Raw genomic sequence first — 576,716 nt, forward strand, 5'->3', positions numbered from 1 at the left:
AGCAGGGCTCTGTACACCGAGGACAAGCAGGACTCTGTGTACTGAGGACAAGCAGGGCTCTGTACACTGAGGACAAGCAGGGCTCTGTTCATCGAGGACAAGCAGGGCTCTGTGTACTGAGGACAAGCAGGGCTCTGTACACTGAGGACAAGCAGGGCTCTGTTCATCGAGGACAAGCAGGGCTCTGTACACTGAGGACAAGCAGGGCTCTGTGCACTGAGGACAAGCAGGGCTCTGTTCACCGAGGACAAGCAGGGCTCTGTACACTGTGGCTCTGTGACATGCTACGGGCTCACACAGCAGGATGATTGACAAGCCATGAGCCTGCACAGATCCCTGCTTGTCCTACCTATACTTGCTGCGCACAGGCAATAGCTGCAGGGACAGTATTTTTTCACCCAAAAATATAAAAAATTTTTAACCAATGTATATAACAGATATACATATAATAGTATTATCTACATTATATAAAAAGGCTATGCTAATGAGAGGTACACTTTAACACTTTTCATAATCTAATCATGCAAATCTCCATCAGTTGCCCTATTTTGTTCTGGATTTACTTATTTAGGTAAATGCACCCCTCTGTGTATTGAAGTTACTATTTCAGTACCTCTTTAAGGCAAATAGGCTGCCCCCTTACATGAGAGTCCAGCTTTTTAACCAAGAACTAGCAATACAGGAATACAAGGTGATATTTATTGATGCCTCCATTAGCCTTATATATATGACCATGTTACTGTAGGCAATTGGAGGCTTTGGATTCCCATTCTAGTGATTATTGAGGGTCCCAGATTTTTTTTTTTTTTTATAATCCCATTAATGATTTACATGTGAAACCACAGCTTCCAACATGACCTGGACAATGGTATACTGGAAGCCATCCGTTCACAAACAAGAATGAAAGAACACATCACATGGCTGACAATGAATCCAATACTGATCAGAAACAGTCACAAACAGAATAAACCACAGCATTCAGTGACTCAAACAATCATGACCATGTAACTCATTTCTGAAGAGTTTGTTGTCTGCAAATTTTGGCTTTCTCAGGCAATAAAAAGAAAACTCTATTTGCCTCCTAAATATAATGCTACACTTTTATGTGCCTCCTAAATATAATGCTGCACCTCTGTTTGTTCCTGAATATAATGCTGCACCTCTATGTGCCTCCTGAATATAATGCTGCTCCTCTCTGTGCCTCCTGAATATAATGCTGCACCTCTCTGTGCCTCCTGAATATAATGCTGCACCTCTGTTTGCCTTTTGAATATAATGCTGCACCTCTCTGTGCCTCCTGAATATAATGCTGCACCTCTCTGTGCCTCCTGAATGTAATGCTGCACTTCTTTGTGCCTCCTGAATATAATGCTGCACCTCTATTTGTCTACTGAATATAATGCTGCACATCTCTGTGCCTCCTAAATATAATGCTGCATATTTGTGCCTCCTGAATATAACTGTGTCCCACACTGTCCCCCCACAACATAGCAGTCTCACAAACTTCCGATGAAAATCTAATGCTGTTCCCCACCATGTCTCTGAATCAAATGAGACCAGTGTTGTCCCTGGCTATAATGTTGTCTTATACCAGTACCCCTCTATACAATGCTGTCCCACACCACTTCCTGAATATATAGATGTTCCACACTGTACACACTGTCCTCTTGTGCCCCCCTATTTTCTGATAGATTCTATGCTCTTGTGAGCAGGGTCCTTGCTCCTTCTGTGTCCCTTTATTTCCTCATATATTGTAAGCTCTTGTGATCGGGATCCTCACTCCTCTTGTCTCCTATTTCCCCATAGATTGTAAGCTCCTGTGATCTTGTTCTCATAGATTGTAAAATCTTGTGATCAGGGTCCTCACCCCTCTTGTGTCCCCCTTTTCCCTCACATATTGTAAGGTCTTGTTAGTAGGCCCCTCACTCCTCTTGTGTCCCCCTTTTCCCTCAAATATTGTAGGCTCTTGGGATCAGGATCCTCACTCCTCTTGTGTCCCCATATTTCCTCATAGACTGTAAGCTCTAGTGAGCAGCCTGCCGCTGTGAATTGTTGATTTGTTTGTTAGTCTGTACTGTAATGTCTGATCTTGTTGTTACATATACTTTCTATATTTTGTGAGTTGCTGCAGAATATGTTGGTGCTATATAAGTAAAGGTTATCATTATTATTAAATTCATTGCCTCCAGCTTGTTCATATATTCAGATAATTACGGTACATTCGGTCTGCCTCCCCATCATCATCTTTGTCTTTCCATTAAGCTCCATCTATCAGATTTCCTTCTATATTTATCTATTCTCCTTGTATTGCAATCTCTTCTCCTGGTCGACCCTTACATCCTGCCTCCCTCCTCCTCCATCTCTCTCTGCCCCACTATACTCTCTTCCTGCCTTTCATGTTCTTCTCACAAGAGGACGATTGTGCTGAGCTGACAGACATTCACGAGAGGCAGAGAAGCCTCCAATTCAAGTCTCTCTATCTTACAGCACTCACTTTGCCTCCTCTCCCATAATCCTCTGGGAAAAGGGTCTGTTCATGAGGGTCATCAGAAGAAGCTTTACACCAGAGTATTGTCTGTAGCACTGTCCGTCCATTATGTCTCTGCTCTAGTTTCTGCAGACCGTGATCCAGGCCCAGACCGGCAGGACAGTATCTGCTCTGTAAATGCCATTCGTTGTCCCATATGTCACAGCACAAGAAAGTTAATATTTATGCAATACATTGTAAATATCTATCTATCTATCTTATTTATATATCAATCCATCTTATATCTATCTATCTATCTATCTATCTGTCCATCCATCCATCTGTGGTGAGCCACGGGGTGTGATGTGAGGCGTAGGGGCAAATGGTGTTGCCCAGGCGTAAATGGTATTAAACCCTTCGTGTTCGTGATGCCAGGGCGTGGTTTGCCTATGTAACCACCCAAAGGTAGTACTGCTAGTCCTAGGTTAGGCAGGGGCAAATAACAGTCCAAGGCCAGGTTAAGGTAAACGGTAGCTTTTACTGAGGTAGACAGATGGTACAGTCTATACAGTTTGCCCGGGATCCCAGAGAGGTGACCAGTAACACAGGGTACCTAGCAGCTTGCTGGGACTTGCAGTGACTTGAGAGACTATAGGTGCAGGCCACGCTGACTATAATTGACTTGACTTGACTGAAGATGATGACAGCAGATAAAGATCACTTGACTTACTAACTTGTGACTGCAATTTAGGTTGAGGCCTCCAGATGTGCTGGACACTGACCCTGAGACGTCTGGACTGGACTTGACCTCAGCAGAAAGTGAAACACAAGAGAGATATTGTAGTACCTCCCCCTCTTATAAAGAGGGGACTGAGCAAGTTACCTGGTCACCTGGTGCTCTCTGGGTAACATACATGTGACTTAAACATGTGACAAACATTATCATGTGACCCACAATCATGTGACCCACTTTAAAGGTCCTTTACACTTAATATACAACCTATTCACATTATGGGGGAACACTGCAGGAGAACCCTGAGGACGTACAGGGACTCAACCTGACAGGACTGTAGGAACATATCCCATATGGGACATCACACATCCATCCATCCATCTCATATCTATCTGTCTATCTATCTCCTATCTATCTATCTAAACTCCAAAGAAAAGAGCAGCACTCCTCAGGTAATGCACGGGTGCCCACTGTAACTTGGTCCTGGCTTCAGACCTCCAGCGATACAGCAACAAATACACAGTGGCAACCCCAATACAGTGAAAAAGTGGGTGTCTTTACATAATGTGATGCGACATTTCGGCTTGCTCACCAAGCCATTTTCAAGGGCTTGAAAATGGCTTGATGAGCAAACCGAAATGTCGCATCACATTATGTGAATAAAGACACCCACTTTTTCACTTTATTGGAGTTGCCACTGTGTATTTGTTGCTGTATCTATCTACCTTGCTCTCTCCATCCATTGATATGTGTATATGTATCCCAACATTTCTATCTAAATGCATCCATTTTTATCCATCTATATTTTTCTATCCACATGCAGAGCCTATAATCTATGGGACTCACAGACCCACCCTGCTACCTACCATGAGAAATGTATATGACAATAAAGTTATTGAAAAAAGTGCCACCCTGCCACCCACCCGACTTATCTCCACCACGGTGCATAGGACCCATTTTCCTGTACAAACTTAGGGTCAGGTGTGCCACCCTATGTCCCCTCCTCCCAGCAGGTACCACCCAGTGGTCACCTTGGATGAAGCCAACATGAGTGAAGTCAAAGGGGCAGCTAGAGGCCTTTAAACAGAACAGAACCCTGTGTCGACCCCCCTGGCAGGGCCAGTGTGCAGATCCTTGAACAAGATTATATTTGATATAATTTAAATTTCCAAAAACCAACACATTGTGAAATGAAATACTCTACAATCTAGTGACAGCCCATCATTCCAGGAACCATGAATAATATTTTCCGGTATAGTGTTTCAATAAGACTGAACACAAGTCGGATCTGCTTTGTCAGAACAAAATAGCGGATGAGCCATCCCGGGGCATTTACCTCCAGAGGTCACATTGATAAGTCATCTTTTTATGGGCTAGGAAGCAGGGGGCTTCTTTCTTGGCTTCAAGAGAGCAGGGCATCTCAGATATCTAAATCCACCAATACAAGAAGCAATTCCATTCTTTCAGGCTTCAGAATTACAGGGCTTAATCTAGGCGACTATAGCCTTGTCAATAGGAGGACACTATTTATGGGTGGAGAATGATGCAGAGTTTCTGAATCAATGGTTGTGGTCTCAGACAATGTGAATGCGTACGCCTTAAATAGCCTGGACAGCCCCCTGTGCACCAAGTTATTGTTTAATTATGAAAATGGGAAAATAAAATAAATAATATAAATAAAATTAGTAGTAAAAATAAAATGTGATTAATTATAAGCCAATTATAAGCCGTCCCCGTGCATTGACTAATTAAACCCACAACGAGTCCTGTGCTGCTCTTAAGCCACTTTGGCTGACATATAATTATACACAATGAGCCTTGTATGCCAAGTAATTTCCATAACAGCTAATATGCAAATATGGCTCCGATTTCTCAGAATCCACTGAAGACTTCTTTAGAGAATGTGGTTTATTTTCCTTATATAATCTCATAACTTTACCTCCTGGGGGTTCCGTTTCAGACCCTTTTGTAGAGTCCCTGGCAGAGCAGTAAACCTTAACACTGTTACCACAATACTAGACACAGGCTATGGACAAGATCTGCGCTGTTTCTAATCTTAGATGAAGAAGTCAGAACATTACATTGCTGTATTTATTGTATTTAGCGTTATGTGACACATAAAGATGACCGAATGGATTCGGAATTAATTGAATGTGTTCCAGATTTGTCTATATCAGATGTTAACTGAGTAGTGAGGCATATCGCTTCTCGGCCTTTTTGCTAAGATCAAGTGTAGTATCTGTTCTTATCAGTTTAAGCCGGTGAGCGGATGCACCGGTTTTGGACTGGTGGGGATGGGTGCTGCATGGAGGGGACAGGTGTAACGGGGTGTCCCGGGGCTGGTTCTGAGGAATCAGCTCAACGACTGCCCTGATGTGACCTGTCTCCCTCCGGGTCTCGCCATGAGGCTGAGAGGGCCTAGAGCCGAGGTACTTTAGTGCCTCAGAAAGTGGTGACCCCGAGGTGCCGAAACTCACTGGATGTATTGGCTCACTGAGTTGAAGCACGGGCACCATGAACTCTTCACCTTGTGGCACTCACCTCTTGATTCCCGGCCTTCTGGCTAGGATCAGAGAAATTTTTATAGATCCGGGCAGTGTACCATTCACTTATTTCTTTTTTTTTTGTCACTTTTTGCGTGTTGTGTGTCCACTGGATTGTTAGGATGCGGTAGCCCTTCTGGGTGTCCCTCCTAGCGTTCTAGGGGAGGTGTGTGTAACTATTAGGTTCCGCACCTCCCTGCAAAAATCCTGGGTACTCCTGCATGGGTAGGGTACTGACCATTTATGACTCTGCGGGCAGATACCTTGGCTAACGCCAAAGGGGATGCCGGGAGCATTTGTGGTCCCTTAGTAGCTTCGATCAAAAGGGACATAGAACCTGGAACCTTGCAGGTACCTTTTGGTCCAGAGGCAAAGGGTAAGGTTTGTTGGGGGGCCTCTCTCCTATCGGAGAAGGGCTTGCAATAGACCGCATCCTTTGTGCAAGTTTTTTTAGTGTAACACGTTTCCACTTTGTCTTGCACTTTGGGTGATTCGAGAGCACGTTCCTCGGCTCTTAGAAAAAAAGAAAAAGTGAGGCATATATACTATGCCCTGCTGCTCAGTTGAGTGTATAGGAGCAGAAGCGCTGAAACAGCAGATCTGACAAACCATAGTGCAGAGAGTAAAATAATGGAGAGGCTGAAAGTTGTAGTTTTGCAACATCTGAAAGGCCACAGTTTGGAGACCACTACTTTAGAGAGACAGTTTCTCCTGCAGTGTCTGCAGACACCTGCAAAGCCGTCTATCCGAGTGCAACGTTACTGTAGGAAAGCAATTCCTCATCCCTGTGTATTTTTTGCTGTCTTTTTTCTTTTCTTGCAATACAGTACATTCTCCATAAATCATGGTGTAATTAAAACAAAAATACTAATAGTGCGCACCCTGCTCACCCTACATTTCATTTTCAGATTGAATAGTAGGTCAAATAGCTATAAAATAATCAATGAGATGGTATTTCACTTCACTTGGCTTCCATGACTCTAAATCACTGTGGGCAGCTTGCTATGCAATATTGTCTGGTAACATCAATGGCAAAGACAATTACCGTATTTATCGGGGTATACCACGCACCGGCCTATAACACGCACCCTCATTTTACCAAGGATATTTGGGTAAAAAAAGTTTTTTACCCAAATATCCATGGTAAAATGAGGGTGCGTGTGTGCGCGTGTATACCCCGATACATCCCCAGGAAAGGCAGGGGGAGAGAGGCTGTCGCTGCCCGCTTCTCTCCCCCTGCCTTTCCTGGGGTCTAGAGCCCTGCTGCCGGCCCTTCTCTCCCCCTGGCTATCGCCGCCGCTGCCCGTTCTGTCCCCCTGACTATCGGTACCGGCGCCCCATTGCCGGCGCCGGTAGCCAGGGGGAGAGAAGCGGCGCCGACAGCCAGGGGGAGAGAAGGGGCAGCGGCACCCATTGCCGGCGCTGCTGCCCCGTTGACTCCCCCCATCCCCGGTGGCATAATTACCTGGGTCGTATCCGAGCTGCTGCAGGCCTCCGGCGTGCGTCCCCTGCGTCGTTGCTATGCACGGCGCGGCGCACTGACGTCATGCGCCGCGCCGTGCAGCACAGAGCAACGACGAAGGGGACGCACGCCGGAGGCCTGCAGCAGCGCGGACCCGACCCAGGTAATTATGCCACCGGGGATGGGGGGAGGCAACGGGGCAGCGGCGCCGGCAATGGGTGCCGCTGCCCCTTCTCTCCCCTGGCTATCGGCGCCGGTACCGATAGTCAGGGGGACAGAACGGGCAGCGGCGCCGATAGCCAGGGGGTGAGAAGGGCCGGAAGCAGGGCTCTAGACCCCAGGGAAGGCAGGGGGAGAGAAGCGGGCAGCGACGGCCTCTCCCCCCTCTGCCTTTCCTGGGGCGGTATCGGCGTATAACACGCACATACGCCGATAAATACGGTACATGGAAGGATGGGAGCAAGAGGAAAATGGAGTGGATCCTTAGTGCTGATCTCTCTCTTGGTTTGTTTCCTTAGGGAGTTAGGTAAGTTCTATATGGTCATAATTAGAGATGAGTAAACTTTTGAAAAATTCGATTAGGCCGATTTGCCAAATTGTTCGAAAGAATTTGGTTCGATCCCAATTTATTCACGGCGAATCTATATTAACCCCTTAAGGACTGAGCGTTTTTTCCATTTTTGCACTTTCGTTTTTTCCTCCTTACCTTTAAAAAATCATAACCATTTAAATTTTGCACCAAAAAATTAATATGATGGCTTATTTTTTGTGCCACCAATTTTACTTTGTAATGACATCAGTCATTTTACCCAAAAATCTACAGTGAAACGGAAAAGAAGTCATTGTGCGACCAAGTTGTAGAAAAAACACCATTTTGTAACTTTAGGGGGCTTCCGTTTCTACGCAGTACATTTTTCTGTAAAAATGTCAACTTATCTTTATTTTGTAGGTCCATATGATTAAAATGATACCCTACTTATATAGGTTTCATTTTGTCATACTTCTGGAAAAAATTGTAACTACATGCAGGAAAATGTATTCGTTTAAAATTGTCATCTTCTGTCCCCTATAACTTTTTTATTTTTCCGCGTATGGGGCGGTATGGGGCTAATTTTTGCGCCGCGATCTGAAGTTTTTAGCGGTACCATTTTTGTATTGATCAGACTTTTTGGTCGAATTTTTTTGCGCATACACCATTGACTGTGCGGTTTAATTAACAATATATTTTTATAATTTGGACATTTCCGCACGTGGCAATGCCACATATGTTTAGTTTTATTTTTATTTACACAGGTTTTTTTTATGGGAAAAGGGAGGTGATTCAAACTTTTATTAGGGAAGGGGTTAAAAGATCTTTATTCACTTTTTTTATTTGCAATGTTATAGCTCCCATAGGGGGCTATAACACTGCACACACTGATCTTTTACATTGATCTATGGTTTCTCATAGGAAATCATTGATCAATGATCCTGCCGCTTGACTGCTCATGCCTGGATCTTAGGCACTGGGCAGACGTTCGGCGATCGGACAGCGAGGAGAAAGGTAGAGGACCCTCCTGCTGTCCTACAGCTGTTCGGGATGCCGCGACTTCGCCACGCCGATCCCAAACAGCCCCCTGAGCTAACCGGCAATGTTTTAGTTTAACTTTAGACATGGCGATCAACTTTGAACGCCACATCTATAGGGTTAATAGCGCGCGGCACCGCGATCAGTGCCGCGCACTATTAGCCATGGGTCCCGGCCGTCGTTAGACGACGGTCGGGTCAGAACCGCTATGACGCTGTGGCCTCGCGTTGTAGAATGGGAGCAGACTCAGGGCGTACAGGTACACCCTTAGTCCTTAAGGAGTTAAAGGGGTAGTCCAGTGGTGAAAAACTTATCCCCTATCCTAAGGATAGGGAATAAGTTTGAGATCGCGGGGGGTCCGACCGCTGGGGCCCCCTGCGATCTCTCTGTACGGGGCCCCGGCTCTCCGCCGAGATAGCGGGTGTCGACCCCCGCACGAGGCGGCGGCCGACACACCCCCTCAATACATCTCAATGGCAGAGCCGGAGATTGCCGAAGGCAGCGCTTCGGCTCTGCCATAGAGTTGTATTGAGGGGGCGTGTCGGCCGCCGCCTCGTGCGGAGGTCGACACGCCCCCTTCCAGCGGGTGTCGGGGCTCCGTACAGGAGATCGTGGGGGGCCCCAGCGGTCGGACCCCCCGCGATCTGCAACTTATCCCCTATCCTTAGGATAGGGGATAAGTTGCTCACCACTGAATCACCACTGGACTACTCCTTTAAAAACGGCTATTTCTGGCCTACAGAGAGCCTCAATAGGGGTGTAGAACACTTTGCTCTGTTCTAACACGCATATGGAGTGTGCTGGGGTAGTTAAATAATACTGTTATTCAGAATGACATTCAGATTACAGAGATCGCTTTTAGAATCACTGCCGCAGAGCGGCACAATGACAGAGCCTTGAGGTGGCATCAGAATGAGGAGACCATATAGTGGCTGAATGACACAGCTTGGATGAGGCTGAAGCATGAGGAGATATATAGTGGCTGAATGACACAGCGTGGAGGTGTTGGCAGCGTGAGGAGACCATATAGTGGCTGAATGATACAGTGTGAAAGTGTTGGCAGCATGAGGAGACCATATAATGGATGAATGACACAGCCTAGAGCTAGCAGCAGCATAGACAATGTTGAAATCTCAATTAAGCATGTATGTAAGCTAGTGCTAACATCCAAAAATGTAAGGCTCAAGCCCAGCAGCATACGTAAGCCAAGTAGTTCCTGAAAGACACAGTCAAGAGTAGGCAGCATGTTACGCCGAGCGCTCCGGCCCCTGCTCCTCCCCGGAGCGCTCGCGGCGTTCCTCTCGCTGCAGCGCCCCGGTCAGACCTGCTGACCGGGAGCGCTGCACTGACACTGCCGGCGGGGATGCGATTCGCATAGCGGGACGCGCCCGCTCGCGAATCGCATCCCAAGTCACTCACCTGTCCCGGTCCCCGGCTGTCACGTCCTGGCACGCGCGGCTCCGCTCCTTAGGGCGCGCGCGCCAGCTCTCTAACATTTAAAGGGCCAGTGCACCAATAATTGGTGCCTGGCCCAATCAGTCTGATTAGCTACCACCTGTGCACCTGTCTATATAATCTCACTTCCCCTTCCCTTCCTTGCCGGATCTTGTTGCCTTGTGCCAGAGAAAGCGTTTATAGTGTTTGCCTTACCAGTGTTCCTGACCTCTTGCTATCGCCATTGACTACGAACCTTGCCGCCTGCCCCGACCTTCTGCTACGTCTGACCTTGCCTCTGTCTAGTCCTTCTGTCCCACGCCTTCTCAGCAGTCAGCGAGGTTGAGCCATTGCCGGTGGATACGACCTGGTTGCTACCGCTGCAGCAAGACTATCCCGCTTTGCGGCGGGCTCTGGTGTATACCAGTAGCAACCTAGAACCGGTCCACCGACACGGTCCACGCCAATCCCTCGCTGACACAGAGGATCCACATCCAGCCTGCCGAATCCTAACACAGCAGCAGTACTCAAGAGGATTTCTTAACCCCTAAGATTAAAAGATCAATGTTGAAATCCCTATTGCAGAGGTATGTTAGCTCGTGTTATCATCAAATAATTTAAGGCCCAAGCCCAGCAGCACTAAGCACAGTAGTTCCTGAAATACATAGCCTGAAGCAGGCATCAGCATGAGTTTACAAGAGGGCTTCACAAACCCTAACATTAAAATGTTAATGTTGAAATCTGTATATAAGATGTATGTTAGCTAGTGCTAACATAAAAAAAATTTAGGCACAGGCCCAGCAGCATTACTAAACCATATAGTTGCTGAAACACACAGCCAGGATCAGGCAGCAGCAGAAGTACACAAGAAGGCTTAATAACCCCTAACATTAGAAGGTGAATATTGAAATCTGTATAGATGTATGTTAGCTAGTGCTAACATAAAAAAAAAAATTGGCACATGCCCAGCAGCAACAGTAAGTTAAGTAGTTCCTAAAACACACAGCCTGGATCAGGCAGGAGGATGCGTACATAAGAGGGCTTCACAACCCCTAACATTAAAAGATCAATGTTGAAATCCCTATTGAGCATGTATGTTTGCTAGTGCTACCATAAAAAAATTGTAGTTAATATCCAAGACAGTCCCAGCAGCATCAGAAAACAATATATTGGCTGAATGACACAGCCTGGAGGTGGCCGAAGCATAAGGAGACCACATAGTGGCTGAATGGCACAGCCTGGAGTTGGCAGAAGCATAAGGAGACAAAATAGAGGCTGAAGGAAACAGCCTGGAGGTGGCAGCAGCAGCATCAGGAGTCCTGAGAGAGTAGTGTGGTGGGTGGGAATACCAGTACCCGGTGATGTAGGTGGCTGGAATGTTTGTAACTGGGGAGCAGTGCCTTAAATCTGTTTGGCACTATCCATATTTGGGAAGTGTTGGTGTAGCACCATGGTCAATCTCCTCTGATGCATCTGGCATTGGTGGCTGGAAATCCTGGCTGATCCATCTTCACAAAGGTCAGTCTCTCCACATTTTTCGTGGACAGACGAGTCCTTGGAGTGACTATGGCAAACTCTGCTAGTTTCGGCCATAAATCAAGTTTGGCTGCCCAGAAGTCCAGCGGATCTTCAAGGTTTGTTGGCATGGTCATGTCAAGATATGCCATCACCTGCTCGTTCAGGTCCTGCTCCATGTCTACCTACTGCTGATGAGTTGCTTCACTATGCGGGTGAAGAAAGGTAGTCATCAGCAACTGTAGACTCAGGCGGCTGCTGATGGAGTTGGTACTGCTCCTGCCACCCCACCCCTCCCCAGCAGCCATGGCAGTGGAAAGTGAGCACAGAGGGCCCCCCGAGTAAGACCTGTGAGTGGATGGACGATGGCGCCGATAGGCATTGGCCAACTGACTTCGTAGAATGTCTCTGTAGTAGGTAGGTTTGTCCTCCCTCTTAGTGGGTGTAAAAAATGCCCCATTTTGTGCAGGTAGCAAGGGTCCAATAAGGTGGAGAGCCAGAAGTCATCCCGCTGCCGAATAGAGACAATATGGTGGTCACTATGCAAGCAACTGAGCATGCATCGTGCCATTTGTGCAGGTGACTCGGAGGGACTCCCTGCCACCATCTCCACTGCATACTGCCATGGTGTGTCTGGGTCCTCTGTCTCGCCTTATTCATAACCCTCTAGCTCCTCTAGTTGTCCATGCTCCTCCTCTCCTGTCAGATGACTAGAAACACCGCCCATCTCATGAAACCTAAACTGTGCTCCACGGTGCCCCTCATTCTCCTCCTCCTCCAGTTCAGCCCCTACAGGGCTCATGTGGCCGTGAGATGTCGGTGCAACGTCTCCATTGCCCTGACCAGCCATCGTTTCCAACACTTGTTGTAGGAAATGAAGCAGTGGAGGAATGACGTAGTTCCTCCCGTAATCCTGGCGACTTACGTATAATGTGACTTCCTCAAAGGGCCTGAGCAAACGGCAGGCGTCACGTATGAGCTGCCACTGGTTCACATTAAAGTTACACAGGGGAGTACCCCTATCCGCTTGGATCATCAAGAAATCGGTGATGGCTTTTCTCTGTTCGTACAGTCGGTCCAACATATGGAGGGGGGAATTCCAACATGTGGCAACGTCACAAATCAGACTATGTTGTGGGATACCATTCTGACGCTGCAGCTCAAGGAGGGTGTGCTTTGCAGTGTACGAGTGGCTGAAGTGCATGCAAAGTTTCCTTCTCATTGTTAGGATGTCTTGCAAATGAGGGGAACAGGAACTGCTTCACAACCAGATTGAACGTGTGTGCCGTGCAGGGCGCATGGCTCAGCCTTCCCAGTCGCAGCGCATGCAAGATGTTCTTCCCGTTGTCAGTCACCATGGTTCCCATTCCCAGTTTTCGTGGAGTAAGCCATGCTCCGATTTCTTTACGAATGACATTTAGTAGTTCCTCCCCTGTGTGACTCTTTTTGCCAAGGCAAACCATGTGAAGAACAGCCTGACACCGCCGTGCCCTGCACACATGGTATGCTGAAGGGCCACTGAGACTTGTCTGGGCAGTGGAGGATGAGGAGGCTGAGTCGCACACTGTCACAGGACCAATGGGCTGAGAGCGTGGAGGAGGAAGTGGCGTGACCTGTCCAACTTGGGGTTGTGGCTGTGCAGGAACCACATTCACCCAGTGAGCCGTAAAGAACATGTATTGTCCCTGACCGTAGTTACAGCTCCAGACGTCGGCACTGCCGTGCACTTTGGTACACACCGGCAGGCTCAAGGACTGGACCACCTTCTCTTTCACAAAATTGTGCAGGGCTGGTACTGCCTTCTTCGCAAAGAAATGACAGCTTGGCACTCTCAACCTCGACTCGGCACAAGCCATCAGTTCTCTGAAAGGTGCAGAGTCCACTACTTAAAAAGGGAGGGACTGCAGCACCAGCAACTTGGACAGGAGCACATTCAGCTTCTGCGCAGTTGGATGAGTGGGTGCATACTGTTGTCTCTTGGAAATGGCTTCGCAAATGAAATTGTTGGCAGAATGGCTGACTAAAAGTTGGAGGAGCAGGAGCATCTGGAGCAATAGAAGGAGGGTATGACACACAGCTCCCTTCAGCTGAGTTGGTGGAGTCTTGGCTGACTGAAAGAGGGAGCGGCGTGCCACTGGGTGATGCAGCAGGCTGAACCACTTTATCGGAGCCACGGTTCTCCCAGCCCACTTTATGGTGGCGAAGCATATTTTCACGCAGGGCCATGGTGCCAACATTGATCTTGCATGTGGCTATGTGAACCATCTCCGGATGCTTGATAGAAAAAACTCCCACACCACTGAGTAGCTGATTTTCCCACCAACAGTCCGCACTAATTGACTACTACTGCCGCCGTCTACAGGTACCCCTGTTCCACTACCTCCCGTGAAGGTAGGCTGCCGCGAAGCAGGTGGTCTACCCCAGGCACGTTTGGCTCCAGAGTTTCCACTTCTGCCACCACACTGACTGCCAACCATGCTACTGCCTTGCTGACTCAACTGTTGCTTCACGGCAACCTGCAACTCTCTTCTCCTGATGATGATGAAGCCCCTTCTGCACCCGGATCCCAATTGCAATCGGTATTATCATCAACAAGTGTCTGCACATCACTGATGTCCTCCTCAGGTTCCTCAACAGTGTTCTCTTCAGGACCCTGAAACCTGGCAACACCGCCTCCCATGCCACTCTCCTCATCACTACTTGCCCGCCTAGCGGAGGAAGCGGCTGATCTCTCCTCCACTTCTTGGCTGGGCAGTAGCTGCTGACTGTCCTCTATTAGATCGTCCTCAGTAAATAGTGGAGCTGAACTCACAGCATAAGATACTTCTGTAGGAGAGGGAACAGCATAGGACAGAGGCAATGGGAGGACAGGGACTGCTCCCGGGCCATGCCAACTGAAGGTTGTGTCTGAGGAACCCCCCGACTGTTGACTGGGGGTGTCAGATGTCACTTGTGATGAAATGGATGACCGTGTTAACCAATCGACGGCGGCAGATGGGTTGCTGGTCGAGACACGACCGCTAGCTGATAACGGGAGCTCAGACCTCTCGCTGCAACTCCTGCTGCCACTCGTCCCTAGTCTGCTACGACCTCTGCCTGAAGGATTTTGGCCTCTGACACTCCTCTGTGCACGTCCTGGCACTTTTCTGCCTGACATACTTAGTGCGTATATGAGGGGAGTACAATACGCTTCACTACGCTTAAAACAGTATTTATCTAGAACAGCAGTAGGTGTGCACTTTTGGCTGGCCTTTCACAGTATCTAGGCCCTTGACAAATTAACAGGAACAAAATAATACACTACTTAGATGTAGGTATGTGGTATGCACTGATTGATGAGTGCAGAAAAATGCTCTACAGTACACTTAAAAAAGTATCACCAGCCAGTAACACCAGCCGATGAGTACTTTTGCCTGGACTTTCACAATATGTAGGCCCGTGACAGATTAACAAGTACAAAATAGTACGCGACTTAGATGTACATATGCTCTATGCACTTATGAGGGCAGAAAAATGCGCTACAATACGCCTAAAAACTCTGTATTTTTGGCTGTCCTTTCACAGTATGTAGGCCCTTGACAGATTAACAGGTAAAAAATTGTATACTACTTAGATGTATGAATACGGTAATCACTTATGAGGGCAGAAAAATGTGCTACAGTACCCTTAAAAAATATATATTTTTGTAAAACACCAGCAGTACACAACAGTGCTGCAGCCAAAAAAAGCTGTGTACTAAACACAAAATTGCACTCTGTCAAAGACTATTAGGAATGGACTGCTGGGTATTATACTGTCTACAGACTAGTATAACCAGTAGATGATTTTTTGTGGAACAAAGACACTGAATTGCGCTGAAAAATTATTCCTGCCTCCTCTGCTATGGTTTATGAAGTTGAGACAGCTTGTTGAAATGTATGAGGCAACACACAACTCTCTACCTCTCTCTCTGTAATACAATGCTGAAGAAAGTGACTGGGAGGTTAATGGCTGCAGCTGCAGTAAAAATCCTTTTCAGTGAAAAAAACAATGCTCTCCGTCCATGAGAACACTGATGTGATTAGGAGGATGTTAAACGCTGCTGGACTGCGCTTTTCTCTGCTGTAACACACACACAGGCTGAACGTCCTATCTCTCTGCAGTGTAATGAATGAAGTGGCTGGCCGCAATATAGCTGCCGATTATATAGGGCTGTGACATCACAGGGGTGACTGGCTGCTAATAGGCTTCATCCTGCATGTGATTCAGGGTCATACCGCCTATTTCCCTTCCCGCCTTGCCTTCCCAGCATCCCTTGCCCCATGTACTGACATATGGATACGCCATTTTAGATGCCCTGGAGCCTGGAACGCTGTAAAATGGAGTTTAATGAAGCGATTCACAGGATAGAATCACGGTGATATTCACATTGGTTGCAAATCGAATATTTCCTTAAATTAGTAACAAATTTGGGTTCATCAGCTTCAATTTGCTCATCTCTAGTCATAATAGATAAATAGATACAGCAATTGGAAGAATACCGCCACACTCACAAGTTGGAGTGTTGAAAAACTGGCTTTATTCCATAACAAACAGGCAACATTTCGGCTGCGCAATTACAGCCTTTCTCAAGCAATTACCATATGGAAATGGTGTCATATATATGTGAACAAAAGCTTGTAGCCAAAGCAGTGATTGGTTTATTAACTATAGATAACATCCGTGCATAAGACATGTGATCATACAAAATATCCAATAGGAGCAGTGGAAGAGATGTGCATAATGATCCGCAACATCCAAAGACATTATTCTGCAAATTAATATTTCTACATACAGCTGAGTGATTGCTTTAGTAATATTTATATAACTGTGTTATATTTGTTATGTATTGTTCTTTGGCCATGTTGTTTTCTTTGGCCAATCTTTCCTTTGTTGTAAATTTCTCAAAAAAAAATCCAATAAAAATTATTTAAACTATAATGCTATAGTACATAGATATATGCATACACTATTAATTAAAACTTACAGTAGAGGCGGAGCAGAGAGAGAGGAAAGCGTGCAGACGCCAGCAGGTGCCATAAATGGAGGCCGGTGCCGAACTGCCCTTGCGCGCATGTGAAATGACGGAACTGCGCTTGCACGCATGTGAAACTACAGAGCACTGAGGGAGCCAAAACAGCCTGGGCAGTAAGCGTGACAGCGCACGTGTAATAAGAAATACGGCTGCAGTGGAAGGAGGGGCCATATTCGAATTCACAATATTTCACGAATATATTGACGATAAATCATCCTATATTTGCAAAATTCGCTATGTTCATTAAATTTTTTTTCCATGCGATAATTCGCATGGGAAATTTGCATAAAAATTGCCATTAAAATTGGAATAAAAACTTGCATGTGAAAAAACAAAAAATGAAAATTTGCATGGAAAATTTGCATAAAATTTGCATTAAAATTTGCATGTGAAAAAATATATATATTCGTCATTGCAAATATATAGCACTATATACAAAATATTCTCGATAAAAATTTGCATTACGAATATTGGTGCTCAACACTATTTGGAATACAAAAAGTGGGTCAAAAGAAGAAAAATATTGAAAGTTCTGCTGTAAAGTATTGCGCTGGACATCAGTTTTATGATAGTTCATAAAAATGGCATGAATTTGCTTAAAATCTAAATAAAAAAAAGAAAATTGCCAACATCTGTTTAGAAAATGTGTGTACAGTTCCTGTGGTTAAAAGGCTTTGTCCATTTGTAAACAATACGTCTATACTGTTGTGTCATACCCATTCAGTCACGTGACATATCATGTGACCACATAATCCATTGGCATTGGCGATGTGCTTACATCTGCACAAGCTTATACAGTGACCACGGCATATATAAGTGTGTACAAGGTCACCAACCTGGTCAAGAACACCTTTGGTGATGTCCTTCTAGAGTTCTTCTTGTCCCCATTATTTGAAATGTTTAGGTTAACCATTTTGCCTTTAATTGCTGTGTGCCTATATGTTTTTGTGCTTGCTGTGGTTTCTGTGTGGTTGGCAACATGGTGACAGAGAATTCCAGCCTCATGCACGATTAAATGGGGATAGCATGGAAAGCCCACTGTGTGACTAGCATTGGTTTCCTGTCAGACATTTGTTCTGTATGTTCTACATTGAAGTTTTGAGAAAAAGTTGTTGAGTGTCAGCAATGTTCCTCTAAAAAGAAAAACATGTGGAGTATCGCTAGTATCCAATGAAGAGGGGAATGGGTTAGGCAACCGCTTATCAATACAGATTTGTAAATTACTTCTATTAAAAAAAATCTTAATCCTTCCAGTACTTTTTAGGGGCTATATACTACAGAAGAAAAGCTTTTCTTTTTGGATTTCTCTGATGTCCCGACCACAGTGCTCTCTGCTGACCTCTGCTGTCCATTTTAGGAACTGTCCAGAGCAGCATATGTTTGCTATGGGGATTTTCTCCTGCTCTGGACAGTTCCAAAAATGGACAGCAGAGGTCAGCAGAGAGCACTGTGGTTGTGACATCAGAGAAATCCAAAAAGAAAAGCATTTCTTCTGTATTATACAGCCCCTAAAAAGTACTGGAAGGATTAAGATTTTTTTTTTTAATAGAAGTAATTTACAAATCTGTTTAACTTTCTGGCACCAGTTGATTTAAAAAAAAAAAAAAAAAAGGTTTCCACGGGAGTACCCCTTTAATGACCACAATGCAACGCATTTCGCTGCGCATGTGCAGCGAAATGCGTTGCATTGTGGTCATTTAAGTGTTCATTCGGACAATCCTGTGACCTGCTATTATTTTTCCGATCAGCGCCGAACAGTTCCTGGACCATCCTGAAGTCCTGGTCCACGACTTTGAGAGAACAGTCTCTGTGTGAAGCTAGACGTAAAGAGCTGGATCAGTTTTGAAGTGGGAAGGTTCGGGGATTTAGTCCTGGCCTATGAGACTGCTGCATGGGCCCTGAGAGAAAAGTGAACCACGTAATAATTCCCCTCAGTGAGAGGACAGTGGCAGTAAGAACACCTCGTGTAACCAGAGGAACATCTGTGGCCAAAGGGCTTCCGGAGCAGGAGGTGGACAAGTGGTGTGATGTGGAGTACCACAAGCCTTCTGTAACCATTGCAGCCGTTATGTGAGCATCTAACTCTAAGCAAGTACTGGCAAACATCATGAAGTTGTACATACATTTATTGAAACCATCAAGCTTGAAGTGCCTCCATCCATACAGTAATGAAACAATCAAGCTATTGCTGGGCCATTACATTAGTGAGAAAGTTACCGCTGGAGCCCAAGCCACATTACCAAGAGCATTGCAAACATCTCCGTCACATGGATGGGTTTACCCCACTTCATACCGTAGACCCTCTTACACACATTGTTCACATATGCGCACTGCCTTTAGGGGCAGCCCACTGGAAATTTTTTTTTTTAAATCAAATGGTGTCAGAAAGTTAAACAGATTTGTAAAGGACTTTTATTAAAAAATCTTTATACTTCCATTACTTATCAGCTGCTGTATGATCCACAGGAAGTTCTTTTCTTTTTGAATTTCCTTTCTGTCTGACCACAGTGCTCTCTGCTGACACCTCTGTCCATGTCAGGAACTGTCCAGAGCAGGATAGGTTTTCTATGGGGATTTGCTCCTACTCTGGACAGTTCCTAAAATGGACAGAGGTGTCAGCAGAGAGCATTGTGGTCTGGCAGAAAGGAAATTCAAAACGAAAAGAACTTCCCGTGGATCATACAGCATCTGATAAGTACTGTAAGGATTAAGATTTTTTTAACAGAAGTCATTTACAAATCTGTTTAACTTTCTGGCACAAGTTGATTTAAAAAAATATTTTTTTTTCCCAGTGGAGTAACCCTTTAAATTGTAGTGACTGACTGGTGGCAAATTTCTATCTAATTTACTGTTGAGTCTTATTTTAATTTAATTTATGCGTTTTTGCGTATGAAGTAAGAATGAGCGCAGTACAATTTTATTTTTTCACCCCAAGTCAATGAATGGCTGCCGGCACTCGTGGTCTTGTTCCTTTAGATCTCGGCATATGCTTACACTATAACGTTCCTCTGCATAAGGCTACATATCAGGAAACAATTATATTGTGCCGAGGTTCAGGGTTCACCGTCTTCAAAGCTGCGGCTTCTCATGCACCGTGATGTATACATTCTGTCATAGGCTGATCAGCCTTTTAACTGCAGGATATATACAGTACAGTGATTTATCACCAAGGATCCCATAGGAGACTTTACAAAACATAGTATTTTATGTTTTTTAGGGAAAAATTCTAAAGTATCCTTTCTGTGAATTCTGTCCTGTATAGTTCCTCTGGTATTCCTCTTGGAAATGTAAAACAACCTGACAACTGGGCGTTATGGCACAGCCGAAATTCCTCGCAACCAAAACTGAGGACAAAAGTGCATCAGTTGACATCAAATGTTTAGGATCTGGCGTTCATTATTGTGCATGCTGGACAGGGGAACACAGTAAAATGCGTTCCCCTGTCTGTCACCCATGCTGCGGGTTTCACCGTCCGGCATCCAAATTGAGATGCCATATGAATGTGAAATGAATTTGGATCAATGCTACAATCAGTTACCCTCTAGTGCTTTGGGAGATCTCCATTTATAACTAGAGAAATGTATCATTTATGCATTCCTCACTTCACTTTTCACCAAATTTATCATATTGTCGAATGATCTGTTATGAATTTGCCGACGTTTTCACTTTCCTGCGCTGTGGATGTCCACACCACCCATCTTGTAGAGTCAGATTGCACAATTTTTTTTTATAATACAATAAGTATATTTTAAAACCTTACCAAACCAACATCTATCAGAACGCAACACTGACAAGCAAGGTGCAAATGGCCAAAAATGGTGCAACTACATAATAAATAAGATGGCCATAAAAACATGGAGTACTCCAAAATATAGGCACAGGAACAATGATACATCCCCCCCCCCCCCCCCCCAGTGTCCTTTGGTGCTGTCACAGTGACCTGGACCAGAATAAACTGGTTCCAATCCTCTAATGAGATAGGGTTGGACTTCGGTTTGCAGTGACTGGTTCTAGCCTAGGAAAGAGAGTTTAAAGGGGTACTCAAACGGGCTGTCTGACGAAGGGTCCATTCCGGACCGGAAACGCGTAACGTTTGTGCTAATAAATTATTCTCTTGGACAATAATCTTGGGTCCTTACTTATCTACTGCATCTGATCAGCGCCTGAGAACTTGAATTTTACTTTTCCAAGCATTTTCTACCGGATCAGTGCCCCTGATTCCGGACAAGCTGTGGCTGCAGATCGGAGCTTTATAAAATCAGATGTCTACGGAGGTGTTGTGCTCTCAGCACAACCCTATATGGTGAGTAAAATCGCTTATCATAGCATTGTGATTTATCCTTGACATATTACACTAGGGGCGCGTATCCCCTTTTTTTCTTTTTCTTTTTTTTTCTCCCTGTGCCTAATATGGTGGAAACCATCTGAAGAGCTTGCTTGGGTGGGTGAGGAATGCTACTAGAGCTCACATGTTCTTATGTGCATACAACATTTAAGAGCAAATGATGTCCTATAGGTCATGCCTGAAATACAAATAAGGAGAGCACAGGGATAAAGCAATGTAAGTAGCAAAATCCATTAAACCAGCAATATGTAGAAAGTAACTCCTTTTAAAAACTGCGGTCTCTGGGGACAATTTGAGGTACATGTAAACATAAGCGGACACTAGAAAATAAAAGGCAGAGTGCATGCGGTTTCTAAGAAGCTTTTCGAGAGTCTCATGTAAGGAGCGTGCTGGAGGTAAAGAGATAATACATTCTCATAAATATACTGTTTGGGGAAACCATGTCTGACTGCATCGTGCCAGCTGTAAAGGGAGAATAGAATACACATGAACATTTGGCCGTGCAGAACATTCATTTGTAAGTCTGGGGAGATAATTGTTGGTCAAATGAACATTTAGCTGACACTTAGTGAAGGTGTATGGCAGCCTTTTTTGGGACAACACGGCCATAAATGCCACATGGCACATGGGGAGTACTGGTATATACTTCACCAATTGTCTGCAATCTAAAATACAGTGATCCCTCAACTTACAATGGCCTCAACATACAATAGTTTCAACATACAATGGTCTTTTCTGGACCATTGTAACTTGAAACCAGACTCAACATACAATGCTACAGTCCAGATCTGTGAAATGTGTCAATACCCGGAAGAAATCACCAATCAGAATGGACATTTTACTGGTAAAACCCCTGTATTACTGAAGTGTATGCACTGACTGGTGTCTGGTAGCGCTCCCTACAGTACAGGGAGGTATTACATGTTCTGTACTACTCTATACCTGTACCAGGGTTACCTGCTCCTTTGGACACCAGGTGAGGGCGGCTCCATGTTGCTTTTTTAGGACATTGTGTATTCTGTACAAAACCCTGAAGAAGCTCCTGTCCTCTACATAGACCAGCATTTGCCAACCAGGGTGCCTCCAGCTGTTGCAAAACTACAACTCCCAGCATGCCCGGACAGCCTTCGGCTCTCCGGGCATGCTGGGAGTTGTAGTTTTGCAAAAGCTGAAGGCACCCTGGTTGGGAAACACTGACATAGACAGTGATTACAGCTCCCAGCAGATCTTTATTACATTTATGTGTAAGGATTTGCTTTATATACAGCTCCCAGCAGCTCTTTCTTACTTTTATATGTAAGGATTTGCTTTATATACAGCTCCCAGCAGATCTTTCTTACTTTTATATGTAAGGAATTGCTTTATCTGTATTAGTTATCTACTTATTTTTCTTTAATCCTCACCTTTTTCCTATTTTTGGATGACATTTTGGTGGCTTCAGAACCAATTACCAGATTCCCATAGAGTTATGGTCTCAACATACAATGGTATCAACATACAATGGTCGTCCTGGAACCAATTAATATTGTAACTTGAGGGACCGCTGTATAGGAGCTGGGATTTAGTTGCGCGGGCCTAGGCAACTACCAATTTCTGTGGGACCAGCCAACTTTGTAACGTATATAAGAGGGCTTTCCAGCTTTTGTCAGGGGAGAAAAGGATCGGACATGTTGGGTACCTTATTGCTTTGGATAACCCTACTTGTTAGAATGGTCACTTTCTATACTTATGTAAGTGTTTTAATTTCCCTGCAGCACCTCCACAGGCAAGATGAAGCATTACACAGTGTAAAGTACAGTATAATGTAAGACAAGTCCTCCAGAGAGAGACAGTCTTTGTAGTTGCTCTCCCCATTGGCCAAGAAATGAAGATTCTGGATACAGGACTCCCTCCGCCCTTTATTTTCTCAGTATTCCCAAATTGAGTATCTGAAAATCTGTATTCTAAAGTAGACACCCTTTAATGTGATATATTCAATTCCTGTCAGGTGGACAATCCCTTTAAGACTGAGGTTTATCACCTTTTAAGATCAATTTCTACCTCCGTCTTCCTACAAACATCTGCTCAGCACAGCTCTCAAACGTTTTAGCCCTGGAACAATGCACATTAACAGCCGTGGGGGGAAATGAGGTTTCTGCGTGACACCTTTATGTTTAAATTTCCCAATTGAGTCTTAGGTCTTCTGCAAAACTGTTACAAATCTGTATCCTATAACAGTGGAAATTGTAGAGTTGAGCATTGGGAGAATCTGATTTCATTTACCAGTTTCTGTTTCTCTAAGGAGGTTAAGTTACAATTTCTTCCTTTCTCTCTCTCTCCTGTAACCTTTATTCTGCATTCAAATAATTACCTTTAACAGCTTGGAAAATGCAGTAGGTTTGCATTGTAGGTGGTTTTTAAAGCCTTGGGGGGATAAAACTGCGACTTTGTTACGAAATGTTACTCGTTAGGATTAATTAGCGCAGAAAGTGTTGTACGATTCACAGCCGCGGTCGGAGAAATTTTGGTCCCTTGAGTTAAACAGGAGCAGTCTTCTAAAAGGGATTACAAGGAGTCTTTTAAGTTAAAGAGATTCTGTGATCAAAATTCTATATTTACATGTGAAGAAGCTCCCCTGCTGGAGTAGACACATTCTCTACCTTTTTTTTTGAAAAAATCAGGTGATAAAGATTTTCTTATTCCTTAATATAATATTGTCTGTTCAGTACATGTGAAATTTTATCTTAGAGGGATATTGATGGCCTTTCCTTAGACATCAGTACAGTGACCCCCCGACCTACGATGGCCCCGACATACGATCATTTAAACATGCGATGGCCCCTTAGAAGGCAGCATCAACATACAATGCTTTTGTATGTCGGGGCCATCGCATAAATGGCTATCCGGCAGCGCAGACTGCTTCAGCTACCACCGGATAGCCGTTTACGGTGCCCCGTGTGGTCCGCTGACGATCACTTACCTGTCCTCGGGGCTCCGGCGCGTCCTCTTCAGGATCCCCTGCATCGTCGGCGCTCTCCATCGTCGTCGTCCTGTCATCCAATAGGAGCAGCGTGTGTAGCGACGTGATGGCGGCAACAGAGAGCGAGGATGCCGGGGAAGCAGTGGCCTTGCCTGAGTGTCGGGGCCACCCCGGGGATGCGGGGCAGCGATGGAAGGCGACATCCAGGTCAGCGGTGACGAGCCCTGACAGTCCGAAGCGGCGAGGACACGTGAGTATAACCTCCAATACCAGTGGTCTTCAACCTGCGGACCTCCAGATGTTGCAAAACTACAACTCCCAGCATGCCCGGACAGCCGTTGGCTGTCCGGGCATGCTGGGTGTTGTAGTTTTGCAACATCTGGAGGTCCGCAGGTTGTAGACCACTGTCCTATACTTTACATTGCACGATCCGACATACGATGGTTTCAACAAACGATGGTCCATTTGGAACGGATTACCATCGTATGTTGAGGGACCACTGTATTTGATCTGTGGAGGTCCAACTCTGAGACAAGGAGGAGTAACACTAAACTTGCCTGTATCTCACTAAACTTACCTGTATCTCACCATCCCGTTGCCCTCATCTTTTTCTTTTGTACTGTGCCCGTTTCATGCCTGTGCACAGCACCACCACTCAAGCCATCTCCAGTGGTGACAAACTGCTCCTGCCCTTCTGACATTCTCCTATGTCCACTGTCCTGTGTTTTTAAGGGACCCCCAGTTCCTGATCTGGGCAAAGGTGTTTGGGCTCTTTGACCCATTTATTGTTATTGTTCATTGTATTCTGATCACATCCTTTGTCTTCTGCCCATCCTGACCGCCCACATGGACAACATCTGTATGAACTCTGCCTTCCCTGATCCTATAATAAAGAGAAAAAGGAAGACCAAAAGCTGTGTAGACCCAATGTATGGACAGACAAACAGCTGTTAACTGCTCACCTGGAACATCTGGAGTATACATATTTCACCGTTACATCAAGGGTAGAAGCTGTAATAGGCATAGCTGCCTTGCCAAAGGGTTAGAGTTGAGACTTGGAGATGACTAGTCCTGTGAAATGGCAAAAAGGCAAACAAAAGGACCCTTCAAAGGTATTACACTTCCCATAATAATACTTTTGAGCATAAGATCTGCGAAAAACAATAAACTTTATTTCAATATGCCCAAATAACGCTTTTTAGGAATTCTCTCTCTTCATCAGATAGAAACATAGACATAGATGCATAGAATGTGTCGGCAGATAAGAACCAGTTGGCCAATCTAGTCTGCCCAATATTCAGAATATTATGTATAGTCCACGGCCTTATATGAAGGATAGCCTTAGGCCTGTATATGGTTTTACAAGTATTCCACCAGCCCAGGCTCGTGCCTGTTGATCACAATTTCAGTCTTCTGCTTTGGTACCATGAATCGATGTCTTCTGCCCAACTTTGCGGTAGCTTTTGTTAACAGAGACCTCTCCAGGGGTAGTGACCTGGATACCATACAATGTACAAAAGAGAAAGGATCAGCTCACCAATATCTCCAACTTCACAAGGATACCAGCCCAACCTCCTTCGTGGAAGTTCGCAAGCAGGCACTGGAGCCGAGTCCCCACAAAGGGAACTCAATAGGAACAAAGGTGAACTTTCGGCTCCCAACAGGAATAAACCCAAGGTTTATTCAAAGATCATTAAAATCCAAGTGGAACAAGACAAAATTATAAAAATAAAATACAAACGAAATGTACCAACATGTTTCGACTTGTTAACAAGTCTTAGTCACGGCCATGACTAAGACTTGCTAACAAGTCGAAACGCGTTGGTGCGTTTTGTTTGTATTTTATTTTTTATCATTTTGTCTTGTTACACTTGGATTTTAACGATGTTTGAATAAAACTTGGATGTTTTCCTGTTGGGAGCCAGAAGTTCCCCTTTGTTCCTGAAGTGACTTGGAGATTTCCAGTCCAGACTAGTGTTGGGCGCGAATATTTGCATTTCGGATTTTTATAGCGAATATCGCAAATTTGCGAATTCACGAATATTGCGAATATATTTGCTATATATTCGAAATTGCGAATATTCACATTTTCCCGCATATGTGAATATTCGCATATTCCTTCTTTTCACTTGTGGGCCAATTAGAATGATGCAAATACACTTGTCAGAGGTTATCAACAACATCCCTAGCAACTAATAGTAAAGTTGCCCACCCCCTCACTGTTTTCTTCTTCCAATACGCGAATATGCCAATGTTCACATATGGGAATATAACGAATATGCGAAATTCGCGAATATAGGACAAATATTCGTCTACCTATTCACGGAATATCGCAAATTCGAATGTGGGCAATGCCGCTCATCACTAGTCCAGACACCCTTGCAAGGTAAAAGGTAAAGAACTCTTAATCTCCCTGTTATAGCCAAGTGCCAAATGTATAGCAACTTATACCATGAAGCAAGAAACAGGAGTATAGTTGAGGACATTTCTGCTTCTGCTTGGTGGGACTGCATTAGTAGACATTGTCTAAAAGCATTTTATTAAAGGGGTTGTCTAGTTTAGAAAACCTTGTTCAGACCCTCATCTATTAGCCAGAATGAAGAACAGCTACAGACCGTGGCGTGACCATGCATTCCTAAAACTGCCAAGTGATGGGTCATTTCTTTTTTACTTTCTATCTACTATTTCAACTGAAAAAAAAAAACCAATGTATAAGCACAATATCTGTAATCTCTACTTGTGAAAAGACAAGCACAGAGATAACAATGTGGTTTGACGTAAGGGCCACTGGTCTACTTAAAGCAATGCATGGCTTTTATTAATGGATAATAGCTTAATAATTTATATCCTATGCTTCTCTGTGAGTCCAAAATGGCACTTTTACTGGAGGGATATAATGGGGCTTCGACAATATATACTGTAATGCAATGGTTTTGTTTACACAGAGCAGAATAGAAGCCCTTATAATAAATTATAAAACTCAGCTGAATACTCAGGGATAATGCATATGTCATGTACAGATGTAGCAGAGCTGAGATTTTCCATGCCTGAATGCTAAGTTTGTCATTTGGAACAACTCGTGATGATACAACAATGTGCTATCTGGGGTTTTCAGAAGTGTGACTTAAATCTCCCGAGCCCCAGCGCCAAATCTGTAACAGGGTCCTCCAACTTTCACATCATTTTTCATATTGGGCTCCTCCTATGGAACAGAAGGTCTTATATTCCCCTCAGTTTCCAGGACACAGGCTCAATCGCATTCTCTTTAACCCCTATAGTTACACCCCTGATACATTCAGCTCTGCTACATCTGTGCAGTTGTGGTGTCCCAGCACCAAAGGCTGTCATGTGGACTAAAGATTGCCTCGTGGCATCCCTACTGTCCTTGTGTTGGGTCCACTACTCCATAGTTTGACATATTATATTGTGATATATTTCTATGTTATGTTATGTATTAATTTATGCACTGTATCTTTAAGGGATGGTGGCAGAGTGACCAGGTGACCCTGACACCCCAATGGAGGACCCCCAAACCTAGCTCTTATGTAGTGTAGGGGGGAGGAGCTGTTTAGTTGAGTTCAGTTGGAGTGTGAGTCCAGTCAGAGTGAAGTAGAGTGTGCTCCAGCTAGTAAGCTGAGGTACTGTGAGGAGAAGCCTAGAGAGAAGACTACAAAATTCCACAGCCACACCAATCTTAGGAAAAAAAAACAGCGCACAGGTGAATGTCAAAGCCTGGCAGTAAGCAAAGCTCTTGGGAAAATCTCTTCTTCAGTCAGGCTGGGTTCACACTACGTTTTGTCCCATACGGGAGCGCATACGGCAGGGGGGAGCTAAAAGCTTGCGCTCCCGTATGTCACCGTATGCGCTCCCGTATGTCATTCATTTCAATGAGCCGACCGGAGTGAAACGTTCCATCCGGTCGGCTCATTTTTGCGCCATATGCGCTTTTACAACCGGACCTAAAACCGTGGTTGACCACAGTTTTAGGTCCGGTTGTAAAAGCGCATACGGCGCAAAAATGAGCCGACCAGACTGAACGTTTCACTCCGGTCGGCTCATTGAAATGAATGACATACGGGAGCGCATACGGTGACATACGGGAGCGCGAGCTTTTAGCTCCCCCCTGCCGTATGCGCTCCCGTATGGGACAAAACGTAGTGTGAACCCAGCCTCAGTCAGTCAAGTAAGTCAGTGTGTGCTGCTAATAATCTTAAAGCTACATTCAACAGCAACTACAACTCCCAGCAAGGCAACAGGCTTCCCGGGTTCCACTCTGCCCATCCCTCTGCACAAAGTCTATACTGTTCAAGATCTGCTATCTTCAGCTACAGTAAAGATAGTGATCCGTAACCTGTCATCGTTGTATTCATTACCCTGTGCCTGGTCCAGGAGAAGCTATCTCAACCTTGGACTGTATAGGTTAACGCTGCCCTGGCATCACAGATGTTAGACTCACCGCAGTCAACGGTAACTCGAGAGGTAGTAGATCCGCTGGACCACGGTAGTCTGGAGCTAGAGAGGTAGTAGATCCACTGGACCTGTGTGGTAGATGACGTGGGCCGTGCAAGGGAGCAGGGTCTAAGGTGCCGCTGGTTTTCACCAGAGCCCGCCGCAAAGTGGGATGGACTTGCTGCGGCAGGCGGCACCCAGGTCGCTACCCCTGGCATGACTCGACCACACAGGCGGCTGAGGTGAAGCGAGGCACAGAAGGGATGAGACAGGACGTAGTCAGGATGGCAGGAGGTCAGGGCAGGCGGCACAGGAGCGTAGTCATGTAGGTAGAAGAACGTCAATAGGCAGGCGGCTAGGAACACAGTCGGGTCACGGACTGCAAGGTCTGGTACACAGCAAGGAACACAGAATAATGCTTTCTCTAAGGCACTGAGTCAAATAAAGATCCGGCAGGGGTATGAGGGAGTGCTTGAACTTATAACAGAGGTACAGGTGTGGAGGCTAATTACGGGTGCACTGGCCCTTTAAATTTTAGGAGGCGGGAGCTGAGGAACCGAGGCAGAGGACGGAGGTGAGTGATGGGCTGGTACTCGCATGCGGGCGCGTCCCGCGATGCAAATCCCAGCCCCGTCGGCTGCTGAGATGAACGGGGACATGTGCTCACGGCCGGTGTGTCCGGTGTGCCCCTCCCCCCCTTTGGTCTCCCCCTCTTCTTGTGGGACAAAAATTTCTTGAGGAGATTATAGTCCAAGATGTTCTCCTCGGGTTCCCGGGATCTCTCCTCAGGTCCAAAAACCCTCTAATCGACCCCAAAAAATTTCTTCCACGTACCGTTTTACTGTCCAGGATCTCTTTAATAGTGTTGCTCACGAATATTCGCATTGCGAATATTCGTTGCAAATATAGCATATTTGAGTATTCGCGAATATTTAAAATATCGCGACTAATATTTGCAAACTCGAATATTCTTTTTTTCCAACTTTTTTAAACCCAGATCACATTATAGTGATCTCCATCGACGGATAAATGCATTGCTGGTATGATTAGAGACCCTGGGGTGAGAATCTGAGGCAATTAGTTTGTGCATGCGAATATTCGTATTGCGAATATTCGTATTGCGAATATTCGCGAATATTTTCCACGCCCTTCTTATGCCTCTGAGCCAATGAGAGTTCTGCAACCACAGTGGTCAGAGGTTAGCAACCTCCCTAGCAACCAATAGAAACTTGCTGGCACGACCAGTATATAAGATCACTCCCAGCAGTATTTCCTTGCAGATTCACATGGTGGTTTTGAGAGTGGAGCGGCTTCTGTCATTTTTCCAGCATCCTTTGAGCTTTGAGCTTTGTGCTTCATAGTACTACCTTAGACCCAACTGCTTTTTTAAAAGCACATATTTATGTTTTTTGTCTAGGTTAGTGTAGATTAGTGTTAGATTTCTGTGTAGTTAGTTTACGTGTACATTTCTTTAAGGTAGGTTAATTTAGTGTGTGTTTAGTTTGTGTGTTTTGTGTTTAAAAAAAAAAAAGAAAAAAAATTAGGTTTAGTTTTGTTTAGTCATATATTAGTTTGTGTAAGTAGAGTTATTTTATAGTTTATATTAGTTTAGTATTTGTTTTCATCGTCCGTGTCAGCGTCTGTCTGTTAGCTTAAAAAAAAAAATAAAGTTTAGTTTTAGCTGTTAGTTTAGTTTTAGTTCCAGTTTAGTAGTTGTTGTCTGTGTCCTTGGCTTTGTCTTTGTGAAAAAAAAAACAAAAAAAGTTAGTTGTAGTTTACATATAGTGTAGTATTTGTTGTCATCGTCCGTGTCTGCGTCGGTTAGTGTAAAAAAATAAAAAAGTTTTAGCTGTAGTAGTTTAGTTTAGTAGCTGTCTGTGTCCTTGTCCACGTCTTTGCCATTGTGAAAAAAAAATTACTGTAGTGGAGTAGTGTTTGTCTGCATCTTTGTCTGCGTGCTTGTCTTTGTTTTAAAAAAAAAAACTTAAAATTAATATTCTCACATTCCCCCCCCCCCCAATAAAGTCCCCCCCCCCCCCCCCATCAACAAGTATGAGCAACATACGTGGCCGTGGCAGCAGGGGTAGGGGAGTTACTCCCAGTGCTGGGTCGCTGCCAGCACGGGGTAGCTCTCGCGCCCCTACAAGAGGATCAGGTGGAAGGGGAGTCCGCCTGATCCGCGATTTTTTTCCTCGGGCAGCCGCCCGATATTAGCATCTCAGGCTCCAATAGTGGTGGAGTTTATGGGGCACAGCAGTGCCACGGAGTCCTCAGTCCTGACTCCAAGCAGCCCCCACAGCAGCACCACCAGTACACCGGTGCCTTCAGGATCCGCCCCCAGCCCCCAAGAGTCAAGCCTCTTACTGTTTGACAGCGACAGTGAGAGGAATATCTTGGGGGAGGCCCTGCATCAGGCAGACATCCAGTTATGTCCTGATGCTCGGAACCTTTTGGAAGGGATGATGGAGGAGGAGGATGGGATACCTGCTGTCAGTACCCCAGAGACATCCCTTCCAAGTGGTGCGGGTGTTTTTGGGCAAGAAACACCCGCACCTAGTCAGACCCAGGCGTCAGTGAGGGGACAGCGGAGCCAGGTTAGCGGCTCCATGTCAGCTGTTTCCCTCAGCCCACCACAGTTTAGCCCTGGGTCTGACATATCTGGGGGCAAAGAGGAGGGTGACCCAACATGGGTGCCACCTCCCTTGTCAGTTCACAGCAGCAGTGACGAGGAAGGTAGGCACCCTGGGGAAATGGTGCGCCAGGTCACCAGGGAGACAAGCGTCAGGGTCTCGCCTGGTGATGGCAGCAGGAGGTGTCAGCAGCAGCCAGCTCCACCTGTGCGCACCGAGCCCGAGCAGGTGCAAGTCAGCATCACCCCATCTGATAGGAGGGCGGTGCTGAAGTCACCGGTCTGGGCTTACTTCACCCTGGCAGCAGACAATCCTACCATAGCCATCTGCCAGCTTTGTCATGCCAGGGTGAGGAGAGGGAAGTGTTTGGCTCGGCTGGGTACCACAGCTCTGACCCAGCATCTCCGAGTCAACCACTGGCGGGAGTATGAGCGGATGAGGGGTGGTGGTAGCAGCGCCACTACCAGTGTGCAGGGTACAGCAGCCCCTGCCACACCCTCACCTGTTCCCATGAGTTCATCCTCCCCCAGAGGTACTGGTACCGGTAGCCAGACCTCTTCCTCCATTGCACCCTCCTCTTCAGTGTCCTGCACTGCCGTCCAGCGCCAGCCGTCTGTCACTGACGCATTTGAACACACCACTCCCTTCCCCCCTGGAGACCGATGTGTGCGTTCCCTCAATGGGCTCCTGGCAAGAGTTATTGCCCAACATCTGCTGCCCTTCAACATCGTGGACAGCAACCCCTTCAGGCAGATGTTGGAGCAGGCCCAACCCAGATGGCGTGTCCCCAGCCGCCATTTTTTTGCCAGGACTGGTGTCCCTGCCCTACACCAGCACATTGTGAAGAATGTATCCCTGTCGCTGGATCACGCTGTCAGCGACAGGTTTGCCATTTTTTATTACTATTACCACTACTGCTGATGGCGCATCTTGCCAGAGTGATTTGCCACAATTTATTACTATTACTACTGCTGCTGCTGCTGATGGCACCTCTTGCCCGAGTGATTTGCCATTTTTCATTACTATTACCACTGCTGCTGATGGCACCTCTTACCAGAGTGATTTGCCATTATTTATTACTATTACTACTGCTGCTTCTGCTGATGGCACCTCTTGCCAGAGTGATTTGCCACTATCTATTACTATCACTACTGCTGCTGCTTCTGATGGCACCTCTTGCCAGAGTGATTTGCCATTTTTTATTACTATTACCACTGCTGCTGATGGCACCTCTTGCCAGAGTGATTTGCCATTATTTATTACTATTACTACTGCTGCTTCTGCTGATGGCACCTCTTTCCAGAGTGATTTGCCATTATTTATTACTATTACTACTGCTGCTTCTGCTGATGGCACCTCTTGCCAGAGTGATTTGCCACTATCTATTACTATCACTACTGCTGCTGCTTCTGATGGCAACTCTTGCCCGAGTGATTTGCCATTTTTTATTACTATTACCACTGCTGCTGATGGCACCTCTTGCCAGAGTGATTTGCCACTGTCACATAAAACCGTAGTCATTCTGCCACCACAAAATTGTCTCCTCATGCTGCTACTACATAAAAAAAAATTATGAGCAAAACAAAGTTTTGGAGAATATTCAGCGAATATTGTTATTGAAATTTTTAAAAGATATTACTGTATTGTGTTCTTTCACCTTGAATGTTGCCCTCTTTATTCTTTACATCTTATGCATTAAATTCTAAGGATGTGTGCATATACTTACTCTCCTGAATTGGAGTGTAGGCCACAGAACTTGTGGAGGAATCCCCCTCCTCTTCATCATGTGGTGGTGGTGGTGAGTGGTTTTGGCCACCGTGGGAGGGCCCTGGCTGCTCCTCCTGCGCCTCCTCCTCCTGTGCCTCCTCCTCCTGCTCCTGTGCCTCCTCCTCCATCATCTCCTCCTCTTCGGCCTGTCGCCTTGTACGCTTGGGGCGCACAGATGGTTGAGGAGCTCCTATAATAACACAATGTTCATAAAGTTAATAATTATTTCTTATAACCTATGCCAATTCTGTGTACTCTGCTGTATTGTATATGGATACAAATTAATATACCATCATCCCATTGGTTAACTGTCTATATAAATAAAAGGGCCTGGCTGGCACTACGGGGGAATGAGTGTGACCTGGGCTGTCACCATGGTAGAATGAGCTGTTTGTGTTTCCTTTGTATGATTCTGATGATCACAGTTGATCGTGGGGTGGGGTCCTCATCTATAGTTAGCCCCTTGTCACCCCTTAAATAGTTAAAACTATTAAAATTCTAAGACTAAATAATTAAATAAAGGTTCAAGGACCTTTGGAGGAAGTCAGGTGATTGCCCACCATGCATTGTAACGGTGAGTGACAGCTGACTCGGACCAATCCAAAACGGCCCTGCCCCTGCCCATTTAAGGGAGCGGCGGCCATTAATCTCGCTTTCCTCGTGGGCTGCTGATAGAGGAGGATCTGCGCAGCTGTTATAAGCAGTGACTAGGCCCAAGTCTTGCGGCAACGGCCATCTTACAGAACTGTGAGTTATTTCAATCCCTCTTAAGTCTGCAAGATCAACGGACCTAAACAGACCCCTAAATCCGGACAGATCTCTGCATCATCCTTAATTCCAATAACCTCTTGGATAAGCTAATGGTCCGCGGCATCTGTCAATCACTGCCGTACTACATAGAGACTGTATTACTAAGACTGTTGCTGTTAATTGGATGTACTGCAAGTACTTCAGTAAAGTTCATACAAATTCAAGTTCATCTCTATTGTGGACCTTCATTCATTTAAGCATGCACCTATAGTTTCTGGGAAGGGTGTCGATAGGCCGAAGATTTACCTCAGCGTGTTGGCCCTCACCCTGGCGTCACGAGTGACAAGGGTTAAGTTAACCCCTCATCTACTGAAGCAACACCTCAACTACACTACACCCCCCAAGGCCTACCACAATTACATCTGCCCTTACATAACTGTCACCAATATCTTACCTGGGTGGAATTTTTCCCGGAGATGTCGGACCTGAGCCATGTTCCGGCGTTTCAGGTCCGACCACTTTTTTACAATTGCCATTTTTTCATGGCTGCGTCCATGGACCTTCAGTAGCTCCTTTCTCAGGGAGCTTACGATCCGCTGTTTGTCAGTTTGGGATCTTGTGGAGTCATATCCTCTTTGGAGGAAACGCTGCAAGATGATGATACAAGTATATTATAACACTTTTGTTTAACCCCTTATGGACATATGATGCAAATGTTTGGTCTAAAATCTGTCATGTGACCCCTGATAACACAGTGATGACTCTCTGAGTACAGATAATGTAGTAGATGTGACCTGCAGTCCTATGTAATACCACAGATAACACAATGATAACTCTCTGAGTACAGATAATGTAGTAGATGTGACCTGCAGTCCTATGTAATACCACAGATAACACAGTGATAACTCTCTGAGCACAGATAATGTAGTAGTTGTGACCTGCAGTCCTATGTAACACCACAGATAACAGTGATAACTCTCTGAGTACAGATAATGTATAGATGTGACCTGCAGTCCTATGTAACACCACAGATAACACAGTGATAACTCTCTGAGTACAGATAATGTAGTAGATGTGACCTGCAGTCTTATGTAACACCACAGATAAAACAGTGATAACTCTCTGAGTACAGATAATGTAGTAGATATGACCTGCAGTCCTATGTAACACTACAGATAACACCGTGATAACTCTGAGTGCAGATAATGTAGTAGATGTGACCTGCAGTCCTATGTAATACCACAGATAACACAGTGCTCCAAAGTGAGAGTGCCATGCGCATTTGAGGACTAAATTAGGGTATTGCATAGGGGTGGACATAGGGGTATTGTACGCTATTGATTCCCAAACAGGGTGCCTGCAGCTGTTGCTAAACTCCCAGCATGCCTGGACAGTCAATGGCTGTCCGTTAATACTGGGGAGTTGTTTTGCAACAGCTGGAGGCTCCGTTTAGGAAACAGTGCCGTACCAGACGTTTTTCATTTTTATTGGGGAGGGGGGCTGTGTAGGGGTATGTGTATATGTAGTGTTTTTTATTCTTTATTTTGTGTTAGTGTCGTGTAATGTAGTGTTTTTTTTGTTCAGTCACACGGGCGGGGGTTCACAGTAGTTTCCCGCTGAGAGTTTGAGCTGCAGCGCAAAATTAGCTTCAGCTACAAACACACTGTAAGCCCCTGCCCATGTGAATGTACCCTGTACATTCACATTGGGGGAGAGGGGGGGGGGGATGCAGCGAGTTGCATGCAGGGAGTTGTAGTTTTGCAACAGCTGGAGGCACAATGGTTGGGAAACACTGCTATCTGATCTTATATCATAACTTTTAAACTAGTCTAAAATGCAGTTTATAATGAAATAACAGTGGTGAAATTACTTACACAAATCAGCAGTTTTTCCTCACTTGGTGAAAAGTTACTCCCCATCATCTTCGCTTCGCAGGGCAGCAGAAAATCCCGACGCGAAAAGCAACTGGCAAAGATCCAGGAAATGATCTCCGATCTCGCGTGATGTCATAGCGCGCATGCGCAGTCAAACGAAATTTCGCAATATCGAAAACTCGCAATAGCGATATTTCACATTGGCAAAATTTAGCAATGAAAAAAAAAACCTCACGAATATCACGAATATTCAAATTTCACGAATATGGGATGAAATTCAAGTATGGCATATGCCGCTCATCACTACTCTTTAACCTGAAAAACATCCGAGGAACCGGAGACAGGAGTGGGAGCAGTGTTTTTTGCGAGTAACGGTTGATAACCAGAGTTTTGAGGAGAGAGACATAAAAGGAGTTAGGAATGCGTAGAGAAGGAGGTAAACGCAGTTTTTATGAAACTGGATTGATTTTTTTTGAGACCTCGAACGGACCTAGGAATTGAGGACCTAACTTGTAACTAGAGATCTTGAAATGAATGTACTTCAAGGACAACCAAACTTTATCACCAGGAGAGAAGGATGGAGGAGGTCTTCCTTTCTTGTCAGCCTGGGGTTTTATGCGGGAGGAGGCCAGAGATAAAGACTGCCGAGTCTGTCGCCAAATGGAAGAGAAGTCACGGACAAGTTCATCTACAGCTGGGACACCGGAAGATACTGGAACAGGAAGAGGAGACTGGAGATGATGACCAAAAACAATAAAAAATTGAGAGGTCCTAGTGGACTCAGAATCCTTATGATTATAGGAAAATTCGGCCCAGGGAAGAAGATCAACCCAGTCGTCTTGACGAGCAGAGACAAAATGATGTAAATAAGTCTCCAGGATTTGGTTTACCCTCTCCACCTGGCCATTGGACTGGGGGTGATAGGCAGAGGAGAAGTCCAAGCTGATGTCAAGACAGGAACAAATTCTGGCGAACAGGAAATTCGCCAGAATTTGGACATAAACTGAACTCCACGGTCTGAAAGGATATGTTCTGGAAGACCATGTAGATGGAAGATATGTAGTAAAAAGTGCTTTGCCAGCTGTGGAGCAGATGCGAGACCAGGGAGTGGGATAAAATGAGCCATTTTTGAAAAACCGATCAATCACAACCCAGATGACCGTGTTATTATGAGATGGCGGAAGGTCGGTAAAAAAAAAACATAGCAATAAGAGTCCATGGAGTCTCAGGAATGGGCAATGGCTGTAAGAGTCCTGCAGGTCTCTGTCGAGGGGTCTTGTCACGAACACAGGTGACACAGGAACGAACAAACTCAGAGACATTGCGTTCCAGATGCGGCCACCAATAGTGCTGAGAGATTAACAGTAAAGTCTTATGTACTCCAGGGGGACCTGCCAATAAAGAAGAATGACCCCATTTCAGGAATTTGCATCTCAATCTGACTGGTACAAAGGATTTACCAGGAGGTACTTGCAAAAGATCGGCAGGAGCTGCAGAGATCAGACGGTCTGGAGGGATAATATGTCTAGGTGTAGAGCCCAAACCCACAACGTCAGAGGATCTGGAAAGGGCATCAGCTCTGATATTCTTGTTAGCTGGATGGAAATCAATGAAAAAATTTAATCTGGAAAAGAACAATGACCACCTTGCCTGGCGAGGGGTCAAACACTGAGCAGACTGAAGCTATAGGAGATTCTTGTGGTCAGAGTTGATACTGATAGGATGAGGAGACCCTTCCAACAAATGTTGCCACTCATCTAAGGCGAGTTTTATAGCAAGAAGTTCTTGATCTCCAATGGAGTAGTTTCTTTCTGATGGTGAGAAGGTTTTTGAAAAGAAACCACAGGTTACAGTCTTACCTTTGGAGTTTTTCTGGGTAAGAATGGCACCAGCTCCTACGGATGAGGTGTCAACCTCCAAAGCAAAAGGTCTCTCCGGATCAGGTCTTGAAAGCACGGGAGTTGAAGCAAACGCAGACTTTAGGCAAGAGAAAGCCTCTTTGGCCTCAGGAGGCCATGACTTAGGGTTAGAGTTTTTTTCTGGTGAGAGCTACAATTGGAGCAACCACAGAGGAGAAATGTAGGATGATCTGACGATAATAGTTGGAAAATCAAAATGTCCATCACGAGTATTAAAGGCTGTTTTCCATTCGTCTCCCTCTCAGATTCAATTCAGATTATAAGCTCCCCGTAAATCCAATTTAGAGAAGACCTTGGCCCCCCCGAAGATGATCAAAAAGTTCAGAGATCAGAGGAAGTGGATAACGATTTTTAACCATGATTTTGTTGAGACCCCTGTAATCAATACATGGACCGAGAGAACCATCCTTCTACTGGATCAACTCAGTAGGGACTCATTAGGGATATAGGTTGAACTTGATGGACTCTGGTCTTTTTCAACCGTATTAACTATGTTACTATGTTACAAAGATTTTGACCGCTCTGTCTCCAGCGAGTGATCTCTCCAGATTTTATGTCTGCTGCGGAGAATGACGTTGGAGCAAAGGAAGACCGAGTAGTATCTGAGAAGTACAGTGAGGAAGTACATAGAACTCAATCTTTTCCTTATGCATGACTCCTATTTGCAAAATAAGGGGCTCTGTACAGAATAGCACTTTACAGTTCAGATTTTGTCCATTGACGGAAGAGACAAGCCGATTAACAGGAAGACAATACTCATGCACGAGAGAGGCATCAATGAAGTTGCCAGTGGAAACGGAGTCGAAGAATGCAGAAGCAAAGAATGAAGTCTGAACAGAGATATTCAAACAAGAAGAGGTAGTATTCACACGCAGGGCCGTCTCTCCTATGCGTTTCCCGGAAGCTGGGGACGTGTAGAACAGTCTTTGAGAAAGTGTTCCGGACTGGCACAGTATAGGCACAAATTCTCATTGCGTCGTCGGGATCTTTCCAGCTGCATTAGGTTAGTACGATCCACTTGCATAGCCTCTTCGGCAAGAGGCAAAGAAGACTGTAGAGGTGGACGTTGGAACACGGGTGCCAAGAGAGGATAACGCCGTGTTTGGGCAGATTTTCTTTCAGTACAAAGTTCTTCCTGCCTCTCGGCAAAACGCACATCAATACGTGTGGCTAAATAGATTAGTTCACACAGGTTAGTCGGAGGATCTCATGCAGCAAGAGCATCTTTTATTCTGCTGGACAGTCCTTTTTAAATGTAGCACACAAGGCTTCGTCATTCTATGCCAATTCCAAAGCAAGGGTACGAAACTGGACAACATAGTCTCCTACAGAGGAAGTCCCTTGGCTCAGGTTCAGAAGAGCCATCTCGACAGAGAAGGCACGTGCGGGTTCTTAAAAAATTCTGTGGAATTCAGCTAAGAAGGTTTAGAGGAAATCGGATCACTACGATCCCAGAGAGGAGTAGCCCAGGCCAGGACAAGAGGCTGACCACAAAAGCCACCTTTGCTTGTTCCGTTGGGAACTGATCCGCCATGAGATCCAGGTGCATGGAACACTGATCTCAAACTTCATCAAACTTTGTGGGAATGGGTAGACAAAGCTTTGACCCGGAAGGAGCTGTAGAAACAGGTGGAGAGGCTGAAACAGGTTGCGGTTGCTGCTGCTGCTGCATGGTCAGTAGTTGCTTCATCATGGCGGACAGTTGACTTAGTTGCTGCGCCTGAAGAGCTAACTGCTGCGACTGACGGACCACAATGGAGGGAAGATCCGAAACCCCTGGCAGAGGTACCTCAGCACGATCCATGGCCGGATCTAACTGTTAGACTCACCACAGTCGACAGGAACTCGAGAGGTAGAAGATCCACTGGACCATGGTAGTCTGGAGCTGGAGAGATAGTAGATCCACTGGACCTGTTTGGTAGATGACGTGGGCCGACTCAACCACACGCGTCATCTACAGGCGGCTGAGGTGAAGCGAGGCACAGAAGGGATGAGAGAGGACGTAGTCAGGATGGCAGGAGGTCGGGGCAGGCAGCACAGGAGCATAGTCAGGAAGGTAGCAGAAGGTCAATAGGCAGGCGGCTAGGAACACGGTTGGGTCATGGAATGCAAGGTCTGGTACACAGCAAGGAACACAGAATAACGCTTTCAGTAAGGCACTGAGGCAAACAAAGATCCGGCAGGGGTAAGGGGAATGAGGGAGGTGCTTGAACTTATAACAGAGGTACATGTGTGGAGGCTAATTATGGGTTCACTGGCCCTTTAAATTTCAGAGCTCCGGCACGCGTGTGCCCTAAGAGGCAAGGGCACACTCGCCGGAGCTGAGGAACAGAGGCAGAGGATGGAGGTGAGTGACGGGCTGGGACTCGCATGCGGGCGTATCCCGCGATGCAAATCCCAGGCCCGTCAGCTGCTGAGATAAATGGGGAGATGCACTCACGGCCTGTGTGTCCGGCCGGAGCGCACTGTATAACAACAAGCTGATCTATACACCCTACACGCAGTCATGACTAGGGGATAGTCAATAATCGCTGTGACCCACCCATAACCCCATAAAATAATACAGACACCACATATGGTGGAAAAAGTCCACAGCAGCCCAATTTATTAAATAACATATTTAAAAAATATAAATAACTCTCATAAATAATTAGGTAAACATTACCAATAACATTCTTAACAGTGCAAAAATCAACCCTAAAACACCATCCCGGAGGGGGGACTTGAAGACAGCACAAATCTTCAGTCTCCTACTTTACCATTGGCCGTACCTCTCCTGACCCAAGGGCACCTCGTTCGGAGACCATTCCCCCTTTGGCACCGCACCCACAGGGATCTCCACCACCGGCTGGGTGCCGCCCCAGCTCCACCACATTAATATCTCAAATACTCTTCTCCGGGTCTCTTCAAATGCCTCCAAGTCCCCCTCCAGCCCCTACCGCTGTGACTAAAAGAGCCCGAAACCCAACCCCTACTACCACCGGAAACCGTTAATCCTCCCCCTATCACGTGCCCATCCATTCCCATACTGTCCGCTCCAGAGTTTCTGAAGTAGTAGTCACCACACAATGAGATAAGGTTGTCACTCCAAAGTATAGAGATACATTGGACCATCCCTCATTCACAGACAGGAGTGGCAACCTCATCTCAGATAACATAGCCCAAGGGTGGCAAGGAAATTACTTGGCATCACAACCCAATAGCTTCATTTTTTCTAACATCTTGGCAACAAAAAAGTGGTGGGGCCATGACTGAAGGGAGCACGGAGCTTGTATCCACCTTTGCTGCTTGCATATTATGCTGCTAACCTGATGTCCTGCGAGGCAATACCCGAATATACTTGAATAAACAAGAAAGAAATTTTCTACTAAACCGTGAGTCAGAACATCCATGTGTATACTCACCTAAAATCCTGTTGCCGGCGTGTCAGCTGGAGTTGCGCCATATACCTGTGTGTCTAATCATGAATCATTGAACAGAGAGGCTGGAGCTCTGTCGTATAGGAGTTGTATATACACTCTACATATTGAAATAACTCGGTTACTACTGTGTAAACAAAAAAGTGGTGACAGGAAAAAAGAAGACTGGTAATACATGGCATTTCGCCTTCCTTGAATCTATAGAGGGAAAAACCTTATTATGGGACCTCCATCACTTAGTAGGACCTCTTTAGGGGTCTATGCGTTACACAGATTGAACCCTTATTTCAATGGGCACCATATAATTGTTGATTTCCCCTATAGAGGCGCTGCAGGAAAGCATAACACCTGCGGCAATGTTCCCTCTCGCAGATTATAGCTGATCACTTGGTTCCCAGCAGCAGGAACAGATTATTTTCAGGGAATCTTCTAGTAAAACTACATTATCCATAATGGACAACGGGTCCTCCCGTTGACACAAACGTGCTATGCAGATGCAATAGTGTAAGTTGATGAAGCCCCGGACACACAACTAGATAGAAGACAGACAGTCCTCAGTCATTGTTGTCAGCTGTGGAAACAAGGGTGAGAAGGGAATTGCCTCCCCGGCCAGTACAAACAGTACTGGACGCTATCCTGTGCGAGGAACAGTCCCCGGACATCAGTCAATGATTGGTTGGAAGCCATTTCTCATGGAAATGAAGCCAAAAAGACAGTACTAATTAACCCTTTATTCCAACTGCCTGGTATTATTCCTCCACGCTCAATATTATATTTACTTGCTGGTACCGAGGTGAGAATGGATGGGTCTTCTCATAGACCAGTGGTTTCCAAACTGTGGCCCTCCAAAGGTTGCAAAACTACAACTCTCAACATGCCCGGACAGCCTTTGGCTGTCCGGGCATGTTGAGAGTTGTAGTTTTGCAAGCACTGGAGGGCCATAGTTTGGAGACCACTGACATAGACAATAGAGTTTTAGAATGTGAGGTTTCACGTTTCCACGGGACAAGGATATCCCTTCAAGACCAGATGTATTCAGGACTCTGCCAATTTTCCCATTTGCTTACACTGAGAATAATATCTACCTAAGCATATTTTCTTTCTTTTCTCATGAGATGTTGCTCAGTGTCATGATGCTTGTTTATAATATAATAGTTGCATAATAAGAAATGATAAAAATCCTGTGCTTTTAAAAATTCCCACCTCACCACAACAACCATGGGAAAAGCATTTTACGAAGCAAGAAGATCTATATTTCCCTTCAAGGCTATGTTCATGTGGCAGAATTCTGCAGGAATATTCCACATGGACATTCCGCTGCAGCAGAGACCCATTGATTTCAAAGGGATTCTGTTGCATTGTGAACATGGGGAATTTTCGAGGTAGATGTTTTATGCCATGGAAATCCTGATTCCGGTGTCCACAGTAAGGCTAAGTTTCCACTTGGTTTTTTACTGGCAGTTTTGGGATTTCTGCCACTGCAGTTTTTGTGCCAAAGCCAGAAGTGTATTCAAGAGGAATAGGACATATAAAGGAAGGACTTATACTTCTCCCTTATGGATCCACTTCTGACTTTGGCTCAACAACTGCAGTGGCAGATATCCAAAAACTGCCAGAAAACAAAAACAAGTGGAAACTTAGCCTATGAATAGGCTTGTCTATTTGGCTCGGAAATGCATTGCATTCTATGAGACTGTACATTTCCAAGCGGTCCTAGTGCCTGCCAGATCATTCCAGTGTGCAAAATGTCTGTGTGTTTTCTGGGCAAAATATCCTTACATTTTCGGTCACATGTTGCAGCTAATGAGTGGGTGAGTGAGTTTTTGCCACGGATGGCTGAAATTGTGGTGATAAAAAATGGTGCATTTTAACGTGTTCTACATAATTAGCATAATTGTGCTAAAACATGCAATTTCTACCTTGATTTTGACCTTTTGCAGCAAAAACGCATGCAGTAGTTAGCCGCCTCTTGTGACCCCAGCCTAAAGGAAAGACCAAAAACAACTGATAGATAGATAGATATGAGAAAGATAGATAGATAGATATGAGAAAGATAGATAAATAGATAGATATGAGATATATACATATCTAGTACATATAATGTGTTATAGCTTTAAGACCTGTTGTCATGTGATTAACCTGTTGTCATGTGATTGTAACCCAGTGAGGTATCAGTGACCATGTGACCTAAGGGTGACCTATGGGACCCGGACCCCTCCTAGTCTCCCCCAAGTCATCCTGTGGGGGAACACACTGACGCCATCTTTAGTAATGTATTAGTAGAACAAAGTATAAAACTAAAAAAAACTAAACAAGCAACAAAATAACTGTAACAGGTGAGTCCCAGTCCTGTATCCACAACCAGACACTCCAGATAATAAAGAGATGTGCACCACGCACATCACCCGATCCCAGAAAACCGGGTGCACATCGCTTTATTATCTAGAGTGTCTGGTGGATGCAGGACTGGGATTACCTGTTACAGTAATTTTGTTGCATTCGAAGAGATGCTCGTTTATTTTTTTAGTTTTATACTTTATTCTACTAATATCTTACCAAAGATGGCGTCAGTGTGTTCCCCTGGCTGTGCGCATGGGCCGCGGGTGGATGCACACAGCGCCATGGTTACCGGGACACTTATGTTCTATTGGCTATACTATCTCGCTCCTCACTATGCCCTCTGAACTCGGTGCGCATGCGCTGTAATGACTTCCTGATGCTAATACTGTAATGTCGTTTTTGAACAATGGCATCCAGTGAGTGTGTGCTCCCCGCCACCTTCCCATTAATTGCTTTTATAATGTTACACATGTGATGCACGGGTGTAATTAGATGTAATTATACATCTATGTTATGATTGCATATGATTTTTACTGTGATTTTGTATGCACTTTTGATATCAACTTTGTATTTACTTACACTATGACACTATAGCGCTTTAAGTTTTTTTGTATACTTTTAATGTTGTTGTAACACTTACATTTCTGAAGACAGGAACTCCGGTGTATGTGGATCCACTGGACCTGTGTGGCAGACGACTCTGACTGTACCAGGGAGCGGAGTCTAAGGTGCCGCTGGTTTTCACCAGAGCCCGCCGCAAGGTAGGATGGGCTTGCAGCTGCAGGCGACACCCAGGTCGCTACCCCTGGCACGGCTCGACAACACAGGCGGCTGAGGAGATGCGAGGCACAGAAGGGATGAGGCAACTCATAGTCTGGATAGCAGTAGGTCAGGGCAGGCGGCACAGTAGCGTAGTCAGGACGTAGCAGGAGTTCAGTAGGCAGGCGGCTGAGGAGCAAGGTCAAGTCACAAGAGCAGGAGATCTGGTGCACGGCAAGGCAATACAATGGAACGCTTTCACTAGGGCATAAGGCAACAAAGGACGGCAGAGAACTGAGGATGGTGGAGGAATTTATAAACAAGCCACGGGTGAATTACACTAATGAGCATACTGGCCCCTTAAATCTTAAAGCTCCAGTGCGGGCGCCCCCTAAAGGACGGTGACACGCGTGCCGGAGCAGAGGGGCGGAGGCAGAGGCAGGAGAAACACATCTGGAGAGTGACGGACTTGGGCTCTCATGTGGGCGCGTCCTGCGATGCAAGTCCCAGCCCCGTCGGCAGGAGAAGGTCAGGGGACCATGTGCTCACGGCCAGTGTGTGTGGCCGGAGCGTATAGCGTAACAGTTGTATTTATATATTTTATTGACAATGATGCACTTTTTGTATCTGTAATTGATACCCTTATATATGTGTGGTTTGCAATGAATATACACTGGTTGAGAAAGGTCAGGTTGAGCTGACGAAACATCACTGCTGCTTGCAATGGCAGCTTTTATGGAATAAAACAAAATTTTTTGCCACTAATGGTGCTGTGGAGAGATATTTTTTTCTGTCTACATAAGATAGATAGATAAGACAGAATGCAAAACTGCAGCACTCCAGAGTAATGGTGCAAATAAAATGAATTTATTCTATCCAAGCAGATGCAACGTTTTGGTCACCCAGTGCGGCCATTTTCATGCATGGTTGAAAATGGCCGCACTGGGCGACCGAAACGTTGCATCTGCTTGGATGGAATAAATTCATTTTATTTGTACCATTACCCTGGAGTGCTTCAGTTTTGCCTTCTATCTAGTCCTTCTGTGCCTGTGACCCAGCCATGTGGCTGCCTGCACCCATCCGCCATATCACTGGGAGTTCTGCCCTATGTTTGCTATTTAGATAGATAGATAAATAGATAGATAGATAGATAGATAGATAGATAGATAGATAGGAGATAGATAGATAGATATGAGATAGATATGAAATAGATAGATAGATGTAAAATAGATAGATAGATATGAGATAGATAGATATGAGATAGATAGATAGATAGATGAAATATTACATGTCATATTTCATATATAGCTTTATGCTGGCAGTGTGCTGCTGTAATTCTTTTGCTTGTAGATAAATAGATAGATAGATATGAGATAGATAGGAGATAGATATGAAATAGATAGATAGATATGAGATAGATATGAGATAGATAGATAGATATGAGATAGATATGAGATAGATAGATAGATAGATGTGAGATAGATATAGATAGATTGATTGATATAGATAGAGAATACGACATATATAGATGAATAGATAGATATCCTCTAGTGGGCTATTTAAATTGGCGCCGGGCATCCCCAAGCCAAAATCCCCTAGCAAACATTGACTGGGAACATCCAGATCGTAGTTGCAAAGGATTGGGATGAGGGCGCAAAGAGCATTGGACTATCTTGTTGTCAGATTGTATAGGGTGATAGACCACCATTTTTTGCAATGGGCCATGAATGGACAAGATGATCTTGAGCCCACCAGAGAAAAGGGGGAAACCATCATACAACTCTGCAGAACAGGTGCTTGTTCCCTTAATGTGACCTGTTGTTATTGAAGGCAATAGCCATGTCAGGGCATTGAGCCACTGTAACATCCTCTTTCCCTCTGGGGGACCAGTCTGACTCTCTTCTCTATGTATGCCATTTACAGCATTTTGCCACGAGAAAATGCAACAGGTCAGGGTCCAGCTGACAACCTTGTGGGACGCCACTTGTGGTGGTCAGTGGAATGAGTCTCCTTTGGGCAATCTGGGCTATGTATTTCGACAGCCTTTTCACAGATTACAGGCATCAGGGGTTCCCACGGATGGTCCCTTAGTTGGGCTGTAGCAGGTCTGTTTTGGTCTGCAGAAAGTTTGAGCGGGTTGAAGTGAGTGATGGCAAATGTAGAAGATAGTTAGATGACACAAGATTAAACTAGAACAACAATCTTTACTTCTTATTGACCACAAGGTAGTAACAACAGGTTTTTGGCACATTCAATCCAAATTCCGAATAGATAATCGTAACAAGTAGCATACACTTTAATCTGACTAGAGCACAGTACATCCTGATGTCACTTGTGAGGCATGGGGGTCCCTTCAACTCCTGAACTAAGCCATGAGGTAAGGGTTAAAGGGGTATAAGGCTGGACCCCCCCCCCCTTTGGTGCCTTAAGGGGCTCAATAGCATCTCAAGCACATAAGAGATACCATTATGGTAAGTGGGGGCCCTGTTACAGATTTTACAATGGGGCCTTCAAGCTTCAAGTTACACATCTGCCATTAAATTAACCAATTTAATGTTTAAGGACATCTCGTGTAATAGCCCAAAATAATAAACTGGGAAAATCTAATAATGGGTAAAAGGGTCATGGAGAGTGGAAGACATGGGAGACCCAATAAAAACAAGGGGGACTATAAGTGTTGAAAACTGACAAAAATTCCACTATTCAACAGATATCAATCAAACAAATCTAATTCTAAATATTTTTTAAACTTACAAAACAAAAGATCCAAAATGCCTATAAAAATTCCCACTCAGTGGGAGAAATACCAAGAATCCCCTGTTATTCCAGAGAGTCCTTCTCAGAAGCGCATGGGCTTCAGGTATTTGGATAACTTGTGAAATATTTCTGGAGCGCCATTTCTCATGGCTTGATAAAACAAGTCTAAAATTTCATATGAAGATGAATAGTAGCATCGAGCGGTCACTATCAACATCCCATCTTAACAGGTTTTTTGGTCCTTTATGCTTTCTCGTCTAATGAGCTTTTGTGCTTTTTTTTTAGCTTTTTATTTAGTATTAAAAATATAAATATCCATTAGTGGCGATATACAAGTAAGCCCCAGCCTATACAGACAAGAAAGCACTGTAAAAGGCATACAAAAGAAATAATATCTGAGGTTCACGACACCAGGGCGTTCCAGAAAACTGTGTATAGAGAGCTGTATAATAATACATTAATCTAAAAAGCACAGTCTCAATAGACCAGGAGCAGCAAGCTTTTCTTCTGTCATCGGTAATTTATCCTCATGGCAACAAACTGAGGAAGCAAAGAGTCATAGAGGAGGTCACTAAAACAATAACAACAACTGCAGATTCTCCACTTCCAGGCAACAAATCACCCCAATAACTAACATTATATCTTAGTCCTTAATTACTCTATATGGTCCATACATAAAACATTGCTGCGTGCATAAACCATGAATGGCAAAACATGCTCGAAGGGTCTACATTATGGAGCCATAGGAGCTTTATGTGCTACCATAGAGTGTCTCCTGGGTAACATGGCTTGCGTTGGAAAACACCACCATTTTTTTTCTAATCTATAGGTCCATAGTAATCTATGCATGTATTATCCATAGATAGAAACTGAAAAAGCTGTGTCCCAATTAAACATAATGGTCATGACGGTTAAATGGGCACTGTCAGAATCAAAAACTTTTTATATCTTGTACATCTTGGCAACACATTAACCTTTCTAATATACTTCATAAGAAAATTATATTTCCTTTTTATAGAATTTATCTATCTATCTATATATATATATATATCTATATATATATATATATATATATATATACATATATATATATATATATATATATAAAACTCAACGTGTGTGTGTGTGTGTGTATGTATGTGTGTATATATGTATGTGTGTATGTTCCACAAAACTTTCAAACTGCTAAAGATATTAACATGAAACTTGGCACACATGTTATGTCAACAACAAACGTAGGATAGTTAATTTAACCCTTACTCACCCCCATTTTCCAGGGGCGGGGCTTATGTGTAAAGTCCCATACAAGTCTATGGGAAATATATGTTACTGCATAACTTCCAAACGGCTGGAGATATTTCAATAATACTTGATCACATGTCACTTATATGTCCACTTAAAATATAGGATAGTTAATTTAACCCTTAACTACCCCCATTTGTGAGGGTCGGGGTTTTTGTTTAAAGTCCCATACAAATCAATGGGAAATGTATCAAAATATCTCCAGCTGTTTGGAAGTTATGCAGTAACATATATTTCCCATAGACTTGTATGGGACTTTAAACAAAAAACCAGACCCTGGCAAATAGGGGTGAGTAAGGATTAAATCACCTATTTTATGTTTGTTGTTCACATATAAGTAACATGTGTGCCAAGATTCACGTTAATATCTTTAGGGGTTTGGACGTGATGCTGGAACATACACACATCGGGTTTTGTGCCCAAATTGTGTTGCAGGTCGAGATAGGAGGTCGAGATAGGAGGACGGGATAGGAGGTCAGGATAGGAGATCGGGATAGGAGGTTGAGATAGGAGGACGGGATAGGAGGTCGGGATAGATGGACGGGATAGGAGGTTGGGATAGGAGGTCGGGATAGGAGGTCGAGATAGGAGGACGGGATAGGAGGACGGGATAGGAGGTCGGGATATGAAGTCAAAAGCTTCCTCCTTTGTTTATTTTCTTCTCCAACAAGGATTAGGAAGGAAAAATCGGGCAACGCCGGGTACTCAGCTAGTATCCATATATATAACTCAATGTATGTGTGTATGTTCCAACATCACGTCCAAATGGCTAAAGATATTAACATGAAACTTGGCCACATGTTACTTATATGTCACCAACAAACATAGGATAGGTGATTTAACCCTTACCCACCCTTATTTGCCAGGGTCGGGGTTATGTTTAAAGTCCCATACAAGTCTATGGGAAATATATGTTGCTGCATAACTTCCAAACGGCTGGAGATATTTCGAGAATACTTGGTCACATGTTACTAATATGTCCACTTAAAATATAGGATAGTTAATTTAACCCATAACTACCCCCATTTGTGAGGGTCAGGGTTTTTGTTTAAAGTCCCATGCAAATCAATGGGAAATGTATGTTCCCACATAACTTCCGTATGGCTGGAGATATTTCAATAATACCTTGTACACATATTACTTATATATCAAATAAAAAGATATGATAGTTAAATTAACCCTTATCTACACCCTTGAATAAAAGATGGTTTTTGTTTCAAGTCCCATACAAGTATATGGGACTTCCAGTACCTTACTCCACAAGCTCTGCTCTGCATCTCCTGGTGAATGTGTCAATCCGGCTTACAAGTCAAACCCCATATCACAAAGACACGCCCACATATTTCAAGCCCCACCCCTTTTATTATCCACCCTTTTTGTGCATCGGTCTGGCTTGCACATCATGCAAGGGGACTTGCATGTCCCCTTGCAAATCATGCAAGGGAAAACAAAGCCACGTCCCCTTCCATTTTCAGCTACAATATCGTCATCACAAATCAGTTCCACCTGAGGACAGAATATGAGGATGGGACAGAAGGACCGGATATGAGGATGGAATATGAGGTTGAGATATGAGGACAAAATATGAGGACAGGATAGGAGGTCGGAATAGCAGGTTGAGATATGAGGTTGCGATAGGAGGACAGGATAGGATGTCAGGATATGAGGACGGGATAGGAGGTCGGGATAGGAAGACGGGGTATGAGGACAGGATATAAGGTCGAGATAGGAGGAAGGCATAGGAGGTCGGGATATGAGGTTGAGATATGAGGATGGGATAGGAGGTCAGGATTCGAGTTGAAGATATGATGACGGGATATGAGGACAGGATATGAGGTCGAGATAGGAGGACGTGAAATGAGGTCAAGATAGGAGGTCGGGATATGAAGATGGGATATGAGGATATGAGGTTGAGATATGAGTACGAAATATGAGGACGGGATAGGAGGTCGGAATAGGAGGTCAGGATAGGAGGTCGGGATATGAGGTCGGGATATGAGGATGGGATATGAGGTTGAGGTAGGAGGACGGGAAATGAGGTCGGGATAGGAGGTCGGGAAATGAGGCGGGGATATGAGGATGGGATATGAGGTTGAGATATGAGGACAAAATATGAGGACGGGATAGGAGGTCAGGATAGGAGGTTGGAATATGAGGAAGGGATATGAGGTCGGGATATGAGGATGGGATATGAGGTCGAGATAGGAGGACGGGATAGGAGGTCAGGATATGAGGACGGGATATGAGGACAGGATATGAGGTCGAGATAGGAGGATGGGATAGGAGATCGGGATATGAGGACGGGATATGAGGTTGAGATATGAGGACGGGATATGGGGTTGGGATATGACAACAATATGGATGGGATATGAAGTCAAAAGCTTGTTGATTTTCCTCCACAACAAGGATTAGGAAGGAAAAACCGTGCAATGCCGGGTACTCAGCTAGTGTATGTATATAAAACTCAACGTGTGTGTGTGTGTGTGTGTGTGTGTGTGTATGTATGTGTGTGTGTGTGTGTGTGTGTGTGTGTGTATTTGTGTGTGTGTGTATGTATGTGTGTATGTTCCAGCATAACTTCCAAACCGCTAAAGATATTAACATGAAACTTGGCACAAATGTTTCTTATATGTCAACAACAAACATAGGATAGGTAATTTAACCCTTACTCACCCCTATTTGCGAGAGTCATGGTTTTTATTTAAAGTCCCATGCAAGTCTATGGGAAATATAACTTCCAAACGGCTGGAGATATTTCGACAATACTTGGTCACATGTTACTTACTGTATATGTCAAATAAAAATATATCATTGTTAAATTAACCCCTAACCTGCCCTCATAAGTGAAGGATGGGTTTTTTGTTTCAAGTCCCATATAAGTGTATAGGACTTCTGGTGCCTTACTCCACAAGCTCCGCTCTGCATCTCCTGGTGAATTCGTCAGTCTGGCTGGTAAGCCACACCCTCCCCGTATTCTATGCATCATCTCACAAAGACACACCCACCATTTAAAGCACACTCTTATTATTTTCAGCTTACAATATCTTTACCACAACGCATCCCCACCTGAGGACAGGATATGAAGATTACAAATGAGGATTAGCTATGGGGATGGGATATGAGGACGGGATATGAGGTCGGTATATGGGGACGGGATATGAGGTCAGGATATAGGGATGGGATTTAGGGATGGGATATGAGGATGGGATATGAGGTCGGGATATGAGGTGGGGGATATGAGGACAGGATATGAGGTCGGTATATGGGGACGGGATATGAGGTCAGGATATAGGGATGGGATTTAGGGATGGGATATGAGGATGGGATATGAGGTCGGGATATGAGGTGGGGGATATGAGGACAGGATATGAGGTCGAGATATGAGAACAAAATATGAGGACATGATATGAGGTGGGAATATGAGGAGGGGATTTGGGGTTGAGATATGAGGAGGGGATATGGGGACAGGATTTAGGGACGGGATATGAGGACAAAAGCTTCCTCCTTTGTTGCTTTTCCTCCCCCACAAGGACAAGGTAGTAAAAACCAGGTACTAAGCTAGTGGCTTATAAAAAAAGGGGGTCCCCATACCATCCAGAACATAATCCTGTCTGGCTCCAGTATCATCATTGACCAAGCTGTCCAAGCTCCCTCATGTTCTGTCAGACTGCAACTGAAAACAGAGAGGAGGGGGTTACAGAGCAGCCTGCAGTGACAGCCTGCAGACCCAGCACTGCACAGCAGACTCAGGGAGGAAGATGAGTCATGCAGAGTGAGGACATGCTCCCTCCAAAGCACAGGATGAAAAACCAAGTGAGCAAAAATATAATACAGGAGGTATTAGTAAAAGAAATATAGGTGCTAAACACATAAAAAGTATACGTGCTTGATCAAGATTAGGTGCTGAGCAATATATATATATTTTCTTTTGTGAGATATGACAGTCACTCTTTAATGTCTCTATGTAAATCAACCCCTGTTTTGTACCATATTGCATTTTCCGAGCACCTCTGACTTTGGACTGATTAACCACAGTTTCGAGTCCAAAGTCGGAGGAGCTTGGAAAATGACTCAAACCAGTTGACTAGGATTGGGTTTGTGTGTAAAGAAGTAAATGCGTCAGTGCCTGTCTGTGCACAGAAATCATTCAGAAATCATGTCTGTGTTACATAAATGTGGCCTAAATACTTCCTACATAGTTTTTATAGAAAAAACGGGACACAATAACTGCACTCATTCTGCACTGAAATTTCTTTTAGGGTAGGGTGACACGTGCTATATTCAGCGGCTTATTTGCTGCTGCATGTTTTTCTACCCATTGTAGTCAACAAAATCAGCTGTGTATTTTCCAACCCATTGACTTTAATGGGAAGGATAAGATAAGCAGCAAATACGCAGCCAAATATGGCATGTGTGACCCTACCCTTAGGGTACGTTCACGGGGGCGTATTTTCTGCTGAAGATTTGCTCCCATTGACTCCAATAGGTATCAAAATCTGCTACAGCAAATCTGCAGCAGAAAATACGCGCGTGTGAATGTACCCTTATTTTGAATTTGCTTATCAGAATCATTCAGGGCGCATAGGAGGATTTACCTGGGTGTGCTGATTAATACTATTTCTATCAACCTAGTTATATATATATATATATATATATATATATATATATACTGTATATATAAAGTTTGCAGCTTTTTCTACACTTCCTTGCAATGGTTTTGACCTGTGTAAAGCAGGTTTCTTGTAATGTTTCCTTCCCGTAAAGCGTTCCTGTGCCTGCCCCTACTTCCATATAAAGAGGCACAATATTAGACATTCTATGTAGGTGGTGATGTATGTACGGCCGCCTCGTATTTGGAAGCGAGGGATAATTACTGTTGGATTTGGCTGCAATTTTACAACAAGATTTGCTGGATCTCACTCTGCTCCAAAAATAACAGGACATTTGCGGACGTCCAAATTGGCTTTTGTTCGAAATTGCTTTCAATAATTCTATTGTGAAATATTTATTGGTCGGACATTTTTCACATAGTCACTGGACAATGTAGACATCGTACTCAATGAAAGAGAAATTCAAAATATTCACGCTGATCAACCCAATTGTTTTTCAGTCTGAATTTTTAGTCAAATTGGCACAAATAAGTGTATTGAAAATGCCCACCAGGGCAAAGGACAATGTTACCAGCTTCAGAGCTTGTTATTAGCTTTGGATGTGTGATTGGGAGTAAAGAGAAGCCTTAACATTTTATTCTGCACTGTCTAGAAATAAGAGTTCGACATTCTCTTGGATTATCAGATGCCAGACAATAAAATGTTACTACAGAAACAAAGATACAATAGAGAGATTAGATAGAGATAGATAGATATGACATAGATATGAGATAGATAGATAGATAGATAGATAGGTAGATAGATATGAGATAGATAGATATGAGATAGATAGATAGATAGATAGATAGATGTGAGATAGACAGATAGATGTGAGATAGATAGACAGATAGATATGAGATAGATAGATAGATAGATGGATATGAGATAGATTTATATGAGATAGATATATATGAGATAGATAGATAGATATGAGATAGATAGACAGATAGATATGAGATAGATAGATATGAGATAGATAGATAGATATGAGATAGATAGATAGATAGATAGATAGATAGATGGATATGAGATAGATTTATATGAGATAGATATATATGAGATAGATAGATAGATATGAGATAGATAGATAGATAGATATGAGATAGATAGATAGATATGAGATAGATAGATATGAGATAGATAGATAGATAGATAGATATGAGATAGATAGATAGATATGAGATAGATAGATAGACAGATATGAGATAGATAGAATGATAGATATGAGATAGATAGATATGTGGTGTCCCGGTACCGTATCCTATCTGGTACCTGCGTGTGTGGGTCCCCTTAGCCAGACTCCTTAGGACGTCGGGGTCCCCATTGTCTAGTTCACCCCTAGTCACCTCTCATCCAGATAGTTATTGCTCCAATAGCTTACTTGGGAAGCATGTAAATATTATGTAAATGCCCTATAAATAGTTACTTACCTGTCTATAGCGTAGCAGGACCTGCGGGTCACGTGGTTAAGTGAACTCTATGGTATTTCTGCTTGAGGACCTTTGGAGGTCCTTGTGACGTAGTCAATCCCATCACTTATTGTAACGGTGAGTGACAGATGTTCGGACCAGTCAGATTAGCCCCGCCCCCTGCCCATATATGGGAGCGGCGGCCATGTTCTCGCTCTCTTGTTCCTGTACAAGCAAGCAAGAAGCATCTGCGCTGCTGAGATCAGTGAGTCTAGGCCTGAACCTTGCGGCGACGGACGATAACTTCTAAATTCTGAGTGTATCAATCCCCACGCACTCTGCAAGATCACCGGACCTTATCTATCCCCTAAATCCGGACGGATCTGCAATAATTACCCTAAATCCAGAGACTTTAATTTATTTCAAGGTCCGCAACAATTGTCAGTCATTGAGCTATATAAAGACTGTATTCCCGAGACTGTCATTGTTCACTCCAGTCAGGTGAAGAAATCAAAGGTGATTTATTTTCTCATATGTGGCAAGCAACGTTTCGACTGTCTACACAGTCTTTATCAAGCATACAAAAGTGACCAGAGCACTGGTTTTTATGTGTATCACACACAAGATCAATTACAAAGTGATTAAAATCAATCAAAAATATAAACATAAAGTATACAGTGATCGACAAATACATGATTATGCTAATTATACATAAGTTAAAATGTGCAATAAAATAGATCATGCCTGGTGCTGTTACATCCCCACAGCACCAAACCGATCATCATAAAACAATGTATAATGTAAATAAGCAATAAAGAATAATTAAAAAATGTGTGGAGGAGGGGTTAGATCAAAGAAAACACTCACCACATGGAAGGTAGTAATGGCGGCATGTCAAAAGTACAAACGCCGGCTATCTAGTGTAAAGCGGAAGTGAGATGCGGCCAATGTGGGGTAGGCATCATGGTTGCTAGGAGACCTGTGTCAAAGTGAGGTCCGCGCACACTCCCTGTGCCTTCGGATACCTCGACTGTCATGTTTGATAACGAGGCCGTCACATGCGCATTGGGATTCGCACAGTCAGCGCGACTCACAAACGCACACTGCACATGCGCACTGGAGCCCAAGCGCATGCGTGATGTAAATAAACAAATGTAAATGTAAACCGCACCGTCTGAATACAGTCATATGCAGAGTAAATGTGCTAAAAAAAAATTTGAATATGTGAATAATGTGTAAATGAATGGGTACATGTGTGAAGTGCAGTGAATTAGAGAATAGATACTCATGAGTTGAAATAAAGAGATAAGTGAAGATACATAAATTAAAATGTGAGAAGAATAAATGTGAAATGGATGTGAAAAGAAAATGAGAGAAAAAATAGAATAAGGAAGTGATGAAAAGAATGATAAGATGATGGGAGTGAAAGGTGTGTATAAGGATAAAGGGATGTGTATGTGAATAAAAAATGCGTGAATAAAGTGAGGGAGTGCGTGAGTGCCTGCATGCAACCGGCCACCAGCAAAGGTGTACAAAATAAATGTGTGAATGTGTCTAAATAAAAAATTATGAAAATAATAAAAGTTATAAAAATTAATCTACCAGTAATTCTACCAAATTTATTAGCCATGGCATCGCATCAATTCAGAAAAATTAAACAGTAAGAAAATAATAATTCAGTGGTTTGAGTGCAGTTTGATCAACGCCCCGACTCCATATCTATAATAAAGAAGAGGAGACATAAATCAATAAATGTACAGTACATGGTCAAAAATACAGATAATGTATCAACAGGATTTTATCTTGAGAGAGCATATATACCAGGTGAGACTGTATATGATATAGATAGATAGACATGAGATAGATATATAGATAGATAGATAGATAGACATGAGATAGATAGATAGATAGATAGATATGAGATAGATAGATGGAAAGATAGATATGAGATAGATAGATAGATGGATAGATAGATAGGCATAGATATGAGATAGATAGATAGATAGATGGAAAGATAGATATGAGATAGATAGATAGATAGGCATAGATATGAGATAGATAGATAGATAGATAGATGGAAAGATAGATATGAGATAGATAGATAGATAGATAGGCATAGATATGAGATAGATAGATAGATGGAAAGATAGATATGAGATAGATAGGCGATAGATATGAGATAGATGTATTTCATTAACCTACAAATAATAATCATTTCTCGTGCCATCCAGTAAAAAAAAAAAAACCTTTCCCTCACAGTATACCTTCTTTTAACAAGGGGGCCTATGGGCAACAAATGTCATTATATGCCTTTACATTGGCATTTATCAGAGGAATCCATCAAAGGTATTGGGTCATTCTATCCAGTAAAAAAAAAATATATACCATAAAATATACTTTTTACCATGGAAGCCTATGAATGATGAATGCCCTGTTATGCCTCTACACTGGAGTCCATCGCAGACACAGAGGCATGTGTTCATTTCATCCCATGTGGTTTACATTTTTATTACATAGAAGCAGTTGGCTGATACATGGCACTTATCGGAGGTGTACATGAAAAAGAACTCCCTGACTTCTTAAATGCGATATAAAACATGGGTACAGTACAGGTCACACAGGAAGGCTATTACTGAAGGGTTTGGGGCAGATTCTTCTCTTATTCATGCCAAGAGTAAGGACCGAGGCCTGAGACATTGTCCCTCCTGTGTGACCTGCACTGTATACATGCCCTGAATAAAGTCCATGCTTTATATTGCATTTGAGAAGCGCTGGAGTTCTTCCGGCAAGCTGAGGTGTTGCCCTGGACATCTGTTTGCTCCCAGGTGCTGGGTGTGGTGAGCTGAATTCAGCTGCTAACCAGAGGTCGACATGTTCTTTAACATGGGAAACTCCATGATCTCAGGAAACAAAGGAGAATTCAGCAGGTCCGATAAAAGTCAAGTTTATAATTGCATATAAAACTGTTTTAAAAACACACAGGGCACAAACGCCAACACGTTTCAGATCACTAAAACCCTTAGTCATGACTGACTATGACTATAATCTCACTGCACTCATTTCTGAATATTTCCAGCCAAGAAAAAAATTGAGAGGACAAAAATAGAGAATCACTTGAATTAAGATGAGCTGCACTACCAGACACAGCCACAGATAAGAGTGACCCTGCTTCAGGAAGACAAAAAGCTCCTTTTTTCTTCATTAAATTACAGAAAAAACAAGCTTTCATTGCCCTTCTGTACTCTCAGGTTAAACTTCAGTTTTAAAGGGGTATCTGCCATAAGGTAATTTTAGAACATACCTGCCAGACAGTAATGTACATGCTTAGGAAGGATCTGTGCTTGTCTTGGGGCTATTGTGAGTGTTGTGAGATTACCATAACACTGAGGCTATCTTTTCGTGAACTGGCTATTTCCTGTTGGAGGTCCTTCTTCAACTGCAAATTCCATAATTCCTTGATTGTAAGTGTTAGGTCACTTTCATCCCTCCCACACATCAGCCACCCCATTGAAACACAAATGAGCTGCATTCCATGCAAAAGGCCAGTGTTTTCTAACTAGGGTGCCTCCAGCTTTTTCAAAAATACAATTAGAATGTTGCAGAATGATCTCTCTCCCACCCAGTCACTCCCCCCCATTGAAGCGGTCAGGCTCCATCCCTATTTCTCGGCCGCACTGTAACATGAGAAAACCTGAGACAACAAAAATGTATGCTGTTAAAAATAAATATTGGGGTGAAAATCACAGAATACTTCCAAAACCACCATGAAACACAGGTACAGACACTATATTATGAACTACACTAACTTTACAGCCCCTGTAGCCCCTATAGTCAAATAAAAAAATACCGGAATACCCCTTTAAGACATAGGCCTGAGTGATATAAGACAGTGTTTTTGATATTATGGGATAAATTTCCCTACAACCCCATTGTTAGGCATTGTTTCCCTTATAACCAGACTATCCAGAAAAATCGTCTCATTAAATGGGCACTGTCATGAAAACAAAAAATTGATATGTTGTAGTACTTCAGTACTACAACATATCTCTAATATACTTTAATAAAAAAAAGTGATTTTAAAACAGTTTAAAATCACTTTTAAATTCGGCCACTAGGGGTCGCCCTCCTAGTGGCCGAATGCATTCAGCAGTGACGTCACCACTGAATTTCGACTCGTTGAAGCCTGGCAACGAGTTGAAATTCAATCACTCCTGTGCTCGCTCCCGCCTGTCAATCAGACAGGCGGGAGCGAGCGCTTTGAAGGAAGAAGACGCGCGCAGGCTCGGGGACAAGGTAAAGTATTATGTTCACTGTATTATGTATACTGTTCACCTATACAGTATGCCTCCAGTTCCCCCACTACAACTCCCAGCATGCCCTTGGAGTTTTAGTGGGGAAGCCTGGAGGGACACTGTATAGGTGAACTGAGGGGGAGTGGGTTGAGCGGAGCGCCGGGGGTGGGGGCGGGGGGGGGGGGGTTGCGGGCTGCGCGCTGTGGAGGGAGTACTCTGGGTGAACTAAGAGGGAGGGGGAGTGAGTTGAGTGGCGCGACGGGCCGGGGGCGGGGGGGTTTGCGGGCTGCGCGGCGGGTGATGTGCTCCGGTGTTCACCTATACAGGGTGCCTCCAGTTGTTTCCCCACTTCAACTCCCAGCATGCCCTGACAGCCAATAGATGTCAGGGCAAGCTGGGAGTTGCAGTGGGGAAAAAGCTGGAGGCACCCTGTATAGCTGAACTACGGGCGGAAGTGCCGTCCCCAGCAGGTATCAGTGACGTGGTGCCTGCTGGGGAAGTCTGCCTGGTAGTGACCACACTACCAGGCAGACAAAAAAGCATTTTTAATATGTAAAAAAAAAAAATTAAAGGCAGGGAGGGGGTTAGGGATAGATGGGTAATAGGCAGGGACAGAAAAGAAAAAAAGTGATGGTGGGAGCTACCCTTTAAATTTCTATATAATGGAAGAGATGTCCAGCAGTCACAATGTTCCATAATAAAACATTCTTCAACTTTATTGAAGCATGTTAAAATCCAATCTACATCACCAGACAGAGCGGCAAGACAGACCTGACATGTTTTGTCATATAGACTTAATCATAGACTTGGTCGTTGATTAAGTCTATATGACAAAACATGTCAGGCCTGTCTTGTTGCTCCATGTAGATTGGATTTTAGCATGCGCCAATAATATTTTATTAGGGAATCTTGTGACTGCTGGACATCTCTTCCCTTATATGCCATTTCTTTGGGCCTGGCTCTGGGTCATTCACGCAACACAGCAAGTACAAGAGGGTGAGAGCTGGATTTTATTTCATTGTTCGCATTACATTTTCCATCTCAGGCTTTAATAGTAAGACATGTATATGGTCTTAATTTGAGGATCATGTCACCTGCATCCCAAAGGTAAAACTCATAGAACTGTATCGGTCCTTTACATACTGTATCACTGAAAACAAAAATGTGCCGTGCTCCTGGAGGAACCAAATAATGGCACATGAAGCACCATCATATAGATACCTAACCATTTATGTGGAAGGTGATAAAATAAAAATAAAAGGAAGGGTCTGGAGATATACTACCTCCCAATCACACATAGTATCAAATGATCTATCGTAAAATCAAATTACAATAAGTCTTCTATTGAACATTTTCATTTTCCAGTTTGAATATTCCCTATTTGATCTCCTATAAAAAAAATCTGGTTACAACTTTTTTCTGCCCCAACAATCATCCCATGTGGTCCCAACAATCAGCCAAATCTGTGGGGGAAACCCAGTAGTACATGTTTAAAATTAAGTATAAAGCAGTGTTCACCAAAACAATGGGTCCTTCAGTGATATTTAGAAACTTTTCCCCCTGTCTGACCTTGAGCAGAATATCCTGAAGAAGAGATCCTCAGGGTGTATGAATATGTGTTTTCTGAACTAAATAACCCTTTAAAAGTCACTATTTGTCCATCTAATTTTATCAAGCGCAGTACTGATATAGCACATGTCTTATACTATAAGTCTTAGATATTGATTCCAGGAGACATAGAATCAATCGGGATACTGTACAAATAGAGTTACCATGTGGAAAAGATAATAAGCTTGACTTAAGAGATTTATGATATCTTGGTAAATCTGGAGATATTGGCATAATCTTATCTAAAGTGACTTCCATTTAGAACATACATATGGATGTTTTATAGTAAAGCACTGGAATATTTTTTCAGGAGGTCAACATCAATGTGGTAAAGGGGCAAGATTTAAAAGTAGATTTAAATAGCCATTAACCTCTTCAGGACATAGGGCGTATGGATACGCCCTGAATCCCGAGTCCTTAAGGACCGAGGGCGTATCCATACGCCCGTGGGAATTCCGGCCCCCACCGCTAGCCGGTTGGGGACCGGAGCCGGAAATCGTTCAGCAGGCATCCCGGCATATCGCCCAGGGGGGTCATTATGCCCCCCCATGTCGGCGATCGCCGCAGATCGCTGGACAATTCAGTCCAGCGATCTGCGGCGATTCCGGGTCAATCGGGTCTCCGGTGACCCGGTGACCCGGAATTACTGGCTGTTCGGGGCCGTCTCTGATGGCCCCGAACAGCCAGAGCCTGCAGGGGTGAGGTGGCACTGGTGCCACCTCACGATCGCCCTGATTCGTCGGCCGGATTACCGGCCGACCAATCAGGGCGCCTGCTGCGGGTGTCACTCCCGCACCCGCTCCGCCCCTCTTCCGGAGGACGTGAGCGGGTGCGGGAAGACGACCCCCGGTGCTGGGGACCCCGATCCCCGGCGCCCCTGTTGGGATCGGGGCCCCAGGAGCAGCTGCGGCGGCGGGACTGACCTGCAGCGTCTGGATCGTTGGAGGTGAGTGACAGCCTCCTGCTGTTGCTTAGCAACAGCTCCCAGCATGCAAAAAGGGCATGCTGGGAGCTGTAGTTATGCAACAGCAGGAGGCAGACCACCACAACTCCCAGCATTCCCTTATGGGCATGCTGGGACTTATGGTTTTGCAACAGCTGGAGGCACATTCTTTCTATGGAAAAGTGTACCTTCAGCTGTTGTATAACTACAACTCCCAGCTTGCACAAACAGCTAAAGTGCATGCTGGGAGTTGTAGTGGTGCATCTGCTGGTTGCATAACTACAACTCCCAGCATGCCCGTTGGCTGTCGGTGACTGCTGAGAGTTGTAGTTTTGCAACAGCTGAAGGCACACTGGTTGTGAAACTCAGAGTTTTTTTTTTACCTAACTCAGTGTTTCACGACCGGTGTGCCTCCAGCTGTTGCAAACTACAACTCTCAGCAGTCACCGTACACCATGCACCGTACATGCTGGGAGTTGTAGTTTTGCAACAGCTGGAGGCACACTGGTTGTGAAACACTGAGTTAGGTCACAAACTCAGTGATACATAACCAGTGTGCCTACAGTTGTTACAAAACTGCAACTCTCAGCAGTCACCGACAGCCAACGGGCATGCTGGGAGTTGTAGTTATGCAACAGCTGGATGTCCCCCCCCCCCCCAATGTGAACGTACAGGGTACACTCACATGGGCGGAGGCTTACAGTAAGTATCGGGCTGCAAATTTGAGCTGCCGCAAACTTTCTGCTGCAGCTCAAATTGCCAGCGAGAAACTACTGTGAACCCCCGCCCGTGCGACTGTACCCTAAAAACACTACACTACACTAACACAAAAAATAAAATAAAAAGTAAAAAACACTACATAAACACATACCCCTACACAGCCCCCCTCCCCTCCCCAATAAAAATGAAAAACGTCTGGTACACCACTGTTTCCAGAACGGAGCCTCCAGCTGTTGCAAAACAACTCCCAGTATTGTCGGACAGCCGTTGACTGTCCAGGCATGCTGGGAGTTTTGCAACAGCTGGAGGCACCCTGTTTGGGAATCACTGACGTAGAATTCCCCTATGTCCACCCCTATGCAAGTCCCTAATTTAGGCCTCAAATGCGCATGGCGTTCTCACTTTGGAGCCCTGTCGTATTTCAAGGCAACAGTTTAGGGTCACATATGGGGTATCGCCGTACTCGGGAGAAATTGTGTTACAAATTTTGGGGGGTATTTTCTGCTTTTACCCTTTTTAAAAATGTAACATTTTTGGGAAAACAAGCATTTTAGGTAAAAAAAAAAAAATTTTTTTACATATGCAAAAGTCGTGAAACACCTGTGGGGTATAAAGGTTCACTTAACCCCTTGTTACGTTCCCCGAGGGGTCTAGTTTCCAAAATGGTATGCCATGTGGTTTTTTTTTTGCTATCCTGGCACCATAGGGGCTTCCTAAATGCGGCATGCCCCCAGAGCAAAATTTGCGTTCAAAAAGCCAAATGTGACTCCTTCTCTTCTGAGACCTGTAGTGCGCCAGCAGAGCATTTTTCACCCCCATATGGGGTGTTTTCTGAATCGGGAGAAATTGGGCTTCAAATTTTTAGGGGTATTTTCTGCTATTACCCTTTTTAAAAAAAAATTTTTTGGGGAAAACAAGCATTTTAGGTAAAATTTTTTATTTATTTTTTACATTTGCAAAAGTCGTGAAACACCTGTGGGGTATTAAGGTTCACTTTATCCCATGTTACATTCCCCGAGGGGTCTAGTTTCCAAAATGGTATGCCATGTGGGGTTTTTTTTTTGCTGTTCTGGCACCATAAGGGCTTCCTAAAGGTAACATGCCCCCCAAAAACCATTTCAGAAAAACGTACTCTCTAAAATCCCCTTGTCGCTCCTTCCCTTCTGAGCCCTCTACTGCGCCCGCCGAACACTTTACATAGACATATGAGGTATGTGCTTACTCGAGAGAAATTGGGCTACAAATACAAGTAAAAATTTTGTCCTTTTACCCCTTGCAAAAATTCAGAAATTGGGTCTACAAGAACATGTGAGTGTAAAAAATGAAGATTGTGAATTTTCTCCTTCACTTTGCTGCTATTCGTGTGAAACACCTAAAGGGTTAAAACGCTGACTGAATGTCATTTTGAATACTTTGGGGGGTGTAGTTTTTATAATGGGGTCATTTATGGGGTATTTCTAATATGAAGACCCTTCAAATCCACTTCAAACCTGAACTGGTCCCTGAAAAATACTGAGTTTGAAAATTTTGTGAAAAATCGGAAAATTGCTGCTGACCGTTGAAGCCCTCTGGTGTCTTCCAAAAGTAAAAACTCATCAATTTTATGATGCAAATATAAAGTAGACATATTGTATATGTGAACCAAAAAAAATGTATTCGTAATATCCATTTTCCTTACAAGCAGAAAGCTTCAAAGTTAGAAAAATGCTAAATTTTCAAATTTTTCATCAAATTTACGGATTTTTCACCAAAAAAGGATGCAAGTATCGACAAAAATTTACCACTATGTTAAAGTAGAATATGTCACGAAAAAACAATCTCGGAATCAGAATGATAACTAAAAGCATTCCAGAGTTATTAATGTTTAAAGTGACAGTGGTCAGATGTGCAAAAAACGCTCCGGTCCTTAAGGCCAAAATGGGCTCCGTCCTGAAGGGGTTAAAGGGGTTGTTTGAACTGACTAATTTTGCAAAAAAAAAAAAAAAACAGGGACAGACTGGTTAAAAAAAAGCTTAAATGCAGTATTAACTGATCTCCCATTCCTGTCTCCATTTTGAGTAAAAGGAAATGCCCCCTCAGCTTAAAATTAGCCTCATTAGTGACCTACCTCAACCAATGATTGGCTGAGAAGGCATTTCCTGGACCAGGACCGGTATGAGGTAACCAACAGGTAGTGCTGTATTTTAAATTTTTAACCCAATTGGAGTTTGTACAAAAATGTGTGATTTTATACATGTTTATACCACAACCATCACTTTACAAAGCCAGAGCTATACATAACATATAGAGGGTGCGGACACGTTGTCCTGGCATATATTTAATGTTTTACATCAATAACAATACCTGAAATCTACACCAGCTTGGAGGTGGTGTAGATATGAAAGTGCTGTGGCAGCACAGCCGCTCATTTAACCCCTTGAGACCACACCTGCATGCTGTGGCCAATGGCCTCACTATCTAGCCAAAACAACTCGTGGCTCTTGGTCCTCACATGCAGCATGGCTTCACCTGCATACTGCGGTTGCAGTTTAGAACCAACCCCAGCAAACCAACCTGCCCCCTTAAAGCAGAAGGAAATGTAAAGTGCCAGGGAGCGAGGGTATATATTTTACTATGCTAGGACAACCCCTTTAAAGTGAACCTGGGGGAAGGAAGGAATGAGGAAAGGAAGAGAATGGAAAGAACAAAGGAGAGAGGGAGGGAGTTGGAGTAGAGGTAACTGTATGTAATATTTTGCTTACATGGTCACTGTCTTTTTAAAAAACTTAAGTTTTCTGCACTACCGTGCGCTCGCTCTCTGTGTCTCATGATTGAGACAGGCTCCATAGACTAATGTTGATTGAGTGTGTCTCAATCACATGAAATGGAGCCAGAGAGAGAGAGAGATGATACCCTGAGCACGAACTTCTCCTTGCTCGTTCTTCTGATCGGTGTAGGTCTGTACATTCATACCCCTGCCAATCAAAAGTTTTGACATGTCGTTAGGACATGTTAAAGGTTTTTCCAAAGTACAATGGCCATTTAAGTAAAATATCACATGCATACTTCTCTCTCTCCCTCCCTCACTCCTTCTTTCCTCCTTTTTTCTTTCCCTTCCTCCTTCTAGCCTTTTTAAATTAAAAATATTGAAACATTCCCCAAAATTTTTTTTTGCCTCTTTCTACTGTAATCCTGTAATGTATGGGACTACAATATTTACATTGGTTTGAGTATTTTCTCCATATCTCTATGTTTTAAATCCTTAGAAAAGTCAAAAGTTCATGCGAGTTGATAAATTCATTGAAAAACATTGGTTGAAGACTAAGCAACTCTCTGCAGGTGCAGGTCATGGGTGAAAGTGAACAAGGTGAAATGTGTTTTTGGTAACATCTTACTTGACTCCTTGCTTTTCAATGTCTTTTTTGAGTTTCCAAGTTCTTGGTTGAGCTTCCAGTACATTACACTTGCCTGCCAATTTTAAGACTTCTTGGGAACACTATTTAGGTAATAAAACAGCAAAGTATAACCCTGATCACATTATCAATCACGTCAAACAGCCAAGATCTTGGCCACAAAAATAAGACTTTTGTTATAAATTGTGGCTGCTTAAAGGTAAATCCAACCTCCATTGTGCATTGATTTTGGAAAAAGTCTGGCTTTAGGTTGTTTTTTTCCCAGATACACACGGTCTTTGATTCCAACATCCTAAGATGCTTCAAACCAAGGAAAGCTGCCAGAAGCACAAGATGCTTAACAAAAACACGAACACATGATTAAAAAGCCTGAAAGCCCAAATAGATGAAAAAGACGTTGGTTTAGAAAACCCATTTTCAATTACCCTATTAGGAAATTCCTGGTTCCTAAGAGAGGGGGGTCCTCCATTCAGGATCCTCATCTATTGGTAGCAGAGGAGAGAGACTACAAAGAGTGCTTCTCACTCTGGAGAACCTGGCACGTCATCGAATTACCCAAACACCTATTGATTTGAATGAGAACTGTGTATTGCTTTGTTCCATCTGTGATAGTACTGCAGGGAAATACATTCCTCCATAGATGTTGAAACTATGCCCTATTATTGTCATGGAAATTTTCGAACAAAAATCTATGGTCTAAAGTGCACAAACCCTTTAGTCAGCATTTCATACGTATATACAGTAATTTGATCTTATATATTCAAACATAAGTTTAAGATGTCTATATACCAGGGCCAGGACAAGATGTAGACATAGTGAACAACCACCTAGGGTGCCCCTTCACAACAGGGATTTGATGGAGCAATTTTAAATAAATAACTTAAATAATAAATAATTAAATAAATTGAAAATAATTGCAAATATCTGATAGACATTGTAGTTTTGTTACAGTGTTTACTACCAAAAAATACAGTGTATAATAGTCACTAAAGGCACAAATATGTGAAGGACCTGTTATTGTAAAAAGACTCTTAAAGGGGTTCTCCCTTGTTTATACAGTTTTTTGTTATTATGTTTGTGTGTTATGTGTGTAGAAGCATGTGTTTTTTTATGTGTGTTGTGATTATGTATATATGTATTTTCTTACCTTTTGTAAAGATCCGGAAGCTGGCCCCTTTTTCTTCAAGTTGCTTGCTGTGTACCTCAGCCTCCGCCATGTTGTGTTCGGTACGTGGGATGTCGGGGGGGGGTTCTTGCTTTTGTCCTTCCTATCTTCTGACGTCCGAGGCAAATCTTTTCTTCATGTTTCTACTGTGGCACAGCGACGAATCTGCGGCATGCGCAGGTAGTTTTTTTTTTTTTTTTACCAATATTTTTTTTTGTCTAATTGACAAACTGTCTGCGCATGCGCGAGTACGCAAGTGCTACGCTAACAGCATAGCAAACGTTAGGTCTACGCTAATAGTGTAGCTTCGGGCAACCGCAGACAGTTTGTCAATTAGACAAAAAAAACTTTATTGGTAAAAAACTATTTGCGCATGCGCCGGAAGAGGCCGCAGATTCGTCGCTGAGCCATGGAACAAACAGGAAGAAAAGATTCACCTCGGACATCAGAAGATAGGAAGGACAGAAGCAAGAACACCCCCCCCCCCCCCCCCGACATCCCACTTACCGAACACAACATGGCGGAGGCTGAGGTACACAGCAAGCCGCTGGAAGAAAAAGGGGCCGGCTTCCGGATCTTCACGAAAGGTAAGAAAATACTTATATACATAATCACAACACACATAAAAAAACACATACTTATACACACATAACACACAAACATAATAACAAAAAACAGTATAAACAGGGGAGAACCCCTTTAAGCCATAGAGTAGATTTGCAAGGCTCCACAGTGGAAAGGCTACTGTGTGAGAGTCTGGGGTCTGGTCTCAGGTATATTTTAGTTAAAAGCAGTCTGGTTTGGGGGTCTATGTTCAAGAGGTCTGTACAAGTTAGACTAGCTGTACAAGCTGGTCTAGAGTTTGTATTTAGTTAGGGGGTCTGAGGTGTTTATTAATTTAGTATATGTGGTTGGGTATATATTTGGAGGGTTTAACTTGAAATTTGTATAAGCTTAGAATACCTGATCCGGGGTCTGTTTTTTTGGGGTTGTGTATCGGGTATTAAGGGGTCTAGACTGGGAGTCTTTATTTGTTTAGAAGTGTCTACTCTAAACATCTTATCCCCTACACAAAGTATAGGGAATAAGATGTCTAATTGTGGGGTCCCACCGCTGGGGACCCCCGTGATCTCCGCTGCGGCACCCCTCTTATTCAGTGCATGAAGAGAACTCCGCTCCGTGCCTGATGACTGGCGAACACGGCCGCTACACCCCCTCCATTCATGCCCTCCTCCATTCCATTCATGTTACGCCCCACGTCACGCCCACGTCCCCCTGCATTCCATTTATATCACGCCCTCTCCCATAGGCATGAATGGAAGGGGCTTGGCGTGACGCCACAAACGCGGAGGCTCGAAGCTTCCGTGTTCTGGATTCCAACACTGCCGACCTGGAGATCTCGGGGGTCCCCAGTGGTGAGCCCCTCTCCTTTGGATAGGGGATAAGATGTTTAGAGCGGAGTACCCTTTAAGAGGTGGTGCATTTGCTTATGGGGTTTGCATTTATTATGGAGTTTGGCTTGGGGTATTTACTTTAGGGTCTGATCTGGGGTCAGTATATTTTGGGGTGCAGTCTAAGGTATGTATTTATTTTGTGTTCAAGGGTCTTTTTTCAAGCTCTGAGGTTTGTATATATTTTGGGGTATGGGTCCTGTGTCTATGTTTAATGACTGTCCATTTTGGTGTGTGATGAAGGAGTCATTTGCGCTTCTGATTTAAATGCATTAGATCATCACTGTTTAGGAACATTTGGCTTCCCAGAATCTTACTAATGTCAGCAGTCAAAATTAAGCAAGTATAGTGTTTGTCAGTCTATGTGTGTACATGCTGTTTATGTGTGTATCTGCTGTATATGTGTGTGTATAGATTGTATGGTTGTGAGTGTAAGCCTACTTCTTACTGACTATATGAGTGTTAGTGACTGCACACCTATCCCTAGCTGTCTGTATGGTGGGATCCCAGTGCTTTTAGCTTCTGCCAGCTTTTATGTTGCCAGTGATTATGGTATAGACAGCTCTGGAACCAATGCAAGTGAATAAACCACTGTAACTCCTACATGATCAGTGACCCAAGGCACTTTACCTTGTCTACTATGGTAACAAAATGCCCTAGTAATGGGCATGTCTGTATTTGAGTCTAAAACAGCAGCTGTTATAACAGTTTTGACCTTGCTTGTTTGACTACTGTTTATTTGTCTATTTGTCAGTTTGATTATTGCCTGTGGTTTATTTTTTTTCCTGTTTTTTTTTTATTTTTTTTGCATTGGTGAACCTACTGTGTCCAAACCTGTTCTCTGACCTCTGTGCTGTGTTTTGCTTTATTGTTTTGACATTGCAATGCCATACACTTAGTCAGTATAGGAACTGTCCTCCCGTCGCTCTGTCACTTAGGACAGAATGTCAAGTAGGCAGGGATACAGGTTGTGGGTTAACTCAGGGTTGCACATATCCCTGCGTAACATGACAGCCTTGTCCTAGCCTCATGATGTACATTGGATGAAAGTCACCTTCACCTCCATCTGCATATTCTCTAATGTGTGTAGGGATGTCCTGAATCTTGTTTGACTGCAAGGGGACATGAAACAGTCATGTCTGATGTCAATATGGCGGATCTGTTCATGTGAAAGACAAGCCACTGCCAGAAGTGTCTGGCAGCAGTTTATTCCCTCTCCCCACGAAATATACCTGCAAGTTCAGCTTCATCTTTAAATTTCAAATTTCTGTAAATTTTTGGGTAGACCTCCCCCACTAGATGACACAACTTCAAAAAAATGTCATGATGAGTTGTGCCCTGAACTCTCTGTAAGCTCCTGAAATCTAGCCTTCATTCTGTTATCACAGTGGCTTTTATGTTCTGTATATTCTTCTTAGCAATTGCTATGTGGGGCTGTATTTATATCTTAAGTTAAGTTTTTCCCTTTCAGTAATGTAAAGAAAAGAATGTGCTGTCTCAAAACAAGCTTAAGGAGCTGCTTGGGACAGCCATATTTACTTATCTGCTCAGAGTGCTTTGCTAAATTCCTCCAAATCCTCCCATTAATATTTTTCTAATGTGACCTTTACTGTTCTTATTGTATTATTATATATGTGAGTCTGGAAAGTTCTTGTCAGGTTGTCTGAGATAGTTACGACAAGGAAGTTCAAAGGTGCACCAGATGTTAATGTCAGCCGAGTCATAGGATATTAGATGGGTAAGTATCTGTGTAATGACTTGTTTATTTCATCTAAAATATACTAGAAATATATAAATATATGACTTTTCCAAATATAGGACCTAACTTTAAAAAATGCAAGAAATTCAACCAGTGTCTTACACTTCCGTATATGGCATAAGACGTTGACTCCATACAATAACTCACTATGAACATTCATTTCCTTCTTCCAAGACGTTCTGTCTATGGTTTCCCTTCCTAACATCTTCGTCCTCTGGAATCAGTCTAGAGATGTTGTCTAGTCGCCTCTTCATCATCTGTACTCTACAACAAGGTCTACACAGGGTCACCAATTTTCATGTAGAAGAAAAGCAGACCTTCTGTTTGGAGTAAGGGCAGTGTAGATGTGCACAATGTTACATATGAGTAGCATTTCCGATGCAGCTCCTTTAAGAAAGGGCTTAAAATGTTCTACAGATGTTTTTGTTAAAAGTTATTAAATCTTCAAACATGACCCCCAAACCTTTTACCTGAAGAGCGTTTTGCACTACTGGGCATGATCAAGAGGGAAGCTGCAGATCAATTTGGGCTATGATCATCAAAGAAATATATATATATATGATGAAGCCTCTCTAAAAGACCACGTTTATAAATAAAATACCACCAGATTTTGTCTGACAGATATTCAGTTTACCATACATTATAGCAGAATATAGATACAGCGATCGGCACTACCTTATTCAGCCTAGCAATGGCACATAGGAAAATGAGGGCAGATATATGCAGTCCTGTAGAGTGGTTCACTGCGAAGCGGTGCACCAGTCACCAATCTTCGGTGCTCTAACCCCTTCCCGGACAGCTTAAACCAATGAACAAATAGAGCAATGGAAAAGAAGAAATAAGGGGAGCACTCACGAAGACCCGGTCTCAGTTGCGGTGCAAGGTATTCTTTATTCAGGTGCGGGTAAAACCAAGCTGGACGCCAGGAACGCCGGTGTTACAGGTAAGCTGTAACACCGGCGTTCCTGGCGTCCAGCTTGGTTTTACCCGCGCCTGAATAAAGAATACCTTGCACCGCAACTGAGACCGGGTCTTCGTGAGTGTTCCCCTTATTTCTTCTTTTCCATTGCTCTATTTGTTCATTACCATACATTATGCATTGTGACCATTTGTTAGTGAAGACCACCTTCATAGAAGACTACTTTTTCAATGCAATTTTTGGTGGTTGGTGATTTGGTGAAAGAGATTTTACTGTATGAAAAAATACAGTGAAACCACGCAAATTTCTTTGAAAAGACCCTAGACTAGACAAGATTTTACTTCCTAATACCTATTTATGAAATGTATGCTATATGACCATAGTATGTGGACACTTGGCATCAACCCTATACAGTGACCCCCCCTCGACCTACGATGGCCCCGACATACGATCATTTCAACATGCGATGGTCTCTCAGAGGCAGCATCAACATACAATGCTTTTGTATGTCGGGGCCATCGCATAAACGGCTATCCGGCAGTACAGACTGCTTCAGCTGCCACCGGATAGCTGTTTACAGTGCCCCGTGAGCTCCAGTGATGTCTCTTACCTGTCCTCGGGGCTCCGGCGCGTCCTCTTCGGGATCCCCTGCATCGTCGGCGCACTCCATCGTCGTCATCACGTCGCTGCGCACGCCGTCCTGTCATCCAATAGGAGCGGCGTGCGTAGCGACGTGATGGCAGCAACAGGGCGCGCGGATCCCGGGGAAGCAGTGGCTTTGCCGGAGCATCGGGGACACCTCGGGGACGCGGCGACAGCGATGGATGGCGACATCCCGAGCAGCGGCGGGGACAGGTGAGTACAACTTCATCTAACAGTGGTCTTCAACCTGCGGACCTCCAGATGTTGCAAAACTACAACACCCAGCATGCCCGGACAGCCAACGGCTGTCCGGGCATGCTGGGTGTTGTAGTTTTGCAACACCTGGAGGTCCGCAGGGTGTAGACCACTGCCCTATACTTTACATTGCAAGGATCCCTCAACATGCGATGGTTTCAACAAACGATGGTCCGTTTGGAACGGATTACCATCGTATGTTGAGGGACCACTGTATAAGCTTGTTGTAAATTCCGTTCAAAAAACCTATTATGAAGCCCATATTTGCAGCTATTATAGCTTCCTCTATTGGTAGAAAGGTTTTCCACAGGAGTTTGGAGTGTGCCGGTGGGTATTTATGCCTACAGAGCCAAAGGAGATCAGACCTTGATGTTAGAGAGAAGACTCGAAATGAGCACTGCAGTTCATCCCAAGTGTCCGATGGAGTAGATATCAGGAGTCTTTATGGACCTCAGCATGTCTATATATACTTCACTTTTTCACAAAGTAAGAACCAAAAATTGCTTTAATTCACATTGCCCTTCATTTCAAATAGCGCTTCACCAAATTTTACAGGATGTACAATATATACCAGTAGGTAGCATCCTCCAAGCAACCACCAAATCTACATAATTTTGGCCACATAATATATGCTACCTATCTTAATTAAGAAAGAAGGGTTTTTTCCCAATAATTCTGAGTGGTCATATCATGGAATGGTAAACTTGCCAGTAGACCACTTCTTTGACAAGACCGCCCTTTATCCAGACCTGATTTAAAGTGACAGATTTTCAGTCCAGCATTGATTACATATTTTGGGTATTCTTCTCAAAGAGGGTCACTATACTGTTACGCCGAGCGCTCCGGGTCCCCGCTCCTCTCCGGAGCGCTCGCAGCGTTTACCTGTTCGCAGCGCCCCGGTCAGACCCGCTGACCTGGAGCGCTGCGATAGTGTCCCTAGCAGGGATGCGATCCGCGATGCGGGACACGCCCGCTCGCGGTTCGCATCCCAGCCTGCTTACCGGACCCGTTCCCTGTCTGTTCAGTCCCAGCGCGTGCGGCCCCAGCTCCCTAGGGCGCGCGCGCGCCGGCTCTCTGCGATTTAAAGGGCCAGTGCGCCGCTGATTGGCGCCTGGCCCAAATTAGTGAATTCACCTGTGTCCATGCCTATAATACCTCACTTCCCCTTCCCAGCATCGCCGGATCTTGTTGCCATTGTGCCAGTGAAAGCGTTTCCTTGTATGTCCCAAGCCAGTGTTCCAGACCTCCTGCCGTTGCCCCTGACTACGATCCTTGCTGCCTGCCCTGACCTTCTGCTACGTCCGACCTTGCTCTTGCCTAATCCCTTGTACCGCGCCTATCTCAACAGTCAGTCGGGGTTGAGGCGCTATCGGGTGGAACGACCTGGGGGTTAACTGCCGCAGCAAGTCCATCCCGCTTTGCGGCGGGCTCTGGTGAATACCAGTAACCCCTTAGACTCCGTTCCCCTGGTACGGCCCACGTCATCACCCCACTGACACAGAGGATCCACCTCCAGTGTCCTCACAGTACCCGGATCTTGACATATACTTTTCCCTTGGGTTTCAGCTCCATCTCTTCAACTTACATAAAGGAGTACTCCGGTGGAAAACTTTTTTTTTTTTTTTAATCAACTGATGCCAGAAAGTTTTTTTATTTTATTTATTTTTAATCAAATATATTTTTCATTTTCTTTACATACTATCAATATTACAAAAAGTTTTTTCCCCCTAGCCCCCCTCCCTCCCCTATACAGTTCTCAAATCCGGTTCCAGTGCCCTGCCCGACCCATGTCATCCACATACCAATTTGAATAATAACTCTCCTCTCCTCCCTCTCCCACATCACCTCCCTAACTAAATCACCATATAAATATACAAAATAAACCAAAACAGAATGTTAAACAGATTTGTAAATTACTTCTATTAAAAAATCTTAATCCTTCCAGTACTTATAAGCGGCTGTATACTACAGAGGAAACTCTTTTCTTTTTGGAGTTCTTTTCAGAATGACCACAATGCTCTCGGCTGACACCTCTGTCCATGTCAGGAACTGTCCAGAGCAGGAGAAAATCCCCATAGCAAACATATGCTGCTCTGGACATTTCCTAAAATGGACAGAGGTATCAGCAGAGAGCACTGTGGTCGTGACAGAAAAGAAATGCAAAATGAAAAGAATTTCCTCTGTAGTATGCAGCCGCTAATAAGTACTGGAAGGATTAAGAATTTTTTATAGAAGTGATTTACAAATCTTTTTAACTTTCTGGCACCAGTTGATTTAAAAAAAAGTTTTCCACCGGAGTACCCCTTTAGGGTACGTTCACACGTACGCAGATTTGATGCGCAGGATTTGATGCACAGGATGTTTTTGCTGCAGATTTCAATGTAAACTACAGTGGGGATCAAAAGTTTGGGCACCCCAGGTAAAAATTTGTATTAATGTGCATTAAGAAGCAAAGGAAAGATGGAAAAATCTCCAAAAGGCATCAAATTACAGATTAGACATTCTTATAATATGTCAACAAAAGTTAGATTTTATTTCCATCATTTACACTTTCAAAATAACAGAAAACAAAAAAATGGCGTCTGCAAAAGTTTGGGCACCCTGCAGAATTTATAGCATGCACTGCCCCCTTCGCAAAGCTGAGACCTGCCAGTGTCATGGATTGTTCTCTATCATCAACTGGGTAGACCAGGTGATGTCAATCTCAAAGGTTTTAAATGTCCAGACTCATCTGACCTTGCCCCAACAATCAGCACCATGGGTTCTTCTAAGCAGTTGTCTAGAAATCTGAAACTGAAAATAATTGACGCTCACAAAGCTGGAGAAGGCTATAAGAAGATAGCAAAACGTTTTCAGAGGTCAATATCCTCTGTTCGGAATGTAATTAAGAAATGGCAGTCATCAGGAACAGTGGAAGCTAAAGCAAGATCTGGAAGACCAAGAAAATATCAGACAGAACAGCTCGCAGGATTGTGAGAAAAACAATTCAAAACCCATGTTTGACTGCACAATCCCTCCAGAAAGATCTGGCAGACACTGGAGTTGGGGTACACTATTCCACTATAAAGAAATACTTGTACAAATATGGTCTTCATGGAAGAGTGATCAGAAGAAAACCTCTTCTACGTCTTCACCACAAAAATCTGCGTTTGAACTTTGCAAATGAACATATATGTTACGCCGAGCGCTCCGGGTCCCTGCTCCTCCCCGGAGCGCTCACGGCGTCTCTCTCCCTGCAGCGCCCTGGTCAGACCCGCTGACCGGGAGCGCTGCACTGACATTGCCGGCGGGGATGCGATTCGCATAGCGGGACCCGCCCGCTCGCGAATCGCATCCCAAGTCACTTACCCGTCCCGGTCCCCGGCTGTCATGTGCTGGCGCACGCGGCTCCGCTCTCTAGGGCGCGCGCGCGCCAGCTCTCTGAGACTTAAAGGGCCAGTGCACCAATGATTGGTGCCTGGCCCAATTAGCCTGATTAGCTTCCACCTACTCCCTAGCTATAATACCTCACTTCCCCTGCACTCCCTTGCCGGATCTTGTTGCCTTGTGCCAGTGAAAGCGTTTAGTGTTGTCCAAGCCTGTGTTATCTGATCTCCTGCTATCCATATTGACTACGAACCTTGCCGCCTGCCCCGACCTTCTGCTACGTCTGACCTTGCCTCTGCCTAGTCCTTCTGTCCCACGCCTTCTCAGCAGTCAGCGAGGTTGAGTCGTTGCTAGTTGATACGACCTGGTTGCTACCGCCGCAGCAAGACCATCCCGCTTTGCGGCGTGCTCTGGTGAACACCAGTAGCCACTTAGAACCGGTCCACCGGCACGGTCCACGCCAATCCCTCGCTGACACAGTGGATCCACAACCTGTAGCCGAATCGTGACAGTAGATCCGGCCAAGGATCCCGCTGAGGTGCCGCTGCCAAGTCTCGCTGACCTTACCACGGTGGTCGCTCAGCAATCGCAGCAAATTGCCCAACAAGGACTGCAGCTGTCGCAGTTGACCGCCACGTTACAGCAACTTCTGCCACTGCTACAGCAGCAACCATCTCCTCCGCCAGCTCCTGCACCTCCTCCACAGCGAGTGGCCGCTCCTAGCCTCCGCTTGTCCCTGCCGGACAAATTTGATGGGGACTCTAGACTCTGCCGTGGATTTTTGTCTCAATGTTCCCTGCATATGGAGATGTTGTCGGACCTATTTCCTACAGAACGGTCTAAGGTGGCGTTCGTAGTGAGCCTTCTTTCTGGAAAGGCCTTGTCTTGGGCCACATCACTCTGGGACCGCAATGATCCTGCCACAGCCACAGTCCAGTCCTTCTTCGCTGAAGTCCGTAGTGTCTTCGAGGAACCAGCCCGAGCTTCTTCTGCCGAGACTGCCCTGCTGAACCTGGTCCAGGGTAATTCTTCAGTAGGCGAGTACGCCATCCAATTTCGTACTCTCGCTTCCGAATTATCTTGGAATAACGAGGCTCTCTGCGCGACCTTTAAAAAAGGCCTATCCAGTAACATCAAGGATGTGCTGGCCGCACGAGAGATTCCTGCCAACCTGCAAGAACTTATCCATTTGGCCACCCGCATTGACATGCGTTTTTCTGAGAGACACCAGGAGCTCCGCCAGGAAAAAGACCTAGATCTCTGGGCACCTCTCCCACAGTATCCTTTGCAATCTACGCCTGTGCCTCCCGCCGAGGAGGCCATGCAAGTGGATCGGTCTCGCCTGACCCAGGAAGAGAGGAATCGCCGTAGGGAAGAAAATCTTTGTCTGTACTGTGCCAGTACCGAACATTTCTTGGTGGATTGCCCTATTCGTCCTCCACGTCTAGGAAACGCACGCACCCAGCTCACGTGGGTGTGGCGTCTCTTGGTTCGAAGTCTGCTTCTCCACGTCTCACGGTGCCCATGCGGATTTCTCCTTCTGCCAACTCCTCCCTCTCAGCCGTGGCCTGCTTGGACTCTGGTGCCTCTGGGAATTTTATTCTGGATTCTTTGGTGAATAAGTGCTGCATCCCGGTGACCCGTCTCGTCAAGCCGCTCTACATTTCCGCGGTCAACGGAGTTAGATTGGATTGCACCGTGCGTTACCGCACAAAACCCCTCTTAATGTGCATTGGACCCCATCACGAAAAGATTGAATTTTTCGTCCTTCCCAACTGCACCTCTGAAGTCCTCCTCGGTCTGCCATGGCTCCAGCTTCATTCTCCCACCCTTGACTGGACCACCGGGTAGATCAAGAACTGGGGCTCTGCTTGCCACAAGAAATGCCTCTCCTCCCCTCCCAGTCCCTTCAGGCAAGCCTCAGTGCCTTATCCTACACCTGGTCCCCCCAAGGCTTATCAGGACTGTGCCTTGCCTCCTCATGGCCCCCGTCCTGGTGACACCCTGCCCCGTGCCAAGCTTCACCCTCTGCCCTCCCTCCCCATTCCCACTCCTGCTGTACTGCCTGCCTTTGAGGAAACCCTACAATCACTCCCGGTGTCCTCGTCCCATGTGAAGCAGTTGCCGGACAAAGAAAGGGGGAGACCTAAGGGGGGGGGGGTACTGTTACGCCGAGCGCTCCAGGACCTTGCTCCTCCCCGGAGCGCTCACGGCGTCTCTCTCGCTGACGGCGTCTCTCTCCGCTGACCGGGAGCGCTGCACTGACATTGCCGGCGGGGATGCAATTCGCATAGCGGGACACGCCCGCTCGCGAATCGCATCCCAAGTCACTTACCCGTCCCGGTCGCCGGCTGTCATGTGCTGGCGCGCGCGGCTCCGCTCTCTAGGGCGTGCGCGCGCCAGCTCTCTGAGACTTAAAGGGCCAGTGCACCAATGATTGGAGCCTGGCCCAATTAGCCTGATTAGCTTCCACCTGCTCCCTGGCTATAATACCTCACTTCCCCTGCACTCCCTTGCCGGATCTTGTTGCCTTGTGCCAGTGAAAGCGTTTAGTGTTGTCCAAGCCTGTGTTATCTGATCTCCTGATATCCATATTGACTACGAACCTTGCCGCCTGCCCCGACCTTCTGCTACGTCTGACCTTGCCTCTGCCTAGTCCTTCTGTCCCACGCCTTCTCAGCAGTCAGTGAGGTTGAGCCATTGCTAGTGGATACGACCTGGTTGCTACCGCCGCAGCAAGACCATCCCGCTTTGCGGCGGGCTCTGGTGAACACCAATAGCCACTTAGAACCGGTCCACCGGCACGGTCCACGCCAATCCCTCGCTGACACAGTGGATCCACAACCTGTAGCCAAATCGTGACAATATAGACAAGCCTGATGCATTTTGGAAACAAGTTCAGTGGACAGAGGTTAAAATTGAACTTTATTGCCGGAATGAACAAAGGTACGTTTGAGAAGAAGGGGAACAGAATTTAATGAAAAGAACCTCTGTCCAACTGTTAAGCATGGGGGTGGATCAATCATGCTTTGGAGTTGTATTGCAGCCAGTGGCACAGGGAACATCTCACGAGTAGAAGGAGAAATTGATTCAATAAAATTTCACCAAATTTTGGATGCTAACTTGATGCCATCTGTGAAAAAGCTGAAGTTAAAGAGAGGCTGACTTCTACAAATGGATAATGATCCTAAACACACCTCAAAATCAACGGGGGATTTCATCAAGACGTGTAAACTGAAGGTTTTACCATGGCCTTCACAATCTCCTGACCTCAACATAATTGAAAATCTATGGATAGACCTTAAAAGAGCAGTGCGTGACAGACAGCCCAGAAATCTCAAAGAACTGGAAGACTTTTGTAAAGAAGAATGGACAAATATACCTCAAACAAGAATTGAAAGACTCTTGGCTGGCTACAAATAGCATTTACAAGCTGTGATACTTGCCAAAGGGGGCAGTACAAGATATTAACTCTGCAGGGTGCCCAAACTTTTGCAGACACAATTTTTTTGTTTTCTGTTATTTTGAAAGTGTAAATGATGGAAATAAAATCTAACTTTTGTTGACTTATTATAAGAATGTCTAATCTGTAATTTGATGCCTTTTGGAGATTTTTTCCATCTTTCCTTCTTCTTTATGCACATTAATACAAATTTTTAAATGGGGTGCCCAAACTTTTGATCCCCTCTGTAAATGACTGAGCACATCATCGAATCGGCAGTTACAAATCCTGCGAATTAAATCTATGCAGAATCCTTTATGTGTGAACGTACCCTTAACGGTTAATTTTCATAAAAGAATAAGAAACTGCCTTTAACAATGCATTTGGCACCAGGGAGTTTTACAGTAAACTAGTAACAGCTTTAATGGAGCACTGGGTATCATGTTTCTATGCATCTATCACCTCAGTTCTACTTACGTTCCCTATAATAAATTCCATAGTTAGACATTTCTTGAGACATAGTGATTAGAGTTGTATGACTAATGCTATGATTGGAAATGGTTGCTTTAAAAAAAAAAAAAGATAAAGATAAAGACCTCCACCCCTTATAAGCACCATTCATTTTACTTCCTATAAACTGAACCTTCACATGTAGCCAAGATGCCTACTGATAATGTTCACAGCTATTCCAGCTTCTAAGCAGCCGAAACGCTCTGTTCTTCTGGAATAAAAAAAGTATTAGTCAATGGTATAAGATCAATAGTAGTAAAAAAGACGGGATGATCCCGCACTCACCGAGTCCATCGCTGGGTCAAGGAAGGCACATGGAAGGAGAGAGGGTGGAGAGGTAGACGGGGGCTCTGAGCCCCCGTCTACCTCTCCCCCCCTCTCTCTTTCCATGTGCCTTCCTTGACCCAGCGATGGACATGGTGAGTGCGGGATCATCCTGTCTTTTTTACTACTATTGTTTGTACTTTTGTTTCTGATCCGTGCACCACCGGTCACCATCCATTCATTTTTTGTTCAGTTGCTTCCATATATTTTTCTCCTCTCATTAATTTATTTATGAACTGTGCCTCTTCTGTTCCTTTTTTACTTGAATGGTATAAGATCTATGAAAAGAATATCTACAGGGTAATAATGCCCTCTTTGTGCCGCTTACCGCATGTCCGCTACACCTGACTTCTTTTTATGCCTATATAGAGGGACATTTATCATTGTTTGCTTATGTATTCTTTTTTTTTGTAATTTTTTCCTTACTTTTTTTTTTTGCTTATATGTGACTTATTTATCAACTGCTTTCAGCCTGTGGATAATTTTCTTTCACGTAAGCAATTTTCCCTTTTTTACTTTGGTAGTAGCTTTTTCTGCTCCATGTTTGAGCTGGAGTAAATTTAGTCAATTTTTAACCCTGTTGCAACTTTTTTTTGCGCAGTTGCGACTGTAGCAGTTAATAAACACCTGACTACCCGTAGTCCATTTTAAAATTCTTACTACGTAGTTAATTTTTGGAAAACTTGCTTTTCTCGCTTTCCAGTCAAAATGTCGCACGAAAAATCGCGTAGTCGCAGTTGCGACGATTTTGCCACAATTATAGTAAAGAAAACCTGACTAAACCCGTTGATAAATGTCCATAATAGTTTATACTAATAACAGATTGGAAACCAATTAGAGGTAACCGGACATCCTTCTCCTAAACTTTCCATTGGAGATGGCTCCCCTAGTTTCCTCCTATGGGATTTGTTATACAGAATTCACAACACTCAGTTACTGATCAAACAGCAACATCTGAGAACTTAAAAAGGTAGTAACACAAACATATCACAGGGTTCAAATCTATAATCTATAGTGAATACTTTCTGTGTTTAACATGTAACATGTAAAATAAATCACATACGAAAACGTCTCTGTATTCTGGGTGGTTCCGACCAGATCAGATGCAGTCACAGAATACAGGACAATTACATCCGGTGACTCACAGGTGATGTCTTCTCTGTGAATTTTTATATCTCTTTTCTTCTCCATCTTCTCCCAGACAAATATGATGATACCTCCTGATGATTGGAGACTATACCAAAACATATGAAGCTACCCCCACCCTCCATAGCAACAAAACCACCATCCTTTACACTGCTACTTCCTTAAGCTTCCATTATCGTGCCTTCAACACTGCTCAATACCTCTAAATACCAAACTCCAGGTATAAAAGAGTCTCAAACAAAGACAAAGATCAGAAAGTGGGTAACTACAAAATAATGGGCCCAAGACCAAACTGTAAAATGAAAGGGCTATCCTAAGATTTAACTTATCACCAATCCATGGAACTTGGGATACTGTAAGTATCTGATCGATGGGATGGGACCACTGTGCCCACTTATCTTGAGAATGGAGGGTCCTCGCTCGCCAGGTGAATGGAGCAGTAGCACAATGATCTCATACTGCTTCATTTATTTTATATAAGAACTAATCACTCAGCAATTCTTATAAGTCCTATAAAGAATGAATAAAGCATCAAGTGATCATGTGCTACTGCTCCATTCACCCGGTGGACAGAGACCTCTGTTCTCATGATTGGTGGAAGTCCTGGTGGTCAGACCTCACTGCTCAGATACTTACCACTCATCGGAAAGATAGGGGATGACTTTAAATCTTGGGATACAGACTTCAAATCAGACCAGAAGACTGCCCCCTCCACACACTGCTCCATGTGGCCCCCTATACATTGCTTCCTATGCCCCCTCTTCATATATACTGCTTCAGATGGCCCCTATCCGATTTATACTGCTCACGATGGCCCCCTGCCTCAAATACAGTATCTTACATAAGTGAGTACACCACTCACAATTTTGTAAATATTTTATTCTATCTTTCATGTGACAACACTGAAGTAATGGCTCTCTGCTACAATGTAAAGTAGTGAATGCACAGAGTGTATAACAGTGTTTAATGTTGTGTCCCCTCAAAATAACAGCAGCCATTAATGTCTAAATCTTGGCAACAAAACTGAGTTCGCCCCTAAGTGGAAATGTCCAAATTAGGCCCAAAGTGTAAATATTTTATGTGGCCACCATTATTTTCCAGCACTACCTTAACCTCTTGGGAATGGAGGTCACCAGAGCTTCACAGGTTGTCACTGGAGTCTCTTCCTTTCCTCCATGATGATACAGTGGGGCAAAAAAGAATTTAGTCAGCCACCAATTGTGCAAGTTCTCCCACTTAAAAAGAGAGGCCTGTAATTTTAATCATAGGTATACCTCAACTATGAGAGACATAATGAGAAACCAATCCATAAAATACATTGTCTGATTTTTAAAGAATTTAAATGCAAATTATGGTGGAAAATAAGTATTTGGTAACCTCTCTCACAGACCTGTAACTTCTTCTTTAAGATTCTCCTTTGTCCTCCATTCGTTACCTGTTTTAATGGCACCTGCTTGAACTTGTTATTACTATAAAAGACACCTGTCCACAACCTCAAACAGTCACACTCCAAACTCCACTATGGCCAAGACCAAAGAGCTGTCGAAGGACACCAGAAACAAAGACCTGCACCAGGCTGGGAAGACTGAAACTGCAATAGGCAAGCAGCTTGCTGTGAAGAGCTCAACTGTGGGAGCAATTATTAGAAAATGGAAGACATACAAGACCACTGATAATCTCCCTCGATCTTGGGCTCCACGCAAGATCTCACCCCGTGGTGTCAAAATGATCACAAGAACGGTGAGCAAAAATCCCAGAAACACACTTAGTAAATGACCTGCAGAGAGCTGGGACCAAAGTAAGAAAGTCTACCATCAGTAACACATTACGCCACCAGGGACTAAAATCATGCAGTGCCAGACATGTCCCCCTGCTTAAGCCAGTACATGTCCAGGCCCGTCTGAAGTTTGCTAGAGAGCAAATGGATGAGCTCCGGTGCGCCCTAGGAGGGGGGGGCACATGCGCCGGCTCTGAGAGAGGACTGGAGGGACAACAGAGCAGAGGTGAGTGGCAGGCTGGGATTTGCATGCGGGTGCATCCCGCGATCCAAATCCCAGACCCTTCCGGCAGTGGAGGACAGAGGAGGGGAGAATTCACAACCAGCGTGTCTGGCCAGAGCGCAGAGCGTAACACAAAGTAGAACTTTTTGGTAAGAACTTAACTCGTCATGTTTGGAGGAGAAAGAATGCTGAGTTACATCCAAAGAACACCATACCTACTGTGAAGCATGGGGTGGAAACATCATGCTTTGGGGCTGTTTTTCAGCAAAGGGACCAGGATGACTGATCCATGTAAAGGAAAGAATGAATGGGGTAGGGCTGGGCGGTATACCGTTTCATACCGAATACCGAAATTTCTGTGCTGCACGATATGAATTTTTCCCCATACGGCAATACCGGTTGGGCCCCTCCCCCTTGGGAATGAATTATCAGCCAAGCGCTGCGCTGTCCCCATCGGGGAACTAATCATATGTGACCCACCAGCGCTATTCTGCTCCCCCCCCCCCCCAAAATCATGTTACCCGCCAGAGCTGTTCTGCTCCCCCCCCCCCAAAATCATGTTACCCGCCAGAGCTGTTCTCTCCCCCCCCAATTAATTATCAGCCCAGCGGGGTACTACTCACATGTGTCACCCGCAAGCACTGCACTCCTCCTCTTTGTTGCAGGCCGCCGGCGCTGGAACTCTATACTGTACGCCAGTGGTCTCCAACCTGCGGACCTCCAGATGTTGCAAAACTACAACACCCAGCATGCCCGGACAGTCAACGGCTGTCCTGGCATGCTGGGAGTTGTAGTTTTGCAAAAGCTGGAGGTCCGCAGTTTTGAGACCACTGCTGTACGCTGTATCCCTATGCCCGGGCTGCAAAAGATAAACAAAATAAACTTTAACTTACCTACGTCGGCCTTACGCTGGGGACGGGAACGTCTGAGAGCCGTCAGCCTGCCATTGGCTGTCTGGGCATGCTGGGAGTTGTAGTTTTGCAACATCTGGAGGTCCGCAGGTTGGAGACCACTGCCGTACAGTATAGAGTTCCATTGCTGGCGGCCCGCAACAAAGAGGAGGAGGGCAGTGCTTGCAGGTGACATATGTGAGTAGTATCCCACTGGGCTGATAATTAATTGGGGGGCAGCAGAACAGCGCTGGCGGGTAACCTTGATTTGGGGGGGAGCAGAACAGCGCTGGATTTTGAGTGAAACGTGGCTGGGTATTTCAGCATGACAATGATCCCAAACACACTGCCCGGGCATTGAAGGAGTGGCTTCATAAAAAGCATTTCAAGGTCCTTGAGTGGCCTAGCCAGTCTCCAAATCTCAACTCCATAGAAAACCTTTGGAGGGAGTTGAAAGTCTGTGTTGCCCAGCAACAGCCCAAAAACATCACTGCTCTAGAGGAGATCTGCATGGAGGAATCGGCCAAAATACCAGCAACAGTGTGTGAAAACCTTGTGAAGACTTACACAAAACGTTTGACCTCTGTCATTGCCAACAAAGGATATATAACAAAGTACTGAGATTAACTTTTGTTATTGACCAAATACTTATTTTCCACCATAATTTGCAAATAAATTCTTTAAAAATCAGACAATGTGATTTTATGGATTTTTTTTCTCATTCTGTCTCTCATAGTTGAGGTATACCTATTGTGCTGCCTTTTTAGGTTAGCTGCATTATAATGATAGGTTGTGTAGTGTACCACTGCCATCTAGTGGCAGAAGTTAATATCAGCTTTACTTACACAGATAGTTTATACAGACAGGAAGTGACCTTTGTTCCAGGAAGCTCTTCCACCATCTTGAGGTCATTCTTCCACTGGGCAGGCAGCATGTATCTATCTCTCCCATGAGGTTTGGGACATCATCACCTGTAAGTGCCTTTTTGCTTAGTTATTTGTCATTTATGCTAGGCTAATGATTCCATGTGTACTGATATGTTGTTATTGTATTGTATTGCAGTTTCACAGACTAAAATAAAGTTGGAGTCCTCTGGTGGACAATACAAGCATGGGCTTCTGTTTACTGGAGTCTCTAACAAGTGTTTAGCTGTCCGTTTAGAACCACACATAGTCAGTGTTTTGAGAGCGGAACAGTGAAAAGGTGATAGCACAACAAGCCTGGAGATAGTAGTTGCTGCACAGACAGAATGAGTCTAAGATCAGGAAGTCAGTATAATGCTGAAGATCAGCTACCCGGGACACATCAAGGCAGGGAGAGCGCGCCAAGTGTCCAGCAGGATGATGTACGCTCACGCTCATCTAGATCAGCAAGGTCCAGTCAGATTTCATCAGCAAGTGCCCTTTTTGCCAGGGCTCGCGCCAAAGCAGAGGCTGCTCGCGTTCAGCTAGAATTTGCTGAGAAAGAGGCTGCCATTATGAAGGAAAGATCTGAGAAAGAGGCTGCCATTATGAAGGAAAGATCAGAGAAAGAGGCTGCCATTATGAAGGAAAGATCAGAGAAAGAGGCTGCCATTATGAAGGAAAGATCAGAGAAAGAGGCTGCCATTATAAAAGAAAAAACCGAACAGGAAGCAAAGTTGCATATTCTTCAACGTCAGTGTGCAGCCGCTGCTGCAGCAGCAGAAGCAGCAGCTTATGCGGATATTGAGCGGTCTGGAATGGAATCTATCCACGAAGGCCCAGATGTGCCCGAGAAACCGCTTTCCTCTGCAGAACGCACTAGGGCGTATGTCCAAGATATTTCAAGTGGCAGCTCAACAATACCGTTTCTCAATCCAAAGTCAGCTGAATTTAAACCAAAACCATCAGTACTCCTGAGCGCACAAAAACAAACCCATGAGGCTGGCAGTACCAGAGTGATAAAAGAAGAATCCTCACCGCAGCAACCCAAACACCAGAGCATGCAAGACGTCACTAAATATCTTATCCGTAAAGAAATGGTTAATACAGGCTTCCTCAAGTTTGATGACTGCCCAGAAAATTACTGGGCATGGAAGGCTTCTTTTCTGAATGCAGTCAAAGACTTGGACTTAACAGCAGCTGAGACGCTAGACCTGATGGTAAAGTGGCTTGGGTCTGAGTCTGCAGAGCATGCAAGAAGGATGCGCAGGATACACCTATTTAACCCTTCAGTAGGACTCGATATGGCCTGGCAAAGGCTAGAAGAAAGATATGGATCACCAGAGGCAATTGAAGGTGCTCTGATGAAAAGACTGGAGTCTTTCCCTAAGCTAAACAGCAAAGACAATTTAAAACTGCAAGAGCTGGGTGATATTCTTTGGGAAGTCCAGTGTGCCAAAGAAGAAGGTTATTTAAGGGGACTTGCACATTTAGATACTGCCAACGGTACTAAGCCTATAGTAGAGAAACTACCTCACCACCTGCAAGAGAAATGGGTGAGTGTTGGAGCTAAATACAAAGAAGAACATGGTGTCCCCTTCCCCCCTTTCTTTGTGTTTTCTAGGTTTGTACAGCAGCAAGCTAAGATGAGGTGCGATCCCAGTTTTTCCTTCATCACCAGCAGCCAACTGCCTAAGGCAGAAAAGCCACCTAGATCCTACAATAGGACTTCAGTGATCACCCACAAGACAACAGTTCCCTCTGAGGACCCAGGAGATTCAAGCAGCTACAAGGTAAACACCTTTGAAGGCCCTGACAGACTTTGCCCACTTCATAAAAAGCCCCATCCTCTAAACAAGTGCAAAGGGTTCAAAAGTAAACCTATCAAGGAAAGGTTAGCCTTTCTTAGACAAAACGGCATATGCTTCAAGTGTTGTGAATCCACCAAACATATAGCTAAAGACTGCAAAATACAAGCAAATTGCTCAGAATGTGGCAGTGACAGACACATCTCAGCTCTGCACCCCAATACTTTGCATCAACCATTAGAGGTCACTGAAACCCCAAAAGATGAGGGCAGGGAGCAAAAAGATAAATCAGCTATCCCAGTAATGTCCAAATGCACTGAAATCTGTGGTGACAGTACAAATCCACGCTCATGTTCCAAGATCTGCCTAGCAACAGTGTACCCCACAGGGAAAAGAGAAAAGGCAGTAAAGATGTATGTGGTTCTGGATGAACAAAGTAACAGGTCGCTGGCAAGGTCAGACTTTTTTGATGCCTTCAACATTACATCAAGGGCAGTTCCATACACCCTAAAGACATGTGCAGGAGTGATAGAAACTTCAGGGAGAAGAGCTACTGACTTTACTATTGAGTCTCTTGACAAGAGGATCCATCTCTCACTTCCCACTTTGATAGAGTGTGATATGATACCAGATGATAAATCAGAGATCCCTACACCAGAAGTGGCCCTTCATCATCCTCATCTTAATGCAATATCTCACCTTATTCCAGCTGTCCAGACAGACGTCTCTATTCTTCTACTTCTTGGAAGAGACATTCTACAGGTGCATAAGGTACGCCAACAAATTAATGGACCATTTAATGCCCCCTATGCGCAAAGACTTGACTTGGGGTGGGTTATAGTAGGAGAAGTTTGTTTGGGAGCAGCTCATCGGCCTGACAGTGTCAACACTTCTAAGACATCTGTGTTAACAAATGGACGCACGTCCCTTCTCAGTCCATGCCAAAACAGCTTTGTTGTTAAAGAAACCCTAAAACCATACTGTGGCTCTCCTTCCAGTTATGATAGGAATATTAGTAGTGGTCTGAAGACCGACAATTTAGGGAACTCAGTGTTCCAGAAGACAAAAGATGATGACAAACAAGCAATGTCCATAGATGATCAAACCTTTCTCCACATCATGGATAAAGAGACTTTCCAAGATAAGAACAACAATTGGGTAGCCCCTTTACCTTTTCGCAAACCAAGGTGTTATTTACCTAGTAACAGAGAGCAAGCCATGAAGCGCTTAAACACACTACGCAAAACTTTGCAAAGAAAGCCTGAAGTGAAAAAAGACTTTACAGAATTTATCAAAAGGATGCTGGACAATAATCATGCTGAATTAGCACCATCACTGGATAAAGGTAAAGAACACTGGTATCTGCCAATGTTTGGCGTTTACCATCCACACAAGCCAGATCAAATAAGAGTTGTGTTCGATTCCAGTGCTCAACAGGAAGGCATTTCACTAAATGATGTACTGCTGAGTGGCCCAGACCTAAATAACACACTTCTGGGTGTCCTCTTACGCTTCAGGAAGGAGCCTATTGCCTTCACAGCTGATGTGCAACAGATGTTTTATTGTTTTCTAGTCAGAGAGGACCATCGAGACTACCTGCGTTTCCTGTGGTACAAGGATAACGACATAGATAAAGAGGTAACAGAGTACAGAATGAGAGTACATGTTTTTGGTAATAGCCCTTCCCCCGCTGTTGCCATATATTGTATGCGGAAAGCTGCCCAGAAAGGTGCAGAACGTTATGGTCAAGATGCCAAGCACTTTGTGATGAGACATTTCTATGTAGATGACGGACTTGCTTCAGCGAACACACCTGAAGGAGCAGTTAACATTCTCAACAAAGCAAAACAAATGCTGGCAGAGTCTAATCTGCGACTACATAAGATTGCCTCTAACAGCAAACAAGTCATGGAAGCTTTCACCGCAGAAGACAGAGCTAAAGACCTCAAAGACCTTTGCCTGGGAACAGACATCCTTCCATTGCAGAAAAGTCTAGGCCTAAGCTGGGATCTAGATAAAGACTGTTTTGTGTTTCAGGTTTCTTCAGCAGAAAAGCCATTCACAAGAAGAGGGATCCTATCCACTGTTAACAGTCTCTACGACCCTCTCGGGTTTGTGGCACCAGTCACCATAAAAGGTAAGGCCTTAGTTCGTGAACTATCAAGTGGAGAAAGTGAGTGGGATGCCTTACTTCCACAAGAAAGACTCCATGAGTGGGTCCAATGGACAGAGTCTTTACAAGCCTTACAATGTTTACAAATATCCAGGTGTTATGTACCTCTTTCATTGTCACAGGCCTGCAAAAAAGAACTGTACATCTTTTCAGATGCATCTGTTATAGCAATAGGTGCCGTTGCTTACTTGAAGGTAAGCGATGTAGGAAATGTCTGCCATGTTGGATTTGTTATGGGAAAATCCAAGCTAAGTCCTAGGCCAGCACACACAATCCCACATCTAGAGTTATGTGCAGCTGTACTAGCGGTTGAACTGTATGAGCTAGTGAGAGACGAGATAGACCTAGACCTAGATGCTGTGAAATTCTTTACAGACAGTAAAACAGTCCTAGGCTATATCTGCAACACTACAAAGAGATTCTTTTTATATGTTTCTAATCGGGTGAACAGGATCAGACAAACAACACGTCCAGAGCAATGGTTCTATGTGCCCTCAGAACAAAATCCTGCAGATTATGCTACCAGGCCTACACAGATAGCTTGCCTTCAGAACTCTATATGGTTTTCAGGGCCAACTTTTCTGTATCAGACGGCTGTAGATAGTCCTGACACCAATGTTTACCCTTTAGTGGAGCCCGAAGCTGATCCTGAAATTAGGTCAGAAGTAGTAAGCTTCAGTACTAAAGCCCTTGACGCTAGACTGCAGCCACATCGTTTTGTAAGATTTTCGGACTGGAAGAGACTGAACAGGGTTATAGCGAAGTTAATCCATGTTACCAAAAGCTTCCAAAAGAAACCTAATGATGATCAACCTGGAAGTTGGAGAGTTTTCCATGAAAGGGTTAGTTTAGAAGAACTTTCACTAGCCAAGAGAGTTATAATTTCTTCTGTACAGCGCACATGTTTCAGACAAGAATATGACTGTATTGAACAGCAAAAGATGCTTCCTAAACATAGCCGTCTTACAAAACTAAGTCCCTTTATAGATCAATATGGATTATTGAGAGTAGGTGGCCGTTTATCTTATGCCACGCTGTCAGATGAAGAGAAACAGCCTGTCATCATTCCTCACTATCACTACATTGCTACCTTGATCATAAGATATTATCACAGTCAGACAGTACACCAAGGACGACACATTACTGAAGGTGCAATCAGAGCTGCAGGATTCTGGATTCTTGGTGGAAAACGTCTAGTGTCTGCAATCATTCACAAATGTGTCGTATGCCGTAAGCTCAGAGGGAGATTTGAAAGCCAAAAGATGGCAGAATTACCAAAAGATAGAGTCAATCCTGAACCTCCATTCACTAGTGTGGGTGTTGATGTGTTTGGTCCCTGGGAAGTTGTAACACGCCGAACTAGAGGAGGCAGCGCTGACAGCAAACGCTGGGCTGTTCTTTTCACATGTCTTTCTATAAGAGCAGTGCATATAGAATTGATTGAGTCCATGTCAGCATCCAGTTTCATCAATGCTCTGAGAAGATTCTTTTCTGTGCGTGGTCCGGCTAAGTTGATTCGCTCAGATAGAGGTACGAACTTTGTAGGAGCATGCAAGGAGCTGCATATATGTTCAAATGATGCAGAACTTCTAGATTATCTCCAAGACAAAGGATGTACATGGCTCTTTAACACTCCACACTCATCTCACATGGGAGGTGCTTGGGAGAGATTAATTGGTGTGGCTAGACGAATTTTAGATGCAATGTTGCTCCAATCCAAACCCACTCACCTGACTCATGAGACTTTGAGTACTTTCATGGCAGAAGTTATGGCCATCATTAATTCAAGACCTTTGGTACCAATATCTACAGATCCAGATAACCCAACAGTTCTTACCCCTGCTATGCTCTTGACCCAAAAGGTAGACTCTTTATCAGCCCCCTGTGGAGACTTTAGTACAACAGAACTTCATGCAAAGCAATGGAAACAAGTCCAATGTCTGGCTGATACATTTTGGAAGAGATGGAGGAGAGATTACCTATTTACCTTACAAAGTCGCAAGAAATGGGCAGAGACTGGTCCCAATGTCAAGGTGGGAAATGTTGTGTTATTGAAAGATATTCAAGAAAGCAGAAATAACTGGCCTATGGGAATTGTCACAAATACGTTGCCAAGTAAAGATGGTAATGTCAGAAAGGTTGAAGTAAAAGTCACGAAACAAGGGACTGTTAAAGTGTACGCCAGACCAGTTTCTGATGTCATTGTTCTCCTTTGAGTATTTCTATTCTGTTATTGGCTCAATACATAACTAAGAGCTTGTCACTGAGAGTTTTCAAATGTGACATTTGCCACGAGCTGAATTCCATTCTGTGGATTACAAATGGGGTAGGAGATAGTTTGGCCTAGTGCGGCTTCTCCTATCTGAAGATGGGTTTATGGACAGAACTATTTCTTCATGTGGATTGCCAGCTTGGGGTGCCACAGCCAAGAGACACTGATATTGTGGACTTATGTTATAGTTTGTTACTAGTTCTGGTCAGGAATACAATATCTTATTAATATGTTTTTCCCTGTACATCAGATATGTATAGGTAGTGATATAATGTATTATATCAGGCAGGGAGTGTGCTGCCTTTTTAGGTTAGCTGCATTATAATGATAGGTTGTGTAGTGTACCACTGCCATCTAGTGGCAGAAGTTAATATCAGCTTTACTTACACAGATAGTTTATACAGACAGGAAGTGACCTTTGTTCCAGGAAGCTCTTCCACCATCTTGAGGTCATTCTTCCACTGGGCAGGCAGCATGTATCTATCTCTCCCATGAGGTTTGGGACATCATCACCTGTAAGTGCCTTTTTGCTTAGTTATTTGTCATTTATGCTAGGCTAATGATTCCATGTGTACTGATATGTTGTTATTGTATTGTATTGCAGTTTCACAGACTAAAATAAAGTTGGAGTCCTCTGGTGGACAATACAAGCATGGGCTTCTGTTTACTGGAGTCTCTAACAAGTGTTTAGCTGTCCGTTTAGAACCACACATAGTCAGTGTTTTGAGAGCGGAACACCTATGATGAAAATTACAGGCCTCTCTCATCTTTTTATGTGGGAGAACTTGCACAATTGGTGGCTGACTAAATACTTTTTTGCACCACTGTATCACAGAGCTGGTAAATGATAGAGACCTTATGCTCCTTGTGTCATTCATGGTTCTCTTAATGAATTGTAGATCACCAGTGTCAGCAGCACTCACGCAGGCCTAGACCATGACACTCTCGCCCCCATGCTTGACTGTAAGACACGCTTGTCTTTGTACTCCTCACCTAGTTGCCATCACACACGCTTGACACCATCTGAACCAAATAACTTTATCTTGATATCATCGGACGACAAGACATGGTTCCAGTATTCCAAGTCCTTAGTCTGCTTGTCTTTAGCAAACTGTCTGCAGGCTTTCTTGTGCTTTACCATTAGTAGAGGCTTCCTTATGGGACGACAGCCATGCAGATGAATTTGATGCAGTGTGCGGAGTGTAGTCTGAGAACTGAACATAAGGTGCCATGTTGAACTTCCAGCAACCAATATTAGAGAGTGTGAGGGCGATAACATCAAATTTAAGACATCTGCTTCCCAGTCCCACCTGAGACCTTGTAACACTTACGAGTCACATGACATCAGGGAATGAAAATGGCTATTTGGGCCAAATCTTGCCATTTTATCTTAGGCGTGTCCTCACTTTTGTTGCCAAGGTTTGGACACAACATTACACACTGTTATACAGGCTGTGCACTCACTACCTTACATTGTAGCATAGGGGCATGTCTTCAGTGTTGTCACATAAAGTTATAATAAAATATTTACAAAAATGTGAGGGGTGTACTCACTTATGGGATATACTGTATATATAATGTGAGGGGTGGACTCACTTATGGGAGATACTGTATATATATTATGAGCATAGGCGTGCGCACGGGGTGTGCCGGGTGTGCACAGGCACACCCTAATCACCGCAGCCGCGGCCCGCTGCTGCAGGACTTTTATTTTATTTTTTTATTCCTCACTACTAAACCCCAGCCTCACCGGACATCCCCGACATCACCAGCCGGAGGACGGGGGATAGATTGGCCGGAGCCGCAAATTTAAAAAAAAATGCATTTTTAAACATCCGGTGTGCCCTGAAAGACTTTCATGGCACACCGGATGTTTAAAAATGCATTTTTTTTTTATTTGTGGCTCAGGCCGCTCTATCCCCCCTTCCTCTGGGCCGCTCTATCCCCCGTCCTCCGGCCGCTCTATCCCCCCTTCCTCTGGGCCACTCTTTTCCCCTTCCTCCGGGCCGCTCCTCCCCCCTTCCCCGGCCGCGTACACTGCTGCGCTAACTGCAGACGCAGGGGCTGCCCCGCAGCTGCGCACGTCTGCCTCCACCTACCGGGATGCTCCTGGCCGCAACTCCTGGCACCGAGTGTCCATTCCTCGGCATGAGGAAGAAGTGGGCGATGGTGCAAAGTGTGCAGCAGATGGGAGTGGACGTGCCCGGCCTCTGACCCCAACATGGCTGCCGCAGGTAAGAAAAGTGCACAGACCGAGGACGGGAGGGGGGTGGGATGTATGATGTGTGTATTATGTATGTATGATGTGTATTATGTATGTATGGTGTGTATTATGTATGTATGATGTGTATTATGTATGTATAATGTGTATTATGTATGTATGATGTGTATTATGTATGTATGATGTGTATTATGTATGTATTGTTACGCCGAGCGCTCCGGGTCCCCGCTCCTCCCCGGAGCGCTCGCTTCACTCTCGCTACCGCAGCGCTCCGGGCAGCTCCACTGACCCGGTGCGCTGCGATACCGTCTCCAGCCGGGATGCGATTCGCGATGCGGGTGGCGCCCGCTCGCGATGCGCGTCCCGGCTCCCGTACCTGACTCGCTCTCCGTCTGTCCTGTCCCGGCGCGCGGCCCCGCTCCCTAGGGCGCGCGCGCGCCGGGTCTCTGCGATTTAAAGGGCCACTGCGCCGCTGATTGGCGCAGTGGTTCCAATTAGTGTGTTCACCTGTGCACTCCCTATTTATACCTCACTTCCCCTTCACTCCCTCGCCGGATCTTGTTGCCATTGTGCCAGTGAAAGCGTTTCCTTGTGTGTTCCTAGCCTGTGTTCCAGACCTCCTGCCGTTGCCCCTGACTACGAACCTTGCTGCCTGCCCCGACCTTCTGCTACGTCCGACCTTGCTTCTGTCTACTCCCTTGTACCGCGCCTATCTTCAGCAGCCAGAGAGGTTGAGCCGTTGCTAGTGGATACGACCTGGTCACTACCGCCGCAGCAAGACCATCCCGCTTTGCGGCGGGCTCTGGTGAAAACCAGTAGTGACTTAGAACCGGTCCACTAGCACGGTCCACGCCAATCCCTCTCTGGCACAGAGGATCCACCTCCTGCCAGCCGTCATCGTGACAGTAGATCCGGCCATGGATCCCGCTGAAGTTCCTCTGCCAGTTGTCGCCGACCTCACCACGGTGGTCGCCCAGCAGTCACAACAGATAGCGCAACAAGGCCACCAGCTGTCTCAACTGACCGTGATGCTACAGCAGCTACTACCACAGCTTCAGCAATCATCTCCTCCGCCAGCTCCTGCACCTCCTCCGCAGCGAGTGGCCGCTTCAGGCCTACGACTATCCTTGCCGGATAAATTTGATGGGGACTCTAAATTTTGCCGTGGCTTCCTTTCTCAATGTTCCCTGCACTTGGAGATGATGTCGGACCAGTTTCCCACTGAAAGGTCTAAGGTGGCTTTCGTAGTCAGCCTTCTGTCTGGAAAAGCTCTGTCATGGGCTACACCGCTCTGGGACCGCAATGACCCCGTCACTGCCTCTGTACACTCCTTCTTCTCGGAAATTCGAAGTGTCTTTGAGGAACCTGCCCGAGCCTCTTCTGCTGAGACTGCCCTGTTGAACCTGGTCCAGGGTAATTCTTCCGTTGGCGAGTACGCCGTACAATTCCGTACTCTTGCTTCAGAACTATCCTGGAATAATGAGGCCCTCTGCGCGACCTTTAAAAAAGGCCTATCCAGCAACATTAAAGATGTTCTGGCCGCACGAGAAATCCCTGCTAACCTACATGAACTCATTCATCTAGCCACTCGCATTGACATGCGTTTTTCCGAAAGGCGTCAGGAGCTCCGCCAGGATATGGACTTTGTTCGCACAAGGCGTTTTTTCTCCCCGGCTCCTCTCTCCTCTGGTCCCCTGCAATCCGTTCCTGTGCCTCCCGCCGTGGAGGCTATGCAGGTTGACCGGTCTCGCCTGACACCTCAAGAGAGGACACGACGCCGCATGGAGAATCTCTGCCTGTACTGTGCCGGTACCGAACACTTCCTGAAGGATTGTCCTATCCGTCCTCCCAGCCTGGAAAGACGTACGCTGACCCCGCACAAAGGTGAGACAGCCCTTGATGTCAACTCTGCTTCTCCACGTCTTACTGTGCCTGTGCGGGTATCCGCCTCTACCTTCTCCTTCTCTACTATGGCCTTCTTGGACTCCGGATCTGCAGGAAATTTTATTTTGGCCTCTCTCACCAACAGGTTCAACATCCCGCTGACCAGTCTCGCCAGACCTCTCTACATCAATTGTGTTAACAATGAAAGATTGGACTGTACCATACGTTTCCGCACGGAGCCCCTCCTAATGTGCATCGGATCTCACCATGAAAAAATTGAGTTTTTGGTCCTCCCCAATTGCACTTCCGAAATTCTCCTTGGACTACCCTGGCTTCAACACCACTCCCCTACCCTGGATTGGTCCACTGGGGAGATCAAGAGTTGGGGTCCCTCTTGTTCCAAGGACTGTCTTAAACCGGTTCCCAGTACTCCCTGCCGTGACCCTGTGGTGCCTCCTGTAACCGGTCTCCCTAAGGCCTATATGGACTTTGCGGATGTTTTTTGCAAAAAACAAGCTGAGACTTTACCTCCTCACAGGCCTTATGACTGTCCCATTGACCTCCTCCCGGGTACTACTCCACCCCGGGGCAGAATTTATCCTCTCTCTGTCCCAGAGACTCTTGCTATGTCTGAGTATATCCAGGAAAATTTAAAGAAGGGCTTTATCCGCAAATCTTCCTCTCCTGCCGGAGCCGGATTTTTCTTTGTGTCCAAAAAAGATGGCTCTCTACGTCCTTGCATTGACTACCGCGGTCTTAATAAAATCACTGTAAAAAACCGCTACCCCCTACCTCTCATCTCTGAACTCTTTGATCGCCTCCAAGGTGCCCACATCTTTACCAAACTGGACTTAAGAGGTGCCTATAATCTCATTCGCATCAGAGAGGGGGATGAATGGAAAACGGCATTTAACACCAGAGATGGACACTTTGAGTATCTGGTCATGCCCTTTGGCCTGTGCAACGCCCCTGCCGTCTTCCAAGACTTTGTTAATGAAATCTTTCGTGATCTCTTATATTCCTGTGTTGTTGTATATCTGGACGATATCCTGATTTTTTCTGCCAACCTAGAAGAACACCGCCAGCATGTCCGCATGGTTCTTCAGAGACTTCGTGACAATCAACTGTATGCCAAAATGGAGAAATGTCTGTTTGAATGTCAATCTCTTCCTTTCCTAGGATACTTGGTCTCTGGCCAGGGACTACAAATGGATCCAGACAAACTCTCTGCCGTCTTAGATTGGCCACGCCCCTCCGGACTTCGTGCTATCCAACGTTTTTTGGGGTTCGCCAATTATTACAGACAATTCATTCCACATTTTTCCACCATTGTGGCTCCTATCGTGGCTTTAACCAAAAAGAATGCCAATCCTAAGTCATGGCCTCCTCAAGCGGAAGACGCCTTTAAACAGCTCAAGTCTGCCTTTTCTTCGGCTCCCGTGCTCTCCAGACCTGACCCATCTAAACCCTTCCTATTGGAGGTTGATGCCTCCTCTGTAGGAGCTGGAGCGGTCCTTCTACAGAAAAATTCTTCCGGGCATGCTGTTACTTGTGGTTTTTTTTCTAGGACCTTCTCTCCAGCTGAGAGGAACTACTCCATCGGGGACCGAGAGCTTCTAGCCATTAAATTAGCACTTGAGGAATGGAGGCATCTGTTGGAGGGATCAAGATTTCCAGTTATTATTTACACCGATCACAAGAACCTCTCCTATCTCCAGTCTGCCCAACGGCTGAATCCTCGCCAGGCCAGGTGGTCTCTGTTCTTTGCCCGATTTAATTTTGAAATTCACTTTCGGCCTGCCGATAAGAACATTAGGGCCGATGCTCTCTCTCGTTCCTCGGATGCCTCGGAAGTAGAGTTCTCTCCGCAACACATCATCCCCCCTGACTGCCTGATCTCCACTTCTCCAGCCTCCATCAGGCAAACTCCTCCAGGGAAGACCTTCGTTTCTCCACGCCAACGCCTCGGAATCCTCAAATGGGGTCACTCCTCCCATCTCGCAGGTCATGCGGGTATCAAGAAATCCGTGCAACTCATCTCTCGTTTCTATTGGTGGCCGACTCTGGAGACGGATGTTGTGGATTTTGTACGAGCCTGCACTGTTTGTGCCCGGGATAAGACTCCCCGCCAGAAGCCCGCTGGTCTTCTTCATCCTCTGCCTGTCCCCGAACAGCCTTGGTCTCTGATTGGTATGGACTTTATTACGGACTTACCCCCATCCCGTGGCAACACTGTTGTTTGGGTGGTCGTTGATCGATTCTCCAAGATGGCACATTTCATCCCTCTTCCTGGTCTTCCTTCAGCGCCTCAGTTGGCAAAACAATTTTTTGTACACATTTTTCGTCTTCACGGGTTGCCCACGCAGATCGTCTCGGATAGAGGCGTCCAGTTCGTGTCAAAATTCTGGAGGGCTCTCTGTAAACAACTCAAGATTAAATTAAACTTTTCCTCTGCATATCATCCTCAATCCAATGGGCAAGTAGAAAGAATTAACCAGGTCCTGGGTGATTATTTACGCCATTTTGTTTCCTCCCGCCAGGATGACTGGGCAGATCTTCTACCATGGGCCGAATTTTCGTATAACTTCAGAATCTCTGAATCCTCCTCCAAATCCCCATTTTTTGTGGTGTACGGCCGTCACCCTCTTCCCCCCCTCCCTACTCCCTTGCCCTCTGGTTTGCCCGCTGTGGATGAAATATCTCGTGATCTTTCCACCATATGGAAAGAGACCCAAAATTCTCTTTTACAGGCCTCATCACACATGAAGAAGTTTGCTGATAGAAAAAGAAGAGCTCCCCCCATTTTTTCTCCTGGAGACAAGGTATGGCTCTCCGCTAAATATGTCCGCTTCCGTGTCCCTAGCTACAAATTGGGACCACGCTATCTTGGTCCTTTCAAAATCTTGTGCCAGATTAATCCTGTCTCTTACAAACTTCTTCTTCCTCCTTCTCTTCGAATTCCTAATGCCTTTCACGTTTCTCTTCTTAAACCACTTATCATCAACCGTTTCTCTCCTAAGTTTGTTTCTCCCACTCCTGTTTCCGGCTCCTCGGACATCTTCTCCGTTAAAGAAATACTGGCCTCCAAGAAGGTCAGAGGGAAAACCTTTTTCCTGGTCGATTGGGAGGGTTGTGGTCCTGAAGAGAGATCCTGGGAACCTGAGGACAATATCCTAGACAAAAGTCTGCTCCTCAGGTTCTCAGGCTCTAAGAAGAGGGGGAGACCCAAGGGGGGGGGTACTGTTACGCCGAGCGCTCCGGGTCCCCGCTCCTCCCCGGAGCGCTCGCTTCACTCTCGCTACCGCAGCGCTCCGGGCAGCTCCACTGACCCGGTGCGCTGCGATACCGTCTCCAGCCGGGATGCGATTCGCGATGCGGGTGGCGCCCGCTCGCGATGCGCGTCCCGGCTCCCGTACCTGACTCGCTCTCCGTCTGTCCTGTCCCGGCGCGCGCGGCCCCGCTCCCTAGGGCGCGCGCGCGCCGGGTCTCTGCGATTTAAAGGGCCACTGCGCCGCTGATTGGCGCAGTGGTTCCAATTAGTGTGTTCACCTGTGCACTCCCTATTTATACCTCACTTCCCCTTCACTCCCTCGCCGGATCTTGTTGCCATTGTGCCAGTGAAAGCGTTTCCTTGTGTGTTCCTAGCCTGTGTTCCAGACCTCCTGCCATTGCCCCTGACTACGATCCTTGCTGCCTGCCCCGACCTTCTGCTACGTCCGACCTTGCTTCTGTCTACTCCCTTGTACCGCGCCTATCTTCAGCAGCCAGAGAGGTTGAGCCGTTGCTAGTGTATACGACCTGGTCACTACCGCCGCAGCAAGACCATCCCGCTTTGCGGCGGGCTCTGGTGAAAACCAGTAGTGACTTAGAACCGGTCCACTAGCACGGTCCACGCCAATCCCTCTCTGGCACAGAGGATCCACCTCCTGCCAGCCGGCATCGTGACATGTATCATGTGTGTAATATGTATGTATGTATGGTGTGTGTATTATGTATGTATGATGTATTTATGTATGATGTCTGTGTATATATAATGGATTTGTGTATGTATTATGTATGTATGATGTTTGTATTTATGCATTATGTATGTATAATATATATATATATATATATATATATATATATTGCATAAATACAAACATCATACATATATAATACATACATATGCACACCATACATAATACATACACAAATCCATTATATATACACAGACATCATACATAAATACATCATACATACACACATCATACATACAGAACATACAGTACATACATACCATATATATGTTATGTGTGTACTGTATGTTATGTATGTATGATGTATTTATGTATGATGTCTATGTATATATAATGGATTTGTGTATGTATTATGTATGGTGTGCATATGTATGCATGTATTATATATGTATGATGTTTGTATGTATTATATATGTATGATGTATGCATGTATTATATATGTATGATGTTTGTATGCATATAGTATGTATTTATGCATTATGTATGTGTGTGTGTGTATATATATAATATATATATATATATATGGGTGTGTAGGTTATGCATGTATGATGTGTGTATGTATGTATGGCGTATGTATATATGTATTATGAATCAGAACAAAAGAAAAAATAAAGTTTCCTCCAGCTCTTCCAAGGATAACGGTGCTTGTAGTATTAAACCATCAAACCTTTAATCTGTATACATTATAAATAGAAAAAGGTGATATCATAAAAGAGAAGTGAAACTCCAGTGCATTTTGGGCTACATATAGCCATGATTAAGAGCTACATTTTGCTCAAAACGTGTCGGCGTTTCACTTCTCTTTTATGATTGATGTCACCTTTTTCTATTTTTAATGCATACAGATTAAAGGTTTGATGTTTTAATACTACAAGCACCTTGAAAGAGGCAACTTTCTTTTTTCCTTTGTTCTGATACACGGGACACGGCCCACTCTCTGCAGTCCGTGCTCTTCTACCAGCAAATATACTAAAAACTACTACAGCACCGACCCGGTTGCTGAAATAAAATTTTATTTTTTTATTTTTTATGTATTATGTATATATTTTATATTATGTATGTATTATGTACGCAATCCCCCACACAGCACCCATAGCACCCCTCAAACACACAGCACCCCCCCCCCCACACTCACACAGAGCACCCCCTCCACACACACACACACACAGCACCCCCCCCCCACACTCACACACAGCACCCCCCCCCACACTCACACACAGCACCCCCTCCACACACACACACACAGCACCCCCCCCACACTCACACACAGCACCCCCCCCCACACTCACACAGAGCACCCCCTCCACACACACACACACACACAGCACCCCCCCCCCCACACACTCACACACAGCACCCCCCCCCCACACTCACACAGAGCACCCCCTCCACACACACACACACAGCACCCCCCCCCCACACTCACACACAGCACCCCCCCCCCCACACTCACACACAGCACTTAACACACACACACACACACACACAGCACCCCCAGTGCAACATAATGGGAGTTGTAGTTTTGGTCACCATAGATTGTATCAGGGCATGCTGGGAATTGTAGTTGGTAACTGCAAATCCCAGCATTGCATTCCTTGAAGGAATGCAATGCTGGGAGGTGCAGTTACCAACTACAATTCCCAGCATGCCCTGATACAATCTATGATGACCAAAACTACAACTCCACACATCTATATAGGAGTACAATTTAGATTATGGTGTAACATGCTGGGAGTCCTAGTTTTGGGTCAGCTGCAGACCCAAAACTACAACGTGCACACTGCTCCAAGCTTGCTGGGCGCCGCATCACTTTTTCAACCAATCTGGTGCAAAAAAAAATTCTATTTGGAATATTCCCCCCTCTGTGCCCCCATCTTATAGTAAAAGCGTTCGTCTGTTTGCCAAGTAAAGAAAAACATGAGTTTTACCATTCAACTTACTATTTTTTTTTCAAATCCACATCAAATGCATCCCTATAAACACCAGCAAACATATACACAAGTGGGAGGTCTAGTCAGGGCTGGTGCATGGATTTTTGACACTCTAGGCAAAACCTAATTTTGACAACCCTTTGGCTCCGCCCATTGAACCCCTTGGCAAATATAAGATCAGGGGTAGAATTAGTCCCGTAAGCCTCATGGTAAATTCTAGACTTGTCCTCCTCCCTACAATTATAACTATACTGCACCTAATGTGGAGAACTATACTGCACCTAATGTGGGGGAACTGTACTGCACCTAATGTGGGGGAAGTATACTGCACCTAATTTGGGGTAATGTGGGGGAACTGTACTGCACCTAATGTGGGGGAACTGTACTGCACCTAATGTGGGGGAACTATATTGCACCTAATGTGGGGGAACTGTACTGCACCTAATGTGGGGGAACTGTACTGCACCTAATGTGGGGGAACTATATTGCACCTAATGTGAGGGAACTATATTGCACCTAATGTGGGGGAACTATATTGCACCTAATGTGGGGGAACTGTACTGCACCGAATGTGGGGGAACTGTACTGCACCTAATGTGGGGGACTATACTGCACCCAATGTGGGGGAACTGTACTGCACCTAATGTGGGGGAACTATACTACACCTAATGTGGGGGAACTATACTACACCTAATGTGGGGGAACTGTACTGCACCTAATGTGGGGGAACTATATTGCACCTGTGGGGGAACTGTACTGCACCTAATGTGGAGGAACTGTACTACTAACCTAATGTGGGGGAACTATACTGCCAACCTAATGTGGGGGAACTATACTGCCAACCTAATGTGGGGGAACTGTACTACTAACCTAATGTGGGGGAACTATACTGCACCTAATGTGGGGGAACTATACTGCCAACCTAATGTGGGGGAACTGTACTACTAACCTAATGTGGGGGAACTATACTGCCAACCTAATGTGGGGGAACTGTACTACTAACCTAATGTGGGGGAACTATACTGCCAACCTAATGTGGGGGAAATATATTTCCATCCTAATGTGGGAGATTTATACTGCCAACCTAATGTGGGGGAACTATACTGCCAACCTAATGTGGGGGAACTATACAAAAATATAAAATTGTACTATTTTATAGCACTTTTATTTTTCTGTATATGGGGATGTGAGGGTCATTTTTATCGGTACCATTTTTTTATTTTTTGCTTTTTAGATATTTTTTATGGTATTTGAAGTGACTAATAGTGCTAATCTGATTAGTGCACTATTACGACTTTTGGGACCCCACTTCTGATTTTGCCCAGGGCCATGTTAAGCCTAAAACCGGCCCTGGATACAATCCTCCTACACTATGCAAGCAAGTGTGTGTGTGTGTATATGTATGTGATATATATATATATATATATATATACATACATAAGCACACACACACACGCATGCGCGGAGTGAGTTTGTGCTTTAGGGTGCACACCCTAATGCAATAGGCTGCGCACGCCTATGATTATGAGGGGTGTACTCACTTATGGGAGATACTGTATATACATTATGAGGGGTGTACTCACTTATGGGAGATACTGTATATACATTATGAGGGGTGGACTCACTTATGGGAGATACTGTATATACATTATGAGGGGTGGAGTCACTTATGGGAGATACTGTATATATAATGTGAGGGGTGGACTCACTTATGGGAGATACTATATATACATTATGAGGGGTGGACTCACTTATGGGAGATACTATATATACATTATGAGGGGTGGACTCACTTATGGGAGATACTGTGTATATAATGTGAGGGGTGGACTCACTTATGGGAGATACTAAATATACATTATGAGGGGTGGACTCACTTATGGGAGATACTGTATACTTCTCACTACAGTCCCATCTCAGTTATACTGCTTGCTGTGCTACCTATATACTTCTCCATATGCCCCCTATATACTGCTCCTTATGGCCCCCTATCCCATATACACTGCTCCCTATGCTTCCCTATATACTGCTCCCTATTGCCACTTATATACTGCTTCCTATGCCCCCTATATACTCCTCCATATGATTCCCCTATATCCTGTTCCCTATGGCCCCTATATACTGCTTCCTATGGCTATCCCACCCTCACATACATTGGTCTCTATACCTACCCTGCAACCCCCATACTTTACCTTCTTCTCCTCTGTGTACTCTTACTGGGACTGCAAGGAACTGAAGGACCTTCCTGATGATGTCATTACAGGTCCTTTCAAGTCCTTGTAGGTCCAGTCAGAGTGTTTATTCTGTGCAGCCTAAACAGCATAGCAACTCACTCACATACTGCAATCTGCCTTCATACAGCAAAAAGAAGTAATATACCTGTGGCCCTTTAGCTGTTCTGGGGGCCCCCTTTAGGATGGATGTCTAAGAAATGACATGCTGGTTTGGCACACAGCTATATCACCCATCTGCCCAAAACACATTTATGCTTTTGCATGTGTTTTCAGTGGATAGAGGGAGACAAAGCCACTTCCAGATCCATTCCACTTGACTTATCTTCCTGAGACCCAAAGGATAGGGCGGCTGAAAGATAACATATCCGGTCCTTCTTTCCCCTGGCATGAGGGGGACACTCACAAGAGTATTGGGAGGCCACCATACATATTACGTGGTTAGCCGGCCCGCCGAAATTGTTCGGTTCATCTATCTATGTCTATAGTCAACTTAAGTCTTGTTGGTGGTGCACCTAACCTATCCAGTGCATTGGTACGGGATAGATAGATAGATAGATAGATAGATAGATAGATAGATAGATAGATAGATAGAAAGATATGAGATAGATAGATATATAGATATGAGACAGATAGATAGATAGATAGATAGAAAGATATGAGATAGATAGATAGATAAGAGATAGATAGATAGATAGATAGATATGAGATAGATAGATATGAGATAGATAGATAGATAGATAGATATGAGATAGATAGATAGATAGAAAGATATGAGACAGATAGATAGATATGAGATAGATAGATAGATAGATAGATAGAAAGATATGAGATAGATAGATAGATAGATAGATAAGAGATAGATAGATAGATAGATAGATATATATGAGATAGATAGATATGAGATAGATAGATAGATAGATAGATATGAGATAGATAGATAGAAAGATATGAGACAGATAGATAGATAGATAGATAGATAAGAGATAGATAGATATGAGATAGATAGATAAATAGATAGATAGATATGAGATAGATAGATAGATAGATATGAGATAGATAGATAGATAGATAGACAGATAGATATGAGATAAATCGATAAATAGATCATCATAGGAAACCCTCCAAGCATTGTGAATTCATGTTCTTTGTTGAGGTCCTATACACAATACATTTATTTAGAATTGTTACTGTATTAACATTTATTTTGACCAGGATCCCAAAAAAAAAAGATTCTGTTTGGAAATATTCAACATTTTTCCTTCCGTTCTCCAAAAATGCTTTTGAACTATACCAGCTGTGCTTATTTTTATTTTTATTTCTTTTTTTATTTGTTGACTTTAATTCTTCGACACAGGATCATATTAGGATGGAAGAAATATACCAGATTATATTTGGAACTTATTATCTTTTATGGGCCACATTGTGATGAATTGCAGTGAAGTGGGATTCCAAGGAAATGTAAGGGAACGTATCAACTAGATGTTTTACTACTAATAAGAGCCAGATACGGAAACATGTTCCGTTTTTTTATTTTATTTTTTTATTTTTTTTAATCTGTTTCTATTTTCTAATTGTAAGATTTTTTATTTAATTATTTATTTATACATTATTATGAAAGCAGCCATTTTGCCTTAGCTGTTTTTAATAGCATTTATAGATATGCTTTACGGCATACATGACCCATGGACATAAACAACAATAGACTGAAGCGGTCCCATTTAATGGGTAAGGTATCTGGGCATGCTCTGTGCCCGTCACAGGGGTCATTCTACAGGGAAGAAGGAGGCTGATCTGGGAGCAACAGCTATTGTGTATATGTCTGTTTTCTATACACTGGTATCACCTTTTACTATACAACTATCCCATGACATCTATTTTTCAGCTGGACTCTAAAAGTCTATAAATAGACTAAATGTCATGTAAAGTTGTTTATTAAATTATCAGGGGATTCTCTATAGGGCGGGCATAGTAAGTAGTTATGCCTAGTTACGGGTTGAGAATTATACACAACACATGGTATATTGGGGGCCCTGGCACAAATGTTTGCATTGGGGCACAGAGATATTTAGTTACACTTATTGTATGTACAGTCGTCCCTCAAGTTACAATATTAATTGGTTCCAGGACGACCATTGTATGTTGAAACCATCGTATGTTGAGACCAGAACTCTATGGAAACCTGGTAATTGGTTCTGAAGCCCCAAAATGTCATCCAAAAATAGGAAAAAGTGAGCATTAAAGAAAAATAAGTAGATAACTAATATAGATAAAGCAAGATCGTACATATAAAAGTAAGAAAGATCTGCTGGGAGCTGTAAATCACTGTCTATTTCAGTGTTTCCAAACCAGGGTGCCTCCAGCTGTTGCAAAACTACAACTCCCAGCATGCCCGGACAGCCAAAGGCTGTCCGGGCATGCTGGGAGTTGTAGTTTTGCAACAGCTGGAGGCACCCTATTTGGGAAACCCTGGTCTATGTAGAGGACAGAAGCTTCTTCAGGGTCCTGTACAGAACACGCAATGTCCTAAAAAAAGGAAAATGGAGTCGCCCTCACCTGATGCCCAAAGAAGAAGCTAACCCTGGCACAGGTACAGAACATGTAATACCTCCCTGTACTGTAGGGGGCGCTACCAGACACCAGTCAGTGCATGCACTTCAGTAATACAGGTAAAGAGTACAGAACATGTAATACCTCCCTGTACTGTAGGGGGTGCTACCAGACACCAGTCAGTGCATACACTTCAGTAATACAGGTAAAGAATACAGAACATGTAATACCTCCCTGTACTGTAGGGGGCGCTACCAGACACCAGTCAGTGCATACACTTCAGTAATACAGGTAAAGAATACAGAACATGTAATACCTCCCTGTACTGTAGGGGGCGCTACCAGACACCAGTCAGTGCATGCACTTTAGGAACACACAGGTTTTATCAGTAAAATATCCATTCTGATTGGTCGGTTCTTCCAGCCATTGATACGTTTCGTAGATTCCATAGCATTGTATGTTGAGTCTGGTTTCAAGTTACAATGGTCCAGAAAAGACCATTGTATGTTGAAACTATTGTATGTTGAGGCCATTGCAAGTTGAGGGATCACTGTATACAACTAGTGTGCCTCCATCTGTTGCAAAACTACGACTCCCAGCATAAAAAAATATTTTCACATGATCTGGTGTCAGAAAATGAAACAGATTTGTAAATTACTTCTGTTTAAAAATCCTAATTCCTTCCAGTACTTATGAGCTGCTGTATGCTCCAGAGGAAGTTGTGTAGTTATCTTCTGTCTGACCACAGTGCTCTCTGCTGACAACTCTGTCAATGTCAGGAACTGTCCAGAGCAGGAGAGGTTTGCTATGGAGATTTGTTTCTACTCTGAACAGTTCCTGACACAGACAGAGGTGGCAACAGAGAGCACTTTGATCAGATGGGAAAGAACTACACAACTTCCTGTGGAGCATACAGCAGCTGATAAGTACTGGAAGGGTTACATTTTTGTAAAGAAGTAATTTACGAATCTGTTTAACATTCTGGCATCGGTTGATTTGAATACATTTTTTTCCCTCCGAAGTACCTCTTCAATTTTATTAATCGAAAGTAAGATGTTGAGGCCTAAAAGAAAATTATTTAAATTTTTTTTAACTCATTTCTAAAGAAAGAGCAAATAGTATGAACAAAGGGAGCGTATCCCCTGCAGGAGAAAGGTCTTGGCCCTATGGCCATGTTCTTTCCAATAAAAATCTTACACAGAACAGTACTCTGAACAGTTCCTGACACAGACAGAGGTGGCAACAGAGAGCACTTTGATCAGATGGGAAAGAACTACACAACTTCCTGTGGAGCATACAGCAGCTGATAAGTACTGGAAGGGTTACATTTTTGTAAAGAAGTAATTTACGAATCTGTTTAACATTCTGGCATCGGTTGATTTGAATACATTTTTTTCCCTCCGAAGTACCTCTTCAATTTTATTAATCGAAAGTAAGATGTTGAGGCCTAAAAGAAAATTATTTAAATTTTTTTTAACTCATTTCTAAAGAAAGAGCAAATAGTATGAACAAAGGGAGCGTATCCCCTGCAGGAGAAAGGTCTTGGCCCTATGGCCATGTTCTTTCCAATAAAAATCTTACACAGATTAGAATTTAGAGTTAGTCTACTGAAGTGCTGATTACACGAAACAGCTGTAAACCCTCCCAGAACACACTGGCATCCTAGCTGGTTGCAGCAAGACCCATATATCCTGCACAGAACATTTTCCATGATTTATTTCTGAATAAAAGATGGAAAAAAACAGCAAATGGGTGAGTGCCATGGTGTTTTGTTTATGCTTTTTTTGGATGAATTGTCACCTTGTAAAATTTTACACGATAGAGTACCACCATATTATGCATGTGTATACCAACAGTGTATCAATAAAAGAAAGGAGGATCTGAGCAGGTGATATATACAATACAGTACAATCTGCAGGTATCATGTTATAGAGCAGGAGGAGCTGAGCAGATGATATATACAATACAGTACAATCTGCAGGTATAATGTTATAGAGAAGGAGGATCTGAGCAGATGATATATACGATACAGAACAATCTGCAGGTATCATGTTATGGAGCAGGAGGAGCTGAGCAGATATATATAATACAGTACAATCTGCAGGGATCATGTTATAGAGCAGGAGGAGCTGAGCAGATGATATATATATATATATACACAATACAGAACAATCTGCAGGTATCATGTTATAGAGCATGAGGAGCTGAGCAGATGATATATACAATACAGAACAATCCGCAGGTATCATGTTATAGAGCAGGAGGAGCTGAGCAGATGATATATACAATACAGTACAATCTGCAGGTAACATGTTATAGAGCAGGAGGAGCTGAGCAGATGATATATATATATATATATATATATATATATATATATATACACAATATAGTACAATCTGCAGTTATCATGTTATAGAGCAGGAGGAACTGAGCAGATAATATATACAATACAGTAAAATCTGCTGGTAACATGTTATAGAGCAGGAGGAGCTGAGCAGGTAATATATACAATACAGTACAATCTGCAGGTATCATGTTATAGAGCAGGAGGAGCTGAGCAGGTAATATATACAATACAGTACAATCTGCAGGTATCATGTTATAGAGCAGGAGGAGCTGATCAGATGATACATACGATACAGTACAATCTGCAGGGATCATGTTATAGAGCAGGAGGAGCTGAGTAGATGATACATACAATACAGTACAATCTGCAGGGATCATGTTATAGAGCAGGAGGAGCTGAGCAGATGATATATACAATACAGTACAATCTGCAGGGATCATGTTATAGAGCAGGAGGAGCTGAGCAGATTGATATATTGTGTTATGGGAAAAGATCTTGGATAACTTTATCTGTAAATCTAAATTTGGGTTAAATAGTCCAGTGGGCGGTCCTACTGAGTCATTGGCAGCAATCTGCATATAGCGAGAGCTGTCAGTCACTGATTAGCACCACCTACTTGACTACCTAGCCCAAATGAGCAGAAATTTACATTAATAAATGACCAGTTATCCTGGAACTTTCCCATAAAACTATATATTAACCTGCTCAGCTCCTGCTGCTCTATAACACTTGATGGCAATTTCAGGTTCTCTCTGGGTTCCCCAATATTAAAGGGGTACTCCGGTGAAAACCTTTTTTCTTTTAAATCAACTGGCGCCAGAAAGTTAAACAGCTTTGTAAATTACTTCTATCAAAAAATCTTAATCCTTCCTGTACTTATTAGCTGTTGAATACTACAGAGGAAATTCTTTTCTTTTTGGAATTCTCTCTGATGACATCACAAGCACAGTGCTCTTTGCTGACGTCATTATAATAATAATAGAAATAACTCTTTATTACTGTCCTTAGTGGGATTTGAACCCAAGGCCCCAGCACTGCAAGGCATGAGTGCTAACCACTGAGCCACCATGCTACCCTTAGCATACATCTGTTAAAATGAACAGAGATGTCAGCAGAGAGCACTGTGCTCGTGATGTCATCAGTGTTCCAAAAAGAAAGGAATTTCCTCTGTAGCATTCAGCAGCTAATAAGTACTGGATTTTTTAATAGAAGTAATTTACAAATATGTTTAACTTTTTGGCACCAGTTGATTTAAAAGAAAAAAGGTTTTCACCGGAGTACCCCTTTAAGATGATCACAGGGAGTCATGCTGGCAATACCTCTAGCACTAATCTGTAGCCAGGTCCTTCAGAACAACTGAGGCCCCATGCCACCATTAATGCTATTATAGTTTATAATGGGTTTTTAACCGAGACAACCCCTTTGAGGAGCCTACTTTCATATATAGAAAAGTACAAATGACAGCTATACTACTTGGGCATTGTAATATATTCAGAATTATGGTAATGTTAAGCTCAGTCATTGGGTGATGTCAGATGCAGATGGACACTTTAACATTTTAAACATGTTACGGTCATGAGATCATGTTTGTCTCCTTGGAGACCGGCCCTTTAAGCTCTTAACCTCAGGTAGACTTATAATATATGTGGTCCTTGCTAACAATTGGTTTCAATTTTCCTTCAATAGGGTTAGGGAACTGACATAGTATTGATTGATCTGTACAGATAGAAACCAAATCCTTGTGTGCTGGGAAGAAGAAGTGAAATCCAGAGGAAGGAGGGGAGAGGAATGTGAAATACTAACCATAGATCGCCCACCACGGGTAGGGCCACTTCAGATATATACCAGTATCAATAGGACTTGGCAGTTCAGAGGGGAATGTCTGTAATAGTGAAATATTAAAAGTCAATAAAGTCCATATGGCACATGATGTAAGCATTTGACATGAAAGGAGAAGCTTGGAAGCTACATAAGTCTGACGCATTTCAGGTGGTATTTCTCTGGGGCAAAAAAAAGACGTTCAAAAGAAGGTTGGTGATAATAATTGATATAGGGATAGAAGAAAAGATCCAGGGCAAGGGCAGGGTGTAAAGTCAATGGGCACACGATCTGATATGAATTATAAGCTAAGGGGCAAAGAAGAGATTATCTATCTATCCATCTATTTATCTTTCTAGCTATCCATCTATCTATCTATCCATCCATCTATCTATCTATCTATCTATCTATCTATCCATCCATCCATCCATCCATCTATCTATCTATCTATCCATCATCTATCTATCTATCTCATATCTATCTATCTAATATCTATCTTTCTTTCTATCTTTCTTTCTATCTATCTATCTATCTCTCATGTCTATCTCATATCTATCTATCTATCTCATATCTATCAATCTCATATCTATCTATCTCATATCTATCTATTATCTATCTATCTATCTCATATCTATCAATCTCATATCTATCTATCTATCTATCTATCTCTCATGTCTATCTATCTATCTATTTATCTATCTCATATCTATCTATCTATCTATCTCATATCTATCTATTTATCTATCTCATATCTATCTATCTATCTCATATCTATCTATCTATCTATCTATCTGTCTATCTCTCACGTCTATCTATCTATCTAAAAAGAAATCCAAGAAATCTGCAGCACACAAAATTCAAGTAGAAAAAGTGACATATTTATTCCATTTCCAGTGCAAAAAAACAAGTGCTACGTTTCAGCAGCCTCACGCCGGTGGCGTGAGGCTGCTGAAACCTAGCACTTGTTTTTTTGCACTGGAAATGGAATTAATACGTCACTTTTCTACTTGATTTCTGTGTGCTGCGGATTTCTTGGATTTTTTTGAGCATTTGAGCCTTTCACCAGGGCTCATATCTCTGCGTGCACCTTCAACTTTTCTTTTTATTCTTCAGTAGTTGTGCTGTTCTTCTGGTTTTATCTATCTATCTATCTCTCATGTCTATCTATCTATCTATCTCTCATGTCTATCTATCTATCTCTATCTATCCCTATCTATATATCTATTTATCTATCTCTCATGTCCATCTATCTCATATCTATCTCCATCTATATATATATATATATATATATATATATATATATATATATCATGTCTATCTACTATCTATCTATCTATCTATCTATCTATCTATCTATCTATCTATACCTAGACAGATATGTCCACATTGGGATCCCTCACATATTATAGATAAAGCTCTGACTACAATTTAAAGGGGAAAACCTGTGCAAGAAGGAAATGAACCCATGAACACATGATGCCATCTAACCATGTAAAGTAAGACACTACCTAACAGCTCATATTGTCCACTGCATCCTCTCTAAAGGCTCATCCTCCATACAACATGGGAATTCATCTTGCTCTGTATTAACACCAGGCCCTGTGCGTCCTCTAATGTAGACATAATGGATTCTATATTTAACAGAAGCCTCCTTGCAGATATACAATGCCTGAATGAGTAGGATTAATGCCCCTTTTAGTGAGTGCTGAGGCAGCTGATCCTAACACTTTACCTGTAGGCAGCACTATGGCTAGAAGATGCTTTAGGATTTACAACCAGAGAAGAAATAGTGCAAGACAGCTTTAAGCCAGATAGATAGTTGAAGATAATGCTTGGGGCTTAGTGTTAAAAATGAAAAAATAAATAAATAAATGGTAGGACTAACTCTAGAAATGGCAATTGTGGACACTGTGTAGGTGATATGTAAGGGTGGGCTACCCCATCAGAGGATTCAACATTAGGTGCAGGTCATCATATGGGGTCTAACCATAAGAAGGATACTCGAGGGTTAGTGAAGGACACTTATGACAATAAAAGGGGTATTCCAGGAAAAAAACTTTTATTTTTATTTTATTTTTTTAAACTGGCTCCAGAAGGTTAAACAGATTTGTAGATTACTTCTATTAAAAAATCTTAATCCTTTCAATAATTATCAGCTGCTGAAGTTGAGTTGTTGTTTTCTGTCTGGCAACAGTGCTCTCTACTGACATCTCTGCTTGTCTCAGGAACTGCACAGAGTAGAAGAGGTTTGCTATGGGGATTTGCTTCTACCCTGGACAGTTCCCGAGACACGTGTCATCAGAGAGCACTTAGACAGAAAAGAACAACTCAACTTCAGCAGTTCATAAGTACTGAAAGGATTAAGATTTTTAAATAGAAGTAATTTACAAATCTGTTTGACTTTCTGGAGACAGTTGATATATAAAAAAAAAATGTTTTCCTTGATAACCCCTTTAAATAATCCTTGACAGAGTTGTCTAGAAAATCCCTCTGTGTAAGAATGTATAAAATAAAAAAGTAGAAAAAAGGCAAAGAAAAATGTTCAACAAGACAAGATACAAGATATGTTTATCTTGTACCTGATGGCGAAGAGTTCCATCCCAATAATGCATAATACCTGAACAATAAGAAATGATGTTGCACCGCTACCTCCGTCTTTGTGCATGGAGGAGCACTGCCAGAGCCCTGCAAAATGACCTCCTGCAGGCCACAAATGTGCATGTGTCCACTCAAACGGTCAGAAACAGACTCCATGAGGGTGGTACGAGGGCCCGATGTCCACAGGTGAGGGTTGGGCTTACAGCCCAACACCGTGCAGGACGTTTGGCATTTGCCAGAGAACACCAAGATTGGCAAATTCGAAACTGGCACCCTGTGCTCTTCACAGATGAAAGCAGGTTCACAATAAGCACATGTGATAGACGTGACAGAGTATGGAGACGCCGTGGAGAACATTCTGCTGCCTGCAACATCCTCCAGCATGACCTGTTTGGTGATGGGTTAGTAATGGGGTGGGGTGGCATTTCTTTAGGGGGCCGCACAGCTCTTCATGTGCTTGCCAGAGGTAGCCTGACTGCCATTAGGTACCGAGATAAGATCCTCAGACCCCATGTGAGACCATATGCTGGTGCGGTTGGCCCTGGGTTCCTCCTAATGCAAGACAATGCTAGACCTCATGTGACTGGAGTGTGTCAGCAGTTCCTGCAAGAGGAAGGCATTGATGCTATGGACTGGCCGCCCGATCCCCAGACCTGAATCCGATTGAGCACATCTGGGACACCATGTCTCGCTCCATCCACCAACGCCACGTTGCACCACAAACTGTCCAGGAGTTGGTGGATGTTTTAGTCCAGGTCTGGGAGGACATCCCCCAGGAGACCATCCGTCACCTCATCAGGAGCATGCCCAGGCATTGTAGGGAGTTCATACGGGCACGTGGAGGCCACACACACTACTGAGCCTCATTTTGACTTGTTTTAAGGACATTACATAAAGTTGGATCAGCCTGTATTGTGGTTTTCCACTTTGATTTTGAGTGTGACTCCATATCCAGACCTCCATGGGTTGATAAATTTGATTTCCATTGATAATTTTTGTGTGATTTTGTTGTCAGCACATTCAAATATGTAAAGATGAAAGTATTTCATACGATTAGTTCATTCATTCAGATCTAGGATGTGTTATCTTAGTGTCCCCTTTATTTTTTGGAGCAGAGTATATCTATTTACAGCCTTGCTGCAGCATCTTTGGAAACAAGGGATGCTGCAGGAGAGGGAGAGGTCTGAAGACCCAGACCCCAACCTTCAAAATTTTGACATTTCTGTGTCATGTCAAACATTTTTTTTAAAGTGACAGGGACACTTAGCCACCTAAGACTAGGGTTACAGTGCCGCTCTGTGACGTTGGTTGTGTTCGGTATTAGCGCTACTGCAGTACTGAGCTACAGTACACACAAAATCAGTGGACAGAGATTTTATAGCCATGGACAACCCCTTTAAAAGGGTACTCCAGTTTAGGAAAATGTATCTCCTCTATCCAAAGCATAAGGGATGTGTCTGATTACAGGGAGTCTGACCGTTTTTCTGGTTCTCCTTGTGCACAGAGCGAGGGTCGACACTGGCTCAGTGATACATGAGTGCAGTGCTCATGTATCAGACGCCCGACGATCAGACACTTATCCACTATCCTTTGAATAGGGGATACAATTTCCTAAAGTAGCATACCCCTTTAAGCTCAGCTGACTCTATGTAAAGCAATGGCCTTGTGCAGTACTTGTCACCATGTAGACCCAACTTTAGCTTATGCTAACCCATAATCCTAAAATGTCAGCTCTGTCTGTAAACAGAGAAAATGTCTCATAATGTTGCATTGCTCGATATCTAAAACATTTCCTATAGTATTGACTTTCTTTTCACATGGACCAAACTGCCAGAAAGGCTGTAGAAAGGTTGAATTATTGATCAGCACATTTCTCGCTTTTCATATACCCAATTGACTTGTTTTATGATGTTTTCAAAGGGTAATGTGATCTTTTACAAGTGGTTTGCTATTTCTTTATAGTTACAAAGTGTATAAATGGGATCAATGCTCTTGTGAATGCCCCCAGTTGCTTTTAATTAAAAAAGATGTGCGGCCATATTTGTAAATCACTGTCGGCCATATTTGTAAAATAACCAGTAGGACCAGATGGGGGTCCTTATAAAGAAAAGGTCATGATGTAAAGCCTAAATCTTCTACCTACCTTCTTAAAAATGGGATCTTTCTTCTAGGGAAGATCTTTTGTTTCAGGACAACTCGTACCAACATTTGGTAACATCTTTGGTCTGAAGGAGCACACAGTGAGGAATTGTTAGAGAAACAATGATATAGAAAGCTACTATTTGTTTTGGATGCCAAAATCAATTAAACACTTGTGTGATAATGGAAAAGATGTCTGGCCAACAAAACAATTACAAGCATTGCTGTTTTTCCTGGTGCCCAGTCTTTCTGCATAATCTCCTGGGATATGTAAAACAGTATCTTGCGCCCAGAGACATGTAAAATACTATATGTTGTCCTTTAATGTTGGTCATGTAGAGCCAGATTTACTCGCATATCAATATCTGCTACATAATGACCTCACGCATGGCAACTTGTCTGGGAAGAAGCTGAGTTTACTGGTCAATTATCTGGTATCTTCATAAGTCCACAAAGCACTTCCTCTTTGGTGTTGTCACTGATACTAGGAACCTTTGCTCACACAAAGTTGGAACAGGTCTGGACACCTTAAATAAGTGGTACAAAGCAGGGGACAGATTTTGGGTGGGACATGCCCATATACCCTACAGGTGGCATTTGGAAGAGCAGAGGCAGCAGGAGCAAGACAGCAGCTAGGAGCATGGCTAGGAGTGCGAACACTAGACTTAGTTTGAAGCTATGTCTGCTGATTGACACAGTAGTTTACAGTTTACCAAACATAACTATCACGAGTTCCCAAGATTCTTAATCACACATGCTGAGATTTTGTTAAATGTTCTCTATGGGTGGCCACATTATAGATGGTGTCACCAACTTCATTCTCGGTCAAGTCTTTCCAATCAATATGAGGGTCAAGAAACATCTGATTTTGCCATCTTTTGTTTAGTGTAACTGGCCAGGATCCTATCTAGCTTTTCATGGCTGTCATACCCAGCACATACATGGCAAATACTTCTAAGGCCTCATTCACATTGCCGTCGGACTTCGCTATTTGGAGTTCCATCGGCAATCCGGCCAAAAGGACAGGAGTTTAATGGAGAAAAAAATTGTACAAGCATCATTTTTTTCTCTGCTAAATTCCTGTAAAATTACCAGATCACCAACAGACCCCCATAATAGTTTTAGGGTCCAGTCCGCTCAAAAAAAACAAAAAACGATCGTTCTCCTAACAGGTCAGATGTGAACGGCAATGTGAACCCAACCTAAGACTACCAACCAGATTACATTGGTAACCTGCTTCAATGTCATTTAAAGCTTTAGAGATTTTGATCAAAGTCCTCTACATTATAGATGGTGTCACCGCCTTCATACACCACCTTCAAGCCTATCTACTAAATCTGAGAGTCAAGAAACATCTCATTTTGCCAATAGTAGAACTGGTCTTGGCCAGTTTTTTCATTGGCTAACAAGCTTTTTAAGGTTGTCCTCTGTAAGTTATACATGGGGAATACCATTAGTTCTACCTGCCTACTAATATGTCAACGGCCATCTTTATGTCTAGGTTAACTCACTGTACTAATTTATTTACGAAAAATGACAAGGAATAATCAAAGGAGCTGAATCCTTATTTCTGCTGATGAATTGAAAGGGAAATTCTTAAACCTAATCTCAAAGAGGATACCACAAAGAGGATCAAAGTCTGCAGAGTGAATATATGCCCACCTTTACATTTCAGCATCCCCTCGCTAATGTAAATGAATAACGTTCCTATTCTCCATTAAGCTACTCATTCATCAGACCCAGTGTTCAATTATCAGAGCGAGAGACGAGTCTCATTCCCTGACGCCACCTCTTTCTTGTCCCCGCGGTTTCTTCCTCTAATGACATTCATTATCGTATGCATTGGGACCTGATGAGGGTCCCATGGGAGGGGTGCAGCTGTCTATACTGATGCACATTACTGGGGAGTGCTGGGTGGGCTGCTACTAGGAGAGGGAAGTAGATGAATAGAATATCAAATGGGAAAATATGAAAGGGAGCTAAAGCATAAGAGAACATGAGAAAGAGAGAAGTTGCATGTGACTGAAAGAAATGAATAGAACAAAGCAGACAGGCACTTCGAGATAAGAGTTGTCACCTGGGCAAAAGGTCATCCAAAGTGTGAAAGCAAATGAATCTGAACCAAGCATAAAAATATCAAATACTGAAATAAAATGGCACTCTACAAAGTCCATTGCATTCCTGTCTGTAGGAAATGATGATAGGAGGGCATAGGGTTAAACGCAAAATGTTAGTAAAATCATTAACTTTATGCTTGAGACTCTAGGTTTCTTTGGGCATTTTGCCCCTAAAGAGTAAAAAATATTAAAAAAAAGCAGATAAGGATAAGTCTACTGGGACCATATCTTAACTTTCCTGGATCAAAGCAAACACTTGCAGTAAAAACTACAGGGTTGAAGCCTCTGCCAAAATTTCAAATAGTTGCGGATGTAAAATCAGTTTTAGACTGAGCACAGAGGACATGAAGTGCTACCCTGAAATAGGATGTAGGCAATTTAGCCGTGAATGGTTTCTGGGTGGCATTCCGGTGGTCATCAGACGTTGCCTAGTTTGGCATATATCAACGAAACTGGTAGATGGTATTTACAAAGCTGCCTCCAAATGCCACTCACCAGATATCTACTGGCTGAGAAGAATAGATTACTTAAGAGGTTATGCTATGAACAAAACTTATCCTGTGGAGCCAGTGGTGGATTCCAGGGGGGGGGGGGGGGGGGCGGCAACAGGGCAATTGCCCCCCCCCCCTCTGCAGGCTGCCTGTCAGTACTGAGAATGCTTCGGGCTCAGCATCATTCAGTCTGCAGCCATTACACTGTGCAGGGGCTGGGAAGAGATAAGCTCCTCCCCCTCTCACTCCTCTGTATTTCCTGCAGGCCGGGCTGAGTTTCCTGCACCTCCACCACAGGCCCGGACACCCACCCAATGCCTCCAGGGGTCAGGAGACAGTGAGAGGTAAAGGGAGACTCTTATCAGTGTTTCCCAGCAGAGGCCTCTAACTGTAGTAAAACTACAACTCCCAGCTTGTATTTGGCTTTGTAGGCATACTGGGAGTTGTAGTTTTACAACAGCTGGAGGCACCCTGGTTGGGGAACACTGATCTATCTGTCTGTCTACCTCCTATCTATCTATCTCATATCTATCTATCTATATCATATCTATCTATCGCATAGCTATCTATCTACATCATATCTATCTATCTATCTATCTATATCATATCTATCTATCTCATATCTATCTATCTACATCATATCTATCTATCTCATATCTATCTATCTATATCATATCTATCTATCTATCTCATATCTATCTATCTATCATCTATCTCTCTCATATCTATCTATCTATCTATCTATCTCATATCTATCATCTATCTCTCTCTCATATCTATCTATCTATCTCCTATCTATCTATCTATCTATCTCTCATATCTATCTATCTATTTAATTCCAAAGAAATGCTGTGGCACTCAAGGTATGGTGAAAAATGAAAAACTATTTATTTATCTTAAATGTGCAGAGAGCGACGTTTCGATGGTCTCACCATCATTATCAAGCAACTATTGTTACATCATGTGACTTTTTCAATCAATAAAGCAATTCAGTGTAAACGTTGTGAATAAGAGTATTAAATAAATACATATAAAGTGCAAAACATTCATCGGTGTTATGGACATATGCAGCAGATAGCCTAGATACAAAATGATCGCTGCTATCTACAGCAGAATTATAGATATTGTGCATACCGTGGTTAGATTCCAGGTGCATAGTGCATTAATCGTGATGAGATGGGCGGGGGGGTGGGACACTCGCCATAGATCACCAAGAATCCATATGCTGTTTAGCGTGGACACACAAGCACTTCCGGGGTCCGTCCGCAGGACTGGAAGTGACGTTCCGCTGAAGGGTTCACGTGACAAGTCATGTGACGGCCGTTGCCGTGGAGCTCAGACGCTCGCCTCAGTTCATGCGCACAACAGTTCTAGAGGGTCACAGCGCCATTTCTAGTGTGGGAAACAGTGCCCATTGTCCTTTTATTCAGTCGCACAGCACTCTTCTTTAGTGGGTATAAAGCACATATGGTCCGGGAGGCCTATGTTCACCGATGGCACACCCAGAGTCCACAGAAACCCGCAGACTCCGTTGTTGCCCAGGGCAACAGACCGGGATCCGCTTCGGTGCATACCTCAATTCTGAAGAAGTGAGACTTTTCATAGATGGACGGCATCTGTTCTTGAGCGGTGCATTGCTCCACGGACTTGGTCCATCACTAGACATATGTAGTACAAGCTGGTCCACATGGATTTATTGCGATCAATTGGCCTGAGTGCTCCTCCGACTCCTTGCCCATCTCTATAAAAAAATTAAAAAAGAATGAGTGATATAATATAAGATAATAAAGATACTTAAAACAATCCATATACATAAATTATGCTCTACCGGTATTCAAGTTTTGCATATGTCATGTGATATTTTAAAATCCACATTCAACCCACGTGGTTTTAAGGTGTCAAGATGATAAATCCACCACAGCTCCTTTCGCTTTAATTTCGCAATACGATTGCCGCCACGTTTTAGTGGTGGTACGTGGTCGACAATGGTAAACTTCAGATCCGAGTAAATCAGTACGGCCTTTACGTATTGTATAGCGGTGCTGGTTTACCCATCGTTTATGGTCTCCCCAACATAAAGCAAGTTGCACGGGCATCTCAATACATATACAATGAATTCTGTGTTACAGGTAAGGTAAAATTTAATAGGGAAACACTTCCCTGTAATGGGGTGGATAAATTCATTCCCCTGTCCATGTATGAACAATTTATACATACACGACAGGGGAATGAACCTTTGTTGGCAATGGACAGTAGTCTCTGTGTTGTTTTGCGAAGGCTCATGTTAGCTTTGACCAACCGGTCTTTGAGATTAGGTGCTCTCTTGTAGGACATAATCGGTAGGTTCTTGAACTCGGGTATGTGACCCATACCGGAGCTCAAGATATGCCAGTGCTTCCTCACAATGTTTGAAATGTGAGATGACCTATCCGAGAAGGTAGAAATAAATGCAAGCCTCTTGTCATTCCTATTTCTGTTTTTAGGTTTCAACAATATCTGTCTATCCATAGTTAGGACTTTTAGTTTTGCCAGTACCACTAATTTCTCATTACTGGGGAGTGCTGGGTGGGCTGCTACTAGGAGAGGGAAGTAGATGAATAGAATATCAAATGGGAAAATATGAAAGGGAGCTAAAGCATAAGAGAACATGAGAAAGAGAGAAGTTGCATGTGACTGAAAGAAATGAATAGAACAAAGCAGACAGGCACTTCGAGATAAGAGTTGTCACCTGGGCAAAAGGTCATCCAAAGAGTGAAAGCAAATGAATCTGAACCAAGCATAAAAATATCAAATACTGAAATAAAATGGCACTCTACAAAGTCCATTGCATTCCTGTCTGTAGGAAATGATGATAGGAGGGCATAGGGTTAAACGCAAAATGTTAGTAAAATCATTAACTTTATGCTTGAGACTCTAGGTTTCTTTGGGCATTTTGGCCCTAAAGAGTAAAAAATATTAAAAAAAAGCAGATAAGGATAAGTCTACTGGGACCATATCTTAACTTTCCTGGATCAAAGCAAACACTTGCAGTAAAAACTACAGGGTTGAAGCCTCTGCCAAAATTTCAAATAGTTGCGGATGTAAAATCAGTTTTAGACTGAGCGCAGAGGACATGAAGTGCTACCCTGAAATAGGATGTAGGCAATTTAGCCGTGAATGGTTTCTGGGTGGCATTCCGGTGGTCATCAGACGTTGCCTAGTTTGGCATATATCAACGAAACTGGTAGATGGTATTTACAAAGCTGCCTCCAAATGCCACTCACCAGATATCTACTGGCTGAGAAGAATAGATTACTTAAGAGGTTATGCTATGAACAAAACTTATCCTGTGGAGCCAGTGGTGGATTCCAGGGGGGGGGGGGGGGGCGGCAACAGGGCAATTGCCCCCCCCCCTCTGCAGGCTGCCTGTCAGTACTGAGAATGCTTCGGGCTCAGCATCATTCAGTCTGCAGCCATTACACTGTGCAGGGGCTGGGAAGAGATAAGCTCCTCCCCCTCTCACTCCTCTGTATTTCCTGCAGGCCGGGCTGAGTTTCCTGCACCTCCACCACAGGCCCGGACACCCACCCAATGCCTCCAGGGGTCAGGAGACAGTGAGAGGTAAAGGGAGACTCTTATCAGTGTTTCCCAGCAGAGGCCTCTAACTGTAGTAAAACTACAACTCCCAGCTTGTATTTGGCTTTGTAGGCATACTGGGAGTTGTAGTTTTACAACAGCTGGAGGCACCCTGGTTGGGGAACACTGATCTATCTGTCTGTCTACCTCCTATCTGTCTATCTCATATCTATCTATCTATATCATATCTATCTATCGCATAGCTATCTATCTACATCATATCTATCTATCTATCTATCTATATCATATCTATCTATCTCATATCTATCTATCTACATCATATCTATCTATCTCATATCTATCTATCTATATCATATCTATCTATCTATCTCATATCTATCTATCTATCATCTATCTCTCTCATATCTATCTATCTATCTATCTATCTCATATCTATCATCTATCTCTCTCTCATATCTATCTATCTATCTCCTATCTATCTATCTATCTATCTATCTATCTCTCATATCTATCTATCTATTTAATTCCAAAGAAATGCTGTGGCACTCAAGGTATGGTGAAAAATGAAAAACTATTTATTTATCTTAAATGTGCAGAGAGCGACGTTTCGATGGTCTCACCATCATTATCAAGCAACTATTGTTACATCATGTGACTTTTTCAATCAATAAAGCAATTCAGTGTAAACGTTGTGAATAAGAGTATTAAATAAATACATATAAAGTGCAAAACATTCATCGGTGTTATGGACATATGCAGCAGATAGCCTAGATACAAAATGATCGCTGCTATCTACAGCAGAATTATAGATATTGTGCATACCGTGGTTAGATTCCAGGTGCATAGTGCATTAATCGTGATGAGATGGGCGGGGGGGTGGGACACTCGCCATAGATCACCAAGAATCCATATGCTGTTTAGCGTGGACACACAAGCACTTCCGGGGTCCGTCCGCAGGACTGGAAGTGACGTTCCGCTGAAGGGTTCACGTGACAAGTCATGTGACGGCCGTTGCCGTGGAGCTCAGACGCTCGCCTCAGTTCATGCGCACAACAGTTCTAGAGGGTCACAGCGCCATTTCTAGTGTGGGAAACAGTGCCCATTGTCCTTTTATTCAGTCGCACAGCACTCTTCTTTAGTGGGTATAAAGCACATATGGTCCGGGAGGCCTATGTTCACCGATGGCACACCCAGAGTCCACAGAAACCCGCAGACTCCGTTGTTGCCCAGGGCAACAGACCGGGATCCGCTTCGGTGCATACCTCAATTCTGAAGAAGTGAGACTTTTCATAGATGGACGGCATCTGTTCTTGAGCGGTGCATTGCTCCACGGACTTGGTCCATCACTAGACATATGTAGTACAAGCTGGTCCACATGGATTTATTGCGATCAATTGGCCTGAGTGCTCCTCCGACTCCTTGCCCATCTCTATAAAAAAATTAAAAAAGAATGAGTGATATAATATAAGATAATAAAGATACTTAAAACAATCCATATACATAAATTATGCTCTACCGGTATTCAAGTTTTGCATATGTCATGTGATATTTTAAAATCCACATTCAACCCACGTGGTTTTAAGGTGTCAAGATGATAAATCCACCACAGCTCCTTTCGCTTTAATTTCGCAATACGATTGCCGCCACGTTTTAGTGGTGGTACGTGGTCGACAATGGTAAACTTCAGATCCGAGTAAATCAGTACGGCCTTTACGTATTGTATAGCGGTGCTGGTTTACCCATCGTTTATGGTCTCCCCAACATAAAGCAAGTTGCACGGGCATCTCAATACATATACAATGAATTCTGTGTTACAGGTAAGGTAAAATTTAATAGGGAAACACTTCCCTGTAATGGGGTGGATAAATTCATTCCCCTGTCCATGTATGAACAATTTATACATACACGACAGGGGAATGAACCTTTGTTGGCAATGGACAGTAGTCTCTGTGTTGTTTTGCGAAGGCTCATGTTAGCTTTGACCAACCGGTCTTTGAGATTAGGTGCTCTCTTGTAGGACATAATCGGTAGGTTCTTGAACTCGGGTATGTGACCCATACCGGAGCTCAAGATATGCCAGTGCTTCCTCACAATGTTTGAAATGTGAGATGACCTATCCGAGAAGGTAGAAATAAATGCAAGCCTCTTGTCATTCCTATTTCTGTTTTTAGGTTTCAACAATATCTGTCTATCCATAGTTAGGACTTTTAGTTTTGCCAGTACCACTAATTTCTCAGGGTACCCCCTATGTCTAAAATTACTGACCATAGTGTCTAGGGCAGGTAGTACTTGGTCTTCTGTGCTGATGATGCATTTTGCCCTTATCATTTGGCTCACAGGTAAAGATTTTACCATGCTACGGGGATGATTACTGTCAAAGCATAGCATGGAGTTACAGTCTGTTTGTTTGACATATAAGTCAGTTTCTAGATGATTGTCATAGATGTGTATCCTGGACCCGGACCCTAGCTGGAGGCACCTACTCACCCTTTAGGAGTGCTGCTTTCTTCTTCAATATATCTATCTATCTATCATCTTTCATCTATCTATCTATCTATCTCATATCTATCTATCTATCTATACATCTATCTCCTATCTATCTATCTATCTATCTTCTATCTATCTCTCATATCTATCTATTTATCTATCTATCTATCTATCTCATATCTATCTATCATCTATCTATCTATCTATCTCATATCTATCTATCTATCTATCTCATATCTATCTTTCATCTATCTATCTATCTATATATCTATCTATCTCATATCTATCTCCTATCTATCTATCTATCTTCTATCTATCTCTCATATCTATCTATGTATCTATCTATCTATCTCATATCTATCTATCATCTATCTATCTATCTCATATCTATCTTTCATCTATCTATCTATCTATATATCTATCTATCTCATATCTATCTCCTATCTATCTATCTATCTTCTATCTATCTCTCATATCTATCTATGTATCTATCTATCTATCTCACATCTATCTATCATCTATCTATCTATCTCATATCTATCTTTCTATCTATCCCACTGCTGTCAGTATCTATTTTTCATTTATTTACAGCCTATTTAGACGCCGAGACAGAGGATAAGTTATAGATTGTGGGGCATCCGAGCGCTAGGACCCCCTACAATCTCCTGAACAGGGCCCCTGCAGTCTGCTGTAAGGGGGTGTGCAGAACCCGGCACGGAGCGCCGGCCGACATGCCCCCTCCATGTATCCCATGTGTTGGCCGCGGCTTCCTGCGGGGGACAGTGGAATGGCCACTTATGGCAGACTGACAGGGCCCCGTTATGTGCCCCTCACTTATAATGCCCCCCTGTCTTGTACCGCTAACAAATAATGTGCTCTGATTTATAAGGCCCCCTTTTATGTGCCCCTTATTTAAAATGCCCCCTGAGGGTGCAGGACAGGGGGCATTATATGTGAGGGGAACATAACGGGGCATTATAAGTCGAAGCACATTATATGTTAGCGGCCCAAGACAGGGGGGCATTATAAGTGAGGGGCACATGACAGGGGGACGTATAATGCCCCCCTGTCATGTGCCCCTCACATTTAATGCCCCCCTGTCATGTGCCCCTCACATTTAATGCCCCCTGTCATGTGCCCCTCACTTATGCCCCCTGTTATGTGCCCCTTACTTAAAATGCCCCCTGAGGGTGCAGGACAGGGGGCATTATATGTGAGGGGCACATGACAGGGGGGCATTAAATGTGAGGGGCACATGACAGGGGGGCATTATAAGTGAGGGGCACATAACAGGGCATTATAAGTGAGGGGCACATGACAGGGGGGCATTACAGCCCCTCACTTATAATGCCCCCCTGTCTTGAGCCGCTAACATATAATGTACTTCGACTTATAATGCCCTGTTATGTGCCCCTTACTTATAATGCACCCTGTTATGTGCCCCTTACTTAAAATGCCCCCTGAGGGAGCAGGATGGGGGCATTATATGTGAGGGGAACATTGCAGGGGCATTATAAGTGAGGGGCACAGCACAGGGGGGAATTATATGGTAGGGGCACAGGACAGAGGGCATTATTATTATGAGGGGGAACAGGACAGGTCATAGTTATATGTGCAGGCACTGGATGGGGCATTATTACTATATATGAGGGGCATGGAGTATAAGGAATTTCTGGGGTAGTACGGTTTTCATTAGCCACAATGCATCACGGTATTGTATTCAGAGGGATATTACAGTGTGTGGTAGTATTATATTCTGAGGGTACAGTGTGTGGCAGTATTTTATTCAGGGGTACAGTGTGCGGCAGAATTATATTCTGAGGTTACAGTGTGTGGCAGTATTTTATTCAGGGGTACAGTGTGTGGCAGTATTATATTCAGAGGGTACTGTGTGTGATAGTATTATATTCCGGGGTACAGTGTGTGGCAGTATTATATTCAGAGGTAAAGTGTGTGGAAGTATTATATTCAGGGGTACAGTGTGTGGCAGTATTATATTTAGGGGTACAGTGTGTGGCAGTATTATATTCAGGGGTACAGTGTGTGGCAGTATTATATTCTGAGGTTACAGTGTGTGGCAGTATTATATTCAGAGGGTACAGTGTGTGGCAGTATTATTCAGTGGATACAATGTGTGGCAGTATTATATTCAGTGGGTACAATGTGTGGCAGTATTATTCAGTGGGTACAATGTGTGGCAGTATTATATTCATTGGGTACAGTGTGTGGGCAGTATTATATTCAGTGGGTACAATGTGTGGCAGTATTATTCAGTGGGTACAATGTGTGGCAATATTATATTCATTGGGTACAGTGTGTGGGCAGTATTATATTCAGTTGGTACAGTGTGTGGCAGTATTATATTCAGTGGGTACAGTGTGTGGCAGTATTATATTCAGTGGGTACAATGTGTGGCAGTATTATATTCATTGGGTACAGTGTGTGGCAGTATTATATTCAGTGGGTACTGTGTGTGGCAGTATTATATTCAGTGGGTACAATGTGTGGCAGTATTCAGTGGGTACAATGTGTGACAGTATTATATTCAGTGGGTACAGTGTGTGGCAGTATTATATTCAGAGGGTACAGTGTGTGCTAGTATTGTATTCAGAGGGTACAATGTGTAGCAGTATTATATTCAATGGGTACAATGTGTGGCAGTATTCAGTGGGTACAATGTGTGGCAGTATTATATTCAGTGGGTACAGTGTGTGGCAGTACTATATTCAGTGGGTACAATGTGTGGCAGTATTATTTTCAGTGGGTGCATTGTGTGCCAGTATTATATTCAGTGGGTACAATGTGTGGCAGTATTATATTCAGTGGGTACAGAGTGTGGCAGTATTATATTCAGTGTGTACAATGTGTGGCAGTATTATTCAGTGGGTACAATCTGTGGCATTATTATATTCATTGGGTACAGTGTGTGACAGTATTATATTCAAAGGGTAAAGTGAGTTGTAGTATTTTCGGAGGGTGCAGTCTGTCAGAATTATATTCAAAGGATCGGATGCTTGGCAGTTTTATAATAATACTTGTTTTCATATAGAGGTTCAGAATCCGCTGACATAGTGAGGAGCCGTCTGGGCATCAAGTTCTTCAGCGAGAACATTTAGCTGGACCTGGCGGTATGTACCATCTGAATTAGATAAGGAAAAACTATAGAGAAGACGTCACCTGTAATCACTGATATCATTGTGTATTGTTCTGACTGTCCCATCAGAGCTGTAGTCACTTGTAAGTTTTGCAGTAATGATGGGTGAAACAACAACTCCCAGCATAACCTCACAACTACTTAGGTCATACTGGGAGCTGTAGTTTTAAATTGTAAAAACTTCTTTAGCGCTTTCCCATTCTGTGGCAATTGGTGTATTTGATTATTATACTGGATACATTTAATAATATTGTAAGTTCTTTAAGAAACACCTTATTTTCTGTCCACCAAAACGAAATTCTCTAATAGTGCCCCTCCCGAGACTAGACTCTGGATCCACCCCTGTGTGGAGCCAGCCATCAGTTCCTTTATTTTTAATGAAGCTCCCATACATTGTCAAGTTCATTGCTTGGAAATGTTCAGAAGCCCCATAGAGAATGAAAGGCGTGCTGGTCATGCATGCACACTAGTTAAAGAACATTAAATCTTGGGATATTCCCTTTAAAGGAGTTGTCCATTGAAAGAAAAAACATGTGTATGGTGTCAAAAAGTATAATAAAGCAACTTACTAATATAATATTATTAGCCATACTGTACAGATCTCACCATATCAGCTGAGCTGTCTGACTTGTAGCTGTAACATCACATCACAGACTGAGAAAGCAGAAAGCTCCCATTCCTGCTTCCCCCTTCCATCCTTTCTGCTGAGGACAAGACCATTGATGTAAAGATTGGGAGCTCATATTACTGCTCATTACGTTTAAGACAGTAGGAAGCCTTTCTCAGATATGACACCAGTGAGCTTATTTAGATTGATACTACTGTGACTGAAAAAGGCTGGGCAGTGATATGAGCTCCCCCTCTTCACATCACTGGTCTGGTCCTCAGAAAACAGGAGCGGGAGCAGAGACTGGAAAAGACTGCTTTCAGAGAGTGTGAAGTGACATCACAGCTACAAGGGAAAGAGTACAGCTGATAATGGAAGATCTGTGCAGTGTGGCTAAGAACATTATAATAATGTTGCTTTATTATACTTTTTTGACAATACACATTTTTTTTTCCACAGGACAACCCCTTAAAGTGTGTTTTTTAAATATTATCATAAAAACGGATCAATATGACATTAAGCACAATTTCTGTAGTTTGAAGAAAGGAGATACTAAAAAAAAAAAGTAAGAAAAAAAAGCTAAAAAGCTAGACGATAACACTGGTTAGGTTGAGTTTACAAGATGCCTATAATCAAAATGGACTCTCTATGATGCGGCTTGATTTTGGCCAGTGGAAAGGAAGGGCCTAGTGTTTGCTTCCCCACCATGGCCTATACATGGCTTAAAGCTAGCCAAACACATTATATTCTTTTACAAATAAGGAAAGTCCATGGCACTCTTGACTATAGCAGCTTCAAACCTTATTGCTTCACAGCTGGTAAATGTGCAAGGAGAAACAGGTAACCAATAAACATTTCACATCATGTGTCGTTCCCCTTAGAGCACAACAGCTCAACCAGCATATAGCATATATTGTGATAGGGTCAGCTGCCTTGGATCTTCTCGGGTTCCAAGCTAGAATCAGCAATGATATGGTTAGTAAACAATGAGGAAAAAGGATCCAATCTTGGTGCTTCTTCCAGAAGTAAAATTTATTGGTTTATAGTATAATACAAACAGTAAGCAGGAATAAAAGCACTTAACAATACGTTTCTGGTTTAGACAGAACCCTTTCTCAATAATGCAACATGCGAGAGAGAAAGCACCTTGGCACCGCTGGAATTCCTAGATTCAAATGCCCACTGCAACAGCTGTGAAAATCCTGAACTCCTCGTGTGAAGCTAAGGGTGGTGCTGCACGAACTGATATATAACATTGGCAATAGCATGTAGAGAAGAATGAATCGGAGCACTCACCCAGTAGAAGTGTGCAAAATCTTCAGGCTTTATTCAGTATTGGAGCAGGTAACAAACACAGTGCAGGAGAGAGGATTGGCGTGGGGGGTTGGGCAAACGGACCATGTTCGCACTGTGGCCTGACGAAGCGCGAACTCGCGCGAACACGGTCCGTTTGCCCAACCCCCCACGCCAATCCTCTCTCCTGCACTGTGTTTGTTACCTGCTCCAATACTGAATAAAGCCTGAAGATTTTGCACACTTCTACTGGGTGAGTGCTCCGATTCATTCTTCTCTACATGCTATTGCCTTTCTCAATAATGAACATGATATTATAAAATAATAAAGCACATAAATATTACAATATATAGTAACACGATAACCAGGTGAAAGGCTGCCCGGGAGGAAGGACATCCTGTCATGAGCGGACACCAAAACAGTTGGACTTCATTAATAGGTGTAACAAGATGGCCGAACCAATGATACATAGACTTCATTATTAGAGTAGCAAGATGGCCGAATAAGTAATACATGGACTTCATTAATAGGTGTAGCAAGATGGCTGAACATGGAAATATATGTAAAAACACAATTACAGTAAATAAATAAAAAAAACTTGTCATAGGGATACCATAAATATAGATATTTCAAATAAAAATGTATAAAAAAAATAGTATACATTTAGACATACAAAAGATAAGAGTGCATACAATAAATAAGAGTGCATACAATAAATAAGAGTGCATACAATGGAATATATATATATATATATATATATATATATATATATATATATATATCATGGGACTGAGAAGATGTGTACCACTACTATTATAATAAGACTGTTATAGAGGTGTGCAATGCAAAAACTCCAACATGGCATGAATTGGTTTTCACACACACTTCACCAGTAGGTTCCCTCTTATTTTGCCTATACCAAGGCATTATTACAAATGTTGGAAGGAATGGTTTGGCAGGATGGGTACAGCCTGGAAACAATGGATGTTGTCAGTCTGTACATGTATATGCTGTAAAAATATTTTTGTAGAGATCTGGGAAAGATATGTTATGAGATTTTGTTGGTGAAGCATTACAATTTGTTTTCGAACAAATACTGGGGGAGATTCTCAAAATCTGCTGTAATTTCTGTTCAAGCGATATTATTCACACCTTTTTTTTCTCCTCACATTTTCAAAGGTCTTTTGTGCTGCTATGAAAATATGTAAAAATTAATTTTCGCGCCACTTTTGTTTTTTTTTTAACGACAAAAATGTTTTTTTGTTGCAGCCATATTGGATTTTTTTGCACCAAAATTGCTGAGTTTGGCACCAAAATCTTGGCACCAGATTTTTGCGCCAAATTTTACATTCCAGAAAATTCTGGCAGAAACATCTCACAAAATATTCCATGGTTACTAGTGCCCAGACAAGCGATAACTGTATAAATAAAACATTTCTGAGCTTATGAGTGCAGGTACAGTGACCAAGAAAAAAAAATTTAAACAAAATATTTTTTAATAACATTTTTCAATAATAATTATTTATTTTTATTTTTCTATAATTACTTAAATAACACCTTTTCCCCCAAAAAAACAAACAAAAAAAACAAAAACAATAAAACAATAAAACTACAACCATTTCTGTGATTTCTACACTATCAAAAAGCTGGTGTGAAATTTTTGATGTAAACTGTACACTCACCCATTTGAAAATATCATGTAAAGCAGACAATATACGTGGACACGCCCACTTTTACAAAACTGACATGAACAGTGTAAACCGCGGCACAAAGCTCTTTGAAAATGTGGTCGATACTTTTGATTTTTTGATAGATTTTTTTTTTTTTGGCACAAAATTCTTTGAGAATCTCCTCCAATGTGTTTATATTTAACAATAGATGATATGCCCAATTATTGGGAACAGTGATGGGCACACCAGTGGCACCAATGTTCTTTCATTTGTTTTTGGCAAAATGTGAGAAATTGTTAGTTTATAGTTCCTGTTATAAATTTGCTCAGAACATCGATCATTGGTCTAGATTTATAGATGACATGTTAGTCATCTGGGCGGGTGCTGCACAATTGTAATATTTTGTTACATTAAAAATATTGATATTAATACTAAATTTATGGCTAATTTTGGTGGGAATTCCAGGATGTTTTTTTTTCATTACTGGTAAAAATAAGTAATTTTTATATAGTGGTTTTTGAAATCCACGTTCACAAATGCACTCGTGCACTTTGATTGCTACCATCTAAACCATGTCATTCCGTCTCCTCCTTATGGGCAGATTTTGAGAGACTAATGATGATTATGCCATTTAATAGATTCAGGGGGGAAAGGAGGGGGTAGATTACCATTTTTGCAACATTTACTAGAGCCATCAAAAAGGATAGAAAAAACCCTCATATTTAGAAGATGTAGTAATAAGAAGGTCAATACTCTTGACAGTATTTTTTAATTTGTGTTCAGTCTCGTTTCAGAACTTATCAAGAGAAAACATTGGAAAACATTGGCATATTTTACAAAGTGATGATGATTCCTCTGCTGAACCTTCAACAGTGTCATTTTAGAGGACAAATGTTTTTATCAGAGAAATGTACCAATTGGATACAGAATCTGCATAGGGAAAGTGACCACTGTTAGTAAACATCTGAATGTATCACGCTTTATCAAATTAGGGGGGAGTCCAACATGTTATAGCGCAATTTATAATGTGTTGTTCTGACTTCGTAGTTTATGCACTTATATGTCCCTGTAAATATTTTTATATACAGTACCTAAAACTAGACCTCTTTTTTACAGATTTAGCGAATATCAATATTCTCTGTGCACTAAAAAAAGGTTCACCTAGGTTTATAGCCCTTACGAATGATACTCATGGGGGAGACATGTCTGGATTACAGTTCTTAGGTTTACAAAGAATACATGCTAAAGCCACGTGGATCATTCACACAGGAACTCTAGGTGTGTAAGGGTTAAAGTATTGCAATAATTTATCCTTCTTGTGAACCGGCTCTATGTATAACATATTGGGCCTCATTTACTAAGTCTTTTCTTACAAGAATTTGTAGGGTTTTTTGTGTTGCAGGTGTCGTGTGTTAGAATTTCCGACACAAAATCCAAATAACTGTCACGGTTCGGCTGGCTGGAGGTGAATCCTCTGTGCCAGAGAGGGATTGGCGTGGACCGTGTTGGTGGACCGGTTCTAAGTTGCTACTGGTATTCACCAGAGCCCGCCGCAAAGCGGGATGGTCTTGCAGCGGCGGTAGCAACCAGGTCGTATCCACCAGCAACGGCTCAACCTCTCTGACTGCTGAAGATAAGCGCGGTACAAGGGAGTAGACTAGAGCAAGGTCGGACGTAGCAGAAGGTCAGGGCAGGCAGCAAGGATCGTAGTCAGGGGCAACGGCAGGAGGTCTGGAACACAGGCTAGGAACACACAAGGAAACGCTTTCACTGGCACAATGGCAACAAGATGCGGCGAGGGAGTGCAGGGGAAGTGAGGTATAAGTAGGGAGTGCACAGGTGAACATACTGATTAAGCCTGCTGCGCCAATCAGTGGCGCAGTGGCCTTTTAAATTGCAGAGACCCGGCGCGCGCACGTCCTAAGGAGCGGGGCCGCGCACGCCGGGACAAGACAGACGGGGAATGGGTCAGGTACGGGAGCCGGGATGCGCATCGCGAGCGGGCGCCTCCCGCATCGCGAATCGCATCCCGGCTGGGAGTGATATTGCAGCGCACCAGGTCAGCAGGTCTGACCGGGGCGCTGCGAATGAGAGGATGCTGCGAGCGCTCCGGGGAGGAGCGGGGACCCGGAGCGCTCGGCGTAACAATAACGTTACTAACTCTCCACTTTACTCAAACAAACAACCTGCTTTTTTCAAAAGAAACCTACAAATTTACTAATGTACTAACCTGCTCTTAGCTGGAAAACCTCTCAGCTCAGAGCAGGTATAAAAAAAGCAAAATGTAGGGAAAATTGCCAAATACCAGATACGATAGTAAATACCATGAAAAAATACCTGTCGGAAACAAAAACCCACAAAGAAAACTACACTCCACTCTTAGTAAATGAGGCTTTTTGTTTTTAAAAGTGTTTGTAAAGTGATCTTTCCAATGATTGGTCATAATTGGAGTTATAGGCATGCTCCTGCCAACCTGCCAACTCTCATCATACCTTGAGAAATGATCACATGATGTAAAAGGTTCATTGTATTCCTCTCTGCATATTACCCACTGTGGAGCCATAAAGTTTACTATAGTCAAGAGTGCCGTGGCCAAGCTACCCACCTACCCAACCCTCACCCCCTCCCCTGACACCAGGCATTGGGGAAGAGTAGGGTTGGATTTCAGCATGCCTGATCTTCTTGTTATCAAACAGAAAAGCCACCACGTCTCCTCTCTATCCATGTGTGGGCCCAACCGTGAAAAAAGTAGCCCCGTAATACTCACAAGGGCTGATTCTAAGGCGCACATACCAATGGTTGGGTGCCATAAATTAGAGCAATTAAAATGTCTTCCAGCTTTTTCCAGCACAATTCTCATAAGTAATATAAAAGTTGAGCTAAGGCTCTGAAGCATCTTAGATTAAATAAGGTGAAATTCCTTTTATTCTGAAAACCCAAATCATAGTATTTACATATAAAAAATTACAACAACCTGGAATGATGATAAAAGTCAATACTGGTTATTGTAAATGAACAGATTATAGTCTTACTACACCAAGGCTCCTGCGGTCTTACACAATGACTTTTCACATTATTGGGTAAACTTTCTCAATTACAGGCTCCTCAGGGGCCAATATAGACCAAAACTCTGCAAAGTGTGTAGGAGAAAAGCCCCCAATGGAATTAAGGAATTTAAATTCACATATATTTTCGGCCCACACTGGCAGATGTAGCTGGTCCATGCTATTGGGTGCCACAACTGAGAGATCTGAATCTGTAGGAATGTGGTTAATATCCTGCAGTGCACATCAAAAGGTTAACATTGTAATTACTCCATGTTATTAAGTATTTAGAGGTTATAAGAGGACTATGTGCTTAAGTTGGGAAACGTTCGCTTAGGCTAAGCTTCAACTTGTTTTTTTGGGGGGGAAAAACGCCAAGAAAACTGCAATTCTGCCGCATGGTGTTTCTGCAGCCAGATGTTAGCTGTAAATCAATGAGAAATCTCAAAATTCTTTTTCCACTTTGCGTTTTTCAGTTTGGTGCTTTTTTAAACTTTTTGGTGTTTTTCATGCTTTTTTTGGTGTTTTTTAGCTCCTTGGCGGTTTTGCTAAGTTGCGCCATGTTGAGCCTATGGCATTTTTTTCTCCTGAAATCATGGCGTTTTTCTCCCATAGAAGTCTATGGGAATAAAAAAAAAACTTCATGTGGGTTTTAACTTTGGTGTTTTTGCAAGCGGTTTTTATTCTTTTTTGGACTTTAGCAATCAAAAAAAGTGATGGAGATACCATTAAAAAAAATATTAAAAAAGATATGGTAGTGATCAAAAAAATTTGTATTTAAAGTGTACCTCTCATCAAATTTTTTTGATATTTTATAGTTTATTACATATAAAATGATTTACTAATTGGGTTCAATTTTAAAAAAAATTATTTTTCTATGTTTTTTATGTGTTTGAACTTTTGACCACTAGGGGTCTCCCTACGAGTCCTATTTTTGGTGATTTCGGACTCACCGCCGTCTGGCAGCTGAGTCCGAAATCTTATACTGAGCGCTGCTCCCGCCTGTCAAGCAGACTCAGCTGGTCAGCGGCGTCTCAGGCTCCTCCCGCTGACAAGGAGAGCCGGCGCTTGCTGGCCCCGAGTCAGTTGAGCGCAGCTCTTCTTCAAGTGAGGACATACAGTAGTTTCATTACACTGTATCATACTCTGGGTCTGGCCGCGTCCGATCGAGGTCTTCAAAAAGCATTCGAATTGTAATGTAAGTGGTCCCCAAAACCTACCGTATATACTTGAGTATAAGCCGAGTTTTTCAGCACAATTTTTCGTGCTGAAAACACCCCCCTCGGCTTATACTCGAGTGAACTCTCCACCCGCAGTGGTCTTCAACCTGCGGACCTCCAGAGGTTTCAAAACTACAACTCCCAGCAAGCCCGGGCAGCCATCGGCCCCCTCTCACCCCCCTTTAGTTCTGTACAGTACTCACCTCCGCTCGGCGCTGGTCCGGTGCTGCAGGGCTGTCCGGAGAGGAGGTGGTCCGGTGGGATAGTGGTTCCGGGCTGCTATCTTCACCGGGGAGGCCTCTTCTAAGCGCTTCGGGCCCGGCCTCAGAATAGTCACGTTGCCTTGACAGCGACGCAGAGGTGCGTTCATTGCCAACGTACTTCTGCGTCATTGTCAAGGCAACGCCTCTATTCCGGGCCAGAAGCGCGGAGAAGAGGCGCCCCCAGTGAAGATGGCAGCCCGGGACCACTATCCCACCGGACCACCTCCTCACCGGACAGTCCTGCAGGATCGGACCAGCGCCGAGCGGAGGTGAGTACTCAGAACTAAAGGGGGGTGAGAGGGGGCTGGATGATGTCGAAGGCCGCAGTGGTCTTCAACCTGTGGACCTCTGGAGGTTTCAAAACTACAACTCCCAGCAAGCCCGGACAGCCGATGGCTGCCCGGGCTTGCTGGGAGTTGTAGTTTTGAAACCTCCGGAGGTCCGCAGGTTGAAGACCACTGAGGGCGGATGATGAGAAGAGGATGATGAAGGGGGGGTGTGGGATGATGACAAGAGGATGATGAAGGGGGGGGTGGAGATGATGAAGGGGGGGTGTGTGGGATGATTACAAGGGGATGATGAAGGGGGGTGGGGATGATGACAAGGGGATGATGAAGGGGGGATGTGTGGGATGATGACAAGGGGATGATAAAGGGGGGATGTGTGGGATGATGACAAGGGGATGATGACAGGTGATGATGATGAGGGTCTGGATGATGACAGGCGGTGATGATGATGAGGATGTTAATGACGGGTCTGGATGATGACAGGGGGGGATGATATATTTCCCACCCTAGGCTTATACTCGAGTCAATAACTTTTCCTGGGATTTTGGGTTCAAATTAGGGGTCTCGGCTTATACTCGGGTCGGCTTATACTCGAGTATATACGGTAATAACTATTATATATAAATTAATAATATATAATTCATGCTTGCATAAAAGGGGTGCCTCCAGCTGTTGCAACCATATGGAGGCACAATATGAATGAAAAAAATATATATCTATATATTTGTTTTTTATTCATATTGTGCCTCCATATTTTTGCAACAGCTGGAGGCACCCCTTTTATGCAAACATGAATTATATGGCTATATATATATATATATATATATATATATATATATATATATATATGTATATAGTTGTATATAGTTATATATAGTAATATAGCCATATAATTCATGTTTGCATAAAAGGGGTGCCTCCAGCTGTTGCAACCATATGGAGGCACAATATGAATGAAAAAAATAAATAAATATATATATATATATATATGTATATATATTTATATAGTGTTTGTATATGTGTATATATATATAGTGTTTGAAAATGGTCCTATGGTAGGACAGAAACGTTGCTGCTATGTGAGCCAATAAACCATTATTTTTTCACGTACCTGAGGAGTGCTGCGCTTTTTCTACATCTATATTACATGGACTTTGGTCAGGTCTGGGGCGCTGGCATCCGCTGTCATATTGGATAAGTAGTGCTGCATTTATATATATATATATATATATATATATATATATATATATATATATAATATATATATTTTTTTAATTCATTATGTGCTATATAACTACCATATATACTCGCGTATAAGCTGACAAGAATATAAGCCGAGGCCCCTAATTTCACCACAAAAAACCCTGGAAAAGTTATTTACTCAACTATAAGCCTAGGGTGGGAAATACATCATCCCCCCCCCCCTTCATCATCAACGCCTGTCAATCCCTTCTCAGTGGTCTTCAACCTGCGGACCTCCAGATGTTTCAAAACTACAACTACCAGCATGCCCAGACAGCCGATAGCAGCCTTCATCATCATCCAGACCCCCCCCCCCCCCCCCCTTTATTTTTCTACTCACCTCCCCTCGGCGGGAAGGAAGGGTGAGCTGGTCCGGGCCATCTATGCTGCAAGGACCGTCCGGTGGGGAGGGTTAGTCGTTCCGGCCTGTCCTTTTACACCAGGAGGCCCTCTTGTATGCTCCCGGCCGGCCCGGGCCTAGTGACGTTGCCTTGACGATGACGCACAGGGACGTTCATGCGCAGGTACGTCTGCTGCGCACGGACGTACCTGTGCGTCGTCGTCAAGGCAAGTCACTAGGCCGGGCCCGGAGCGAATAAGAGGGCCTCCTGGTGAAAATGGATAGGCAGGAATGACTAACCCTCCCCACCGGACGGTCCTTGCAGCATAGATGGCCCGGACCAGCTCACCCTTCCTTCCCACCGAGGGGAGTTGAGTAGAAAACTAAAGGCGGGGTCTGGATGAGGATGAAGGCTGCAGTGATCTTCAACCAGCGGACCTCCAGATGTTTGAAAACTAAAACTACCAGCATTCCCGGACACCCGATGGCTGTCCGGGCATACTGGGACTTGTAGTTTTGCAACATCTGGAGTTCCGCAGGTTGAAGACCACTGAGAAGGGATTGACAGGCGGAGATTTCATTTTGAGCACATAAAACATACTGAAAAACTCGGCTTATACTCGAGTAAATACAGTGCATGCATGTATATATATATATATATATATATATATATAAAAAGGAATTGACTGCAGCACAACGGCGTATACAGTAAAAATGTTGTAGCTTTATTCAATAGATACAAGGACTATGTTTCTGTGGTCTCAAAGTCTTCACAATGGTGGTGCGAGACCACAGAAACGTAGTCCTTTTATTTATGGAATAAAGCTACAACATTTTTACTGGATACGTCGTTATGCTGCAGTCAAATCCTTTTTTCTATCTACCTCATTGCACCCAATACCTTGTCCCCTGCGACTGCTTGCACCCAATACTTTGTATACCACCTGGTGTGCTGCTCTCCCTTTATCTAATATATATATATATATATATATATTTTTATATATTACATTATATATATATTAGTGTTGAGCGGCATAGGCCATATTCGAATTCGCGATATTTCGCGAATATATGGACGAATATTCGTCATATATTCGTGAATTTCGAATATTCGTTATATTCGAGTTGATTTTTAAACATTGCGAATTTTCGGCAATTGTGAAAATAATTGCGAAAATAACTGATTGCGAAAATGACGTCGCTCACGCGCATGCGCGCTATTACATCATGCGATAACAGAGATCGTTTCCTGGATGCTTGCCAGTGAGATCGCGATAAGTATTTTCACCACTGTTAGTTATATATATATTTAACTGCATTTTAGACTAGATTAAAAGTTATGAATCATAACTTTTAATCTAGTCATGATATAAGATCACGCAGTGTTTCCCAAATGTGCTTTGAAAAAAGCAGTTGGGTCTTTTGCTTTGAAAAAAGCAGTTGGGTCTAAGGTAGTACTATGAAGCACAAAGCTCAAAGCTTAAAGGGGTACTCCACCGCTAGCGTCTTATCCCCTATCCAAAAATGTTAGATCGCCGCCGTCCCGCTGCCGGGGACCCCGGGCATTGCTGCTGCGGTACCCCGCTATCATTACTGCACAGAGCGAGTTCGCTCTGTGCGTAATGAGGGGCGATACAGGGGCCGGAGCAGCGTGACGTCATGGCTCCGCCCCTCATGACATCACGGCCTGTCCCCTTAATGCAAGTCTATGGCAGGGGGCGTGACGACCGCCACGCGCCCTCACATAGACTTGTATTGACAGGGGCGGGCTGTGACGTCACGAGGGGCGGAGCAGTGACGTAACGATGCTCCGGCCCCTGTATTGCCCGTAATTACATGCAGAGCGATCTCGCTCTGCTCAGTAATGATAGCGGGGTGCTGCAGCAGCGATCCCCGGGGTCCCCAGCATCGGGACCCCAGCGATCTGACATCTTATCCCCTATCCTTTGGATAGGGGATAAGATGTCTAGGGGTGGAGTACCCCTTTAAAGGACGCTGGAAAAATGACAGAAGCCGCTCCACTCTCAAAACCACCATGTGAATCTGCAAGCAAATACTGCTGGGAGTGATCTTATATACTGGTCGTGCCAGCAAGTTTCTATTGGTTGCTAGGGAGGTTGCTAACCTCTGACAACTGTGGTTGCAGAACTATCATTGGCTCAGAGGCATAAGAAGGGCGTGGAAAATATTTGCAAATATTCGCAATACGAATATTCGCAATACGAATATTCGCATGCACAAACTAATCGCCTTAGATTCCCCCCCCATGGTCTCTAATCATACCAGCAATGCAATTATCCGTTAATGGAGATCACTATAATGTGATCTGTGTTTAAACAAGTTTGGGAAAAAAACGAATATTCGTAATCGCGAATATTATTCGCGATATTTTAAATATTCGCAAATTCGCGAATATGCTATATTCGCTACGAATATTCGCATTGCGAATATTCACAAGCAACACTAATATATATATGTATGTATATATATATATATATAGAAAAGATAGAAGCAGCCGCAGCACACCAGAGTATCCAAGGTGAAAAATTGTGTTTTATTCCAGCTAAAACATCAGATAACGTTTCTGTGGTCTCACACCACCTTTCTCAAGTCACGGCTGCTTCCACCTTTTCTGAGCATTTTGGACCCAGGACCGGGGTCCCTGAGCTTGCCTGCACCCACAGACTTGACTTGGGTTGAGTGTGCTGCTTCACTGCTTTTTTTTATATATATATATATATATATATGTGTGTGTGTATATATATCTATATATGTGTATGTATATATATATATATATATATATATATATATATATATGTACATGTGTGTGTATATATATATGTATATATATATTCTCTCCAAAGGAAACAGCAGCAATCGCCAGGTCCAGTGTAGTAGCAAACTGATGTTTATTGCATCAATAACAGCAACGTTTCGGCTAAAAGTGAGCCTTTCTCAAGCCGATTTCACTTCACTTTTAGCCGAAACGTTGCTGTTATTGATGCAATAAACATCAGTTTGCTACTACACTGGACCTGGCGATTGCTGCTGTTTCCTTTGGAGAGAATGTGAAGTGTACCCGTCTTTGGCGCTCGGGTGGATTACGGGCACATCCCCAGTGGTCATCCAGTGCTGGCTCCCTTTGTGTTTTTATGTATATATATATATATATATATAGTAAATTTGAGTAGCCGTATTAGTCCAGTGATGCAGATGAAAATCATAAAATGTTGCAGTATCTTGTAATACCTTTTTTATTGGACTAACAGAATTTTGTAGAGAAGCTTTCGGGACTCCTCCCTTTATCAAGTCCAAAGCAAATCTAAGCTCACAAGTAGAAGACACAGGTTACATCTCACAAATATGCAGGGGTTAAGACAATAGATGTGGAGAATGCACACTAAGATGGGCCATAACAGGACAATTTATGGCCCATCTTAGTGTGAATTCTCCACATCTATTGTTCTAACCCCTGCATATTTGTGAGATGTAACCTGTGTCTTCTGCTTGTGAGCTTAGATTTGCTTTGGACTTGATAAAGGGAGGAATCCCGAAAGCTTGTCTCTACAAAATGCTGTTAGTCCAATAAAAAAGGTATTACAAGATACTGCAACATTGTTACGCCGAGCGCTCCGGGTCCCTGCTCCTCCCCGGAGCGCTCGCGGCGTTCGTCTCTGTGCAGCGCCTCGGTCAGACCCGCTGACCAGGAGCGCTGCACTGGTGTCACCGGCGGGGATGCGATCCTCACCTGCCCCATCCTCTGGCTGTTCAGTCCCGGCGAGCGCGGCCCCGCTCTCTAGGGCGCGCGCGCGCCGGCTCTCTGCACCATTGATTGGTGACTGGTCCAATCAGTACCTGCACCTGTGCTTTGTATATAAAAACCCACTTCCCCTTCCTGTCCTTGCCGGATCTTGTTGCCTTGTGCCCTGTGAAAGCGTTTAGTGTGTTCCCAAGCCTGTGTTCCCAGACCTTCTGCTGTTGCCCCTGACTACGACTCTTGCTGCCTGCCCTGACCTTCTGCTACGTCCGACCTTGCTCTTGCCTTGTCCCTGTGTACCGCGCCTGTCTCAGCTGTCAGCTGGGGTTGAGTCGCTATCGGGTGGAACGACCTGGGGGTTACCTGCCGCTGCAAGTCCATTTCGCTTAGACTCCGTTCCCCTGGTACTGCCCACGCCATCACCCCACTGACACAGAGGATCCACCACCAGTGTCCTCACTGCATACCAGTCCGGATCTTGACAGTAGATCCGGCCATGGATCCCGCTGAGGTCCCTCTGCCTAGTGTCGCTGACCTAACCACGGTGGTCGCCCAGCAATCCCAACAGATCGCGCAACAAGGGCAGCAGCTGACTCAACTGACCGTCATGCTGCAACAGCTTCTGCCGCAACTTCAGCAATCATCTCCTCCGCCAGCTCCTGCATCTCCTCCGCAGCGAGTGGCTGCTCCCAGCTTCCTCCTATCTCTACCGGACAAGTTTGATGGGGACTCTAAACAGTGCCGTGGATTCCTGTCCCAGTGTTCCCTGCACTTGGAGATGATGTCGGACCAATTCCCCACTGAACGGTCTAAGGTGGCTTTCGTGGTCAGTCTCCTGTCTGGAAAGGCCTTGTCATGGGCCACACCGCTCTGGGACCGCAACGATCCTGCCACTGCTACAATCCAGTCCTTCTTCTCTGAAGTACGTAGTGCCTTTGAGGAGCCAGCCCGGGCCTCCTCAGCCGAGACTGCTTTGCTGAACCTCGTCCAAGAGAGTTCTTCCATAGGCGAATACGCCATCCAGTTTCGTACCCTCGCCTCAGAGCTATCCTGGAACAATGAGGCCCTCTGCGCGACCTTCAAGAAAGGCTTATCCAGTAACATCAAAGATGTCCTGGCCGCATGAGAAATTCCTGCAAATTTGTCTGAACTTATCCATTCGGCCACCCGCATCGACATGCGTTTCTCTGAAAGACGCCAGGAACTTCGACAGGAAAAGGATCTTGTTCGCACCAGGCGATTTCTCTCCCCGGCTCTACTCTTCCAAAGTCCTTTGCAATCTGTTCCTGTGCCTTCCGCCGAGGAGGCTATGCAAGTGGATCGGTCCCGCCTGACCTTACAAGAGAGGACTCGCCGCCGTAACGAGAATCTGGGCCTGTACTGTGCAGTACCGAACACTTCCTAAAAGACTGTCCTATCCGCCCTCCACGTCAGGAGAAACGCACTCCATTACCTCACACAGGTGAGACGACTCTTGGTGTGAATTTTGCTTCTCCACTTCTGACTGTGCCTGTGCGGATTTCTCCTTCCGCCAATTCCTCCTTCTCAGCTGTGGCCTTCTTGGACTCTGGTTCTGCAGGAAATTTTATTTTGGCCTCTTTTGTTAATAGGTTCAGCATCCCAGGGACCAGTCTCATCAAACCGCTCTATATTTCTTCTGTCAACGGAGAAAAGTTGGACTGCACTGTGCACTACCGCACAGAACCCCTGCCTATGAGAATTGGACTGCATCATGAAAAAATTGAATTTTTTGTTCTGCCCAACTGCACCTCTGAAGTTCTTCTCGGCCTGCCGTGGCTCCAACGTCATGCTCCTACCCTTGACTGGACCATCGGGGAGATCAAAAGTTGGGGTCCTTCTTGTCTCAAACGATGCCTCACATCTGCTTCCACTGGTCAAACTCCTGTGGCTCCACCTATACCGGGCCTTCCCAAGGTCTACCAGGACTTTTCTGATGTTTTCTGCAAAAAGCAAGCAGAGATCTTACCTCCTCATAGGCCTTATGATTGTCCCATTGACCTCCTTCCTGGTACCACTTCGCCCCGGGGCAGGATCTACCCTCTGTCGGCTCCAGAGACTCAAGCCATGTCCGAGTATATCCAGGAGAACCTAAAGAGAGGTTTTATTCGTAAGTCCTCATCCCCTGCTGGAGCAGGGTTCTTCTTTGTCTCTAAAAAGAATGGATCCTTATGACCATGCATTGACTACCGCGGTTTAAATAAAATTACCATCAAAAACAGCTATCCCCTGCCTTTGATCTCTGAACTCTTTGACCGTCTTTGTGGAGCTAATTTATTCGCTAAATTGGACTTAAGGGGCACATATAATCTTATTCGCATCAGGAAAGGTGATGAGTGGAAGACCGCGTTCAATACTAGAGATGGACATTTCGAATATCTAGTTATGCCCTTTGGGCTCTGCAACGCCCCTGCAGTCTTCCAGGACTTTGTTAATGAGATATTTCAGGACTTATTATATACCTGTGTTGTGGTTTACCTGGACGACATCTTGATTTTTTCCTCTAACTTTGAGGAACACCGTTGTCATGTCCGTCTAGTGCTCCAAAGACTTCATGAAAACCACCTGTATGCTAACATTGAAAAATGTCTCTGAATGCAACAGTCTTCCTTTCCTAGGTTACCTAGTCTCTGGCCAAGGGCTTCAAATGGATCCAGATAAACTGTCAGCGGTTTTGGACTGGCCACGCCCTTCTGGACTCCGCGCTATCCAATGCTTCCTGGGATTTGCCAACTATTACCGACAGTTTATTCCCCATCTCTCCACCATTGTGGCCCCTATTGTGGCCCTGACCAGGAAGAATGCTAATCCTAAATCATGGCCTCCTCAAGCTGATGAGGCCTTCAATCGTCTCAAAACTGCCTTCGCTTCTGCACCAGTGCTGTCCAGACCTGATCCATTGAAACCTTTCTTCCTGGAAGTTGACGCTTCCTCAGTCGGAGCCGGAGCCATACTTCTTCAAAAAAAACTCTACCGGACGTAACATTACTTGTGGTTTTTTCTCTAAAACTTTCTCTCCGGCAGAAAAGAATTACTCCATTGGAGATCGTGAACTTCTGGCCATCAAGTTAGCGCTCGAGGAGTGGAGGCATCTATTGGAGGGTTCCAAACACCCCATTGTCATTTACCCTGACCACAAGAATCTCTCGTACCTCCAGTCTGCTCAGCATCTGAATCCTCGCCAGGCTAGATGGTCGTTGTTTTTTGCCCGCTTTAACTTCAAGATACACTTCCGTCCCACAGACAAAAATGTCAGAGCTGACGCCCTTTCTCGTTCCTCTGATGCCACCGAATCTGAAGCCCCTCTGCAGCATATCATACCGCCTGAGTGCCTGGTCTCCTCTGCTCCAGCCTCACTGGGTCAAACCCCCCCTGGAAAGACTTTTGTTTCTCCATGCCTTCGCCTCAAGATCCTCAAATGGGGGCATTCCTATCACCTAGCTGGCCATGCTGGCATTAAAAAGTCCATCCAGCTCATTTCCCGTTTGTATTGGTGGCCTACACTAGAGGGTGACGTTACTGATTTCGTTCGGGCCTGTACTATTTGTGCCCGGGATAAAACCCCTCGCCAGAAGCCTGATGCACTCCTCCTTCCTTTGCCCGTCCCTGAGCAACCATGGTCCCAAATTGCCATGGATTTCATTACTGATCTGCCCGTATCCCATAGCAACACCGTCATCTGGGTGGTCGTTGATCGTTTTTCCAAAATGGCACACTTCATTCCGCTTCCAGGTCTTCCTTCTGCGCCACAGTTGGCAAAGCAATTTTTTATGCATATTTTTCGCCTTCACGGGCTACCCACGCATATCGTCTCGGATAGAGGCGTTCAATTTGTGTTGAAATTTTGGAGAGCTCTCTGTAACCAATTAAAAATCAAATTAAATTTCTCGTCCTCCTATCACCCCCAATCCAATGGACAAGTAGAGAGAGTAAATCAGATTCTTGGTGACTACCTGCGACATTTTGTCTCCTCCCGCCAAGACGATTGGGTCGACCTTCTGCCCTGGGCTGAATTCTCGTACAATTTCAAAATTTCGGAATCCTCTGCCAAATCCCCATTCTTTGTGGTGTACGGCCGTCACCCTCTGCCCCCCCTTCCCCATTCCCACTTCTTCTGGACTTCCTGCTGTAGATGAAGTAACCCGGGATTTCTCTGTTATCTGGAAGGAGACTCAAAAGTCGCTCCTACTGGCCTCGTCTCGTATGAAGAGACATGCAGCTAAGAATAGAAGAACTCCTCCTGTCTTCGCTCTTGGGGACAAAGTGTGGCTCTCTGCCAAATATATCCGGTTTCGTGTTCCTAGCTACAAGCTGGGTCCACGTTACCTTGGACCATTTAAAGTCATGAGTCAAATCAATTCTGACTCCTACAAACTTCTTCTTCCTCCTTCTCTTCGTATTCCTAACTCCTTTCATGTTTCCCTTCTCAAACCTCTCGTTCTTAACCGCTTTTCCCCCAAGGTCACCGCTCCTGCTCCTGTCTCTGGCTCCTCTGATGTCTTCACGGTAAAGGAAATCCTCGCCTCCAAGGTAGTCAGAGGTAAAAAAAAAAAAAAATTCTCGTTGACTGGGAGAATTGTGGCCCCGAAGAGAGGTCTTGGGAGCCCGAGGATAATATCCTCGACAAGGAACTCATCCATAGGTTCCTGGGCTCCAAAAAGAGGGGGAGACCAAAGGGGGGGTACTGTTACGCCAAGCGCTCCAGGTCCCTGCTCCTCCCCAGAGCGCTCGCGGCGTCCGTCTCTGTGCAGCGCCCCGGTCAGACCCGCTGACCGGGAGCACTGCACTGGTGTCATCGGCGGGGATGCGATCTGCGTAGCGGGACGCGCCCGCCCGCGGGTCACATCCCAATCTCCTCACCTGCCCCGTCCTCTGGCTGTTCAGTCCCGGCGCGCGCGACCCTGCTCTCTAGGGTGCGCACGTGCCGGCTCTCTGAAATTTAAAGGGCCAGTGCACCATTGATTGGTGACTGGCCCAATCAGTACCTGCAACTGTGCTTTGTATATAAAAACCCACTTCCCCTTCCTGTCCTTGCCGGATCTTGTTGCCTTGTGTCCTGTGAAAGCGTTTAGTGTGTTCCCAAGCCTTTGTTCCCAGACCTTCTGCTGTTGCCCCTGACTACGACTCTTGCTGCCTGCCCTGACCTTCTGCTACGTCCGACCTTGCTCTTGCCTTGTCCCTGTGTACCGCGCCTGTCTCAGCTGTCAGCTGGGGTTGAGTCGCTATCGGGTGGAACGACCTGGGTGTTACCTGCCACTGCAAGTCCATCCTACTTTGCGGTGGGCTTTGGTGAAAACCAGTAACCCCTTAGACACCGTTCCCCTGGTACGGCCCACGCCATCACCCCACTGACACAGAGGATCCACCACCAGTGTCCTTGCTGCATACCAGTCTGGATCTTGCAAACATTTTATGATTTGCATCTATAAATATATATATATATATATAGAGAGAGAGAGAGAGAGAGAGAGAGAGAAAAAGAGAGAGAGAGAGAGAGAGAGAATATTTATTTACACTCCATGAACCCGGACCTGAGGGTCGAAGGTCTGAGCACAGAAGTGGGGCAGTACAAAGACATACATGCTCCAGCCATACACTGTATATGGCTGATGTGTGTATGTCTGTGTTGTACACTGTCTACATAATGTGAGGGAACTACAACCTAATGTGGGGGAAATTATACTGCATACCTAATGTGGTGTAACTGCAACCTAATTTTGGGGAACTACAACCTAATGTGGGTTCAACTTTACTGCCGACCTAATGTGGGGGAACTAAAACCTAATGTTTGGGAACTATACTGCCAACCTAATTTGGTGTAACTATACTGTCTGTCACGGCCCGCTCCGTGTCCCGCTATCCTGCACGGGGCCGTCTGCGCCTCTCCCCTCGCTCCTGTGTGCCCGTGCCCCGGCATTCTTCTCCCCGCCACTTACCTTCTTCCTCCGTCTCTCCAGCTGGGCAGCATCCTCGTCCCGCTCGCACGGGAGCCGCGTCCGTGGGCTTCTCTCGGCGCGTCTCCCGTGCTTCCTCCTGCAGTGCTGGTGCGCGCGCGTCTCTCCCCCAGGGCGCGCGCGCGCCACTCTGTGAGATTTAAAGAGACAGTACCCTTTCTATTTGTCACTTGTTGGTCCCACCTTATTTAAGCACCTCACTTCCCTTGTTCCCTGCCGGATCTTTGTGCTATTGCCCTAGAGAAAGCGTACCACTACCTTGACTACCTGTGCTACCTGACCTTTAAGCTACGTCCCCCACTTCGTACCTTGCCGCCTGCCCTTGACCTTCTGTTACGTTCCTGACCACGCACCCAGTCTCCAGCCTCTGACCTTAGCCCTACCTTCAGCCCGACAGCTTGCCCGCTCCCAACCTCCCAGTTACCCCTCTCTGTGCCAAGTACCACCTCGGCCGCCCGCGTGGTCGAGTCGTACCAGCGGAAGCGACCTGGACGTCGCCTGCCGCAGCAAGTCCATCCTGCTTCGCGGCGAGCTCTGGTGAAGACCAGCGGCGTCTTAGATTCCGCTCCCTGGTGCGGCTCTCTACATCTGCCACGCGGTGCTCAGCGGATCCACCTCCAGTCTTCTCCGGTGAGTGTTACAGCAAGATCCGGCCATGGATCCCGCCAAGGTGCCTCTTCCCAGCATCGCGGATCTCTCTACTGTGGTGGCTCAGCAGTCCCAGCAGTTGGCACAGCAGGCTCAACAACTGAACCAATTATCCGCCATGATGGAGCAGCTCCTCACCATGCAGCAGCAGCAGCTTCAGCAGCCGCAGCCACGGCAACCCGTTCCCGAGCCTGCTCCTGGACCTGAGCCTCCAGCTTCTGCTCTCGGTCCCAAGTTGCGACTCTCCCTGCCCAACAAGTTTGAGGGTGACTCCAAGGCGTGCAGGGGTTTTGTGTCCCAATGCTCCATGCATATAGAATTAATGGCAGATCAGTTCCGTTCGGAACGGGCCAAGGTGGCCTTCGTCCTCAGTCTTCTTTCTGGAAGAGCCTTGGCCTGGGCCACCCCTCTTTGGGACAAAGGCGACCCTATTACATCGGACCTGCAAACCTTTCTTACCGAGTTCCGGAGCGCCTTCGAGGAACCTGCCCGAGCCTCTTCCGCCGAGTCTGCCCTCTTGAACCTTTGTCAGGGAGATTCGTCAGTCGGTGATTACGCCATCCAGTTTCGCACCCTAGCGTCTGAACTGGACTGGAATGAACCGGCACTGTGTGCCACCTTCAAGAAGGGCCTTTCTAGTAGGGTCAAGGATGCCCTGGCCACTCGTGACCCCCCCTCTTCTCTTCAGGATTTAATCCATTTGGCTACCCGCATCGATGTCCGTTTTGCGGAGAGGCAAGGGGAACTCCGCCAGGAGCGTCAGCAGCCAAGACCACGTCGCTTCCCTAGGCTGGCTCCGGTATTACAACACCCACCGGAGGCCCCCTCATCTTCTGTTGTTGACGAGCCCATGCAAGTGGACCGGGCCCGTCTTACCCCTCAGGAAAGAACCCGTCGCAGGGAGGAGAATCTTTGCCTTTACTGTGCCAGCCCAGAACACTTCTTGAATCGTTGCCCTCTCCGTCCTCCTCGCCAGGGAAACGCTCACACCTAGGAGACGTAGGAGAGGCGACCCTAGGTGAGAGGAACTCCTCTCCCCGCTTGAATATCCCAGTTCAGATCACTTCTTCGGGTAATACCTTTTCTGTTTCCGCTCTTGTGGACTCTGGTTCTGCCGGCAATTTTCTTTCCGCTCACCTAGTTTCTAAGTACCGCCTTCCTGTCTCTCGGCTCACTAAACCCTTGTACATATCTTCCATCAGTGGGGAGTGCCTTAATACCGCAGTGCTTGAGGTGACTGCTCCACTCGAGATGCAGATTGGGGTCTTTCATAAGGAAAGGATCGTCTTCTACGTTCTACCTCACTGCACTTCTGATGCTCTCCTGGGTCTTCCTTGGTTGCAGCTTCATGCCCCACTCTTGGACTGGCGCTCCGGAGAGGTTACTCGTTGGGGTCCGGATTGCCACAACCGTTGCCTGAAATCGGTTCAACCTAGATACCCTCCTCCCACTTCTGTCTTACCTGGCCTTCCTGTCCACTATCGTGAATTTGCCGACGTTTTTTCTGAGCAGCAAGCGGAGTGTCTACCTCCTCACCGTCCCTATGACTGCCCTATCGACCTCCTGCCAGGCACCTCTCCTCCTCGGGGTAGGATTTATCCACTGTCCGCGCCCGAGACCAAGGCCATGTCGGATTATATCCGGGAGAACTTACAGAGGGGATTCATCCGAAAATCTTCCTCCCCTGCGGGAGCCGGCTTCTTCTTTGTGGAAAAGAAGGACGGTTCGCTACGCCCCTGTATTGATTATCGAGGGTTGAATAAGATCACTATTAAGAATCGGTATCCTCTTCCACTAATTTCCGAGCTCTTTGATCGCTTACGCGGAGCTAAGATCTTCTCGAAGTTGGATCTTCGAGGTGCCTATAACTTGATTAGGATCAGAAAGGGGGACGAATGGAAGACTGCATTCAATACCCGAGATGGACACTATGAATATCTTGTTATGCCTTTCGGCCTGTGTAACGCACCAGCAGTTTTTCAGGAATTCGTCAACGACATTTTCCGGGATCTCCTGTACTCCTGTGTTGTCGTCTATCTCGACGACATTCTCATCTTCTCCCCCAGTTTAGAGGTTCACCGGACCCAAGTACGCCAAGTTCTTTGTCGCCTGAGAAGCAACCATCTTTATGCCAAACTTGAAAAGTGCCTCTTTGAGAAGACCAGCCTCCCATTTCTTGGTTATGTCATCTCTAGCCAAGGGCTTCGCATGGACCCAAATAAATTGTCCGCTGTTCTGAACTGGCCTCAGCCTTCTGGATTAAAAGCTATTCAGCGCTTTTTGGGCTTTGCCAACTATTATCGGCAGTTCATCTCACATTACTCTACGCTAGTAGCACCCCTTGTGGCTTTGACTAAAAAGGGAGCGGACCCCAAGTCTTGGCCTCCCCCTGCCGTGGAAGCCTTCTCCCAACTCAAGTCTGCCTTTGCTTCTGCTCCGGTCTTGACACGCCCCGACCCAGACAAATCTTTTTCCCTGGAGGTGGACGCCTCCTCCGTGGGAGCTGGAGCAGTCTTAATGCAGCAATCCACCAAGGGCAAAATGTCCACCTGCGCTTTCTTTTCTAAGACCTTTTCTCCAGCAGAAAGAAATTATACCATCGGGGACAAGGAGCTCTTGGCTATTAAATTAGCTCTGGAGGAGTGGCGTCATTGGTTGGAGGGGACAGTCCTCCCTATTGCCATTTATACTGATCACAAGAATCTCCTTTACCTGCAAACCGCGCAACGGCTGAACCCCCGACAGGCCAGGTGGTCTCTGTTCTTCTCTCGTTTTAACTTCCAGATCCACTTCCGTCCAGCCCATAAGAATATCAGAGCTGATGCTCTCTCCAGGGCCTCTGATGTTACGGGACTAGACTCGCAGCCTCAGCACATCATTCCTCCTGACCGCCTCATTCCTTCAGCACCGGCTTCCCTTCTTCAGGTACCTCCTGGGAAGACCTTTGTACCTCCTCACCTGAGAACCAAGATCTTGAACTGGGGCCACTCCTCCTTCCTAGCAGGACATTCGGGGATCCAGAACTCCATCTCCCTCATTTCCCGTCACTACTGGTGGCCCAGCCTACCCCGCGATGTCTCCGATTTTGTTCGTGCTTGTGTCATCTGTGCCCGGAATAAAACTTCTCGCCAGAGACCGGCTGGCTTACTGCAACCACTTCCCATTCCGAAATCTCCTTGGGACCATATTGCCATGGATTTTATCACGGACTTGCCACCGTCCTCCAATTGCACTGTAATCTGGGTTGTAGTGGACAGATTCTCTAAAATGGCCCACTTTATCCCGCTCCCCAGTCTACCATCCGCAACCCAACTAGCAAGTTTGTTTTTCCGTCACATCTTCCGGCTCCATGGTCTCCCTCTCCATATTGTGTCTGACAGGGGGGTGCAATTTGTCTCAAAGTTCTGGCGTGCTCTGTGTAATCGCCTCAAAGTCAAGCTGGATTTCTCCTCTGCGTACCACCCTCAAACCAATGGTCAAGCAGAAAGAGTGAACCAGACCCTTGGTACCTATCTTCGTCACTTCGTCTCTGCACGACAAGATGATTGGTCCTCCCTTCTACCCTGGGCCGAATTTTCTTATAATCACCATGACTCTGGTTCTTCTGGCAACTCCCCGTTCTTCATTGTCTATGGACACCATCCCCGCCCTCCTCTCCCACTGCCCATCTCCTCCGAGGTCCCTGCGGCTGATTCCCTGGTTCGAGATTTCCAGGCCATTTGGAAAGACACCCAACGTTCATTAACCCATGCTTCCTCCCGTATGAAACTCCAGGCTGACAAGAAGAGAAGACCTCCACCAATTTTCCATCCCGGTGACAAGGTGTGGCTTTCCGCCAAGCATGTTCGCCTTAAACAGCCCAGTTATAAACTAGGACCCCGTTTTCTAGGCCCATTCAAGGTTCTTCGTCAAATTAACCCGGTGGCCTACAAGCTGCTCCTGCCTCGTTCCCTTCGCATCCCTAACACCTTCCATGTCTCCCTCCTCAAACCATTGGTCTTGAATCGATTTTCCACCAAGTCTTGTATTCCATCTCCAATCTCTGGTGCCTCCGACATTTTTGAAGTGCAACAAATTCTTGCCTCCAAACTCTCCAGAGGTAGACGGTTCTTTTTGGTTGACTGGAAGGGATTTGGTCCTGAGGAGAGGTCGTGGGAACCCGAGGAGAATATCCTGGACAAGAACTTAATCCAGAAGTTCCTGCAACTCAAAAGGAAGAGGGGGCCAAAGGGGGGGGGTACTGTCACGGCCCGCTCCGTGTCCCGCTATCCTGCACGGGGCCGTCTGCGCCTCTCCCCTCGCTCCTGTGTGCCCGTGCCCCGGCATTCTTCTCCCCGCCACTTACCTTCTTCCTCCGTCTCTCCAGCTGGGCAGCATCCTCGTCCCGCTCGCACGGGAGCCGCGTCCGTGGGCTTCTCTCGGCGCGTCTCCCGTGCTTCCTCCTGCAGTGCTGGTGCGCGCGCGTCTCTCCCCCAGGGCGCGCGCGCGCCACTCTGTGAGATTTAAAGAGACAGTACCCTTTCTATTTGTCACTTGTTGGTCCCACCTTATTTAAGCACCTCACTTCCCTTGTTCCCTGCCGGATCTTTGTGCTATTGCCCTAGAGAAAGCGTACCACTACCTTGACTACCTGTGCTACCTGACCTTTAAGCTACGTCCCCCACTTCGTACCTTGCCGCCTGCCCTTGACCTTCTGTTACGTTCCTGACCACGCACCCAGTCTCCAGCCTCTGACCTTAGCCCTACCTTCAGCCCGACAGCTTGCCCGCTCCCAACCTCCCAGTTACCCCTCTCTGTGCCAAGTACCACCTCGGCCGCCCGCGTGGTCGAGTCGTACCAGCGGAAGCGACCTGGACGTCGCCTGCCGCAGCAAGTCCATCCTGCTTCGCGGCGGGCTCTGGTGAAGACCAGCGGCGTCTTAGATTCCGCTCCCTGGTGCGGCTCTCTACATCTGCCACGCGGTGCTCAGCGGATCCACCTCCAGTCTTCTCCGGTGAGTGTTACACTGTCAACCTAATGTAGGGGGGAACTATACTGCCATCCTAATGTGGGGGAACTATAAACTAATGTGGGTGGAACTTTGCTTACAACCTAATGTGGGCGAAATATGCTGACAAGCTATTGTTTGGGAACTATGCTGACAAACTAATAAATAAATATATATATATATATATATTTTTTTTTTTTATAAAAATATACAAAATAGTTTTTTTTTGTGTGTGTGTTGGTTCCATGTTAGAGTTGTTGACCTTCATAAAAAAAATGCTGATTTCTTTGTGTTTTTTACTTGTAATTCGTCACTCTTAGACAAGTAGAGATAATAAAAATGTCTGAGTAGACAAACTTTTGCAGTATTGCATTCATGCTATTCATTTAGCCTTCAGACAATTCGGAGACTCAATTGTCCGAGTCATAGTGTCAGAGTGTGATTCATATTGCTGGCAGACCATATACTAATGATAATCACTTATAGATAACATTTCATTGAGTTGTTTTGTTTCTCTACTTGTTTACAGGTGATTAGAAGTAAAAAAAAAAACAAGAGCTAAGCATGTTTTCATGAAGTTGACCACATATTTATCCTTTGAAAATAAGAGTAGAACCAGCGTACAAAATATATAAACATTTTTATTCCTTGTCATTTTGTTTATTACCAATGTATATATTTATATATAGTAAAGGTATGTTTTACAACATGTGTTTTAATACAATAATTTAGCATTTCTCAATATTTTCATACACTAATTTTTGTTTTCAAAAGCAAATGAAATATTTTGGAAGGACTTATACTTCTTCTTCATACTTCATCCTCATCTGAATTTGGCTCAAAAACTTCATTGACTGTTTTTCATCAAAGGACAGGAAAAATGTTTGTTGTAACCAAGCCAAACCCTACAAAAAGGTGAATATTATATTTTATTTACACTCACAATGGAAAATTTCTATGAATGTCTGAATATTTTTGGTCATATGTCTAAAATATGATTAGCTGCTTTCAATACTAAAACGTAAACCATATATAATCCACCACACTATATAGTTCCTTTTTTTGTGTAGATATTTTTTATCTTATATACCTATTATCTTTATTTATTTTTTAATCTAATAGATAATGCCTGGATGTATTGTTTACGGTTGTACCCCAAGTTGTAGAGAAGGGGAAAAAGATTTTGTACTACATACGATCCCAAAGAACAGGGAGAGGATTAAAGAATGGCTAATTGCAACCGGTCAAGATTTCTCAAACATAGAAGAACTTGTAGAAAAAATCTTTGTATCCCATACAAATGCGTACCGTCTGTGCTCCTTGCACTTCACACCCAGGGATTATGTCACCAACCCTAAGACCGGAAAGTGGAGGCTCTCACGGACTGCAGTACCAACTATCTTCAGTCAATATCATTCTTCTGATCAAAAGCAAAAAAAATCAAGCAAGAGGTAGAGACTCAATGAGGAAGGCGGCACTTCAAGTACTTTAGAACCAGGTGACATGTGTCCAACGTGCCAGAACATCGTTCCGCAAGTGGATAATGGAAGTCGCAGTAAAGAATCAGCTACTGTCAATGTTAGAGATTACGGAACAGCATTTGACAAATTTTGGGGAACAGATACTAGAGGTATCCAATGTTCAAAAAGGTTTGTTGGTAAAATAAAACATGCAACTAAGAAAAAAACTAAAAGACCATTCAGTTTTTTGCAGAAGAGAAGATTGGGAAAACATCAACACAGAATATTTGTTTCAACACCAATAAAAACTGTTGCTGCACCAGTTATAAGACCTAAGAGCAAGCAAAATAAAGAAAAAGCAGAGAATACTACTAATGTTCCAATGATTGTACCGGAAAAGCTAATACAGGATCCAAATGAAGCCATGGTCCTACTTACTGAACTGGATCTATCACCAATCAGGATTCAGGAAAGAGCGACACTGAAAAAAACACCTGGGATTGAAATAGAAGATATATGTTTGTCAGAAGATGATTTTGAGAAATCTTTTTCAACTATTACAACAGTCCAAGATCCAAAAGATTTGACATACATTGCCCCAATTTCTGAAACTTCTCCTAGCTCAGAAGAAGTTGAACCGATGGATTTCCAGGATGATGAACTTGTGGATGAACAACTTTTAAGTGATTATTATCCGTCAACTCAAATTAATGTGTATGCAGATCCATCTGAGGAACCACAATTCATTGTATATGAAAGTTGTTTGGACATTCTTATTCAAAAAATTCCTTGTCCTGCTTTTGGTAAATGTTCGAAAAAAATAGAAATAATTGTAAAAAAAAAAAACATAGGATCATACATTGCTGTTTTGGACAATGTGAGGACAAACACTTCAGAAGACTGTGGCAGAGTCAACCAAGACTTCAAAAAAAAAAAAACGTTAGGAAACATACAGTTTGCAACTGCAATTCTAACTAGTGGCAACAGTTATGTCAAAATAAAGAAATTCTTTCAGATTTTTAATATTCCAGGTATTTCTGAATCCACTTACTACAGACTCCAAAATCAATATATATTTCCTTCATTTGACTCAACATGGAATGAACACCAACAAGAAGAAATTCAAAAATGATCTGACCAAGCAGTATGTTTGGCTGGAGACGGTGATTCTCCTGGACATAGTGCTAAATACTGCGTGTACAGTTTAATGAACGTTGAAACAAACATGATTTTGGCATTTAATGTACAACAGATCGGATCTGGATTTTCATCAGTTGCCCTTGAAAAGGTAGCCTGCAAGAAGGCACTAAATTCCTTGATTGATGACAATCTAAATATAACACTGATGTGTACAGACCGCCATGTAGCCATCAGGAAAATGATCCGAGAGGAATACTCTTCCATTCGACATCAATTCAATGTTTGGCACTTGGCCAAATCTGTTGGGAAAAAATTACTTGCGGCAAGTAAAAAAAAAAAATTGCCAGGATTTAACTGAATGGATTAGGCCCATAAAAAACCATCTATGGTGGAGCGCATATACATGTGGAAAAGATCCGGAGGAGTTGCTAACACGCTGGAACTCTGTACTTTTTCATGTAAGGAACTTACATTGTTGGTCTGTTGGAAACCAAAAATACATGAGATGTCATCATGCACAACTTCAGGATGAAATTGAGGAAAAGAGGAAGTGGCTAAAAGAAGACTCTGCAAGTTTTATTGCACTAGAAAAAATAATTATGGACCCCAAACTCCAGAAGGATCTAAGACAAATTACATATTTCGTTCACACTGGAGATCTGGAGGTTTTCCACAGTGCTCTTACTAAGTATCACCCTAAGAGACTTCATTTTAGTATGGACGGTATGTATGCAAGGACCCAGCTGGCCGCACTTGACCACAACAACAATGTGGATAGGTCTCAAGCAGTGGTTCGCAGAGAAACCGTGTCAACTGAAGAAATTGGTACACCCAGGTACAAAATTGCATACTCAAAAGCGAGAAAGAATTGGTTCCTGAGGGCAGTATACGAATCTACTACTCAGGCGCACATTCTGAATATAATGCAAAAAGTAGTGGACTTAGCAGCGGGAAAGGTTTCCAGCAACTGGATTTCGCATTCTTCATCTTTGCCGCAGAATATTGCTAGTATAGAAAGACCTGACAAGAAAACTATGATCGATGAGCATATTTCAAGATTCAGATAGACTTGAACATAAACCTTATATTACTAAATAAAAGGATCATGTTATAATTTAAAAAAGTTTACAATTATATATTTAAAATTGTTTTTTGCTACTGTTTTATTCATAGGTTTGTAATAATTTATCTGTTTATTTTTTTGATAAAAAAGTTTTTTGAAACATTCAATGTGTAGAGTTTTTTTTGTTGTATTAACATTTTTGCACAATTACAATTGATGAACATTATGTATTCAAATTGCAGCATTGCTGATGTTGAAAAATTTTGACTCTAACCAGCAACATACAAATGGCTGTCCGTAGAGGCTTAGAGTGGAAGTTTTTCAGCACCTTTTGCTGACAATTTAGAAGAAAAATACTTTATAAAAACAAGCAAAATCAAATGTTCCATGTTTAATATGTTAGAATTATTATATTAATTACCAAGAATTTATCCCAAATTATCTCCCGTATTATACTCCAGAGCTGTACTCACTATTCTGCTGGTGAAGTCACTGTGTACATACATTACATTACTTATCCTGTACTGATCCTGAGTTATATCCTGTATTACACTCCAGAGCTGCACTCACTATTCTGCTGGTGAAGTCACTGTGTACATACATTACATTACTTATCCTGTACTGATCCTGAGTTATATCCTGTATTATACTCCAGAGCTGTACTCACTATTCTACTGGTGGGGTCACTGTGTACATACATTACATTACTTATCCTGTCATGATCATGAGGTATATCCTTTAACAAAAAAGATCATCACAATATAGTAAACCATAAATAACATTTTTATTATCAATAAATAACATAACATAAATAAAGGGAAATATATTTAACAAATTAACAAAACATAAATAACAACAAAACATTTAATAAAATATTTAGTAAATAAGTAAAATAAAAACCAATATTTTCAAGAAATCAAACATGTGCAGCCATGTCGCTTGCAGCCTATTCCCCAGCATAATGAAATCCAACATAATGTCCATCTGGATCAGGGAATTGTCTTCTGATAAAATTTACTACACAGGAAGGAATTGGTTTCCTTCTGCCTGGACCCAGAATTCCATGTGTAAAACATGAATAGGACCTATATGCAGCTTTTCTTATTACCCTAAAAAAATATAAATATAAAATTATTAGTTTATATAAATTAATATTAAGTTGAATAAATTAATAATTTATTATAATAAAATAATGTACGGTGAACGTCATGTTATTTTTTAAAAACATGTTACCGTATATACTCGAGTATAAGCAGAGTTTTTCAGCCCGATTTTTTTTGGTGCTGAAATCGCCCCCCTTGGCTTATACTTGAGTGGGCCGGGCCGTCCATCTTCACTGCAGGGACCATCCGTATTCCGGTGGGGAGGGTGAGCTGGTCCGGGAAGTCCATCTTATCCGGGAAGCACTCTTCTCTGCTGCGGGCCATCCATCTTCACTGCAGAGACCATCCACATTCCAGGGGAGGGTGAGCTGGTCCGGGCTGGCCATCTTAACCGTAAGGCCTTCTTCTCCTCTCCGGGCCGTGCACGTCCATGGAATAGTGATTCTGCATTGACGTTGGCGCGCACATATAACGTCAGGGGCATCCCTGCGCACACATATGTGCTGTGCACGGACGTCCCTGCGGGGTGGCGTCAATGCAGCGTCACTAGTCCGAGGATGGCGGTGGGCAGAGAAGAAGGCCTCCCGGTGAAGATGGCCGGCCCATACCGGCTCACCCTACCAATGGAATGCAGACAGTCCCTGCAGTGAAGATGGACGGCCCGGTTCACCTTCCCTGGACGAAGCAACAACTAGGTGAGAAGAAAACTAAAGGGGGGTCTGGATGATGACAGGGGGTCATATGGACGATGGATGATTACAGGGGGTCATATGGACAGGGGGTCATATGGATGATGGATGATGACAGGGGGGGTCATATGGACGATGGATGATGAAAGGGGAGGGGGGTTATGATGACGGGGGGGGGGGATGATGACAGGGTGGGGATGATTTATTTCCCACTCTAGGCTTATACTCAAGTCAATACTTTTCGGAATGTCTAGTATTCGAATATATACGGCACTTAGACTTGTGTAAGCATGCAGTGTGGATCATCCGCCCTTATGTAGTCAACAAGCGTTGTATGAACTAAAAAACATGGCTGTCAACTAACAATACCTGCCTATCCTCTATTTTGTCAACCAACCAGCTTACCCTGACTTCATAAAGGCAGTGAGGTTCATCCACCATTTTGAATCAGATAAATATATCAAAACTATAACCCCTTTCTTATATAAATAAAGATTAGTTTTATATGTTTATTTCTAAATAAAAAAATAAAAATAAAATCTTACCGGTTACAATTTCTGAGAATTTCTTTTGCACTAATTCTGCCACTAAATTCTGCCATTAGTTGCAGGATATTTTCTTTGAGCCTAATATTTGCTAGGTCCTCATGTTCTAAAATACATTCAAACCCTTTATCGAAATGGGCATTTAGGGCGTCTTCTTCTTGACAGCAGAAGCTCTCATCCCGTGTGCGCATTTCTTTACAGTTTTTGCATTTGCACCAATCAGTAATGCAAATACGTGGATGCCTGTAATTGGTTTCCTGTGGTATGTCATCAAGGGTGGGCCATTCTGGGTCATTCTGAAAACATTCTTCATGTAGTTCTCCATGCAGCTCAGCTTTTTTTCTTAGGCGCTCCATCAGTGCTTTTACAGCCTAATTTTAATAATACATTTTTTTTTTAATAAAAATGTATACAGTGATCCCTCAACTTACAATGGCCTCAACATACAATAGTTTCAACATACAATGGTCTTTTCTGGACCATTGTAACTTGAAACCAGACTCAACATACAATGTACAGACAGTCCAGATCTGTGATACCTGTCACAACTGGAGGAACTGACCAATCAGAATGGGCATTTTACTGGTAAATCACCTCTATTACTGAAGTGCATGCACTGACTGGTGTCTGGTAGTGCCCCCTACAGTACAGGGAGGAACTACAAGTTCTATACTACTCCTTATCTGTGCCAGGGTTAGCTGCTCCTTAAGACACCAAGTAAGGGTGGCTCAATTTGGGACACTGTGTGTACTGTATAGGACCCTGAAGAAGCTCCTGTCCCCTACATAAACCATTGTTTCTCAACCAGGGTGCCTCCAGCTGTTGCAAAACTACAACTCCCAGCATGCCCGGACAGCCAACGGCTGTCCGGGCATGCTGGGAGTTGTAGTTTTGCAAAGGCTGGAGGCACCCTGGTTGGGAAACACTGACATAGACTTTGATTAACAGCTCCCAGCAGATCTTTCTCTCTTTTATATATATATAAGGACTTGCTTTATCTATATTAGTTATCTATTTATTTTTCTTTAATCCTCACTTTTTCCTATTTTTGGATGACATTTTGGGGACTTCAGAACCAATTACCAGGTTTCCATAGAGTTCTGGTCTCAACATACAATGGTTTCAACATACAATGGTCGTCCTGGAACCAATTAATATTGTAACTTGAGGGACTACTGTATATTACATGCTGTGCAATTTTACTGGTGTTTTTTTTTTCAAATCCTATGAAATTGAGTTGGACAATATGAATTTATAGAGCATTGAACAATATTAAAATATTTCCGCCTGAAGAATGGGGTTGCTCATTCTTCTGGCAGAAATACACGCGTAACACATTGCAGTCTATGGGAGACTGCAGTGTCCACGCGGTGCTATCGCCAACTGATTCCGTCTGCGCTGTCCGCACTGGGAATCTCCGGGCGGAGATTCAATGTCCGGAGATTCCTTAGTGTGAACCTAGCCTAACTCACATAATTCACATTTTCTGTTCCATGCTGACGAGAATTTGATTGAGAGATCAATGTACCGTATATCCCGGCGTATAAGACGACTTTTTAACCCCAAATTTTCTTCTGAAAAGTCGGGGGTCGTCTTATACGCCAGGTATTGAGGTTCCGGGATAGGAAAACTTCTGATTATCTGCCCGGGCCGGCTCCCGTGTGTGGCTGCAGGCGGGGGCCGGCCAGAGCAAGTAAAAACTAATACTGTATACTAAAAACCATGCTGTGAGTTGTAGTTTTACAACAGCTGGAGGCCCCCTGGTTTTTAGTACACAGTATTACTTTTTACCTGCTCTGGCCAGCCCCCGCCTGCAGCCACACACGGGAGCCGGCCCGGGCAGATAATCATAGGTATTCCTATGCCGGACATCCCTGTGTCCCGAAAAATCTTTTCAGGACATAAGGATGTCCGCCGGTCTCTTACCATTCCCCGGAGTCCTCCTGCGATCCGGTCCTCCGTCTCTATGGTTGTACGCACGGGACGTCAGTGACTTCCTGTGCGTACAACCATAGAGGCAGAGGAGCGCAGGACCAGGAGGACCACAGGTGGACGCGTGCCGACCGGGTACTGGTGAGTGACCGGCCGTGCTATCTTAAGTGATCTGGTCACCGCTTCCCGGTCCCGACACCTACTGCTATGGTCCATAGGCCATAGCAGTAGATGATGACCCGGGCCGGAGGAGCGGTGACCGGAACACTGTGGGAGCAGACCAGTACAGACATACAGCCGCCAGCCATACACTGTATATGGCTGGAAGCTGTATGTCTGTTGGGAAGAGCTGCCAATCTAATGTGGGGGGAGCTGCCTACTATTGTGGGGGGAGCTGCCTACTATTGTGGGGGAACTGCTGACCTAATGTGGGGGGAGCTGCCAATCTAATGTGGGGGGAGCTGCCTACTATTGTGGGGGGAACTGCTGACCTAATGTGGGGGGAGCTGCCTACAAATTTGGGGGGAGCTGCCTACTATTGTGGGGGGAGCTGCCTACTATTGTGGGGGAAATGCTGACCTAATGTGGGGGAATTGCCTACAAATGTGGGGGGAGCTGCCTACTATTGTGGGGGAACTGCTGACCTAATGTGGGGTAACTCCCGACCTATTGTGGGGGAGCTGCCTACTATTGTGGGGGAACTGCCGACCTAATGCGGGGGAACTGCCGACCTAATGTGGGGGAGCTGGCAATCTAATGTGGGGGAACTGGCAACCTAATGTGGGGGAACTGGCAACCTAAAGTGGGGGAACTGGCAACTTAATGTGGGGGGAACTATACTGCCTACCTAATGTGGGGGGAACTATACTGCCTACCTAATGTGGGGGGAACTATACTGCCTACCTAATGTGGGGGGAACTATACTGCCTACCTAATGTGGGGGAACATGATGCCTACCTAATGTTGGGGGAACTACAAGGTACCGTACATCGCGGTAGGAGGGGTAGTCTTATATGGCGAGTATATCCCAAACTCTATATTTTAACTATAAAAGTTGGGGGTCATCTTATACGCCAAGTCGTCTTATAAGCCGACATATCTGGTATATTAATATATCAATACTGTAAAATAAAAAAAACAAAGACTATAATAAATAAACACCGTTATATACTAACAGGAGTTTCTTCAGGTGGTGTAGTAGAGTCTTCTTCATCGGTCTCCTCAGAGTCGGTAACACACTCTGATTCGGAATTAATTTCTTCCTTATATATAAAAATATAAAAATAAAAATTAATTAGCTAATATTACTTTATCAATCCTATTATATGCTGCATAAACTAATGAAAAATAATTACCTCTTCAGAAGTATCAGTGACCATGTACACCTCTTCTCTTTCTTCGAATGGATTTCTACTTGCCTTTTTAAAAATAATATTATAATAATGGGCGATAGATATACATTAATAGTAAAATATCCCACAAAATCAAATTATAACGGAAAAATTAGCTGTTCAAGTGATTTAACATAATCCTGTATTTTGCCATGCATGTAGCACATTAAAAATAGGCCACTACAAAAAAATAAAAATAAATGTATACATGCACTATTTTAATATAGTACAGTATCATGTTATTCACGCTCAATATCATGTACTGAGCCACAATGCTATGCACGCTCAATATCATGTACTGAGCCAGCATGATATGCACGCTCAATAGCATGTACTGAGCCACAATGCTATCCACGCTCAATATCATGTACTGAGCCACAATGCTATGCACGCTCAATATCATGTACTGAGCCAGCATGATATGCACCCTCAATATCATGTACTGAGCTACAAAGCTATCCACGCTCAATATCATGTACTGAGCCACAATGCTATGCACGCTCAATATCATGTATTGAGCCACAATGCTATGCACGCTCAATATCATGTATTGAGCCAGCATGATATGCACGCTCAATATCATGTACTGAGCCACAATGCTATGCACGCTCAATATCATGTACGGAGCCACAATGCTATGCACGCTCAATATCATGTATTGAGCCACAATGCTATGCACGCTCAATATCATGTATTGAGCCACAATGCTATGCACGCTCAATATCATGTATTGAGCCACAATGCTATGCACGCTCAATATCATGTATTGAGGCAGCATGCTATGCACGCTCAATATCATGTATTGAGCTAGCATGCTATGCACGCTCAATATCATGTATTGAGCCACAATGAGATGCACGCTCAATATCATGTATTGAGCCAGCATTCTATGCACGCTCAATATCATGTACTGAGCCAACATGATATGCACGCTCAATATCATGTATTGAGCTAGCATGATATCCACGCTCAATATCATGTACTGAGCCACAATGCTATGCACGCTCAATATCATGTATTGAGCTAGCATGCTATGCACGCTCAATATCATGTACTGAACCACAATGCTATGCACGCTCAATATCATGTACTGAGCCACAATGCTATGCACGCTCAATATCATGTATTGAGCTAGCATGCTATGCACGCTCAATATCATGTACTGAGCCACAATGCTATGCACGCTCAATGTCATGTACTGAGCCAGCATGATATGCACGCACAATATATGGAGTGCATGGTATGCGCGGTTAGGTACATTTCTGATTTTTTTACTCGGAAAAGTAAAGAATATAATATCTGGTACGTACATAGAACATATTTTTTACGTACTTATCATTTATTTTTATTTTTTTCACAATCAATAGTGTAGTGCTGCATTTTATCATTTACATGAATGGGGTAATACTGTAAGGATAAATTGAATGTAAAACCGGATCACTCCAGTCTAGATGTGAACAAATAAAGAGTAAATGTATTGCATTGGGGGAGGGCGGGGGGAGGGTATATTGTTAAGTTTACTACTGCAATACAGTATAGATGGTCAAGAAAAATGTGTATTTATTCCATGAAGAAATATGCATATTTCTTGATGGAATAAATTCACATTTTTCAACACAATCTATACTGGATTGGTGCAGTTTTACCAATTACAAGAAAATATGCAATCAGTAAGAAATTTTAGAATGTAAAAATGCATCATTACAGTATAGATGGTGAGGATATTATCGAATTTATCCCATCAAAAATTGTGATTATTATTTTATGGGATGAATTCACTATAATCATAACCATCTATACCAGTGGTCTCCAACTTGCGAACCTCCAGATGTTGCAAAACTACAACTCGGTTGTCCGGGCATGCTGGGAGTTGTAGTTTTTCAACATCTGGAGGTCCGCATGGTGAATAACAATGATTTATACTGTAATGCTGCAGTTTTACCTTCTATGTTTGCTTACTGATTGCATAATTTGTAGGAATAGCTAAAACCGCAGCAATACAGTATAGTTGGTGATGAAAAAGGAGAATTTATTCCATTCCAAAAATAATGCATATTTTTGGTTGAAATAAATTCACTTTTATCTTCACCAAATTTACATTGCAGACATTTTATACACTGTAATTATTTTTTTTTATAAATAAATAAATATAAACCATTATATTATTTTATATACCTACCCACCAAATTAATGAATGTAATGTTATCCCTGCAGGGCATGGCAGCTCAGTCCTACGTTCCTCTTCTCTGTATGGCTTGCACATGTATATCCAAACAGAGAGGAGGAGACTGAGAGGCTGCCGTCCCTGCTCTGCACACCTTCTATATGCGTGCGCGCTCCCGAGAGGGAGCGCAGCATACAGGAAGAAGGGCGGAAGCGGCACGGCAAGGCTTCAGATGACGTTGCGCTTGCCTGGCCCCGCCCACTTCCTCCCTTCTCAGACGCTCCTCTCTGAGCTACCGAAGATGAACATAAAAAGGTAATTTTAAGTGTTTTTTTATTTAAAAAAACGCTAGGATAGATAGAGTTAGTGAAAGGGACAGATGGGGAGGGGGATTAGAGAAAGTTGAGTTGATAATAGGTGCTCTTTAATGAAATGTATCTTTATTATAACAAAATTTGTATAAATTTTTAAACAGAGATCAATTTATGTGGGCGGGCAGGGCACAAAAAATTTAGCCGACAATAATAAAAATGTAGTGTGTGTTTTTCACTTTTTTTCTTAGTTTTTTTTTACATTTTTAAGGTAGTACTACTACTCTGAGCTTGGAACACACTGGGAGTAGTAGTGCCTGTATTAATTGACAGATCGCCCATGTCACTTGTGACACCCGGCCGCTCTTCTATGGTCCCCTGCACTGCTGTATATATACACCTATTCATATTTCCCGCAGAGAGCTGTGATTGGCCAGATGCTTCCAGCCAATCACAACTCTCTGTAAGAAATATGAATAGGTGTATATATACGTCAGTGCAGGGGACCATAGAAGAGCGGCCGCTGCATCTATACATTATACAGGAGGATCACAGTGGGTGTCAGATGTGACACGTGCTGCAATCTGTCTATTAATGCAGGTACTACAGCTCCCAGCATGGAGCAGAGTGTGCTCCATGTTGGGAGCAGTAGTACCTGCAGTTAAGGACATATCACAGCGGGTGTCACCCCTGATACCTGATGCGATCATCCTTCATCTCTGAAATGCGGAGCTGCTTTTTCCTGTACTCGCATCTCTGCTCTGTACTCCAGCTAGCCACTCACGCATTCATATTTCCCACTGAGAGCAAGGATTGGCTGCCACTATCTGAAATATGAATGAGTGATGTGAATTTCGCTGTATAGAGCTGCTCCGCATCTCTGCTATATTATGGGCGATCGCATCAGGTGTCAGGAGTGACACCCGGGGCGATCTGTCTATTAGTAAAGGAACTACTACTCCCATCATGGAACAGTGTGTTCCATGCTGGGAGTAGTAGTACTACCTAAAAAATATAACCTCCCCTATATCTCTTACTACTACTCCCTATAACCTCCCCTATATCTCCTCCTATTACACCATATAACCTCTTCTATATCTCCTCCTATTACTCCATATAACCTCCCATATATCTCCTCCTATTACTCCATATAACCTCCCTATATCTCCTCCTATTACTCCATATAACCTCTCCTATATCTCCTTCTATTACTCCATATAGCCTCATCTATATCTCCTCCTATTACTCCATATAACCTCTCCTATATCTCCTCCTATTACTCCATATAAGCTCCCCTATATCTCCTCCTATTACTCCATATAACCTCCCCTATATCTCCTCCTATTACTTCATATAACCTCCCCTATATCTCCTCCTATTACACCATATAACCTCCCTATATCTCCTCATATTACTCCATATAACTCTCCTATATCTCCTCCTATTACACCATATAACCTCTCCTATATCTCCTCCTATTACTCCATATAACCTCCCTTATATCTCCTCCTATTACTCTATATATCCTCCCTATATCTCCTCCTATTACTCCATATAACCTCCCTATATCTCCTCCTATTACTCCATATAACCTCCCCTATATCTCCTCCTATTACTCCATATAACCTCTCCTATATCTCCTCCTATTACTCCATATAACCTCTCCTATATCTCCTCCTATTACTCCATATAACCTCTCCTATATCTCCTCCTATTACTCCATATAACCTCTCCTATATCTCCTCCTATTACTCCATATAACCTCCCTTATATCTCCTCCTATTACTCCATATAACCTCCTCTTTATCTCCTCCTATTACTCCATATAACCTCCCTATATCTCCTCCTATTACTCCATATAACCTCCTCTTTATCTCCTCCTATAACTCCATATAACCTCCCTATATCTCCTCCTATTACTCCATATAAGCTCCCCTATATCTCCTCCTATTACTCCATATAACCTCTCCTATATCTCCTCCTATTACTCCATATAACCTCCCCTATATCTCCTCCTATTACTCCATATAACCTCTCCTATATCTCCTCCTTTTACTCCATAAAACCTCACCTATATCTCCTCATATTACTCCATATAACCTCCCCTATATATCCTCCTATTACTCCATATAACCTCCCTATATCTCCTCCTATTACTCCATATAACCTCCTCTTTATCTCCTCCTATTACTCCATATAACCTCCCTATATCTCCTCCTATTACTCCATATAACCTCTCCTATATCTCCTCCTATTACTCCATATAACCTCCCCTATATCTCCTCCTATTACTCCATATAACCTCTCCTATATCTCCTCCTTTTACTCCATATAACCCCCCTATATCTCCTCTTATTACTCCATATAACCTCCCCTATATCTCCTCCTATTACTCCATATAACCTCTCCTATATCTCCTCCTATTACTCCATATAACCTCCCCTATATCTCCTCCTATTACTCCATATAACCTCCTCTATATCTCCTATTACTCCATATAACTAACCCTATATCTTCTCCCATTACTCCATATACCCTCCTCTATATCTCCTCCTATTACTCCATATAACCTCCCCTATATCTCCTCCTATTACTACATATAACCTCTCCTATATCCCCTCCTATTACTCCATATAACCTCTCCTATATCCCCTCCTATTACTCCATATAACCTCCCCTATATCTCCTCCTATTACTCCATATAACCTCCCTATATCTCCTCCTATTACTCCATATAACCTCCCCTATATCTCCTCCTATTACTCCATATAACCTCTCCTATATCTCCTCCTATTACTCCATATAACCTCTCCTATATCTCCTCCTATTACTCCATATAACCTCTCCTATATCTCCTCCTATTACTCCATATAACCTCTCCTATATCTCCTCCTATTACTCCATATAACCTCCCTTATATCTCCTCCTATTACTCCATATAACCTCCTCTTTATCTCCTCCTATTACTCCATATAACCTCCCTTATATCTCCTCCTATTACTCCATATAACCTCCTCTTTATCTCCTCCTATTACTCCATATAACCTCCCTATATCTCCTCCTATTACTCCATATAACCTCCTCTTTATCTCCTCCTATTACTCCATATAACCTCCCTATATCTCCTCCTATTACTCCATATAAGCTCCCCTATATCTCCTCCTATTACTCCATATAACCTCTCCTATATCTCCTCCTATTACTCCATATAACCTCTCCTATATCTCCTCCTATTACTCCATATAACCTCTCCTATATCTCCTCCTATTACTCCATATAACCTCCCTTATATCTCCTCCTATTACTCCATATAACCTCCTCTTTATCTCCTCCTATTACTCCATATAACCTCCCTATATCTCCTCCTATTACTCCATATAACCTCCTCTTTATCTCCTCCTATTACTCCATATAACCTCCCTATATCTCCTCCTATTACTCCATATAAGCTCCCCTATATCTCCTCCTATTACTCCATATAACCTCTCCTATATCTCCTCCTATTACTCCATATAACCTCCCCTATATCTCCTCCTATTACTCCATATAACCTCTCCTATATCTCCTCCTTTTACTCCATAAAACCTCACCTATATCTCCTCCTATTACTCCATATAACCTCCCCTATATATCCTCCTATTACTCCATATAACCTCCCTATATCTCCTCCTATTACTCCATATAACCTCCTCTTTATCTCCTCCTATTACTCCATATAACCTCCCTATATCTCCTCCTATTACTCCATATAACCTCTCCTATATCTCCTCCTATTACTCCATATAACCTCCCCTATATCTCCTCCTATTACTCCATATAACCTCTCCTATATCTCCTCCTATTACTCCATATAACCCCCCTATATCTCCTCCTATTACTCCATATAACCTCCCCTATATCTCCTCCTATTACTCCATATAACCTCTCCTATATCTCCTCCTATTACTCCATATAACCTCCCCTATATCTCCTCCTATTACTCCATATAACCTCCTCTATATCTCCTATTACTCCATATAACTAACCCTATATCTTCTCCCATTACTCCATATACCCTCCTCTATATCTCCTCCTATTACTCCATATAACCTCCCCTATATCTCCTCCTATTACTCCATATAACCTCTCCTATATCCCCTCCTATTACTCCATATAACCTCTCCTATATCCCCTCCTATTACTCCATATAACCTCCCCTATATCTCCTCCTATTACTCCATATAACCTCTCCTGTATCTCCTCCTATTACTCCATATAACTTCTCCTATATCTCCTCCTATTACTCCATATAACCTCTCCTATATCCCCTCCTATTACTCCATATAACCTCTCCTATATCTTCTCCTATTACTCCATATAACATCCTCTATATCTCCTCCTATTACTCCATATTACCTCCCCCATATCTCCTCCTATTACTCCATATAACCTCCCCTATATCTCCTCCTATTTCTCCATATAACATCTCCTATATCTCCTCCTATTACTCCATATAACCTCCCCTATATCTCTTCCTATTACTCCATATAACCTCCCCTATATCTCCTCCTATTACTCCATATAACCTCCCTCCCCTATATCTCCTCCTATTACTCCATATAACCTCCCCTATATCTCCTCCTATTACTCCATATAACCTCTCCTATATCTCCTCCTATTACTCCATATAACATCCTCTATATCTCCTCCTATTACTCCATATACCCTCCCCTATATCTCCTCCTATTACTCCATATAACCTCCCCTATATCTCCTCCTATTACTCCATATAACCTCCCCTATATCTCCTCCTATTACTCCATATAACCTCTCCTATATCTCCTCCTATTACTCCATATAACCTCTCCTATATCTCTTCCTATTACTCCATATAACCTCCCCTATATCTCCTCCTATTACTCCATATAACCTCTCCTATATCTCCTCCTATTACTCCATATAACCTCCCCTATATCTCCTCCTATTACTCCATGTAACCTCCCCTATATCTCCTCCTATTACTCCATATAACCTCCCTCCCCTATATCTCCTCCTATTACTCCATATAACATCCTCTATATCTCCTCCTATTACTCCATATAACCTCTCCTATATCTCCTCCTATTACTCCATATAACCTCTCCTATATCTCCTCCTATTACTCCATATAACATCCTCTATATCTCCTCCTATTACTCCATATAACCTCTCCTATATCTCCTCCTATTACTCCATATAATCTCTCCCATATCTCCTCCTATTACTCCATATAACCTCTCCTATATCTTCTCCTATTACTCCATATAACCTCTCCTATATCTCCTCCTATTATTCCATATAACCTCCCCTATATCTCCTCCCATTACTCTATATAACCTCCCCTATATCTCCTCCTATTACTCCATATTACCTCCCCTATATCTCCTCCTATTACTCCATATAACCCCCCTATATCTCCTCATATTATTCTATATAACCTCCTCTATATCTCCTCCTATTACTCCATATAACCTCCCTATATCTCCTCCTATTACTCCATATAACCCCCCCTATATCTCCTCCTATTGTTCTATATAACCTCCTCTATATCTCCTCCTATTACTCCATATAACCTCTCCTATATCTCCTCCTATTACTCCATATAACCTCCCCTACATCTCCTCCTATTTCTCCATATAACCTCTCCTATATCTCCTCCTATTACTCCATATAACCTCCCCTATATCTCCTCCTATTACTCCATATAACCTCTCCTATATCTTCTCCTATTACTCCATATAACCCCCCTATATCTCCTCATATTATTCTATATAACCTCCTCTATATCTCCTCCTATTACTCCATATAACCCCCCCTATATCTCCTCCTATTGTTCTATATAACCTCCTCTATATCTCCTCCTATTACTCCATATAATCTCTCCCATATCTCCTCCAAATACTTCATATAGCCTCCTATATCTCCTCCTATTATTCCATATAACCTCCCCTATATCTCCTCCTATTACTCCATATAACCTCCCCTATGTCTCCTCCTATTACTCCATATAACCTCCCCTATATCTCCTCCTATTACTCCATATAACTCCCCCTATATCTCCTCCTATTACTCCATATAACCTCCCCTATATCTCCTCCTATTTCTCCATATAACCTCCCTATATCTCCTCCTATTACTCCATATAACCTCCCTATATCTCCTCCTATTACTCCATATAACCTCCTCTATATCTCCTCCTATTACTCCATATTACCTCCCCTATATCTGCTCCTATTACTCCATATAACATCCCCTATATCTCCTCCTATTACTCCATATAACCTCCCTATATCTCCTCCTATTACTCCATATATCCTCCCTATATCTCCTCCTATTACTCCATATAACCTCCCCTATATCTCCTCCTATTACTCCATATAACCTCTCCCATATCTCCTCCTATTACTCCATATATCCTCCCTATATCTCCTCCTATTACTCCATATAACCTCCCCTATATCTCCTCCTATTACTCCATATAACCTCCCTATATCTCCTCCTATTACTCCATATAACCTCCCTATATCTCCTCCTATTACTCCATATAACCTCCTCTATATCTCCTCCTATTACTCCATATAACCTCCTCTATATCTCCTCCTATTACTCCATATAACCTCCCCTATATCTCCTCCTATTACTCCATATAACCTCCCTATATCTCCTCCTATTACTCCATATAACCTCCCTATATCTCCTCCTATTACTCCATATAACCTCCTCTTAGGGTTGCCACCTTTCCCTCAGAAAAATACGGTCATGGGTGTGGCTATGTGGGGGTGGAGCTACAAAAGGGGAGGGGCCAGATTGCACAGGGGCTGAGGGATCAGGGGTTTAAGAAATGGCACGGGGATGGGAGGGGGGTTTAAGAAATGGCATAGGGGATTGGAGGGGGGTTTAAGAAATGGCATAGGGGATTGGGGGGATACAATATACATGCGGGGGGAATTTTCCTATATCGCCCAAAAAAATTTACATTTAGAGAATACCTACCAAAACCCTATGTATGCCAGCGGCGGCGGTAGTGGTGGTGCACGACAGCAACGCTGGCTCTCTGTGATGACGAGTGACGTCCCCCTGCGCAACGTCAGATAAACAGGCTAATCAGACAGTATCACACATGACAGATTTAGATGCACAGGCTCAGCAGATAGTATCCCACATGACAGGATTAGATACACAGGCTCAGCAGATAGTATCCCACATGACAGATGTGGATATACAGGCTCAGCAGACAGTATCACACATGACAGGATTAGATACACAGGCTCAGCAGACAGTATCGCACATGACAGGATTAGATACACAGGCTCAGCAGACAGTATCGCACATGACAGGATTAGATACACAGGCTCATATCCCACATGACAGATTTGGATATACAGGCTCAGCAGTCAGTATCACACATGACAGGATTAGATACAGAGCGCAGCAGGTAGTTTCACACATTAAAACATTAAATCAGTGTTTCCCAACCAGGGTGCCTCCAGCTATTGCAAAACTACAACTCCCAGCATGCCCGGACAGCCAAAGGCTGTCTGGGCATGCTGGGAGTAATAGTTTTGCAACAGCTGGAGGCACCCTGGTTGGGAAACACTGCATTAAATACACAATTTTGCAGAGAGGTCTCACCAGTCTCTTGTCTTCACTTTCTCCTTTCCCCGGGCGGCTCCAAGTTAAGGAATGTCCGGGGTGGAGGAGGAATGGGGTGGGCAATTATTTATCCCATGGGGCCACATGAGAAACTAAAAATATTGTGGAGGGCCGGGTAGTTTTTCCCCAGATTAGGCAGCATAGTTGTCCCCCAGATTAGGAGCATAGTTGTCCCCCAGATCTAGGAGCATAGTTGCCCCCCAGATTAGGCAGCATAGTTGTCCCCCAGATTAGGCAGCATAGTTGTCCCCCAGATCTAGGAGCATAGTTGTCCCTTAGATTAGGCAGCATAGTTGTCCCCCAGATTAGGCAGCATAGTTGTCCCCCAGATTAGGCAGTTTACCCCCCCCCCCCCCCCCCCCCCACACACACACACACACACATATATATACACAGACACACATATACACAGAGACACATACACAGACACATATATACACAGACACATATATACACAGACACTCACCCGCCCTGCGCTTCAGAGGGAGACAGGATACACGGCCTCTCCTTCTCTCCCCTCCCTGCTCTGCCTATGGAGGGTTGTAAGACTGCACGGGGCAGAGAGAAGGCGGGGGAGGGGGAGAGAGGAGACAGGAGGTGCACGCCCCCTCCACAGCACTGTACAGTCTCTTCCTGTCATCGCACGGAGCTCTCCCTGTCACAGGCTGGTGTCAGACCTGGGCATTGTACGGCCGGTCATGAAAGCAGTTTTCTTCTGGGGATGCTGCTCCGTCTGCCCCTGTCAGTGAATGAATAATACCGGCCATTGCATGGCCGGTATTTTTCATCCAAACTTACCGGCACAGCCCGGAATGTAGATGAAAATACCGGCTGTGTCGGTAAAATACCGGCAGGGTGGCAACCCTACTTCCTCTATATCTCCTCCTATTACTCCATATAACTCTCCTATATCTCCTCCTATTACTCCATATAACATCCCCTATATCTCCTCCTATTACTCCATATAACCTCCCCTATATCTCCTCCTATTACTCCATATAACTCCCCTATATCTCCTCCTATTACTCCATATAATCTCCCCTATATCTCCTCCTATTACTCCATATAATCTCTCCTATATCTCCTCCAATAACTCCATATAACCTCTCCTATATCTCCTCCTATTACTCCATATAACCTCCCTATATCTCCACCTATTACTCCATATAACCTCCTCTATATCTCCTCCTATTACTCCATATAACCTCCCCTATATCTCCACCTATTACTCCATATAACCTCCTCTATATCTCCACCTATTACTCCATATAACCTCCCCTATATCTCCTCCTATTACTCCATATAACCTCCTCTATATCTCCACCTATTACTCCATATAACCTCCCCTATATCTCCTCCTATTACTCCATATAACCTCCCTATATCTCCTCCTATCACTCCATATAACCTCCCTATATCTCCTCCTATTACTCCATATAACCTCCCTATATCTCCTCCTAGTACTCCATATAACCTCTCCTATATCTCCTCCTATTACTCCATATAACCTCCCCTATATCTCCTCCTATTACTCCATATAACCTCCCTATAGCTCCTCCTATTACTCCATATAACCTCCCCTGTATCTCCTCCTATTACTCCATATAACCTCCCCTATATCTCCTCCTATTACTCCATATAACCTCCCCTATATCTCCTCCTATTACTCAATATAACCTCCCTATATATCCTCCTATTACTCCATATAACCTCCCCTATATCTCCTCCTATTACTCCATATAACCTCTCATATATCTCCTCCTATTACTCCATATAACCTCCCTTATATCTCCACCTATTACTCCATATAACCTCCCTATATTTCCTCCTATTACTCCATATAACCTCCCTATATCTCCTCCTATTACTCCATATAACCTCCTCTATATCTCCTCCTATTACTCCATATAACCTCCCTATATATCCTCCTATTACTCCATATAACCTCCCCTATATCTCCTCCTATTACTCAATATAACCTCTCCTATATCTCCTCCTATTACTCCATATAACCTCCTCTATATCTCCTCCTATTACTCCATATAACCTCCCTATATCTCCTATTACTCCATATAACCTCCCCTATATCTCCTCCTATTACTCCATATAACCTCCCTATATCTCCTCCTATTACTCCATATAACCTCCCTATATCTCCTCCTATTACTCCATATAACCTCTCCTATATCTCCTCCTATTACTCCATATAACCTCCCCTATATCTCCTCCAATAACTCCATATAACCTCTCCTATATCTCCTCCTATTACTCCATATAACCTCCCTATATCTCCACCTATTACTCCATATAACCTCCTCTATATCTCCTCCTATTACTCCATATAACCTCCCCTATATCTCCACCTATTACTCCATATAACCTCCTCTATATCTCCACCTATTACTCCATATAACCTCCCCTATATCTCCTCCTATTACTCCATATAACCTCCTCTATATCTCCACCTATTACTCCATATAACCTCCCCTATATCTCCTCCTATTACTCCATATAACCTCCCTATATCTCCTCCTATTACTCCATATAACCTCCCTATATCTCCTCCTATTACTCCATATAACCTCCCTATATCTCCTCCTAGTACTCCATATAACCTCTCCTATATCTCCTCCTATTACTCCATATAACCTCCCCTATATCTCCTCCTATTACTCCATATAACCTCCCTATAGCTCCTCCTATTACTCCATATAACCTCCCCTGTATCTCCTCCTATTACTCCATATAACCTCCCCTATATCTCCTCCTATTACTCCATATAACCTCCCCTATATCTCCTCCTATTACTCCATATAACCTCCCTATATCTCCTCCTATTACTCCATATAACCTCCTCTATATCTCCTCCTATTACTCCATATAACCTCCCTATATATCCTCCTATTACTCCATATAACCTCCCCTATATCTCCTCCTATTACTCAATATAACCTCTCCTATATCTCCTCCTATTACTCCATATAACCTCCTCTATATCTCCTCCTATTACTCCATATAACCTCCCTATATCTCCTATTACTCCATATAACCTCCCCTATATCTCCTCCTATTACTCCATATAACCTCCCTATATCTCCTCCTATTACTCCATATAACCTCCCTATATCTCCTCCTATTACTCCATATAACCTCTCCTATATCTCCTCCTATTACTCCATATAACCTCCCCTATATCTCCTCCTATTACTCCATATAACCTCCCTATAGCTCCTCCTATTACTCCATATAACCTCCCCTGTATCTCCTCCTATTACTCCATATAACCTCCCCTATATCTCCTCCTATTACTCCATATAACCTCCCCTATATCTCCTCCTATTACTCAATATAACCTCCCTATATATCCTCCTATTACTCCATATAACCTCCCCTATATCTCCTCCTATTACTCCATATAACCTCCCCTATATCTCCTCCTATTACTCAATATAACCTCCCTATATCTCCTCCTATTACTCCATATAACCTCCCTTATATCTCCACCTATTACTCCATATAACCTCCCTATATTTCCTCCTATTACTCCATATAACCTCCTCTATATCTCCTCCTATTACTCCATATAACCTCCTCTATATCTCCTCCTATTACTCCATATAACCTCCCTATATATCCTCCTATTACTCCATATAACCTCCCCTATATCTCCTCCTATTACTCCATATAACCTCCTCTATATCTCCTCCTATTACTCCATATAACCTCCCTATATATCCTCCTATTACTCCATATAACCTCCCCTATATCTCCTCCTATTACTCAATATAACCTCTCCTATATCTCCTCCTATTACTCCATATAACCTCCCCTATATCTCCTCCTATTACTCCATATAACCTCCCCTATATCTCCTCCTATTACTACATATAACTCTCCAATATCTCCTCCTATTTCTCCATATAACAATATCATTATAACTATACTAGAATGAACTCTGTCTTATCTTAAGAAGACCCTGCTCATTTGGAAGACAAATGTGCTCAGGAGAGATGAAGGAAAAGATGAAAAGCACCGATATATGGAGACAATCACAAAAAGCATCGGTGTTCTTAGAGAAGCCTGAAGATCAAAACAGATAATGAGACATTCAGAAGAAATAATGTGAGGAAACAAGATTTTGTGCTTTCTTAAAATCAAATGTGATTCCTATAAGAATCAGACAGGAGGTGCGGAGTGAGGCTGGGTCCACACTACGTTTTGTCCCATACGGGAGCGCATACGGCAGGGGGGAGCTAAAAGCTCGCGCTCCCGTATGTGACCGTATGCGCTCCCGTATGTCATTCATTTCAATGAGCCGACCGGAGTGAAACGTTCGGTCCGGTCGGCTCATTTTTGCGCCGTATGCGCTTTTACAACCGGACCTAAAACCGTGGTTGACCACAGTTTTAGGTCCGGTTGTAAAAGCGCATACGGCGCAAAAATGAGCCGACCGGACCGAACGTTTCACTCCGGTCGGCTCATTGAAATGAATGGCATACGGGAGCGCATACGGTCACATACGGGAGCGCGAGCTTTTAGCTCCCCCCTGCCGTATGTGTTCCCGTATGGGACAAAACGTAGTGTGGACCCAGCCTGAGTTAGATTCTTTCTTGGAGATCAATGACATCTGACCATCAAGGTGCATCATTCAATAAACACATTCTCTGTCTTTCTGGAAATTTACTCAACAAACAACGCAATTTCTTAATATTTCTCATAGGTACAACTTTAGGTGGTTGTGGTGTGATTGTTTGCCTGCTCTGAATATGCAAAGTACTCAAATATATACAGGAAAACCCTCTATGGATATTGTTCATTAAGGTTAGGGTTACACGTGTCACGATGCCGGCTGGCAGGTAGTGGACCCTCTGTGCCAGAGAGGGATTGGCGTGGACCGTGCTAGTGGACCGGTTCTAAGCCACTACTGGTTTTCACCAGAGCCCGCCGCAAAGCGGGATGGTCTTGCTGCGGCGGTAGTGACCAGGTCGTATCCACTAGCAACGGCTCACCTCTCTGGCTGCTGAAGATAGGCGCGGTACAAGGGAGTAGGCAGAAGCAAGGTCGGACGTAGCAGAAGGTCGGGGCAGGCAGCAAGGATCGTAGTCAGGGGCAACGGCAGAAGGTCTGGAAACACTGGCAAGGGACACACAAGGAACGCTTTCACTGGCACTAAGGCAACAAGATCCGGCAAGGGAGTGCAAGGGAAGTGAGGTAATATAGGGAGTGCACAGGTGATAACTCTAATTGGAACCACTGCGCCAATCAGCGGCGCAGTGGCCCTTTAAATCGCAGAGACCCGGCGCGCGCGCGCCCTAGGGAGCGGGGCCGCGCGCGCCGGGACAGAACAGACGGGGAGCGAGTCAGGTAGGAGAGCCGGGGTGCGCATCGCGAGCGGGCGCTACCCGCATCGCGAATCGCATCCCGGCTAGCAGCAGGATCGCAGCGCCCCGGGTCAGAGGACGTGACCGGGGCGCTGCAGCGGAGGAGGTGAAGCGAGCGCTCCGGGGAGGAGCGGGAACCCGGAGCGCTCGGCGTAACAGTACCCCCCCCCTTGGGTCTCCCCCTCTTCTTGGAGCCTGAGAACCTGAGGAGCAGACTTTTGTCAAGGATGTTGTCCTCAGGTTCCCAGGATCTCTCTTCAGGACCACAACCCTCCCAGTCTACTAAAAAAAAATTTTTTCCTCTGACCTTTTTGGTAGCCAAAATCTCCTTGACCGAGAAGACGTCCGAGGAGCCGGAAACAGGAGTGGGAGGAACAGATTTGGGAGAAAAACGGTTGAGGATGAGTGGTTTGAGAAGAGAGACGTGAAAGGCATTAGGGATACGAAGAGAAGGAGGAAGAAGAAGTTTATAAGAGACAGGATTAATTTGACACAGAATTTTGAAAGGACCAAGATAGCGTGGTCCCAACTTGTAGCTAGGGACACGGAAGCGGACATATTTAGCGGAGAGCCATACCTTGTCTCCAGGGGAAAAAACGGGGGGAGCTCTTCTTTTCTTATCCGCGAACCTCTTCATGCGTGAAGAAGCCTGTAAGAGAGAATTTTGGGTCTCTCTCCATATAATGGAAAGGTCACGAGAAATTTCATCCACAGCGGGCAGACCAGAGGGCAAGGGGGTAGGGAGGGGGGGAAGAGGGTGACGGCCGTACACCACGAAAAATGGGGATTTGGAGGAAGATTCAGAGACCCTGAAGTTATACGAGAATTCGGCCCATGGAAGGAGATCTGCCCAGTCATCCTGGCGGGAGGAAACAAAATGTCGCAAATAATCACCCAGGATCTGGTTAATTCTTTCTACTTGTCCATTGGACTGGGGATGATATGCAGAGGAAAAATTTAATTTAATCTTGAGTTGTTTACAGAGAGCTCTCCAGAATTTAGACACGAATTGGACCCCTCTATCCGAGACAATCTGCGTAGGCAACCCGTGAAGACGAAAAATGTGTACAAAAAATTGTTTAGCCAACTGAGGCGCAGAAGGAAGACCAGGAAGAGGAATGAAATGTGCCATTTTGGAGAATCGATCAACGACCACCCAAATAACGGTGTTGCCACGGGAAGGGGGTAAATCAGTAATAAAATCCATACCAATCAGAGACCAAGGCTGTTCGGGGACAGGCAGAGGATGAAGAAAACCAGCGGGCTTCTGGCGAGGAGTCTTATCCCGGGCACAGATAGTGCAGGCTCGCACAAAGTCCCCAACATCCGTCTCCAGAGTCGGCCACCAATAGAAGCGGGAGATGAGTTGCACAGATTTCTTGATGCCCGCATGACCTGCGAGATGGGAGGAGTGACCCCATTTGAGGATTCCGAGGCGTTGGCGTGGAGAAACAAAGGTCTTTCCTGGAGGAGTCTGTCTGATGGAGGCAGGAGAAGTGGAGATCAGGCAGTCAGGTGGAATGATGTGTTGCGGAGGGAGATCAACTTCTGAGGCATCCGAGGAACGAGAGAGAGCATCGGCTCTAATGTTCTTATCGGCAGGACGAAAGTGAATCTCAAAATTAAATCGGGCAAAGAACAGAGACCACCGGGCCTGGCGAGGATTCAGCCGTTGGGCCGACTGGAGGTAGGAGAGGTTCTTGTGGTCGGTGTAGATAATAACAGGAAATCTTGATCCCTCCAGCAGATGCCTCCATTCCTCAAGTGCTAATTTAATGGCTAGAAGCTCTCGATCCCCGATGGAGTAGTTCCTCTCCGCTGGAGAGAAGGTCCTAGAGAAAAAACCACAAGTGACAGCATGCCCGGAAGGATTTTTTTGTAGAAGAACAGCTCCAGCTCCTACTGAGGAGGCATCAACCTCCAATAGGAAGGGTTTGGAAGGGTCAGGTCTGGAGAGCACGGGAGCCGAAGAAAAGGCGGACTTGAGTTGTTTAAAGGAGTCTTCTGCTTGAGGAGGCCAGGACTTGGGATCAGCATTTTTCTTGGTTAAAGCCACGATAGGAGCCACAATGGTAGAAAAATGTGGAATAAATTGCCTGTAATAATTGGCGAACCCCAAAAAGCGTTGGATAGCACGGAGTCCGGAGGGGCGTGGCCAATTTAAGACGGCAGAGAGTTTGTCTGGATCCATCTGTAGTCCCTGGCCAGAGACCAAATATCCTAGAAAAGGAAGAGATTGGCATTCAAACAGACATTTCTCAATTTTGGCATAGAGTTGGTTGTCACGAAGTCTCTGAAGAACCATACGGACATGCCGGCGGTGTTCCTCTAGATTGGCAGAAAAAATTAGGATATCGTCCAGATATACCACAACACAGGAGTATAATAGATCACGAAAAATTTCATTGACAAAGTCTTGGAAGACGGCAGGGGCATTGCACAGTCCAAAGGGCATGACCAGATACTCAAAGTGTCCATCTCTGGTGTTAAATGCCGTTTTCCACTCGTCCCCCTCTCTGATGCGGATGAGGTTATAGGCGCCTCTTAAGTCCAATTTAGTGAAGATGTGGGCACCTTGGAGGCGATCAAAGAGTTCAGAGATGAGGGGTAAGGGGTAGCGGTTCTTAACCGTGATTTTATTAAGACCGCGGTAGTCAATGCAAGGACGTAGGGAGCCATCTTTTTTGGAGACAAAGAAAAATCCGGCTCCGGCAGGAGAGGAGGATTTACGGATAAAGCCCCTTTTTAGATTCTCCTGGACGTATTCGGACATGGCAAGAGTCTCTGGAGCAGAGAGAGGATAAATTCTGCCCCGGGGTGGAGTAGTACCCGGGAGGAGGTCGATAGGGCAATCATAAGGCCTGTGAGGAGGTAGAGTCTCAGCTTGTTTTTTGCAGAAAACATCCGCGAAGTCCATATAGGCCTTGGGGAGACCGGTTACAGGAGGAACCACAGAGTTACGGCAAGGGTTACTGGGAACCGGTTTTAGACAGTTCTTGGAACAAGAGGACCCCCAACTCTTGATCTCCCCAGTGGACCAATCCAGGGTTGGGGAATGAAGTTGAAGCCAGGGAAGTCCAAGGAGAATCTCCGAGGTGCAATTGGGGAGGACCAAAAGTTCAATCCTCTCATGATGAGATCCGATGCTCATAAGAAGGGGCTCCGTGCGGAAACGTATGGTACAGTCCAATCTTTCATTATTTACACAATTGATGTAGAGGGGTCTGGCGAGACTGGTCACTGGGATGTTGAACCTGTTGACGAGAGAGGCCAAAATAAAATTTCCTGCAGAACCAGAGTCCAAGAAGGCCACTGTAGAGAAGGAGAAGGCAGAAGCAGACATCCGCACAGGCACAGTAAGACGTGGGGAAGCAGAGTAGACATCAAGGACTGTCTCACCTTTGTGCGGAGTCAGCGTACGTCTTTCCAGGCGGGGAGGACGGATAGGACAATCCCTCAGGAAGTGTTCGGTACTAGCACAGTACAGGCAGAGGTTCTCCATACGGCGTCGTGTCCTCTCTTGAGGTGTCAGGCGAGATCGGTCGACCTGCATAGCCTCCACGGCGGGAGGCACAGGAACAGATTGCAGGGGACCAGAGGAGAGAGGAGCCGAGGAGACGAAACGCCTCGTGCGAACAGAGTCCATATCTTGGCGGAGTTCCTGACGCCTTTCAGAAAAACGCATGTCAATGCGAGTGGCTAGGTGAATAAGTTCATGTAGATTAGCAGGAATTTCTCGTGCGGCCAGAACATCTTTAATGTTGCTGGATAGGCCTTTTTTGAAGGTCGCGCAGAGGGCCTCATTATTCCAGGACAATTCTGAAGCAAGTGTACGGAATTGTACGGCATACTCGCCAACGGAAGAATTACCCTGGACCAGGTTCAACAGGGCAGTCTCAGCAGAAGAGGCTCGGGCAGGTTCCTCAAAGACACTTCGGATTTCCGAGAAGAAGGAGTGTACTGAGGCAGTGACGGGGTCATTGCGGTCCCAGAGCGGTGTGGCCCATGACAGGGCTTTTCCGGACAGAAGACTGACTACGAAAGCCACCTTAGACCTTTCAGTGGGAAACAGGTCCGACATCATCTCCAGATGCAGGGAACATTGGGAAAGGAAGCCACGGCAAAACTTAGAGTCCCCATCAAACTTATCCGGCAAGGATAAGCGTATCCCAGGAGCGGCCACTCGCTGCGGAGGAGGTGCAGGAGCTGGCGGAGGAGATGACTGCTGAAGCTGTGGTAGCAACTGTTGTAGCATAACGGTCAGTTGAGACAGCTGTTGGCCTTGTTGCGCAATCTGTTGTGACTGCTGGGCGACCACCGTGGTGAGGTCAGCGACAACTGGCAGAGGAACTTCAGCGGGATCCATGGCCGGATCTACTGTCACGATGCCGGCTGGCAGGTAGTGGACCCTCTGTGCCAGAGAGGGATTGGCGTGGACCGTGCTAGTGGACCGGTTCTAAGCCACTACTGGTTTTCACCAGAGCCCGCCGCAAAGCGGGATGGTCTTGCTGCGGCGGTAGTGACCAGGTCGTATCCACTAGCAACGGCTCACCTCTCTGGCTGCTGAAGATAGGCGCGGTACAAGGGAGTAGGCAGAAGCAAGGTCGGACGTAGCAGAAGGTCGGGGCAGGCAGCAAGGATCGTAGTCAGGGGCAACGGCAGAAGGTCTGGAAACACTGGCAAGGGACACACAAGGAACGCTTTCACTGGCACTAAGGCAACAAGATCCGGCAAGGGAGTGCAAGGGAAGTGAGGTAATATAGGGAGTGCACAGGTGATAACTCTAATTGGAACCACTGCGCCAATCAGCGGCGCAGTGGCCCTTTAAATCGCAGAGACCCGGCGCGCGCGCGCCCTAGGGAGCGGGGCCGCGCGCGCCGGGACAGAACAGACGGGGAGCGAGTCAGGTAGGAGAGCCGGGGTGCGCATCGCGAGCGGGCGCTACCCGCATCGCGAATCGCATCCCGGCTAGCAGCAGGATCGCAGCGCCCCGGGTCAGAGGACGTGACCGGGGCGCTGCAGCGGAGGAGGTGAAGCGAGCGCTCCGGGGAGGAGCGGGAACCCGGAGCGCTCGGCGTAACAACACGGAGACATTTTGTAGCGCTACTGATTGATTTTCTTCACTAAGCTGCCGACAGAAGACATACATAGAGTTGTGGACTGCGGTCATCACTCAGATGTTGCAATCCATCAATAGCGCAACCAAAAGTCTCTGTATAGCACAAGCCTAAAGAGAAACTCTCATATACACTTCAAACCTCTCATAGAGATGTAGCTAGGAGTAAAAAGTCGATTCTTAGCCCAGTATCTATAGTCCCTGTCTAAGGCAGAAAGTCGCTTGTTGGGTTCCTCATGGCAAACCACACCATCCACTCGGTATACTTTTGCCGAAACCCCAAACCACACACTTACATTGTTATGCTCTATGTATGAGTATGAACATATGCAGGTTTAGTGTTCTTACTGTTGTTATTAGGTCCCTGAGAGTCTACTCCATGGTGGACAGACATTTCGTATACTCTTCATTTCAGGGGTGGGACTAGAGCTGGGTGGTTTTCCCCTAGTGCACACAAAGATTTAACCCTTCACTTACTTGTCTGGCCAATAGCATTAAAACACCAAATACTTCCTACTATGCCATTAAAAAGGGCTGGTTAAAGGGCACTGGACCAAACAAACTCTGGCTCTGTGCTGAGAGTTGATTTACAGTACACTTCTACAGAAGACACGTGGAAGGAGAAGGGGTTACTGATGCACTGGCTTTGCTAGGTGCTATGTGAGTAGAAATTAAATAAACTGCAGCCCAGCAAAGAATAGGTTACACTAAACACTGAACTGCTTCTAAAATGAGAGGAAAGCCTTGATTTTCCTTTTCAGGACAGTAAGGATCCTGTGGAGGATGGAGACAGGCTCACATATTGAATAGACAAGTAGTTCAAAGGAAAGTAGTTATATCAGCTCAACCATGAATCCACATAGACAGGTAACGTTCCTCACAGTACATCTCAGGTTGGAAGCTCCGGGCTGTGCACTGAAGCCGTATCTCCAGGTGAGATCATCAGAAAGAAGAAGGTGAAAAAGTCCAGCTCCCACGTGAGTAAAAAATGTAGTACTTAATTAATCCATAGTTAAAATCCCAAAACACAAAAATAGGTTAAAAGTACATATGCACAGAAGGAAACACCCCCGACGCGTTTCGACTTAATAAGTCTTAGCTCCATGACTAAGACTTATTAAGTCGAAACGCGTCGGGGCTGTTTCCTTCTGTGTATATGTACTTTTAACCTATTTTTGTGTTTTTGGATTTTAACTATGGATGAATAAAGTACTACATTTTTTAGTCACGTGGGAGCCGGACTTTTTCACCTTCTTCTTTCTGATCACATATTGAATATACACATCCAGACTTGCTCTCTCTCTCATGCTCTTGCTCTCTCCTGCTTGTATCGTATAAACTTCAATATAATGCAGGAAAAGGTAGAGAAGATTGGTTATAGCCATATATCATGTACCGGAAGCAAGAAGTGTCCTGGAGAAGATTAAGTGACAGCAGTGGTATACACTGGGTTATGCAGATTTGTAGTTAAGCTGAACTGAACACTTGTTATGTGCAGACAATGCACTTTACAAATGAATCCCTACACCAATACGACTGGATATAGAAGCCTCCATATTACTGTGATACTGTAGATACAACGCATGGTCAGGGTGGCAAGTCCTTTACATATTTATTTTTAAGTCATTAAGTCATACCAATTCATTTCTAATAGGCCCTAAGGCATGCGTGAAACCTTTGGGCTACAGTCATTGCACTGGAGGCAGGACATGGCATATCCAGCATGCAAGGTCCCGCGTCCATTGCAAAAAGCTGGCTATTAGCAACAGGTACCTTCAGAATGGGACTGTGAAGTGATACCGCATTGCAATCTGGTTTACCCGCACTATAACCTCATGTATTGGGTTTAGTGTCAGTTTCTCTTTAGAGTAGGGTCACTCGTGTCGTATTTTGCTGCGTATTTTCGGCTTCGTATTTTTCTACCCATTGAAGTCAATGAATAGCAACATTGAATTTAGCGTAATTTGTAACTAACAGCTCGTTGTGCTATTCTTCCACATTTTTTCTCACGGTTAGGCAAATATCAGCACAAGCATTGTGTTTATTAAACCAAAACTTTAGCCAGCTTCTTTTAAAAGGGACTTTTTTATGTTGTTTGTTAGAAAAATCTGGCACAATTAGGATTAATGAGTAGACGAGTATAGGACTGCAGGGGCATGAGAAAATGCTTTAATGTTTATTAGAAACAGCCTCCAAATAGATTTTTATAGGAGTCATAGGGTAGCCTGCAATGCAAAAAGCCAGCTCGTGAAATTACCTATAAACTTCTAAGACTGTGCGTGTCCTTACTAAAATCACCTGAAGAGGAAAAGTAAAACATTAACCCTTGCAGGTCTACTATCAATAATATTAATAATGATGGTCCTCATGTGTCATCGTGGTCATCAGTACTACAGTAGGGTATTAGTAATGCTCTGATATGACACCTCAGCAGATAGGTCTTACCATTATGGCTAAATAAATTAAAGTGCCATGTAGTGGTCTAGAACCACACAAAACACCTTCAGAGTGTTTTATATACCCCCAACAGTCAATCTATATCACGAGGCCCCCAATGATACCTACGTGACCGTAATAAATTAAGCATGTAATGTGGCCATGAGTTGCACGGCAGGTGGTGTGGCGTGTGTTGTCCTGACTGCTGACTGATTGCACTAAGAAATTAGTAAAATGTTTCCAAAAAGTATCTCCCTGACATGTCATTCATTAAGATATACCTCATATTTCCTCAAAATAATATTATAATTTAATTGAGGTTGTCACTCCATGAAATTAATAGCAAGTTGCGAATAATAGCATGTTGACTAAGCAAAAGGTTTTATTCTTAATTTTTTTTTCTTTTTGAGGATATCAGTCAACCTTTTGGTTGATATGCCCACCATTGGCCCTACAAGCAGTGGTATAACTCCACTATACCCCCCCCCCTTTCCTCTATAGTAAGGTCCAGGGTATGCCAACACCATCTCATTAAACTGAACTTTGGTAATACCAAAAGCAGCATAACTGTTTTCAGCTATTTGACAACACTGAAGAAATCACTATCTGCTACAATGTAAAGTAGTGAGTTCTTGGCTTGTATAACAGTGTTTACTGTTGAGTCTCCTCAAAATAACTCAACACCCAGCCATTAATGTCTAAACCTCAGCAACAAAAGTGAGTACACCCCTCTAAGTGGAAATGTCCAAATATTGGGCTCAAAGTGTCAATATGTTATGTGGCCACCATTATTTTCCAGCACTGCCTCAAGCCTCATGGGCATGGAATTCACCAGAGTTTTACAGGATGCCACTGGAGTCCTCTCTCACTCCTCCATGACACCATCCCAGAGCTGGTGGATGTTAGAGACCTTGCTCTCTACAACCTTCTGTTTGAGGATATCTCACAAATGCTCAATAGGGTTTAGGTCTGGAGACATGTCTGGCCAATCTATCACATTTACCCTCAGCTTCTTAATCAAGGCACTGGTGGTTGTCACGATGCCGGCTGGCAGGTAGTGGACCCTCTGTGCCAGAGAGGGATTGGCGTGGACCGTGCTAGTGGACCGGTTCTAAGCCACTACTGGTTTTCACCAGAGCCCGCCGCAAAGCGGGATGGTCTTGCTGCGGCGGTAGTGACCAGGTCGTATCCACTAGCAACGGCTCACCTCTCTGGCTGCTGAAGATAGGCGCGGTACAAGGGAGTAGGCAGAAGCAAGGTCGGACGTAGCAGAAGGTCGGGGCAGGCAGCAAGGATCGTAGTCAAGGGCAACGGCAGAAGGTCTGGAAACACTGGCAAGGGACACACAAGGAACGCTTTCACTGGCACTAAGGCAACAAGATCCGGCAAGGGAGTGCAAGGGAAGTGAGGTAATATAGGGAGTGCACAGGTGATAACTCTAATTGGAACCACTGCGCCAATCAGCGGCGCAGTGGCCCTTTAAATCGCAGAGACCCGGCGCGCGCGCGCCCTAGGGAGCGGGGCCGCGCGCGCCGGGACAGAACAGACGGGGAGCGAGTCAGGTAGGAGAGCCGGGGTGCGCATCGCGAGCGGGCGCCACCCGTATCGCGAATCGCATCCCGGCTAGCAGCAGGATCGCAGCGCCCCGGGTCAGAGGACGTGACCGGAGCGCTGCAGCGGAGGAGGTGAAGCGAGCGCTCCGGGGAGGAGCGGGAACCCGGAGCGCTCGGCGTAACAGTACCCCCCCCCTTGGGTCTCCCCCTCTTCTTGGAGCCTGAGAACCTGAGGAGCAGACTTTTGTCAAGGATGTTGTCCTCAGGTTCCCAGGATCTCTCTTCAGGACCACAACCCTCCCAGTCTACTAAAAAAAAATTTTTTCCTCTGACCTTTTTGGCAGCCAAAATCTCCTTGACCGAGAAGACGTCCGAGGAGCCGGAAACAGGAGTGGGAGGAACAGATTTGGGAGAAAAACGGTTGAGGATGAGTGGTTTGAGAAGAGAGACGTGAAAGGCATTAGGGATACGAAGAGAAGGAGGAAGAAGAAGTTTATAAGAGACAGGATTAATTTGACACAGAATTTTGAAAGGACCAAGATAGCGTGGTCCCAACTTGTAGCTAGGGACACGGAAGCGGACATATTTAGCGGAGAGCCATACCTTGTCTCCAGGGGAAAAAACGGGGGGAGCTCTTCTTTTCTTATCCGCGAACCTCTTCATGCGTGAAGAAGCCTGTAAGAGAGAATTTTGGGTCTCTCTCCATATAATGGAAAGGTCACGAGAAATTTCATCCACAGCGGGCAGACCAGAGGGCAAGGGGGTAGGGAGGGGGGGAAGAGGGTGACGGCCGTACACCACGAAAAATGGGGATTTGGAGGAAGATTCAGAGACCCTGAAGTTATACGAGAATTCGGCCCATGGAAGGAGATCTGCCCAGTCATCCTGGCGGGAGGAAACAAAATGTCGCAAATAATCACCCAGGATCTGGTTAATTCTTTCTACTTGTCCATTGGACTGGGGATGATATGCAGAGGAAAAATTTAATTTAATCTTGAGTTGTTTACAGAGAGCTCTCCAGAATTTAGACACGAATTGGACCCCTCTATCCGAGACAATCTGCGTAGGCAACCCGTGAAGACGAAAAATGTGTACAAAAAATTGTTTAGCCAACTGAGGCGCAGAAGGAAGACCAGGAAGAGGAATGAAATGTGCCATTTTGGAGAATCGATCAACGACCACCCAAATAACGGTGTTGCCACGGGAAGGGGGTAAATCAGTAATAAAATCCATACCAATCAGAGACCAAGGCTGTTCGGGGACAGGCAGAGGATGAAGAAAACCAGCGGGCTTCTGGCGAGGAGTCTTATCCCGGGCACAGATAGTGCAGGCTCGCACAAAGTCCCCAACATCCGTCTCCAGAGTCGGCCACCAATAGAAGCGGGAGATGAGTTGCACAGATTTCTTGATGCCCGCATGACCTGCGAGATGGGAGGAGTGACCCCATTTGAGGATTCCGAGGCGTTGGCGTGGAGAAACAAAGGTCTTTCCTGGAGGGGTCTGTCTGATGGAGGCAGGAGAAGTGGAGATCAGGCAGTCAGGTGGAATGATGTGTTGCGGAGGGAGATCAACCTCTGAGGCATCCGAGGAACGAGAGAGAGCATCGGCTCTAATGTTCTTATCGGCAGGACGAAAGTGAATCTCAAAATTAAATCGGGCAAAGAACAGAGACCACCGGGCCTGGCGAGGATTCAGCCGTTGGGCAGACTGGAGGTAGGAGAGGTTCTTGTGGTCGGTGTAGATAATAACAGGAAATCTTGATCCCTCCAGCAGATGCCTCCATTCCTCAAGTGCTAATTTAATGGCTAGAAGCTCTCGATCCCCGATGGAGTAGTTCCTCTCCGCTGGAGAGAAGGTCCTAGAGAAAAAACCACAAGTGACAGCATGCCCGGAAGGATTTTTTTGTAGAAGAACAGCTCCAGCTCCTACTGAGGAGGCATCAACCTCCAATAGGAAGGGTTTGGAAGGGTCAGGTCTGGAGAGCACGGGAGCCGAAGAAAAGGCAGACTTGAGTTGTTTAAAGGAGTCTTCTGCTTGAGGAGGCCAGGACTTGGGATCAGCATTTTTCTTGGTTAAAGCCACGATAGGAGCCACAATGGTAGAAAAATGTGGAATGAATTGCCTGTAATAATTGGCGAACCCCAAAAAGCGTTGGATAGCACGGAGTCCGGAGGGGCGTGGCCAATTTAAGACGGCAGAGAGTTTGTCTGGATCCATCTGTAGTCCCTGGCCAGAGACCAAATATCCTAGAAAAGGAAGAGATTGGCATTCAAACAGACATTTCTCAATTTTGGCATAGAGTTGGTTGTCACGAAGTCTCTGAAGAACCATACGGACATGCCGGCGGTGTTCCTCTAGATTGGCAGAAAAAATTAGGATATCGTCCAGATATACCACAACACAGGAGTATAATAAATCACGAAAAATTTCATTGACAAAGTCTTGGAAGACGGCAGGGGCATTGCACAGTCCAAAGGGCATGACCAGATACTCAAAGTGTCCATCTCTGGTGTTAAATGCCGTTTTCCACTCGTCCCCCTCTCTGATGCGGATGAGGTTATAGGCGCCTCTTAAGTCCAATTTAGTGAAGATGTGGGCACCTTGGAGGCGATCAAAGAGTTCAGAGATGAGGGGTAAGGGGTAGCGGTTCTTAACCGTGATTTTATTAAGACCGCGGTAGTCAATGCAAGGACGTAGGGAGCCATCTTTTTTGGAGACAAAGAAAAATCCGGCTCCGGCAGGAGAGGAGGATTTACGGATAAAGCCCCTTTTTAGATTCTCCTGGACGTATTCGGACATGGCAAGAGTCTCTGGGGCAGAGAGAGGATAAATTCTGCCCCGGGGTGGAGTAGTACCCGGGAGGAGGTCGATAGGGCAATCATAAGGCCTGTGAGGAGGTAGAGTCTCAGCTTGTTTTTTGCAGAAAACATCCGCGAAGTCCATATAGGCCTTAGGGAGACCGGTTACTGGAGGAACCACAGAGTTACGGCAAGGGTTACTGGGAACCGGTTTTAGACAGTTCTTGGAACAAGAGGACCCCCAACTCTTGATCTCCCCAGTGGACCAATCCAGGGTTGGGGAATGAAGTTGAAGCCAGGGAAGTCCAAGGAGAATCTCCGAGGTGCAATTGGGGAGGACCAAAAGTTCAATCCTCTCATGATGAGATCCGATGCTCATAAGAAGGGGCTCCGTGCGGAAACGTATGGTACAGTCCAATCTTTCATTATTTACACAATTGATGTAGAGGGGTCTGGCGAGACTGGTCACTGGGATGTTGAACCTGTTGACGAGAGAGGCCAAAATAAAATTTCCTGCAGAACCAGAGTCCAAGAAGGCCACTGTAGAGAAGGAGAAGGCAGAAGCAGACATCCGCACAGGCACAGTAAGACGTGGAGAAGCAGAGTAGACATCAAGGACTGTCTCACCTTTGTGCGGAGTCAGCGTACGTCTTTCCAGGCGGGGAGGACGGATAGGACAATCCCTCAGGAAGTGTTCGGTACTAGCACAGTACAGGCAGAGGTTCTCCATACGGCGTCGTGTCCTCTCTTGAGGTGTCAGGCGAGACCGGTCGACCTGCATAGCCTCCACGGCGGGAGGCACAGGAACAGATTGCAGGGGACCAGGGGAGAGAGGAGCCGAGGAGACGAAACGCCTCGTGCGAACAGAGTCCATATCTTGGCGGAGTTCCTGACGCCTTTCAGAAAAACGCATGTCAATGCGAGTGGCTAGGTGAATAAGTTCATGTAGATTAGCAGGAATTTCTCGTGCGGCCAGAACATCTTTAATGTTGCTGGATAGGCCTTTTTTGAAGGTCGCGCAGAGGGCCTCATTATTCCAGGACAATTCTGAAGCAAGTGTACGGAATTGTACGGCATACTCGCCAACGGAAGAATTACCCTGGACCAGGTTCAACAGGGCAGTCTCAGCAGAAGAGGCTCGGGCAGGTTCCTCAAAGACACTTCGGATTTCCGAGAAGAAGGAGTGTACAGAGGCAGTGACGGGGTCATTGCGGTCCCAGAGCGGTGTGGCCCATGACAGGGCTTTTCCGGACAGAAGACTGACTACGAAAGCCACCTTAGACCTTTCAGTGGGAAACAGGTCCGACATCATCTCCAGATGCAGGGAACATTGGGAAAGGAAGCCACGGCAAAACTTAGAGTCCCCATCAAACTTATCCGGCAAGGATAAGCGTATCCCAGGAGCGGCCACTCGCTGCGGAGGAGGTGCAGGAGCTGGCGGAGGAGATGACTGCTGAAGCTGTGGTAGCAACTGTTGTAGCAAAACGGTCAGTTGAGACAGCTGTTGGCCTTGTTGCGCAATCTGTTGTGACTGCTGGGCGACCACCGTGGTGAGGTCAGCGACAACTGGCAGAGGAACTTCAGCGGGATCCATGGCCGGATCTACTGTCACGATGCCGGCTGGCAGGTAGTGGACCCTCTGTGCCAGAGAGGGATTGGCGTGGACCGTGCTAGTGGACCGGTTCTAAGCCACTACTGGTTTTCACCAGAGCCCGCCGCAAAGCGGGATGGTCTTGCTGCGGCGGTAGTGACCAGGTCGTATCCACTAGCAACGGCTCACCTCTCTGGCTGCTGAAGATAGGCGCGGTACAAGGGAGTAGGCAGAAGCAAGGTCGGACGTAGCAGAAGGTCGGGGCAGGCAGCAAGGATCGTAGTCAAGGGCAACGGCAGAAGGTCTGGAAACACTGGCAAGGGACACACAAGGAACGCTTTCACTGGCACTAAGGCAACAAGATCCGGCAAGGGAGTGCAAGGGAAGTGAGGTAATATAGGGAGTGCACAGGTGATAACTCTAATTGGAACCACTGCGCCAATCAGCGGCGCAGTGGCCCTTTAAATCGCAGAGACCCGGCGCGCGCGCGCCCTAGGGAGCGGGGCCGCGCGCGCCGGGACAGAACAGACGGGGAGCGAGTCAGGTAGGAGAGCCGGGGTGCGCATCGCGAGCGGGCGCCACCCGTATCGCGAATCGCATCCCGGCTAGCAGCAGGATCGCAGCGCCCCGGGTCAGAGGACGTGACCGGAGCGCTGCAGCGGAGGAGGTGAAGCGAGCGCTCCGGGGAGGAGCGGGAACCCGGAGCGCTCGGCGTAACAGTGGTCTTGGAGGTGTGTTTGGGGTCAATGTCATGTTCGAATACTGCCCTGCGGCTCAGTCTCTGAAGAAAGAGGGTTAATGCTCTGCTTCAGTATGTCACAGGACATGTTGGCATTCATGGTTCCCTCAATGAACTGTAGCTCTCAAGTGGCAGCAGCATTCATGCATCCCCAGACCATGACCATCATGCTTGACTGTAGACAAGACACACTTGACTTTGTACTCCTCACCTGTTTGCCACCACACACTTGACATAATCTGAACCAAATAAGTTTTTCTTGGTCTCATCAGACCACAGGACATGGTTCCAGTAATTCATATCCTTAATCAGCTTATCTTTAGGAAACTGTTTGTGGGCTTTCTTGTGCATCATCTTTAGAAGAGGCGTCCTTCTGGAAAGACAGCCATGCAGACCATTTTGATGCAGTGTGTGGCATGTGGAATAAGGACTAAAAGGCTGCCCCCCCCCCCCAACCTCTTCAGCAATGCTGGCAGCACTCATACATCTAATTCCCAGAGACACCCTCTGAATATGGCTCTGAGCATGTGCACTCAACTTCCTTGGTCAACCATGGCAAGGCCTGTTCTGAGTGAAACCTGTCCGTTGAAACCGCTATATGGTATTGCCTACCGTGCTGCAGCTTAATTTCAGTGTCTTGGCAATCTTCTTACAGGCTAGACCATATTTATGTAGAGCAACAATTTATTTTTAGATCCTCGGAGAGTTATTTGCCATGAGGTGTTATGTTGAACTTCCAGTGAGCAGTATTAGAAAGTTATATCACCATATTCAAGACACCTGCTCCCCATTCACACCCAAGACCTTGTAACAGTAACGAGTCACATGACACCAGGGAGGGAAAATGGCTAACTGGGGCCAATTTGGACATTTTCACTTAGTTTACTTAGTGTTCTTACTTTTATTGCCAAGGTTTAGAAATTAAAGGAGATATCTCCAAAATTCCCCGGCTGCAAGAAAATAAAACAATAAACAGGACTCACGTGTGGCCACTTCCCCGATATCTCACTCTGTTCCTCCTCTGCCATCTTCTTCCTGGTCCAGCTGTGGTCAGTGTGACGCTGCCAATCAGCCTATCGCCGGCCGGACCAGGAAGCAGATGGCGGTAGAGGAACGGAGCATCCATTTAATGACTGTGTGTTGAGTTATTTTGAGGGAACATAACACTAAACACTGTTATACAGGCTGTGCACCCACTACTTTACATTGTAGCAGAGGGTCATTAGGTGTTGTCACATAAAACAATATAATATATTTACAAATTGTTATTACAACTTATGTGAGATACTGTAGTAGTATCCTATAGGCTTCCAGCACAAAGAAGAACCCACATAAAGCAGGTAGACACGAAGTCAAAAGCCAACAATTTATTTTTACATAACTCCAATGGAACCATATAAATTTGACACCCCACAGTTATAGAATTGGAGTTACATATCACTAAAAAGGTGGGAAATTTAAAGGTGTAGCTGTAAGTGTAGGCATAGTTATAGGGAATGCAGAGATAACAGTTGTATCTGGTCACTGGTGTCTGAGCAGGCCAGAATGTCCATATTCCACATAAAAGACTCAAAAATAGGGGTCCTGTAAAAGATTTTGCATTGGAGTCCAGTTACACCTATGTTTTGCACCCTCACTTACGCATGTCAAAAGACCACCATGACTGTGGTCCCAGTCCATGTGGATAGAGGGTGATTTGGGTCCTTGGTCATGGACCCCTGTCCAAGCACTATAGCCAAGATATACTTGACTTAACACAGGCACACTTATCTTTTTAGTACTGTAAACGGGATGCTGCACTCAAGTAATTCTGGCACCTCCATTTTTGTATGCCAAACACAGCCATCTACATTTTGTAACATCTATGCCTCTTTTGAGAGCTCACAGCCACTCTGACCTTTTGTAACACTCACGTTTCAGAAGAAGACAGGAACACCGGTGGATGTGGATCCCCTGGACCTGTGTGACAGACTCGGACCGTACAAGGGAGTGGAGTCTATAGTGCCCCTGGTTTTCACCAGAGCCCGCCGCAAAGCGGGATGGACTTGCTGCGGCAGGCGACACCCAGGTTGCTACCCCTGGCAGGGCTCGACCACACAGGCGGCTGAGGAGATTCGAGGCACAGGAGGGATAAGGCAGCTCATAGTCAGTATAGTAGAAGGTCAGGGCAGGCAGCACAGTAGTGTAGTCAGGACATGGTCAGTAGGCAGGTCAGTAGGCAGGCGGCAGAGGAGCAAGGTCAGGTAACAGAGCAAAGGATCAGATACACGGCAAGGCAACTCTCAGGTATGCTCAGGCTCAAGGCAACAAAGATCTGGCAGGGAAGTGTGGGAGGAGGAGGAATGTATCAATGAGACACAGGTGTACTACACTAATGGGCACATTGGCCCTTTAAATCTTAAAGCTCCGGCGCGTGCGCACCCTAGGGGACGGGGACACGCACGCTGGAGCAAAGAGGCAGAGGCGGGGCAGGAGAAGCACCTGGTGAATGACGGACTAAGCGTCCCGCAATGCGAATCCCAGCCCCGCCAGCAGCAGCAGGTACAGGATCATGCACTCACAGCCAGCATGTGCGACCAGAGCACATAACGTAACAACTATTTAAATGAATAGAACAGAGTTGCACTACTAGGAGCCACCACTACCAGATGTGTGGTGCTGTGTATAGTTAATGATAAAGGGAATGCAATACTCACACTGCGGCCTCTTCTTCAGCTAATCATTGGGAGTATCTGAATTTGGAACCCCACTGATCAGATACTGATGGCCTATGCTAAAGATATGCAGTACCTGTGTCTCAGCTGCAATATGTGAAGACGTGTGGTTTAGGAATTAGCTTATATCTGTGTTTGTGAGTTAATTTGCATAACTGTCTTTTTGTGTATTACACTGCCATTACAGCATACTGAGGAAATGCAGACATTTAAGGGTAAAACATTTACATTTAATTTATATCATGTAAATGGATAATTTGTCACATGACACACTCCCCAGCTTATTTCTATGGAAAAGCTTTTGGGAAGGCTAAGGGAGTAGTCCATAGTCCAACCCCCTCTCATCAGAGGGCTGAACCCAAAGTCTATTTCAGTCTATTGCTCTGGCTCTAGCCAGAACAATACACACTTCTCCTAGCTCTGCTCCTGCTAGGTAGACCAGTCAGTTAAATCAGTCAGAAAAAAGTGTGTGTACCTGGTCAAAGAGTCACTCCTAGGTTCAGTTAGTACAGTTTAGGCCAGACAAGAGAGAATACTTAAATAGAGTCAAAGCCTGCTACAAGCAAGTATCAACTACTGTTCCTGTTGCAAGAAACATCTTAGACAGCTCTTGGTCATGTGCGCAATGATCATAGCGCTGTACTAAGTTTAAAGGATTTTCCCTGAATAGTTTTCTCCCGCCCACACTGTGAGGGCATTTTTCTTCAAGTATATTCTAGCCAGAAGTGGAGAATAGCTGAGAAAGGACCCTTCTGCTTATACTAACCTCGAAGTTAGTGCTGTGTGGCTAAATATGTCACAAAAGATTTCTTCAGCGTAACCCTGTACCGCAAAACCATGAGAACAGACTCAAGAATCTGCAGTGAGCCAACCTGTGTAGGCCCCCCACAGAAGAGTATAAGGTAATTGGGCTATAGCGTTCTCAGCAACATCTATAAATAGCACTATAGGGACTTCCAGTCAGTATATACTCAATTAAAATGAACAAAAAACATTATTGGGATGCTATGGAACGGGGTGGTGCCTGGTATAACTAGCTCAAGACTAAAACAACCATGAGAAACAAGACAGACACCAATATAGGCACACAACAACAAATATATCAGTATTACACAATATGGCAAAGGTAATTATGCTTCCATACAAATAACAATACCACTGAAGTAGCAAAAATGCAAGTATCTAAATAACCAACCATCCATTTATCTGCCTAAAAACTGTAACTTTACCATTCTGTGCCAAAGAGACTGTATTTGTTTGAATTTGCACAGAACGTCAAGTAAAGTTCCATGTTGTTAGCAAATTATAAAAGTGTCCAGATTTCTTATTCTTGCACTACACCATGTGTACCCCAGGGTCAAAAAGGAGATTTATCAAAACCTGTGCAAAGGAAAAGTTGCCCAGTTGCCCATAGCATCCAATCAGATTCCTTCTTTTATTTTGCCGAAGCCTTGTTAAAAATGAAAGAAGCGAGCTGATTGGTTGCTTTGGGCAACTGGGTAACTTTCCTTCTGGACAGATTTTTATAAATCTCCCCAAAAGACTGTATATACAGTGCAAGATCCTCATTGACAAAAGAGTTGCATGGGCTCACAGGAGATTCTGAGTTTAGCCAGACCACCCTGCCATTACCATCTATTGCTACTAGAGATGAGCGAATTTTTGAAAAATTTGAATTTAATCGTGGTGAATAGCTATTAAAAACGTCTATTTCTGGGCTACAGAGAGCCTTAATAGGGGTGTAGAGCACTTTGCCTTGTCTTAACACGCATAGGGAGAGTGCTGTGTTTGTGAAATAATACTGTTATTCAGTATGACATGCAGATTACAGGCATGCTATTAGAATCACTGCCGCAGAGCGTCTGGATGTGGCAGCAGGGATACCATATGGTGTAAAAATTGAAGAGATTAACCTCTTAAGGACATAGGACGTTCTCTAACGTCCCCACTACCTGGGCTTTAATGCCCAAGGAGAACGTCCTGTTGTATTTCCGATCTCTGCCGCTCGCCGGGCAGAGATCGGAACTGGATGCCTGCTGAAATGCTTCAGCAGGCATCCAGGGCAAACGCCGAGGGGGGCCATGTAGGCGTTCTGCGGCGATCTGCGGCGATACCGAGCTGATCGGGTCTCTGGGACCCGACCGCCCGGTAATTTCGCATGATCCCGGCTGTCACAGACAGCAAGGACCATGCTGAAGACTAGGAGCGAGGTGGCAAGCCTACCACCTCCTCCGATCCCCTGCGATCCGTCGGTTAACTAACCGACCAATCGCAAGGGGGGGGGCGGTTACTTCCTCCCGTCCTGCCCGGCCCCTTGAAGTCCGGAGAGGACGGGAGGAAGACCGGAGGACGCGGCGGGGGACGGGGGAGTGCTGGGGCCCAGCCCCGGTACTTACCTCGTCCCTGAAGACCCGGATCCCGGCGAGGAAGATGGTGGCGGCGGCGACAGGTGAGTAGATCTTCAGCCGCGGTCGGGCCCTTTACAGCAATGCACGTCGCCGTAAAGCGACATGCATTGCTGTAATGGGACCCTGTAAACTACAACTCCCAGCATGCCCACACAGCCCTTGGCGTCTGGGCATGCTGGGAGTTGCAGTTTTGCAACATCTGGAGGTCCACAGTTTGGAGACCACTGTGCCCTTCCAGATGTTGCAAAACTACACATCCTCAGCATGCCCTTACTGTCCAGGCATGCTGGGAGTTGTAGTGCTGTAACATCTGGCCCTTCAGATGTTGCAGAACTACAACTCCCAGCATGCCTGGACAGTTTTGGCATACTGGGAGTTGTAGTTTTGCAACATCTGGAAAGGCACAGATTGGGAACCACTGTATTAGTGGTCTGCAAACTGTAGTTCTCCAGATGTTGCAAAACTACAACTCCCAGCATGCTGGGAGTTGTAGTTCGGCAACATCTGGCTCTAAAGATGTTACCGAACTACTACTCCCAGCATGCCTGAGAATGTTTGGGAGTTGTGGTTTTGCAACAACTGGAGGCACACTGGTTGGGAGACATTGTCTGTTTCCTAACTCAGTGTTTCCCAACCGTGTGCCTCCAGCTGTTGCAAAACTATAACTACCAGCATGCACTGATGAACTTGTGCATGCTGGGAGTTGTAGTTTTTTTAACAGCTGGAGGCCCCCCCCCCCCCTGTGAATGTACAGGGTACATTCACATGGGCAGGGGGCTTACAGTGAGTATCAGGCTGCAAGTTTGCGATGCAGCAAATTTTGCGCTGCAGCTCAAACTCGCAGCGGGAAACTCGCTGTAATCCCCCGCCCGTGTGACTGTACCCTAAAAACACTACACTACAATACACTAACACAAAATAAAATAAAAAGTAAAAAAACACTACATATACACATACCCCTACACAGCCCCCCTCCCCTACAAATAAAAATGAAAAATGTCCGGTACGCCACTGTTTCCAAAATGGAGCCTCCAGCTGTTGCAAAACAACAACTCCCAGTATTGCCGGACAGCCGTTAACTGTCCAAGCATGCTGGGAATTTTGCAACAGCTGGAGGCACCCTGTTTGGGAATCACTGGCATAGAATACCCCTATGTCCACCTCTATGCAAATCCCTAATTCAGGCCTCAAATGCGCATGGCGCTCTCACTTTGGAGCCCTGTCGTATTTCAAGGCAACAGTTTAGGGTCACATATGGGGTATCGCCGTACTCGGGAGAAATTGTGTTACAAATTTTGGGGGGCTTTTTCTCCTTTAACCCCTTATGAAAATGTGAAGTTGAGGTCTACAACAGCATGTTAGTGTAAAAAAATAATTTTTTTACACTAACATGCTGGTGTTGCCCTATACTGTTCATTTTGACAAGAGGTAAAAGGGAAAAACACCCCCCAAAATTTGTAATGCAATTTCTCCCGACTACAGAGATACCCCATAAGTGGGCGCAAAGTGCTCTGGGGGCGCACAACAAGGCCCAGAAGGGAGAGTGCACCATGTACATTTGAGGTGATTTGCACAGGGGTGGCTGATTGTTACAGCGGTTTTGACAAACGCAAAAAAAAAAAAAAACACATGTGACCCCATTTCGGAAACTACACCCCTCACGGAATGTAATGAGGGGTGCAGTGAGAATTTACACCCCACTGGTGTCTGACAGATCTTTGGAACAGTGGGCTGTGCAAATTAAAAATTTTGTACAGCCCACTGTTCCAAAGTTCTGACAGACACCAGTGGGGGGTAAATGCTCACTGTACCCCTTGTTACGTTCCTCAAGGGGTTTAGTTTCCAAAATGGTATGCCATGTTGGGGTTATTTAGCTGTCCTGGCACCATAGGGGCTTCCTAAATGCAACATGCCCCCCGAGCAAAATTTGCTCTCCAAAAGCCAAATATGACTCCTTGTCTTCTGAGCATTGTAGTTTGCCCGTAGTGCACTTCAGGTCCACTTATGGCATACCTTCATACTCAGAAGAGATGGGGTTACAAATTTTGGGGGGTATTTTCTGCTATTAACCCTTGCAAAAATGTGAAATTTGGGGGGAAACACACATTTTAGTGAAAAAATATATATATATTTTTTGCATATGCAAAAGTCGTGAAACCCCTGTGGGGTATTAAGGCTCACTTTATTCCTTGTTACGTTCCTCAAAGGGTCTAGTTTCCAAAATGGTATGCCATGTGAGGGTTTTTTGCTGTTGTGGCACCATAGGGGCTTCCTAAATGCGACATGCCCCCCAAAAACCATTTCAGAAAACGTACTCTCCAAAATCCCCTTGTCGCTCCTTCGCTTCTGAGCCCTCTACTGCGCCCGCTGAACACTTTTCATGGACATATGAGGTATGTCCTTACTCGAGAGAAATTGGGCTACAAATATAAGTATACATTTTCTCCTTTTACCCCTTGTAAAAATTCAAAAATTGGGTCTACAAGAACATGCGAGTGTAAAAAATGAAGATGGTGAATTTTCTCCTTCACTTTGCTGCTATTCCTGTGAAACACCTAAAGGGTTAAAACGCTGACTGAATGTCATTTTGAATACTTTGGGGGGTGAAGTTTTTATAATGGGGTCATTTGTGGGGTATTTCTAATATGAAGACCCTTCAAATCCACTTCAAACCTGAACTGGTCCCTGAAAAATAGTGAGTTAGAAAATTTTGTGAAAAATTGGAAAATTGCTGCTGAACTTTGAAGCCCTCTGGTGTCTTCCAAAAGTAAAAACACGTCAATTTTATGATGTAAACATAAAGTAGACATATTGTATTTGTGAATACATTTTTTTTTTATTTGGAATATCCATTTTCCTTACAAGCAGAGAGCTTCAAAGTTAGAAAAATGCAAAATTTTCAATTTTTTCAGCAAATTTTGGAATTTTTCACTAAGAAACGATGCAAGTATCGACAAAATTTTACCAATAACATAAAGTAGAATATGTCACGAAAAAACTATCTCGGAATCAGAATGATAGGTAAAAGCATTCCTGAGTTATTAATGTTTAAAGTGACAGTGGTCAGATGTTCAAAAAACGCTCCGGTCCTAAGGTGTAAAATGGCCTGGTCCTTAAGGGGTTAAAGGGGTATTCCAGGCCAAAACTTTTTTTTATATATGTACTTGCTCTGGAAAGTTAAACAGATTTGTAAATTACTTCGATTAAAAAAATCTTAATCCTTCCAATAGTTATTAGCTTCTGAAGTTGAGTTGTTGTTTTCTGTCTAACTGCTCTCTGACGACTCACATCCCGGGGGATATTTTCCCCACAGCTCCCGGGACGTGACATCATCATTGAGCAGTTAGACAGAAAACTTTAGAAGCTAATATCTATTGGAAGGATTAATATTTTTTAATAGAAGTAATTTACAAATCTCCATGTAGAAAATGAGACTGCATTCACACAGGTAGTTGCTGATGAATATTCTTTATTCCATATAGGAAATCAAACGGGGAGGTGCAGTGTCAAGCAGGTATCACGGCAGGGACGCAGGAGTCCACAGCGTGATGGCCATCATGCCATCACGCTGTGGACTCCTGCGTCCCTGCCGTGATACCTGCCGTTGAACTACAAGCTGCACGGGCCGGCTTGCTTAAGGTATCGTACCCTTTCCACCCCTTTGTTACCCCTTCTCAACCCTGTCCAAACCCTCCCCACCCAGGTCCACCCACTACCCCCCCATCACTCATGTCCCCCTCCCTGTCCATCCCTGTCACCCATGTCCACCCCCTTGTCACTCATGTCCACCCTCCTATCATCCCTGTCACCCATATCCACCCCCCTCTCACCCATGTCCACCCTCCTGTCATCCATGTCCGCCTTGTCCACTCCCCTGTCCATCCCTGTCACTCATGTTTACCCCCCCCATCTACCCCCCTAGTCTACCTTGTCACCCATATCCACCCTCCTGTTCACCCATCTGTCCCTTTGTCACCCCAGTCCACCCCTCTGTCACTCCTGTCCCTCTTTTACCCCATGTCACCCTTGTCCACCCCTCTGACCCCTGTCTCTCATGTCCACCCCCACATCCATCCCTGTCACCCATGTTCACCCTCCATTGTCAACCCCTCTGACCACATCCTTGTCACCCATGTCCACCCCCTATTCACCCCTCTGTCGCTCCCTTTGCCCCCGTCACCCATGTTCACTCTTCTAAAGCCATCTGTCACCCTTGTACACCTCCCTACACCCCTCTGTCACCCATGTACACTCCTCTACACCCATCTGTCACCCATGTAAACTTTTCTATACACCTCTGTCACCCATGCACACTTCTCTACACCCCTCTGTCACCCATGTACACTCCTCTACACCCCTCTGTCACCCATGTCCAGTCCTCTACACCTCTCTTTCATCCATGTACACCCCTCTACACCCCTCTGTCACCCATGTACACTCCTCTACACCCCTCTGTACACCCATGTACACTCTTCTATACCCCTCTGTCACCCATGTAAAAAAAAAAAGTGCAGAGCCTAATAGGTTTGTTTTGCAGGTTTAAGGGTGAAGAATTGTGTGTGGAAGAAATCGTGATGATGGCCTGGACCAGATGGAGAACAGAAGGCAACGATGCAAATTAGAGAAGATGTCATTTGTGAGTTGCTGTATAAAACAGCACTTTAAACTACATACCCACTGATAAATAGATATAGTGCATTGGGTTTTATTACCGTTTTCCCTTTTTTTTTTTTGCTAGTCAACCTCGGTAGGGGTGCCCCGAAGAAAAAAAAATTTCCGAGGTGTACCTCGACCCGAAAAAGGTTGGGAAACACTGGCCTAAGCTAACACTAGGTGTCACGTATGAGCTGCCACTGGTTGACATTGAAGTTACACAGGGGAGTCCCCCTATCCGCATCAAGAAATAGGTGAAGGCTTTTCTCTGTTCGTATAGTCGGTCCAACATATGGAGGGTGGTATTCAAACGTGTGGAAACATCGTAAATCAGACTATGTTGGGGAATGCCATTCTGACGCTGCAGCTCAAGGAGGGTATGTGTCACGATGCCGGCTGGCAGGTAGTGGATCCTCTGTGCCAGAGAGGGATTGGCGTGGACCGTGCTAGAGGATCGGTTCTAAGTCACTACTGGTTTTCACCAGAGCCCGCCGCAAAGCGGGATGGTCTTGCTGCGGCGGTAGTGACCAGGTCGTATCCCCTAGCAACGGCTCAACCTCTCTGGCTGCTGAAGATAGGCGCGGTACAAGGGAGTAGACAGAAGCAAGGTCGGACGTAGCAGAAGGTCGGGGCAGGCAGCAAGGATCGTAGTCAGGGGCAACGGCAGAAGGTCTGGAATCACAGGCAAGGAACACACAAGGAACGCTTTCACTGGCACTAGGGCAACAAGATCCGGCGAGGGAGTGAAGGGGAAGTGAGGTGATATAGGGAAGTGCACAGGTGTAAACACTAATTGGAACCACTGCACCAATCAGCGGTGCAGTGGCCCTTTAAATCGCAAAGACCCGGCGCGCGCGCGCCCTAGGGAGCGGGGCCGCGCGCGCCGGGACAGAACTGACGGGGAGCGGGTAAGGTACGGGAGCCGGGGTGCGCATCGCGAGCGGGCGCTACCCGCATCGCGAATCGCATCCCGGCCGGAGGTAGTAACGCAGCGCCCCGGGTCCGTGGAACCGACCGGGGCGCTGCAGTGAGGGAAGTGTAGCGAGCGCTCCGGGGAGGAGCGGGGACCCGGAGCGCTCGGCGTAACAGTACCCCCCCCCTTGGGTCTCCCCCTCTTCTTGGGGCCTGAGAACCTGAGGATCAGACTTTTGTCCAGGATATTGTCCTCAGGTTCCCAGGACCTCTCTTCTGGACCACAACCCTCCCAATCCACTAAAAAAAAAGTTCTTCCCCTGACCTTTTTAGAGGCCAAAATCTCTTTGACAGAGAAGATGTCCGAGGAGCCGGAAACAGGAGTGGGAGGAACAGATTTAGGAGAAAAACGGTTGAGGATGAGAGGTTTAAGAAGAGAGACGTGAAAGGCATTAGGGATACGAAGAGAAGGAGGAAGAAGAAGTTTGTAAGAGACAGGATTAATTTGACACAAAACTTTAAAAGGACCAAGATAGCGTGGTCCCAACTTATAGCTCGGGACACGGAAACGGACATATTTAGCGGAGAGCCATACCTTGTCTCCAGGGGAAAAAATGGGAGGAGCTCTTCTTTTCTTATCTGCGAATCTCTTCATGCGAGAAGAAGCCTGTAAGAGAGAATTTTGGGTCTCTTTCCATATGGTGGAAAGATCACGAGAAATTTCATCCACAGCGGGCAGACCAGAGGGCAAGGGGGTAGGGAGGGGGGGAAGAGGGTGACGGCCGTACACCACGAAAAACGGAGATTTGGAGGAAGATTCAGAGATTCTGAAATTATACGAGAATTCGGCCCAAGGTAGAAGATCTGCCCAGTCATCCTGGCGGGAGGAAACAAAATGTCGTAAATAGTCACCCAAGATCTGGTTAATTCTCTCTACTTGTCCATTGGATTGAGGATGGTATGCAGAAGAAAAATTTAATTTAATCTTGAGTTGTTTACAGAGAGCCCTCCAGAATTTAGACACAAATTGGACGCCTCTATCCGAGACGATCTGTGTAGGCAACCCGTGAAGACGAAAAATGTGTACAAAAAATTGTTTAGCCAACTGAGGCGCTGAAGGAAGACCAGGAAGAGGGATGAAATGTGCCATTTTGGAGAATCGATCAACGACCACCCAAATAACAGTGTTGCCATGGGATGGGGGTAAGTCAGTAATAAAATCCATACCAATCAGAGACCAAGGTTGTTCGGGGACAGGTAGAGGATGAAGAAAACCAGCGGGCTTCTGGCGAGGAGTCTTATCCCGGGCACAGATAGTGCAGGCTCGCACAAAGTCCACCACATCAGTCTCTAGAGTCGGCCACCAATAGAAGCGAGAGATGAGTTGCACAGATTTCTTGATGCCCGCATGACCTGCGAGATGGGAGGAGTGACCCCATTTGAGGATCCCAAGGCGTTGGCGTGGAGAAACAAAGGTCTTTCCTGGAGGAGTTTGCCTGATGGAGGCTGGAGAAGTGGAAATCAGGCAGTCAGGAGGAATGATGTGTTGAGGAGAGAGTTCAATTTCAGAGGCATCTGAGGAACGAGAGAGAGCATCGGCCCTAATGTTTTTATCAGCAGGCCGAAAGTGAATTTCAAAATTAAATCGGGCAAAGAACAGAGACCACCTGGCCTGACGAGGATTCAGCCGTTGGGCAGACTGGAGGTAGGAGAGGTTCTTGTGATCGGTGTAAATAATAACTGGAAATCTTGATCCCTCCAGCAGATGCCTCCATTCCTCAAGTGCTAATTTAATGGCTAGAAGCTCTCGATCCCCGATGGAGTAGTTCCTCTCCGCCGGAGAGAAGGTCCTGGAAAAAAAACCACAAGTAACAGCATGCCCGGAAGAGTTTTTTTGTAGAAGGACAGCTCCAGCTCCCACTGAGGAGGCATCAACCTCCAATAGGAAGGGTTTAGATGGGTCAGGTCTGGAGAGCACGGGAGCCGAAGAAAAGGCAGACTTGAGTCGTTTAAAGGCGTCTTCCGCTTGAGGAGGCCAAGACTTGGGATCGGCATTTTTTTTTGTTAAAGCCACAATAGGAGCCACAATGGTAGAAAAATGTGGAATAAATTGCCTGTAATAATTGGCGAACCCCAAAAAACGTTGGATGGCACGGAGTCCGGAGGGGCGTGGCCAATCTAAGACGGCAGAGAGTTTATCTGGGTCCATTTGTAGTCCCTGGCCAGAGACCAAGTATCCTAGAAAAGGAAGAGATTGGCATTCAAACAGACATTTCTCTATTTTGGCATAGAGTTGATTATCACGAAGTCTCTGAAGAACCATACGGACATGCTGGCGGTGTTCTTCAAGATTGGCAGAAAAAATCAGGATATCGTCCAGATATACAACAACACAGGAGTATAGTAGATCACGAAAAATTTCATTAACAAAGTCTTGGAAGACGGCAGGGGCGTTGCATAGACCAAAGGGCATGACCAGATACTCAAAGTGTCCATCTCTGGTGTTAAATGCCGTTTTCCATTCATCCCCCTCTCTGATGCGGATGAGATTATAAGCACCTCTTAAGTCCAGTTTGGTAAAAATATGGGCACCTTGGAGACGATCAAAGAGTTCAGAGATGAGGGGTAGGGGGTAGCGGTTCTTAACCGTGATTTTATTAAGACCGCGGTAGTCAATGCAAGGACGTAGAGAGCCATCTTTTTTGGACACAAAGAAAAATCCGGCTCCGGCAGGAGAGGAGGATTTACGGATAAAGCCCTTTTTTAAATTTTCTTGGACGTATTCAGACATGGCAAGAGTCTCTGGGACGGACAGAGGATAGATTCTGCCCCGGGGTGGAGTAGTGCCCGGGAGGAGGTCAATGGGACAATCATAAGGCCTGTGAGGAGGTAGAGTCTCAGCTTGTTTTTTGCAAAAAACGTCCGCAAAGTCCATATAGGCCTTAGGGAGACCGGTTACATGAGGAAGCACAGGGACACGGCAAGGTTTACTGGGAACCGGTTTTAAGCAGTCCTTGGAACAAGAGGGCCCCCAACTCTTGATCTCCCCAGTGGACCAATCCAGGATTGGGGAATGGAGTTGAAGCCAGGGAAGTCCAAGAAGGATTTCAGAAGTGCAATTGGGGAGAACCAACAGTTCAATCCTCTCGTGATGAGATCCGATGCACATTAGAAGGGGCTCCGTGCGGAAACGTATAGTACAGTCCAATCTTTCATTGTTTACACAATTGATGTAGAGGGGTCTGGCGAGACTGGTCACCGGGATGTTGAACCTGTTGACGAGGGAGGCTAAGATGAAATTTCCTGCAGATCCAGAGTCCAAGAAGGCCACAGCAGAGAAGGAGAAGGCAGAGGCAGACATCCGCACAGGCACAGTAAGACGTGGAGAAGCAGAGTAGACATCAAGGACTGTCTCACCTTTGTGCGGAGTCAGCGGACGTCTTTCCAGGCGGGGAGGACGGATAGGACAATCCTTCAGGAAGTGTTCGGTACTAGCACAGTACAGGCAGAGATTCTCCATGCGGCGTCGTGTCCTCTCTTGGGGTGTCAGGCGAGACCGGTCGACCTGCATAGCCTCCACGGCGGGAGGCACAGGAACAGATTGCAGGGGACCAGAGGAGAGAGGAGCCGGGGAGAAGAAACGCCTCGTGCGAACAGAGTCCATATCCTGGCGGAGCTCCTGACGCCGTTCGGAAAAACGCATGTCAATGCGAGTGGCAAGATGGATGAGTTCATGTAGGTTAGCAGGGATTTCTCGTGCGGCCAGAACATCTTTAATGTTGCTGGATAGGCCTTTTTTAAAGGTCGCGCAGAGTGCCTCATTATTCCAGGATAATTCTGAAGCAAGGGTACGGAACTGTACGGCATACTCGCCAACGGAAGAATTACCCTGGACCAGGTTCAACAGGGCAGTCTCAGCAGAAGAGGCTCGGGCAGGTTCCTCAAAGACACTTCGAATTTCCGAGAAGAAGGAGTGTACAGAGGCAGTGACGGGGTCATTGCGGTCCCAGAGCGGTGTGGCCCAAGCCAGGGCTTTTCCAGACAGCAGGCTGACTACGAAAGCCACCTTAGACCTTTCAGTGGGGAACTGGTCCGACATCATCTCCAAGTGTAATGAACATTGGGAAAGAAAGCCACGGCAAAACTTAGAGTCCCCATCAAATTTATCCGGCAAGGATAGTCGTATTCCAGAAGCGGCCACTCGCTGCGGAGGAGGTACAGGAGCTGGCGGAGGAGATGATTGCTGGAGCTGTGGTAGTAACTGTTGTAGCATAACAGTCAGTTGAGACAGCTGTTGGCCTTGTTGCGCAATCTGTTGTGACTGCTGGGCGACCACCGTGGTGAGGTCAGCGACAACTGGCAGAGGAACTTCAGCGGGATCCATGGCCGGATCTACTGTCACGATGCCGGCTGGCAGGTAGTGGATCCTCTGTGCCAGAGAGGGATTGGCGTGGACCGTGCTAGAGGATCGGTTCTAAGTCACTACTGGTTTTCACCAGAGCCCGCCGCAAAGCGGGATGGTCTTGCTGCGGCGGTAGTGACCAGGTCGTATCCCCTAGCAACGGCTCAACCTCTCTGGCTGCTGAAGATAGGCGCGGTACAAGGGAGTAGACAGAAGCAAGGTCGGACGTAGCAGAAGGTCGGGGCAGGCAGCAAGGATCGTAGTCAGGGGCAACGGCAGAAGGTCTGGAATCACAGGCAAGGAACACACAAGGAACGCTTTCACTGGCACTAGGGCAACAAGATCCGGCGAGGGAGTGAAGGGGAAGTGAGGTGATATAGGGAAGTGCACAGGTGTAAACACTAATTGGAACCACTGCACCAATCAGCGGTGCAGTGGCCCTTTAAATCGCAAAGACCCGGCGCGCGCGCGCCCTAGGGAGCGGGGCCGCGCGCGCCGGGACAGAACTGACGGGGAGCGGGTAAGGTACGGGAGCCGGGGTGCGCATCGCGAGCGGGCGCTACCCGCATCGCGAATCGCATCCCGGCCGGAGGTAGTAACGCAGCGCCCCGGGTCCGTGGAACCGACCGGGGCGCTGCAGTGAGGGAAGTGTAGCGAGCGCTCCGGGGAGGAGCGGGGACCCGGAGCGCTCGGCGTAACAGTATGCTTTGCGGTGTACGAGTGGCTGAAGTGCATGTAAAGTTTTCTTCCCATTGTTAGTATGTCTTGCAGATGGGGTTAACACTTCAGGAATCAATTGAAAGCCATATTGAACACGTGTGCAATGAAGGGCGCATGGCTCAGGCTTCCTTGAAGCAGCGCAGACAAGATGTTCTTCCCGTTGTCGGTCACCATGGTTCTCATTTCCAATTTTCGTGGAGTAAGCCATGATTCGATTTCTTAATGAATTACTTTTAGCAGTTCCTCCCCTGTGTGACTCCGTTCGCCATGTGAAGAACAGTGTTACACCGCCGTGCCCTGCACACATGGTATGCTGGAGGGGCACTTTTATTAAAATTATTAATTAATTAAAATTAATTTATTTCATTTAATTTAAATTACTTATTATTTAAAATTTTGATGTAATGTACCAGCAGCATGAGGAGACCACATGGCAGCAGAATGACCAAGCCTGGAGGTGGCAGCAGCAAGAGGAGACCATAGGGCCTCACAATTGAAAAGATTAAAGATATATTTTCAAATTTAAATTGAAGATTTTAAATAGATTACCATAAAAAATTTTAGGTAATGTCCCAGCTGCATGAGGAGACCATAGGGCCTCACAATTGAAAAGATTAAAGATATATTTTCAAATTCAAATTGAAGATTTTAAATAGATTACCATAATTTTTTTTAGGTAACATCCAAGCAGCATGAGGAGACCATACGGCCTTACAGTTGAAAAGATTAAAGATACATTTTCAAATTTAACATGAGGAGACCAAAATGTGCTAAACACACTAAATGGAGTTTAATGAAGCGATTCGCGCAATCGAATCGAGGCGCTATTCGCATTCTTTACTAATCAAATGTTTCCTGAAATTCATAATGAATTTGTATTCGTCAGATTCGTCAGATGCTCATCCCTAGTTGCTGCATAGGCTAATATTCCCAGCTAGCCTGATCACCACTCCTATTCTCCTTATGGGAACCACAGATAGGCTGTCAATATTACAGTCCAATAAACCACTTTAAACTTTTAAGAAGTGTAACTGAGCTAGTTGATCCCTTTTGGCCATGTTCTTTTAGGTGAGTGATCAGACCACCCTAGCCTTAACAGACAAATTATGACCCATTAAAAAAATGTAATAATCCCCTTTTTAATGCTGCCCTTAGACACAAGCCAAGTTGGCTTATATAGCAAGCGTAGCTTACGAGGTGATTTAGATGTTTTAAAGTAAACTGCTTGCTTCCTAAATACAGATTCTGCCAATTTGGTCTCTGTCTGCATTATACATAGTCAATCGTATATTGGAAGGGGTTCATGTTTCATGTGGAGCATTCGCCTTACATAACATATGACCAATCAACAACCCCCTCATCCTGTGACTATATGGCAGGATTTATGTCCCTTTCAGTGTAGATAAGGCTGCAACCTCAGCAGAGATTTAACACTGCAGCAGCATTAATAATATAATATAATAAACAGCGCTCGTGCCAAATGGAGAAGCCTGCATCTTCAGTGTAATAGTTTTCGCATCGGACAAGTTGAAACTATAATATAATTCTCTCTTAATGTACATTAGAGACAGGATTCTGCAGGTTTTATTGACAATGCTGTGCGCATAGCGGCCCGTGCTCCTGAATTTTTTATTATATGGTTTTATAACTGCAGACGTGTGAACAAAAGAAATGCAGGAGTGCGTTATTAACCCATAAGGAATGGATCGTCAATTTGCCAAATCAAAACGGATGTTGAGCACGAGCCAAGAACATCATTTGCCTGCACAATGTGGCCACGTGACCTGTTCGCTTTGCATGGTGCAGCTGTGTTTAAAGAAATTGGTTTAGCTGATCGGAATATTCTAGGAAAGAGAAGACAGGATGATTGTGTCTCGTAGAAAGGATGTATAGGTTATTATAGCATAACAGAGGTAGAGGGGCACATAGTGTTTAAGTTGCTGGATCATCCCGATAACTACTGTTTTAGCAGCCAGAAAAATTCAAGAATGTCCCTATTATAAATAGTTGTTACTAGAGATGTAGCTGCTATAGATTCAATGGGCACTGTCAGATTCAAAAAACATTTTATATGTTGTACATCTTGGTGAAACATTAACCTTTCTAATATAATTCATAGGAAAATTGTATTTCCTTTTTATAGAAATCATGGCTTAAAAATCATGGCTTCAAAGTCCAGTAAGTGAGGGTATGCTAGCCCTCCCCTGTGCTCTCTCCTGTCTGATAGTATTCCTCTGTGCTCTCTCCTGTCTGATAGTATTCCTCTGTGCTCTCTCCTGTCTGATAGGACTCCTCTGTGCTCTCTCCTGTCTGATAGGACTCCTCTGTGCTCTCTCCTGTCTGATAGTACTCCTCTGTGCTCTCTCCTGTCTGATAGTACTCCTCTGTGCTCTCTCCTGTCTGATAGTACTCCTCTGTGCTCTCTCCTGTCTGATAGCACTCCTCTGTGCTCTCTCCTGTCTGATAGCACTCCTCTGTGCTCTCTACTGTCTGATAGTACTCCTCTGTACTCTCTCCTGCCTGATAGCACTCATCTGTGCTCTCTCCTGTCTGATAGTACTCCTCTGTGCTCTCTCCTGTCTGATAGTACTCCTCTGTGCTCTCTCCTGACTGATAGCATTCCTCTGTGCTCTCTTCTGTCTGATAGTACTCCTCTGTGCTCTCTCCTGTCTGATAGGCCTCCTCTGTGCTTTCTCCTGTCTGATAGCACTTCTCTGTGCTCTCTCCTGTCTGATAGTATTTCTCTGTGCTCTCTCCTGTCTGATAGCACTTTTCTGTGCTCTCTCCTGGCCGATAGGCCTCCTCTCTGCTCTCTCCTGTCTGATAGCGCTCCTCTGTGCTCTCTACTGTCTGATAGTATGCCTCTGTGCTCTCTCCTGTCTGATAGCACTCCTCTGTGCTCTCTCCTGTCTGATAGCACTCCTCTGTGCACTCTCTCCTGTCTGATAGGACTCCTCTGCTCTCTCCTATCTGATAGTACTCCTCTGTGCTCCCTCCTGTCTAATAGTACTCCTATTTGCTCTCTCCTGTCTTATAGGACTCCTATGTGCCTTTTCCTTTCTGATAGTACTCCTCTGTGCTCTCTCCTGTCTGATAGTACTCCTCTGTGCTCTCTCCTGTCTGATAGGACTCCTCTGTCATCTCTCCTGTCTGATAGCACTCCTCTGTGCTCTCTCCTGTCTGATAGCACTCCTCTGTGCTCTCTCCTGTCTGATAGCACTCCTCTGGGCTCTCTCCTGTCTGATAGTACTCTTCTGTGCCCTCTCCTGTCTGATAGCACTTGTTACGCCGAGCGCTCCGGGTCCCCGCTCCTCCCCGGAGCGCTCGCTACACTCTCCTCACTGCAGCGCTCCGGTCAGATCCACTGACCCGGGGCGCTGCGATTCCGCTTCCAGCCGGGATGCGATTCGCGATGCGGGTAGCGCCCGCTCGCGATGCGCACCCCGGCTCCCGTACCTGACTCGCTCTCCCTCGGTCCTGTCCCGGCGCGCGCGGCCCCGCTCCCTAGGGCGCGCGCGCGCCGGGTCTTTGCGATTTAAAGGTCCACTGCGCCGCTGATTGGCGCAGTGATTCCAATTAGTGTGTTCACCTGTGCACTTCCCTATATCACCTCACTTCCCCTGCACTCCCTTGCCGGATCTTGTTGCCATCGTGCCAGTGAAAGCGTTTCCTTGTGTGTTCCTAGCCTGTGTTCCAGACCTCCTGCCGTTGCCCCTGACTACGATCCTTGCTGCCTGCCCCGACCTTCTGCTACGTCCGACCTTGCTTCTGTCTACTCCCTTGTACCGCGCCTATCTTCAGCAGCCAGAGAGGTTGAGCCGTTGCTAGTGGATACGACCTGGTCACTACCGCCGCAGCAAGACCATCCCGCTTTGCGGCGGGCTCTGGTGAAAACCAGTAGTGACTTAGAACCGATCCACTAGCACGGTCCACGCCAATCCCTCTCCGGCACAGAGGATCCACTACCTGCCAGCCGGCATCGTGACAGCACTCCTCTGTGCTCTCTCCTGTCTGATAGGACTCCTCTGTGCTCTCTCCTGTCTGATAGTACTCTTCTGTGCTCTCTCCTGTCTGATAGCACTCCTCTGAGCTCTCTCCTGTCCTATCAGACAGGAGAGAGCACAGAGGAGGGCAGGCCCACCCTCACTTACTGGACTTTGAATACATGATTTCTATAAAAAGTGCATAGGTGAAGAAAGCTGGTCGGCACTGCAAACACCCAATATTGAAACTGCAAAGCAGAGTCCTCCTTTTTTAAAGAAGCCAGCGGTGCTCTACTCCCAAGAAAAGATGAGGCAAAACGTAAACTTCATGTAAGTAGAAAACAGGAATGGCACTCACCATACGCTTCAAATTCTTCCTTTATTAAAAAAAAGTGCAGGTTTTTAAAACGGCATAGTTCACCTAGCAAGGTGCAGACACCAGCTTGTATGTTCACAGGTTACAATTGTTTCGCTCAACTGTGCTTCAACAGACCCTCATACAAGCCGGCGTCTGCACCTTGCTAGGTGAACTATGACGTTTTAAAAACCTGCACTTTTTTGAATAAAGGAAGAATTTGAAGCGTATGATGAGTGCCAGTCCTGTTTTCTACTTACATGAAATTTCTATAAAAAGGAAATAAAAATTTCTTATGAAGAATATTTGAAAATGTTATGTTTTGCCAAGATGTACAACATATAAAAGGTTTTTGTATCTGACGGCGCCCATTTAAACTTGTGGTCCTTTACCACCACCAATTCACAGCCACCATCAATAAAGTCTTACAGGTTACTTGTCAACCAACCCATATGTATTAGACGCAAGCTGCAAATCATTGGCACTTTAGCTTCAGCTTTTCTCATTTAGGGTCCATTATTGAGTCTGAATTTCGGCACATGAAATACGAATGCAAGCCTAGACGGTCAAGTAGGCAGTGACCACAATTCAGTTCTTAACAGGCACAGAGCTGAGGTTTATGCTCCATTGACAACCGAGCAGCAGTGACCACCCTCTTGTCAGTCTTTGCACATAACTGCAATCTGTGGATTGTCAAGAGGGTGGTCTCCAGTGCTCTCAATGGAGCGTGAACTTGAGCGCCCTCCCAATAAGAACTTAGTGGCAGTGACCACCCATGCATTAAGCTCCTATGGGATTTCAGAAAAAGCAGAACTCTGACCACTGTAAAAATATATTACATTATTCAGCACAGAATTTTTGATCTAGAATACATAACTGGTGGTCAAGGGTGGGCATTCCGTCTAAAGGAGTGTTTTCTAACCAATGGTGTGAAATTCTAGTCAAGATCCTGAAAATATGAGGTGAAACTCTGAAATCTAGGATTATGATCATTCTGAAGCTTGAAAAGCATCAGCGGGGGGTGAATTTTCAGTACGTGAATTTTCAAGTGTGCAGATTTTTTAATACATTTATAATAAATATGGAGAAGTTTCAATATCCTGTGTTTTCTTGGATGCTGGATCCTCTCCTAAGGAGTTCCTACACTGGCTACTTGTGTGGTTGGAAGGGGGTAAACTGATCAGATTTGTTTCCTCTACATTGTTTTATTATTGCAGAACTAAGCCTGATTTTATACAGATGGAACTACAATCCTTAGTATGCTTTTCTAGTACAGAAGCCTGAATCAATTTGTTTGTGGAAGCAGACATGCTGGCTACATGGTATTATTAAGCATGTGTTTTTGCATGTCCATACATACAAGTTTTACGAGTGCGCCCTATCTGTGATGATGATGACGAGTTCTTTGGCAATGTCATTTTGGATGCACAATCTTTTTAATCAAGATGAAACAACCACAGGAAGCTTTATCTTTCCAATTGTCAGAATGTGAAATCCACGCCATATCCTCACATCATTATGTAAATTATTTCACATCTGACTGCCACATTTTGAGGGATAAAATACTTCTTTTGCCAAGGTTAGAGTGGCCAGATGAAAGCACTAGTGGGTTAAGTAGACCCGAGCTGTTCCATAAACCCAGCTAACCCCCCCCCCCCCCCCCCCCCCCCCGTTCTTTATCACTCCACTGCCACACGTGTCCATAGTCAACAATTTAATGTGCTAACAAGTTTAAAGGAGCTTTCTCATCATTAAAAATTATCCATCTATATAGGGGAAACTAGATTGTTGGGGTCCAACCACTGAGATCCAGACTGATCCCAAGTTCAGAGGTTAAAGGGGTACTCTTGTGGAATTTTTTTTTTTTTAAACTGGTGCCAGAAAGTTAAATAGATTTGTAAATTACTTCTATGAAAAAAAAATTAAAATCTTAATCCTTCCAGTACTTATCAGCTGCTGTATGCTCCAGAGGAAGTTCTTTTCTTTTTGAATTTAATTTCTGTCTGACCACACAGTGCTCTCTGCTGACACCTCTGTCCATGTCAGAAACTGTCCAGAGCAGGAGAAAATCAGGAACGGGAGCAAACCTCTTCTGTTCTAGATAGTTCCTGACATGGACAGAGGTGTCAGCAGAGAGCACAGTGGTCAGACAGAAAAGAAATTAAAAAAGAAAAGAACTTCCTGTGGAACATACAGCAGCTGATGAGTACTGGAAGGATTAAGATTTTTTTAATAGAAGTAATTTACAAATCTGTTTAACTTTCTTTCACCAGTGGAGTACCCCTTTAAGCCTTTATAGCTTGTAGGTGAAATAGCTGGAACCTGGGTGCAAGCTGTTCCCTCTAATTTGAGTGATCAAATATGTATATATTCTGCTGTATAACACCAATTTGTCAGCTATAAGTATATTCCGTAAGGTTTAAATATGCAATCTCTAGTGGTCTACTGAAAGCATCACTGGTGGTCTATGGCAGAGAAAAAGTTAATGTTTGCATCCCTAGTGGTCTTGGGCAGGAAAGATACTGCTGACAGTATCCAAAAATGTTAATGGCTGTGAAGGGGTTAGTGTCTTTATCACTGGTGGCCTAGACACAGGAGGAGTTTAGACCATATGAATACTGGCATTAAGAATAGGTACTCCAGGGCAGCTGAAGGCCTAATCGTTCATACCTGGGGTCCAGTGGTTAATCACCACTCTAGGCTCTGATGTTGCCCTGGATGTATTCAGCTTTCTCCTCTCTTAAAGGGGTATTCCAGGCAAAACCTTTTTTTATATATATCAACTGGCTCCAGAAAGTTAAACAGATTTGTAAATTACTTCTATTAAAAAATCTTAAAGGGGTATTCCAGGCCAAAACTTTTTTTTATATATCAACAAGCTCCGGAAAGGTAAAAAGATTTGTAAATTACTTCTATTAAAAAATCTTAATCCTTCCAATAGTTATTAGCTTCTGAAGTTTTCTGTCTAACTGCTCAATGATGATGTCACGTCCTGGGAGCTGTGCATGATGGGAGAATATCCCCATAGGAGCTGGACAGCTCCCGGGACGTGAGTCATCAGAGAGCAGTTAGACAGAAAACAACAACTCAACTTCAGAAGCTAATAACTATTGGAAGGATTAAGATTTTTTAATAGAAGTAATTTACAAATCTGTTTAACTTTCCGGGGTCAGTTGATATATAAAAAAAAGTTTTGGCCTGGAATACCCCTTTAATGCAATTATCATAGAGTTGAGCAGTCTATAGGAGGGAAGGGAGTTTTAAGCAGCAGTCAATGTAAGTCTTGGGGAGCTATAAGCAGCAGTCTATATTTTGGGAGCCGTGAGTAACAGTCTATGTTTGGGAAATATTTGGTGTGGAAATTCCGAGGGGTGCACAGTGCAGCAGAATCCCGTGGAATTTCACATAGAAATTCCAATGTTTCAACATAGCCTAAGGATATCCAGATAATGAAAAAGCAAAATATAATTACACAATAAAATATATATATATATATATATAGCTAAGATATAGAATTAAATATAATTAATCACATAATGAAAGGCATACCTAATAATTACCAAAATACCGTAAGTAAAAAAAAAAACAACAGTAGCCACCAACGCCCAATGTGTATTTTACAAAGTTAGTTAGTACGGTCGAAAAAAGACATACGTCCATCAAGTTCCACCAGAGAATTGAAGGGTAGGGGTGTGGTCTGATATTGGGGGAAGGGATGGGATTTTATATTTCTGCATAAGCATTAATGTTATTTTGTTCCAGGAATGTATCTATCCCTGTTTTAAATTTATTAATCTTTCCTGCTGTGACTAGTTCCTGAGGTAGACTGTTCCATAAATTCACAGTTCTTATGGTAAAGAAGGCGTGTCACCCCTTGAGACTAAACCTTTTCTTCTCCAAACGGAGGGAGTGCCCCCTTGTCCTTTGAGGGGGCTTAACCTGGAACAGTTTTTCTCCATATTTTTTGTATGGGCCATTCATATATGGGCCATTCCCCCCTTAAACGTCTCTTCTCAAGACTAAACAATTGTAACTCCTTTAATCCCTCCTCATAGCAAAGATGTTCCATGCCCCATATTAGTTTAGTCGCGCATCTCTGCACCCTTTCCAGCAACACAGTGTCCCTTTTATGGACTGGTGACCAAAACTGAACAGCATATTCCAGGTGAGGCCGTACCAATGCTTTATAAAGGGGGAGCATTATGTCCCTGTCCCTCGAGTCCATGCCTCTTTTGATACATGATGGGACTGTTCTTACCACCCTACATCCATGCATGCACCAGGACAGGGTAGAGTGCATCTGGATAGAGAAGAGAACTGACTGGGGTAAGTACCATATTTATCGGCATATAACACGCACCCTCATTTTAACAGGGAAATTTCAATAAAAAAATTTATAAATGTAAAATAAATAACTTGGAAGGGCTGAACTTAACTGGTTAACGACCAAGGATGAGAATACATGTCCTTTTCCCATCAACTGTGTATGGCTCGGGCTTGGGAGCCCGCGCCATAAACAGTTAACAGCACATGCACATGTATACACGTCCTTGGTCATTAACCGGTCATTAAACTGAGGGCTGGCATTAATATCCGACATTCGTCGATCGCCGCAGGCGGCTATTAACCCTCTATAGCCATAGAGCTATCCTCTTTTCCTCTGCCATCCATGGCTCTGAGATTGATAAAGCTTCATCAGGCTTCATCAGTCGAGTGCAGAGCACACAGATCAATGTAGTTCTATGGAACTACATTGATCTGTATGAGGAATCTAATCCTTATTAAAAGTTTAAATCAACCCCTTTTCCCAAATTCCATATAAAAAATATAAAAACACAATAAAAATAAACATATGTGGTATTGCCACGTGCGTATGCGTGAATGTTAATTAAACCGCACGGTCAATAGTGTATATTTAAAAAAAAACAAAGTCCAGAATTGCGTATTTTTGATCACTTTGTATACTCTAAAAATTTTGATAAAAAACTATCAAAAAGTTCCATAAAAACAAAAATGGTACCGATTAAAGCTTTAGATCATGGCGCAAAAAATGAGCTCCCACACATCCCTGTATATGAAAAAATAAAAAAAAGTTATAGGGGTCAGAATTTTAAGTTTTAAACCTACTAATTTTTGTGCATAAAAGTTATAATTTTTTTGCAGAAGTAAAACAAAATCAAACCTATATAAATTAGGCATCATTGTAACGGTAATGGGCCTACAGAATAAAGATAAGGTGTTGTAGCAACGGAAGCCCCTAAATTTACAAAATTCAGTTTTGTTTTTCAATTTAGCCCTACAAATATTTTTTCTGGTTTCACAGTAGATTTTGTGGTGAAATTATTGATGTCATTACAAAGTAAAATTGGTGGCGCAAAAAACAAGCCTTCATATGGGTCTGTAGGTGGAAAATTGAAAGCGTTATGATTTTTAGAAGGTGAGGGGAGGAAATGAAAATGAAAAAATGAAAAAATCTGTGGTCCTTAAGGGGTTAAAGATTACCTATTATGATCTTTTTAAATTTTGTAATCCTCCCAGTTCACTGTCCGCATCATTATAAACCACCCCCTGACTTTATTTTTATTATGTTTTAGTTTTCTACCTTGATATTGCCCTGTATTTTCTGCCCAGTCTCAGTCAGATTCACAGACTGGGAAGAGGCAATCCCCAGCAGGAGTGACATCATCTGAAGCCATACAGGGGAGAACTTTCTCCCTCACTCTGCTACACACAGCCCAGAGCAGTTCAGTGTTAGATGAGCTATGATTGGCTAAGGCTGTTCACATGCCCCTCAGCATTCCAGACTGTATTTCCTTATTTGAGACTTTTGCTAGGCCAGCAGGAGTTCAAAATCTATGCAAGAGATGGGGGGAAATGTGCTCTGGACAAGTAGGAAGACACCTAGTGGCAGCTTTTTTGAACACAAATAAAACACAGAAAACGTCATTTTTTTTAAACAAAGTACATTAGAAAGATTTTTTTATTTACCATAAGGAGTGCAATAGCAAAAAATTGTTTTAATGACAGTGCCCATTTAATGCCACATCATTCCCCCAACTCTAATTCCCCCCAATTGCCACATCATACCCCCTTCTCCTCAGTCTGATCCCCCCTGTGCCACATTATTCCTCCCCTTTATCAGCCTCTGTGCAACCACATCCCCCCTCCCGATCCCCCTGTGCCACATAATTCCTCCCCCTTTATTAGCCCCTGTTCTACAACACCCCCCCCCTGATCCCCCCTGTGCCTCCTCATTTCCCCCTTGTGCCTCATTTTCCCCTTTGATCCCCCTCCTGTGCCTCATAATTTCCCCCCTGGCTTATCATTTCCCCCCTGTGCCTCATCATTACCCCCCTCCTTTCCGCTCCTTTTTTCCCCCTTATCTGGCCACTCTTTGGCAGGCTCAGGTAAGGGGGCTGGTCTTGCGGGCTGTGCGGTCAGTGAAGCACTGACGACTTACATCCCATGCCGGCTCCTCTGCGAGCGACAGGGACGCCACTCGTCATTCCCTGCAGCCGCCGTTGGTCACTGATTTAAAGTGGCAGTGGCCGGGCTGCTGATCTTTAACAAGCAGCCAGCACTGTGGCCACTTTAAATCAGTGAACAGCAGATTTATCGGCGTATAACACACAGGTAGGGTTTTTGCCTTTTATTTTATTAAATAGTATTAAAAGTGCGTGTTATAAGTGTGTGTTATACACTGATTAATATGGTTGTTGGCACTGTTAGGCTAGGTTCACATGGTGGAATGTCCGCACGGGAAATTTCCGTGCAGATATTTCACAGATAATGCCACCAGAACATGTCAGCGTTTGGGCCGTTTGAAAAAATGCCATCTCATAGACGGCAATGCATTTCCGCGCAAAATCCGCAAAAACATTGAACAGGTTCAATGTTTTTACCGACACCGGAATCAGGATTTCCACGGCAGATATTGCTGCCCCAGAAATTCTGCCATGTGAAATTAATAGGACTCTGCTGGTGTGGAATGTCCGTGCTGACATTTTGCCATGTGAACATACCCTTAAGAGGAGTAATATGGTTGGTATTCTATTTGACTGTTAAGTTCTGCAACTGTATCCATATCTATATATATATTAACCCTCTAACAAATTACCATACATGCCCCTGGATTCATAGAATCTTTCTATCCCAAGCAATGATTACAGGAATGCATAGGTTTAGAGAGATTTGCTACTACCATTTCCCCTACCCAAACTCCTACTTCCACTGGTGGGGGGTTGTTTGGAGGTTTGAACAAGAGTTCTATTTTGCATGACTGTTAAGGTAGATATATTAGGATCCATTACACAGTAGGCTGTGTGGTGCCCACAATCTGGGGTTAGTAATATAGTAATGGGGGTCTAACATGTAGCAGGGTCGTCTGGCTAATCTGATTAATCACCTGTGAGCTCCCTTTGGGAGTCTTTGACCCCAAAGTACACATGTTGAGGTGTCTGGGGTTGTACCTGTAGTGTTAAGTGCAGTTTTAACGCTCCAGACACTCTTGTAACTTGCAAACAGAGATAAACTTTATTAGAAGTCAGTGAGCGGAATCCAGATGATAAGTTCACTTTGGCACAGGGTTGCATAGGTATACGTCTTAGTAAGAATGTGTGAAAATTAGTTTTTTTTGGAAGCGGATATAAGGATTAAGAGTCTCTGTGTTTTCTCTCACTTTGGTGGCTAGTGATGATTTTCAGATAAAGTCCAAGTGAATACAGTTCCGCAGTGGAGGGGCTACACAGGTTAATTTATTGTGATGAAAATACTTGAAGACTTTACTCAGTGTTTGTATTGTAGGCTAAAGAAATTTATGATGTGACAGCCACACTAATACCGGCTGAAAACCTACAAAGAGATTAGTGTTTGTAGAAGAGTCCTTGCTTAGCTATTTTTGCACTTCTGACTAGTTGATTCTCCATCTTGTTACGCCGAGCGCTACGGGTCCCCGCTCCTCCCCGGAGCGCTCGCAGCACTTTCCTGTTCGCAGTGCCCCGGTCAGACCAGCTGACCGGGAGCGCTGCGATAATGTCCCTAGCCGTGATGCGATCCGCAATGCGGGACGCGCCCGCTCGCGGTTCGCATCCCAGCCCGCTTACTAGACTCGTTCCTTGTCTGTACTGTCCCGGCGCGCGTGGCCCCGCTCCCTAGGGCGCGCGCGCGCCGGCTCTCTGCGATTTAAAGGGCCAGTGCGCCGCTGATTGGCGCCTGGTTAAATTAGTGTATTAACCTGTGCACTTCCCTATATAACCTCACTTCCCCTTCCCTTCCTTGCCGGATCTTGTTGCCATTGTGCCAGTGAAAGCGTTCTTTGTATGTCCCAAGCCAGTGTTCCAGACCTCTTGCCGTTGCCCCTGACTACGACCCTTGCTGCCTGCCCTGACCTTCTGCTACGTCCGACCTTGCTCTTGCCTAATCCCTTGTACCGCGCCTATCTCAGCAGTCAGAGAGGTTGAGCCGTTACCGGTGGATACTACCTGGTTGCTACCGCCGCTGCAAGACCATCCCGCTTTGCGGCGGGCTCTGGTGAATACCAGTAGCAACTTAGAACCGGTCCACTGACACAGTCCACGCCAATCCCTCTCTGGCACAGAGGATCCACCTCCAGCCTGCCGAATCCCGACACATCTCAGAGCAGAACAGGACTAGACTGGAAGCAATCCTGGGTGCCAACCTCCTAGATCTTTGTGCAGTTCAGTGATCATCTCAAAATCACATCTGCCTAGCAAATGCAAATGTACTTGGATCTGTGGTGCAGACAAGCCTAATTTATCCTGCTGGCAGTAGGCTTTATCTACGACATGTTGTTTTCAAGGCCTTTACTTTCCTCACAGAGCCTAGCAGAATGAACCCTGACTAGATATGCACACTACCTTGACCTAAGTAAGACTAACACTAAACGGGTCTAAACTGTTATTTTTTTTTAGAGGGGGAGGACTCTGGAACTCCTCTCCCAGCCTAGGAGTTAGGAGTTTCTACATAAAAACTGACCGGGGACTGACATATGACCAATGATTCACTCATCCTATAGAAATATAATCTCCAATGGTGGTGGCAGCAAAGAATGAAAACACATACAGTGGTCCCTCAAGTTAAAATATTAATTGGTTCCAGGACGACCATTGTATGTTGAAACCATTGTATGTTGAGCCCATAACTCTATGGAAACCTTGTAATTGGTTCTGAAACTACCAAAATGTCATCAAAAATAGGAAAAGGGGAGGATTAAAGAAAAATATGTGTATAACTAATAGAAATAAAGCAAGTCCTTACATATAAAAGTAAGAAAGAGCTGCTGGGAGCTGTATATAAAGCAAATCCTTACATATAAAAGTAAGAAAGAGCTGCTGGGATCTGTATATTACTGTCTATGTCAGTGTTTCCCAACCAGGGTGCCTCCGGCTGTTGCAAAACTACAACTCCCAGCATGCCCGGATAGCCGTTGGCTGTCCGGGCATGCTGGGAGTTGTAGCTTTGCAACAGCTGGAGGCACCCTGGTTGGAAAACAATGGTTTATGTAGAGGACAGGAGCTTATAGGGTCCTATATGGTACACACAGTGTCCCAAATGGAGCCGCCCTTACTTGGTATCCAAAGGAGCAGCTAACCCTGGCACAGGTAAGGAGTAGTACAGAACTTGTAGTTCCTCCCTGTACTGTAGGGGGCGCTACCAGACACCAGTCAGTGCATGCACTTCAGTAATACAGGGGTTTTACCAGTAAAATGGCCATTCTGATTGGTCAGTTCTTCCAGCCATTGAGACGTTTCGCAGATCTGGACTGTCCGTAGCATTGTATGTTGAGTCTGGTTTCAAGTTACAATGGTCCGGAAAAGACCATTGTATGTTGAAACTATTGTATGTTGAGGCCATTGTAAGTTGAGGGATCAGTGTATCCCTACACATCATCCCACTTCCATGTGTGCAGAGACAAAATATAATAGCAATGTTTGCATATGCAATTCACACTTCTAAGACTGGCAAAGGAAAGCTCCTCAGCCACCGACACCCTTACTCTAGAAGTTGGGAAACGCTACCAGGGCGTTACTGGCTGATCAGAAGTTGCATGGCTGTTGCAATACTAGTGTGAACTGAGCCTAATCAGAGTTTAAAGGGGTTGTCCAATATAAGAAAAACATAACGGGGAGATTTATCAAAACCTGTCCAGAGGAAAAGTTGCCAAGTTGCCCATAGCAACCAATCAGATCAATTCTTTCATTTTTCAGAGACCTTTTCAAAAATGAAAGTAGTGATCTGATTGGTTGCCTTGAGCTACTCAGCAACTTTTCCTCTGGACAGGTTTTGATTAGTCTCAAACTGAAGATTTGTCCTTTTTTCCAGACAAAGTACCTTACCTGGTCATGGATTGTTTCTGGTATTGCATCTGATCTGCATTAGTGGTAATACACTACACAACATGTGGACGTGTGTGGCAGCAGCGCCATGTTACCCTACAACCCTACCACTTCTCTGTTCAGGTTTCATCCATGTTAAAGGCAATCCTCAGTGAACATGTCACCTCCTATTATACGCATGCAAAGTTATATCCTGTGCACTATTAACCCTGTCCATGTGCTTCTATAGGAAAAAAATAAACTTACCCCCTTATAAAATCACATGCACTTTCCAAACATATACAAATCAATTGTACAAACTGAACATCAACCTTTGACGAATGGGCCCTTTAGTGTTTATTTGGGTTGACAACCCGGGTGGCTGACTGGTGAGGTCTTTGACCTTTCTGCAATTACTCAAGAAAATGGCAAAAAAAACTCCTGTGTTAAAAATCAGCCCCTAAATCTACCCTAAAGCAGAAAGTCCAAACCTGAAATAATCCAGGCCTAGTGCACAGGAGCTCTGGGGGGAATATTCTTCCTGGACCCATTTAGCAGTAGAAATTCACAAATATCCATTTTGCATACATCACTGTAGGTAATGCCGGTCTGTTCTGCTCCAGAGACGACTTCTCAGGTTTCCTGCGCTGAGATTAAGAAGATTGTTCGGACACAGAGACAGAAGAGAGTGCGGCTCTGTAGGATATCACATTAAGGATATCCAGTGACAAGCAGTGATATTTAAAGCTTGGATTTCTCAGCAGCCACTTCTGGCCTTCACAAGAGATTCATCTTCTGTTTGTAAGGCCTGAAAGCTCTTTCTTTTTATTCAGCCCTTCCCTTCCTCACGGATGCAACCTAAAACCCCAGCCTTCTTTATGTCTGGAGGAACCATGTGGGCATCTGCTGTCACTATTAAAAATATCCTATTTATGATGGTGTCTTGGATCTTCCCATGGGGGGGTAGGCAGGGCCAGGAGGTGGCAACGACCATCTGTCATTTTCTTACGTGATTGTCATCTAACTTTCAAAAGAAACAAAATCTTGAAGTATATAATATAAAAAAGAGGCATGGATATGGACACAAGAGTAGCCTCAAAGATGTTGGGCTATTATAGTGATTAGCCATATCTTCTACATTACACTTCATTACAAGACCGGTTTAAGAGAAAATAAGACACTGAGAAAAAACAATGTTACAAGAAATAATACTTCAATAGAGAGTTCACATATTATCGTCATAAAGTACCTACCGTATTTATCGGCGTATAACACGCACTTTTTAGGCTAAAATTTTTAGCCTAAATTCTATGTGCGTGTTATACGCCGATACACCCCCAGGAAAGGCAGGGGGAGAGAGGCCGTCGCTGCCCGCTTCTCTCCCCCTGCCTTTCCTTGGGTCTAGAGCCCTGCTGCTGGCCCTTCTCTCCCCCTGGCACTGATGTCATGCGGCGCGCCGTGCAGCGCATAGCAACGACGCAGGGGACGCACGCCGGAGGCCTGAAGCAGCGCAGACCCGACCCCGGCAACAGGTAATTATGCCACCGGGGATGGGGGGAGGCAACGGGGCAGCGGCGCCGGCAATGGGTGCCGCTGCCCCTTCTCTCCCCTTGGCTGTAGACGCCGCTTCTCTCCCCCTGGCTATTGGCGCCGGCAATGGGGCGCCGGCACCGATACTCAGGGGGACAGAACGGGCAGCGGCGCCGATAGCCAGGGGGAGAGAAGGGCCGGCAGCAGGGCTCTAGACCCCAGGAAAGGCAGGGGGAGAGAAGCGGGCAGCGACGGCCTCTCTCCCCCTGCCTTTCCTTGGGGTGTATCAGGGTATACACGCGCACACACGCACCCTCATTTTACCATGGATATTTGGGTAAAAAACTTTTTTTACCCAAATATCCTTGGTAAAATGAGGGTGCGTGTTATAGGCCGGTGCGTGGTATACCCCGATATATACGGTAATTCATTAATAATAATGGAATCACAGAAGGAAGGAAGCGGAGCAACTCACCCGATCAACGGGAGACGGTGAAGCTTGTCTGGTCACGATCAGGCAACGAAGAAGCGTGGCGCGGCGGAAGATGGAACAGGGGGAATCAGGCTTCAGGCCGACGCCTGATTCCCCCCGTTCCATTTTCCGCCTCCCCGCTTCTTCATTGCCTGATCGTGACCGGACATGCTTCACCGTCTCCTGTTGATCGGGTGAGTTGCTCCGCTTCCGTCCTTTTGTGATTCCATTTTGCTCTGTTTCGTCTGGCGTGTAGCACCACTCATAGGAGAATAGTGATTGCAAACTCTGGTTTTACTACAGAAGGTATCAACTACTGGGTTAAAGGACAGTGCCGGATTCTTTCTTTTCCTTTGTGTTTACATTGATTAATAATAACATTTCAGGTGGTGAAGAGGTTAATAATGCCATTCCTGCTGGTCTAGGGTAGAAAGATTAGTTTATAGGTAAAAAAAAAAAAACTCCCTGGCCTTTGTGGCTTTACGGTTCCTTCTATTTAGTTGGGGTTTTGGTGTTGAGGCATAGTATTGTCTGCAGAGCTACTTGTGCCATCAATGAGATCACCATGATAGGCCCCGATATGTCAGTGGGATCTTCCATGCCTCTATTCATGTTAAAAATGGCAGCAATGCATGTAGTATGAACAGAGCTAAAATGGGTTGTACAGGATTAAATAGGCTAGCGCACACTTTCTTCCAAGAATATTATCATCCATGTCCATAGGTTAAGTGAGGGGACAGTGAATCTCCCAAAATTCATGTCCATGTTCCTCCACACTGAGCGGCGATGCATACACTGTATGCTTTACTGCTTAGTTGACATTTGCTGGGCTGGGTGCAGAGTTCTAAGCCAAGTTAATGTATTGATTGTAAGTCACAGTGCATAATGTATTGCCACTTACCTCCAAGCACCATCACTCAATATGCAGGAGCCTGAACTTTACCCATTTGACAGGAGACCCTGCTCCTGTACTTACATTCCATGGTGACCTATCTGATAGTGTAGGGCACCATGGAACATGTGTACAGGAGCAGGTACTCCTAGCAAATGACTGGAGTTCTTGCTCCTGTACATTGAGCAGTGAGGCACTGTATGACACACCACCAGTTAACATTCGCAGTACTGGACACAAAGCACCCAACCCAGGAAACGTAGGACACAGGATTGGCTAAAAAAAAAAAAAAAAGAAAAAAAAAGAGAGAGAGAGAGAGAGAGAATGCCCAAAATTTTTAATTTGGACTAATCAACATTTTTGAGAAAACTCAGACTGAATTTGATATGTCTAGAGTGATTCCCTCATCTCGAGTGATGTCTGGTACTGCAGCTCAGTTCCGCTGACATAAATGAGGCTGAGTTGTAATACCACATCCAACCTATAGGTGTGGCACTCTTTCTGGAAGAAAGCAGCCATGTTTTTCTAATTGTGGACAACCCTTTCAATCAACAGCATTAAAGAAAAAACTCACACCATATGGAATGTTTCATTTTTGGTTTCATGAATATTTTAAAATTCACTTTATACTTCACAAAAGTAATTTGAGAAAAAATCTAAGGACATTTTAAGATGTCAACTAGTAATTGATTTTTGGGGACCCTAACACTAAGATTTGTAAGAACCACTGAAATATTGCAGGCAACTTATAACTTTCCTCCATTTTAATTAAAACTCAGCCAGGACTATGCTTTACGCAATAAATCCTGCGTTTTCAATATTCTCATGGCAGAAGCAGCTGAGATGGTCGTAATAAGGTAGGATGTTATGAGATGTTTTAATGGAATACAACTTTTTCATCTCAGTCATTTGCATGACTCCAGATTAAAAGGAGGGAAACAAGCGTAACTAAAGTTTTAATGCATCCAAAATGTTGTCGTTTTCTTTCATCGTTTTCTTTAATCACTTTTTGGTGTATTTCAACCATGCCTTTCTATTAGCTCAGGCAAGAATTAAGTATAACGTTGTCTGGTTTAGAAAACTCATTTTAAATACCCTATTGGGGAATTTATACCCTCCACACATAAGCCACATAGGAGTAAAGGGAGGTACCAAGAGTTTATTGATTTCAGTGAACACCATGGAATACTTAAGACTATGTTCACACTATGAAATGTCTGCAAGGACAATCTCCGTGCGGACATCCCGCAAACTGAGGGTGCCGGCATAAATATGCTGGCGCTTGGACCACATAGGATAAACGGCTATGCATTCCGTGCAGACTCAGCACAAAGAATAAACGTGTTCATTCTTTGGAATTACCATGCCGGATTCCGACGTGTGAACCTAGCCTCAAGGGGTTATTCAACATAAGGTGACTTTAGTACATACCTGACAGACAGTAATGGACATGCTTAGGAAGGATCTGTGCTTGTCTTGGGGCTAAAAGGCTGTGTTGTTAGGTCACCATAACGCTGCTTTTTTTTATTTTTATTTCGTTAAAAGGGCTATTTCCTGTTGAAGTTCCCTCCCTTCAACTAGAAGTCCCAGTATCCCTTATTTGTGTGAGGTCACACTTACATCAGAACAGCACAGCACTAGGCTCCCTTCCATTCATGCTGTGCTTGAAACTACAATTCCCTGCAGCCCTGTGGAGAATAATCTCTGTCCCACACAGCAGTCACTCCACCCATTGAAGCACAGACACGCTCCCTTTTCAACAACTGACTAGTGATGTAATGTCATGTCTCGGGCTGCACTGCAACCTGGGAAAAGCCAGAGACAACACTCATTTTGTATACTGCTTAAAATGAACATCTGGGCAAAGATCACATAAAAAATGCAAGACCAACCATCAATCACAGGTACAGACACAACATTGTGAACTGCACTAACTTCACAGCCCCAGTAGCATAGTCAAATTAAAAAAATCCCGGAATACCCCTTTGATTTGTCCTGAGGTAGTGCTGCAAGAAAACTGAACACTTGTTGCCAGATTCCCTTGCTGCTTACAGCCGATCCACAATCCCAGTTTTTTTCAGGGACCCCATCTAAAAAAGGCAGATTATCCAAAGCATTCCCCATATCCTGCATAGGGTCCATTCACATCACCTTTGTGCCCTTCACGCTATGGATGTATCTATACCTAGACCGTCTGGGGCCCCATTGATTTTAATAAACCTAACATAGCCAGCTAGTGACATTCGGATCTTACTCAGACTCAAAAGCATGGTTCATAGTCAAAACATTTGGAAAATGACCAAATTGCAGTCACTAGTTGACTATGTTCAATGTACTTAAATCTATGGGTCCTATGCCATTTTGACATTTTCCCAATGTATCCATGTCACAGAGGGCATGAACATAATGCAGATCCTGCCTCGAAGGTGCTGTCACATTCAAGCTAGACATTTCCTCAGCAGCAAATATTGTACTGGATATGTAATATTATGGACATATAATACAGTGATTCCTTAACTTATAATGGCCTCAGACACAATATTTTAAACATACAATGATCTCAGCATACAATGTACAGACAGTCCAGATCTGTGTCAATGGCCAGAAGAACTGACCAATCAGAATGGGCTTTTTAATGGCAAACCCCTGTATCACTAAAGTGCATATACTGACTGGCTGTCTGGTAGCGCCCCCTACAGTACAGGGAGGTATTAAATGTTCTGTAATACTCTTGGCCTGTGCCAGGGTTAGCTGCTCCTCCAGACACCAGGGACATTGTGTACTGTACAGGACCCTAAAGAAGCTTCTGTCCTCTACATGATTTACAGCTTCCAGCAGATCTTTATTACTTTTATATATAAGGATTGCTTTACCTGTATTAGTTATCTACTTATTTTTGTTTAATATTAACTTTTTCCTATTTTTGGATGACATTTTGGAGGCTTCAGAACCAATTACCAGGTTTCCACAGACGTTTGGTCTTAACAAACAATGGTTTCAACATACAATGGTCGTCCTGGAACCGATTCATATTGTAACTTGAGGAATCACTGTATATGAATGCCTCAAGTCTGCCAACCCACTCTGGTTTATAGAGAGTGGTCCCAAACAGGAGTACTACATTCCTTATGTCACCCATATGTACTAATAAAGTTGTCTTCAAAAATAGCCCCTTAATGAAGAAATAATGGTGGTCTTTGGGGCACACATTTCTCAGTAGTCCATATATAATCTAGATTGTAGGCTACCAAGGCCAGATGTTAGACACCTCTCAAATGCTATCATTTAATTGGGCAATGGTCAATATTACAGCTTCAGAATTTCCAGTCTATAAAAGGAACTCTAGAACCCTGAAAGGATGTGTTAGATAGCACAGACTGCCTACCCAATGAGGCCTTTAAAGTGATTCACTAGACCTGTTCTATCATTTATTTTCATAGCTTTAAAGTGGTTTCTAGGATTAGAAAAAAAAATATGTCTGCCGTCTTCCAGAAACAGCACCACATCTGTCCTCGTATATGGTATTGCAGCTTAACCCCATTTACTTTAATGGAGGTGAGAAATGATATCCATGGACATGTGAGGTTTCTTGGAGAAAGCAACCAAGTTTTAGTCTCATAGTCCTAATTATGATGTTGTTCTCCTGGATATAAATAAGAAAAAACAAATCCCCCAAAACTAGTTAGGATTTCATTAACCAGCTGGAAAATACTTGAAGGTCGAAGATTAAGTGCATTCCACTGAAAATTGTATTTCCTGACCATAAAGTGTGTCTGTGGTTAGTTTCAATGAATTAGGATAATTTGCTAATGAAAAAGGAGGAATTACATAAACATGACTTGCATGGTGGAAAGAAATATCTGCGTGTCGGATGCAAGAACTGAAAAGGATTTCATTAATGGAAAGGAGTGGTGATAGCGGAGTATTACCGCTGGCTATGAATACAATGCCTGTAACATGGGATACAAGGAAGGGTGGAGCTGGGAAGGCTATGGGGACAAAACATTCTATTCAACAAACAATTAGCACAATTTCTTGATTACACCAAGGGCCTAGTTATATAGGAAGTACTTGTGGCTTCCATTAGGTCTATTTAAGGAGGGTCCGGATCACGGTGGACTTGTTCCATTTCCCTATGGACTGGGAAGGGAACTACTATAGGGGTTACACATACTGTACTTTCTCTCATAAGGGATAGGAAGAAGTGGGTAAAAATATGAGAAAGAGGTCCTTCTATCAAAGATACATTGTCATGACTCAATACCAGTAAAAAAAAAAAAAAAAAAAAAAAAAATATATATATATATATATATATATATATATAGCTCCGAAGCTACCACACTACCTGGATATGATCTCTAGAAACCATCCTGCCTGATATGCATGGCTCCTGTGGCCCCTGTCTTCTCTGGCTGCTTTATATTCTTTGCAATCCTTCCCTTCGCTTGCCTATATCTCCCAGCAATCATTGCAGCTATACTCTGCCAGCCAGCTCACTCTGAGAGCAGCCCCCTACCCTCCTGTTCTGAGCAGCAGAGAGAGGTTCAGTATCTGATTGGCTATGGCTGCACACACCTCCCTGTTCTCAGCACTAAAGAGAGCATGACTCATCAGTGCAGGGCAGAAACCACATGGTCTGTGTATCTCAGGAGGGTGGAGGCTGCTTTCAGAGAGCCAGAGATTTGGACAGAGACAGAGTGGATGGCTGGATGATGTCATTCCCTCACTTTATGCATGTAAGTGACAAACACATAGGGGAACCTGCTCTATATAGCTAATGAATGATATTTAGACAATTAAATAGGTTGATGAGAGGTAACAGATGGGATAGGAGTTTATTTCACCGGAGTACCCCTTTAATTGAACCTGTACATCCTGTGTTGAGCTTTTTGAGAAGAGCCAAGCAGGAACAGAGAGGGACAGGGCTAAGCCAAGGGCCAATGAACCTTCATATTTAGCAATCATAGATGGCTCACCACCCGGTCCTCCACCAATCAAAGACAGAAGTTAAACGCTGAGGTACACTTGCACACAGAGTTTAATGCCTCATGGGGCCCAAAAGTATAACAGCACAATAATATTATAATGACACAATGTCGGTGGGGGTTGTCACAGATTTTCATTGTGATCAACAAGGATTTAGTTACATCTCTACCCCCAGGGTGCACTTATTCAGCCAAAAGAAGTTTTGACTAGGTTGAGTGGTTCTGACGATTACTCTTTTTTCTTTCCGCTTTGATGTTCCTAAAAAATGTAACATTTAAAATAAAACGACTTCTTATAGGAAGTAAATTGCAGCCATGACTCCCTTTGAAAGGCATTGTATATAAGATTCAAAAAGATGCAAAAGATGTTTTTGAAAAGATAAAGTGGATGAATTCCCATTGCTAATAAATATATAGGGTAGCACGTGGTGGTGAACAAAGCTGTTTCAAAATTCGGAAGCTTTGGGCTCAATTCAGCCTAAACACTGTAAACATGGTCAGGGTTGAGGTAAGTATAACTTTAGGAAAAGGTGGTGGACACCTCAACTCCAAAGGATCATCAAAAATGACAAAAGTATGGATACCTGGAGCTGCCGCTAAAATGTTCTAACAAAATTTATAATACAATAAACAGAACATATATCGGTGATCTCTTTGATTAAATACACTACTAATGGACAGAAATGTAACATTTTATTCAAATATACCTTATAGGTTAATATTAGTACAATACCAGGGTGTCTAAAAGCCCCTATTACCAATATTCTAACCAAAGTAACCAAAGTATAGAGATCAGCACATGCTCCATAGATACTTTCACGGTAAGTTATTTGACGCCCACAGGCTGCAGAGCAGAAATGAAATCCTTAAACTTTATTAGATTATTCTTAAAATTAGTTCAGCTCCAATAGTAGCATGAAAATAGATATACACAAGACAGGACTCGGCCGGTTGCAGACAATGACCCATACTTCCTGTAAATTAACAGATGTCATAGAGACGTAATTTAGTGGCCTAAAAATTGAAGCTGCAGGCCAGCCAGTAGGAAAATTGTATCATTTCAGCCAGGGGGATAAAAATCCTGACAGGTTACAAACTATGGTGCATAGAGTAAAATTTACCCCTGGACAATAAGAGCGGCTGCTTGAGTGACGTAATATTTAACATCCTAAGAACACTGACCCAATACTAACACATTACATGTGCAATATCAAATATAGGAGAAGCATACTGCATCCTGTTTTCTTAATTCGTTTTAATGTATATCCATGCAAAAAAGTTGCCTCTGGTGGCACCTAAAAGCATCCAGACTTTTATCATTGAAGCAACTCCCATTCATGTGATTTCTAACATATTTATAAATGACTTAATTTACCGAAAATGATTCCTTAACCCCAAAAAACATCCCTAAAGTCTTTGCAATGAGGTGTCTCCCTACGTGCAATCTGCTGTCCACTGTATATTGTTAGGGTAACTCTGTCTCTAGTAACAGCTATATCAGGACTTTACATGGGACAGCAGATGGGCTGAACATGGCTGGATTATCTACTTAGGGAGTATAATTACTTAAAAGGATGCCCTACCCACCAACATACTGAGGGGGGAAATACCTACCATGGGCCCTATCTATGTACTGAGCCGTTGTTACACTCTGCGCTCCAGCCGCAAGCACTGGCCATAAGCGCAGAGACCCTGTGTCCCCGTCCGCCCGCATGCGAATCCCAACCCGTCATTAACCATGTTCCGCTGCCCCCTCCTCCCCTGTGTCTTAGGTCTGGCGCGCGTGTTCCCGTCTCCTATTAAAGAGAAATTTAAAGAGCCAGTACACCCATAATTACTGTTTGCACCTGACTCTACTTTATAAATTCCCTGCACCTCCCACACTTCCCTGCCGGATCTTCAATGCCCCTAGCCTGATATTAAGCGACCCTTTAGCCTGTTAGCCTTTCCCGTGTATCCAGACCTTCCGCTACGTTATTAGACTTTGCACCTTTGCCGCCTGCCTTGACCTTCTGCTACATTTGACTAAGCTATTGCCTTATCCTTCGGTACCTCGCATTGCCGAGCTACCTGTGTGATCGAGCCATGCCGAGGGTAGCGACCTGGGTGTCGCCTGCCGCAACAAGCCCATCCTGCCTTGCGGCAGGCTCTGGTGAAGACCAGCGGCACCTTAAACTCCGCTCCCCGATACGGTCCGAGTCATCAGCCACACAGGTTAGAGGATCCACATCAAGCTCCGTTACAGCCGTATCTGCTGAAAAAACATACCTACCAGTGGCGCTATCTCCACACCCATTGAGGGAGCTGTACCTGTCTACGTACTGGGGGGGGGGCATGCCTACCAGGGGCACTACTTACTGGGGGATTCCTACCTGACCACCTACTTTGGGGGGCATACATACCAGATAAAGGGACACACAACTTCCTAATGAGAGAAGGTTTCTACCTGATGAGGGGACATATCTACCTGCTAAGGGCACGTGCATACCTGATAAGAGAACATACCTACCTAAAAAGGTGACATACCTACCTGATGAGGGAACATACCTACTTAATTGGGTGACTGATGTATCAGGAGCCCTATCCACCTAATGGGGGAACATACTTACCTACTAATTGAGGGAGACCTACTTAATTAAAGAGGTTATACAGGCATAAAAAATGTGGCATAAAAACATAAGCCATACACATCTCCCTCAATCCCTGGCAGCTGCTGAAGCTCTCAGTCCCTGCTTATCATTGCTACTGATGTGTCATTCCAACAGGAACTGACTGCTCGGCCAGTCATTGGCTACAGTGGTGTCCTGCCTCAGTCAGTGATTGGCTGTCATTAGAAACCAGGAAGTAGTAGTGATGAGCGGAGACCAGGAGCCTTGTTGCCCCAGCTGCCCGGATAACTCTTTTAATGGAGAGATCTACCCACAAAATCACTGTGTGGAGCGCAAAAGGGGGTACTATATTGTGTTGGACATCACAAGGGACATACCATTTTGGGTTTTATGCATGGGAAAATTGTGTAGGTTGGGAAAAGGTGGGGAAGGTGCAGGAAAAGTGCAGAGGCTAAAATACTTGTTTAGCAGATTCTGCAAAGATGAGTTCCGGTTGGAAGAAATTATCATAGTGGTTTGGACCAGATGGAGAATAGAAGGAAAAGTGTGCATCTTCGATCAGAGAAGATGTCACCTGTGAGTCAATACATGTAGCTGTATGTAATTAATTATATGGTATACAGACCCTGTGTTTTCCCAGGCCCACACTAATGCAAGCCATGCCTGGTGGTTAGAGGAGAGCGGAGTGAGGATACACCTGCAGTCTGTCAAAATCGAAGGCTTCTCTGTCGTGGTAATGTGGTGTCCCAGCACCAAAGGCTGTCCTGTGGGCTAGAGATTACCTCGGACTCCCTTGCTGACTGTTTACTGGGCCCACTATTTCATTATTTAACTTTGTTATATTGTGTGATATTGCCATGTTATTTTATGTATTTACTTATGCACTGTACCCTTAAGAGATTGAGGGAAAGTGACCAGGTGACCCTCATGCCCCAATGGGAGACCCCCAAACCTAGCCCTTAATGTAGTGTAGGGGGGGGGGGAGGAGAGTGTGTTCTAGATATCAAGCTGAGGAGAAGCCTATGGGAGAAGAAGTCTACTAAATTCTATAGCCACGCAAAATCTCAGGAAAAAAAACCCGTGCCCAGGTGCATTGTCAAAGCCTGGCGGTAAGCAAAAGCTCTGTGGGGAAAATCTCTATTTCAGTCAGTAGTCAAGCTAAAGCTTTCAGTCAGCATGTGCTGCTGCTAATCTTCAGGCTGCATTCAACAGCCACTAGAGTGGCTGGTGGATGTTATAGGACATGCACTCCCACACTCCGCAGCAGTAGTTAAGTGCCTCCTGTACCTCCTTCCTTGCTATGCGGCTGCTATTTCTTTAATTTCTGCTTACATAGAAACTTGTGAAGCCAGTGAATGTTACCCCTTCTTCCTCCACATGCCATCTATAGTGCTGTACTGTGCAAATCATCCCCCGACGCAATGCAGACTGTTCAGTGCACATTTGCCAGAGAAGTAAAAAAAGAAAGTAACTGTGTAAGTACTACTGGCAAACTGACTAGCTCTGGGGACACTGGTTCAGATAATCCAGAAAGACTTCAGGTGCCCATACACCTTATACTAAAGTCGGCCAAACCCACCAACTTCAGCGGGGTCAACCAACTCTCTAAGATAAATTGCAGATGTGTGGCTGTGGCTTAACCCTTTCTACCCTGTAGACAATACATGAATGTTTAGCCGTGCCGAATCTGAAGATTGGGAGAGATAACTGTTGGCTGGACAAAAATGTGGCCAAAAGTTTTTGAAAGCTTTTGTCTAGCTGTATTCAGCAAAATTGATAATAAAAGTCAAAGGCACAAGAAGCAAACTCAGTAGGTGTATCCCATGAGTGATTAAGAAGGATGGCATGGAAGGGAGAGACACTACAGAGGAGGACAAGTATATGGGTGGGAGTGGAAGGGTTGTCAGGAGATAAAATGACTACTAGGCTGCACTGAAAGTATCTGTCAGGTTGAGCTGAATTATGTTATCAGCAGCACTTTGTTCTATGGATCCCAGTTTAGGTAATAAGTGGAGAGGGTTTGGAGTGTAAAACCACAAGTCAATGAGCCAGCACTGAAGTAATGAACGTATTGATCCGTCAACTTGTCCCATCTGATAGTCTTCTGCTTTGTAGAACCTCTTCTTCACTTTCTCTGATAACAATTTGCAGAATATCGACAATGACCTCTGAAGAGATCTGCAGAATATCTCATCCTCTCCAGCATATAAAACATTATGTAAGTACAGATTTACTTAAAGGGGTACTGTGCCCCTAGACATCTTATATTCTATCCAAAGGATAGGGGATAAGATGTCTGATTGCTGGGGTACTGCCACTGGGGACCCCGCGTTCTCGGCTGCGGCACCCCAGACATCCAGTGCACGGAGCAAAGGGCCGGATGACTGACAATGCGGGGTGGAGGCTCGTGACATCGCGGTCATGCCCCGCTCATGATGTCACAGCCACGCCCCCTCAACGCAAGTCTATGGGAGGGGGTGTGACACTGTCCTTTGGATAGGGGATAAGATGTCTAGGGGCGGAGTACCCCTTTAAAGAAAGTCTGACTGCTTTCCTTCACATACATCATTACACTTGTCCACAGTTTGTGTCCGGTATTACTGATCAGAGAAACTGAAACAAATGAGTTGCAATAGCAAACACAATATGTGGACAGGCGGGGCGCTGTTTCTGGAAGAAAGCCACCGTGTTTTATAATCTTTTGCAACCCCTTTAGGACTACATCTATGAGCTGAAGGCAGTAGAGTTAATTCTTCTACAGTTAAAAGAGGAAGCTTTTCTAAGAGATAAGGACATCTTTGACACAATGATCCATTGAGAATCTGGTTGTCTCACAGGTGTCACTTGTATCTAGTATACAGTATGTACATTTTTGAGTCAAGTCCATCCCTGGATCTTATATTTAGGTAATGGAAATCATCTGAGTTGCTAGTTATCACACACATGCCATTTTTTATAACTATGTTCCTGCCAGCATAACCTGCTGTGAATGGAATCCTTCTTTATAAGTCAGCCAGGATATTTCATAGAGATGTCCATCTATGGGTAGACCTCATTGGAAGGATGAACAATCACATAAATCAGACTTGTCAGAACAATGCCGGCAGATTCTCTTCTTCGTTCCTCTCTTCATACTAAGGTCAGAGATATACAGGAAATAATGGTAGAGAAGCATGGATGTTGGGCACACCATCTACAGTCATCTACCCTGATGGTCAGGGTACATAGCAAGCGTTCTAGTAACCAAAATGATGATAATGATGATGTGTCTCCCAGGGGTCATGGCGTGGACATTCTGGAACGATGATGGGTTTTACCATAATTCAAATTGCATTTGTAGCTTATGTGGTTGATAAAGCCCACAGTCTAATACAGGAATAAAAGGTCAATATACAACTGTATCAGAGCAAAGTCAAGTACAAAGAGCCAGTATGGTGGCACCCATAGTTTCCACATTTCCATGATAAAAATCCATACTCACGCCACTTTGCGCCATATTGTGTCTCCAGGTGTCTAGGAGAGAATGGGACTGAGATGCAACAGCACACACAACCTGTGGACAGGTGGGGCGCTTTTCCTGGAAGAAAGTGCCAGCTACCATCTGCTTGAGAGTTGTCAGTTGTCGAGAGTAAAAGGTTTGACTAATGTATAATACGTGTATCAGGAACTGGGGAGTTTTGCAAATGTATGTTTTGCATTGTACTTAATTTAATGGATTAACTAATTTAATAAAAGGGTTAACATTTTCTCCTCCTTTAATGTACACAAAATCCACAAAACCAACCAAAATCAAATAAAACCCCACAAAAGGGGCATGTCAATACATTTGCATGTATTGCAAGAAACCTACAAATTTATGAAGGTTTCCTACAAAAAAATTACCGGTAAATTCTGTCAAGAAAATTGCTGATCATTAATTGATGGTTTAAAATAACCCTACAACACCACATTACCCAATCCCTTCACTTTTGGCCCTTTGGAATGTTTTGGGTTTGTTTTATCTGAGTGATTTTGCTTGTTACTAGGTTCCCTAGTTGTAATGTGTGTAAATTCATAAATTTTTAACCCCTTAACGACCACGGACGTAAATATACGTCCTGGTTTAGCTGTACTTCGCGCTCCAGGACGTACATTTACGTCCTGTGCATGACCACGAGCATCAGAGTGGTGCTCGCGTCATACACGGCAGGTTCCGGCTGCTAGCAACAGCCGGGGACCCGCCGGTAATGGCTGACATCCGCGATCGCGTAGATGTCCACCATTAACCCCTCAGATGCCGTGATCAGTACAGATCATGGCATCTGCGGCAATGCGCATGTTAAAATAGATGATCGGATCGCCCGCAGCGCTGCCGCAGGGATCCGATCATCTGTAATGGCGGACGGAGGTCCCCTCCCCTGCCTCTGTCCATCTCCCGGCGTCTCTTGCTCTGGTCTGAGATTGAGCAGACCAGAGCAGAAGATAGCCGATAATACTGATCAGTGCTATGCCCTATCCATAGCACTGAACAGTATTAGCAATCAACTGATTCCTATTGATAGTCCCCTATGGGAACATAAAAAGTGTAAAAAAAATAGTTGATGTTACGCCGAGCGCTCCGGGTCCCCGCTCCTCCCCGGAGAGCTCGCAGCATCCTCTCATTCGCAGCGCCCCGGTCAGACCTGCTGACCGGGTGCGCTGCAATATCACTCTCAGCCGGGATGCGATTCGTGATCCGGGAGGCGCCCGCTCGCGATGCGCATCTCGGCTCCCGTACCTGACCCGTTCCCCGTCTGTGTTGTCCCGGCGCGCGCGGCCCCGCTCCTTAGGGCGCGCGCGCGCCGGGTCTCTGCGATTTAAAGGGCCACTGATTGGCGCAGCAGGCCTAATCAGTATCCTCACCTGTGCACTCCCTACTTATACCTCACTTCCCCTGCACTCCCTCGCCGGATCTCGTTGCCATTGTGCCAGTGAAAGCGTTTCCTTGTGTGTTCCTAGCCTGTGTTCCAGACCTCCTGCCGTTGCCCCTGACTACGATCCTTGTTGCCTGCCCTGACCTTCTGCTACGTCCGACCTTGCTCTTGTCTACTCCCTTGTACCGCGCCTATCTTCAGCAGTCAGAGAGGTTGAGCCGTTGCTGGTGGATACGACCTGGTTGCTACCGCCGCTGCAAGACCATCCCGCTTTGCAGCGGGCTCTGGTGAATACCAGTAGCAACTTAGAACCGGTCCACCAACACGGTCCACGCCAATCCCTCTCTGGCACAGAGGATCCACCTCCAGCCAGCCGAATCGTGACAGTAGATCCGGCCATGGATCCCGCTGAAGTCCCACTGCCAGTTGTCGCCGACCTCACCACGGTGGTCGCCCAACAGCGCAACAAGGCCACCAGCTGTCTCAACTGACCGTGATGCTACAGCAGCTATTACCACAGCTCCAGCAACAATCTCCTCCGCCAGCTCCTGCACCTCCTCCGCAGCGAGTGGCCGCTTCCGGCCTACGATTATCCTTGCCGGATAAATTTGATGGGGACTCTAAGTTTTGCCGTGGCTTTCTTTCGCAATGTTCCCTGCACTTGGAGATGATGTCGGACCAGTTTCCTACTGAAAGGTCTAAGGTGGCTTTCGTAGTCAGCCTTCTGTCTGGGAAAGCTCTGTCATGGGCCACACCGCTCTGGGACCGCAATGACCCTGTCACTGCCTCTGTACACTCCTTCTTCACGGAGATTCGAAGTGTCTTTGAGGAACCTGCCCGAGCCTCTTCTGCTGAGACTGCCCTGCTGAACCTGGTCCAGGGTAATTCTTCTGTTGGCGAGTACGCCATCCAATTCCGTACTCTTGCCTCCGAATTATCCTGGAATAATGAGGCCCTCTGCGCGACCTTTAAAAAAGGCTTATCCAGCAACATTAAAGATGTGCTGGCCGCACGAGAAATTCCTGCTAACCTGCATGAACTTATTCATCTTGCCACCCGCATTGACATGCGTTTTTCCGAAAGGCGTCAGGAGCTCCGCCAGGATATGGACTTTGTTCGCACGAGGCGGTTTCTCTCCCCAGCTCCTCTCTCCTCTGGTCCTCTGCAATCCGTTCCTGTGCCTCCCGCGGTGGAGGCTATGCAAGTTGACCGGATGGAGAATATGACACGACGCCGCATGGAGAATCTGTGCCTGTACTGTGCCGGTACCGAACACTTCTTGAAGGATTGTCCTATCCATCCTCCCCGCCTGGAAAGACGTACGCTGACTCCGCACAAAGGCGAGACAGTTCTTGATGTGAACTCTGCTTCTCCACGCCTTACTGTGCCTGTGCGGATATCTTCTTCTACCTTCTCCTTCTCTGCTATGGCCTTCTTGGATTCCGGATCTGCAGGAAATTTTATTTTGGCCTCTCTCATCAACAGGTTCAACATCCCGGTGACCAGTCTCGCCAGACCCCTCTACATCAATTCTGTTAACAATGAAAGATTGGACTGTACCGTGCGTTACCGCACGGAACCTCTCCTAATGTGCATCGGACCTCATCACGAAAAAATTGAATTTTTGGTCCTCTCCAACTGCACTTCTGAAATTCTTCTTGGATTACCGTGGCTTCAACGCCATTCCCCAACGATTGATTGGTCCACAGGAGAAATCAAGAACTGGGGTACTTCTTGTCACAAGGACTGTCTTAAACCGGTTCCCAGTACTCCCTGTCGTGACCCTGTGGTTCCCCCTGTATCCGGTCTTCCTAAGGCTTATATGGACTATGCTGACGTTTTTTGCAAAAAGCAAGCTGAGACTTTACCTCCTCACAGGCCTTATGACTGTCCTATTGACCTCCTCCCGGGTACTACTCTACCCCGGGGCAGAATCTATCCTCTGTCTGCTCCAGAGACTCTTGCCATGTCGGAGTACATCCAGGAGAATTTAAAAAAGGGGTTTATCCGCAAGTCCTCCTCTCCTGCCGGAGCTGGATTTTTTTTTGTGTCCAAAAAAGATGGCTCCCTACGCCCTTGCATTGATTACCGCGGACTTAATAAAATCACGGTAAAAAACCGCTACCCCTTACCTCTTATCTCGGAACTCTTTGATCGCCTACAAGGTGCCAACATCTTTAACAAACTGGACTTAAGAGGTGCTTATAATCTCATCCGCATCAGGGAGGGGGACGAATGGAAGACTGCATTTAACACCAGAGATGGAAACTTTGAGTATCTGGTCATGCCCTTTGGCCTGTGCAACGCCCCTGCCGTCTTCCAAGACTTTGTTAATGAAATTTTTCGTGATCTCCTATATTCCTGTGTTGTGGTTTATCTGGACGACATTCTGATTTTTTCTGCCAACTCAGAAGAACACCGCCGGCATGTCCGCATGGTTCTTCAGAGACTTCAGGACAATCAACTTTATGCCAAAATAGAGGAATGTCAATCTCTTCCTTTCCTAGGATACTTGGTCTCTGGCCAGGGACTACAAATGGACCCAGATAAACTTTCTGCCATCTTAGATTGGCCACGCCCCTCCGGACTCCGTGCTATCCAAAGTTTTTTGGGGTTCGCCAATTATTACAGACAATTTATTCCACACTTTTCCACTATTGTGGCTCCTATCGTGGCTTTAACCAAGAAAAATGCCAATCCTAAGTCCTGGTCTCCCCAAGCGGAAGACGCATTTAAACATCTCAAGTCTGCCTTTTCTTCTGCTCCCGTGCTCTCCAGACCTGACCCATCTAAACCCTTCCTATTGGAGGTAGATGCCTCCTCAGTGGGAGCTGGAGCTGTCCTTCTACAAAAAAATTCTTCCGGGCATGCTGTTACTTGTGGGGTTTTTTCTAGGACCTTCTCTCCGGCGGAGAGAAACTACTCCATCGGTGATCGAGAACTACTGGCCATTAAATTAGCGCTTGAGGAATGGAGGCACCTGCTGGAGGGATCAAAATTTCCAGTTATCATATACACTGATCACAAGAATCTCTCCTATCTCCAGTCTGCCCAACGACTGAACCCTCGCCAGGCTAGGTGGTCGTTGTTCTTTGCCCGTTTTAACTTTGAAATCCATTTTCGCCCTGCTGACAAGAACATTAGGGCCGATGCCCTCTCTCGTTCTTCTGATGCCTCTGAAGTAGAGGTCTCTCCGCAACACATCATTCCTCCTGACTGTCTGATCTCCACTTCTCTAGCCTCCATCAGGCAAACTCCTCCAGGGAAGACCTTCGTTTCTCCACGCCAGCGTCTCGGGATTCTCAAATGGGGACACTCCTCCCACCTCGCAGGCCATGCGGGCATCAAAAAATCCTTGCAACTCATCTCTCACTTTTATTGGTGGCCAACTCTGGAGACTGATGTTGTTGATTTCGTGCGGGCCTGTACTGTCTGTGCCCGGGATAAGACTCCTCGCCAGAAGCCTGCTGGTCTCCTTCATCCTCCGCCTGTCCCTGAACAGCCTTGGTCACAGATTGGTATGGACTTTATTACGGACTTGCCCTCATCCCGTGGCAACACAGTTGTTTGGGTGGTCGTTGATCGATTTTCCAAGATGGCACATTTTATTCCTCTTCCTGGTCTTCCTTCAGCGCCTCAGTTGGCAAAGCAATTTTTTGTATACATTTTTCGCCTTCACGGTTTGCCCACGCATATCGTCTCGGATAGAGGCGTCCAATTCGTGTCTAAATTCTGGAGGGCCCTCTGTAAACAGCTCAAGATCAAATTAAACTTCTCTTCTTCTTATCATCCCCAATCCAATGGGCAAGTAGAAAGAATTAATCAGGTCCTGGGTGACTATTTACGGCATTTTGTTTCCTCCCGCCAGGATGACTGGGCAGATCTTCTAACATGGGCCGAATTCTCATACAACTTCAGAGTCTCCGAATCTTCTGCTAAGTCCCCATTTTTCGTGGTGTACGGCCGTCACCCTCTTCCCCACCTCCCTACTCCCTTGCCCTCTGGTTTGCCCGCTGTGGATGAAGTGACTCGTGATCTTTCCACCATATGGAAAGAGACCCAAAATTCTCTTTTACAGGCTTCATACCGGATGAAAAGATTTGCCGATAAGAAAAGAAGAACTCCCCCCATTTTTGCTCCCGGAGACAAGGTATGGCTCTCCGCTAAATATGTCCACTTTCGTGTCCCCAGTTACAAACTGGGACCACGCTATCTTGGCCCTTTCAAAGTCTTGTGCCAGATTAACCCTGTGCCAGATTAACCCGGTTCTCAGGCTCCAAGAAGAGGGGGAGACCCAAGGGGGGGGGTACTGTTACGCCGAGCGCTCCGGGTCCCCGCTCCTCCCCGGAGCGCTCGCAGCATCCTCTCATTCGCAGCGCCCCGGTCAGACCTGCTGACCGGGTGCGCTGCAATATCACTCTCAGCCGGGATGCGATTCGCGATGCGGGAGGCGCCCGCTCGCGATGCGCATCTCGGCTCCCGTACCTGACCCGTTCCCCGTCTGTGTTGTCCCGGCGCGCGCGGCCCCGCTCCTTAGGGCGCGCGCGCCGGGTCTCTGCGATTTAAAGGGCCACTGCGCCACTGATTGGCGCAGCAGGCCTAATCAGTATCCTCACCTGTGCACTCCCTACTTATACCTCACTTCCCCTGCACTCCCTCGCCGGATCTTGTTGCCATTGTGCCAGTGAAAGCGTTTCCTTGTGTGTTCCTAGCCTGTGTTCCAGACCTCCTGCCATTGCCCCTGACTACGATCCTTGCTGCCTGCCCTGACCTTCTGCTACGTCCGACCTTGCTCTTGTCTACTCCCTTGTACCGCGCCTATCTTCAGCAGTCAGAGAGGTTGAGCCGTTGCTGGTGGATACGACCTGGTTGCTACCGCCGCTGCAAGACCATCCCGCTTTGCGGCGGGCTCTGGTGAATACCAGTAGCAACTTAGAACCGGTCCACCAACACGGTCCACCAACACAATCCCTCTCTGGCACAGAGGATCCACCTCCAGCCAGCCGAATCGTGACAGTTGAAAAATGTAAAAATTAAAAGGAAAAAAAATTAAAAATCTCCTCCCTCCCAAAAATGCTGCTTTTCTTGGCACATTTTCTTCCCAAAAAAATTAATAAAAAGTGATCAAAAAGTTTTATATATGCAAATGTGGTATCAATAAAAGGTATAGATGACCACGCAAAAAATTAACACTCATACCAACCCTAAAAAGTTATTAGATTGTTTTTAAGTGGTACAAAAATAGAAAAGTATCTAGCCATGTGTATCATTTTAATCGTATTGACCCACAGAATAAAGAACACATGTAATTTTTACCGTAAAGTGTACAGTGTAAAAACGAAACCCACAAAATTGTGGTTTTCATTTAAATTTCCTCCCTAAAAAAAATAATTCTTTGGGTTCGGCATACATTTTCTGGTAAAATTAGAGGTTTCATTACAAAGTACAATTGGTCACGCAAAAACAAGCCCTTATATGGGTCTGTAGTTGGAAATATAAAAGAGTTATGGATTTTAGAAGGCGAGGAGGAAAACGCAAAAATAAAATTGGCCTGGTCCTTAAGGGGTTAAAGGAGAACTGTGGTGAATAATTTTTCATTTCCCCTGTGCCCGGGCTGCAAAAATTAAAAAACAAACTTTAACTCACCTTCCTACGTTCCCCCATTGCGCCGGTATTGGCGTCCCTTCCTCCGGCACTGCTCGGCTCCCTGCTTCATAGGCTCGGAATGTCCCACTGCAGTCAGCGTATTGCCAGTCGCAGCAATGTCCCGCCTCAGCCGGTGATAGGCTGAGCGCATTGTTATGTAAGGAGCCCAGGCAGCAGGGAGAAGGCCAATACCGGCACAACGGGGGAACATAGGAAGTTAGGTGCGGTGGGAAAACCGCATACGGGGCAAAAATGAGCCAACCGGAGTCAGCGTTTCACTCCGGTCGGCTCATTGAAATGAATTACATACGGGACCGGTATGGGACAAAACATGATGTGAACCCAGCCTAACAGATATCCTCCAAAAGAGTGAGTAAATTGAAGTGTACATTTTCTGCCTTGCACCATCATAAACTAAAAAGTGAAGATCCTCATCCAGCTATTTCAGTAATTTCGGACTGAGAATACGAGAACCAGAGAGTATATATATACCTGCACCTACATATGCAGTAGATATTACACGTACCCATGATGAATGCACCTAAAGATTACTAAACCCAACAAAGCTGCTACAAAAGAACTAACTAAAGGCACAGTGATCAAATCTCTATTCCCCTGACTCCAAATTTCATTGGATTTTCACAAGGATTGCAGTAAAGTGCGGAGGTTACTATTGTTCAGAGGTCTCATTCAAGCACTTTTCATATTCTCTTAGGAGATACTTGGGTCCCGAGGCTACAAAAAATGTTTGTTTCTCTGAAGAACCAGCCAGTGGCGGATCCAGGGGGGGGCAACGGGGTAATTGCTACCCCCCCCCCCCCGAGATTGTTGCCCCTCCTCCTGTACTATATTATATGGTGGAGCGGGAGCTGTCGGCTGTCCCGCTCCACCACCCCTTTCTCACACCCGTCACCTTACTATCACAAGCCGCGGCTGCTCCATTCCTGCAGTCAGTGAGAGCCAATCACGGTAGGGCCGGCGGCGGCGCGATTACATCACATCATCGCGTCGGCGCCCGGAGATCACGTCCCCGCGGCTTTCACTGACTGCAGGAACGGAGCAGCCGCAGCGTGTGAGAAGGTGACGGGCGTGAGAAAGGGGAGGGGGCGGGGAGCAAATTATAAGTGAGAGGGGCAAATTATAAGTGAGGGGCATTATATGTCAGGGGGCATTATATGTGGGGGCACATGACAGGACCCCCCACTGTCATGTGCCCCTCATATATAATACGCCATGTCCTGTGCCCCTTACATATAATGCCCCCTTGACATGTGCCCCTCACATGCCCCCTGTCCTGCCCCCTCAGGGGGCATTATATGTGAGGGGCACATGTCAGGGGGGCATTATATGTGAGGGGCACAGGCCATGGGGCATTATATGTGAGGGGCACAGGACAGGGGGCATTATAAGTCAGGGTCACATGTCATGGGGACATTATATGTGGGGGGCACATGACAGGGGGGCATTATATGTGAGGGGCACATGACAGGGGGGGCATTATATGTGAGGGGCACATGTTTGGGGGCATTATATGTGGGGGCACATGACAGGACCCCCCCCCACTGTCATGTGCCCCTCATATATAATTACCCCATGTCCTGTGCCCCTCACATATAATGCCCCCCCTGACATGTGCCCCTCAAATGCCCCCTGTCCTGCCCCTCAGGGGGCATTATATGTGAGGGGCACATGTCAGGGGGGCATTATGTGTGAGGGGCACAGGACATGGGGCATTATATGTGAGGGGCACAGGACAGGGGGCATTATAAGTCAGGGTCACATGTCAGGGGGACATTATATGTGGGGGGCACATGACAGGGGGGCATTATATGTGAGGGGCACATGTCAGGGGGCATTATATGTGGGGCCACATGACAGGGGCCCCTCTGTCATGTGCCCATATAATGCACAAATAATGCCCCCCTGACATTTGCTGCTTACTTATAATACCCAAAGTCATGTGCCCATCACTTATAATACCCCCTGTCCTGTGCCCCTCACATATAATGCCCCTCTGTCATGTGCCCCTCACATATAATGCCCCCCTGTCATGTGCCCCCCACATATAATGCCCCCCTGCCATGTGCCCCCCACATATAATGCCCCCTGACATGTGCCACTCACATATAATGCCCCCTGTCATGTGCCCCTCACATATAATGCCGCCCTGTCATGTGCCCCCACATATAATGCCCCCTGACATGTGCCCCTCACATATAATGCCCCTCTCATATAATGCCCCATGTCCTGTGCCCCTCACATATAATTCCCCCTGTCCTGCCCCCTCAGGGGGCATTTTATGTGAGGGGCACAGGACACGGGGCATTATATGTGAGGGGCAAAGGACAGGGGGCATTATAAGTGAGGGACATATGTCGGGGGGGGGGGGGGGCTGTCCTGTGCCTCCACATATAATGCCCAATGCCCTGTGCCCCTCACATATAATGCCCCCTGACCTTTGCCCCAGGGGCTGGAGCGGGGGCATTATATGTGAGGGGAACAGGACAGAGGGCATTATTATTATGTGGGGATAACAGGACGGATTATAATTATTATGTGGGGGCACAGGATGGGGCATTATTACTATAAGTGAGGGGCACAGAGTGTTTTGCATTTCAGAGGTATAGGCTGGCATTTACCATTGTAGGTGTAAGTGAAGTATTTTTCTGTGTAGGAGCACCAAATTTATTAAAAGGTAGCAGACCATTTGATACATTTTGTGCAGGTCACATTTTCTGAAATTTCACTCTTCACCAAGTCTGGGCTGGTGTAGTTTTAGAGACTTTTCAGTGGCTTTGTGCCTTTTTTGCGCCTTTTCACAAAAAGACGCAGTTCATAAAACCCGTCCATATCATGTGTATTGCCAAAATCAGTGGATTGCAACTCATGCGCCAAAAAAGGCACAAATAAACCCTGCTTGCGCCTTTTTTGCAAAATTTTTAGACACAAAAAACAGTCTAAAGACAATTATACATGTCGGCCATAGTGTATATTATAAGGAATTTTTGGGGTAGTATGGTTTTTATGGGCCACAATACATTACGGTATTGTATTCAGAGGGTGCATGGCAAAGTTATATTCAGAGAGCACAGTATGTGGTAGTATTATATTCGGAGGGTTCAGTGTGTTGTAGTAATATACGGTATTCAGAGGTTACGGTGTGTGGCGGTTTTATATACAGAGGATACGGTGTGTGGCGCTTTTATATTCAGAGGTTACGGTGTGTGGCGGTTTTATATACAGAGGGTACGGTGTGTGGCGGTTTTATTTACAGAGGGTACAGTGTGTGGTGGTTTTATATATAGATGATACAGTGTGTGGAGGTTTTATATACAGAGGATACGGTGTGTGGCACTTTTATATTCAGAGGTTACGGTGTGTGGCGGTTTTATATACAGAGGGTACGGTGTGTGGTGGTTTTATATACAGAGGGTACGGTGTGTGGCAGTTTTATATACAGAGGTTACAGTGTGTGGCGCTTTTATATTCAGAGGGTACGGTGTGTGGTGGTTTTATATACAGAGGGTACGGTGTGTGGTAGTTTTATATACAGAGGTTACGGTGTGTGGCGCTTTTATATTCAGAGGTTACGGTGTGTGGCGGTTTTATATACAGAGGGTACGGTGTGTGGCGGTTTTATATACAGAGGGTACAGTGTGTAGTAGTATCATATTCAGAGGGTACAGTGTGTGCCAGTATTATATTCAAAGGATACAGTGTTTGGCAGTATTATAATGATTATTGTTTTCATATAGAGGATCAGAATGCACTGATATAGTGAGGAACCATCAAGTTCTGCTGAGTGAACATTTAGCTGGAACAAGTCCTGGCGGTATGTACCACCTGAATTAGATAAGGGAAGACTATAGAGAAGACATCACCTGTAGTCACTGATATCATTGTGTATTCTCCTCACTATAGAGAAGATGTCACCTGTAGCCACTGATATCATTGTGTATTCTCCTCACTATAGAGAAGACGTCACCTGTAGTCACTGATATCATTGTGTATTCTCCTCACTATAGAGAAGACGTCCCCTGTAATCACTGATATCATTGTGTATTCTCCTCACTATAGAGAAGACGTCACCTGTAGTCACTGATATCATTGTGTATTCTCCTCACTATAGAGAAGATGTCACCTGTAGCCACTGATATCATTGTGTATTCTCCTCACTATAGAGAAGACGTCACCTGTAGTCACTGATATCATCGTGTATTCTCCTCACTATAGAGAAGACGTCCCCTGTAATCACTGATATCATTGTGTATTCTCCTCACTATAGAGAAGACGTCACCTGTAGTCACTGATATCATTGTGTATTCTCCTCACTATAGAGAAGACGTCCCCTGTAGTCACTGAGATCATCGTGTATCCTCCTCACTATATCACAACATGCTACTGCGCGGGCATCACAACATGCTACAGCACGGGCATCACAACATTCTACAGCGCGGGCATCACAACATGCTACAGCGCGGGCATCACAACATGCTACCGCGCGGGCATCACAACATGCTACAGCGCGGGCATCACAACATGCTACAGCGCGGGCATCCCAACATGCTACAGTGCGGGCATCACAACATGCTACAGCGCGGGCATCACAACATGCTACAGCGCGGGCATCCCAACATGCTACAGCGCGGGCATCACAACATGCTACCGCGCGGGCATCACAACATGCTACAGCGCGGGCATCACAACATGCTACAGCGCGGGCATCCCAACATGCTACAGTGCGGGCATCACAACATGCTACAGCGTGGGCATCACAACATGCTACAGCGCGGGCATCCCAACATGCTACAGCGCGGGCATCCCAACATGCTACAGCGCGGGCATCACAACATGCTACAGCGCGGGCATCACAACATGCTACAGCGCGGGCATCCCAACATGCTACAGCGCGGGCATCCCAACATGCTACAGCGCGGGCATCACAACATGCTACAGCGCGGGCATCCCAACATGCTACAGCGCGGGCATCACAACATGCTACAGCGCGGGCATCACAACATGCTACAGCGCGGGCATCACAACATGCTACAGCGCGGGCATCCCAACATGCTACAGTGCGGGCATCACAACATGCTACAGCGCGGGCATCACAACATGCTACAGCGCGGGCATCCCAACATGCTACAGCGCGGGCATCCCAACATGCTACAGCGCGGGCATCACAACATGCTACAGCGCGGGCATCACAACATGCTACAGCGCGGGCATCCCAACATGCTACAGCGCGGGCATCCCAACATGCTACAGCGCGGGCATCACAACATGCTACAGCGCGGGCATCACAACATGCTACAGCGCGGGCATCACAACATGCTACAGCGAGGGCATCACAACATGCTACAGCGCGGGCATCACAACATGCTACAGCGAGGGCATCACAACATGCTACAGCGCGGGCATCACAACATGCTAAACAAATCAGGGCCTGTATCCCTTAATGTTATGTTTTTGCAAATATTCATCCAGTTGCTGTTTAAACGTCTGTACAGACTAATAAAACCGCATCTGCAGGCAGAGGATTCCGCATCCTTATTGTTCTTAGTGTAAAAAACTTTTTCCTTTGCCTTAGACAAAATCTCCTTTCTTCCAGTCTAAATGTTGCTGAGTTGCCCATAGCAACCAATCAGATCGCTTCTTTCATTTGTAAAAAGGCCTTGGTTGCTATGGGCAACTGGTCAACGTTTCCTCTGGACAGGTTTTGATAAATCTCCCACTAAATGTGTGATCATGTGTCCTATGTGTCGTCCTGTTTATGTAAACATTCTAATATATTATACGTAAACTGCTTAAAATGTCTTATGATCTTTGTAACATTGATATATCTGTTTAAACATATCCTATCTGTCCGCAGGGAAAATCTCTGTGTGGACAGCCGTCTCCTAGATGGCTAAGCGTTCCGTGCGGTGTCTGCACAAAGAATGAACGTGTTAATTTTTTCTGCGGAGACAGAAAACGGAATTTCCGTGGTGGAAACATCTGGCATGGATATTCTGCCGTGAGCACAGCGCAGCAGAATCCTGTTGAATTCAACGGGACTCTGCTACAGGGGAATGCCCGGGCCAAATTTCGGATTGGAAATTGTGACGTGTGAACATGGCCTATGAGTCTTAAACAAGGTTAGGACTGTATGATACATTTAATATTGTAAGTACCTTAAAGGGAACCAATCATCAGATTTTACCCTATATAACGCTTGGCAAAGCGTTACATAGGGTAAAATCTTTATTTCCACCATTCCCGGGGGACGCTCCTGCCCCCAGGGATGGTGAAGATATGAAGTTACAAACTAGTCACCGCCGCGGCCGTAAGTAGTCACCTGGGCGGGGAGATCTTCTCATCTACTCCCGTTCTTCGGCCAGCAGCGACGCCCCCTCCGCTTGATTGATGGGCCGCGTCATCGCTCTGCTCCATCTGTTCAGTGAGCGGAACAATGACGCGGCCCATCAATCAAGCGGAGGGGGCGCCGAAGAACGGGAGTAGATGAGAAGAGCTCCCCGCCCAGGTGACTACTTACGGCGGCGGCGGTGACTAGTTTATAACTTCATATCTTCACCATCCCTGGGGGCAGCAGCATCCCCCGGGAATGGTGAAAATAAAGATTTTACCCTATATAACGCTTTGCCAAGCGTTATATAGGGTAAAATCTGATGATTGCTTCCCTTTAAGCAGCAACTTATTTTCTGTCCGACAACACAAAATACTCTAATAGTGCCCCTCCCGAGACTAGACTCTGGATCCGCCCCTGGAACCAGCACATACATCTATTATATGAACAGCTCATTGATTTTACTGGGCACTATGTAATTCCTCATTTCACCTGTGGTGGCACTGCAGGGAAATGAAACACTTTCTTCTTGGTTTCCATGTCCATTGCAGGAATTCTAGCACCAGGATACCCTGGTTACCCATGCCAGTTTATTAAGGGAAAGGACCTTGCTATTGAAATGTCCAAAATCACCCGAGCATAAGATTGCACTTACAGTACGGAAGGATGAGCATTATGAGAGGGTGTATAATGAACACAGAAAATGTGCTTGAACTATAAGAAACTATAGAAAACATCAGACAAAGTGATTGGGGGCTGGGTATTTCATCAGTCAGTGATCTTTCCTCCAGACGCACTGCACAGGCCGTGACCTGTGTCCCTTTAATGAAGACAAGGTGTATGGCCGCCTGCTCTTCATATGTGTGTAGCATCTCTGCAGACGTGTAGTTGGAAGCTCTAATCCCTTAATATGGATGGGTTTTGCAAGTGCAGATGTTCAAACCACAAAGGGTAAAGCAGGTTAACCTTTTTTTTTTCCAAAGAGGTTTCTATTGTACAGGTGAAAAGTCACCTAATGCCAACATAAAGTGTACCCATACAGCCTATGCCTTCTTAGCTTCTGCCAAACCATACCAGGCTATCCGTTTCATATAGAACAGTATAAGGCATGCTGGGAGTTGTAGTTTTGCAACAGCTGGAGAGCCATAGGTTGGACTTACAGCTATAGAACAAATGGCATTCAGCACAACCATGTGATTTGTATATTTCTCATCAGCAGAGGGCAGAACATGCAAGAACCCATGGGCACAACAAACTAAAGACACAACAGATGATTCTCCAGCTCCATATAAAATGTCATGCGTTATTTTATTTATTTTATTATTTATTTATATAGCGCCTACAGATTCCGCAGAGCTTACAATTATGGGGTACAAACAAAGACAAATATCAGACATAAAATTACACAATAACTATTCAAACAAGAGGTGTGGGGATATATTGAGGATATGTTGGGGATATGTTGGGGATATGTTGAGGATATGTTGGGGATATGTTGAGGATATGTTGGGGATATGTTGAGGATATGTTGGGGATATGTTAGGGATATGTTGGGGATATGTTGGGGATATGTTGAGGATATGTTGGGGATATGTTGGGGATATGTTGGGGATATGTTGGGGATATGTTGAGGATATGTTGGGGATATGTTGAGGATATGTTGGGGATATGTTAGGGATATGTTGGGGATATGTTGGGGATATGTTGAGGATATGTTGGGGATATATTGAGGATATGTTGGGGATATGTTGGGGATATGTTGAGGATATGTTGAGGATATGTTGGGGATATGTTGGGGATATGTTGGGGATATGTTGAGGATATGTTGGGGATATGTTGGGGATATATTGAGGATATGTTGGGGATATGTTGAGGATATGTTGAGGATATGTTGGGGATATGTTGGGGATATGTTGGGGATATGTTGGGGATATGTTGAGGATATGTTGGGGATATGTTGGGGATATGTTGGGGATATGTTGGGGATATGTTGAGGATATATTGATGATATGTTGACGATATGTTGGGGATATGTTGAGGCCAATTAGAGACTGTTATAGGCCTGTCTGAAGAGATGTGTTTTTAGGCCACGTTTGAAACTATGGATGTTGTTGTTGAGTCTGAGGGATTGAGGGATAGCATTCCAGAGAACCGGTGCAGCACGAGTGAAGTCTTGGAGACGGGAGTGAGAAGTTTGGATTATAGAAGATGTTAGTGTGAGATCATTAGCAGATAGGAGAGAACGTGTAGGATGGTAGACAGAGATGAGAGAGGAGATGTAGGGAGGTGCAGCACTGTGGAGAGCTTTGTGTGTGAGACTGAGGATTTTGTACTGTATTCTGGACTGAATTGGTAACCAGTGTAGTGACTGGCACAGGGAGGATGCGTCGGTGTAGCGGCTGGAGAGGAAGATGAGTCTGGCTGCGGTATTAAGGATGGACTGGAGAGGAGAGAGTTTGGAGAAAGGAAGGCCTATTAGTAAAGAGTTACAGTAGTCGAGGCGGGAGTGAATCAAAGCAATAATGAGAGTTTTAGCAGATTCAGTAGTGAGAAACGGGCAGATTCTTGAAATGTTTTTGAGATGCAGGTGACAAGAACGTGAAAGAGACTGAATATGGGGAGTGAAAGACAGATCAGAGTCAAGTATAACTTCAAGACAGAGAGCCTGCTGCCCGGGAGTTATGGTAGTACCACTTATCGAGATGGAAATGTCAGGGTTAGGTACAGTATCAGTTGATGGAGAAAAGACAAGAAGTTCTGTTTTAGAAAGATTTAGTTTCAGATATAAAGAGGACATGATGTCTGAGACTTTAAAAGACAAACCAATGCATTTCAAATCACCTATGTATCTGTAGTGTCCCAGTGCTGTTTTCCAGCTGCTAAAGTATAAAGTTATTGGGTGGATGCAGAGTTAATCTCTTTAAGTGTCAGTATTGTAAGTTAAATATGCATAACTCGGCTTTTATGCCTACACTGTATTATGGATGTATAAGGGTTAACACGTTGCTTGTTATTGCCACCACTAGTGAGCTATGTATGTAAGGGTGTATAGAACGTTGGTCACATGATTTCAACTCAGCTTGTTTCTATGTAGAAACTACTAGAAAGCCTGAGGGAGGAGTCTATTTTGTCCAACTCTTTTCCTAGAGGTCTGGAACCAGTTCAGCTATAGTTTGGCCCTTGCCAGAGGAGAGTTTAGATGTCCTTACCTGTTCTCTTTGCTAGGTTACACAGAAAATGTTTAAGCTTAGTCAGTAACCTGTAAAAGCAAGTATAATTACAGTTGCTAAAATCTGTAACCTGAGGCAGATCTGGGGTAGATCACAGTACTCATGGCACCATGCAGCATTCAGGAGCTTTTACCCAAGACTGTCAGTCCAGTCCATGCTGAGAGAGCCATTATCTCCAAAATCCTGATTTTTGCTCCACAAAGGAGAGCTGTCTAGTCAGAAGGGGGAAATAACTGAGCAAGGACTCTTCTGCAAACACTTAACTTTTTGTGGGCTTCCAGCCAAAGTTAGTGGGTGGCTGCCACATCACAATCAACTTTAGCCCATTCCCCACCATATAAAAGAAATTGTGCCGTATAACTATGAGTAAAATCTTTCAAGTAACTATACCAGAGTAAACCAACCTGTGTAGACCTTCTTCAGTAAAGTATTACCTATTTGGACTGTATATACACTTTTACCATCAAATCAGTGCGTAAATCATATTCAAGACTTTTAGTCAGTGCTTACTGAGCAACTACCCACTACTAATTGTGACCAAATTTTATTAATCCATCCAAGAGAACTGTAACTTTGCAACCATGTGTTGTAAGTGTGATAGCCTGTGGGTGTAGGGTATTTGGGGTGTAGCTGTGTGATGACTAAAGGGTGTCTGGTTAACCCTTTATATTCGTGACGCCAGGGTAAAAGTTCCTCTGTAATGCTTGTCCTACCGCCACCCTTCCAAAGAGCAATAGGGAGGTATAGAATAATTGAATGTCCACAACCAGAGAGTTTGCTGAAAACAGTTGGAACTTTTACTGAAGATTTTATGCAAGCTTCATAACAGGAACAGTCTCTATACATGCAAAGTCTCTTGGAGATTGACAGTGGTTGGGACCTTAAGCAATTTAGAGTCCTTAGACTGATATGCGCTGTTCCACTGGATTTAGGGGAATTAGTTGTGGTCCAGTAGTCACGCTTGCTTTAGCAGGGATTAGTTTAGAACTCACGGTTTAGTTTAGGCTGAGGCCGGTAGGTTTTCTGGCCTAGCGTGTCTTTGAAAGTTGCGCAGATCCGTCCTGCAAGTCCGGCATCCACGAGAGCAGCAACCCAAGAGAGCGATAATTGGCTACAGCTCCCTTATATGGGCAGGGGCTGGACTAGAGCTAATTGGTCCAATACTGCTGTCAATCACCTTCACATAGAATTATGGGTAGCATGTGACCCAAGGACCTCCAAAGGTCCTCTAACATACCATAGAGGAATTAACATAGTCACATGACTGAAGTTCCTGCGACACTAACAAGGTAAGTATTAATATGCATTATATTAAATATACATTATTAAATATGTACATATAAACACTATAAAATTTGAGTAGAAGAGAGACGTCTAGGGGCTGTCCCACCTGGGGGACCCTACCTAAACATAGTAACCCTGACTTTGGGGACCACCATACAAGGTACGGTATGCAATACGGTACCGGGATACCACATAAGTGAAATTTATTGTTTGTATGTTGCGCAGGGATTCTGAGTAAAGTTACACCCTGTTTGCAAGTTACTGCTGTGTCTGTACTGTCTCAGTTGTACACACAACATCACAGATACTTCCCCAGATGTCTCACCAAGTGTACCCCAAGATCAAAAGACTTCCTAACTTGTGTCAGACCCCGGTGCGTATATGGAATCTGATTGGTTCCTTGCAACATATACACTGCGCTTATATTATGTTACCTCACTCCTTGACAAAGCCCTGAGCGAAACGCGTTGTAGGTACAGAGTAGAGCGGGGCGGTGGGGTCCAGCCTTGTATGTATTATTCTCTACCATTGTCACTGCTGCTATTTCCTTGCACCAGCACTTTGCTGTGTATACAGTGGTCCCTCAAGTTACAATATTAATTGGTTCCAAGACGACCATTGAATGTTGAAACCATTGTATGTTGAGACCAGAACTCTATGGAAACCTGGTAATTGGTTCTAAAGGCACCAAAATATCATCCAAAAATAGGAAAAAGTGAGGATTAAAGAAAAATAAGTAGATAACTAATATAGATAAAGCAAATCCTTACATATAAAAGTAAGAAAGATCTGCTGGGAGCTGTAATCACTGTCTATGTCAGCGTTTCCCAAGCAGGGTGCCCCCTGCTGTTGCAAAACTACAACTCCCAGCATGCCCGGACAGCCAAAGACTGTCTGGGCATGCTGGGAGTTGTAGTTTTGCAACAGCAGGGGGCACCCTGCTAGGGAAACACTGGTCTATGTATATGCAATGGTAAAGGAATGGTCGGCACTATCTGTGTGGTGGTGGTGCCCGAAGAAAAAAATTATGCAATATAAAAAAGGAGGTCCCAGCATTCACTGATGCAAGCAAATTGATGATTTATTGTATATCCAAGTCACAGGACGCGTTTCGGCACTTAGCCTTCCTCTGCTGACAGCAATGTCCTAAAAAAGTAACATGGAGTTGCCCTATCTTGGTGTCCAAAGGAGCAGGTAATCCTGGTACAGGTAAAGAGTACAGAACATGTAATACCTCTCAGTACTGTAGGGGGCGCTACCAGACACCAGGCAGTGCATACGCTTCAGTAATACAGGTGTTTTACCAGTAAATTGCCCATTCTTATTGGTCAGTTCTTTCGGCCATTGACGCGTTTCACAGATCTGGACTGTCCATGCATTGTATTTTGAGTCTGATTTCAACTTACAATGATCCAGAAAAGACCATTGTATGTTGAAACTATTGTATGTTGAGGCCATTGTTAGTTGAGGGATCACTGTACCTTGTTGCACTGTTTGTAGCTTTTTTGCACACAGCACCTTATTTTTCAGTGTGATTTTTTGCGCATATGTTAGGCAATCATAAACAGTAGTCTATGCTGGCTTTCTCTTTTGTTTATACTGGGCCTATTCACTTTATCTTCACCCCCCTTTTCCTTTATGCAGCAGTGATCGCAGTTATTGTTTATAGATCTTTGTTGGCTATATCTTACTTGCCAATTGTTTGGACTCCCCTCCTACTACTTGCAGTTTTTATCCATAGATACATATACATTATTATACATATTTTGATACTGATTTTTTATCCTTATTTTGAATTCTGTCCTTATGTGTAATAAATTGATGTTATGATGAATTAATAAACATATATATTTTTTCACATGAAGTTATTTATTTATTATATGGTTTGATTTTAATTGGGGTTATTTGCAAGCGCATGCAGTGCGCATATAGGTGTTCATTCTTGTACTGTCTCAGTTGTACACACAACATCACAGATACTTCCCCAGATGCCTCACCAAGATCAAAAGACTTCCTAACTTGTGTTAGACCCCTGTTACAAAAGTTTCACAGGCTCACAGGGGGACCCACCATGTTAGTGAAACCACACAGCCATATATGACACTACAATAGACTTAACCGGAAGGACTACTGCCCTCAGCTTGCCTGGACTACTCCGCCCATCCTTTCTGTAGGCACCACACATCCTATAGCTAACCTTTATTAGTCATGAATTAGGATGCATATGTGGTGCCGGGGTGTTTCTATAGTGTAGAAGGGTCAGGTGGTATTAACCCTGTGGGGTAAGGTGTTGTTAACCCCTGATTATTCGTGACGCCAGGATGTGGTTATTCCGGTATGGTAACCGCCGTCAACCAACCCAATAACGGTCTTCAATAAAGGAATGTCCACAGCAGGAATTATGCAAGAACTGGAACTTTTACTTGTAATTCTTAAGAAACAGTCTTTACAGTTATGCAGTTTCTCTAGAGGCAACTGGGACACAGGATACCTCGCAGGCTTGCTGGGACTTGTAGTATTGAGAATATCTATGCAGGCCACTGTGCTACTAATATTATTCTTGAGTTGAGTAGTAGTCACTCGAATTGTAGATAGAGCTTGATAACTCACGTTTTGAAGTGGCTGCAGGTTCTTTAGGCTTTGGCCTAGATGAGATGAATTTAGATAGTACAGGTATTGTGCTTGGCTGAAATCCAGGAGATAGAGAGAATTTAGAGACTACAGCCCCTTATATACTAGGGGGGCTGAACTAAAGCCCATTGGTTGCAAAGCCTGTGGGTCCTGTACCCAAGGAACTCTGGGTATGTCACATGACAATGCTTCACTTGACTAACACTTCTGTACACATTTGTACAAACTTTATACATATTGGCAATGCATACACAATATCTACAATGCATTTATATGAGACAATAGAAGGTGAGCAAAGGGGTGAACCCTGCAGGAGAGCCCCACGGACTGCAGGGACTCTTCCTGAGGGGACTTAGGGAGGGTACAGGGCCATGTCCTGTACCGGAACACCACACATAGGACATCTGAAAAGAATCCCGTTCCCCCTTTAACCCCTTAAGGACGCAGGACGTAAATGTACGTCCTGGTGCGGTGGTACTTAACGCACCAGGACGTACATTTACGTCCTGTGCATAACCGCGGGCATCGGAGCGATGCCCGTGTCATGTGCGGCTGATCCCGGCTGCTGATCGCAGCCAGGGACCCGCCGGCAATGGACGACGCCCGCGATCTCGCGGGCGTCCCCCATTAACCCCTCAGGTGCCGGGATCAATACAGATCTCGGCATCTGCGGCAGTGCGCGATTTGAATGAATGATCGGATCGCCCGCAGCGCTGCTGCGGGGATCCGATCATTCAGAACGCCGCACGGAGGTCCCCTCTCCTTCCTCCGTGCGGCTCCCGGCATCTTCTGCTCTGGTCTGTGATCGAGCAGACCAGAGCAGGAGATGACCGATAATACTGATCTGTTCTATGTCTTATACATAGAACAGATCAGTATTAGCAATCATGGTATTGCTATGAATAGTCCCCTATGGGGACTATTCAAGTGTAAAAAAAAATGTAAAAGTAAAAGTAAAAAAAAAGTGAAAAATCCCCTCCCCCAGTAAAAAAGTTAAACGTCCGTTTTTTCCTATTTTACCCCCAAAAAGCGTAAAAAATAAATTTTATAGACACATTTTGTATCGCCGCGTGCGTAAGTGTCCGAACTATTAAAATAAAATGTTAATGATTATAAAAAATGTATTAAAAGTTTTTTATATGCAAATGTGGTATCAAAAAAAGGTACAGATCATGGCGCAAAAAATGAGCCCCCATACCGCCGCTTATACGGAAAAATAAAAAAGTTAGAGGTCCTCAAAATAAAGGGATTATAAACGTACTAATTTGGTTAAAAAGTTTGTGATTTTTTTTAAGTGCAACAATAATAGAAAAGTATGTAATCATGGGTATCATTTTAATCGTATTGACCCTCAGAATAAAGAACACATGTCATTTTTACCATAAATTGTACGGCGTGAAAACGAAACCTTCCAAAATTAGCAAAATTGCGTTTTTCGTTTTAATTTCCCCACAAAAATAGTGTTTTTTGGTTGCGCCATACATTTTATGATATAATGGGTGATGTCATTACAAAGGACAACTGGTCGCACAAAAAACAAGCCCTCATACTAGTCTGTGGATGAAAATATAAAAGAGTTATGATTTTTAGAAGGCGAGGAGGAAAAAATGAAAACGTAAAAATTAAATTGTCTGAGTCCTTAAGGCCAAAATGGGCTGAGTCCTTAAGGGGTTAAAACAGGACATTTGATGAAATTTTATATTGAGCTAATGAATATTTTGTCTTCTGTTGTGTCCTCTATAGAATTTTTTTTTAAATCTCTCTATCTTTCTATGGAAAGACCAGCTGTGCACATGTTCTCTGCAGACTGTATAAAGGATTACATTGCAGTAACACCTAGTGACTCACAGGGGGTGACTTCTCAGAGGGGAGTTATTCACTTTTCTTTCCTTCCCAATCTGGCCCAGGGTATCATGAACATTTCTCCCGACCAAGCTGTTCCAGCACAATCCTCACCTCTATACATACTTCCCCTCTGTACCACCATATAGTAGATAAGCCCCCTCTGTGCCTCTATACAGCATTTAGGCCCCCTGTACTTCCATATAGTAGTATGGCCCCCACTGTGGCCCCATACCAAAATTAGGCCCCCTCTGTGCCCCCATATAGTGGTTAGACCCTCACACTGCCACCATATACTATTAGGCTCCATACTGGCCCATATATTATGAGGCCACTTCTGTGCCCCCAAATAGTAATAGGCCACCTCTTTGGCTGCTTCCACTGCAGGCCCATTATTACCTCTGGTTCCCCCCAGCACACCCCTGCACATCCACCTTCATTATTCAGCTCTGTGGTTATTACGAAATCTCAGAAAGAATGGATAGAACATGTGTTTTTGACAAGAGTCATTTGCTGAATATAAATTTGACTCTTGTATAGCAGGTTATAAATTCAGGCAGATCACGGTTTTAACCTTTGGCAAGTGCAAACCAACAGTGATGATTGGTAATCCTTCCACTTTACAGGTCGGTCGCGCCCCCCCCCCCCCCCACCCCCCGCCCCTGATGACCTAATGACAGTAACAGCGTATTACAGGCCCAGGGAAGGGCTTCAAACTGTTGTATGAGATTGGAAAAACATGGCTGTTTCCAGAAACCACAACACTCCCGTACACAACTATCTGGTATAGCAGTTCAGCCCATATACTTCATATTTTCAAAGAAGCTTTTGACAGATCTTCTAAGATATTTGACCACTCAATAATCAAGAATTTAGTATTTAAAAAAAATATTACTTTTATATTCAATTATTTTTACGCCTTTGGCTTTAACCAGCAGCTAAACAGTTCTGCCGACTTCCACCAAATAAGACCATCTGGGTTTCCACATCTCCAATACAAATGACATTGGCAGGCAGCCTGCTGATCTGTGAATTCGGTGATCATAGTGAATGGGGAGATCCCTTGGGACTCCATTAGTACACACATTGCTATAACTTTCTCCAGCTAATAGCTTTCACCAGGTAACTACATTCGCAGCCCATAACAGTTGAAGTCTCAGCAGATTTTCACCAGGCTCTGAAATCTATGGGAATTTTGGGAACATAACTATAGAAAGTTCAGATGTGACCATTGCACCCAGGCCCTGGTTTCTGTGGTGGCTCAAAGGCTTCTCTGCCACATAAGAAGGCACCAGTATTACATATGGCACATGTTGGGCCCTGCTACATAATTTGCATAAGGACTTTGTTGTATTAATGGGGAGGGGAAGTGAACCTCAACTTATTGATGGTTTTCAAGCTATACTTAAAGGGGTACTCCGCCCCTAGACATCTTATCCCCTATCCAAAGGATAGGGGATAAGATGTTAGATCGCCGGGGTCCCGCTGCTGGGGACCCCGGGGATCGCCGCTGCAGCAGCCCCGCTATCATTACTGCGCAGAGCGAGATCGCGCTGGACGTAATGACGGGCAATACAGGGGCTGGAGCATCGTGACGTCACGGCTCTGCCCCTCGTGACATCACGGTCCGCCCCTGTCAATACAAGTCTATGGGAGGGGGCGTGGCGGTCGTCACGCTCCCTGCCATAGACTTGCATTAAGGGGACGGGCCGTGATGTCATGAGGGGCGGAGCCATGACATCACACTGCTCCGGCCCCTGTATCGCTCGTCATTACGCACAGAGCGAACTCGCTCTGTGCAGTAATGATGGCGGGGTGCCGCAGCAGCGATCCCCGGGGTCCCCAGCAGCGGGACCCCGGCGATCTAACATCTTATCCCCTATCCTTTGCATAGGGGATAAGATGCCAGGGGCGGAGTACCCCTTTAAAACATTACTGTCATTTAATGTAACTTTTAACATGTTGCACAGAAACTGCAAAAGTTATCATCGGTCATGGTCTCAGTGTGGAGCATGCTTTACTCATTGCCTTGGTGTACAATGCAGGAGACAGGCTTAACAGACTATCATGGAGCCCATTTCCTGTAATGAGTTGGATTGAGTGCCAAGATGCCATGCATTTCACGCAGCTATAACTCACATCGGAGCACTCAGCACTGGGACTCTGACCAATCTTAACTTTTGACATGCCCAGATCCCACTTACATGGTGGAGCACAGCAGTCTGCTCAAGAGGGGGGTTACTCATTAAAAATGCCTTGCATCTCTTTCAACTACGTCTGTGTCCTCAGGATCCAGATAAAGTTAAGTACAGTGACCCCCCGACCTACGATGGCCCCGACATACGATCATTTCAACATACGATCATCTCTCAGAGGCCATCGCATGTTGAAGGCAGCATCAACATACGATGCTTTTGTATGTCGGGGCCATCGCATAAACGGCTATCCGGCAGCACAGCTGCTTCAGCTGCTGCCAGAAAGCCATTTATGGTGCCCTGTGTGGTCCGCTGATGATCACTTACCTGTCCTTGGGGCTCTGGCGCGTCCTCTTCGGGCTCCCCTGCCTCGTCGGCGCTCTATATCGTCGTCATCACGTCGCTGCGTACGCCGTCCCGTCATCCAATAGGAGCAGCGTGCGTAACGACATGATGGCGGAGATAGAGAGCGAGGATGCAGGGGAAGCAGAGGCCTTGCCGGAGCGTCGGGGTTACCCCGGGGACGCAGCGACAGCGATGGAGGGCGACATCCAGGGCAGCGGTGACGAGCGGTGACGGTCCGGAGCAGCGGGGACACGCGAGTATAACCTCCAATACCAGTGGTCTTCAACCTGCGGACCTCCAGATGTTGCAAAACTACAACTCCCAGCATGCCCGGACAGCCGTTGGCTGGGAGTTGTAGTTTTGCAACATCTGGAGGGCCGCAGGTTGTAGACCACTGTCCTATACTTTACATTGCACAATCCGACATACGATGGTTTCAACAAACGATGGTCCATTTGGAACGGATTACCATCGTATATTGAGGGACCACTGTACTATGGTGAAACAAGGACTTATTAGCTTCCTGCCTGCCAAACACTAGGCTGCAGGCATTTCAAGCTTACAAGACTTATGGAGGTTGGCATGATGCAGTGACATCACTGCACCTTCCTTTACTTTGTTGCTTATAGTGCAGGCCAAAGGAGGCCTGTTGCGTAATCTGCTCTGCTCATCACGGGAATAGGGTTCTGGGGTGAGTATTATTTTTTAACCCGAGGAAAGTTTACTGCAGTTGAGACATTTTGAGGCTGGAAGAGGTGTTCATGGTGGTCTGGGCCAGATAGAGAGAAATACAAAGAGAACAACTCAGATCAGAGAGGAAATTAGGATGTGCCTCAGCAGTTATAAGTATGTGTTATCCAGGTTGGGGGCCCACTCAGACCTCGAATGTGATTTCACATCCCCTGCACCAAACCCCTAACTACATCTCTGACCAACGCTAAAATGCATGTGTAGTTTCAGATGTAGTTGCATATAGACAGATATAGATAAATAGATAGATAAACAGATAGAATCTTTCCAAATCTAAAGAAAAATATTTTTCGAATTGTCCCAGCTGGGTCTAAAAAGCATCCGAATATTTGTATTACATAAATTAACCATTGGAGGAGGGTAAGGATAAAGCAGCTGAAGAAATATCTGGGAAGCCAAATAAAAAAAACAGAAGACATAAATCCCGCTTTGGATGAAGTCGGAGGAATTATATGTGAACTAGAGAAGAAAGCCTGAAGGCAGCAGGTCAGAGAGCAGGATGAAGGGAAGTCCGTCTCCCCAGTGTAGTAAATCATTAATACCCAATCTACTCCCTATACCATAGATTATATTATATAAACACATTATAACGCAAATAAGTACCACAATGTACCGTATATACTCGAGTATAAGCCGACCCGAATATAAACCGAGGCCCCTAATTTTACCCCAAAAACCCAGAAAAAATAAATAAATAAATAAATAAATTATTGACTCGACTATAAGCCTAGGAAGGGAAATACATCATTCCCCCCCCCCCCCCCCCTTCATCATCACCGCCTGTCAATCCCTTCTCAGTGGTCTTCATCCTGCGGACCTCCAGATGTTGCAAAACTACAACTCCCAGCATGCTGGGAGTTGTAGTTTCGAAAGGTCCGGAGGTCCGCAGGATGAAGACCACTTCGTGGCCTTCGTCATCATCCAGCCCCGCTTTGTTTTGTACTCACCTCCCCTCAGTGGGAAGGAAGGGTGAGCTGGTCCGGGCCATCTATGCTGCAGGGATTGTCCGGTGGGGAGAGTTAGTCATTCCGGGCTGTCCATCTTCACCAGGAGGCCCTCTTCTCCACTCCGGGCCGGCCCCGGACTAGTGACGTTGCCTTGACGACGACGCACAGGGACGTTCATGCGCGCGAATGAACATCCCTGTGCGTCGTCGTCAAGGCAATGTCACTAGTCCGGGGCTGGGCCCAGAACGCCGAGAAGAGGGCCTCCTGGTGAAAATGAACTGCCCGGAACGACTCCCCACCGGACAGTCCCTGCAGCATAGATGGCCCTGAACAGCTCACCCTTCCTTCCCACTGAGGGGAGGTGAGTAGAAAACTAAAGGGGGGGTCTGGATGATGATGAAGGCCGCAGTGGTCTTCAACCTGCGGACCTCTAGATGTTTCAAAACTATGTCTCCCAGCATGCCCGGACAGCCGATGGCTGTCCGGGCATGCTGGGAGTTGTGGTTTTGCAACATCTGGAGGTCCGCAGGTTGAAGACCACTGAGAAGGGATTGACAGGCGGAGATTATAAGCCGAGGGGGGCTTTTTCTGCATCGAAAAAATCATGCTGAAAAACTCGGCTTATACTCGAGTATATACGGTATATGATTTCTCTGGGTCTCATGTTGTTGGACAACCAGCTTGCAATGTAGATGCAGAAGATATATATTTTCTTGGAGAACAGTCAACCAGTTTTATATGCTCTGGGACTCTGTTCCCTCCTCATAGATCATCACAGTAGTGATAAGGAAACATGGTGATCCCATACAGCAGCTCCTGATATAAGAGAAGACCCTCTAATAAAAGCGATGTGTTATGGCTTATGACTTAGGCCTTCAGCTCCTCTGCCTACTATGTATTTGTTATTTTAGCTGTGAAATAAGATTTTGATATGATACATATCTACAGCTGACTTTAGCGTTCAGACACAGTAATCTCTCGAGACTGCTGGTCTGGAGATGTGCACAAGATGAAGGAGGAGGGAGAATGTGAACAGAAATGTGATGGATAAGAGAACTGTGAATTTGAGAATGATTGTAGAAATTCAAGCATATGTTTCCCTGCAGTGCCCCCACAGACAAAATGCAGAAGATCCAAAGGGAATGGGAAGAAGCCAGGTCCACAGCGCGATCCACCAGTCAAAGGCAGTGTAGTGTGAAGTAAAACAAGATTTATTGACCAAACATAACGCGTTTCAAGGCAATAAAGCCTCTTCGTCAGATGTACAGGCTTGACAGACCAATAGACAAAGCGCAATGCTTTCTGTGTAATACACAGCTGTCCCGAGTCTTCCTGGGGGAGAGGCATTCTTTGCAGCTGCTCTCTTGGGTAGATGAGGTCCTGGCCCCTTAATGGGACTGAGCTGTAGTACCAGGCACAGCAGTAACCCTGTGTATGGCACCCTGCAAATATATATGATCAAAGGGGATCATAACGACAGTAACTAACGGATTGGCCATCGATTTGTTTAGTCTGGCCAAAATAGTTTCTCCAGTTGCCCAGAAAAGATGGATACAGTCCTAGGAGACCTCAGAATGCCATAATGAACTTTTCAACGCAACCAGAGCACTTTGAAAGCAGAACTAATTTGGTCAGACTTAACTAATCTGATCCTCTGCATTCAATAAAGGGGGCACAGTGCAACCCTAAAGTTATGTGTACACTCACATAGCCCAAAAACGTGTCAAAAACCGTTCCACAAAACAGACTTACAGCCACAACAATTTAACCTAATTGGAATGAGCTCAATGGATCCCATTTCTTGATCTGATAAAGCATGGATAACAATTACTTTTTTCTCTATCTTTTTTCTCCATTAGTGACATTCTACCTTAACGACTACTAAACTTGATTGCTTTAACCTTCTTGCGCTGTTGGCTATATATATATATATATATATATATATATATATATATATATATATATATATAGTTTTTGTCATTGTTCATTTATGAGTGGTATATAGGGGAACCATTAGTCCAATAGCAGCATACACCTCTATTAGGTTGCACAAGTAACCTAGCACTAGTATATTATGAATACACCATTTTACAACTCACAAAATGTGTTAACATAGCCAAGAGCTGGGATTACATCTGCCTTGTAGACTCAGTTTGGGGCCTCCATCACAGATTCCGTTTAAAAGGGTACTCTGTTGCTAGACATCTTATCCCTATCCAAAGGATAGAGAATAAAATGTGTGGTGAGGGTGTGATGAGGGCAGATGGAATTACCCTGGGGCAGATGGCATTACCCCCTTGTGTTTGTTACGCCAGGGTGTGGTTTAGCCTCTACACCACCCGAAGGTATACCGCTGGATCCTGGGCTAAGCATGGGGGCAAATAATGACTACGATGCCAAGTTACGGTACAATGGCAGCTTTACTGGGTCAGACAGGTGTAACAGTCTATACAGCTTGGCTAGGCCCACGGAGGTGACCAGTGACTTCAGAGACCTTAGGGCTTGCTGGGACTTTTATTGAACTTGGATAATTTGGATGCAGCCCACGCTGACTTGAGATGGGATGACTTGGACTGACTTGACTATGACAGACTATGACTGACTTCACCCCTTCTGGCTTCCAGGCTTTGACTTGACCTGGGGGGCAATGAATTTGAGAATTTGTGGCTGCTTGACTGACTTTAGGCCTCCTCTGGACTCCAGACACACACCTAGGACCTTACTGCAACTCAGCTACAAGAGAGCAAGCAGAGGCTCCACCCAGGGCTTACATGGGGGAGTCTGAGGGGTCCCATAACACATTTTATGTACATTATACAGTATAACATAGGCATTTAAGGGAGTGGGTAGAACATAAGTGCAGAGGGGAACAAGGGTAACTATGGAGTCTGACGGACAGGGCAGCTAGGGTACAGGGGTGCAACTCCTGTACTGGGCCACCACAAATGTCTGATTGTGGGGATCCAGCTGCTGGGACCCCTTTGTGATCTCTGTGCAGACACACGGCATTCTAAACATTATGGTGGGGGTGTGGCATGATGTCACGAGGGGGTGTGGTGTGACATCATGACCACCTGCATTCTGCATAATTCTACATAATGTTCTGAACGCCAGCTGTCTGCTCTGAGATCGCGGAAGGGTCTCAGCAACCCCAGTGAACAGACATCTTATCCCCAATTCATTGGATAGGGGATAATATGTCTAGCAACGGAGTACTCCTCTAAGAAACGGGCCCCAAAAAAACGCTGGATAAAGTATTTTTTTTGTCCAGTTAAAATCCTGCAAAATCATGTAAACCCAACAGACCCCATTAAAGTCAGTAATGGTCTATTGGGCTTCTTTGGTGCCTGATGTGCTGTGGACCAGGCTACTCTATTTGCTACTGCTGAACAAAATCGGCGAAGGAGGCCTAGATCACTTGATTGAAATACTATGGCCCAGATTTATTCATCTGTGTGAGAGAAAAAATAGAGGGATATCCCCATAACAACCAATCACAGCTCAACTTTCACTTTACCACAGCTTGTTAGCTGAGCTGTGATTGGTCGCTGTGGGGAAATCCCTCTATTTTTTCTCTCACACAGATTAATAAATCTGGGCCTATAAGGTGAATTACTAATACTGATGGCTCATTCAAAGGATAGGTCAAAGAAATAGTTAAATACTTAGAAAAGCCCCTCAAAAGGCTTTCATTTGTGAAATAATTTAGCATATTATATGCCGTATGTTTCATCATTGGGGCTCCCACCAATTACTAAGATGAAGGAGAAGACCTAAGCTCAGCAATCTGCACTTTGTTTGTTGTACAGATTCATAGAAAATGTTATTATAAATTTTCGGTGAATCTGTACACCATGCACTTGTCTTCCTTAAAAAAGGAATCGAAATTTGGTGATCGAAAATGAAGGAGCACAGCGCCCAGAAAAGAGCTTCGGCCATGTTGTTTTACTGATTGGAGGTATATCAGCATCAGGACTCCCACCGGTCATGTCAGAAGTGTGTAAAAAAAGAGAAGTATCCTATAAGGACTGTATTTGTCATAACTAGTATCAGTAAAAGTTCCTAAACTGTCCGATCATCTCAAAAGAAACGCATTATGGAAAAAGCAATAATAACAAATCAACAACAACATGTCATGCATCTGCTCAGGAACTTCCCAAACCCAAATCGGCCATTGTTTCCCCCAAAGGGCAAAGACAACCACAGATTTTTTTCTGAATACGCTGCAGGATCTTAAAATACCTTTTTTTTCATGAAATCTGCAGCTTCAGAAGTCTGAATGGTCTGTGTTATGAATACGAGATCTGTTCTGCTCATTGTTTGAGAGCCATGGGATGTAATACTCAGAATTCTGTCACTATAATAAATGTATAAAGAGCGAAGACAGATTTTATTATTGTGAGAGAAGTCCTGAAAAGGCTTCTACATGTAATATAATGCCAAAGAGAACAATACAGAGGAAGCAAGACAATGTGTGTCATCCCGTTCCCGTTCAGAATGGACATGGGGCTTTCCGGGGCAACAATAAAAATGGGCCTTGTCTATAATGATCAATGAGAAGTAAAAGTGTTCACACATGGGGGGGGGGGGGGAGATTTATCAAAACCTGTCCAGAGGAACAGTTGCTAAGTTACCCATAGCAACCAATCAGATCGCTTCTTTCATTTTTCACAGGTCTTTTTCGGAATTTGAAAGAAGCGATCTTATTGGTTGCTATGGGCAACTTAGCAACTTTTCCTCTGGACGGGTTTTGATAAACCTCCCGCATGGTGTATACTTTGTGGATTTTCTATAGTATATTTTTATGCCGAAAATCTGCAGAAAATTACAGTAACAGCAAATCGTGTCCATACTCCATGGTATCCATGCGAAAATTGTTCTGTGCTCCAGAATTGAGATCTGCAGCAGGTCAATATAAGTGACTATATTGCAGATTTATTGCAGATTTTCCCCATTAACTTCAATGAGGACATCAAAATCTGCAATAATTCTGTTGCCTATTTTTCTGTGGAAATGTTGCAGAACCACAGCAATATCCCAAACTGTGAATTTTCAATACATTGATTATTTTCTCTCTTAAACATTGTCATAATCTGCTCCTAAATTGGCATTAACACTTCAGCAACAAATCTACAAAAAAAATGATTTTCCTCCATGGAAGATCTGCAGCATTTCCATCCTGCAGGGCCATAAACTGATGAATTCAAGAATGTTCTCAAGTGTCTGTGCCTTGGAAAATATCTTTTCTACTGTTCTCTCATGATTGCATGAAACATTGGTCACAGGACTCTGGGGTATGAGTCTTCCACGTTCAACCCTCTCTACCCAGATTGCTGAAACCAGTTAGTCTGGCCCTAGCCTGAGTAAAAAGCAGATGCAGCCTGTCTGCTGTTTCCCAGGTCACGTGAGCAGAAGAAAAGGAGATTAAAGGGGTACTCCGGTGAATAAAAATGCTTTCGAATCAACAGGTGACAGAAAGGTATACAGGTTTGTAAATTACTTCTATTTAAAAATCTTAATCCTTCCAGTATTTATCAGCTGCTGTATGCTCCAAAGGAAGTTGTGTAGTTCTTTCCAGTCTGACTACAGTGCTCTCTGCTGGAACCTTTGTTCATGTCAGGGACTGACCAGAGCAGCAGAGGTTTGCTATGGAGATTTCTTTCTACTCTGGACAGTCTGCCCACACTGTGGTCAGACTGAAAAGAAGCACGCAACTTCCTCTGGAGCATACAGCAGCTAAGAAGCACAGAAAGGATTAAGATTTTTAAAAATAAGTAATTTACAAATCTGTATAACTTTCTGGCACCAGTTGATTTAAAAACATTTATTTTCCACCGGAGTACCCCTTTAAGGCCTGGTCAGTAACCACTTTTCCACTTTTGAGTTAAAGCTGCTGCAAGCTTTGCCAATGAATCCACATTCAGTCCCAGTTGCTAGAGATCAGGTTCGGTCGCAGTGATCATTCTGAGATAATCACTGTGTCAATCTCATTAATCATCGTCTAGCCAGAACAGGGAATAGCTGAGTGAAGACTCTTCAACAAACACATAACTCCTTGTGGGCTTTCTAGCCAGGCATAGTCAGAGCAACCATCAGGGGAATATGACCAGTACCCCAGTAAAGGGCTAAACAGACTTCCTATTCTTGGCTAAAAAATTATTCCTTACTGAAAGCACCGATGATGGTCTCACTCACTTTTTACTGTCTTTATTAATTTGTGGTGTTTAAAGAAATTAGAACTTAAAATAAAGTTGGGGATGAACCCCTTGGGGCGGACTTGTGGTGGGTCCAGGCCTTGAGCTGTGTAACGGGCCTCAAACTTCCTCATGGCAGCCGTGGACTAAGTGCTGCATAGCTTAAATGTCATCATCATCTTGGATCCTGTGATAGGGAAGTATGGCGCACGTAACCACTTAAAGGAAAACTGTCAGCTTGCTCCCCCCCCCCCCCCGCACTAACCAGCGGTACTGGCTGGTAGTGCTTGGGACGCTGATCAGTTTGATGGCTACCATGCCCGGATCCGCCCCGCCGTTCGGCCGAAATCTTTGTTTTTCTGTATATGATAATTATGTGCTAACTAGCACAGGCGGGTTTACTGGCACTCTGACGTCAGCGCCGCTTGTCTGCAGCGCCGCCCAGCTCATCAATATTCCTCCTCTCCCTCCGCCTCTCCCTCTTCATTACAGAGCGGGGAGAATAGGGAGAAGCGGAGGGAGGAATATTAATGAGCTGGGTGGGGCTGCGGACGAGCGGCGCTGACGTCAGAGTGCCAGTAACCCTGCCTGTGCCAGTTAGCACATAATTATCATATACAGAAAAACGAAGATTTCGGCCAAACGGCGGGAAGGATCCGGGCACAGTAAGCTTTAAACTGAGTACCACTGGTTAGTGCAGGGGGAGCAAGCCGACAGTTTTCCTTTAACCAAGTAAAGTTACCAGTGTGTCTGGATTGTGCCTATTGCACATACCATCACAGGTACATTACTCCAGACACCTCAGTCAAGTGTACCCCTCATGTCAAGAACTTCTCATCTTCTGCAGACCCCCAAGTACAACAGGTGCATGGGCTCACAGGGGAGATTTATATGGTTTACAATCCACAAGGCAATCTGTGTCATTACAATAGGCTCTGCAAAAGAAACTACTACCCTGAGCTGCCCTGACCTACTCCATCAATCCTCTGCATGGGTGCCCCATTTGTTAACTGGCTTCAAAGGAGGAGCAGGGTATTTGTTGCTCCTTATGGGGGTGGTCCCCTATTCAAAGGGGCAACAAAGATGCCTTAAAACAGAGCAACATGACAATAAAAAACGTAATATTAATTGCATAGCAATTTTTCTAGAGTTTCTATTAGTTTACTTTATGTTTGGAGCTGTTATTTGGTTATTTTATGTTGATATTATTTGTGCACTATATGGTGGTATTCACACTGTGTTGCACTGTTACTTAGGCACAGTATAGTCTTCTTATATAGGCAAGTGTTAATTGGCCAATATTTAGTACTATTTTGGGCACCATCCTGTATGACCCTCATGACTAGGCAATGTAATTATATAGTATGCTTGTTTGCACACTGTATAATCATATGTGGTGTCACATTAGAACGTACCAGGGCAGGATCCAACCTACGTCTGACCCTGGCTACTTACCTTAGAATAGTGATCCCATAAACCAGGATGTGCACCTCCACATATTACTTATATAGGTAGATGTGATAGCCTGGGGATGTAGGGTATGGGGAGTGTAGCTGTGCAGTGATTAAAGGGTGCTTGTTAACCCTTGCTATTCGTGACGCCAGCGTGAGGGCTCCTAAGTAATGCTTGTCCTACCTCGCCCCTTCCCAAGAGCGATATGGATGTAGATAAGAATAGAATGTCCACAACCGGAGAGTGTTCTGAACAGGACCGGTGCAAGGAATTCTTGCTACACAAGCGAAGCTCCATTTTGGCGCCCCCCCCCCCCTCCCCAATCCTCAATTAGAAAAACAAAGCCACACACCCCACCCGCATCTCCCACCTGCCAGCTAGCTGTTGGAAGACTAAACTCCCAGCATGCTCTTACAGTGAGGACATGCTAGGAGTTGTAGTTCTACCAGCTAGCCAGTGGGAGGTAGATGCGGGCAGATGGCCGGGGAGCGGAGCTTCACAAAAAGTTGTACAAAAAGTAGCAGTTTGCGACTTTTTGTGCACCTTTTTTAAAATGCTACAGCATGTTTTGTAAGCTATGTCTGACCTGGCTTAAATTAGCGACTTTTTTTTAAGGGGGTTTGGACTGGGACCAAAAATACACCCTGACATTTAAGAATAAGCAGTCCATTTTTTTTGGTGGGGTCTGAATGCTGGGACCTCCACCAATCACCTCGCTTCAAGTTGCTCTCCAGCTGTTGCAAAGCTACAACTCCCATCATGTCTGGAGCCTAAGGCATTATGGGATGCAGTTTTGTAACAGCTGAAGGCCACAGATTGGAGTACAGTGTCCCCATCATCACTGCAGAATTTACAAATTACAGCAGTGATGGGACAGTCAGAATACACAATGATATCACTGACCTGAGTGACATCTTCTCTGTTGTCGTTCCTTTTCCTCTGGTCCAGACGCCAGGTCTTCTTCCAGCTCCATCTTCTCTGCAGAGTCTGAGGCCCAAACTTCATTGTCTTCTCATTATGTCAGCAGATCCTCATCCTCCGTATGACGACAATAATCATTATAATACTGCCAGATACTGTGCCCTAAATAAAATACTGCCACACACTGCACCCACTGAATGTAATGCTGCCACACACTGTACCCTCTGAATGTAATACTGTCACACACTGTACCCACTGAATATAATACAGCCATACACTGAGCCCTGAATATAATACTGCCACACACTGTACCCACTGAATATAATACAGCCATACACTGAGCCCTGAATATAATACTGCCACACACTGTACCCACTGAATATAATACAGCCATACACTGAGCCCTGAATATAATACTGCCATACACTGCGCCCCAAATATAATACTGCCATACACTGAGCCCTGAATATAATACTGCCATACACTGCGCCCCAAATATAATACTGCCACACACTGTACCCACTGAATATAATAATGCCATACACTGTACCCACTGAATATAATACTGCCATACACTACGCCCTGAATATAATACTGGCATACACTGCGCCCCAAATATAATAATGCCATGCACTGTGCCCTGAATATAATAATGCCATGCACTGTGCCCTGAATATAATAATGCCATGCACTGTGCCCTGAATATAATACTGCCATACACTGCGCCCTGAATATAATACTGCCATACACTGCGCCCAGAATATAATACTGCCATACACTGCGCCCTGAATATAATACTGCCATACACTGCGCCCTGAATATAATAATGCCATATACTGCGCCCTGAATATAATAATGCCATGCACTGTGCCCTGAATATAATACTGCCATACACTGCGCCCTGAATATAATACTGCCATACACTGCGCCCTGAATATAATAATGCCATGCACTGTGCCCTGAATATAATACTGCCATACACTGGACCCTGAATATAATACTGCCATACACTGCGCCCTGAATATAATACTGCCATACACTGCGCCCTGAATATAATACTGCCATACACTGGACCCTGAATATAATACTGCCATACACTGAGCCCTGAATATAATACTGCCATATACTGTGCCATGAATATAATACTGCCATACACTGCTCCCTGAATATAATAATGCCATGCACTGTGCCCTGAATATAATACTGCCATACACTGCGCCCTGAATATAATACTGCCATACACTGCGCCCTGAATATAATAATGCCATGCACTGTGCCCTGAATATAATACTGCCATACACTGCGCCCTGAATATAATAATGCCATGCACTGTGCCCTGAATATAATACTGCCATACACTGCGCCCTGAATATAATAATGCCATACACTGCGCCCTGAATATAATACTGCCATACACTGCTCCCTGAATATAATAAAGCCATGCACTGTGCCCTGAATATAATACTGCCATACACTTTGCCCTGAATATAATACTGCCATACACTGCGCCCTGAATATAATACTGCCCCACACTGTGCCCTGAATATAATACTGCCATGCACTGTGCCCTAAACATAATACTGCCATTAGTCTTTGGATTAGCCTTTGGATAGGGGATAAGTTATAGATTGCGGGGGGTCCAAGCATTGAGACCCCCACGATCTCCTGCACGGGGGCTCAGTCAGTATGCCAGATGCCGACGTCTGACCCCACAGAAAGCCGTGGTCGGCACGCTCCCTCCATGTATATCTATGGAGTATACGGAGGGGTGTGCCGGCCAGCACTTCGTGCGGGGTCGGCATACCTATTTTCCAGCTGACTGCCAAGGCCCGGACCCCCCCCCCCCACAATCTATAACTTATCCCATATCAGTCATGCATATACACCTCCCCTTATCCTTGGTTTCCTCAGCCTCACACCTCCCCAAACCCCCCCCCCCATCTTTGTTATCCTCACCAACACCCCCCAGCCTCCCCCCTTCAATCATATATACCCCTCCCGTCATCCTTGGTCCTAACCCCCCAGCTTCCCCCCCATCAATCATAAATATACACCCCCCCCCCCCTCATCCTTGGTCCTAACCCTCCCTGCCCCCATCAATCATAAATATACACCCCCCCCCCTCATCCTTGGTCCTAACCCCCCAGCCTCCCCCCCCCATTAATCATAAATATACACCCCCCCCCCCTCATCCTTGGTCCTAACCCCCCAGCCTCCCATCAATCTTAAATATACACCCCCCCCTCATCCTTGGTCCTAACCCCCCAGCCTCCCATCAATCATAAATATTCACCCCCCCTCCCCATCCTTGGTCCTAACCCCCCAGCCTCCCTCATCAATCATAAATATACACCCCCCCCCTCATCCTTGGTCCTAACCCCCCAGCCTCCCCCATCAATCATAAATATACACCCCCCTCATCCTTGGTCCTAACCCCCCAGCCCCCCCCCCCCCATCAATCATAAATATACACCCCCCTCATCCTTGGTCCTAACCCCCCAACCCCCCCCCCATCAATCATAACTATACACCCCCCCTCCTCATCCTTGGTCCTAACCCCCCCCAGCCTCCCCCCATCAATCATAAATATACACCCCCCCCCTCCTCATCCTTGGTCCTCACCCCCCAGCCTCCCCCATCAATCATAAATATACACCCCCCCCTCCTCATCCTTGGTCCTAACCCCCCAGCCTCCCCCATCAATCAGAATTATACACCCCTTCCTCCTTGTTCGCCACCCCCAGCCTCCCCCCCATCAAAAATACATATACAACAACCCCCCTCTCCTCAGTCTCCTAACCCCCCCCCCCACCTGCATGCCAACTTTATTCTTTTGTTCTCCTCAGCCTACCCTCCGCAGCCCATGCTTACCTTAATCACACGCAGATCCGTCCCGCGCTCAGCAGCAGTGCCGGGCTCCCAGCTTTACGGCGCTGAAGACGCAGGGGGAATGACGCCAAACGTGATGCCGCACGTGACTCCCCTGCACTCCCAGGGCTACGGAGAAGCAGTACAGCCGCAGGCAGCAATGAGGATGATTGCTGTGCTGCTGCGGCCAATCCCGCTGCCACCTGACCAGATGGACCCGCCAAGGTATGCCATGACCCTTCTCTCAGCTGCCGTGCGCGCCGCCGGAGGGGGGGGGGATCGGTGTCAGACAGAGCGGGCTGACACAGACCGGAGCGGGCAGCAAATTTTCTGCCCCCCCCCCCCCGGACTGCGGACCTGGCTGCCCCTAAGCGGGCGCTTGGTCCGCCTAGTTATAGAGCCGGGCCTGGTTCTGAAACAGGTATAACTTTTACTGGAGATTTTCTGCAAGCTTCATAAACTGAACAGACTCTATGCATACAACTGCTTTCTTTGGAGATTGACGAAGTTTGGCACTTTAGCAATTTAGAGTCTTTAAGTATTGTGCGCTGTTCCACTGGATTTAGGGGATTTAGTTGCGGTCCAGTAGTCACGCTAGCTTTAGCGGGGATTAGTTTAGAACTCACGGTTTTAGTTCAGCTGAGGCCGGTAGGTTTTCAGGCCTAGCGTGTCTTTGAAAGTTGCGCAGATCTGTCCTGCTAGTCCGGCATCCACGAGAGCAGCAACCCAAGAGAGCGATAATTGGCTAAAACTCCCTTACATGGGCAGGGGCTGGACTATTGCGAATTGGTCCATACTTGTGTCAATCACCATTACAAAGGATTGTGGGTAACATGTGACCCAAGGACCTCCAAAGGTCCTCCAACATACCATAGAGGATATTAACATGGTCACATGACCGAAGGTCCTGCGACGCTAACAAGATAAGTACTTTACATTATATTAGATATACATTATTTATTAAATATATACATGTATTAACATTAGAGAATTAGACTTGAGGAGAGGCGACTAGGGGCTGAGGGACCCTACCTGAGCGTAGTTACTCTGACTTTGAGGACCTCTACACTAAGTACGGTATGTAATACGGTACCGGGATACCACAAATCCCCTTACTTAAAATAAGTCGGCCTCGACGTCTGTCCCTTAAGACAGAGGGACGAAGTGAAGGTCAGGTAACAGCATTATAAAGCTACTTAACATTTTCTGAGGTACATACATTTGCTTGGGTAAACTCATGAACAGGATTATTGGTTCATGAATTTAGTAACAGGATGATATTATTCACATGAGTTACATCCTACGTGTCACGATGCCGGCTGGCAGGTAGTGGATCCTCTGTGCCAGAGAGGGATTGGCGTGGACCGTGCTAGTGGACCGGTTCTAAGCCACTACTGGTTTTCACCAGAGCCCGCCGCAAAGCGGGATGGTCTTGCTGCGGCGGTAGTGACCAGGTCGTATCCACTAGCAACGGCTCACCTCTCTGGCTGCTGAAGATAGGCGCGGTACAAGGGAGTAGGCAAAAGCAAGGTCGGACGTAGCAGAAGGTCGGGGCAGGCAGCAAGGATCGTAGTCAGGGGCAACGGCAGAAGGTCTGGAATCACAGGCAAGGAACACACAAGGAACGCTTTCACTGGCACTAAGGCAACAAGATCCGGCAAGGGAGTGCAGGGGAAGTGAGGTGATATAGGGAAGTGCACAGGTGAACACACTAATTGGGACCACTGCGCCAATCAGCGGCGCAGTGGCCCTTTAAATCGCAGAGACCCGGCGCGCGCGCGCCCTAGGGAGCGGGGCCGCGCGCGCCGGGACAGAACAGACGGAGAGCGAGTCAGGTAGGGGAGCCGGGGTGCGCATCGCGAGCGGGCGCTACCCGCATCGCGAATCGCATCCCGGCTGGCAGCGGAATCGCAGCGCCCCGGGTCAGAGGACGTGACCGGAGCGCTGCCGCGGGGAGAGTGAAGCGAGCGCTCCGGGGAGGAGCGGGGACCCGGAGCGCTCGGCGTAACAGTACCCCCCCCCTTGGGTCTCCCCCTCTTCTTGGAGCCTGAGAACCTGAGGAGCAGACTTTTGTCTAGGATGTTGTCCTCAGGTTCCCAGGATCTCTCTTCAGGACCACAACCCTCCCAGTCCACTAAAAAAAAATTTTTCCCTCTGACCTTTTTGGCAGCTAAAATTTCTTTGACCGAGAAGATGTCCGAGGAGCCAGAAACAGGAGTGGGAGGAACAGATTTGGGAGAAAAACGGTTGAGGATGAGTGGTTTGAGAAGAGAGACGTGAAAGGCATTAGGGATACGAAGAGAGGGAGGAAGAAGAAGTTTATAAGAGACAGGATTAATTTGACACAAAATTTTGAAAGGACCAAGATAGCGTGGTCCCAACTTGTAGCTAGGGACACGGAAGCGGACATATTTAGCGGAGAGCCATACCTTGTCTCCAGGGGAAAAAACGGGGGGAGCTCTTCTTTTCTTATCCGCGAACTTCTTCATGCGTGATGAAGCCTGTAAGAGAGAATTTTGGGTCTCTCTCCATATGATGGAAAGGTCACGAGAAATTTCATCCACAGCGGGCAGACCAGAGGGCAAGGGAGTAGGGAGGGGGGGAAGAGGGTGACGGCCGTACAACACGAAAAATGGGGATTTGGAGGAAGACTCAGAGACCCTGAAGTTATACGAGAATTCGGCCCATGGGAGGAGATCTGCCCAGTCATCCTGGCGGGAGGAAACAAAATGTCGCAAATAATCACCCAAGATCTGGTTAATCCTTTCTACTTGTCCATTGGACTGGGGATGATATGCAGAAGAAAAATTTAATTTAATCTTGAGTTGTTTACAGAGAGCCCTCCAGAATTTAGACACGAATTGGACGCCTCTATCCGAGACAATCTGCGTAGGCAACCCGTGAAGACGAAAAATGTGTACAAAAAATTGTTTAGCCAACTGAGGCGCAGAAGGAAGACCAGGAAGAGGGATGAAATGTGCCATTTTGGAGAATCGATCAACGACCACCCAAATAACAGTGTTGCCACGGGAAGGGGGTAAATCAGTAATAAAATCCATACCAATCAGAGACCAAGGCTGTTCGGGGACAGGCAGAGGATGAAGAAAACCAGCGGGCTTCTGGCGAGGAGTCTTATCCCGGGCACAGATAGTGCAGGCTCGCACAAAGTCCACAACATCCGTCTCCAGAGTCGGCCACCAATAGAAGCGGGAGATGAGTTGCACAGATTTCTTGATACCCGCATGACCTGCGAGATGGGAGGAGTGACCCCATTTGAGGATTCCGAGGCGTTGGCGAGGAGAAACAAAGGTCTTTCCTGGAGGAGTCTGCCTGATGGAGGCAGGAGAAGTGGAGATCAGGCAGTCAGGTGGAATGATGTGTTGCGGAGAGAGTTCAACTTCTGAGGCATCCGAGGAACGAGAGAGAGCATCGGCCCTAATGTTCTTATCGGCAGGACGAAAGTGAATCTCAAAATTAAATCGGGCAAAGAACAGAGACCACCGGGCCTGGCGAGGATTCAGCCTTTGGGCAGACTGGAGGTAGGAGAGGTTCTTGTGGTCGGTGTAGATAATAACAGGAGAACTTGATCCCTCCAGCAGATGCCTCCATTCCTCAAGTGCTAATTTGATGGCTAGAAGCTCTCGATCCCCGATGGAGTAGTTCCTCTCCGCTGGAGAGAAGGTCCTAGAGAAAAAACCACAAGTGACAGCATGCCCGGAAGAATTTTTTTGTAGAAGAACAGCTCCAGCTCCCACTGAGGAGGCATCAACCTCCAATAGGAAGGGTTTGGAAGGGTCAGGTCTGGAGAGGACGGGAGCCGAAGAAAAGGCAGACTTGAGTCGTTTAAAGGCGTCTTCTGCTTGAGGAGGCCAGGACTTGGGATCAGCATTTTTTTTGGTTAAAGCCACGATAGGAGCCACAATGGTAGAAAAATGTGGAATAAATTGCCTGTAATAATTGGCGAACCCCAAAAAGCGTTGGATAGCACGGAGTCCGGAGGGGCGTGGCCAATCTAAGACGGCAGAGAGTTTGTCTGGATCCATCTGTAGTCCCTGGCCAGAGACCAAATATCCTAGAAAAGGAAGAGATTGGCATTCAAACAGACATTTCTCAATTTTGGCATAGAGTTGGTTGTCACGAAGTCTCTGAAGAACCATACGGACATGCTGGCGGTGTTCTTCTAGATTGGCAGAAAAAATTAGGATATCGTCCAGATATACGACAACACAGGAGTATAACAAATCACGAAAAATTTCATTGACAAAGTCTTGGAAGACGGCAGGGGCGTTGCACAGTCCAAAGGGCATGACCAGATACTCAAAGTGTCCATCTCTGGTGTTAAATGCCGTTTTCCACTCGTCCCCCTCTCTGATGCGGATGAGGTTATAGGCGCCTCTTAAGTCCAATTTAGTGAAGATGTGGGCACCTTGGAGGCGATCAAAGAGTTCAGAGATGAGGGGTAAGGGGTAGCGGTTCTTAACCGTGATTTTATTAAGACCGCGGTAGTCAATGCAAGGACGTAGGGAGCCATCTTTTTTGGACACAAAGAAAAATCCGGCTCCGGCAGGAGAGGAGGATTTACGGATAAAGCCCTTTTTTAGATTCTCCTGGACGTATTCGGACATGGCAAGAGTCTCTGGGGCAGAGAGAGGATAAATTCTGCCCCGGGGTGGAGTAGTGCCCGGGAGGAGGTCGATAGGGCAATCATAAGGCCTGTGAGGAGGTAGAGTCTCAGCTTGTTTTTTGCAGAAAACATCCGCGAAGTCCATATAGGCCTTAGGGAGACCGGTTACTGGAGGAACCACAGAGTTACGGCAAGGGTTACTGGGAACCGGTTTTAGACAGTTCTTGGAACAAGAGGACCCCCAACTCTTGATCTCCCCAGTGGACCAATCCAGGGTAGGGGAATGAAGTTGAAGCCAGGGAAGTCCAAGGAGAATTTCCGAGGTGCAATTGGGGAGGACCAAAAGTTCAATCCTCTCATGATGAGATCCGATGCTCATAAGAAGGGGCTCCGTGCGGAAACGTATGGTACAGTCCAATCTTTCATTATTTACACAATTGATGTAGAGGGGTCTGGCGAGACTGGTCACCGGGATGTTGAACCTGTTGACGAGAGAGGCCAAAATAAAATTTCCTGCAGATCCTGAGTCCAAGAAGGCCACTGTAGAGAAGGAGAAGGCAGAGGCAGACATCCGCACAGGCACAGTAAGACGTGGAGAAGCAGAGTAGACATCAAGGACTGTCTCACCATTGTGCGGAGTCAGCGTACGTCTTTCCAGGCGAGGAGGACGGATAGGACAATCTCTCAGGAAGTGTTCGGTACTAGCACAGTACAGGCAGAGGTTCTCCATACGGCGTCGTGTCCTCTCTTGAGGTGTCAGGCGAGACCGGTCGACCTGCATAGCCTCCACGGCGGGAGGCACAGGAACAGATTGCAGGGGACCAGAGGAGAGAGGAGCCGAGGAGAAGAAACGCCTCGTGCGAACAGAGTCCATATCTTGGCGGAGTTCCTGACGCCTTTCGGAAAAACGCATGTCAATGCGAGTGGCTAGGTGAATAAGTTCATGTAGATTAGCAGGAATTTCTCGTGCGGCCAGAACATCTTTAATGTTGCTGGATAGGCCTTTTTTGAAGGTCGCGCAGAGGGCCTCATTATTCCAGGACAATTCTGAAGCAAGAGTACGGAATTGTACGGCATACTCGCCAACGGAAGAATTACCTTGGACCAGGTTCAACAGGGCAGTCTCAGCAGAAGAGGCTTGGGCAGGTTCCTCAAAGACACTTCGGATTTCCGAGAAGAAGGAGTGTACAGAGGCAGTGACGGGGTCATTGCGGTCCCAGAGCGGTGTGGCCCATGACAGGGCTTTTCCGGACAGAAGGCTGACTACGAAAGCCACCTTAGACCTTTCAGTGGGAAACAGGTCCGACATCATCTCCAGATGCAGGGAACATTGGGAAAGAAAGCCACGGCAAAACTTAGAGTCCCCATCAAATTTATCCGGCAAGGATAAGCGTATCCCAGGAGCGGCCACTCGCTGCGGAGGAGGTGCAGGAGCTGGCGGAGGAGATGACTGCTGAAGCTGTGGTAGTAACTGTTGTAGCATAACGGTCAGTTGAGACAGCTGTTGGCCTTGTTGCGCTATCTGTTGTGACTGCTGGGCGACCACCATGGTGAGGTCAGCGACAACTGGCAGAGGAACTTCAGCGGGATCCATGGCCGGATCTACTGTCACGATGCCGGCTGGCAGGTAGTGGATCCTCTGTGCCAGAGAGGGATTGGCGTGGACCGTGCTAGTGGACCGGTTCTAAGCCACTACTGGTTTTCACCAGAGCCCGCCGCAAAGCGGGATGGTCTTGCTGCGGCGGTAGTGACCAGGTCGTATCCACTAGCAACGGCTCACCTCTCTGGCTGCTGAAGATAGGCGCGGTACAAGGGAGTAGGCAAAAGCAAGGTCGGACGTAGCAGAAGGTCGGGGCAGGCAGCAAGGATCGTAGTCAGGGGCAACGGCAGAAGGTCTGGAATCACAGGCAAGGAACACACAAGGAACGCTTTCACTGGCACTAAGGCAACAAGATCCGGCAAGGGAGTGCAGGGGAAGTGAGGTGATATAGGGAAGTGCACAGGTGAACACACTAATTGGGACCACTGCGCCAATCAGCGGCGCAGTGGCCCTTTAAATCGCAGAGACCCGGCGCGCGCGCGCCCTAGGGAGCGGGGCCGCGCGCGCCGGGACAGAACAGACGGAGAGCGAGTCAGGTAGGGGAGCCGGGGTGCGCATCGCGAGCGGGCGCTACCCGCATCGCGAATCGCATCCCGGCTGGCAGCGGAATCGCAGCGCCCCGGGTCAGAGGACGTGACCGGAGCGCTGCCGCGGGGAGAGTGAAGCGAGCGCTCCGGGGAGGAGCGGGGACCCGGAGCGCTCGGCGTAACACTACGCTTTTTTCCTAAGCTTACTAGACAATTTAAATCTCACTGTATATTTTTGCCATGTTAGCTACCTGTTTAGTACACTGGAAACTTTACTGGCTTGCCTGAGGCTTTCTACCAATAAAACTGGCTATTAGGGTCCATTGGCTACACGCTCTTATCCCTAGAACACAACAGATAAACCTTACCTAGGTTACCTTTAATTATGTGTATTATTTTTAGCTCGCAAGAGCACCTACTGGCCAGGCAGGGCATCTCGCAGACATAGGAGAGAATTAGTGTACATAACAGTGGCAGGAATTGGAAAATGACATTAGCTACAATTCCCAAAACATTTACTTGAGTGTGAGATATTTTTGTTGTTTGGTGTACTAAGTTTAAGTGAGGTAAGTACACTTAAGTGATTATTTTTGAGGTACTATTTGTGTAGTAGTATGTGAGAGGTCAGTCTTGATACCTTAGGGGTAGTTTTCCCTGAGTGGACCTTTGAGACAGACACAACACCACCTCTGGACTCTCAGGAACTTCCTCGAAAGACAACTTCCTGACAACTTCGGTCTTTGAGGGACCCTTTTGAGGACTAGAAACAGGAGTCATATCTTCTGCAGGACTGGTGCAACCAGTGAGGCTTGGTGAGGGGAGTCCTGGAGTACTTGGAGCTGGTACAGGAGTACTTGGAACTGTCACTGGAATGCACTCAGCGTCGGGCGAGGAGGTAAAAGCCGGTTAGACACTGCACCCCAAAGAACATTGCAGGCTGATGAGAGGAGAACAGTGGAAAGTCCATTGTAGGGTGGATTCCTTCTCCTGGAACATACTCTCTTGTCGGCCTTGCTTCTGAGGGAGCTGGAGGAGGCGGCTCGGGCAAATCGTCCTTCAAGCACAGTTTTATCCTGTTTCAGTGGACTACCTGTGGCTGAAACCCCTCCTTCTGCACTTCAAAAACATCCGTATCGGGATATGGCATCGCCGTAATAGTGTAAGGCTCCGTCTCCGACAGAGAATCCAGCTTGTGTGACCGAGGAAACTTTCTGAGCCAGACTCTATCTCCAAGTTGCAGTGGTTGAGCGGATGCATGCCTATTGTAATCCTTTTGCTGTCTGTACTGAGCCTTGCCCATTTTCTTCTCCACAATGTCCTTAGCTTCTTCAATCCTCCTCAGAAACCCAGTCTTGAGAGGCTTGAGGGGAGTTGTTGAAAGGTGCTTGCAACCCAAAGGCTCTATCCTTAGGCAGTTGACGGTGTCGGCCCATCATCAAAAAGAAGGGAGTATACCCGGTGGAACAGTAGATAGTATTATTGTAGATCTCCAACAGTTCAAGCAGAAGTCGGGGCCACTCTTCATGCTTTGAAACAGATGCTGCCCTTAGCATGTGGATGAATACCTGATTAAGTCTCTCGCACAGCCCATTCCCCTGAGGGTGATACGCAGTGGTCTGTAGCTTCTTGCAATCATGGAATTGTCAAAGTTCTTGAAATAATAGCGCATCAAACGCTGTTCCCCGATCAGTGAGGACAGATTCAGGACACCCGAGAGGTTGGACCCAATGGCTCTAGAAGATCTGGGTGGCCGTTCTGGCAGCTAGATCCTTGACGGGCACAACGACCACCCACTATGAATAATGATCCACCATGGTCAGGGCATAGGTGTATACCGATCGAGTAGGGGATAATTTCACGTGATCCAGAGCAACCAATTGGTTAGGCCTCTCAGTCCGGATGGGATGTAGCGGAGCCCTTGCTTCCTTGCGAGGATTCTTGGTGACATTACAGATGGTGCAATCGGCACACCACTTCTCAATATCTCCATGCATTCCCACCCAATAGAACCTCCTCCGGATAGTAGACTCGGTCTTGTGTACCCCTAAATGTCCCAACTGGTCGTGATAGGCATTAAGAACCATGGCGGTATCCCTTAGAGGGACCAAGATCTGATGCAGGCGTTCTCCAGAGACTGGGTCTAAGGAATTTCTGCATAATAGTCCTTTGTGGAGGGACAGACGATTTCTCTGTCGCCATAACCGCTTCAACTCCAAGTCCCCTTGCGCCTTGCGGAGCCTAATCGGCACCCTCTTCTGCAGCAGATAGTCCATAAGATCCCCCATGACCCGGCTCTCGTCTTGCAGAGTTTTCCAGGTATACAGATCTTCTGGGACCTTAGGAGGCCCAAGGTCGTCACTTTCTTGAGCTGTCAGAGTATTCTGACTCACGAACCTCTGGTAAAAGGGCGGCATCTCTACATCTTCCCACACATCCTCCATGGGTGGCTCTTCACCGGGGGCCATGCGGGAGAGCACATCTGCGTTAACATTGGTCTTCCCACTGCGATACTTGATGTTGAAATCGTAGTTAGCCAGTCGAGAGGCCCAGCGTTGTTCAATGGCCCCCAGCTTGGCAGTGTTCAGATGTGCCAATGGGTTGTTGTCGGTGTAGACCGTGAAGGGAGTGGCTGCCAAATAGTGCTTGAATTTCAGTGACCACCCAGACCAAAGCAAGAAGTTTGAGCTTGAAGGAACTATAGTTAGTGTCATTCCTTTCTGAGCCCTGTAGGTGTCCGCTGGCATAGGCTATAACTCTCTCGTTACCATCCTGTAGCTGTGACAGGATGGCCCCCAAACCTTCGAAGCTGGCATCAGTGTACAATCGGAACAGCTGATTGTAATAAGGGTACGCTAGAATGGGAGATTCAGTAAGGAGATGTTTCAGGGCTTGGAAAGCCACTTCTTGGTCTTTAGCCCACTGTATCAGGAGTCTTCCACTGTAGTTCTCTTTGGCAATTCCCCGTAACAGTGTAGTCAGGGGCCCGGCAATTTGAGCAAAGTGAGGGATGAACCGCCTATAATAGCCTGCAAACCCTAAAAAAACTCCGGACGTCCCGTACAGTCCTAGGTGTAGGCCAGTCTTTCACGGCGCTTACTTTATCAGGATCAGGTTGTACGCCTTCGGCACTGACGACATGTCCCAGTTAGTGGACTTTGGGCTTCAGTTGATGGCACTTGGAAGGCTTGACTTCCAGGCCATGATGTAACAGAACTTGGAAGACTTCTCTGAGATGGTCGAGATGTTCTTGGTATGTCCGAGAGTAGATGGTGACATCATCCAGATAAAGAAGAACACTTTGGAAGTTCAAGAGCCCAAGGCATCTCTCCATCAACCATTGAAAGGTAGTCAGTGCATTGCAAAGTCCAAAGGGCATGCTTTTGAACTCAAAAAGCCTCATCGGGGTCACAAATGCCGTCTTTTCTCGGTCTTCTTCAGCCGTGGCTACTTGCCAGTACCCACTAGTCAGATCCAGTGTAAAAAAATAGGTTGCGGACTCTTCTATCCTAGGAAGCGGGTAGGCATCCTTGTGGGTTACATCATTCAACTTCCTGTAGTCCACACAAAACCAAATGGTTCCATCCTTCTTTTTGACAAGAACCAAGGGAGCAGCCCAGGGACCTGGCTCTCCCGAATGACATCAGCTTCCTTCATCTCCTGCAGCATCTTTTTCACCGTCTGGTACAGGTGCAACTATCCCCAGTTAGAATCCGATGCTGGATCACCTTGGTCCAGCCAAGATCGGTGGGGTGTTTACTGAAGGCTTCCTGGAACTGTTTAGCCACCTGAATGACTCCTCCAACCTGGTCCTGGGGAGTATCTTCATCTCCTATCTGCAACTGAGTCCACCATGGGTCCACAGTGCCCTTGTCGGCCCCTGGGGCAGTCTGAGCAGTCCATTGTCTTGCAACTTGTGGCCTTGACATCACGTCTCAGGAGTCCAGATGGTGTAACTGAGCGATAGGAGTATACTTAGTTAATCTGGTGATGGCTTGGGAGAGGTTAATCACTCAAACCGAGACTCTCCCATTTCGCACAGTTACATGGCTTCTAGCTGCACGTACCAAAGGGTAGTCCTCCAGTTGCATGGGTTCCAGGAGTGCCTGATAATCTTGGTTCTTCACCCCTGGATGAGCGCGGCACCAGATAATAGTCTCCATCTGCGGCTGCAGTGTAAAAGCTTGTATGTCTTGGATTCTCACCCGACAGATCTCCCCGCAAGGATTGACGAACTTCTGTTCAGCTTGGAGTGTCCTGAGGTGGTGTTGCGCGGCTCTCCGGCCAGAGGGGGACATGTAGGGAAGAGAAGCATGCAAGGAGTTAACTATGTCGTCAAAGCAGTGTCTCATGATGTTCATTCCTAGAATAAACTCAGCTGCATGTTCATCAACAACACTAGTAACAATAACACCTTGTCCCCTAAGAAGATGATTCCCTACTTGCACTGTGGGCTCCCAGTAGCCATGCTTGGGGACTGGCTTCCCATTCCCCGCCATCACCCGAAAGTCTACGTCATTAGGCTCACATAACATCTCAGGACCCCAATACTTGTAAAATCACCCTTGAGGAATGGTGGACACCTGGGACCCAGTGTCGATCAAGGCCTGCAGTTTAATCCCCTCTACTATAATTTACACATAGGGGCACAGGGCAACATACATCGAGAGTCCGATTTTGGTGCTGGTTGATTCCGGACCTTCAGTGGTTACTCCTGGGGTGCGGTCCTAATGTATGCCCATTTAAAGCCCAACATTGGCTCTTCCAGTGTCCAGTCTTGTTACAATGACTACAAACAGGTCGTTGAGTCCCAGGGGGCCGCACAGGGGGGTTACAAGGTGGTCTGGTAGGATGAGGGGCAGGCTCTTTGGATGAAGGGGAGTTAGCCCTGCCCATCCTCTCTTTAATAGCTTTAGTCAACTGATCAATGTCCCGTTGTACATGTCATTAGCCCAAAGACTAGAGGGAGTCGAGACGGTGGCAGGCTGGGGAGTGGTTAAGGCCGGGGCTCTCAATGATTCAGTAGAAGGGGGCCTAACTTCCTCTGCTTTGGGCCGTTACTCAATGACTTGGATGGACAATCTCTTGAAGGCAGGGAAAGCCATATCGGGGTTTTGAGCTGCCAGCATCCTGAGTTGGGCCTTATCCCACTTATTCTGGGCCCCATCTATGAACCGGTCCATCAACACCCTGTTACCCTGATCGGGTGTAATACCATCTAGCTTTTGTACTGCTTCTGATGCGTTCTGCAGGGCTACAGCATAGGCCCGAAGAGTCTCACCTGGTTACTGACATCGCTCATACAGTCTCAGATGTACCTCAGAGGGGGAGTGAGACTCGAACACTTGATAGAGCCCCTCAAAGATTTTCTCCACTGTAGCCTTGTCGGCCGATGGCCATGTGCGTACCTCCTCTAATGCAGATCCCTGCAGCTGTCCAGCAAGTAACTGCACCTGTAGATGATGGGAGAAAGCATAAAAAGCGAAGAGGCTGGATATCTTCTCCTTGAAGTCCCTCAGTGAAAACGGGTCACCACTATAATGTGGGAGAACAGGATTCTCCAAAAAGACAGGTGCGGCAGCAGGTGTCCTGGAGGTCAGTGCAGCAGCTGGAGAAGAATCGGGTTGGACCTTTCCTGCCGGCTGTGCTGGTTCCGCAGAAGAAACCACCGGAGCACCACCATCTTGCTGACTAGGGGGTGCAGGTGGCTCTGGGGCAAGTACTGGAGCAGGATCTGGATGTGGAGCAGGTCCTGGAAGCGGCAATTACTGAAGCAGAGTCTGGAGGTGGAGCAGGATCTGGAGGTGGAGCAGGTCCCTTTAAATGAAGCTAGGGAACGTCGGTCCCTTCAAAGGGGTATTCCAGGCCCAAACTTTTTTTATATATCAACTGGCTCCGGAAAGTTAAACAGATTTGTAAATTACTTTGATTAAAAAATCTTAATCAACATGAAGTTAAGTTGTTGTTGTTTTCTGTCTAAATGCTCTCTGATGACTCACGTCCCGGGAGCTGTGCAGTTCCTATGGGGATATTTTCCCATCATGCACTGCTCCCGGGACGTGACATCATCAATGAGCAGTTAGACAGAAGACTTCAGAAGCTATTAACTATTGGAAGGATTAAGATTTTTTTATAGAAGTAATTTACAAATCTAGCTTAAGGTAGAAGCAGAAAGAACCAAGTCCGGCACCGCTATGCTGGTATAGGTGTGCTAATTCGGGGTTCTGGTCAGAAAGGCACAAGTCGCTTGTAACATCAGATCATTGCAGAAAAAAAACGCACTCACCCGTACATCGTGCACTGGTATCTTTATTCCATGGAACATCAACAAAGAACACAAGACAGGCAGTCGGCAGGTACGCCAGGATACACGAGGTGTAGTTACAGCTGTTTCACGGGAACTCAGCCCACTTCGTCAGACTCCCTGCGGTTTTTTTCTACAATGATCTAATTTACAAATCTGTTTAACTTTCCGAAAAGTTTTGCCTGGAATACCCCTTTAAGAGACGTAGCTGTTCTTGAATCTGGAACTTGAGTGCGTAGATCTCGAACTTGAGAGCGCTTATCTGGAAACTGAGTGCGTAGATCTCGAACTTGAGAGCGCTGGTCTGGAAATTGAGTGCGGTGAGCTGGAATTTGAGTGCAATGATCGGGAGTTGAGTAGAATTCAGCGAAGATCTTAATTTAGCGACCTGGCGCTTCAGTGTTTTACACCATGCTGGCTCTTTAAAGCTTTTGGTCTTCTGCCACTCTCTGCGTTTCCTTGTCGAACTAGCTATGCTTTTCCGCAGGTTTTCTGTCCGAGGCTCTGCCAAGATGGCTGCCGCGGCTCTGGAGACTCCGCGCGGGAAGGACTAGCTTTGCCCTTAAGCCCTTGCGCTGCGAATTGCGGCTCTGCAGTACTTTTCACCACCCCCGTTACTTTTCATGCGCACTTTCTGCACACAGCACCAGCAACACAGTCCCGTAGTTTAGAAGGAGATTCACAATACATAAATAAAGTCTTTTGCCTCGGGGGGAGAACACTTTACTTGGTGGCAATAGCTGTAGGCACACACCCGTATCCTGTTCGTTGGACGCCAAAAAGCTATATGATAGCCTGGAGGATGTAGGGTATGGGGAGTGTAGCTGTGCGGTGATTAAAGGGTGCTTGTTAACCCTTGCTATTCGTGATGCCAGGGTGAGGCTCCTTAGTAATGCTTGTCCTACCGCCACCCTTCCTAAGAGTGATAGGGAGGTAGATAAGAATAGAATGTCCACAACCGGAGAGTTTTCTGAAACAGGTATAACTTTTACTGAAGATTTTCTGCAAGCTTCATAAACTGAACAGTCTCTATGCATACAACTGCTTTCTTTGGAGATTGACGAAGGTTGGGACTTTAGCAATTTAGAGTCTTGTGCGCTGTTCCACTGGATTTAGGAGATTTAGTTGCGTTCCAATAGTCACACTAGCATTAGCGGGGGTAGTTTAGAACTCACGGTTTTAGTTCAGCTGAGGCCGGTAGGTTTTCAGGCCTAGCGTGTCTTTGAAAGTTGCACAGTTCCATCCTGCTAGTCCGGCATCCACGAAAGCAGCAACCCAAGAGAGGGATAATTGGCTACAGCTCCCTTATATGGGCAGGGGCAGGACTAGTGCTAATTGGTCCATACTTGTGTCAATCACCATTACAAAGGATTGTGGGTAACACGTGACCCAAGGACCTAAAAAAGGTCCTCCAACATACCATAGAGGATATTAATATGGTCACATGACCGAAGGTCCTGCAATGCTAACAAGGTAAATACTTTACATTATATTAGATATACATTATTTATTAAATATATACATGTATTAACATTAGAGAATTAGTTTTTTTTTCTAAGAGCCGAGGAACGTGCTCTTGAATCACCCAAAGTGCAAGAAAAAGTGCAAACGTGTTACACTAAAAAAACGTGCAAAAAGGATGCGGTCTATCGCAAGTCCTTCTCCGACAGGAGAGAGGCCCCCCCAACAAACCTTACCCTTCACCTCCGGACCAAAAGGTACCTGCAAGCTACTAAGGGACCACAAATGCTCCCGGCACCCCCCTTGGCGTTAGCCAAGGTATCTGCCCGCAGAGCCAATAACGGTTGGTACCCTGCCAAAGCAGGAGTACCCAGGGTGTTTGCAGGGAGGTGCGGAACCTAATGGCCACACACACCTCCTCTAGACCGCCAGGAGGGACACCCAGAAGGGCTACCGCATCCTGACAAATCCTGTGGACACACAACACGCAAAAAGTGACACAGTGAGACAAAAAGAAATAAATAAGTGAATGTGTGCAGAAATTATGCCCGGACATCCGGCCGGATCTATAAAAATTTCTCTCATCCTAGCCAGAAGGCCGGTAATCAAGAGGTGAGTGCCACAAAGGTGAAGAGATCATGGTGCCCGTGCTTCAACTCAGTGAGCCAATACACCCAGTGAGTTTCGGCAACTCGGGATCACCACTCCCCGAGGCACTAAAGTACCGCGGCTCTAGACCCTCTCAGCCTCATGGCGAGACCCGGAGGTAACAGGTCACATCGGGGCAGCCGTCGAGCTGATTCCTCAGAACCAGCCCCGGAATGCCCTGGTACACCAGTTCCCTTCCATGCAGCACCCACCAGCTCCTTGCTGACGTCGCCTGCCACCAGCATTAAACTGATAAGAACAGATACTACATTTGGTCTTAGCCAAAAGGCAGAGAGAGGCCTTAGAGAATTAGACTTGAGGAGAGGCTACTAGGGGCTGTCGCACATGAGGGACCCTACCTGAGCGTAGCTACTCTGACTTTTCTAAACTAGGTACGGTATGTAATACGGTACCGGGACCCCACATAGACTTATGCTACTGCCAGCTATACTGTTGAATATATACACTTCATTAGCATCTAATGTTACATGCAGTTCACATTGCAGTGGTTGCTCCGCAACCTTTGTGTAAGAATATATTTTGTGTTTAAGGGTTCGTATTATGTATATGTTTGTATCAGGAGGCATCTGTGCATTTGAGTACATGCAAATCATTGTGTATTTGGAATAATATTTGTTTGCATGAATAGAGACATATAAAGCAGTTATATGTGTACAAGGAAAGCCGGCTTCCGGAGAGCTCATGATGACGTTCCCGTTGCTCTGGAAAACCAGATGTTTCTTTATATGATGACAAAAGATTTATTCCCAATGTAGGATTTAAAGTGTTTGCTGTGTAGTCAGCATGAAATTGCTTTCCTCCTGAACACATTGAACAGTCCCACCCCCCCCCCCCCTTTTACCATTTAACAGTATTCACAATCATATAGCCTACCGCACAACTATAGCGTCAGCTCATCATACTCTACATCCTGTATGTGCATACTGCCCTCCACTGCTGTGTCCTATACTTATATATAGTGGAAACTTCATCCTGCTCTACACTATATATCAAATAACAATTCATTTTTACTATGCAACTTCCCGTTCCTCCAGATAACCTCCCCTATATCTCCTCCTATTACTCCATATAACCTCTCCTATATCTCCTCCTATTACTCCATATAACTCTCCTATATCTCCTCCTATTACTCCATATAACCTCCCCTATATCTCCTCCTATTACTCCATATAACCTCCCCTATATATCCTATTATTACTCCATATAACCTCCCCATATCTCCTCCTATTACTCCATATAACCTCCCCTATATCTCCTCCTATTACTCCATATAACCTTCCCTATATCTCCTCCTATTACTCCATATAACCTCTCCTATATCTCCTCCTATTACTTCATATAACCTTCCCTATATCTTCTCCTATTACTCCATATAACCTCCCCTATATCTCCTCCTATTACTCCATATAACCTCCATATATCTCCTCCTATTACTCCATATAACCTCCCTATATCTCCTCCTATTACTCCGTATAACCTCCCCTATATCTCCTCCTATTACTCCATATAACCTCTCTATATCTCCTCCTATTACTCCATATAACCTCCCCTATATCTCCTATTACTCCATATAACCTCTCCTATATCTCCTCCTACTCCATATAACCTCCCCTATATCTCCTCCTATTACTCCATATAACCTCCCTATATCTCCTCCTATTACTCCATATAACCTCTCCTATATCTCCTCCTATTACTCCATATAACCTCCCTATATCTCCTCCTATTACTCCATATAACCTTCCCTATATCTCCTCCTATTACTCCATATAACCTCCTCTATATCTCCTCCTATTACTCCATATAACCTCTCCTATATCTTCTCCTATTACTCCATATAACCTCCCTATATCTCCTCCTATTACTCCGTATAACCTCTCCTATATCTCCTCCTATTACTCCATATAACCTCCCCTATATCTCCTCCTGTTACTCCATATAACTCTCCTATATCTCCTCCTATTACTCCATATAACCTCTCCTATATCTCCTCCTATTACTCCATATAACCTCTCCTACATCTCCTCCTATTACTCCATATAACCTCTCCTACATCTCCTCCTATTACTCCATATAACCTCCCCTACATCTCCTCCTATTACTCCATATAACCTCTTCTATGTCTCCTCCTATTACTCCATATAACCTCCCCTATATCTCCTCCTATTACTCCATATAACCTCCCCTATATCTCCTCCTATTACTCCATATAACCTCCCCTATATCTCCTCCTATTACTCCATATAACCTCCCCTATATCTCCTCCTATTACTCCATATAACCTCTCCTATATCTCCTCCTATTACTCCATATAATCTCCCCTATATCTCCTCCTATTACTCCATATAACCTCCTCTATATCTCCTCCTATTACTCCATATAACCTCCCCTATATCTCCTCCTATTACTCCATATAACTTACCCTATATCTTCTATTACTCCATATAACCTCTCCTATATCTCCTCCTAGTACTACATATAACCCCCTATATCTCCTATTATTCCATATAAACTGGTTGATATATGTCCCAGTGTCTCCATGTAGGTGCAGAGATAAAAGAAGAAAAAACAACAAATGTGAGCACCTTGTGCGGATCATTCAATATATAGTCCATTAGATAGATAAGGCAAAAGGTTGGCAGCTCACTTTGCAGAGTTATGCTGAGAGCATAACATTTAAAATGGCATCATAGTAAGAGTGGCAGCCTCCTGATCCCTCTGATGGTCCTGGGACGGTACCGGTATGTGGCAATGCAGATATTGGTAATGATGTATCTCAAAAGAAACAAGACTAGGACCGGGGCGCAAAGTCGTCAGGCAGTGGTCAATTCAATTAGGTTTATTGAATAAAATGCAACGCACAGTAAGCTTGCATTTCCAGCCCAAACCGGGCTCTTTTCAGGCATAACATGTTTCACTAACAGTAGCACTTGATTACAACAATTAAAAACACTTCCGGGTCAAACAGGTCTGCTGTTAACAGGAACTTAGTGTTGGAAAGCATATAGTGGTAAAAAAAAATAAAGTAGTAAATTGTAAAAAAAAAAAAATATTCTATGATGCTGTTAAAACATAAAAACAATATAAAAATACTTAAATAGGTACAAAATGATGGCACATCAAAGCTCAATACATCTAACAATGCGCATGCGCCATCCCACCGTGGATTAGATATATGCAAAAGAAATGAAGGAGAGGTCAAGGTAAGATAAAAGGGCCAAGCGATGGGCACAGAGTTGAATTGAACTGAAAATTAATCGTAAGATTGCTGGTATTGTGACTGAAATCTGGATGTTGCTGGTGGCAACCGGGAATTGCTTAGCGCATGTGTAAAATGGTGAGAGCCTGATAGCGGAAATCTGAGCTGGGTACCAGGATGTGACTTGCGCATGCGCAGTGACGTTTGGGACTTAGAATATAAGGGCCCCATTTTGAAAATGATGAATAATGGACGGAGGATAGAATAAGGTGAGATAAAAGATAATGGATGTTACATGGATGTGACTTCTTTCACTTCATTCAAACCGTTCGGGGAAATTGTGTTCATTTTGTGGATCCAAAACATCTCTAATCTTTTTAATTGTTCAAATCTGTTGACACAGGGAGGGACGAAATCAATAGGAGTGATGCTGATGGTAATGTTACTTTCAGGATGGACAATTGAACAATGTTTCGAGACTCCATGTAATAAAAACTTCCTTTTAATATTCTGTCTATGCTGATTAAGTCTTTAGTGAAGAGGACAAGTAGTTTTGCCTATGTACTGTAGCAGACAGTTAAGGCACTGAATCAGATCACATGACTCGTTTGACAAGTCAAATGGAATTTAATATTAAAGGATTCTCCTGTGGAGGTAGATGAAAATCGGGTCTGTCAGTTTGTGATTTGGGAACAGCATAGGCAGCGTGCTTTTTTACATTTAAAGCTGCCTTTTTTGAGAGATAACCCCAAGGGATTAGTTTGACCTGTTCTATTTCTTTGCCTTCTGATTTGGCTTGGTGCCAGGATACTTTTCAAAGATGGTGACTTTCTATACGTGATGCAGGGTTGTTTTGGAAGGATTTTAGACAGAAACTGATCTACTTTTAGAATGTGCCAGTGTTGGCTGCTAATTTGTTTGATTTTATGTGAATCATTACTATAAGTAGTAATGAAGTTGGAGGAAGAAGAGCAACTTTCATTGTCCTTTTGTTCGGAATGCTGGTCTTTTTTTGTTGATAATAAACAGACTCTCTGGGAAAGCTCCTTGGTGAGGTTATAGGCATTGGTAAGTACCTTTTCAGAATAATGTTTCTCCCTGAACCTTTTTCGCAAAACTTGGGATTTTTGTTTGAACGTGGTCAGATTGCTAACATTTTTGTGTATTTTTGTATCTGCTTGTATTGGCTCACAGGAATGTTAAGTAGCTACTTCTTAAAATGTGTGCTTTGAAAATCCAAATAGCTATTGGCACCCAGCTTTTTAAAAAAGGTGGATGTGATAAAAGATTCAGCGTTGTGGGTGATGCATAGATCCAAGAAGTTGATACCTTCTTTATTGGAATCAAGAGTAAAATTGAGGCCCCCATGTATTTTGGATAACTGTTGCAAAAGTAAAGGGATGGTATCTTCCAGTCCTTTCCACACAAAGAACAGATCGTCGATGTATCTATAGTAAACCACGATGTGTTCCATGAGAAGGAGGTTGCCCTAGATGTGTTCCTATTCAAATGTTCCCATGAAAATATTCACATAAACAGGTACGACTTTCGAGCCCATCGCGGTCACGAGCTTCTGATGGTATATACAGCCATCATATAAAAAGTAATTGTTGTGAAGACTATATGAAAGGGAATTAAAAAGTTGCAATGTGATGGAGTGATGGTGGGGTCACGTTCCAGGGCTTCCAGAACACACTGGAGGCCTAGTGCATGCTGAATATTCGACTATAGAGAAGATACGTCGCAAGTGATAAAGATATAGTTTGGTTTCCAGGGTAACGGGAGAAGATATTCTATCAACCTCAGATAGCTCTGTAAGCTGGTGGCATATTCCTGGAGGTATCGGTCTAAGTAGTGTGCCAAGTTACTCAGAGTGGCATTAGTGCACGAATGATAACACAGAGATACCAGATCAGGAAGTGTTATAATCAGAACAAAATCCCTTGAGGAACACATTGTAAACAAACTAAAGGGATTTTCATATACATATTCTGGTGGTTCTCCATTAATACTAAATATAACCTCTTCCTAGACTGAAGCCCTACAGAATAAAATGTACCAAAGCTTTTATAGAAATATATTGTTATGGGCAGTTGCAGAACAAGCAGACTATAGGAGGAAATGAATGCTGAGTGTGCAGGGCAAAGGTCGCAGTTGCACTGGTTATTTCATCGGGGGGCGGCACAAGGTATACAGACAAGCCAGGCTTATTATAGGGGCAATGGTCCTTTATAGGAAATGAAAGATCAATGAATCACTCTATGTCTCTGCACAAAAGGTCACTTGGCAACAGACATACAAATTTGCAAATTCCATGCCATAAATATTTCTATGGTTTGGGATGGGTTGTGCAGTGTGCAGTGGGAGATTAAAGGGGTCCTATTGTGTTCTAGGTTCCAGGGTACAATCTACGCCATACATTGAAATTGAATTTTTCCACAAAGGCCCCCTTCTTAATAAAGGATGCCACAGGGGAAGATTGTGAGGTTTCATCCGATCTAAAATAAAACAGATTAAGAAGACTGAATTGGTTTGTTTAATGGCCAAATTTCCCACATATTTCTGGTTTCACACTAATTTTAGTTTGCTTCACAATAACATGAAAAACTTGTCTTATACAGTGATACAATATAATATCACATATATAAAAGTATGTATAGAGTCACAGTACACATAATATACAATCTAATAGAATACTATATTCCTCCATGCCATAATCTAGAATCATCTTAGAATGCTGGACTGTTTTAGACTTTTACATTTGGTAAAAAAAAATGTTTTAAGGGGTTATCCCAAGTATAAAAGCTATCCCCTATCCACATAACCAACTGATAACTGAAAGTCTGACTACAGGGACCCCCACTGATCACAAAAATGGAGGTCGGTGTCAATGGATGTACTTGGCTAATGTAGTGGCAGCCAAGCATGTATGCTAACGCTCCATTCACTCTGGAGACAACGGACCTTTGTTCTTGTGATCAGTGGGGGTCCCATTGATGGAATCTTTACTGATCAGCTAGTGTCCCCTATACTGTGGATGGAAGATAACTTATATTCCTAGTATAAGACCTTTAAGTCCTTTTTTTCAAGTTAGAAAATTTCAGCTGCTTCAAGCATGATTTGGGGTTCAGTCACCCTTTAATGGGATATTCATTTTTTTCTTTCATTTGACTATGCTACGGGGGCTGTAAAGTTAGTGTAGTCCATAATATAGTGTCTGTACCTGTGTTTTATGGTGGGCTCCAATTCTTATGTGATTTTTGCCCCAGGGTTTATTTTTTGGTTTATCAATTCTTTATTTAAAATTTTCATCAAGAAAAGAACAGAAATGTACAATAAACATAGCAGACACATTCCAAATGTAAGGCATCCACATAGATACAAGTAGAAATCAGTAAGGCACAGATGTGGCGATAAAGGAATACAAACATGAGCCTAGCAGGACTCATAGCGTTGGTTATCTATTTCTGGTTACTATCCAACAAATATTATGTACATCCAAGGAACAGGGGCCTGCTTGCAACAAACAATCATGCTCAATGAGCTGTAACAATTAACATACTAGACAACAAGACATGGCTGAGAGCTTGTCAACAGAAAGACAAACAGGAAGCGTTGAGAAAGAGAGATAAGTAAATGCAGAATAGAAGTAGGAAAGACATAAGAGAGATGAGAAAGGGGGAGAAGAAAGAAGAGTGTTGGGGGAGGGGAGGGGGTAGGTAAGGGCTGGGGTGGAAGGGAAACATTCCCCCTATATGTCTAAAATGAGCAAAACATGAGAGGGAGGCTTTTCCAAACTGTTGTGGAGAGCATCCATACAGATTTTGTACACTACCCTACAGACTGTTCCTAGAAGCTAACCATGGGTACCATGTTTTAAAATAGGCATCTTAAGAACTAGATAGTTTTTCTAGTCTACATATCATAGTTACTATATTAAACAATTCTTGGACAGTCGGCGGATCAGTTTTACACCAGTGCAGGGGTATTAGCTTTTTCGCTGCCGGTAGAAGAAGCACCAACAATTATGTCTTATTAAGTGGGATATCCTTTTGCGCCAGTCCCAGAAGGACCATTTGCAGGGTAAGGGTTACGGTGGTTTTAAAAATGCTGTTAATATGGTCATCTACCTCTTTCCAATATGTGGTAATCATAGGACAGTACCACCAGATGTGTGATAAGGAGCCTACATGTTTGCAGCATCTCCAGCAATCACTGGTTGAGGCTAGTCCCCCAGTCATGAAGGAGTTCTGGCGTCCTGTACCATCTGGAGACCAGTTTAAAGTGATTTTCCTGTAGCTTAACACATCTCGAGAAGCCATGAGAGTATCTAAGAATCATCACGCGTTCCGCATCTGAGAAGGACATTTTCACTTCCTTCTCCCAGGACACTAGATATGTGGGAGTGACCTCGCCCCAAGGTTTATTTTTAACAGCATACTATATGAGTATTGTCTCAGGTTTTCCTAGGTTGCAGTGCGGCCCGAGACATTACATCACTAGTCAGGTGATCAGAGGGAGCCCGTTTTTGCTTCAATGAGTTGAGCGACCACTGGATGGGAGGTAGATCATTCTGCAAAAATTGTAGTTTTGCAAACAGCTGAGGGCACCCTGGTCAGAAAACATTGGTCTGTTGCATTGAAGAGATCACTGGTGTGTTTCAATGGGTGAGGTGGCTGATGTATGGCAGGGAGAAAAGTGACCTCACACTTACAAACAAGGAATCATGGGATTTGTAGTTTGAGGGAACTAACTCCAACAGGAAATAGCCAGTTCATAAAAAGATAGCCTTAGCGTTATGGTAATCTCACAACAGCCCCAAGATAAGTACAGATCCTTCCCAGACATGGCTATTACTGTCTGGCAGGTACGTACTAACATCACCTTGATTGTTTTTCTATGTGCTTCATGTCATTCCTTAACAATTTTTGCAGTGTGACCAGGATGTTATCCTACTAAAGGAGAACACTGCCATTATGGGATCCCACTGCCATGAAGAGGAGATGCCCTGTATGTGATATCACTTTGCCATCACTTTACTAGATGGCAGAACTTTTTAGTAGCAATTTGCTGCACAAAAGTTCTTCTGTGGATTCTGACCACATGGGCAAGCCTTCACTCACCTACAAATAAATGAGCCTTGGGGCCCTATAACCCTGTCACCACTGGTTGTCCTTTCTTGGAGTACTTTTGGTAGGTACCAACTACTGCATCCTAGACCTGCTGTTTTTGGAATTTTCTGACCCGGTCATCTAGCCATTACAATTCAGCCCTTGTTGATCAGATTCTTAAAGAGTACCCGTCAGATCCAACAAAAAAACATTTTTTTTATTTATCACTTAGTATCTAATCCTGACCATGTATATCTAATTTTTATGTGTCTAGCACCTTTATTTATTTTTTTATTACACTTTTAATTTAGCTCACTAGTCTGAATTCCTCTCAAAGGGAGGGGGCGTGGCCTCACTGTGCATGTCTCCGCGCCCTCCCTCAGTATGCTGTCTGCTCACATCTCCCTGAGCATTAGCAAAACTACAACTCCCAGCTTGTCCTGACAGTAGCAGGACACAAGCTGATAGTGGGAGGATTTTTCCTCCAGGTGTGAGCCCTGCATTCACAGGTGTCAATCAATGAAGTGTGTCCATGACATAGGTGATGACGCATGGACACAGCAGGACTAGCATGTGTCCAAGCAGGTAAGGGGGGCAGTTATTTGACTGGCTTTTTCAGTATGAAATACTGAACATTTTCTAATGAAAGCAATTGCAAAACCTGTTGGTGTTGCATGCTTTACAACATATCAAAAGTTTTTGTATTGGACAGTGCCCATTTAAATCAGGTTCACACTACATAATCTCTGAGGGAGGCCAGTATCTGAATCAGTCAGCTCTAGGACTGTGCAGACATTGCCGTCCCCATAGACAGTAATGTCTGCGGAGATCCGCCAAGACATTGAACTAATTCAATGTTCTGGCAGAATTTTTCCAGGGGATTTTCAGGGTGGAAAGTCCACCTGGAAAAAATCTACACTTGCACATTTTTCCTGCTTCCAATATCTCAAGAACTATTCACTTGCTACCTTTTTTGGGACAGTGTCATTTCAATTTTGGGGTTAAAAGTTGTTTCCTTTTCACCTATATAGCAGTCAAAATCGAAAGAACTTCAGATCGATGACAATAATTATTTTTAGTGGAATTTTTATAATTGTTTTAAATAGCTAAAAAAAAATCTTTGATGTATCCAAAACAGTTACAGATGAGGCACATGACTTATTCTGAATATGAGGTATTAGAATCTAAGAACCTTGACATTTGGACTGTATTGAGTATATATCTAAGATTTAAACAAAAAAAAGTTATTGGAAAATGTATAAATATTTAATAAGAGTAGATGATCATGCATTAATCTTTTACAGATATTCTCAATGGTTGGGGGTTCTGGAGGTTTACAATGGAGATCTTGCTGCAGATTTGATCCATATGCTCTGGCGTTGGCCTAAACCATTTTGTTATTGGGGAAATATTTTTGATTTATTGGCCTCACATTCCATTTCATCTAGTTCATTGTATTTTGGGTGCTGAAACCTGGTTGGTTGGTATCTGTAAAGCCAGAAGAACAGTCCTAAGGAGGAAAGAAAAGAGTATTTTCTTACGAAGGAAGTCCTGTGATCCACCTTGCTTTCTCTCCGACAGGCAAGGTTGGGTTAGAAAGGCATTTTTTTACAATGGAATTCTTTGGTGCTATTATTTTCTATTTTGGATTTTCATATAAAAAATATAAAGGAAAAAGGGGAAATCAAGATAAAAAGGAAAGGGAACGGCAAATTGGAGAGAACTTCAAATCAGCTGTATTCTACATTTTTTAAGCAAGGCTGGAAACGCTGTAGAGTAAAAAAAAAAAAAAAAAAAAAAAAGACAGTCATCTTACAGATTCCCTGGCACTTTCCTTCGCACCATTCAAGGTCCCCTAGTGGTCTTTTACCTTTTCCCATCTTAGTGAATTTTATGTTTTCCACTTTTGTTTTCCTTCTTTGCCTTCTAAGATCCATAGCATTTTTGTTTTTCATCCACAGAACCATAAGAGGGCTTATTTATTTGCTAGTTCAGTTGTACTTCTTAAAGGGGGTACTCTCGTGGGAAAAAAATACATCAACTGGTGCCAGAAAGCTAAACAGATTTGTAAATTACTTCTATTAAAAAAAATCTTAATCCTTCCAGTACTTATTAGTTTCTGAATGCTACAGAGGAAATTATTTTCCGTTTGAAACACAGTGCTCTCTGCTGACATCATGACCACAGTGCTCTCTGCTGACATCTCCATTTTAAGAACTGTCCAGAGTAGGAGAAAATCCCCATATGCTGCTCTGGACAGTTCCTAAAATGGACAGAGATGTCAGCAGAGAGCACTGTGGTCATGATGTCAGCAGACAGCTCTGTGTTCCAAAAATGAAAACCATTTCCTCTGTAGTATTCAGAAGCTAATAAGTACTGGAAGGATTAAGATTTTTTAATAGAAGTAATTTACAAATCTGTTTAACTTTCTGGCACCAGGTGATTTAAAAAAAAAAAAAGTTTCTACGGGAGTACCCCTTTAACCCCCTGAAGACCGAGCTGATTTTGGCCTTAGGTGAATGAGTCTAATTTATCAAATCTGACCTTGGTAATATTAACTCTTACAACAAAAAAATCTATGACACCACCAGACTGGCACACTCCTAGCTGCTGTTTTATATGATGGGCAGTTTGGAAGTGTACAATGGGCAGCCTTCTTTTTACCATATAATGTGTTTTGAAACAAATAAAAATTATTTGTTGGATAATAATTGAAAAAGAAGCACAACTGCACATGTTTGTGGGGCTTCAGTTTTTCGAATTTCACTTTGTAATAACATTTTTAGTTAGTATGATAATAATTATACTATGTTTATGCAGTTTTACTGGTGAAAAGCAAAACCAAATTAGACATTTTGTTGGCTTTCCTGTTTTGGGATGAAAGGCAACAAATAAAAGGCAATTCTGAGTTATTTTTCTTTTTGTGTTTACTGTGTAGAATAAATAATGTTTTCATATTTTAGACTCCCGAATCTGTACCACATGACTGAGATAGCCTCTTAATGTAAATTTATGGGACCATCTCAGTCGCAGACAGAAAAGCTCATCCGTGCACTTCTCGTCCTGCTTGTAGGTCAGGGTCGTGTCTTCTCTAGGACATATCAAAAGTTCTGTGACAGGGACTTAAAAGGGTTTATTGGTTCAGTTTCTACCTCTATATTCAAAATAATGGTGGCCCCATGAAGTTCAAAAGAGTTATGGTCAGAGCCAACCAAACAGCACATAGTGTTCTTTGTATCTTCCATAGGCACCAAAGGAGAGGCACATGCAGACATCTAGTTATGGAGTTTAATGGGGATGAGGCAGCTATGAGTGAGTGAATAAGTTCTCTGATGCTCCCGATAGGTGAAGATCCCTGTTAGATACTGGACCATTCAAGCATCTATGATATATCCAGTGGATTTACAACAGCAATAGCCCTTTAAGCCTATATCCAATTTTCCACTATGATCCCATAACACTCCTCTATGCTTTCTCTCAAACCTCATAGACCTATCATACGCTAATTCCTTAAAGTCTACTTTATCTTTTAATATCCTTTGAAATCCTACCATGGCTGCTCCTGAAATATGATCAGTGATATAATATCTAATACTCTGTCCCCGTGCCTCCATTTATTTCCGAGGACACGTTCCTGGGCATTGTGTCCTCGTTTGTGTCTGATCATTAACAGATTACATCGGCATGATATTGGGCACGCAATATAAACAATAAACAAAGCACACAATTATATACCTGTCCGTAAACCACATAGACATATTTTATGTAATAGAGACAGACAGCTGGATTAATATGGCCTCCTTCTTATTCCCTTAAGGATATCTCCAATTTATGCTTGAGAAGGAAGACAAGGTTGCTGCCTGTTCTGCTACTTGACTTCTTCCCGCACATATTCCGTCTCTCTGTTCTGCCCTGATTAGAATTCTTACCGTTTTCTCTGCCTCCCTTAAGGCTTCTAAATTCCCCTTTTTTTTTTATAAACATTCGCTAATCACAAACATCTTAATCCAAACTCTGCTGACCCTATTTCACCCCCAGACCACTGTTCTACCATGTCATGTCCCTATAGATTAAAATGAATTAACAATCCATATTACCCGAAACCTGCTGAAATTATATACATGGGTCCAAAAGCTGTGGTCTTCTCCCCATGATTCTTTAAAATGACAACTCCAGCATGGCCCGACAAGCTGGAAATTGTAGTTTTGCAACATCTGGAGAACCACAGAATGAAGATCACTGTCCTAAAGTAAGGACTGTGGGACCTCTAAGGCCTGGTTCACACTTGCCTCAAGGCTCCATAAAACAGAGCCAAACAAAAGGCTACAGAAGTCCTGGATCCCTGAGGACCATAAAGCATTATGTGCTACACACAGCATTAAACATGAAGAACTTAAAGGGGTATTCCGGCCCATGACATCTTATCCCCTATCCAAAGGATAGGGGACAAGATGTCTGATCGCAGGAGGCATAAGACTTGGAGCCTCCAGCGTTTCCTGCAGTGCTCAGAGGTGAGTGCTGCATGCTAAATTGCGGGGGTCCCCAGTGGCAGGACCCCGGGCGATCAGACATCTTATCCCCTATCCTTTGGATTTGTGTCACCTTGTCTTTAGATTTTGGGTGAAGAACATGGCTACAGTATGTGACAGCTCCAGAAAGATTGCCCCTGTGTCTTTTTAGGGTGTTTTACCTGGAACAGTTTTTGCCCATATTTTTTGTTCAGTCTATTTACATAGTTAAATAATTTGATCATATCCCGGTCAAAAGTCTCTTTTAAACAAATGTTAATTCTTTTAACCTTTCTCATAGCTAAGATGTTTCATGCCCCTTGTTAGTTTAGTTGTGTTCCTTTGTATCCAGCTCTAGGACATCCTTGTTATGAACAGCATATTCCAGGTGAGGCCGCATCATTGCTTTATAAAGCGGTATTATTATGTCCCTGACCTACGAGTCTATTTTAATATGACAATATCCTGCTGGCCCCCGAAGCCGCTTCTTCACATTGCATGCTGTTCTGTAGGCTAAAGTACACCCAGATCCTTCTCTACCAGTGACTCTCCCAGTTTTAATCCCCCTAGGACATATCATTTAGTGCAGGTTCTTAGTATGCAGATGCATAACTTTACATTTATCCATATTAAACCTTTTCTGCCAAGTGGAATTTTGCACTGAAAAAAAATGTATTTCACGCAAAAGTTTTGGCGTGAAAAGTATCGACCACATTTTACACTGTTCACGCCAGTTTTGTAAAGGTGGGCGTGTCCACGTATATTGTCTGCTTTAAATGATATTTTCAAGGGGGTGAGAGTCCACTTTACATCAAAAATTTCACACCAGCTTTTTGTTATGGTTGTAGTTTTATTGTTTTCGTTTTTTATTTTTCCTTAGTTTTTGGGGGAAAAGGTGTTACTTAAAGGGGTACTCCGGCGCTTAGACATCTTATCCCCTGTCCAAAGGATAGGGGATAAGATGCCTGATCGCGGGGGTCCCGCCGCTGTCACGCCCCTTCCCATAGGCTTGCATTGAGGGGTGGAGCGTGACATCACACAGGGGCGGAGGCGTGACGTCACACGCCGCCTGCCCCGTGGTTGCCGGTAATCAGACCCGGAGCAAACATGCTCCGGGGACTGATTTTAACTGGGGTGCTGCGTGCAAGATCACGGGGGTCCCCAGCGGCGGGACCCCCGCGATCAGGTATCTTATCCCCTATCCTTTGGATAGGGGATAAGATGTCTAAGCGCCGGAGTACCCCTTTAAGTAACACCTTTTCCCAAAAAAACTAAGGAAAAATAAAAAACTAAAACAATAAAACTACAACCATACCAAAAAGCTGATGTGAAATTTTTGATGTAAAGTGGATTCTCACCCCCTTGAAAATATCATGTAAAGCAGACAATATACGTGAGTACCGGAGTACCCCTTTAAGTCATTATTAAAAAAAGAAATAATTATTATTCAAAAATGTTATAAAAAAAAATATATATATATATATATATATATATATATATATATAATTTTTTTTTTTTTTTTTCCTGGTCACTACACCTGCACTCACATTTAATCTCAGAAATGTTTTATTTATACAGTTATCGCTTGTCTGGGCACTAGTAACTATGAAATATTTCGTGAGATGTTTCCACCAGAATTTTCTGGCATGTAAAGTTTGGCGCAAAAATAGAAGATTTTGGTGCCAAACTCGGAAATTTTGGTGCAAAAAAATCCAATATGGCTGCAACAAAAAAAATGTTGACGCGAAAACAAAAGTAGCCCATCGAGATAGGAGGTCGGGATATGAGGACGGGATAGGAGGACGGGATATGAGGTCGAGATATGAGGACGAGATAGGAGGTCAGGATATGAAGTTGAGATATGAGGTTGAGACATAATTAAATCTCCATAGTCCTTATCAATACCAATATGTAAGCTTTTATGTTCTTCTGCAAATAAGGCTCAAGTGCACAGAAAAAGCCCAGGTAAGTCCAGACAATCTTCTCTTTACCTAGTTGCTGTCAATTAAAGGGGGGGGTAAGGAGGTGGTGGTGTCAAAGAGGAGATTGTCTGGTTACTATACAGCATTTACTAGGTGCTCTATAGGCAAGGTCTTTAGAACTATATTAAGTAGGGGTTATCTACCATAGGGTGATTTTAGTACGGTACGTACCTGCCAGACAGTAATGGCGATGCTTAGGAAGGATCCATGTTTGTCTTGGATCTAAATGGCTGTGTTGTGAGAAAACCATAAAACTGTGGCTACCTTTTCGTAAACTATTTCCTGATCAAGTTTTTTCCTTAAAGGGGTACTCCGGTGAAACATTCTTTTTAGGTCTTTTTAAGTCATCTGGCTCCAGAAAGTTAAACAGATTTGTAAATTACTTTTACTAAAAAATGTTAATCCTTTCAATACTTATTAGCAGCTGTATACTACAGAGGAAATTCTTTTCTTTTTTAATTCCTTTTCTGTCTGTCCGCAGTGCTCTCTGCTGACACCTCTGTCCATGTCAGGAACTTTCCAGGGCAGGAGAAAATCCCCATAGCAAACCTATGCTCCTCTGGACAGCTCCACGGACAGAGGTGTCAGCAGAGAGCACTGTGGACAGACAGAAAAGGAATTCAAAAAGAAAATAATTTCCTCTGTAGTATACAGCTACTAATAAGTACTGGAAGGACTAAGATTTTTTAATAGAAGTAATTTACAAATCTGGACAATGTAGAAAGAGACCGCACTCACCCGATCAACGTGCACAGGTTACTTTATTCCGTTGAGCATAAAACGTAGAACACAGGAGGACAGGTGGTCGGCAGGAATGCCGTGGAACAAGAGGTGTGGTTACAGCTGGAACACAGCCCGCTTCGTCAGACTCCACCTTCTGGTGTCGCGTCGTAGGTTATATACACACCTACAGCTACGTAAGCAGAGGGGCGTTGCACACAGGTAAATGACTTAAAAACATAGAAAAGTAGAAAAACCTTAAAATCAACGACCCTCTGCAGAATCAGTATCATATATGGACTAGCAGCTACTATTTATAGAAATACGCTAAAGTCTAGCTTATCATTAAGTCCAAGATTACCTTGGGCGTCCGTGCGCAGGTTGAACTCCGCCTCCGTGCACAGCAATAACTTTTTCCTATCGATCCCATCTTTGGGCATTATTCTCTTTATCCCAAAGAATTTTAATGCAGCCGGGTCATTATTGTGGGTGGTTTTAAGATGTTCCAGGACCCGAGGACACCCCTTTCCTGAACAAACCGAATAAAGGTGTTCTCTGAATCTGATGTTTAGCGACCTAGTGGTGCTACCTATGTAGTAGCAACTACAGTCGCAAAACATACAGTAGATGATGTGATTCATTTTACAGTTAATAAACTTAATTTACACTTAATTTGTATACCTCCAATGGTGAAGATTTTTCCTACTTTGAGTTTAGGGCACCATTTGCAGCTCCCACAGCGGAAATTACCTCACGTTGTGGGGCCACTTAGCCAGCTCGTATTCTCCTTGCTAGAGTATTTACTACTGGTTGAGATATCGCCTAGGTTTGTAACTCTTTTGTAGGAGATGAGGGGTTTGTTATCAAATTGTTCAGATAGGATCGGATCACTCTGGATTAGGTACCAATGCTTGTGAATACTTTGCTTTATCTTCTCTGCCATCGGGCTGTGCGTGAATGTAATGCAAAATCTTCTATTATTATTTTTTAATTTTTGCTGGCTTTTTCTAGAATTATGTGAGCCACTATTTTGTAGAAGGGAATTTCTATTTTGTCTGTTAGCCCTATTATACGCTGTCTGTAGGACCAAAGGTGGGTAACCTCTTTCTAGCAGTCGTGAAGTGAGTTCTTTGGCTTGCTTTCCAAAGCTACTCTGAGTGTTGTTTATTCTTCGCAGGCGAAGAAATTGCCCATAGGGGATAGCGGATTTAACATGGCTCGGGTGGTAGCTCCTATAATGTAGGAGGGAATTACCCGCCGTCGGTTTCCGGTAACCCTCTGTGCGCAGTTTGTTCTGGCTTACTCTTACCAGTACATCTAAAAACTCTTTTTTTTCTTTACTAGACTTACTGGTGAAGCTTAGACACATATTGTTGTTGGTGTTCAGCCATGTAATGAAATTCGTGAACTCTGCTCCGGTACCCGTCCAGGTTATCAGAACGTCGTCCACGAATCTCACATAACTGGCGATGGATTTTCTGAAGGGGTTAATTTCTGAGAAGATCCATCTTTTTTCCAGAAAGGCTACATAGATGTTTGCCAGGGTACATGCCAATGGCAACACCACTTTTTTGTGTGTACCATATGTTGTTAAATTGAAATACATTGTTAGTGAGAATAAGATGCAGAACTTCGCAAATGAACGCAATATAGGATTCACTTTTGTTGGAGGACATCAACAATAACATCTTAAAACTACCCACAATAATGACCCGGCTGCATTAAAATTCTTTGGGATAAAGAGAATAATGCCCAAAGATGGGATCGATAGGAAAAAGTTATTGCTGTGCACGGAGGCGGAGTTCAACCTGCGCACGGACGCCCAAGGTAATCTTGGACTTAATGATAAGCTAGACTTTAGCGTATTTCTATAAATAGTAGCTGCTAATCCATATATGATACTGATTCTGCAGAGGGTCGTTGATTTTAAGGTTTTTCTACTTTTCTATGTTTTTAAGTCACTTACCTGTGTGCAACGCCCCTCTGCTGACGTAGCTGTAGGTGTGTATATAACCTACGACGCGACACCAGAAGGTAGAGTCTGACGAAGCGGGCTGTGTTCCCGTGAAACAGCTGTAACCACACCTCTTGTTCCCCGGCATTCCTGCAGACCACCTGTCCTCCTGTGTTCTACGTTTTATGCTCAACGGAATAAAGTAACCTGTGCACGTTGATCAGGTGAGTGCGGTCTCTTTCTACATTGTTCCGATTCTGTCAAGCGATATGTGCCTTCCACACCAGCACCTGGACACAGCACACACTGTCTAGTCTCTACCTATGCCTGGTATAGCGGATACCACATCACTCAGTATATTGCCTTCACCTGCATAGCAGTGCTGGACTTGTACTTTCTCTACTTGCTCATAATTTACAAATCTGTTTAACTTTCTGGCACTAGTTGATAAAAAAAAAAAATATGTTTTCCACCGGAGTACCCCATTAAACTACAAATCCAATGATTCCTTGTTTGTAAGTGTGAGGTCACTTTCTTCCCTCCCACATCAGCCTCCCCACCCACTGAAACACACCTGTGATCCCTTCAGTGAAACAGAGAAGTGTTTTCTGACCAGGGTGCTTCCAGCCTCCCACCCAACAGTTGCTACATCCATTGAAGCAAAGACAGTCTCACTCTGATCACCTGACCTGATCGCCGTACTGCAACCTGGGAAAACCTGAGTTGAAACTCATTTTGTATGCTGTTAAAAATAAACCTCAGGGGAAAAAAATCACAGGAGAATTGCGAGACCACCATGAAACACAGGTACAGAAACTACATTAACTTTACAGCCGCTGTAGCATAGTCAAATAAAATAAAAAATAAAAACGGAATACCCCTTTCTTTAATAAGACATCAATTGGTTTCATGGGTTCCCTGCATTTGCTTTTTCTTTGTAAACACTTTATATTTCAACTGTCTAATCCCCCCCCCCCCAACCTGACATCCCCACAACCTGACATGTTGACTAATGCAGATTTGTTGAATGGTTGCCTCTGCAGAATAGAAGAAGGTCTGTTTTGAATACGATGCAAAAACAGACCTGGGCCTGGAGGCCTTGCGTCTCTCACGCCATATGGTTTTTCCTGCCTTCACAAATTATGTTTTCTTATTTCTTCCTATTAATTGCCGACAACACCCAACGCCTCTTGTACTTCGTGCGCTCGGCTCCTTAATCTCCTGTGCTGTCTCGTCCTGCACATCCTCACTCTTGTCAGGGAGACGTCTATGATTACATTTTACTTCTGTCACAAATTCCTCATAGGCCTTCTGTGTGCGCTGACAACTCCCCTGATGCCTTGGAGCTCCAGCTGACTGCTTACCGCATATTGTGCCTTTCATTCATCACATCCTTAATTCCTCCTCTCCTCCACAGATAGGAAAATATTTCCAGAATTCATGTTTTTCTCGCCCAGGAAAAATACTACATTTTTAATTGCTGCCCATCATGTCAGAACTCGACAGATCTAATCCCGTCCTAATTGTCCTAAGATTCTGCCAGCTGCTTTTTTTTGTGCAAAATTCAAAGTGCCACTCCCAGACTATTTTCCCTTCTGGTTTGATTTCCAGCTTACTCTTAAGCAGTGGTCTTAAAGGGGTACTCCGGCGCTAAGACATCTATTCCCCTATCCAAAGGATAGGGAATAAGAGGCCTGATCGCAGGGGGCCCGTCGCTGGGGACCCCCGTGATCTTGCACGCCGCACCCCGTTACTATCAGCCCCCGGGGCATGTTCGCTCCAGGTCTGATTACTGACGATCATGGGGCCGTAGCATTGTGACGTCATGGCCCCACCCCGTGTGACGTCACGCTCCACCCCCTCAATGCAAGCCAATGGGAGGGTGCGTGACAGGCTTTGGATAGGGGATAAGATGTCTTACCCCTTTTAACTGTTGGCCCTCCAGATGCTGCAAAACTTCAACTCCCTGCATGCTCGGACAGCCAACGGCTGTCCGGGCATGCTGGGTGTTAAAGTTTTGCAACATCTGGAGGGCCAACAGTTTGAGACCACTGCTCTTAACCCCTTAAAGACTCAGGGTTTTTCCGTTTTTGAACTTTCGTTTTTTATTCCTCACCTTTTAAAAATCATAACCCTTTCAATTTTGCACCTACAGACTCATATGATGATTTTTTTTGCGCCACCAATTCTACTTTGTAATAACATCAGTCATTTTACACAAAAATATATGGCGAAGCAAAAAAAAAATAATTATAGTACAACAAAATTGAAAGAAATGAACACCATTTTGTAAGTTTGGGGGGCTTCCGTTTCTACGCAGTGTATTTTCTACTCTACTCTTTCCTACTCTTTATTCCGTAGGTCCATACGATTAAAATGATACCCTACTTATATAGGTTTGATTTTGTCGCACTTCTGGAAAAAATCATAACTACATGCAGGAAAATTAATATGTTTAAAAATGTCATCTTCTGACCCCTATAACTTTTTAATTTTTCTGCATACAGTGATGTATCAGGGCTCATTTTTTGCATCGTGATCTGAAGTTTTTATCGGTACAATTTTTGTTTTGATTGGACTTTTTAATCGCTTATAATTTTTTTATTATGGTATACAAAGTGACCAAAACTATGCTATTTTGTACTTTGGAATTTTTTTACGTGTACGCCATTGAACATGCGGTTTAATTAACAATATATTTTTATAGTTCGGACATTTACGCACATGGAGATACCACATATGTTTATATTTATTTACACAGTTTTTTTAAAATGGGAAAATGGGGGTGATTCAAACTTTTATCAGGGAAGGGGTTAAATCATCTTTATTAACTTTTTTTTTTCACTTTTCTTTCGAAATGTTATAGCTCCCATAGGAAACTACAACATAGCATGGCACTGATCAGTGATTTCGGTGCTTGACTGCTCCTGCCTGGATCTCAGGCACGGAGCAGTCATTCAGCGATCGGACAACGAGGAGGCAGGTAGGGACCCTCCTCATTACCATACAGCTGATTGGGACACCACAGTTTCACCACAGGACTTTAGACGCGGCAATCAACTTTGATCGCCGCATCTGAAGGGTTAATACCAGGCATCATCACGATCGGTGATGTCTGGTATTAGCCGCGGGTCCCGGCCGTTGATAGCCGCCGGGACTAACCCAATATGACGCAGGGTCACCGCGGGAGCCGGAGCAGGACGTAAATATACCCCTGCATCGTTAAGGGGTTAAAGGGGTATTCCAGGATTTTTTTTATTTGACTATGCTACAGGGGCTGTAAAGAAATTGTAGTTCATAATATAGTGTCTGTACCTGTGTGTCATGATGGTCTCGCAACTCTTATGTAATCTTTGCCCCAATGTTTATTTTTAACAGTATACAAAATGAGTGTCGTCTCAGGTTTTCCCAGGTTGCAGTGTGGCCTGAGACATTTCATCACTAGTCAGTTGTTCAGAGGGAGACTATCTTTGCTTCAATGAGTTGAACGACCGCTGGGTTGGAGGGAGATCATTGTGCAGGAATTTGCAACAGCTGGAGGCACCCTGGTTAGAAAACACTGGTCTGTTGCATTAGAGGCAGCACTGATGTATTTCAATGTATGGGAGGGATTAAAGTCACCTCACACTTACAAAACAAGGAATTATGGGACTTGCAGTTTAAGAGAACGAACTCCAACAGGAAATAGCCAGTTCACAGAAAGCTAGCCCCAGTGTTATGGTAATCTCACAACATAGCCATTTAGCCCCAAGACAAGCGCAGATCCTTCCTAAGCATGTCCATTACTGTCTGCCAGGTACATACTAAAATCACCTTATGGTGGATACGATTACAAAGATAACCAAGTTATTTGTTCTTTAGATATACCATTAATTGAATATTAAAAGGGCGTAAAGAACATATCTTGCTGATCAAAATACAGTAAGTCATTTGCCGTTTCTGGAGATACTCTTTACTTTTTTTACGTTTTTGCATTGCAAAGGTTTGGATTAGAAGTGAAAGTGCTGCTACATCAGTGTCTATAGAAGCTGCGTGTGGTGAGAGGCGGTACTGCAAGTGATGAAGTGAAAGTCAAATAGGATCCGACAGATAACCAGAAAGGAGACAACACTTGTTTGATTAGTAACAGCTCCGCATTATTAAGCATAGTTCTTCTAATCATAAAACATTAGCATCTTAGATTTAGGAAATTATACAGTCCCTTTAAAGGGGATTTTAACATCAATCTTTGACTCTCTTTGCCTTATGTTTATATTTAAGACTACAGCATATTTACAAATAATACTTAGGCCCTATTGACATCAAGTTTTTGGGGTACACCGCTTGTAGATATCGATAACAGCAAAAGAAATGCCACAGCATGGTCATTGGCTTATATAGACTGAAGATAGTCTACAAGGGGCTATGTTTAGGACCCGTCGGGGACAGGTGAGTGACACTCACAGGGGCACACGAGGCACATTAAATGGCTATCCGGTGGCAGGTGAAGCAATCTGCGCTGCCGGATAGCCATTTATGTGATGGCCCCGACTTATAAAAGCATTGTATGTTGATGCTGCCTTCAACATATGATAGCCTCCGAGAGGCCATTGTATGTTGAAATTATCATATGTCGGGGCCATCGTAGGTCGGGGGGTCAGTGTATCTGAGACACTATGTAATAAATCTGATAGCGAGAAATCCACAGTCTCTAGGTCCCCATTACCTACATCCCAAAGTGGTAAAAATCGTTACACAGGAGAGGAGGAGGAGGGAGAAGAGGGGATGATGCTGCAGTATCACTCAGCTTGTGTATAAAATACCCATACACCTTTTACCATACGCCAGAAGGTTTGAACACTCGATACTGGAGAGAAGGGTGTTTTGGATTTTTAAGGAGAGATAATCTGCTGCAGAGCTGTCTGACTGCGGTTTACCCCTACCCTACCCATAGAAAATGCATAAACATTCGACCATGCTAATCATTCATGTGTATGGCGAGGTAACACCAGGACAGGTGTGGACCCGCTGTGCCACTTACCGGTTTGGCTTTGGGCCAATCTTGGGAGCAGAATCTTAAGTGTTCCCCTGGTTTTTACCCTTTATCCCGCTCTATGATGTGAAAGCTGGTCTTAGCTGCAGGAAAACACTAGGATGCTACCACAAGAGTGGTCCCGGTTAAAGGGGTAGTCCAGTGGTGAAAAACGTATCCCCTATCCTAAGGATAGGGGATAAGTTTGAGATCGCGGGGGGTCCGACCGCTGGGGCCCCCTGCGATGTCTCTGTACGGGGGCCAGGCTCTCTCCGGCCAGATAGCGGGTGTCGACCCCCGCACGAAGCGGCTGACACGCCCCCTCAATACATCTCAATGGCAGAGGCGGAGATTGCCGAAGGCAGCGCTCCGGCTCTGCCATAGAGTTGTATTGAGGGGACGTGTCGGCCGCCGCTTCGTGCGGAGGTCGACACGCCCCCTTCCCGCGGGCTGTCGGGGCCCCGTACAGGAGATCGCAGGGGACCCCAGCGGTCGGACCCCCCACGATCTGCAACTTATCCCCTATCCTTAGGATAGGGGATAAGTTGTTCACCACTGAGTCACCACTGGACTACTCCTTTAAGTGTCAGCTGGCCAAGCACCAGGAATACAGGCTGATGGGGCAAGCAGACACTAGATTGAACAGGTGCGTCTGTAAAGGCAGATGATTCTGTAAAGGCAAGACTGAATAGGTGTTTTAGCAGAGCTGATGCTGTGGAAAAGCAGAGCTGTATAGCACAGTTAAATAGATAGATATATAGAGCTGCTAGAAGGCAGCGGCTGGGTCAGGGATCCGAGTCTTTTCCAGAAGAGGCAGGTACAGCGGGATAAGGCTAGAGGCAGCATCAGGAACAAGGTACACAGGAGTATAGTAAACCTACAATATTGCTCAGGCACCACAGGAAGGTAGGAGTGCTCTCTTATAGGTGGTGCATGGCAGGGATTGGACGAGGATCCAATAGAGAGCGCACCCTGGCCTTTTAATCCTCCTGATGCAAAAGCAGCAGGAGAGAATAAAGAGGAGGAAGACCAGAGTGTATAGCAGAGACATGGCACAGAGAATTTCCCCTGGTGCTTGCCAATCAGCGGTGTTACACAATAAAACCTTCAGCTAAGCAGTCACTTATTAAAAATGTATGGCCACCTTTAGACTCATGCTGCAAGAGGCGAAGGTACGGAACTGGGTGGAAGGTACCCGATTGGTCATAGCACACTGCAAAGCTAGTCAGTTTCACACCATAAAAAGTCCACCCACCCAGCACACTTATAGGGAATATTAACATTTACAGAAAGGATGCGGAATGGGGGAAAGACCCAAGATAGTTGTACATGGCAAGGATGGACATAACATGGATGAGTACACTCATGTGAAGCATCAAGAAGATAATTAAAATAATATGACAATTAAAGTCTCTATAAGAATAAGTGAAAACATTCAACTAAAGAGGGTATAAAAATATAGACATTTAACCACAGAAAGCTTAACTTTCCAACTGGTAACAAGCCTGAAGCTTTCTCGTATTTAGGACATATCTTGAGAAGACAATTACTAATATCACAAATACTAGGAAAAGTCAAAAGAAAAAGAGAACAAAGAAGGCCATCGACATGGTTGGATTCAATGGCAGAGGTTTCCAAGATGCCAATGAGGACATCCAAACAAAGCAGGCAATGTTCTTCCTAAACACTATATACATGATCACCAAGATTCTGTTACTGACTAGTTATGGTAGAAGATAAGAGATCAAGGATAGGCCCCCTATTATACACTGCTCAAAAAAATAAAGGGAACACTTAAACAACACAATGTAACTCCAAGTCAACCACACTTCTGTGAAATCCCACTGTCCACTCAGGAAGAAACACTGATTGACAATCAATTTCACATGATATTGTGCAAATGGGACACACAACAGGAGGAAATTATAGGAAATTAGCAAGACACCCCCAATAAAGGAGTGGTTCTGCAGGTGGTGACCACAAACAACTTGTCAGTTCCTATGCTTCCTGGCTGATGTTTTGGTCACTTTTGAATGCTGGCGGTGCTTTCACTCTAGTGGTAGCATGAGACGGAGTCTACAACCCACACAAAAGGCTCAGGTATGCAGCTCATCCAGGATTCTGTGTCTGTCAGCGTATTGTCCAGAGCATGGAGGCGCTACAAGAAGACAGGCCAGTACATCAGGAGACATGAAGGAAGTCATAGGAGGGCAACAACCCAGCAGCAGGACCGCTATCTCCGCCTTTGTGCAAGGAGGAGTAGGAGGAGCACTGCCAGAGCCCTGTAAAATGACCTCCAGCAGGCCACAAATGTGATTGTGTCCACTCAAACGGTCAGAAACAGACTCAATGAGGGTGATATGAGGGCCCGACGTCCAAAGGTGGGGGTTGTGCTTACAGCCCAACACCGTGCAGAACTTTTGGCATTTGCCAGAGAACACCAGGATTGGCAAATTCGCCACTGGCGCCCTGTGCTCTTTACAGATTAAAGCAGGTTCACACTAAGCACATGTGACAGACGTGAGAGTCTGGAGATGCCATGGAGAACATTCTGCTGCCTGAAACATCCTCCAGCATGATGGTTTTGGCGGTGGGTTAGTAATGGTGTGGGGTGGCATTTCTTTGGGGGGCCGCACAGCCCTCCATGTGCTTGCCAGAGGTAGCCTGACTGCCATTAAGTACTGAGATGAGATCCTAAGACCCCTTGTGAGACCATATGCTGGTGCGGTTGGCCCTGGGTTCCTCCTAATGCAAGACAATGCTAGACCTCATGTGGCTGGAGTGTGTCAGCAGTTCCTGCAGGAGGAAGGCATTGATGCTATGGACTGGCCCGCCTGTTCCCCAGACCTGAATAAGATTGAGCACATCTGGGACATCATGTCTCTCTCCATTCACCAACGCCTCGTTGCACCACAGACTGTCCAGGAGTTGGCGGATGCTTTAGTCCAGGTCAGGAGACCATTTACCACCTCATCAGGAGCATGCCCAGGCATTGTAGGGAGGTCATACAGGCACGTGGAGGCCACACACACTACTGAGCCTCATTGTGACTTGTTTTAAGGACATTACATAAAGTTGGATCAGCCTGTAGTGTGGTTTTCCACTGTGATTTTGAGTGTGACTCCACATCCAGACCTCCATGGATTGATACATTTGATTTCCATTGATAATTTTTGTGAGATTTTGTTGTCAGCACATTCAACTATGTAAAGATGAAAGTATTTCATACGATTAGTTAATTCAGATCTAGGATGTGTTATCTTAGTGTTCCCTTTATTTTTTTGAGCAGTGTATAAAATGTTTTATTCTGGATCCCTTAGTGAGTCTTCAAAGATTTTATAAGTATCGACCTTCATCTCGATCTGAGCACCTTATCTCTCCCCCCATTCAGTCACACTGTAGGATTGATTTTACTTTGTAAAAGCCTGTTCATTTTTGCGTGACTTCAAGTAAGACCTAGAGGAGATAATGGCATCTAGTATTACATAATAGTCCTTAATGATAATTACCTGATGGCATGTGCATCTAGTTAATTAGAAATGATAAGACATAGAAGAAATGGAGATAAGAAAATTGTCCCATAATGCACCCTGATGTTAGTAGGAATGTTTAGGATGTTATCCATATTGCATTTCAGTCCCTGGTGCTCGATTTCCCTGCAGAGCCTCTGCTTGGGAAATGAAGCATAACCAGAGAGAACCAAGTGGTAATCTAAAGGCCTTCATACACATTAAAGAAGAATCAGCCTAAACCACTGATATTGGTGGGACTGTCTAATGTATATTGTGGATTCCCAAATCTCCCATGACAGATGATGTCGGGGAAGATAAGGATTGTCAATGTATGTTGAGTTTCAACGCCCAATCCTTTTGTTTTTCCTAGAGATAGGTTGCCACCAGAGGAGTATGGCAGTGGTTTTCTTTCCTTAAGTCAGTGAAAATAAATGAAATGTCAGCTGAACCAACTGTTCATGTGTATGGGGGAGTAAGGGCAATCAGAGCGTAAAAGACAACTGGTGTCGCCCAACTGTGAAACCAAACCAGTTTGGCTTTGGGCCTTGCCTATGAGTGGAGACTAAACACCCTCTAGGTCTTCACCTTTTCTCCTTCTCCAGGATGTGAAAGCTGGACTTTTGTTGCTAGAGGTTATCAGGTTGCTTTATAAGTATGCTCCCAGTTTGGGTATCAGCTGTCCCAGCGGACTAGATGGTACCAGTGCGTTAGACAGGTAGGTGTAGTCAGTGCTCTAAGTCCTAACCAGGAGAGTCAGAACAGTACCCAGGAATAAAACAGAGATGTAGTCAAATACAGGCAGGCATTCAATTCGTTTGGCACAGGTTTAGGTCAGCAGTTCAGGCCAGCAACAGAAGAATCTGTACGGTAAAGGAAGGTTATAGGAGGAATAGCAGGAGGAATTGCAGTAGTGGCCATGCAGCCTCAGAAAAGAGGCCAGAAGAGAAGAGAGCACAAGTATTGGCCAGACATTGTGGGGGCCATGGCATGACAGTAGGCAGCACAGGGCAAAGTGTGATGCACATAGACATTTAAAAAAGTCGCCAATTTCGGTCTCTTAAAAAATTTGGTGCATCTTGCTTTTGTGTACTTTCACTTTAGACCAGGATAAATTTTCCACCACAGTGTTGAGGTCTTGGCTGCTTCTCCAAAACTCTGTTTTTTCGATTGACACTTTGCTTTGATTTGCAACAATTATATTTGACCACAGCCAAAGGACAAGAAAGAGAAGCCAAAATACATTTCCTTTGAAAATGGATCTCCTTAAAATCTTGTCTATTGGGGGCTGTTAGAGCATAAGTCTTATATCCAATAAGGAGGAAACACTAGACAGAAAACATGTGTAACACGACAAACACTAAGCATTGCACCAAACAATGCAACAGATGTTCACATGAAACCTCCACCACTTTTTTTCTTTCGGGTAAAGGCCGCAGCTGACGTGTAAAAGAGAAGAAATCTGATAAAAGTCCTTAGACTGCATCTTATCTTATCCCGATCAGCAGACACATCTAATCTCTTCCCTGGCTGACAAACGGTTACTGTGCATCTTTCAACCGATCCAATTTCTAAGATAGATTTCCTGCTTTATGTGAGTGGTTTCAATAAAAACTTCAGTGAGATGGGATGAACCGGGGCGAGCGGCCTTCACATTAAAGAGATTGGTAACAAGAGGCATTTACTGAAATGAGTTTATAGGTGTAAAGGGGGGTTCACCTAGTGCAGGAGTTCAGATGATGTGTGTCAAGGGACAGCTTAAGAGGTGGCCAGCAGGTCAGATGTCTACCTGTAAGAAATTGGAGCAAAATAAAGAACAAAACACTTAAAGGAACACTCCAGGCAAAACGGATTCACTGAATCATACCAAGTGCAAGGCCTGAAGGGTAAAGCATGACCCATAGAATAACTCTTTAGTGTTATCTCACAGTTTATTTTATCCCCATGATCAGCCATATATTTACCTTGTAGTAAACAACATGGAGGAAATGTATCATTACATGGCAGTCATTCAAAGAATGTTTGGCAATGTAACGCACCAACAGGCAGTACACCAGAATGAGAGTCATTCTTACAGGACATATGGACTGGCCCCTCAGGCCCTGGAGTCATGGCTAGCTTTTCCTTCACCATGGGCAAAGATTTAACTTGATGTCATAGCCTTGTATCTAAATACCTCGTCAAGGCAAACCAGTACCCTCTAGTTATGCCCCTATCGGGCATAACACAGTGTACTGAGTATTTGGCATCTAACAAATGTGATACCCCAATGCATTCTCACAAGCACAGCATGGGTATGGTAGACAAACACTACGCCAGTCAGGCCAGAACTATGTACCCTTGAAGGAGGACCCTTACTGTAACCCTAGTCAGGAATATATTATAAGAAATTGGGTAAAATTTATACCATTTGGTATAAACCAACAGTATATTAGCAAGGTTTTTCTTGGACTCTAATATTGATGGGCTATCCTTAGGATAGGTGACTATTATCATATTGGTGGTACCCACACCTGCTGATTTAAGGGGACTACAGCCAATGCCAAATGTACAACACTGTGCCTGGTAAGCAAGAAGACACCGCGGTGCTTGGGCGAGTGCTGATCAGCAGGAGTTCTGGGAGTCAAACCCCAATAATACAATACTGATGATATAACCTCAGGACAAGCCATTAAAGGAGATCTCCAGTGAAAAAAAAATGTATCCCCTATCCTGTGGATCGTGGAGGGTCCAACCGCTGGGGCCCCCCACGAGATCACCGGGACGAGACCATGGTGCTTAGTGAGGAGTGCGGAGTGAGGATCATTCCTATGGGAGCACTGAAAAGACCCAAGTACAGCTCTCGGGAATCATTGGTGCCCCCATAGGAATAAATGAAGAGTGTGCCATCTAGTGATAGACTACCCGTGCTTCTTTTTCGTTTTCAAACTGCAGAAGTGACCCGCCCGTAACTCTTTTTTTTTGGCCATAAACGGCCGTTATCAGGAAGGGTCACAAAGGGCACGAGAATGGGTCACAACAGGCACGGCTGGTTCCCATTGATTATAATGGGGTCCGTTGTTTTACAGAAGTATAGCGTTTTCCAATGGCCAGTTTACTGCTGGGTCACAACAGCAGTGTGAAAATAGCCTTATAATACTGGTGCTTTGTTATAAGGCAGATGGCCTAAGGGCCCTCTCAACATCAGAGCCCAGGTGCAACTGCACCCCCTATAGACACCCCAACAAAAAATCAAATAATGATTTAAGGAAGCCTCAGTGAATGGGTGGTTAAGGAGTAATACAATAGACCAATATTCATTGTTCCTGTCTACCAGAACAAATCCCATAGACTTCATCCTAATTATTGCTTTACCGAAGTTCTTACCATCTGCGCACCAAGCATAATAACCTCTGCAAAGTAAATCTGTCTGCAAATGTGTTCTGAATCTTCGAAAAGACTGAAATGATCCAACTTAATACACTGCACCACACCAGGGAGAGAAATTCCCCTCAGTTAATTTAGTGATAAAGTTCCTTTTTGTAACGTATGTTCCACATCAGGCCCGGGCCGCTTTCTTACAATTCCTGTATCTTAATTGAAAACATGGAGACAGAATTAATTATTCTCCTATCTCACCCTCTTATCAGATTATTATTTAATATACAGGATGGCTTCTGACAGGTGTACATTTGGGGAATGCTGGAAAACGAGGTTATAGGCAGGTGAAACACAAAAGGAACATGTCCTTTCTGCCAAAACCCGGTAAATTAATTCAAGCTGAACTATAACCAATGTTATCCTCTCTGGTCCGGGACTGCTTTCCACCCACGGAGGTGAATATTTAGTGCTGACGGAGAAAAGGAAAGCTGCTGGGCTTTTTGTTAACCGTAATTGACTGCAGTATGTTGGTAACCCTTGAAATGCCTGTTAAAAGTTACTAGTACATGGCAAAGTTAAATAGTTGCAACCTACTTTGGATGCCACCCGAGATATCGTCAGGGAACGGCAAAATGTGTATCTGCTGCTGAGGAATTCTTGCCTTATTATTATAGAAGTCCTCTAATAGTCACCTGCCAAGTACAGAATGGTAAGATTTAAGAAAGAGAACAATGAGGGTCCTCGGCTTGGTGATGTAGTGATCGTGGCCGAGCTCCTCAAGTGCACTCAAGAACATGCACACAGTTAGACCTCTTTTATTAGAAGAGTATTTGTTGACTGTAAATGTGCCCTATATTATAAGTAGTAATAAAGTCGTCTTATTCAGTTCACTGAAGATATGAAACACCTTGTTTAGAGAAAGCCTTACAAATCAAGACATGGGTTTCCTTTTTGGAAGGGGTCTACTGATAATCTTCTTAATAGCAGACCCTGGATCACATTGACATTTTATGAGCTTCTATTTCTACTTTCTATTGCTCTTTGATTTTTCTAAAGCAAACTTTGCTGTAGGACCTGGTTCTTAAAGGGGTACTCCGCCCCTAGACATCTTATCCCCTATCAAAAGGATAGGGAATAAGATGTCAGATCGCGGGGGTCCTGCCGATTGGGACCCCCGGGATCTCGGCTGCAGCACCCACCTGTTGTGGCTTCTGGCAGCGCTGGAGGCTTCGGCTCCCAACCACGGTGACGGGAGATTGTGACGCCCCTCAATGTAAGTCTATGGGAGGGGTGTGACAGCCGTCACGCCCCCTCCCATAGACTTGCATTGAGGGGGTGTGACGTCACACGGGGCGTAGTCATGACGTCACGATCTCCCGTCACCATGGTTGTGAGGCGTTAGGATGAGAGCCTCCAGCGCTGCCGGAAGCCGCAACAGGTAGGTGCTGCAGCTGAGATACTGGGGGTCCCCAGCGGCGGGACCCCCGCGATCTGACATCTTATCCCCTATCCTTTCGATAGGGGATAAGATGTCTAGGGGCGGAGTACCCCTTTAAAGCTGCTGTCTCAATGAGACAACTTTTCCCTATTAGGTTATAAGGGCACCATAGGGTGATCTTCTGCCAAGGTTCAGAATTAGATTCTTTGCTGGGGTAGCTACAGTTCATGAGACAACCCTGCATGGCTGACAACTGTAATAGAGATCAGTGTTGTACAGATTTATAATACAGCAACCACAGACAGTTTTGGGTTGGGGTTCCTTGTGCTCACCAAAGGAGATGATCCTGAGGGCCACCTCCATCTTTACATATCATGTCATGTCCACTTGTAATTGGATGTTGTTATTATTGTATGCCGAACAAATAAAATAAAAAGTATTAGGCCTTTTATGAGTCATGAAACTTTAGGGATTACCTCTGCTTGATCATTGGGACACATTGGAGCCAGTGTCCAGTGTATATGGAGAGATTAGGAGGATGGTCAACTTTAGTGTCAAATAGAGATCACACTTTCAACATAATTTTGACACTGTTGAAATTGGCATAATATGGCACTCATGGGAACCAATGCAAAATCCATAACAATGCCGTACCCACCTTCCATATCCCATTTATAAAAATGGCGTCTTTTTACACAGCTACTCATGGGGAACCAATGGCCTGGTTTTGATGACTATCTCTGCACCCCTTATAGCTATCGAAGATAAGAAAACAAGCCAGTAGCTTTCAGATCAACCAACAAACTTTGCACAACAACATTAGATGTGACCTTAGGGTGCATTTTATGCACCTGGATTTATACTATGAAGGTATGGCACATGGCCAATGTAGACTGCCGCGAACAGGAATGGAATCCTACATGGACTGGACAACTATTAAAATGCTCCATGTTCCATAATTCAGAGATACACCTGGGAAATCAGGCATTTGCCTATTAATGTGCATTTATACAGCAACAGGCATTAAAGGCTATTCTAATGGATGTCTACAACACTATTAATATTAATTAAAGCTGATTTCTGTAATTCCACGTATGAGTTCTAATTCATCCCAAATGATTCATCACAATTTATATTAGTTGCTTATGACAGGACGCCCGGTGTTGTATTCTGTACAGCAGCTATCACAGTATGAATCTCAACCCTTTGCCACAAGCAAATTGGTTTAAGTCCAAACATCTTAATAAGATTCAATGTTAAGGAATTTGTGCTTCACCTAAAATGGAAATATAACTCGGCATCAGAAAAGAGAATTATTTCCAACTTTAACCATTTCTGGTCCTTTCAGTCTTCAGTTGAGGAGTCTGAGTCTGCACAATATAACACTCCAAAAATTCTGCGTCCAATTATCACTTTATGTTGCATTAAAAGGGTTTGTCTTATCAGGACATCCCAGACTGAGGCCAGGATGGCGGAGAGAAAACCATTGCAGGCCATATGCTTTAGAAACCACATAGTAAACAGTGGCTGTCACCAAGGAAAGTGGCAACCAGCCATACATTACCAATATCGCCCACTGCAGGTGCAAGGTAATACTACATGGCAGCCATTCAAATTAAAGGGGTATTCCTGGAAAAAAAAAAACTTTTTTTTGTATCAACTTGCTCCAGAAAGTTAAACATCTTAAAAAATCTTAATCTTTCCAGTAGTTATCATCTGCTGAAGTTGTTCTTTTCTGTCTAACAACAGTGCTCTCTGCTGACATCTTCTTGTCTCAGGAACAGTCCAGAGTAGGAGCAAATCCCCATAGAAAACCTTGAATGCTTTGGACAGTTTGTGAGACAAGAAGAGGTCAGCAGAGAGCACTGTTGTCAGACAGAAAAGAACAACTCAACTTCAGCAACTGATAACTACTGTAAGGATTAAGATTTTTTATTAGAAGTAATTTACAAATCTGTCTAACTTTCTGGAGCCAGTTGCTATAGAAAAAGTTGTTCCCTGGAATACCCCTTGTCTAACCATGGAAAGGCCAGGTCCACCAGAGCAAGAGCTTCTCTTTGTTTGCAGCTTTCTTCTCTGGCTAATTGAGGAGGTTGTGAAGAAGGTGTGTCCCTGGCATTGATGTCCATATGCCCTAATAATGCTTAAAGGAAATGTGTAATCAGAAAATAACATATGGTCTAAAGCAAGTTTTCATGTTAAACATATTTTTTTAAGAATTTTTGGTGATTTTTTTCCTATTATATTTTAAATGGGTACTCTCATTAAACATATATTTTTTTTAATTACATAGATTATGTCTAAATAAAAATGCTTCTAATATATGTCATTTAAAAAAAATCTATCTTTCACTCTTTATTTTACATTTGAAATCCTGGCCACTAGGTGTCACCCTACATGGTCCAGGAATCATTCGCCCCCCTCACGTCGGGCACATTCGGACCACTGCTGGCCAGGCAGTGTGGTCCAGCGTGGTCTGAAATGCACATCCTCAGCTCGGTCTCTGCCTGTGTATGAAACAGGCAGAGAGAGAACCCAGTGCTCGTGTGTAAGCGCCGCACGTAATTTAAATATCCCCGTCCCCTGCATCTCCCTCTTCTCATTGCAGCGTGCAAGGGAGCGCAGCATACAGGAAGACGGGCGGAAGCGAGCCCTGGCCAGGCTTCAGATGACATTGCGCCTGCCGGGCCACGCCCACTTTCTGCCCGCCGCAAATAGCTCAACACTGAGCTACCGAAGATGATATTAAAAAGGTATTTAAATTGGGTTTTACCTAATAAAATAAATTCAGGGATAGAGATAGTTAGTATGAGGGACAGATAGGGAGGGGGATTAGGGATAGTTTAGTTGTTGATAGCTACTCTTTAAAACAATCTGGAAATTTCCAGTTTTAATTCTCACAGCAAACCTAAAACTAAGCTGAAACTTCCTGTCCTGTAGAGATCACTTATCAGCAGTGTCCTCCCTATTACCACAGACAGGATTACTGTGAAAAGCAGGGCCAGATTAAGGCTGCCTGGAAGACGGAGCACTTCATTATGATGCCCCCCCCCCCCCCCCCCCCCCCCCCGACATTCCCCCTTCCCTTCCACTGAGTGGAACAGGAGTCAGGCCCCCGTTAAAATAAAATGGGGTGCATGGTCTAAAATCACTTCAGTTCAGGTCACTCTTTCCAGCTGTTGCAAAGCTACAACCCCCAATATGTCTGGAGAGCTTCAGGCATTATAGGAGTTGTAGTTTTGTAACAGCTGGAGCCTCAAATTGGGGAACAGACGAGAGATCTAATGGGACAGTCAGGAGAATACACAAAGGTAAAATGACTCACAGGAGACGTCTTCTCTGTTGTCTTTCCTTTTCTTCTTCATCTGGTCCAGACGCCAGGTCTTCTTCCAGCTCCATCTTCCTCTGTTAAGTTCGACACCGGACATCATTGGTTCCTCACTCTGCCAGCCGATCCTCATCCTCTGTATAAAGACAACAATCATTATAACCCTTCAAGAGACTGTGCTTCCTAAATATAATACTGCCAAACCCTGTGTACCCTGTATATAATACTGCCAAACCCTGTGTACCCTGTATATAATACTGCCAAACCCTGTGTACCCTGTATATAATACTGCCAAACCCTGTGTACCCTGTATATAATACTGCCAAACCCTGTGTACCCTGTATATAATACTGCCAAACCCTGTGTACCCTGTATATAATACTGCCAAACCCTGTGTACCCTGTATATAATACTGCCAAACCCTGTGTACCCTGTAGATAATACTGCCAAACCCTGTGTACCCTGTATATAATACTGCCAAACCCTGTGTACCCTGTATATAATACTGCCAAACCCTGTGCACCCTGTATATAATACTGCCAAACCCTGTGTACCCTGTATATAATACTGCCAACCCCTGTGTACCCTGTATATTATACTGCCAAACCCTGTGTACACTGTATATTATACTGCAAAACCCTGTGTACCCTGTATATTATACTGCCAAACCCTGTGTACCCTGTATATTATACTGCCAAACCCTGTGTACACTGTATATTATACTGCAAAACCCTGTGTACCCTGTATATTATACTGCCAAACCCTGTGTACCCTGTATATTATACTGCAAAACCCTGTGTACCCTGTATATTATACTGCCAAACCCTGTGTACACTGTATATTATACTGCAAAACCCTGTGTACCCTGTATATTATACTGCCAAACCCTGTGTACCCTCTATATTATACTGCCAAACCCTGTGTACCCTCTATATAATACTGCCAAACCCTGTGTACCCTGTATATTATACTGCAAAACCCTGTGTACCCTGTATATTATACTGCCAAACCCTGTGTACCCTCTATATTATACTGCCAAACCCTGTGTACCCTGTATATTATACTGCCAAACCCTGTGTACCCTGTATATAATACTGCCAAACCCTGTGTACCCTGTATATAATACTACCAAACCCTGTGTACCCTGTATATTATACTGTCAAACATCACGCCCTCTAAAAATAATACTACCACACACTGTGTCTTCCGTAGTGTGCACAGAGCATTCTGCTTGCTGAAGTTCGTAGTGTGGACGAGCCCTAATTCCCCCCAGACCCCTCTGCCCCCCAGACCCCTAAGCCCTCCTTCAGACTCCTGCTCCCAGAGACCCCTTAGGCTAGGTTTCCCCTTTTTTTTTACCTGCAAAAACACAGAAAAACTGCTACTGCTTTTTCCTGTTATGGTAATTTTTTGGCATTTTTTTCTTGTGCTTTTGCCTTCTCTGGAAACTTAGCCTTAGTCCTCCCCTGGTCCTTAAAGGGGTACTCCACCCCTAGACATCTTATCCCCTATCCAAAGGATAGGGGATAAGATGTCTGATTGCGGGGGTCCCACAGCTGGGGACCCCCGCAATATAGCATGCAGCACCCACCTGTATCTGCTTCCGGCAGCGCTGGAGGTTCTGTCTCCCGACCACGGGAACGGAAGATCGTGATGTTACGACTCTGCCCCCCTCAATGCAAGTCTATGGGAGGGGGCATGACAGTTCCCCCACACTAGGTTGCAGTTCCCCCGCTTTAGGTTGTAGTCCCCCACATTACGTTGGCAGTGTCCCCCACAGACTTACAGCCTCCAGTCATATACAGTGTATGGCTGAAGTATGTCTGTTTACTGCCCCACTTCAGTGCTCCGACCACCGCTCCTCTGGTCCAGGGTCATGATCTACTGCTATGTCCGAGGTCGGAGCACTGAAGATGACGTGTAGGTAACTTACCATGTGTGCATCCTCGCTGCTCCGCTCCTACGGGTGCACGCATGGGACGTCAGTGATGTCCCTGCGTGTGCCACCTCTTGGCGGCCCCTGCGTTTTTAAAGTTAACGCGGGGCCACAGAAAGGTAACCGGGACATCCTTGTGTCCCGAAAAGATCTTTCAGGACACAGGGATGTCCTGCTGAATGTGAGGGGGGAATGACAGTATTTATCTGCGTATAACACCCCCCCTGCTCATCATTCCCCCCTGCTCATCGTTTTAAAGTGGCTGCGGCTGGGCTACGTACTAATCTTTAACAAGCAGCTGCGGCCCCCCCCCCCCCCCCCCCCCCCCGATCTGCTACTGAGCAGCCCGCAGGGATGTCCCGAATGTGACGGGGCCCCCTGCGGGCACGGGGCCCGGAGCAGGTGCTCCATGAGCGCCAATGATGATCCGGCCCTGGTGAAAAGTGACACCAGTAAATAGATAAGACAGTAGGTGATGTTCACAACTCAGACTCCTTCTCCATGTGGGATGACGTCTGAAGGTCACAGAGCATGCCCAGAAACCTTTCTTACTCATGTCAATGGGACAGCTCCTGTCTATTGTTAAAACCATAGCTGTATGATTCTCTTATTTTCTTGGTTTGTGATTGTGCTTGCCCTTCCTGTGCTGCCACATAATAATGTACAAAAAACATGAAATGAATCACTAGAACAGGCGGGGAGAGGGAAGAGCCTAGCTGAGTGCTTGCTATGGGCACGGACGACACAAGATGGTTTCATACGCTTACAATAGGAGTCCAGGTTAGTCACATGACAAAGGGGTTAGAGAGAACACACTTAACCCGCAGTTTTCCCAGATCGTTCTCTGAGACATGTCGAAGGTTTTACCATGGCTATCTTCATGAGAAGGAAAGTAAGAGCAGATCAGATTTCATATCTTCAATGTTCCTCAAAGCAGAGTGGGTTATGCCCAATGAACATGCCCTGGGTGAGGGTCACATTTCTTGGTATAGGAGAAGGTTGAGGCTTCTGGGCCCTAATTCCATATGTGTAACAGAACAACCCCAACTACCATGTACCATATAAAATTTTAGCCCTTCTTAAAGGGTTTTTTCAGGAATAGAAAAACAGAGATAATTTTTTTCAAAAAACTTTCCCTATCTGTCTCCAGGTTGGGTGTGGTATTACAACTTGGACTTCAATTGAACTGAGCTGCAGAACCACACCAAACCTGGAGACAGACGGGGAGCAGTTTTTAAAAGAAATTAGCTCTGTTTTTCTATTCCTGGATAACCCCTTTAAGTGGCAAAGGGGTCTTTGGGCGATGGCTATCCCTGTACCTACTATTGCCATTCCCCTGTACTTGGTAGTATACTTGAGATTTTGGGCACAGTGCTACTTCTTTCATTGCCGATGCTTTGTAGATGGGCAAAAGGAACTATCATATTGTTTTGGACCCTGGGTATATGACCCTCACCAATTTTGAAAGGTATGCCAAAAGAGGTCTTTAAAGGGGCAAACCATGATACTAAGTTACATACAGAATGTTGATAAACTTTGAATCATAAGGCTAAAGGGCTTTGGATCATGAAGATCAATCATCTCATGACCAAGAGTGAATATACTGACCCTCTGAGCTCACAATCAGAGTCCCTGCATTTCTATGTGTCACCGTCATACGCTGAAATGTCACAAAAGTGACGAAGAGCTAGATCACACGCCATCGCCCCGACTGTGAACTCCAGCCTGAAACATGCCCGGCGGAGGGAACAATGGCTTCATTTTATCCCACAAGAGACAGATAAGGGGAGTTGGTGACCCATGCATGCTATCACCATGTAGTGACCCGATGACTATAGGGCTGCGAGAACTATGTGGGAGCAGGATATCGAGATGCAATACGCCAAAAATGCTGAAAAATATATTTTTGTATAGGTTTCCATTTGGCCCTTCCCTACACTCCGATATGTATCCGGGATAATTGTACTAGGCTTGTTCTAATTAAAATTTTTATATTGAAGTCATTTGTACTGGATCTTGTTATATTTGTTAGAAATCCATACATTATACTTATTTAACCTTATCCAGAAATGTGTAGATCAGTGGTGTCAAACTGTGGCTCTCCAGATGTTGCAAAACTTCAACTCCCAGCATGCCCGGACAGCCGTTGGCTGTCCGGGCATGCTGTTAGTTGAAGTTTTGCAACATCTGGAGGGTCACAGTTTGGGACCACTGGTGTAAATATACCTCTATACCATCGGTTTCCAACAGCCCTCCAGTTCTTGAAAAAACAACTACAACTCCCAGTATGCCCTTGCCCAGTTTCCAGGGACAATCTTAGGTGATGGCAAACAGAGCAATTTTTCCCAAGCTCCAATATACTAGAGAATCCTGAGAACAGGAACGCCAGCAGCAAACTAAAATTACTTTACGCTATTATTTAGTGGTGTGCGGTGAAACTATTTAGGAATCATAATGTAATATTATACAGGAACTACATGGCCTATTATTTGGGCTTTTATGGGAGTATTATTTAGATATGGCTTATTTTTATATGATAGTGCATTTAATTTGAACACTATATGGCGGCATTATGTTGGCCATCTATGGCAGTATTATTTTAAAACTACAGTGATCACCCGACCTACGATGGCCCCAACATACGATAATTTCAACATACGGTGGCCTCTCAGAGGCCATCGCATGTTGAAGGCAGCATCAACATACAATGCTTTTGTGCGTCGGGGCCATCGCATAAACGGCTATCCGGCAGCGCAGACTGCTTCAGCTGCCCTGGATAGCCGTTTAAGGTGCCCCGTGTGGTCCGTTGCCGATCACTTACATGTCCCCGGTGCTCCGGACCCCTGCATCGCCGTCGCCGCGCACGCCGTCCCATCATCCAATAGGAGCGACGTGATGACGGCGATAAGGAACAACGATCCCTGGCAGCAGACATGGTCTGGAGCGCTGGGGACACCACGGGGTCGTGGCGACAGCGATGGACAGCGACATCCAGGGCAGCGGTGACAGTCCGGAGTGGCGGGGACAGGTGAGTATACCTTCCTATATTTAACATTGCACGGATCCCTCAACATACGATGGTTTGAACAAACAATGGTTCATTTGGAACGAATTACCATCGTATGTTGAGGGACCACTGTATATGACAGTGTTATGGGAGCTACAATTGCAAGAAGGACTAAGAAAAACTAAAAATGGCAAACAGCGACCCTACCTCCTCCCTTGCTAGAAGACCTTGTTTTCTATCAAATTACTATAAAACTTCTATAAAACTACTACTACAAGCCCCTTTATGTTGCCAGAAGATAGAGGGTAAATAAACAGAGAGGGTCTTAGAGGTGCTACTCTAATGGACCATACACGACCACAGGCGATTCACAGGACAACATAAAGGTTTATTGGATATATATCTGGACAACGCGCTTCGGCCCCACTGTGTGCCTTCCTCAGGTCCACCAAAATTGCTGATGCAGGTTTCTGTATTAATTCTGGTGGACCTGAGGAAGGCACATGGGGGTACTGAAATGTGTTGTCCAGATATATATCCAATAAACCTTTATATTGTCCTGTGCATCTCCGGTGCTCGTGTTTGGTCCATTGCTGAGTAGAGCTTCTAAGACCCTCTCTGGTTATTCACCTTCTATCTTCATGCTACTTATCCACTCCTGGACAGGAACAGGATTGTGTCAAAGTGCAGCAACCCATACATCTACATATTGGTTATACCTTTAATAGAGTTGTGCCTATGCACAGCACAACTGCAGATATATATCACTGTGGTGTGGTGGAAGGATATATACCAGTTGATAAACTACACAAGGGAGTGCCCCTGTTTTGTTCCCCTAAACTTTTTGTTATGGTGACAAAAGTCCTATAGGGGCTCTCGACCAGATCCCAAGTGCAACTTCTCCATCTCCTCTAGCTATGTGACTGATTACAGATAATTGTTTTGCTATAACAAAGTCAATTTTCCCATTAGAACTGAAGAAAGGCAGAAGCTTTGGAGGAATTTCACCTCACTACTATATTTTGACCCAGCCATGGGAGACGCTACATGTCTCATGTTCATATCCATTCTTTATGCAAAATATAAAAGGCTGCTTAATCCAATAAGTATAATGTGCCATATTAATGGGCTATGGGGTCATTCCCATGTAAAAGTCAGATGACCTAAGGAAAACCCAGCCAAGGGAAAGAAAAAGAGTTTGACAACAGATGAGAACCAAATGGCCTATATCATCTGCCAATTTCCCGTCTTGAGTCAGACTCAGTAGTACTGGGGAAACCTTCATGCTTCAGTATAACACATTCATTCATTGAAAATGACTGCTTTAGTCCACACATCACAACTGTTATAGCTATTTAAGGTGGTTGCAACAGAGCTGAGCCAAATAAAAGGTGGACATGGACCGCTCTACTCATCTGGTTGTAATACCTAAACCTCTAATAGTCTCCTACAAAGTGATTTTTCCAACTAATTGAATAGAAATGGACTTTAGGGAAGGACTGATAACTTACATATGACTTGAATTGCTATTGTCTGGCCTTTTCTGGTATACTCTCCTATTTTACTAGAATATGATAGGCCTTTGGAGAAATGTACCCCCAAGCCCGTAGGCCTGATGTCCTACGAGACCATCACCTTTGATCTGAAGAGTTATGTCAAACAAACTATGAACTCCTGAACCTATTAATGGAAGTTAATTCACCCAAAACCTCAGTAGTTCTGTATTGCAAATCCCTTTTGGAAAATATTATCTGCCTCTCGAGATGGGGGCCAAAGGATAGTCTATCCCTTCTGTGGTCTTCACACACATACAGGGGGGGGGGGGGGGGGGTTTGCTGAACGGACTTGAAAGAAATGTATTTTAAAAAAAAATGTTTCATGTAGAAAAGGTCAGCACTTTTGTGACATTTGTACAAATCAGTTCCCCATGACAGCTCGGAGGTGATGGTATGGTTCTGGTAAGAAAATATTTATGTGCCACGAACCGTAAAAGTATGTTCAAAATGTTACTACCAATTTAAAGCACGATATTGCGCTACTTTTTAACCCCCACCTGCACCACACAAGTTGCAAGAAATGCAAGAAATATATATATATATACCGTATTTATTGGCGTATAACACGCACTTTTTAGGCTAAAATTTTTAGCCTAAAGTCTATGTGCGTGTTATACGCCGATAAGCTGCTGCAGTTCAATGATTTAAAGGGGGCACTTTAAATCAATGAACTGCAGCGGCTTTGCAGGTGCAGAGACCGCCAGCGCTGCCGGCTTCTCTGCCCCTGCCTGCCCTGGGGTCTAGAGCCCTGCTGCCGGCCCTTCTCTCCCCCTGGCTATCGGCGCCGCTGCCCTTTCTCTCCCCCTGACTATCGGTGCCGGCGCCCCATTGCCGGCGCCAATAGCCAGGGGGAGAGAAGCGGCGCCGACAGCCAGGGGGAGATAAGGGGCAGCGGTACCCATTGCCGGCGCCGCTGCCCCGTTGCCTCCCCCCCATCCCCGGTTGCATAATTACCTGTTGCCGGGGTCGGGTCCGCGCTGCTTCAGGCCTCCGGTGTGTGTCCCCTGCGTCGTTGCTATGCGCTGCCGTGCAGTGCATAGCAAGGACCCAGGGGACGCACACCAGAGGCCTGAAGCAGCGCGGACCCGACCCCGGCAACAGGTAATTATGCAACCGGGGATGGGGGGGAGGCAACGGGGCAGCGGCGCCGGCAATGGGTACCGCTGCCCCTTCTCTCCCCCTGGCTGTCGGTGCCGCTGCCCCAATGCCGGCGCCGCTTCTCTCCCCCTGGCTATCGGCGCCGGCAATGGGGCGCCGGCACCGATAGTCAGGGGGAGAGAACGGGCAGCGACGCAGATAGCCAGCGGGAGAGAAGCGGCGGCAGCAGGGCTCTAGACCCCAGGAAAGGCAGGGGGAGAGAAGCGGGCAGCGACGGCCTCTCTCCCCCTGCCTTTCCTGGGGGTGTATCGGGGTATACACGCGCACACACGCACACAGGCATCCTCATTTTACCATGGATATTTATTTTTTTACCCAAATATCCTTGGTAAAATGAGGGTGCGTGTTATAGGCCGGTGCGTGGTATACCCCGATAAATACGGTGTATATATATATATATATATATATATATATATATATATATATTAATTTATTTGGTAATATCATAGGTCTAATGGGGGAGATTTATCAAAACCGGTAAAGAGGAAAAGTTGCCCAGTTGCCCATAGCAACTAATCAGATCGCTTCTTTCATTCTTAACAAGGCCTCTGATAAATGAAAGAAGCGATCTGATTGGTTGCTATGGGTAACTGTGAATTTTTCCTCTTTACCGGTTTTGATAAATCTCCTCCAATGTCCTAAGAAGTGATTAATCCCATCAGTATACTTTAGAGAAACCCACATAAGAATAAATCAACATAGCTATGTATACACAAAGTAGCAGCTTCAACTATATACAGTGACCACCTCTTAAAAGACCACCCCCTTATCCAAATCAGATTTCAGGTGGCAGATTTTCACTCTACCATACATTATGCCTAGTGGATTTTTTTTTCAGTAGACCACTCCCCATCAAAGACCACTTTCAGTGCAATTTTGTGTGGTCTTTTCAAAGAGGTTTCCCTATACTGTATTATGAAACATGACCATATAAAGGCTTCCTTCCTTGGAAGAGTTAAAACTGTTCTTGTTGTATAAAGGGTTTTCCAACTTCTAAAAAGTGTTTCCGGAGCAGAAATTTGTGGAACAAAATTTTGCTGTACTTAAAAGTAAATTATTATTTTTAAAAGTAGTCAGGCTTGCCTAAAGAAATGAAAAAGATGTATTTACCTACCCCTTTATTCTGACACTTCCTGCAGTGCCCGGTCTCTGCTGCTCACAACTTCCTGCTCTTCTCTTGACACAAGAAAGGGGGCACTTACTGACCACAGAAGAGACCCAACTCAGGCAGTGATTGGCTGAGCAGGCACTTGCTTGGGTCAAGTGGAGAGCAGGAAGTGTTAAAAAGCATTAACTAGGTACCCCAGGAACAGCTACACTGGGGGCATAACTGCAGGTAAGTACATCTTTTTTTAATCTATTTTCTTCTAGCCTAGCCTGGCCAAAAAATAAATGCTGGACAGATTTTTCAAGCAACTTCCCAATCCGACAATCCATGTATTTATAAATGTATGGTGTCCATTTTAGGACAGCATCAGCCGTCAGCCGCACCTCGCTCATCCTTCAGTCAAAACGGCGTCCCGCCTCCTCCCCCAGACTAATCGCAGTTCGTTTTCAGCCGTACCTCCCTCATCCTTCTGCCAAAACGGCGTCCCGCCTCCTCCCCCAGACTAATCGCAGTTCGTTTTCAGCCGTACCTCCCTCATACTTCAGCCAAAACGGCGTCCCGCCTCCTCCCTCAGACAAATCGCTGTCAGTTTTAAGCCGTACCTGCCTCATCCTTCAGCGAAAACTGCGTCCCACCTCCTCAATCCTTCGAAACTGCATCCCGCCTCCTCCCTCCTCAGAAACTGCGTCCCGCCTCCTCCGTCAGGCAAAACCTTTGTCAACCTAAACTCTCTCATGCCTCAGACGAAAATTAAAGTGCTGAGTCAGCACAGCTTTGGCAGACCTGCTAGCACAGACAGTGTGTGATTGGCTGGCAGCAAAGATACTGTGATTGGTTGATGGGAGCACAAAGATACTGTGATTGGTTGATGGGAGCGTAGGTGTGTGCAGACCTGCTCCACTGTTTAGACACATTTCTTTACAAACCCAAATCCTCTCATGTACCCAGCTTTCCCCTATTCCTGCAAAACAAACCTGCACTCTCAGCTTTTCCCCTATTCCTGCAAAACCTACAGTTATGCCGTCAGCTGTGGGTTTATCAGGAATTGTTAAAAGCTGAGTACACAGGTTTTGCAGGAATAGGGGAAAAGCCGAGAGCGCAGGTTTGTTTTGCAGGCATAGGGGAAAGCTAGGTACATGAGAGGATTAGGTTTTGTAAAGAAATGTGTCTAAACAGTGGAGCGGGACTGCACACACCTATGCTCCCATCAACCAATCACAGTATCTTTGCTGGCAGCAGCCAATCACACTGTCTGTGCTAGCAGGTCTGCCGAAGCTCTGCTGACTCAGCACTTTCATTTTCATCTGAGGTATGACAGACTTAAGGATGACAAAGGTTTTGCCTGATGTCTGACAGAGGAGGGAGGAGGCGGGACGCCGTTTTGGCTGAAGGATGAGCGAGGTACAGCTTGACGGCTGATGCTGTCCTAAAATGGACACCATATAGATGTACAATAATGTCACATCCCTTAGAAAACTGCATTGCAAATCTGGCTTCTAACACCAATGTGGGGAGGCAGATTTTTCCTTCTAGTTAGTGTTTAGCCCCTTTAAGAAGCCTTACAATGTGCCAAGCTTAAAACTCCCCCAAAAGGGAAAATTACCCATATATAAATAGCTGTTTCCGAGTTGTTGCCCCTCATCCGTACAGATAGAGTACTGCCTGGCTGCAGAGAGGCCTATTGTCATGGGACCAAACTGGTAATATTTCTAATTAAAGAGAGCACCATAAACATTTGTGGAGACTTATTTACATGCTCCACTAACACTGCATTTGGAGGTAGCTTTCCTTTCAAGTGAATGGTAACTTCACTGTTAGGGGGAGTTTCTGGTTTGGCATATTAAATCCCCAGTTACTTTCTAAGGCTTCTTAAAAAAAAAAGTCAAACACAGGCTTGAAGAGAATGCTGCATGCTGGTGGGAATGCTGGTGTTTGCAAATACTTGTTCCCAAAATTCCCACTGGAGCATGTGTGGTGTTGGACGGGGTAATGTGTGTATTAACCTCTTCGTGACGCCAGGGCGTGGTTGATCTATACACCACCCGAGGTAGACCAGCTTCACCTGTGCCAGGCACGGGGCAAATAATCATTCCGACGCAAGGTTACCGTTAACTGGCTTGCTTTACTGAGGTAGACAAGGTGTTAAAGTTCATACAACTCAGATTACACCAAGGAGATGTAGGGTGAATTTAAAAAAAATTTATCGGCTTGCTGGGACTTGTAGTTGCAATTGTATTGACTGATGCAGCCACGCTTGAATTTAGTAATTGACAGACTGACTTGACTGACTACTTGAACTGGACTGGACTTCAGCAGAATCCCCAATAGGTTTAGTTACCACCGTCAAGCTTTCACTTTCACCCACAGTGCAGGGGTTAACTTGCAGTAGACGGTTGCTGGACTAGGGCCAGGCCTCCTTCAGGAACACCAGACAAACTCTTCAGGTCCTTACTTCCCTGTATCTCAGCATGCACTGACTAGGCTAGCTCCTCCCAGCTATATATGGGAGCAATTTAGAGATGTCCCATTGGTCCTTAACCCCTTAAGGACTCAGCCCATTTTGGCCTTAAGGACTCAGACAATTTAATTTTTACGTTTTCATTTTTTCCTCCTCGCCTTCTAAAAATCATAACTCTTTTATATTTTCATCCACAGACTAGTATGAAGGCTTGTTTTTTGCGCGACCAGTTGTCCTTTGTAATGACATCACTCATTATATCATAAAATGTATGGCGCAACCAAAAAACACTATTTTTGTGGGGAAATTAAAACGAAAAACGCAATTTTGCTAATTTTGGAAGGTTTTGTTTTCACGCCGTACAATTTATGGTAAAAATGACGCGTGTTCTTTATTCTGAGGGTCAATACGATTAAAATTATACCCATTATTACTTACTTTTATATTATTGTTGCGCTTAAAAAAAATCACAAACTTTTTAACCAAATTAGTACGTTTATAATCCCTTTATTTTGATGACCTCTAACTTTTTATTTTTCCGTATAAGTGGCGGTATGGGGGCTCATTTTTTGCGCCATGATCTGTACTTTTTTTTGATACCACATTTGCATATAAAAAACTTTTAATACATTTTTTATAATTTTTTTTTTTATAAAATGTATTAAAAAAGTAGGAATTTTGGACTTTTTTTTATTTTTTTTCGTTCACGCCGTTCACCGTACGGGATCATTAACATTTTATTTTAATAGTTCGGACATTTACGCACGCGGCGATACCAAATATGTCTATAAAAAAATGTTTTTTACGCTTTTTGGGGGTAAAATAGGAAAAAACGGACGTTTTACTTTTTTATTGGGGGAGGGGATTTTTCACTTTTTTTTTACTTTTACTTTTACATTTTTTTACATTTTTTTTTACACTTGAATAGTCCCCATAGGGGACTATTCATAGCAATACCATGATTGCTAATACTGATCTGTTCTATGTATAGGACATAGAACAGATCAGTATTATCGGTCATCTCCTGCTCTGGTCTGCTCGATCACAGACCAGAGCAGGAGACGCCGGGAGCCGCACGGAGGAAGGAGAGGGGACCTCCGTGCGGCGTTATGAATGATCGGATCCCCGCAGCAGCGCTGCGGGCGATCCGATCGTTCATTTAAATCGCGAACTGCCGCAGATGCCGGGATCTGTATTGATCCCGGCACCTGAGGGGTTAATGGCGGACGCCCACGAGATCGCGGGCGTTGGCCATTGCCGGCGGGTCCCTGGCTGCGATCAGCAGCCGGGATCAGCCGCGCATGACACGGGCATCGCTCCGATGCCCGCGGCTATGCTTAGGACGTAAATGTACGTCCTGGTGCGTTAAGTACCACCTCACCAGGACGTACATTCACGTCCTGCGTCCTTAAGGGGTTAACAAAAATAGATTTCTTAAGGCAACAGTGCATAGAAATACAATATTTTAACTCTTATGAAACATGACATCCTTTATTGCAATATAAAGAGTTCTGAGGAGAGGGGACCCATGATGGACATTGAGTAGCATCTGCCACACAGGATGGGCAGGAGTACAGAGAAGCACGTGACTCTGTACTGGGTCACCACACATGAATGGCCTATGAGTATCCACACACTTTTATGTTGCCTTACTCAAGCAGAAACGCTACCCTTTCCATTCCCCAAAATTGTCCTGACACTGAAACGCTCCTGACACAACAGTGACATCTCATTTAATGATAGCTGGGACCATGTGACGTGACATCACACGACCCATCTTTCACTATGAAGAAGTCGGAATTTGGAAAGAGAATACAGTGGGCCCTCAAGTTACAATATTAATTGGATTCCAGAACGACCATTGTATGTTGAAACCATTGTATGTTGAGACCAGAGCTCTATGGAAACCTGGTAATTGGTTCTAAAGGCACCAAAATGTCATCCAAAAATAGGAAAAAGTGACAAAGAAAAATAAGTAGAAAACTAATATAGATAAAGCAAAGTCCTCATATAAATGTAGGAAAGATCTGCTGGGAGCTGTAAATCACTGTCTATGTCAGTGTTTCCCAAGCAGGGAGCCTCCAGCTGTTGCAAAACTACAACTCCCAGCATGCCCGGACAGCCAAAGGCTGTCCGGGCATGCTGAGAGTTGTACTTTTGTAACAGCTGGGGGCACCCTGGTTGGGAAACACTGGTCTATGTAGAGGACAGGAGCTTCTTCAGGGTCCTGTACAGGACACGCAATGTTCTAAAGAAGTAATGGAGCTGCCCTCACCCTGGTACAGGTAAAGAGTACAGAACATGTATTACTTCCCTGTACTGTAGGGGGCGCTATCAGTTACCAGTCAGTGCATACACTTCAGTAATACAGGTAAAGAGTACAGAACATGTATTACTTCCCTGTACTGTAGGGGGCGCTATCAGTTACCAGTCAGTGCATAAACTTCAGTAATACAGGTAAAGAGTACAGTACATGTATTACTTCCCTGTACTGTAGGGGGCGCTATCAGTTACCAGTCAGTGCATACACTTCAGTAATACAGGTAAAGTGTACAGAACATGTATTACTTCCCTGTACTGTAGGGGGCGCTACCAGATACCAGTCAGTGCATACACTTCAGTAATACAGGGGTTTTACCAGTGAATGTCCATTCTGATTGGTCGGTTCTTCCGGCCATTGACATGTTTCACAGATCTGGACTGTCTGTACATTGTATGTTGAGTCTGGTTTCAACTTACGATGGTCCAGAAAAGACCATTGTATGTTGAAACTATTGTATGTTGAGGCCATTGTAAGTTGAGGGATCACTGTACTGAGCTTATTATGGAATTGCCCAGAGAGGTTTTGTAATGTTTTGCACTGTACTATTGAGTTTTATGGACATTACTTACTATCCGTCTTACAGCTGCCCTTGATTTTCCCTTTGTCTTCTTGTCTATGATCATTTCATCTGTGGCTGCCATTTCTCCACTCTCACCTTACCATCTCCCAGTCTTCTGTCTCTGCCACCTTTATCATTTTATCCCTATTTAAAACTTCCCTATTTATCCTATTGTTCCATTTAACACCGTATCGACTTTCTCCTGGAATGGATCCAGAGTCCCCCCACCATCCAACCTTGTACAGGGTCTCTTCAAAATTTATAGCCTCCTCTACTCAATAGGATCCATTACCCTCATAGATAAATCAGAACTCAAATGCCTGCAATAAAATCTTTCTCCCGCTTCTCTCAAAGTCATTTATAGGTGACATTTCTGCGGGATTAGAGATGGAAGCATGGATGCTACACGGAGGATCGCTCTGGGAGGGGGGTGACTGCAGACGAGCAGGAGGCTACTGTAACATCTGTTGTAGAAATGTATACTATTGTATATTCATATTAGTATCTACAGTGTTATAACTTTGGGCATGAAATTAAAGATATTAACCCATAACAGCCCATGCATTTTTGACCACATGTTCCCCCTATGGCAGTGGTCTGGACCATGTTAGGTACCTCTGATATAGGTAGATTTATAGTAAGACAGGGTTGAACTATAATTAGAAAACATGGCTACATTCTTACCAAAACAGCGCCCCACAAGCCCACAGGTTGTATGTGGTATAACAACTCAGTTAAAGGATACCTCTCATCAAATAAACTTTTGATATATTTTAGATTAATGAATGTTGAATAACTTTCCAATAGCATGTTAATGAAAAATATGCTTCTTTCTATTGTATTTTTCCCGATCAGTCCCGTCAGCAAGCAATTCTGACTCATGCTGGAGTCCTAAACACTCAGAGCTGCCAGCCTGCTTTGTTCACAGCCAAACAGGCTGTGAACAAAGCAGGCTGGTAGCTCTGAGTGTTCTCCTTTGTGAACAAAGCAGACTGGCAGCTCGTAGTGTTTAGGACTCCAGCATGAGTCTGAAATGCTTGCTGCCAGGACTGGTAGGGAGACCCCTAGTGGTCATTTCTTCAAAGTGGAAAATTAAATAGAAAGAAGCATATTTTTTAATAACATGCAATTGTAAAGTTATTCTGCATACATTAATCTATAATATATCAAAAAGTTTTTTTGATGAGAGGTACCCTTTAATATTATTCTAATGTAGCTAAGCTGCAATACCAGGCACTACCTATAGACAGGCGTGTCGCTGTTTCTGGGGGAAAGCAGCCATGTATTTCTAATCATGTACAGACCCTTAATTCAGTTTTTTACCAGACCTGGCTAGTGTAGTTGGATATAATACACTGAGATCACTTCTACTTTTGTGAGATTTCAGATTATTTAAAGGAAAACTGTCAGCAAGTTCACCACACTGAATCCAATACACTGGGTTATAGTGTGGGTGAACAGGAGTCCATACAGGGGGTCACATTTTTTTGTTGGGTTGCCGCTGAGTTTTCGTCCTGTAAAGTCCTGTAATTCACCTGCCCCCCTTATTCGCATATGCATTTTCTTCCACTCCACGTCCTAGTGGAGTTACCTGCCCCGCGAGCGACGCGCTCTGTATGCAGAGCGCATGCGCTGAAGTTTTTACCCAGCTCTCACGTCCTGATCATGTGAGAGCAGTGCATTCCCGGAGTGCGCTCTGCGCAGTGTAACTGCACGTGCCGGGCCCTCGCTACGCCTGACTTCTGTAGCGAGGGCCCGGCGCATGGGCAGTTACACTGCACTGAGCGCTCTCCGGGGACGCACAGCTCTCACATGATCAGGACGTGAGAGCTGGGTAAAATCTTCAACGCATGCGCTCTGCATATAGAACGCGTCGCTCGCGGGGCAGGTGACTCCACTAGGACATGGAGTTGAAGAAAATGCATAGGCGAATAAGGGGGGCGGGCTTGGGCACCTTCCTCCGGGACCCATAGTATGACTGCCGGCGGGGGACACGCCTGTAGAGCGCAACTAAGGGGGTGAATTACAGGACTTTACAGGATGAAAACTCGGTGGAAACCCAACAAAAAAATTTAAGTGACCCCTGTATGGACTCCTGTTCACCCACACTATAATCCAGTGTATTGGGTTTAGTGTGGGGGAACTTGCTGACAGTTTTCTTTTTACAATCTTCTGTTGTATTATAACAATTTCTGGATTATTAAATGTCAGAATCTCAGAAATGTCCTTGTGTCTTCGTAACTAAGTAACCAGACTTAAAGTTTACAGTGAGTGGACAAAACTTTTATTAGCAACGTCAGGTCACACAGGACAGACGGCTTCGAAAGGTTAAGTGTGTCCATAGTGCAGAGGACATAAGTCACACTACTTCAGATGTACAAGATGGGTCTTTAAGATGCTGGAAACATATAGTTTGTCCTGGAGGCAGAAAGCTAAAGTCAAAGAGCAAGAATAGCATGCGGTTCAGCGAGAGCCGGCGGCCCCCAGAAAGACTGGTTTTGTTTTGCTAGAGCTTCTGGTTTTACAAGATGAAAACCAATTAAATAAAGCCTAATAATAAATACAGCCAAATAGATATTACAGTAAAATAAGATAAAATGCTCCTGGACCACTGAAAGAAAAGAAATAGATAGATAGATAGATATGAGATAGATAGATAGATAGGTAGATAGATATGAGATAGGTAGATAGATAGATATGAGATAGATAGATATGAGATAGATAGATAGATATGAGATAAATAGATATGAGATAGATAGATAGATATGAGATAAATAGATATGAGATAGATAGATAGATAGATAGATAGATATGAGATAGGTAGATAGATAGATATGAGATAAATAGATATGAGATAGATAGATAGATATGAGATAAATAGATATGAGATAGATAGATAGATAGATATCAGGTGTGTATATAAGGTGTCTTGGATGTTGCAGACCCTGCCATGCTTACTGAACTGTTCACACAGAGGTATATTCACAGTGTAGGGTCCGTCCCAATGAGGCCACCTTATCGCGGTGGGACGGTCCAAGCTATTTGACCGCCGGCGGAGACAAATTTGCGAGCTAAGTGCCTCACTATTTCATAGTTTCACATTTGAATCTATTACACCATAGCTGTATAGGTCTCCATGTTTTAACTGCATATTCATCTATATCTTTGTGCTGGCAGTGTGCTGCTGCATTCTTCTGTTGCTAGATAGATAGATAGATAGATAGATAGATAGATAGATAGATAGATAGATATGAGATAAATAGATAGATATATACAGTGGGCATCAAAAGTTTGGGCACCCCGGGTAAACATTTGTATTAATGTGCATAAAGAAGCCAAGGAAAGATGGAAAAATCTCCAAATTACAGATTGCTGGCAGTGTGCTGCTGCATTCTTCTGTTGCTAGATAGATAGATAGATAGATAGATAGATATGAGATAAATAGATAGATATATACAGTGGGCATCAAAAGTTTGGGCACCCCGGGTAAACATTTGTATTAATGTGCATAAAGAAGCCAAGGAAAGATGGAAAAATCTCCAAATTACAGATTAGACATTCTTATAATAGATCAACAAATGTTAGATTTTATTTCCATCATTTACACTTTCAAAATAACAGAAAACAAAAAAATGGTTTGGGCACCTTGCATAATTTTAAGCATGCACTGCCCCCTTTGCAAAGTTGAGACCTGCCAGTGTCATGGATTGTTCTCAATCATCATCTGGGAAGACCAGGTGATGTCAATCTCAAAGGTTTTAAATGCCCAGACTCATCTGACCTTGCCCCAACAATCAGCACCATGGGTTCTTCTAAGCAGTTGTCTAGAAATCTGAGACTGAAAATAGTTGATGCTCACAAAGCTGGAGAAGGCTATAAGAAGATAGCAAAACATTTTCAGATGCCAATATCCTCTGTTTGGAATGTAATTAAGAAATGGCAGTCATCAGGAACTGTAGAAGTTAAAGCAAGATCTGGAAGACCAAGAAAAACATCAGACAGAACAGCCCCCAGGATTGTGAGAAAAAACAATTCAAAACCCATGTTTAACTGCACAATCCCTCCAGAAAGATCTGGCAGACACTGGAGTTGTGGTACACTATTCCACTATAAAGAGATACTTGTACAAAAATGGTCTTCATGGAAAGAAAACCTCTTCTAAGTTCTCACCACAAAAATCAGTGTTTGAACTTTGCAAATTAACATATAGACAAGCCTGATGCATTTTGGAAAGTTCTGTGGACCGATGAGGTTAAAATTGAACTTTTTGTCCAGAATGAGCAAAGGAACGTTTGGAGAAGAAGGGGAACAGAATTTAATGAAAAGAACTTCTGTCCAACTGTTAAGCATGGGGGTGGATCAATCATGCTTTGGGGTTGTATTGCAGCCAGTAGCACAGGGAACATCTCATGAGTAGAAGGAAAAATGGATTCAATATAATTTCAGCAAATTTTGGATGTTAACTTGATGCCATCTGTGAAAAAGCTGAAGTTAAAGAGAGGATGGCTTCTACAAATGGATAATGACCCTAAACACACCTCATAATCCATGGGGGATTACATCAAGAGGTGTAAACTGAAGGTTTTGCCATGGCCTTCACAATCTCCGGACCTCAACATAATTGAAAATCTATGGAAAGACCTGAAAAGAGCAGTGCGTGACACCTTAAAAGAGCAGTGCGTGACAGACAGCCCAGAAATCTCAAAGAACTGGAAGACTTTTGTAAGGAAGAATGGGCAGATACCTCAAACAAGAATTGAAAGACTCTTGGCTGGCTTCAAAAAGCGTTTACAAACTGTGATACTTGCCAAAGTGGGCAGTACAAGATATTAACTCTGCAGGGTGCCCAAACTTTTGCAGACACCATTTTTTCGTTTTCTGTTATTTTGAAAGTGTAAATGATGGAAATAAAATTAAATTTTTGTTGACATATTATAAGAATGTCTAATCTGTAATTTGATGCCTTTTGGAGATTTTTTCATCTTTCCTTGGATTCTTTATGTACATTAATACCTGGGGTGCCCAAACTTTTGATCCCCACTGTAGATATGAGAGAGAGAGGGAGAGAGAGATAGATAGATCGATTCTTGGTGGAAAATTCTGCTGAACATAAATAACAGCTAGAATAATAGCTAGAAAGCCGTTTACCCTATTGATTAAACAGCCGCACAAGTACTATTTAGCGTATATGTTACGCCGAGCGCTCCGGGTCCCCGCTCCTCCCCGGAGCGCTCGCTACACTCCTCTCACTGCAGCGCTCCGGTCGGTTCCACGGACCCGGGGCGCTGCGATACCGCCTCTGGCCGGGATGCGATTCGCGATGCGGGTAGCGCCCGCTCGCGATGCGCACCCCGGCTCCCGTACCTGACTCGCTCTCCGTCAGTTCTGTCCCGGCGCGCGCGGCCCCGCTCCCTAGGGCGCGCGCGCGCCGGGTCTTTGCGATTTAAAGGGCCACTGCGCCGCTGATTGGCGCAGTGGTTCCAATTAGTGTTTACACCTGTGCACTTCCCTATATCACCTCACTTCCCCTTCACTCCCTCGCCGGATCTTGTTGCCTTAGTGCCAGTGAAAGCGTTTCCTTGTGTGTTCCTAGCCTGTGTTCCAGACCTCCTGCCGTTGCCCCTGACTACGATCCTTGCTGCCTGCCCCGACCTTCTGCTACGTCCGACCTTGCTTCTGTCTACTCCCTTGTACCGCGCCTATCTTCAGCAGCCAGAGAGGTTGAGCCGTTGCTAGGGGATACGACCTGGTCACTACCGCCGCAGCAAGACCATCCCGCTTTGCGGCGGGCTCTGGTGAAAACCAGTAGTGACTTAGAACCGATCCTCTAGCACGGTCCACGCCAATCCCTCTCTGGCACAGAGGATCCACTACCTGCCAGCCGGCATCGTGACAGTAGATCCGGCCATGGATCCCGCTGAAGTTCCTCTGCCAGTTGTCGCTGACCTCACCACGGTGGTCGCCCAGCAGTCACAACAGATTGCGCAACAAGGCCAACAGCTGTCTCAACTGACTGTTATGCTTCAACAGTTACTACCACAGCTCCAGCAACCATCTCCTCCGCCAGCTCCTGTACCTCCTCCGCAGCGAGTGGCCGCTTCTGGACTACGACTTTCCTTGCCGGATAAATTTGATGGGGACTCTAAGCTTTGCCGTGGCTTCCTTTCCCAATGTTCATTACACTTGGAGATGATGTCGGACCAGTTCCCCACTGAAAGGTCTAAGGTGGCTTTCGTAGTCAGCCTGCTGTCTGGAAAAGCCCTGGCTTGGGCCACACCGCTCTGGGACCGCAATGACCCCGTCACTGCCTCTGTACACTCCTTCTTCTCGGAAATTCGAAGTGTCTTTGAGGAACCTGCCCGAGCCTCTTCTGCTGAGACTGCCCTGTTGAACCTGGTCCAGGGTAATTCTTCCGTTGGCGAGTATGCCGTACAATTCCGTACTCTTGCTTCTGAATTATCCTGGAACAATGAGGCCCTCTGCGCGACCTTTAAAAAAGGCCTATCCAGCAACATTAAAGATGTTCTGGCCGCACGAGAAATGCCTGCTAATCTTCATGAACTTATTCACCTAGCCACTCGCATTGACATGCGTTTTTCCGAAAGGCGTCAGGAGCTCCGCCAAGATATGGACTCTGTTCGCACGAGGCGTTTCTTCTCCTCGGCTCCTCTCTCCTCTGGTTCCCTGCAATCTGTTCCTGTGCCTCCCGCCGTGGAGGCTATGCAGGTCGACCGGTCTCGCCTGACATCTCAAGAGAGGACACGACGCCGCATGGAGAACCTCTGCCTGTACTGTGCTAGTACCGAACACTTCCTGAGGGATTGTCCTATCCGCCCTCCCCGCCTGGAAAGACGTACCCTGACTCCGCACAAAGGTGAGACAATCCTTGATGTCCACTCTGCTTCTCCACGTCTTACTGTGCCTGTGCGGATGTCTGCCTCTGCCTTCTCCTTCTCTTCTGTGGCCTTCTTGGACTCTGGATCTGCAGGAAATTTTATTTTGGCCTCTCTCGTCAACAGGTTCAACATCCCAGTGACCAGTCTCACCAGACCCCTTTACATCAATTGTATAAACAATGAAAGATTGGACTGTTCCATACGTTTCCGCACGGAGCCCCTTCTAATGAGCATCGGATCTCATCACGAGAGGATTGAACTTTTGGTCCTCCCCAATTGCACCTCGGAAATTCTCCTTGGACTTCCCTGGCTTCAACTTCATTCCCCAACCCTGGATTGGTCCACTGGGGAGATCAAGAGTTGGGGGCCCTCTTGTTCCAAGGACTGTCTAAAACCGGTTCCCAGTAACCCTTGCCGTAACTCTGTGCTTCCTCCAGTAACCGGTCTCCCTAAGGCCTATATGGACTTCGCGGATGTTTTCTGCAAAAAACAAGCGGAGACTCTACCTCCTCACAGGCCTTATGATTGTCCTATCGACCTCCTCCCGGGCACTACTCCACCCCGGGGCAGAATTTATCCTCTCTCTGCCCCAGAGACTCTTGCCATGTCTGAATACGTCCAGGAGAATCTAAAAAAGGGCTTTATCCGTAAATCCTCCTCTCCTGCCGGAGCCGGATTTTTCTTTGTGTCCAAAAAAGATGGCTCTCTACGTCCTTGCATTGACTACCGCGGACTTAATAAAATCACGGTTAAGAACCGCTACCCCTTACCCCTCATCTCTGAACTCTTTGATCGCCTCCAAGGTGCCCACATCTTTACTAAATTGGACTTAAGAGGCGCCTATAACCTCATCCGCATCAGAGAGGGGGATGAGTGGAAAACAGCATTTAACACCAGAGATGGACACTTTGAGTATCTGGTCATGCCCTTTGGCCTGTGCAACGCCCCTGCTGTCTTCCAAGACTTTGTTAATGAAATTTTTCGTGATCTGTTATACTCCTGTGTTGTTGTATATCTTGATGATATCCTAATTTTTTCGGCCAATCTAGAAGAACACCGCCAGCATGTCCGTATGGTTCTTCAGAGACTTCGTGACAATCAACTCTATGCTAAAATTGAGAAATGTCTGTTTGAATGCCAATCTCTTCCTTTTCTAGGATACTTGGTCTCTGGCCAGGGACTACAAATGGATCCAGATAAACTCTCTGCCGTCTTAGATTGGCCACGCCCCTCCGGACTCCGTGCCATCCAACGTTTTTTGGGGTTCGCCAATTATTACAGGCAATTTATTCCACATTTTTCTACCATTGTGGCTCCTATTGTGGCTTTAACCAAAAAAAATGCCGATCCCAAGTCTTGGCCTCCTCAAGCGGAAGACGCCTTTAAACGACTCAAGTCTGCCTTCTCTTCGGCTCCCGTGCTCTCCAGACCTGACCCATCTAAACCCTTCCTATTGGAGGTTGATGCCTCCTCAGTGGGAGCTGGAGCTGTCCTTCTACAAAAAAACTCTTCCGGGCATGCTGTTACTTGTGGTTTTTTTTTCTAGGACCTTCTCTCCGGCGGAGAGGAACTACTCCATCGGGGATCGAGAGCTTCTAGCCATTAAATTAGCACTTGAGGAATGGAGGCATCTGCTGGAGGGATCAAGATTTCCAGTTATTATTTACACCGATCACAAGAACCTCTCATACCTCGAGTCTGCCCAACGGCTGAATCCTCGTCAGGCCAGGTGGTCTCTGTTCTTTGCCCGATTTAATTTTGAAATTCACTTTCGGCCTGCTGATAAGAACATTAGGGCCGATGCTCTCTCTCGTTCCTCAGATGCTTCTGAAATTGAACTCTCTCCTCAACACATCATTCCACCTGACTGCCTGATTTCCACTTCTCCAGCCTCCATCAGGCAAACTCCTCCAGGAAAGACCTTTGTTTCTCCACGCCAACGCCTCGGAATCCTCAAATGGGGTCACTCCTCCCATCTCGCAGGTCATGCGGGCATCAAGAAATCTGTGCAACTCATCTCTCGCTTCTATTGGTGGCCGACTCTAGAGACTGATGTGGTGGACTTTGTGCGAGCCTGCACTATCTGTGCCCGGGATAAGACTCCTCGCCAGAAGCCCGCTGGTTTTCTTCTTCCTCTGCCTGTTCCCGAACAACCTTGGTCTCTGATTGGTATGGATTTTATTACTGACTTACCCCCATCCCATGGCAACACTGTTATTTGGGTGGTCGTTGATCGATTCTCCAAAATGGCACATTTCATCCCTCTTCCTGGTCTTCCTTCAGCGCCTCAGTTGGCTAAACAATTTTTTGTACACATTTTTCGTCTTCACGGGTTGCCTACGCAGATCGTCTCGGATAGAGGCGTCCAATTTGTGTCTAAATTCTGGAGGGCTCTCTGTAAACAACTCAAGATTAAATTAAATTTTTCTTCTGCATACCATCCTCAATCCAATGGACAAGTAGAAAGAATTAACCAGATCTTGGGTGACTATTTACGACATTTTTCTTCCTCCCGCCAGGATGACTGGGCAGATCTTCTACCTTGGGCCGAATTCTCGTATAATTTCAGAATCTCTGAATCTTCCTCCAAATCCCCGTTTTTCGTGGTGTACGGCCGTCACCCTCTTCCCCCCCTCCCTACCCCCTTGCCCTCTGGTCTGCCCGCTGTGGATGAAATTTCTCGTGATCTCTCCATCATATGGAGAGAGACCCAAAATTCTCTCTTACAGGCTTCTTCACGCATGAAGAGATTCGCGGATAAGAAAAGAAGAGCTCCTCCCATTTTTTCCCCTGGAGACAAGGTATGGCTCTCCGCCAAATATGTCCGCTTCCGTGTCCCTAGCTATAAGTTGGGACCACGCTATCTTGGTCCTTTCAAGATTTTGCGCCAGATTAATCCTGTCTCTTACAAACTTCTTCTTCCTCCTTCTCTTCGTATTCCTAATGCCTTTCATGTTTCTCTTCTTAAACCACTTATCATTAACCGTTTCTCTCCCAAATCTGTTCCCCCCACTCCTGTCTCCGGCTCCTCGGACATCTTCTCCGTCAAAGAAATTTTAGCATCTAAAAAGGTCAGAGGGAAAACCTTCTTTTTAGTGGATTGGGAGGGTTGTGGTCCAGAAGAGAGGTCCTGGGAACCTGAGGACAATATCCTGGACAAAAGTCTGGTCCTCAGGTTCTCAGGCTCCAAGAAGAGGGGGAGACCCAAGGGGGGGGGGTACTGTTACGCCGAGCGCTCCGGGTCCCCGCTCCTCCCCGGAGCGCTCGCTACACTCCTCTCACTGCAGCGCTCCGGTCGGTTCCACGGACCCGGGGCGCTGCGATACCGCCTCTGGCCGGGATGCGATTCGCGATGCGGGTAGCGCCCGCTCGCGATGCGCACCCCGGCTCCCGTACCTGACTCGCTCTCCGTCAGTTCTGTCCCGGCGCGCGCGGCCCCGCTCCCTAGGGCGCGCGCGCGCCGGGTCTTTGCGATTTAAAGGGCCACTGCGCCGCTGATTGGCGCAGTGGTTCCAATTAGTGTTTACACCTGTGCACTTCCCTATATCACCTCACTTCCCCTTCACTCCCTCGCCGGATCTTGTTGCCTTAGTGCCAGTGAAAGCGTTTCCTTGTGTGTTCCTAGCCTGTGTTCCAGACCTCCTGCCGTTGCCCCTGACTACGATCCTTGCTGCCTGCCCCGACCTTCTGCTACGTCCGACCTTGCTTCTGTCTACTCCCTTGTACCGCGCCTATCTTCAGCAGCCAGAGAGGTTGAGCCGTTGCTAGGGGATACGACCTGGTCACTACCGCCGCAGCAAGACCATCCCGCTTTGCGGCGGGCTCTGGTGAAAACCAGTAGTGACTTAGAACCGATCCTCTAGCACGGTCCACGCCAATCCCTCTCTGGCACAGAGGATCCACTACCTGCCAGCCGGCATCGTGACAGTATAGTATACCAATGTGGGTTATGGTGGCCGTATAGCTTTACAAACAGTGAGTATTTGCATTATTTTAATTGCCTAATGTATTGAGCAGCAGAAAATGCTAGCAGAATGCTTGGATGTATAGGGAGAGGTATAAGCAGTAAAAAGAGAGAAGTGCTCATGCCGCTGTACAGAACTGGTGAGACCTCACTTGGAGTATTGTGCGCAGTACTGGAGGCCGTATCTCCAGAAGGATATAGATACTCTAGAGAGAGTTCAGAGAAGATACTAAACTAGTACATAGATTGCAGGATAAAACTTACCAGGAAAGGGTAAAGGAATTGAAAGATCGTCCAGCTCTCCACCGCCGCCTCAGTGCGCGGACTCGTGCGGACACCACGAGGACGGATAATTGAAAAATAGAGCAATGTCCAGCACAAAAGCACGATGCAAGATGAAATTTATTGTAGATACACACAGCAAACAGCAACACGGATCATGGAGTGTTGCTGTTTGCTGTGTGTATCTACAATAAATTTCATCTTGCATCGTGCTTTTGTGCTGGACATTGCTCTATTTTTCAGGAAAGGTTAAAGGACCTTAACATGTATAGCTTGGAAGAAAGAAGAGACCGAGGGGATATGATTTTAAATACATAAAGGGAATCAACACGGTAAAGGAGGAGAAGATATTTAAAAGAAGAAAAACTACCACAAGAGGACAAAGTTTTAAATTAGGGGGGCAAAGGTTTGTGCAGTAATATCAGGAAGTATTACTTTACGGAGAGAGTAGTGGATACATGGAATAGCCTTCCTGCAGGAGTGGTCGCTGCAAATACAGTGAAGGAGTTTAAGCATGCATGGGATAAGCATAAGGCTATCCTTCATATAAGATAGGGCCAGGGACTATTCATAGGATTCAGATTATTGGGCACATTAGATGGGCCAAATGGTTCTTATCTGCCGACACATTCTATGTTTCTCTGTTTTTAACTATATATGTTCACATGATACACAAATCACGTTTTTATTTATATATTAAATATTTGCATGTTTTTCACCTTATAAGGAGTGCTGTATTGAACTAGTTTTTTGTATGAAGAGGGACCTATTGGACTTAGTCCCTTACTTTGCTTGCAACCAACACTTTGGACATTTCCTAGTTTGGATTATCCACCATTTCAGGAGTTCTACTGCTTTTTGAAATTAGAAATAAGATAGATATATAAATAGATAGATATATAAATAGATAAATAACCATCTATTTATGTGCTATTTTCCTTTTTTTCGTAAAAGGTTTACAGTCGAGCATTCAGTTGTCAAAATGGTGTCAGAGAATTCCACCCCCATATGCCATGCTGTTGGACTATAGATGCAGGGATATATTAGGATGTCTTGCAAGCCACTGGGAAGAGTTGTTGATTTTACAAAAACTGGTGCATAGACCCCCCCCCCCACACACACACACACACACACACAATTTATGACATGTTGTAATTATACATTGTGATTGTACATTATGCTTATTATGTGCCATGTAAATATTAAAACAGCCAAGCTTGAATAGTAAAGAAGCTGTAAGTATGATCCTAATCCAGTGTGGACTGAGTTGCTTTGGCTGTGCCATGTCCTCTTGCTGTCCCCAGTTTGGTCCTGATCTTGCAGGAAGACTAATGGATTTTACAATGATAGACTTGAAAACAGCCAAGGACTATATGATATTGTCTGCATTTGCACATGTCTGGAACAGAAGACCTATGGTCTTGTGACTCCTTGAACCTGTCTTACTAAACAATAAAGACAAGTTTGCAGGGTCTAGAAGCAAGGTCAGCAAGCTGTGCCCTGGGGGATGAGAAGCTGTACTGACTTGTAAATCAGAACATGTAAAAGATCTCCATAGTAAATCTGACCAGTTAATATCCCCTTTAAAAACTCATCCCCTAATAAAACAGGATTATAATCCATTAAATATGTCACTAGCACAAGGTCCTCTTACTGTGATTGTGGACAATTGATCATCCTGCCGATGACACCTACATAGGATAACAATTCTATACCATGTGTATCGTACTTATTGTAGGCCCCAAAAATGCGACATGTGATTAATGTTTTTAACCTTGTGTGTCTAAACTATACAACACTAAAAAAAAAAAAAAATGTTTTTAATCTAACATGTACACAGCGCCAACATAGTGCATGTATCAATCAAACATGTTTAAAGCAGAAAGAATATCAAATACTGCCATGCAGCACTTACTCTTTATAGCACCAAAAAAATACTACAATGCCGCACCAAATATCACAATGCTGCACCAAATATCACAATGCCGCACCAAATATCACAATGCAGCACCAAATATCACAATGCAGCACCAAATATCACAATGCAGCACCAAATATCACAATGCAGCACCAAATATCACAATGCCGCACCAAATATCACAATGCAGCACCAAATATCACAATGCCGCACCAAATATCACAATGTAGCACCAAATGTCACAATGCAGCACATGATCCTTCCCCATTGGTGTCAAACACCACAGTGTAGCTCAACATAGAACTTTAGCAGTGCCAAACACCATAGTGCAGCAAAACATTCTTCTTCAGTGGTGCCAAGCAAATACCACAAAACAGCACAAAATACCTTCCCAGCAGCATCCAACAAACACCACAGAGCAGCACAAGAAAATCTCCTATGAAGTGCCAAAGAAATACCACATTGCAGCTCTACATATCACTGCAGCAGTGTCAAAAATACCACAGTGCGCCACCAATACCTCTCCAGCAGGGCCAAATACCACAGTGCAGCACAAAATACATCTCCAGCAGGCCCAAACACCACAGTGCAACTCATAAAACCCCTCCAGCGGCGCCAAACACCACAGTGCAGCACAAAATACCTCTCCAGCAGGGCCAAACACCAAAGTGCAACTCCTAAAACCCCTCCAGCAGGGCCAAACACCACAGTGCAGTTCAAAATACCTCCACAACAGTGCTAAATACCACAGTGCAACACAAAATACCTCTTCATAAGAAGTAAACATTACAGTGCAGAAAAAAATACTTTCCTAGAAGTGCAAAAGCAGCAGCAGTGGAAGCAGTACTCTCCCCATTTCTACCCATCCTCTACTAGTAGCAATACTATCCCCATTTCTACCCCCTAACAACCCCCACCCTCAGCCTGCAACAGTTTTGTTTACATTCTCACTGCCTAACAAAAGTATTGTCTTCTTCTTACCCCTTATCTACCAAAAGCAGCATTAACCCCCTAACCACCTTTTCTAATGGCAGCTAAATACTCTCCCTTTTCACCGGTCATCTCCCCCATTTGCAGCAACATTTTACCAACCCATTCTCCCCAAAACTACTGTCCCTTACCCCAAGCAGCAATGGCAGAACCACAGCAGAGGAGCTCCTAACAAAGGGACCACTCAGATGTGTAAATATGCTGACCTTGCAGTGTAATTTTCCTGAGAAGCATAAAAACTGCAGAGGAGAAAAGTGGGGGATTCAGAGCTGAAAAGAAGAGGAAGCCAGGTCAGCTCTCCTGTAGCTAATCTCCAGACTGTCCTTGTGCATCTTGTTGGGTGCAGGACCCTTGAACTCATGGTCTTATAACCATGCTATTATTATTGGTCCTTTACCCTTTTTGACCACAAGAATTGCACTCGCAATGCAGGGCTGGCATTATCACAGCAGTTTCTGCTTTGGAGTTTCTTCTTAGTGCTAATGTCCGCCACAGGCAGGGAACCTGCACTTCACAGTTTTTGAAGCACTAATGTAGAGAGTACTATAGTTCAGTGTGGCATGGAGCAGGTTGCCTGTGCATTTACCTAGTACATCTTGGCCGTATAACCCAGTGTCACTGTGAGTGTAAACCATTGTCAGGGCTGGCGTTAGGGGGGGGGCAACCCGGGCAGTTGCCCAGGGCCCCCATCCAAATGGGGGCCCCTGATAGGCATTACTAACACTACTGCATTTTGCACAAATTCACAGTAAAATCACAGTGTTTTTGCCACAATTTTCTCAAAATCGGGGCAAAAACGCTGCGATTTTACCTCGATTTTGGGCAAAATACAGAACTGTTAGTAATGCCCTAAAGCTGTTCGGGGCTGCAGAGATCCCATAGACATCACACTCAGATTTACTACGGACCTTCTAGGACCTGCGATGACTCCTATAGCCTAGGACTACTGATGATGTAAGCCTGTGCTGTGTATCGGCTCCGTGCAATGGATAAAAAAAAAAAAGGTAATAGAAGAGAGTATGGGGGGGGGGGTTGTTAAATATTAAAGTATAGCTCGTATATCGCTGTTTACCCAGTGTGGATCCAGTAACAGATATTGAGATATTGTGGTTAATTCTGATTTTTGCCATAACTCTTCCATCCACAGACCCACATGGGGCTTGTCTTTTTTTTTTTCTTTTTGCACCATCAATTGTATTTTGTAATAACACTGTTCATTCTACCATAAAATGTACAGCACAACCAAAAAAATATTAATTGAAATTGAAAAGAAAACCGTAATTTTGCAGATTTTGGAGGATTCTAGTTTTTATGCAGTGCACTTTATGGTAAAACTGACAGGTTCTCTTTATTCTGTGGGTCAATACGATTTAAATTATATCCATACTATATGCATTTCTATTAGTGTACTGTTAAAAAAAACTTTTTAACAAAATAAGTTTGTTTAAAATTGCCCTATTCTGACCCTATAACTTTCTAATTTTTCCATATATAGGGCTGCATGAGGATAATTTTTTGCACCTTCATCTGTAGTACTTTAAGGAGCATGAAGGTGGGCATTATTACACAGTAAGCAGTTAGGGGCACAAAAGGGGCATTATGACAGGGTGGGGCATTATGAAGAAAACTATTACTGTGTAAAGAATAAAATGAGCGCAATTACTGACAGCTGAGGCAGCACTGAGAGGATCACTGTGATAGTATATGTGGGCGCTATTACTGACGGGCAGCACTGAGGATCACTGTTATAGTATTTGTGGGTGCTATTACGGACAGGCAGTACTGAGAGGATCGCTGTGATAGTATATGTGGCTGCTATTACTGACAGGCAGTACTGAGAAGATCACTGTTATAGTATATGTGGGAGTTATTACTGACAGGCAGCACTGAGAGAATCACTGTGATAGTATATGTCGGTGCTATTACTGATAAGCTGCACTGAGAAGATCACTGTTATAGTATTTGTGGGTGCTATTACTGACAGGCAGCACTGAGAGGATCACTGTAATAGTATATGTGGGCGCTATTACTGACAGGCAGCACTGAGAAGATCACTGTTATAGTATATGTGGGCGCTATTACTGACAGGCAGCACTGAGAAGATCACTGTTATAGTATATGTGGGCGCTATTACTGACAGGCAGCACTGAGAGGATCATTGTTATAGTATACAGTGGTCCCTCAACATACGATGGTAATCCGTTCCAAATGGACCATCGTTTGTTGAAACCATCGTATGTTGAGGGATTCGTGCAATGTAAAGTATATGACAGTGGTCTACAACCTGCGGACCTCCAGATGTTGCAAAACTACAACACCCAACATGCCACGGACAGCCGTTGGCTGTCCGGGCATGCTGGGAGTTGTAGTTTTGCAACATCTGGAGGTCCGCAGGTTGAAGACCACTGGTATCGGAGGTTATACTCACGTGTCCCCGCCGCTCTGGACCGTCACCGCTGCCCTGGATGTCGCCCTCCATCGCTGTCGCCGCGTCCCTGAGATGTCCCCGACGCTCCGGCAAGGCCTCTGCTTCCCCGGCATCCTCGCTCTCCGTCACCGCCATCACGTCGCTACGCACGCCGTTCCTATTGGATGACAGGACGGCGTGCGCAGCGACGTGGTGACGACGATGGAGAGCGCCGACGGTGCAGGGGATCCCGAAGAGGACGCGCCGGAGCCCCGAGGACAGGTAAGTGATCGTCAGCAGACCACATGGGGCACCAAAAACGGCTATCCGGTGGCAGCTGAAGCAGTCTGCGCTGCCGGATAGCAGTTTATGCGATGGCCCCGACATACAAAAGCATCGTATGTTGATGCTGCCTCTGAGAGGCCATTGCATGTAGAAATTATGGTAGGTCGTAGGCCATCGTAGGTCGGGGGGGGGGGGGGGTGTCACTGTATGTGGATGCTATTACTGACAGGCAGCACTGAGAGGATCACTGTTATAGTATATGTGGGCCCGTTGAATTCAACAGGATTCTGCTGGTCTGTGCTGGTCTCATTTATTCACATTAGCTGAGATGCAGCACAATTCAGGAAGCGTAACATAGTGATCTTTGGTCACGCAATCTGGGGGTCCCATTTTTTATTTTTGCACAGGGCCACACTTAGTCTAAAACCGGCCCTGACCATTGTAATAAATTGGTACTGACAAGAGTGTTGTCAAGTTTCCAATTTGATATTCTGTTAAAGCCAGTTATGTAAACTTTGCGTTTGTCAATTCCAGTTCAGCGAGTAAGATCAGGTCCATACATTATGTGAAGTTCAGGAGATTTTTTCCCCAGGACTGTGTCCAGTCCTCACCAAGAGGCCAATTCATTTCAAGTATCCTGTTCCTGCTCTTAGAGGAAGAATCATCTTGCCAGAAGAAGAAATAGCTGGACAAAAATTCTTCTGCAATCACTTAACTCTTTGTGGGCTTCCAGCTGAAATTATTGAGTGTGGCATACATGTCACGATTGTCTGTAACATAAGCCCTGTACTAGAGAACCATTATAGACAACCGTGAGTACAAGTCTTCTCCTACATCTTTACCACCGTTAGCCAACCTGTGTAGAGAATTATCTACCTTGAATTGTGAATTGTGACTAGATTGTGGGCCCCCATGTTAAACTATGGTGGGATTTATCATTATCTGTGTAAATCAAGTTTGCCTGGGCATATGTCAGGTGTACTTCCTCCACATTTACCAAAGAGGTGCACGTTCTTCATAAATAGCTTTATGTAGACAAGTTCTAAGTGTGGTTTGCACTGGTGTGAGTTTGTGCAAAAATTTGAGTGCTGGTGCAAAAACTTAAGAACAGGTTTTTTTTTGTTTTTGTTTTTTTAAGTCTCAGCTGATAAACCACTGCAGAAAGCTAACCATGCCACACTACATTCAAGCTGCTTTCATTCTACCCTATAACACTGCAACCCTGGGCTGGAGTTTACTCCTGTTTACAAATTACCCATGTGTTTGGGGTATTCCTTTTGCACACATCATCATGGGTAAACTTATCAGACACCTCACCAAGTGTACTCCGGGGTCAAACACTATCACCTATTGTGCTGACCCCCAGTTACAAAAGTTGCAGGTTGATCTAAAGGGTTAACCAGCCACAAAGCCATCTGTGACTACACGAAAAACTCTGCCCAAGGAGCTATTACTCTCAGCTGTCCAGGACTACTCACCCATCCTTCTTGTAGCCCCCAGAGAGCAACTTTAAAAATGTTTTGGTTGCCCCGATTTTTTTGGGAGACAGACATCTTCACAAACTAAACCTTTCAAAAATGTGTCCTATCCCTTGATATATAGGCCTTGTCCCCAACCTATTTCCATTAAATAATTTACAGAGCAAGCCACAGTGTCCTGTTAACAGTGATAACCACTATAATAATAGTCATAGTGCCCTATAATAATGACAGCCACAGTGACCCAAAATAATGTTACCAACAGTGCTCTTCATAACATTCACAGTCACATTACCCCAATGACATTCACAGTCACAGTGTCCACATAATATTCACAGTTACAGCGCCCCATTACAATGATACACACAGTGTTCCCTTAATAAGAACAGCCACAGTACCCCCATAACATTCAGTCAGTTACCCAATAACATTCACATATTTATAGTGATCCCATAACATTCACAGTCACAGTGCCCACATAACATTTACAGTCACAGTGCTCCATTACAATAATATTCACAGTGCTCCCCTAATAATGACAGCCACAGTGCACCCATAACATTCACAGTGCCCTCATTAAATTCACAGATAAAGTGCCCACATACCATTCATGGTCACAGTGCCCAATTACAGCAATTTCCACAGTGCTCCCTTAATGATAGCCACAGTGACCCCCCCCCCCCAAAAAAAACATTTACAGTCACAGTGCCCCCATAATAGAGAAATCTGGCATTACCATAATAATGAAAGTCACACTGCCCCAGAACAGTGAAAATCACACTGCTCCCATAATAATGACAACCACAGTACTCCATAACATTTCTAGCCACAGTGCTCCATAACATTTCTAGCCACAGTGCTCCATAACATTTCTATCCACAGTGCTCCATAACATTTCTATCCACAGTGCTCCATAACATTTCTAGCCACAGTGCTCCATAACATTTCTAGCCACAGTGCTCCATAACATTTCTATCCACAGTGCTCCATAACATTTCTAGCCACAGTGCTCCATAACATTTCTATCCACAGTGCTCCATAACATTTCTAGCCACAGTGCTCCATAACATTTCTATCCACAGTGCTCCATAACATTTCTAGCCACAGTGCTCCATAACATTTCTATCCACAGTGCTCCATAACATTTCTATCCACAGTGCTCCATAACATTTCTATCCACAGTGCTCCATAACATTTCTAGCCACAGTACTCCATAACATTTCTATCCACAGTGCTCCATAACATTTCTAGCCAAAGTACTCCATAACATTTCTATCCACAGTGCTCCATAACATTTCTAGCCACAGTGCTCCATAACATTTCTATCCACAGTGCTCCATAACATTTCTAGCCAAAGTACTCCATAACATTTCTAGCCACAGTGCTCCATAACATTTCTAGCCACAGTGCTCCATAACATTTCTATCCACAGTGCTCCATAACATTTCTAGCCACAGTGCTCCATAACATTTCTAGCCACAGTGCTCCATAACCTTTCTATCCACAGTGCTCCATAACATTTCTGTCCACAGTGCTCCATAACATTTCTAGCCAAAGTACTCCATAACATTTCTATTCACAGTGATCCATAACATTTCTAGCCAAAGTACTCCATAACATTTCTATCCACAGTGCTCCATAACATTTCTAGCCACAGTGCTCCATAACATTTCTATCCACAGTGCTCCATAACATTTCTGTCCACAGTGCTCCATAACATTTCTAGCCACAGTGCTCCATAACATTTCTAGCCACAGTGCTCCATAACATTTCTATCCACAGTGCTCCATAACATTTCTAGCCACAGTGCTCCATAACATTTCTATCCACAGTGCTCCATAACATTTCTAGCCACAGTGCTCCATAACATTTCTAGCCACAGTGCTCCATAACATTTCTATCCACAGTGCTCCATAACATTTCTAGCCACAGTGCTCCATAACATTTCTATCCACAGTGCTCCATAACATTTCTATCCACAGTGCTCCATAACATTTCTATCCACAGTGCTCCATAACATTTCTATCCACAGTGCTCCATAACATTTCTATCCACAGTGCTCCATAACATTTCTATCCACAGTGCTCCATAACATTTCTAGCCACAGTGCTCCATAACATTTCTATCCACAGTGCTCCATAACATTTCTAGCCACAGTGCTCCATAACATTTCTAGCCACAGTGCTCCATAACATTTCTATCCACAGTGCTCCATAACATTTCTAGCCACAGTGCTCCATAACATTTCTAGCCACAGTGCTCCATAACATTTCTAGCCACAGTGCTCCATAACATTTCTATCCACAGTGCTCCATAACATTTCTATCCACAGTGCTCCATAACATTTCTATCCACAGTGCTCCATAACATTTCTATCCACAGTGCTCCATAACATTTCTATCCACAGTGCTCCATAACATTTCTAGCCACAGTGCTCCATAACATTTCTAGCCACAGTGCTCCATAACATTTCTATCCACAGTGCTCCATAACATTTCTAGCCACAGTGCTCCATAACATTTCTAGCCACAGTGCTCCATAACATTTCTAGCCACAGTGCTCCATAACATTGCCACCAAAACATCTAGAGTTACAGCGCTCCATAACACTGAAGAGCTCACTGCTTTCATAATAATGACAACCACAGACATAAAATGTCCCATTACTGTGATAGCCATAGTGCCCCTATAACAGTAACAGACACAGTACCCCCATAATAATGACAGTGTCCCCATAACAGTGACCATCATAGTGCTGGCGAAGTCATGGTGGTAAAGTTAGGCAGCAAGACCAATGTTTGTCCTTGAAGTCTGCACATTTGTGGGTCTGTCACTACAGGAACAAACACCAGTCTGCTACCAGCCCCCAATAAACCTGACAGTCTAGGAGCACAGCCTTCTCTATCAGGTGGTCAATGCAATGAGGTCTGCTGTTTTAGGGGGAATCTTTTGGGCAGCCCATAAAGTCTGAGCACATAACATAGAACACACAAGTAAATGCCACATCACATCTACAGTGCAATTTGGGAATTTGTTCATCTTTATCACTGCAATCTGTTTATAGAGGAGCATATAGTGAAATGAGATTATATAGGATCACAAGAGGATACATACCGAACATTCCAAGATGGTATATATGTCTACAGGACCCCACCACTGTATAAACTTTACCCAAAATTGTATTTTATCCTGTTTCATATCTTGGCGAGACCCACACTGAGCAGTGAAGTTTTCTTATACACATTAATCCTGAACTGAGATCTCCAATATACACTACACAGAAGACAAATATTATCTTAAAAAATAACTTCTGACAGGTCATCATGTGCAAGGATGAGGATGGGTCGAAACCCTGTAAGGACGCAGCCAGTATTTCGTTTTTGTATTTTCCATCCTTGCCTTCAAAGAGCCATAGCTTTTTTATTTCTCTGTTGATGTAGCCCTAAGGGGGCTTGTTTTTTTGCAGGATTAGTATTTTTAATGGCAACTTCATTGCACCTTATAATGTATTGAGAAATGTAAAAAAATAAATTTGCAGAGTGGAATGGGAAAAAAGGCAATTCCACCATTTTTGGGGTGGTGTTTAATTTTACAGCATTAGTGTAAAAGGGGTATTCCAACATTTAGTGTAGAACATGTGCAAGGCCATTCCAGACATTGTTTATTAAAATGCTGGAGGCCAAAAACAGTGCTTGGCTATCTCAAAAACAATCAATAGAGCGGTAGTGTGAATGTGTGATGCGTCGGGCACACATGCAACCACTACAAGGGGTAGGCTGGCAAAAAGCATTTTTTAATAATACGCCCAGGCTGTTTGCATAACAAAATAAACCTTTACTTACTTCCCACACTCCCACGGTGCCTCTGACAATGTTGCTTCAGTCCCTGGAGCAATCCTACTCCTGGTTCCGGGGCTCTGGAGGTCACAGTGCAGCTCAGTCAATTACTGGGTGCAGGGGTGTCCCGCCTCGCCCAGTGATTGGCTGAGTGGCAGTGTGACATATAGAAAGCCCCAACCCCAGTCTGCTTCCTGATGCCCAGGCATATATGTGATATTGCCACTGAGCCAATCACTTGGCGGGGCAGGGCATTGGTGCAGTCAGCGATTCACTGAGCTATACTGCAACATCCCAGGCCTCAGAGCCAGAAAGATCAGTATTCTGTAAATCAGTATTTATTGATATAGTTTTTGTTATCTTTTACTACTCCCAATTTTTTTATTTTTTTTAAACCTCAATTTTTCTATAGATGGAGGTGTGTGAGGGCATCTTGGCGCGGCTACATGTCCTAGGTCCTCCAAAATGTCTCTTATTTTGGAGGATCTAGGACATCTGCGCATTACATGGATGGATCACTGAACTCAATAGGCAACATGAAATGCTTCCTTTTTCCTGTGGAGGCACTGTGGAACTGAACACTATCCAACCCCCCCCCCCCCCCCTCCCCATTGGCATTTGGTAAAATAACTTTCTGAAATTGCAGTGCATAAAAGGGGTACTCTGGTGGAAAACTTTTTTTTTTTTTTTAAATCAACTGGTGCCAGAAAGTTAAACAGAGTTGTAAATGACTTCTATTTAAAAATCTTAACCCCTCCAGTACTTATCAGCTTCTGTATGCTCCACAGGAAGTTATTTTCTTTTTGAATTTCATTTCTGTCTGACCACAGTGCTCTCTGCTGACACCTCTGTCCATTTTAGGAACTGTCCAGAGCAGGAGACATTTGCTATGGGGATTTGCTCCTGCTCTGGACAGTTCCTAAAATAGGTGTCAGCAGAGAGCACTGTGGTCAGTCAGAAAAAAATTTCAAAAAGAAAAGAACTTCCTGTAGAGCATACAGCAGCTGATAAGTATTGAATGGATTAAGATTTTTAATTAGAAGTAATTTACAAATCTTTTTAACTTTCTGGGTCCAGTTGATTAAAAAAAAAAAAATTTCCACCGGAGTACCCCTTTAATACACTGCAATTTCAGAAAGCTATTTTACCAAATGTCATTGTATAAGGATAAGTTTTCTAAACATGTAAGAGAAATGTCCCAAAATCCCATTATTAAGTATCAAAACATTACTTGGATTCCTATAGTGCCCCCTAGTGTTAGATTAAGAATTATTTCACCTAGACATTAAAAGAATTTATAACAGTAAACCTTTTGACTAATGTCGGATTCAGATAAGTGTAATACTGACTTATTTATCATAGATATATATATATATATATATATATATATATATATATATATATATGTAGGTAGACAGATAGATATGAGAAAGATAGATATGAGATAGATAGATAGATAGATAGATATGAGATAGATATGAGATGGATAGATAGATATGAGATAGATAAATAGATAGATTGATAGATTGATAGATAGATAGATATGAGATAGATAGATAGATAGATAGATATGAGATAGATAGATAGATATGAGATAGATAGATATGAGATAGATATATATGAGATAGATAGATAGATAGATAGATAGATATGAGAATGATATGAGATAGATAGATAGATAGATGTGAGATAGATAGATAGATAGATAGATATGAGATAGATAGATAGATATGAGATAGATAGATAGATAGATATGAGATAGATAGATAGATATGAGATAGATAGATAGATAGATATGAGATAGATAGATAGATATGAGATAGATAGATAGATAGATAGATATGAGATAGATAGATAGATAGATATTGGAATGGTAGATAGAGAAATAGCTGAGATATTCCAGATTTTTGTCTTGCCCAAAATGCTGCTGCCAGCTATTTTATAATAGTCTGTAGTGAAATACAGACACAGCTTGATGTTCCTGAAATTTTTACAAGCAAAAAGGAAAGTGTGTAGACATACCCTTACAAGGAGATCACTAATCTAAAGTGTGTGGAGTAAGCAGTCATAAGCCCAACACCCTTTGATGGGAGATTGTCAACCACCAATGGGGATTTCCTCCTATAGAAAATATATACACCTGTGAAGTCATAGTGTGCCATATTGTTTGGTGACACCGTCATTTCCCCTGCACCAATGTCCACCCTGTAGCCTATGTCTCAGGTTTACACATAGACCCCAGCCTGAGATGGTCCTGGTGGGCTGCTTTATTCTACACTAGCTGAGTACCCACTGGTTTTTCCTTCCTAATCCTTGTTGTGGAGGAAAAGCAATAAAGGAGGAAGCTTTTGACATCATATCCCGTTTTCATATATTGTCCTTATATTCCATCCTCATATCCGGTCCTTATATCCTGTCTTCATCTCCCGCCCTCATATCCTGACCTCATATGTCATCCTCATATCCTGTCCTCATATCCCCACCTCATATCCCATCCTCATAACCTGTTCTCATATCCCGACCTCATATCCTGTCCTCATATCCCGTCCTCATATGTCATCCTCATATCCTGTCCTCATATCCCCACCTCATATCCCATCCTCATATCCCGACCTCATATCCCGTCCTCATATTCCGATCTCATATTTCACCTCATATCCTGTCCTCACATCCCAACCTGGTATCCCATCCTCATATCCCGTCCTCATATCTCAACCTCAAATCTCATCCTCATATCCCTCCCTCATATCCCGTCCTTATATCCCGACCTTATATCCCGTCCTTATATCCCGACCTTATATTCCGTCCTCATATCTAATCCTCATATTCCGTCCTCAGTTCTAATCCTTGTATCCCATCCTAAGGTGGTTCTGTTGTGAGTTGAGATAAACATATTGTAGGCCGAAAATAGAAGGGGCGTGGCCTTGTGGCAGTGGACATGATTTGCAAGCTAGACCAATGTACAAAAAGGGTAGAAAATAAAAGGGGTGCAACCTAAAAGGTGGAGGTGTCTTTCCAAGATGGGGTGTGGCATGTGGGGAGGGTGTGGCTTGCAAGCCGGACTGATGCGTTCACCAGGATATGCAGAGAGGAGATTTTGGAGTAAGGTGCCAGAAGTCCTAAATACTGGCATGGAACTTGAAACAAAACTGGACAGGTTTTGATAAATCTCCCCATTGAGTTTTATATACATACTGTAGATAAAGAATGATCCATGATTAAGGGGTTAATACAAGCCTTGTGACCACCCCCCTCCCTGCTGACAGTTGTGTGAATACAGATCATGTCTCTTGGATCTTACATCTCATGCAAATTACAATGGATGGAACAATATTTGCAATTATAATAATGAATGAAATGTGACGGCATTTGCTTTACTAACAGGTGCGCTCACGGCCTCGGCTATGGCTGCAAGTAGGGAAATCTATGGCTCAGCTGTCTCTTCACGAATGCTTGACTGCGCCTGGTGTCTGGTGTCCTCTTGTGGTCTGAGCAGGAACTAAAGATTCATTACAAAAAAAGAAGGTTCTTCATTCCTGCAATATGTAGCCGATGGCTATGACAATGAGGAAATGTAGCCTTGGCTGTGAGGATATGCAGCGTGTGGGGGTTGTCTGGTCCTGATTTTCATATAAACACTTAAACAGACGTGTTCAACATTCAGGACCCACATCTATTAGCCTGAGAGGACAGCGGCTACAAAGAGGGTCTTTGTATCTCTATGGTGGATCTAGCTTGTCCACATAGACATAGAGAGCTCATTGATTTCAGAGTGTAATACCCTATTTCTCCTGAGGTGGTGCTGGAGGAAAATTGAACTCTTGCTGTACAACATTAAAGGAGTACTCTAGCGCTGCTTTTCTCTATCCTATTGTGCCCGAGCTGCAAAAAAAAAAAAAAAACCTTGTCTCCCTTTCCTCCGTTCCCCTGTTGCACTGCTATTTGTCTTCAGTCCTCTGGTCCTGGTCTTCTTCCTGCTTTGGGACATCGCTCCATGCACACGGATGCAGGAAGAAGACCGGGACCAGAGGACTGAAGATCGATAGCGGTGCAACAGGTGAACAAAGGAAGGTGAGTTAAGGTTTGTTTTTTTGCAGCTCTTTGTTGTCACTGCTGACAACTGTCCGTAAACAGGAGGGACCTGGTCTTGAGTCTGTATACAGGGAGATTCTGGTTTGAGAAGTATATAGAGGAGATGGAATTCTGGTCTGGAGTCTGTATACAGTGAGAGTCATGTCTGGAGTCTGCATACAATGGGAATCTGGTCTGGAGTCTGTATACAGTGAGAGTCATGTCTGGAGTCTGCATACAATGGGAATCTGGTCTGGAGTCTGTATACAGTGAGTGTCATGTCTGGAGTCTGCATACAATGGGAATCTGGTCTGGAGTCTGTATACAGTGAGAGTCATGTCTGGAGTCTGTATACAATGGGAATCTGGTCTGGAGTCTGTATACAGTGAGAGTCATGTCTGGAGTCTGTATACAATGGGAATCTGGTCTGGAGTCTGTATACAGTGAGAGTCATGTCTGGAGTCTGTATACAATGGAATTCTGGTCTGGAGTCTGTATATAGTGAGAGTCATGTCTGGAGTCTGTATACAATGGGAATCTGGTCTGGAGTCTGTATACAGTGAGAGTCATGTCTGGAGTCTGTATACGATGGGAATCTGGTCTGGAGTCTGTATACAGTGAGTGTCATGTCTGGAGTCTGTATACAATGGGAATCTGGTCTGGAGTCTGTATACAGTGAGAGTCATGTCTGGAGTCTGTATACAATGGGAATCTGGTCTGGAGTCTGTATAAAGTGAGAGTCATGTCTGGAGTCTGTATACAATGGGAATCTGGTCTGGAGTCTGTAAATAGAGGTTGTCTGATCTGGTGTCTGTTTAAAAAATTGGACTGGGTCAATTGTGGGGTCTGTACTCATTGTGAGGTCTGCTGAATGTGGTCATATGTATTCTTTGTGAGGCCAATGCCATAGGATGATATAAATAGACAGGGTATAAGGAAAACATATTGCTCATCATTCCTATCTGGAGACTTCGATGTCTCTTCTGCCATGTTCACTGAGCCTCAAGGTTTTTGGAAGTAGCTACAGGGGGTGCAATGTCTATTATATTCCCTTTGCTTTGGAATGGCTGCCAGCATAGCACAGTACATCCAGGCAATGGTGGAGATTACAGGGGGATTACAGCAATGGACCCTCGGGGGCTAAATACCCCAAACATGACAATAGTCATGGACACCACTAGTCCCCTGATGGTGGGGGAGGTGGGAGGTTTGGGCTGGCTCCGCAGAGTGATGTCACACCAGATAAAGCCTCTGAGCCGCTTTTTAGTCATATTCCATATTCACAAGCGACCCTTGCTGTGTATGACAAGCTGGCAGGCACGTCAGCATATTTTATACTTACAGCCATAAAACAAGCAATATAAAAGCTGACAACTTTACTGGCTCCAAACCAGAGATGAGAAAGAAATATACAACGCACTAAAAAAACAAGCGCCCATTAAGCTCCGTAATTCACAGGCATAAAACAAACAAGACAATTATTCCTTATGCATAAAAACACCTAAAGTAAAACAAATCTCTCATTGCCATCTGCTGTAAGGATCCCGGCGCCATCCTCTGGAGTTGTGCTGCTTAATTCACACACAGCGCGGTTATGCCCGGAGCCATGTGCCTGATTACAGTATACAGCAGTGGACTGCTAGGCCTGGCACACATTCCCTTGTAATTGGCAGCAAGGGGCAGAGGTTTCTAGCTTGAATTCTGTACATGTTCCCCATGATTTTAAGCATGGAAGGAAAATGACAGGACTCCTCCTGCTTCTGCTGCTGCCAGTGCCCGCGCTTCATAGGGTCATTTACTAATGGGTGTAATGACTCAAACTGGGGTGATACCAGGAGAGTTAGACGTATTACGGTCAGATAAACACTGCAGAATTGACGCACAATGTGTCCGCAACCTATGGCAAGGCTGTGTTCTGTTTATCTTTTTACAATCCTTTTTCTTTTTTTGACAGTAAGTTTGTCTAAGCGCTTCATTCAATGAGATTGGGGAGGGAGGTATCGCAATGCGCCCCCTAATGGTAGGCAAGATGAGAAAACTTGTGTAAGGTTTAAAGGGATTATCCAGGAAAAAAAACTTTTTTTTTTTTTTTTATATCAACTGGCTCCAGAAAGTTAAACAGATTTGTAAATTACTTCTATTAAAAAAAATCTTAATCCTTTCAGTACTTATGAGCTTCTGAAGTTAAGGTTGTTATTTTCTGTCTAAGTAATCTCTGATGACACTTGTCTCGGGAAACGCCCAGTTTAGAAGCAAATCCCCATAGCAAACCTCTTCTAAACTGGGCGGTTCCCGTGACACGTGTCATCAGAGAGCACTTAGACAGAAAAGAACATCCTTAACTTCAGAAGCTCATAAGTACTGAAAGGATTAAGACTTTCTGGAGCCAGTTGATATATAAAAAAAGTTTTTTCCTGGATAACCCCTTTAAGGGGGGAGCATGGCACAGGCATTCAGAACCTCAAAGGGAAAGTTTCCATATTATGTGGAGCTCTCGACTCTCCTGACAGGTTTAGTAAATCCTTAAATTAAAGAGGTACTTCGGTAGAAAACTAATGTTTTTTAAATCTCCTGGTGCCAGAAAGTTAGACATATTTGTAAATACTTCTAATTAAAAATTTCAATTCTCAATTCTCCAGTACTTACAGCTGCTGTATACTACAGAGGAAGTTGTGTAGTTCTTTTCCAGTCTGACCACAGTGCTCTCTGCTGACACCTCTGTCCGTGTCAGGAACTGTCCAGAGCAGGAGAAGTTTGCTATGTGGATTTGCTCCTACTCTGGACAGTTCCTGACACGAACAGAGATGTCAGCAGAGAGCACTGTGGTCAGACTGGAAAAGAACTATACAACTTCCTCTGGAGTATACAGCAGCTGATAAGTACTGGGAGGATTACGATTTTTAAATAGAAGAAATGTACAAATCTGTTTAACTTTCTGGCACCAGTTGATTTAGGATCAGTTGATTTGAAAACACAATTTTAAAGGGGTACTCCGAACCTAGACATCTTATCCCCTATCCAAAGGATAGGGGATAAAATGTCAATTCGCCAGGGTCCCGCCGCTGGGGACCCCCGCAATATAGCAAGCAGCACCCACCTGGAACTGCTTCCGGAAGCCTGGAGGATCTCAGGCTAATTTCTCCCGACCACGGGCCGGAAAATCGTCACATCACGACTCCGCCCCCGTGTGCCATCATGCCCCGCCCCCTCAATGCAAGTCTATGGGAGGGAGCCTGACAGCAGTCACGCCCCCTCCCATAGACTTGCATTGAGGGGGCGGGGTGTGATGTCACACGGGGGCGGAGTCATGACCTCACGATCTTCCGTCACCGTGGTTGGGAGGGATTAGCCTGAGATCCTCAATGTTCTTTCAAAGAATTAAAGCTCCACAGCTTTGACCTTTGTATCCCTCTCTGCATGTTTAGTCCTAGTGAGGTGTAGATAGAACTCTTAGGCCTGGTTCCCATGGCAGGAAATTTGCGGAATGTGCACCCGGAGAATACAGATGGACATCCCACAAATAGCATGTTCTGCCAGCACTAGGACCGCTCGGAAATGCACCGTCTCCATAGATGACAATACATTACCAAATGGTTCCTGCTGAAAAAAATTGCAGTTTGCACAGTGCAGCAAAACGCCATTGGTGATGCCAAAAGTGGGGCGATTTATATTTTAGGAGGGAATTTTTTTTATAATTAAAATGTTTTTTTGTTTTTTTTACACATTTCTTGGCCCCCTAGAGGCTTATTATAAGCCATTAGTAGATGGTATACATAGATCAATGTAATGCCATTGCATTACATTGATCCATGCTATTGGCCCTCGATTGCTAAAGCCTGGGGTGCTGATGGGACCACCAGACACTAGGGATTACCGGCATTTAAAGGGGGTACTCCGGCGCTAAGACATCTTATCCCCTATCCAAAGGATAGGGGATAAGATGCCTGGTCGCGGGGGTCCCGCCGCTGGGTACCCCCATGATCTCCCACGCCGCACCCTGTTAGAATCAGTCCCCGGAGCGTGTTCGCTCCGGGTAAGATTACTGGCGATCACGGGGACGGAGACGGTGACGTCACACTAGGCCCCCTCAATGCAAACCTATGGGAGGGGGCGTGACAGCTGTCACGCCCCTCCAATAGACTTGCATTGAGGGAGCGGAGCGTGATGTCACACAGGGGCGGAGCCCTGATGTCACTATGCTCCGTCCTCATGTTCGAGATGGACTCAGCCTGAGGACCTCCAGCGGTTCCGGAAGCCGCTACAGGTGGGTGCTGCATGGTAGATCCTGGGGGTCCCCAGCAGCGGGACCCAGGCGATCTGACATCTTATCCCCTATGCTTTGAATAGGGGATAAGATGTCTAGGGGCCGAGTACCCCTTTAAACATTAAATGATGGTAATCCCTGGTGTCTAGTGGTCCAACAGCATCCTTAGGCTTTAGTGATTAGTATAGATTGTGGCATTTAACCGTTTGAATGATGGACATGAAACCGGTCTCCCATGTCCGTCATTACCAGCAGATGTCAGCTGATAGCAGTGTGTATTACCTGTTTATGACGCGGACCCGACTTGCAGACCCAAGGATCAGGAAGGGGTTAAAAAGTGGTTCAAGCTGTGTGAGAGAATTTGTGACCTTCGCAGTCCAACACAATTACGCTAAATCTTGCTAGCGCAAATTGTTGCGTATGGATGGTCAAAAATGTATATATGCTTTATGATTTATGCGTGTAAAATGCCGGTCTGTAATAAATGTTTTTTCTTTTTTTTTTTTTTGTGGCATTTTGAGTTTGCCCTGATCTTTGCGTTCTTTTGCCCATGTTTTTTCTTTAGGCTTTTCTATAGGAATTGAAAAACACAAGAACATTTTCAATGAAAAGCATCTGAAATTCAAGCAAGAAAACTAAAAGTGAAAAAATGCAGCATCCTCTCAGTCTGTGCTTTCCCAGAAAACTCTTACATTTTGATAACTGCAACTTTCAACTAGATTTAAAGCATAAGTGGTAAAAGGGCCGCACAATCCATTCTTCAGGTCTAATAGCCGAGAAAGGAACATTGAGTGATTTTTTTATGACCCAAACAAACTCCGGGTCACATGCATGTCCTACTTTTATAGGAGCCTGATACTAACTGCTGCAAATAAATAGTGCAGAAGAATGTAAAATATTGACTACATATAAAAGCACCAAAAAACAGACACTGTACACTACTGCCATCTGCAGGCCGCTGTACAACATTACCGTGCATTGTAGACAAAGACATCATTTTAAAGAGATTTTTCCATAACCAACACCAAAGAGGTGTCTATAGGCTGGGGGGGGGGGGGGGGGGGAACAATTCTAAGACATTTCCTACAGCTAAATAAGGTACGGAGTGCCCTTCGTCTCAATCCTAACAGCTATAGTGGTCTTTCTTTTAGTTATTCCATGCAGTTTTCCATGCCATGACTATACCTATTGATGTGAATGGGATAAAACTATAAATGACACATTTAGCTCTGCTACATCTATAGATTCAAAGTAGATGATTTTTTTGAAGGAAATTAACTTACTGCACAGTGCCATTTTCCGGAGACACTGACTTGTCATATAGGGGAACATGTATCAATGTTGGTGTACATAGACGTTTTTTGTAGATCATTTTGGCTGGTCTAAATTTGGTGCAATTGCTCCAAATTTACCATACTTGTGCAAGCCCCATGATACATTTTGTGCAAAGTTCTAAAGCTCCACACAGTTAAATTTGTACACCTGATCTACACCTCACAGGAAAAGTGGACACAGGAATTTTGTTCCACTGCTTTGAGGCTCTGATTCCTGTTATGTTCTGCGCCCCTAGCGCCTAAGTAACGCCAGCCTGGTGCCGCCTAGGCCCAGAAGCGCTTTTTTTAACGCTCCGGGCCTGTTGGTACCGGCTCTTCCTGGCACCCCTGGGGCGGTAGGTACAGGGATAATAATTGGGGATAGCGCCAGCTGTTTTGGGGGCTAAGGCTAAGCCCAGCTTAGTAATGGATTCCATCTACAAGACAGCTTCCACTACTAAGCCTGAAATTCAATTATAAAAACACAACACATTAAAGAAAAAAAATTTATCAAAAAACACTCCCCCACAGCCCTTGTTAACCCTTTTATTGACATAAAAATGATTATTAATTGTGAGAGATGTATACAGAAGCCTGGAGCCGGGAGCAGCGCAGTGGAGCCGCATGTGCCGCCGGCTTTGTAAGTTAATAAATGAGGATCGCAGCGGGTCTCTGGAGAATGACCTGCTGCAATGGGACTCAGATTCTGTCCCATGATGGGAGTAGTTGTAGTACTGCAGTGCTGAGGGCTGGCTCCTGCATCCTCCAGCAACTGACACTTTCTACGTGTCCTTGTTAGCAGTCTTAGAATTTTTGTAGAATAAGCGCAATTGCACTAAAAAATCCATACATTTTTTTTGCAAATGATACATTACAGTCCACTGCATAAATTGGTGTACTATACACCAAACAGGTGACAATTTTTGAAAAAGCATGCACCAAAAAAAACAAAAAATGCAAAAAAAAAAAAGCGCAACTACGTCAAATTTGTAGACGTGAAAAATGGTGTAAAGGCAATGATAAATGTCCCCCATAATTCTCAATCATGTTCTTTAAGAGTCAAACATTGAAGGGAAGCTACCTCCAGTAGATGTCACTGTAAAGCAATTTCTGGTAAGAAGCTACATTGCATACTTTTTTTTCCCATGGAGCATTGTGCGGCTTGTAAGACTCCATACAGCAGTTTGACACCATTTTCCTCAAGGAGACACATCCCTTCCCTAGACCATCATCAAAGACCACTTCATCTAATAGGCAAAATGGGCATTTGTCCAGGGCAAAAAAAAATCATGCAATCATGCATTATGGAACAAGAAGAGGTGGAGAGGTTGTGTTCGGTAGCAATAATCACCCTTAATTCCAAACTATGCTGTAGAATTTAGAGGAAGCCTAACATTGGGTCCTATAGCAACATATTTTTTGCCCAAGGCCCACCATAGCCTTAGGGTTGCCACCAGGCCGTTATTGTACCGGCACAGACGGTATTTTGGCCACACAATGTCCGGAATGCTGCACCATATACTATGCCAGTGTTTTCCAACCAAGAACGCCTCCAGCAATGCTGGGAGTTGTAGCTTTGCAACAACTGAAGGCACCCCTGGTTGAGAAATGCTGACCTATACTATATAGTACAGGGTGGGCCATTTATATGGATACACCTTAAAAAAATGGGAATGTTTGGTGATATTAACTTCCTGTTTGTGGCACATTATTATATGTGAGGGGGGGGGGAACTTTTCAAGATGGGTGGTGACCATGGCGGCCATTTTGAAGTCGGACATTTTGAATCCAACTTTTGTTTTTTCAATAGGAAGAGGGTCATGTGACACATCAAACTTATTGGGAATTTCACGAGAAAAACAATGATGTGCTTGGTTTTAATGTATCTTTATTCTTTCATGAGTTATTTACAAGTTTCTGACCACTTATAAAATGTGTTCAATGTGCTGCCCATTGTGTTGGATTGTCAATGCAACCCTCTTCTCCCACTCTTCACACACTGATAGCAACACCGCAGGAGAAATGCTAGCACAGGCTTCCAGTATCCGTATACACTGCTATATACTACTATATACACCGCAGGAGAAATGCTAGCACAGGCTTCCAGTATCCGTATACACTGCTATATACTACTATATACACCGCAGGAGAAATGCTAGCACAGGCTTCCAGTATCCGTATACACTGCTATATACTACTATATACTACTATATACACGGCAGGAGAAATGCTAGCACAGGCTTCCAGTATCCGTATACACTGCTATATACTACTATATACACCGCAGGAGAAATGCTAGCACAGGCTTCCAGTATCCGTATACACTGCTATATACTACTATATACACCGCAGGAGAAATGCTAGCACAGGCTTCCAGTATCCGTATACACTGCTATATACTACTATATACACCGCAGGAGAAATGCTAGCACAGGCTTCCAGTATCAGTATACACTGCTATATACTACTATATACACCGCAGGAGAAATGCTAGCACAGGCTTCCAGTATCCGTATACACTGCTATATACTACTATATACACCGCAGGAGAAATGCTAGCACAGGCTTCCAGTATCCGTATACACTGCTATATACTACTATATACACCGCAGGAGAAATGCTAGCACAGGCTTCCAGTATCCGTATACATTGCTATATACTACTATATACACCGCAGGAGAAATGCTAGCACAGGCTTCCAGTATCCGTATACACTGCTATATACTACTATATACACCGCAGGAGAAATGCTAGCACAGGCTTCCAGTATCCATAGTTTCAGGTGCTGCAGAATGGGCAAAACAAAAATTGGAACAGGACCCTCAGTTTACGCAGAAGATTTTGTTCAGTGATGAGGAAACTTTTGTGTGAATGGTGAAGTTAACAAACAAAACCACCGCTATTGGTCTGACACTAACCCACATTGGATAGATCCCTCCAAGACTGTTGGAACACAAAAATTGATGGTATGATGTGGTATATGGGGTACAAAGGTAGTGGGGCCATTCTTCATCAATGCAAACCTCAAGGCCACTGGATATGCGAAATTGCTACATGATGATGTGTTTCCTTCTTTATGCACTGAAGCTGGCACGTTCCCTGAGTTTTTCCAGCAAGATGGTGCACCATCACATTATGGGTGTCAGGTCCGAGCATTCCTAGATGAACAGTTTTCTGGAAAGTGGATTGGTCGTCGTGGGCCAGTTGAATGGCCCCCAAGGTCTCCCGATCTGACCACCCATCTTGAAAAGTTTCCCCCTCACATATACTAATGTGCTACAAACAGGAAGTTAATATCACCAACCATTCCCATTTTATTAAGGTGTATCCATATAAATGGCCCACCCTGTACTATATAGTCCAACATGCTGCTGAGCCACAGGCTGTATCAGGGCATGCTAGGAGTTCTAGTTAGTTACTAACTGCAACTCCCGAATTTAACCGATTGCCGTCTAAGGACGAGACGGCAACCATTGTACAGTGGGGATCAAAAGTTTGGGCACCCCAGGTAAAAATTTGTATTAATGTGCATAAAGAAGGCAAGGAAAGAGGGAAAAATCTCCAAAAGGCATCAAATTACAGATTAGACATTCTGATAATATGTCAACAAAAGTTACATTTTATTCCCATCATTTACACTTTCAAAATAACAGAAAACTAAAAAATGGCGTCTGCAAAAGTTTGGGCACCCTGCAGAGTTAATATCTTGTACTGCCCCCTTTGGCAAGTATCAGAGCTTGTAAATGCTTTTTGTAGCCAGCCAAGAGTCTTTCAATTCTTGTTTGAGGTATCTTTGCCCATTCTTCCTTACAAAAGTCTTCCAGTTCTTTGAGATTTCTGAGCTGTCTGTCACGCACTGCTCTTTTAAGGTCTATTCATAGATTTTCAATTATGTTGACATCAGGAGATTGTGAAGGCCATGGCAAAACCTTCAGTTTACGCCTCTTGATGTAATCCCCCGTGGATTTCGAGGTGTGTTTAGGGTCATTATCCATTTGTAGAAGCCATCCTCTCTTTAACTTCAGCTTCTTCACAGATGACATCAAGTTAGCATCCAAAATTTGCTGACATTTTATTGAATCCATTTTTTCCTTCTACTCGTGAGATGTTCCCTGTGCCACTGGCTGCAATACAACCCCAAAGCATGATTGATCCACCCCAATGCTTAACAGTTGGACAGAGGTTCTTTTCATTAAATTCTGTTCCCCTTCTTCTCCAAACGTACCTTTGTTCATTCCGGCAAAAAAGTTCAATTTTAACCTCTTCGGTCCACAGAACTTGTTTACAAAATGCATCAGGCTTGTTATATGATCATTTGCAAAGTTTAAGCGTTGATTTTTGTGGTTAAGACGTAGAAGAGGTTTTCCTCTGATGACTCTTCCATGAAGACCATATTTGTACAAGTATCTCTTTATAGTGGAATAGTGGGCCACAACTTCAGTGTCTGCCATATCTTTCTGGAGGGATTGTGCAGTGAAACGTGGGTTTTGAATTGTTTTTCTCACAATCCTGCGAGCTGTTCTGTCTGATTTTTCTTGGTCTTCCAGATCTTGCTTTAACTTCCACTGTTCCTGATGACTGCCATTTCTTAATTACATTCCGAACAGAGGATATTGACATCTGAAAACCTTTTGCTATCTTCTTATAGCCTTCTCCAGCCTTGTGAGCATCAACTATTTTCAGTTTCAGATTTCTAGACAACTGCTTAGAAGAACCCATGGTGCTGATTGTTGGGGCAATGTCAGATGAGTCTGGGCATTTAATACCTTTGAGATTGACATCACCTGGTCTTCCCAGATGATGATTGAGAACAATCCATAACACTGGCAGGTCTCAGCTTTGCAAAGGGGGCAGTGCATGCTATAAATTCTGCAGGGTGCTCAAACTTTTGCAGACGCCATTTTTTTGTTTTCTGTTATTTTGAAAGTGTAAATGATGGAAATAAAATCTAACTTAAGTTGACATATTATAAGAATGTCTAATCTGTAATTTGATGCCTTTTGGAGATTTTTCCATCTTTCCTTGGCTTCTTTATGCACATGAATACAAATTTTTACTTGGGGTGCACAAACTTTTGATCCCCACTGTATTTTATATCATGAAAAAATTAAATAAAAACGATCAAAAAGTCCAATCAATACAAAAATGGTACCGCTAAAAACTTCAGATCACGGCGCCAAAAATGAGCCCTCATACCGGCCCGGATACGTAAAAAAAAAATGTTATAGGGGTCAGAAAATGACAATTTTAAATGTATTAATTTTCATGCATGTAGTTATGATTTTTTCCAGAAGTAAGACCAAACCTAATAAGCAAACCTATATAAGTAGGGTATCATTTTAATTGCATGGACCTACAAAATAAAGAGAACGTGTCATTTTTACCAAAACATTTACTGCGTAGATACGAAAGAACACAAAAGTTACAAAATTTAGTTTTTTCTTCCATTTTGTCAAATAATTTTTTTTCTTTTTTTTTTTTTGGTTTTGCGGTAGATTTTTGGGTAAAATTACTGTTGTCATTACATAGTAGACTTGGTAGTGCCAAAAAAAAAGCCATCACATGGATTTTTAGGTGCAAAATTGAAAGGGTTTTTATTTTTAAAATGTAAGGAGGAAAAAACGAAAGTGCAAAAACGGAAAAACGCTCGGTCTTTAAGGGGTTAATAAAAAAAAGCATTCAAAAAGACACATCAAAACAAAAGTGGTACTGGTAAAAACGGCGCAAAAAATTAGCACTCTTACAGGCCTGTAAAAGGAAGAAAAAAATATAAATATATAGGGGTCAGAATAGGACAACATTTTCTCTGCATATGTGCATCCTGTGATGTCACATTTATAATTAATTATGCAAATTAGCATGGTCTGTATTTTTTGGCAAGAAAGGTGGCAACCCTACATAGCCTTGAATCAGCTTTGTCTACATCTTTATATGGAACCCAAAATATAAGATACCTAAATTGGAATCCTACCTACATTCGTCTTTTCATGTCATATAGACAAGTCACTTGACAAAAGTTATATCTAGATTTTATAGATGCAGCTCAATACTGTAACTAAATAACCTGACAAGCCACAGTAGATTTTCTGTGGCATCTGTGGTACTGGCCAGCTGCTGCCATAGCTTCCAGTTTTAAAAGCCATTACTAAGGCTTAAAGGGGTACTCTGGTGGAAAACATTTTCTTTTATATCAACTGGTGCCGGAAAGTTAAACAGATTTGTAAATTACTTCTATTAAAAAATCTTTTCCCTTCCAGTACTTATGAGCAACTGTATGCTACAGAGGAAATTCTTTTCTTTTTGAATTTATTTTTTGTCTTGTCCCCAGTGCTCTCTGTTGACACCTGATGCCAGTATCAGGAACTGTCCATGCTGCTCTGGACAGTTCCTGACATGGACAGAGGTGTCAGCAGAGAGCACTGTGGACAAGACAAAAAAGAAATTCAAAAAGAATAGAATTACCTCTGTGGCATACAGCTGCTAATAAGTACTGGAAGTGTAAAGATTTTTTAATAGAAGTACCGTATTTATCGGCGTATAACACGCACTTTTTAGGCTAAAATTTTTAGCCTAAAGTCTATGTGCGTGTTATACGCCGATACACCCCCAAGAAAGGCAGGGGGAGAGAGGCCGTCGCTGCCCGCTTCTCTCCCCCTGCCTTTCCTGGGGTCTAGAGCCCTGCTGCCGGCCCTACTCTCCCGCTGGTTATCGGCGCCGCTGCCGTTCTGTCCCCCTGACTATAGCCAGGGGGAGAGAAGCGGCACTGACAGCCAGGGGGAGAGAAGGGGCAGCGGCACCCATTGTCAGCGCCACTGCCCCGTTGCCTCCCCCCATCCCCGGTGGCATAATTACCTGTTGCCGGGGTCGGGTCCGCGCTGCTGCAGGCCTCCGGCGTGCGTCCCCTGCGTCGTTGCTATGCGCTGCACGGCGCGGCGCATGACGTCATGCACCGCGCCGTGCAGCGCATAGCAACGACGCAGGGGACGCACGCCGGAGGCCTGCAGCAGCGCGGACCCGACCCCGGCAACAGGTAATTATGCCACCGGGGATGGGGGGAGGCAACGGGGCAGCGGTGCCGGCAATGGGTGCCGCTGCCCCTTCTCTCCCCCTGGCTGTCGGCGCCGCTTCTCTCCCCCTGACTATCGGCGCCGGCAATGGGGATAGCCGATAGCCAGCCGGAGAGAAGGGCCGGCAGCAGGGCTCTAGACCCCAGGAAAGGCAGGGGGAGAGAAGCGGGCAGCGACGGCCTCTCTCCCCCTGCCTTTCCTGGGGGTGTATCGGGGTATACACTCGCACACACGCACCCTCATTTTACCATGGATATTTGGGTAAAAAACTTTTTTTACCCAAATATCCTTGGTAAAATGAGGGTGCGTGTTATAGGCCGGTGCGTGGTATACCCCGATAAATATGGTAATTTACAAATCTGTTTACTTTCTGGTACCAGTTCATTTAAAAAAAAAAAAAAGGTTTCCACCAGAGTACCCCTTTAAGGACTCCAGGAGCCACAGTGAGGACCTGTATGCACAAATGGTGAAAACTTGGAACAGTGATGAACCTTCCAAAGAGTGTTTTACCTTTAATAATATCACCATGGGGGGCATGGCTTGCTCTTGGCGGCAGCATGGAGGAAGCACTTTCCCTCTGCTCTACTCCCTGACTCGCTGAATTAGCACTTACCCGGCTGCTACACAGTGGAAGTGTGGAAGTGGACTACGGCTCCAGCCGCGGGCCACAACTCTCCAGCTCCCAAGATGGCGGGCACCGCCTCACCTCCGCTATCCCAAGCCTCACAGGGCTGGTCTCCAGGCGGTCCTCGCCTTTGCCATGCGCTGCTTGTCTGGAGCCGGGAGGGGGGGTCGGTCTACCTGATTTCTGCCTATATTATCGAGTGGTGATCTGCTCCAGGGTTCTTGATTTTTGCCATAATGCCACCTCGAAACAGTGGTTTTCTTTAAAGATTGACCTCTCTCTAGCCCTTCCTTGGCTCCCCCCAGGTTCTTGCCCATCTGGCCTGGACATACCCTACTTATCTCGCCTCCTTATTTCTGTTTGGGACTCTCTTCATCTTACCCCTGCTCTTACCTCTAGAGCGAGCCCTCTCACACCTGTATTTTGTAATTCTGGCCTTCCCTCTAACTCTGAGGTCCAGTTCCTTTTAGGTAGTCCTGATAACCCCTGTCCTCGCCTTCGAGCAGTTCTCCAGGACAGGTCTCTAATTCCCATGGAGTCTCTAACATCGACCTCCCCGGGAGGCTGGCTCATATATGAGCGGCTTCGTTCTTATTATTTATCTCTTCATCCCAAACCGCAACTTGATTGCCCTTTAACAGTATTTGAACAGCTCTGTGTTATAGATTTTCCTCCCTCTTACTGTTTCCTTGGTCTATGGAGTGCTGCGGGGACTGGTTGAGACACCTTTGAAACCGGCTTATTTGCTCAAATAGGAATATGATCGGGGACGGGAGTTCTCAGAGGCTGAGGTACTTTTGGTGTTTACCTTGACTCATAGGGCCTCTCTTTCATCTAGGATACAGGAACTTAATTTGAAAGTACTTTCTAGGTGGTATAGATGCCCTGACCGCATACATGCTATCTTCACATCTACCCTGGCGACCTGCTGGCGTTGCGGTCGGGAGATAGGCACCTATCTACACACATGGTGGTCCTGCCTACTTCTCCTCCCTTTCTTGGAAGCAGTCTTCCAGCTTTATAACTTGGTCTCCTCGTGCTCCATTCTTCCTAGTCCCAATGTTGCCCTTCTTTCTCTCCTGCCTGGGTCTCTTTCATCGGTGAAGAGAGGCCACCTGAGACATTTTCTGGGTGTCGCCAGGGCTGTTATACCTCGGCACCTGAAGACGACAGTGACACCATCTAGGGTTGAGTATGTGGAGACCATGAATCAGGTTCATAGAATGGAGGAATTGGTGGCACTGGATAATGATTGTTCTGATAGCTTCTCTGCTTTATGGGCACCTTGGGACAGTTTCCGGGAGTCACCCGGTTTCTTGGGGTGGCTACAGTAGGTCGTTTGTTTTCAAGGGATTTCTTTCCAATGCGTTTTCCATGTGTGACCTACCCTTCCCATACCTTCCCTCGCCCTTTTCTTTCCCTTTCCCCTTTTACCCTCTTCCTTCCTCCTATTTCTGACAACTGCCCTCTTTTTGTCTCTTTTTCTTGATTTTTGTTTGTTAGTTTGTATTCCTTTGTCATTGCTACCCTACTTGCTGTCTCATACAGTTCCCCGGGTCTGGATTACTTGGGGATCCCCTCCCTTCTCTCCTGTGTTTATTGGGAAATGTGTAATTGTCTGCTGATGGGTCATTCCCCGATGTCTTTTCTCCTATGGGGATATTACCCTTATGTAATACCCTACTGTATGGATATGAGTCTGTCATGTCTCATTGTTTTGTTGTTATGCTTCATTTGGAAATCTTTAATAAAAACAGATTTACCATAAAAATATCACCAAGAACAATCAACATCTCATCCAGGAGGCGACAAACAATCCAGAAGAACGTCTAAACAAAAAACATCGAAATGTCAAAAGTTTTCATCAGTATGGGTCTGGGTGCAGTGTGGAGAAGCATGCGACTGAGTGCAATCACTGAAGACGCACTCCATAAAAAGTCCAAGGTCAATCTACACTATTCCACGAATGGCATCCACTGTTGACTAAAAGTAGCACACAGGCTTGTCTCACATACATCAGATGACCCCCTAAGACTTTTGGGATAAAATTCTATAGACTAACAAATCAATTGTGGAGTCAATAAGTCATGTAAAGTGATAGTAACACTGCATTCCACAATAAGAACATGATTGAGTGTTGTGTAGGTTTCTTTGTGGGTTTTAATTCGCAAACATTTTTTTCCATGGTATTTACTAAGGTTTCCCTACATTTTGCACTTTTCCCTACATTTTGCTTTTTTTACACATGCTCTGATCTGTCGGGTTTACTCAGCTCAAATCTACCACATTATCTGTGGAAACTTTAGTAAATATGTTGTTTTTTTTTTTTTTTTTTTAAATGTCAGGAACACGGCCCTTTTTTTGTGACCACACCCCATTTTCCCAACGGCCACGCCCCTTTTTACATGTCGGTTTACAATAGTAAATCAGGTCCAGTGTGGTCGTGCAATGGTCTGGAGCGGCTTTACTTCTGCAGGACCTGGACAACTACTCATTGCTAATAGAACAATGAATCCAGTTATCTATCAGAAAATCCTGAAGAGGAAAGTCCACCTATCAGTTCGCGACCTACAGATGGGTTACACAGTTGAGTTACACAAAAATCCAAAGCACAAAATCCACCTCTGCTCGGTTGAAAAGACAACAAAATTAAGGTTTTGAAGTGGATGAGTCCTGACTTGAAGCTCATTGTTTTAAGAACTTAAAGGGGTACTCCGGTGAAAAACTATTTTTATTTTTAAATCAACTGGTGCCACATTACCCTAAAAGTTCTGATCCAATTCCCAGCCACGTCTCCTCTTCATCACTCTCAGTTTTTGAGCCTGTAACGGAGGAGGAGGTTTCCAGGTTCCTCTCCTCCGCCCCACTACCTGCTCTAGTGACCCCATGCCTTCACACCTCATCCAGTCTCTCTCTCTCCTGCTATCAGCTGTCACCTAACTAAAATCTTTAACCTCTCCCTCTCTTCTGGGGTCTTTCCCTCCTCCTTCAAACACTCTATCATAACCCCACTATTAAAAAAACCATCTCTGGACCCGTCCTGTGCAGCCAACTATCGACCAGTCTCAAATCTCTCCTTTATCTCCAAACTCCTGGAACACTTGGTCTACTCCCTACTTGTCCGCTATCTCTCCGAGAACTCTCTTCTTGACCCCTTACAGTCTGGTTTCCGCTCCCTTCACTCCGCAGAAACGGCCCTAACCAAAGTCACTAACGATCTTCTGACGGCCAAATCAAATGGCAATTTCTCTTTACTGATTCTCTTGGACCTGTCTGCGGCTTTTGACACTGTGGATCACCAACTCCTCCTCAGTAGTCTCCGCTCCATCAGTCTCAAGGACTCTGCTCTCGCCTGGTTTTCCTTCTATCTCTCTGGCCGCTCCTTTAACGTCTCGTTTTCTGGCTCTACTTCTTCTCCTCTTCCCCTTGCTGTCGGGGTTCCCCAGGGATCGGTCCTGGGTCCTCTACTCTTTTCACTCTACACATCTCCCATTGGAAAAACAATCAGTAGATTTGGTTTTCAGTACCACCTCTATGCTGATGACACCCAACTCTATACCTCCTCCGCCAACATCACCCCTGCACTCCTACAGAATACCAGTGACTGTCTCTCTACCGTCTCAGACATCATGTCCTCTTTATATCTGAAACTAAATCTTTCTAAAACAGAACTTCTTGTCTTTTCTCCATCAACTGATACTGTACCTAACCCTGACATTTCCATCTCGATAAGTGGTACTACCATAACTCCAGTGCAGCAGGCTCGCTGTATTGGAGTTATACTTGACTCTGATCTGTCTTTCACTCCCCATATTCAGTCCCTTTCACGTTCTTGTCACCTGCATCTCAAAAACATTTCCAGAATCCGCCCATTTCTCACTACTGACACTGCTAAAACTCTCATTATTGCTTTGATTCACTCCCGCCTCAACTACTGTAACTCTTTACTAATAGGCCTTCCTTTCTCCAAACTCTCTCCTCTCCAGTCCATCTTTAATGCCGCAGCCAGACTCATCTTCCTCTACAGCCGCTACACCGACGCCTCCTCCCTGTGCCAGTCACTACACTGGTTACCAATTCAGTCCAGAATACAGTACAAAATCCTCAGTCTCACACACAAAGCTCTCCACAATGCTGCACCTCCCTACATCTCCTCTCTCATCTCGGTCTACCATCCTACACGTTCTCTCCCATCTGCTAATGACCTCACACTAACATCTTCTATAATCCGAACTTCTCACTCCCGTCTCCAAGACTTCACTCGTGCTGCACCGGTTCTCTGGAATGCTATCCCTCAATCCCTCAGACTCAACAACAACATCCATAGTTTCAAATGTAGCCTAAAAACACATCTCTTCAGACAGGCCTATAGCAGTCTTTAATTGGCCTCAACATATCCTCAACATATCCCCAACATATCCTCAACATATCCCCAACATATCCCCAACATATCCCCAACATATCCCCAACATATCCTCAACATATCCTCAATATATCCCCAACATATCCCCAACATATCCCCAACATATCCCCAACATATCCCCAACATATCCTCAACATATCCCCAACATATCCTCAATATATCCCCAACATATCCCCAACATATCCCCAACATATCCCCAACATATCCTCAACATATCATCAACATATCCCCAACATATCCTCAACATATCCTCAATATATCCCCAACATATCAACATATTCCCAACATATCCCCAACATATCCTCAACATATCCTCAACATATCCCCAACATATCAACATATCCCCAACATATCAACATATCCTCAACATATCCTCAACATATCCCCAACATATCCTCAACATATCCTCAATATATCCCCAACATATCCCCAACATATCCCCAACATATCCTCAACATATCATCAACATATCCCCAACATATCCTCAACATATCCTCAATATATCCCCAACATATCAACATATCCCCAACATATCCCCAACATATCCTCAACATATCCTCAATATATCCCCAACATATCAACATATCCCAACATATCCTCAACATATCCCCAACATATCCCCAACATATCCCCACACCTCTTGTTTGCATAGTTATTGTGTAATATTATGTCTGATACTTGTCTTTGTTTGTACCCCATAATTGTAAGCGCTGCGGAATCTGTAGGCGCTATATAAATAAATAAAATAAAAATAAATATATATCAACTGGCTCCAGAAAGTTTAACAGATTTGTAAATGACTTCTATTAAAAAATCTTAATCTTTTCAGTATTTATGAGCTGCTGAAGTTGAGTTGTTCTTTTCTATGTGCTCTCTGATGACACGTGTCTCGGGAACCGCCCAGTTTAGAAGCAAATCCCCATAGCAAACCTCTCCTACTCTGTGCAGTTCCCGAGACAAGCAGAGATGTCAGCAGAGAGCACTGTTGCCAGACAGAAAACAACAACTCAACTTCAGCAGCTGATAATTATTGAAAGGATTAAGATTTTTTTTATAGAAGTAATTCACAAATCTGTTTAACTTTCTGGAGCCAGTTGATATAAAAAAAAAAAAATTTCCTGGAATACCCCTTTACACAGATTTGTAAATTACTTCTATTTAAAAATCATACCCCTTCCAGTACTTTTCAGTTGCTGTATGCTGCACAGGAAGTTCTTTACTTTTTAAATTTCTTTTCTGTCTGACCACAGTGCTCTCTGCTGACCCCTCTGTCCATTTCAGTAACTGTTCAGAGCAGGAGCAAATCTACATAGCAAACCTTTCCTTCTCTGGACAGTTCCTAAAGACAGAGGTGTCAGCAAAGAATACTGTGGTCAGACAGAAAAGAAATTTAAAAAGGAAAGAACTTCCTGTGGCACATACAAAAGCTGATAAGTACTAGAAGGGTTATGATTTTTAAATAGAAGTAATTTACAAATCTGTTTAACTTTCGTGCACCTGTTGATAAGAAAAAAATTGTTTTTCATCGGAGTTCCCCTTTAACGCCTTAAGGACCAAGGGAGTACAGGTACGCCTTTGCTCCCTGGTACTTAAGGACCAAGGGCGTACCTGTACGCCCGTGGGAATTTCGGTCCCCGCTGCGTGCCGGGCGGGGATCGCGCCGGGGTGACTGCTGATATCTATCAGCAGGCACCCCGCGCAAATGCCCAGGGGGGTCATTAGACCCCCCCATGTCGGCGATCGGCGCAAATCGCAAGTGAATTCACACTTGCGATTTGCGCCGATTCCGGGTCATACGGGTCTATGGTGACCCGGTGACCCGGAATAGAAGGGGGATCGCGGGTGTCTAAGACACCCACGATCCCCCTAAAGCGATAGGAGTGAGGTGGCAGGATTGCCACCACTCCTATCTCTGCTATTGGTGGTCTACACGCGACCACCAATAGCAGATCGGGGGCGGAGGGGTTTACTTTCGGTTTCCCCGTCCTGCCCTCCCACAATAGGCGGGGCAGGACGGGGAAACCGACAGGGAACGGCGCCGAAGATCCACTTACCCATCGGCGACGGCAGCGGGCGACGATCAGCGGCGGCAGCGGGCGACGATCGGCGGAAGAAGAGGACCGCGACGCAGCTCCCTGGATCCAACGGAAGCCGGTGAGTTACTTAGCAACATCTGGAGGGCTACAGTCTGAGACCACTATAGTGGTCTCTAAACTGTAACCCTCCAGATGTTGCAAAACTACAACTCCCAGCATGCCCAGAGAGCTGTTTAGGCTTGCTGGGAGTTGCAGTTTTGCAACAGCTGGAGGTCTACAGTTTGAGACCACTGCAAAGTGATCTCTATACTGTGCCCCTCCAGATCTTGCAAAACTACAACTCCCAGCATGCCCAGACAGCAGTTTGCTGTCTGGGCATGCTAGGAGTTGTAGTTTTGCAACATCTGGAGGTCCACAGTTTGGAGACCACTGTGCAGTGGTCTCTAAACTATAGCTCTACAGATGTTGTAAAACTGCAACTCCCAGCAAGCCTAAAGAGCAAACAGCTGTCTCTGCATGCTGGGAGTTGTAGTTGCGATCCCTCCAGCTGTTGCATAACTACATCTCCCAGCATGCCTTTCGGCGATCAGTACATGCTGGGAGTTGAAGTTTTGCAACAGCTGGAGGCACACTGGTTGGAAAATACTGAGTTAGGTAACAGAACCTAACTGAAGGTTTTCCAACCAGTGTGCCTCCAGCTGTTGCAAAAGTACAACTCCCAGCATGCACGGTCTGTCAGTACATGCTGGGAGTTGTAGTTTTGAAACAGCTGGAGGTTTGCCCCCCCATGTGAACGTACAGGGTACATTCACACTGGCGGGTTTACAATAAGTTTTCTGCTTCAAGTTTGGGCTGTGGCAAATTTTTCACCGCAGCGCAAACTCCTAGCGGTAAATTCACTGTAAACCCGCCAGTGTGAATGTACCCTAAAAACACTACACTTACACATAATAAAGAGTAAAAAACTACATATACACCCCCTTACACTGTCCCCCTAATAAAAAATAAAAAACGTATTGTACGGCAGTGTTTCCAAAACAGAGCCTCCAGCTGTTGCAAAACAACAACTCCCAGCATTTCCGGACAGCCACTGACTGTCCAGGCATGCTGGGAGTTTATCAACAGCTGGAGGCACCCTGTTTGGGAATCACTGGCGTAGAATACCCCTATGTCCACCCCTGTGCAATCCCTAATTTAGCCCTCAAATGCGCATGGCGCTCTCTCACTTTGGAGCCCTGTCGTATTTCAAGGAAACAGTTTAGTGCCACATATGGGGTATCTCCGTACTCGGGAGAAATTGCGTTACTAATTTTGGGGGCTTTTTTTCCTTTTACCCCTTATTAAAAAGAAAAGTTGGGGTCTACACCAGCCTGTTAGTGTAAAAAAAAATTTTTTTTTACACTAACATGCTGGTGTTGTCCTTTACTTTTTATTTTCACGGGAGGTAAAAGGAAAAAAAGACCCCCAAAATTTGTAACGCACTTTCTCCTGAGTACGGAGATACCCCATATGTGGGCGTAAAATGCTCTGCGGACGCACAACAAGGCTCAGGAGTGAGAGCGCACCATGTACATTTGAGGCCTAAATTGGTGATTTGCACAGGGGTGGCTGATTTTACAGCGTTTCTGACATAAACACAAAACAATAAATACAGACATGTGACCCCATTTTGGAAACGACACCCCTCACGGAACGTAACAAGGGGTATAGTGAGCCTGAACACCCCACAGGTGTTTGACAAATTTTCATTAAAGTTGGATGGGAAAATGGAAAAAAAAAATTTTCACTAAAATGCTGGTGTCACCCAAAATTTTTCATTTTCACAAGGGAAAATAAAAAAAAGCCCCCCAAAACTTGTAACCCAATTTCTTCTGAGTAAGAGCATACCCCATATGTGGATGTAAAGTGCTCTATGGGTGCACTACAATGCTCAGAAGAGAAGGAGCGCCATTGGGATTTTGAAGAGAAAATTTGTCCGGAATTGAAGGCCACTTGTGTTTACAAAGCCCCCATGGTACCAGAACAATGGACCCCCCCATATGTGACCCCATTTTGGAAACTACACCCCTCATGTAATGTAATAAGGGGCGCAGTGAGCATTTATGCCCCACAGGTGTCTGACAGATTTTTGGAACAGTGATCCGTGAAAATAAAAAATATAATTTTCCATTTGCACAGCCCACTGTTCCAAAGATCTGTCAAACGCCAGTGGGGTGTAAATGCTCACTGCGCCACTTATTAAATTCTGTGAGGGGTGTAGTTTCCAAAATGGGGTCACATGTGGGGGGGTCCACTGTTCTGGCACCACGGGGGGCTTTGTAAATGCACATGGCCCCTGACTACCATTCCAAACGAATTCTCTTTCCAAAAGCTCAATGGTGCTCCTCCTCTTCTGAGCATTGTAGTTCGCCCGTAGTGCACTTAAGGTCCACTTATGGGGTACCTCCATACTCAGAAGAGATGGGGTTACAAATTTTGGGGGGTATTTTCTGCTATTAACCCTTGCAAAAATGTGAAATTTGGGGGGAAACACACATTTTAGTGAAAAAAATATATATATTTTTTTACATATGCAAAAGTCGTGAAACCCGTGTGGGGTATTAAGGCTCACTTTATTCCTTGTTACATTCCTCAAGGGGTCTAGTTTCCAAAATGGTATGCCATGTGTTTTTTTTTGCTGTTCTGGCACCATAGGGGCTTCCTAAATGCGACATGCCCCCGAGCAAAATTTGCTCTCAAAAAGTCAAATATCACTCCTTCTCTTCGGAGCATTGTAGTTCGCCCGTAATGCACTTCATGCCAACTTATGGGGTGCCTCCATACTCAGAAGAGATGGGGTTACAAATTTTGGGGGGTATTTTCTGCAATTAACCCTTGCAAAAATGTGAAATTTGGGGGGAAACACACATTTTAGTGAAATTTTTTTTATTTTTTTTACATATGCAAAAGTCGTGAAACACCTGTGGGGTATTAAGGCTCACTTTATTCCTTGTTACGTTCCCCAAGGGGTCTAGTTTCCAAAATGGTATGCCATGTGGGTTATTTTTGCTGTTCTGGCACCATAGGGGCTTCCTAAATGCAACATGCCCCCCAAAAACCATTTCTGAAAAACGTACTCTCCAAAATCCCCTTGTCGCTCCTTCGCTTCTGAGCCCTCTACTGCGCCCGCCGAACACTTTACATAGACATATGAGGTATGTGCTTACTCAAGAGAAATTGGGCTACAAATATAAGTATACATTTTCTCCTTTTACCCCTTGTAAAAATTCAAAAATTGGGTTTACAAGAACATGCAAGTGTAAAAAATAAAGATTGTGAATTTTCTCCTTCACTTTGCTGCTATTCCTGTGAAACACCTAAAGGGTTAAAACACTTACTGATTGTCATTTTGAATACTTTGGGGGGTGTAGTTTTTATAATGGGGTCATTTGTGGGGTATTTCTAATGGGAAGACCCTTCAAATCCACTTCAAACCTGAACTGGTCTCTGAAAAAAAGCGAGGTTCAAAATTTTGTGAAAAATTGGAAAAGTGCTGCTGAACTTTGAAGCCCTCTGGTGTCTTCCAAAAGTAAAAACACGTCAATTTTATGATGCAAACATAAAGTAGACATATTGGAAATGTGAATAAAATAAAAAAATATTTAGAATATCCATTTTCCTTACAAGCAGAGAGCTTCAAAGTTAGAAAAATGCGAAATTTTCAATTTTTTCATCAAATTTGGGGATTTTTCACCAAGAAAGGATGCAAGTTACCACAAAATTTTACCACTATGTCAAAGTAGAATATGTCACGAAAAAACTATCTCGGAATCAGATTGATAACTAAAAGCATTCCAGAGTTATTAATATTTAAAGTGACAGTGGTCAGATGTGCAAAAAACGCTCTGGTCCTAAGGTGTAAAATGGCCTGGTCCTTAAGGGGTTAAAATGAGTGAAATGATCTAAAACGTTAAAATGTGACAAATTAGCACAAATAAGTCAGGTAAAAAAATAAATAAAAATAAAAAAAAACATTCACAGTTCCCCTTTAACAAATGAATCCCCCATGACACAGCGCTGCTCTTGTCAATCAAACACCCTAATGTCTAAAACCAATGCAGAAAAGTGTTTACCAAGAAAGAGCTGAGCTGTAGTTTCAACCCAGAAAAAGTGGGAAGACTCCGGTTGCTTGTTAGCAAACGCTCCAAATCAATGCGCCAGCGCTGCATATGACAATAATGATTTCTGCCACTTGTGATTTGTGTTTCCCAAACATGCCAACATTTTATACAATCACAGCTTCATAAATATACACAACTGGCAAAAGTGCATTGTTAGGCATTTTCTGCTGCCAACTTTCCCTTAATCTTCTAATCATTCCCATAAATCTCTAGCGGCTACAAGTCACAGCACATGAGTCAGTAACAGTGAGGTTCACAAATCCGTATCACAGCGACATCTAGTGGTTGTAGCGACTTACTACAAATGAGACAGGAACATGGAAAGTCAGAACCCGCTGAGTGGTGGTACAAAGGCACTGCTTATCTCTTCCTGCAGAGGTCACTAGTTACAGAATGCTTAAAGGGGTATTCCAGGAAAAAACTTTTTTTATATATATCAACTGGCTCCAGAAAGTTAAACAAATTTGTTATTTATTAAATAACTTCTATTAAAAAATCTTAATCCTTTCAGTACTTATGAGCTTCTGAAGTTAAGGTTGTTCTTTTCTGTCTAAGTGCTCTCTGATGACACCTGTCTCAGGAAATGCCCAGTTTAGAAGAAGTTTGCTATGGGGATTTGCTTCTAAACCGGGCGTTTCCCGAGACAGGTTTATGAGATTTGAAATACACGGCTGTTATCATCCAGAAATAGCGCCACCTTTATACATGGGCTGTGTCAGGTATTGCAGTTTATCTTTGAACTACCTAATAGTCAGTGCTTGGCACAGGAGAGGAAACTTCTTCTAAAGCATTGTTTCCCAACCAGGGTGCCTCCAGCTGTTGCAAAACTACAACTCCCAGTATGCTGGGATGTTGTAGTTTTGCAACAGCTGGAGGCACCCTGGTTGGGAAACACTGTTCTTAAAGGGGTTATCCAGGAAAAAACTTTTATATATATATATATATATATATATATATATATATATATATATATATATCTCAACTGGCTCCAGAAAGTTAAACAGATTTGTAAATTACTTCAATTAAAAAATCTTAATCCTTTCAGTACTTATGAGCTTCTGAAGTCAAGGTTGTTCTTTTCTGTCTAAGTAATCTCTGATGACACCTGTCTCGGGAAACGCCCGGTTTAGAAGCAAATCCCCATAGCAAACTTCTTCTAAACTGGGCATTTCCCGAGACAGGTGTCATCAGAGAGGATTTAGACAGAAAAGAACAACCTTAACTTCAGAAGCTCATAAGTACTGAAAGGATTAAGATTTTTTAATTGAAGTAATTTACAAATCTGTTTAACTTTCTGGAGCCAGTTGATATATATATATATATATATATATATATATATATATATATATATAAAGTTTTTTCCCTGGATAACCCCTTTAACCCCTTAAGGACTCAGCCCATTTTGGCCTTAAGGACTCAGACAATTTAATTTTTACGTTTTCATTTTTTCCTCCTCGCCTTCTAAAAATCATAACTCTTTTATATTTTCATCCACAGACTAGTATGAGGGCTTGTTTTTTGCGCGACCAGTTGTCCTTTGTAATGACATCACTCATTATATCATAAAATGTATGGCGCAATCAAAAAACACTATTTTTGTGTGGAAATGAAAACGAAAAACGCAATTTTGCTAATTTTGAAAGGTTTCGTTTTCACGCCGTACAATTTATGGTAAAAATGACATGTGTTCTTTATTCTGAGGGTCAATACGATTAAAATGATACCCATTATTACATACTTTTATATTATTGTTGCGCTTAAAAAAAATCACAAACTTTTTAACCAAATTAGTACGTTTATAATCCCTTTATTTTGATGACCTCTAACTTTTTTATTTTTCCGTATAAGCGGCGGTATGGGGGCTCATTTTTTGCGCCATGATCTGTACTTTTTTTTTTATACCACATTTGCATATGAAAAACTTTTAATTAATTTTTTATAATTTTTTTTTAAATAAAATGTATTACAAAAGTAGGAATTTGGACTTTTTATATTTTTTTTCGTTCACGCCGTTCACCGTACGGGATCATTAACATTTTATTTTAATAGTTCGGACATTTACGCACGCGGCGATACCAAATATGTCTATAAAAAATTTTTTACGCTTTTTGGGGGTAAAATAGGAAAAAACGGACGTTTTACTTTTTTATTGGGGGAGGGGATTTTTCACTTTTTTTTTACTTTTACATTTTTTTACATTTTTTTTTACACTTGAATAGTCCCCATAGGGGACTATTCATAGCAATACCATGATTGCTAATACTGATCTGTTCTATGTATAGGACATAGAACAGATCAGTATTATCGGTCATCTTCTGCTCTGGTCTGCTCGATCACAGACCAGAGCAGGAGACGCTGGGAGCCGGACGGAGGAAGGAGAGGGGACCTCCGTGCGGCTTTATGAATGATCGGATCTCCGCAGCAGCGCTGCGGGCGATCCGATCATTCATTCAAATCGCGAACTGCCGCAGATGCCGGGATCTGTATTGATCCCGGCACCTGAGGGGTTAATGGCGGACGCCCGCGAGATCGCGGGCGTCGGCCATTGCTGGCGGGTCCCTGGCTGCGATCAGCATCCGGGATCAGCCACGCATGAAACGGGCATCGCTCCGATGCCCGCGGTTATGCATAGGACGTAAATGTACGTCCTGGTGCGTTAAGTACCACCTCACCAGGACGTACATTTACATCCTGTGTCCTTAAGGGGTTAAGAACAGTGTTTCAGCCAAAGGCTGTCCGGGCATGCTAGGAGTTGTAGTTTTGCAACAGCTGGAGGCACCCTGGTTAGGAAACAATGCTTTAGAAGAAGTTTCCTCTCCTATGCCAAGCACTGACTATTAGGTAGTTCAAAGATAAACTGCAATACCTGACACAGCCCATGTATGAAGGTGGCGCTATTTCTGGATGATAACAGCCGTGTATTTCAAATCTCATAAACTTCTTTAATACATTCATTGTAAGTAATTGAGAGAGCATAATTATAAGCAACCTAATCAATATAACATAATAGCAACCCATAATAGACCGTAATATAACATTTCCTATCATATGTGGATGTTAGCAGTCCCATGTATAAATGTGCCTAAAAAAGACTTTTATGGTATTTGGCCACAAGTAGTCACTTGGGTGCTGATGTCAGGCCGTGTCTGGGCTGTCAGTCACGCTTAAAGCGTGTTTCTCATATCTAAAAAAAAAAAATAAATGCTTATATATATATGTTACTCGCTAGGTCATGCAGATTCTTTCCATGTCTTTTTTATGTGTCTAGATTCTGAATTTGGCTCACAAATCCCTCTGTCCTGCTGCTCACTCATTCTGGCATCCGCTGCTCGGGATGGAGCATGACCAAGACAAGTTCTGAGCCTGCCCTCACTCACCATATGTTCACTTCCTCCCTGAGTCTGCTGTGCTGGTTTCAGGCTGCTCTGCCACTTCCTACTGTCTGTTGTCATGCTGCAGTCTGATAGGACAGGACAGGAGTGAGGATAGAGGAGTGCTAGTCCTCCCCTCACTTACTGGACAAAGACGATGCTGCAGCCGGACAGGATCATGTTCTGGATGGTTTGGCGACCCCTGGTGGTCTTTTTTTTTATAAGCCACAATTTCTATAAAAAGGATATTTAAAACATGTATGAAGTATATTAAGAAGGTTTATTAGATTTGTAAATTACTTCTATTTAAACATCTTAATCCTTCCAGTACTTATCAGCTGTTGTATACTCCACAGGAACTGTCAAGAGAAGGAGCAAATCCCCATAGCAAACTTCTCCTGCTCTTGACAGTTCCTGAGACAGACAGAAGTGTCAGCAGAGAGCACTGTGGTCAGACAGAATAGATGATAAGTCCTGGAAGGGTTAAAGGGGTATTTCGGGCAAAAACATTTTATCCCCTATCCAAAGGATAGGGGATAAGATGTCTGATCACAGGGGGGCCGGCTGCTGGGACCCCCGCAATCTCCCTGCAGCACCCACATTCTATGCGGGTGCCGAATCTCCAGTTTCGGAAACCTCCGGGTTTCCGGGACTGTGGACGTGACATCACGCCACGCCCCCTCCATTCATGTCTATGGGAGGGGGCGTGACTATCCCCTTTGAATAGGAGATAAAATGTTTTTGCCCTTTTAAGATTTTTAAATAGAAGTAATTTACAAATATGTTTAACTTTCTGGTACCAGTTGATAAAAAAAATGAATAATAATAATAATTTTCACTGGAGTACCCCTTTAATTCTTAGGGCATTGTGACTGATTCCAAGTGGTCGCCGCCTGAATAACTATTGATGGGCAATTAGCATTTAGAGAACTATTATAGGGGAAACTAACCTTGTGGGGGTACAAAAGAGATATTATAAGAGCACAAAGGGGACAGCATCAGCTTGTAGGGGCACAAAAAGGGCAAAATGACTTTGTAGTGGCATAAAGGGAACAACAACACTTTGTGGGGACACAATGGAGCACAGCTATTACCTTGTGGGGACTGTACTATACTAACTATGTGGTAGCCCTTGGGGGGTGTATGATAGGGATGGTATGATGTTGATAGATGAGGGGTTAATATTAACCCTGTCACTCGTGACGCCAGGGTGAGGGCTGGTATGCTGAATCTATGTTCCAGCCTATCACCGCCCTTCCCAGAAGCGATAGGTGCAATGAAATGACTGGAGGTCCACAAGCAGATTTAACTTGAACTTGAATAACTTTACTGCAGTGCTTGCAATATCCAATGTATAGTAACAGTCTCATATAACAGTTCTTAGGTTGCTTAGCAACTGGCAGAAGTTGCGGACCTTGCATTAAACTTGTAGTCTCTGAATTGAGGGAGTGATGTGCACATCCGTCCGGATTTAGGGGAAATATTGGGTCCGGTGATACTGCAGAGTGCTTAGGGAATGACACACTCTGTGATTTAGATCATTCAGCCATTGCCGCAAGGCTCAGGCCTAACTCACTGCGATTACTGCGATATAGGTCTTCTCTCATCAAGAGCCAAGAGAAAGAGAGCGAGAAGATGGCCGCCGCTCCCTTATATGGGCAGGGGGCGTGGCGATTCTGATTGGTCCGAACGTCTGCCATTCACCAGTACATGGTGTGATGGGATTACTGACGTAAGAGGGCCTCCAAAGGTCCTTAAGCTAAAACCATAGAGTTCACCTTGTCACATGACCCGCAGGTCCTGCAACGCTAATAGAAACAGGTAATTAACCATTTATATACAGAAATAATACTATATACATTATTCTATGGACAAATTAGAAATCTATATACTATAATAGAGGCGACTAGGGGCGGACTGACTAACAGAGATTACTAAGTCCTAGGGACTCTGGCTACGGGGACCCATAGATAAATAAGTACCGTATGAAATGCGGTACTGGGACACCACAACTATATGTAAAGATTCAAGGATCTGGAGTCACCATAAGATCCATGATTATTTAGTCCTTTTTAAAACAGGGCAACATTCTAACCATGTGGGGCTTTTTCAAGACAAAACAGAACAGATATATGTAAGGCCCTTTTTAAACATATATGTGTGGCACATGTAGTACATATATGGCATAAGAAAAAAAATGTCTCCCTAAGTTCAGTACATAGACAAGCAAATGGTGCATGAGATTTGCTTCATTGACCATTCTAAGGTGATTCCATAATTTAGAGCAATGTTTCCCAATCAGGGTGCCTCCAGCTGTTGCAAAAATACAGCTTCCAGCATGCCCGGACAGCCTTTGGCTGTCCGAGTATGCTGGGAGTTGTAGTTTTGCAACAGCAGGAGGCACCATGGTTGGGACATACTGATTTAGAGCTGCTGTATCTAAGTCTGTCTTCTTATAAAAGACATCTTCTGTAGTGTTGAGCGGCATAGGCCATATTCGAATTTGAGATATTTTGCGAATATATGGACGAATATTCGTCATATATTCGCTAAATTCGCATATTCGTAATATTTGCGTATGCAAAAATCAGTATATGTGAAAATTAGCATAAATGGAAATTCGCAAATACGAAAATTAGCAAATTAAAAATTTAGCACAAGCGAAAATGCGAAAATTAGCGCATGCAAATACGCGAATATTGCGTATATGCAAATTTTGCGAATATATATCGAATATTCGTCCATATATTCGCGAAATATCACGAATTCAAATATGGGCTATGCCGCTCAACACTAGTGATGTGTACTGTGAAGAAAAAGAAAAAAAAACGAATATTCGTAATTACGAATATATAGCGCTATATTCGCGAATATTCGCGAATTCGCGAATATGCGATATTCGCAAATAAAATTCGCATTGCGAATATTCGCGAGCAACACTAATCTTCTGCAGCCCCAAACACCAACTCTGATGTCGGGGATTTGCCAATGGTGTCCCTAAATTTAGCATTGCTTCTTATCATTGACATCAATGTCAGCACTTTGGAACTCCAATAGATAAAAACTAAAGAGGGGGAGTTGTTCTGAGAATAGTCCATCAATTAAAAGTAGTAGTAGATATTGAGCATTCAGTTGTCATTACAAGTCATACAATAAATTACAATTATACAAAGCATGACAATACAATATGCAGCACACACTTTTCCACATGCTATACTAACGTTCCTCTCCGTCACTCATTATAAAAGAAACAATGTCGAACCACAATACATTACAGTCTGTGATCGGAGAGGGGTGTGGGATCTATGGGGGTAGGGAGGGGCAGATCACAGGGCCAGACTACTCAGCAAACTTATGGGGAGGTAGGAGAAATAGAGGGGCATCCATCATCGACATCCAGACTATCCAAGATGGAATAGTCTCTGACCAGGCTATGGATCACCCTGCGGCAGTCCTGGACAGACATGTCCTACTGTAGATGGGGCGATTCCTGGCCAGCCATATAGCCTCCTCAAAGGGGTATTCCGGCTTTATTCCCTACATAAATGAAGGGGGTGTGGTGTGAAATCACGAGGGGCGTGGTCATGATGTCACGTCTTGGAGGCAGCACCTGGTACAGAATGCCAGGGGCTGCACTGAGATGGGGGAGGGGGTCCCAGCTGTGGGACCCCTACGATCATACATCTTATCCCCTGTATAAAGCCGGAATACCCCTTTATAACAGTTGATAAGGGATTTGTAGTAAAAAAAAAAAAAGAAAAGTCAAACAGGAAATACCAGTTCACAAAAAGCTAGCCACATTGTTATGGTAATCTCAAAACATAGCCATCTAGCCCCAAGACAAGCGTAGATCCTTCCTAAGCATGTCCATTACTGCCTGCCAGGCACGTACTAAAGTCACCTTATGGTGGTGTGGTGCCTTGGGGGGGTGTATGGCAGTTGGGGTGTTGCTGTGAGGTATATCACGGTTATAATTAACTCTTGTCAGTCGTGACGCCAAGGTGAGGGTTAAATGCTGTATGGCTTGGCCTATCGCCACCCTTCCCAAGAGTGATAGGTAGATGCAGAATAAAGTATTGTCCACAACCAGAGCTTTGCTGAAAACTTGCGTAAACTTTACTGAAGATTTTCTGTAACATGCGAATACAGATACAGTCTTTATAACAAAGTCTATATACAGCTTAGCTGAGATTGACATATGGTTGGGACTTTTGTAAGTTCTTTAGCTTAGTAGGATTTAGTATGCACAGATCCGCTGGATTTAGGGTTATGTTTTGGTCCAGGGTCCTTGCTAGAAGTAGCGGGGAAGTTTTAAGAACTCACTGTTTCGTTTCAGGCCGAGGCCGGCAGGCTGTGGCCTAGTAGCAGTCGTTGTAAATTGCGGAGGTCTTTCCTCATGAAGTGTCAGCAACCCAAGAGAGCGAAGAGATGCTGCTTGCTTGGCAGCGCAGGAACAAGAGCACAAGAGAGCATCTATTGGCTGCAGCTCCCTTATATGGGCAGGGGCTGACCGTTTTAGGATTGGTCGCCACCAATTGTCAATCAGCTTTGCAAGATATTGTGGGTATCACATGACCCAGAACCTCCAAAGGTCCTTTTACCTACCATAGAGACTAAACTACAGTCACATGACCCGCAGGCCCTGCGACGCTATGCAAGGTAAGTATACACTTTCTACACAGTATTTACATTTATTATCAATATATTAACTATATGAGGGGGGACTAGGGGACTAAAGAAGCGGAACCCCACAGTGACTAGGAACTTTGACTTTGGGGACCCCTAACCAAGGTACAGTATGCAATACGGTACCGGGACACCACAGTGGATAACCCCTTTAATTCCTTAGGACCTGGCCTAGTTGGTGACAGACTGATGTCTAGGGGATTGTGGATATGCTCCTTCTGGATATGTTCAGGAAGTCATGTCTAAGCATAGCCCAAAGCAGTAAGTTGGAAGAGATCCTTGCAAATATTTTCCATGGACCACTCCTGGAAGACTCACTGAAAGCTTGCTCAGTTAAATTGGACTTAAAGGGGGAGATTTATCAAAGCTGTCTATGTCCCGCATCAATATAGACCAAACTACAGAGGGTTAGGCCGGTCTATTGTGCGCCTAATGTAACAAAAGGCGCACGGCTCTTGATAAATTCTGTGCACAGACTTTGGGATCTATGCTTTAGACTGTAGTTAAACCTGCTCCAGCATGGTCTGACATTTCGGCGTACTTTCAGCCGATGTGACTTGTCGCTGAAAAGTCGCATTTGATAAATTCAGTACCAATGCATTTTTCCATCTAAAATGGAGTAGAATGCTTCATGTTCGAAAAATCCTCTACAGCAAAAGTCGCAGAAAAGTCGCACATATTTAGACTGCGACATTCTGTGCGACAAATTTAGACAGGAAAAACCAGTCTAAATTATTTGATAAATATCCCCCAAAGTGTTACTGTCATTAGGTCAGTGAAGTAATGTGCCCTAAGACCTGTATGCATAATAATTGTCACGTACCGGCAGGACTGGTTGTGGATCCTCTGAACCAGAGAGGCAATGGCGCGGGTTGTACCAGAGGACCGGTTCTAAGTGGTTACTGGTTTTCACCAGAGCCCGCGGCAAGGCGGGATGGACTTGTTGCGGTGGTAACCACCAGGTCGTGTCCTCCAGTAGCAACTCGACCTCTCTGGTAGCTGATATGGCGTGGTACACAGGGAGCAGGCAAGATCGTAGTCGGACGTAGCAGAGGTCAGGGCAGGCAGCAAGGGTTCACAGGCGAGTATACGGTAGCAAGGGGTTCGGCAACTGGCAAGGCAATAATCACAGTAGGGAACACTTTCTCAGAGGCACAAGGCACAAAGATCCGGCAAGGGCAGGAAGGGGCAGGTGCCTTTTATTGGGAAATCACAGTGGGAGGTGAGAAACCAGCGCACCAATTACCGGTGCGATGGCCCTTTAAATTTTCTGAAGCCGTCGCGCCCGCACCCTAGAGAGCGGGGCCGCGCGCACCGGGACCCAGGAGCAAGGAACGCCACGCAAGGAGCAGGTGAGATGAACGGGGACGCGGCGCGTGAGCGGGGACCAGCCGCCACACTATCCGCGTCCCTGCTACAGAGAGACCCTCGCTCCCGGTCAGTGCGTTTGACCGGGAGACGCCGGGACCCCGGCACAGAGGACAGAGGCAGCGGGCGCTCCGGTCCGGAGGTGGAGATCGGAGCGCTAGCTGTGACAATAATAGACATGTTTATATATGTAAAATACATTTTTATCTGTATTTTACCTTGCTCAATCTTCTGGAAGTTCTCTTGGAAGCTGAGGGGGTTTCTTCAGGACCATGACAAACTTGTTCCCTCCCCCTTCCCTCTTCATGAGGCCTGCACAAACATTTTACATTTGCAAAGCTTTGTGCCTAAAGTGCATGCTATATATAACTCTAATGTAGCCATGTGGAACCTATATGGTGCAAATAATCAAGAAAAAAACAGCATTTTATGCAAAAAAAAATAATAAAAATAAAAACATTTTTACATTTCACAGCATTGTGCCCAAAGTGCATGCTTTATATAACCATAAAGCAATCATGTAGAACCTATATAATGCAAATACACAAGAAATAAGTTCAAGAAATAACCAAAGAGAAATCATTTTGCATATAAAGAATAATTTAGCACCTTGTATTGCTTGTCAGTGTGCAGGGAAATGCTCCTCTTCTAAAAAGTCTGGGTCTTGTCTTGATCTTGCAGAGGTTAAGTTCACAATGGTGAAAGCTGGATCATACAGTGCACTGAATTTTTCACTGTTAGGTCCAAGAACTTTTCATATGTTGTTACTGATTAAAAATAAAGATCTATTTAAATATGGTTGTTTACATTTTTTTAAATATTTAATAAAGAAAATGGCTCTTCAAAATCCCACCACTAGGGGTCCTCATACCTACTCGGACACTAACCAGTCCTGCAGCAGCATCAGGCATGTCCATGAGTCATTTACAAGACCTAGATCATGGACAAGGCTACATAAGCAGACACACCAATCACCTCCCACCACCACAAGGAGGGACACTCCCCGAGAGGATTCCTAACACTATGAGCTAAGAAAAGAGGGATATTTTTTAAAATAAATATAGGTGATAGAGGCATAAAAATTTGAAATATATGGTCAGGATTAGGTACTGTATGACATATGATTATTATTATTATTTTTGTGTGTGATCTGACAGGTATGCTTGAATGGAACAGAGCAGGAAGAGAATCACACTCCCTCCTCCAGCTAATGGGTCCAAATTTCTTGTTGCTTGGACCAAAAAGGCTTGGATACCAGGGTTTTTTTAATGAAGTACAATGCTCAAAAAAATAAAGGGAACATTTAAACAACACAATGTAACTCCAAGTCAATCACACTAGTGAAATCACAGCAACACTGATTGACAATCAATTTCACATGCTGTTGTGCAAATGAAACAGACAACAGGTAGAAATTGTCCACCAACAAAAAAGGACCAATTGTGTAAAAATATATAGCTTTATTCAACATATATCAAAAAAAGACATACATTTAAAAGTAGAAAAAATATTAAGATCAAGGCACATACAGCAACAGGAGCAGATGACTGGAGATGGTAAAGGAGGTACAACATCACATGGAATACGGGAAAGGACAAATCAATTAGTTAATAGTGTTGAGCGGTATAGGCAATATTCGAATTCGCGAATATTCGCGAATATATGGACGAATATTCGTCATATATTCGCGAATATTCGCATATTCGAAATATTCGCATTTTATTTTCGCAAATGCAAAACATTCGCGTATGCGAAAAATTACATATGTGATAATTCGCATATGTGAAAATTAGCGAATACAAATGTTCGCATATGCGAAACTTCGCCCGCCAGTCTCACACAGTAGTATTAGAGCCTTCTTTACACCACACAAGCTGGAAGCAGAGAGGGGTGATCACTGTGATGTGTACTGTGAAAAAAAAAAAAAAAAAACGAATATTCGTAATTACGAATATATAGCGCTATATTCGCGAAATTCGCGAATTCGCGAATATGCGATATTCGCGAATAATATTCGAATTGCGAATATTCGCGAGCAACACTATTAGTTAACTCTCTGAACAAGTATTACAGTATCTATATACAGGGAAAGAAAACAGACTATATCAGGAGTCAGAGATTATTATAGACTGGGGACGCCCCCTGACGAAGCACAACGCGAAACGTACGTTGGGGTTGGAGTTGGTAGGTGGTAGCATGCATGGCGGATAGTTCTCTACTATTGCTGTTTTTACTCTTTATTTACAGCCTGTGTTTTTGTGAAAATGTCGAGGACACGCCCCTTTTGGAGACCACACCCCCTTTCACGACTGGTCACGCCCCCTTTTCGGGTTTTCAAAATGGTGAGCTAGGCTGGGTTCACATCACGTTTTCTCCCATACGGGAGCGCATACGGCAGGGGAGAGCTATGTAATTCATTTCAATGAGCCGGCCGGAGTGAAACGTTTGGTCCGCTTGGCTCATTTTTGCGCAAAAATGAGCCGACCGGACCGAAAGTTGCACTCCGGCCGGCTCATTGAAATGAATTACATAGCTCTCCCCTGCCATATGCGCTCCTGTATCGGAGAAAACGTGATGTGAACCCAGCCCAATTCTGGTGCAAAATCTGGTGCAGAGTGAATTTTTGGCGCAATGAGACAGATTCTGGCGCACAACCCGACAAAACATGTCGGGTTTGCAATAATAAATGAGGGGCATTCTGTTCAGTGGGGGAGATTTATCAAAACCTGTGCAAAGGAAAAGTTGTCCAGTTGTCCATAGCAACCAATCAGATTGCTGCTTTCATTTTGCAGGGGCCTTGTTAAAAATGAAAGGAGAAATCTGATTGGTTGCCATGGGCAACTGGGCAGTTTTTCCTTTGCACAGGTTTTGATAAATCTCCCCCATTGTGCCCACTCTACCGCTACCATGACCACCATATACACAATATACTGCCGCTACTTGCAATTTAGGAAGAAAAAAGTTGCGGGAGACTCATAATGGCCACGTAAATTACGACTATGTTGGGATTTGTATCTTCTCTCGTAAAGGACAACGTCCGGCTCCAGGTGATGTCACAACTTCGCTTGATTTTCAATAGTGCGTAAATTGCGTAAACAATTATAATACGACTGACATATAAACCAGCTTCTACCAGTGTTTCCCAACCAGGGTGCCTCCAGCTGTTGCAAAACTACAACTGCCAGCATGCCCGGACAGCCTTTGGCTGTCCGGGCATGCTGGCAGTTGTAGTTTTGCAACAGCTGGAGGCACCCTGGGTGTTCCCCAAACAGTGGGCCTCCAAGTGTTGAAAACTACAACTCCCAGCATGCCTTGACTGTAACTGCAGCATTTAGATCAGTGTCCCCTAAACTGTGGCTCTCCAGCTGTTGCAAAACTGTTTATTATATAACTTTAATAACATTATTCTTTTTTTTTTTTTTTTTACTCAACTGGTGCCAGAAAGTTAAACAGATTTGTAAATGATTTCTATTAAAAAAATCTTTATCCTTTCAGTAATTTTTAGCAGCTGTATGCTACAGAGGAAATTCTTTTCTTTTTGAATTTCTTTTTTGTCTTGACCACAGTGCTCTCTGCTGACACCTCTGTCCATGTCAGGAACTGTCCAGAGCAGCATGTGTTTGCTATGGGGATTTTCTCCTGCTCTGGACAGTTCCTGATATAGGCATCAGGTGTCAGCAGAGAGCACTGTGGACAAGACAAAAAAGAAATTCAAAAAGAAAAGAATTTCCTCTGTAGCATACAGCTGCTAAAAAGTACTAGAAGGGCAAAGATTTTTTTTAAATAGAAGTCATTTACATATCTGTTTAACTTTCTGGCACCAGTTGATTTAAAAAAGAAAATGTTTTCCACCGGAGTACCCCTGCTCTAAATGCTGCAGTTAATGCCAGGGCATGCTGGGAGTTGTAGTTCTGCAACGCGTAGGGAGACATTGCCCTGGCTGTAACATTGCAGTAAAACGTCACTTATTACAACACTGATTTCAGGCCCCTCCCACCTGTCACCATGTGCCAAGTGAAGCACGAATTGGGCTGCCTTACCGCTGGGAATGCTGGGTACTGTAGTCTTCCCGCCGTATGAACCCAAACCGGAAAGAACCTTTTTAAACTACAAATCCCAACGTGCAGCGCGGCGGGGACCAGCCAATGGTTTTCTAAGTGGAGTGAAGGACAAGGGTTACGCATGCGCATAACGGCTGCGTGTCTCGTGGAGGTCAGAACCGTGAGGAGGTGAGTGCGGAGACCGGGGAGGCCCAGGAGCCCGTGTGCCGGTGATAGACGGGGGGAGGGGGACGTGCACCGGGACGGGGGTGTCTGTGCTTTTAAAGGCGCGGAGGAAATAGTGGAGGATAAGCTTAGTCATGGGGGTGTCACACTACAGGGAGGTCAATGAGGAGATAAGGGGCTGCAGTGTGTGTGGGACTAGTATAGGACTGCTCTATGTATTGGGGTCCTGGTCCTTTAAGACATTTGTAAGATCCCTGATGTGACTAATATGGGAAATAATACTAAAATGTCAGCCATATAAGCCCAGCCTAGTATAGGGGAACCTGGGGGACCCCTATAGACTTGTATCCCCTCCAACATAGGGGGTCTGCAGCCTAGGTGGAACTACAACTCCCAGCAGGCTAGTAGATGTGATTTTGTAACTCCTGTCCTGGAGGTGAACATTTCTTTACCAAGCACTAGAGGGCAATGCAGAGAAAAAAAATTGTAGAGATGAGCGAACTTACAGTAAATTCGATTCGTCACGAACTTCTCGGCTCGGCAGTTGATGTCTTTTCCTGCATAAATTAGTTCAGCTTTCAGGTGCTCCCGTGGGCTGGAAAAGGTGGATACAGTCCTAGGAGACTCTTTCTTTCCTAGGAATGTATCCACCTTTTCCAGCCCACGGGAGCACCTGAAGGCTGAACTAATTTATGCAGGATAAGTTATCAACTGCTGAGCCGAGAAGTTCGTGACGAATTGAATTTACTGTAAGTTCGCTCATCTCTAAAAAAAATTGTCATATATTTTATGGGAGGGGCTTAAAGGGGAATTCTATAAGAAATTATATACAAAACTGTTTCCGCTATGTGTGTACATCGCTGTGTGTTTTCCCTTTTGATTCATTGTCATTAAAATGAGTGAAAAACATAATGTAAAATAAACGCAAATAAAAAAAAAGCAATATGTGAACAGAGCCTAAGGCCGCCATTACACAGGACGATTGTTGGCCGAACCGTTCGCTATCACCCCGTGTAATGGGGCCAGTGATCGGCCCTTGTTGGCTCGTTGTTGTTTTGACCTTCCCGTGTAATAGACAATGCAGGAAAGGGTTCCAGGAATGGTCCAGTGACCAAGACCCCGTCCTGACGCCCCCCAGTCCCTGCTTGTCATCGCTGGTTCCTGACAATTTTAATTTTTCCTCCCCTTTTTTTTTTTTTGTGGGGCTGGAATACCCATTAGACTATGCCATACAGTAGTATACGGAGTGCCTCCATAAACATCAGTGAACATGGCTGTGTTTGCACCATACTCTAAAGCAGTGGTCTCCAAACTGTGGCTCTCCAGCTGTTGCAAAACTACAACCCCCAGCATGCCCGGACAGCCAACGGCTGTCCGGGCATGCTGGGGGTTGTAGTTTTTCAACAGCTGGAGGGCGACAGTTTGGAGACCACTGCTCTAAACTTTTGGGATCCAAGGAAAATTCCTTATTACCTTCCTCACTCCACTTCTGGGTCCGTGCCGACAATGCTCTAGAGCAGGGGTACTCGACTGGCGGACCGCCTGCCAGATCTCCCCTTATTCATTTGGAGCGGTGTCTTTAAAGGGGATATGCGGCGAAAATGTTTTAACTCCTCCTGTGCCCAGGCTGCAAAAATAATTAAAAAATAACTAACTCACCTTTCTACGTTCCCCCGTTCCTCCAGTGCTGCTGGCTTCGTGCTTCTTAGGCCAGGTTCAGACTACGGAATCTCCGGGCAGAAAATTTCCGCCCCCAGAGATTCCAAGTGCGGCCAGAATCAATCGGCGCTAGGACCGCGCGGACACTGCAGTCTCCAAAAGACTGCAATGTGCTCTGCGAGTATTTCCGCCTGAAGAAAGAGCAACACCACCATTCTTCAGGCGGAAATTTCCAAGCGGATTTTTCGCCTGCAATTTCAAAGCAGAATTGCAGGCAGAAATTCCGTAGTGTGAACCTAGCCTTAGGGTCGCAACGTCACAGCGTTGTTAGCGTATCGCCGGCAAGAGCTCCTTACATAATGGTGCGCTCAGCCTATCACTGGCTGAGGCGGGACATTGCAACGGCCGGCGATACGCTGACAAACGCTGTGATGTTGCGACCCTAAGAAGTACGAAGCCAGCAGCACTGGAGGAATGAGACGCCGATATCTCCGCAATGGGGGAAGGTGAGTTAAAGGTTTTTTTTTTTTGTTTTTTTTTCTTATGGCCTCGGCCCGGAGCAAGGGAAAGTTGTGTCCCTGCCCGACTGTGCTTCACCTGCCGCGAGTGTGAACCCAGCCTAATAATTAGGACAGTTGAGGGTTTGTTACAATTGTATCCAATCTAGGCTGTTCTCTAGAGTTAAAGGGGTACTCCGCCTCTAAATATCTTATCTGATCGCAGGGAGGTCCGGCCGCTGGGAACACGGAAGCTTAGACTCCTTGTTAGTGACGTTGCGCCACGCCCCCTCCATTCATGTTTATGGGAGAGGGCATGACAGCTGGTCCATTGCCATCTTGCCTCCCCCGCCCCTCATAGACATGGCCGATGGCTGTCCGGGCATGCTGGGAATTGTAGTTTTGCAACATCTGGAGGTCCGCATGTTGGAGACCACTGCTTTAGGGGTATGTTCACACTGAGGAATTGGGGAGGAATTTACTCAAGTAATTCCGCTCGCTTATTCCACTCAAATTCATTCAGCAGTGCCAAACCCCATTGATTTGAATAGAATTCCGCTGAGGAATTTCTGCGAGCGGAATTCCGTTCCGCATGAAGAGTGATCATGTTCGTTCTTCATGCGGAATCCGCGTCTGAATTCCCAACTGTCAAATGCGTTTTCACACGTAATTCACGCAAAAAAAAAGGGGGGGGGGGTCGAATTGGTGGTTGTAGGTAGAGATGAGCGAACTTACAGTAAATTCGATTCGTCACGAACTTCTCGGCTCGGCAGTTGATGACTTTTCCTGCATAAATTAGTTCAGCTTTCAGGTGCTCCCGTGGGCTGGAAAAGGTGGATACAGTCCTAGGAGACTTTCCTAGGACTGTATCCACCTTTTCCAGCCCACCGGAGCACCGGAAAGCTGAACTAATTTACGCAGGAAAAGTCATCAACTGCCGAGCCGAGAAGTTCGTGACGAATCAAATTTACTGTAAGTTCGCTCATCTCTAGTTGTAGGCTTGTAGGCCAGAAGAAAAAAAAGTTTCCTCCTATATTCTGCGTGGAATTTTTAAGCGAGAATTCCTCTCCAATTCCTCAGTGTGAACGTACCCTTATTCAGATCAGTGCTGGGGATTCACGTTGGAGACTCCAATGCAGATTTTGGCAAAAATACAGGAGGAATACATGCTGCGTGCCAACCTGTTTTGTCCAATAAAATACTGGACACCATAATACAACCCAATATTGGGGGAGATTTATCAAAACCTGTGCAGAAGAAAATTGCCCAGTTGCCCATAGCAACCAATCAGATCACTTCTTTCATTTTGCAGAGACCTTGTTAGAAATGAAAGAAGCGATCTGATTGGTTGCTATGGGCAACTGGGCAAATATTCCTCTGCACAGGTTTTGATAAATCTCCCCCCTTTGGGTGCTGGTTGTGTCCGCTATGTAAGAGATCTGGCGCTGCGGTTATTTTTATTGTTCTGCTTCTATATTGGGAACCAAGAATACGGATGTGATTGAAGCTTTAGCTCAGTGTTCCTCTCCAGCTGTTGCAAAACTACAACTCCCAGCATGCTAAGTAATGTAGTTTTGCAGTAGTTAAAGAGCCACAGGTTGAGGAGTGCTGTCAAAACTTGTGTTTTTGCATTTGTGTTCATGGTCATGATGCTGATTTGTGCAAAAAAATTTAATAAAACATAGTATAATAAAAATTCCCTAATGACCTTTATGGCAGCCCATGTTTTCTAAGTGGAGCGATCATGAAGGCTCCTGTATGACCTATCACTACATTGTAACAGCTGATGAATGGACCCATGTTAGATCGGTGTGAAATGGCATTACCTAAGACAGTGTTTCCCAACCAGTGTGCCTCCAGCTGTTGCAAAACTACAACTTCCAGCATGCCTTGGTTGCCAAAGCATGTTGGGATAGATAGATAGAGATATATATATAGTGTCCAACTACTGGACGCTATAGAATAATTCTGTTTCCCAACCAGTGTGCCTCCAGCTGTTGCAAAACTACAACTCCCAGCATGCCCGGACAGCCGAAGGCTGTCCGGGCATGCTGGGAGTTGTAGTTTTGCAACAGCTGGAGGCACACTGGTTGGGAAACAGAATTATTCTATAGAGTCCAGTAGTTGGACTATATATCTATATCCCAGCATGCTTTGGCAACCAAGGCATGCTGGAAGTTGTAGTTTTGCAACAGCTGGAGGCACACTGGTTGGGAAACACTGACCTAGAGGGAGTTTGGTTTCCTGCAGACTTTTCATTCCAGTATTATTATATTTTCTGTGTTGGTGAAATGTCATTTTCATATAATAGACCTTTTATTTTACTGCAGGCCCCATATTAAAGAAAATGGCAAAGTTGTTTGAAACCATTGGAAAGCTCGGCCTGGGATTAGCCGTTGCTGGAGGGGTCATAAACTCAGCCTTATATAATGGTAAGTGGTATCTATGTCCTGCTGGAAGAGCCCCAGATAGAGAAATGAGAACTCCTGATAAACCGCTTACTTATAACCACGTTGGTTTACTTGTCAGTACTCACCAAGGGTCAGTATTAGAGATGAGCGAACTTACAGTAAATTTGATTCATCACGAACTTCTCGGCACAGTAATTGATGACTTATCCTGCATAAATTAGTTCAGCTTTCAGGTGCTCCCGTGGGCTGGAAAAGGTGGATACAGTCCTAGGAGACTCTTTCCTAGGACTGTATCCACCTTTTCCATCCCACCGGAGCACCTGAAAGCTGAACTAATTTATGCAGGATAAGTAATCAACTGCCGAGCCGAGAAGTTCGTGATGAATCAAATTTACTGTAAGTTCGCTCATCTCTAGTCAGTATTGTTGCAGGTAAGGTAATGTACATATCTTCTACAGTATAATTGCCATTACACTTTCGATAGGGCCACCCAGCATTGCCGGATTCGTGAAAGACAAAGCTGTCTACCCAATCAGATTTGCCTTTCAGAACTGCGGGAAAGCTAGGGGACAGACCCTTGGAGCGGTGAGCCTCACTGGCTGGTGTGGATGCTAACAGGATTTTTTTTTAGAAATGGGTAGAATTAAAGGGATATTCCCAACTCGCAAGCTTCTTTTCTTTGGGGGGGGGGGGGGGTAGTCTGAATGCTGGGACCCCACCGATCATGAGAACAATTGTCCCCAAAATGAATGTACTGGTAGTGCACTTGCGTGGCCAATGCTCTATGGGACTTTGCGTGGCCCATTTATTCTCTATGGCACTGGTTTTCAATCTTTTTTGCCCGAGTACCCCTTGACAGCCTATTCCCAAAAAATTGTACCCCCATATTAGAGACATTTTGTAATGATAATAGTATAATTCGTATGCTTTACTTTCCTCTATAACAGGCCCCCTCTTCCTCTCCCCAGTCCCCCGGTTTATAGGTGACGTCTTCTCTATCCGGAGTTGTTTACTTTTCTTTACTATCTGGCCTAGACCGCCATTAAGATTTCTCCCATACAAGACTTCTCCACAGAACCAGGCAAACATTTTAGGCTTCTTTCACTCCCCATGTTTATTGTCACACACAGTAATAGTACCCGCATTGTGTCCCCATAAAGTTGTTAGGCCCCCTCTGTGCCCCAAATATAGCTGAAGGCCCCCATATATAGTTGTAGGACACCATACTTTCCTGCTTTGGTTCTCCACTGCTCCTCTGGTCTGGGGACCTATAGATATGGCTCATAGCAGTAAGTCCCCAGTCTGCAGGGGCAGTGGAGCAACAAAGCTGATGGTAGTTACTGCCCACAGCAGCCCAGTGCCCGCACTTCCCCTTTGCTGTCCTCCTGCTCCTCTGTGCCCTGACGTCATCCTACCATTTTTCAGACCAGTAACCAGTGGCTGTGGCTGCCATTACTGATTATCCCCTGGAGAACTGATAAGTACCCCTGGTGGTACTTGTACCCCAGGTTGAGAACCACTGCTCTATGGGACTTTAGAACCTTGCAGCACAGACCTCCTGTGGGTAGATGTTTCCCCTACAGAGGTCAGTGCAGGGTAAAATGTAATATATATGGCAGCTTGAATCAGCTGAACATTCTTGGGGATCCTCTGTTCTGTCTCATAGAAGAGGAGGGGTACCTACAGAGGAATGATCTTATTCCCTAATATAGCATATGGACAGGAGTTGTGTTTACTGTTAGGCCCCTTTCACACTACCATTTGTGCCCCATAGGTGACGGCCATTAGCAGATAGCGGGAGAAAAATTTGTGCACGACACGTTTTTTTCTCGCCCTCCATCTTCGGCCGCATAAAAATTTGTGCATGTCACGCCTTTTTCTCCCGTCATCTTCGGCCCAACGGAAGTTATAACGGATGCTAGAGGAATCCCATTCAAGTGAATGTGATCCGTTATAACCCCCGTTATGCTCCGTTACAATAACAGACTTTAATGGCAGCCAAAGTAGAAAAAAAAAGAGCCATTAACCTGGGCTGGCTGTACATGTTGTCAAACTCTCTAAAAGGAAAGCCGATGTATAGCCAGAAGGGCCCATTTGCTTTAATGGGCCAAACGTTCTGTAATGGTGTCTGTGGTGGTTGGTACAGTACAAGTGAACAGTCGGTCCCTGAAGTTACAATAGGCAGATACAGTGATCGGCACAGCCCTCTTGTATACACAGCGCCACTATGTGCAGCAATGAAATTCAGCAAATGCAGATGTCAAACGTGAAATAGAGAAAGGGTTGGCACTGGCCAATGGAGTTGTACGACAAGTAGCTTTATTACATTACATATAGTTCTTCCGTGACTTGTCAATGGACGCTGTCGTAAACACGTGACAGCCTTTTCATGCATTAAAGGGGTACTCCGGTGGGAAAAAAATTTTTTTTTAAATGAACTGGTGCCAGAAAGTTAAACAGATTTGTAAATTACTTCTATTTAAAAATCTTAATCCTTCCAGTACTTATCAGCTGCTGTATACTACAGAGGAAATTCTTTTATTTTTTATTTCTTTTCTATCTGACCACAGTGCTCTCTGCTGACACCTCTGTCCGTGTCAGGAACTGTCCAGAGCAGCATATGTTTGCTATGGGGATTTTCTCCTGCTCTGGACAGTTCCTGACATGGACAGAGGTGTCAGCAGAGAGCACTGTGGTCAGACAGAAAGGAAATCAAAAAGAGAAGAATTTCCTCTGTAGTATACAACAACTGATAAGTACTGGAAAGACAAATATTATTTAATAGAAGTCATTTACAAATCTGTTTAACTTTCTGGCACCAGTTGATTTAAAAAAAAAAAAATAATAATTTCCACCGGAGTACCACTTTAATCCAGGAAGTGTTGGGAACCGTGTGACTCATGAGGAACATAATGTGATCATGTCGAAGACTAGATCAGAGCATCTCCAAAACAGCACGTCTTGAGGGGTGTTCTGGGTGTACTTTTATTTTGTTTTTCTGGTACAATTGGTGAACCGGGGACAGGGTTATGGTTGCTTGAGGTTCATAAAAGTGCACGGGGTGCGGACTGTCTCCAAAAGTGCCCACGCGTGAAGCATTGGAAGAAGGTGTCCTGGTCTGTTGAATCATGTTTTCTTTAACCCCATGTGGATGGCCATGTGTGTCACTTGCGTAGGTAAGAGATGGCATTAGGATGCACTATGGGAAGAAGAGAAGCTGGCGCAGGCTGTTGTATGGTGAGAAATATTATGCTAGAAAACCTTGGGTTCCGGCATCGTGTGAATGTTACTGTAACAAGTACCAGCTAACTAATGATTTGTTATGTTTGACTCCCATGTTCCTATGTTTTGTCATCTTCCAGTGGACGCAGGTCACCGTGCTGTCATTTTTGACAGATTCAGGGGTGTTCAGGATATAGTAGTGGATGAAGGTACACACTTTCTTATTCCCTGGGTGCAGAAACCAATAATATTCGACTGCCGCTCACGTCCACGTAATGTCCCTGTAATAACAGGAAGCAAAGGTAAGAATAAAACATCTGCACCACTGACAACAATGTGTGTGTATAGGAGAGATTTACTCATCGGGGCTATCCTTCCACAGATCTGCAGAATGTGAACATCACCCTGCGTATCCTTTTCCGGCCAATCACCAATCAGCTGCCTCGTATCTTCACCAGCATTGGCGAGGACTATGATGAGAGAGTTTTACCATCCATTACTACTGAGATCTTGAAGTCAGTGGTGGTAAGTGTGCACAGTAATATAATTGATACGTGCAGGAGTTTGGGGTATTCTAGACCAGTGGTTCTCAACCTGGGGTACAAGTATCCCCAGGGGTACTTGAAAAAAATCAGTAATGGCAGACAATGGTTACTGGTCTGGACCACTTTGAAAGAAATGTTAGGCTGACATCACTGCACAGAGGAGCGGAGCAGGAGGACCGCAAAGGGGAAGTGCAGGCACTGGGCTGCTGTGGGCAGTAACTACCGTCAGCTTTGTTGCGCCACTGCCCCTGCAGACCGGGCACCTACTGCTCTGAGCCATAACAATAGGTCCCCAGACCAGAGGAGCAGTGGCGCAACGAAGCAGGACAGTATGGCGGCCTACAACTATATATGGGGGCAGTTTGGGGGCCTACATCTATATTTGGGGCACAGAGGGGGCCTAACAACTTTATGGAGATGTAAAACTGGGTACTATTACTGTGTGTGACAATAAACATGGGGAGTTTGTAAATAGGTGGGTATTGTACTGCAGAAAGAAGCCTAAAATGTTTGTTTGGCTGGTTCTGTGGAGAAGTCTTGTATAGGAGAAATCTTAATGGCGGTCTAGGCCAGATAATAAAGAAAAGTAAACAACTCCGGATAGAGAAGACGTCACCTGTAAATCAGGGGACTGGGGAGATGGGCAGAGGAACAGGGGGCCTTTTATAGAGGAAAGTAAAGCATATGAATTATACTATAATCACTACAAAATGTCTCTAATATTGGGGTACAATTTTTTGGGGGAATGGGCTATCAAGGGGTACTCGGGCAAAAAAGGTTGAGAACCACTGTTCTAGTCCATGTCAAGTGCTGTAGGGGCAAAGGGCTTCTTTCTCATAGCAGTCCCAGATCTGTGTGTTTGGAAGGGGGGGCGTAGCAGGCCAGCTCAGCAGAATATAGGACTTTCATAAACCGAGATGTCCCAAGAGCTAAATCCATGCAGAGAGTTTTAGCTGCTGTTAAAGGGGTACTCCCGTGGAAAACTTTTTATTTTATTTTTAATTTTTTTATCTGGTGCCAGAAAGTTACAGATTTGTAAACCAGTTCTATTAAAAAGTCTTTATCCTTCCAGTACTTTTTTGTGGCTGTATACTAAAGAGAAATCCAAAAAAGAAATGCATTTCCTCTGATGTCATGACCACACAGTGCTCTCTGCTGTCCATTTTAGGAACTGTCCAGAGCAGCATATGTTTGCCATGGGGATTTTCTCCTACTCTGGACAGTTCCTAAAATGGACAGCAGAGAGCACTGTGGTCATGACATCAGAGGAAATGCATTTCTTTTTTGGATTTCTCTAAAAAGTACTGGAAGGATTAAGATTTTTGAATAGACGTGATTTACAAATCTGTTTAACTTTCTGGCACCAGTTGATTTAGAAAAAAGGTTTCCATGGGAGTACCCCTTTTAACCCCTTAAGGACGCAGGACGTAAATGTACGTCCTGGTGCGGTGGTACTTAACGCACCAGGACGTACATTTACGTCCTGTGCGTAACCGCGGGCATCGGAGCGATGCCCGTGTCATGCGCGGCTGATCCCGGCTGCTGATCGCAGCCAGGGACCCGCCGGCAATGGCCGACGCCCGCGATCTCGCGGGCGTCTGCCATTAACCCCTCAGGTGCCGGGATCAAAACAGATCCCGGCATCTGCGGCAGTGCGCGATTTGAATGAATGATCGGATCGCCCGCAGCGCTGCTGCGGGGATCCAATCATTCAGAACGCCGCATGGAGGTCCCCTCTCCTTCCTCCGTCCGGCTCCCGGCGTCTCCTGCTCTGGTCTGAGATCGAGCAGGCCAGAACAGAAGATGGCCGATAACACTGATCTGTTCTATGTCCTATACATAGAACAGATCAGTATTAGCAATCATGGTATTTCTATGAATAGTCCCCTATGGGGACTATTCAAGTGTAAAAAAAAAAAAATGTAAAAGTGAAAAATCCCCTCCCCCAATAAAAAAGTAAAACGTCAGTTTTTTCCTATTTTACCCCCAAAAAGCGTAAAAAAAAAATTTTATAGACATATTTGGTATCGCCGCGTGCGTAAATGTCCGAACTATTAAAATAAAATGTTAATGATCCCGTACGGTGAACGGCGTGAACGAAAAAAAAAGTCCAAAGTTGCTACTTTTTTAAAACATTTTATTAAAAAAAAATTATAAAAAATGTATTAAAAGTTTTTATGTGCAAATGTGGTATCAAAAAAAAGTACAGAAAATGAGCCCCCATACCGCCGCTTATACGGAAAAAGAAAAGTTAGAGGTCATCAAAATAAAGGGATTATAAACGTACTAATTTGGTTAAAAAGTTTGTGATTTTTTTTAAGCACAACAATAATATAAAAGTATATAATAATGTGTATCATTTTAATCGTATTGACCCTCAGAATAAAGAACACATGTCATTTTTACCATAAATTGTACGGCGTGAAAACGAAACCTTCCAAAATTAGCAAAATTGCGTTTTTCTTTTTAATTTCCCCACAAAAAGTGTTTTTTGGTTGCGCCATACATTTTATGATATAATGGGTGATGTCATTACAAAGGACAACTGGTCGCGCAAAAAACAAGCCTTCATACTAGTCTGTGGATGAAAATATAAAAGAGATCTCTAACCTATTGATTGAGCGAGAGCTGGCGGCACCGTGGTCATTGACAGCCCTACTACATACTTCCTACACTAAGCTACCCCCGCAGGTCAAGAGCTCGCAGGTCCTTAGGGATACCATTATTACATGGAAGGAACTCCGTAAGACTTTTGGCCTATCGCACTTGTTATCCAAGCGAATGCCACTCAGAGGACACCCTGAATTCTCTCAAGGGACTTCATCTACCTGGCTTGCTCTTTGGGAGAGGGAGGGGGTTTTGAGGGCTAGTGATTTGTGGGACGAGGATCGAAGGTCATGGCTTTCACCTGCAGAGATGGTAACAAAATTCTCTTTACCCCAAACTCAATTGATCTATGCAAATCAATTATACTCCTTTTGTTCGACCCGACTTAGGAACCTGACAGTGGAAGCCCCTGTCCACTCTTTTGATGACATAGTAGGGGATGGTCCGAGGAAGACTTCCATTTCCCAATTATACCTAGCTTTACGGGGGAGACTTTTAAAATTCGACCCAAAACGCCTGTTTTCCACATGGGAGAGATGGACTGGGGACCCAGACATTCATGAGACTATACTTACGGGATGGGAAGCGGTTTGTAAACAGGTTATCAATGAACGATGGAGGGAGACCTATTTTAAAGTTTCCCACGCAGCCTTGTACGGCTTTAATATCCCACCGTCGCCTTGTTTCCCTGAGCGTATAACACACTGCCCCAAATGTCTTACACCTATGACAAATCTTTTTCACGGGATCTGGGACTGTGCTCACTCGGCTGGCTACTGGCGCTCGATCTGCTCCTACATCAGAGACCACTGGCGGGTAAGTCTTCCTTTTAAGGTTCAGACCCTTATATTTCACCAGCTTCGTCCTCCGGAGGAGGATCGGACGGGGATCCAGAGGATCCCTAAAATAATACATGTGGTCTTGCTGGTTGCTCTCCGATGCTTGTTTCTCCGGTGGTTGGAGGACCGGGTACCGGACCTGCAATTATTGATAACTCAATTGAAGTTCTTTTTAGGGGTAGACAGATTGGATGCTGAACGCCATTGCAACTCTGGCACAGCACGTTTCTTCGAAAAGTGGACACCGTTCATTGTTACACACTATAATCCCCGGGAGGTAGCCGACATTGTATATCCTTTTAGACACACCACATGGTACCTTACGGAATCATTGAAAGGGACGTTGGGGGCATTACAGCTTCCTGATTCAGTTTAGACTGTAAGGATTAAGCTTATTGAATCCTTGGGGAGAGAGGGGATCCTGCATCACTTCAATACAACACCTCAGTATTTGTCATTTTTAAGTCAGCTATTGTATTGTATGTTGGATCACGGTCCGTTATTTTCCCAGATGGGGATCGTGATATTTCTGATATGTTTTTGTGTTATTCTGAAAATGTTGAATAAAAATATATTGCAAAAAAAAAATATAAAAGAGTTATGATTTTTAGAAGGCGAGGAGGAAAAAATGAAAACGTAAAAATGTAATTGTCTGAGTCCTTAAGGCCAAAATGGGCTGAGTCCTTAAGGGGTTAAAGGAACCTCATGTGACAACCCCTTTTAAGTTTTTTTTTTTTTTTTTTTTTTTATTCCCACAAGGGAATAAATAACTATCTGATACATAGAGAATGAATGAGTGAAGCGGCAACGCACCTGCACGTCCCACCGCTCCATTCTGACGGAGGCTCTACCCCCATTCTCAAGATCACGGGTGGTCTCTGCGGTTGGACCCCCTGCGATAAGTATCCCCTATTCTGACCATAGAACCCCTTTTAACCCCTTCCCTCTCTGGCAATTTTTTCTTTTGCACTTTTGTTTTTTCCTCCTTACTTTCTAAAAATCATAACACTTTCAATTTTCCACCTAAAAATCCATATGAGGGCTTGTTCTTTGCGCCAACAATTTTACTTTGTAATACTATTAATAATCTCACCACAAATTAACCATAAAAGGTTAATGCCGGACATCACCCCGTTCAGCGATGTCTCGTATTAGCCGTGGGTCCTTGTTGCCTATAGCAACCGGGACCCACCGGGTATGATGCGTGCTCAGCTGCTGAGCGCGCGTCATACCTCAGGAGCCGCAGATGGACGTTAATGAACGTCCATTTTCGGCAAGGGGTTAAGGAGCGAAGACAGGTAAGCTTTATATACCGGCATCTATAAGACAGAGCACTTGCTGTAACCGGTGAGGGCAATGTTGTTTGTTTAAAATTTTTAGGCCTAAATCCTACAAGTAGTGTCACTATTGGAAAGCTGTCTTCACTCTGACCTGATTTTCAATGTTTGTCTATGACAGGCCCGGTTTGATGCCGGAGAGCTGATTACCCAAAGAGAGCTGGTTTCAAGGCAGGTCAGTGAGGATCTGACAGAAAGAGCGGCGACATTTGGACTCATCTTAGATGACGTGTCCCTGGTAAGTTCATGCAGATGTGTTATGAATAACTACTTATATTTTATAATACAGGACTACCCTACTTTACTGCTCTACGTTTATTCAGCATTGTTATTCGGTAGTGTATTATTTTAATGTATAAGCATCTTTTTACTCCGTTCTAGCATTTTGTGTATTGAACACGTGACCCTGCCTTTATAAACGTAATTTCTTTCATGTTTTTGTACATGGAGTTAAAGTTCTGTAATGGTTCTGTAATGTTTTCTTTAGAAGTCTGGCCCTGGTCTGCTTTGTGGCAGAGCCTAGGAGGTATCGGGGGTTTGTGCCAGATACAGTGGTCCCTTAACATACAACAGTGTTACCCAACCAGGGTGCTTGCCAGAGGTAGCCTGATTGCCATTAGGTACCAAGATGAGATCTTCAGACTCCTTTGTGAGGCCATATGCTGGTGGGGGTTTAGTCCAGGTCTGGGAGGATGAATGAATGAATTATCAGCCCATATCGGTCATCTAATCATATGTGACCCACGGACGCTGTTCTGCTTCTCTCTTTCCCCCCCCCCCCCCCCCCCCCAATGAATTATCAGCGCTGCACTGTCCCCAGTGCTGCGCTGTCCTGTACTATCCTGTGCCCGGGCTGCAAAAATAAACAAAAGAAACTTTAACTCACAGAGCTGTCAGCCTATCACCAGCCGCAGCGATGTCCCGCCTCTGCCGGTGATAGGCTGAGCCCACTGTCATGTAAGGAGCCGGCCGGCCGATAGGCTGACGGCTCTGTGACGTTCCCATCCCCGCAATGATACACATTTTTGATCATACCGCCCAGCTCTAATAGGGTATATGGCTATTGTTTCTTTAAAATGGACTTCTACAATATCTACAAGGATTAGAGGAACCTCTGGTCTCAGCCATTTAACCACTTGCATGTTGTACATGGTACTGACTGCAGCATCTAAGAAGTCTAAACAAAAGAGAGATGGCTCCCTTAGTTTCAGTCCCATCATTTGTGATTGTCTGGGTTGTTTAACCTATTTGTTTGGGCATACCTACAAATCGCTGTGCATTTACCACTAGTTGTGCCACATGACGTACACAGTACTTAAAGGGGTACTCCGGTGGAAAACTTTTTATTTTATTTATTTTATTTTATTTTTTTTATAAATCAACTGGTGCCAGAAAGTTACAGATTTGTAAATGACTTCTATAAAAAAAATCTTAATCCTATCAGTACTTATTAGCTGTTGAATACTACAGAGGAAATTGCTCTCTGCTGACCTCTGACCATTTTAAGAACTGTCCAGAGTAGGAGAAAATCCCCATAGCAAACATATGCTGATCTGGACAGTTCTTAAAATGAACAGATGTCAGCAGAGAGCACTGTGCTCGTGATGTCAGCAGACAGCTCTATCATACCTTTCCCCTTTCTCACATTGTGCCCCACATGCGCTTCTGAGTTTGGTCTCCTGCCTGGTTGGGAGGAGACCAAACTAACAGAGGGAACAGAACAGAGCCACCTAGTTTTTTCAATCACATTAAAAACATTTAAAGGTTGAGAATTGTAAAAGCAAGTAAATAGCAAAGTGTCTTATAATTACATAAGGAACAGTATATTAAAATATAATTAGTTGGTCACTAGTAGTAGCAACTCATTAAAGAGTGATCACAAATTGTGGCTTGTGGAGCATTCATTTTTAATACTGTGTGTTACTGTTAATATTTCTGTTGGCGTTCTCTCCTGGTTTTGGTTCACATCCCTGGTGCACACGAATAAACAATAAGTGCGGGCGTGAAAATACTGTTGTCTCTGTAGAGGTTATTAAATAATCCTTAAAATTGTGTGTTTTTTTTTTTTTTTTTTTTTTGTTTAACTCCACTTCTATTAACCCCTTAAGGACCAAGGGCGTACCTGTATGCCCGGGGGAATTTCCGTCACCGGGCGGGGACTGGAACGGGATGACTGCTGCTATCTACCCCCTTCCCCCACCCCCACCCACCCCCCCCCCTAATTTCGGCTGAAGACCCACCGGCGATTCTGGGTGATATGGGTCTGCGGTGACCCGGAAAATAAGCGGGATCGGGTTGTCTCAAGATGCCCACGATCCCCCTGGAGGGATAGGCGTGAGGTGGCAGGGGTGCCACCCCTCATATCCCTGCTATTGGTTGGTTAGAAGCGACCGACCAATAGCAGATCGGGGGGGTTAAAGTTCGATTCCCCCACCGATAGTAGTCCAGGCAGAACGGGGGAACCAAATGTTGACTGGCGCCGGAAGTCCACTTGCAATCGGCGGCGGGCAGCAGAGGACGGTGATGTGGCTCTCTGGTGCGGCAATCCTACGGAAGCCGGTGAGTTGCCTAGCAACATCTGGAGGGCTACAGATTTGAGACCACTATACAGTGGTCTCTAAACTGTAGACCTCCAGATGTTGCAAAACTACAACTCCCAGCATGCCCAGACAGCTGTCTGGGCATGCTGGGAGTTGTAGTTGCGTACCTCCAGCTGTTGCATAACTACATCTCGCAGCATGCCCTTTGGCAATCAGTACATGCTGGGAGTTATAGTTTTGCAACAGCTGGAGGCACCCTGTTTGGGAATCACTGGCGTACAATACCCCTATATCCACCCCATATGCAATCCCTAATTTAGTCCTCAAATGCTCATGGCACTCTCTCACTTCGGAGCACTGTCGTATTTCAGGGAAACAGTTTAGGGCCACATATGGGGTATTTCCGTACTCGGGAGTAGTTGCGTTACAAATTTTGGGGGGATTTTTCTCCTTTTACCCCTTATGAAAAGGAAAAGTTGGTCCACTGTTCTGGCACCACGGGGGACTTTGTAAATGCACATGGCCCCTGACTTCCACTCCAAACAAATTCTCTCTCCAAAAGTTCAATGGCGCTCCTCCTCTTCTGAGCATTGTAGTGCGCCAGCAGAGCTCTTGACGTCCACCTATGGGGTATTTCCATACTAAGAAGAAATGGGGTTACAAATTTGCGTTTTTGTTTCCCCTCTCGCTGTTCTGGCACCATAGGGGCTTCCTAAATGCATCATGCCCCCCATAAAACATTTCAGCTAAATTTTCTTTCCAAAAGCCAACTTTGACTCCTTCTCTTCTGAGCATTGTAGTTCGCCCGCAGAGCATTTTACGTCCCAACATGGGGTATTTCCATACTCAGAAGAGAAGGGGTTACAAATTTTGGGGGGCATTTTCTCCCATTATCCTTTGTAAAGATGGTAAATTTGGAGTGTGGGGGGGGGGGGCTGCACTTTAGTGAAAACATTTTTTTTTTTTCATTTACACATCCGAATTTTACGAAAAGTCGTCAAACACCTGTGGGGTGTTAAGGCTCTCTGTACCCCTTATGTTCCTTGAGGGGTGTAGTTTCTAAAATAGTATGCCATGTATTTTTTTTTTTTTTTTTGCTGTTCTGGCACCATGCTAGGGATCGGGATTTACACACATTTTTGTTTAGTTTAAAATTAGTATATTAGTAAATCAGCATCATTTATTTTATTTACATTTTTCATCGTTGTACAATTTGCCACATGCGTAATTCATGCATTTTTCACGTGATGGAAACCCAAACCTTTGAGGTACCACATTAACAAGAAATATAATATAGGCATCCCAGGAATTACAGTGTGCTCTAAAAACTAACATGCATAGTGAAGAGCTTGAAGGGTTACTTGACGGCCCCAACGTTCTGAACATTCTGTTCCGGACACTGGGTGCGGGCTGCGGGGGGGTTGTGATGTCATGGCCTCGCCCCTTGTGGCGTCACTCACCTCCCCCCTCAATGCAAGTCTATGGGAGGGGGCATGGCTTCCGCCACGCCCCCTTCAGTAGACTTGCATTGAGGGGGTGTGGCGCACCATCAAAAGGGGCGAGGCCGTGACATCACGACCCCCACAGCCCGCACCCAGCGTTCGGAACTAAATGTTCCGAACGCTGGGGTAATGTAGTACCCCTTTTAATGTTTTTGACTGTGGCAAACAAGCTAAGCCAAGAAAATTGGCAAACATTACATCCACAGTGACCATGTCAGCATGAGAGAGAACAAGCTGATTATTACCACCATATTCTACCTGTGAAAGGGAGAGAAAACAAGCGTGTATACACATGTATGGAATAATACACCAAAACAGAGGCTAGGGCGGAGGACAGAATGGAGAACGAGACCAGAAGAGCCATCTATCACGGGAATTTTCGTAAGACCCATTGCCTAGAGATATATAATGTTGAAGGATTCCGTTACTTCAGATATATCCGGAATGGTTACTGATTTCCATAGTCTGAGCAGTCTAGTTTGGCTCACACATCCCATATCAAATCCCGACCTCCTATCCTGACCCGTAATATGTTTACCAGGTATTGAAATACCGTATGGAAGTTATGGGGGAACATACATTTCCCATGCAAATCAATGGGACTTTAAACAAAAACCCCAACCCTCACAAATGGGGGTAGTTAAGGGTTAAATTAACTATCCTATATTTTAAGTGGACATATAAGTAACATGTGACCAAGTATTATCGAAATATCTCCAGCCGGTTAGAAGTTATGCAGTAACATATATTTCCCATAGACTTGTATGGGACTTTAAACATATACCCTGCCCCTGGCAAATGGGGGTGAGTAAGGGTTAAATCACCTATCCTATGTTTGTTGCTGACATATAAGTAACATGTGACCAAGTTTCATGTTAATATCTTTAGCCGTTTGGAAGTGATGCTGGAACATACACACATACATATACACACATACACACATACATACACACATATACACACATATACATACATACACACATACATACACATACACACACACATACACACACACACATACACACACACACATACACACACACATACACACACACACACATACTTACATACATACACACACACACATACTTACATACATACACACACACACATACTTACATACATACATACACACACATACTTACATACATACACACACACACTTACATACATACACACATACACACACACACTTACATACATACACACATACACACACACACACACTTACATACACACACACACACACTTACATACATACACACACACACTCACACATACACACACTCACACATACACACACTCACACATACACACACTCTCACACACACACTCTCACACACACACTCTCACACACACACTCTCACACACACACTCTCACACACACACTCTCACACACACACTCTCACACACACATACTCACACACACAGAGTTTTACATATATAGATAAAGACCCCATTGAGAGGATCGAAACGTTGCACATTCTGGACGGTGAATATATTCCACCTTTACTTCTCATAACTGATGGAGTGCTGCCTTTTGCTTTTTTCTTGATTTTCAATTCTACTATACCTGTGGTTGAGGTTGGAGCTGACTGAGCACCCGCATTGCATGTTCTGTTGTCTAGAAGCCATTCATGTGCCACTCAGTGACGTTAGGTTGGGCTCCTCAAATCAGTATAACAGCCCCACCTAGTGACCACTAAGTAAAGTGCAATTGCATGTAAAACACATTGTATTGTAGCCATTGAGCTACTGAAGAGACCTAGGTGGCCCTGAAACGTATTTAACACTGCCTTGTAATAGTACTACAGGACCAGCCTAACTACTGTTAAAGGGGGTACTTCCCCCCCCCCCCCCCCCCCTTAGACATCTTATCCCCATCCAAAGGATCTCTCCTGCAGCACCCCCTGTCATCTACTGATGACGTGCGATACAGGGTCCAGAGTATCATGACTTCATGCCCCACCCCCTCAATGCAAGTCTTTGGATGGGGCCACGACCTCACGATACTCCGGCCCCTGTATCGCCAGTCATCAGGCACGGAGCAGCGGACGACACAGCAGATGACATTGGGTGCTGCAGGAGATATGGCGGGGGTTACCAATCAGACATCTTAACCCCTATCCTTTGGGGATAAGATGTCTAGGGGTGGAGTACCCCTTTAACAGAGATTAAAATAAATAAATAAAAAGTCTTATTTATTTTTTATCACACACTCAAAGAGAGTGCGGAGTGCTCACCGTTCCAGTTGCAGGCAGACAGGATAATCTAATCCACAGGCTGCATCGGTCCAAGCAAGGAGGCGGCAGATTGATCCGGGGGGGGGGGGGGTCAGATGTCGGGCCACGGACCAGATCACGCCCCTAGGCGCTTCGTCAGGCCACTGAAGCAATTTATTTATTTTTCTTGGATTTTTGTGGTTCATGGCCATGCAAATAGGATTCTAAATAGAAGCAGAGCGGCAGGGAAATCAGTATTTTCCCGGCTACATGTAACATTTAGCGGTCTACACAAAGCTCAGTTTGGTGCTGGTGAAGCTGGAGAAAACCCAATTCAGGAACGAATCCTGAAGACGGGCGGGTGATCAGAGTTCTCACCCCAATTATTAACACTTACAGGAACACATGCTACTACTGTTTATTGTAGCTACTATGTAAGCCATGATTTGTGATCACCCCGGATATAATGGGTTACTAGTGACTGACTAGTCATATTTGTGTTGGTCTTTGCCATATACAGTGACCCCCCCCCCCCCCCCCCCCCGACCTACGATGGCCCCGACATACGATCATTTCAACATGTGATGGCCTCAACATACGATGCTTTTGTATGTCGGGGCCATCGCATAAACGGCTATCCGGCAGCGCAGACTGCTTCAGCTGCCCCCGGATAGCCGTTTACGGTGCCCCGTGTGGTCCGCTGACTATCACTTACCTGTCCTCTGGGCTCTGGCGCGTCCTCTTTGGGATCCTCTGCACGTCGGCGCTCTCCATCGTCGTCATCACGTTGCTGCGCACGCTGTCCCGTCATCCAATAGGAGCAGAGTGCGTAGCAACGTGATGGCGGCGACGGAGAACGAGGATGCCGGGAAAGCAGAGGCCTTGCCGGAGCGTCGGGGATGCGGCGACAGCAATGGAAGGCGACATCCAGGGGCGGCGGGGACATGCGAGTCTAACCTCCAATACCAGTGGTCTACAACCTGCGGACCTCCAGATGTTGCAAAACTACAACTCCCAGCATGCCCAGACAGCGTTGGCTGTCCGGGCATACTGGGTGTTGTAGTTTTGCAACATCTGGAGGTCCGCAGGTTGTAGACCACTGTCCTATACTTTACATTGCACGGATCCCTCAACATACGATGGTTTCAACAAACGATGGTCAATTTGGAACGGATTACCATCGTATGTTGAGGGACCACTGTATAAGTGTTATTACTAAGGACCTTTAATAGTAACAAGGACCAGTGCACATGCAGATCCTGGAGTTGCATATTTTTGTATACTTCTACATTTGATTTTAAATGCATGTTTAGGGAATCACATGTGTATAAATTTTACTGTTGTGCAACCCAAGGGTCTTTGGGGGACCCCTACTTTGTACAATGATTGTCCCTTCATATATCAAAGCCTTGAGAGGCAGTTCCTTGCAAGATATACATTTTTCTTTAATTTTACTCACCGTGGGTTTTTACTCAGCTGTTGAGTTTTGTGTCCCTATTAAATCTGACTATAACACACTGTTAGGAAACACAGGCAATCAAATGGAGGGATGTTGTAAGAAACTGCATTAACACAAAAAAAAATAAAAAAATCATAGTGGGTGGTACCAGCGCACATGGGTATCCTGTATCCATGTGCCTTAAACAATTTTCAAAAAGCAAGACTTTATACATGTGGAGCAGATCAGTGCTGTGCCCTCTGGTGGGGGGTGAGGAGTGCTCCCCCTAGGGGCGCAGTGGACCTTTCTGCAGCCGTCCTGCAGTGTGGGTGAGCACATATGTCATTTACAGCAATGTCACAATATTTATTACCACAGCTCAATCTGTTCTCAGAATTCTGTCTGCAGTAAAATGGAATATGGAAGTTTTACTTCACTTTGCCCAGTCATAAGTCACTTCCACTTATAAACCATTCCTGACCCCGTTTTTTTAAAATATATATATATATATATATATATAATTTTTTTTTTTTTTTTTTTTGTGTCGCCATATTCTAAAACCCATCCCTCCCCAGAGCTGTGTGCGGGCTTGTTTCTTAGTGGCTGAGATGTAGTTTGTGTTTTGTATTCTTTCAGTGTATGGTACATGCAACATCTAGATTATATTTTTATTCTATTTTGTTTGGAAGTTAAGGAAACAATGTAGCTTCTTGTGCCACTACCCTGTTAGGCTGGGTTCACACCACGTTTTGTTAAATACGGTTCCCGTATACGGCTGGGAGGAGGGGGAGGGGCTTAATCGTGGCGCCCGCACTCAGCCGTATTCGGGAACCGTATTTAATGTATGTCTATGAGCCGACCAGAGTGAACCGCAGCCTCCGGTCGACTTCGTTTTCCGACGTATGCGGTTTCCCGACCGCAGGCAAAAACGTGATCGACCGAAAACAAAGCCGACCGGAGGCTGCGGTTCACTCTGGTCGGCTCATAGACATACATTAAATACGGTTCCCGATTACGGCTGAGTGCGGGCGCCACGATTAAGCCCCGCCCCCCTCCTCCCAGCCGTATTCGGGAACCGTATTTTACAAAACATGGTGTGAACCCAGCCTTACAGAAACGGCGCAGCTAGTGATGCTACACTGTTTACACAACTGCCATTAACCTGCAAGGGAGTTATGCAAACTGGATAGAACATCTGGGACTGTTTTCAGTATCCCGACCACCTTCGGTGACCACAATTAGCCCGGGGGACTCTGTCTTGAGATGGGTAAGGGTCCCAGAGGAGACTTACATCTGTTCCTGTGGATATACCACAAATGTGCAGGTTGCAATACTTGTTTATACTTGTTTATGAATTTTTATTTAACTTGTTTTTATCTTGTTAATTGGTAGGTGAATTGAACATTATTGGTCAATACTTATTTATTGCAGTGTGTTGTGCAAGATTGAGCCCTAACAAGGTCATTGAGATGGCCGATGAGCCTTTACTGGTTGCCATGACAGCCTAATTGTATTATTGGTAACAGCTGAAGACCCCTTTGTCTGTCAATATTGACTATAATGTCTAAGGCTATGTTCACACAACAGAATTCTGCAGAACTTAATTGCCCGTAAATTCTGCTGTGTAAATGAGACAGCAAAATCCCATTGAAGTGTATTGGCTATAAATTTATATAGAATTCTGTGCAGAAAATCTGGCATATGAACATAGCCTAAGTGGTTAAACAACCAGGATCAGAGAAACTTTCTTGGCCTACACCATTCGCACCTACGTACACCCTCTGGCATACAGATGTCAGGGAGGGGTTAATAAATCTGCAACAATTCACAGTATGATACAAGTGGATAGGCTTGTTTAAAACCCCTATTTACATGTACCAAAAATTCTTTAGACTTTGGAATTTTAGTTAAAGGTAGCGTGCCATAGACGTGTGTTGTATAAAATTCTAGAGACAGAAAAGCTGGCTACCATACCGTGAATGCACACCCAAAAAAATCCAAAAATAGAAAACTTTATTTAGACACAAGTCATACATAAGTGTGCAATAATTATCGGCAAGGCGTGCCACCGTCAGAAAATTACCGTAAGGGTTGGATCCCCCACAGACCCAGCCCAGTAATATAGAAACACTATAGCAAGAAAAGGGGAGAGAGGCACAGCCACATGTAATCCTGGGTGCAGCCTGTAGCCAAAAACATATACAATTCTAGAGACAGAAAAGCTGGCTACCATACCATGGATGCACACCAAAAAGAATTGCAGAAATAGAGAACTTTTTCAATTCTTTTTAGTGTACATCCATGGTATGGTAGCCAGCTTTTCTGTCTCTAGAATTGTATGTTGTTTTTGGCTACAGGCTGCACCCAGGATTACATGTGGCTGTGCCCGTCTCCCCTTTTCTTGCTATAGACGTGCGTTGGACAATTTTTCTTTGTTTCTTACTAGACTGTTTTAAAACTGTCTAAAAGAGAGATGTGGCAAAAACATAAAATATTGAGCGTTAAAGGGTATTCGGGCTTTATACATCTTACCCCCATCCAAAGGGTTGTCACGGCCACGCCCCTCCATTCATCTCTTTGGATAGGGGATAAGATGTATAAAGCTGAATACCCCTTTAAGGAAGTCAGTCTAATATAGAAGCAATAAAACTTCCCTGTGATAATTTTGACACCATTTCTGCCGGTCACATCTAGTTTTACACTGACTGAACATAAAGGGGCTATCTCCTTTCCAAAGTATAGGCAGATACATGTGCAGTAGAAGTAAAACAAACTCAGAACAGCAAGTGCATGTCCATCTTAATCCTAGGATCAGCAAGCCAGGGAGAGTGATGGTGCAGAGGCGTGGGTGAAGAGACGGCCTGTTTAAAGTCACATGATGCTGCTTTCAGTCTCTCGAGAGGCCGGAAAAAGCGTCATGTGACTTAACAGACCATCACCTCACCCCCGCCCCTGTTTTCACTCTCCCTGGCTTGCTAGCCAAACTAGGTTGCTGTCTTACTTATGAAGCTACAATAAAGGATACAGAGAATTTGAACATCTATCGGTATTTGCTACGTTCTTTTCTTTCTCGTTTTTTTTTTTTTTTTTTTTTTTTGCTCGCTGATCACTAGTTGTCTTATTGCTGGAATGACCTTTGACCTGAGAAGGTAGGTCGGTTGTCTCCTGAATTAATGCACCAGCTGCTCTTATATACTTGGCTATTACTTCCATCATTCTCTATGGACCTTCCAATCATTGAGAGCTCAGCTTAGCAATTTCAGAAGCCCCATAGAGAATAAATGGAGTAGTGGCAATGCATGCACGCTGCTGTTAATTCGGGGAACAATTGACTTCCATTATTGGCATCATTGGCAGTCCCAGCGGTTGGACCTAAACTGATCAGTTTGGTAACTCCTACCCTGTACATAGGGGTTAACTTGTAATCTTGGAATAACCCCTTTATAACCATAATAAGAAATATGCTTCATTGTGTTGTGTTTCTTCTTGTAGACTCACTTGACGTTTGGTAAGGAGTTCACAGAAGCTGTGGAAGCCAAACAAGTGGCCCAGCAGGAGGCAGAGAGAGCCCGATTTATCGTGGAGAAGGTAAAGATAATTGTTCCTCCTCAAAGTTAAGCTGGAAATCTAAACCTCATAGGTCAGGGGTGTTGTAGCAAGGGGGGACAGCCTGGCGCGATGACATCACATAATCACGCCGGCGCCTGGAGATCCCGTCCCTACGGTTCGCATACTGTAAGTAAGAAGAGTACTCAGGACCCAGGAGGGCACTATATCGTAATTTAAAAACTTGGGGGGGAGAGGTGCAGAGAAAAGGGAATATTTAATGTGAGGGGCAAAGCACAGGGCGCATTATATGTGAAGGGCACATGACAGGTGGGCCCCCCTGTGCTGCACTCCTCACATATAATTCCCCCTGTGCTGTACCCCTCGCATATAATGCCCCCTGAGAGTACAGGGGGCATTATGTGTGAGGGGCACAACACAGCGGGCATTATATGTGAGGGGCGCATGATGGGGGCATTATATGTGAGGGGACAGGACAGCTGGCACTGCCGGTCCACTGCCGGTGCCACGCTGTGAAGCAGGAAATCAAAGAGAAATTGTAGTAAAATGAAGCGGAGAGAGGAGGATCCCCCAAAACACGTTGGGGTGGGTCATATTCAAAACTCTTCACAGCCAAAACTTTGTGTTCCGCACCAAAATTTTGGTGCTAAAAAGTTCACATGATATATTCAAAGTGTTTCACATGAGCATTATCCTAGGTTTACACTAGTCACACCAGTTTAGCAAAAGAAGGTGTGGTTATGTAAATTTTATGCTTTACATGATATTTTCAAAAGGGTGAGAGTCCATTTTACATCAGAAATTTCACACCAGCTTTTTGCTAGTGCAGAAATCGCAGAAATGGTTGTAGGTTTTTTTTATATTTTTTTTTCGTTTTTTGGAAAAAGATGTTGAAAAATACATTATTATTTGAAAATGTTATAATTTTTTATTTATTTTTTTAATGCACCTGAACTCACATTTAAGCCCTATAAGGGTTTTATTTATACAGTTATCGCTTGTCTGGGCTCTAGTAATCATGGAATATTACATGAGATGCTTCGGCCAGATTCATATTTTCAAAGCAGACTTTTGATAATGTGAGGAGAAAAAAAAGTAATTAATATCGCTGTAACAGAAATTACAGTAGTTTTTGAATATCTTCCCCATTGTCTGTAATATTTAAAAGGGTATGTTTAATTATTCTCTTGGTCCGTTTCGGTTTTCTGCTTCACAACGGTCCTGAGTTGGATGTGTGTTCCAGTATAGGGCACCCACCGTTCTTTTTTTAATATAAAGCACATCTTGTTTTAAATGTTGGTACAAGCATTCATATCAGTGGCATTGTCTGGCCTGCAATTCATATAACCTTGCAGTCATGTCTTACATTTTTTTCCCGTCTTGTAGGCTGAGCAGCAGAAAAAGGCTGCCGTCATATCTGCCGAAGGAGACTCTAAGGCTGCCGAGCTGATCGCCATCTCTTTAGCAGATGTCGGGGATGGTCTAATTGAGCTGCGCAAACTGGAGGCTGCCGAAGACATTGCGTACCAGTTATCCCGATCCCGTAATGTGGTATACCTACCCTCAGGACAGTCCACGCTACTACAGCTGCCACAGTAGTCCAAGCAGGCATTGCCCCCATCCAACTTGTTGTCATCAGTGTCGCCAGTATGGACTTTAGTCATTTCAGTGCTGAATCTCCAGTTCAGTAGGCAGCAGACTGTGCTGGAGTCAACACTATAGATGAGGCAAGTGACCGAATAAAGGAACTGAGTGTTGTAATAATATGCAAGATAATTTACAAGTGATGCCTTGATGTTGTGGCATATGATGTTTTGGTTCTCTCTCTTTTCTTACATCTAATGCTGGGTCACTTTACTCTGATATGGAGTTGACTTAAAGTATAGCCGATCTGTGCCTAATCGTTCATTCTAAATCCTTAAGTCCGATACTTGACTGGCCATTATTCCATGCAATTCCTCTTGTCTGGGGAAATGCTTAATCTTTTGGCTTTCAGATTTCCAATGAATTAGGCTTTTCGTTAATAATAAAAAAATAAAATCTGCCCCTGGTCAATGTATTGCGTTAATCTTACAGCTCTTGGGTAGTAGGATAAATATGACTCGGAAGTTCTTTTTGTTAAAGATTACCTGTAAATGCTGATATTTTAAGGCAGTGTTTCCGAACCAGCATGCCTAGAGCTGTTGGCTGTCCGGCCATGCTGGGAATTGTAGTTACAGATGGAGGCATGCTGGTTAGTAAACACTGTTTTAATGTACAGTGGGGATCAAAAGTTTGGGCACCCCAGGTAAAAATTTGTATTAATGTGCATAAAGAAGCCAAGGAAAGATGGGGAAAAATCTCCAAAAGGCATCAAATTACAGATTAGACATTCTTATAATATGTCAACAAAAGTTAGATTTTATTTCCATCATTTACACTTTCAAAATAACAGAAAACCAAAAAAATGGCATCTGCAAAAGTTTGGGCACCCTGCAGAGTTAATATCTTGTACTGCCCCCTTTGGCAAGTATCACAGCTTGTAAACGCTTTTTGTAGCCAGCCAAGAGTCTGTCAATTCTTGTTTGAGGTATCTTTGCCCATTCTTCCTTACAAAAGTCTTCCAGTTCTTTAAGATTTCTGGGTTGTCTGTCACGCACTGTTCTTTTAAGGTCTATCCATAGATTTTCAATTATGTTTAGGTCAGGAGATTGTGAAGGCCATGGCAAAACCTTCAGTTTACGCCTCTTGATGTAATCCCCTGTGGATTTCCAGGTGTGTTTAGGATCATTATCCATTTGTAGAAGCCATCCTCTCTTTAACTTTAGCTTTTTCACAGATGGCATCAAGTTAGCATCCAAAATTTGTTGAAATTTTATTGAATCCATTTTTCCTTCTACTCGTGAGATGTTCCCTGTGCCACTGGCTGCAATACAACCCCCAAAGCATGATTGATCCACCCCCATGCTTAACAGTTGGACAGAGGTTATTTTCATTAAATTATGTTCCCCTTCTTCTCCAAACGTACCTTTGCTCATTCCGGCCAAAAAGATAAATTTTAACCTCATTGGTCCACAGAACTTGTTTTCAAAATGCATCAGGCTTGTCTATATGTTTAGAATTTAGTAAATGGTATGCCAAAGCAGAAGAATTTCTTGGTATAAAAGGAATTTATTCCTTTTATACCAAGAAATTCTTCTGCTTTGGCATACCATTTACTAAATTTGAGGGGAAGCGCTTTGGAACTGAGTCCTCATTTTTATGTGTTCCATGATATGGTTCACCCACCTGGAATCTCAAAATATCAAAATTGTCATCTTTACACTGAAGCGATGTGAATTCCTCAGCAGGAAGCAGGGCTAAATGCCTAAGAATTCACCTGCCTGGCCTGCGGAACTGCATGTCCCACGCGTCACAATTTCCACATCCCTGATTGTTACAAAGGGGATTTGTAACATCCAGTTGTCTATTTTTACATTTTCAGGAGTAATAACCCTCTTATTACTCCTGAAAATGTAAAAATAGACAACTGGATGTTACAAATCCCCTTTGTAACAATCAGGGATGTGGAAATTGTGACGCGTGGGACATGCAGTTCCGCGGGCCGGGCAGGTGAATTCTTAAGGCATTTAGCCCTGCTTCCTGCTGAGGAATTCGCATATAATGGGGCTCTGTCGCTAAACTCCTATAGACTGCAGCTGTATACTTCAGCCTATAGAGAGCCATGCAGGACGTCTGCATCCCAGTGTAGGCTTTCGATGACGTCAATCATTGCATGCAGTTCCGTCAGGACAGAGGATGCGACCCAGCAATATAACTGCCAACCCCCTGAGCCTGACGGAGGATAGGTAAAAGCAGGGGGACGGGGTTTGGGGAATCGGTGAATGATGTGGCAAAGGAGGGGAGGGTGTAATATAATGGAAAAGGGGGCTGAAATGTAATGGCACAGGGAGGGAGGGGGCTGAAATGTGATGGCACAGGGAGGGGGGGGCTGAAATGTAATGGCACAGGGAGCATCAGAGAAGGGGGAATATAATGGCACAGGGTGTGATTAAGGGGGGGTGGACTGGCACAGGATGGGTAACAGCTTTTCTAATGCTGATACTCTATTGTGCATTGTCGACGTGCAACGCGATGCATGCAAATTGGCAGTATAGCAAGGAGTGTCATCAAACTATGTAAGGGCGTCACCATGAAAAGTTTGGAAAGCTCTGACTTGGGGAGTAAAATTGTTTAAATGGAAGCCCTACCTGATGGGGGTCATATCTATCTGGGGGGGCTGTCTACCTACTGGGGGAGCTCTACCTAATGGGGGTAATTTCAATCTGGGGCTCTGTCTGGGAGCCCTACCTTTTTACCAACTTGGGGGGGGACATATCTGGAGCCCTATTTAAATACTAGGGGAGCCCTTCATGCCTGCTTACGTGATGAGAGTACATACCTACCTGAAGGGGGGGGGGGGGGACTACCTATTTAATGGTGCAAACTTATCAGGGGCCCTATCCACCTAATGGGGTGACATACTGGTCTGGCTATTAATTTTCTATTAATAAAGACCTTATATACAGACTATTTTGGTTGAAATTATTTTATGTACCAGGACAAGTGGATTGTCATGAGGGACAAGTAGATTGTGCTCCGTTTTAGTCCCTAGGACAAGTGTTTTTTTTATTTCCACACCCCTGCGTTTGTGTGTGAGATATTGTACAATCAATATTCCATACACTTCAGATAGCTATGAGTATGCTAAAATCAATGGAGTGTGCATATGTATTTGAGGGAGAGAGCTGCCTCTGGTGTTCTCCTTTGAGAATATAAGGCTATGTTCATATGGCAGGATTTCTGCATTGAAATCCGCTCAGAAATTCTGCATGTTTATAGCCTTATTAACTTCAATGGGATTCCGCAATCCCATTCACATTGCAGAATTTTGCCAGCTAAAATTCAGCGTTCCGCAAAAATAGAAGTCATGTCACATACTTTTTCAGCATTTAACTGCGGAAGTCCATGGAAGTCAATGGGTTGTGTTTGTGTTTTTATTTTTTATTTATTTATTGCTAAAGTTAAATTCTGCATTTAGTGGAGAGAGAAAAAACACTTTTTTTTTTTTTCGTGCAATGTGTATTCATGAAGAAATTCTGCATATGATTTAAAGAGTTTTGCAGCTACAGAATTACGCATCTATGCAGAATTTCTGCCGTCTGCACATCTGCCCTCTTAGACTAATGCAGTAAAAGCGTCTGACTTGAATGATCTCACGCACTTCATCAGGCTTTTATGGTTGCAGCCTGCGACCCGGTGCAATCTAAACTGTATACCTGTCACTTGACTGGATGACCTGTCAGACGTTTTTATAAATGGCTAATCTGTTAAGGGCAGGAACACATGTTGCAGAGACAGATTTTGTGCGGCTGAAGTGGCTCTAGCTGGAATGGAGAAGTAGAACACTCCTTTTTATATTTTCCCTTCCAGCTGGATTCACTTCTGCCTTGCAAAGTGTGTACCTACCTTTAGGGTGTGTTTAAAGCCAGGAATAGAAAAAAAAAAAGATCAGTCTTCTTTTATGTGTATCCTCCTATTTAGGTTCTATTCCTGGTTTTGTAGTCAATGATTGCTGAAAAACTTATCCCCTATCCAAAGCGGTTGGACGCCCCTCAATTTCCTGTACATGGCCCCAGCACGAAGGAGTATGTGGCACGAGCATCACGACCCCCGCACGAAGGAGCGGATGACACCCCCCCCCCCCCCCCCCCTCTATATATCTTAATGGGCGAGGCGAAGATAGCAGTCTGCCTCTCCTATAGAGATATAAGAAGGGGACTTGATAGCTGCACTTTGGGGGTCATGAAGCTGTTTTCCCATAGAGAGCCGGGGCCCCAGTGGTCAGACCCCTGTGATCTGAAGCTTATCCCCTATCCAAAGGATAGGGGATAATTTTTTCAGTGTGATATCTCCTTTAAAAACCTGAATGTGTGATCACACCCTATTGAGAGAGAATTTACTAAGACACATCAGGATGGTCATATTTAATTACTTGTAGACTATAATTAATTTCATGGCAGTCTAGCATGATCTATGGGCATGTGAAAAACAGCTTGTCAGGAATGGGTTATTGGGAAATGGGGAACCGCTCCTTTTAATCCCTGTGGTTCCATCACTTATTTTTGAGTTGACCACTTAAGACACTTTGTCCCCTTGTTGGGGCCCTCAACAATAGGTTTTACTCACACAACCTGGTAGCAGCTGTTCAATTTTCCTGAAGGGCCACAGCAGGAGAAAAGAAACCTTACCCAGTGCCTGTTAGTCAGTTGGCTGTGTGCGTAATATAGTAATGCCTTGGGTCCTCCTCAGCAGAGGTCGGCTGGCTGCTCTGTGGGGCTTGCAGCCTAGCCTGGTGAACTGTCGGGCTGCAGCCTAGCTGAAAGCTCCGCCAGAAGTGATGTTTTGTCACTCCGAAATGCTTTAGATGATCCCTCAGACGGAGGCCTACTTCCAGTAACCTAGCCCGACACCATTAGTTTAGGTGGTATTGGGATACGTTACTGGAAGATTTGGGGGGCAAAGTTTTTAAAAGCTCTTTGGCTTGGCTGCCCTTCAGGACACCCCTGATCTGAGGTCTGTGAGTGCTAGTACTCTAAATACTAGCCTGTGTGTGAGTTCTCAGCCTATATTTATGGACCCTGCTTGTGCTGATGCTATGGAGGCCCCTGTCACTCCAACTCCAGTTCTAGGCAAGGCTGGTGCAAGGATTTTTTTCACCCCGTATCATAACTTTCCCCTTGCTCACATTGTGTGAGCGCCCGGCAGGAGAAAGTGGGCGTTCCCTAGCAGGCGTGATGTCACTGAAGCCTGCGAGAGCTGTGCCTCGCTATGCCCTGCATGCACTTCCTGAGTTTGCTCTCCTGCCAGGCCAGGAGGAGACCAAACTAACTAACCGACTGACTTGTAGCAGGGAACAGAGCCACCTAGTGGCCGTTTTTTCAATCACATTAAAAACATATAAAGGTTGAGAATTTTAACAGCAAGTAAATAGCAAAGTGTCCTATGATTTCATAAGGAACAATATATAAAAGGTTTACTTTGGTGACAGGTACTCTTTAAGGCAGTGTTTCCCAACCAGGGTGCCTCCAGCTGTTGCAAAACTACAACTCGCAGCATGCCCTGACTGCCAAAGGCTGTCCGGGCATGCTGGGAGTTGTAGTTTTGCAACAGCTGGAGGCACCCTGGTTGGGAAACACTGCTTTAAAGGTGTTGTGTAATACTGTGAAATAGCACAGGGAGAAAGTGTTAAACACACACATACTGATATTTATTTAACACTTTGTACAAAAGCCTTTGTTGGTGATGACCGCTTCTAGATGACTCCTGCATGGAAAAACTAGTCACATGCATTGCTCTTGTGGGATTTTGTCCCATTCTTCCACACAAACAGTCTTCAAATCTTGAAGGTTCTATGGGCCTCTTCTATGAATCATGATCTTCAGTTCTTTTCATAGATTTTCAATGGGATTTAGGCCAGGTGATTGGCTGGGCTATTCAAACAGCTTTGTTTTCTTTTTTCTTTTAAACTATTTGAGAGTTTCCTTGGCTGTGTGTTTGGGATCATTGTCATCCCGATATGTCCACCCTCGTTTCATCTTCATCATCCTGGTAGATGGCAGCAGATTTTTGTCAGGAATGTCTTGGTAAATTTGCCCATCCATCCTGTCTTCAATTCTTTGAAGTTTGCCAGTACCATTTGCTGTAAAGCTCCCCACACCATGATGTTCCCACCTCTAAACTTCCCTGTTGGTAAGGTGCTTTTAGGGTGATGTGCAGTGCCATTTGTCTTCCAAACATGGCATCCAACCATTTTGCTCTCATTTGACCACACTATAGTTTCCCAGTATTTCACTGGCTTTTCCAATATTGTGTACCAAATTCAAACAATCTTTAAAGGGAACCAGCCAGCAGATTTTAGCATATATAATGCTTGACAACACATTATATATGCTAAAATCATTATCCTCACCATAATGTCCCCCACTCCACCCGGCAAGTAGTCCCCTGGCCAGGGACTTATACTTACCAGCACCCGTTGCTCTGCATTGCTCCGGCTGTGGCCCAGTACCGACTGCTTGAATGACGGCTCATGTCAGCGCTCTGCTCCCTAAGCAGACGGAGCTGAGCGGTGACGTGAGCCATCATTCAAGCCGTTGGGGCGGGGCCACAGCCGGAGCAATGTAGAGCAACGGGTGCTGGTAAGTATAGGTCCCTCCCAGGGAACTACTTGCTGGGCAGCCGGGGGAGACTTTATAACTTAATATCTTCACCATCCCTGGGGGCACAAACGTCCCCCAGGGATGTGGAGGATAATGATTTTAGCATTCATGATGTATTGCCAAGCGTTATATATGCTACAATCTGCTGATTGGTTCTCTTTAAAGTGTACCTGTGGTCATCAAAAACTTTTAATATAATGTTGATAATACCATTATGGTTAATGGTTAAAAAGTGTGTATATTTTTGGGTGAGAAAATGCTGTCCCTGCAGCTATTGCATGTGTGTCTCTGAGGAGTCCAAAAACAGGAAGTGAAGGTGGACAAGTAGGACTCTGTGCAGGCTCCTGGCTTCTCAAACATCCTGATTAGTGATGTTGCAAACTTAAAATTTTCGGTACGCGAACTTCCGCAAATGTTCACGAACCGGGTGAACCGCCATTGACTTCAATGGGCAGGGACTCTTTCTGGCCACAATAGTGATTTAAAAGTTGTTTCAAGGGGATTAATACCTGGACTGTGGTGTGCTGGAGGGGGATCCATGGCAAAACTCCCACGGAAAATTACATAGTTGATGCAGAGTCTGGTTTTTCTCCATAAAGGGCATACATTACCTATTATTCCTAAATTCTTTGGAATAACGTGCTTTAGCCCCCTTTAGGCATCACATAGTTAGATCCCCTTTAGGCAGCACATAGATTCCCCCATATTAGGCAGCACATAGTGGGATTTGAACCCAAGGCCACAGCGCTGCAAGTCAGCAGTGCTAACCTCTGAGCCACCATGCTACCCTTACCATACATATAATATGCACGGTTGCTAAAATGGACAGAGATGTCAGCAGAGTACCAGAAAAATTAGGCATGTACACATGGCTCAAACATTTGGTATTGTTGCAGCTGTAGCAGCGCCCAGAAAAATTGTGGCAGCATAAAAAGTGCAGCACCAGAGGCCAGAAAAATTAGGCATGTACACATGGATGAAAAATAAGAACAAGCGCATATCCAAGAGTCCAGAAGACTCTATAATGCAGGACAGAGAAACACACAAAGAAATTATTTTCTAAATAAAATTTTTCATCAAATAAAGAAACAGAGTTCATCCCTCTCTGTATTTTATTTTTGAAAATTTAAGTTAAAAAAAATGACACGCAACAAGCGTTCCTTTGTGTAATGGTTAGTACTCTTGAAAATTAAAGTTTAAATGATCATAAAGTCCAGAAGACTCTATAATGCAGGACGGTGAAAAACACAAAGAAATCCTTTTCAAAATAAAAGGGTCCCTCAACAGGCACGACAGCATGAAAGACCCCATTTGCACAAGGTTGGATGCCGAGCTACTCATGTCCCGTTCCTCGGCCTCAGTGATGTCAGGGAAGGTATCATCTTCTTCCCCCCAGCCACATACAACACCACGGGAACCAGATAGGTGACAAGGAGCACCCTGTGATGCCTGTTGTGGTTGGTCTTCCTCCTCCTCCTCCTCTTCAAAGCCACATTCCTCCTCTGACTCCTCTTCCTCACAATCCTCTTCCAGTGTTGCCGCAGGTCCAGCAAGCGATGCTGATAAGGCTGTTTCTGGTGGTGATGGTGTCCACAACTCTTCCTCTTCACGCTCATCTACTGCCTGATCCAGCACTCTTCGCAGGGCACACTCCAGGAAGAAAACACGGTATAATGTCGCTGATGGTGCCTTCGGTGCGACTGACCAGGTTTGTCACCTCCTCAAAAGGACGCATGAGCCTACAGGCATTTCGCATGAGCGTCCAGTAACGTGGCAAAAAAATTCCCAGCTCCACAGATGATGTCCTAGCACCCCGGTCATACAAATATTCGTTGACTGCTTTTTCTTGTTGGAGCAGGCGGTCGAACATTAGGAATGTTGAATTCCAACCTGTCGGGCTGTTGCAAATCAAGCACCTCACTGGCATGTTGTTTTGCCGCTGGATATCTGACAAGTGCGCCATGGCCACACACCTTCCTGGACTGCTTCAGGACATCCTGTAAGCCTGGGTACTTGAGCACAAAGCGTTGTACAATCAGGTTACACACATGTGCCAACTTGCCCAACCTCAATGCCGCCAACAAATTTGTTCCGTTATCACAAACCACCTTGCCGATCTCCAGTTGGTGTGGAGTCAGCCACTGGTCCACCTGTGTGTTCAGGGCCAACAGGAGCGCTGGTTCGGTGTGACTCTCCGCTTTGAGGCAAGTCAACCCCAAGATGGCGTGACATTGCCGTATCCAGGATGTGGAATAGCACCTGGGGGGGTGGGGTGCCGGTGATGTGGAGCAAGACGCAGCAATGGAAGAGAACTCGGCCGAGGAGGTTATGGAAGAGGATGGAGTAGAGGAGGTGGCAGCAGGCCTGCCTGCAAGTCGTGGCAGTGTCACCAACTCCTCTGCAGAGCCACGCATTCCATGCTTGGCAGCCGTCACCAGGTTTACCCAATGTGCAGTGTAGGTGATATACCTGCCCTGACCATGCTTTGCAGACCAGGTATCAGTGGTCAGATGGACCCTTGCCCCTACACTGTGTGCCAGACATGCCATCATTTCCTTTTGCACAATGGAGTAAAGGTTAGGGATTGCCTTTTGTGCAGAAACATTTCGGCCGGGTACCTTTCACTGCGGTGTCCCAATGGCTACAAATTTTTTAAAGGCCTCAGACTCCACCAGCTTGTATGGTAAAAGCAGTTCCGACAAGCCAGCTGTCAGACGCCGGGCTAGGGGGTGACTTTGAGACATTGGCTTCTTGTGCTCAAACATCTCCTTGACAGACACCTGACTGTGGGCAGATGAGCAGGAACTGCTCAAGGTGAGAGGCGGATGGTTGAGAGGGGGCAAGGAGGGTAGCAGTGGTTGACCTGGCTGAAGATGCTGGACCAGGAGGAGGATGGCGGCTTTGACTTTGTGTGCTGCTTGTACTGACGTGTTGATCCCATAGGCGTTTGTGATGTGACATCATGTGCCTTCGCAAGACAGTTGTGCCTAGGTGGGTGTTTGACTTCCCACGACTCAGTTTCTTCTGGCACAGGTTGCAAATGGCCTCGCTGTTGTCAGAGGCAAACACACAAAAAAAATGCCACACTGCTGAGCTTTGCGATGACGGCATTCTGGTGGTGGCAGCAGCATGCGTTGATTAGCGTCCCGTCTGGCTGACCCCGGGTGCCGATGCATGCTGTCTGACTGTGCCACTAGCTCCTTGCGATGACCTCCCCCTGCTTCCAACTCGTCTCCTCTCTGTCTCCCCATCTGAACTTTCCCCCTCTTCTTCTCTTCTAGCGGGCACCCACGTGGCATCCACGGACACATCGTCATAATCAACAACTTCACCGCTATCTGACACCTCAAGAAAGGAAGCAGCAGCGGGTACAACATCATCATCACACCGTACGTCCATGTGTGTAATGCTGCCTGACTGAGACATATCCCAGTTAACTACATACTCTGGCAATAATGGTTGCGCATCACTCATGTCTTCAAACTGATGTGTAAATAACTCCTCTGATGGATCAAGTAAAGCTGCTGTGATGCTAGTGTTGGTGGTGGCGGCAGGCGGGCAAGTGGTAGCATGAGAGGTGCCCGAAGCTAAGCTAGAGGAGGAGAAGGATGGTGCGTCAAGGTTCCGAGCGGAAGCTGTAGTAGATTGGGTGTCTTGTGATAGCCAGTCAACTAAGTCCTCAGAACTTTGGGGGTTCAGGGTACGTGGCCTCTGAACACTGGCCATTCTAGGGCCAAAGGGAATCCCAGCACCACAACGGCCCCTGCGGGGTAGCCTTCCTCTGCCTATCATTTTTTTTGTTAAATTTGCACAAGTGTCACACCAAATGTGATTTGCACTAGGGTGACACAATTTGTCAACTGTGATGTGAACTGACAGTGACGACTGGTTTTATTTATTAGCCAAAAAATTTTTTTTTTTTTTAATTTGCACAACTATCACACCAAATGTGATTTGCACTAGTGTGACAATGAGCAAAAAAAAGCTTGCCAGCTGAGTTCCCCTTTTAAGCAGTGGTCCCCAACCAGGGTGCCTCCAGCTGTTGTAAAACACACGGACTGATATATTTCAGCCCTTTGAATACTGTAGTAGTTAGTTGCTTTAAAGAAAAAAAGCTTGCCAGCGGAGTTTCCCTTTTATGCAGTGGTCCCCAACCAGGGTGCCTCCAGCTGTTGCAAAACACACGGACTGATATATTGCAGCCCTTTGAATACTGTAGTAGTTAGTTGCTTGAAGGAACTTAAGTTTGATTCTGGAGTACCACTTTTAACCAGTGGTTCCCTTTTCAGCCCTAAATAGGGCTTTTTTGGGTGCTGTCCTTAAAGCAGATGTTACACTAGTGCTTTAGGAGTAAACTGGACCCTGAATACACCACCTAACAGCAACCTAGCTATCGCGTTCCCTATACAGCAGGAGCAGCTTCTCTAACCCTCCACTTCCTAAGCCTGCAGCATGCTGAATGAGGGTAAAATGGCGTCCGTGCAAGAGGCAGGAGGGTCTGGAAGGGAGGGACTGCTGATGATTGGCTGAAATGTGTCTGTTGACTCTGACTCACAGGGTCAAAGTTTACTGCAATGTTAAAGTATAGGGGGCGGATCGAACTTCACATATGTTCGCCCGACGATGCAAAGCGAACATGCTAAATTCTGCAAACAGTTCCCGGCGAACAATTTGCAACATTTCTAATCCTGATGTATGAGCCTGGAGCATGTCACAGAGCCTCAGTGTACACAGTCCTGCTTGTCGTCGGTGTACAGAGCCCTGCTTGTCCTCGGTGTACAGAGCCCTGCTTGTCCTCGGTGTACAGAGACCTGCTTGTCCTCGGTGTACAGAGCCCTGCTTGTCCTCGGTGTACAGAGCCCTGCTTGTCCTCGGTGTACAGAGCTCTGCTTGTCCTAGGTGTACAGAGCCCTGCTTGTCCTCGGTGTACAGAGCCCCGCTTGTCCTCGGTGTACAGAACCCCGCTTGTCCTCGGTGTTCAGAGCCCCGCTTGTCCTCGGTGTACAGAGCCCCGATTGTCCTCGGTGTACAGAGCCCCGCTTGTCCTCGGTGTACAGAGCCCAGATTGTCCTCGGTGTACAGAGCCCCGCTCGTCCTCCCTGCACAGAGCCCCGCTCGTCCTCCCTGCACAGAGCCCTGCTCGTCCTCCCTGCACAGAGCCCTATTTGTCCACAGCTGTGGTTAGATACATGCGGACCAAGCTGACAGGGTGGGAACCAAATACGGGACCTTCAACGGTGCTGACACTGATAGTGAGGCAAATATAATGCGTGGAGGAACAAGGAATGTCGCACTCACCGGTGCAGGATAAAACTTATATGGGAACATTTTTATTACGTCCGTTCTGGACATGGGGCCCCACGACTCATTGCCCACATAAAAGAATGGAGATTGCAGTTGTTTAAAGTTTGCCTGCCTGCAAATTATTAACCCTCCCAAGAATGGAGGAGATCGTGGAATCCAACTGTTGCAATGAGAGGCAAGGTGGATAAATAAATTAGAAGCCTTGGGTCCTTTAGGACTCAATGATAGAAACGATTTGAGTTCATTTTTGTAATGTTTTGTGTGTTATTTGTTTGCTCCCTTTTGTATCACATGTTGTAAGTCCCACCTGTGCAGGTATGGATATAGTCTCCTCCCCCACACCCAACTGTGAGTGTCAGCAGACGAAGTGTGCTCAGCACGACGAAACGGATTCATCCGTCCTGTGGAAATGCTCCCCCTATGCTGATCTGTACACCTGTTGACTAGTCTTTAATAAAGAAGTTTTATCCTAGACCGGTGAGTGCAACATTCCTTGTTCCTTCATGCATGATATTTGCCATACATACAATGGTATTATCTACATTATATAAAGTTTTTGTTGACGACAGGTACACTTTAACGTGCTTTTTATTCAGCAATAAAGTCTTGTGTGGTGTGCGTGCATACAGGCCATGGCGGTGGAGTTCATTACTTGCTGTTTTCTTTGAGACAACAGTACCTTCTAATTCTAGGTCTTTTTGATGCTCTCCATAAGTGTCCTTGGCTCTTGGACAACTCTTCTGATTGTTCTCACTCCTCTGTCAGCAATCTTGCGAGGAGAACCTGGTGGGGACAAATTCATGATGAAATTATTATTTTTCCACTTCCGTATTATGGTCCCATCAGTGCTCACTGGAACATTCAGAAGCTTAGAAATGCTCCTGTAACCAATGCCATTGTAATGTTTTGCAACAATTGGGTTGTAAAGGTCTTGAGACAGCTCTTTGCTTTTACCCATCATTAGTAACACCCAGGACTGATCCAGGAAGGGAATGAAAGGCCCCATCCTGCCTTTCAGCTCAAAAGTCTAGGCCTGAAAACACCACTTACCTTAGCAAGCCACGTTTTGCCAGGAATTTTAACTCTTTCTGGTTTCCCATATCTTACCCAGATTTCCATGGATGAGATATGCTCTTCCTCAAACTTGGTAGCTACATACAACTAGTATCTTGGGAAAAAATGGTGACACCTCATATGGGTCTGTAGGTGCAAAATTGAAAGTGTTATGATTTTTAGAAGGGGAGGAGGAAAAACGAAAGTGCAAAAAATGAAAAATGGCCCGGTCCTTAAAGGAGTACTCCGCCCCTAGACATCTTATCCCCTGAGGTCTTAAAACAATGCATCTTTTTGGTTGTAATTTTCTTCAAATAAATCCCCTTAATAAAAATACTTTTACTTGGTAAATACTTTTACTTGGTAAAGTTATCTGTAGTTTAACCCCTTAAAGGAGTACTCCACCCCTGGACATCTTATCCCCTATCCAAAGGATAGGGGATGAGATGTCTGATTGCAGGGGTCCCGCCACTGGGGACCCCCGTGATCTCTGCTGCAGCACCCCAGACATCCAGTGTAAGGAGCGAACCTCACTCCATGAACTGGCAAAGCGGGGCGGAGGCTAGTGATGCAATGGGTACGTCCCGCTCGTGACGTCACGGCCCCTCCCATAGACTTGCATTGAGGAGGCGTGGTCATGACATCATGAGCAGGGAACCACCGTGACTTCACGAGCCTCCGGCGCTGCACTCGATGCTTTAAACGAACGCCGGGTGCAGCAGGGAGATTGCGGGTGTCCCCAGCAGTGGGATCCCTGCGATCAGACATCTTATTGCCTATCCTTTGGATAGGGGATAAGATGTCCAGGGGTGGAGTACCCTTTTAAGTGGTTAAACTACAGATAACTTTACTCCCAAGTAAAAGTATTGTTATTAAGGGGATTTATTTGAAGAAAATTACAGCCAAAAAGATGCATTGTTTTAAGATCTCAGAAAAAAGCTAAGGAAAAAAATTCATATTTATTTTTCAACAACAAAATACTAATGTTTTAAACAAAATAATCCTTATTTTTACAGCTTTCATGCGTCTTGGTATGCCCCAGTCTGTCACAATGCTGTTGGGTAGCTTTATGCCACTCCTAGCACAAAAATTCAAGTAGCTCGGCTTTGTTTTATGGCTTGTTACCGTCCATCTTCCTATCGATCAAATTTCAGAGATTTTTTGCATTCTGGTTTTACTTACTGTCAGCATAAAAAATAAGGTATCACCTGGTAAGGGTTTGAGGCTGTGTTCACACACTGGATTTTATCTGCAGTACCACAACAGAAAAAAAAATGCAGGAAGACATGTAGTTTTTACCACAGTTCAGTCATTTACCAAAAATGTGGCAGTACTGCGACAGTACCGCAAATAATAATAAAAATGTATTATTGTTGGTATACGGAACGATTTTTGTCCCCCCTTTATTTTGTGTGGTGCTAATGTGTGCATGCGCCAAATTTATTAATGTTGCCGGACATTTCATAAAATCTCATTACAGCATTTTCTGTGGTTCGCCCGTTGCACAAAATTATGTAACTTTTTATCCTGTTGCACAAAAATCTGCAATGTTTTACCATCAAAGAACTGTGTAAAACCAATGATAAATTCCCCCAATGTGTGAACACCGCCTGTAACCAAGGAGCCTGTGTCTCCCAATGAGCTTGCCAAGAAAATGACTTTAAAGTTAATACTCAAAAACATCAAGTTTTTGTAAAATGTTTTGCCCGTCTGCTGACCACCTTTATGTGGTGATTGGGATATTGCATTTACTTTATATTTTTTTATAGAATTTTGCTAAGGCTTAGTTTCCACTTAGTTTTTTTGGGGTGAAAACTTGACCAGATGTTAGCAGGAATTCAATAGGGAAACGCAAAACGCCAAACCCACTTAGCATTTTTGGGTTTGGCGTTTTTTCCCCTACCCCGGTGTTTTGCTGCAATCTGGCAGTTTTGCCAAATTGCAGCATGCTGGGACTCTGGCATTTAAAAAAAAAATGCCATAGTTTTACCATCCTTGGAGGGAAGTAGTGATGCACAGCATACCCACTTTCCTCCGCAGCCATACAGTTTCCAGGGCAGCATGGTGCAGCGCTGGGAATTGTCCCTGAAGAGATCGGGACATGGCTGTGCCTGCAGCTATAGAGCCGGGAGCACAGCTGATCCTGAGCAGTAGATATACGTCCTATATCTACTGCCCAGCAAGAATGTTTGTACACATCGCTGGTTCACCTAACCCCTTGCTGGGCTGTGTGCTATGAGGTAAAGGGGTACTCCAGTGGAAAACTTTTTTTATTAATCAACTGGTGCCAGAAAGTTAAACAGATTTGTAAGTTACTTCTATTTAAAAATCGTAATCCTTCCAGTACTTATCAGCGGCTGTATACCACAGAGGAAGTTCTTTTCTGTCTGACCGCATTGCTCTGTGCCGATGCCTCTGTCCATGTCAGGGACTGTCCAGAGCAGGGTAGGTTTGCTATAGGGATTCTTTCCTGCTCTGGACACTTCCTGAAATTGACAGAGGTGTCAGCAGAGAGCACTGTGGTCAGACAGAAAAGAACTTCCTGTGGAGCATACAGCAGCTGATAAGTACTGAAAGGGGTAAGATTTTTAAATAGAAGTAATTTACAAATCTGTTTAATTTCTGGCACCAGTTGACTAAAAAATGTTTTCCACTGGAGTACCCCTTTTACTCACACTGCTGGACAGTGTTAGTTAACCCTTTGTGTGGTATCCAGTATATACAGCAGCCGTCCACTTACCTCATCCTGGGTCTGTGCAGCTCTGCCCCTACTTGATGACATAACTAGAGGCCGAGCTACTTTTTAAGAGCCGAGGTACGTGCTCTCAAATCACCCAAGGTGCAAGAAAAAGTGCAAACGTGTTACACTAAAACTTTTTACCAAAGCTACTAAGGGACTACAAATGCTCCTGGCATCCCCCTTGGTGTTAGCCAAGGTATCTGCCCGCAGAGCCGTAAATGGTCGGTACCCAGGGTTTTTGCAGGGAGGTGCGGAACCTGATGGCCACACACACACACACACCTCCCCTAGAACGCTAGGAGGGACACCCAGAAGGGCTACCACATCCTAACAATCCAGTGGACACACAACACGCAAAAAGTGACACAGTGACAAAAAGAAAGAAATAAGTGAATGTGTGCAGATATACTGCCCGGACATCCGGACGGATCTATAAAAAAATTCTCTAATTCTAGCCAGAAGGTCGGGAATCAAGAGGTGAGTGCCACTAAGATGAAGAGATCATGGTGCCAGTGCTTCCACTCAGTGAGCCAGTACCCTCAGTTTTGGCACCTTGGGGTCACCACTCCCCGAGGCACTAAAGTACCTCGGCTCTAGTCCCTCCCAGCCTCATGGTGAGACCCGGAGGGAAACAGGTCACATCGGGGCAGCCGTTGAGCTAGTTTGGGTGCCAGACCTGGAACGCCCCAATACACATGCCCCTACATGCAGACATCCATTCCTACCAGTCGGCTATCTGATAAGAACAGATACCATACTTGATCTTAGCCAAAAGGCAGAGAAGCAGAGCTACATCCCCGGAGCCAGGTAAGTGTAAGGCTCTATTAACATTGTACATTTTGTATGTGAACAGACCCTTATGGCAGTGTGGCAGACAGGGAGACTCCAACCAAAGGCTATCCAAGCATGCTAGGACTTGTAGTTGTGCAACAACTGGAGGCTCCCTGTTTTGGAAGACCTTGCATCCCGGTACCCTTGTGGCGGTGGGTACCAGGGTAATAATTGAGGGTTAGCGCTAGCTATGCCCTGGCTTAGTAATAAATTCTTTCCATAAGATGGCGTCAACTACGAAGTCTGAAAATTTGAATGAAAAAAACAGCACATTGGGAAAAGTATTTTGTTTCAAAAGAACACTTCCCCACAAAGCCCTCTTCAGCCATTTCATTAAAAGAAAAAAAAAAGGCTTGTCATTGACGTAGTCCACAGCATTCGACGTAGTCCTCTGCATACACGGATCTGAAAAGAGAAGAGAAAAACACGAAAAATAGGTCAGTAGATTTTTGGCATGATTGGGTGTGAACAGCTCAGCCTCCCCGGATCGGATCAACAGCAAAGGAAAGGAAGGTCCAGCGTCAGGTGCAGTAAAAATTCAGGTATTTACTGTGGGATCATAAGACACATACAGTGCAACAAGCCTGGCTACCGACGCGTTTCGGACCGTTACGGTTCTTAGTCATGGCCATGACTAAGGACCTGTAACGGTCCTAAACGCGTCGGAAACCAGGCTTGTTGCACTGTATGTGTCTTATGATCCTACAATAAATACCTGAATTTTTACTGCACCTGACGCTGGACCTTCCTTTCCATTTTTGGCATAATGCAATGTCTTCCCAAACAGGGAGCCCTCAGTTGTTGCTAAACTACAACTCCCAGCATGCCCGGACAGCCTTTGGCTGTCCGGGCATGCTGGGAGTTGTAGTTTAGCAACAGTTGGCTGAATTTGTGTAGGGCCTGCCTGGGGGGGAAGGTGGTGAGAGACTTGTGGACCTTCAGTAAAAAGAAAAAATAGGGTCTATTGAGGTTATTCACAGTTAGAAATTGAAATTCCCGTTTATTTGTAATATTGTTGGTATGTGCTTCCTGGAAAAAGGTAAGTAATGCTTTATGGATGTTAGGAAAAAGGTCCTCAATGGTCTTGGAATAATATGTGGAATCTGAGAGCATACGTAAGGCTTCTGTGTTGTATTGCTTATAATCCATAATAACCAGACACACCCCCCCCCCCCTCTCCTTATCTGCTGGTCTGAACACCAGATCATGATTTTTTTGCTGTTTTTTCAATTAGAGGCATTCAGTCTTATTGAGGTTTGTTTTATGTCTATTAGAAGGTAAGTTTTTTGCAGGACTAGTTAAAGGGTACCTCTCATCAAAAAAACTTTTGATATATTATAGATTAATGTATGCAGAATAACTTTACAATTGCATGTTATTAAAAAATATGCTTCTTTCTATTTAATTTTCCACTTTGAAGAAATGACCACTAGGGGTCTCCCTACCAGTCCTGGCAGCAAGCATTTCAGACTCATGCCGGAGTCCTAAACACTACGAGCTGCCAGTCTGCTTTGTTCACAAAGGAGAACACTCAGAGCTGCCAGCCTGCTTTGTTCACAGCCTGTTTGGCTGTGAACAAAGCAGGCTGGCAGCTCTGAGTGTTTAGGACTCCAGCATGAGTCAGAAATTCTTGCTGACAGGACTGATCGGGAAAAATACAATAGAAAGAAGCATATTTTTCATTAACATGCTATTGGAAAGTTATTCAACATTCATTAATCTAAAATATATCAAAAGTTTATTTGATGAGAGGTACCTTTTAATGAAAAGTACTAATGAATTGCCCTTAGGCATGTACTGGATAAAGCGTAGAAGGAGCACTGAAAGATTGATGCCTAAATTCATCTGAAGGTGGAATAATCTCAGTTTGAGCATGGATTTCTTCCTCTTCGTGTAGGTTAGTTTCCTTCATGTTAAAAAACCTTTTTAGAGTAACTTTACCGGTGAATTTATGAAGGTCCAAGAAAAGCTGAAAGGGATCTGCTTTATAGGTGGGACAAAAGAGAGTCCCTTTTTTTTTTTAACACAGAAATTTCCTCTAGAAAGATTTGTGCTATTGGGGGGTTTCTTTTGATTTGCTACGGCTCTAAAAAAAATCACCGGTCCTGGTGGAGGATGATTGGGCAGCCTCTGCTTCTTCTAGTAGTGGTGCTTCTTCTATGGTAGTTTCCTGTGGCTGATTGGAGAAAAGGGATCAAAGTCGATTGGTTGCTAATATTATCAACTGTGATAATAGGGGACCCTGTATCTCGAGTCAGTTGGTTACTCGTAGTATCCCCTATAGTCATCGGGGACACTATGATATGATCTGTCTGGTCCCCATATGTCTGGGTTGCAGAGGTATCATGAATTGACAGATCTAGTAGTCCTCCAAACTCAGGTAGCGAGTCTTGAGTTCTCCCCATATCCTTACAGAGAGAAAAAATTGTTATTTTCAGAACTCCTGCCTGAATGAAGAATGAGGTTGGTGTGAACAATTGTTTGGGTTCTTCATTCTGTAAAGAGCTGGAGGATTTTCTGGAGGTTATTGGAGACATGTAACCTGGATGGGTTTACATTGTCTTTTGGGCAACCTTTTGTTGATCCTCTGTGTGAGGCATAATAGGTGTCTCTTTGTGGTGAGCATTGTGTTCCTTCTTCTTGTAATTAGTGTTCACAAATTATTTCTGCTGAAAAATTTTTTGGGCATAGCTCAATCCCATAGTTACATAGTTTTTTGTTTTTTTTTGGGCTCCACCTGCTGGATTTAGATTATTTGGACCAAACTGAGATTGTTTTACTGATTGATTGATTAGGTGTATGGTTCTTATGATCTCTCCAATGCCAGGGGTCTCCCTTGCAGTAATCCCCCCCTGTCCATATTTAGTTTGTTTACTTTCTTTTCTATAATTTCTCTATTCTATAATAGTCTCTATTTTAGTGAGCCTCCCTGTAATATAATAATTTATCCTATTAAAGTCTGGGTGGGTATTGTATGTGTGAAGTGTATTCATTATTTGTTTATCTGAGTATTCGCATAATTACACAATAACATCCTTTTATCAACCAGCATTTTAAGCATGTTAAAAGTACTTTTATCCAAAAATTCATGCCAATCTTTAGAGTAGTGTACATCATCAGGAATGGATGGGGTGATCCGTTCTTTTAGATAAATGTTCAAAAAGGAAATGTCTACCTGATGTTGAAGTTCAGTTGGTTGGTTCACCAATTAAATACAATACTGTTTATATTATCAGAGGGAAAATTTTAAGGAAGTGAATAGAAAGAAAGAAAAAGTCAGTTGTTCAAAAACCATCTCACAATGTCAGGTCTAGTATCACAAGAAAACTTACCAGCCAACATTCCTGGGCTGAAAACTGCCCAAACAAGGTCACAGCGTGACAAAGTGTGAATTTTTTTTTTTCTACAAAAAATTGATCAAACATGCCCAATCCCCCTTCACTCCGAAGGTAAAGATCAGGAGATCACTGTCCCCATACACAGATGATAGACATTTATCTAGTATTTTTCTAAATCTCCCTTTCCATGAACTAGGTCTATAGTGAGGAACAATGTACAAAAAAATACATTCGAGGAAATCCCTGTGCAATTTAATAACCACATTCAAAACCCCTTAGAGGTATCCCATTCCAAGGGGGGGTTAAAGCCCACTTACTTAAGACCCCCTTAAAAAATCTGTATTGGTATGCTTAAGAATAACTTTAGCAAGAAAAAAACGCTAGAAAAACGCCATTTTTTTCTGGCGTTTTTTGCATTTGATTGGAAATTGCATTTTTGGCTCCTTTGTAGTACTACTACTCCCAGCATGGAACCGTAGTAGTAGTAGTACAGTGGGGATCAAAAGTTTGGGCACCCCAGGTAAAAATTTGTATTAATGTGCATAAAGAAGCCAAGGAAAGATGGAAAAATCTCCAAAAGGCATCAAATTACAGATTAGACATTCTTATAATATGACAATAAAAGTTAGATTTTATTTCCATCATTTACACTTTCAAAATAACAGAAAACAAAAAAATGTAATCTGCAAAAGTTTGGGCACCCTAAAGAATTTATAGCATGCACTGCCCCCTTTGCAAAGCTGAGACCTGCCAGTGTTATGGATTGTTCTCAATCATCATCTGGGAAGACCAGGTGATGTCAATCTCAAAGGTTTTAAATGCCCAGACTCATTTGACCTTGCCCCAACAATCAGCACCATGGGTTCTTCTAAGCAGTTGTCTAGAAATCTGAAACTGAAAATAGTTGACGCTCACAAACCTGGAGAAGTCTATAAGAAGATAGCAAAAAGTTTTCAGATGTCAATATCCTCTGTTCGGAATGTAATTAAGAAATGGCAGTCATCAGGAACAGTGGAAGTTAAAGAAAGATCTGGAAGACCAAGAAAAATAACAGACAGAACAGCTCGCAGGATTGTGAGAAAAACAATTCAAAACCCACGTTTGACTGCACAATCCCTCCAGAATGATCTGGCAGACACTGGAGTTGTGGTACACTATTCCACTATAAAGAGATACTTGTACAAATATGGTCTTCATGGAAGAGTCTTTAGAAGAAAACCTCGTCTACATCCTCACCACAAAAATCAGCGTTTGAACTTTACAAATGAACATATAGACAAGCCTGATGCATTTTGGAAACAAGTTCTGTGGACCGATGAGGGAACAGAAATTAATGAAAAGAAAAGAACCTCTGTCCAACTGTTAAGCATGGGGGTGGATCAATCATGCTTTGGGGTTGTATTGGAGCCAGTGGCACAGGGAAAATCTCACGAGTAGAAGGAAAAATGGATTCAATAAAATTTCTGCAAATTTTGGATGCTAACTTGATGCCATCTGTGAAAAAGCTGAAATTAAAGAGAGGATGGCTTCTACAAATGGATAATGATCCTAAACACACCTCAAAATCCACGGGGGGTTACATCAAGAGACGTAAACTGAAGGTTTTGCCATGGCCTTCACAATCTCCTGACCTCAACATAATTGAAAATCTATGGATAGACCTTAAAAGAGCAGTGCGTGACAGACAGCCCAGAAATCTCAAAGAACTGGAAGACTTTTGTAAGGAAGAATGGGCAAAGATACCTCAAACAAGAATTGAAAGACTCTTGGCTGGCTACAAAAAGCATTTACAAGCTGTGATACTTGCCAAAGGGGGCAGTACAAGATATTAACTCTGCAGGGTGCCCAAACTTTTGCAGATGCCATTTTTTTGTTTTCTGTTATTTTGAAAGTGTAAATGATGGAAATAAAATCTAACATTTGTTGACATATTATAAGAATGTCTAATCTGTAATTTGATGCCTTTTGGAGATTTTTCCATCTTTCCTTGGCTTCTTTATGCACATTAATACAAAGTTTTACCTGGGGTGCCCAAACTTTTGATCCCCACTGTAGTAGTAGTAGTACCTGTCCTAATAGACATATCACCCTGGGTGTCACTCCTGGCACCCGATGCGATCGTCCATAATATATATAGCAGAGATGCGGAACGGCTCTATACCCCCTTAAGGACCAAGGACGTACCGGTACGTCCTTGGTCCTGCTCTCCTGATATAACACGGGGTTACACAGTAACCCCGCATCATATCACGGCGGGCCTGGCGTCATAGTGAAGCCGGGACCCGCCTCTAATAGCGCGCAGCGCCGATCGCTAAAAGCGAAAGTTGCCAGCTAGCTCAGTGGGCTGTTCGGGATAGCCGCGGCAAAATCGCGGCATCCCGAACAGCTTACAGGACAGCGGGAGGGCCCCTACCTGCCTCCTCGCTGTCCGATCGCCGAATGACTGCTCAGTGCCTGAGATCCAGGCATGAGCAGTCAAGCGGCAGAATTATCAATCACTGGTTTCCTATGAGAAACCAGTGATCAATGATGAAGATCAGTGTGTGCAGTGTTATAGGTCCCTATGGGACCTATAACACTGCAAAAAAAAAAGTGGAAAAAAAAAAGTGAATAAAGATCATTTAACTCCTCCCCTATTAAAAGTTTGAATCACCCCCCTTTTCCAATAAAAAAAAAACACAGTGTAAATAAAAATAAACATATATGGTATCACCATATGTCGGAAATGTCCGAATTATAAAAATATATCATTAATTATACCGCTCGGTCAATGGCGTGCGCGCAAAAAAATTCCAAAGTCCAAAATAGTGCATTTTTGGTCACTTTTTATATCATTTAAAAATCAATAAGTCCTATCAATGCATGATGTTATGATTTTTTAAAGGCAAGGAGCAAAAAACAAAAATGCAAAAACGGAAAAACCACCGGTCCTTAAGGGGATCCATCTCTGCACTATACTCCGGACAGTGATGTGAATAGAACATCACTCATTCATATTTTCCACCCAGAGTGGGGATTGGCCGGATGGTTGTAACCAATCACCGCTTTCTGAGGGAAATATTCATATTACTGGCCGGAGTATAGTGCAGAGATGTGAGCTCTGTATAGGGCCACTCCACATCTCTGCAATAGATAGGACGATCGCATCGGGTGTCAGGAGTGATACCCGCTGTGATCTGTTCTTAACTGCAGGTACTACTACTCCCAACATGGAGCACACTCTGCTCCATGTTGGGAGCAGTAGTACCTGCAGTTAAGGAAAGATCACAGTGGATGTCACTCCTGACACCCGCTGTGATCCTCCTGTATAATGTATAGATGCGGCCGGCCGCAATTCTATGGTCCCCTATTCATATTTCCCACAGAATATTGTGATTGGCTGGAACCATCTGGCCAATCACAGCTCTCTGCGGGAAATATTAATAGGTGTCTATATATGGCAGTGCAAGGGACCATAGGAGAGCGGCCGACCGCATCTATACATTATACAGGAGGATCGCAACGGACCTGGGTGATCTGTCAATTAGTACATGTACTGCTACTCCCATCATGGAACAGTGTGTTCCATGCTGGGAATTGTATTACTACCTAAAAAAAAAATGTAAAAAAATAAAGATAGGGGATAAGCTATTTTTCATCCAGACCCTTTTTTAATTGAAACTGTTTTGCAACTTTTTATATGTTTTTTCATATCTTGGAATATGTATTATAGTGTATGCCTTAGTATGTGACTTGTTTCTCCCAGCAATTCAAAGGTTAACTTGAAAACTGGGTGTGTTCTGAATGTTGGTCCCATACTTAAGATTGGAAACTGGGGAAGTGATGCAGGGTCCAGTTGAAGTCGCAGTTTGCGGCGAAACGGTCGTTGTCCCGTCCTCCCGTCTCCGCTCCTGGTGTCTGTATACCCCTATGCTACAATAAAGAAGCACGAGTGTTCCAGCATATCGAGTGCTGTGGTTATCCAAAGAAACAAGAGAAAGATCTGACCTGTTCTAATCAAAATGGTCAGAACTACAGCAAGTCTTGGTTAGTGGACCAAGTGTCACATACAGAAGAGGCCCTAATCTGTATGACATCTTTGTCCGTAGCTTTTTACAGACAGAGAAACCAGAATGAGAAACCTGGTTACCGAACCCACCTCAAGGCTCGTACTCATGTGGACACTTTTTCTCGTGTAAATTTATGTCAATGATCAAGTCATTCACAAATCCTTTTGACAGAATTATGTGGTAAGACAATTCATAAATTGTAGCAGCAGAAATGTCATCTATATAGCAAAATGTGACTGGCTCAAATTATATGTGGTGGTAAGACACCCAAATTATGTCAACTTACATTAGGCCCAAGAAAGGGTGATATTGATAAATTACTACTTAAAGGGGTACTCTGCCCCCTCCCATAGACTTGCATTGAGGGTGTAATGTCATGAGGGGGTGGGGCTATGACATCACGAGCTCCCGGCGCCATCTCCAGCATTCAGAACAGTTTGTTCCAAACGCTGAGCAGTGGAGTACCCCTTTAAGGAAGATTGCAGAAGGATCTTAAAAGTAGGGTGCCATTTGACCTCAATGTACGGTGTCCATTTTAGAACATAGTCAGTCGTCAGATGTAACCCCGTTCTCCGTCAGGTGAAACAGCATCCCGCCTCCTCCCTCGGGCCAATCTCCGTTAGGCATCAGCCGTAACTCCCTCCTTTGTCATCCTAAAGTGATGAAAAACATTCCTGCCGTGTAGCAGAGCCGAGTCAGTGTCGGCTCTCTGCTATACGGATTCTGCTGTACACGCTATTCAATGTCGGCTCTGCTATACAGACTCTGTAGCACATGTAGTGTCTGTAGTACACACGTGCAAGTTTCACAGTTTCGTCACAGTGTCTGTAGTACACACTGTGCTATACATGCTGTGCAGCGTCGGCTCTGCTATACATGCTGTGCTATGCATTGGTACGGCCTCACCTGGAATATGCTGTTCAGTTTTGGTCGCCTGTTCATAAAAGGGACACTGCAGAGTTGGAAAGGGTGCAGAGACGCGCGACCAAACTAATATGGGGCATGGAACATCTTAGCTATGAGGAGCGATTAAAGGAGTTACAATTGTTTAGTCTTGAGAAGAGACGTTTAAGGGGGGATATGATAAACGTATATAAGTATATTAATGGCCCATACAAAAAATATGGAGAAAAACTGTTCCAGGTTAAACCCCCCCAAAGGACGAGGGGGCACTCCCTCCGTCTGGAGAAGAAAAGGTTTAGTCTAAAGGGGCGGCACGCCTTCTTTACCGTGAGGACTGTGAATTTATGGAACGGTCTACCTCAGGAACTGGTCACAGCAGGAACAATTAACAGCTTTAAAACAGGGTTAGATACATTCCTGGAACAAAATAACATTAAAGCTTATGCAGAATTATAAAACTACATCCCTTTCCCTTATCCCCTTACATCCTTCCCTTCAATCCCCTGGTTGGACTTGATGGACGTATGTCTTTTTTCAACCATACTAACTATACTATGCGGCAGAAAGTTGCGTCTGAGGGAGAATGGTCTGAGGCATGACGGCGGTTTGGACGACGGAGTTTCGGATGAGGGAGGATGGAGTTGCGGCTGACGACTGACGGCGATTGGTGTGAGGGAGGAGGGAGGAGGCAGGACGCCATTTCACATGACGGAGGACTGAGTTGCGGCTGACAGCGATTGGTCCGGGGGAGGAGGCGGGACGCCGTTTCACCTGACTGAGGACGGAGTTATGTCAGACGACTGATGATGTCCTACAATGGACACTGTATCAGTGAAGATTTTTCTTCCTCTGCTGCTGCTGACTAAATAATGATTGTACTATGAAATAAGAATGTGAAATGATTACATTATTTTTACTGAATTATTAGGATTAATATGATGATTAATGTAATAAAATGGTTAAATTGAAGGAATTGAAGTTGTACATGAATAATTCATGGAGTCAAGCTATGACTAATTGGACCCATAGTTGAACCATGACCTGCATTTGACACTATAATGTAGGACATAGGTTACGTTAAAGGGATACCAATGTGTTTTGTCAGTTTCTACTTAACCCTTGCAGGTGAGTTTTCTTGTTATCTCTGGTCTCGTGATCGCTCTTTGCTTGTCTTTCTTTTCCTTTCTTTGCACAAGTGTGTCCATGTAGTGTAGCATCTATTTCCGTTTGGCCTTTGCTTTAGAAACTACAGCTCCCAGCATGCCTTGTAGCCTGTCTCCTCTTTCAGAGCCCTGCCCAACTTGTTTTGCATTGCTGCCCAGCCCTGTTTGTGGGCGGCTCTTCTTTTCTTTCCCCTTTAGCATTCCCTTTCCCCGCCCTGCTCATTAGTATACTCGTCCCACCCTCATTGTCAGCTTCTCACCCCACAGTCCCCATATCAGGGAATGAATGAATTGTCAGCGGGGGGAACTGATCATATGTGACCCGCGGGTGCTGCTCTCCTTCTCTCCCCCCCCCCCCCCCCCCCCCCAATGAATTGTCATCCACAGCATGCTGTCCCCACATTGGGGAACTAATCATATGTGACCCGCGGGCGCTGCTCTGCTTTATGCCCTCCCCCCCCCCCCCCCCCCAAAGCGATGTCCCCCGCAAGGGACATCTGTACTGATTAATTTTAAATTTTCCTGTGCCCGAGCTACAAAAATGAACAAAATAAAACTTTGACTCACCTTCCTGCATTCCCCCGTTGCTATGGTAACGGCCTCACAGTCCTCCACTGCGATCCTCATGCTGCTTCCTGGAGACGGAAACGTCACAGAGCCATCAGCGTATCACCGGCCGCAGCGATGTCCCGTCTCGGACGGTGATAGGCTGAGCACACTGTCATGTAAGGAGCCAGCTTGCTCCTTACATGACAGTGCGCTCAGCCTATCAGCGTCAGTGTATCACCGTCCGAGGCGGGACATTGCTGCGGCCGGTGATTCGCTGATGGCTCTGTGATGTCCTCGTCTCCAGGAAGCAGCATGAGGATCGCAGCGGAGGACCGTGAGGCCGTTACTGTAGCAACGGGGGAATGCAGGAAGGGGAGTCAAAGTTTTATTTTGATCATTTTTGCAGCCCGGGCATAGGAATATGTAAAATTCATCAGTACAGATGTCCTTTAAGCCTTGTGGGGAGGGAGGTGGTTGAAGGGCAGGAAGCAGAGCAGCGCCCGTGGGTCACATTTGATTAGTTCCCTGATGTGGGGACAGCGCGCTGTGGATGACAATTCATTAATTCCCTGATGTGGGGACTGCAGGGTGAGAAGTAGTGTTGAGCGGCATAGGCCATATTCAAATTCGCGAATATTCGCGAATATATGGACGAATATTCGTCATATATTCGCGAATATTCGCATATTCGTTATATTCTCGTTTTATTTTCGCATATGCGAAAATCCGCGTATGCGAAAATTAACATAAGTGAGTATTGGCATATACAAAATTAACATGAGCGTAAATTCGCATATGCGAAAATTAGCATATGCTGATTTTCGCATATGCGAAATTTCGCACGACAGTCTCACACAGTAGTATTACAGCCTTCTTTACACCACACAAGCTGGAAGCAGAGAGGGGTGATCACTGTGATGTGTACTGTGAAGAAAAAAAAAAAAAATAAATAAAAAAAAAAACGAATATTCGGAATTACGAATATATAGCGCTATATTCGCGAAATTCGCGAATATGCGATATTCGCGAATAATATTCGAATTGCGGATATTCGCGAGCAACACTAGTGAGAAGCTCACAGTGCGCCCGCGGGGGGGGGGGGGGGGGGGGAATCATGATAGCGCTGCAGCTGACATGTTACTAATTCCCCCGCCTTGGGGACTGTGCGCGCGGGGGGGGGGGGGGATCATGATAGCAGATTCCCCCCGCACGCGCATGGTCCCCATGGCGGGGAAGGGGTTACATGTCAGCCGCAGCGCTGATACAGGGTATTCAGTACATTGTGAGCCGGGGGCAGGGCTGGCTGACAGTGGGAGGAGACATCCATCCTCCCCCAACAATTCAATGAATATTCATCACAGGGGTGTGGAAAAGGGGCGAAACCATTGCAGGAGAAAAAAAACAACGTCTGCAGCACTGATGTCTTGTCCACAACAGTGAACAAACATGGCCGTGAGTGTGGACGACAGTCAAAAGCAACCAGAAAAACTACTGAACTTCCGTCACAGCAAAGAGGTCAGTAGAAAACACTTATGTTGTGTACAGATGTATAACATGTGAATTACATAAGTGCTAAACTCACTACAAACACGCTAGATAACCATAAAGCTGTGGTACCGGAGCACCCCTTTAAGTATCTCTTTATAGATATATAATTCCCAGACATCACCATAATATCTCCCAATGTGATAAAGGACATATGGGGGTATATCATTTTGGCTTTATTGTTTTTAGGTGTATATTGGTCGCTATTTAGGCAAACTGTTGAACCTAGTGGGTTCTTTTGTGACCTTAGTTGGTCCGCATATTTTCCCAAATGTGTGTGTGTACAGCATTTTTATTTGGTCTTCTGTAGTGGTAATAAATACATTATTGTGCAAACACCTCCAAAAAGTCACAAATGTACACCAACCCAGACATGGCTTATCTTTTTGGTGTGTGTGTGTGTGTGTGTGTGTGTGTATAAAGGTTGCAAATTTTTCGTATGTGATAAAAAAAATTCCCAAAATATTGCACAACAAAAAAAAAGAGAAAAAGTGAAATTTCTGAAAAATGTGTACCTGCACAAAATGGCCCTCATTTACTATTGCAAACCCGACATGGTTTGTCGGGTTGTGCGCCAGATCCTGCTAAGAAAACCCGAAAAGGGGGTGTGGCCATCGGGAAAAGGGGCATGGTCACCGAAAAGGGGCATGTTCCCGAAATTTTCACAAAAACCCAACATATTTACTAAGGTTTCTACAAAAAATGTGGTGGATTTGAGCTGAGGAAAACCCGACAGATCAGAACATGTGGAAAATGTAGGGAAACCTTAGTAAATACCGTGGAAAATAAATTGTAGGGAATTAAAACCCAGAAAGAAAACTACACAACACTCTTAGTAAATAAGGGCCATTGTATCAAATGCTGTATGACTTTTTAATAAATTTGGTTCACTTATGCATTAGCAGGACATTAAGAAAAGGTGTACAAAAATGCTTCACCTACAATGATAAATTACTACAAAAGAAAAACACTATTGTTTAGCTCACTATAGCAAAAGGATGAAGCGAACCAGAGGTTACTGTTGCTGCCTATACTAACAAAATAGGCCAAAAATATTTAACAGTAAAAAAAAGGAAGGAAAACAGTCACCTGATGTCTTTTAAAAATAGAATGAAATAGCAGATGAAAGTAAAAAAAAACGAATAACAAATATGGTATCCAATAAAATAATTAGTCATATTTATTTTATGATTAAAAGACAAAGGACCACCGCAGGGCCCTTGTGATAGTCTAAAATAAAGAATAATAGAAGATGATAAAAATCTGTACAGTAAATAAAAATTATGACTGCCTCTAAAAATATCTCTTGTTTCTCAATAATAATTGAGCAGTGTTCACACTTATACAAACTTATATAAAGTCCGTATGTCATACACATATGAAAAACCTTCCTTTCCAGGATAATCACGTATGTCATCACAAATTTGTGCAATAAGTGCTCAAAGTTCCACTGCTACTATTATCTAAAGGGGACTGCTACTACCACTACCTAAAGGAGGCTGCTACTACCACCTAAAGAGGACTGCTGCTACTACTGCTTAAAGGGGACTGCGACTACTACTACCTAAAGAGGACTGCTGCTACTACTACCTAAAGGGGACTGCTACTACCACTACCTAAAGGAGGCTGCTGCTACTATTATCTAAAGGGGACTACTACTACCACTACCTAAAGGAGGCTGCTGCTACTACTACCTAAAGAGGACTGCTGCTACTACTGCTTAAAGGGGACTGCTACTACTACTACCTAAAAGGGGCTACTACTACTATATATGGAGGGGGGCTAAATCTATATACAAGGAATAACCCATACATATATATATTAACTATCTAGAGGAAGCCGCTAACTACAGGTGTTACCTACCTTCTTAAGACACTTGTGTAATGGGGGAAACTATGTGAAGAAACCGGTCTGCTTACTGGAGTAACCCAACTACTATATGGGGGGCCTACCTACTCTTTTCCAGCCCACTTATCTACCCACTCTATTGTGTGGGACACCAAGAAGGTTATTATTACTGTATGAAGTGCTGGAAAAGTGTGCCGCCTAAAATCTGGCAGGTTCTGTGAAGACGAGTTGTGGCTACAATCCTCATGAATGTCTGGGCCAGATGGAGAAGAAAAAGGAAAGTGAATGACTCCAATTAGAGAAGATGTCACCTGATGTAACTGTATCTAATCACTTTTATGGTCTGCAGAACCTGTGTACAGCTGGTATCTACCACTAAATGGTCATTGCATCAGGGAATATTTCCTCCTTGTATACTGGTATTATTAGTAATATTGGTCAGTATACAGGATTTGGTCAGTAACAGTATGATAGTGATATGTATTTTAATAATATTCCTCCTTGGCCCCCTGACAAGTGGCAAGCAAAAACGCGTTCGGTGTAGGTGAGGCGTCCCATGATAGGGTGTATGACCGGACTATACTTGTATGCATTTTACATCACTCTATCATCTATTGCTGTTTAGGCTACTGCACCTTTACTTTATTGCTCTGTATGTGTTGCCATTGCTTTTCTTATTTCCATACAGCCTCCACCTATTTGGATTGATGCCATATATTTTTTCTCCTGTTCAGTTTTCTATATATGAATATTCATGATCCTGGAGCTATACTAACTAGCCCATGTGTGATTTTGCCTCTATACTAGGGACTTACTTACCACTTTTTTGGCAGTATGTATACTTTTGTCCACCTATTCAACTGTGTTATAATTTTAATGTATGTTTTTTTTTTTTATAATCTTTCAATAAAGTTTGTTACCTATTCCATAGTTAGCCTCATAGTTTTTTGGTGAGAGTAGTATTATATAGTGGCCTATGGTGCTATAATTTTCTGTATAAATGTTTGGCTAATAATATTCCTCCTTGTATAGTGTTATTATTCATATTGTTGGTCTCAGTATACAGGATTTGGTCAGTAACAGTATGATGGTAATCTGTATGATGACAATATTCTTCTTTGTATACTTTTATTATTGGTTATATCGTCCCTGGAGTACAAGGCAATTGTAAGTCGATGGGCTCCAAAGAATGATTTGGATATGCTACAGCTTCTGAGCACCTACCCAGATACAGAGGTCAAAAAAAGTGCTCTCACAGTTGCCAAGAGATACCTTTGCTATCTGTCAGAAACAAACGTAGGATTGGCTTTTTTTGGACAAACTTATTACTCTGATAAGGAAATAAGGCGGATAAGGAAAATATGACAAAAAATGTTGAAACCAAACCTGCAAAGAAAAAGCAAATGAAATGATTAGAGGGTAAAAACCTAGTTTTTTTTAAGTAAAAGACCTGAGCCATTTCATTAGTAATAAAACAAAGCCATTCTTTGAATTGTTTGGGATCCACGACGTGACAGAATACTACGTGATTCCCTAAGAAGCCATGTGAACGATCTTGAGGTGGTCAATATACCACAGAAAGAAGAATATCTCTGATAAAAAAAAGTTTAACGAATCGATCAGGGACGAACAACAAAAACAATTCTTGTTGAGGATAGGCAAGCATTATAGAAAAGGCGTCGCCAAGCGAACAAAAGAAGGGATTGCATTGTCCAAAGCTGATTAATATAACATCTGTTTTGCCTATCATACTACCTATTAATCTTAGTGTCTAGTTTTAATATTTTCAGTTTGTAATTTCTACTAGTGTTTCCCAATAAAAGTAATTAACATTGAAAAATCATATTTTTTGCTTACTTTTATAAAACTGATCAAAGTGTGCAACCGCTAAATATTATCCAATCTTCTCGAAATTTGGCATATCTATCTTTTACATCACTGAGGCTTGGGGCATAAGCAAAGTCTGCAAAAGTTTTACATTAAATTTTTTGCCTTACAAAATGAAACACCTACATATATATATATGTATATATATTTTTATATATATATATATATATATATATATATAGATATTTCCCCTTTATGTATCTTATTGGTCTGCTTGGGTTAAAATTCCAGGCCTATTTTTGGTCCCAGTCCAGCCCTGGTAATGAATGAATGAAAGGTAAAAGACTGCAAGGAGTCAAATCCTGAAATTCCTTTTACTATCATCTGTCATTGATATTACTGAGAAGTTGAAACATTCAGAATCCCCAGGAAGGCAGCCACAGAGTTGGTACCATGGAGCATAGTGCATAAAAGTTGCCATCACTTTGCATATTCAATAACTGCAGAGCTCAAACCTCATTGGCCATTAAAATCATCACAAAAACTGTGCCCACTTAGAGCTTCATGGTATGGGTTTCCATGGCTGAGCAGCTGTAGCACGCCTTACATCACCAAGCACCATGCCAAGCGTTGGATGATATGGTGTAAAGCTGCGGTCATTAGACGGATCACACTTCTCTGGCAATCTGATGGATCAGCCCTGGTTTGGGGAATGCCAGGAGAATATAACCTGCATTATGACTGCATTATATATTGCTAGGGGTAGCATACAAAAAAAAAACATATACTTACCTACTTCAATCCCCCAGTCATCCGGTCAACCGCAGCTCCAGCTACTTTCTTCTTACGAGCTCTTCTCTGAAATGATGGTCCGCTTAGCCAATCACTGACTGCAGCGGGATCCCATCTCACTCTATGATTGGAGTCATTGCAGAGAACTTGTAAGTTGCTGGTGCTGTGGTAGCAGGGCCGGTTTTAGGCTTAGCGTGGTTCTAGGCAAAATCAAAAGTGGGGCCCCAAAAGTCGTAATAGTGCACTTACCAGATTGGAACATTTTTGGTCACTTCAAATACTATAAAAAAAAAATCTAAAAAGCAATTGAAAAATCCCATCAAAACAAAAATAGTACCGATAAAAACTACAAATCACAGCGCAAAAAATGACCTCATACATCCCTATATAAAGAAAAATAAAAGAGTTATAGGGATCAGAATAGTACAATTTTATATTATTGTATAGTCCCTCCACATTAGGTAGACAGTATAGTACCCCCCACATTAGGTAAAGAGTATAGTTCCCCCACATTAGGTGCAGTATAGCTCCCAACATTAGGTGCAGTATAGTCCCCCCACATTAGGTGCAGTATAGTTCCCCAACATTAGGTGCAGTATAGTTCCTCCACATTAGGTGCAGTATAGTTCTCCCACATTAGGTGCAGTATAGCTCCCAACATTAGGTGCAGTATAGTCCCCCCACATTAGGTGCAGTATAGTTCCCCAACATTAGGTGCAGTATAGTTCCTCCACATTAGGTGCAGTATAGTTCCCCCACATTAGGTGCAGTATAGTTCCCCAACATTAGGTGCAGTATAGTGCCCCCACATTAGGTGCAGTATAGTTCCCCCACATTAGGTGCAGTATAGTTCCCCACATTAGGTGCAGTATAGTTCCCCCACATTAGGTGCAGTATAGTTCCCCCACATTAGGTGCAGTATAGTTCCCCAACATTAGGTGCAGTATAGTCCCCCCACATTACGTGCAGTATAGTTCCCCCACATTAGTAGCAGTATAGTCCCCCACATTAGGCGCAGTATAGTTCCCCACATTAGGTGCAGTATAGTTCCCCCACATTAGGAGCAGTATAGTCCCCCACATTAGGTGCAGTATAGTCCCCCACATTAGGTGCAGTATAGTCCCCCACATTAAGTGCAGTATAGTTCCCCACATTAGGTGCAGTATAGTCCCCCACATTAGGTGCAGTATAGTGCCCCCACATTAGGTGCAGTATAGTTCCCCCACATTAGGTGCAGTATAGTTCCCCACATTAGGTGCAGTATAGTTCCCCACATTAGGTGCAGTATAGTTCCCCCACATTAGGTGCAGTATAGTTCCCCACATTAGGTGCAGTATAGTTCCCCCACATTAGGTGCAGTATAGTTCCCCACATTAGGTGCAGTATAGTTCCCCCACATTAGGTGCAGTATAGTTCCCCCACATTAGGTGCAGTATAGTTCCCCAACATTAGGTGCAGTATAGTCCCCCCACATTACGTGCAGTATAGTTCCCCCACATTAGTAGCAGTATAGTCCCCCACATTAGGCGCAGTATAGTTCCCCACATTAGGTGCAGTATAGTTCCCCCACATTAGGAGCAGTATAGTCCCCCACATTAGGAGCAGTATAGTCCCCCACATTAGGTGCAGTATAGTTCCCCACATTAGGTGCAGTATAGTTCCCCCACATTAGGTGCAGTATAGTCCCCCACATTAGGTGCAGTATAGTCCCCCACATTAAGTGCAGTATAGTTCCCCACATTAGGTGCAGTATAGTCCCCCACATTAGGTGCAGTATAGTCCCCCACATTAGGTGCAGTATAGTTCCCCACATTAGGTGCAGTATAGTTCCCCCACATTAGGAGCAGTATAGTCCCCCACATTAGGTGCAGTATAGTTCCCCACATTAGGTGCAGTATAGTTCCCCACATTAGGTGCAGTATACAGTAGTCCCACACATTAGATGCAGTATAGTTCCCCACATTAGGGGCAGTATAGTTCTCCACATTATGGGCAGTATAGTCCCTCCACATTAGGGGCAGTATACAGGAGTCCCCCCACATTAGGTGCAGTATATACAGTAGTCCCCCCCCATTAGGTGCAGTATACAGTAGTTCCTTCCCCCCCAATTAGGTGCAGAATACAGTAGTTCCCCTCCATTAGGTGCAGTATACAGTAGTTCCCCCCCATTAGGTGCAGTATACAGTAGTCCCCCCCCCCCCCATTAGGTGCAGTATACAGTAGTTTCCCCATATAGGTGCAGTATACAGTGGTCGTCGTCGTCGTCGTCCCCCCCCCCCATTAGGTGCAGTATACAGTAGTTTCCCCATATTAGGTGCAGTATACAGTGGTCGTCCCCCCCCCCCAATTAGGTGCAGTGTACAGTAGTCCCCCCACATTAGGTGCAGTATACAGTAGTCCCCCCCACATTAGGTGCAGTATACAGTAGTTCCCTCACATTAGGTGCAGTATACAGTAGTTCCCCAAAATTAGGTGCAGTATGCAGTAGTTCCCCCACATTAGGTGCAGTATACAGTAGTCCCCCCACATTAGGTGCAGTATACAGTAATCCCCCCACATTAGGTGCAGTATACATTAGTCCCCCCACATTAGGTGCAGTATACAGTAGTTCCCCCACATTAGGTGCAGTATACAGTAGTTCCCCCACATTAGGTGCAGTATACAGTAGTCCCCCCACAGGTGCAGTATACAGTAGTTCCCCCACATTAGGTGCAGTATACAGTAGTTCCCCAACATTAGGTGCAGTATACAGTAGTTCCCCCATATTAGGTGCAGTATACAGTAGTCCCCCCAATTAGATGCAGTATACAGTAGTTCCCCTCCATTAGGTGCAGTATACAGTAGTTCCCCCCCATTAGGTGCAGTATACAGTAGTCCCCCCCATTAGGTGCAGTATACAGTAGTTTCCCCATATAGGTGCAGTATACAGTGGTCGTCCGTCCCCCCCATTAGGTGCAGTATACAGTAGTTTCCCCATATTAGGTGCAGTATACAGTGGTCCCCCCCCCAATTAGGTGCAGTATACAGTAGTCCCCCCACATTAGGTGCAGTATACAGTAGTCCCCCCCACATTAGGTGCAGTATACAGTAGTTCCCTCACATTAGGTGCAGTATACAGTAGTTCCCCAACATTAGGTGCAGTATACAGTAGTTCCCCCACATTAGGTGCAGTATACAGTAGTCCCCCCCCACATTAGGTGCAGTATACAGTGGTCCCCCCCCCATTAGGTGCAGTATACATTAGTCCCCCCACATTAGGTGCAGTATACAGTAGTTCCCCTACATTAGATGCAGTATACAGTAGTTCCCCCACATTAGGTGCAGTATACAGTAGTCCCCCCCACATTAGGTGCAGTATACAGTAGTTCCCTCACATTAGGTGCAGTATACAGTAGTTCCCCAAAATTAGGTGCAGTATGCAGTAGTTCCCCCACATTAGGTGCAGTATACAGTAGTCCCCCCACATTAGGTGCAGTATACAGTGGTCCCCCCACATTAGGTGCAGTATACATTAGTCCCCCCACATTAGGTGCAGTATACAGTAGTTCCCCCACATTAGGTGCAGTATACAGTAGTTCCCCCACATTAGGTGCAGTATACAGTAGTCCCCCCACATTAGGTGCAGTATACAGTAGTTCCCCCACATTAGGTGCAGTATACAGTAGTTCCCCAACATTAGGTGCAGTATACAGTAGTTCCCCCACATTAGGTGCAGTATACAGTAGTTCCCCCACATTAGGTGCAGTATACAGTAGTCCCCCCACATTAGGTGCAGTATACAGTAGTTCCCCAACATTAGGTGCAGTATACATTAGTCCCCCCACATTAGGTGCAGTATACAGTAGTTCCCCCACATTAGGTGCAGTATACAGTAGTTCCCCCACATTAGGTGCAGTATACAGTAGTCCCCCCACATTAGGTGCAGTATACAGTAGTTCCCCCACATTAGGTGCAGTATACAGTAGTTCCCCAACATTAGGTGCAGTATACAGTAGTTCCCCCACATTAGGTGCAGTATACAGTAGTTCCCCCACATTAGGCGCAGGATACAGTAGTCCCCCCACATTAGGTGCAGTATACAGTAGTTCCCTCACATTAGGTGCAGTATACAGTAGTTCCCCAACATTAGGTGCAGTATACAGTAGTTCCCCCACATTAGGTGCAGTATACAGTAGTCCCCCCACATTAGGTGCAGTATACAGTGGTCCCCCCACATTAGGTGCAGTATACATTAGTCCCCCCACATTAGGTGCAGTATACAGTAGTTCCCCCACATTAGATGCAGTATACAGTAGTTCCCACACATTAGGTGCAGTATACAGTAGTTCCCAAACATTAGGTGCAGTATACAGTAGTCCCCCCACATTAGGTGCAGTATACAGTAGTCCCCCCAAATTAGGGGCAGTATACAGTAGTCCCCCCACATTAGGTGCAGTATACAGTAGTTCCCCCACATTAGGTGCAGTATACAGTAGTTCCCCCACATTAGGTGCAGTATACAGTAGTTCCCCAACATTAGGTGCAGTATACAGTAGTTCCCCCACATTAGGTGCAGTATACAGTAGTTCCCCCACATTTGGTGCAGTATACAGTATTTCCCCCACATTAGGTGCAGTATACAGTAGTTCCCCCACATTAGGTGCAGTATACAGTAGTTCCCCCACATTAGGTGCAGTATACAGTAGTCCCCCCACATTAGGTGCAGTATACAGTAGTCCCCCCAAATTAGGGGCAGTATACAGTAGTTCCCCCACATTAGGTGCAGTATACAGTAGTTCCCCCACATTAAGTGCAGTATACAGTAGTTCCCCAACATTAGGTGCAGTATACAGTAGTTCCCCCACATTAGGTGCAGTATACAGTAGTCCCCCCACATTAGGTGCAGTATAGTTCCCCACATTAGGTGCAGTATACAGTAGTCCCCCACATTAGGTGCAGTATAGTTCCCCACATTAGGGGCAGTATAGTTCTCCACATTAGGGGCAGTATAGTTCCCCTGCATTATGGGCAGTATAGTCCCCCCACATTAGGGGCAGTATACAGGAGTCCCCCCCACATTAGGTGCAGTATATACAGTAGCTCCCCCCCAATAGGTGCAGTATACAGTAGTTCCCCCTCATTAGGTGCAGTGTACAGTAGTCCCCCCCCCCATTAGGTGCAGTATACAGTAGTTTCCCCCCATTAGGTGCAGTATACAGCAGTCCCCCCATTAGGTGCAGTATACAGTAGTTTCCCCATATTAGGTGCAGTATACAGTGCCCCCCCATTAGGTGCAACATACAGGAGTCCCCCCACATTAGGTGCAGTATACAGTAGTCCCCCCACATTAGGTGCAGTATACAGTAGTCCCCCCACATTAGGTGCAGTATACAGTAGTCCCCCCACATTAGGTGCAGTATACAGTAGTTCCCCCACATTAGGTGCAGTATACAGTAGTCCCCCCACATTAGGTGCAGTATACAGTAGTCCCCCCAAATTAGGGGCAGTATACAGTAGTTCCCCCACATTAGGTGCAGTATACAGTAGTTCCCCCACATTAGGTGCAGTATACAGTAGTTCCCCCACATTAGGTGCAGTATACAGTAGTCCCCCCACATTAGGTGCAGTATACAGTAGTCCCCCCAAATTAGGGGCAGTATACAGTAGTTCCCCCACATTAGGTGCAGTATACAGTAGTTCCCCCACATTAAGTGCAGTATACAGTAGTTTCCCAACATTAGGTGCAGTATACAGTAGTTCCCCCACATTAGGTGCAGTATACAGTAGTCCCCCCACATTAGGTGCAGTATAGTTCCCCACATTAGGTGCAGTATACAGTAGTCCCCCACATTAGGTGCAGTATAGTTCCCCACATTAGGGGCAGTATAGTTCTCCACATTAGGGGCAGTATAGTTCCCCTGCATTATGGGCAGTATAGTCCCCCCACATTAGGGGCAGTATACAGGAGTCCCCCCACATTAGGTGCAGTATATACAGTAGCTCCCCCCCCCCCAATAGGTGCAGTATACAGTAGTTCCCCCTCATTAGGTGCAGTATACAGTAGTCCCCCCCCCCCCCATTAGGTGCAGTATACAGTAGTTTCCCCCATTAGGTGCAGTATACAGCAGTCCCCCCATTAGGTGCAGTATACAGTAGTTTCCCCATATTAGGTGCAGTATACAGTGCCCCCCCATTAGGTGCAACATACAGTAGTTCCCCCACATTAGGTGCAGTATACAGTAGTCCACCCACATTAGGTGCAGTATACAGTAGTCCCCCCATATTAGGTGCAGTATACAGTAGTCCCCCCACATTAGGTGCAGTATACAGTAGTTCCCACACATTAGGTGCAGTATACAGTAGTCCCCCCACATTAGGTGCAGTATACAGTAGTTCCCCCACATTAGGTGGAGTATACAGTAGTTCCCCAACATTAGGTGCAGTATACAGTAGTTCCCCCACATTAGGTGCAGTATACAGTAGTTCCCCCACATTAGGTGCAGTATACAGTAGTTCCCCCACATTAGGTGCAGTATACAGTAGTCCCCCCACATTAGGTGCAGTATACAGTAGTCACCCCACATTAGGTGCAGTATACAGTAGTTCCCACACATTAGGTGCAGTATACAGTAGTCCCCCCACATTAGGTGCAGTATACAGTAGTCCCCCACATTAGGTGCAGTATACATACAGTAGTCCCCCAAATTAGGTGCAATATAGTTCTCCACATTAGGGGCAGTATAGTTCCCCCACATTAGGGGCAGTATAGTCCCCCCAAATTATGGGCAGTATAGTCCCCCCACATTAGGTGCAGTATACAGTAGTTCCCCCACATTAGGTGCAGTATACAGTAGTTCCGACACATTAGGTGCAGTATACAGTAGTTCCCACACATTAGGTGCAGTATAAAGTAGTCCCCCCACATTAGGTGCAGTATACAGTAGTCCCCCCACATTAGGTGCAGTATACAGTAGCTCCCCCACATTAGGTGCAGTATACAGTAGCTCCCCCACATTAGGTGCAGTATACAGTAGTTCCCACACATTAGGTGCAGTATACAGTAGTCTCCCCACATTATGTGCAGTATACAGTAGTTCCCACACATTAGGTGCAGTATACAGTAGTCCCCCCACATTAGGTGCAGGATACAGTAGTTCCCCCACAATAGGTGCAGTATACAGTAGTTCCCCAACATTAGGAGCAGTATACAGTAGTTCCCCACATTAGGTGCAGTATAAAGTAGTTCCCCACATTAGGTGCAGTATACATACAGTAGTCCCCAACATTAGGTGCAATATAGTTCCCCACATTAGGGGCAGTATAGTTCCCCCACATTAGGGGCAGTATAGTTCCCCCACATTAGGGGCAGTATAGTCCCCCCACATTAGGTGCAGTATACAGTAGCTCCCCCCACATTAGGTGCAGTATACAGTATTTACCCCCATTATGTGCAGTATACAGTAGTTCCCCCCATTAGGTGCAGTATACAGTAGTCCCCCCCCATTAGGTGCAGTATGCAGTAGTAGTCCCCCCCCCATTAGGTGCAGTATACAGTAGTCCCCCCCACCCATTAGGTGCAGTATACAGTAGTCCCCCCCCCCCCAATTACGTGCAGTATACAGTAGTCCCCCCACATTAGGTGCAGTATACAGTAGTCCCCCCACATTAGGTGCAGTATACAGTAGTTCCCACACATTAGGTGCAGTATACAGTAGTCCCCCCACATTAGGTGCAGTATACAGTAGTTCCCACACATTAGGTGCAGTATACAGTAGTCCCCCCACATTAGGTGCAGTATAAAGTAGTTCCCCACATTAGGTGCAGTATACAGTAGTTCCCCCACATTAGGTGCAGTATACAGTAGTTCCCCCACATTAGGTGCAGTATACAGTAGTCCCCCCACATTAGGTGCAGTATACAGTAGTTCCCCCACATTAGGTGCAGTATACAGTAGTTCCCCAACATTAGGTGCAGTATACAGTAGTTCCCCCACATTAGGTGCAGTATACAGTAGTTCCCCCACATTAGGTGCAGTATACAGTAGTCCCCCCACATTAGGTGCAGTATACAGTAGTTCCCCAACATTAGGTGCAGTATACATTAGTCCCCCCACATTAGGTGCAGTATACAGTAGTTCCCCCACATTAGGTGCAGTATACAGTAGTTCCCCCACATTAGGTGCAGTATACAGTAGTCCCCCCACATTAGGTGCAGTATACAGTAGTTCCCCCACATTAGGTGCAGTATACAGTAGTTCCCCAACATTAGGTGCAGTATACAGTAGTTCCCCCACATTAGGTGCAGTATACAGTAGTTCCCCCACATTAGGCGCAGGATACAGTAGTCCCCCCACATTAGGTGCAGTATACAGTAGTTCCCTCACATTAGGTGCAGTATACAGTAGTTCCCCAACATTAGGTGCAGTATACAGTAGTTCCCCCACATTAGGTGCAGTATACAGTAGTCCCCCCACATTAGGTGCAGTATACAGTGGTCCCCCCACATTAGGTGCAGTATACATTAGTCCCCCCACATTAGGTGCAGTATACAGTAGTTCCCCCACATTAGATGCAGTATACAGTAGTTCCCACACATTAGGTGCAGTATACAGTAGTTCCCCAACATTAGGTGCAGTATACAGTAGTTCCCCCACATTAGGTGCAGTATACAGTAGTCCCCCCCACATTAGGTGCAGTATACAGTAGTCCCCCCAAATTAGGGGCAGTATACAGTAGTCCCCCCACATTAGGTGCAGTATACAGTAGTTCCCCCACATTAGGTGCAGTATACAGTAGTTCCCCCACATTAGGTGCAGTATACAGTAGTTCCCCAACATTAGGTGCAGTATACAGTAGTTCCCCCACATTAGGTGCAGTATACAGTAGTTCCTCCACATTTGGTGCAGTATACAGTATTTCCCCCACATTAGGTGCAGTATACAGTAGTTCCCCCACATTAGGTGCAGTATACAGTAGTTCCCCCACATTAGGTGCAGTATACAGTAGTCCCCCCACATTAGGTGCAGTATACAGTAGTCCCCCCAAATTAGGGGCAGTATACAGTAGTTCCCCCACATTAGGTGCAGTATACAGTAGTTCCCCCACATTAAGTGCAGTATACAGTAGTTCCCCAACATTAGGTGCAGTATACAGTAGTTCCCCCACATTAGGTGCAGTATACAGTAGTCCCCCCACATTAGGTGCAGTATAGTTCCCCACATTAGGTGCAGTATACAGTAGTCCCCCACATTAGGTGCAGTATAGTTCCCCACATTAGGGGCAGTATAGTTCTCCACATTAGGGGCAGTATAGTTCCCCTGCATTATGGGCAGTATAGTCCCCCCACATTAGGGGCAGTATACAGGAGTCCCCCCACATTAGGTGCAGTATATACAGTAGCTCCCCCCCAATAGGTGCAGTATTCAGTAGTTCCCCCTCATTAGGTGCAGTATACAGTAGTCCCCCCCCCCCATTAGGTGCAGTATACAGTAGTTTCCCCCCATTAGGTGCAGTATACAGCAGTCCCCCCATTAGGTGCAGTATACAGTAGTTTCCCCATATTAGGTGCAGTATACAGTGCCCCCCCATTAGGTGCAACATACAGTAGTCCCCCCACATTAGGTGCAGTATACAGTAGTTCCCCAACATTAGGTGCAGTATACATTAGTCCCCCCACATTAGGTGCAGTATACAGTAGTTCCCCCACATTAGGTGCAGTATACAGTAGTTCCCCCACATTAGGTGCAGTATACAGTAGTCCCCCCACATTAGGTGCAGTATACAGTAGTTCCCCCACATTAGGTGCAGTATACAGTAGTTCCCCAACATTAGGTGCAGTATACAGTAGTTCCCCCACATTAGGTGCAGTATACAGTAGTTCCCCCACATTAGGCGCAGGATACAGTAGTCCCCCCACATTAGGTGCAGTATACAGTAGTTCCCTCACATTAGGTGCAGTATACAGTAGTTCCCCAACATTAGGTGCAGTATACAGTAGTTCCCCCACATTAGGTGCAGTATACAGTAGTCCCCCCACATTAGGTGCAGTATACAGTGGTCCCCCCACATTAGGTGCAGTATACATTAGTCCCCCCACATTAGGTGCAGTATACAGTAGTTCCCCCACATTAGATGCAGTATACAGTAGTTCCCACACATTAGGTGCAGTATACAGTAGTTCCCCAACATTAGGTGCAGTATACAGTAGTTCCCCCACATTAGGTGCAGTATACAGTAGTCCCCCCACATTAGGTGCAGTATACAGTAGTCCCCCCAAATTAGGGGCAGTATACAGTAGTCCCCCCACATTAGGTGCAGTATACAGTAGTTCCCCCACATTAGGTGCAGTATACAGTAGTTCCCCCACATTAGGTGCAGTATACAGTAGTTCCCCAACATTAGGTGCAGTATACAGTAGTTCCCCCACATTAGGTGCAGTATACAGTAGTTCCCCCACATTTGGTGCAGTATACAGTATTTCCCCCACATTAGGTGCAGTATACAGTAGTTCCCCCACATTAAGTGCAGTATACAGTAGTTCCCCAACATTAGGTGCAGTATACAGTAGTTCCCCCACATTAGGTGCAGTATACAGTAGTCCCCCCACATTAGGTGCAGTATAGTTCCCCACATTAGGTGCAGTATACAGTAGTCCCCCACATTAGGTGCAGTATAGTTCCCCACATTAGGGGCAGTATAGTTCTCCACATTAGGGGCAGTATAGTTCCCCTGCATTATGGGCAGTATAGTCCCCCCACATTAGGGGCAGTATACAGGAGTCCCCCCACATTAGGTGCAGTATATACAGTAGCTCCCCCCCAATAGGTGCAGTATACAGTAGTTCCCCCTCATTAGGTGCAGTATACAGTAGTCCCCCCCCCCCATTAGGTGCAGTATACAGTAGTTTCCCCCCATTAGGTGCAGTATACAGCAGTCCCCCCATTAGGTGCAGTATACAGTAGTTTCCCCATATTAGGTGCAGTATACAGTGCCCCCCCATTAGGTGCAACATACAGTAGTCCCCCCACATTAGGTGCAGTATACAGTAGTCCCCCCACATTAGGTGCAGTATACAGTAGTCCCCCCACATTAGGTGCAGTATACAGTAGTCCCCCCACATTAGGTGCAGTATACAGTAGTTCCCCCACATTAGGTGCAGTATACAGTAGTCCCCCCACATTAGGTGCAGTATACAGTAGTCCCCCAAAATTAGGGGCAGTATACAGTAGTTCCCCCACATTAGGTGCAGTATACAGTAGTTCCCCCACATTAGGTGCAGTATACAGTAGTTCCCCCACATTAGGTGCAGTATACAGTAGTCCCCCCACATTAGGTGCAGTATACAGTAGTCCCCCCAAATTAGGGGCAGTATACAGTAGTTCCCCCACATTAGGTGCAGTATACAGTAGTTCCCCCACATTAAGTGCAGTATACAGTAGTTTCCCAACATTAGGTGCAGTATACAGTAGTTCCCCCACATTAGGTGCAGTATACAGTAGTCCCCCCACATTAGGTGCAGTATAGTTCCCCACATTAGGTGCCGTATACAGTAGTCCCCCACATTAGGTGCAGTATAGTTCCCCACATTAGGGGCAGTATAGTTCTCCACATTAGGGGCAGTATAGTTCCCCTGCATTATGGGCAGTATAGTCCCCCCACATTAGGGGCAGTATACAGGAGTCCCCCCACATTAGGTGCAGTATATACAGTAGCTCCCCCCCCCCAATAGGTGCAGTATACAGTAGTTCCCCCTCATTAGGTGCAGTATACAGTAGTCCCCCCCCCCCATTAGGTGCAGTATACAGTAGTTTCCCCCCATTAGGTGCAGTATACAGCAGTCCCCCCATTAGGTGCAGTATACAGTAGTTTCCCCATATTAGGTGCAGTATACAGTGCCCCCCCATTAGGTGCAACATACAGTAGTTCCCCCACATTAGGTGCAGTATACAGTAGTCCACCCACATTAGGTGCAGTATACAGTAGTCCCCCCACATTAGGTGCAGTATACAGTAGTCCCCCCACATTAGGTGCAGTATACAGTAGTTCCCACACATTAGGTGCAGTATACAGTAGTCCCCCCACATTAGGTGCAGTATACAGTAGTTCCCCCACATTAGGTGGAGTATACAGTAGTTCCCCAACATTAGGTGCAGTATACAGTAGTTCCCCCACATTAGGTGCAGTATACAGTAGTTCCCCCACATTAGGTGCAGTATACAGTAGTTCCCCCACATTAGGTGCAGTATACAGTAGTCCCCCCACATTAGGTGCAGTATACAGTAGTCACCCCACATTAGATGCAGTATACAGTAGTTCCCACACATTAGGTGCAGTATACAGTAGTCCCCCCACATTAGGTGCAGTATACAGTAGTCCCCCACATTAGGTGCAGTATACATACAGTAGTCCCCCAAATTAGGTGCAATATAGTTCTCCACATTAGGGGCAGTATAGTTCCCCCACATTAGGGGCAGTATAGTCCCCCCAAATTATGGGCAGTATAGTCCCCCCACATTAGGTGCAGTATACAGTAGTTCCCCCCACATTAGGTGGAGTATACAGTAGTTACCCCCATTAGGTGCAGTATACAGTAGTTCCGACACATTAGGTGCAGTATACAGTAGTTCCCACACATTAGGTGCAGTATAAAGTAGTCCCCCCACATTAGGTGCAGTATACAGTAGTCCCCCCACATTAGGTGCAGTATACAGTAGCTCCCCCACATTAGGTGCAGTATACAGTAGTTCCCACACATTAGGTGCAGTATACAGTAGTCTCCCCACATTATGTGCAGTATACAGTAGTTCCCACACATTAGGTGCAGTATACAGTAGTCCCCCCACATTAGGTGCAGGATACAGTAGTTCCCCCACAATAGGTGCAGTATACAGTAGTTCCCCAACATTAGGAGCAGTATACAGTAGTTCCCCACATTAGGTGCAGTATAAAGTAGTTCCCCACATTAGGTGCAGTATACATACAGTAGTCCCCAACATTAGGTGCAATATAGTTCCCCACATTAGGGGCAGTATAGTTCCCCCACATTAGGGGCAGTATAGTTCCCCCACATTAGGGGCAGTATAGTCCCCCCACATTAGGTGCAGTATACAGTAGCTCCCCCCACATTAGGTGCAGTATACAGTATTTACCCCCATTATGTGCAGTATACAGTAGTTCCCCCCATTAGGTGCAGTATACAGTAGTCCCCCCCCATTAGGTGCAGTATGCAGTAGTAGTCCCCCCCCCCATTAGGTGCAGTATACAGTAGTCCCCCCCACCCATTGGGTGCAGTATACAGTAGTCCCCCCCCCCCAATTACGTGCAGTATACAGTAGTCCCCCCACATTAGGTGCAGTATACAGTAGTCCCCCCACATTAGGTGCAGTATACAGTAGTTCCCCCACATTTGGTGCAGTATACAGTATTTCCCCCACATTAGGTGCAGTATACAGTAGTTCCCCCACATTAGGTGCAGTATACAGTAGTCCCCCCACATTAGGTGCAGTATACAGTAGTCCCCCCAAATTAGGGGCAGTATACAGTAGTTCCCCCACATTAGGTGCAGTATACAGTAGTTCCCCCACATTAAGTGCAGTATACAGTAGTTCCCCAACATTAGGTGCAGTATACAGTAGTTCCCCCACATTAGGTGCAGTATACAGTAGTCCCCCCACATTAGGTGCAGTATAGTTCCCCACATTAGGTGCAGTATACAGTAGTCCCCCACATTAGGTGCAGTATAGTTCCCCACATTAGGGGCAGTATAGTTCTCCACATTAGGGGCAGTATAGTTCCCCTGCATTATGGGCAGTATAGTCCCCCCACATTAGGGGCAGTATACAGGAGTCCCCCCACATTAGGTGCAGTATATACAGTAGCTCCCCCCCAATAGGTGCAGTATACAGTAGTTCCCCCTCATTAGGTGCAGTATACAGTAGTCCCCCCCCCCCCATTAGGTGCAGTATACAGTAGTTTCCCCCCATTAGGTGCAGTATACAGCAGTCCCCCCATTAGGTGCAGTATACAGTAGTTTCCCCATATTAGGAGCAGTATACAGTGCCCCCCCATTAGGTGCAACATACAGTAGTCCCCCCACATTAGGTGCAGTATACAGTAGTCCCCCCACATTAGGTGCAGTATACAGTAGTCCCCCCACATTAGGTGCAGTATACAGTAGTTCCCCCACATTAGGTGCAGTATACAGTAGTCCCCCCACATTAGGTGCAGTATACAGTAGTCCCCCCAAATTAGGGGCAGTATACAGTAGTTCCCCCCACATTAGGTGCAGTATACAGTAGTTCCCCCACATTAGGTGCAGTATACAGTAGTTCCCCCACATTAGGTGCAGTATACAGTAGTCCCCCCACATTAGGTGCAGTATACAGTAGTCCCCCCAAATTAGGGGCAGTATACAGTAGTTCCCCCACATTAGGTGAAGTATACAGTAGTTCCCCCACATTAAGTGCAGTATACAGTAGTTTCAAAACATTAGGTGCAGTATACAGTAGTTCCCCCACATTAGGTGCAGTATACAGTAGTCCCCCCACATTAGGTGCAGTATAGTTCCCCACATTAGGTGCAGTATACAGTAGTCCCCCACATTAGGTGCAGTATAGTTCCCCACATTAGGGGCAGTATAGTTCTCCACATTAGGGGCAGTATAGTTCCCCTGCATTATGGGCAGTATAGTCCCCCCACATTAGGGGCAGTATACAGGAGTCCCCCCACATTAGGTGCAGTATATACAGTAGCTCCCCCCCCCCCAATAGGTGCAGTATACAGTAGTTCCCCCTCATTAGGTGCAGTATACAGTAGTCCCCCCCCCCATTAGGTGCAGTATACAGTAGTTTCCCCCCATTAGGTGCAGTATACAGCAGTCCCCCCATTAGGTGCAGTATACAGTAGTTTCCCCATATTAGGTGCAGTATACAGTGCCCCCCCATTAGGTGCAACATACAGTAGTTCCCCCACATTAGGTGCAGTATACAGTAGTCCACCCACATTAGGTGCAGTATACAGTAGTCCCCCCACATTAGGTGCAGTATACAGTAGTCCCCCCACATTAGGTGCAGTATACAGTAGTTCCCACACATTAGGTGCAGTATACAGTAGTCCCCCCACATTAGGTGCAGTATACAGTAGTTCCCCCACATTAGGTGGAGTATACAGTAGTTCCCCAACATTAGGTGCAGTATACAGTAGTTCCCCCACATTAGGTGCAGTATACAGTAGTTCCCCCACATTAGGTGCAGTATACAGTAGTTCCCCCACATTAGGTGCAGTATACAGTAGTCCCCCCACATTAGGTGCAGTATACAGTAGTCACCCCACATTAGGTGCAGTATACAGTAGTTCCCACACATTAGGTGCAGTATACAGTAGTCCCCCAAATTAGGTGCAATATAGTTCTCCACATTAGGGGCAGTATAGTTCCCCCACATTAGGGGCAGTATAGTCCCCCCAAATTATGGGCAGTATAGTCCCCCCACATTAGGTGCAGTATACAGTAGTTCCCCCACATTAGGTGCAGTATACAGTAGTTACCCCCATTAGGTGCAGTATACAGTAGTTCCGACACATTAGGTGCAGTATACAGTAGTTCCCACACATTAGGTGCAGTATAAAGTAGTCCCCCCACATTAGGTGCAGTATACAGTAGTCCCCCCACATTAGGTGCAGTATACAGTAGCTCCCCCACATTAGGTGCAGTATACAGTAGTTCCCACACATTAGGTGCAGTATACAGTAGTCTCCCCACATTATGTGCAGTATACAGTAGTTCCCACACATTAGGTGCAGTATACAGTAGTCCCCCCACATTAGGTGCAGGATACAGTAGTTCCCCCACAATAGGTGCAGTATACAGTAGTTCCCCAACATTAGGAGCAGTATACAGTAGTTCCCCACATTAGGTGCAGTATAAAGTAGTTCCCCACATTAGGTGCAGTATACATACAGTAGTCCCCAACATTAGGTGCAATATAGTTCCCCACATTAGGGGCAGTATAGTTCCCCCACATTAGGGGCAGTATAGTTCCCCCACATTAGGGGCAGTATAGTCCCCCCACATTAGGTGCAGTATACAGTAGCTCCCCCCACATTAGGTGCAGTATACAGTATTTACCCCCATTATGTGCAGTATACAGTAGTTCCCCCCATTAGGTGCAGTATACAGTAGTCCCCCCCCATTAGGTGCAGTATGCAGTAGTAGTCCCCCCCCCATTAGGTGCAGTATACAGTAGTCCCCCCCACCCATTGGGTGCAGTATACAGTAGTCCCCCCCCCACCCCCAATTACGTGCAGTATACAGTAGTCCCCCCACATTAGGTGCAGTATACAGTAGTCCCCCCACATTAGGTGCAGTATACAGTAGTTCCCACACATTAGGTGCAGTATACAGTAGTCCCCCCACATTAGGTGCAGTATACAGTAGTTCCCACACATTAGGTGCAGTATACAGTAGTCCCCCCACATTAGGTGCAGTATAAAGTAGTTCCCCACATTAGGTGCAGTATACAGTAGTTCCCCCACATTAGGTGCAGTATACAGTAGTTCCCCCACATTAGGTGCAGTATACAGTAGTCCCCCCACATTAGGTGCAGTATACAGTAGTTCCCCCACATTAGGTGCAGTATACAGTAGTTCCCCAACATTAGGTGCAGTATACAGTAGTTCCCCCACATTAGGTGCAGTATACAGTAGTTCCCCCACATTAGGTGCAGTATACAGTAGTCCCCCCACATTAGGTGCAGTATACAGTAGTTCCCCAACATTAGGTGCAGTATACATTAGTCCCCCCACATTAGGTGCAGTATACAGTAGTTCCCCCACATTAGGTGCAGTATACAGTAGTTCCCCCACATTAGGTGCAGTATACAGTAGTCCCCCCACATTAGGTGCAGTATACAGTAGTTCCCCCACATTAGGTGCAGTATACAGTAGTTCCCCAACATTAGGTGCAGTATACAGTAGTTCCCCCACATTAGGTGCAGTATACAGTAGTTCCCCCACATTAGGCGCAGGATACAGTAGTCCCCCCACATTAGGTGCAGTATACAGTAGTTCCCTCACATTAGGTGCAGTATACAGTAGTTCCCCAACATTAGGTGCAGTATACAGTAGTTCCCCCACATTAGGTGCAGTATACAGTAGTCCCCCCACATTAGGTGCAGTATACAGTGGTCCCCCCACATTAGGTGCAGTATACATTAGTCCCCCCACATTAGGTGCAGTATACAGTAGTTCCCCCACATTAGATGCAGTATACAGTAGTTCCCACACATTAGGTGCAGTATACAGTAGTTCCCCAACATTAGGTGCAGTATACAGTAGTTCCCCCACATTAGGTGCAGTATACAGTAGTCCCCCCACATTAGGTGCAGTATACAGTAGTCCCCCCAAATTAGGGGCAGTATACAGTAGTCCCCCCACATTAGGTGCAGTATACAGTAGTTCCCCCACATTAGGTGCAGTATACAGTAGTTCCCCCACATTAGGTGCAGTATACAGTAGTTCCCCAACATTAGGTGCAGTATACAGTAGTTCCCCCACATTAGGTGCAGTATACAGTAGTTCCCCCACATTTGGTGCAGTATACAGTATTTCCCCCACATTAGGTGCAGTATACAGTAGTTCCCCCACATTAGGTGCAGTATACAGTAGTTCCCCCACATTAGGTGCAGTATACAGTAGTCCCCCCACATTAGGTGCAGTATACAGTAGTCCCCCCAAATTAGGGGCAGTATACAGTAGTTCCCCCACATTAGGTGCAGTATACAGTAGTTCCCCCACATTAAGTGCAGTATACAGTAGTTCCCCCCACATTAGGTGCAGTATACAGTAGTTCCCCCACATTAGGTGCAGTATACAGTAGTCCCCCCACATTAGGTGCAGTATAGTTCCCCACATTAGGTGCAGTATACAGTAGTCCCCCACATTAGGTGCAGTATAGTTCCCCACATTAGGGGCAGTATAGTTCTCCACATTAGGGGCAGTATAGTTCCCCTGCATTATGGGCAGTATAGTCCCCCCACATTAGGGGCAGTATACAGGAGTCCCCCCACATTAGGTGCAGTATATACAGTAGCTCCCCCCCAATAGGTGCAGTATACAGTAGTTCCCCCTCATTAGGTGCAGTATACAGTAGTCCCCCCCCCCCATTAGGTGCAGTATACAGTAGTTTCCCCCCATTAGGTGCAGTATACAGCAGTCCCCCCATTAGGTGCAGTATACAGTAGTTTCCCCATATTAGGTGCAGTATACAGTGCCCCCCCATTAGGTGCAACATACAGTAGTCCCCCCACATTAGGTGCAGTATACAGTAGTCCCCCCACATTAGGTGCAGTATACAGTAGTCCCCCCACATTAGGTGCAGTATACAGTAGTCCCCCCACATTAGGTGCAGTATACAGTAGTCCCCCCACATTAGGTGCAGTATACAGTAGTTCCCCAACATTAGGTGCAGTATACATTAGTCCCCCCACATTAGGTGCAGTATACAGTAGTTCCCCCACATTAGGTGCAGTATACAGTAGTTCCCCCACATTAGGTGCAGTATACAGTAGTCCCCCCACATTAGGTGCAGTATACAGTAGTTCCCCCACATTAGGTGCAGTATACAGTAGTTCCCCAACATTAGGTGCAGTATACAGTAGTTCCCCCACATTAGGTGCAGTATACAGTAGTTCCCCCACATTAGGCGCAGGATACAGTAGTCCCCCCACATTAGGTGCAGTATACAGTAGTTCCCTCACATTAGGTGCAGTATACAGTAGTTCCCCAACATTAGGTGCAGTATACAGTAGTTCCCCCACATTAGGTGCAGTATACAGTAGTCCCCCCACATTAGGTGCAGTATACAGTGGTCCCCCCACATTAGGTGCAGTATACATTAGTCCCCCCACATTAGGTGCAGTATACAGTAGTTCCCCCACATTAGATGCAGTATACAGTAGTTCCCACACATTAGGTGCAGTATACAGTAGTTCCCCAACATTAGGTGCAGTATACAGTAGTTCCCCCACATTAGGTGCAGTATACAGTAGTCCCCCCACATTAGGTGCAGTATACAGTAGTCCCCCCAAATTAGGGGCAGTATACAGTAGTCCCCCCACATTAGGTGCAGTATACAGTAGTTCCCCCACATTAGGTGCAGTATACAGTAGTTCCCCCACATTAGGTGCAGTATACAGTAGTTCCCCAACATTAGGTGCAGTATACAGTAGTTCCCCCACATTAGGTGCAGTATACAGTAGTCCCCCCACATTAGGTGCAGTATAGTTCCCCACATTAGGTGCAGTATACAGTAGTCCCCCACATTAGGTGCAGTATAGTTCCCCACATTAGGGGCAGTATAGTTCTCCACATTAGGGGCAGTATAGTTCCCCTGCATTATGGGCAGTATAGTCCCCCCACATTAGGGGCAGTATACAGGAGTCCCCCCACATTAGGTGCAGTATATACAGTAGCTCCCCCCCAATAGGTGCAGTATACAGTAGTTCCCCCTCATTAGGTGCAGTATACAGTAGTCCCCCCCCCCCCCATTAGGTGCAGTATACAGTAGTTTCCCCCCATTAGGTGCAGTATACAGCAGTCCCCCCATTAGGTGCAGTATACAGTAGTTTCCCCATATTAGGTGCAGTATACAGTGCCCCCCCATTAGGTGCAACATACAGTAGTCCCCCCACATTAGGTGCAGTATACAGTAGTCCCCCCACATTAGGTGCAGTATACAGTAGTCCCCCCACATTAGGTGCAGTATACAGTAGTCCCCCCACATTAGGTGCAGTATATAGTAGTTCCCCCACATTAGGTGCAGTATACAGTAGTCCCCCCACATTAGGTGCAGTATACAGTAGTCCCCCCAAATTAGGGGCAGTATACAGTAGTTCCCCCACATTAGGTGCAGTATACAGTAGTTCCCCCACATTATGTGCAGTATACAGTAGTTCCCCCACATTAGGTGCAGTATACAGTAGTCCCCCCACATTAGGTGCAGTATACAGTAGTCCCCCCAAATTAGGGGCAGTATACAGTAGTTCCCCCACATTAGGTGCAGTATACAGTAGTTCCCCCACATTAAGTGCAGTATACAGTAGTTTCCCAACATTAGGTGCAGTATACAGTAGTTCCCCCACATTAGGTGCAGTATACAGTAGTCCCCCCACATTAGGTGCAGTATAGTTCCCCACATTAGGTGCAGTATACAGTAGTCCCCCACATTAGGTGCAGTATAGTTCCCCACATTAGGGGCAGTATAGTTCTCCACATTAGGGGCAGTATAGTTCCCCTGCATTATGGGCAGTATAGTCCCCCCACATTAGGGGCAGTATACAGGAGTCCCCCCACATTAGGTGCAGTATATACAGTAGCTCCCCCCCCCCAATAGGTGCAGTATACAGTAGTTCCCCCTCATTAGGTGCAGTATACAGTAGTCCCCCCCCCCCCATTAGGTGCAGTATACAGTAGTTTCCCCCCATTAGGTGCAGTATACAGCAGTCCCCCCATTAGGTGCAGTATACAGTAGTTTCCCCATATTAGGTGCAGTATACAGTGCCCCCCCATTAGGTGCAACATACAGTAGTTCCCCCACATTAGGTGCAGTATACAGTAGTCCACCCACATTAGGTGCAGTATACAGTAGTCCCCCCACATTAGGTGCAGTATACAGTAGTCCCCCCACATTAGGTGCAGTATACAGTAGTTCCCACACATTAGGTGCAGTATACAGTAGTCCCCCCACATTAGGTGCAGTATACAGTAGTTCCCCCACATTAGGTGGAGTATACAGTAGTTCCCCAACATTAGGTGCAGTATACAGTAGTTCCCCCACATTAGGTGCAGTATACAGTAGTTCCCCCACATTAGGTGCAGTATACAGTAGTTCCCCCACATTAGGTGCAGTATACAGTAGTCCCCCCACATTAGGTGCAGTATACAGTAGTCACCCCACATTAGATGCAGTATACAGTAGTTCCCACACATTAGGTGCAGTATACAGTAGTCCCCCCACATTAGGTGCAGTATACAGTAGTCCCCCACATTAGGTGCAGTATACATACAGTAGTCCCCCAAATTAGGTGCAATATAGTTCTCCACATTAGGGGCAGTATAGTTCCCCCACATTAGGGGCAGTATAGTCCCCCCAAATTATGGGCAGTATAGTCCCCCCACATTAGGTGCAGTATACAGTAGTTCCCCCCACATTAGGTGCAGTATACAGTAGTTACCCCCATTAGGTGCAGTATACAGTAGTTCCGACACATTAGGTGCAGTATACAGTAGTTCCCACACATTAGGTGCAGTATAAAGTAGTCCCCCCACATTAGGTGCAGTATACAGTAGTCCCCCCACATTAGGTGCAGTATACAGTAGCTCCCCACATTAGGTGCAGTATACAGTAGTTCCCACACATTAGGTGCAGTATACAGTAGTCTCCCCACATTATGTGCAGTATACAGTAGTTCCCACACATTAGGTGCAGTATACAGTAGTCCCCCCACATTAGGTGCAGGATACAGTAGTTCCCCCACAATAGGTGCAGTATACAGTAGTTCCCCAACATTAGGAGCAGTATACAGTAGTTCCCCACATTAGGTGCAGTATAAAGTAGTTCCCCACATTAGGTGCAGTATACATACAGTAGTCCCCAACATTAGGTGCAATATAGTTCCCCACATTAGGGGCAGTATAGTTCCCCCACATTAGGGGCAGTATAGTTCCCCCACATTAGGGGCAGTATAGTCCCCCCACATTAGGTGCAGTATACAGTAGCTCCCCCCACATTAGGTGCAGTATACAGTATTTACCCCCATTATGTGCAGTATACAGTAGTTCCCCCCATTAGGTGCAGTATACAGTAGTCCCCCCCCATTAGGTGCAGTATGCAGTAGTAGTCCCCCCCCCCATTAGGTGCAGTATACAGTAGTCCCCCCCACCCATTGGGTGCAGTATACAGTAGTCCCCCCCCCCAATTACGTGCAGTATACAGTAGTCCCCCCACATTAGGTGCAGTATACAGTAGTCCCCCCACATTAGGTGCAGTATACAGTAGTCACCCCACATTAGGTGCAGTATACAGTAGTTCCCACACATTAGGTGCAGTATACAGTAGTCCCCCCACATTAGGTGCAGTATAAAGTAGTTCCCCACATTAGGTGCAGTATACAGTAGTCCCCCACATTAGGTGCAGTATACAGTAGTCCCCCACATTAGGTTGGCAGTATAGTTTACCCCACATTAGGTGCAGTATAGCTCCCCCACATTAGGTGCCAGACATACAGCTTTCAGCCATTTACAGTGTATGGCTGGAGGCTGTATGCCTGTTTACTTCCCCACTTCAGTGTTCCGACCACCGCTCCGGGGTCACCATCTACTGCTAGAGCGGTGGTCGGAACACTGAAGATGACCGCTGGTCACTTACCATACCCGCGTGTCCTCCTCACCGCTCCGCTGTACAGTGACATCACTGCGTGCGCTTCCTCCCAGCGGCCCCTGCGTTTTTAAAGTTAACACAGGGCCGCTATGAGGTAAACGGGGCATCCTTGTCTCATGAAAAGATTTTTCGGAACACAGGGATGTCCCAAATGTGACGGGGGCCCCCTGTGGGCACGGGGCCTGGAGCTGGTCATTGTTTTAAAGTGGCCCCGGCCGGGCTGCTAATCTTTAACAAGCAGCCAACGCTGCGGCCACTTTAAAACAGTTGCCTCCCCACTTACTGAGCAGCCGGCAGGGGGCCCCCTGGGGGATTGGGGCCCTAGGCAATTGCCTGGTTTTCCCCGCCCTAATGCCGGCCCTGTGCGGTGGATCAGATGATGTCACAGTGGGAGCCCCAGGGGACTGAGGTAGGTGAATATGTGTTTGAGTTTTTATTTTCATGTGCCTCAGCAATATATTTTGTTTTTTCAGCATCAGGATAACTTTCCTTAAGAGGTTATCCACCATAAGGTAATTTTAGCACATACCTGCCAGACAGTAATGGACATGCTTAGGAGTCACCTCACCCACCCCACCTATTGAAACACACCTGTGCTGCTTTCAATGCAATAGACCAGTGTTTTCTAACCAGGGTGCCTCCAGCTGTTGTAAATTCTTGAAAAATGATCTACCACCCAGCGGTCGCTTCACACATTGAAGCAAAGACAGGCTCCCCCTGATCATCTGACTAGTGATGTAATGTCTCGGGCAGCACTGCTACCTGGGAAAACCTGAGACGTCATTTTGCATGCTGTAAAAAATAAACTTTGGGCCAAAAATCACAGAATAATTGCGAGACCACCATGAAACACAGGTACAGACACTATATTATCAACTACATTAACTTTACAGACCCTGTAGCATAGTCAAAGGAAAAAAAAGAATACCCCTTTAATGCCTATGGATTTAGGTAGGAATAAATCTCACCTATGACAATAACTCTTGACCGGGTCATAGAGACAGATTACAGATATGGTTACATTTATTTATACAGGATATCACTAACACTTCCTCTTGAGAAATCTCTTGCGGTTTCCTCTCGTGCAAATTACAGAGAAACCTACTTGTTATGCAACAGGAACAGAACATTTTACAATCTAACATATTTTCACAAATCTGGATGTCATTTAGGCTAGGTTCACACAGGGTATTTTCAGGCATATTTCATTTGTAAGGATGGGTTCACACTGTGTAAAATTCAAGGGGTATTTTAATTTATATGCCAATTTTCTCTGAAAATGAGGCCATAATATTTACATTGTGGCTGCAAAAAAACTCGTAAAATAAAATATGAGCAGAAAAATGCGTCCACGAAATCCTGGACAAATTGTGTCCGCACTTTTAACATTAATGTGCTTTATTTAAGTCTATGGGAAAGTGGTTGTCTGTGCACACAATGGCCCTGATTAACTGCAGTGTAGTTTTCTTTTTTTCCCCAAAAGATAATTTTCCACGGTATTTAACCCCTTAAGGACCAACACAAATAAACCTGTACGCCCCTGAAAGACCAGGCCTGTTTTTTCAAATCGGGGATGTCTGTCTTTATTTTTTATTTTATGTCTGTCTTTATTTTTCTGTCTTTATCTGGTAACGTTTTGCCAATCACGATAATTCTGACATTGTTTTTTTGTCACAAGTCGTCCTTCATGTACATAGTAAAAGTAAGCCGATATCATTTGTAGTTTTTTTTTTTTACAATGCAAAAAATCATGACATTTTTTTAAAAATTAATACTTTTTGCTATTTTAACACTAATAGGTTGCATATATTTATACATACTGACCAAATAGTTTATGAAACTTATACTTTCAGATGTCTACTTTATTTTGACAGCATTTTTTTTTGTTTTTAATTAACATTTTAAATGAATTAGAAGCCTAACAATTTAACTTGAAAGTTAGAAAATTTAGAAAATTTGAAAAGTACATCTTTTTTTGTGTGCTTTGCAAGGTTTGCAGACATTTTAAGGTAGTAGAACATAGGAACACCCCCCAAATTACCCAATTTTAAAAACTAGACCCCTCAAGGTATTCGCTAGGGGGTACAGTGAGTATTTTAACACCATAATTTTTGGGCAGGAATGTCACAATGTCAGTGTTAAAAATTCGAAATTTGCCTTTTTTCACAAATGCATCATTTGGGGGGCATATTTTTTGTACATCACTTCTGATATTGCAAGAAATGCACCCTATATTTTATTAAGCTGCTCGGCCCGTGTTTGGAAATACCCCCGCTTAGGCCATATTTGGTTCCTTGGCCGCGTGGTAGGACCCAGAAGGAGAGGAGCCCCTTTGGCTTTCAGGACATCATATGAATAGTCCCCATTCATACTGCGTTTCTGCAGTATAGGTGTCCGTTGTCGTGTCAAAAAAGGGATCCAATGTATACGGTAGCAGTCTCATTCAGAAATAAATGGAGCTGCTACAGTACACGTCAGCATCACTCTTTTTGATGTGATGCTGACAGATACCTCTAACACTGCGGAAACGCAGTATGAATGGGACGCAGTGTAGGGTCACATAGAGCACATTCGCGGCTTATTTCACATCGCGGATGCCCCGCCAGCAGTCACAAGGGCGACATCACTGCTGTGGCTGGGTAGCTCAGTGTGTCCACTCATGACTGCCGGCGGGAAATCCACCGCTATTAGTGGACACACAAAGCTATCCAGCCGCAGCAGGGAGCTCATTATTGTGACTGTTTGCGGGCATCCGCAGCACGTAATATGCTGCGGATGTGCGCCGTGTGATCCTACACATTATAGATTTTTATTTTTTACTATATTTATTTAATAAATGTGTTTTAATTATTTTTTTTTACTTTTTTCACACTTTTTTTTACACTTTTTTATTTATTTATTTTTTCACACTTTTTAATTTATTTATTTTTTTACACTTTTTTTTGTACTTCTTGGGGGAGATTTATCGAAACCTGTGCAAAGGAAAAGTTGCCCAGTTGCTCATAGCAACCAATCAGATCTTTCATTTTGCAGAGGCCTTGTTAAAAATGAAAGAAGCAAGCTGATTGGTTGCTATGGGCAACTGGACAACTTTTCCTTTGCACAGGTTTTGATAAATCTCCCCCCTTGTTTTTATACATTTTATTTTATTTATTTAATTTTTTTTTCCACTTTTTTTAATGCTTTGGAAAACTTAGTATTCCAAAGCATTGCAGATATAGGCTGCCTGCTAGTTTTACACTAGCAGGCAGCATATGAGGACGTGCCTCTGGCACATCCTCACAGGCAATAACGGGGGTAGACCTGGGGGTCCTTGTAAAGACCCCCGGCTGCCCAGGTAAGCAGCAGCACCCCACGATCGTTGCGGGGTGCTACAGGAGAGAGCCTTCCGACCGCGGCTGTAAGGGTTAAACTGCCGGGACTGAAGTTGTCTTCGGTCCCGGCAGTGCGGCAGGTCCCCGCCCGCCGGGGATCACACACAACAAGGGGAATAGTGAGCCTTAACACTCCACAGGTGTTTGACAAATTTTTGTTAAAGTTGGATATGAAAAGGAAAAATAAGATTTTTTTTCATTAAAATGCTGATGATACCCCAAAGTTTTCATTTTCACAAAGGTTAATAGTAAAAAAGCCCCCCACAACTTGTAACCCCATTTCTTCTGGGTAAGGAAATACCCCAAATGTGTATGTAAAGTGCTGTGCGGGCGAACTACAATGCTCAGAAGAGAAGGAGCGCCATTGGGCTTTTGGAGAGAGAATTTGGCTGGAATTGAAGGTCAAGTGTGTTTACAAAGCCCCTCATGGTGCCAGAACAGTAGACTCCCCCCACATGTGACCCCATTTTGGAAACTACACCCCTTACGGAATGTAACAAGGGGTGGCAGTGAGCAATTACACCCCCACAGGTGTCTGACAGATTTTTGGAACAGTGGTCCAAAGATAAAACATTTTAATTTTCATTTGCATAACCCACGGTTCCAAAGGTTTGTCAAACGCCAGTAGGGTGTAAATGCTCACTGTACCCCTTACTAAATTTTGTGAAGGGTGCAGTTTCCAAAATGGGGTCCACTGTTCTGGCACCATGGGGGACGGGATATGAGGATTAGATATGGGGACAGGATATGAGAACGGGATATGAGCATTAGATATGAGGACGGGATATGAGCATTAGATATGAGAACGGGATATGAGCATTAGATATGAGGACGGGATATGAGGATTAGAAACGAGGATTAGATATGAGGACAGGATATGAGGATGGGATATGAGGTTGGGATATAAGGTCAGGATATGAGGACAGGATATGGGGACAGGATATGAGGTTGGAATATGAGGTCGAGATATGAGGTCGGGATATGGGGACGGGATATGAGGTTGGGATATGGGGACGGGATATGAGGTCGGGATATGGGGATAGGATATGAGGACGGGATATGGGGACAGAATATGAGGACGGGATATGAGGTCGGGATAGGATATGAGGACGGGATATGGGGACAAGATATGAGGTCGGGATATGGGGACAGAATATGAGGACGGGATATGAGGTCGGGATATGGGGTTGGAATATGAGGACGGGATATGAGGTCGGGATATGGGGTTGGAATATGAGGACGGGATATGAGGTCGGGATATGGGGATAGGATATGAGGACGGGATATGGGGACAGAATATGCGGACGGGATATGAGGTCGGGATATGGGGACGAGATATGAGGACGGGATATGGGGACGGGATATGAGGTTGGAATATGAGGAGGGGATTTGGGGTCAGGATTTAGGGACTGGATATGAAGACAAGTACTTCCTCCTTTGTCGCTTTACCTCCCCCACAAGGATAAGGTAAGAAAAACCGGGCAGCGCCGGGTACTCAGCTAGTGTATATATATATATATATATATATATGTGCATCAAAACACTTGAAAATTGCAAAATACAAGGATTATAAAAGAAAACAAAAGCCAATAATTTTATTTTGCGCTCCGCTCTTGAAAAAAAGGAAAGCTGAACTCTGGTTGCTACGGGCAACAAACTTTATTATAAATCCTGCGCGGTGACAGTACAATCTCCCGTCTATCTGGTCGGCAGTCTGAGGCTTCTTCCCACAAGCCGTCAAACTGATACAGTTCCCATCATGCCCTGCGAACCGCACACAGGCTGCAAACTACACAGATCCTTGTCCTCGACTAACTTCCCTACAATCATGTGCGCACGGTCACATGACTAAGGACTTCGGGAACTGAGAACGACGGGATGGGCAGCCAATAGGAGCGTGGAGTGGGCGGAGCTTGTTTGCCTTTAAGAGGTCAGTCGCTTGGTAGCGGGTTAGGCTGAGCCGCTGACGCAGAAGACAGGTGAGGCGGGGAGAGTTGTGGCTATTGTGTTGTAGTGTTACCGATTCGCCGGCCGTGTGTCCTTCACCGCAGTGTTTGTATAGGTGTCTTCTTACCGTCTGTACAGGTGCAGCAGAGCGGAGTTTGTCACTTGGCACAAACCCCAGGGCAGTCTCTGTTGTATAGAACACACTGTTATGGCTTCTAAGCGAGCATAAGGAAATAAGCCGAGTCCTCATTAGGAGAGGCTTATAAGAATATTTTATCCAAATACATAGGGGTCTCATTAGACTAATCTCTAGCTGCTACAACTCTAGGCATGCTGGGAATTGTAGTTTTGCAATAGCCAAACATTAACGATCAGAATGATCGATGACCACTAATGACTGGTCTCTGGATCACCATTGTTTTCCCCAACTGGGGTGCCTCCAGCTGTTGCAAAATTACAACTGCCAACATGCCAAAGGCTGTACGGGCATGCTGGAAGTTGTAGTTTTGCAACAGCTGGAGGCACCCTGGTTGGGAAAAAACACTGTCAGACAATGGGAAACAGTGCACTTTGGCTTTAATTACTCAGCTCTGCTACATAGATGTAAATGTCTTCTTGTTTTGCAGTTCCTTAGATTTACTTCCTTGTAGGTGACACCTGGTGGAAAGTCTTGGGTGGATTGTGACCTTTTAATAACTGAGATACAAAGTTACAGATTCAGTAGAATTGAGAATATATACACAAAGTGTGTGTGTATCTATCTATCTAATCTCTTGTGGTTTTGCACCAGCACTGATCTAACTCTATAGCTTAAAGGGGTACTCCGGGGGAAGTTAAGATAAATAAAAAATGCCCCAAAGCCACCACAATATCTGTTCTCTGTCCACTGTAGGTATTATGTGGTTTTTTGCAGCTCCATTTGGACCCTGTTGTGTCCTAAATATATATATTTTTTTCTCTTCTCCACCTTGTTTGCAGCACAGACTACAACTCCCAGAAGTCATTGCGGCTCTGTGTAATGGCTGCCAGACTACTGCTTTCACTATCTGTGTGCATGTTCACACTGTACAGGTCCTTTTTCATCCTTACTCCAGCAATAAATCATGTTATGCTTTGAATGGCAGCAATAAGTGATCTACATCAATCTTCACTCAGCTTCTCTCATGGCACAGAGGCGAGGGGAGTAGTGGCTGTGAAGCCAGGAATCACGTGGTTCTTGTCTTGGTGTAAACCCCTCACTGACCTAGCCCCCACCCTCCTGTCAAGACACAGTAGTTGGCTGGATGATTTGTTCCCCTCACTCCCTGCATGTAAACTGCTGTATATAGCTAATGCATATTAAGACAAATACATAGGTTGGTGAAAGGATGGGCTATGGGTTTAGTTCCCTGGAGTACCCCCTTCTAATGTATGAGAGGTCTGGTAATGCTAGGTGCCAACCCCTTTAGGAGTGACTACATAATGTTACACACCCAGCTTTCCCAACATAAGATCACTCTAACAATCACATGACTGCTTCCTCAACTGACTGTTGTTCATGTTGTTAACTTTGTATCTCTTGGCTGCTCACCAGTTACAATCCACTCCCAAGGCTTCCCACCATGCCTCGCCTACAAGGAAATACACTAAAAATCTGCAAAACCAGAGAAGGTGCTGCAGTTAGGAGATGCACCATAGGGATCAAAATACTATAGATAGATAGATAGATAGATAGATAGATAGATCTAGATTTTATGGGTTTTCATAACAGAACATTAAACAGATCTTTAAAATGGATGAATTTTAGTGTGAAAGGGGCCTAAGGGCTGTAGCCTCCGGTTTCATTGTGGTTGGGCCTGGCCTTCTGTGTGTTGCAGAACTCCCGTTGCAGTGCACAATGTTCTGCGCCGTCGGCTTGCTGTGAAGTTTGTGTATTCTTATCTGCTGTTGTCAACCTCTGTGTAACATGTGTTGTGGGTGTTTTTGTTTTTGTTTTTTTTTTATTTTTTTGAACATCATTCACTGGGCACCCTATGCCCCAGTACAACATAATGTAGAGGGTACAAAAAGATTGGGTTTTTTGGAGAGCGCCACTGTAAATCGACGGGAGTAGGAGTGAAACAGATCGAGCCAGCACTTACGCAGGACTAACTTTTATTGGTAAAAAGTCAGAGTAAAACAGGACAACGTGTTTCGGCGCACACTCGCACCTTCCTCAGGTCCACAAATGTAATTTTGTGTATTCCTGGCCGGGAGCACAGCTTGCTCGCAGGAGCTCCTGGCCAGGACTACACAATTATATATTTGGACCTGAGGAAGACACGAGTGTGCGCCGAAACGCGTTGTCCTGTGTTACTCATAGACTTCTTTTACCAATAAGTTAGTCCTGCGTAAGTACTGGCTCGATCTGTTTCACTTCTACTCCCGTTGATATACAGTAGCGCTCTCCAAAAACCCCGATCTTTTTGTACCCTCTACATCACTTTGTCGTCAGTCTCCCTCGGTAACACGGGAAAATGGGGGTGAGAGCAGCAGACTGTGACAAACTCATCGTTGCATACCCTCAACCACAAGAGGCCCCACCGACCTCTTCATACAGCCACTCAAGGTCAGTACGACACCTTGGGTGTTGGGTGGGTTTTTGCACCATTTTTCCCTCCATCCTCGAAATATTACTCTAGGGAGCGCCCCGTTTTTTTTCTTCTTCTCCTTTTTTCCTTCATACAGTACAATGTACCAACCCCTCTGATCTTGGCTCCGTCATGTGATCATAGATCCACCCTAAGCTGGCAGGGCCTGTCATGCCATATCTTGAATGGCAAATTTGCTGAGCTAGGCATGTCTCGGTAATTCACTGTTCTGCTGCAAGCTATCTTGGCATGCTGGAAGTTGTAGTTCCTCAAATGCCAGTGAGCAACAGACTGCAGATCTCCATGGGCTGAGAATGTGTTTACAATAGATATAATTATTTTCTTTTCTATCTTATCTTTACCAAGTTTTTACAGCACTGATCTGGTGACTGGGTGGGGGTTTTCCTGCAGGAGAGGACGGCTGCAGAATGACTCAGTTCCCAATTTTCTTTCACTTCCTCATTGAGGATTCACTGATGTCTCAGCACCCATGGGCGTAGCTTTCACTCAGTGGTCTCCAAACTGTGGACCTCCAGATGTTTCAAAACTACAACTCCCAGAATGCCTGGACAGCCTTCTGCTGGGAGTTGTAGTTTTGCAACATCTGGAAGTCTACTTTGCTTGTGGTGGTACCTGCTTTAGTTGTGCGCTTGGTAAAATATATAGGAGCTGTAAACCAGTAGGTGCTTGTGGGAAAACAGAACTATGGGGAAAAGACTAAATGTATCCAAGATGTCATAATATGAGAAGTTCCCCTTTCCTGCAGTTTAAGTATAAGAGGGTGATCTACTACGAAAACGTACAAAATAGTCAGCATAATAAAAGCCACAGTGGGAGCACCGATAGAACTCGGACCGGGCGTGGTGCAGAAGAGCCTCCTCTGACTTGGGAGCAGTCGCCGGTGTTCCTATAAATGTTTGAACGTTCCTCTGATCAGTCACATGTCTATTGAAGACTCTTAAAGGAGTATTCCAGTGTCACAAAACTGTATTTAAATAAAACAAATCACTCAAGAGATACATACATATATATATATATATATATATATATGTATATATGTATATACCTCCTAGGACATAGAGTAAAAAAGTGTTTACAGCATGCTGCCTTGTGCTGAACAATGCCACAGGCAGAGGAACAGAGGGAATGAATACAGCAGGTGCTGAAACGGACAGGTTTGTAGGTGAAGACTGTGGTGGAGATGAAGGGAAGCAATTGATTCAAGGAATTTAAGTACTGAGCAACTGCTGGAAGGACGGGGGCAGAGTACTCCTTAAGTCAAAGGATTGGGCATGTTATAGTCCTATCCTTTGACTTAAAGGGGTACTCTGCCCCTAAACATCTTGTCTGATGACTCCACTCAGTGCTGGATGACTGGCGACCAGTCACAATGCCCCCCCCCACCTCAGTCATGTCTATGGGAGGAGGTGTGACAGCTATATAGACATGAATGGAGGGTGTATGGCGTGATGAACATGGAAGCCCCAGGCTTGTGTTAAGAATGCTTCCGCACCAGCCCGTAGATTGTGGGGGGTCCCAGCACCCGAACCCTCATGATCAGACCTATTATCCCCTATCCCTTTGCATAGTGGATAAGATGTTTGAGGCTAGAGTACCCATTTAGAGTAGCTCCCACCATCCTATATTTTTTTCTGTCCTTGCCTATTGCATATCTATCCCTAACCACCTTTTTTTTTTTTTTTTTTTTTTTTTTTTTTTTTATATAACTATCTTAGAAATAACTTTCCCCAGCAGGTGTGACATCACTGATGCCTGCTGGGGGGCCAACTTTTACCCTTAGTTCACCTCTACAGGGTGCCGCCAGCTGTTTCACCACTACAACTCCCAGCTTGCCCTGACATCTATTGGCTGTCAGGGCATGCTGGGAGTTGTAGTGGTTAAACTAGAGGCACCCTGTGGTGAAAACAATCTTGTAATGGAACAGTCACAGCATTTTTATTTCAATTTTGTCCCACAATGATTTATTTATTTATTTTTTTTTCCATTTCACCATATTTTTGGGCAAAATGACTGACTTCATTACAAAGTAGAATTGGTGGCGCAAAAAATAAGCCATCATATGGATTTTTAGGTGCAAAATTGAAAGTTATGATTTGTTAAAGGCAAGGAGCAAAAAACGTAAAAACCCCTGGTCCTTAAGGGGTTAAGATATATGGCCAGCTTTACACCCAATGTAATTGTAAGTCTATTTACTATCACATGTAGGTGGCTTCCGGATTGAAATATCCCAGCGATTAGTTTACTACAATGAGGACATTGTAACCTGTTTCAACCCAATGAGATATGGCTGCTGAACAGAACAGCTTTTTCCACATAATGTGCAGTGTTATATCAGGGTGGGGCATACCACCGCCATATATGTGCCTAAATCTTGTTGACTGTTTCCCCACATGATTACTGTAAACACCAGAAAAACCTCAAGAACAGGGAGTACCCATAAGCCCCTATTCACCCAACAGGGGCAGGTGTCGTTTTGCATGGCAATATATACCACCATAGCGTACATCTGGGCTTTTGCATTCATTGCATATGTCGGACTACGGTTTTGTGTGTTGCCGGTGATAAAAAGCCACTTTTGGTAGGCGAATTCTTACTTGCCGGGCACCACATAGCAGAAACTCCTCTGCCATCTGTGTACTGGGCCCTTATGCTGCCACCCCAATCCCATGGGTGGATAAGACCCTCACTCTTGTGATTGGTTGTCCCAGCGACCAGACACCCACTTATATCCTATCCAGAGTGGGCAATAAGTCTAAATCTTTGGACACCACCATTAAAGCGTGCATGTAAAGCTAACTGAAAATGATTATAGTGCAGCACTGTGCACAACAATCACTTTTCAAATTTTTTTTTTCCCCCCAGCTTTATGGAGTAGCAGTGGCCCACTCAGGAACCATGCATTAGGAGACAGAGCAACCTGATTTGTCTCAAGTACCCATAGCAAAACCTGGCATTACAGAATCTCATCATATTATGTGGCACATAGTGCTGGCAATAAGTACTATGGAGACGGGGCAGGATGTATAGGGCATGGTTACAAATGGCTGGAAATATAAATTATAGTGGCTTTATACAGGCTGAACTGAAAATGAAAGGAATGTCGAACGATTATGCACAGTTAGAGATGAGCCAACTTACAGTAAATTCGATTCGTCACAAACTTCTCAGCTCGGCGGTTGATGTCTTTTCCTGCATAAATTAGTTCAGCTTTCCATTGCTCCAGTGGGCTGGAAAAGGTGGATACATTCCTAGGAAAGAGTCTCCTAGGACTGTATCCACCTTTTCCAGCCCACGGGAGCACCTGAAAGCTGAACTAATTTATGCAGGAAAACCATCAACTGCCGAGCCGAGAAGTTCGTGACTAATCGAATTTACCTCAAGTTCACTCATCTCTATGCACAGTGCTGCACAATTGGTGTTCATTTTTATTAAATTATTATAAAAAATTTTTTTTTATATTTTAATGGAACAGCAACTAACCACAGGGGCATCTTAAATATGGAGCAAACAAAGTGCTGGGTCAGCGACTCCTAGACAGGGTGCCTCCAGCTGTTGCAAAACTACAACTCCCAGCATGCCCAGACAGCCTTTGGCTGTCTGGGCATGCTGGGAGTTGTAGTTTTGCAACAGCTGGAGGCACCCTGTCTAGGAATCGCTGACCTAGTACATAGTTGCAGGGGCTCCACCTGAGTCACGCTTGTCCTTGGCACCCAGTGCTTAGCCGCAGATCTGCTGTATTCATCTGCGTTGTTCACTACGTCTTCTCCTACTATATTCTGGTTATTTTGGGGATTTCCAGATTCTTGTCCTAGTCGATCACATGATGGATGTAGGAAGTAGGTCTCATTTATCAAAACTGTATGGTTGCTATGAGCAACAGCGCAGCTTATTTCTCCAGAACAATGTATTAATGTTTATGCTCGGCTCTGGTTGCTATTGGCAACAAGGCTGAATAGGAAAGAGGCCTGATAGGTTTCGTGTGTGTGAACATGGTCAGTAGAGATGAGCGAACTTACAGTAAATTCAATTCGTCACTAACTTCTCGGCTCGGCAGTTGATGACTTATCCTGCGTAAATTAGTTCAGCCTTCAGGTGCTCCGGTGGGCTGGAAAAGGTGGATACAGTCCTAGGAGACTCTTTCCTAGGACTGTATCCACCTTTTCCAGCCACCGGAGCACCTGAAGGCTGAACTAATTTACGCAGGATAAGTCATCAACTGCCGAGCTGAGAAGTTCATGACGAATTGAATTTACTGTAAGTTCACTCATCTCTAATGGCCAGCATAATGCTGACTGACATGACTTAACATTAGTGTGAATGGGTCTCCGAGACAATTCCGCCGCTGAAATTGTTCCGCGCAAAGAAAGAACATTCTTTGTGCGGATTCCGCGAAGCGCTGCATAGCCATCAATGGTGACGTCTCAGTGCCCCGCGGCCCTAGCGCCAAAGTATCTTCGGCGGCTGCCAAGTGGAGTCTCCGCTCGCGGAATTCAGCCGCGAGAATTCCGTAGTGTGAACGGGGCCTAAAGCATATTCACAGGCTGTGGTATAACAAATAAAAAATACATTAATATATTAAACTAGCTTTTACCTGCGGTTTCGCTCATGTTAAATTTGGGGTAACATAGACTTTTTACGATCCTATAGTAATGAGGTCGCTCTGGGTAAAGTCTGCGGGCATCCAAACAACCCAAAACATTATATCTGCTGTTTCATGGAATCGAAGATCGACATCCTTTGAGGACTTTTACCGAGTCTGCGCGCAGGGGAACCCGCCTTCTCGCGCTGCTTATATACTGCCAACAGTCCTCATATCCCGTCCCAGGTATTATTGAAATATCTCCAGCCGTACGGAAGTTATGTGGGAACATACATTTCCAATTGATTTGCATGGGACGTTAAACAACAAAAAAACAACCCTCACAAATGGGGGTAGTTAAGGGTTAAAGACCGAGTTTTATCGAAATATCTCCAGCGGTTTGGAAGTTATTCAGTAACATATATTTCCCATAGACTTGTATGGGACTTTGAAAAAATAAATAAACCAACCCCTTTTTCACCCCCTTAAGGGTGGAATTTCGAAAAATCCTTTATTCCTTATCTACGTCTTAAACACCTGTGCAAAAATTCAGCTTTCTAGGTCCAAGGGTTTAGGCTGAGCAGGGAGTCGGGTCTTTTATATAGAAGATTACTGCAGGGGTTGTGCAATGCACTGACGAGGAAGCAGATTACATAATGCACTTGTCACTTACTACATTACTGCACAACCCATAAAATCATTAAGATGCTTACATATACCATAGCATTGTACAACATATAGGGGGGGGGGGGGAGATACTGGCATAGTGTTGCAGCATTTTAATACATAACCCACCCCCAAGGGGTCCTTTCTGTTCTTGTAGTAGTAGTTTATGGGAAAGCTGTTTGACCATTACTGACTGCCATTACCGCTCCCAATGAGGGCGTCATCCAGCTCCAAGAACGGAGGCTCCTGTGATGCAGCAGATCTGACTAGTGGTGATCACTGACTGCAGAGCTGTAGGAGCAGACAGTGATTTCCCAGGCACAGATGACTAAAGGCTGTATAGAATTAAGGTGGCAGAGGTTAATGTATTTTTTCCCTATGGATTTTTTTTGTAGTTTCCAAAATGGGGTCACATATGGATATTTTGAGTTTGTCAGAACCGCTGTAACAATCAGCCACCCCTGTGCAAATCACCTCAAATGTACATGGTGCACTCTCCCTTCTGGGCCTTGTTGTGCGCCCCCAGAGCACTTTGCGCCCACATATAGGGTATCTCCGTACTCAGGAGAAATTGCATTACAAATTTTGAGGGCTTTTTTCCCTTTTATCTGTTGTGAAAATGAAAAGTATGCGGCAACACCAGCATGTCAGTGTATTAATTTTTAATTTTTTTTTATTTTTATACACTAACATGCTGGTGTAGACCCCAACTTCACCTTTTCATAGGGGTTAAAGAAAAAGCCCACCCAAAATTTGTAGTGCAATTTCTCCAGAGTACGGAGATGCCCCATGTGTCCCAAAACTGTTGCCCTGAAATACGACAGGGCTCCAAAGTGAGAGAGCGCCATGTGCATTTGAGGCCTAAATTAGGGATTTACATAGGGGTATTCTATGCCAGTGATTCCCAAACAGGGTGCCTCCAGCTGTTGCAAAACTCCCAGCATGCCTGGACAGTCAATGGCTGTCTGGCAATACTGGGAGTTGTTTTGCAACAGCTGGAGACTCCGTTTTGGAAACAGTAGCGTGCCAAATGTGTTTCATTTTTATTGCGGAGGGGAGGGGGGCTGTGTAGGGGTATGTGTATATGTAGTGTTTTTTACTTTTTATTTCAGGTTAGTGTAGTGTTTTTAGGGTACAGTCACACAGGCAGAGGTTTACAGCAAGTTTGCAGCTTTGAGTTTGAGCAAAATTTGCGCCATCTCAAACTTGCAGCACTCACTGTAAACCTCCGACATGTGAGTGTACCCTGTATATTCACAATGGGGGGGGGGGGGGGGGGCAAACATCCAGCTGTTGCAAAACTACAACTCAGAGCATGCCCTTTGGCTGTCCATGCATGCTGAGAGTTGTAGTTTTGCAACAGCTGGAGGCACACTGGCTGCGAAACACTGAGTTGGATAACAAACTGGTGTTTCACAACCAGTGTGCCTTCATCTGTTGCAAAAATTATAAATCTCAGCATGCAGTTACAGCAGAAGGGCATGCTGGGACTTGTAGTTATGCAACAGCTAGAGGCATACTGCTACAACTCCCAGCATGCCATTTGGCTGCCCCTGCATGCTGGGGGTTGTAGTTATCTAACAGCTGAATGCACACTGGTTGCAAAACTCTTGAAAGTTTATAACTTAACTTAGTGTTTCAAAACCAGTGTGCCTCCAGCTGTTGCAAAACTACAACTCCCAGCATGCATGGTCTGTCAGTGCATGCTGGAAGTTAGTTTTGCAACAGCTGGAGGCACTGAGGTAGGAAACGGACAATGTTTCCCAACTAGTGTGCCTCCAGTTGTTGCAAAACTACATCTCCCAGCATGCCCAGACTGCCCAGGCATGCTGGAAGTTGTAGTTCGGCAATACCTGAAGGATCAGATGTTGCCGAACTACAACTTCCAGCATGCTTGGGCAGTCTGGTATGCTGGTGGTGTAGTTTTGCAACATCTGGAGGTGCACAGATTGGAGACCATTATACAGTGGTCTCCAAACTGGACCTTCAGATGTTGCAAAACTACAACTCCCAGCATGCACAGAAAGCCAAAGGCTGTCTGGGCATGCTGGGAGTTGCAGTTTTTAAACTCCCAGAGGCAGCGGTGAGATCGCTTTACGGCGACCTCACTGCTGCCAATGAAGATGCTGCACTGCTGCTGGAAACTCGCCGCTGGGACACACCACCTCCGGGACCGCCTGGAGGACGCCGCTCGCCCCGGGACCGCTCGGGACACCGCATGGCCGGGTAAGTGACGCCGGGGGATGGGTAAGGGACACTTGGCAGAACGGTGTGTGTCCCGATCCCCGTGATCGGGACTCGCACACTGCACTGCTATCAGCCAGTCAGATTTGACTAGCTGATAGCAGTGATTGCTGGGGGGGGGGAAATGAAACCCCCAGTGGTCGCATTGTAAGATGGCTGGCTATCAGTGATGGCCACCATCGTACCGGGCGCTGCGGGATGCCGCGAGTAGCGGCAAAAATGTTCATGACTTACCTGTACATCATGAGTGGCAAGGTGTTCCCGACCATGACATATAGGTATGTCATAGGTCGGGAAGAGGTTAAAGGGGTACTCCGGTGAAAACCTTTTTCCTTTTAAATCAACTGGTGGCAGAAAGTTAAACATATTTGTAAATTACTTCTATTAAAAAATCTTAATCCTTCCAGTACTTATTAGCTGCAGAATGCTACAGAGGAAATTCCTTTCTTTTTGGAACACTGACATCACAAGCACAGTGCTCTCTGCTGACATCTCTGTCCATTTTAGCAACCATGCATAGCAGATGTATGCTAAGGGCAGCATGGTGGCTCAGTGGTTAGCACTGCTGCCTTGCAGTGCTGGGGAATTGGGTTCAAATCCCACTAAGGACAACAATAAATAAAGCGTTATTATAAAGTCAGCAGAGAGAACTGTGCTTGTGATGTCATCAGAGCATTCCAAAAAGAAAATAATTTCCTCTGTAGTATTCAGCAGCTAATAAGTACAGGAAGGATTAAGATTTTTTAATAGAAGTAATCTACAAATATGTTTAACTTTCTGCCACCAGTTGATTTAAAAGAGAAGGTTTTCACCGGAGTACCCCTTTAAGCTGTACTATACTGGTGAAGGCAAAACTCTGTGTAATAGTGTGAAAATCACAGCAGGGCTAAGATATTAATAGAGGCAGAAATCTGATAGCGGTGACAATGGTTTATCACAGGAAGGGGAAATTGCCGCAGTAAGTAAAGCGGAAGTAGATAAAGCAGAGGCTGTGTGAAGGGCAGAGGACTGATCTGATCTCATTCTGTAACCATGAGCATTAATCATAGGACGATCCCTCTACATCAGTGGTCTTCAAACTGTGGACATCCAGATGTTGCAAAACAACTCCCAGCATGTTGTGTGTCCAGGCATGCTGGGAGTTGTGGCTTTCCAATAGCTCCATTACTAATGCTCTTTTGCATTATCCAGAAGAACATTAGTAATAGATCTTGTTGAAAACCTGGCACAAGGAGTCTTGCTCTCTGGCACTGGGGTGGCGTGGTTGGCGACATGTATACCTGCCATCAGCACTTCATCTGAATAGTTTCTTAAATAGGCACTATTGGTATTTGTCCATTCCAGAAAATGTCTTTTTAATGGTGCTATTCTTCTTTGTTCTGCAGAATGGTTCCCTCTTGGCCTCTCCTGCTGTTGGCCGCCTCGGCTTTCGCAGTACATTGCCCTGATGGGACAACATGCCATGAGAACGCTGTGTGCTGTGAGCTGTCTGATGGAAAAGGCTATGGGTGCTGCCCAAAGGATGAGGTAAGGGAGAAAAAATATATTTTTTTTTAGGCTAAAAATTTCCCAATGAGCTATTCCAATAATCTTCTAGCTACCTTGATTGTACAAATTGGACTGTTCTCCAGCAGGAAGATGTAACGGGGCCTGATCATTGCATGGGCACCTATCCTTAGATTTGGGTGGTCCCTCTGTGTGGCAGAAGCATTGTGAACTGCAGATCGCTGATGTATCCCCTGCTTCTCTAAAGGGGAGGCACATGGTTAGGAAGAATATGGTGTGTGTATAATTTCTTCTTACAACTAGGGTGCATGTAATGCTATTTGCTTTATGAAAGGAGAGACACTTCTCCCGTGTGATCACCTTTCACCAGCAGACGACATCATTGTATACAGACCAAATGTACATGACAAGGAATGAATCATTGAGCAGGCAGAAGTTGTTTAACGTTGTAACTAGAGATGAGCGAACTTACAGTAAATTCGATTCGTCACGAACTTCTCGGCTTGGCAGTTGATTACTTTTTCCTGCATAAATTAGTTCAGCTTTCCGGTGCTCCGGTGGGCTGGAAAAGGTGGATACAGTCCTAGGAGACTTTTTCCTAGAACTGTATCCACCTTTTCCAGCCCACCGGAGCACCTGAAGGCTGAACTAATTTACGCAGGAAAAGTAATCAACTGCTGAGCCGAGAAGTTCGTGACGAATCGAATTTACTGTAAGTTCGCTCATCTCTAGTTGTAACCCACATGCCTTGCTATGAAAAAAACATGGGCTTCCCAGTAGAGGACTGCAATGGGATTGGGATACCTCAGGGCCCAGTATAATGTGGTTTTAGATTCACAATGTAATTCCCACGAGTGGAACTGTGTGCGACAGCATCAGTGTGAATGAGTCTTCAGCAAACCCAGTCACGCTGAGAAATTTCAGCGGCGGACAATTCCGCTGCTGAAATTGTTCAGCGCAGAGAAAGAACATGTTCTTTGCGCTGAAGTCCAAGCACTGCATAACCATCAATGGTGACGGCCCAGTGCCCCACGCTCCTACCACCCAAGTATTTCTGGTGGCAGCCAGATGTAACCTCTGCTCATGGAATTCTGCAGTGTGATCATACCCTAAAGCAGCGGTCTTCAAACTGTGGCCCTACAGCTGTTGCAAAACTACAACTCCCAGCATGCCCGGACAGCCAACGGCTGTCCGGGCATGCTGGGAATTGTAGTTTTGCAACATCTGGAGGGCCACAGTTTGAAGACCACAGCCCTAAAGCATCACAGAAACAGGCCACTGAGGCTTGAAGCCTGGGGGTGGGGGACATTAGAGAGGTGGCTGATGAAATGGCCCAGAGGGCTGTCTCTCTCTAAAAGGTGACGGAATGTTTGCGGGAGCTGGTGGGATTGGGCGCACATGTTGCAGGAGTGGAACACATGTTGCGGGAGCAAGGAGTCAAAAATCCAGCGGGTGCAGGTTCAAGAAAACTGTCCCGCATAGTTCATAACATCCATTGGCCCTATACTTGGCACATTCTATCTAAGGCTGGGTTCACACCACGTTTTTCAAATCTGGTTACCGTATACGGTTTTCCGCTAAAAAACTTATGGCAAAAACCGTATGCAACATATACAACAGTATGACAAATTAAAATGTGTACGTTTTTTTTTCCCCGTACGGTTCTATCCGTTTGTATCAGTTTTTGCCAACGGTTTTGCTATTTTGTTGGAATTAGTTTTCCAGCAATTTAATAGTTACTATTCTATTGAAATTCCAATCTGCGCATGTGTCAACTCCAAAAACGAGAAACCGTGTGCAACCGTATTGTGAAATTCTGTGTACGGTTCTCATGGACAACAATTTTAAAAGAACCGCATACGGTTCGCATACAGTTTTCCAACCGGGGGCAAAAACGTGGTCGACAGCGTTTTTGCCTACGGTTGAAAAATCGGCAAAACCGATGCAACCATACACAACATTTGGAATACGGTATACAATGCATACGGTTTCGGATACGGTCATATACGTTTTTTGCGGAAAACCGTATACGGTTACCGTATTTGAAAAACGTGGTGTGAACCCAGCCTAACTGAACTACATAGTAATGTTATGGGTAAATAATTGCCATTGACAAAAATGATGTAATAAACCAGATGTTCTCATTATATCCAGGTCTTGTTGCAGTCCCTCCCAATGATCACTGGTGTCTCGTGCTCTGACAAGGGTTGTCCTGAGGAATATTCCTGTATTGACACACCTCAGGGGTCTGCCTGCTGTCCTTTTGCTCAGGTATGAGATCCAAAAAATTCCCTGACAATGCTCTGCAGCTATAATGTACATATTATCAGTCTACTTGCAGCATAGAAATACATGTGAACAGCTCATACATAAGAATTATATATCTTCATGAACAGATCTGGATTTTCTATTACAAAAGGTCTTTAATTTTAATCAAATGAAGTTTTTGTATCCAACATTGCCCATTTAATCTTCTAAACATTTAAACAGAGGCCATGCAATAATCCACAAGTGTCAGAATAAAAAAAAAAAAAACACCCCACTGGCATGTACCATTCAATATTTGCATGGAAACGGTATAAGGAGATTGAGTTATATAAAGTAAAACTTGGTTTCACATGGTCATAATTATGGGTGGGGCCCTGTCGTGTAGATGGGGTTGCCACCTGGACAGTATTCTACCGACACAGCCAGTATTTTGACGACCCTGCCGGTATTTTTATATAAAAAAAATATTTCTCTATCTGCTCCATTTGGGGGACACAGACCATGGGTGTATGCTGCTGTCACTAGGAGGCTCGACACGATAGCAACAAGAGAAGTCAGCTCTTCCCAGCAGGGTATACCCGCCCACAGGCACCTGGAGTAATAAGATTTAGCTTAGTGTCTTAAGGAGGGGGACATGGTCTGGAGTTCTCTCCGGGCCAGGTCTTTTATTTTCCTAGTTAGGGATGTTAGTGTTTTTTTTTTTTTTTTTTCCTTTTTTCTTTCATGGTTTCAGGTGGGGATTCGGGAACTTCAGCTCAGTCTCCCCATTGCGATTGAGGGGGCACAGACACTTTGTATATGTGCTGTTAATGCGCTCTCGCCAAGTCAGCGCCTGGGGTTGTACCTCATGGGTCCGGGTCCCCCTATTTCCCTGCTCGCCTCGCTCGCACATGGTAGCTCGGCGTGATGCAGGTGACAGAAAGCTGACTGAAGACTTCATAGGAAGACTTCATGAGGTAAGTTCTTCTGACTGAGGAGTATATTCCCTTTCTCCTAGGTACAGCCTTGCAACCTGTGGAGACCCTCACTTTTTGCCCACTTTTTCTCGGGCTGGCCTGGACAGGGGTTTTCTTAATATTTATTGCTGGGGTGGGCAGGAGCATTTTTGGACTGGGGCACAGCTTTATTCACTACTTTTCACTTTCCTGAACGATGTGTGTTGAAGTGGCTGACAGCTGCAGCGTTTTTACTATGCAGGCGCATGAAGTACCGGCTTGCTTTCGGCTGCCGGCGGCGTCTCGCTCGCTTCCCTGCAAGCGCATATGCGAATGACATGTGCACTCGGGGAGAGGAGCAGGCGTAGGCACCATTACTGACCTGGTCAGAAGCTGAGGGCGCTATAGCTCTGCCCCCTCTGTTGGGGCTTCTAATAGGCACGAATTGGCCTCCAATCAGCGCTGTGCACATGTTGAGAGGCAGGGGCCAATCAGCAGTGCTCCTGGCCCGCCCCTCTTTTGCTATTGGCCAGCATTTCTCCACTAGAACAGAGTTCTACTCACAGCAGCTGCCCTGGGCTGCACAGACAGCTGGAGCATTGGTTCATCATTTTGTCTGTAAAAGCTGTAATTCAAAAATGCCTGGTTCTTTTGAACCCATTTGCTCCCTCTAAACAGTTAACTGGAGTGTTAGCCACTCATTAAATCTGTAAAAGCTGTATCTCAAAAATGTTGTCTGGTTCTGCTGAACCACTTTTTCTGCCTGCTCCCCCAGACCCCCCTGCTATTCTACCCCGGTTGTCTACCAGACCTGGTGGGTTCGGCCGCCCCTCCAGCCTGGGTTCCCTCCCCCAGTCTATATCCGACTTGGCTCAGGTCTCCCGTTATGTGGTGACTGCATTGGAGAGGCCCTCTGGAGGGTCCCACTCTCCTCCTATACTGATGCGCTCGCAGTGTCATGGGGGTGTTTTCCATTTGACTCATCCTCAGTCTTCTGGCAGGCACGGGCACTCCCCTCACAGGCATCACTCCGTTACTCTGCCCTGTAGCAAGCATCGCTCCCCTAGAGGACGCTCTCATGGTCGCCGCTCTGGCTCTCCAGACCTGCGTACCTGGTCAGTCCCCCCTCTTCCAGGGCCACCTCACAAGTTCCCATTCACCTGGAGAACTTGTGGATGCAGTTTCCGATTCGGCCTCTGATTCAGAGGACCACACAGATATGTCGGACATGGTGCACTCATTTGTCTTGGCCACGAGACACCTTCTTCTAGAAACTTCGGACGTGGCTCCAGAAGTTTCCTTTAATCGTGCCCAACCTCCAGGGCTGCCTCACCTCGTTCCCATTCTCCCAAAGAAGTTGTGGATGAGGTTTCTGATTCACCCTCTGACTCAGAGGACCACACAGATATGCCTGATGTGGTGTACTCATTGGTTTCGGCCATAAGAGACACCTTCCAGCTAAGGACCCAGGAACTTCGGAAGTGGTCCAGAAGTTTCCTCTCATTGTGCCTGACCTCCTCCAGGGCTGCCTCACCGCATTCCCATTCACCTGGAGAACTTGCGGATGAGGTTTCTGATTCGGCCTCCGACTTGCAGGAACACACGGATGCCTGATGTGTTGTACTCATTGGTCTTGGCCATAAGATACACTTTCCATCTAAAGGACCCATGAACTTTGGACGTGGCTCCAGAAGTCTCCTTTTCTTCGTGCCCGACCGGCACCGACCGGTATTTTACGCCCTGCTGGTATCCGCATGGAGGCACTCTGACAAGAAGTTTCAGGAAACATAGAAGGTTCAAGCGCAGTATCTCCGCCAAGAACCTCATTGCTCGTTGGACCTCCTTTCCAACTGTGGATCTGCCGGTCTCCCACCTCTCTAAGGCGCCTACCGGGCCTTTGGCTGATGCGGCTGCCTTCAATATCCAGCCGACATGAAGGTGGAGACTTTGGCAAACTTTTCCTTGAGACATCAGGTTCTTCCTGCTTTTGCTTGGGCCTGGGGGTCAAGGGCCCTTTCAGTATGGTCTCCCAACGTCGCCAGGGTAGTCTTCAAGATCGCTCTGGAGGATTTATTTAATCTAGCTCCCGATGTTCCGCAGCTGGAGATTTTCTGTTCCATGTGCAGCCTTTGCCACAAGCTACCTGGTAGCCACCGTCCCTCCATGTGGCTTAAAGCCTGGAATGTGGACGCCGCCTTCAGGAAGTGAGGCATCAGGCAGAAGAGTCCTTTATTACCTCTGGATATGGCTCACAGAATCACTTTCCATCGTAAGTCCTCCTTCGGGTTCTGTGGACCTTTGGTGCCACCACAGGGTACCAACAAAGGGTCCAGCCGGGCACCTTCACGCGAAGAGGGCTTCCTCCTTCCAGACCTGTCCCTCCCGGAGGTCAGCTATCCGTTCAGGCTGTTTTGCGGCCCCATCAGGCACCCATAGGCCTTCCTCGATCTGATGGGTCACCCCCATCCGCCGACCTTTCTCGAGTGGTTGGTCGCCTCTTACTCTTCTGGGATGCCTGGACTACGCACATTCATTGTCCCGGTTCCTTCAGGGGAAAGCTTTTGAGGTTCATTCCAACCTTTGTGGTCCCCAAGAAAGGTGTTTCTGTCTGCCCAATCTTGGCTCTCGAGTATCTCAGCCGGCATCTCTCCGTTCGGTGCTGGCATCCCTGGTTCATGGGGAATTTTTGTTCCTCAGTGGACATCAAGGATGCCTGCCTCCACATCTCATTGTTCCGGTCATCAGCGGTACCTCCGCTTTGCAGTTCCGGACGGTCATTTTCTATTGTGGCTCTCCATTTTGGTCTGGCCACTTCTCCACAGACCTTTAACAAAGTCCCGGCGCCTGTGATAGCCCCTTTTACGGTCAAGTTTCCGTGATTCCTTACTTGGATGACCTTCTGATCAGAGTTCCAGCCAGGGCCCAGATCCTGGAGAGTCTTGGTCTCAACCTCCAGACCTTGTCTCTCTTCAGTTGGATGGTCATTCAGGACAAGTCCAACCACTTTCCTGGGGCTCCAGTTCGACGCGGCCTCTGCCCGCTTTCAATTCTGCTGACCAATCGGCTGACTCTTATCAAGAGTCCGATGACTTCGGTACCCTGCTCCAGTTTCCATTCGCTTTTGCATGGATGTCCTGGGTCGGTTAGCGGTGGCCGTTAAGGCTGTGCCATTTGCCCAGTTTAATCACTGACCTTCAATTGGTGATTCTCTTCCGGTGGGACTGGTCTCCATTGTCACTCGACAGTCTTGTCGGTCCCTTCTATGGTGGCTTAGTTCCCCCCTGCTTTTTCAGGGGCACCCCTACCTGCCGGTCTGGGGAGGTGTTTTCAAGGACCGGCCGGTCTGGGGCCTTGGTCCCTCGAGAAGCCCTTTTCCCCTTCAACATGTTGGTGCCTAGGGCAATCCTTTCTTTGATTGCTTCTTGGGAAATTCTCTTCTGGGCGGAACTCAGGTTTCTGGCCATCTCAGTGCTTTTCATTCCGGGTGTTTCTGGGATGTGGTCTCAGCTGGTCCTCAGCAGTCCAAGGCGAGTGGTCCCTACATCCGGAGGTGTTTGCAGTGATTTGCAACCTTTGGGGCGCTCCTGGCGTGGACCTCTGCACGTCCCGCCACAACCAAACGTTCCTTTCTTGGTCGGGCTTTGCCCTACCTTATCTGTTTCCTCCCCTTCCTCTCTTTTCGGGGTCCTGAGGACTCGCAGCAGAGGGCATTCCCGCCATTCTCGAGGCCCAGACTGGCCCCGGCAGGCATGGTAAGTCATCGTGGTCAGGCTCCTGTACTACTTGCCTCTGCACCTTCCCTATAGTCCAGACCTCCTACATTGGGTCTCCTGTGCCACCCCTATTTACCGTCTCTGCTTTTGACAGCGTGGCCGTTGATACAGCGGTTCTGAGGACCCACGATTTCTCTTCCCAAGTGGTTCACACATGCTGAGGGCTCGCATGCCTTCCTCTGCAAAGATTTACCACCATACCTGGCGGTCTTATTTCTGTTGGTGTGAAACTCATGCCTTTTTTCTCCGGTCGTGGTTGGCTTTCAGCTCCCTTAGGGGGTCAAAGGTTCGGCCATTTCCATTCTTTTTCAATGTTCTTTGGCGTTCAATTATAATGTCCGAACCTAGTTCAGGGAGTGGCACAAGCTGCCCCTCATCAGTCCCCTTCTTTCCCTTGGGACTTACACTTGGTCTTCGGTGCTCTGCAAGACTCTCCTTTTGACCCTCTCGGGGACATTTCTCTTCGCCTCCTTCCCCGGAAGGTGGCGTTCCTCATTGCTCTTACCTCTGTTAGGAGGGCTTCAGAGCTGGTAGCTCTCTTCTGTTCTCCCTTCCTGGTGGTATACCAGGACAAGTTGTTTTCCGTCCTTCTCCTTGAGATGAAAGTCAAAAACTACCACAGGTAAGAACATCGTCCTCTTGTCCGGCCCCTTCTCATCCCTGGAAGCGTTTGTTCCACAACCAGGTCGTGGTGAGGGCTGTTCGGACTTTTCTCAGTCACTCTCTTTCCTTTCAGCAGTGTGACAATTCCCCCCCCCCCCCGTGGCTTCGGCTTTGCAGTTCTGTAAGGCGTCCGCATGGTCGTCTTTGTCCACTTTCTCAAGGTGCTACCAGATTCATGCCTTCGCATCAGATGCTACTCTGGGCTGTAAGATGTTGCAGACGGCGGTGGTCCAACCGTCCACCTGTCTGATTCCTTACCCACCCAGGGGACGGCTTTGGTACGTCCCATGGTCTGTCCCCCATTGGAGCCGATAGAGAAGATTTTTTTTATTTTTTATGCTTACCGTAAAATCTCTCGAAGATCCATTGAGGAACACAGCTCCCACCCTTTTTTTTTCTTTTTTTCCTGGTGTTCCTATTTCAGTTATCTGTCTGAAGGTGTGTTCAGTTACCTTTTCTTCTGATTGCTCGGACAGTTTGTGGTCTCCTCCTTTTTGCTCTGCGACTAAAACTGATTACCTCAGGTGCCTGTGGGCTGGTATACCCTGCTGGGAGGAGCCGACTTCTCTTGTTGCCATAGTGTCAGGCCTCCTAGTGACAGCAGCATACACCCATGGTGTGTGTCCCCAATGGATCCTTCTAGAAAGAAATTTTACAGTAAGCATAAAAAATGTCCTTATTTTTTGATCAGACTCCCAGAATGTTGCAACATATACTATACCAGTGTTTCCCAACCAGGGGTGCCTCCAGCTGTTGCAAAACTACAACACCCAGCATGCCCGGACAGCCATTGGGAAATACTGACCTACACTATATAGTCCAACATGCTGGGAGTTGTAGTTTTCATTTGGGGCAGCTGCTGAGCCACAGGCTGTATCGGGGCATGCTGGGAGTTGTACTTGGTAACTAACAAAATATTATTTAAAAAAAAATTAAAAATCCCATCAAAACAAAATGTTTAAAAACTACAGATCGGGGTGCAAAAAATAGCCCTCATACAGGCAGATATAAGGAGAAATAAAAGTTTTATAGGGGTCAGAATAGGACAAAATTTCCCCCGCATGTGTATTCTGTGATGTCCCTCATATATAATTGGGCATATTAGCATGGCCAGTGTGGCAGAAAGGTGGCAACCCTACCTGTGGAGAGAAGCTAGCTTTTATATTTTTTTCTAGCTAGAACATGTATGTGCCTGGTTACTGAAGTGTCTCCCAGAACATGAAGGGAAGGGTTAAAATATTCAGTTAATGGTCCACAAATGATGTCAGGCATGGCATGATGCTCAGTGATATAGAGCACCAAAGATTAAACTCGAGCACAGCCCTTTAAGTCACTATAGCACAGTATGTATGCAAAGTTTTTGATTCTGACTGAATATACACGCCATACTATCATAATGAAAGTTATCAATTCTTTGCATGACCAGGGAACATCTTGCCAAGATGGACATCACTGCTGTCCCTCAGGCAGCCATTGTTCTGAAGATGGTCACCAGTGTGTCCCAGGTAGGTGATCTCTGTAAAGCTTATTTCTGCACAGCTTCTCTGCACTAGCTCATCATTCTCTGCTTGTCCTTCAGCTTCAAATGTTTCAGCTGTAATCTGTCCCGATGGAAGATCAGAGTGTCCGACTGATGCAACCTGCTGCCTGACGTCTGACCAAGGCTGGGGGTGCTGCCCTATACCACAGGTGACTGGGGGCTTTTAGTTATCATCCTGACTGTTCATGAGTTCTATAGACTGGACTTAAATCCCTAACATAAGTATATAGATGTAGGCCAGAGTTGAGATTTATTGTAGTGTAGTCCAGCAGACAAAGCGATCTTGTAAACCTTAGTGTCCATATCATTTTATGGCAAGTTTTGATTGGTCAGGAAGGGGGGGGGGGGGGGGGGGTGGGGTGGAGAGAATTTGTGTTAATGCCCCATTATGAGAGGGGGCTTATCCCCCCAATGTTAGGCCCCATTAGGGTGTCATGCAGTTAAGTGTGGCTTTGCTTCTGACATAAGATTTCCTTTTAATGTTCTGCTTGCAGGCTGTATGCTGTAATGATCACATGCACTGCTGCCCACATGCCTCCACGTGTGACTTACAGCATGGCAGATGTGTCTCTGAGAATGGAGACGTTCCTCTGTTAAAGAAGGTGCCAGCCAGGGTAAAGCTGACTAGTGCTGGTAAGTACTAGGATTCAGTCGGTCTTGCTAGCAATAGCAGATAAGGCCAATGCTACATATTAAGTAGGCATTTATAGAAGATTATTTCCTGCCAGGGTAACAAAATGCCTTATATTCACCTGTTTGAGCCTTGCTGCCTTCAGTACTTTCCCTCCAGTTTTCCATCACAACCCCCACCTCTGTTTACTCTTCTGCAGCCAATCGCCGTCCTTGGTGGTCTTGTGCCAACTATCGCCAAGGCCCATGGTTGCCTACAGGGTGCCCTGGGGACATCATCAGAAAGTGCTGAGTGCATTATGCAGGGAGGTAATCAGAGGCAACAAAGGCCAGGGTGGTGGTGCCGAACACTAAGGATAAAATAGATGACTATTGTGTAGTTTCCTAATAACTTGCTGAAATGTCAAGCACCAAACGTGGTGCTCATTTTTGGTGTAAAAACAAACGCCTAAAATAGTCTATGAGAATTTGGCACATCATATTGGAGTATTTCATCCGACTTATCACCACAGTGAACTACTCAATACTCTATTGAAACACCAATATGGCATAATGTGGCCTCTATATCAGAGGGGTAATTGCTATGACACAATGCAACAATGGCAGTCCAGTATAACAAACAATGGTGACAAAAAGCAGCCATAGCCATTTGAAGGTTAAAGGAAACCTGTCATCAGTTTCACCTGCACTAACCGTTCTGTACAGACGGAGTGCGGTTGACAATGACTATTCTTGCTTGATCCAGTCCCATGCCCTGGTTCTTCTGCCTTTTTGTTTCAGGACCAACTTGAAGCATGGTTCTCGGAGGGGAAAAAAGCACTGCCGTGGTGCTACAGTCACAGATCAGACTTGAATATTTAGTATCATCAAATTTTATTGACACATCACACAAAAATAAATGGTGCACATCTGGCAAGACTCATTTCAGGAGCTAGTACTTTCAATGGCAGTGAAAGCTTATCTGACTTATAGGTACAAGTTACAGGTTTAAATAGGGAGGGGGTGGGGACATGACATGACCTGACATGACTTGGATAAACATACACAAATTAAACTAATACATAAAGTAATCACAGTAGATCCTATATTAGCAATGTACATAAAATGGTAAACTAATGAAAATATAGTAAAATAATATTGGTAAGACTAGCTGAAACAAGAGGCTAGTGTAGTAACGAAATGGAGGCTTGGAAAAACAAAAGTGGAATCCACTGAACAAGCACTCCATGTTTCATTCATAAAGGATTGGTCCAATCAGAAAAGGGGAAGTGGAAGCATCTGTTGCTAGACAAGCTCTGATCCGTGACAGTAGCACCACCGTAGTGCTTTTTACCTCTGGCTATGGCTGCTTTTTGGCACAATTTTCTTTATAAATGACTGTCACAAAACACACCCATCTGAAGAGGCTGTAGCTCCTCACACATTATGCGATAGTTGTTTCAATAAGGTATTAAAACACCATACATCCAAATGACGCCTGGTCAGTGGCTTGCACCATATAGCCAACAAATTCTGACAGGGGTGCAGCCCAGCCACATGACTGACTAGAACAAAAAGTGCTCCATAGCATAAAACCACCTATGGGTAATCCACAAAGTGTACGAGGAACTCTTACCATAGGTGGTTGTGTGAGCTCACACACTAATGTTCAGCGTGAGTGAGTAAAATCTGGTCTGCAGCCTTCCCAACCAAATGGACAATGGTAGATGTGACTTCATAGGATGGATCAAGGTTCAACGGCGCTGACCAGGAAAGAAATGTCAGGTAAGATCAGGAAGGTTTAATGAAGAAAACCGCACAATCAGTGAAACATGTTGCATTTTATTCGTTAATCCTTCCTGAGCCTGATGTCTTTCCTGGTCAGCGCTGTTGAACCCTGCTCCATCCCATGAAGTCTCAATCTAACACATAACTGAAGCCTTGTGAAAGCACTAAGTGCCGACCAGAGATCAGGCCTTGTTTATAGATGGGCCGGCTAATTTACTCTTAGCTTCTGATCACTGTTCTTTTGACACCCATGTTGCACCTCCTATCTTTACCTAAACAAAAGCAAGACCTTCTCCAAACCCTGCAGGCTGAGTTCATGTAATGTGATTTAATGCATTCATCTTTGACTTGACAGAAACTGTCCAGGAAGTCGCTTGTTCTGATGGATCCTCCTGTCCTGATGGCACAACCTGCTGCCAGACAGTGGACAAACGCTATGGATGCTGCCCTTTCTTGTCTGTAAGTATTTTTGGAGCAACTGCTTAGATAAGTGGTCAGTAATACATACTTTACTTTTAACCATGTGTCAATGACTATTGCAGGCGGTATGCTGTAATGACTTCATCCACTGCTGTCCTTCTGGGACAACCTGTGATGTCCCTCGTAAGAAGTGTGTGAACGCCAACTTTGAGATTCCAATGTACAGCAAGATCCCAGCTTTACATGAAGAAGGTAAAGAACTTTTATATTGCTTTTAAGGTTTATTATTGCTTGTATTGCAGCATGACATTCATGGACAAAGTTGAGAACTTACAGTAAATTGGTTCAGCTTCCAAGGGCTCTGGTTGCTTGGAAAAGTCTGGGATGAGTCTTCGGTCTCTTGGGTCTGTTTCCACAATTTCCAGGCAACTGGAGCCCTTGGAAAGCTGAACTAATTCATGCAGACTAAAGTAATCAACAGCCGAGCTGTGAGGTTCACCATGAGACTATTTACTGTAAGTTCGCTCAACTCTAATGGACAGTGTCAATAGTTGCTTTACTTCTGCAGTGTTTAAACTTCCTGCTCCCCTATTAAAGGGATGTCCTCCCTCCCCCCTTTTTTTTCAGCCATTAAACCCATGGGGGGGCTTTATCAAAACGTGTCCAGAGGAAAAGTTGCTGAGTTTCCCATAGCAACCAATCAGATCACTTTCATTTTTGAAAAGGCCTCTGTAAAGTGAAAGCAATCTGGTTGCTGTGGGCCGCTTTGTTGCATTTATATGCACAGGACCCAAACCAGCAGTGCTGTAGTGAAAGTCTATTTTACTGCTGTCTGTCCTTTCCCAGAACGTCATGTCGCCAGTGACCATGTCAAAAGCTGCATATTCTCCGGGGGAGTGGGTGGGTAGTAGGGTGGAAAGGATTTAATGAAGTAATGCTATCTACCCACTGCAGCATGTGACTCCTGACATTCTCTCTGGACATATGGAATGCTGTAAGGATTACATAGAAACATAGAATGTGTCGGCAGATAAGAACCATTTGGCCCATCTAGTCTGCCCATTAATCTGAATCCTATGAATAGTCCCTGGCCCTATCTTATATGAAGGATAGCCTTATGCTTATCCCATGTATGCTTAAACTCCTTCACTGTATTTGCAGCGACCACTTCTGCAGGAAGGCTATTCCATGCATCCACTACTCTCTCAGTAAAGTAATACTTACTGATATTACTGCACAAACCTTTGCCCCCCTAATTTAAAACTGTCCTCTTGTGGTAGTTTTTCTTCTTTTAAATATCTTCTCCTTCTTTACCATGTTGATTCCATTTGTGAGGTCTCTATCATATCCCCTCTCTCTTCTTTCTTCTATACATGTTAAGGTCCTTTAACCTTTCCTGGTAAGTTTTATCCTGCAATCCATGTACTGGATTTAGTATCTTCTCTGAACTCTCTAGAGTATCTATATCCTTCTGGAGATACGGCCTCCAGTACTGCTCACAATACTCCAAGTGAGGTCTCACCAGTGTCCTGTACAGCGGCATGAGCACTTCTCCCTTTCTACTGCTTATACCTCTCCCTATACATCCAAGCATTCTACTAGCGTTTCCTACTGCTCTATTACATTGTCTTCCTACCTTTAAGTCTTCTGAAATAATTACTCCTAAATCCCTTTCCTCAGATACTGAGGTCAGGACTGTCAAATCTATATTCTGCCTGAGGGTGTTTAACGCCCCAGGTGCATAATCTTGCACTTATCCACATTAAATGTTAGTTTCCAGAGTTCTGACCATTCTAGTTTTCCTAAATCCTTTTCCATTTGGCAGATCCCTCCAGGAACATCAACCCTGTTACATATCTTTGTCAGCAAAGACATACCTTACCATTGACAGCAGTAAAATGAAGTCTTCCACCCCAGCACTTCTAGGTGTGGGTCCTGTGCATGAACAGTACAAGATGGCGCACAGGGGTAATACAAATATATTACACAGTATTATAACTTGGGCTCAAAGTTTTTAAGGCCTTCCCTTTTTTTTTTTTTTTCCCTTTAGGGAATATTCCAAGATTACACAACATACCGTGGGAAGGGGTTATTTACACTAATGCTTTGTACACAATCCTGACAATTAACCCTGTAGTTGCCATTGTTGGTGAGACTGCCACGTCTATGGTGCTGACAGCTTCCCCTGTCACCCATTGGATATCCTGCAATGTGATCGCAGGGTTCGGGTGAGTGCTAAAGCACCACCTGAGGTTGCCAGCTATGGTGGCCTGTGAGCTCAGCCCCCAAAGGCTACATGTCATTAACTGACAGTTTTGGTGCAGTAAAGCAGAACAGCAACTAGATGTACTCCAGTGCAGTGTGTTCAGCCATCGTGGCTGCTCCGCAATGTTTGAGTGGGCTTGGCGACTCACAGGCCCCCTGTGGCTGCTCGTAGTGGTGGATTGCCGGCGAGGGTGGCAACAGCTGGAGGCACAATGGGTTGGGTCACCAGCAGATCTGCAGGATGAAATACGCTGTTGATAAATTACGGTTGACCCTACCCTAAGGGGGTAGAATACCCATACATATTAGGTATTGCCGCATCTGTAACAAATTCTACTATAAAACTATGATTATCCTGCACAGTGAATGCCTTTAAAAAATCACTTCAGAATTGCTAATTTTGGTCACCTTGCCTCAAAAGAATAGAAGATTACAGCTGGTCCTGCAAAAAATAAACCCTCAACGGTTAGGCGAAAAATAAAAAATGCTATAGTTTTTCCTTCCTTTTTAAAAGAAAATCGCTATAGTGTAAATTGGGTATCGCCATAATCCTAGCGACCTGAAGAGTAAACTTAACCTTTTCTTTCCCTTATTTTTTTTGCATCTTGCCTCCCCAAAAAGTCATAAAAACTGAGCAAAAAGTCATGTGATAGTATCATTAAAAGCTACAGCTTGTTACGTGAAAAAACAAGACATAACTTTGTCAACCAAATACAGTGCTTATTAAAGGTCCTAATAAAAAAACTCAACATGACTTTTAGAGCCTCCCTCTTAAGGCCTGTGCCAGTTAGCGCACTAGGGTTTCACATGGAATATTTCTAGAAACTGCAGACTCCAGATAATAATCAGCTGCATTTTTCTGTTTATACCTGCTGTGTTGCCAAAAAAAACTCTCTTTATACACTTCACCTCCGCTTTAAGATCTTGGCATCCCAAAGTTATTAGCATTTAAAATGGGTCAGATTTCAAAATTGGGCCTTGGTCCTCAATGACACAGCCTATTTTTAGCTTTAAGGGGTTAAAATAAACGACATATTCCCCAGACATGTCAAAATGTTTTGATCGCGTTGGACTTCAGGCTTGAGACCTGCTAGACTGGAATTTCTAAAATGAATTCCACTGCAAGAAAATGGTCTTGTCCATTCTTTATGCGGAATCCACTCTGCAGACATTGCCATCTATGGGGATGGCAATATCCACGCAAACTTCGTAAGTGTGAACCTAACTTTGCCTGCAGCCGGTGTGTAGTAGCACACTTCTTTTGCTATCTGCTCGATCTTGCGTTCACTCGGAATAATGGTGATATTCTGATTTGATGGACAGCCAGGGAGTGAACGCACGGTTGCAGTAGATCTTGGGACTGAGACCTCATGCAATTTAAATGTTTAACATGTCTGAACAAGGTGTCATGGTTATGAGCTTTTGATATGAATGTTCTAAAGCAGTGGTCTTCAACCTGCAGACCTCCAGATGTTGCAAAACAACTCCCGGCATGCTAGGAGTTGTAGTTTTGCAACATCTGGAGGTCTTCAGGTTGAAGACCACTGCTCTATTGTCTGTGGGCCCTTTTTATATCAGAAGCGTTAAACAACCACTGATCTTCCTGACGGCACTCGCTGATCCGTCTCAAGACTCCTTAAATTTTGGGTAATTCAAGTTCCTTATGGGCCCCACGTCACCTGTTTACACAAGGCAATGTGTGACTAATAGAGATGAGCGAACTTACAGTAAATTCGATTTGTCACAAACTTCTCGGCTCGGCAGTTGATGACTTTAACTGCATGAATTAGTTCAGCTTTCCGGTGCTCCGGTGGGCTGGAAAAAAAATGGATACAGTCCATAGGACTGTATTCACCTTTTGCAGCCCACGGGAGCACCTGAAAGCTGAACTAATTTATGCAGGATAAGTCATCAACTGCCGAGCCGAGAAGTTCGTGACTAATCGAATTTACTGTAAATTTGCTCATCTCTAGGTACAAGGCTTAGACACCCACTGAGATGTTACTGGATCATTACTATTTACTCCTTTAGAGGGGAGGGGTGGGCCAGCAGTCAGTCTATTGCCGAGTATTTTTAGTCCGTTGTGCCTGGGCCGGGAGAATTTTTTTTTTTTTTTTTTTTTTAACTCCTTCCAGTGTTCCGTTATATAATTAACCCCCCCCCCCCCCCTCCTCGTTGCGCTGCTAATGCTGTTCAGTCCTACGGTCCGCTCTTCTGCATTCCATGTGCACGGATTGTCACACGGCCGCAGCGATGTCCTGCCTCAGCCGGTGATAGGCTAGGTGCCGTGTGACAATCTGTGCACATGGAAGAAGACTGAAGAGCGTACTGGAGGACCGATCAGCTGTAGCGGTGGAATGCAGGACAGTGTTAGGTGTTTTTTTTTTTTTTTTTCCCCCTTAACACAGGTTTATTTTACCTCTGCAGCCAATGTTCGGTGTGATGATACATCTTCCTGCCCTGGTACTGCCACCTGCTGCCGTCTGCCCTCTGGAGAATGGGGATGTTGTCCTTATGAAAACGTTTGTACCTATACTTTTTATTTTTTTTTAATTATTTTTTTGGGGTGTAACTGGAGTTACTATGGAGTATATGATCTTCTGTTATTAGGCTGTATGCTGTGATGACCATCAGCACTGTTGTCCCAATGGATACACCTGTAATGGTGGACAGTGTCAGATGGGGGCGCTGTCTGATCCTTGGTCTAAGAAGATTCCAGCTATAAAGCAAGAGGGTAAGTTTATTTTACAAAACTGTTTGTCTACCTCTAATGCTAGATGAAGATGCCGTGTTTTTTGTGGCTCTGTCATTATCGGACGACTGGCCTACCCCTAATACAGTGATCCCTCAACTTACAATGGCCTCAACATACAATAATTTCAACATACAATGGTCTTTTCTGGACCATTGTAATTTGAAACCAGACTCAACATACAATGCTTTGGAATCTGCGAAACTTGTCAATGGCTGGAAGAACCAACCTATCAGAATGGATATTTTCACTGGTAAAACCCCTGTATTACTGAAGCGTATGCACTGACTGGTGTCTGGTAGCACCCCCTACAGTACAGGGAGGTATTACATGTTCTGTACTCTTTACCTGTGCCAGGGTTAGCTTCTCCTTTGGGTGAGGGCGGCTCCATGTTGCTTTTTTAGGACATTAAGTGTTCTGTACAGGACCCTGAAGAAGCTCCTGTCCTCTACATAGACCAGTGTTTCCCAACCAGGGTGCCTCCAGCTGTTGCAAAACTACAACTCCCAGCATGCCCGGACAGCCAACGGCTGTCCGGGCATGCTGGGAGTTGTAGTTTTGCAACAGCTGGAGGCAGCCTGGTTGGGAAACACTGAAATAGACAGTGATTTACAGTTCCCAGCAGATCTTTCTTACTTTTATATGTAAGGACTTGCTTTTTCAGTATTAGTTTATTTATCTTTAATCGTCACTTTTTCCTATTTTTGGATGGCATTTTGGGGCTTCAGAACAAATTACCAGGTTTCCATAGTTATGGTCCCAACATACAATGGTCGTCCTGGAACCAATTAATATTGTAACTTGAGGGACCACTATCAGTAATCATGGTACAGGGTGGCCTAGGGTCAAGCTGTAATAAAATTTCTTAACACTATTTTCTTACCTCTACAGCCACGGTTAGATGTGACGATACATCCTCCTGCCCTGGTACTGCCACCTGCTGCCGCCTGCCTTCTGGAGAGTGGGGCTGTTGTCCTTATGAAAAGGTTTGCACTGATGGCTAAACTTATGTATTTTTAGTGTGTGTGTGTGTGTGGTAAGAATTGCTATGGAGTACCGTATATGATCTTCTGTTATTAGGCTGTATGCTGTGGTGATCATCAGCACTGTTGTCCCAATGGATACACCTGTAATGGGGGAGAGTGTCAGATGGGGACGCTGTCTGTTCCTTGGTCTGAGAAGATGCCAGCTATAAAGCAAGAGGGTAAGTTTTGTTTCCAATTATGTTGTCTGTCTATAAATGACACGTTTGCCTATTTGTAATTCTAAATAAGGCTGCCATGTTTGTCTCTGGGTAAGCCTGAGCATTATGGCCTAAAATAAGTGTTACCCTGGCACCAAAAGTTGTATGTTCCTCAGGGCAGCGTGGGGGGACTATAACCTCTCAGGTTCTCTATTTGGTGCTTTCTGGGTCGCAACTCTTTTTTTTTTTTTTTTTTTTCTCTCCTCCTCTGGTATAAGAAGCTACAAAAAAATACGGAATTCTTGCATTTTGATATTTTTTTACATTTACGCCATTGACCGCACAGTTAAATTAAAATATTATGTTTAATAGTTTAGTAATTTACGCACATGGGGGTGCCACGTTTTTATATTTTTTGTTTGCATAATTTCTTAAATGGGGAAAGGGGTGATTCAAACCTCTATTAGGCAAAGGGTTAATTCATATTTAATTATATTATATATAAAAATGTTTAACAATATTCAATGTCTTTTAGTCCCCCATAGGCTATTACATGCAATCTTCAGATTGCATACACTGATCAATGCAGCTCCATAGAACATTGATCAGTGTTTCAATGATCAATGGCTACAGCCTGCTATAGCTTACTGCAGCATGGGAGCTCCAGTCAGATGGCAGGGAAGGAGGTAAGACTTCCCTCCATCCTTACAACTGATTGGGACATGATTTTCCCTCAATGGTCCCCAACAGCCGGGAACAGATTTCGGCACTTTTAGACACCATGATCAACTTTGATTGTCGTCTAAGTGGCTAATGTCAGACATTGCCCTGATCTGCAATGTCCAGCATTAACTGATAGCAGCTGGGACCATGCAGGTATGATGCAAGCACAGCTACTGAGCTCTCTTCATACCCCTGCTGCGGCATTTTGCAGCAAAGGGTTAAAAATGAGAAGTGATCTGGTTGCCATGGGCAACTGCACCACTCTTCCTCTACTAGTGCAGTTGCCTGCTTGTGAGATGAGTGAGCCTCAGCTGTGCGGTGACAGTTTTGGTGTAAGTTTGTGGGGATCTGGAAGTGCTAATTTCCTACCTCTAATATCAGTAATTAAAGGACATCTGCAGCGTGATTAACACTTATCCCCTATCCACAGGATAGGGGATAAGTGTTTGATCACGGGGGGTCCGACTGCTGGGACCCCCTGTGATCTCCTGTACGGGGCCGCGGCTGTCCCGTGCAGGGGGCGTGCCAGCCGCAGCATGATATTGCGGCCGGCACACCTCCTTCATGCATCTCTATGGGAGAGGCGGGGAGGCAGCATTCGTGCCTCCCCCAATAGAACTGTATTGGGAAGGGAGGAGACGGGGCGTCTCCGTCTACCTCTAGGTTGACGCTACACGCCTTAGCGCTCACTATGAGCGCTAATGGTAGTGCCCCGTTAGGGAGGTCGTGGGGGTCCCAGCGGTCGGACCCCCCCCCCCCCCGCTATCAAACACTTATCCCCTATCTTGTAGATGGGGGGGATAAGTGTATATTGCGCTGCAGTTGTCCTTTAAGGCCGATCTAAAGACAAACCATATTCTTACCTCTACAGCCACGGTTAGATGTGACGATACATCCTCCTGCCCTGGTACTGCCACCTGCTGCCGCCTGCCTTCTGGAGAGTGGGGCTGTTGTCCTTATGAAAAGGTTTGCACCGAGGGCTAAACTTTATTTTTATTTTGTGTTGGAAGAATTTCTATGGATTATGTGATCTTCTGTTATTAGGCTGTATGCTGTGATGATCATCAGCACTGTTGTCCCAATGGATACACCTGTAATGGGGGAGAGTGTCAGATGGGGGCGCTGTCTGTTCCTTGGTCTGAGAAGATGCCAGCTATAAAGCAAGAGGGTAAGTTTTTTTTTTGTTTCCAATTAGGTTGTCTGTCTACCCCTAATTCTAGATAAAGATGCCATGTTTTGTGGCTCTGAGACTTGGTTGTGTTCGATCAGTCATTATCTGACTGAAGGTCTATCCCTAATATCAGTAATCATGCTGAAGGGTGGCCGAATGTCGAGCTGCTATTTTTCTTGCAATTTCACACAGAATTTTCTTACCTCTACAGCCACGGTTAGATGTGACGATACATCCTCCTGCCCTGGTACTGCCACCTGCTGCCGCCTGCCTTCTGGAGAGTGGGGCTGTTGTCCTTATGAAAAGGTTTGCACTGATGGCTAAACTTTATTTTATATTTTTTGTGTGGTAAGAATTGCTATGGATTGTATGATCTTCCGTTATTAGGCTGTATGCTGTGATGATCATCAGCACTGTTGTCCCAATGGATACACCTGTAATGGGGGAGAGTGTCAGATGGGGGTGCTGTCTGTTCCTTGGTCTGAGAAGATTCCAGCTGTAGAGCAAAAGAGTAAGTCTCCCCACTCCCACCATGTTGTCTGCCTAAACATTTACACACTTGCCCATTTCTAATTCTAAATAATAAAGCTACCATATTTTATAGCTAGTTTTTTGCTATAAAAATACCTAACCGGTCTTAAGTTGTAGTTGTAAGAAACGAATAACCCTTGCAATAACACTACGGTGTTTTCACTAGCAAGTATTCTGCCCTTGTAGGTGCTGAGGTCCAATGTGATGAGCAAACAGCTTGTGCTGGCAACACAACTTGCTGCCAACTTACATCTGGGGAATGGGGTTGCTGTCCTTACGTACAGGTATCTAATCATATTGTGTGTAATAACCTGCCCCCTCTACACTGACTAACTTCTCTGCCTCTGTTTCTCTTCTGCCATCTCTGTGGTTCACCAGTGTCTTTCCCCTAAATAGGCCACCTGTTGCCCCAGTGGGTTGACATGTGATGAGCAGACTACCTGTGTGTTAGGTCAGTTCTTAACCCCAAGGCTTGGCAAGATCAATGCACAGGCCCCTGAGGTCAAGTGTGACAAGTCTCACAGCTGTGCCCAGGGTACCACTTGCTGCCGAACAGAGGGTGGAGGCTGGGCATGCTGCCCCCTGGAGGAGGTGAGAAACCATTCTAACACATCTATTAATCCTTCATTGCCTGAAGAGTTTGCAATAACACAAGGATAGACCCTCACAACACCTGACCATAGGACAGCTCCTAAACCATCCCAGCATTCACTCCTGGTAAGACGTCCCAAAGCTTCTAGAAGAGTCTCAGATAGTCTGACTTTCCTTCTTTCTGTAAGGTCCTGTGGCTTGCTCATCTGTATTTCTCCTATAAGGCCTGTGGGGGCAGGCTCACTGTGCTTCTCCTTGTATTCAGTCGCTCTTGTTGGTCATCTACAGATTCAGGCCTCTTGCCTACACTGTAATATCTGGAGTCATGAGAGCTTACTGGTTACTTAGCCCATTTTACAAATCTTGTGCTCCTTGTCTTGATTGATGTTGTGACCTCCTCCTTACACTGCTGTCTGTGTTTATTGACTCCTTATCTTTTTATAAGGCTGTGTGTTGTTCAGACCACCTCCACTGCTGTCCTTCTGGCTACACCTGTGACGTGGCATCAGGTTCTTGCAATAAACCATCTAGCACTCTTGAAAAGACTACTCCAGTCAAACCACTGGGCAATGTGTGGTGTGATGCATATCACTTCTGCGCTGACGGTCAGACTTGTTGCGTAGGTCCTGGTGGTTATTGGCAGTGCTGTCCTTTTAGTCACGTGAGTATCTGGCACATGGTATTAATGCCTTATGGAATGGTTTTACTACATGTGGACAATCAATTACTGTACCTTTTCTCGGCAGGGTGTGTGCTGTCCTGATAGAGTGCACTGCTGTCCGTATGGACATGTGTGTCTAAACTCTGGATCATTCTGTAGTCGTACTGGAAGTCTACAGTGGGATATGTGGAAAGAGCTGAAGCCTCATGTGTGAGTCCAGATATGTGAAGCCCTTTAATTTTCTGTATCACTGCTCCAAACATTGTCTAATCCTACAATCACTGCCGGGAACACTGGAATAAAATTTTGTATTTAAAACAACGTGGTAATTTTTTCTTTTTATATTTTTCTCGTCCTGGAGACAATTCCTTGCACCCCCCCTAATTCGGTTTGTAAACATTTACACATTGGAAATGTAATGTCATGTGGCTATGACCACAAAACTAACAAAGGTCTTGTCAGTGCTTTTTTCAATGGAATTACACACCCAGTTGTTTCAAGTGTTCCACTCAAAACACACGTTGCTTTAGATAGAACACTGGCATGTGTTGCCAAAGGGTTAAAGTTGCATTGTGTGCCTTCAGGACTGACTTAAGCTCAGGTGCTGAACTTTTCCTAGACAGCCGGTGCTGGTTGCTCTCAGCAGCCAACACTCACCATTAATAAAGATCTGCAATCAAACTGTTGAACGTGGTACTTTGGGGGTTAAATGACCAACAGAACAAGCAGGGAAAAGAACATGGTTATGAATTTCAAGCTTCGGCTTGCAGAAGCTCTGTTCACCTTCACTAGACTGTCCCACTGGCTTATAATGGGGTCATCTAGCAATGCTGAATGGAGATGGCTGCAAGCCAGGGAACGAAGCACAGAACAGTGATCCTGTCACAAACTTTTGACAGGTTAAGAGCCTCAACTATGAGAGTGAAGTTGGGAGTCTGTGCCAAGTTTTGTCTGACCTAATGTATGATTTAACTTCAGATTTGGAATTTACACTCCATTAGCAGTGGTTTGTGATCTACAACTAGTCTCTATCAAAGAAAAGGAGTTATCAGATTCATGAATCTTGGACTGGGTGGAAGAAAAGCATGTAAAGTTTGAACACTTCCACCTAGTGGACATACAGGTTTATACTTTGTATTGGCACAAGTAGCCTCCATACAACACTTAAGAGATTTTAGTGCACATGGTGGCAAAGTTCCCAGGTCAGATCCTCAGTGAATATGTATAGGTGTAAGGTTAACCTTAAGGACCAGGCCATTTTTCATGTTTGCACTCTCGGTTTTTCCTTCTCCCCTTCTAAATTTTCTACAGACCCATGAGGGCTTGTTTTTTGCACCACCAATTTAACTTTGTAATACCGTCAATCATTTACCACCAAATCTACGGCAAAACCAGAAAATACTTGAGGCAAAATTGAAGAGGGCGCTATTTTGTAACTTTTGGGGGCTTCATATTCTGCACTGTGCACTTCTTGGTAAAAATGACACCTTTTATGTAGGTCCATACGATTAAAATACCCAACTTTGTATAGATTTAGATTTTTGTCTTGCTGGTTTAAAAAAATGTAAAACGTTTTTTTTTTTGTATGAAAATTTGAATGTTTAAAATTGTCCTTTTGACCCCTAAATCTTATTTTTCCATATATGGGGCTGTATGAAGGATCATTTTTTTTGCACCATGATCTGAAGTTTTTATCATTACAATTTTATTTAATTTTTTTGTTCCCCCATAGGGGACTAGAACATGCAGTCCTTAGCATCAGTGTGTGCAATCCATCTGTGCTCGACTGCTCCAGGCTGCTGAAGCTTCCTGGAGCATTGAGGCACAGTTCAGATGGTGAGGCGGCAGATAAGGAAGCGGTCCTCAACTGATGAGGACATTGCGGTTTTACTGCAACAGTCCTGATCAGATCCGCTTAGCTGCCAGAATAATTTTAGTTTAATTTTAGACACGGCGATCAACTTTGATGGCGGTGTCTAATAGGTTAATGCTCGGAATCACCGATCAGTGGTGCCCGGCATTAGACACGTCATGGCGGCAGATAGCTCCTGAGCGCGCGTTTATAGAAGGTTTAGTACCCAGGGCATACCTGTACGCCCATGGGAATTCCTGTTCCCGCTGCTTGCCGGACCAGGATGCCCCACTCCCATGGCAGCGGCAGGATACAGCAGGTGGTGAGTTGTTCCCCCTCCTGCTGTTGCTAAGCAACAACTCCCAGCATGCACAGGCAAAGGGGATGCTGGAGTTGTAGTGTTACAACAGCTGGTGGCAAAACTAGAACTCCCAGCATGCCCTTTGGCTGTTCGTGTATTATGGTTGTTGCAGTTATGAAACTGAAGGTATATATTCTTGTAAAGAGCCTCCAGCTGTTGCATAACTATGCCCCAGCATGCACACAGCAAAAGGGCATGCTGGGCAATGTAGTAGTGTGCCTCCAGCTGTTGCATATTACAGCTCCCAGCATGCCCTTTGGCTGCCAATGCATGCTGAGTTGTAGTTTAACAGCTGAAGGCACACTAAGGTAACTGTTTCGCAACCAGTGTTTCGCAACCAGTGTTTCGCAACCAGTGTGCCTCCAGCTGTTGCATAACTGCAACTCCCAGCATGCACAGACAGCCAAAGGGCATGCTGAGTTGTACTTTTGGAATGGCTGGAGGTTTACAGTAAGTTTCCCGCTGCAAGTTTGAGCTGTGGCAAACTTCTCCGCTGCAGCTCAAACTCCCAGGGGAAACTCTCCCTGTTTGGGGAAACACTGCCGTAGGGTATTTCGGTGGTGGATGAAAACCTCCAATTTTGGCCTCAAATACACATGGCGCTCTCTCGCTTTGGAGCCCTGTCGTATTTCAAGGCAACAGTTTAGTGCCATGGCAGTGAAAGGAATAAAGGCCCCAAAATTTGGAACTCAATTTCTCCTGAGTACGGAAATACCCCATATGTGGCCACAAAGTGCTCTGCAGGCGCACAACAAGGCTCAGGAGTGAAAGCACACTATGTACATTTGAGGCCTAAAGTTGTGATTTGCACAGGGGTGGCACAGCGGTTCTGACATAAAGGCAAAACAAATGCCCACATCTGACCCCACTTTGGAAACTACACCCCTAACTGAACGTAACAAGGGGTATAGTGAGCCTTAATACCCCAGTTTGACAATTTTTTTTGTTTTAACGTTGGGTGGGAAAATGAGAAACACATGTGTGGAGTGTTAAGGCTCACTATACCCCCCCCCCCCCTGTTGTGTTCAGGGAGGAGTGTAGTTTCCAAAATGGGGTCACATGTGGGTATTTTACGTTTGTCAGTGGCTGTAAAATCTGCCAACCCTGTGCAAATCACCAATTTAGACCTCAAATGTACATAGTGCACACTCACTTCTGAGCCTTGTTGTGCGCCCGCAGAGCACTTTACATCCACATATGGGGTATTTCCATACTCAGAAGAAAAGGGGCTACAAATTTTGGAGGTCTCCTTCCAGAGTATGGAAATACCCCATATGTGGATGTAAAGTGCTGTGTGGGTGAACTAGAAGAGGAGCGCCATTGGGCTTTTTGGAGAGAATTTAAACGCACATGGCCTTCAATTTTGGACACATTCTCTCCAAGCCCAATGGTGCTCCTTTTCTAGTTTGCCTGCAGAGCACTTTCCATCCACATATGAGGTATTTCCATACTCGGGTGAAAAAAGCCCCCCCCCCCCCCAAATTTGTAGCCACATTTCTTCTTTTCCCTTGTGAAAATTTAAAAATGTAGGGTAACACCAGCATCTTGGTGAAAATTTTCATTTTCATGTAAACTTTAGCGGAAACATGCCATACACCCCACAAGGACCATAAAGAGGGTACAGTGAGCCTTTACACCTCACAGGTGTTTGACATGAGGGGTGTTTTTTGCTATTCTGGCACCATAGGGGCTTCCTAAATGTGACATGCCCCCTAAAAATCATTTCGGAAAAAACTCTCTCTCCAAAATCTCAGTGCTCCTTCCCTTCATAACCATTTAGTGCACCCACAGAGCACTTAACATCCACATATGAGGTATTTCCTTACTCGAGAAAAATTGGGTTACAAATCTTAGGGGGACTTCTCTCCTTTTTTACCCCTTGTAAAAATTCAAAAACTGGGTCTACAAGAACATGCGAATGTAAAAAAGATTTTGAACTTTCTCCACTTTTCTGCTATTCCTGTGAAACACCTAAAAGGTTAACACACTTTCTGAATGTCATTTTGAATACTCTGAGGGGTGCAGTTTGTATAATGGGCTCAGTTATGGGGAATTTCTAATATGAAGGCCCTTCAAATTCACTTCAAAACTGAACTGGTCCCTGGAAAATTGCTACTTAACTTTGAAGCCCTCTGATGTCTTCCAAAAGTAAAACATGTAAACTTTATGATGCAAACAAAGTAGACATATTGTATATCTGTTTTCATTTTATAAGCAGAGAGCTGCAAAGTAAATGCAACATTTTCATTTTTTTTTCAAATTTTGGAACTCTTCAAGAAGTATTTATGAAAATTTACCACTACCATAAAGTATGTCACAAATCAGAATGAAAACTCAAAGCATCCCAGAGTTAATGCTTAGTGACAGTGGTCAGATGTGCAAAATTCTCTGGTCCTTAAAGTGAAAATGGTCTGGGTCCTATTTTAATTTTTTAAAGGGGTTATCCATCTTAAGGTGATTTTAGTACGTACCTGGCAGACAGTAATGGACATGCTTAGGAAGGATCTGCGCTAGTCTTGGGGCTAAATGTCTATGTTGTGAGATTACCAGAACACTGGCTAGCTTTTTGTGAACTGATATTTCCTGTTTGGCTTTTTTACTACCAATCCCATAATTCCATTTTCCTCACGAACATCAGCCACCCCCACCCATTGAAACATAAATGAGCTGCATCCATTCAAAAGACCTGTGGCTTTCAGAGTGCCTACAGCTGTTGCATTAGTTGCAGATTGATCTGTCACCTGCACTAATCGGTCGGTACCGACAGTGCAGGTGACACTGACCATGGTAGTCATCTTGTCAGTTAGCTCCAGCTGTAGGCACCCACCCGGCTTGGGGCACAGGTGGAGCCTAGTGACATCACCACTGCTGTGAGACCCAGCAGAGAGCAGCAGCTTGGGGCATGGGCAGAGCTTAGTGACATCCGTGCTGGGTCCCGCTCCTAGAGAACAGCAGCCGTGATGTCACTAAGCTCTGCCCATGCCCCCAAGCGGAGTGCCTGGAGCTAATGGACAAGATAACCAGAGATCCCCACCACGGGACAAGGTAAGAACTGTTGTCATCGGTGTCACCTGCACTCGGTCGGTACCGACAGGTTAGTGCAGGTGACCTTGGTGACAGATTTCCTTTAATCCTTCCAGTACTTAACTTTCTGGCATCAGTTTATTTAAAGAAAATTCCAGCAGAGTATCCCTTTTTAAACTTGAATTTATTGATAAGTGTCACAGATTAGTGTAGTTGTAGCCCGCAGTCTGCTGTTAGTATATAAATGGAAAACATGAGATGCCAGTGCATCTGTCTAATTGAGTTGGGATAGAAGCATAGACTACTGTTCCTCAGGAAATCTCAATATTGTTTCAAACATTTAATGTTTTTTTTTTTTTTATTAAACATGAGACTAAGACTTATGAGGTCAATGGAAGATCCATGATACAATGTGCCGGAACCCATGCCCCAATACACTAACCACAAAATAAAGAACATTGACTGACCAGGGCTTATACTCGGTATTGTATAACCTTGTGTATCCAGTTCACAGATGCATCACATACAAGATTATGTATTGGGGCACGAGAGCACATTAAATCATGGATCTTTGATGAACCTCATACTTTTACAAATGTTCGTTTTATTGAACGTGTGAAATTATATTAACCCGTTTACGCAAAATCATGTATGTATGCCTGATGACTAGCGGTGACTTCCCGCTACATCAGGTACATGTACCTGATAAGAATAAACTGTGACAGCCCCGCCGCGCACTGACAGTTTGAGGCTGGCTGTGCTCTGATCCTGAGTTAACCCTGTAGACGCTGCGGTCACGGACTACAGCGTCTATTAGGGTAACAGAGGGAGCTCTCTCTGTCACCGATCGACGCTCTGCAAAGTGAAAGCAGAGCACTGATGGTTGCCATGGCAAGCGGAGGACTGACAGGTAAAGACTGATCTGTTGCCATGACAGAGGCCAGTCAGTCCTCCAGTTGCCATAGCAACCATCGGCGCTCTGCTTTCACTTTGCAGAGCGTCTGCTTTCACTTTGCAGAGCGCAGATTGGTGACAGAGGGAGCTCCCTCCCTCTGTTACCCTAATAGACACTGCGGTCAGTGACCGCAGCATCTACAGGGTTAACTCAGGATCACAGCACAGCCAGCCTCAAACTGTCACAGCACATGGCGGCGCTGTGACAGTTTATTCAGTTTATTCCCCCCAAAAAAGGTCAAGATGTCCCACAAAAAATTCCTCACACAATTGCGTCAGTGAAAAAACTAAAAAACAAACGTGATTTTTTTTTACAAAAATTGTTTTTATGCTATAAACTAAAATATGAAGAAAAAGTGTAAAAAATGTGGTATTGCCGTAACCATATCAACCTGCAGAGTAAAGTTAACATGCCATTTACACCACATTATGAACAACCTAAATTTTTGTTTTTTTTATAGAAACCAGATTAGATTTTATGTATAAAAAATTATCAGTGTCACATGTACCCCAGAATGCTCAATGAAAGTGTCAACTTGTCTCCCAAAAATATTTTTGCACCCCAAGGTCTCTGCGACTTTATATGATAACAAAATATCCATGTCTGAGGCCTGTATGAGAGGCACAAAGGCCACATATGGGTTATTTCTAAATACATTAGAATTCAGGGAATAAATCTTGTATTTCTTTGTACTGTTACAGAAAAAAATTTGATAAAGAAAAATCTGCAAATTACATTTTTTTTAAAAAATCTTCCTCCACTTTGCTTTCATTTGTGTGAAACGCCTAAAGGGTTAATAAACTTTTAATATCATTCTGACTACTTTAAGGGGTGCATTTTATAAAATGGGGTGATTTATGGTGGTAACATACAGGCCCCTCAATTCCACTTCAGAACTGAACTGGTCCATGAAGAAAAATCAGATTTAGAAATTTTCGTGAATCTGGAAAATTGCTGCTAAACTTATAAACCTTCTAACATTCTAAAATAGTAAATGAATGTTTATCAAATGATGGGAACATAAAGTAGACATATTACAGATGTGAATTTAAAAATTACCTATCACCATCTAAACTTTCCCTAATGCCCCTCCCCATCTGTCCCTAACTAAGTCTATCCCTGCATTTATTATGCTTTAAACCCCCTTTAAAAAAAAAAAAAAAATTCCCTATGCTCTCCAGTAGCTCATTATAATGCACAGTAGGTTGTCATAGCAAGGGCAAGTCCATGGAGAGAGCAGATAAGCAGTGCATATATAATTAGCCATGTGGATAGAGGGGAGAGGAACTGAGAAAAGAGGGAATGTATCCTCTGTTTGCTCCCTGCTTGTGTATGAGCTGAGTGCTCCCCCTCCCTCCTGCCTGTCTGACAGGCTGGGAGCTGCACAGAGCAGATTTCAGACTCCCTCACTGAGTCTGAAATGCTTGCTGACAGGATTGCTAGGCTAGTGGAGAAGTTTTTAAAGTAAAAAAAAAAAAATGAAAGGAGGAACATTTTTTTAAATAAAGCCCTACTGAATAACTTTTTACTTTTATCTTTAATATATAACGTTTTTTCATGAGGTACACTTTAATCATTAATTTGGTGCGGTATAACTTATCGTACAAGCAGAAAATGTAAACTCTAGAAAAATGAAAATTTTCCATTTTTTTTTTTCCCCCCCTGCAGAATTTTGGATTATTTTACAAAAAAATGCTAAATTTCAGTCAAAATTGACCATTAATGTAAAGTACAATGTCACAAAAAAATATCTCACAATCTCTTTCATAAGTAAAAGCGTTCCAAAGTTATTAGCAAATAAGTGGACGCATGTCAGATTTAGAAAATGTGCCTTGGTCATTTAACCCCTTAACGACGCAGGACGTATATTTATGTCCTGCGCCGGCTCCCGCAATCCCGCATCCTATCGCGTCGGTCCCGGCGCTCATCAACGGCCGGGACCCGCGGCTAATACCACACATCGCCGATCGCGTTTATTGCGTATTAACCCTTTAGAAGCGGCAGTCAAAGCTGACCGCCACTTCTAAAGTCAAAGTGACCCGGCTGCTCAGTCGGGCTGTTCGGGTCCGAACAGTCGGGCTGTCGCGGCGTCCCGAACAGCTGACCGGACACCGGGAGGGCCCTTACCTGCCTCCTCGGTGTCCGATCGGCGAATGACTGCTCCGTGCCTGAGATCCAGGCAGGAGCAGTCAAGCGCCGATAACACTGATCACAGGCATGTTAATACACGCCTGTGATCTGTGTAGAAGATCAGTGTGTGCAGTGTTATAAGTCCCTATGGGACCTATAACACTGCAATAATAATAAAAAATAAGTTTTAATAAAGGTCATTTAACCCCTTCCCTAATAAAATTTTGAATCACCCCCCCTTTTCCCATAAAAAAATTAAAATAAACATATGTGGTATCGCCGCGTGCGTAAATGTCCGAACTATAAAAATATATAATTAATTAAACCGCACGGTCAATGGCGTACGCGCAAAAAAATTCCAAAGTCCAAAAAAGCGTATTTTGGTCACTTTTTATACCATTAAAAAGTGATCAAAAAGCCCGATCAAAACAAAAATCATACCGATAAAAACTTCAGATCACGGCGCAAAAAATGAGCCCTCATACCGCCCTGTACGTGGAAAAATAAAGTTATAGGGGTCAGAATATGACATTTTTAAACATATCAATTTTCCTGCATGTAGTTATGATTTTTTCCAGAAGTGCCACAAAATCAAACCTATATAAGTAGGGGATCATTTTACCCGTATGGACCTACAGAATAATAAGGTGTAATTTTTACCGAAATATGCACTGCGTAGAAACGGAGGCCCCCAAAAGTTACAAAATGGCGTTTTTTCTTCGATTTTGTCGCACAATGATTTTTTTTTCCGTTTCGCCGTGCATTTTTGGGTAAAATGACTGTCACTGCAAAGTAGAATTGGCGATGCAAAAAATAAGCCATAATATGGATTTTTAGGTGGAAAATTGAAAGGGTTATGATTTTTAAAAGGTAAGGAGGAAAAAACGAAAGTGCAAAAACGGAAAAACCCTGAGTCCTTAAGGGGTTAAGGTCAAAACAGGCTGAGTAAAGGGGTTAATATATTTATCTTAACACCCTTCCCTAATAAGTTTTAATCACACCCTTTTGCAATTTTTTTTTAAATAAAATATTGTAAACAAAAAAAGTGTTGCTGCATGCGTCACATTGTCTGAATTATTAAAATATATTAAACTGCAGGGTCAATGGGGTACATGTAAAAAAAAAAAAAGTCTAGAACTGCAAATTTCTGGTCACTTCATAGAGATGAGTGAAGTTAGTGATTTGATTCGTCATGAACTTCTCAGCTCGGCAGTTGATGACTTATCCTGCATAAATGAGTTCAGCTTTCAGGTGCTTCGGTGGGCTGGAAAAGGTGGATACAGTCCTAGGAGACTCTCTCCGAGCCGAGAAGCTTGTGATGAATCGAATCACTGTAACTTCACTCATCTCTATTCATATCATTAAAACATTTTTTATAAAAAGCTATCAAGTCCCATCACAACAAAAATAGTACCAATAAAAACTACAGGTCACGGTGCAAAAAAAAAAGCCCTCATATACCCCTGTATGCAGAAAAATTTACTTATAGGGGTCAGAAGACTGTTTTAAGCATACTCCTTTTCATACAAAACCTATACAAATTGGGATTTTAATCATATGAACCTACAAAATTTGTAGTGTGGGCACTGCGTAGAAATGCCCCACAAACAATTTTTCTTTTTTTCTTTTACTGTAGATTTTTTATTTTTTTTATTTTTTTTTGTAATGGCATAATTTTACCACAACAAAGTACAATCGGTGCTTTTTTTTTTTTTTTTTTTTGCACTTATGTTTAGAAGGGAAAAAAAATGTCCTTAAAGGGTTAAATCAAGTTGCCACATAATTTGTGTCTCTGAAGTCTAACTACTTTAGTGACAGAGCTAATTTTGGCTTTTGGATGGCTAAACCATTACTCCAGCAGTCATCACTCTCTCTAAGGCTGTCCATGCGGCATCCTAAAAGCTATGCTAGTTCAAAGCTGCCATATTTTAGCTACAAATTCAGTGCAAGGGGGCAGGCATGCCTCTTCTGTGCAAAATAAAAAAATAAAAACACTGGCTCTGTACAAAGCTCCACCCCCTTGGCCAGTGGCACAAATATGCAAAGTCACAATTTTTGGACAACCAGAGGATTTGCACAAAAATATCAACATATTACTACCGATCTGCACAAGGTGCGGACTGATAAATTACCGCCCTCCCCTATCTTTATTCTGTGGGTCTGTATGAAAACAGTAATACCAAATAAATACAAAATTTATATACAGTGGTCCCTCAAGTTACAATATTAATTTGTTCCAGGACGACCATTGTATGTTGAAACCATTGTATGATGAGACCGGAACTCTATGGAAACCTGGTAATTGGTTCTGAAGCCCCAAAATGTCATCCAAAAACAGGAAAAAGTGATGATTAAAGAAAAATAAGTAAATAACTAATACAGATAAAGCAAATCCTTACATATAAAAGTAAGAAAGATCTGCAGGGAGCTGTAATCACTGTCTGTCAGGGTTTCCCAACCAGGGTGCCTCCAGCTGTTGCAAAACAACTCCCAGCATGCCCGGACAGCCGTTGGCTGTCCGGGCATGCTGGGAGTTGTAGTTTTGCAACAGCTGGAGGCACCCTGGTTGGGAAACAATGGTTTATGTAGAGGACAGGAGCTTCTTCAGGGTCCTATACAGTACACACAGTGGGGGAGATTTATCAAAACCTGTCTAGAGGAAAAGTTGCTGAGTTGCCCATAGCAACCAATCAGATCGCTTCTTTGACTTTGCAGAGGCCTTGTTAAAAATGAAAGAAGCAAGCTGATTGGTTGCTATGGGAAACTGGATAACTTTTCCTCTGGACAGGTTTTGATAAATCTCCCCCAGTGTCCAAAATGGAGCCGCCCTTACTTGGTGTCCAAAGGAGCAGCTAACCCTGGCACAGGTAAAGAGTAGTACAGAACTTGTAGTTCCTCCCTGTACTGTAGGGGGCACTACCAGACAGCCAGTCAGTGCATGTACTTCAGTAATACAGGGGTTTTACCAGTAAAATGCCCATTCTGATTGGTCAGTTCCACCAGTTGTGACAGGTATCACAGATCTGGACTGTCTGTAGCATTGTATGTTGAGTCTGGTTTCAAGTTACAATGGTCCAGGAAAATAAATTGTATGTTGAAACTATTGTATGTTGAGGCCATTGTAAGTTGAGGGATCACTGTACATTTTTATTGGGAAAAATCCAATTTGCTGCATTCAATGTGCCGTAACTTTACTATTTCCCATATGTCTTTCGGTGGGAGTCTTGGTTACTGGGGCATGGTTTGGGTTGTGAAAATGCCAAACTTTTTTTTTTTTTGTTGTTGTTGCAATAACTGATATGCAAATTATACAATTTGTTGACAAATCATTTCAGTGCCTCTGGCGCAGCCTTATACTTGCATAGCTATAGGAGTCCTGGGGCTCTCGTCGGGGCCCCAGTTACCATAGCAACCACCAGCATGCAGTGATGGCTTTCTCCCTATGTTTTATCCGACACATGTTAGGGACGTTATTGGCATGTAAAAGGTAAAACTGGTAGGAATGCACTTATTTGTTCCAAGCAATTGCCGTAAGACTCCAGCTTTATGATTGTGTGGACACAGTGATCAATCTGAGCTCCTGGTTACTAGTAGAAATGAGCGAACTTACAGTAAATTCGATTCGTCACGAACTTCTCGGCTCGGCAGTTGATAACTTATCCTGCATAAATTAGTTCAGCCTTCAGGTGCTCCGGTGGGCTGAAAAAGGTGGATACAGTCCTAGGAAAGAGTCTCCTAGGACTGTATCCACCTTTTCCAGCCCATCGGAGCACCTGAAAGCTGAACTAATTTATGCAGGAAAAGTCATCAACTGCCGAGCCGAGAAGTTCGTGACGAATCGAATTTACTGCAAGTTCGCTCATCTCTAGTTACTAGAAATGACTCCCCGCCTCCTCTCCAATAAGGGGCTGTTAAACATATCCCTGTCCAGAATATAACATGCTGACCCATGATGGTTCAACTGCTGGGACCCCCACCTATCACAAGCTACTATAAACCATCAATTCTTTAATAATCATGAAATATTGCAGTGACCACTGGACTGGGTCATCATATTTTTAGAGTTTAGAGAATGTTCAGTAGCATCAATGCATTTGGGACAGGTGTTTTTGGAACTGTGAGGGACAGCTTTTTTCTTCCCTTCCCTCTCCTCCTTCCCAAGATCAATGGTACTTTTTAATGACATTCTACATTTTCCCACAAAAATATACTCATTGACCAAAAAAAAAAAACACCTGGATAGAAATGTTGAATTGCTGCAAAACTCAGGATGCAGTTATGTCTCAGGCAGATATGTAATTGATTACAATTGTGGTCTGACAGGTTCCTGAGTCTTGCCACAAGAGGGAGTAAAAGTGCAGCCCTAGTAAAAGAAAACAAAAAATGCTCTGAGGCTATTTGTGGTTAGTGTACCTCTGTAATAGATGGCTAGGCATGCCTCTATAACCCAAAGACATTTTGCCCATTTGACAGGCTTTAAAGGAGTGCATTGGGCTGAGAGAAGCAGTATGGCTAGCCCTAGGTTGTTTATGGCCCAGCTGTTAGGAGCAGTGGTTATGTAAGGACCCTGACAGACCACTAATAGAAAGTGTTATTCAATTCCCCCCTGCAAGCACGAACAGCTCGCAGTTTTATTGCCCCCAATCCAGACACAGGTGACACCTTCTTTTCCTACCACCTGTCTCTGCCTGGACCATTTCCAGGTCCTTAGCAGTAGGACATTTGATGTCACAGTGCCCCCTGCATGTCCCGGCACTTGCAGTGGTGTTGGGAATGAGAAACCTGGACTACTGAATCAACTATACTTGAACCGGACTGTTGACTCATCCGGGTATTAGAGGCCTCAGGGTGGGCGCTTTAATCGTGTTTTTTCTGCTGGTGTGATCTATGGTGCCATCACGAGTCTGTCACACCTAGCAGTGACATGAAGGACACAGACACTTCATGGATATGTGAAGGACATCCTGTGGCCACGTGTTTCCTCTCAGGGCAGGGCTTCCAACTAGGCCTTTTCAGCAGGATCATGCTCAACTACACACAGCAAAGGTTTCCACCAGATTGCAACACTCCCTTGGCTTGCCCAGTTACCGGATTTATCGCCAATCAACCATTTATGACGAGCCAGCTTCAGCAACCTACAGGCCCAACATCTATGCAAATGTGTCATATGGAATCTCCATGACCACCCGCATCTTCTGTCCAAGCTAGAAGTGCCCAACAGGGTACTAGAGCCTCCTTTCATTTGTATAGTTTTCCCAAATAAATTTATCATTTTGATCTAATATTGTAACCACTTACATCATCAAAGTTTCATTTGATCCTGATAACAACTGCTTGTTCCATTTTTCTTTTTTGTTAATGAATGTATAACGCAAAACCAAAAAATATTGTAGGGTTACATAAAAAAAAAGCAGTTTGGAACTTCGTTTCATTTTGATGCCATACATCATGTGGTATACATGACATTTATTCCGGAGGTCAATACTATTAAATTGAATCGATACTTTTCCACGTGACAGGTACAAAGTTGACATCTCAAAAGTTTTGTTTAGGAGAACGAGCAGGAGAAGTCTGCACGGCCACGCACTCCTCTCCCTGCTCTGTGTCACGTGATTGAGACGCGCTCCACAGACTTACATTGTGAGGGTATCTCCATATAGTGACACTTTTCCTGGCTCGTTCTCCTGATCGGCAGAGGTCTGAACACTCAGAACCTCGTCAATCCAAACTTTTGACATGACAAAAGTTTTTCAAAATGACAGTGGCCATTTAGTTAGCTTTTGTTCGTTATTAACCCCTTAACGACGCAGGACATAAATGTACGTCCTGGTGAAATGGTACTTAATGCACCAGGATGTACATTTACGTCCTATGCATAACCGCGAGCATCGGAGCGATGCTCGTGTCATGCGCGTCAGGTTCCGGCTGCTGATAGCAGCCAGGGACCCACCGGTAATGGCGGACATCCGCGATCATGCGGATGTCCACCATTAACCCCTCAGATGCCGTGATCAATACAGATCACGGCATCTGCACCACTGCGGACACTAAAATGGATGATCAGATCGCCCCGCAGCGCTGCCACGGCGATCCGATGATCCAGCATGGCAGACGGAGGTCCCCTCACCTGGTTCCGCTGCCTTCCACACGGGTCTTCTGCTCTGGTCTACAATCGAGCAGACCAGAGCAGAAGATCACCGATAACACTGATCAGTGCTATGTCCTATGCATAGCACTGAACAGTATTAGCAATCAAATGATTGCTATAAATAGTCCCCTATGGGGAATATTAAAGTGTAAAAATAAAAAAATATTTGAAAAAACCCCTCCCCCAATAAAAACGTAAATTATCCCATTTTCCCTATTTCACCCCCAAAAAGTGTAAAAAAAAATAAATTTATATACATATTTGGTATCGCCGTGTGCGTAAATATCTGAACTATTAAAATAAAATGTATGATACCGTACGGTGAATGGCATGAACATAAAAAAAAAAAAAAAAAAAAAGTCAAAAATAGCTGCTTTTTTATGACATTTTATTCCCAAAAAAATTAATAAAAAATGTATTTAAAGTTTTATATAAGCAAATATGGTATCAATACAAAGTACAGATTATGGCGCAAAAAATGAGCTCTCATACCGCCGCTTATACGGAAAAATGAAAAAGTTATAGGTCTTCAAAACAGGGGGATTTTAAACGTACTAATTTGGTTAAACAGTTTGAGATTTTTTTTTAAGCGCAACAGTAATAGAAAAGAATGTTATCACAGGTATCATTTTAATCGCATTGACCCAAAGAATAAAGAACACGTGTCATTTTTACCATAAATTGTACGGCGTGATAACAAAACCTTCCATAATTAGCAAAATTGCGGTTTTCTTTTTAATTTCCCCACACAAATAGTATTTTTTTTTCGTTGCGCCATACATTTTATGGTAAAGTGAGTGATGGCATTACAACGGACAACTGGTCACACAAAAAACAAGCCCTCATACTAGTCTGTGGATGAAAATATAAAAGAGTTTTTATTTTTACGTTTTAGTTTTTTCCACCTCGCTTTCAAAAAATCATATTAGTCCTTAAGAGGTTGAAGTAGTAAAGCCTAAGTAACTTTCTAACCCCTTAATGAAGATGCGTTTACATCCATTGTTGGCTCCCGCTGTATGAAGCATGCTTCATACCTGGTTCCTTTGGCTAACGCCGGATATCACCGATCTGGCCAATGTCCGGCATTAACCCTTTAGATACCACGGTCAACAGGAAAAAAAAAACTCATCCCGGCTAGCGCCGTGAGCTGATTGGGACCACTGAGACAAAAGTCTCTTACCTGGCTCCCCACTGTCCAATCAGTGCTCCAATGCTCCAGGAAGCCATGAGCGCCAATAACACTGATCAATGTTGTACTATGGCACAGCATTAAATAGTATTCAATCTATACACTGCATGTAATAGTCCAGGGACAAAAAAAAGTGTAAAAAATCTGAATAAATGTGTATAAGCCCCTTGCCTAATAAAAGTTTGAATCACCCCCCCCCCCCCTTATCCCTTTTTTAAAATTAAAATTAAAATAATGTAATAAAAATACATATGTGGTATAGGTTTGTGCTTAAAAATCTCCTAACTGTACAGTCAAGGGTATACACACAAAAATATACCAAACTCAAGAATTGGTAATTTTTGGTCACTTCATATGTAAGAAATTAATAATAAGCCATCAAAAAGTCCCATCAAAACAAAATGGCACCAATAAAAAATACAAATCACAGTGCAGAAAGTAAGCCCTAATACAGCTCCTTATACATAAAAATTTAGGCTCAGAAGAGGACAATTTTAAGCATCCAAAAACGTATTATTTTTTTAAAAAGTAGTAAAATAAAACAAAACCTATACAAACTGGGTATCATTTTAACCCCTTAAGGATGCAGGACGTAAATGTACGCACCAGGACGTACATTTACGTCCTGTGAATAACCGCATCCGATCGCTCCGATGCCCGTGTCATGCGCGGCTGATCCCGGCTGCTGATCGCAGCCAGGGACCCGCCGGCAATGGCCGACGCCCGTGATCTCGCGGGCGTCCGCCATTAACCCCTCAGGTGCCGGGATCAATAGAGATCCCGGTATCTGCGGCAGTGCGCGATTTGAATGAATGATCGGATCGCCCACAGCGCTGCTGCGGGGATCCGATCATTCATAACGCCGCACGGAGGTCCCCTCTCCTTCCTCCGTGCGGCTCCTGGCGTCTCCTGCTCTGGTCTGTGATCGAGCAGACCAGAACAGAAGATGACCGATAATACTGATCTGTTCTATGTCCTATACATAGAACAGATCAGTATTAGCAATCATGGTATTGCTATGAATAGTCCCCTATGGGGACTATTCAAGTGTAAAAAAAATGTAAAAAAATTTAAAAGTAAAATTAAACAAAAAAACGAAAAATCCCTTCCCCCAATAAAAAAGTAAAACGTCCGTTTTTTCCTATTTTACCCCCAAAAAGCGTAAAAAATAAATTTTATAGACATATTTGGTATCGCCGCGTGCGTAAATGTCCGAACTATTAAAATAAAATGTTAATGATCCCGTATGGTGAACGACGTGAACAAAAAAAAATGTCCAAAATTGCAACTTTTTTAATACATTTTATTTTTAAAAAATTATTAAAAATGTATTAAAAGTTTTTATATGCAAATGTGGTATCAAAAAAAAGTACAGATCATGGCGCAAAAAATTAGCCCCCATACCGCCGCTTATACGGAAAAATAAAAAAGTTAGAGGTCATCAAAATAAAGGGATTATAAACGTACTAATTTGGTTAAAAAGTTTGTGATTTTTTTAAGCACAACAATAATATAAAAGTATGTAATAATGGGTATCATTTTAATCGTATTGACCCTCAGAATAAAGAACATGCGTCATTTTTACCATAAATTGTACGGCGTGAAACCTTCCAAAATTAGCAAAATTGCGTTTTTCTTTTTAATTTCCCCACAAAAATAGTGTTTTTTGGTTGCGCCATACATTTTATGATATAATGAGTTATGTCATTACAAAGGACAACTGGTCGCGCAAAAAACAAGCCCTCATACTAGTCTGTGGATGAAAATATAAAAGAGTTATGATTTTTAGAAGGCGAGGAGGAAAAAATGAAAACGTAAAAATTAAAAGTCCTTAAGGCCAAAATAGGCTGAGTCCTTAAGGGGTTAATTGCATGGACCTATAGAATAAACAATGTGTAATTTAAAAAATAAAAATAAAAAAGCACTGTAGAAACAGAAGCCCCTAAAAGTTGCAAATTGGGTGATTTTTTTTTTTTCAATTATGCCCCACAAACTTTTTTTTTTGTTTCACCCTAGATTGTGCAGTAATATGATTGATGCCCTTACAAAGAACAATTGGTGGTGCAAGAAACACGCCCCCATATGGGTCTGTAGGAGGAAAATTTAAAGCATTATGGCTATTAGAAGGCGAGGAGGAAAAAACTAAAGTGCAATAATAATAAAAAGGGCTTAAAGCAGAAAGCTTTATCATTCTGACCACTATAATAATTTTTTCATCTACATAGCTGTGTTAGGGCTTTTATTTTTTTTGCATCTTGATTTGTAATTTTTAACAGTAGCCTACTTTGTTATATATTGTGCACTCTTTGATTCCATGTTTCTTAAAAGTGTATGTATCTTTATCTATAACAGTGACTCACTTAGATGGGCACTGTCAGATACAAAAACTTTTGATAGGTTGTAAAGCATATAAAACCAATAGGTTTTGCAATTTCTTTTATTAGAAAATTTTCAGTATTTCATACTAGTCCTGCTGTGTCCATGAGTCATCACCTATGTCATGGACACACTTCTTTGATTGACAGCTGTGAGTGCAGGAAAAATTCTCCCACTGTCAGCTTGTGTCCCGCTACTGTCATTGAGGACATGCTGGGAGTTGTAGTTTTGCTAATGTTAGGGGAGATGTAAGCAGACAGCATACTGAGGGAGGGGGCGGAGACCTGCACAGTGAGGCCACGCCCCCTCCCTTTGAGAGCAATTCACACTAGTGAGCTAAATTAAAAGTGTAATAAAAAAATAAATAAAGGTGCCAGACACATACAAATTAGATGTACATGGTCAGGATTAGGTACTGAGTGATATATATTTTGTTGCATCTGACAGGTACACTTTAAGTAAGTCCACCCCTCACCGTTTTGTAAATATTTTATTATTATATCTTTTCATGTGACAACACTAAAGAAATGACCCTCTGCTACAATGTGAAGTAGTGAGTACACAGCCTGTATAACTGTGTATAATATAATGGCCCTGATTTACTAAGAGTGGAGTGGAGTTTTTTTGTGGGTTTTTATTCACTACAATTTTTTTTCAACGATATTTACTAGGGTTTCTCTACATTTTATACTTTATCCTACATTTTGCTTTTTTACACATGCTCTGATCTGTAGGGTTTTCCTCAGCTCAAATCCACCAGATTTTCAATAAAGGGAACACTTAAACAACACAATGTAACTCCAAGTCAATGACACTTCTGTGAAATCACACTGTCCACTCAGGAAGCAACACTGATTGACAATCAATTTCACATGCTGTTGTGCAAATGGAACAGACAACAGGTGGAAATTATAGGCAATTAGCAAGACACTCCCAATAAAGGAGTGGTTCTGCAGGTGGTGACCACAGACCACTTCTCAGTTCCTATGCTTCCTGGCTGATGCTTTGGCCACTTTTGAGTGCTGGCGGTGCTTTCACTCTAGTGGTAGCATGAGACGGAGTCTACAACCCACACAAGTGGCTCGGGTAGTGCAGCTCATCCAGGATGGCACATCAATGCGAGCTGTGACAAGAAGGTTTGCTGTGTCTGTCAGCGTAGTGTCCAGAGCATGGAGGCACTACCAGGAGACAGGCCAGTACATCAGGAGATGTGGAGGAGGCCTTAGGAGAGCAACAACCCAGCAGCAGGACTGCTACCTCCACCTTTGTGCAAGGAAGAGCACTGCCAAAGCCCTGCAAAAATTACCTCCAGCAGGCCACAAATGTGAATGGGTCCCTCAAACAGGCAGAAATGGACTCCATGAGGGTGGTAGGAGGACCCGATGTTCAAAGGTGGGGGTTGTGCTTACAGCCCAACACCGTGCAGGATGTTTGGCATTTGCCAGAGAACACCAAGATTGGCAAATTTGCCACTGGGTCCTGTGCTCTTCACAGATGAAAGCAGGTAGACAATGAGCACGTGAATGAGTCTGGAGACTCCATGGAGAACGTTCTGCTGCCTGCAACATCCTCCAGCATGGTGGTGGGTCAGTAATGGTGTGGGGTGGCATTTCTTTGGGGGGGCAACACAGCCCTCCATGTGCTTGCCAGAGATAGCCTGGCTGCCATTAGGTACCGAGATGAAATCCTCAGACCCCTTGTGAGACCATATGCTGGTGCGGTTGGCCCTGGGTTCCTCCTAATGCAAGACAATGCTAGACCTCATGTGGCTGGAGTGTGTCAGCAGTTCCCACAAGAGTAAGGCATTGATGCTATAGACTGGCCCACCCGTTCCCCAGACTTGAATCCAATTCAGCACATCTGGGACATCATGTCTCACGGATGCTTTAGTCCAGGTCTGGGAGGACATCCCTCAGGAGACCATCATCCACCTCATCAGGAGCATGCCCAGGCATTGTAGGGAGGTCATACGGGCTCGTGGAGGCCACACACACTACTGAGCCTCATTTTGACTTGTTTTAAGGACATTACATCAAAGTTGGATCAGCCTGTAGTGTGGTTTTCCAATTAGATTTTGAGTGTGACTCCATATCCAGACCGCCATGGGTTGATAAATTTGATATCCATTGATAGTTGAATGTGCTGACAAAATCACACAAAAATTATGTAAAGACGAAAGTATTTCATATGATTAGTTCATTCATTCAGATCTAGGATGTGTTAACTTAGTGTTCCCATTATTTTTTTGAGCAGTGTATGTTGTTTTTTGTGTGAAAATGTCGGGACCACGCCCTTTTTGGTAACCACACCCTCTTTTCATGATGGTCAGCCACTTTTTTCAATTTTTCTCAGTTAAATGGAGCGTTAGCATGTTTTTTTTTTTTCCAATTCAGGTGCACAACCTGATGAAAGATTTACAATAGTAAATCAGGGCCAATGTGTCCCCTCAAAATCACAACACACAGCCATTAATGTCTAAACCTTGGCAACAAAAGTGATTACACCCCTAAGTTTAAATGTCTAGATTGGGCCAAAAGTAAATATTTTATGTGGCCACCATAATTTTCCAGCACTGCCTTAAACCTCTTAGGCATTGAGTTCACCAGAGCTTCACAGGTTGTCACTGGACTCCTCTTTCTCTCCTCCATGACATCAAGGAGCTGGTGGATGGTAGAGATCTGCGCTCCCCCACCCTTCTTTGAGGATGCCCCCAAATGCTCAATAGGGTTTCAGTCTGGAGACACACTTGGCCAGTCCATCACCTTTACCCTCGGCTTCTTTAGCAAGGCATTTGTCGTCTTGGAGCTTTGTTTGGTGTTATCATCCTGTTAAAATACTGCCCTGCGGCCCAGTCTCTGAAGGTAGGGCTCATGCTCTGCTTCACTATGTCACAGCACATGTTGGCATTCATGGTTCCCTCAATGAATTGTAGCTCCCCAGTACCAGCAGCAGTCATGCAGGCCCAGACCATGACATTCCCACCATCATGGTTGACTGTAGGCAAGACACTTGTCTTTTTACTTCTCACCTGTTTGCACCCACACATGCTTGACACTATGTGGTCTCTTCAGACCACAGCACGTGGTTCCATTAATCCATGACCTTAGTCTGTTTGTCTTCAGCAAAGTGTTTGCAGGTCTTCCTGCGCATCATCTTTAAAAGAGGCCTCCCTCTTGGGTCGACAGCCATGTAGATCACTTTGATGGAGTGAGTAGTGTATGGTCTGAGTACAGGCAGGCTTGACCCCCTCCTACTCCTTCAACCACTGTAGCAATGCTGGTAGCATTTACACGTCATTTACCACAACCAAGCTCTGGCTATTATGCAGAGCATGTGCACTGAACTTCTTTGGTAGACCATAGCTCGGCATCTTCTAAGTGGAATAAGACCTTGGAACCGCTCTATGGTCTTGATCACTTTGATGCAGCTCAGTTTCAGGGTCTTGGCAATCTTCTATAGCATAGGCCATCTTTATATAAAGCAACAATTATTTTTGTCATATCCTCAGAGTTCTTGTAATACTACACCTGCTCCCCATTCACACCTAAGACCTTGTAGCACCAACTAATCACATAACACTGGGAAGGAAAAATGGCTCACTTGGTTTGTAACCAAGGTTTATTGGAAATAAATAGCTGTGTGTTGAGTTATTAAGGGGACACAACATAAACCACTGTTATACAAGTTGTGCACTCACTACTACGTTGTAGTTGAGTGTCATTTCTTTAGAGTTTTCACATAAAAAGATATAATTAAATTATTTACAAAATTGCGAGGGGTGGACTCACTTATGGGATAGACTGTAATAGGGGTCAGGAAGAATATGCGGAAGAATATGCAAAGCATTGCTTTTGTTTTTAGATTTAGCTGCTTTATTCCAATATAAATGTTAATAGGATCCACAAGAGTAAGAGAGGCATGGCCCGAGGTCCACTAAAATGCCTCTCTTTGCTGACATCATGCCTGCTTGGCCTGGTGACACTCAAGGCTTGGTGTAGTTTGCATTAAAAATTAAAGGCACTGTGCTAGCGCCATACTACCAATTGACTGTGTATGCTTTGGCAAACTACTCAGGGATGTTGTGAGCTCTGTATGTCAAACACCAGGCTGAGTGGTTAGAGACATTGTGGCCCTAGGGTATAATGGACCCTGGGCCATGCCTTTCACACTTGTGGACACTATGAAAGAAAGTTTTTTTTTTTTTTTCTTTTTTATTATTGGAATAAAGCAATCAAATCTATAAACAAAGGTATGTAATGCATTTGCTTATTAAAGGGGTATTCCAGTACTAATTGCAGGACTAAAGCCAGGTTCACACGTCAGACTGTCGGGAGTGTATGCTCAGAATTGATTTTGTCCTTTGTTTTGGTTCCATGCAGAATTTCTGACTTTCTGCACGGAATACGCACAGGAATTTGCCATGGAAATTAAAGGGGTACTCCCGTGGAAAACTTTTTTTTTTAAATCAACTAGTGCCAGAAAGTTTAACAGATTTGTAAATGACTACTATTAAAAAATCTTTTCTTTTTGGATTTCTCTTCTTTCATGACCACAGTGCTCTCTGCTGACCTCTACTGTCCATTTTAGGAACTGTCCAGAGCAGGAGAAAATCCCCATAGCAAACATTTACTGTGTATAGTGGATAAGTTGTCAAGTACCAGAATACCCAGTTGTCGGGTACTCCGGTGGAAAACATTTTTTTTTTTTTTTTACATTAACTTGCTCAAGAAAGTTAAACAGATTTGTAAATTACTTCTATTAAAAAATCTTAATCCTTCCAGTACTTATCAGCTGCTGTATACTCCAGAGGAAGTTGAGTTGTTCTTTTCTGTCTGACAACAGTGCTCTCTGCTGCCACCTCTGTCAGTGTCAGGAACTGTCAAGAGTACTAGCAAATCCCCATAGCAAACCTCTCCTGCTCTGGACAGCTCCTGACATGGACAGAGGTGTCAGCAGAGAGCACTGTGGTCAGACAGAAAAGACCAACTCAACTTACTCTGTAGCATACAGCTACACCAAAGTACCCCTTTAAATATTTTTTTTGAAGTTTGAAGTAGCTGGTTGTAACATACAGCTGACACCTGCATAGGGAGCTGCCTCAGATCCTAAGACTACTTTATATATCCTCAAGTACACGGTAATATGGGCAGGGGTCAAATCAAATTCAATAAACATATGTTTAAAGGGGTTGTGCGCTGCCCTGCAGTTCGGAGCTCCGCTCACAGCGTCCGGAAGTTCATTACTCTGAAGGCTCTGTGCGGGCTTCTGTGTTCGCAGCCGCAGTGCGTGACGTCACGCCCGGCCTCTACGTGACGTCTCGCCCGCCCCCTCGTGACGTCTCGCCCGCCCCCTCAACCAAAGTCTATGGGAAGGAGCTCCGAACTGCAGGGCAGCGCACAACCCCTTTAAGAGTTATTGGTAATGTTTTTTTTCTAATTTTCCATTTTATTACAATTTAAAATAATCCTGAAATCTTGCATTATTTATTCTGATCACTATGCTGACACTTCCTGTTATTTAATAATAATAAAAAATTTTAAAAAACTTCAGCATTCTCATCATTATCACAGACAGGAATAATGGGAAAGGTAATACAGTAGGTAGATAAGATGGGAGCCGGCCATTCACAATAAGTGATGGTCACAGCTCCCCTTGCATGCCTAGCACTCAGTAAGTTCTCGCCAGTCTGTTGTAAAGCCGGTCTCCAAATACTAAACGGAAATCTGGGGAAAGAAGGATGCTCCCATAATATCGAAAATGAGAAAAAAAAATTACAAAAAGAAAATTTTAAAAGATCAGAAAAAACATTTCAATATCTAGCTCTAACCAGTAAAAAAAAAATCTAGGTGACACATTCCCTGATTTGTCAGTCTCACTACTTCTATATAGACATATATAGCATAAAACACTAAATACCTGGAAACTCTCTAACATGAGGGCTGTGAGACTCCTCAACACAGTTTTAGGGTCCGTTTTGTTTCCATGTTAAGGCAATAATTTAGGTATTATTTGTGCATATATTTTTCAGTTCTGTGCGCGGTGTGAGCGGTCATGCACATAGCTCTATGAAGACAAAATTCTGTCATTAGTCTGAGCCAGATCATAGTATTTAACACGACACAATCATTATATTTAAAGACAAAAGAAGAAAAAAAGGCACACGCGCCCCTAGTGTAATACTCTATTTGTATATGGCAGTGGTAGTAAAAAACACACTTACCAAGTAGCGTTGCGTTCTGGGCACAACACCATGCAGTGTGTAAAACAATGGTTAGCTGTCAGCAGCCCCGATCCTCCGGTCAGATCCTCGACCACCGGTCCAATGTCAGCCAGAAAACGATTAAAAAGATGGATCTCCAGCAGGCGCTTTAACAGCATGAATTAAGGATGGAAATGTTCAAAGATCATATAGCAATTTATTTAGGCACACAAAGCAACGCGTTTCCTGCCCGTAGCGGGCACTTCATCAGGCACTTTTGCCTGATGAAGTGCCTGCTATGGGCAGGAAACGCGTTGCTTTGTGTGCCTAAATAAATTGCTATATGAACTTTGAACATTTCCATCCTTAATTCATGCTGTTAAAGCGCCAGCTGGAGATCCATCTTTTTATCGTTTTCTGGCTGACAATCATTATATTTGGAATACCAGTCAGTAGTGAGTCTGCTATAACACTGATTAAGGGCTGTAGTTGAATACCTTTCTGCACTTGTGCCCAATATACTAAATTTTTAAGGGGAAATGTATAATCTGGGGGAAAGAGATTTCTTTAATCCAGTGTTCGCCAATCTGTTGCTTTCCAGCTGTTGCAAAAGTACAATTCTCAGCCTGCACTAACAACCTTTAGCATGATGCAAGTTGTAGTTTTGCAATAGTTAGGAAGCACGGTTATAATATATAAATGACATGTGCAGCTATTTTAATAGATAAACTAAGGCAGCTAGTTTAATAGATAAGCTTACCCCCCATGATTCACCATCACGGCTGATGTAAATAAGTAATGTGAGCCGGAGATGGAGGGAAGGGCACTGTACTTGGATACTGGCGGGTAAAAATGAGTGAAAACAATTCTTATGATAGAGAGACATACTGGTGGGAACAGGCTTAGGGGGTCCAGGGGCAGAGACCCCACAATCACTAAAGTGAGTGGGGGGAGCGCTTAGTTGAGCTCTCTGCTTGTTCGTTTCTGCTTGTTATCCAGGAAAAAACTTTTATATATAAATATATATATATATATATATATATATATCAACTGGCTCCAGAAAGTTAAACAAATTTATAAATGACTTCTATAAAAAAAATCTTAATCCTTTCAGAACTTATGAGCTTCTGAAGTTAAGGTTGTTCTTTTCTGTCTAAGTGCTCTCTGATGACACCTGTCTCGGGAACTGCCCATTTTAGAAGAGGTTTGCTATGGGGATTTGCTTCTAAACTGGGCAGTTCCTGAGATACGTGCCATCAGAGAGCACTTAGTCAGAAAAGAACAACCTTAACTTCAGAAGCTCATAAGTACTGAAAGGATTAAGATTTTTAATAGAAGTCATTTACAAATATGTTTAACTTTCTGGAGCCAGTTGATATATATATATAAAAAAAAGTTTTTTTCCTGGATAACCCCTTTAAAAGCTAAGCATGGGATTTTAGGGTTAGAAAGACAGGCGCTCCGTAGAGTAGTAATGTACAAATCCCGTGGTGAGATAAATATATAAATTAATTGCTCACCCTGGGTAGTTGTGCAACTTCATAAACAACAATGATGTAAGTATGGAGTGGTATAAGGTCGTCCGCTGCCCTCCGGTAAATCTATGGCAGTAAAAGGATATGGCTTCAAAGGAACCCGGCTCCACGGCGCTGAACGACCACAACAGGTGAACGGTTAAAAGAAGTTTAACGACCAGAATGCAACGCGTTTCACTGCGCATGCGCAGCGAAACGTGTTGCATTATGGTCATTAAACTTCTTTTAACCGTTCACCTGTTGTGATCGTTCAGCGCCTTGGAGCCGGGTTCCATTGAAGCCATATCCTTTACAAGCATGGGATTTTTTAGCATGGATTTATAGAAATACTTAGACTATCTATAGATCCATGCATTGCTGTCGAAGGAAAGCAGAGCAAAAACATAAGAGTCAGAGTGCTTCTGCATACTGTCACAATGTTACCTGGGTGCACAGTATGCAGAAAGCTCCAATGGTGGTGGCTGCAGGCAGCCATGATGCTATCGTATAAATCTATGTGTATGCAAGGTGGTGGAGCTGTGTATCATACAAACATTGTTTAGACTGACATACAGATGAGTGTAGCAGGTTTGGATCCTAGGCTGAGTTGTGCGCTAATCCCCATAGAAAATAGGTGGTTGTTATAACTTCACTGACTTGCACTGTAAACTTTTCTTTCATGTTTTATTAGTAATGTTTGTAGGAAACGGCAGTAATAGTTCAACATGACAAATACACGTTTTTTTTGTGCTGTTCTCCTTGGGAAACTTCAAGGGATTGGCTTCTTGTAATACAAATAGCTTCCCTGTGAAGGAACGTAACCACATGTGCCGGAATGTATCATGAAATTAGTCTAAATACCCTTCAAAACATCCGGTTCCAAAGACCATAATGCATTGGAAATGGGTGGAACATGGTATTCCTATAATATATTAATACTATGTTAACCAGGATGCATTACACATTATTGGCAGCTATTGAGATGTGGGGGGGGGGGGGGGGTAGGGTTACAATTACCGGTAGTACAATGCATTGCCAGGCATGTTATAGGGCTAAGAATTACAAGGATCTTAATGCATTATGGCAGGTAGCCATGGTCTCCATGGTAGGGGGTGGATGGAGCCACAATGCAGTGAAGAGTGGAGCCATTTAAATAGAAAAGAAAAAAAAATTCTGTGTTTTTGCATGGCTTCCTACATGAGAACTTGAAGGACCAGAATGCATTGCAAGCTATGATGTTTTACACACCTTACACAAACAAAACACTAGGACCACAATGTTCAAGCTACTGGGAGATGTCATGTTTCTACCGGGCTATTCATACCCTGCTGCACGGGTGCCGAGACCATCTCCACAGCAATGATGATGATGACTGAGCCAACCGAACCTGCACCTGATGTCCTTGTGTCACTATGTTAACAGGAATGGAGAGAAGAATCAAGGGTACAAATCCAATCCAAAAATCTTGTCTCGCCCAAGAGGAGGAGACTGGTCCCACTGAGAGTCTCACTGTGCAGTGTCATAGACTCCCAGTTCACAGGGGGACCGCTAAGCTCTTGTGTTTTGGTGTGTAACTATTAAATCTGAATGTGTAGTGTACATGTGTGTGCATGTAGTGTGTAATGTGTGTGTACATAGTGTCTGTAGATATTCATATCACGGTGCCTCTGGCCTTACACGCAGGAATCTCTCCAATGCTGGGGCTGTGCCTCGAAGATAGGGGAGAGTTGGGGGCAGGGTGTTGTCACTCTCCAAGCCCCATTGCTTCGGATTCAAGGGGTATCCCTGCGTTTTCTCCCCGAAGTCCTTTGAGGGGTATATCCTACACACAGAATGAGAATTGAGAAATCCCTCATTATTTTACATTAAACACCATCAGTGGTCTCTCCTCTCTCTTTTGCCAGGGGCTCTTCTTATCTTGGTCATCCCCACCTTCAGATTGGTCATTAAGGTCCTCGTCCGGGCTGGTCATAGAATCCCTTCTTAGTTCGCTGGTGCTGCTGCGAGAACTGTCGCCTCTGCTGCGCCCTCTCCTGCTTGAGACTGGGCAAGTCTCAGAGGCCTCATCAAGAAGTGGGGTGAGTGAGCTGTCTTCAGGGGAGCAGCCACCAGCAGTCCGGCTTTCACTTAGGCTCTGTTCACCTTCTTCAGCAAAGACCAATTTGGAATAGGTCAAGTTAGAAGGCTGATGTTGTGACCTCCCACCTCTGCCTTCCTCTTGCCCAGGTTTCACTTTCATCTCACTGACATCCACACCCGAGTCCAGACTGGCATCATTGCTACGTGTCTTGTCTCCAGCCTGCAGGTCGATATAAGAATGACGCACCTGTGCATTAGAACGTCCATCTAGTGACACAAACCAGGCTCTTGGGTGAGGCTTGACTCCAAGTTCTAAAAGTTTCTTCTCAGTCAGTGCTTGAAGTTCTCCATTCAGTTGTGCCATTGTGGACTCATTGAAAACTACAGGAATGGTGACAGAACCACTCATTTGTGAAGAGTGGTTACCCCAGCTTTTCCCATCTTGGTCCTGTGAGGAGCCAGTAGATGCCCCTTGTGGGTAGTTGTGACCCTGCTGAAGCAATTGTTGGCGTTGGGCATGATCTTGAGGAGCAAAGTGATGAGCATGTGAAATCTGGGTGGATCCCAATTCACTTTCTGTCAGCTCTTCACCTTGTCCACTAGGATTTTCTTCTGATGATAATCTTACATAATGAGCTGGTATGACCAGAGTGGGCATAGCATGTCTGTACCCTCCTTCCTTCATGTGATCAATAGATCCACAAAATATTAGCTGCCCAGGTTGTGTCAAAGATGTAGGGCGGGATAATGGGTCTGCCGACTGTGTCATCAAATAGTCAGGTGGCTTGGAGTCCCCAATCACATGCTTGAAAGGTGGTGGAAGTGGAGGAGGGGATGGTGGAGGATCTCTGGCTCCACCCCTACCTCCTCGCCTCCTTTGTTGCCCCTTTCCCCCAGTGCCATAACCTCTCTTTATATCTTCTGAATCCAGCAGGTCACCAGAGCGAGCAGATTTTAATGGATATTCGTCTCGAGGACCTGGCCTTAGTGGGAGAGTATCTGTAGAGTGTTGAATGGAGGAACGTCCACCAGACTTACAAAAGTCCTCTCTAGAAGAAAAGGCAGACCGCAGAACTGGAGTTCGGAGGTCACTGTCAGCTGTGGAGGTGGAGTCCAAGTGGCTGGTACTGATAAGGTTAAGGTGGGAGGTCGAAGTAGCCTGGTCCCGTTTGGGCTCATTGAGGCCGGAGAGGTGCAGCTTGTGATGTTGTTGTCTTGGTTTCAGGCATCGCCTCCTGTCAAAAGAAAAGACTGTAAGAAAACTCTGCCAGGACTGATGAAGCATAGAATATGCCATCAGATGAGAACCATTCGGCCCATCTAATCTGCCCAATATTCCAAATACTATGAATAGTCCCTGGCCCTATCTCATATGAAGGATAGCCTTATGCTTATCCCATGCATGCTTAAATTTCTTTACTGTATTTGCAGCTACCACTCCGGCAGGAAGGTTATTCCATGCATCCACTACTCTCTCAGTAAAGTAATACTTCCTGATATTACTGTATAAACCTTTGCCCCTCTAATATAACACTACTGTATGTCCTCTTGTAGTAGTTTCATTTAAAAAAAAATCTTATTTCCTCCTTTACTGTGTTGATTCCCTTTATGTATTTAAAACTTTCTATCATATTCACCCCGTCTTGTGTTTCTCCCAAGCTAAACATGTCCTTTAACCTTCCTGGTTTGTTTTATCCTGTACTAGTTTAGCAGATCTTCTCTGAACTCTCTATATCCTTCTGGAGATACGGCCTTCAGTACTGCGCACAATACTTCAAGGGAGGTCTCACCAGTGTTCTGTACAGCGGCATGAGCACTTCTCTCTTTCTACTGCTGATACCTCTCCATATACATGAGCACTTGCCTCTTTCTACTGCTAATACCTTTCCCTATACACCCATGAGCACTTCACTCTCTACTGCTAATACCTTTTCATATACACCCGAGCATTCTGCTAGCATTTCCTGCTGCTCTATGACATTATCCGCCTACCTTTGAGTCTTCTGAAATAATGACCCCTTAATCCCTTTCCTCAGATACTTAGGTTAGGCCTCTATCACATATTCTATATTCTGCATTTTGCCCTTGGGTTTTTAGGTCCTACATGCATTATCATGCTTATGTGATAGTAATGGTCTAAAATGTGATAAGATAAGAAGAGGATGCACTTGTACAAATTTTAGGAATAGAGAAACTGCAGTAAATATTAAATTGAGAAAAAGAAAATGGCCTGAAGGGGACGGGGAAGTTTTTACCTGCAGTAATATATTAATAGGCAGAGGAGGATGAGGACCAGGAGTGCAAGAGCGCCCAGAATGGAAAGCAGGAAGATAGTATGGTACCCAGCAATGTCCATGCCACTCATAAGGGACAGCATACCTGAGAAAAGACCATAGGGTAAGAGACCATATCACATAAGTATGCTATCAGATCTAGTAATACAACTATCTATGAAGAGAAAAAGAAAACAGTAAGATTTACAAAAGATAGAAAAGTACCATCAATTAAACAAGGTAGAGAAATAAGGGCTTACCACGACTATTAGATGGGATTGCTGCTGCCCAGTAACCCAGTTTGGGGTAGGAAAATGACCAGTACAATTGTTGTCCATCTCTTCGTACTACCCCCATACCCGCACGCAGCCATAAACCTTAAAGACAAGAAGGAGAAGAAGCCAAAACATTCAGGACCACAATAAATGATCATATATTGTCCATAACAACTGGTGTTTTTGTTTCCACCTACCAGTCTTTGGCTCAAATTTCCAGGCAGGAATACTGCTAGAAGGTGCGAGACCACTGTCTGAAGGGATGGGAAGAGACAGCTGAGCAGGGCCAGTTAGATGAACTTCAGAGCCATTTCCTGTAAAGAGATGGACGCTCACTGCAGCAACAGGGAGCAGCTCCACCCAGCTGGAATTACCTGGTGAGTCAAGGTGACAATAGCCAAGTGAACCTAAGGAATAAGTATTGAGTAAAAACTACACAAATACAATGCAAAGGTGTATAAATAAAACAGTGAACACCATAAGGTTTCAGAGATAATGCTTATACTTGAAGATGGACATGTGGGACAACATTGTTCAGTGTGAATCTGATGTAGAGGTTGGGAAGATGTATAAGATTGCCTGGCATTCTCATAGAAAGGATACATGGGAGGGCATTAAAGCACATCAGTCACCTGCTCTCCGCCAGTAAGCTCTACAGAGAGGGTCCTCATCAATGCGTTATGGCTGCGGGCTGCTGAAAGACAGGACTCAACTCTAACAAGTTCTTTGAAGCGAAAGTGCAGAAAATTATCCCCCTCTAGGCGCTACTTCTCCAGAGGAATGGTTCATGATAAAAATGATTTTTTTTATTTTACCAATGACGCGTTTCAGGTATACACCCTTCCTCAGATTGGCAGGATGCCTAGAAGTAGCGCCTGAGATGGATAATTTTCTGCACTTTCGCTATACTATTTGTGGACGGACCGTGACCTGTATCCACATCCCTACGGCTTTGCAGCACTCCTAGGAATCCACCAGATATCCATACCCACTGTGTTGGTTGATGTGCGCATATATTATGCGCTCCAGGTGAGCACAATACAACTTTGTATTATCAATTGGATACTTGGGATAACGCACTAGGCGCCTTGTGCGGCTTTGTTTTCTGTCTCTCTTATAACAAGTTCTTTGAAGGTGCATTTACATCTGGGATTTGGCAATGGGGCGGGAGAATTTTCAAACCGCCCCTGCTGTATTGCTGCTGGATCCACGCAGTACCCCTTTGATCTCAATGAGCCACCAAGAGTCAGCTAGTGTCTCCAGTCGGCGCATTTTCCTACCATATCCGTTTTTTTAACTGGGCTGAAAAAAAAGTGGTCTGCTGTGCTTTTCAGTCTGGTACAGAAACAGATTCGGCCAAAAAATGAACCAACTGGAGACACTTCCTAAATCCGGGCAGCCCTTTGAAATCAATTGGGTACAGCGTGAATCTGGGATCAATACTGTTTTGAAATTCTCCCGGCGTGTCTAGCTGCCGGATTCACAAATCCTAGATGTGGATGCACCCTAAGCTGGAAACCAGACACAGTATACAGACCTCCATATTTTGGGAGCTGTGTTTCTATCCATCTCTGTATATATACAAAGTGGGGGAAATGGATCAAGATACACATGTAAAGCTTATTAATGGTGTTCTCCAGGTTTTTTTATATTCATTCATGCTTGCACTTGGTATTGCAAATTTTCGCATTCACTTCAGTGGGACAAGTTGCAATACCAAGTACAGCTTCTACCCAATCAGCTGGGGTGGCAAGAGTCCCCCCGCCCCCCTCATCATTATGAGGGGGGCGTGGTTTATACTAGATACCGCATGAAGGTATACCGCTAGATCCTGGGCTAGGCACGGGGGCAGTAATGACTCCGACACCCGGTTACGGATAACGGTAGATTTACTGAGGTTAAACAGATGGTAAAGTCTATACAGTTCAGCCAGGGCGCATGGAGGTGACCAGTGACTCAGTGGCCTTAAGGGCTTGCTAGGACTTGTAGTAGATGGGGTCAATTTAATGGAGGCCAAGTTGACTGAAGACTGACAATACTGAGACTGTGGCTTACTTGTAGCTGCTTGTGGCTGCAGACTGGACTTGAGGTCTCCTATGACTCTGGACACTCTCTAGGACTTGACTTGACCTCAGCAAACACTTGTAAGGAAAGAGAGAGCTAGCTCCACCCAGGGCTTATATGGGGGAGACTAGCAGGGAGCCCATAGGTCACCCCTGGGATCACCTGGTCACTGGTACCTCCTGGGTAACAATCACATGACAAGTCACATGGTAAACAGTCTTAAAGTGGCAACGCTTTCTGAAAACATTACATGGTATAATACATTAGAAACATATTTACATGGGGGGACAGATGCAAGGGGGACCAGGGGACACTGTAGGGAGGCTGCCTGACAGGGCAGCAAAGGTACGGGGTAACACCTTCCGTATTGGGCCAGCACAAACTCCCCCTCTTGAATACAGCCGTCCGCAGCACCCAGTCCTGTAGGGCGGACGACTAACAGTGGTCACTGAGGCCTAGTGACAGTTGTCTTGACACAGAGGCTGCTTGCAACATGTGGATAAAGACCTGATTGTCTCGCTCACAGAACCCGTTCCTCGGGGGGGCAGTAGTCCGGAGTTTCTTGCAGGCGTGGAATTGACACAGCTCTTGAAAGAGTAGGGCCTCGAAGGTCGTTCCATGGTCCGTTAGGACAGACTTCGGGCACGCAAGGCTGTTTTCGCTGTGAGGTCTTTAACAGGTAGAACAACAACCCATTCAGAGTAGTGATTCACTATGGTGAGAGCATAAGTGTACCCAGACCGGGTAGGAGACAACTTGACTTGGTCTAGCACAACCAACTGTTTAGGCCTTTTACTCTGGATGGAATGGAGGGGTGCTCTTGCATCCTTGCACACGTCCTTGGTGACATTACAGACAGCACATTCACTGCACCATTTCTCAATGTTGCTCCGCATTCCGATCCAATAGAATCTTCGCCTGACAGTAGCTTCGGTCTTGTGGACTCCAAAGTGTCCCGACTGATCATGGTATGCGTTGAGGACCATCGCTGCGACTCTTCGGGAAACCAGAATCTGATAAAATCGATCACCAGAGACCGGATCCAAAGAATTTCAGTACAACAGTCCTTTGTGCACAAACAGACGCTTCCTTTGTTGCCACAGACGTTTCAGCTCGTAGTCACACTGGGCCTGACATAGACAGGTTGGTACTTTTTTCGCCAGAAGGTAGTCCAACAGGTGTATAGGTCTTCTTAAACCTTTTTAGACCTGGGTCACCATCTATTAGGGCGTCACAACATTCTGGCATCTCCACGTCTTCCCACACGTCTTTGACAGGGGTTTTTAAGCCGGGGGTCATCCTAGACAGTACGTCGGCATTGACATTCGACTTACCGCTTCTGTACTTGATGGTGAAACTGTAATTGGCTAACCTTGAAGCCCAACGCTGCTCGATTGCACCCAACTTGGCAGTGTCCAGGTGGGCCAACGGGTTATTATCCGTGTAGACAGTAAATGGCGTGGCAGCCAAATAGTCTTTGAACTTTTCGGTCATGATCCACACCAGGGCGAGAAGTTACAACTTGAATGAGCTGTAATTTGCATCGTTCTTCTCTGCTCCTCGCAGGTTACATCTGGCATAAGACAATTATTCACACCTGCTCTTCCTGGACTTGGGACAGGACAGCTCCCAGACCTTCAAAACTGGCATCAGTATACAGCCTGAATGGCTGACTGTAGTTTGGATATGCAAAGATGGGTGGTTCTTTCAGCAGACGTTTGAGAGCTCGAAACCCCGTCTCTTGCTCTTCGGCCCATTCAACAGGTAGTCTTCCATTGTAGTTTTCCTTCGACGTACCCCGTAAGAGAACTGTGAGGGGTTCTGCAATCTGGGTGATGTGGGGAATGAAACACCAGTAGTAGCCGGCAATCAGCAGGAAGCTCCTGACATATTTCACCGTGCGTGGGTTTGGCCAGTTCTTGACAACTTCCACCTTTTCAGGATTAGGCTGGACTCCCTCTGCGCTGACAACATGACCCAAGTAGTGGACCTGAGGTTTGAGCAAGTGACACTTTGATGGTTTGATCTTCAGCCAATGCTTGATCAGGACTTGGAAGACATCTGACAGATAGCTAAGGTGTTCCTGGTAGGACTTAGAATACACAATGACGTTGTATAGGTACAATAGGACACTTTGATGGAAAGGTGCCTGGGCCATCTGAATTTTCAAACGCTGGAACGTAGCAGGGGCATTGCCCAGCCCAAATGGCATACTTTTAAACTTGAACAGTCCCATGGGTGTCACAAAGGCAATCTTCTCCTGATCCTCCACAGCCATGGGCACTTGCCAAAATCCACTGGTTAAGTCTAGGGTGGAGAAGTAAGCAGCCAACCCAAGGGTGGTGAGTGACTCCTCGATCTTTGGCAATGGATAAGCATCCTTGTGTGTGACATTGTTCAATTTCCTGTAGTCGACACAGAAGCGGATGGTTCCGTCCTTTTTCTTGACTAGGACAAGTGGCCCGCCCAGGGGCTCTGACTTTCCTGGATTACGTCTGCCTCTTTCATGTCGGCCAGCATCTTCTTGACAGTCTGGTACATGCTGGGCGCGACCAGACGGTGTCTTTCCTTGATAAGTGGGCTGTCACCTGTGAGGATTCGGTGCTGGATCATTGAAGTCTGCCCGAAGTATGTGTGGTGCTTGCTGAAAGCCTCATGGTACCTCTTGGCAACATTGATGATTCCATTGACTTGGTCCCTTGGGGTAGTGTCGTCTCCAACCTGGATTTGCGGCCACCAGGGCTATGGAGGGCTCACACTGGATCCTTCAGCCACTTGAGCTGCATGCTGTCGGGCCACCAGACATTCTGTCATAATGGAGGTACTCTAGGAGTTACAGCTGGGCTACATGAGTGTATTTGGGCATACAGTAGCAGAATCAAACAGGTTTACTAACCGCACCAGGACTCTTCCGTTGGTGACAGTGACAAGGCTTCTCGCAGCTCGAACAAGAGGATGATCTTCCAATTGCATAGGTTCCAGCAGGACTTGGTAGTCCCTGTTCTTGACTCCGAGACATGCACAACACCAAATGATGGTCTCCGTGTTGGGATGTATGGTCACCGACCTGATGTCTTGATCGCATACTCTGCAGATTTCACCTTGCTTGTTGGCAAACTTCTGCTCTGCCTGTAGAACTTTCAAGTGGTGCTGCACAGCCTGCTAGCCTGAAGGGGACATATGAGGAAGAGAGGCATGCAAGGCATCTAACACTTCAGTGAAACAATTCTTCATAATGTTCATCCCCAATATAAACTCAGCAGACCCCTTATCTGTCACATTAGTTACAATCACTCCCTGCCCACTAAGTACATGCTCTCCCAACTGAATGGTTGGCTCCCAGTATCCATGTCTGGGGACTGGTTGCCCATTACCCGCAACTACTCGGAAGTTAACATTATCAGGCTCACACAATAAACTAGCATCCCAATGCTGATAGAAAACACTTTTAGGTATAGTAGAAACATGTGACCCTGTATCTATCAATGCCTCCCACGGTTCACCTTCTACAATAACTTTTACATAACCAACGCCAAGTTACGGATAACGGTAGCTTTACTGAGGGCAGACAGATGGTAAAGTCTATTCAGTTCAGCCAGGGCCTAAAGAGGGGACCTGTGACTCAGAGACCTTAAGGGCTTGCTGGGACTTGTAGTAGATGGGGTCAATTTAATGCAGACCACGTTGACTTGACAAATGGTGACTGTGACTGACTTGAATGATAACTGACAATACTGAGACTGTGGCTTACTTGTAGGTGCTTGTGGCTGCAGACAGGACTTGAGGCCTCCTATGACTCTGGACACTGTCCAGGACTCGACTTGACCTCAGAAAAGACTTGTAAGGAAAGAGAGAGAGAGCTAGCTCCACCCAGGGCTTATATGGGGAGACTAGCAGGGAGCCCATAGGTCACCCCTGAGATCACCTGCTCACTGGTACTTTTTGGGTAACAATCACATGACAAGTCACATGGTAAACAGTCTTAAAGTGACAACACTTTCTGAACACATTAGATGGTATACTATATTAGAAACATATTTACATGGGGGGACAGATGCAAGGGGGCCCAGGGGACACTGTGGGGAGGCTGCCTGACAGGGCAGCAAGGGTACGGGGTAACACATCCCGTTCTGGGCCACCACATCTTCATTCCCTAAGTTGCCTTTAAAGGGGTTCTCCAGGATTCAAGTATTTAATTTTTGCCCTTCATGTCAATTTTATCTTTCTATTATATCAATTCCCAATGACCACATAAGAAGTTCTGAGACAGTAGCGAGCGATCTTTACTGCTTCTTACAAGACTCCCCGCAGACTAGAAGATTTCAACATCTGGGCCCTGAATGAGATTATGCTGCAATTATTTCTTATAAACTGCAAAGTGCTGCAAATATGAAGACACTATAAATAATAAATACTGTGAACATTAAACCATTTCCCTCGGCTCACAACAGGCTTCTCATGAGCAGCATTGTAAATGACATTCACAGGCATTGCATCAGAGGAGGAAACTAAGTATACAAAGACAGATCCAGGTGATAAGTGGAGACATTTTGTCTCTAATAAGAAATATTACAAACGTTCTTATATTTATTTGTACTATTCATTTATGGAAAGTTTGTTGAAAGGTTAGCAACCATTCCTGTTACCTGCAGGCGGCGTGTTATATTAGGAGGTGCTGAACAGATTGATCTATAGTTTTATGGGAAAATATTCAGTATATCTTACATAATTTTATTTATGTAAGCCTCTCATGATTTTGGTGCTTAGGAGTCCAGTGGGCGGTCTTATCAGTGATCAACAGCCTTGGTCATATAAGTTTGCATACAAAAACAAGCTTTCCCAAAGTAGACAACCTTGTTCAAGTCTTCTTTACACGATGGAAACATTAACATTTCAGCATTACAGCAGTGGTGTAACCTTCCCCCTCCCCCCTTCATTCCTACCCCCATTGCTGGAATCAGGATCAGCTCCAATAAATGCTGGGAATCCTCTCATTTGGTGAAGGTTGTTTGCAGTGGTGAGTGAGGAGGACAATTGGTTATAGGTGGAGGATCGGGGTAAGCGGGCAGACTTCCTCTGGAATTGAACCAGGGGCTGACTACGGACACCTGTAAAGACAGACAAAAGAATAGCTGGATCAAATATTTACATTATACATTATACAATTTACACTTAAAGGGGTATTCCACCTATAGACATCATCCCCTATTGCTGGGACCCCCCCCTCCATTCATGTCTATGGGAGGGGGCGTGACTGCTGTCCCGCCCCCTTCCTATAGACATGAATGGAGGGCCGCCTCTGCTTATAGGCAAAATAAGCAGCCGTCTAGAGTTCACTCTTGATGGGGGTGCCGCTTTGCCTGCTGCAATAAAGTTAGCCAGCATCCCAAGCACCCGCCCATCCAAAGCAACTGTTCATCAAGCAAAACACCGCCACACTACCCCCCATGCCACTGGTACTATAATAATCCGCCTTTTTCAGCCACCTCTGAGACAGGCACGGGCGATCACTAAGGTCAGGTGCATCCAACATCCTAACATCGTGTGCGGCTCCATACATCTGGAAAAGCCAATGGGTTATGTCAAGGGGCGGCAAAATTTGCTTTCGCCTAGGGTGGCAAAAAACCTTGCACCAGGCATGGGTGTGGCGTGATATCATGTCTCGAGTCATGACTCATGTGGCCTATTTTGGCCATAAGGTCCAAGACCCATTTTTCAAATCTGACCTATCTTACTTTATGTGCTAATAACTTTGGGATGCTTTAAGTGGCTACTGTCATTATAAAAAACTTTTGACATGTTCTAGCACCATGTAAAAAGTTTAGATAGGTGGGGGTCTGAGTGTTCAGATCTCTGCCAATCAGGAGAATGAGTCGTGAGAAGTTCACGCTCAACATGTTCTTGGCTCCATGCCATGTGATCTAGACAAAATCACCATGTAAGTCCATGAGCGTGTCTCGATCACGTGCCACAGGCAGGATGGGAAGGCAGGGAGAGGAGCGCGTGGCAGTGCAGACTTCTCCCGGCAACTCCATCCGCCAATCAAAACTTTTGACGTGTCAGAAGTCGCTAGGACATGTCACAAGTTTTTCATGACGACAGGTACTCTTTAACTTATTTAAGTGATTGTGAGATGGGTTTTTTTTGTGACACATTGTACTTTAGGTTAGTGGTAAATTCTGGTCGATACCTTCAGCTATCATTTGTGAAAAACTCCAAAAATTAAGTAAGTAAAACTGAAAAATGTGTGGCACTAGTGTACACATGAAGATCATCCTGTGATTTTCGGGGCCTTCTTATGCAAAATTTGCATATTTCTTTTTCTTCATTGACAGAGCTGTGTGAGGGCTTATTTTTTTCTTGCAAGATGATTTGTTGTTTTATTATTAAATACTATTATGGGGAACAAAGGACTTTTTAATGTTGGGGATGCAAGATGAATAAAATAATTCTGTCATTGTTTTTCATTTATTTATTATTGCGTTTACCATGCGGTATAAATGACAGGTTATCTTTAATTCACCGGTCCGTACAATTACGGCGATACCAAATTTATATACTTGTATTTAGTTTTTCTTCCTTTTCACATCAAAATAACTCGATTTTTTTTTTTTTTTTACTTTTTTGTGTTGCAATATTCTAACAGCTTTTTTTATGAGTTTTGTAAGGGCTTATTTTTTGGGGGACAAGTTGTACTTTTTTTTCTAGCATTTTTTTTTTATGGCGTTCACTATGCAGGCTAAATAACATTATACTTTTATAGTATAAGTTGTTACAAAAGTAGTGGTACCTATTATGTATTTTTTTTTTTGTAGTAATATAAGGCTTTATTGGGAAAGGGACGATTGTTATTTTTTATTACACTTTTCCAAAACATTTTTCTTTTACTTTTCCATTTTTTTGTCCACTAAGAAGACTTGGCGCTGTGACCATCTGATCGTTGTTATACTATTCTTCGTACTGACCTCACCTGTGAGACCCACCATGTAGCTTGGCCTCACAGCTGGAAGTTTTAATGGCTGTAGTTTGCCGTGGCAACCATTAGAACCCCGTTTTCTAAATCATTGTCAAAATTTTACAACTTCTGCCAGGGTATGCAAACGTTAAGTTTGCAATATGGGACACTTAAAAATTTCTGAAATCATACTAAATGCTAATTTAGCAATGTGAACAAAGTCTTGTACAGAGGAAGAGAGGTTCCTTGGAATTGGCTACGTTTGTTGCTCCTGTGTCTAGTCTCTGTACTCTAGACAGTTATATAAACAAGTGAAGGCATTAGGAGCAGGGCAGCTGTCAATCCACTTAGCCTGAGCTGGCAACTAGATCTATACATAACAATACAGAAAGCCACCAAATTAAAGGGATAGAGTCCATTTATTATACTGTCTGTAACAACGTGTCGCATTCTAGTCGGAGGCTGTTCAATTGGGCAAATATTTTTATAGTGATTGAAGGTTTAAAGGAGAGTACTCCGATCTCATAGAGTGATACATGTTACTAGGATATGGCATCACTTTATGATCATCTACCCAATAATGAAGAGGGAACAGCGCTGGTTTAACACTGGTTCAGTTTAGTTTTTTCACTTGAATAGGACTGGTTACAGGACTGCACAGTCAAAGAACTCAAAGAGGGATGAAGTGCTATGCCAGTGCTACATCCCCTTATTCATACAACCGGTGGGGATCTTCGAGATCAGACCCCCATCAATCAAATTGAAGGCATATATCCAGGAGGTTTATTAACAAGACTGGACTGGATCATATAATATCTATGCCGCTTCTGCTTTTTGTTGTACAACCATTACAAATAAGGCTGGGTTCACATCACGTTTTTACCAATACCGGACCGCATACGGCTGGGGGAGCTAAAACCTTGCGCTCCTATATCCCTGCCGTATGCCGCCCGTATGTAATTCATGTCAATGAGCCGATCAGAAAGAATCGCTGACTCTGGTCGGCTAATTTTTGCCCCGTATGTGGTTTTCCACTGAACCTCAAACCGTCAACTAAGGTTTTATGTGCGGTGGGAAAACCGCATACGAGGCAAAAATGAGCTGACCGGAGTCAGTGTTTCACTCCGATCGGCTCATTGACATGAATTACATAGGGGTGGCTTACGGCAGGGATAGGGGAGCGCAAGGTTTAAGCTCCCCCCAGCCATATGCATTCCTGTATTGGTAAAAACATGGTTTGAACTCAGCCTAAGCAAAAATATTTACCTGGTGATCCCAGCAGAATCTGCACAATATCTTCATAGAGGATAAGTGTGGCTGGGCGCTCAGGAACCAGGTACAGGCTAACAGAGGCGTACACTGCAAAAAAAACACAGTAGGTGAGTGAGAGATAGAAGAGAATGATGAACAGGTTTAGATGGCTCCAAGTCAGGGTCTAAAGGGAAACTCTTGACATTATAGCTTAGGGATGGTTGTGTCCTAAGCTTCTTGGGATTTATCTACATCGGTGGGGTCTACTTGTAGCACTCCAGCCAGTGGGGAACTACAATTGTATCTGTCTGGACATGATGGCAGTGGTAATTTCCCACCAGCTGGAGACCAGTGAGCAATAGGCTTTGCTACTTTGGATTCATGGGGTTGAAATCTGTTATGGTCTGTCAAGTTCTTCAATCTTAGCAAACCTTTTATTGGATCTTGCCTAATAAACAGGAAGCATTGGCTGATGAAACCGGAAGCTTGTTCCAAAATGTTGCCTCCACGTTAGAAGCACACATATGGTAATAACGTTTCTCTACAATTAAGCCAAGCGACCCTGTCCTATGTTATAACTGGTACTTTACATTCAAGAAGAAAGTGCTCTCGTGACACCTGCTATAGCCAGATTCATCAATCAGATGTTAAAGGAGTAGTCCAGGGAACTATACTTACCCCTTATCCCATGTATAGGGGATAAATGTCTAAGGGGGGGGGGGGGGGGCAAACACTGGAAGTAGTTTAGGGAACTGAACTTGGGTTGGCAGTAAGGCAGTGGTGGCTTGTTTGACACCATTCCACCTGATGCCTGGCATTGGTCTAAGGTGAGCAACTACTCAACCATGAAAACTGAATGTATGTAGCTCCTAAAAAACTGTGTTGTGTTTTTGGTCACAGATAAGGTACACTTTCAGGCATCCTTGGTGCCTCAACAGGTGTTTTCACTTTATAATATTGACTTGTTGGATCAGTGACATCCAATGACAATGACCCATGAGCTTTGCCGTGTGCATTTCCTCGCTCATTCTAGCGATTGGTGGGGGGTCTCAGTACCCAGAACCCGATTGATCAAAACTTCTGACACATCTCTACGACATGTGAAAAGGTTTTCAAAGTGTCAGTGACACTTATTAAGTGCAGTCCAAAGGAGTGAAATAAGGTGCATGCAGCTCAATCGGGGAGAGTAAGTATAGCAATGCATCAGATCTGAGGCCTAAATGCCTTGCACTACATTTATCTATGTATTTCAGACACATTTGTCATCACTTGAGAGCTCTAATGACTTCTTATCTGAAAAGTTGCTTGGCTTGAATAAAACATTGGGGAAGATTTACTACTGTAAATGTGCCAGCATTCTTATGTAGTTCACACCAAGACAAATCGGCTTACATGACTTGCATCACATGTATTATGTGTTTTAGATACTTTATTCTCATTCCCTAAACTTTTCCTTGGGCATTGGGGTTAGATATTTTATTGACACTTGTGCCTCAACCTACAAAGGAGATGTGGCTTACTAGAAAGGGGTGTGGCCTAAATGAAGCAAAAAATTGATGCACTTTTTTGCGCATTCAGGCCACATCCCTTTCTGATTAGTCCAAGTTTAGACCAACTATTAGATGAACTTATCAGAAAGAGGCGTGGCCTAAATGTGCCAAAGACTTGGTGAACTTAGACCACACCTCTTTCTAGCAGGACATATGTTCAGCCAATAGCCAATACATGTGTATGGGTACCTTTAGACTATCATTTCAACTCCCTGAGTATTAGTAAATATGTGCCAATGTTTTTATTTGGACAGCAGCTGAAGACTGATTGTTACATCTGGAAAATATCACTCCGAAAAAACCTTTTTAGTTAAAGGGGTATTCCAGGAAAAAAAACTTTTTTTTATATATATATCAACTGGCTCCAGAAAGTTAAACAGATTTGTAAATTACTTCTATAAAAAAATATTAATCCTTTCAGTACTTATGAGCTGCTGAAGTTGAGTTGTTCTTTTCTGTCTAAGGGCTCTCTGATGACACGTGTCTCGGGAGCTGTCCAGAGTAGAAGCAAATCCCCATAGCAAACCTCTTCTACTCTCTGCACTTCCCGAGACAAGCAGAGATGTCAGCAGAGAGCACTGTTTCCAGACAGATAAGAACAACTCAACTTCAGTAGCTGATAATTATTGGAAGGATTAAGATTTTTTAATAGAAGTAATTTACAAATCTGTTTAACTTTCCGGAGCTAGTTGATCTAAAAAAACAAAAAAAACAAAAAAAAAAAAAAAGTTTTTTCCTGGAATACCCCTTTAAACCTGAGCTAGAAGTGGATTTAAAAAAAAGACATGAGAAATATAAATAAATATCTTATAAGTCTCTCTAATGCTGGATCTACTTCTGGCATTAGCTAAAAAAGAATGGGGAAAAAAATTTCAATTTTGTGTATTACAAAAAAATGCTTTGTGTGAACCAGCTCTTATGGGCCACACAAAGTAGTAGAAGTACCGTATTTTTCGCCGTTGGCTGTCCGGGCATGCTGGGAGTTGTAGTTTTGCAACATCTGGAGGTCCGCAGATTGAAGACCACTGCATAGGAGGTAATACTCACGTGTCCCCGCCGCTCCGGACCCGTCACCGCTGCCCTGGATGTCGCTCCATCGCTGTTGCCGTGTCCCCGTTGCTCCGGAACGTCTCTGCTGCCGGCCGGGTATCCTCGCTCTCCGTCGCCGCCATCACGTCTTTAAGCACGCCGACGCACGTACGCGACGACGTGATGACGAGGAAGGAGAGCGCCGGCATACAGGGGATCCCTGAACGGAGAAGACACCGAGGAGGCAGGTAAGGTCCCTCCCGGTGTCCTGTAAGCACTAACCCGGCTATTCAGTCGGGCTGTTCGGGACCGCCGTGGTGAAAACGCGGCGGTCCCGAACAGCCCAACTGAACAGCCGGGTTAGTGTCACTTTGCCTTCAGACGCGGCGGTCAGCTTTGATCGCTGCGTCTGAAGGGTTAATACAGGGCATCACCGCGATCGGTGATGTCCTGTATTAGCCGCGGGTCCCGGCCGTTGATGGCCGCAGGGACCGCCGCGATAGGGGTGTATTCGCCGTATAAGACGCACCGACTTTTTCCCCCCAGTTTTGGGGAAGATAAAATGTGGCACAAATAGAAGGATTGCTTCTTTTTAGTTAGAAAGAAAAGAACAGGATGGATAAAGGGAAATTTTTTACAGAAATGTTGTTTTCTTCTCCTTTTTTTTGACCTTGGATAAGAGACAGGAAAAAAAGAAACATATCCTGCCAGACAGGGGGAGGGAGAGTACGCAGCAAACAATGGTAAAGAGACAATATACAACATAAAGGACTGTATAGAAAAGGAAATGATATAGTAGTGTGACTAAAACAGGAGGAACTGAGCCAGGCTTATCCAAAGGATTTTTGATGTCATGAAAGTGAATAAAAAAAGCACACGAATGACCTATGCCCAGTGGATGCCGCCTCGTGAGACAGAACCAATGGACTCAATACCGAGGTACGAGTTAAAATATCAGTTAAGAGGCTAAACATGATGTCAGCCCCCACTGCCTCCGTAATACTTGGCCCTTCATTGTGACCACTCCCCGACACAGCTGTGACTGAGACCGCCAGGAATTTCACTTTATCTGACTAGTGCGGACAGGTGGCAAAACAAGCTTTTCTATATTATAACAACAGCAGATGCCAACGTGTAACCCCCCAGTCCACCCAGGATGCTGGAGAAAGTATCTAAGGCCTTAAAGGGTCAGAGAGGTCAGTTCAGAGGATGGATTTATGAGCAAGTGGAGAAAGCTGGAGACATGGATAGGGTTTGTGTATGGATAGCTGTGATACTTATTACTGTCAGGGACTCTTTCTTGTCATTGACTGCTCAGTATGAGTTTAGAGTAACCGAGGACTATGTCTTATGAGGATTTTTACCAAGACCCAAAATCTAAAATGTCTGCCTCACACATGTATGGCCTTGTTTTCTCTGTTTTACTATTATGTACAACTTTGTATAAAATGTCCTACAAGATGTATCTCACAGTCTGGGTGGGATCTATGGTCATACACATTGGGGGGGGAGATTTATCAAAGCTGTCTATGTCCCGCATCAATATAGACCAAACTACAGAGGGTTAGGCCGGTCATTTGTGCACCTAATGTATCAAAAGGCGCACGGCTCTTCTGCGCACGGACTTGGGGATCTACGGTTTAGACTGTATTTACACCTGCTTCAGCATGGTCTGACATTTCAGCGTATTTTTGCCCGATGCTAATTTTTGCCGAAAAGTCGCAATTGATTAATTCAGCACCAATGCATTTTTCCATCTAAAATAGCCTAGAATGCATCATGTGCTAAAAATCCTCTAAAGAAAAAGTCGCAAAAAAGTCGCACAATTTTGGACGGGAAAAAAACAGTCTAAATCTTTTGATAAATTCCCCCCATTATATCAAGTAAGTGAGTCCACCCCTTGCATTATTATAAATATTTTTTTAATAGAAGATGTCCAGTGCTAAGCTATTTATCCCCTACGTGCAGGATAGGGGATAAATGCCTGATCGCAGGGGTCTGGGACACCCCACAATCTCCTGTACGGGGACCCGGCTCAGCCCCAACTTTGCGTTGCTAGAATGAGTTTTGTACCTAGCAGGTCAGCTGGTACAAACACGCCCACTCCATTCATCTCTTAGGGAGAGGCGGAGACACAGCAGGTCTCTCCAATAGAGATAAATGGAGGGGAATCTTTGTACCAGCTGACCTGCTGTGTGCGGAATGTCACACACAGCAGGTCAGCCAGGGCCAAGTCGGGGCCCCGTATGGGAGACTGCAGGGGGTTCCAGTGGTCATACCCCCCGCGATCAAACATTTGTATCCTATCCTGAGGTTAGGGGATAAATTGCTTAGCACTGGACATCTTCTTGGAGTGCAAAATGTGCCGAGTGGGCCCAGTTAGCCATTTTCCCTCCCCGGAGTCATGTGACTGTTTTCAGTTGTTGTTTTTCCATCAATCACATTGAGCATACATCCACAGTGCAGAGAGAAAGATAAAGGGAACCTCTTTGATACTAAGTGGCTGACATAGGTGCTTTACCTATTAAATAAAGGTGCACAAAGCCTGGTTACTGACATATCTGTTCTTCTTAAGACAGACTGGTTAGTGTTAACCATGCCTTGAATAAAAAAAATTTGGAAGACCTCAGAATAAGTGTTAGGGCCAGTGCACACTTCAATTCAGCAATACGGGTGCCGGTCCCGGTTGGGGGGAGCAAAAACCGGGCGCTCCCATATCCCAGCCGGACCCGGCCCTTATGTAATCCATTCTAACGAGCCGACCAGAGGTGCTGAAGAGGAGATCGTGGGGGTCACCCGCGATCGGATCCCCACGATTAGACATCTTATCCCAACTTATCTAAAGGATAGGGGATAAGTTGCCTGATCGCGCGGGGACCCCCGCGATCTCGCACGTAGCACCCTGCTCTCATCAGGCCCCGGAGCGAACATCCGCTCCGGGTCTGATGACTGCCGATCACGGGGCCGGAGTATCGTGACGTCACAGCTCCGCCCCCATGTGATGTCACGCTCCGCCCCCTCAATGTAAGTCTATGGCAGGGGGCGAGACAGCTGTCTCGCCCCCTGCCATAGACTTGCATTGAGGGGTGGAGCGTGACATCACACGGGGGCGGAGCTGTGACATCACGATCACCGGCCCCGTCATCAGACCCGGAGCGGATGTTCGCTCCGGAGCCTGATGAGAGCGGGGTGCTGCGTGTGAGATCACGGGGGTCCCCAGCGGCGGGACCCCGCGTGATCAGGCAACTTATCCCCTATCCTTTAGATAGGGGACAGCGATAGAGGGTGACATCCAGGGCAGCGGTGACGAGCGGTGACGGTCCAGAGCGGCGGGGACACGTGAGTATTACCTCCTATACCAGTGGTCTTCAACCTGTGGACCTCCAGATGTTGCAAAACTACAACTCCTGGCATGCCCGGACAGCCAACGGCTATCCGGGCATGCCGGGAGTTGTAGTTTTGCAACATCTGGAGGTCCGCTGGTTGAACATCACTGTGACCTATACTTTACATTGTATTCTAGATTTTCCTCATGTAAAATTGGGTGCGTCTTATATGCCGGAGCGTCCTATAGGGCGAAAAATACGGTAGGTATCCTATATCTAATATGTCGAATATTGATTTGAATTGATTAAATCCTCACCATAGGCCTTCTCCCTCAAAATTATAGATCATAACGAAATCACCGTAATGTGATGGGAAAGATCCCAACATTTACCATGCTGGACCCAGGTAGGTGTTAGGTGAGTGTACCAGCTTATAGTAGTCTGCCATGCATTTCCTATATTACCCAAAGAACTTCCACCAGAGCACATAACAATGAACTCGGCATTACACGCATATACACATACATATGGCATGTCTCACAATCCTTACGTGGAAGTCTATCCACACGCCAGGGCACAGAGTTGGTCACGTAGCCTCTCTTGCTAGCAGCAACAAGAACCCAGGTCCCCAGTCTGTAGCTGATGCCCAGCACGGCCATTCCATCCTGATCGGTGACTCCAGAAGCCAGGCCGCTCTGATTCCCAAATATCTCAACCACTGCCGAGGCCAGGGGCGATAGGTCTCCATTTTCGTATACCTGGACTTTTATGTTGACTTCTGCCAAGGATATAGATATGGGCTCAGTTGCGTACACCAATGAAAAACATTATGAGATATATTACAAGATTTTCATGACTTTGTAAGATTAAAAAAAAAAAAACGATAATGGAAACAAAAAGCATAAGGCAGAAATTGGTATCGGTTGATACTTGCACATTTACTGACATTTTATCATACAGTATACATATTGTCGAGGCAGCAGAGAAAGTGCATGAAGTAGTGTACTATATAGAGATGAGCGAACTTACAGTAAATTCGATTCGTCACGTACTTCTCGGCTCGGCAGTTGATGACTTATCCTGCGTAAATTAGTTCAGCCTTCAGGTGCTCCGGTGGGCTGGAAAAGGTGGATACAGTCCTAGGAAAGAGTCTCGTAGGACTGTATCCACCTTTTCTAGCCCATCGGAGCACCGGAAAGCTGAACTAATTTATGCAGGATAAAGTCATCAACTGCCAAGCCGAGAAGTTCGTGACGAATCGAATTTACTGTACGTTCGCTCCTCTCTAGTACTATGACAATGACAGTATACAATTTCCAAATTTTGCAATAATCCTGACCTTTTCTATTGTGGACAATATTGTTTGGGTTTATTTCTATCCGAATTTATGTGAATATTCGTGCAAATATCAGCACTTCCAGAGTGGACACTGATCCCTCCCTTCTTTTAGGTGATATCATTGCGAATGCGCACTATGGGAATTTCATTATAATTTTTCGCATGGAAAAAAAAGGAAAGAGAACAAACATAGCGAATATGCGACTTTCGCGAACATAAAACGAATATGACACAAGCCGTCAATAGTACTGTACTGTATAAGTAATTCACCAGCAGTGCTAGCTCGGGGGAACACACTGGGGGAGATTTATCAAAACCTGTGGAGAGGCAAAGTAGCCCAGTTGCCCATAGCAACCAATCAGATCGCTTCTTTCATTCTTAACAAGGCCTCTTCAAAATGAAAGAAGTGATCTGATTGGTTGCTAAGGGCATCTGGGCAACTTTGCCTGTCCCCTGGTTTTGATAAATTTTCTCCCCCACTATGTATATCAAACCACCGATTTTGCATGTTCACATTTTAGGGAATAATTTGGCAACAAAAGAACATTTGCATTCACTTGGCTGGTTTCTGGCTTAGGCTGCATTCACACCACGTTTTTGCAATACAGTTCCCGTATCAGGTTTTTGAGGAAAAACGGATTCCTCAAAACCTGACTAAACTGTATCAAAACTTGTGAACAAATTTTAACCCGTAAACAGTTAAAAACCGTATACGGTTTGAAAAATGGCATCCGGTTGCATCCGTTTTTTAAGAAAAAAACTTATACGTTTTTAACTTTTCACTCTATTTCGAATAAAGTTTTACTTGTTTGATTGAAATTCCAAGAAAAAAACTGCAAAGTCAAAAACCGTATGGTGAAAACTGGATGGAACTGTATGCACCCTCAGTTCTGTACGGTTCCCATTGACTCCCATGTTTAAAAAAAATGTATACGGTTTAATACAGTTTTTCAACCGGACCTAAAACTGTGGTAGGCTACGGTTTTGGGTACAGGAAAAAAAACTGCCAAAACCTTACAGGATGCAAAACGGACACAACCTGATGCATCTTTTGGCATACGGTTTTGAATGGAGAGTCAGTACATACGGTTTTGAATGGGGAGTCAATGCATACGTTTTCCAATACGGTTCCATACAGTTTTCACATAGAAAACGTATACGGGAACTGTAATGCGAAAATGTGGTGTGAATGCAGCCTTATTCAGATTTTATGCGGAATGTGCATGCGGAAATTCAGAAGTGTGAATGGGAGTGCAGAATCCCATAGAAGTCTATTGGGCTTTCATTAGCATGCGGAATCTGTGCGGAATTCCGCATGTGGAGATTCTGCTGCGTGAATAGACCCTTACAAGTAACGATTCCCCAAAGTGTTCCTGGGTACCCTAGTAATTACTTGTAATCTGTGGGGAACCATGACAGTAAGTGTTCTCTGGCACACCATCTAATGTTCTCTACATTGTTCAAAGGGAAAGCAGAGGGATAGCTGCGCCTCTTCACAGACCACACCTTTTTTTTTCTGAATAATGAGAGTTTGTTTAGGGTTGTACTTTTTGGGATAATTTTACACCAACACAAGAATAATCTCCTAATACCCTCTATTCCTTATATATTCTCTCGCTTCTGAATAACATCACTACTAAGACAGTGGAAACATTTCCGCTCCAGTAACCTCTTCTAGGTCACTGCCACCCAAATAAAATAAGGGTTCTTATGGCACTTACGGCCCTTTTCCCAAAACACAATACTCGTATATATTTTTCCACATAGGCATGTGTTAATCCATGGTTGGGCACCAATTAGAGATGAGCGAACTTACAGTAAAATCGATTCGTCACGAAGTTCTCGGCTCGGCAGTTGATGCCTTTTCCAGCATAAATTAGTTCAGCTTTCCGGTGCTCCGGTGGGCTGGAAGAGGTGGATACAGTCCTAGGAGAGTCTACAGTGGATACAGTCCTAGGAGTTCGTGACGAATCGAATTTACTGTAAGTTCGCTCATCTCTAGCACCAATTGCTGGACTCAAACAGTAAAGTTGTTTAATTTTTGTTTTATACACGTGGTGTTTATGGTTATTGATATGGTTACTGTAGTGAGTTGACCTATCTACAATCTTACTATATTATCCTTCTGAGAGTAAAGAGTACTTGGAGGAGGTGAGGAGACGAACGATTGTCCCTTACCGGAAAAAGTGTGAGAGGTGATATTGTATCGATAAGTGCCCCGCGGTATTATATATATATATATATATATATATATATATATATATATATATATATATATATATAGGGAAAGACACAGCCCTGTCTGTATAAGGTCTCACAGCTGACAACGTAGATCAAAGCAAAAACCAAGCCATGAGGTGGAAATGATAAGGAAACCAAACCAAAAGGCAGGATTATTTCAGCGCTGACCGGACCACAGGACACAACCAGGACGGTGAATGGAGGATTCATTACACAGAATGCAACGCGTTTCGCTGCACATGCACAGCTTCCTCAGGCATCACAATACAGAGAATAATGGGGTTTATATAGCAAAAAATTAACCCTTCCCTATCTAATGCAAATAGAAAAATAGGCTATCAAATAACATTACATGAATATCTGCAATTGCATGAGAAATTAATGCGCCTTGAATATCTTCAAGGCAGCATTAAGGTAGCACCTGTGAGGCCAGGCACCCATATTAGCCAACTCAGGTGGGGCTTGCAGCTTGCCTCCCTCCTCCCATTGCATGTGTGCTCAGTCACGCTGGAGGGTATCTGGGAGGAAGTTGTGAGTCAACCGAATGCTGCCGTAATTGCCCACTGGCCCCTGTTTTGCTTATCAAGCACAGGTAGGATTAGCGTAGGTCCCGCACCATCTTGAGAAACCTTGGCGTTGGTGTGCGGTCTCTGGTGTGTCCTTCATATAAGGATACACTGGCGAATGTCTCAATTTTAACATCAGTGTTGAGGGATAGCCAATGTCATTGTATACATCTACCAAAGTAGTGCACATAAATTTCTGTATTGAATTGCATGAGAATGACTAACATTAATAATTACGTATCAAGAATTAAAATATAGCATATTTATATTAAAATATGTCATGACTATAAAATCATAAACCAAATATAAAATACCACAATAAAGCATATATATTTTGCCAAATATATGTGCTGTTTTATATTTGGTTTATGATTTTATAGTTATGACATGTTTTAACATAAATATGTAATATTTAAATTCTTGATACGTAATTATTAATGTTAGTAACTTACATGCAATTGCAGATACTCATGTAATGTTATTTGATAGCCTATTTTTCTATTTGCATTAGATAGGGAAGGGTAAATTTTTTGCTATATAAACCCCATTATTCTCTGTATTGTGATGCCTGAGGAAGCTGTGCATGTGCAGCGAAACGCGTTGCATTCTGTGTAATAAATCCTCCATTCACCGTCCTGGTTGTGTCCTGTGGTCCGGTCAGCGCTGAAATAATCCTGCAGTTTGGTTTTGTGACGCTTATCCCTATTCTCTACAATTTGGAGGCTGCAGACAGAACCGATATCGAATACATATAATGCACATATCATTGTTGTGTATGACGGTATACAACCACTCAGGGTAAGCAGCACTTGGTGTGTGATCATTCTTACACTCCCTCTGGTGTTACGCTATGGAGCACTTTTCTTTCTTGTATGAGGTAGAAAGAACTGCCTGTAGAGCTCAGAAACAGGATTGTGTTGAGGCACAGATCTGGAGAAGGGTACAAAAAGTCTTTGCCACACTGAAAGTTTCCAAGAGCACAGTCCCCTGCAAAATTCTTCAATGAAGAAGTTTGAAAAAACCAGGCCTATTTCTAGAGCTGGCCACCCCAACAAACTAAGTAATTGGGGAAGAAGGGTCTTACTAAGTGAGGTTACCAAGAACCCAATAGTAACTCTGGTTAAGCAAAAAAGATCCTGGGTGCAGATAGGAGAAACTTCCAGAAGGTCAACCGTCACTGCTGCCTCCCCTATTCTGGGCTTTATGGAAGCGTGACCCAGAAAGAAGCCTCTCCTCAGTAAAAGACACATAAAGGCCTGCAAATAGTTTGGAGACAAAGCAACTAAAGCGCTTAAAAGGGTACTCCAGTGGAGAAAAAATCAGCTGGTGCCAGAAAGTTAAACAGATTTGTTCTATTAAAACATCTTTACCCTTCCAGTACTTTTTAGCAGCTGTATGCTATAGAGGAAATTCTTTTCTTTTTGAATTTATATTTTGTCTTGTATACAGTGCTCTCTGCTGACACCTAATGCCAGTATCAGGAACTGTCCAGTGCAGGAGAAAATCCCTTTAGCAAACCTATGCTGTTCTGGACAGTTCCTGATACAGGCATCAGGTGTCAGCAGAGAGCACTGTGGACAAGACAAAAAAGAAATTCAAAAGAATAGAATTTCTTCTGTAGCATACAGCTGCTTAAAAGTACTGGGAGGCTAAAGATTAAAAGTAATTTACAAATCTGTGAATTCGGGTAAAAAAACAGACATGGTGCACATCTACAATCTTGTATAATGATCTGATTGCTTCTCAGCATAATATCAAAAACTAACAGGTTGTTAGTATACATTTTTGATCAAAAAGTACAAGCCCACTCGCCACGTCAAGGCCACCTATCCAGAGTGGATCCCTAACGTCCCTAGCATAAAATGGCGCAGCACCGGGCGGTGACCACCACCGCCGCGACACCAATGCCCACAGGGGGGGGGGGGAACGACCCACCGGCAGAGCAGCCCCAATGCCACTCAAACCAGTCTATGGGCCGCACCCCCCCCCGCAGACACGGCGCCACGGCAGCAACGGACGCCGCACGGCACCACACCAGTGTGAACAAGGTCTAATCTGTTTAACTTTCTGGTACCTGTTGATTAAAAAAAAAAAATTCCACCGGAGTACCCCTTTAAAATTGCTGCCAAAAAATGTAATCTTGGTTTCATCAGATCTGACTAGAGAATCTTGTTTCTCACAGTTTAAACGTCATGTCTCAAGAAAACCTCATAAGTTATTAACTGCCCAATACCATCCTACAATAAAGCATGGTGGTGACAGCATAATGCAATGGGGGTGTTTTTCAGCAAATGGGATAGGGAGACTGCTCCATTTAGCTTTCCTTAACCCTGTACAGTGACCCCCTGACCTACGATGGCCCCGACAAATGATCATTTCAACATACGATGGCCTCTCAGAAGCCATCGCATGTTGAAGGCAGCATCAACATATGATGTTGTATGTCGGGGCCATCGCATAAACGGGTATCCGGCAGCACAGACTGCTTCAGCTGCCACCGGATAGCCGTTTAAGGTGCCCCCTGTGGTCCGGTGATGATCACTCACCTGTTCCCGACGCTCCGGACCGTCCTCTTCAGGATCCCCTGCATCACCGTCGCTCTCCTTCGTCGTCATCACGTCGCTGCTCACGCCGTCCCGTCATCCAATAGGAGTGGCGTGCGCAGCGATGTGGTGGCGGCGATGAAGAGCGACGATCCCAGGCAGCAGAGACGGTAAGGAGCGGCAGAGAGATCCCGGGGACGCCGCGACAGGGATGGAGGGCAGCATCCAAGGCAGCGGTGACGGTCCGGAGCGGTAGGGACAGGTGAGTATAACTTCCTATACTTTTCATTGCACAGATCCCTCAACATACGATGGTTTCAACTAACGATGGTTCATTTGGAACGAATTACCATCGTATGTTGAGGGTCCACTGTACAGAGATATTTTTAATAATCAGAGCCATTCAGAGCGCTCTGGACCCCACCTGGGTTCACCTTCCAACAATGACCTTAAGCACACAGCCAAGACAATATGGAGTAGCTTAGGGACAACTTTGTGAATGTCCTCGTGTGGCTCAGCCAGAGCCCTGACCTGAACCCAATTGAACATGTCTAGAGAGAACAGAAATTGGCTTCCACCGATGGTCCCCATCCAACCTGAAAGCATCAAATTCCACAGCTTGAGAGGATCTGCAGAGAAGAATGACAAAAAATGCCCAAATCTAGGTGTGCAAACCTTGTGGTGTCATAGCCAAGATTGGAGGCAGTAACTCCTCCCGAAGGTGACTCAACTGAGAAAAGGGTCTGATTACTTAAGTCAATGCAATATTATAGTATTTCCTTTTCAATAAATGAGGCAAGATTTCTTACATTCTGTTTTAACTGTTATTATAGGGTACTGAGCGTTGCATGAAGGGGAAAAACTGGAATTTTATTTTAGCACAAGGCCACAATATAACATGTAAAAAAAGTGAAAGGGTCTGAAGACTTTCCAAATGCATTGTCTTTTTTCTATCCTCGCAAAGAATGTTCCTAAGTTACACAAAATAATTACTCAAAGCAGTAACATGAAACACCTATTACTTTAGATAACATCTATATCTCCTCCAATTACTCCATATAACCTCTCCTATATCTCCTCCTATTACTCCATATAACCTCTCCTATATCTCCTCCTATTACTCCATATAACCTCTCCTATATCTCCTCCTATTACTCCATATAACCTCCCCTATATCTCCTCCTATTACTCCATATAACCTCCTCCTATTACTCCATATAACCTCTCCTATATCTCCTCCTATTACTCCATATAACCTCCCCTATATCTCCTCCTATTACTCCATATAACCTCTCCTATATCTCCTCCTATTATGTAAAAAAAGTGAAAGGGTCTGAAGACTTTCCAAATGCATTGTCTTTTTTCTATCCTCGCAAAGAATGTTCCTAAGTTACACAAAATAATTACTCAAAGCAGTAACATGAAACACCTATTACTTTAGATAACATCTATATCTCCTCCAATTACTCCATATAACCTCTCCTATATCTCCTCCAATTACTCCATATAACCTCTCCTATATCTCCTCCTATTACTCCATATAACCTCCTCTATATCTCCTCCTATTACTCCATATAACCTCTCCTATATCTCCTCCTATTACTCCATATAACCTCTCCTATATCTCCTCCTATTACTCCATATAACCTCTCCTATATCTCCTCCTATTACTCCATATAACCTCCCCTATATCTCCTCCTATTACTCCATATAACCTCCTCCTATTACTCCATATAACCTCTCCTATATCTCCTCCTATTACTCCATATAACCTCCTCTATATCTCCTCCAATTACTCCATATAACCTCCCTATATCTCCTCCTATTACTCCATATAACCTCTCCTATATCTCCTCCTATTACTCCATATAACCTCCCCTATATCTCCTCCTATTACTCCATATAACCTCTCCTATATCTCCTCCTATTACTCCATATAACCTCTCCTATATCTCCTCCTATTACTCCATATAACCTCTCCTATATCTCCTCCTATTACTCCATATAACCTCTCCTATATCTCCTCCTATTACTCCATATAACTTCTCCTATATCTCCTCCTATTACTCCATATAACCTCCCCTATATCTCCTCCAATTACTCCATATAACCTCTCCTATATCTCCTCCTATTACTCCATATAACCTCTCCTATATCTCCTCCTATTACTCCATATAACCTCTCCTATATCTCCTCCTATTACTCCATATAACCTCCCTATATCTCCTCCTATTACTCCATATAACCTCCCCTATATCTCCTCCTATTACTCCATATAACCTCTCCTATATCTCCTCCTATTACTCCATATAACCTCCCCTATATCTCATCCTATTACTCCATATAACCTCCCCTATATCTCCTCCTATTACTCCATATAACCTCCCTATATCTCCTCCTATTACTCCATATAACCTCCCCTATATCTCCTCCTATTACTCCATATAACCTCTGCTATATCTCCTCCTATTACTCCATATAACCTCTCCTATATCTCCTCCTATTACTCCATATAACCTCCCCTATATCTCCTCCTATTACTCCATATAACCTCTCCTATATCTCCTCCTATTACTCCATATAACCTCCCCTATATCTCCTCCTATTACTCCATATAACCTCCCCTATATCTCCTCCTATTACTCCATATAACCTCCTCTATATCTCCTCCTATTACTCCATATAACCTCCCCTATATCTCCTCCTATTACTCCATATAACCTCCCCTATATCTCCTCCTATTACTCCATATAACCTCCCCTATATCTCCTCCTATTACTCCATATAACCTCCCCTATATCTCCTCCTATTACTCCATATAACCTCTCCTATATCTCCTCCTATTACTCCATATAACCTCCTCTATATCTCCTCCTATTACTCCATATACCCGCTCCTATATCTCCTCCTATTACTCCATATAACCTCCCCTATATCTCCTCCTATTACTCCATATAACCTCTCCTATATCTCCTCCTATTACTCCATATAACCTCCCCTATATCTCCTCCTATTACTCCATATAACCTCTCCTATATCTCCTCCTATTACTCCATATAACCTCCCCTATATCTCCTCCTATTACTCCATATAACCTCTCCTATATCTCCTCCTATTACTCCATATAACCTCCCCTATATCTCCTCCTATTACTCCATATAACCTCCCCTATATCTCCTCCTATTACTCCATATAACCTCCTCTATATCTCCTCCTATTACTCCATATAATCTCCCCTATATCTCCTCCTATTACTCCATATAACCTCCCCTACATCTCCTCCTATTACTCCATATAACCTCCCTATATCTCCTCCTATTACTCCATATAACCTCCCTATATCTCCTCCTATTACTCCATATAACCTCCCCTATATCTCCTCCTATTACTCCATATAACCTCTCCTATATCTCCTCCTATTACTCCATATAACCTCTCCTATATCTCCTCCTATTACTCCATATAACCTCCCCTACATCTCCTTCTATTACTCCATATAACCTCCCCTATATCTCCTCCTATTACTCCATATAATCTCCCCTATATCTCCTCCTATTACTCCATATAACCTCCCCTATATCCCCTCCTATTACTCCATATAACCACTCCTATATCTCCTCCTATTACTCCATATAACCTCTCATATATCCCCTCCTATTACTCCATATAACCTCTCCTATATCTCCTCCTATTACTCCATATAACCTCTCCTATATCTCCTCCTATTACTCCATACAACCTCCCCTATATCTCCTCCTATTACTCCATATAACCTCCCCTATATCTCCTCCTATTACTCCATATAATCTCCCCTATATCCCCTCCTATTACTCCATATAACTTCTCCTATATCTCCTCCTATTACTCCATATATCCTCCCCCATATCTCCTCCTATTACTCCATATAATCTCCCCTATATCTCCTCCTATTACTTCATATAACCTCTCCTATATCTCCTCCTATTACTCCATATAACCTCCCCTATATCTCCTCCTATTACTCCATATAACCTCCCCTATATCTCCTCCTATTACTCCATATA

The 576,716-nt window shown here is 44.5% G+C and overlaps 6 protein-coding genes and 3 pseudogenes across 22 annotated transcripts in view; 5 read left to right on the forward strand and 4 right to left on the reverse strand.

Annotated features, from left to right (window-relative positions):
- Positions 1–5,400: 5,400 nt before the first annotated feature.
- LOC130297164 (U2 spliceosomal RNA) lies at positions 5,401–5,507 on the forward strand (annotated as a pseudogene).
- Positions 5,508–83,704: 78,197 nt separating this feature from the next.
- LOC130296286 (uncharacterized) lies at positions 83,705–89,061 on the forward strand. Its single transcript, XM_056547677.1, has 3 exons — positions 83,705–83,899; positions 83,989–88,958; positions 89,045–89,061. Exons 2-3 carry the CDS (start codon positions 84,176–84,178, stop codon positions 89,059–89,061), a joined length of 4,800 nt encoding a protein of 1,599 aa, XP_056403652.1. The 5' UTR covers positions 83,705–83,899; positions 83,989–84,175.
- On the forward strand, positions 88,949–90,817 carry LOC130296780 (uncharacterized). The gene is made up of 2 exons (XM_056548702.1): positions 88,949–90,596; positions 90,686–90,817. The coding sequence occupies exon 1, from the start codon at positions 89,072–89,074 to the stop codon at positions 90,023–90,025; it is 954 nt and encodes a 317-aa protein (XP_056404677.1). The 5' UTR covers positions 88,949–89,071; the 3' UTR covers positions 90,026–90,596; positions 90,686–90,817.
- A 64,593-nt stretch (positions 90,818–155,410) lies between these two features.
- Positions 155,411–399,588, reverse strand: LOC130296436 (P2X purinoceptor 7-like). Of its 11 annotated transcripts, none has more exons than XM_056547944.1 (7): positions 399,453–399,588; positions 396,022–396,179; positions 169,781–169,864; positions 160,259–160,321; positions 160,079–160,165; positions 156,972–157,342; positions 155,411–155,743 (listed from the first exon to the last, which is right to left on the reverse strand). In XM_056547944.1, exons 4-7 carry the CDS (start codon positions 160,280–160,282, stop codon positions 155,581–155,583), a joined length of 645 nt encoding a protein of 214 aa, XP_056403919.1. In that variant the 5' UTR covers positions 160,283–160,321; positions 169,781–169,864; positions 396,022–396,179; positions 399,453–399,588; the 3' UTR covers positions 155,411–155,580. The 11 variants fall into 11 exon arrangements, with proteins under 11 accessions (XP_056403919.1, XP_056403922.1, XP_056403920.1 ...); XM_056547947.1 differs by lacking the exon at positions 399,453–399,588 and adding an exon at positions 397,581–397,722; XM_056547945.1 differs by lacking the exon at positions 169,781–169,864.
- Positions 287,870–288,029, reverse strand: LOC130297190 (U2 spliceosomal RNA; annotated as a pseudogene).
- On the forward strand, positions 398,325–426,068 carry PHB1 (prohibitin 1). Of its 4 annotated transcripts, none has more exons than XM_056547942.1 (7): positions 398,325–398,459; positions 404,125–404,226; positions 407,568–407,729; positions 407,810–407,952; positions 412,877–412,993; positions 423,950–424,045; positions 425,411–426,068. In XM_056547942.1, exons 2-7 carry the CDS (start codon positions 404,142–404,144, stop codon positions 425,621–425,623), a joined length of 816 nt encoding a protein of 271 aa, XP_056403917.1. In that variant the 5' UTR covers positions 398,325–398,459; positions 404,125–404,141; the 3' UTR covers positions 425,624–426,068. The 4 variants fall into 4 exon arrangements, with proteins under 4 accessions (XP_056403917.1, XP_056403915.1, XP_056403916.1 ...); XM_056547940.1 differs by having other exon boundaries at positions 398,397–398,490; XM_056547941.1 differs by lacking the exon at positions 398,325–398,459 and adding an exon at positions 399,506–399,641.
- A 15,955-nt stretch (positions 426,069–442,023) lies between these two features.
- On the reverse strand, positions 442,024–442,149 carry LOC130297197 (U2 spliceosomal RNA; annotated as a pseudogene).
- Positions 442,150–485,735: 43,586 nt separating this feature from the next.
- Positions 485,736–519,756, forward strand: GRN (granulin precursor). Of its 2 annotated transcripts, XM_056548138.1 has the most exons (20): positions 485,736–485,969; positions 497,442–497,583; positions 499,717–499,833; positions 506,628–506,706; positions 506,781–506,890; positions 507,236–507,374; positions 509,494–509,597; positions 509,681–509,810; positions 514,251–514,345; positions 514,434–514,557; positions 515,467–515,561; positions 515,656–515,779; positions 517,353–517,447; positions 517,526–517,649; positions 517,864–517,958; positions 518,040–518,163; positions 518,370–518,467; positions 518,580–518,774; positions 519,220–519,435; positions 519,521–519,756. In XM_056548138.1, the coding sequence occupies exons 2-20, from the start codon at positions 497,443–497,445 to the stop codon at positions 519,647–519,649; spliced, it is 2,334 nt and encodes a 777-aa protein (XP_056404113.1). In that variant the 5' UTR covers positions 485,736–485,969; position 497,442; the 3' UTR covers positions 519,650–519,756. The 2 variants fall into 2 exon arrangements, with proteins under 2 accessions (XP_056404113.1, XP_056404114.1); XM_056548139.1 differs by lacking the exon at positions 518,580–518,774 and having other exon boundaries at positions 485,747–485,969.
- A 26,437-nt stretch (positions 519,757–546,193) lies between these two features.
- The window catches only part of FAM171A2 (family with sequence similarity 171 member A2), a 41,259-nt gene continuing 10,736 nt past the window's right edge, over positions 546,194–576,716 (reverse strand). The window contains exons 2-9 of one of the 3 annotated variants that reach the window (XM_056547723.1): positions 566,527–566,763; positions 560,096–560,188; positions 556,818–556,982; positions 550,008–550,184; positions 549,796–549,912; positions 549,518–549,641; positions 547,116–548,497; positions 546,194–547,005 (exon numbers count right to left, since the gene is read on the reverse strand). In XM_056547723.1, coding sequence (XP_056403698.1) covers positions 546,956–547,005; positions 547,116–548,497; positions 549,518–549,641; positions 549,796–549,912; positions 550,008–550,184; positions 556,818–556,982; positions 560,096–560,188; positions 566,527–566,763 — 2,345 coding nt within the window. In that variant the 3' untranslated portion in view covers positions 546,194–546,955. Of the gene's footprint in view, positions 548,498–549,517; positions 549,642–549,795; positions 549,913–550,007; positions 550,185–556,817; positions 556,983–560,095; positions 560,189–566,526; positions 566,764–576,716 lie in introns of all 3 variants that reach the window. The other 2 variants (XM_056547722.1, XM_056547721.1) reach the window with 2 other exon arrangements.

Source organism: Hyla sarda, chromosome 12 (genome assembly GCF_029499605.1).
Source record: "Hyla sarda isolate aHylSar1 chromosome 12, aHylSar1.hap1, whole genome shotgun sequence".
Taxonomy (NCBI): domain Eukaryota; kingdom Metazoa; phylum Chordata; class Amphibia; order Anura; family Hylidae; genus Hyla; species Hyla sarda.

Excerpts from the sequence above, each read along its gene's own strand:
- LOC130296286 (XM_056547677.1), top strand. The coding sequence starts at position 84,176 with ATGAGTCTAAGATCAGGAAGTCAGTATAATGCTGAAGATCAGCTACCC.
- LOC130296780 (XM_056548702.1), top strand. The coding sequence starts at position 89,072 with ATGGCAGAATTACCAAAAGATAGAGTCAATCCTGAACCTCCATTCACT.
- LOC130296436 (XM_056547945.1), bottom strand. The coding sequence starts at position 160,282 with ATGGTCACTGATACTTCTGAAGAG. Across the intron at positions 160,166-160,258 it reads TCACTGATACTTCTGAAGAG|GAAGAAATTAATTCCGAATC; the intron begins GTAATTATTTTT and ends TTTATATATAAG. Across the intron at positions 157,343-160,078 it reads CACCACCTGAAGAAACTCCT|GCTGTAAAAGCACTGATGGA; the intron begins GTTAGTATATAA and ends TATTAAAATTAG.
- PHB1 (XM_056547940.1), top strand. The coding sequence starts at position 398,412 with ATGTTGGGATTTGTATCTTCTCTCGTAAAGGACAACGTCCGGCTCCAG. Across the intron at positions 404,227-407,567 it reads AAACTCAGCCTTATATAATG|TGGACGCAGGTCACCGTGCT; the intron begins GTAAGTGGTATC and ends GTCATCTTCCAG. Across the intron at positions 424,046-425,410 it reads CCCGATTTATCGTGGAGAAG|GCTGAGCAGCAGAAAAAGGC; the intron begins GTAAAGATAATT and ends CCCGTCTTGTAG.
- GRN (XM_056548138.1), top strand. The coding sequence starts at position 497,443 with ATGGTTCCCTCTTGGCCTCTCCTGCTGTTGGCCGCCTCGGCTTTCGCA. Across the intron at positions 506,891-507,235 it reads GGTGCTGCCCTATACCACAG|GCTGTATGCTGTAATGATCA; the intron begins GTGACTGGGGGC and ends TTCTGCTTGCAG. Across the intron at positions 514,346-514,433 it reads GATGTTGTCCTTATGAAAAC|GCTGTATGCTGTGATGACCA; the intron begins GTTTGTACCTAT and ends TTCTGTTATTAG.